Source organism: Podarcis erhardii, assembly GCF_964252035.2.
Source record: "Podarcis erhardii genome assembly, chromosome: W".
NCBI classification, from domain to species: Eukaryota; Metazoa; Chordata; class Lepidosauria; order Squamata; family Lacertidae; genus Podarcis; species Podarcis erhardii.
The window spans coordinates 22,641,496-23,218,211 of NC_138506.1; the positions used below are offsets into that span (position 1 = coordinate 22,641,496).

General features: G+C 44.5%; 3 protein-coding genes across 3 annotated transcripts; 2 read left to right on the forward strand and 1 right to left on the reverse strand.

Moving 5' to 3' along the window:
* Positions 1-38,658: 38,658 nt before the first annotated feature.
* LOC309333174 (coiled-coil domain-containing protein 180-like) lies at positions 38,659-161,177 on the forward strand (the record flags this gene model as incomplete). The annotated part of the gene is made up of 7 exons (XM_081846574.1): positions 38,659-38,707; positions 40,677-40,804; positions 154,884-155,077; positions 155,272-155,360; positions 156,116-156,167; positions 160,405-160,462; positions 161,076-161,177. Exons 2-7 carry the CDS (start codon positions 40,757-40,759, stop codon positions 161,175-161,177), a joined length of 543 nt encoding a protein of 180 aa, XP_081702700.1. The 5' UTR covers positions 38,659-38,707; positions 40,677-40,756.
* On the forward strand, positions 92,383-479,714 carry LOC309333228 (putative CENPB DNA-binding domain-containing protein 1). Its single transcript, XM_081846654.1, has 3 exons — positions 92,383-93,100; positions 93,176-93,761; positions 479,482-479,714. Exons 1-2 carry the CDS (start codon positions 92,618-92,620, stop codon positions 93,467-93,469), a joined length of 777 nt encoding a protein of 258 aa, XP_081702780.1. The 5' UTR covers positions 92,383-92,617; the 3' UTR covers positions 93,470-93,761; positions 479,482-479,714.
* LOC309333175 (inositol polyphosphate 5-phosphatase OCRL-like) lies at positions 240,135-311,995 on the reverse strand (the record flags this gene model as incomplete). Its single annotated transcript, XM_081846575.1, is given in 19 exon segments — positions 240,135-240,274; positions 240,358-240,469; positions 241,284-241,411; positions 242,113-242,197; positions 242,723-242,921; positions 252,562-252,751; positions 253,617-253,782; positions 254,341-254,451; positions 263,403-263,538; positions 276,743-276,852; positions 278,693-278,742; positions 298,797-298,882; positions 299,079-299,180; positions 306,173-306,299; positions 306,302-306,339; positions 306,422-306,549; positions 310,046-310,112; positions 310,464-310,570; positions 311,810-311,995. Coding segments are annotated over 19 exon segments (2,268 nt in total).
* Positions 479,715-576,716: the final 97,002 nt, after the last annotated feature.

The following is a 576,716-nucleotide window of genomic DNA, read 5'->3' on the forward strand; positions in this document are numbered from 1 at the left end:
TTGGGATGGGAGTTGAATTCAGAGCCCGTGCAGGCTTTGTTCAAAGCTGGGCTGAACTCTGAAGTGAAAGATGAGCTTGCCAGGGGCCCCCGTCCCAAAGATATGGATGCGCTAGCCAAAGCTGCCTTATCGGTGGGTTTGAGGCAGGAAGCCCAGCTGTTGGAGAGAAAGCAGAGCAGGGGCCGGCGTTTCCATGGTGACCACATTTTTGAGATGCCGGCAGCGGCCACTGAAGGTCAACAGCAGCCAGAGCCCATGGAAATTGACTCAGCCCGCGTGCAGGAACGTTCAAAAGCCCAACGGCCGAGCAGTAAAGAGGGAAAGGACTGGCAGGCGGCCAAGAAATGTTTTTTGTGCCAGAAACCAGGACACTTTGCCCAAGTGTGTCCGGAGCGTCATAACTGGCAGGGAATGGTGGGGGCTACTCCACTGGCAGAAGAGGAGGTACCCCAGGTTCAGGGAAACGGGAGGGCCTGGTTGGTGGTGAACCGGGGCAACAGCCAGGCGGTTTCAGCAGTGAAAGGCCCCGGCCAGGACACCCCAAATCGAGTATAGTGTTGAGGGTGGTGCTGGAACTCCCGAACAGCCACGCAATGGAGGTGCATGCATTAGTGGACTCGGGAGTGAGTGCCTCTTTCTTCAGCAGGGAGTTTGCTGCGCAGCACCAACTGAACCTGCGGCCTTTGGATTTTCCACTGCAAGTGACCACTATTGATGGGAGAGAATTATTGGGAGGGGAAGTGACCCATCAGACCCCTCCCATGAGGATGCAGATTTCCATGCACTCCGAGACCATCGCTTTTCACGTAGCCACGTTGGCGGGCCCGCCCATCATTCTGGGCATGAGCTGGTTGGCCTTGCATGATCCGGTGGTTTCCTGGCATCAGCGGTCCCTGACGTTTGGGTCAGCGCACTGCATGGAGAACTGCCTGGGCATAGAGAGACCTCGAGGGTCGGAGGCCAAGGTGGCGGCAGCGTGCAAAGCAGGCAAGGCCGGAATCCCTCTGCAATACTTACAGGAAGTATTCAGCAAGAGGGAGGCTGATACGTTACCTCCGCACCGGCCATACGATTGCCAAATCAATCTGATCCCGGGGGCCAAACTGCCGGTGGGGAAGCTGTATTCCATGTCTGAGCAAGAGATGCAGGACTTGAAGGACTTTATCGACAAAAACTTAAAAAGGGGATTCATCAGGGAATCCAAGGCGGCAGGTGGGAGCCCGGTGTTCTCTGTGGACAAGAAATCGACGAGCGAGAAGAGACTTGTAGTTGACTTTCGCATTTTGAACTCCTTGACGGAACCCGTGGCCTTCCCCATGCCGAGAATCGACGACGTTTTGTCAAGAGTGCGGAAAGAAAAAAATTTCACTAAGCTGGACCTACAGGGGGTGTACAACCTCATCAGAGGGCGAGAGGGCGACGAGTGGAAGACTACCATGTTCACCCCGCTGGGGGCGTTTGAATATCTCGTTATGCCTTTCGGCTTGCAGTGTGGGAGCCCGTGTTTCCAGGCCTTCATGCACCATGTGCTAGGGCCATTGCTGTATCATAATTGTGTTTGTTTCTTGGACGACGTGTTGGTGTTCTCTGACAACGAAGAGCAGCACGTAAAGGATGTGCGTCAAGTCCTGAGCAAGCTAAAGGAGCATCATCTGTGGGTGAAGCTGGAGAAGTGCCAGTTCCACGCAAAGGAGGTCGAGTTCCTAGGCTACCGGTTGTCAGATAAGGGCCTGGCCATGGATCCAGAGAAAGTGAAGGCTGTGCTTGAATGGGAGAGCCCTAAGACCAGGAAGGATGTTCAGCGATTCCTGGGCTTCAGCAACTTCTACAGGAAATTCATCAAAAACTTTGCGAAGTTGACAGCGCCCATAACGGACTGTCTTAGTGCTAAGAAGAAGTTTCTGTGGACGGAAGCGGCGCAAGAGGGTTTTGAGAAACTTAAGAGGGTTTTTGCGTCAGAGGAGCAACTACTGCACGTCAACCCCGATCGACCGCTGCGGGTGGAGACGGATGCCTCTGATTGGGCCATCGGGGCAGTTCTGCTGCAGCAAGGTGAAAAGGGGGAGTGGCGGCCGTGTGCCTTTTTCTCCCGTAAGCTGAAGAAGTCGGAGCTAAACTACACTATCTACGACAAAGAATTGCTTGCTATTGTGGCTGCGTTCAAACAATGGAGACACTTCCTGATTGGTGCGAGGCACCAGATTCAGGTGTGCACGGATCACAAGAACCTGGAGTACTGGCGTACGGCACGGGTGTTGTGCCAGAGGCAGATACGCTGGGTGGAGTTTTTTGCCAACTTCAACTTTAAGATTCAATATGTGCCAGGGGAGCAGAATGCTAGGGCAGATGCGCTATCTCGAAAACCTGAGTATCTGGCGGAGGAAGGACCTCCGGTTGCCAGGTTAATGTTCCCCGAGAACAAGTGGACTTGTGGGGGGGCGTTGGTGAAGGACGATGAACTGATGCAACTGATTAGAGATGATGCTTTTGCAAGGCGAAAGATGGACGAGTTGAGGGAAAAGGGGGGAGCTGAGGGAGGTTTTGAGGTGAAAGGGGGGTACTGTACTATCAGGGGGCTTTGTATATTCCAGGCAAGACCCTAAGGGCCAGAGTCCTCAAGCAACTTCACGACAGCTCCACGGCAGGACATTTTGGGCAACACAAAACCATGCTGTTGGTTACCAGGGAATTTTGGTGGCCAAAGGTGAGGGAAGATGTAAGGGAATATGAGGATCAGAGCCCTAACTGAATTGGAGAAGGAAAGCTTGACAGATTTTCTCATACAGGAATCTGCTGACTTTTGGGACTTGGACTTGGGCCAAGAAGAGTTCAGAATTGTGAGGGCCTTCAGACTTGGAAGAGGAGGGGAAAAATAGAAGAATAGATTAAGAGACTGCTTGATCACCCTTCGAATTAAAGAAGAGAGAGATACAATCTTGGGTTGGCATTACCAGAAGAACTTAGAAGTACAACAGTCAAGAGTGGACATTTTTAAAGACGTCCCGAAATATCTTTTGGATTTTAGGCCTAACTACGGAGATATTGTTGCTCTGCTGAGAAGGAACAAAATCATCTTTAGGTGGGAGTTTCCCCAAGGTCTAACCTTCAGTTTCAAAGGAAGGAAAATAAAAATAAGATCAGTAGAAGATAAAGTAAAGTTTTTGTATAAATATGAAGAAGATCTGCAGAAGGGACTTGGAAAAGAGCCAAGAGCATCGGATAGAAGATCACCAGGATGAAGTTGATGGACTATACGGACTATACGGAACTGGCAGAAATGACTGGCAGAATCCGAGACCAGGGAGAAGAGTCAGTGGAAGAAGACTGGAAAAAGTTTAAAGATTATTTACGGAAATACTGTAAATTTAATGAATGTTAGAAAAATGTTGGAATGAAGTTATATGGCTTTAATAGAAATGTTATAAGGAATTAAGTATAAATAGATTAATAGAGTATTAAAGGGAAAATAAGGTTAGAATGTGCTAAGATAATTATAGGATAGAAAACAGAGGAAGATGGAAAGGAATTGCTGAAACAATTAACAGAAGTGGAATACAAAAAGGGAGGTGTGAGGAGGTTGTGGAAATAAGTGAATGAAAGATAAGATATTGAAATTATTTGATGTGTTTTAAACTATTTTTGTTTTGTTTTGTTAGTTTAATGTGTTAGTGTTATGTAGTGTTTGTGTATTGTATTGTATTGTTCTTTTTTTAGTGTTTAAATTGTTGGAAAAGTAATAAACATTATTTTTTTAAAAAAAGATGTAAGGGAATATGTAAGAGGGTGTGACACCTGCCAGAGGGCCAAATGGGAGAGGGCAGCTCCAGCACAGCAGGTTTGTTGGAACCCTTGCCCACACCAGGGAGGCCATGGGAGGTGGTAGCGGTAGATTTCATCACTGACCTGCCAAGTCTAAGGGTAAGACAGCAGTTATGGTGGTGGTGGATCTCCTAACCAAGATGTGTCATTTTGTGGCATGCTCACATGCAGTGACGGCGGAGGAAACAGCCAAGCTGTTCGTAGAACACATGTTTAGGTTACATGGAGTACCTGCAAGGGTGGTTTCGGATAGGGGAACCCAGTTCATCTCACGGCTTTGGCGCAAGCTCATGAGTTTGCTGCAAGTAGAGGTGAGTTTCACGACAGCGAGACACCCCGAAACCAATGGGCAGGCGGAGAGAGCAAATGCTGTTTTGCAACAGTATTTGCGGTTTTATGTTAGTCAGAGACAGAATAACTGGGTGGACAAACTAGCTCTAGCAGAGTTTGCTTACAATAACGCAGAGAACGTATCCACAGGGATGACTCCGTTCTTCGCCAATCACGGGTGTCACCCCAGGGCCTTTCCAGGGAGGGAGGAGGAGTCGTGGAGTGTGCCTGCCACAGAACAGTTTGCGGAGGAAATGGAGGCGATTCACCAACAGCTCCAGTTGAACTTGGAAAGGGCCAAGGAAGTCTACAAGAGGGAGGCAGACAAGCATTTGAGGCCAAGGGAGGTCATCCGGGTTGGGTATAAGGTGTGGTTGTCCACGCAAGGGTTGCCCTGGAAAGGGGGATGCAAGAAACTCAAACCCAGGAGAGTGGGGCCTTTCGAGGTGATCCAGCAGGTCAATCCAGTGGCATTTAAATTAAGGTTGCCTGAGAGCATGAGAATACATCCCGTATTCCACAGGTCACTGCTGTCGCCTCACAGGGAAGGGGGCATGCGGCAGGGTAGAGGGGAAGGGGAGATCCCACCGCCCGAAGTTGAGGAAAGGGAGCAGTGCAACGAGGTAACAGAAATACTGGATTTTCGCTGGAACGGGGAACAGCTAGAGTATCTAGTGGCTTGGGAAGGGGGCCCCAGTTCAGAAAACACCTGGGTCCCGGAAGGTTGCATCACTGATGAGTATCTGGTGGAGGAGCTCCATGATTTATTTCCCGACAAACCCAAACCCTGGGGTAGGTTTTTTCAACAGGTGTTCGGGCCGACAGATGATGAAGAGGACTTTGAAGGATTCCCACCATCAGACGATGAGGAGGGGGATCTGGAAGATGACTAGCGAAGTGGCCGGGGAACTGCGGGTTTGTGGGAGGGTTGGAGGGAGGTTTTTGAAGATACAGATGAGGAGGAGGACGGTTTTCTAGGTTTCACCCCCGCCACTCCGGATGAGGGAGTATTAGGAACGGTTGACTCTCCTGAGGAGGAGGGGGCCTTTGGGGAGGGGGTGTATGTCAAGGAATTGTAGGCAGAGAAGGAGGAGAGGGGGAGAAAATGGGCACTTACAGAGATCCTGTGCCTTTAATCAGCAGTTGCTCTTCCTCGGATGAGGAAGGAGACAAAGGGCTGTTGGGAGACAATGAAACTGGGAGGGGGGAGCCATTTCCGGGAACCAGCCACTCTCGGAGCAGAGGAAGAAGGGGGGCTGGGCTTAGGAGGTGGATCTGCTGGGGAAAGAAGCGGAAAGAGCCATTCGAGGCAACTGACTCATCATGATGGGGTGTTTCTTTGAACTCTTGTAAATACTTTGAAGCTACCAATAAATCACTGTACAGATGGCTGGATTCTCGGAGTTTCTTATGTCAGCTAGCACTCTCAGCACATCTCTAACACTGAGTATAAATTCCACCTTTTTCTTTTCTTTTTATCATTTAAACCATTAACATTCCAGGTAACAATCCTTAATTCCATTATTTACTACACAGTGATTCAACTTCTTAAAATAAATAAATAAATAAATAAATAAATAAATAAATAAATTCAGAAAAGTCACTCTGGGAATTCCCATCTGTGCACAACTGATTTTTTTATTTAGTGCTTCCACCAATGTTTTATATTTTTCACTTTTTCTTAAAAGCCTTGATGGAACAATTTTATGAATGATTATGTCTGTTTCCTGAATTTTAAGTTTTGTCTTACTGCTAATTTGTAGTATTTTATCTCTAAAATCCATATTCACAAAAGTTACCAGACAGTCCCCAGGCAATCATTTGCTCTTGCAATTCTTGATCTGATTCTAAAGGCTCTCTCAATTTTGTTTCTCATTTCCTGCTCTTCTATTCCAATCCGTTTGGCTAATTCTGATGATATTTTTTGCTCTTCTGGAATAGATCTAAATCTCAATTTTTTTTCTCTTCTGTGCATTTCAGTCATAGAGATTGCATCTAGGACTGCCTCATGGGTTTCTTTCATATCTGCTAGCTCTTTCTTATTTTTTTTTCTGTTTCCCCTTTTTTCTCCTCTGTTCTCCTTCTGTACTTTTCTTAGCCCTTCCTCCAAACTTATCATTTCCCCTTTTAATTCTTGTACAGTCTTTGTTAATTCCAAATTTTTAACCACCAGATCATTGACTTTAACCATAATTTCTAACACCATTTTTGCATTTTCCTCTATTTTTTGCCCCATCTTATCCAACTTTTGATCTGTTGATCTTATACTGTTGTTCATCTCTTTCTTCATCTCTGAAATGTCTTTTCTCAGTCCCAGGAGAAGATCTCTCATTTCTGAATTCATTTCTATGTTTTGATTTGAGTTTCTCCTGTTAGGATTTGCAGTTAACACCGCTGGGGCTGGATTCATAATTTTCTTATTCACGTTTGACATAACCAATTGTTTTATAATCCGTTATTACCTGTAACTACTTCTTTTCCTGACAAATTGTATTTTATAATACTTCTATATTACACCTCTAATGCACAATGTCTCATTGATGATAATAATAACATAATAATAATAATAATTGTCAGGGGTTCAGGGAGAGAGACGCAGAGTGAGGGGGAAGGATTCCAGACTGACGAGGAAGAGGATGACAATGACCCAAGATTGTCCATGAGTCCGTCCAGTGAATCGGAGGACTCCCAAAAGGGAGCCCCTCTGGTCAAGCCAAGGGGAGCTAGAGGGGGAAGCAGTCAGGAGCAGGGAAAGGAAGGGGGAACCCCCAGTGGGAGTTGGAGAGCGAGACCGGCTGCTCCGCTGGAATGGAGTGAGGGGGGAGGAGTGACCAGTGTGTCAGAAGGAGCAGAACAGGAAGCAGAGAGGGGAAGGAGATCAGGGCAAAACGTGCTGCCGGAAGGGGAGGAAAGTAGTACTGAGGGCAATGTAACTGTCGAAAGGAAGGTCAAGAGCAACGTAAGCGCGCCAAGTTCAAAATGGGAGGCGCGCGGAAATGAAGAGAGTCCTGGGGAGGAGCCTGGTCCCAAAGCCCGAAGGAGGGGGGAGGAGGCGGCAGAGGATTCAGCCTCGGGAGAGTCCCGAAGGGAGAGAACACAGGGGGGCAGAAAGACCCTGCGGAAAAGGAAAGAGAGAAAGAGGTGGACCAGTACAGGCCTCTTAAACTGGTGTCGAGGGGGGAGCGAGTCAGAGGGGACTTCAGCGGTCTAAGGGTAACAGACGTAGGGTCACGGACCTCGGATCTAAAGCTACTGATGTTCTTGAATAAAAGCTTTTGTACATAAGCTGGAGTGGACTTTGGTCTCTTGTGAGCTGGGACCACGGGTGACTCTGACAGTAAGTCCCCTCTCTTAGAACGCAAAATTTTTTTTTGCAAAGCTCACGAACTGTGGCAGCCATGAGTGCGGAGGAACAGCTGACAACACTGCGCAACGCAGTTACGGAACTCACCGCTGCAGTCATTGCATCTCAGAAGAAGAGTGATGAAGCGGAGAAGCGCTGCCAGGACCTGCAAATAAGGTGGGAGCGTGCTAGCAAGGAGGGGTTCCCAGGGTCCAGATCAGAGGGAATTGGACTTGGAAGGCGGGGGGGCAGTCTAGTCACCCACTTCGATGGGAACCTAAAGCACTACCCAAGTTTCAGAGCAGACGTCTTGTATGCACTGCATTTGCTTCGTAATGACTTTAAAGATGAAGAGGAGAAAGTGGGGTTTATTGTGTCTCATTTGCATGGGGAGGCAAGAGCTTGGTTGCGCAATTTGTGGCGCGAAGACGGCCCTGCCCGTCGCGATTCTGATGAATTTATTAAAGCGATGGATGCTTGTTTCCAGTCAACCGTGGATCTTGATCTTGCACGCAGGGAAATGCACGGGTTGCGGCAAGGGAGAGCCACTGTGCGTCAGTATCATTCGCGATTTTTCGCCTTACTGACTGTATTGGGCTGGGAGAAGCACTGTAAACCAGTGAGAGATTTGTTCTGGGAGGGTCTCAGCGGCCCCATAAAAGATGAACTTGCCAGGGGAGACAGACCTCAGACCCTGGAGGACGTCGTGCAGAGGGCTCTTGCAATAGGGGTACGCCACGAAGAACGTCCTTGGCACAATGAGGAGGGACGCCAGGCGCGTGCACCGGCAAGGACGCCTCCTTTTCTCCCCAGAGACTTCAGCCAGGCACATCCCTCGCCTCTGGCGCGGCAGGGGGAGGAACCGATGGAAATTGGTGGTGCTAAGGCTCAGGCAACAGCCAGAGTTCCAGCATCCGGTGCAGTAAAGGCGAAGCCTCCTAGAGGGACCAGGAAATGTTACATCTGTGACAGTGCACTACACATGGCGAAAGAGTGTCCCCAGAGGCCCCAGAAGCCCACTGCAGCCTTAGCAACAGTGGCAGCAGAAGTGATGCAAGAGGAGCAGTCTCAGGGAAACGACAGTGCCTGGCTGGAAGCAGAGCTGCTGGGGCTCAGCCAGGCGAATCTGTAGAGCAGTCCCCAGTGCCTTTGCAACGTACAGACCCTTTACCACCCAAGCCAACGGTGCAGCTCACTGCAACACTCCAGTTGCCGAACGGAACCACCCTGGAAGTCCCCATCACGATCGATTCTGGGAGCAACGCGGACTTTGTGGGGGTGCAGTTCGTCAAGCAGCATCGCATAGCGCTTCTGCCCGCGACAACGCCTCTAAACGTAGTCACGGTTGATGGCAGGAAATTGCTGGGAGGACAAGTTGTGCAACAGACGCCTCCCATGGAGATGCGGATTGGACATCATAGAGAAGTCATCAGCTTCAATGTCACCCGCCTGTCGGACACGCCTATAGTACTAGGCATGAGTTGGCTGGAGAGACACAGTCCTGCGATAGCGTGGTACCAACGGCAGATCACCTTTTGCTCATCGTACTGTGCTCAACATTGTATCCAGTCCAGCCAGGAGGAAGGGGCGGAGCAGCAGCTGCAACTTGGCATGGCGCAGGCAGTTCCTCGCAAGTACGAGAGTTTCCTGGAGGTTTTCTGCGAGAAGGGAGCTGACCGGCTGCCGCCCCACAGACCTTACGATTGCGCGATCGACCTGTTGCCGGGGGCGCAGCTGCCGACTGCGAAGCTGTATTCCATGTCTGAGGACGAGATGCAAGAACTCAGGGAGTTCATAGAGCATAATTTGAAGCGTGGATTCATCCGGGAGTCCAAAGCAGTGGGGGGCAGTCCTGTGTTTTTTGTAAAGAAGAAAGACACGCCCCAGAAAAGACTCATTGTGGATTTCAGGGCCATAAATTCCATGACCAAGCCCAAGGCCTTCCCCATGCCCAAGATTGATGACCTCCTAGCGACCGTGCGGAAGGGGAAGATCTTCACCAAGTTGGATCTGCGTGGAGCGTATAATCTCATCCGTATCCGGGAGGGCGATGAGTGGAAGACGGCCATGTTCACGCCTCTGGGCACGTATGAATACAGAGTTATGCCGTTTGGTCTCCAAAATGGATCTCACGTCTTCCAAGCCTTTATGCATCACGTGCTGGCGGGGCTCCTCTACAAGAAGTGTGTGTGTTTCCTCGACGACATCCTGATCTTTTCGGAATCGCAGGAGGCTCATGAGAGAGACGTGAAGGAGGTCCTGCAGAGACTGCGAGAACACAGGCTCTACGCCAAGTTGGAGAAATGCCAGTTTGATGTGACGGAGGTGGATTTCCTCGGCTACAAGCTGTCTGACAAGGGGCTGGCCATGGACAGCGTCAAGGTCCGCGCCGTGTTAGACTGGAAGAGCCCACGCAATCGGAAGGAGGTCCAGAGATTTGTCGGGTTCGCCAATTTCTACCGCAAATTCATCAGGGGTTTTGCAAAGGAGACAGCAGCAATCACGGACACCCTCAGTTCCAAAAAGAAGAAGTTCGCTTGGACGGAACAGGCAGAGCGCTCTTTTAGGAAGCTTAAAAGCCTCTTCGCTTCCGAGGAGCAGCTGCTGCACGTGAATCCGGGCAGACCCATGCGAGTAGAGACCGACGCCTCAGACAGAGCGGTGGGAGCCGTGCTCCTGCAAGAAGATTCCCAAGGAGATTGGAGACCCTGTGCCTTTTACTCCCGAAAGCTCAGCAAGGCGGAGCAAAACTACACCATATGGGACAGAGAGCTGTTGGCCATCCACGCTGCCTTCAAAGCATGGCGACACTTCCTCATAGGTGCCAAGCACACAGTGCAGGTCCGCACAGATCACAAGAACTTAGAGTATTGGCGCACGGCGAAGCTCCAGAGCCAAAGACACATGCGCTGGGCTGAATTCTTCGCGGATTTCGACTTCAGGATAGAATACATCCCGGGAGAATCCAACGTTATAGCCGACGCGCTCTCCAGGAAACCGCAATATCTCGAGGAAGCAGCGCCAGTGGCAGCCAAGCACATTTTCGCACCGCAGGCGTGGACGTGCGCTACCATCGCAGTCGACCTGGACGCGGTGCGACGTGCGTTGCAAGTAGATCGATTTGCGCAATCCAAGATGGAGGCGCTGCGCAGGGGTTCGCAGAGAGAAGATGAGTTCCAATTACGCGACGGGCTGTTAACTCACAAAGGTGCCCTCTACGTACCGGGCGAAGAGCTCCGCGCGAGGTTTCTGCAGCAGTTGCACGACGCCCCCAGTGCGGGCCACTTCGGCAAGGAGAAGACAATAGAACTGGTGGCCAGGGACTTTTGGTGGCCCCAGATGCGGGGAGAGATAGCGGATTACATCGCCAGGTGTGACACTTGTCAGAGGTCCAAGCCAGTGCACCAGAAGCCAGCGGGGTTACTGGAACCGCTGGAGACGCCACAGCAACCGTGGGAGAGGGTGGCGCTGGACTTCGTCACTGACCTGCCCAGCTCCAGAGGCAAGACGGCGGTGCTGGTGGTGGTGGACTTGTTCACCAAGATGGCGCACTTCATTCCTTGCGCGAAGGTGGCGACGGCGGAACAGACCGCCAAACTCTTCATCGATCACGTGTTCAAGGTGCATGGGCTGCCACAATCCGTCCTGTCCGACAGGGGGCGCCAATTTGTTTCTACTTTTTGGCGGAAGCTTCTAGGTATCCTGCATGTCAAGATCAACCTAACGTCGGCAAGGCATCCGCAGACCAACGGCCAAGCAGAGAGAGTCAACGCGATCATGCAGCAGTACCTGAGATGTTACGCCAATCAGCGCCCGGCGGCGTGGGTAGACTACCTGCCGATGGCGGAGTTTGCCTACAACAACACGAAGCACGCGTCGACGGGGGTGACGCCGTTCTTCGCGAACAATGGTCGTCATCCCAGAACCTTCCCGGGGTTCGTAACACCGGGAGAGGGGGTGACGCAAGAGGCCGACCAGTTCGCAGCAGAGCTGCAAGAGGTGCACGAGGAGCTGCGGAGACATTTGGAGCTAGCCAAACAAGCATATAAGGTGCAGGCAGACAAAAACAGGAGAGTGGGAGAGGACATCCAGGTGGGGGACTGGGTATGGTTAGCGGCCCAAGCGATGCCAGCCAGGTCGTTGGCTAAGAAGAAGCTGGGACACAGGCAGCTAGGGCCATACCAGGTGGAGGCTAGGATTAACCCTGTAGCTTTTCGACTGGCCCTCCCTGAAGGTTCCAGAGTGCACCCGGTCTTTCATAGGTCGGTGCTCACTCCCTACAAGACCCCGCACAGGTTTCAGGAGTCTGACACAGTACCGCACGCACGCACTCAGTCACCCGAGAGGGAGGGGGCGCCCAGGGCCGAACCACTCAACGAGGTCACTGAGATCCTGGACTCGAGATGGGGGGTAGAGGGAGTAGAATACTTTCTAGCCAGAGAGGGTACCCCGGCCAGTGCCAATATTTGGGTGCCGGACTACGCTTTAGACGAACCTCTTCTGAAAGACGAGTTCCATGCACTTTTCCCGCATAGACCCATGCCAGCCGAATATTTTGATGACTGGCTCTTTACGCCCACACTTTCAGACAGTACTTTCAGGGGCTTTTCTTCCGCCGAGGAGAGAATGCCAGAATCAAGCCCGCCCAGGGGATCGAGTTCGGGGGTAGACACAGAACCCTCTTACTGGTGGGACGAGCAACCAGAGGACGACTGGCGCAAGAAATGGCTGACGGGGCCTTGGCAGGCAGCACCAGACGAAGTAGCAATGGAAGAGGGAGCCGAGAACACCTTGGGTGAAGAACCCGCATTCGAACACACATACACCGAGCTGCTAGCAGAGGACATTGAAGCAAACGAACTGTATCCTGCATCTACCTCCGAGGAGATGCGGCTCCCACGACCTGCCTCCGAGGGCCGGGAGGGGGGAAGGGGGGCTTCAAGGGGGGGATGGATGTCAGGGGTTCAGGGAGAGAGACGCAGAGTGAGGGGGAAGGATTCCAGACTGACGAGGAAGAGGATGACAATGACCCAAGATTGTCCATGAGTCCGTCCAGTGAATCGGAGGACTCCCAAAAGGGAGCCCCTCTGGTCAAGCCAAGGGGAGCTAGAGGGGGAAGCAGTCAGGAGCAGGGAAAGGAAGGGGGAACCCCCAGTGGGAGTTGGAGAGCGAGACCGGCTGCTCCGCTGGAACGGAGTGAGGGGGGAGGAGTGACCAGTGTGTCAGAAGGAGCAGAACAGGAAGCAGAGAGGGGAAGGAGATCAGGGCAAAACGTGCTGCCGGAAGGGGAGGAAAGTAGTATTGAGGGCAATGTAACTGTCGAAAGGAAGGTCAAGAGCAACGTAAGCGCGCCAAGTTCAAAATGGGAGGCGCGCGGAAATGAAGAGAGTCCTGGGGAGGAGCCTGGTCCCAAAGCCCGAAGGAGGGGGGAGGAGGCGGCAGAGGATTCAGCCTCGGGAGAGTCCCGAAGGGAGAGAACACAGGGGGGCAGAAAGACCCTGCGGAAAAGGAAAGAGAGAAAGAGGTGGACCAGTACAAGCCTCTTAAACTGGTGTCGAGGGGGGAGCGAGTCAGAGGGGACTTCAGCGGTCTAAGGGTAACAGACGTAGGGTCACGGACCTCGGATCTAAAGCTACTGATGTTCTTGAATAAAAGCTTTTGTACATAAGCTGGAGTGGACTTTGGTCTCTTGTGAGCTGGGACCACGGGTGACTCTGACAATAATAATAACATTTAACGGGGAAAAGGAGAAAGAGAAAAATAAAAATAAAAATAAATTTTTACTCAGTTACCAGTTTTGCCCACTAGTTGTCAGAAATCCCCTTGTCCATTTCCCTACACATGTAACCAGCCTTTATATATCTCTTCTGTTACTTGCAGAGTTATTTCCTCTTGCCACCAATAGAGGGGAGCGCAGTAAACCCCCCGCCCTGTCGGGAGGGCCTTTTTTACTTAGCACAGTTCTTTAAAATCTTCTCTTGGCTTCCCCAGGCTCATCTCACCACAAAGACTCCCCCCCCCCCGCACCCCCTTCAACAGTCAAGAATAGTGTGAAGTAAATCAGCAAAACTGGTGCGACTTCTGCAGATTTTAACACAAAGGAGTCAGGCCTCCATACTACACAAAAACTGGAGCTTGAATGTCTATTGTCTCAGTCTCTCTCATTTGTCTAAGAAAGAGCTGGCTCCATAAGAATCTCAAGTCCAGAAGTCCAAAGCACCTTTAGCTCTTTCCTCTACCAATCTCTTTCCCACCCATCCCACCCATCCTGCTCACAACCTCTTTGAACTGTTGCCTTCGGGCAGAAGATACAGGACAATGACAATGAAAGATACAGGACAATGAAAACACGAACCACATGCCTTCTGAATAGTTTCTATCCAAGAGCTCTGATTGCACTAAATAATGATCTCAGGGCCAGTTGTAAGAAATAGCAAGCAGAGAGAACTTGCTACAAGACAGACCCAAAAAAGAAAATAACAGAACACCTCTAGTCATCACATACAGCTCCCAAGTTAAAACAGTACAACGCATCATCAGAGATCTACAACCTCTCCTGGACAATGACAGTTCTCTTTCTCAAGCTCTGGGAGGAAGACCTTTCATTGCCTACAGACAGCCACCCAGTCTTAAACAACTCCTAACCCACAATAATACTACAACCAGACCTAACATGGACACTGGCACCAGAGCCTGCAATAAACCCAGATGCCAACTTTGCTGCCACATACACCCGGACAACACCATTACTGGCCCCAACAACATCACACATACCATCTCGGGACTATTTAATTGCTCATCGTCTAACATTGTGTATGCCATAAAATGCCAACAGTGTCCTTCAGCTCTCTATATTGGACAAACAGGCCAGACCTTACGCCAAAGAATAAACGGACATAAATCGGACATCAGGAATCACAAGACAGAGAAACCAGTAGGAGAACACTTCAATCTCCCAGGACATTCTATACAAGATCTCAAAGTAGCTGTTTTACTACAAAGGAATTTCAGAAATAGACTGGAAAGAGAAGCTGCTGAATTACAACTTATCACCAAACTTAAAACCATGGAGAAACCTGGTCTGAACAAAGACCTTGGATTCTTATCTCATTATACATGACAAAGCCATTTTTCACCTTTTCACCCCTTGCTTTTTCCTGTAAGACCTATTGCAGTCGTTAAGAGTCGTCAACAGGCTCATCACAGCTATCTGCCAATCACCCATTCCCACCACCCTTCTGAGTAATACCCCTCCCCACCTTCTCACTATATAGAAGGGTCTGGAAACTTCTATTTCAGTGTATCTGAAGAAGTGTGCATGCACACGAAAGCTCATACCAAGAACTGACTTAGTTGGTCTTTAAGGTGCTACTGGAAGGAATTTGTTTTGTTTTGACTATGGCAGACCAACACGGCTACCTATCTGTAACTGGAAAGGACAAAAAAGACAATAATTGACTATTTTGAACAAAATTTGAATAATGAGACCAAACTGCAAACAGTCTGGGACGCTAGCAAAGCGATGATGAGAGGTCTGTTTATTCAGCAAAATTCAGCTAATAAGAAGGCAAAAGAGAAGAAAAAGAAAGAGATTTTACATAAAATAGTAGAAAAAGAAAAAGAATTAATAAAAGCATTAAACAAAGAGATAGTAAAACAGGAGATAAAATTATTACAATCGCAATACTCTATGGTAATTAGTGAGGAAATAGCATGGAATTTTTTTTTTGAAGACGCCAATAAAACAGGGAAACTCTTAGCATGGCAACTGAGAAAAAGTGAACAAAATAACTATGTGAATCGGATAAAGCTTAATGGTGGGATAACTGAGAAACCCAAAGAAATAAGGGAGGCTTTTGTAAAATATTTTACTGATCTTTATAAAAAAGAACTGAAAAAAAACTGACTACCCATGAGTGTGGATTCGCCATTTGTCAATATCCTGGTTTTGTGGGCTAACGTGGGTACCAAGCTCCTGATCATATACAATATCAGCACTTAATTCACATACAGTAGTTCCATAATGACAGGACTTTGGGACCAAAGTCCAGTGTTTCATTCAGCAGAAAGAATGCCAGGATCATTACGTCCAGACTTAAAATTGCTTAGCTTGCACTGCAGCTCATGTGCCACTTTAGGCAAAGGAAACATGCTTCTCACCTCAAGACAGGAACACTATGTGTTCCTTCAGAAACATGAAAAGAGGAAACACAGGACATAGATTTCCTCCTCTCAGCAGATCATGTAAGCCAAGGCAGGGATAGGGAATCTGTGGCTCTCCAAATGTTGGATTCCAGCTTTCATCAGTCTCAGCCAGCTTGGCCAGTGATCAAGGGTGATGAGAGCAAATCACTGATGGCGCACAGGTTCTCAATCTCTGTCCTAAGCTCTCCTTCTTGCTAGTTTGAGTAACTACATGACCCCTGGGGATCTCCACCTGAGGCCCAATTCCAAAGTGGAGTTTCAGTATCTTTCAAAACTAAGATGGCATGTGGTGTTTGTTTTATTTTAAAATACAATTCAGAAACAACTACAGTGGTACCTCGGTTTACAGATGCTTCAGGTTACAGACGCTTCAGGTTACACACTGCGCTAACCCAGAAATAGTACCTCGGGTTAAGAACTTTGCTTCAGGATGAAAACAGAAATCGCACGCCGGTGGCAGCGGGAGGCCCCATTAGTTAAAGTGGTACTTCAGGTTAAGAGCAGTTTCAGGTTAAGAATGGACCTCCAGAATGAATTAAGTTCTTAACCCGAGGTACCACTGTACAATGATGATTTCTGCCAGGCTTTTTAGAGGTTCAACGATCAAACCAGAGTATTTCCTTGGGCGGAAGAATTGGCATATGTCCACTAAGAACATTCTTGGCCCAGACTTAAAGGTCCACCATTACAGAATATTTAACAAAATGTTATTTGTCATGCTTTAAATCATGCTCATACAGCATAACTGGCAGTGCCTACAATGCTGATGGCCTAAAACCCCCACTTCCTTCTACACCTGTGTGACACAAGTCAGCCCACTTCATTTAGTGTTTTCCTCATCTTCTTGGGAGCCTACAAGATTCTCAACAGCCAACATGCTGTAGCAGTCAACTAACATAAACCCCACACAAATTTATGACAACGCGCTACAACAACCCTCACACCCTCACAACCTACAATGCTTTCAACACACGTGATATTCCTTACAATCCGTAAATGCTGATAAATTACATTGTGACCCATGGCACCACCAGCCATGGACTTAGCAAAACCCATTACTGCTACTTGAGAGTTGAGGCAGACCACAAACGTATAACTATCTTTTTTAATTTTTGAGGTAGCAGCTTTGACTGCGTATATACTCTGCAAGCAACACTGTTAACGGAGAAATCCGAGGGCTCCCTTGGACAAAAAGTGAAGACCCCAACCAGGACAATTGGAGCAAAACAGCGGCCTGTAGGCTTGGTCTTTATTAAAGACTGTCACGACAGGACTCCCACCCACTGCAAGATGAAGCAAGATGGAAGCCCTGAACAAAAGGAGATCCCAACTTTTCTTAGCTACTAATCTCCCAAGATACACCCCTAAAACTACATCAAAACTACATCATGACTACATCATTGACACATCACAAAAAGGAGGGGTTGAGGGAGGAGTTGTGGTGGTAACCTGAGTGTCTGGTCACCTGGCTGGTTCCTCCTCCCCCCCCCCCATGAGTACTTTCCAGAGGACAAAGGGGAGTTTGCAGTTTCCTGTCCCCAGTGGGGAGAGTTGATCACTGTCCTTTGCTTCAGTCCATGCTGAATCCACTCCCATATGCAGGTCCTTTGTGAGTGTGATGATCTTCTGTCTAGGACCATCAAGGTTGGCATGCCAACTGGGTAGGGTTCCTGCGGACGTGTTGGTACACTCGAGGGATTATGGCTGCCCTGTATCAAACCTCCCGCCTTTGATAGTCCTTCCTTCATGGTGTAAAATAAAAGTGGAACGGTGCAGATCCGATGTATGGTTGATTTTCTATGAATTTATAACAGAAACCCTTCAGAAATCAAGTTACACTTTCACTTGGAGGAAACACTTGGATACATTTTGATTGGATTAGGTAAAGGTAAAGGGACCCCTGACCATTAGGTCCAGTCATGACCGACTCTGTGTTGCGGCGCTCATCTCGCTTTATTGGCCGAGGGAGCCGGCGTACAGCTTCCGGGTCATGTGGCCAACATGACTAAGCTGTTTTTGGCGAACCAGAGCAGCGCACGGAAACGCCATTTACCTTCCCGCCAGAGCGGTACCTATTTATCTACTTGCACTTTGACATGCTTTTGAATTGCTAGGTTGGCAGGAGCAGGGACCGAGCAACAGGAGCTCACCCCGTCGCGGGGATTCAAACCTCCAACTTTCTGATCGGCAAGTCCTAGGCTCTGTGGTTTAACCCACAACGCTGCGTCCCTTTGATTGGATTAGTCACGGTCAATTAAATCTGGATACATTGTATTAGCAGCTGTCAAAAGTAGGTACAGTCCCTGCAGTACCTGCGTAGCTGCCACAAGGGGCACTGTTCGGTAACGCTCATTGGCTGGAGTGGCAGCCCATTCAACTAGGACCGGGGAACTGGTCAACCCAGGTAAAACATAGGGTGAAATGAGTTTCATGGCAGCAGGCTTTCAATTCAAGCGCTTCCTTATTTACGAAAGGCTTTTCAGGGAAGTCTCTGTGAGGAGAACCTGAGCTTACAGGGTTAAATAGCTCAGAGTGTGCGTCCTGCCTACTGTGGGGCGGAGAGACTCTGCGTCACATCAGAGAGTCTCAGTTCTTTGTTCTGTTCCAGTTTCACTTTTGTCCGGGACAGACACGTTTGTACGATGTTGCGTGATAATGGCTAGTTTCTGCTGTAAATAAAGTGCTTTTAGCTTTAGTAACTCTGCGTGAGAGCCTGATTTATGCACATTGACGCACAGAAGACAGAAGGCTTTATTTCTGACCGCTGTGTGACTCTGCTTTTGCTCAGAGCTTTTGGTATGTGTGCTGCGCAACAGAAGCCTGCCGCAGCAGAAGCCTGCCAGACCTTATCTCTCTGAGCAATAAATTATCTCAGAGTCTCTCTAAAAGAGACATCACCGGAGTCGGGAGTGGGTGAGTGGGTGTGGGTGCATGTGGGTGTCGTGCTTGTGCAAACTGAACACTGGATAAACAAAAGGGGGGGGCTTTCTCCTGCAACAACACCCAGAAAGAACCTGCCACAGACATGATATACAACACTGAATGCAGCAAAAGGCAAAGGCTTCAATACGCTTAAATCTAAACTAGATTCCACACACTGTTGTTGCTTACAATTTACTGCCCACTATTATTCGCCTTTTACCATGGACGAGCACCTTTAACCAACAAACATAAGTATTTGCTTTAGGGCATAGTTCCCTACACTAGAACACTACCATTAGTTGTCATGAGCTGCCTTTTCCCTTGTGAGTTTGTCACCTGCATCCCCAAAACACAGCCTATCATGGACACCAGCTTCAGGGGATCCTGCAATGCCAGTCGATTCTACTGGATCCCCAGTGCCTAACTAGGGGAGAAGTCCTGAGTGAATAGGCCATGACTGTGATGTTTATTTGCCCCTCCTTAAAGAGGAGAGGTGAGAAATTTTCAAGTTTAAATGGAAAACCTGTGGTGTACAACAACCTTGTGCCAAGATATATCTGGCACAAGGATATCCAGTATATCTGAAGGAGCATCTCCACCCCCAACGTTCTACCCGGACACTGAGGTCCAGCACCGAGGGCCTTCTGGCGGTTCCCTCACTGCGAGAAGCCAATTTACAGGGATCCAGGCAGAGGGCCTTCTCGGTAGTGGCGCCCTCCCTGTGGAACGCAACTACCAGACTTTTAGAACAACAACTACCAGACTTTTAGAACAACAACAACTACCAGACTTTTAGAAGACATCTGAAGGCAGCCCTGTTTAGGGAAGCTTTTAATGTTTGATGTATTACAGTATTTTAATATTTTTTTGGAAGCCGCCCAGAGTGGCTGGGGAAGCCCAGCCAGATGGGCGGGGTATAAATAATAAATAATAAATAATAAATTTATTATTATTATTATTATTATTATTATTATTATTATTATTATTATTATTATTATTATTAGACTGCTCTTGGAATGTCCCGGGTCTGTCAACACAGCACCCAAGTGGTTTCTGCAGCATCAGAAGATTTGGTCTACATGAATAGCATAGTATGCTTTGTGCTAATCCAGTGTGTTTGGGATTAGAATGGGAACTGCACAAATCAAGGCCATAATACCACTGAGAAACCACTGACCTTAATGGCAGTGGTTTCCAATGCTTTTTTTTTTTTTTTTTGGCCATGCCTCTCTGTTTCTTTTCTTTTGTTTTATAGCCTATGGGAGATACAGAAGGTCTGGTGCCTTTGCTATCCCAGTCAGGGAAATGAGCCACATTCCATAACTTTCTTTCAGCTGGAGATATGGAGGCAGCAGTTCCACCGTAGCAATTGCTAACCAAGGAAAGAGCCTTCAGCTGCCTGATCAACAACGGCCCAGATTTTAAAATACACCCATGTTTAAAATGATTATGGGATCACACTAGCTTAAATCTAAGCAACCCAGCCTGACTAGAGGCCTAACTATTCAGACGCCCAGTTACAGATAGGTAGCCGTGTTGGTCTGCCATGGTCAAAACAAAATAAAAAAATTCCTTCCAGTAGCACCTTAAAGACCAACTGAGTTAGTTCTAGGTATGAGCTTTCGTGTGCATGCACACTTCTTCAGATACGTGTATCTGAAGAAGTGTGCATGCACACGAAAGCTCATACCTAGAACTAACTCAGTTGGTCTTTAAGGTGCTACTGGAAGGAATTTTTTTTATTTGGTTTTTATTCAGACGCCCGTTCTTCTGAATAGTTGCAATCTACCTGAAAGGAAGTGGGGACACCTGTTTATTTTCCAACATAACTAGCTGTGCTGCTGAGCGCAGTTCAGAAGAAGTCCTTTTTGGTCACTCAGAAGCACAGACATACTATGCTTTCAAGTGCTCCTGCAACTGAATATTTTGTACTGCATTTGACCTGTATGACTTGGTTAGGAGCACTACACATAGGAAGCTCAAGATAGCTGCTATCCATATGCTTCTTAAGTTTGCCACACACAAATTGATCCAAAGAGGGAGGGACTGGACCCCATAGCACAAGGCGTAAATAAACTCTATAGATGCTGTCAGGGGACTGGCATAGGAACAGGGGAGGGGGGCAGGGGAATACAGAAAGCCTCTGACGCTGCTCCAGCGGTGGGGAAAGCCATACCTCCAGTGGAGCAGAGGGGGAATGGGGTAGCCAGGCAAGGGGAGGGCTCGAAGATGCAACTGAGAGCCCAAGCACCTCACCTAGCCCGTCTGGCCAGGAAACAGACATGCTGTTTCTGTCGCCCAGCTTGCGCAGAGGGGTAAAACATAAGGAGGGGAGGCAGAGATTTGGGGTGTCTAAGGTCTTATGTTGGGGGAGAAACCAGAAGGGGCCACTCCTGGAATCTGCAAGCGACTAAGACGGACATGAACTTTGGGGTTCTGCACTGTAAATAGTTTGCACCAATAAGACCTGTAAAAGACAGGTTGGAGTCCTGCCTGGTTACTCACGAGCAACCACCACCAGCACCTGACAGCATTCCGGGAGTCATTGCAGTTGCTCGCATGTAGCAATGCAGAGCGCGACGATGGATGAAGAAGTGGCACACAATGTAGCAGCACTGAGGCAGAGGAACGTGGAGCTGGAAGGGCGCGTAGTGGAGCTCGCAGCGAGGCTGGAGGAGCACAGAGCGCAGCACCAGCAAGTCAGAGCCATTCCGGTGGGGAGAAATGTGTCGGAGCCTGTGCTACGACCGAGCTGATAAAGCTCATCCTCCGGTCGCGTCCTCCGACGGTGATTAACAACCTGAGCCTTTGATGAGGCTCCAGGCACGTTCACTCATTAGGCAGAGTATCCAAGCAGCAGTGAAGGATGAGAAACACGAGCTACATTGCTAAAAGTTTAACTGCGTTTAACTACGCAGGCAGAAAACACATCCTCTCTCTGTGAAAGGCAGAGAACAACTGAAAAAACAAAGGAACAGGAAACAGTAACATCACATCCGTCTTCCGTGAGACTTCCAACAGCCTGGAATGTCTGGAATGCAAAAGAGTCTTGTGATCTAAGCACAGCACAGTGGCATAAACAGAAATCTAACAAAAGGTACCATCACTGGTAATCAAGTTTTGCAGGAGCCCTCAAGAATACCTTGCCTTTAAGACTGAGATCAAATATGCCCTGGACTTGCAAAGGAGGGAATTTGCAAATGACGAGGAGAGGGTGGCATTTGTGGTTGCCCACTTAGAAGGTGCGGCATGGGAATGGGTGAGACTGTTGAATGGTTTCTTTAAATGTAAAGGTTCATCATTGTTCCACCCGATGTGTATGTCTTTAAGGGGCCAGAGCAAGGGCCAGAGCAAAATAACGAGACCCAGCTTTACAGCTGTGAAACATAGCAGGTGCTGCTGAGTTGTACTGATTAAGGTGTGTCAGCATTTGGGTGTAGTATATAAGGAGCAGCACCTAGCTCTCCCATTACCCTGGGGGTTGGGTTGGTGGTTGGGTCTGGTTTGTTGTTAATGTATTTAGTGTATAAGGAGTTTTTGTTTTTTGTAATTAAAACCTTGTTTAAGTTATTTTTGAGTCCCCTTCTTTTTAATGCATGATCTCCCCAGCAAGCTCTCTGCAGCGCTACCATACTGCAAATAGCCAACATCTTTGGTTATGGGCCCAGCTGCTGAGTGGATGACTGCATATTTTGGACTCTGAGAAAGGTTTGAAAACTCCGTCTCCTGTTAGTGTAGTTTTTGTGGGTCTGGAAGATTTCCAGAATGGTTGACCGGGTTCCTGAAGCTGAGAAGGCTCTGGTCTTCCCACAGCTAACAGATGAGAACTATAGTTTATGGTCTTTTTGGGTGGAGGCGCTTTTGACCTCTAGGGAAGTATGGACCTATGTAACTGAAGACCCTCCTGACCCTGTAACTAATGCTTAGTCGAAAGGAGATGCAAAAGCCAGGGCGATAATTAATTTGGCAGTCAGCGACCAGCAAGTAGTCTATATAAGGAATAAGAAAACTGCCAAAGAAATGTGGGACAGTCTTGCAGCAGTGCATGTTAGAAAAGAGTCAGCGTCTGCATTGACGTTTTTCAAGCAGCTGTACCAGACGAAGTTGCAGCCTGGTGGTGATTTGGCAGCACACTTGAGACGTCTGGAGGCAATATGTGGCGAATTAATTCGAAGGGACATGGACATACCTGATATTCAGTATGTTTTTATCATTCTTTGTTCCCTTAATGAGGACTTTGATGGTATAGCTAGCCAGATATCTGCCATCCCACCAGCACAATTAACTGTGGAAGGGGTGACGGCAAGATTAATGGGCGAGTTGGATAGAAGGGAGGCTTGTGCCATGAGCACTCCTATTTCCAGAAGTAATGAGGAACGCCATATGCAAACTTGTGGTGATGCGACTGCATTTAAAGCTGCAAAGCGTTGTTGGTTCTGCAATAAGCAAGGACATTTTGCAAAGGACTGCAGAGCCAAAAGAAAGCAAAGTACTCCCAAGCCTGTTTCTGCTCGTCAGTCACGGTTGTCATCTCAGCAGCCAACATCGCACCGTAAAGACAGAAATGAGCCGCGAGCTTTTCATGCTCGGACAACAGATCGTAAAAGAATTGAAGATGCCAAGTGGAAGTCTGTTATTATCGACTCAGGAGCATCTCAGCACGTTTGCAATGATCGAAGCTTGTTTATTTCTTTCGAAGAGGAAATTGGTAATGTACATTTAGCCAATTCACAAGTCTTGCAGTCACTTGGCAGAGGTACTGTTAAACTTGACTCTTTAAACATAACAATAGCGAACTGCATTTACTGCCCGTCAGTGGACAATTTATTGTCAGTAAGGTGTTTTGCTCATCAAGGCATCACTGTGCGTTTCTTAAAGTCAATGTGTGAGTTTTTCGATGGGAACAAACGTCTATTGTATGCCCGGGAATTCTGATGGTTTATATAGACTGTATTTTCGCACCTACTCCCAATTGCCTATAAACTGCAGAGCAGCACAGTCAAGCCAGGGGTTGAGGAATGTAAGGCCACATTCTGGGTGTGTCCATGAGGCACACAGAATTCTGGGACACCTGAATTTTGCTGATGTAATTAAGACAAAGAATATTGTTAATGGCCTCAACTTAAAACCATGTAAATTCTTTATGCAATGTTTATCCTGTTGCAAGAATAAGATTAAGGTTGCACGCAAGGGTAGGTGCTCAGATAGGAAAGTAACTGAGCCATTTGAACGTGTACATTGTGATTTAGTTGGGCCACTCCCACCATCATTAGGAGGTTCTAAGTACTGGCTTACCCTGATAGACCAGTATAGTAGATACTGTTGGACTTATGCAATAGCTGAAAAGTCACAAGCATTTGAGAAGTACAAAGTTTTTTGCAACTGGGTAAAAACGCACTTTAACAAACCAATTAAGAACCTGTTTTCTGACCGGGGCGGAGAATTTGTTTCTGAAGATTTTGAGAAATTCCTGGAAGCGCAGGGGACTACTCATGAGTTATCTTGCCCCCGAAGTCCCTGGCAAAATGGGCTTGTTGAAGTTGTGCAGCGTGACTTATAGGCAGGGGTTAAAATGTATCTGCACGATGCTAATCTGCCCAAAGACTTTGGGGCTGAAGCGCTTAATGCGTTTTGTTATGTTAGAAATCGCAGTTATCATTCTGGTTTAGATGTCACCCCCTATGAGAAGCTGTTTAAAAAATGCCCTAATCTGAAATACCTACGCATTTGGGGTTCAGATGTAATTATGCATTATCCCGCTAAGCAAAAATTGGGTGAGCATAGTGTCCAGGGAAAATTAATGGGCTACCAGCAGGGGGCATACAGAATTTACATACCAGCAACTGGCAAATTTCATATTACCAGAAGCATGATACAAACTGTAAATTGGAATGGAGTTGCTGTTTTCCAAGATACTGATGGTATAGATAGTACTGAGGAAGAAGCAGCAGCAGCAGGAAATGGTGCTTCTGAATTAATGGAAAAAGACAAAAAGCCTGTTGAATCTGATAATTTGTTTGATGATTTAAAGTCACAGGCACCCAAGGATAGGTTAGATTCTCTTGAGTTTTCTGACCGTGAGCTTAGCCTACAGGCACCTCTTCAGTCTGACAATGATGATTTACAACCTGAAACTAGTAGTTCACTTAGTCCCATTAAGTCTGAGGAGTCTGACTCTCCTTCTGGACTAAGACGTTCAGATAGAAAGAGGCAGAAGCCACAACGATTTGCAGATGAACATTTTAATACTGTGTATGCCAATGAGGTGGTTTTTGAGCCAAAAAGCTACAGTGACGTTCAGAATTTACCTAAGCACCAAGCTGCAAATTGGTATAAAGCTATGAACTCTGAGATAGCTTCTTTAAAAGAGCATAACACTTGGTCTCTTGTACCACAAACCCCAGATATGAGACTTATTGATTCAAAATGGGTTTATAGAGTTAAAATGAATGACAAAAATGAAGTTGTAAGGTACAAAGCAAGATTAGTTGCTAAGGGTTTTCAACAAATTCCAGGCGAAGATTATGATTTGTGTTATTCACCAAGTGTAAAATATGAAACAGTTAAACTTTTGTTAAAAGATGCATCACAACGTGGACATTCTGTCTATCACCTAGATATAAAAACTGCATATTTGTTTGCAGATTTAAAAGAACAAATTTTTATGCGTGTTCCTGAAGGCATAGACGCTGCTGAAGGTTTGTATGCAAATTAAATAAATCCCTTTATGGTCTGCACCAAAGTGGAAGGAATTGGCACCAAACTTTAGCAAAAGAATTGCTGGATATTGGTTTTTCACAAGGAAAGGCAGACAATTGTGTGTTTATAAAGGAAAGGGCAAACTCTGTAACAAAAATATGTGTGTATGTAGATGACGTGTTAATTTCTACAAAAACTAAACAGGAATATGAAGAGGTAGTTTCACAGTTACAGAAGAAATTTGATGTGGTGGAATTAGGCATAGCTAAAAATTACTTATCCATGCAAATTGAGAAAGGCAAAAATGGATCTTTTCTGGTTCATCAAACTGCAAAAATTGATGATCTTGTTGAAATGCTATGTTTAGAAAATGCAAATAGGAAGGAAACGCCTATGGTGTGTGGTTTCACCTTTACAGGTGAAGATAAGCCATTTCCTAACAAAACTTTGTATCGTTCTGCCATAGGCAAGCTAAATTTCATTCAAAGAATCTCAAGACCAGATATAACTTATGCTTTTCACTTTCTGGCAAAATTTGTGGAAAAGCCCACTACACAATGTTTCTCTGCTCTTAAGAGAGTGGTAATGTACCTTAAACATACCAAACATTATAGGTTGCAGTTTACATCAAGTATTGACAAAGGTTTTGAAATTTTCTGTGATGCATCTCATGCAGTGGAACAAAATAATTGCAGGGGTGTGTCTGGTATGGTGTTTTGTTATAATGGTTGTCCGTTTGAATGGAAGTCCCAGACACAAACCATTATTTGTCTCTCCACAACAGAGAGTGAATTATGTGCATGTGTTCAGGCCACTCGTGATGTAGAATGGTATCTGCAAGTATTTGCAGACCTACAGATGCAAGTAACACTACCAGTAAAAGTTTACCTTGATTCCCAGAGTGGACTTGCTATCCTATGTTCAGAAACCAATACGCAGCGCACCAGAGTCTTAAGATTACGTTTGCAGTTTGTAAAGAAACTAATTGCGGATGAAATGATTGTATTTCAATATGTTCCAAGTGACAATCAAATTGCGGACATTTTTACTAGAGCACTTCCAAAGGTTACACATGAAAGACATGTACAAAGTATGCTTTATGTTTTTGTTCCACAATGATGAACCGCTGGGGAAATGTTGAATGGTTTCTTTAAATGTAAAGGTTCATCATTGTTCCACCCGATGTGTATGTCTTTAAGGGGCCAGAGCAAGGGCCAGAGCAAAATAACGAGACCCAGCTTTACAGCTGTGAAACATAGCAGGTGCTGCTGAGTTGTACTGATTAAGGTGTGTCAGCATTTGGGTGTAGTATATAAGGAGCAGCACCTAGCTCTCCCATTACCCTGGGGGTTGGGTCTGGTTTGTTGTTAATGTATTTAGTGTATAAGGAGTTTTTGTTTTTTGTAATTAAAACCTTGTTTAAGTTATTTTTGAGTCCCCTTCTTTTTAATGCATGATCTCCCCAGCAAGCTCTCTGCAGCGCTACCATACTGCAAATAGCCAACAGAGACACCTTATAGCAGCGGAAAACGATGCTCCCCCAGGACTTGGGAAAATTTTATGAGGCGATGGATGCAATGTTTACCAGCGAAATTCAGGGGGATGTCACTCAGCAGGAGCTACTGACACTCACGCAAGGGTCCCTGACTGTTCACAGCTATTGGTCGCGGTTTGTGATTCTGGTACACAAGCTGGGCTGGGATTTGTTGTCTGAACCCATGCAAGTGCTTTTTAAGGCGGGCTTAAGTTCGGATGTGAAAGATGAGCTTTCCAGGGGACCCCGGCCAAAAACAATGGATGAGCTGACCAAAGCAGCGTTAGCTATTGGTGTTTGACAAGAAGCACGTGCGCAGGAGAGGAGAGAGGCCAGAGGGGAACGTTTCTATGGTAACTGCATTCCTGGGACACCAGCTGGGACTCCTCATAGGTTGCCTCAGACGGAGCTGATGGAAATTGCTGGCGCCCGCGCGTGGGAAATTTCAAATGCTGAGCTTCCAAAGAAAAAAGAGGGAAGGGATTGGAAGTCAGCCAAGAAGTGTTTTCTCTGCCAACGGCCGGGGCACTTTGCCAAGGCTTGCCTGCAGCGTCAAGGCTGGCAAGAAACAGTGGGGGCAGCGGCTAAGGGGGGAGGAGAGGAGACCAAGGAGCAGGGAAATGACAATGCTTGGCTGCCGGTAAACAGGGGCAGCAGCCAGGCAGGCAAGCAGTAGAAGGGCCCCGACCGTGCCCTCCCAGGGCGGGAATTGTAGTCAAGGTGGTCTGGAGCTCCCTAATGGCCACCCAGTGGAAGTGCCAGTGTTGATCGATTCAGGGGTGAGTGCAAATTTCTTCAGCAGAGACTTTGCCTTGGAGCACCAGCTGCACCTGCTGCCACTAGACCTTTCCCTTCAAGTCACCACCATTGATGGGAGACAGTTGCTGGGGGGGGGGGAGTGACACACCAGACACCCCCCATGAGAATGAGGGTCTCCAAACACACCAAGACCATTGCTTTTAATTGACCACCTTGGCAGTGTTGGGATACTGCCAGGGAGATAAAGCCCATCATGGCCCCCACGTCACCTCCGGACGATCCATCGATCTCCCGTAGATACAGTATCAGCAATTAGCGACACGAGCTCCAGAAAATAGCTTGCCACATTCCAGAGCTGATGCACGCTCTATCAGCAGAATTCGCACAGCAAAAGATGCACGCAGGAGAGCATTATTTAGAAGTTTATTCAGCGTTGGTCAGAACAAAGGAAAAAAACATGACTGCCTGCTTGCGTGTTCAGGCACAGAGAGAAAACGAAAGCAAAGACACAACAGAAACATCCTGTGAACAGGAAATACGCAGAATAATATCATAACAATAATGGGATAAATTAAAAGAAAATATGGGATTATTTTTAATTACTTTATATTAGCGCAACATAAAAATACTATGTACTTATAATTTCCAGAAGATAAAGAACAAATATTTACAGCTGTTTGCAGAGATGCACAGAAGTTGAATGTTATCATGAAAATACTAATTCCAGAAGTTAATAAACAGTACCACTTTTCCATAAACCAGTCAATTTGAGATTTATAATAGCTTTTTGTGAAATAAATTTGTGCAGTCCTTTTTGTGGTGGTTCTAGAGTTTTCAGGTATGAGGCAATACACATAACTTCAGTTAGTAAGTTTAATACTGTTTGCAAGTCCTCTGTTTTTTATTTCATTTTCATTTCAACTTTTCAATAATGTATAAGATTTATTTTTTTCATCTGTAGTTAGATGATAATCTGTTAAATAACCAAAATACTGTTCCAAAAGTGGCTTATATAAGAACAGACCCCAAAAGTGGGCATAAGATCTTTCAACTGATCATAAGATTTTAATCTAAATTGGTCCCCTACTTCCATCAAAATATCATTATACTTCAACCACGTGGCTTTCATATTCAACCTTTTATGGGTCTTCGCTTCCAATGGTGATATCCACCTGGGTGTTTTCCTTTCTAACAAATCCTTATATCTTATCCAAACATTATACAAAGATTTTCTAATCATATGATTTTTAAATCCTTTGTGAGCTTTTATCTTATCATACCATAAATATGCATGACAACCAAATACATTATCAAAACCTTCCAAATCTAAAACATCTGTATCCTCCAACAAAAATTATTCTTTCAGCCAGCAAAAGGCTGCTACTTCAAAGTAGATCCTTAAATCTGGCAGGGAGAACACCCCCCCCCCCTTTTCACATCTGTTAATAATTTAAACTTTTAGCCTTATCTGAAGAGATAAATTCCTGGCCTAATTTTTTATTTTGCAGAATTTTCCTGTGGGTTCTTATTACATGAGTTTCTTGTAAACATATCACATCTAAATTCTGTTTTATCAGTACATGTTGAATTTTATTTCTTTTAGGCCGTGAATGTGATGGTTCAGAACATAGATGGTTAAAAGTTCTGAGAAGTGCGTCACCTACTGACGTCAGCTTTAGAAGCTAAGGAGGAGCTTGTTTCCTGTACTTTCTGTTCTCTGTGTGTTTGAGAGAGAGAGATGGCTGAAAGAAGCCCCGGTCTTTGTTGCTGAAATGTTTCAATAAAGAGCTGTAAATAGACGAACCTGTCTGTGTATGCTTGCATGGAGAAATGGAGAAAAAGACTGCTTTACAACGCTGTATGCTACTCTGCTAAGCCGTGGCTAAAGAGACAGCAGAATTTGTTGCGTAGCTAGAAGGAAGCGGCTGGACGCCGGAAGCTGTAAACGACTGATTGGGATCGTAAAGCTATCAGAGGCCACGGCTCATCAATCGAGCTCCAAAGATCGATATCTCCCACAGGTTATGGAGGTCAGTCAACGCTCGTAAAGCTGTCGGCTTTGAGCTACTGGAATGCTTTGAAGCTGGCCGGAGGTTGGAAGCTGCGTTCCGTGAGTCTAGCCTGATGCCGGAAAGCAGAGGGAGTTTTTGCCTGCTTCTGAGAGGCAAGAGAGCTGCTGAGACACAGAGCTAAAAGCTGAGAGCAGCTGGAATCGTTTCTCCACGGAAGGGAGAGCCGGAGGAGCTGGTGCTGAGTGAGTACAGCTTGGGGGCCCCTTGGGAGAACAGGAGAAGATGGCAGAGAGCCAGGTCCTTGAGGACATACCGCTTGAAAAGCTCACTTTAAAAAGTTGGGCAACCTGGAGCAGAAGAGTGAGAGGTTGGTTCTTGGTTACTGGGCTTTGGGATGTAAGCCAGAAAGAGCCACTACCCCTAACAGACGTTGCAGGCTGTGAGACTGCGTTGCCTGCAGATGGTCAGCAGAGAATGCAACAAGAGCTGAATATGCTCAGAGCATGCGTTCACGCATCGCTGAGGCCTCATTTGTTTTTTGTTTTTTTTATAAATATTTATTAAGGTTTTTAAATATAAATGCACACATAATAAACAATCTTACTTCTTTTACAACAATTTCATCACTTCTTTGGACTCCCTCACGTCTCCCGCTCCCATTTACATCGTTAAAATTTTTTTCCAAACAAATTATCAACTTGTTTACAATCTCATGTCCACTCATTCAAATATAATCTAGCACTTCTTCCAAAAAAATTTTATATTTTCTTTAGTCTCACTTATCATCAAATTTAAATCTAGTTTAGTGGTGGCCAGTTTTTTATAATCTAGCATCCTTCTTAACATTCAACCAAATTACAATGTTTTTGTAGATACATCTTAAATTTCTCCCAGTCTTCCTCCATCTTCTCTTCTCCCAGATCACGGATTCTGCCGGTCATCTCGGCCAGTTGCATATAGTCCATCAGCTGCATCTGCCACTCTTCCAGCGTGGGTAGATCTTGAGTTTTCCAGTTTTTTGCAATGAGAATCCTTGCTGCCGTTGTTGCATACATAAAAAATGTTCGATCCTTCTTTAACACCTTCTGGCCGACAATACCCAGAAGGAAGGCCTCTGGTTTCTTTGTGAAGGTATACTTAAATACCTTTTTCAGCTCATTATATATCATTTCCCAGAAGGCCTTCACCTTAGGGCATGTCCACCAGAGGTGAAAGAATGTTCCTTCATTTTCTCTGCATTTCCAACATTTATTATCAGACGAATGGTATATTTTGGCAAGTTTAACTGGGGTCATGTACCATCTATATATCATTTTCATTACATTTTCCTTCAGAGCATTACATGCGGTGAAGTTCAGCCCAGTGGTCCACAACCTTTCCCAGTCCTCAAACATAATGTTATGCCCAATTTCCTGTGCCCATTTTATCATAGCCGATTTAACCATTTCGTCTTGTGTATTCCATTTTAGCAGCAAGTTATACATTCTAGATAGTACCTTGGTCTTTGGTTCTAACAATTCTGTTTCTAACTTCGATTTCTCCACCTGGAACCCTAACTTTTTGTCATTTTTAAAAACTTCTTTAATCTGAGCATAATGTAACCAGTCTCGCACCTTATCCTTCATTTTCTCCAAACTCTGCAATTTCCAATTGTCTCCATCTTTTTCTAATATTTCCCAATATTTTGGCCATTTGGCCTCCATATTGGGTCTTTTTCGGGCCTTAGCCTCCAGAGGTGAAAGCCACCTTGGAGTTTTATTTTCCAATAAGTCTTTATATTTTGTCCAGACATTAAACACTGCTTTCCTGACAATATGGTTCTTAAAGGCCTTATTGATCTTAACTTTGTCATACCATAAGTATGCATGCCAACCAAAAGCATTGTTAAAACCTTCCAGGTCCAGTACGTCAGTGTCTTCGAGAAGTAGCCAATCTTTTAGCCAGCAGAAAGCTGCGGCTTCATAGTACAACTTTAAGTCTGGCAGGGCAAAGCCCCCTCTTTCTTTCGCATCTGTTAATATCTTAAACTTAATTCTGGGCTTTTTGCCCTGCCAGACAAATTTAGATATATCTTTCTGCCACTTCCGGAAGCACTCCGTTTTATCCACAATCTGTAATGTTTGAAACAAAAACAACATTTTTGGCAATACATTCATCTTAATAGCAGCAATTCGGCCTAACAAAGAAAGCTTCAATTTTGTCCAACTATCCAAGTCTCTCTTAATTTCAGACCAACATTTTTCATAGTTGTCCTTGAATAGACTCAGGTTTTTTGCTGTTATGTTTACCCCTAGGTACTTTACCTTTTTAACCATAGTTAATTCTGTTTCTCTCTGAAACCGTTCTGACTCTATATCTGTCAAATTTTTTCCCAGCACCTTGGTTTTCTGTTTGTTTAATTTAAATCCCGCCACCCGAGGCCTCATTTGGAGGGTGTACAGACAGCAAGGGCTGCCTGGGATGTGCTGAAGGGCTTGTGTGAAGCTTCAGCAGAAGGCCAGAGCCCTGGAGACGCTGGACTGGCAGGCCCATTTCCCGATGTATCGGCCTCTAGGAGCGCTGGTGAGCAGATCGGGGGGGCGAAGAGTTCCAAAGGCAAGTTTAAAAAACTTTCCAGTGGGAGTGCTGGAGCGGAGAGGAGCTTCAGAGGGGGCGAGGCTGGCAAGAGGCGCCGTTCCAGAAGAAGGAAGGCCAGGCCAGCTGGGAGGAGCCCCGGGCAGTGTTTTTCCACTGGAGTTCAACATCTGCGTGGCAGTTGCCCCCACCGGAGCACACAGGCACGGCAGGATGTTGCCAAGGACACTTCCCATGGGAACCAGCCGGGTTTCCATGGAAACCAGCCTGCAAAGGCAGGCAGGCGTGGGATTGAGTCCAGCGGACGTGGTAAACAACAGGAAAAGTCTTATCAAGTAACTGCGAGCATGGCTTTGTTTGAAGACAGCTGCACAAGAAACTCTGAGCTGAGCTTTGTCATTGACTCAGCTGCTAACCGCAACATGGTTCCAGAGACCCCTGCAGTCGAGATGTGGAATTGCAAGGCAGTTCCACGTGGACAGACTATTTTATTCGCAAATGGTCAAAGAACAAATATTTCTAAGTTTGCTAATGCCTATCTTTCTGTTTTGCAGGAAACGATGGAGTTTTGTGTCATTCCAGGGGTGCATCACTGTTTGTTATCTGTGCCTTATTTGTTGAAAAAAGGGTTTCAGGTTTGTTTTCAGGATGATGTCTGCACAATCTCCAGAGAAGGGAGACGCCTTGTTGAAGTGAAAAAGGGACAGAATGATCTTTTCATTCTTAAAACGTCTCTTGAGGGTGAGGGGAAGGTTAAGAAAGCACAGGCGCTGCGTGCTACAATTCCCACTCATGTTACATGTGCTTGTGCATGGCATCAGAGGACCATTCATAGTCCTGTAGAGGATTTGCAGGTTTTACCCGAGGTTACTAAAGGGTGCAAGATTAAAAATTGTAAAAGTGCCGTTAATTGTGACACATGCAAGCAGGCGAAGGTGAAAGGGTGCAGTTACCCAAAGGTGGAACGGGTAACCACTAAACCTTTTGAGCTGGTACACATAGATCTGTTCAATCCTGTCAAGGAACAGAGTCTAGGGGGGGCCAGGTATCTGCTAACAATTCAAGATGATTTTTCGCAGAACACCTGGACTCATGGTCTCAAATCCAGGGAGGATGCAGCACAGCTGATCAGGAGCTGGATTGAGGAGGTAGAACAGAGATTCTCCACCAGAGTGAGAGCGGTCACCAGTGACAGAAATGCTAAGTACACTGGTTCTGCTTTGCAGCAGTTCTTTCACAAGAAAGGGATACGTCACACAGTTACTTCTCCCCAGCAGGGGGGGGGGTAGCAGAGCTTAGAAGTGAAGCTCTGGTTAAGGCTGCACAGGTGATGCTGACAGAAGCTAGGTTACCTCCAAGGTTTTGGCTGGAGGCAACTAGGTGTGTGTGTTTCACCTGGAATCGTGTCTACAACTCACTGGTAGGTGACACACCGTACTCTTTGTTGAATGGCAGAAAACCCCAGGTTCACTTTCTGCGCAAGTTTGGATCTCCTGCGTTTGTCCCTGTGCCTAAGGCTTTGCAAGGGCCAGATGGAGCCAAAGTCCAGAAAATGATCTTCTGTGGGTATGAGCCAGAAGCTCGTGCATGGCGATTTGCTTACCCGTCAGGTGATCAGAGTAAGGTGCTGATCAGTAAACACGCTGAGTTCTTTGATCAGGATGAAAGGCCAAAGATTTCTGCACAGCGTGATGTTCTTTCAGAATGTCTCTCTGATCCAGAGGACAGTTCTGATGAGGAGGAAGGAGAGGCTGAGTCTGCTGATGACGATCAGGTCGCTGACCAGAGTCAGGAGCAGGATGGGGCGTCTCCACGAGTTGTTAGAAAAGGACAGCCCAAGAGTGAGCCTAGTTCTCCTGTGAGTGTAATGGAGAGGATTCGAAGACGCTTTAAGTCAGAGGGGGAATCCCGTGATGCAGAGGTCACACCTGCTGGTGACAGTGAGCCAGAGGAAACACCAGAGTTTGTGCCTAGGCGATCCAGTCGCACAACCAAGGGTATTCCACCTGAGAGGTACCAGGCCACAGGTGCGTGGGTAAGTTTCGCACAGTGCGATTCTGAGAGTTGTGAGGTTATTCCACAGATGCCTAACAGGTACGCCAAGGGAGGGCACAAGGCATTGGGGAAGGAATTGGTCTCACAAGGTGTTACTGAAGGTGGTTCACTGGTGTCAGATAGGGACGCAAGGGGGGGTGTGATGGTTCAGAACATAGATGGTTAAAAGTTCTGAGAAGTGCGTCACCTACTGACGTCAGCTTTAGAAGCTAAGGAGGAGCTTGTTTCCTGTACTTTCTGTTCTCTGTGTGTTTGAGAGAGAGAGATGGCTGAAAGAAGCCCCGGTCTTTGTTGCTGAAATGTTTCAATAAAGAGCTGTAAATAGACGAACCTGTCTGTGTATGCTTGCATGGAGAAATGGAGAAAAAGACTGCTTTACACCGCTGTATGCTACTCTGCTAAGCCGTGGCTAAAGAGACAGCAGAATTTGTTGCGCAGCTAGAAGGAAGCGGCTGGACGCCGGAAGCTGTAAACGACTGATTGGGATCGTAAAGCTATCAGAGGCCACGGCTCATCGATCAAGCTCCAAAGATCGATATCTCCCACAGTGAATTAATTCCGTTAACATTCCAAGATAAAATTCTTAATACCATGTTATCTCAGTCCAAATCTGGAGGTCCGACTCCTGCCCCAAGTCCTAATCCTGATCCTGAACCTGCACCTGTGGCTGATCCAACTCCTGCTCCTGTGTCAAATCCAAAATCACTAGCGTTCCTTTCTAAAAATCTTCTTTTCTTCGGTTGACCTGATTCAATGTTTCCTTTGCTGACATTTAAATGAAAGGCCTTGCGGAAATTCCCATCGAAAGAAGATATTTTTTCTTCTCTTTTTTTTTTTTAATAAATATTTATTAAAGTTTTTAAATATAAATGCACAAATAATAAACGATCTTACTTCTATCACAACAATTTCATCACTTCTTTGGACTCCCTCACGTCTCCTGCTCCCATTTACATCGTTAAAATTTTTTTCCAAACAAATTATCAACTTGTTTACAATCTCATGTCCACTCATTCAAATATAATCTAGCACTTCTTCCAAAAAATTTTATATTTTCTTTAGTCTCACTTATCATCAAATTTAAATCTAGTTTAGTGGTGGCCAATTTTTTATAATCTAGCATCCTTCTTAACATTCAACCAAATTACAATGTTTTTGTAGATACATCTTGAATTTCTCCCAGTCTTCCTCCATCTTCTCTTCTCCCAGATCACGGATTCTGCCAGTCATCTCGGCCAGTTGCATATAGTCCATCAGCTGCATCTGCCACTCTTCCAGTGTGGGTAGATCTTGAGTTTTCCAGTTTTTTGCAATGAGAATCCTTGCTGCCGTTGTTGCATACATAAAAAATGTTCGATCCTTCTTTAACACCTTCTGGCCGACAATGCCCAGAAGAAAGGCCTCTGGTTTCTTTGTGAAGGTATACTTAAATACCTTTTTCAACTCATTATATATCATTTCCCAGAAGACCTTCACCTTAGGGCATGTCCACCAGAGGTGAAAGAATGTTCCTTCATTTTCTTTACATTTCCAACATTTATTATCAGACGAATGGTATATTTTGGCAAGTTTAACTGGGGTCATGTACCATCTATATATCATTTTCATTACATTTTCCTTCAGAGCATTACATGCGGTGAAGTTCAGCCCAGTGGTCCACAACCTTTCCCAGTCCTCAAACATAATGTTATGCCCAATGTCCTGTGCCCATTTTATCATAGCCGATTTAACCATTTCGTCTTGTGTATTCCATTTTAGCAGCAAGTTATACATTCTAGATAGTACCTTGGTCTTTGGTTCTAACAATTCTGTTTCTAACTTCGATTTCTCCACCTGGAACCCTAACTTTTTGTCATTTTTAAAAACTTCTTTAATCTGAGCATAATGTAACCAGTCTCGCACCTTATCCTTCATTTTCTCCAAACTCTGCAATTTCCAATTGTCTCCATCTTTTTCTAATATTTCCCAATATTTTGGCCATTTGGCCTCCATATTGGGTCTTTTTCGGGCCTTAGCCTCCAGAGGTGAAAGCCACCTTGGGGTTTTATTTTCCAATAAGTCTTTATATTTTGTCCAGAGATATTTTTTCTTCTCAAAGCACTTGTAAGATCCAAATAGTTATTTCTTTTTGCCAAGAAATTTTTTGGGATTTCTTTAGATAAAACAATTAAATGTTGTTGTACTTCAAAATTCTTCTTGTAATGCAATCCCAACATTTTATCTCTTTGATCATTTGTTTGAAAGACTACCATACAATCACTTAAAATTTTTGAGTCCTTTTTTCCTCTAGGTCCAAATCTATAGGCCTTTACAATTGTAGATTCCACCTCTTCCTTTGTTAAGTCCCAAAAGGACACAAATTCCTGGACCAAACACTCTTTCAAATTTCCTTGTTCAATCTCTGGTAGGCCTCTCAAACGAAGATATGTCTCTCTTTCCTTAAGTTGTAAAAAAGCTATTGCTGATTGGGCCTCTTCCTGTGATCTTTCTAAGTCCAAAAGTTTAACAGTTTCAATCTCTGATACTCTTTTCTGTAAACCTACAACTTCTGATCTCTTGGAGATCTTTGCACAGAATTCCAAAGTCTTTTTAAAATTCTTGTAGACAGAGAGTATTAGCTCTGACCTCTGTTGCAAGACTCTGCAAACCCTGCTTATTATCTTTCATAAACTCCAATATTTGCTCTTGGAAAGCCTGGTCTTTAGATTCTCTTCTTGTTTGTGGCTTTTTCCCAGGCTCACCAGCCATAACTCCGCTAGTAACTCAGATTTCCAAGCTCAAAGATACTTTTATTTCAAAACAGTCAGGAGTAATGAGCTGGAAGTCAGACAACAGCTCCAGTTTACGGGACAAGGCAGTTAAAATACAGTCCCAATTTTTCCAGCCTGGCGTTCTTACTTATTTTCCTTTTTCATTCCTCAAGCAATTCAAATAAGGATATGTTGCCAGTTTTCACTTGAAGGGTTAAAATGTTTCAGCTCAGACCGCTGCAGAACTTCAAAGTAACCAAGTAGGAAATGAAAGTAACAACATTCCTTCTATTGTTAGCTCACAATGGCTGCTCGCTGCTCTGACTGGGTCACCGTTTCCAGAGAGTCAAGCAGCTTTTAAAAGTCCTTTTTAAAAGCTTTCATGGGTATTTCAGTAGTGTTAAATTCTCTCCCCCCCCCTTCACCTGCATTTGGAGGGTTAATAAATTCAGTCTTTGGAAATTTAAAAGTCTCTAAATCTTTTCTCTTGGCTTCAGAAACGTCTCTGCTTTCCCAATCTGTCAGCAGGTAGGGATCGGCTTCCGTTTTTAAATTCCATTACCCATCTCGAAATTGTTCCAAAATTTAATCCAAATGTAAAAAGTACTCACGGTACAGTCCTTAAATGATTTTAGCGTTGGAAGAATTGACCGCTAATGCCTCAAAGTCTCGCAGCTTCGTACCATCAAAGGAAGCATTCTATCCGATGCGTCGCAGCTCCAACCCCCTCGCTCTAGGAGCTCAAAACAGAGCTTACTGGGGGGGGGGGGGAGAGCCTGCTTTTGATGCCTGCCGGATCCCATGTCCTCAAAATGCTTGATTTGAGGTTTTTCCTGGGGGTCCGCTGTGCTGGAGCGGTTTTTCCCGACTTTGATGTACTGAGGTCTCCTCCGACGAAGAGACCTCCTACTGTGATGGCGCGCGCGATCAACCGGAAGGACAAGAAGCTTTTCTTATCTGCATCTGTAAGTTCACAATCAAGGCGTTAAAGAAGTACCCTTCCCCAGTTACACAAGCAAATCCCCTCCATAAACTCTGGATGCACACCTGTGTCCTGACAAAAACACGTGTATACTAATGAAATCAGCCAGACAGCTCCGTGGCTGGTGCGTGGTGATTTTTGCTACTTCCCAACTTTTTAAAAACAACACATTTTTACAATCTCTCGCCCCCCCCCCCAAAAAAAACACACACGGAAAGGTGGTAACCTTCAATGCAGGGAATCTTGCATTGAAAAGCAGGATTCAAAATGCAGAAGCATCTTGACGTTATTCTAAGTTTAAAAAGGATTCAAGTCAGAAAGACTTTGTACATGCTCGGACTCTTATTTACCGCGCAATATTCTGGTGGGGGGAATTATGGAGGAAAACAATTATAACAACTAGTCCTCTATAAAACACTGTTATCGCTGTTTCTAACATGATTACTGTATAAGTGACGAGGACACAATGACGAACTCGTAAGACAAAAACAAGCCCCTGCCGCCCATAAATTAAAAAAACTGCTTTCCACATCTCTATGGCAACAACTCGTCGCCAGAGCAGCCATGTTGAATCCCATTGAATCCTGCGAGAGAGTAACACACACTTTCTCCATTCCTTCCTCTTCCCTGCTCTTGATAGTCACCATGGCAACCAAAAGACGCTGTTCTTGGCCTAGCTGCCTTGAGGCAGCTTTTAGGACTGGCTTTCCAAGGGTTCCTCAGGTAAGGTTTGCTGTCAGGTGAGAGAGGGGCAACTGCGGGAAGGCAGGAAGAGATGTTGAAGAGGAGAGCCCCCCCCCATACGTTGCAATGAGTTGCATTCCTTTCCTTTGCCCTAAGGGGGAAAGCAGCCACACGCCCTGCAAAGCATTCTGGGAGAGCAGCACATGGTACGAATCCATCCCTCCCATCACATTTAGTTTGGATCTCAAATGTATCCCTCATGGCAGGACCTGATGCGAGCCACAAAAGCCATTTTTCTCTTCTCCCCAACTATCAGCACAGGACTTGGGGAGGGAGAGGGGACCCCACTCTTGGTTATTGGTTTTGATGATTTGCATAAATAAGTGCTGTAAATAAATTTGCACAATTAAATGCAATCATTACTTGTATAAATAAATGACAATTTTATTTAAAATTGCTCAGGGCACTGGCACCCAGATAGGTAAATAATGATAATGATAATGATAATGATAATGATAATGATAATGATAATAAATTATTTATACCCCACCCTCCCCAGCCAAGACCAGGCTCAGGGCGGCTAACAACCAATAATAAAAACAAGTTGATTAAAATACAATTTAAAAAACAGATTAAAATACAACATTAAAACATTAATGGCAGATAATGGGGAGGGAGTCCACAGTTGCAAATAAGACTGCAGCTATAATATCATAAAACCCCACTGAAATACACTGGCATTTACTGCTGATATATGAGTCAGTTCGAGGTGCGATGCAATTACAAAAAAGTCTTGTTCACAGCAGTTTCTTCCCCACTCGCCATTCCCAACATCACTCAAGGAATGACACCAAACCATTCAATTCTTTCTTTCTTTCTCTTTCACTGCATGATATTCTTGTAAAGAAGCTGGTAAAATGCGGTCTTGACTATGCTACCACTCAGTGGATTTGTAACTGGCTGACTGACCGAACCCAAAGGGTGCTCATCAATGGTTCCTCTTCATCCTGGAGAAGAGTGACTAGTGGGGTGCCACAGGGTTCTGTCTTGGGCCCGGTCTTATTCAACATCTTTATCAACGACTTGGATGATGGACTCAAGGGCATCCTGATCAAATTTGCAGATGACACCAAACTGGGAGGGGTGGCTAACACCCCAGAGGACAGGATCACACTTCAAAACGACCTTGACAGATTAGAGAACTGGGCCAAAACAAACAAGATGAATTTTAACAGGGAGAAATGTAAAGTATTGCACTTGGGCAAAAAAAATGAGAGGCACAAATGCAAGATGGGTGACACCTGGCTTGAGAGCAGTACATGTGAAAAGGATCTAGGAGTCTTGGTTGACCGCAAACTTGACATGAGCCAACAGTGTGACGCGGCAGCTAAAAAAGCCAATGCAATTCTGGGCTGCATCAATAGGAGTATAGCATCTAGATCAAGGGAAGTAATAGTGCCACTGTATTCTGCTCTGGTCAGACCTCACCTGGAGTACTGTGTCCAGTTCTGGGCACCACAGTTCAAGAAGGACACTGACAAACTGGAACGTGTCCAGAGGAGGGCAACCAAAATGGTCAAAGGCCTGGAAACGATGCCTTATGAGGAACGGCTAAGGGAGCTGGGCATGTTTAGCCTGGAGAAGAGGAGGTTAAGGGGTGATATGATAGCCATGTTCAAATATATAAAAGGATGTCACATAGAGGAGGGAGAAAGGTTGTTTTCTGCTGCTCCAGAGAAGCGGACACGGAGCAATGGATCCAAACTACAAGAAAGAAGATTCCACCTAAACATTAGGAAGAACTTCCTGACAGTAAGAGCTGTTCGACAGTGGAATTTGCTGCCAAGGAGTGTGATGGAGTCTCCTTCTTTGGAGGTCTTTAAGCAGAGGCTTGACAACCATATGTCAGGAGTGCTCTGATGGTGTTTCCTGCTTGGCAGGGGGTTGGACTCGATGGCCCTTGTGGTCTCTTCCAACTCTATGATTCTATGATTTTTCTTTTTCTCAGCTAACCCAAGAAAAAGTTCAGCTGCAAACCAATCAAGCACCTAGGAAAAGTCTGCAACATGACTCTAGTGAGGGTGTCCCATGTCATTCCCCAATGGGAAAGTCTACAGACAGATATTTGATGATGAGGTACGGCAATGACAGAAGCTAGAAGACCTGGTTTTTTTTTGGGGGGGTAGCATCACTTGAAGCAGGGATGGGGAACCTCAGGTACAGAACTCTTCCCGGGCTACACATCCTCTCCCTAGGCCACACCCCTATCCAGCTTTGGTTAGTAGATCTGCAGATTAGTAGAACTGCAGGTTCTAGTAAAACACAGACACACACATAGAGACACAGTAGATCCTGCAAGCCTTCGGTCTGCCCACCACTAGACTTAAACTCCGGCAGAGGCAGTTGCAAAGTTGGGTTAGAGCAGTCTTTGAAAACCTAGTGCTCTCCAGGTAATTTTTTAAAAAAATAATATTTATTAACATTTTAAAGACTACAAAAGAAAGAAAAAGAATTAAACAAAACAATACAATACAATACAAAAACAAAAACACCACACAACACCAACACCAAAATATTAACTTAACAAAACCAAACAAACACAATTTAAAACACATCTAATACTTTCAGTATCTTAACTTTCCTTCACTTGTTTCATCGACCTCCTCACACCTCCCTTTTTGTATTCCACTTTAATTAACTGTTTCAGCAATTCCTTTCCATCTTCCTCTGTTTTCTGGTTTTTTTAAAAAAATATTTATTAGAATTTTCCAAAGTGATACATTGAAAAAAAAAAAAGAAAGAAACAACCAAAATACATAATACAAAAAATACAAAAACAGAAAAAATAAAAACACATAAAATTTCCATTTACTTATTTTCTTTTAACTTATTTTCCGGACCTCCTCAAACCTCCCTTTCTTATATTCCAATTCAAATTATTAGTTCAGCAAATCCTCACCATTAGTTTTTGCTTATTTCAAAACCTTATTTTCCATATCTCTTAGGGCATTACAGCTGGAAACCACTTAATTTCTATCCAACATCATTCTAACATTCCTTAATTTTACAATATTTCTGCAAATAGTCTTTAAACTTCTTCCAATCTTCTTCCGCCAACTCTGTTCCCTGGTCTCGGATTCTGCCGGTCATTTCTGCCAGTCCCATGTAGTCTATCATCTTCATCTGCCATTCTTCCAGCGTGGGTAGATCCTGTGTCTTCCAATATTTTGCAATAAGTATTTTTGCTGCTGTTGTCGCATACATAAAAAAAGTTCTATCCTTCTTTAACACCAATTGGCCAACCATGCCCAGGAGAAAGGCCTCTGGTTTCTTCAAGAAGGTATATTTAAATACCTTTTTCATTTCATTATAAATCATTTCCCAGAAAGCCTTGATCCTTGGGCACGTCCACCAAAGGTGAAAGAATGTACCTTCAACCTCTTTACATTTCCAACATTTATTATCGGGCAAATGGTAAATTTTTGCAAGCTTGACTGGGGTCATGTACCACCTGTAAATCATTTTCATAATATTCTCTCTTAAGGCATTACATGCCGTAAATTTCATACCGGTGGTCCATAACTGTTCCCAGTCAGCAAACATAATATTATGTCCAACATCTTGTGCCCATTTAATCATAGCAGATTTAACTGTTTCATCTTGAGTATTCCATTTCAGCAGCAAGTTATACATCTTTGACAACACCTTGGTTTTAGGTTCTAACAGTTCTGTTTCTAATTTCGATTTTTCCACCTGGAATCCAATTTTCTTGTCCAATTTGTAAGCCTCCATTATCTGATAATAATGAAGCCAGTCTTGCACTTTGTTTTTTAGTTTCTCAAAACTCTGCAATTTCAATTTATCTCCCTCCTGTTCCAAAATTTCCCAATATTTTGGCCATTTGGACTCCATGTTGAGTCTTTTAAAAGCTTTCGCTTCCATTGGTGACAACCACCTTGGGGTTTTATTTGCCAATAAATCTTTGTATCTTATCCAAACATTCAACAATGCTTTCCTGACAATATGATTTTTAAATGCTTTATGTACCTTAACCTTGTTAAGGTTTTTTCTAACACTCATTAATTTTACAATATTTTTATGAATAGTCTTTAAACTTTTTCCCATCTTCTTCCACCAACTCTTCTCCCTGGTCCCGGATTCTGCCAGTCATATCCGCCAATTCCATATAGTCCATCAACCTGGTGATCTTCTGTCCGATGCTCTTAACTCTTTTCCAAGTCCCTTCTGCGAGTCTTCTTCATATTTATACATGAACTTTACTTTGTCTTCCACTGATCTTATTTTTATTTTTCTTCCTTTGAGGTTAAAGAGTAGATCTCGAGGAAACTCCCACCTAAAGATGATTTTATTCCTTCTCGACAGGGCAACCAAATCTCCGTAGTTAAATCTAAGATCCCAAAAGTATTTCAGGACGTCTTTCAAAATTTCCACTCTTGACTGTTGTTCTTCTGGTAGTTCCAACAGTCTCTTATTTTGTTCTTCTCTTTTTTCCCTCCTCTTCCAAGTCCAAAGGCCCTCACAGTTTTAATCTCTTCTTGACCCAAGTCCCGGTCCCAAAAATCATCAAATTCCTGTGTGGGGAAATCTATCAAACTTTCCTTCTCGAGTTCAGGTAGGGCTCTGATCCTCAAAATCTGATTTTCTTTAGATTCAATCATAGCAGGCATCAACTTATGGTCATCAAATTGCATCTGTAAGGCTGGGACTCTCTCTCTCTCCAATTGTGTTACTTTAGGTTCAACGGCAGTAACTTTCTCGCTAGCCTTCTCCGCAGTTTGCCATGTCAAAGTAGATTCCTGTATCAATTTCTGAATAGTGTCTGTATTGGTGTTCACTTTTTGTCCCAAATTATCGATTTTGGTAGTTACCACATCCACCTTTTTGTGAAGCTGTTCCAGTGAGTCACTTATCTTACATAATAAAACCACTAAGGCCTCTTCTGTCGACATTCTCAACCGATTCAAGGTCCCCAGAATCTCACAGCTTTTTTATCTTGCAGCTGGAAATTCCCCCAGCTCAACTCTTATAACAGTTTCAAGGGCTTCCTCTAGAGGGAAACAGTTTCTATTTGTATTAGTCCTTTTAAACTCAATTCAAACAATAAAGTTAGTTTCAATTTTCTGTTACTTTTACTCCTTTTTAAGCGCAGACGGAGACAGTGGAAACAATGTATTCCTTATTTAACTAACTGTCAGTGAACGTTCTAATCACGATCAATAAGCATTCCAGAACACGTCAGTCCTGTTGGCAGCCCGTTTCCAGGATCGGAGTGGTGGTATTTTAACTCTGTTTGCTCTCTCCTGCAGGTATACTCAGTCCAAAACTTTCCCCCCTCTTCTCCTGCCACCAAGGGGGGTTTAGTATTTTTTACCGATGGAAATTTAGTCCTTTACAATAGGCTTTCCGAGGCTTCAGCTTGCATCCTCATTGCTTCAATCTATTTACAAAAGGGGAAGGTGGGCTTCCTGTTTTAGACCTCCCTGTTTCGGCACCAAATTAAGACGTTTAAAAATCCAATTCTCCGTTCTACTCATGGGTAGTTGCTTTAAGATCAAATTGTCCACAGGAAAAAGTCAGCGCTCTCCGGCAACAGCTATGCGGCTTCGCTCCGTGGAAGAAGCAGTCAATTCGAAGCACCGCGTCGCTCACCCCACGTTGCTCCGGATCCCCGAAACCAGGTTTCCCCGTGAGTAGGGGAGGCGCAAAAGGTGCCAGCCAAATCCCACGTTCACAGGCTTCACCCGCCTGTGATTTTTAGTGGGTCTCCGCCTTTGCCGTGGTGGCCAGACCCGAATTTCCACGAAGTAAATTCCTCCCGATCAGAGGAATTCCGCCATTACCGGAGGCGCTAACCCGGAGGTCGCTCTCCAGGTGTTTTGGACTAAAGTTCTCATCAGTCCTAGCCAGCACAGGGTGAAGGCTGCGTAAGATTTGTGTCCTAATTATTTGTGGGATATCTTGCATAGGATCACTTGGGGAGTATCTTGTTCATTATGGTCTGTATCAACCATTTTCAGATAATACCCTCAGACCCATGTGAAAGCATCTGGAGAGACTTCAAGTCCATAAACTTGTTCTAAGTAATGGTTCTAATTTCATGCTGCTATTAGACTTTTCCCAAGAAATGACAGGCTACCTGCTATTGTTGTAGTTCATTGTATTTTAAATTACATGTAAAAGCAATAAAACATATTCTAAAAGAAGAAGAAGACTTAACACATTTAAGCTTTTAGGGTGTGAAACAGGGCTGTGTTCTCACCCAAACTCTCTGTGGCATATTCTTCTCCCTGCTGGTCTCATGAATTCAGCTTGACTGAAGACAGTGTATACTTTCATTCGAGGAGCGACAGGGTTTGTTCAACCTGACACATCTCTGTACCAAGGCAAAAATGTGGCGAGTCCTTATCTGAGAGATGTTTGCAGATGACACAGCCTTGACAGTTCTCTCCAAGGAAGCTCCACAAAGACACATCAACTCTTTTGTCCAAGCCTGCATGGAATTTGGCCATACCACCAGTCTGATGAAGACCAACATCCTGGGTGAGAACGCCCCCAGCACTCCACGCATCAGCACTGGTGACCACACACTTGAGGTGGTAGGCGATTTTGTTTACCCGGGCTCCACCATAACCAGCAACCTTTCCATTAATGCTGAGCTGGACAAGCATATTGGCAAGGCAGCTTTGGCAATGGCTTGCCTCTCCAAAGGGTATGGGAGAATGTGATGCTAACATCTACAGTGGTACCTCTGGATATGAATGGGATCCGTTCCAGAGTCCCATTCACATCCTGAAGCAAACGCAACCCGCGTCTGTGCATGTGTGGGTCGCGATTTGCCATTTCTATGCATGCGTGTGACGTCATTTTGACCGTCTGAGCATGTGCGAGTGGCGAAACCTGGAAGTAACGTGTTCCGTTACTTCCGGGTCGCCGCAGAGCGCAACCCTAAAGTGCTCAACCTGAAGCAACTTCAACCCGAGGTATGACTGTAATACCAAGATGAAGGTCGTCTACCAGGTTTGCGTGTTGAGCACGCTGCTATTGCACACTGTGTGTTGACTTGTGCACAACTTACAACTGCCAGGAGCAGCGCCTCAACGCCTCTCACATGTGCTGCATCAGGAAGATTCTGGGCATCACATGGCAAGACAGAGTTTCAAACAAAGATGTGCTCTCCCAGGCCTGCAATCCCAGCATGTTCACACTCCTGTCTCAGCAACATCTACACTGGCTTGGTCATGTCCACAGAATGGAAGATGGAAGAATCCCCAAGGACAGTGGTGTCCAAACTTTTTTCAAAGAGAGCCAGATTTGGGAGACTTCCGGTTTGGGTCGCGGACAGTGAGGAAGCGCAGAGAGCCCCGCTTGGGTTTTCTGAACATCGTGGAGGCTTGGGGGAGACGCAAAGGCTCTGCGCACCCCAAAAATCCCAAGGGGGAGACCCTTGGGGGATAGGCTGCCCAGCAGCGTGGGAGCGGATTCGCCGTCTTTTCGGGTCGTTTCCAGGAGAGAGGACGCGAGGACGACGGGACCGTGAGCGCAATTTGGGAGAGCACCGACTCCACGATGCGATGCCTCTAGCTTCAGTTGAAAAAAGCGATGAGCTTCCATAAAGATAAGAATGGATTCCCCAGTGTTTTTAGCTCCCTTTTAAAGTGAAAACTTTGGTTTGAAGCTGGGAGGATCCTGGATGTTTTTGGATTTTTTGTTTGGAGTCCACCCGGTGGAGGATTTAAAATGGCGCAGATACAAAGTCGCAGGAATGAGGAAGGAAGTCTTTGTTAGTCTGACTGAGTGAGTACAAATTGAAAACCCGCAGCAATAGAGCTGAGGAAACTTTATGGTGATACTGCAAAACCATAAGCAACAACGAGGATGCCAATTGAAAGTTTATGTTTTGTTTAGTTTTTAGTTAACCTCGCCTATGCTGTTTATGCCGTTTTCCCTGCCTTCCTCCTGGTTTCAGAAGCGGAGGTTGAGTTAATTGGTGGGCATAGACCTCTAAAAAAAAAAAGAGACTTACTTTCTGGATTTCTCAATAAAGAGGCGCATACATCTGCACGCATATTCGCCCCCTTCCTCCTGCTTTATTTCACTACGTTTGGATCTGGACTATGTTGGACCTGGATTACCGAGTTCACTAACCACCCCTTCCAGTATAGACTGTCAAGTTCATACCAACCCCCCTCTCACTGTGTTTTGGGTGTTTGGACGTTGCGGTTGTTCTGTGTGGGACTCTTTTTTATCAGAGCCGTGGTAATACGAATAATAATATGTGGGACTTTTTTTTTTTTTATCCAAGCCGTGCCGATACGAGTAGTGCGTCGCCAAGATCCAGCCACGGATTGATAACTTCTCCACCCCCGTGTACGCAGGACTGAACTGATTTAGATAATAGAAGTAGTGAGACTTAAGTGAGAGAGATCCCTTTGGCGGAGCAGCGTTCCCGGGTTCCCCTCCGGTGAAGTTTTTTCCTCCGGACTATTTTTTTTTTCCCTACCTTCTTCCCCTTCCCCCTCTCTCCTTATTAGATTTGGTGACAGTGCTGTTTATTTGATTATTGGAGCATTTAGATTTTGTTTACGAGTTGCTTCGGGGGGGTAGCTTAAGCTACTACTCGATAAGAAATTGGAGACCATAGTGACAACAACGGTATCTCCATTTCACCCTCTGACTCCTGTAGGTTTGCATGTATAATACTGGAAGTTTGTTTTGAGAGAGGGGAGGTACAGGTGAGGACCTCGGACTCAGAACCTGGTCCTCCCTCCAGGTGTGTCTGAAAATTGACTTGAAAATTGATTTGAAAACGATCTATTTGAAATTCGTTATAACCTTTATTGCTGACCTGGGGTCTTAAAGGAAAAAAGAAGGAGATTGTGAGCCCTTTAAGGGAGAGATCTGGTTATGATGGGGAGAGATGGGAAAAGAGGAGGAGGGACCCCAGGGGACAGGAAGTTATCAGGTCAAGAAGAAATTAAAGATCTAGATATTTTATGGGTAAAAATAAAGGAGGAATTTAAACAAAATGAATTATATATGGAAAGCAAACTGGGAGAAGTGCAGGAGATGATTGATAAAAAGATAGAAGGTGCAGTTGGAGAACTCTCAATCAAGATTCAAGATCTGTCTGCCAAATCTAAAATAATTGAGGAATCCAACAAAAAAATGCAGAGGGAGATGAGGGAACAGAAAAAAGAGTCAGTAAAGATGAAAGAGGAATTAAGAGAATTAAATAGAACGCAAGACAGGATCTGGGACAACTTAGCTATGGCAGAAATGCGACAAAAACAGCTCCATTTAAAATTTAGGGGAGTTGGTGAGGAAAGGAACGAGGACATAAAAGGGAAAATGACTAAGGAATTATCTAAGTGGCTGGGATTAAAGGAAGAAGAGATGGCTCTCTCTATAGAGAATGCATTCAGAATAAGGACGAGACCACAACATTTAAAATCAAATAAATTCCTGGGAGATTGTTTAGTGATTTTCAACTCATTAGAAATGAAAAATTTAATCTTAAAAACGAGCTACCAAAATAAATTAAGAATTGATGGCAAGCCCATTATTATCTACAAAGAAATACCAGTAAGACTGTTACGCAAAAGAGAAGGGTACAGACAAGTGGTAGGCGTTTTAAAAAGAAACGGTATTCAATATAGATGGGAGTTCCCTGAAGGGATCACCTTTTTCTATAAAGACAAAAAAATTAAGCTGATGGATACTCAGGAGGTGGAGAAGTTCTTAAGAAGATACGAGAGGGAGCTTGGTAAGGCAGAAAATAGGTTAAGGGCCAGGGAGGAAGACGAGGAGGGGGAGAGAGGGAGAGGGAGGGAGAGGGGGCTGGAGAAGGATGAGAAGGAAGATGAAGAAGAAAATGAAGAAGATGAAGCCGTGGTGGGAGAAGAGGCGGCAGAAGAGGAGGAGCTCCTAGGGAACAAAGGCTCTAGATTATAAGCTCGATAACCCGGCTAGAGAGTTACTAATAGTTAAAAGTTAAACAATAGCCCCCACATTGAAATTTCTGTCCTGGAATGTGAATGGGCTGAATGAGAAACTTAAAAGGAATAAAATTGAGAAGACTTTGAAAAATAAGAATTATGACGTGATTTGTTTTCAAGAGACTCATATAGCTAAAAAACATAAACACATCTTGATAAACAAAAAATTGGGGGTGGAGGTAAATAAGGGGGTGGAGGTAATTCGGAGGTAAATAAGAAAAAAGGAGTAGCGGTTTATGTTAAAGGAAAGTGGGACCCCGTATTAATTTGTAAGGATGATGAGGGAAGAATATTGGGAATTCAACTTAACCATCGGGGGGGGGGGGGGGGAATCAATGTCGTAACGGTATATGCCCCGAATACAAACAGAGCCGATTTTTTTTGAGAAATTAGAACAAATTCTGCTAGAGCTAGAAGATCACAAATTAATCCTGCTTGGAGATATGAACGGTGTACCAGTACCGAATTTGGATAGAAGTGGAGGACTTCCGGTCAGCGCCAGCGATTAATGGAGGACTTTTCCCGGAGCTCCGGGAGAAGTCTGCTCCGCAGGTTTGGGTCCTGCTGCTACGGCGAAGCGGGGACCCTTAAAAATTACAGGTGGAGAAGCCTGTAAACAAGGAGGCTCGGCGGGTACCATTACGACCCCTCCAAACTGCGAAAGAGCCTTTTTAAAGGCTCCGGAACGGTGTCGGGGGGAGCGTGGTGCTGAGAGCCGCTACCCAGCCTGTGGAGCGAAGCCGCGTCGCCATTATCGGAGAGCGCCGATTTCTTCCGGCAAATTGATCCTGAAAGCATCTACTCGTGAGTAGGATTAAAAGCTTAAATTGGACTTCAAAGAGTAAAGAACTAAAGACTTAAATTGCTTGAAAGTTTAAAAGATTGGCCACCACGGGAAAGGTACAAAAAGGAAGTCTGCCTTACCGCATTGTAGTGAGAAGAAAGCAAAGAGACTATTAAACTGAAACCTTTGAGGAGTGCATTTGAATAACAAACCCATTGCCTTAAAGCAAGATACCCCCTCACTTAGCGGGCAGGAGCGGTGAGGGAGAACTCTCATTGAACTATTTAACCTGCATGAAAGGAAAGATTTAAATTTTATCCATTGTCTTTTGTATCCTGGGAACGGACTGCCCTGTAAGAAGGGAAAAAGAACTTTGAACTGTCAAAAGTGAGAGCCTTGAAATAACTGGGAAAGATACAGTGTTGAGGACTTTTACCTGGACTGTTACATATTTGTAACTATTTAAGAAAAAAGTGCTGGAACTGGGGACTTTTTCCCCTTTAAAGATACGGGGGGGGGGGGACTTTGAGACAATATATCTGTTGTAAGAACTGTGAACTGTGAATGCAAGTTGGGAATTCCCCCCCCCCCAGAGGAGACTTTGTTACATTGTGAGAAACAACTAAGCAACTAGAAGCTGAGCCACTGGAAATTTACTAGTAAAAACAAATCTAGGAGTGTGGGACTGACCTTGGCCTGGCTGATAGTGGCATGGCAGATGGCAAAGGAAAGATAGATCAGGCTCAGGAGAAAAACCTCAGATCCGGCAAAACTTACAGCACTACACAGCCAAGAAGGGCCTCAGTGGTAGGAGCAGCTGCGGCCTCACAAAAAAAACCTAAAGCTATGTCTGCAGAAGATGCTTTGGCGAAAGCTCTTGGAAAAATAAATGAATCTCTGGAATTTTTAACGAAACAAGGGACTGATACAAGTAAACAAGTAGCTGAGATCTCAAAAAAACTTGATCTGAATACTTCCAGCCTAAAAGAATTGGGAACTCAAGTTACTGCTAATGCTCAGAATATTGGGAGACTCCTAGAGGAATCAGCTACTACTCGAAAGATTGCTGAGGAGGCAAAGGAGATTGCAACTGAAGTTCAGGGAAAAATACCACCGGTTGTAAAGAAACTGGCGGACCATGATTTATCCTTTGCTATGATAGATCTTCAAAGGAGGGATCGTAACTTAAGATTAAGATTTGTCCCAGAAAGTGAACAGGATAACCTGGTGGACTTTATAACAAAAGAATTTTATGACTTTTGGCAAGAAGGCCTGCAGGGGGAGGAGGTTAAGATTGTGAGTGCATTCAGACTTGGAATAAGACAAAAAAAGAACAAGCCAAGAGATTGCTTGATTACTTTGGGATCAAAGGAGGAAAGAGATAAAATTTTAAATTTGCACTATCAAAATACACTGCAAATTGAGGATTCTTTCGTGGAGATCTTCAAAGATATCCCAAAGCCCATTCTAGATGCAAGAGAGGACTACAAAGATCTGGTTGTACTACTGAAAAAAAGCAGAATCTTCTTTAGGTGGGAATTCCCCCAAGGCCTATCTTTCAAATACAGAGGAAAGAAAGTTAGACTAAGGACACTGAGTGACAAAGATAAATTCTTGAGAGATCACGAAGAAGACTTAGTGAAGGAAGCAGAACTTGGAGAAGAGCCAACAATACCAGGAAAAGGAATATTGGACTTGGCAAATTTATCGTTTGGACTGCAGCCACCAACAGATGAAGAGCAACAATTGGGAGCAGTAGGAGGAGTAAGTAAATAATCCCATCATGGCCCTGCGACTATTGAGCTGGAACTGTAATGGACTGAATATTCCTCGGAAGAGGAAGAACGTTTTTCATATTCTACAGAAACAACAATTGGACTTGATTTGCCTGCAAGAGACACATGTGACAAGAACACATAGAAAACTACTTATTAATAAAAAATTAGGACATGAATTTATTTCATCTGACAGAGTGAAAAAAAGAGGAGTGGTTATATATGCAAAGGATAGACTGATGCCGAAACAAATATTTAAAGATGAACAAGGAAGATATCTGGCAATTGAAATTCAAGTACAAGGCCAGAAATTTTTGATTCTAGGAATATACGCACCAAATGAAGGCAAATCCTAATTCTTTAAAAAGTTGCATGAGATTTTGCTGGATTACATGGATTCAAATATAATTTTGATGGGAGATATGAATGGAGTTGTCTCTACAAACATGGATAAAGCACAAAGACAAGTAATTTCTAAAGACGGAAGGCTACCAAAAACCTTTTTTGAGATGACTGACAATATGGACTTAGTTGATATTTGGAGATTAAAAAATCCTCTTGAAAGAGAAGGAACCTTCTTTTCTGAAGCCAAAATGACCTGGACTAGAATCGACCAAATATGGGTTACTAGAGGACTGGCATCGCAGATAAAAAAAGTGGAAATCTGCCCAAAGACTTGCTCTGACCATAATGCCGTGAAGATGGAGATGAATCAAACAACAGCTGGTACCTTCAGATGGAGGATGAATGACTCATTGTTGAGAGATAAAGAATTTTGTAAAAAGGCCCAAAAAACACTAAGAGACTATTTTGAAATTAACATGAGGACTAATGTGGAAAAAAGAGTAATCTGGGACGCAAGCAAAGCAGAACCAGCAGGGGGAGAGAGAGAGTTCCCACAGAAACTCAGTCGGAGGGATGGCTCCAAGATACTTCCAGTGAGAACAGCGGAGAGGTTTCAGGACCTCCGCTGGGGACGCCTACTCCGCGTAGGAAACTGTCACGCAGAGAATCCAGAAGGAGAGTTTCCGTTAAGGAACTCTTATGTTGGCGCAAATTCCGGAAACGCCCACTGACGGATTCTGCCAGCGATTGAGGTAGCCATGCACCCATGGCTCCGCGGACTGGGAGAGTTTAGAAACTGATTGCATGAGTTGAGAGCTCAACCATTTACGCACAAGCAGCCCCCTTAACCCATAACAGCAATCCGTCAGTCTTCGACGCTGCGTGTGCGAAAGAGAGGCATCATGAGCAACCCAACTGGAGACGGAGCAGCGGGAGGAGCTGGAGCGGGACCAACTCTGGAGGAGAGAAACAGAGCGTTGGAACACCAGCTGACACTGCTAACGGCGCGTCTCGAGGAGAGGAGAGCTCAGGATGCACAGGGGAAGCCCACCCCCATCGCAAGGAAGGTACCGGGGTTGGTACAGAAATTCGGGGGTGACCCAAGAAGCTACCAAGCCTTTAAGACAGAAATGCAGTACGCACTGAACCTGCAGTTTGATGACTTTGCCGATGAGGAATCGAGAGTGGCTTTTGTGATTGGGCACCTCCAGGGGGGAGCTAGAGAATGGGTGAGGCCCCTGATGGCATCGAATAATGATGCCCTAAAAGACTTGAGGAAATTCTTTATCGCGATGGACTTGATGTTTTCCAGCCAGATTGAACAGGGCGTGGTACGCAGACAGTTAATGGCATGCAAACAGGGGAATCAGTCCGTCCGAGAGTATTGGACACAGTTTACCATGCTCATACATAAATTGGGTTGGGACCTGGCTTCGGAACCGATTCAAATGCTGTTTGAAGAAGGGCTAGCCCCGGCGGTGAAAGATGAACTTTCCCGCGCGTCCCGTCCATGGATCAGCTGACCAAATCGGCGCTTGCGAGGCGCTTGGAGAAGCGGGAAGGGAGAGGAGAGCGTTGGAGTGATTTCTGCATTCCTGAGATGCCGGAGCAACCTTCCCCGCCAGTGGAACCAATGGAGATTGGGACTGCGCGCGCGCGCGCGGAATTTCAAACGTCAGCGAAGGGCGGAAGAAGGAGGGGAAGAGCGCCAAAAAATGCTTCCTCTGTCAACAGCCAGGACATTTTGCCAGAGTGTGCCCACAAAGGAAGGGATGGCAAGGAATGGTGGGAGCTGTTGGGAGTGAGGAGGAGGGGGTTAAGGAGCAGGTAAAAGCCAACGCCTGGCTGCCAGCGACAGGGCACAGCAGCCAGGCCAAGGATCAGTGAACGTGCCCAAGCCTGAACCCCCAAGAGCGGCTCTAGTCGTAGAGGTGCTGCTAGAGCTACCCAATGGACATCCACTCACGATAAAAGCCCTGTTAGACTCAGGCAGCTCCTGCAATTTCATGAGTAAGGAGTTTGCATCAGAGCACCAGATACAGACGCTGCCCTTGAGCAATTCCTTGCAGGTGACCATGATTGATGGGAGGGAACTTCGGGGGGGGGGGAAGTGAGCCAACAAATGGTCCCCATGACAATGAGGGTGGGAAGGCACACGGAAGTCATTGCATTTCACGTAGCCACCCTGGCGGGGCCGCCCATCATATTAGGAATGAGCTGGCTGGTGTTACATGACCCGCTAGTGGGATGGCACCAGCGGGTAGTCTCTTTTGGGTCAGCTTATTGCCTAGAACACTGCAAGGGAAGAGAAACTCAGGAGTTGGCTAGGGCAAGTCTGGCAGGGATGGTGGTGGGAGAAAAGGGAGAAATACCACCACAATACGAAGACCTGAGTGATGTTTTCAGCGAGAAGGAAGCAGATAGACTGCCCCCACATAGACCCTTTGACTGTCAAATTAACCTACTCCCGGGAGCCCAGCTACCAGTGGGCAAACTGTACGCTATGTCGGACAGGGAGATGCAGGAGTTAAGGGAGTTCATAGACAAGAACCTGAAACGAGGGTTCATCAGGGAGTCAAGAGTGGTGGGGGGCAGCCCAGTGTTTTTTGTGGACAAAAAGGACTCAAATAAACCCAGGCTGGTCGTGGACTTCCGGGCCGTCAATTCGGTGTCAGAACCAGTGGCCTTTCCCATGCCCAGGATTGACGACATTCTGACCAGAGTGAGGAAGGGAAAGATTTTTACCAAGCTGGACCTGAGGGGGGCGTATAACCTGATACGGATGAGGAAGGGGGATGAATGGAAGACCGCCATGTTCACCCCCTTGGGGGCCTTTGAGTATCTCGTTATGCCCTTCGGATTACAGGCGGGCTCAGCATGCTTCCAATCCTTCATGCATCACGTCCTGGGACCTCTGCTCTATAAGAACTGTGTGGCCTTCTTAGACGATGTGTTGGTCTACTCAGAGGACGAGGAGCAGCATGTCCGAGATGTCCGGGAGGTCCTAAGCAGGCTGCAAGCAAACCAGCTGTGGGTAAAACTGGAGAAGTGCCAGTTCCATACCAGAGAGGTGGAGTTCCTGGGGTACCGTTTGTCAGACAAGGGATTGGCCATGGATCCCAGTAAAGTCCAAGCGGTACTGGAATGGAAGACACCCAGAAACAGGAAGGACGTGCAGAGATTCCTGGGGTTTGGAAACTTCTATCGGAAGTTCATCAAAAACTTTGCCCACTTAACGGCGCCCATCACCGATTGTCTCAGTAGTAAGAAGAAATTCGCGTGGACGGAAGAGGCGCAGCGAGCATTTGAACAGCTAAAGAAAGTGTTTGCGTCGGAGGAACAGCTCTTGCACGTAGATCTACAGAAGCCGATGAGGGTAGAGACGGACGCATCTGATCGAGCGGTAGGGGCGGTGCTTCTCCAGCCGGGAAAAGATGCGTCGGACTGGAGACCGTGTGCCTTCTTCTCGCGGAAGTTGAATAAATCCGAAAGGAACTACACAGTGTACGACCGGGAACTGCTCGCCATTCATGAAGCTTTTCGGCGGTGGCGACACCTGCTGATTGGAGCGCAGCACAAGGTCCAGGTGTGCACGGACCACAAAAATCTGGAATATTGGAGAACGGCCCGAGTACTGAACCAGAGACAAGTGAGATGGGCACAGGAGTTCTCCAAATTCCATTTTGAGATTTGCTACGTACCGGGACCAGAGAACGTCAGGGCGGACGCTCTCTCTCGAAAGCCAGAGTATATGGAGGGGGAGGGAGCGCCCGAGGAAAGGCATATTATCCCAGAGGACCACTGGGTTTGTGGAGCAGCATTGGTGGGGCAAAGGGAACTGGTAGAAGGGACAGAGAACGATGAATATGCCCAAGACAAGCTCAGAGGGCTCAGGAGACCCGGGGAGAACACAGGGGGGTTTGAAGAAAGGAATGGGGCTTTGTATTACAAAGGGGCATTGTACATACCGGAAGGGGAATTGAGGGGTAGAGTACTCAAACAACTACACAACAGCCCCACCGCAGGGCACTTTGGGCAACACAAAACCATGTGGTTAGTTACCAGGCAGTTCTGGTGGGACATGAAGGTGAGGTTCCCGCGACAGCGGAAGTAGAAGAGAGGGAGAGCAGCAGTCATGTAGCAGAAATACTCGACTCTCGGTGGAAGGGTAAACAGGTGGAGTACTTAGTGGCATGGGAAGGGGAACCGGAGTCCGAAAATACCTGGGTACCGGCAGAAATGGTTGATGAGGAGGTTTTAGTAGGAACGTTTCATCTCCGGTACCCAAAGAAGCCTCAGCCCTTGGCTAGGTTCTGGGAGGAACACTTCGGCACCACTGACGAAGAAGGGGAGTTCGAGGGGTTCCCAGAATCAGGACAAGAAGAGGAAGAAGAATCAGATGGGGAAGAGTATTCGGGAAGAAGGGACAGTAGTAGGTGGAGGGCGGTTTTTGAGTCATCCGAAGATGAGGAGGATTCTTTCAGGGGATTCCCAGCCTCACCACCCAGAGAAGAGGGGGAAACGGGGGGTGAGGGGGGTCCTGGAGGGGAGGTGGATGTCAGGGAACTGCCATCAGAGAGTCAGGTGGTGGAAGGGCTCAAGGAGGGTAGGAGAGCCTCGGATGCTGAGGAAGGAACCAGCAGGGGGGGAGAGAGAGTTCCCACAGAAACTCAGTCGGAGGGATGGCTCCAAGATACTTCCAGTGAGAACAGCGGAGAGGTTTCAGGACCTCCGCTGGGGACGCCTACTCCGCGTAGGAAACTGTCACGCAGAGAATCCAGAAGGAGAGTTTCCGTTAAGGAACTCTTATGTTGGCGCAAATTCCGGAAACGCCCACTGACGGATTCTGCCAGCGATTGAGGTAGCCATGCACCCATGGCTCCGCGGACTGGGAGAGTTTAGAAACTGATTGCATGAGTTGAGAGCTCAACCATTTACGCACAAGCAGCCCCCTTAACCCATAACAGCAATCCGTCAGTCTTCGACGCTGCGTGTGCGAAAGAGAGGCATCATGAGCAACCCAACTGGAGACGGAGCAGCGGGAGGAGCTGGAGCGGGACCAACTCTGGAGGAGAGAAACAGAGCGTTGGAACACCAGCTGACACTGCTAACGGCGCGTCTCGAGGAGAGGAGAGCTCAGGATGCACAGGGGAAGCCCACCCCCATCGCAAGGAAGGTACCGGGGTTGGTACAGAAATTCGGGGGTGACCCAAGAAGCTACCAAGCCTTTAAGACAGAAATGCAGTACGCACTGAACCTGCAGTTTGATGACTTTGCCGATGAGGAATCGAGAGTGGCTTTTGTGATTGGGCACCTCCAGGGGGGAGCTAGAGAATGGGTGAGGCCCCTGATGGCATCGAATAATGATGCCCTAAAAGACTTGAGGAAAGGAATGCCGAGGGACGGCAAAGGAATGCAGAGGGACGGATCGGACGATATCTCTGCGCGTCAGGATGATTGATGAGAGGCATGTTGCTCATGCTCCGGGCAGCCTGCCAGCTTCTAATTAATGGCTTTATGGCTGGACTTTGAACTTTTAATGCCGTTTGCCGGGCACAGGCAAAGGCTCAAAGGCACAAGCTTATAGGCTTGGGGGAAACCGAAAGTACCTTTTAAAAGTGCTTTTGGAATAAAGCAGCTGCAGAAAACAGTGACGCAGCTTGATTTAAAGCAGCAGAGATGATGCAGAAGGCTAATGCCAGAGTCATGATGGCTAGCTGCAGAAGGCTGGCTGATGCTTGTGGCATTCAGATTGCTGTTCATGATACTGCTCAGCTCACAGTAGCCTATGATACTGCCATGATTCAGAATGAAGCAGACCGCCAGGGTGATAGCTGCATGGGTAAGGGGGAGTCTTCACAGACGTCATCCCAGAGTGCAGTGGAACCACCAGATGGCGCCAAAGCTTTGAAGGCAGTGAAATGCTACTCGTGTGGACGTCTAGGCCATATGAAGAGGGAATGCAAATATCCCAGGGCCAAGACAGAGCAGCGCAGCGAAAGCTCATCGCGTGGAAAAGGCCGAGGCAAAGGCAAAGGTCCGGTGTCCAGGACAACGCAGCACAAGGCAATGGTCTCACGCTTCACTCCAAAGGTTGCAAAGGTCCAGAAGATGTCTAGATCTTTCTTCGTGGTGGATTCGGCTGCAACGCACCACATGTGCAATGATAAGCGACTGTTTGTGTCTTTTACACCGCAGGAAGGTGCGATTCACCAGGCGGATGACCACACAATCCCCAGTAAAGGCTACGTAACTGTTGTTCTTCACAGTTTCGACTTATCGATAAAAGATGTGCTTTACGTACCAGATGCCAAGCATAATCTACTCAGCGTTGGACAGCTGAATGAACGGAAAATTGACGTTTCCTTTAAGAACAAAAGGTGCATCATCACAAAGAAAAATGATTATGTATTGCATGCTGAATATGTTGATCGTTTGTATGTTTTGTATTTTGATGATGATGTGCAGGATGAAACTTGTTGCATTGCAGGTTCTAACAAAAGTTTGCATGCAGAGTGTATTCACGATTTTCACCGAAAATTTGGTCATTTGCATTTTGAGGCAGTATCTAAAATGCCTGCCTTGGTTGAAGGTATGACTATTAAACCCTGCAGGTACCACATGAAGTGCAAGGCATGCGCAGCAAACAAGGTGAAAATGGCTGCGAAAGGTAAGGTGTCTAGTAGGCAAGCTACAGAACCATACCAAATTGTTCATGCTGATTTGGTTGGACCACTAGCGCCCTCTTTGGGTGGAAACAGGTACTTCATGGTTCTCATTGATGCATTTTCCAGGTATATTTATGTGTACAATCTCGAGCAGAAATCAGAGGCTTTTCCAAGGTTCAAGGAATTCTGTGCTTGGTTGGAAAATGTGCATGGTAAGAAGGTAAAGATTCTTTTCAGTGATCGCGGGGGGGGGGAATTCACTTCTCAGCAGTTTGAAGCTTTTCTGACTGAGAAAGGAATTCAACACGATTTGTCTAGTCCTCGCTCGCCATGGCAGAATGGACTTTGCGAGAGGGCAAATTAGACATTGCTTCAAGGGTTAAAAACCTTGCTACATGATGCAAATCTTCCAGAGAGTTATTGGGCCGAAGCTCTCTCGTGTTTCACTTACAGTTATAATCGCAGGTTTTCTTCAGCGATTGGTTGTACCCCGTATGAGAAGATGTTTGGCAAAAAGCCATACATCAAACACATGAGAATTTTTGGTTCTGACATGTGGGTTCACACACCACAAAGCTCCAAGTTAGACAAGCGTGGATTGCATGGTATCTTTCTAGGTTATCAGAAAGGTTCTTACAGAATAATGATGACTGACTCTAAGACAATTAAGCTCACAAGAAGTGTTGAGTACAATGCCAAGTGGGGGGAGAATGTGGGAATTTTCCAATGTTATCCTGATGACAGTGATGAGACTGAGGATAGTCAAAAGCAACCGCAACAACCCACACCCACTGATGAAGGTTCTGATTCTGAGTCTGAAACTGAATCAGGTGATTCAGAGGATTTCAAGAGTGCGAAAGCCTCTATGCGACCCTCTGAAAGCTCTGATCAAGAATTGGAGGAACCATTGTTCACAATAGGTCATTTTTCTCCTAAGAAGGAAGAGGAGAGTGTTGAAGACCTACGGCTAATTCGCAGGTCACAAAGAGCCACAAAAGGCAGACCTCCAAAGAGATTTGCTGATGAGTTTGCTAAGATATCAGTAACAGCTGTTAAAAGCTCCAAGAAGGTATTTGAACCTTCAAGTTTCCAAGAAATCCAGGATTTGGATTCAAAGGAAGCTGAGCCATGGTTAAATGCCATGAAGGCTGAGCTTGATTCCTTAGAACGGAACAAAACATGGGAGCTAGTTCCAGTAGTTCCAGGAATGAAACTGCTTGGAAGCAAATGGGTCTTCAAAGCGAAGACTGATCAAAATGGCAAGATAGTCAGACACAAAGCCAGATTGGTAGCCAGAGGTTTTGCACAAGTACCAGGTGAAGACTATCACGAGACCTACTCACCCACAGTGAGGTATGAGAGCATTAGGCTTATGCTCAAGCTAGCTGCAGAGGAGAATCTACACATTAGTCACCACAATGTGAATACAGCTTTTCTGTACAGATCTCTAGGTGAATCACTTTATATGCTTCCACCTGATGGCGTACAGGTAAAACAGGGATTTGTTTGTGCTCTGAAGAAGTCCCTTTATGGTCTCAAACAAAGTGCACGGTGTTGGCACACAAAACTCACTGAAGTATTGTTTTCTCTAGGTTTTAAGCAAGGGAAAGCTGATCCATGTGTATTTGTCAAAGAGGAGGGGCAAAAGAAACTGTATTGTTTGTTTTATGTTGATGATCTTTTATTCTTTTGGAAAGATGTCACAATGTACAATAACGCCCTAGCTCAACTGAAAGAGCACTTTGACATGAAAGATCTTGGTGAGGTAAGCAACTACCTATCTCTGGAAATAGAGAGAGATCAAGATGGTAACATTCTAGTACACCAGTCACGGAAAATTGCTGATGTGTTAAGCAAACTGAACCTGATGGATGCTAACCCTGTAGACACACCGATGACAACAGGTTATCAGGTAGATGACACTGAAGAAGCATTTTCTGACACTACACTGTACAGAAGTGTGCTAGGCAAGCTAAACTTCATTGCCAGATGTTCAAGACCAGACATTGCTGTTAGCTGTAATTTGCTAAGCAGACAAGTCAACAATCCTACTGTTAAGGATTGGAAAGCTCTGAAACGCATAGCGCGGTATTTGAAAGGCACTATGCATTACAGACTAAGATTTAACAATCAGAAGTCTGGTGGTCTTGAGATATTTACAGATGCAAGTTTTGGAAGTGACACTACAGACAGGAAAAGTACGTCTGGAGTTTGCTATATGTACAATCAGGGTCTATTTGATTGGTCATGCAGGAAGCAAACAACAGTTAGCTTAAGTACTTGTGAAGCTGAACTGAATGCACTGTCTTATTCACTTAAAGATTGTGAATGGTTGTTACAATTGTGCAAAGACATGAAAATTCCTGTCAAATGTCCAATCCAGGTTTACCAGGACAACAAAGCATGTTTGGCTTTGCTGAATTCTGAAGGTTGTAAGCAAAGCACGAAGTACTTGCAATTGAAGTTGCAACATGCTAGGGAACGTGTTCAGAAGGGACTCGTAACGGTGTCCTATATGCCAGGTAATGAAATTCCTGCTGATGTATTGTCCAAGATTGTATCAAGGGATCAACACTGTACCTATGTGCAGAAGTTGGGTTTGTACTGATATTGTACGAACACGCTGCTCAGTGATGTTCACAGAAAGGGGGAGGATGTTGGTTTCTGCTTTCTTCACTGTGCAGCGAAGTGCTTGTCACGAGACAGGTGTTTACATTCCACAGTCTGTGCTGTTGGGTTTTCCCACGGGAAAGGAGACTGGATGTGACGTACACTGGTTTCCTGTTTTTTTCACAGTTCTCTCCGTGCTTCAGAGGAGAGAGGATCTTTCTCTGCTCTCAGAGAAGCAAGATGCTTTTCTGTAATCTACCAGCTTTGAAGTGTAAATAAAATAATCTAAAGCATGTGGCACGTACTCCTCATCCTTCCGCTGTGCTCCGGACTCTGCAAAATCAACAAAGATAACGTCCGGCACATACTAAATATTATTGAATATCTAGATATGAGGATAGACATCCCGGCGGCTCTGATTTTCATTGACGCCGAAAAGGCCTTCGATAACGTTTCTTGGAATTTTCTATTACAATGTATGAAAACAGCAGGAATAGAAGGCCCCTTCATGGAGGGTATAAAGGCAATATACTCAGGCCAAAGGGCTAAGCTGATCATCAACAATAACCTCTCCAATTCCTTTACGATTACGAAGGGTACAAGACAGGGTTGCCCATTGTCTCCCCTTTTATTTATTATGGTTCTGGAAATAATTGCAAACAAAATAAGGGAGACACCAAAAATAAGAGGGATAAGAATTGGAGAAAAGGAATATAAATTAAAGGCTTACGCCGATGATCTGGTACTATCTTTAGAGGACCCAATGGATAGCGCCAGTAATGTAATAGAACTTTTAGAGGAATTCGGTAAACTGTCTGGGTTCAAATTAAATAAGAAAAAAACTAAAATCTTAACAAAGAACTTGGACGATGATGCAAAAAAACAGCTGGAGCAAAAAATAGGCATTAAGGTGGTGAATAAGGTAAAATACCTGGGAATATGGCTCTCCCCGAAAAATATAAATTTAGTAGAAGATAACTACACCAAGGTATGGAAAGAAATTAAGAAAGACCTAGATACCTGGAATAGGCTGAAATTATCCTGGACAGGAAGGATGGCAGTGATTAAGATGAGTATTCTCCCAAGATTGTTATTTCTATTTCAGAATATCCCCGTAATCAGAGGTACAACATGCTTTAAGAACTGGCAAAAAATTTGGCTAAATTTATATGGCAGGGGAAAAGGGCTAGAGTTAAGTTTAAACTCCTCACGGACTTAAGAGAAAGAGGGGGCTTTGCAGTCCCGAACATAAGGCTTTATTATGAGGCAGCTTGCCTCTGTTGGATAAAGGACTGGGCCACTTTGAAGAACACAGACTTATTAGACCTAGAGGGCTTCAACATCAGGTTTGGCTGGCATGCCTATTTATGGCAGGAGAAAGGAAAGGTTCACAGAGGCTTCTCTAACCATATTATTAGAGGCTCGTTACTCGAAGTCTGGAATAGGAATAAGAATCTGATTGAAAAAGGTACGCCCTGGTGGCTCTCACCAATTGATATTATAAAAATAAAAAAACTAAATTTGACAGGTGAAAGATGGACATATGAAGATCTCTTAGTTAAAACGGAAGGAGGGTGGAAAGTTAGACCGTATGAAGAGGTGAAGGATAAGTTAAACGGATGGATACAATTCCACCAAATTAACGCACTGTGGTATGAACACAAAAAAATTAGGGATGAGCGAAAAAAAGTCGAAATACCAGGTGGAAATTTTAGAAAGTAATACTAAACTTCTTTCCAAAATGTATAAACAACTGCTGGACTGGGAAACTAAAGATGAAGAAGTGAAAGGAGTGATGGTTAAATGGGCTAGAGATCTTGGTTATAATCTGGAATATGACAGATGGCTGAAACTTTGGAAGAAGGGTATGAAGTTCACAGCTTGTGCCACTCTCCGAGAAAATTTGGAAAAAATGATGTATCGCTGGTACATCACCCCGGCAAAACTGGGGAAGATGTACAAAACCGGAGACATCACTTGCTGGAGATGTAAAACCAAGGTAGGAAACTTCTTCCATATGTGGTGGACTTGTGACGTGGTGAAAAGATTCTGGGGACAAATTTATGAGGAGTTAAAGAAAATATTGAAATATAATTTCCCTAAAATACCGGAGGCGTTCCTCTTAGGCATGATTGGAGAGGAGATTAAAAGTGAGGACCAAACATTTTTCCAGTATGCCATGGTGGAGGCTAGGATCTTATTAGCGCAAATCTGGAAAACTCCCAACACCCCCACGGTCAGGGAATGGCAAATGAGACTGTTTCAATACATAGAGCTAGCGAGATTGACACAAAGAATTAGGCATAAAAATAATGTAAAACTAAAAAACGATTGGAATAAATATCTAAGTTATATTGAAGTTAATCTGGGAACTATTAATGTTACAGTAGACGGTATTTAACACCTGCGATGTACAGAACTAGTATAATTACAACTGCAGAAAGATTACAAGATTACCTAACCTAAACCGAGTTGGACGGAGGTCTAGTGTTTGTAAATTTGTTTGTTGTATGGCGAACTCTGATTCTGTTTTTATCTGTTCTCTTTTTTTCTTTTTTCTTTTTTGTCTCTTCTCTCTTCTTTTTTTTTCTTTCTTTTCTTTTTTTATTTTCCTTTTTTTAAATAATATTTATTAAAGTTTTTTAAACAATAAACAAAAAAAAAACATACATAATAACATAATCTTTTCAAATTTCCACATTTCATTCTCCTCTTTGGACTTCCTCACATCTCTTGTTCCTGCATTCTGAACTCACAAATTTTGCTAGCAAATTATTTACTTGTTTCCATTCATATCATATAATTATCCAATATTAAATTTCAAATTTTAGAATTTAAATCACACTTTTGAGATCTTAATTTGAAATATTGTTTATCCAAAATTTGTCTTTTCTTTCAATTACTTTCAAATTTATATTCCTTATTACTAATTTGTTGGAGCCGTGTTGTTACAAATCTTACATCTTTCTTAACATTCATACAGATTACAATATTTTTGTAGATAATCCTTAAATTTCTTCCAGTCCTCCTCCACCAGTTCCTCTCCCAGGTCTATTTTCCTGAATTTGTTTTCTTTTTAATTTTTTTTCCTTTATCTGGAATTTGTCTGTTAAAGTGTGTGTTGTTGTTTTCTTTTTTTGTTCAATGTATTTTGTAAAAGCTCAATAAAGATATTAAAAAAAAAAAAATCAAAGAGAGCCAGATTTGAAGTGAAGGGCCGTGAGGGCCAGAGGGCCAACCAAAGTTGTTGACCTTTTTTAAAGATTGAAATTGCTGAGCTTTTTTAGGGTTGACTGCCACAGGGGCTGGATTAAACTAACCAGCGGTCATGCCTGCTCAAGGGTGTGCTCTACAGGGGGCTGGTTTCATGAACCAGGCTTGTTGGCAGACCAACTCTGTGTTACAAAGATGTCTGCAAATGTGACAAGAAGGCTGGCAACATCAGCCCTGTTGTGTGGGAATTCCTTGCACATGACTGTAGTACCTGGAGACAGTCAATGTGGTCATGGGAAGAATGACCACTTGAAGGAGCGCAGAGGGAAGAAACACCATAGTGCTTCTACAGCGGCACAACTAGGCACCTTCATCTGCCCCAGCTGCAACAAATACAGTTTGCTTTGCCCCGCCTCTTTGACAAACACACATGCCTCAGCTTTGCCTTGGTGAAAACCTAGAGAAAGCAATTTCTCAGTGTGTTTTGTGTTCCAACACCTGGCACTCTGCTTGAGACCATATAAGGATTTCTGTAGCTTACAGACCATTCCCTTCTTTACCTGCACTCCATCAGGTGGAAGCATGTACAGCTCCTCTTGCAAAATCCCGTACAAAAAAGCTGTACTCACATCATAATGAGAAACCTGATGTTTCTCCTCTGCAGCAATCTGGAGCATTAGCCTAATGCTCTCATACTTGACGGTGGGTGAGTAGGTCTCGTGGTAATCCTGTCCTGTGAAAAACCTCTGGCGACCAATTTGGATTTGTGCCTTACAACCTTACCAGTCTGGTCTGTCAGATGGCTGTCAGATGGCAAGGGTGGTTGCTCACGAGTAACCAGGCAGGACTCCCACCTGTCTTTTACAGGTTTTATTTGGTGCAAAACGATTCACAGTGCAGAACCCCATGTCTGCCTCAATCGCTAGCAGAGTCCGGGAGTGGTTGTTTCCTGGACCTCCCCCAACATAAAAATCTTTTTACTTCCAGCCTTTCCCTTCCCTTTTTGCTCTTTAGACTTATGCGCAGGGTGAGCGACGGAAGGGATGTGCTTCCCTCCTGGCCGGCTTGGCCAGGAGCAGTGCTGAGGCTCCCACCAGCATCCTCTTGTCCTTTTATCTCTTCCCCACTGGAGGTGGGGCTTTTCTCATCACCGGAAGAGGAACTGCTTCGCAAGATTTTTGGAGGCCCCCTGTAACACAACTGCCCTTCTGTTTCCCACCCCTGTTCCAATGGCAGTTCCCTGACATCCACCCCCCTCCCCATTGGTGGGGTCCATAGCTGCTTCCCACTCACAGGCGTTTGCGGGAGAGGGGGGGAACCTATGAAAGAATCGTCCTCCTCCTCTGTGAATTCAAAAACTGTAACAGCGCAAGTACTGCTGCAAAATGGGGTTTGCTCTCTCAGCCTGTCCATTGGTTTCTGGGTGTCTTGCTGTCGAGAAGTTCACCTTTACCTGCAACAAGCTCATGAGTTTGTGCCAGAAACTCCAGGTGAACTGCCTTCTGCGGTCGGAGATTACCCTCGAGGGGACTCCATGCAGTCGAAAGACGTGATCCACCAACAGCTTGGCAGTTTCCTCGGCTGTCACTGCATGAGAACATGCCACAAAGTGACACATCTTTGACAGCAGATCTACCACCACCATGACTGCCGTCTTACCTCGTGACCTGGGCAGATCTGTCATGAAATCTATGGACACCACCTCCTAGGGTCTCCCCGGTGTCGGTAAGGGTTCTAGTAACCCCACCGGTGCTGCCCTTTCCTCCTTGGCTCTCTGACACCTGTCGCACCCCCGGACATATTCCCGTACATCCCCCCTTACCTTGGGCCACCAGAACTGCCTTGTGACTAACAACATGGTCTTATGTTGCCCAAAATGCTCAGCTGTGGGGTTGTCATGAAGCTGTTTGAGGACTTTGGCCTCAAAGTGCCTGTCAGGGGCTCAGGAGCAGAGGCACAGGGAAGATGGGAAATGGAGAGCGAGGGCGAGGAATCAGAGGGCAGTGTAGGAGGAGACAGTGGTCCGAGGGATTCCATAAGCCTCTCCAGCGAATCGGAAGATTCACAGAAGGGAGCGCCAGTGGCCAGGGGTAGGGGGGTCCCAAGGGGAACGCCCCAGGAGCAAAGGGGGAGCAGGGACTCCCAGAGTAGTAGTTGGAGATCAGGACCAGCTTCCCCACCAGAGCAGAGTGGGGGGGAAGGGTCCCAGGCATCGGGACCAGTACTTCCCCCACCAGGGAGAGAAGACGAGGCAGAGCTGACCACCCCTTCCTCGGAGAGTCGTACAACGGAGGGGAGGTCAGATCCAGCCAGTGTCACGGAAGAGGGAAGCAGTGATAGAAGCAGTGTAACGGTTAGGAGAAAGGTCACTGGGTTGGCGCGAGAAGCAAGTTCAAATGTACAGGAGCGCGGGACAGCAGAGAGTGAGGATTGGGAACCGGGTCCTAAAGCACGCCGGAGGCAAGGGGAGGAGCTAAGCGACTCAGCGTCGGAAGAGTCCAGGAAGGGCAATGCCCCAGAGGGCAGGAGGACCCAGAGGAGGAGAGAGCAGCGCAGAAGGTGGAGCAGGGCTAGGATCTTAAACTGGTGCGGAAGGGGAAGTGATTCAGATAGGACTTCGCCGATCTAGAGTCTAGACGTAGGGTTGCACGCTCTGGCTTTAAAATGGAAACTATACTTCAATAAAGACTTTTGTACATAATATCAGCCTGGCGTTGGTCCTCTGTGAGCTGGGACCTAGAGGCAGCCCTGACAGTGCCCCTTTGTAGAACAACAGCCCCCCTTTCTCCTCAGAGCCCCCATTTGCTCCCAGACCTCCCTTGAGCTCCCTCATTTTAGTTTGAGCAAACTCATCATGTCTGGTGAGTCCAACCAGTTCTGCCTCCCCTGCCAGTGCTCCCCCACAAGTCCATTTGTCCTCCTGGAACATTTGTCTGGCCATGGGGGGGCCCTTCCTCTTCCATGTACTCAGGCTTCCTGGAGAGCGCATCCGCCCTCACGTTCTGTTCCCCTGGTACGTATTGGATCTTAAAGTTAAAATTAGCCCAACGAATCTGCCTCTGACAGAGCACGCGCGCTGTCCGCCAATATTCCAGGTTTTTGTGGTCTGTCTGCACCTGGATCTGCTGCTGCACCCCAATCAGAAAGTGTCTCCACTGCTTAAAAGCTGCATAAATGGCCAACAATTCCTTGTCATAAATGGTGTAATTTTGCTCCGATTTGCTCAGCTTCCGAGAGAAAAAGGCACAAGGCCTCCAATCCTCCCCTGGACCTCATTGCAACAGTACTGCTCCGATGGCCCGATCTGAAGCATCTGTCTCCACCCTCAAAGGTTTGTCAGGATCCGGCAGCGTTAAAAAAGGGAACTCGCTGAAGTCCGTGTCCCATCTAGGAGGCGAGGTGACAGAGGGAGCCTAGACGCGAGGGCACGAGCAATCCTCATCAGCAAGCCTCAAAACCCCAAACGGTAAGAACAGCGGCAAAATTTCCAAATTCCTCAATCCCCTTAACTAAGGACTAAACAAATAAGGAGAGATTAAGGAGAAGAGGGTCTGCTGGATTTATATCAAGAAAGTGAACTGCCTAGTACTTTAAAGATACCCTGAAAGATCAGTGCATAAGGAGCAAAGATCAGGAGACTATATTTTAAATACACTGGAAATCCTTCTCATTGTACTTAAATAACAACACAGGAATTTCCAGCAAATATCAGCAAGAAAAAGAAAACAGATTCATGCTTTACTCTGCAGCGGTGTTAGCCCCGGGGAAGAAGCTGAATTAAAAGACTTAATCTGTCTTTTGTTCTCACTTGGAAGCGGCGTGAGCCCAGTGAAAGAAACTGAATTAAAATACCTAAGTTGTCAGCACAGCTAGAGGAGGGAAAGTGAAAGACACAGGAAAATCAAGGAAATAAGAGAAGGCGATAATTTTTTAACTTTTAACTTCGAACTTACATAAAACACTAACTTATAAGGATGGCAAATATGGCGTAGCGTTGTTCAGGAGATGGGAGGGACTAATTAAAAAATCAGGAAGAGAAGAGAAGAAAAGCAGCGAAAGGAGAGACGGAACTAGGAAAAAGGAGAAGGACTATAAAGTTAAAGACAGGGACTTCCGGTCGGCGCCAGCGTCTTAATGGCGGTCCTTGCTTTGAGCTCCGAAGCAGGACTGCTCCGTGAGTTCGGGTCTGACCCGCTACGGCGAGCGGGGGACCCCTAAAATCACAGGTGCTGAAGCCTGTGAACAAGGAGATTCGGTGGGCACCTTTGCGCCCCTCGGTATCGCAAAGGAGTCTTTTTAAAGGCTCCGGAGCGGCATCGGGTGCGAGCGCGGTGCTGAGGATCGCAACCCAGCTCGCGGAGCGAAGCCGCGTCGCCATTGACGGAGAGCGCCGATTCCTTCCTGAAATTACTGATTGGCAACAATACCCGTGAGTAAGAACTGCAAAATAAATTGAATGGGACTTTTAAATTAAGAAGATTTGGCTGAAAACGGGAAAGGCAAAAATTAAGGAAGTCAGCCTCCCGGAACTGCACGACTGACGCAGCAATGAAAAGAGCTAGCTGTATTTAAAGGGAACACTTTTTGAACTTTGCTAAACCTGACATTGAAAGGGTCTTCCCCCCACTGAGCGGGAGAAGGGGGGAAGGAAAAATTGACTTAATTTAACCCGCTAGAAGAAGAAAGTTGTGAACGGGAAACTCTCCGCTGCCGATACCTCTGATCAGGCTGCCTGAGCGGTGAGCGCCTAGAAACGAACTGTCAAAAAAGAGAGGACTGTGGATACAAAGTAAGACTTTACTTGAAATATAACAACGGGACTTTACTTGGCAGAATCTGATTTCAAATTGCAACAAAGTAGGACTTTGGGTTGGATTTTATTTCTTTGGGACATTGCATGACTACTTGCTTCCCTGTTTCTTTGTTATTCCTGCCTGGATACAATTTCCCCCTCTAGAGGACTAAAAGAGAGACTGCTGTATTGAGGCAAAGAAGTGGGATTTTCCATTTGCAACCTTCCTGTGTGAACGACCTTGAGTTATGAGCACGCCACTGGATGAAATATCAACAAGAAGCAAAACAAAACAGGCTCAAAAGCAGGCTCAGAAAAGAAGCTCCATATCAGGAGCAGCAGCTGCACAGGAAAAAGTAACAACAGCATCAATGGATTCTATGACACAGGCACTGCTCAGAATAAACCAATCTTTAGAAGCACTCACTAAGCAATCTACAGAGAACTCTAAGAAATTGACAGAATTGACAACAAGATTGGATTTGAACACAACGACAATATCATCTAATACAGACTCTATAAATCGTCTAATTCAAGAAAGTACGGAAACAAGGAAAATAGCTGAGATCGCTAAGAGCACTGCCGAGGAAACTAAGGGAAAATTTGCGCCTATTGCAAAGAAGGTACATGAACATGATGCAACTTTGGCTCTTATGGAATTGGAGAGGAAAGGCAAGAATTTGAAATTGAGATTGGTACCAGAAGAGGAAGAGGGCAACCTTGGGGAATTTCTCACAGATAAATTTCAAGAATTTTGGACTGACGAATTAGAAGGAGAAGAAGATGAATTTGTAATAACTACAGCTTTCCGGATTGGCAGGAAGCAAGGCAAGAAACCAAGGGATTGCTTAATCACTTTGAGATCCAAGGAAGAAAGAGACAAAATACTGAACCTACACTTCCAGAAGGCTCTGATTATTAAGAATTCTCAAATACAGATTTTCAAAGATATTCCTAAATATTTTTTGGAGGTGAGGACTCAATTCAAAGATTTAGTGGATTTATTGAAACAAAACAACACTCCATTCAGGTGGGAGTTCCCACAAGGGTTGTCCTTTAATTTTAAAGGGAAGAAAATCAAAATAAAAACAATTCAAGATAAAGAACATTTTTTGGAGAGAAATTTTGAAGACTTTCAGAAAGGAACTGTGAGTGAGAGAGAAATACCGGATATTGCAAACCTATCATTTGGATTGACCCCAGCACCGACCGATCAGGAACAAGAACTTGGAGCAGTCGGTGGAAAAGATACCCAGTAACAAAAATGTCTCTGCAACTTCTGAGTTGGAACTGCAATGGTCTTAACCATCCCCGAAAAAGGGCTCAAGTGTTTCATATATTAAAGAAAGAATATTTAGACATAATATGTTTGCAAGAAACCCATATTGCCAGAATACAAAGGAAACTTTTGACAAATAAGAGATTAGGACTGGAATTTATTTCCTCAGATAAAGTTAAGAAAAGAGGAGTGGTGATTTATGTCAAGGAAAAATTGGAACCAAAAATGATCTTTAAGGATGAACAAGGAAGATTTCTGGCAGTGGAAATTCAAATTCAAGGAGAAAAAATTCTGATTGTAGGAATTTATGCACCTAATGAGGGGAAGGCTGAGTTTTTCAAGAAGTTGCATGAGACATTAACGGATTTTATGGACTATAAAATTATAATGATGGGTGATATGAATGGAGTTGTCTCCACAAATATGGATAAAGCTCAAAGACAAGTAATTTCTAAGGATGGGAGACTACCAAAGACTTTCTTCGAACTGACTGACACAATGGACTTGATTGACATTTGGAGAACAAGGAACCCTCTGGAAAGAGAGGGGACCTTTTTCTCTGAAGCAAAAATGACATGGACCAGGATTGACCAAATATGGATTTCTAGCAATCTGGCACCAAGGGTTAAAAAAACAGAAATCTGCCCAAAAACTTGCTCCGACCATAATGCAGTAAAGATGGAAATGAAATTGACAACAGCTGGAACCTTCAGATGGAGAATGAATGACACCCTTTTTAGAGATGAAGCAATTTATAAAAAGGCCCAAAAGACTTTGAAAGACTACTTCGAAATAAACCTAGGAACAGATGTGGAAAAAAGAATAATATGGGATGCAAGTAAGGCCGTGATGCGTGGTTTTCTAATCCAGCAGAATTCGATAAAAAGGAAACAACAGAATGAGAAGAAAGAAAAAATTTGGAAACAAATGAAAGAAGGAGAGAAGAAACTGAGATCAAAACCTAAATCCCAGGAGATTTTAAGAGAAATAAAGTATTACCAGACCCAATATATGGAATTGATGAACCAAGAAATAGAATGGAAAATAAAACAAATGAGGCAAAAAACTTTTGAATCAGCAGACAAATGTGGGAAACTGCTGTCATGGCAATTGAAAAAGAGACAAAAGTTGAATACTGTGACATTCCTCGAGGTAGAGGGAAAATCTATAAATAAACCAAATGAAATTAGTAATTGTTTTCAAAGTTTCTTTAAGAAATTGTATGCACAAGGGCCAAAAGATGAACAAGAGATAGAAGAATTTATTAAAATATATGGACTATCAAAGATCTCGGAAAAAAATAAAAGGATTTTAAATGAGAAAATTACGAACCAGGAAATTGAGGGTGCCATCCAGAATATGCAATTGGGAAAATCACCAGGACCAGATGGGCTGACGGCGAGATACTATAAAGCAATGAAGGAATGGCTAATACAACCATTGAAAGAAGTTTGTAACCAAATTTTGGAGGGGAAAAAGGCTCCCGAATCGTGGAAAGAAGCATTTATCTCACTTATACCGAAGACAGAAACTGAGAAACATCAAGTTAAGAACTACCGCCCTATATCACTTCTAAATGTGGATTATAAAATTTTTGCAGACATTTTAGCAAAAAGATTTTAAAAAGTGTTGTTAGAGGAGATTCATAAGGACCAAACAGGCTTTCTCCCAGGGAGACATATGTCAGATAATGTAAGGAACATTATAGATATTTTGGAACTATTGGAGACTGATATAAATAGAAAAGCAGTTTTGATTTTTGTGGATGCGGAGAAAGCCTTTGACAATATTTCTTGGAGCTTTATGAAGAGGAATCTCCATGGGATGGGGGTAGGCCAAAATTTTGAAAACGGTATAGGTGCAATATACTCTGAGCAAAAAGCTAAATTAATTGTGAATGGTGTGGTTATGGACGAGATCTCAATAGAAAAAGGGACACGACAGGGTTGCCCAATATCCCCTCTATTGTTTATATCGGTCCTGGAGGTGTTGTTGAATATGATTAGAAGGGACCAGCTGGTTGAAGGAATACACCTCGGAGCTAAACAATATAAGCTAAGAGCATTTGCAGATGACCTAGTTTTGACTTTGCAGCAGCCAGAAGCCAGCACAAAAAGAGTTTTAGAACTAATTGAAATATTTGGTCAAGTGGCTGGTTTTAAATTAAATAAACAGAAGACAAAGGTGCTGGAAAAAAATCTAACGATGGGGGAAAAAGATAGTTTTCAAAGGGAAACTGGTTTGGAAATAACAAAAAAAGCGAAATATCTGGGGGTGAATTTAACATCTAAAAATGTGAATTTGTTCAAAGACAATTACGAGAAATGTTGGCTGGAAGTTAAGAAAGATTTTGACATATGGTCTAGGTTGAGACTATCCTTGTTAGGCCGAATTGCCGTTATTAAGATGAATGTATTGCCGAGATTGTTGTTTTTGTTCCAGACATTGCAAGTTCTAGATAGGATGGACTGTTTCAAGAAGTGGCAGAAAGATATATCCAAATTTGTCTGGCAGGGCAAAAAGCCCAGAATAAAATTCAAGATTTTAACTGATGCAAAAGATAGGGGGGGTTTTGCTCTGCCGGACTTAAGACTTTACTATGAAGCAGCAGCTTTCTGCTGGTTGAAGCAATGGCTACTTCTTGAAGACACAGACATTTTAGACTTGGAAGGGTATGATAATAATTTTGGCTGGCATGCATATTTATGGTATGACAAGGCAAAGGTTTATAAGGGCTTTAAAAATCATATTGTCAGGAAAGCTTTGTATAATGTTTGGAATCGATATAAGGATTTGTTGGAAAATAAAACACCCAGATGGTTGTCACCAATGGAAGCTAGAGCGGTGAAAAAACTTAATATGGACTCTAATTGGCCAAAATATTGTGAAATTATAGAATATGACGGTGAAAAAGTTAAATTACAGAGCTTTGAGAAACTAAAATCCAAAGTTCGAGATTGGTTACATTATTATCAGATAAATGAGACTTTTAAGCAGGACAGGAAACTAGGATTTCAGAAGGAGAGGTCAAAATTGGAAACAGAATTGTTAGAGACCAATACTAAGAATTTGTCTAAAATGTATAATTTGTTGCTGAAATGGAATACACAGGATGAAACGGTTAAATCAGCTATGATCAAATGGGCACAAGACTTAGGTCATGATATTATGTTTGCTGACTGGGAACAGTTATGGACCACAGGCCTTAAATTTACGGCATGTAGTGCCTTGAAAGAAAACATAATGAAAATGATCTATAGGTGGTACATGACTCCAGTCAAGCTTGCAAAGATATATCATTTGCCCAATAATAAATGCTGGAAATGTAACGAATGTGAAGGAACTTTTTATCATCTTTGGTGGACCTGCCCAAAGGTTAAAGCCTACTGGGAAATGATCTATAATGAAATTAAGAAAATCCTTAAGTGGACATTTGTAAAGAAACCGGAGGCTTTTCTCTTGGGCATGGTCGGCCAATTGGTACCAAAGAAAGATAGGACCTTTTTCATGTATGTAACTACAGCAGCAAGAATTCTCCTGGCAAAGTATTGGAAGATGCAAGAATTACCTACTCTGGAAGAATGGCAGACGAAGGTGACTGAATTTATGGGACTGGCAGAGATGACCGGCAGAATCCGTGATCAGAGGAGAGAGACAGTGGAAGAGGACTGGAAAAAATTTAAAATATATCTTAAGAACTGTTGCAAAATCTCAGACTGATAAAATGTCAAGGGGTAAGAAACAGAGAATTATAGCTGTAAATATTTAAGTCAAGAGAATCTTGAGGGAAATTAAATATAGAAATGGAATGAAGGATTGCTAAAAAAAAATTGAAACAAGGGTGCAGTGAAGGGGAGGCATGGGGAAGTCATGTGTTGTTTATGAATGTTTTTATTTGTGTGTTTTTTGTTTATGAAAATTAATAAAAATTATTTTAAAAAAAAAAAAAAAGTTAAAGACAGACAGCTCTCCACAAAGACTCCAGAAAACAGAGACAGCGGCACCAAGTGGTGAACATTAGAAAATCATCCAATTTTTACGAAATTAAAAAGAGACAGCTTTTCATGAAAACCCCAGATAAGAGACAGCGACACCAAGAAGTGAATAGTAGAAAATCACCCAACTTTATTGAACTGTAACTTTGCTTGAATAATTATTTATTGTAAGAGCTTAAAATAGATGGTTCTCTTTGGTAGAATATTAATAAGGAATTGGTGGATAAGAATAAAGGAAAATTCAGAATAAAATACAGAGGTGAAAAAAGGGGAAGTAAGAACCTTCAGATTAATAACAATTAGAAAAGTATAATAAGGACAAAAAAATCTATAGAAAGAAATTGGAAATATAACAGACAGATCTTTTCTGTTTCTTATGAAGAAATAATTGAAAGTGAATATAGTAAGAAGGATTTGGTGGACAACAGTAAAGGAAAATTTGACGTTTGTAATAATTGAATTTAGAATAAAATATAAAGGGGAAGGAAAGGATTAACATAATTAGAAGGGTATAATATATAAAACAAAAATTTGACAGGAAAATATTTGAATAAGAAATATTAGATCTTGGCTTTCTTCTAATCTTGTTTTTGTTTTTGGTTCCTCTTTTCGCTTTGTTGTTTTTTTTCCTCCCTTCTTTTTACTCAAGAGACAACAGACAGTGATAAGAATTGGTATATAAAGAATCTGGAACTATTTTACAGATTAATAGATTTAATCAATAGCTCAGGGGGAATAGTGGATGGTAGCAAGGAGGCTGACTTGTAGTTCTGCATTTTTATGTGTTAATTGATGTTTTGATGTGCTGTGTAAAAAACTTGGTGGGGAAGAGGAAATTGGTTGTGTAAATTTGTAATTTCATATGTTAATTGTCATCTGGGGCAAAATACCTCATCTATGGAAAAATAGATAACCAAACAATCAAATTTAAATTCAAAACCCTATAAGATCCAAAGGAAAAAAAGAAAACCTCATGTCATAATATATATATATATAATATTGGCCCCATTTACCATCAGCAAGGCAGAAGGAATTCTGGACTCGAACAAGAAATGGATATGAAAGATCTCATATTAAGTTTGAAGAACGATATAGGGGAAATGAAGAAAGAATTTAATGACCTTAAGTTGGAAATGAATAGCAAAGTGAAAGGATTAGATGACAAATTAGACAGGATGGGGGGGGGAATAGATGAGAACACCAAATCAATTATAGAATTAAAAGGACAAGTAAAGGAATTTGCAGAGGAAAAGAAAGAGCTAACAAAAACTGTTCAAGAACTTAAAACAAAAACACAACATTTAGAAGAATTTTCTAAGAAATCATCCAAAGATCTAAGGGAAGGTAAAAGGAATGGGATAAGGTTAAAAAGGTAAATGATGACTTCAAAGTCACTCAGGAAGCAACATGGGATGCACTATCCATCCTTCAAATGCAAACTAAAGAAAGAACTGTGAGGATACGTGGTGTCCCAGAGAATCCGGAAGAGAATGTACAAAACACTATTATAAAAGAATTAGGCAACTGGTTAGAAATAAAAGAAAATGAAATTGCAGAAAGTATATTTAGAATAAACTCTAGGAAAGCAAAGATGAATAAATGGCCAGGGGACTGTCTAATTACGTTTACATCAAATATGCTAAGGAACAGGATACTATTGCAAAAAAGAAAAAAAATGTTCAAAATTGGAGAGGAAATTATAATTTTGAAAGAGATCCCTCCCCATTTGCTGAAAAAAAGAGAGAAAAAATACAAATTCCTGACAAGAGCCCTAAAAATGAAATCAATATTTTTCAAATGGGAGATTCTGGAAGGAATCTCCTTCAACTTTAAATTAATCGTCAGGAGGCGATTCCGAAGATGAGCCTTATCAGCTCAGTGGAACGGAGATTCCGACATTTTTGGTTATGCGCCCAGACAGAACGGCAGAAGAACGGAATGCAGCTTATCTTTTCTGCGTGTCAAGAAGACTGATGAGAGGTATGTGCTCTTGTCCTGGGAAGCCTGCCAGTCCTTAATTAAAGGCAATAAGGGGTGGACTTTGGACTTCAAGCCAAAGCTCTGATCGGCTGCGGCAGAAGGCCTCATGTAGTGTGCTTTTGGAATGCAGCTGGTAAATAGTCAGAGGTTGCTTTAAAAGACACAGACATGGCTAGTCCAAGAGTAACAGAGGCTCTTGAGAACACGTTTGGATTTCCAAAGCTCCAAAAATCTAATTATCACAACTGGGTGCAGTATGCAGAGGCTCTGCTACGAAAAGAGGGTCTGTTTAATGCCCCCCCCAGCTCCAGTAACTGAAGAATGGAAAGCTAAGGATTCCAAAGCAAGGGGAACTCTGACGCTTATTGTGTCTCCTGAAGAGCTATGTCTTTTGCGTGACAAGGCCTCAGCCAGAGAGATGTGGGCCAATCTGCAAGAGTCACATTTAAGAACAGAAGCGGGTGCTTCTTTGTTCTTTTATGCCAAGTTGCATGGTATGGCACCTGCTGAAGGAGCAGACATACGTGCTCACCTCATGGAAATACAGAATCTAAGGCATGAGTTGCAACAGCGTGGAATCACCTTTCCAGAGGCTGTGCATTCCTTCATGATTCTACATTCTTTGGGTTCAAGTTGGGAAGCGATTGCCAGACAGCTTGCTGTTTTGCCTACTGCTCAGCTAATGGTGGCACATGTTACTGCTGTGGTGTTGAATGAAGCGGATCGGCATAGTGCATCACCAAGGGGGAGTCCTCACAGAGGTCATCCCAGAATGCAGTGGAACCACTAGATGGCGCCAAAGCTTTGAAGGCAGTGAAATGCTACTCGTGTGGACATCTAGGCCATGTGAAAAGGGAATGCAAACATCCCAAGGCCAAGGCAAGAGAGCAGCGCAGCGAAAGCTCAACGCGTGGAAAAGGCAAAGGCAAAGGTCCAAGGTCCAGGACAACGCAACACAAGGCCATGGTCTCACGCTTCACTCCAAAGGTCCAGAAGACGTCTAGATCTTTCTTCATTGTAGACTCGGGAGCGACCAGGCACGTTTGTTGGGACAAACACCTGTTCGTGTCCTTTACTCCGCAGGAAGGTGCGATTCACCAAGCGGATGACCACACGATCTCCAGTCATGGCTATGGAACGGTTGTTCTTCACAGCTTGGATGCATCGATACGCAATGTTTTTTTTTGTTCCAGATGCTGCACACAACCTGTCTCGCAGCTGACTGAGTGTCTCGCAGCTGACTGAACAGGACATGGACGTTTCCTTCAAGAAGAGGAAGTGCACCATCACCAAGAAAGATGACTTTGTATTGCATGCTGATTATATTGATCATTTGTTTGTATTGCATTATGATGATTCTGTTGATGTTGTGCAGGATGTAACTTCTTGTACTGCAGATACTAACAAGGTTTTGCATTCAGGATGTATTCATGATTATCACAGGGAACTTGGTCATTTAAACTTCGAGGCAGTTTCCAAAATGCCTGCCTTAGTTGAAGGTATGACTATTAAGCCCTGCAGGTACCACATGAAGTGCAATGCATGTGCAGCAAACAAGGTCAAAATGGCTGCAAAAGGTAAGGTGTCTAGTAGAAAAGCTACAGAACCATACCAGGTAGTGCATGCTGATCTCGTTGGTCCACTATCACCCTCTTTGGGTGGAGCCAGGTACTTCATGGTTCTCATTGATTCATTTTCCAGGTATATTTATGTGTTCAATCTCAAGCAGAAATCAGAAGCATTTCCTAGGTTCAAGGAATTCTGTGCTTGGTTGAAAAATGTGCATGGTAAACAGGTGAAATGTTTGTTTACAGATCGAGGGGGAGAATTCACTTCTCAGCAGTTTGAAGCTTTTCTGACTGAGAAAGGAATTCAACATGATTTGTCAAGTCCACGGTCTCCTTGGATGAATGGACTTTGTGAAAGGGTAAGCCAAACATTGCTTCAAGGCTTGAAAACCTTGCTGCATGATGCCAATCTTCCAGAGAGTTATTGGGCAGACTTCCGGAGGCGGCGCCATCGGCAATAGCGGTTTCCCTCTGATCGGGAGGGAGAAGCCCCGCAGAAATCGGGTCTCACCGCTACAGCGAAGCGGGGACCCTTCCGAAAACCGCAGGCGGGTGAAGCCTGCGACCGTGGGACTCGGCGGGCACCTTTGCGCCCCCCCGAACTTGCAAAGGAGCTCTGCAAAGGGCTCCGGAGCGGGACGGGAGTGCGGCGCGGTGCTGAGAGTTGATCGCTACTTCTGCGGAGCGAAGCTGCACAGCTGTTGTCGGAGAGCGCTGTCCTCTTTCCTGTGAAACTTCGATTTGAAACAACTACCCGTGAGTAGGAAATTGGAAAAGACTGAAAGATCAAAGGAATAGTTCCTTTGATCGACAATTTGAACTTGAATTTGGCACTGAAGTGGGAAGGCGCAAACAGGAAGTCAGCCTTTCCGGTCTTGTAAATAGATCTAAAGCAAAGACAATGGAACTATGAACTGTGAAAATTGACTAAGAAGGACTGGAATTTCAATGCCAGATAAAAGAACCCCCTTACCGAGTTGAGGGAGGGGGGTGAAGGAAAATAGCTAATTTTTGGGAAAGAAAGGGAAAGGAAAAGACCACAGCTCTATCCTTGATATCGATCTGCCCAAAAACACCAGCAAGGTCGTTTTGGGCATGCACCGTTTACAGACATTGAAACTTTCTTGTGAACTTTGTGACTCTGCAAGGAAAACTGAAAGGAAATTTTAAACTTGTCACTGTTTTATTGTAACAATTGGAAGTTGGGGAAGAGACTTTTGGAAACAAGCATTGTTAAGACAAATTGCTACAGTGCTCCCCTAGAGGAACTTTGTGTCATAACCGGGGATTTTCCACTGCAGCTAGCTACTCTCTTGCTACAAAAACAAGTCTGAACTCTGAGAGTGACCTTGGTTCTCAGACATAAAGTAATGGATCAACTTCAACCTCAAGATAAGCCACAGGAAAAAATCAACAAGGATTAAAACCAGACAGCAGCAACGGAGACCATCATTAGCAGCCCCTTCTGCCCCAGAAAAGGAAGATACTGTACAGATGCGAGCAAAAGGAATGGGGTCTGAAGAGAATGTTTCTGCAACATTAGACAAAATACTTGGGGCCCTACAAAATTTGACAGTTAAAATTGACTTAAATACTACAAGTATTAATGATTTGGGGCAGAAGGTGAATTTAAACACCACAAGTATCAATGACTTGGGGCAAAAGGTGAATTACAATACACAGGCTATTGACAGGTTGCTGCAGGAATCTAAAGAGACAAAAAAGATTGCTGAAGATGCGAAAGAGAAGGTGTTGGCGGTAGAAGAAAAGATACCACCAATTAACAAACAGCTTGAGGACCATAGGGCACAATTGTCTATGTTTGAACTTAAGGATAAACAGACCAATCTGAGGGTCAGGGCGGTACCGGAATTAGAAGAAGGTGACCTGGGTGATTTTCTCACACAGGAATTTGAAGTCTTTTGGGGCCTGGACCCGGATAAACAAGAATTTAAGATAGTGAGTGCTTTCAGGCTTGGGAAAAATAGAAGGAAAAACAGGGCGAGAGACTGTTTGATTACCTTTAGGTCAAAAGAAGAGAGAGACAAAATATTGAGTCTCCACTACAAGAAATCACTGGAAATAGAAGACGCCAGAATAGAAATTTTCAAAGACATTCCAAAATACCTACTGGACCTTAGGGCCAACTACGGAGACCTAGTGGCCCTGTTAAGAAGAAATAGCATTATATTTAGGTGGGAATTCCCTCAGGGTTTGTCTTTTACTTTCAGAGGGGAGAAAGTAAGGATAAGATCAGAAGAAGACAAAGGGAGATTCTTGAAAGACTACGAGAAAGATCTACAAAAAGAGGCTGAAGAAAAAGAGCCGAAAGCAGGACTACTAGACCTAGGAAGGCACCCCTTGGGATTGGACGAACCAGAAAAAGCGACACTGCCGACGGAACAAGAACAGTTACTGGGAGCAGTTGGAGGAAAAGATAAATAACTACAACATGTCTCTGCAGATATTAACTTGGAACATTAGGGGTCTAAATTCCCCTGACAAGAGGAAAAGAGTCTTTCACCAGCTGAAAAAAGAACAATTGGACTTGATTTGCCTGCAGGAAACTCATGTAACCAGACTGCGCAGGAAAGTATTAGTAAATAAAAGACTGGGCCAAGAATTTATTTCATCAGACAAAGTTAAAAAGAGAGGAGTTGTGATCTATGCAAAAGAAAGTTTATCACCAAAATTTATCATCAAAGATGAACATGGAAGATTTGTGGCTATTGAAATACAATTTCAAGGAGAGAGACTCTTAATAGTAGGAGTATATGCGCCAAATGAGGGGAAATCTGAATTTTTTAAGAAACTGCATGAGACGTTGTTGGACTTTATGGATTGTAATATCATTTTGATGGGAGATATGAACGGTGTAGTGTCGACAAATATGGACAAGTCTGAAAGACAGATAGTGACAAAAGATGGAAGACTACCAAAAACTTTCTTTGAAATGACAGACAATATGGACTTAATTGATACCTGGAGAACTAAGAACCCCCTAGGTAGAGAAGGAACTTTCTTTTCTGAAGCCAAAATGACCTGGACAAGAATTGACCAAATCTGGATAACCAGAGGAATGACTCCTAAGATTCGGAAAGTGGAAATTTGCCCAAAAACTTGCTCCGACCATAATCCTGTGAAGATGGAAATGAAACCAACATCAACTGGCCCCTTTAGATGGAGGATGAATGACACCTTGTTTAGAGATCCAGAAATTATTAAGAAGGCCCAAAAAATTATGAAAGATTATTTTGAAATAAATTTGAAGACCACTGTGGAAAAAAGAGTAATCTGGGACGCAAGTAAAGCTGTAATGAGAGGGTTTCTGATTCAACAAAATGTAATAAAAAGGAGAACTCAGGAGGAGAAAAAAGAAAAGATTTTGGAGAAAATAAGAGAAGGAGAAAAGAAGCTTAGAGCTAAACCAAAGTCACAGGAGATCCTGAGAGAAATTAAGTTATATCAAGTTCAATATATGAAAATGATAAATCAGGACATAGAATGGAAAATTAAACAGATGAGACAAAAGACTTTTGAATCAGCTAATAAATGTGGAAAGCTCCTAGCGTGGCAGTTGAAGAAGAGACAAAAGTTAAACACCGTGACTAACCTTGAAGTGGATGGAAAGAACATACAGAACCCACAGGAAATTAGAGACTGTTTCCAGAGATATTTCAAACAACTATATACACAAGGGCCACAGAATGAGATTAAAATCGACCAATTTTTGAAAATTAATGGATTACAAAAGATTTCCAAAGAAAGTAAATTATCATTGAACTACAAAATATCTGAACAAGAGCTAGAAGGTGCCATTCAGAATATGCAATTGGGCAAGTCTCCGGGACCGGACGGGTTAACCTCCAAATATTATAGAACATTGAAAGACTATCTAATTCAACCATTAAAGGAGGTCTGCAATGAAATTATGGAGGGGGAAAAAGCACCAGAGACGTGGAAAGAAGCTTATATCACACTTATACCGAAAATTGAATCTGAGAAGAAACAGCTTAAAAACTACCGCCCCATATCCCTGCTTAATGTGGCTTATAAAATTTTTGCTGACATTTTGGCTAAAAGATTGAAAAAAGTATTAGCAGAGGTGATACATAAAGACCAAGCTGGCTTTCTCCCTGGCAGACATCTATCGGATAACACGAGGAATATAATTAATATTTTGGAAAAGTTACAAGTGAATATTAATTCAAAAGCAGTATTGATATTTGTAGATGCAGAGAAAGCCTTTGACAACATTGCTTGGAGTTTTATGAAGAAAAATCTGCAAGGGATGGGGGTAGGAGAAAACTTTGAAAATGGTATAGGTGCGATTTATTCGGAACAAAAGGCCAAATTGATAGTCAATAATGTGGTGACAGAAGAAGTTAAAATTGAGAAAGGGACACGTCAAGGCTGCCCAATTTCCCCATTGCTTTTTATTTTGGTCCTGGAGGTCTTGCTGAACATGATTAGAAGGGACCACCAGATTCAAGGTATCCAGGTCGGAGTTAAACAATATAAACTTAAAGCTTTTGCAGATGACTTAGTATTGACATTACAGGAGCCAGTCTCTAGTACTAAAAGGGCCCTGGAGCTAATCCAAGAATTTGGTCAGGTGGCAGGCTTTAAATTGAACAAATCAAAAACTAAGGTTTTGGAGAAAAATTTAATGCCGATTGAGAAAGAGAGGTTTCAGAAGGAGACAGACTTGACATTAGTAAAGAAAGTAAAATACGTAGGGGTGAATATGACTTCTAAGAATGTTAATTTATTTAAAGATAATTATGAGAAGTGTTGGTCAGAAGTGAAAAAGGATCTTGAAATTTGGTCAAACTTGAAGCTTTCCTTACTTGGTCGAATTGCTATTATTAAGATGAATGTATTGCCGAGAATGCTGTTTTTGTTCCAATCATTGCAAATTATAGACAAGATGGACTGTTTCAAGAAGTGGCAAAGAGACATTTCTAGATTTGTCTGGCAGGGCAAAAAGCCCAGAATAAAATTTAAGATACTTACGGATGCGAAAGATAGAGGGCGGTTTGCCCTGCCGGACCTTAAGTTGTATTATGAATCAGCAGCTTTTTGCTGGTTGAAGGAATGGCTACTTCTTGAGAACACAGACATTTTGGATCTAGAAGGTTATGATAATGTATTCGGGTGGCATGCATACCTGTGGTATGGTAAGGTTAAAGTGCATAAGGCATTTAAAAACCATATTGTCAGAAAAGCATTGTTTAATGTCTGGACTAAATATAAAGACCTTTTGGAGAATAAAACCCCAAGGTGGCTTTCACCTATGGAAGCAAAGGCTCTGAAAAAACTTAATATGGAGACTAATTGGCCAAAATATTGGGAAATTTTGGAACAGGAGGGCGATAAACTGAAACTTCAGAGTTATGAGAAAATTAAAGACAAGGTGCGGGACTGGTTACACTATTTTCAAGTAAGAGAGGCCTACAATATGGATAGAAAAAATGGCTTCCAGGTGGAAAAATCAAAATTAGAAACAGAACTGCTAGAACCCAATGCTAAGATATTATCAAGAATGTATAACTTGCTGTTGAAATGGAATACTGAGGATGAAACGGTAAAATCTGCTATGATAATATGGGCACAAGATGTTGGACATAACATTATGTTTGCTGACTGGGAACAGTTGTGGACCACTGGGGTTAAATTTACGGCATGTAATGCCTTAAGGGAGAATATTATGAAAATGATATACAGGTGGTACATGACCCCAGTCAAGCTTGCAAAAATTTATCATTTGCCCGATAATAAATGTTGGAAATGTAAAGAAACTGAAGGCACATTCTTTCACCTTTGGTGGACGTGCCCAAGGATTAAGGCTTTCTGGGAGATGATATATAATGAAATGAAAAAGGTATTTAAATATACCTTTCTGAAGAAACCAGAGGCCTTTCTCCTGGGCATGGTCGGCCAATTGGTGCCAAAGAAGGATAGAACTTTCTTTATGTATGCTACAGCAGCTGCAAGAATACTCATCGCAAAGCATTGGAAGACACAGGACCTTGCACCTTGGAAGAATGACAGATGCAAGTAATGGACTATATGGAAATGGCAGAAATGACGGGCAGAATCCGAGATCAGGGAGAAGAGTTGTTGGAAGAAGACTGAAAGAAATTTAAAATCTACTTACAAAAACATTGTAAAATTTTTGAATGTTGATGACATTGAAATGAAATGAATGGGTTCTAGTAAAAAAGGTAAATTAAGAATATGAAAGAAGGGATAGATATTAGATGAAAATTAGGAACAAACAATATGTGAAGAAAGATAATTCAAGCACATGAGAATTTTTGGTTCTGACATGTGGGTTCACACACAACAAAGCTCCAAGTTAGGCAAACGTGGTTTGCATGGTATCTTTCTAGGATATCAGAAAGGTTCTTACAGAGTAATGATGACTGACTCTAACACAGTTAGGCTCACTAGAAGTGTTGAGTAAAATGCCAAGTGGGGGGAGAATGTGGGAATTTTCCAATGTTCTCTTGATGACAGTGAAGAGTCTGAGGATAAAGAGCAGCAAAACCCCACACCCACTGATGAAGGTTCTGATTCTGATTCTGAAACTGAATCAGATGGTTCAGAGGATTTCAAGAGTGCTAAGGCCTCTCTGCGACCCTCTGAAGGCTCTGATCGAGAACTGGAGGAACCATTGTTCACTATAGGCCACTTTTCTCCTAAGAAAGAAGAGGAGAGCGTTGAAGACTTACATCTAATTCGCAGGTCTGAAAGAGCCACGAAAGGTAGACCTCCAAAGAGATTTGCTGATGAATTTGCTAAAGCAGCAAAAGCTGTAACTGCTGTTAATAGCTCCAAGAAGGTATTTGAACCTTCAAGTTTCCAAGAGATCCAGGCTTTGGACTTGAAGGATGCTGAGCCATGGTTAACTGCCATGAAGGCTGAGCTTGATTCCTTAGAGAGGAACAAAACATGGGAGCTAGTTCCAACAGTTCCAGGGATGAAACTGCTTGACATCAAATGGGTCTTCAAAGCGAAGACAGATCAAAATGGCAAAATGGCAAGATAGTCAGACACAAAGCCAGATTGGTAGCCAGAGGTTTTTCACAGGTACCAGGAGAAGACTATCACGAGACCTACTCACCCACCGTGAGATATGAGATATGAGAGCTTATGCTCAGATTTGCTGCAGAAAAGAATCTACACGTTTCACATCACGATGTGAATACAGCATTTTTGTACGGAACCTTAGGTGAATCACATAATAATAATAATAATAATAATAATAATAATAATAATAATAATAATAAATTTTATTTATATCCTGCCCTCCCCAGCCGAAGCCAGGCTCAGAGCGGCTAACATCAAATGTATAACACATTAACATAAAATCAGACAATCAGTTAAAATACATCCTCAAATCAGATCAGGATCAGAATAAAATCCAATCAGATGGCAACCCGCAGATTAGGGTTGGGGACCTTAAATGCTCACCAGGCCCAACTGTTTGTGCTGAACTTATATGGGCCTGTGAGACAAATTGGGAGGCCACTTTCATACAAGTTCTTATGAAAGGGGAGAGGGAGTCAGACTGAACCCCGACCAAAGGCCTGGCAGAACAGCTCTGTCTTGCAGGCCCTGCGGAAAGATGTCAAGTCCCACAGGGCCTAGTCTCTTGTGACAGAGCGTTCCACCAGATTGGAGCCACAGCCAAAAAAAACCTGGCTCTAGTTGAGGCCAGCCTAACCTCTCTGTGGCCTGGGACCTTCAGGATGTTTTTATTTGAAGACCGTAAATTCCTTTGTGGGACATACCAGGAGAGGCGGTCCCGTAGGTACGAGGGTCCTAGGCCGTATAGGGCTTTAAAGGTTAAAACCAGCACCTTAAACCTGATCCTGTACCCCACCGGGAGCCAGTGCAGCTGGTATAGCACCGGGTGAATGTGATCTCGCAGCGAAGACTCCGTAAGGAGTCTCGCCGCGGCATTCTGCACCCACTGGAGTTTCTGGGTCAGTCTCAAGGGCAGCCCCACGTAAAGCGAGTTACAATAATCCAGTCTGGATGTGACCGTCATGTGGATCACAGTGGCTAGGTCAAGGCGAGAGAGGTAAGGAGCCAACTGCTTAGCTTGGCAGAGATGAAAAAATGCCGCCTTTGTTGTAGCTGCAATCTGCGCCTTCATGGAAAGGGAGGTGTCGAAGATTACACCCAAACTCTTAATGGACGGTGCTGGCACTAATTGCACCCCCGCAAGAGATGGGAGTTGCCCCCCCCCAATCCCATATCGTCCCTTCCCAGCCAAAGGACCTCTGTCTTCGAAGGATTTAACTTCAACCGGCTCCCACGTAACCATCCAGCCACAGCTTCCAAACATCTGATCAGTGTGTCTGGGGCTGAGTCAGGATGGCCATCCATCAACAGATAGAGTTGGGTGTCATCAGCATACTGATGGCAGCCCAGCCCAAAACTCTGGACAAGCTGGGTGAGGCGGTGCATAAAGATGTTGAAAAGCATCGGGGAGAGTATCGCACCCTGAGGCACTCCACACACCAAGGAGTGGCGCGATGACAGTTTCCCCCCCAAGCACCACCCTCTGTCCCCGACCAGAGAAAAACGAGCGCAGCCATTGAAGGACTGTGCCCTGGATTCCCATGTAGGCAAGGCGGTGGTCCAGGAGTTCGTGATCGACCATGTCGAAGGCTGCTAACAGATCTAGAAGAATCAGCAGCCCCGACCTGCCTCGATCCAGCTCCCTACGGAGATAATCTGTTAGGGCGACCAGAGCTGTCTCAGTCCCATGACCAGCGCGGAACCTGGACTGGAATGGATCCAGGGCTGATGTTTCATCCAGAAACCCACCAAGCTGTTCAGCAACCGCTCTCTCAATCACCTTACCCAGGAATGGAAGATTCGAAACTGGGCGGTAATTGGATAGATCTAAAGGATCTAATGATGTTTTCTTTAAGAGCGGGCGCACCACTGCCTCCTTCAGTTCCCCTGGGAATGTCCCGGTGCCAATGGACAAATTGATGATATCCCCTAGGGGGACCCTTCATGGATCACTGCCTTGCCATGGCGAAGGGGCTTGAATAACTCAGAGAAGCTATGAGCTATGCCGTGCAGGGCCACCCAAGATGGTCAGGTCATAGTGGAGAGTTTTGACCAAACGTGATCCACTGGAGCAGGAACCGGCAAGCCACTACAGTATCCCTGCCAAGAAAACTCCATGGACAAAGGCAACAGGCATATAAAAGTTATGACGCTGGAAGATGAGCCCCTCAGGTCGGAAGGCGTCCAACATGCTACTGAGGAAGAGCGGAGGACAAGTACAAGTAGATTCAGAGCTGATGAAGTGGCTGGGCCAAAGCCGAATGGCCTGGCAAATGAAAAAAAGACAAAAACTAAATACTATTACGAATTTGGAAGTGGAAGGAAAGAATATACAGAACCCAGTGGAGATCAGGAAGTGTTTTCAGAGATACTTCAAACAACTTTATACACAGGAGAAGCAGAAAGAAATGGACATCGATCAATTTCTGAAAATAAATGGACTAAACAAAATTTCTCAGGAAAAACAGCTAATGTTGAATTATAAAATAACGGATCAGGAGGTGGAAGGGGCCATCCAGAATATGCAATTAGGTAAATCTCCAGGACCAGATGGTTTGACTTCAAGATATTACAGATCTTTGAAAGAATGGTTAATACAACCATTGAAGGAAGTCTGTAACGAAATTTTGGAAGGGAGAAAGGCACCAGAGTCGTGGAAGGAAGCTTATATTACAGTTATACCAAAAACAGAGACTGAAAAGACACAGCTTAAGAACTACCGCCCCATATCGCTGCTTAATGTGGATTACAAAATTTTTGCAGACATTTTGGCTAAAAGATTAAAAAAGGTTCTAGTAGAAGAATTCATAAAGACCAAGCGGGCTTTCTCCCGGGCAGACACTTGTCTGACAACATGAGGAATATAATTAATATTCTAGAAAAATTACAAGTGAATATCAATACTAAGGCAGTTTTGATATTTGTGGATGCAGAGAAAGCCTTTGACAACATTTCTTGGGGTTTCATGAAGAAGAATCTACAGGGGATGGTGGTAGGTCAAGTTTTTGAAAATGGTATAGGTGCAATTTACTCAGAACAAAAGGCAAAACTAATTGTGAACAATGTGGTGACAGAAGAGTTTAAGATTGAGAAAGGGACACGACAAGGTTGCCCAATTTCTCCATTGCTTTTTATATCGGTCCTTGAGGTTTTGCTAAATATGATTAGGAAGGACCAAGAGGTTAAAGGTATATGTGATGGTTGTAAGGGGTTACTTGTGCGTAAGTTGCCTCCAAGTTCAGTCAGATTGCTTGGTTCACCATGCCTTGGCTGACAGCCCACACTCCGTGGCCGGTCAGTCGCTTGCAGAATCCGTCAGTGGGCGTTTCTTGAACCTCTTCCAGCATAAGAGCTGTTTGACGCCAAGTCTCCTCCTACTTTCCCTGTGCGGAACTCGTCTGCGCAAGTAAGGGGAAGGCAGAGGCGTGTCAGCGCTCTCTCCACTAGTCTCTGGTGAAGGGTCTTGGAGCTCTGTCTCCAAATCCTCCATCTCCTTCTCTTCTCTACTGGTGTTACGCTGAATTCCTTCCCCCCTGCTGGTCCCCTCTCCCGCATCGTTTTGGAGCCTTGCCTCCGCCTCTCTCTCCGATGTCAGTTCCCTGACAGTATACAAGTGGGAGTTAAACAGTACAAACTGAAAGCATTTGCTGATGACTTAGTATTGACTTTACAGGAGCCAGAATCTAGTACTAAAAGGGTATTGGAACTGATTCAAGAATTTGGACAGGTAGCAGGTTTTAAGTTGAACAAGACAAAAACTAAGGTTTTAGAGAAAAATTTAACTGTGAATGAGAGAGAAAAGTTTCAGGAGGAGACAGGACTAATATTGGTTAAGAAAGTGAAATATTTAGGGGTTAATATGACTGCCAAAAATGTGAATTTATTTAAGGATAATTATGAAAAATGTTGGACTGAAGTGAAAAAGGATTTAGAAATATGGACAAATTTGAAGTTATCGTTGTTAGGCCGAATTGCTGTGATAAAAATGAATGTGCTGCCAAGGATGTTGTTTTTGTTTCAAACATTGCAAATTTTGGATAAGATGGATTGTTTCAAGAAGTGGCAGAAAGATATTTCCAGATTTGTTTGGCAGGGCAAGAAGCCTTGAATAAAATTTAAGATATTAACTGATGCTAAAGAAAGAGGTGGATTTGCCCTGCCAGACCTTAAACTGTATTATGAATCAGCTGCTTTTTGCTGGCTGAGAGAATGGCTGCTTCTTGAAAACAGGTGGAAAAATCAAAATTGGAAACAGAATTGTTAGATCCAAAAACTAAGCATTTGTCAAGAATGTATAACTTGTTGCTGAAATGGAACACTCAGGATGAAATGGTGAAATCAGCTATGATTAAATGGTCACAAGATGTTGGACATAACATAATGATGGCTAACTGGGAACAGTTATGGACTACAGGTATGAAATTTACGGCATGTAATGCCTTAAGAGAGAATATAATGAAAATGATTTATAGGTTATACATGACACCAGTCAAGCTTGCAAAAATTTACCATCTGCCTGACAATAAATGTTGGAAATTTAATGAGACTGAAGGTACATTCTTTCACCTTTGGTGGACATGCCCAAGGATTAAGACATTCTGGGAGATGATTTATAACAAAATGAAAAAGGTATTTAAATATACCTTCCTGAAGAAACCAGAGGCCTTTCTCCTGGGCATGGTCGGCCAATTGGTGCCAAAGAAGGATAGAACATTTTTTATGTATGCAACAACAGCAGCAAGAATACTCATCGCAAAGTATTGGAAGACACAAGATTTACCCACCCGGGAAGAATGGCAGATGAAGTTGATGGACTACATGGAATTGGCAGAAATGACTGGCAGAATCCGAGACCAGGGAGAAGAGTCGGTGGAAGAAGACTGGAAAAAGTTTAAAGACTATTTACGGAAATATTGTAAAATTAATGAATGCTAGGAAAATGTTGGAATGAAGTTATATGGCTTTAGTAGAAATGTTATAAGGAATTAAGGATAGATAGATTAATAGAATATTAAAGAAAAAATAAGGTTAGAATGTGTTAAGATAATTATAGAATTAAAAACAGAGGAAGATGGAAAGGAATTGCTGGGAAAATTAATAGAAGTGGAATACAAAAAGGGAGGTGTGAGGAGGTTGCGGAAATAAGTGAATGAAAGATAAGACATGGAAATTATTTGATGTGTTTTTAAATTGTGTTTGGTTTTTTTTATTAGTTTAATGTTAGTGTTTTGTTAGTGTAATGTAGTGTTTTTTGTATTGTATTGTATTGTATTGTATGGTTTTTCTTTTTTGCTGTGTTTAAATTGTTGAAAAAGGCAATAAATATTATTATTTTTATAAAAAAAAACAAAGCCGAAAGGACGCTCAGTTGCGGATATGCCTGGAAGTGAAAGGAAAGTCCAATGCTGTAAAGAAAAATATTGCATAGGAACCTGGACTGTAAGAACCATGAACCTGGGTAAGTTGGATGTGGTCAAAAATGAGATGGCAAGAATAAATATTGACATCCTGGGCATCAGTGAACTAAAATGGACGGGAATGGGCGAATTCAGTTCGGATGACCATCATATCTACTACTGTGGGCAAGAATCCCGTAAAAGAAATGGAGTGGCCCTCATAGTCAACAAAAGAGTGGCGAAAGCTGTACTGGGATGCAATCTCAAAAATGATAGAATGATCTCGATACGAATCCAAGGCAGACCTTTTAACATCACAGTAATCCAAGTTTACGCACCAACCACTGGTGCTGAAGAAACTGAAATTGACCAATTCTATGAAGACTTACAACACCTTCTAGAAATGACACCAAAGAAGGATGTTCTTCTCATTATAGGGGATTGGAATGCTAAAGTAGGGAGTCAAGAGATAAAAGGAACAACTGGCAAGTTTGGTCTTGGAGTTCAAAACGAAGCAGGGCAAAGGCTAATAGAGTTCTGCCAAGAGAACAAGCTGGTCATCACAAACACTCTTTTCCAACAACACAAGAGACGACTCTACACATGGACATCACCAGATGGGCAGCATCAAAATCAGACTGATTATATTCTCTGCAGCGAAAGATGGAGAAGCTCCATACAGTCAGCAAAAACAAGACCTGGAGCTGATTGTGGCTCAGATCATCAGCTTCTTATAGCAAAATTCAAGCTTAAACTGAAGAAAGTAGGAAAAACCACTGGGCCAGTAAGATACAATCTAAATCAAATCCCTTATGAATACACAGTGGAAGTGAGGAACAGGTTTAAGGATTTAGATTTGGTGGACAGAGTGCCTGAAGAACTATGGATGGAGGCTCGTAACATTATACAGGAGGCAGCAACTAAAACCATCCCAACGAAAAGGAAATGCAAGAAAGCAAAGTGGCTGTCCAACGAGGCCTTACAAATAGCGGGGGAGAGAAGGCAAGCAAAGTGCGAGGGAGATAGTGAAAGATACAGGAAATTGAATGCAGATTTCCAAAGAATAGCAAGGAGAGACAAGAAGGCCTTCTTAAACGAGCAATGCAAAGAAATAGAGGAAAACAATAGAATGGGAAAAACCAGAGATCTGTTCAAGAAAATTGGAGATATGAAAGGAACATTTCGTACAAAGATTATCATAATAAAAGACAAAAGTGGAAAGGACCTAACAGAAGCAGAAGACATCAAGAAGAGGTGGCAAGAATACACAGAGGAACTATACCAGAAAAATATGGATGGCTCGTACACCCCAGGTAGTGTGGTTGCTGACCTTGAGCCAGACATCCTGGAGAGTGAAGTCAAATGGGCCTTAGAAAGCACTGCTAACAACAAGGCTAGTGGAAGTGATGATATTCCAGCTGAACTACAGTAGTGCCCCGCAAGACGAATGCCTCGCAAGACAAAAAACTCGCTAGACGAAAGGTTTTTTCGCCCGCGATTTGCCTCGCAAGACGAATTCCCCTATGGGCTTGCTTCGCAAAACGAAAACGTCTCGCGACTTTGTTTCCTTTGTGTAAAAACCGTTAAAACCAAGGGTGCTTAGCTTGAGCAGCTGCAGTTGCGACTTGACTTCGAGGAGCAACTGTTAGCACGTGGTTTGGTAGCCTTTTCTCAGACTTTGCTCACTTTTGAAGATTTTCCAAAACTTTTCCAGAACTTTTCCAGAACTTCTCTTTCATCCATTTGGTAAGTTAAACTTTTAAAACTTTTTTGGGGGGTTTTGGATTTTGGGTTGGGGTGTTTGGGATTCAAGGACTTGGTGTTGGGAAGGGGTTTGCGATAATCTGGGGGCTTGTGGGCCTTTTTTGGGAATTTTTATGATTTTCTGTGACCACTGGGCCAGGTTGATTTTTTTTGAAAAATTTTCTGAGTTTGAATTTCTGAGTGCTGGCCATGTTGTTATTTTTTGAAATTTTTTTTTGTCTGGGTGGGGAAGCAGTTGGGGAGGGGTTTGCAGCAGTTGGGGAGGGGCTGGGGGAGCAGTTGGGGAGGGGTTTGCAATTTCTGTGTTGTGGGTGGGTTGGTGCGTGTCTGTGGGAGCAGTTGAGGTTTTTGAAGACATTGGTGATTTTTGAAGCTTTTCCTAAATTTATTTTGCAGCCATTTGAGGTTTCTGAGGACGTCGGTGGTTGATTGTTGAAGCTTTTCCAGAACTTCTCTTTCATCCATTTGGTAAGCTAAACTTTTAAAACTTTTTTGGGGGTTTTTGGATTTTGGATTTGGGGTTGGGGTGCTTGGGATTCAAGGCCTTGGTTCTGGGTTTTAATTTCTGTGTGGTGGGTGGCTGGCTGCTTTTGTATTTTTTGGGTTTGAAGCACATCACTGATTTTTTTTTTCTGTTTCTGAGTTTACGAAGGTAGGAGCTGTGCTGCCATGGGACCCAAGAAGACTGCTGCTGCGGTGGCCGGCGAGAGGAAGAAGGAGAAGGTGACGCTGGAAATGAAGAAGGAGATCATCTGGAAGCACGACGGCGGAATGCGTGTGACGGACATCGCCAGGGAGTACGGCAGGAACCCATCGACCATCGGGACCATCCTGAAGATGAGGGAGAAGATCCTGGCGACTGATGCAGCCAAGGGAGTCACCAGGATCGTGAAGAACCGCCCAACTGTCCTGGAGGAGGTCGAGAAGTTGCTGCTCATCTGGATAGAAGAGAAGCAGCGTGCAGGGGACACAGTGTCTGAGGCCGTCATTTGTGAGAAGGCCAAGGCCTTGCACGCTGACCTCATCCGGGAACAGCCAGGAACCTCAGCCGAGCCAGAAGTCTTCAAGGCTAGCAGAGGTTGGTTTGACCGGTTCAAGACAAGATCTGGCATCCACAGTGTGGTCAGGCATGGAGAGGCTGCCAGTTCTGATGTTCCTGCGGCTGAAGACTTTGCAGCGGAGTTCCTGGAGGTTGTGACGACGGAGGGCTACGTTCTGCAGGCAGAGGCTGCGCAGGAGCAGGCCTCACTGGAAGAGGAGGAAGCAACTGAGGAACGGCTGTCCTCCGAAAGACTGAGGGACATTTGCCAGAAGTGGAAGGAGGTGCAGACTTTTGCAGATCTACACCACCATGAGAAGCACGTGGCACATGACGCTGGGAACTTTTATGATACGAGGGTCATGTCGTCTTTCAGGGAGCTGCTGAAAAGGCGGATAAAGCAGCAGACTATGGACAGGTTCTTGACCAAGAAGCAAAGAGTGGAAGAGGAGCCTTCTTCGAGTGGTCCCCCAGAGTCTTAGAAAATGTACTGTACACTTTGTTGATTTTTAAATGTTTTTCTGTCATGTTTATAAAGTTAATTTATTTTCCCTTCAATTTTTGAACTGCTCTTTACAGTATGTGTGACTTTAAAGAGCAGTTAATAAACTGTTGTTGTACCAAATTTGGCTTTGTTTGGACTTTTTTTGACCATAGGAACGCATTAATTGATTTTCAATGCATTCCTATGGGATTTCGTGCTTCGCAAGACGAAAAATTCGCTAGACGACAAAAATTGCGGAACGAATTAATTTCGTCTTGTGGGGCACCACTGTATTTAAAATTTTAAACGATGATGCTGTGAAGGTGCTACACTTAATATGCCAGCAAGTTTGGAAAAGTCAGCAGTGGCCAGAGGATTGGAGAAGATCAGTCTACATCCCAATCCCAAAGAAGGGCAGTGCCAAAGAATGCTCCAACTACCGCACAATTGCACTCATTTCACACGCTAGCAAGGTTATGCTTAAAATTCTTCAAGGCAGGCTTAAGCAGTATTCGGACCGAGAACTCCCAGAAGTGCAAGCTGGATTTCGAAGGGGCAGAGGAACCAGAGACCAAATTGCAAACATGCACTGGATTATGGAGAAAGCTAGAGAGTTCCAGAAAGACATCTACTTCTGCTTCATTGACTATGCAAAAGCCTTTGACTGTGTCGACCACAGCAAACTATGGCAAGTTCTTAGAGAAATGGGAGTGCCTGATCACCTCATCTGTCTCCTGAGAAATCTCTATGTGGGACAAGAAGCTACAGTTAGAACTGGATATGGAACAACTGATTGGTTCAAAATTGGGAAAGGAGTACGGCAAGGCTGTATATTGTCTCCCTGCTTATTTAACTTATATGCAGATTTCATCATGCGAAAGGCTGGGCTGGATGAATCCCAAACTGGAATTAAGATTGCCGGAAGAAATATCAACAACCTCAGATATGCAGATGACACAACCTTGATGGCAGAAAGTGAGGAGGAATTAAAGAACCTTTTAATGAGGGTGAAAGAGGAGAGCGCAAAATATGGTCTGAAGCTCAACATCAAAAAAACGAAGATCATGGCCACTGGTCCCATCAACTCCTGGCAAATAGAAGGGGAAGAAATGGAGGTAGTGAGAGATTTTACTTCCTTGGGCTCCATGATCACTGCAGATGGTGACAGCAGTCACGAAATTAAAAGACGCCTACTCCTTGGGAGAAAGGCGATGTCAAACTTAGACAGTATCTTAAAAAGCAGAGACATCACCTTGCCAATAAAGGTCCGTATAGTTAAAGCCATGGTTTTCCCAGTAGTGATGTATGGAAGTGAGAGCTGGACCATAAAGAAGGCTGATCGCCGAAGAATTGATGCTTTTGAATTATGTTGCTGGAGGAGACTTTTGAGAGTCCCATGGACTGCAAAAAGATCAAACCGATCCATTCTGAAGGAAATCAGCCCTGAGTGCTCACTGGAAGGACAGATCGTGAAGCTGAGGCTCCAATACTTTGGCCACCTCATGAGAAGAGAAGACTCCCTGGAAAAGACCCTGATGTTGGGAAAGATTGAGGGCACAAGGAGAAGGGGACGACAGAGGACGAGATGGTTGGACGGTGTTCTCGAAGCTACAAACATGAGTCTGACCAAAGTGCGGGAGGCAGTGGAAGACAGGAGCACCTGGTGTGCTCTGGTCCATGGGGCCACGAAGAGTCGGACATGACTAAACGACTAAACAACAACAACAAAAGGGGGACCCACACCTCGTCTGGACACACTCTAATCAGCCAAGACGGGCATGGGTCAAGAGGACAGGTGGTGGGCTTTCCAGCTCGGAGGAGTCTGCCCACATTGGCTGGGGATATCCGGTCAAAGTGGTCCAATACTGGACCCGAGGACAGTCAAGGGGCCTCCAGTTCCTTTATTGTATCCAAATTGGCAGGGAGGTCATGGCGGAGCAACAGGACCTTCTGCGCAAAAAAGCTCGCAAATGCCTCACAGCTGTGTGTCAAATTATTATTTAAATTTGGCTGTCCCTCAAGGGACGTTAAAGACCTAATTATACGAAATAATTGCACCGGGCAAGAGCTGGCGGATGCAATGGAGGCCAAGAAGTAAGACTTCTTAGCAGCCTTCACTGCCATCTTGTAGGTTTTTATAAAAACCCTATAAGATGTTCTTGAGGCTCCGTCACGGGCACCCCGGCATACTCGCTCTAGCCATCTGAGGTCCCGCTTCATTTTCTGAGGTCCCGCTCCTCGGTAAATCAGGGAGCTCGGTTTCTGCGGGGTCGCAGAGGGCGCTTAGGTGCGATCTAATCGATGGCTGCCAGGAGCTGGGTATTCCAGCCCTCAACAAGCTCAGTCAATGAGTCGCCAGGGGGAGCAAGGTCCCGCAAGGCTTGGCGGAATCTATCAGGGTCCATCAGCCTCTTTGGGCGAGCCCAAATCGGCTCGCCACCTAAGCAGGGTGGGAGTGGAAAGTCAATCCTGGCTTTCAGAGTGTAGTGATCAGACCATGGCACCTTCATCGAAGGAGACATGACCACATCTATACCTACGCCAAAGATCAAATCCAGCGTGTGGCCTGCTTGATGTGTGGGGCCCAAAACCAGCTGGGAGAGCCCTAGTGTTGCCATGGAAGACACCAGGTCCAGAGCCTGTGAGGAGGGAGTGGCATCAGCATGGATGTTGAAGTCCCCCAATACCAATAGGTTAGGGAACTCCAAGGCCCAGCCGGCCACCGCCTCCAGTAGGCCTGACAGGGTGGCTGCTAGTGCGCTAGGTGGCTGATACACCAGCCAGACAGCCAAGCTCACCTTGGAGCCCCACACTAGGCCAACACATTCAATGCCGGGGATCGATGGCGATGGTAGAGCCCTGAAAGAACAATCTTCCCAGATTAATAATGCCACCCCTCCCCCCGGCCCACAGTCCGCGACTGGTGGAGGACGGAGAAACCCGGGGGACCATCTCTCGTAGGGTAACTGTTTCCCCTTCGCACACCCAGGTCTCCGTCACACAAGCCAGGTCGACCCCCTGCGAGGTAAAGAAATCTCGCAGGGTGGCGGTTTTATTGCCTATAGACCTGGCATTGCACAGCACCAGTAACGGAGGTGAGTAATCCTTGCTCACCCTACCCTCGTCCCTCGGGATGGGGCGCAGATTGGAAGGGGTACGAGCATACCCGTATCTCGATCCCCTTCGCCTATGACATCTGCCCCCACCGCCATACCTCCCTCGCCCCTCCATGGTAGCAATCCCAAGCCTCATACTAGCCTCCATTTACAAATAGAAAAGCAAAACAAACCAAAAACAATTGTACCAAAACAAAACCAATCCCCACCCCATTCAACATCCACCCCACCCCAAACCAAAATAAAACAAAACAAAATAAAAATACATGAATAAAAAACCCCGTTCACAGTGGTACAACAAAGTAAAAAGTAAAAACACTTTTAAAACACTTTAAAATATATAAAAACATTTTTGAGATTTGCTGCAGCAGCACCAGTGTCCTTAAAGCTGTGGTGATGGTGAGTGTGGGCCCCGCCCCCTAGGCCTGGTGGAATTGGCCTGCAGGAGGGAGCGGCCTTCCCCAGCACTCACGGTGGCAGCAGCAGTGTCCCAGTGCCTCAATGAGACCTCTTAAAGCTGTGGCGGTGGTGAGTCTGGGCCCCGCCCCCTGGGCCTGGTGGAGTTGGCCTGCAGGAGGGAGCGGCCTTCCCCAGCACTCACGGTGGCAGCAGCAGCGGAGTTATATGCTTCCACCTGATGGCGTACAGGTAAAACAGGGATTTGTTTGTTCTCTGAAGAAGTCCCTATATGGTCTCAAGCAAAGTGCACGATGCTGGCACTGTAAACTCACTGAAGTGTTGTTTTCTCTAGGTTTTCATCAAGGTAAAGCTGATCCATGTGTATTTGTCAAAGAGGAAGGGCAAAAGAAGCTGTATTGCTTGTTTTATGTTGATGATATACTTTTCTTTTGGAAGGATGTCAAAATGTACCATAGCGCCCTAGCTCAACTGAAGGAGCACTTTGACATGAAAGATCTTGGTGAGGTAACCAACTACCTATCTCTGGAAATAGAGAGAGACCAAGATGGTCATATTTTAGTACACCAGTCACAGAAAATTGCTGATGTGTTAACCAAACTAAACCTGGTGGATGCTAACCCTGTAGATACACCTGACAACAGGTTATCAGGTAGATGATACTGAAGGAGGATTTTCTGACACTACACTGTACAGAAGTGTGCTAGGCAAACTAAACTTCATTGCCAGTTGTTCAAGACCGGACATTGCAGTTAGCTGTAATTTGCTAAGCAGACAAGTCAGCAACCCTACTGTTAAGGATTGGAAAGCTCTGAGACGCATAGCACACTATTTGAAAGGCACTATGCATTACAGACTGAGATTTAACAATCAAAAGTCTGGAGGTCTTGAGATATTTGCTGATGTAAGTTTTGGAAGTGACACTACAGACGGGAAAAGCACGTCTGGAGTTTGCTATATGTACAATCAGGGTCTATTTGATTGGTTGTGCATGAAGCAAACAACAGTAAGTTTAAGTACTTGTGAAGCTGAACTGAATGCACTGTCTTATTCACTTGTGGATTGTGAATGGTTGTTACAATTGTGTAAAGACATGAGAATTCCTGTCAAATGTCCAATCCAGGTTTATCAGGACAACAAAGCATGTTTGGCTTTGCTGACTTCTGAAAGTTGTAAGCTCTTAGTTTATTGCTTCTCCGTCCAGCTTACGCTCCGTCTGCCAGCTCCGGGAGAAAGCAATTAGCAGATGCACAGTGGATTCCGTGTGAGAAAGAAAGTAATCCAAGTCCAGACAGCTTCTCTATCCTAGAAGCATTTTATTAAGCAAAAACAGCATATTTACAGGCCATCAGTATTCAGCTGCATTTTCTCTGACTCCTTCCTTCCTCAGAGCAGCGACCGACTCAAAAACGAAAGCACTTTCACATCACAAACAACAGATAGCTGTGACGCAATATCCTGGCTCCGTGGAGCCCCTCCCTCAGACGTGAGGCATAGAAAGGTCAACTCTTTAACCACCACACTCTACACCCCCTCTTGCCTCGTGCCTGAGGGGAAAACCAGACTAATGGTCATCCCAAACCCAGACCCTCGCAAAACTCTCCATGTCGTTGGAAGGAGAGTGGTTTTGTGAACCCATCTGCGAGGTTCTTGGCGGAGGGACAGTACTTCAATGCAACTAATCCCTCCTGAACACTCTGACACACATTCTGAAAGCGAATGTCTAGGTGTTTGGTCCTGGCCTTGAATTGACCTGTCTCGGCCAACCGAAGGCACGGTTGGTTGTCTTCGTGGACAACTACAGGCAAACAATTCACTCCGCAGAGTTCCTGGACCAAACAAGCATAGAACTCTAACTCTCTACACACTTCAGAAAGTGCACTGAACTCAGCTTCAGTGGATGAGAGCGCTATAAGGCTCTGCTTCTTGGACCTCCACCCAACTACTGAGTTCCCAAACTTCAGCACTAGACCAGACACGGACTTGCGATCCTGAAGATTAGCACAGTCCGAGTCCACAAAACAAGTCAGTTTGACTTCACCTTGAGCTGGCAACCTAAGACAAAAGTCTTTGGTTTCCTGCAGATACCTCAGAACTCTCTTGATGCCATTCCAGGCTTGCAGACTAGGATTTGAAGCCTCTCTGCTGAGCAGATTGACAGCAAATGCTATATCTGGTCTGCTCCACTGGGACAAATACAACAAACTCCCTAGAGCTGACTGAAAAACCTCAACATTTTCGAACACAGTGTGTTCTACTTGCTGACTGTCTTTTACAAAACTAGTCTCCATAGGACTTCTCACTCCCGCACAATCACTCATCCTGAACTTCTGAAGCAGTTGCTCAATTTTGCCTCTCTGGCTGAGCAAGAAACTTCCATCTTGTGCTCTAACGATACCTACTCCTAGATAAGTTTTGACAGCACCAAGCTGCTTAAGCTTGAACCGTTTACCTAGCTCTCAAGCAAATCTTTCTGCCTGTTTACCTGTCTCTGAGAAAAACAGCAAATCATCAACGTAAGCTTGAACCAATTCCTGTGTTGCACCTGATCCTTTCAGATAAAGACAACTATCCGCAACACTTCTTCTGAAACCTAACTCTTCCAAGGCTTCATTCAGGCACATGTTCCAGTTTCTGGCAGATTGACGTAACCCATAGATGGATTTGTGCAATCTACACACAATGCCTTGCCTCATGTTCTCAAACCCTGGAGGTTCAGATAGGCAACATCCACATCAAAGTGGTTTACCTTCCAACCTCTCTGTGCAGCAAAAGCTAAAAGCATCCTCAGAGTCTCGGCCCTCGAGGTTGGCGAATAGACCTCCGTGAAGTGAATTCCCTTACTCTGAGTGAATCCACGAGCCACTAACCTAGCTTTATACTGCGGTTCTCCAGCGTCAGTGGGTTTAAGGCGGTAAGCCCACCTGCAACTCACAGCCTGTTTGCCCGGTGGCAACTCAGTGAGCGAGAACATACCTAGATCTTCCATGGATCTCATCTCTTTGTGCATTGCCTCATGCCACTTGCTTGCTTCTTCCTGAGGCAAATCCTGAATATCCTCAAAGGATTCAGGTTCACACCTGGCTACACCTACCCAGACGCCTGTAGCTTCAAAACGATCTGGAGGTCTCCTTGACCTCGCTGATCTCCTCAGTGTGAACCTTGGAGTCCCTTCTGATTCACTGGGTCCAGCTAAATCATCCCCAACTTCAGTGTCCTCCCCCTCTGACCTGCTGCGCCTCTTGGGCCTTACAGCTGGTCCAGCAGGTGAAGAAGGTTCACTCTTTGGCTCAGACTTAACAGTTGCTGGAGGAGGTGTTCTAGGTTCCCCCCTCTGAGGGATCCTGAGCTGTCCCTGCCTTGGACTCTGTCCCTGTGGTGGACTCTGTTGCTCCGGACTCCGGTCCTCAGCAACAAATTCCTCTTCCTCCTCACCGTCTGAGTCATAGAACTGCTGTGAAAGCACATCAGGATTAGCATGAAGACGTGACCAACCAGCTTGTTCACAGAACTCAGCACTATTGCTGATCACCAACCTTGACTGGTTCCCACTTGGGTATGCGAACCGCCAGGCCTTTGAGCCAGGCTCATACCCTACAAAGATCATTCTCTTGGATCTTGGCTCACCTTTCTTGCGTAGAGCCTTTGGAATAAGAACCCAGGCCTCACAACCAAACACACGAAGGTAGTGTACCTTGGACTTCTTACCATGCAGCAAGAAATAGGGTGTGTTCCCTACACTAGAGTTGTACACTCTATTCTGCGCAAACACCACATATCTCCAAGCTTCAGACCAATATTTCTGGGGTAGCCCTGCGTCCCAAAGAATTGCCGACACCGCCTGTTGAATGGTCCGATTCTTCCGTTCCGCGATTCCATTCTGCTGCGGACTGTAGGGGGTGGTCAAGCGGTGGCTAATCCCCTTCTCCCTAAAGAAATCCTGTAAAGCAGAACCAGTGAACTCTGAACCTCTGTCACTTTGAAAGCTCTGCACCTTGGTGGAGAAGGTCACTTCAACTGCAGTGATCCAATCTCTAATCAACCCAGCCGCCTCCCCTTTAGTACGCATAACAAACGTCCACGCAGACCTAGAAAAATCATCAATCAAGAGAAGAGAGAACTTCGACCCCCTCAACGAGTCAACTGACATGGGGGCACACAAATCTGTATGAATTAAGTCAAAGGGCTGAGTGGTCTTTCTCTCTGACTTCAGATAAGAGCATGTCACAACCTGTGCCAGACATGTGCACAACCATCATGAGGCGCTACATTCACACATTGCCCCTTTGCATCTTCGGTGTCATCCTCAGTAGAAATAGGCATCTCTACAAGAAACAAACCCCCCTTGGCTTGCACTGTGTACAGTTGCTTCCCGTTCTTGGAAAACACACACTGGGTACCTGCAAAAGACACACAAAAACTGTCAGCAATCAGATCAGATACACTTAACAAACAATTAGCTAAGCCTGGCACCGCATAGGCTTGAATCTCATGATTAAAAAAGGAACAGTAAAAAATCCCGAACTCTGTGAGTTTCTTTCGACTTCCATCAGCAAGCGTGACATATTTGTCAGTTTTTACTGTCCTGCAGTCTCTCAAAAGGCCTGCAGATGGCACAAGAGTGTTGGTGGCTCCACTGTCTATGATGACAGTTGAGAGTTTCTGGTTGTTGACATTCCTGAAGAATTTCCATAGCAACACTCCCTCTCTCATTGCCCCCCTCACTGGGGCCTCTGCAGATGTCCTGTGCAGTTGTCACGGCAACAGTCTCCCCCTGCCCCGGCTGGGGGACTTGCCCACGGCCTTCACAGCTACCATAGATGCAACTCTCACAGTTGCCTTGGAGACTGGACTTCTCCCGGCGTTCTCATGCAGCTCCGACTCTCTTATCAGTGGTTGCTCCAGATGGCCGACCTTGAAGCCTCTAGCTGCATTCAGTTTCCCATGGCTAGACTCCAGCGCAGGACGAAAACAACACTTGGCAGCTTTTGGAGAAAGAGGCTCTTCTCAGAAAGAGGCTTCTGCTGACGTGGCTTCTTGCAGTTCCACTGAAGATGCCCAGTCTGTCAACAATTGTAACAACGAACAACGTTCAAAGCAACAGCCTGTTCTTCACTAGCAATAGCAGCGGGGGTGCCAGATCTCCGAGCTTCTCTCCCCCTGTCAGCGACATCTATTGCAGCAAGGCGCTCTCTCTCATTGAGAACCACTGAACAAATTCTCTCCACCGTAAGATCTCTGGCAGGTAGAGAACCCAGTTGACTTGCAACTGTTTTATAAGTCCGATTAAGGCTGTTAAATATCATGAAGCAAAATACCTCTTCCTGAAGAGGGAAGTTGCGTTGCGCCATCTGCTGGCGTAAGAATTTCATCTCTGTCAGATGCACTTGCACATCCCCATCAGGTGCCAGTCTCATGTTTGTCAGCTTTTCAAAGTGCAGCAACGCAGTTGCACCAGCATCTCTTTGATGTATTCTCTGCAGCGTTTCCCAAATCTCACGCGCATATTCCAAATTCTCAATATGCATGAGTTGATCATCAGAGACACACAGAATTATGGCCGACCTGGCTTTAACATTCTGTATATTCCAAGCTGCTGTGCGTGCAGCTGGGATGGGATTTTCAATCACTGTAAAAACCCTTTGACTCTGAAGCATGGCCTTCATCTTTACAGACCATGAGGAATAATTGTCATTAGTCAGTGGAGGTGGGTAAGGTAAGCCTCCCCCCTTCTTGGCATCCATTTTGAATCCAAGCCTCAGCTCTCACTCACGAGCTGGTAAAAAACAAAAGTCTATTGGCTTGTTTACTGCTTTGCACCTGGCAGCAAAGCCTAGGCTGCTTTGGAAAGTCCCTCCAAGAGCAGTGAGATAACAAACAAACGCTGGAATTTCCACCAGTATTTTTCCAGCCTCTCACAGTCCCAGCCTCGCTCTCGCGTTGGCTTGTAATTTTCCTCTTTACTTTTCAAAGCTAACTAGCTCAGAAGTAGTTGAAAAGTACTCACGTCTCGTTGCTTAGCAACTGGACTTGGCAGGCGGCAGTAGCAGACCTTATCAGTCCCCAGGAATGTGAAGTATGTGGCTCTCTCTCGATGCTGTTTTTATCCAAAAGCAGCGTCTTCTGTGAACCAGAGAAGAATCAATCTGCGTTCACTCTTTTAGCCATTAAATCAGCATACCTTTAGGGGTTCTGTTGCACGTAGCTTATCAGCTAAAACGTCTCCACCGGTGCTCAGCCGTCCTTGTAGCTTCCATCCGCTCACTACCATATCTTCTTTTATCTCCTTGCAGAGGATGAATACGATCCATCGTCCTCTTTTGCTACCACATGTAGCAAAACCATCAGCTCATGCTACCAGATGTTGGGAACCAAGCCTATATCGGGAGAAACTGGCAACTCTCCCAGGCACCCGGCTTGGTCTCCGGTTGACCTCCCTGGCTGCATTCCCCAGCAAGATCCAGGCTAGGTCTCGATAGGCGATTCTTCCCAGCGTGGGAGGAGCACACCCACTCCCTTCTGCTCCCCCGGCAGGGAAAGGAGATAGACAGAAACATATTTACATGCTTTTATTTCTGTCTTTGCGGCATTACAGAAAACGTGTCTGTACTCTTCAAACTCCAGCAATCAAGTGACAAAGACTTCCTGTACTTCCTGTACATACGCAAGAGGAAAGTCTCAAATTGCACTCTGAGCAAATTCTGGTGCATTGCCCTGTGAACTGACTGTCCCACTGTTTCCCACAGACAGTCCCAACATTCCCATCATGTGATGTTTTCAAGTTAGCAGTTTGCAGCTGTGTTGCATCCATATCGTAACAGCTCATACTATCTCATCCTTCCGCATGCTGTTTTGGGAACTCTGCTAGGACGACATGCCTGAGGCCTTATCAAAGGATCAGGTCGTCAATTAATCGTTGGGAGGCGATTCCGAAGATGAGCCTTATCAGCTCGGTCGAACAGAGATTCCGACAAAAGCAACATATTGAATTGCCAAAAATAAAAATTGTAAATAAACTTTTTGTGATAACACATTTTAATGAATAAAGATGAACTTAAAATTTTTGTCTTGGAATGTTAATGGATTAAATGAAAAAAAAGAAGCAAAATAGCACATATTTTGACCAAACAAAAAAAAATGTTGTTACTTGTCTGCAGGAAACACATGTCACAAAAGAGCATAGAAGAGTATTAATCAGCCCCAAATTAGGGAAAGAATTCATTGCTGCAGATAATGTAAAAAAGAAAGAGTAGTGATTTATGTCAGACCTGTGTTAGAGTCAGAGTTGTTATTTTCCGACCCTAAAGGGAGAATAGTGATTGTAAAGATTAAAAGTCAAGGAGAAAACATCAAAATAGTAGGGATATATGCGCCGAATGGGGAAAAATCAGTATTTTATAAGAAACTAGAAAAAAAGCTGTTGGAATATGTAAAAGATAAATTAATACTGCTTGAAGATCTTAATGAAGTAACAGATCCACAGATAGACAGATCGGAAGGAAGTAAAGGACAAGGAAAATTGCCTTCTACTTTGTGAAGATGATAGAAATTCTAGATCTAAAGGACTCATGGAGGTACAAATCTAGATTTGAGAGAGAATACACGTACTTCTCTGAACCAAACAAAACAGCTAGTAGGATAGCTGCCATCTGGGTTTCGTTAGATTTGCTTAGAAAGATTGAAGAATCACAGATTTTACCAAAAATAATTTCAGATCACAATCCAGTTCTGTTAAAACTACAACCAGACTGGAAATCAGGAATACATAGATGGAAATTGAATGAATCATTACTGAAAGAGGAAAAAATATTAGAGAGAGCTAAAAATGCACTAAAAGAATACTTTGAATTGAATAAAAACCAAGTTGATGATGTAAGAATACTCTGGGATGCTGGTAAAGCAGTGATCAGGGGATACTTTATAAAACAAGGTGTAAGAATAAAAAAGGAAAGAGAAAAGAAAAAAATAGAATTAATGGAGGAAATAAGGAAAAAAGAAAAAGAGCAAATCAAACAACCAAATAATGATACAATTAAGAAAGAGATTAAGTTATTACAGGCAGAATATATGTCCAAAATAGAACAGGAAATAGAGTGGAATGTGAAAATGTGGAAACAAAATAATTTTGAGTTTGTCAACAAACCCGGAAGATATCTAGCGTGGCAGTTTAAAAAGAGGCAAAACCAAAGACAAATAAACAGAATAAAAATAGAAGAGAAAAATATAGATGATCCAAAAGTAATAATACAAAAAATTAAAAAATATTATGAAAATCTATATAAAAAAGACAGACGCAAAAGAAGAAGTAGACAACTACCTACACCAACAGAAAATCCCAGCGATAAATAAAGAAAAAATACAAATGCTAGACTCCTCGATAACAACATTAGAAATTAGGAAAAACACCTGGCCCAGGTGGTCTCCCAGCAGAATTCTATTTTAAAAAAATGGAGGCAATCCTAACAGCTCCAGTGGTTGAAGTAATGAACAACATTCTTAATAAAGGAAAGATTCCAGACTCATGGAAGGAAGCCTGCGTACCATTAATACCTAAACAGGGAGGAGACCCAGAGTGAATATCTAACTATAGGCCAATATTGCTATTAAATTGCGATTACAAACTTTTTGCCAGTATACTGGCAAATAGACTTAAAGAGTCCATCAGTGAAATTATACACCCAAATCAGTCCGGGTTCCGCCCCAGGAAGACAAATCTCGGCCAATACTACAAACATTATAGACATTTTAGAATATTTAGAAGCCAAAAATGATAAAAAGCTGCCTTATTATTACTCGATGCAGAAAAGGCATTTGACAATGTTTCGTGGCATTATATGAATAAACAATTGGAGGTTATGGGTCTAGGAACAAAATTCAGAAAAGGAATAGAGACAATATATGAACAACAAAAAGCAAGGTTAATAATAAATGGTAATCTAACAGACAATTGTTGGCTATTTGCAGTTTAGTTGCGCTGCAGAAAGCTTGCTGGGGAGACCACACATTACAAGGAACTCAAAAATAACTTTATCAAGGTTTTTTGTTGTACTTACCTTTATTGTAAGATTGAATTTTTTATATATATAATTTTTATTAATTTTCCAATAAAAACAAATTTATAACACAATTAAACATTCGGAATTCATCACACGTCTTTTTTCTTTTAGACTCTCTTTTAAATCAGAACCAGTGAAGGCGGTGAAGGTCCTGGGTGAGTGTCTGGAGGCGGTTGGAGGATGGATGGCGGCTAACAGATTGAGGTTGAATCCTGACAAGACAGAAGTACTGTTTTGGGGGGACAGGAGGCGAGCAGGTGTGGAGGATTCCCTGGTCCTGAATGGGGTAACTGTGCCCCTGAAGGACCAGGTGCGCAGCCTGGGAGTCATTTTGGACTCACAGCTGTCCATGGAGGCACAGGTCAAATCTGTATCCAGGGCAGCTGTTTACCAGCTCCATCTGGTACGTAGGCTGAGACCCTATCTGCCTGCAGACTGTCTCGCCAGAGTGGTGCATGCTCTGGTTATCTCCCGCTTGGACTACTGCAATGCGCTCTACGTGGGGCTACCTTTGAAGGTGACCCGGAAACTACAACTAATCCAGAATGCGGCAGCTAGACTGGTGACTGGGAGCGGCCGCCGAGACCATATAACACCGGTCTTGAAAGACCTACATTGGCTCCCAGTACGTTTCCGAGCACAATTCAAAGTGTTGGTGCTGACCTTTAAAGCCCTAAACGGCCTCGGTCCAGTATATCTGAAGGAGCGTCTCCTCCCCCATCGTTCTGCCTGGACACTGAGGTCCAGCTTCTGAGGGCCTTCTGGCGGTTCCCTCACTGCGAGAGGCCAAGTTACAGGGAACCAGGCAGAGGGCCTTCTTGGTAGTGGCGCCCGCCCTGTGGAACGCCCTCCCATCAGATGTCAAAGCGATAAACAACTACCTGACATTCAGAAGACATCTGAAGGCAGCCCTGTTCAGGGAAGTTTTTAATATGTGACATTTTAGTGTATTTTTCATCTTTGTTGGAAGCCGCTCAGAGTGGCTGGGGAAACCCAGCCAGATGGGCGGGGTACAAATAATAAATTATTATTATTATTATTATTATTATTATTATTATTATTATTATTGACTTCCATCAGCAAGTCTGATAATTACATATCTTCACATTTCTTCATTTATATTGCACTATGTATATCTTATCTTACCATGTTATTTAAACAATATTTCTACCAAACCTTCTTACAGAGCTTCTTGGAAACTTACAAACGTTATATCATTATCACAAATATTTTTAATATATTCTGTAAATTTATTCCAGTCCTCAGTGAATCTTTGGTCCCGTCGGTTGCAAATCCTCCCTGTTAATCTGTCCAGTTCTGCATAATCCATTAATTTCGTTCTCCATTCTTCAATCGTGGGCATTTCTTCTTGTTTCCATTTCTGGGCCACAAGAGTTCTAGCTGCTGTTACTGCATACAAAAATACTTTCTGATCCTTCCTTTTTATCTCACCACCTAAAATTCCTAATAGGAATGCTTCTGGTTTTTTAACAAATGTATATTTCAATATTTTCTTTATCTCATTATATATCATTTCCCAGAAGCACTTCATTTTTTTACATTCCCACCACATATGATAAAATGTCCCTTCTTTCTCCTTACATTTCCAACATTTATTACTCACTTTATACATCTTACTTAATTTGACTGGTGTTATATACCATCGATATATCATTTTCATAACATTTTCTTTAATTGTGGTGCATGCTGTAAATCTCATCCCTTCCTTCCATAATTTTATCCAATCATCAAATTGAATGTTATGTCCAAAATCTTTGGCCGATTGAATCATAACTGATTTAACCTCTTCATCCTTCAACTGCCATTCTAATAGTAATTTATACATCATAGATAAATTTTTAACTTCATTATTCAATACTTCTCGTTGAAACCTGGATTCTTTTTCAAAATAGCGTCTTTCTGCAACCTCTTTTCTAAACATTTCATTAATCTGAAAGTAATGCAGCCAGTCATTTACATGTTCTTTCACTTCTACATATGGTTTCATTTTCCACTTACTTCCTTCTTTCTCAATTAAACTCCCATATGTTATCCACCTTCTAGTCATATTGATCTTTTTTTTTAAAATGATATTTATTCAAAATTTCAAAAATACATAGGTATATAAAAAAGGATGAAAAAAAGAAAAAAAAAACAGGAAAATACAACAACAAAAGAGAAAAAAGAATAAAAAACATAAATACAAAAGAAAAATACAAATCCAAATTACATCCTTTCGTTTGCTTGTTTCTTGGACCTCCTCACACCTCCCTTTTTGTATTCTAACTTAATTCATTATTTCAGCAAATTCTCCCCATGTTTCTCAATTTTTATTTAAATAATTTATCTTAACAATCTGTCTTTTTTTTTTTTTTTTTGGGTTAGCTCAGCATATCCTTTCCAGCTTTTACTATATTCTGTTATTCAATTTACCGTTAAGTTCTTTAACCTTATCTTACCTTAAAAACCATAAAATTTCAAAATTTAAGCCATATTTATACATAACTCCTTCAAACCTTTCTACTAAAGCCAATTAGTTCCTTTCCAGTATATTCCCTGATATTTCATTAGTATTACACTAATTCCAAAAATAGAAAGAAATTCTCCTTTTTATAAACTTTCCCCCTCTAATTTTATCCAACGTCCCTTCTTCCTGGTCTCGGGTTATGTCAGTCCTTTCTAACCATTACATCCAGTCCATCAATCTGGTGTTCTAATGTCTGAGGCTCTTAGGTCTCTTCTATGCCCCCTCCGCGGATTTTCTTGTTCCTGTTTATACTTGCACCCTTCCCTGTCCCTTCTTGGTTTCTTTCATAGTTTCTTCCCTTTCTCCTTGAGGCGTGGGTCTCCGGGGAATTCCAACCAGTAGTAATCTCCATTTTCTTTCATCAAGCTAGCCCATTCCCCACAGTCCCACTCCCCTAGATTAATTTTGTAATCCAAAAAATAGTTATTCCAAAAATAGTTGTCAATTTGTTTCGCAGTCCCACCAGAGCTAAGAGCTTCCTTTTTAAAAAAAAAATCATTTTATTTCATCAAACATTAAAACAAACAAACAAAAAACATACATAATACATACGCACCGAAAAGACATACATAAAGAAAGACAAATAATAACAAGAGAAAACAAAAAGAGAAAAAAATAGAAAGAAATCTCCTAACATACGATACAAATTAGCTTACATTTACTAAATAACACACAACACCAATTGACTTCCCTTCATCTCGGTTTCAGAATATATTATATGATTTTTTATCTGCAGTTTCTTTTCCTCAGGAAACTCTTTACATCACAAGTGTTACATCGCACCTACTGTGATTTTTAGATTTTTTACCTCTGTTTCCATATATGTCATAAATTTATTCCAATCTTTGTTAAACTCTATGTCTTTTTGATTTCTTATTTTCTGTGTCATTTTTGCCAATTCTGAATAATCAAATAATTTATATTGCCACTCGTTTATAGTTGGGATTTTTGATGTCTTCCAATTCTGCGCTATTAGAGTTCTGGCAGCCACTGTCGCGTACTGAAAGAGTGTTTGATCTTCCTTTTTGATTTCCTCTCCAATTATTCCAAGCAGAAAGGCTTCGGTTTTTTTTATAAAGGTATATTTGAGGATTTTTTTTAGTTCATTGTAGATAGATTCCCAGAATTTTTTGATAGACTCACACAACCACCACATATGATAAAAATCGCCCTCCTTGATCTTGCATTTCCAGCATAATTTATCACCAGTTTTATATATTTTTTCCAATTTTACGGGCATTACATACCCCCTGTACATTATTTTATACATATTTTCCCTGAGTGTTGTGCATGCTGAGAATCTCATACCTTTATTCCATAATGCCTTCCATTTGTCAAACTCTATGTTGTGTCCGAGGTCCATTGCCCATCTCACCATCACCTCCTTTACTTCTTCATCCTTGGTGTCCCATTCAAGTAACAGGCTATACATTTTCGATAGGAGTTTTGTTTTATTTTCTAGTATTTCAATCTGGAATCTAGATTTTTTCTCACTTATCCCATTCTTTTTATCTTCAGTCCACATAGAATTAATTTGGTGAAATTGGATCCATCCTGTCAATTTGTTCTTTATTTCTTCATAAGGTCTAATCCTCCAACCGGCCTCTGTTTTTACTAGCAAGTCTTCATAGGTCCATCTTTCTCCTTCAATGTTTGTTTTTTTTATTTTTTATTCAAAATCCTTTATTAGGCATAGCACACCACACATTGACAAACAACATATACAAACTGTATAAAATACGGGTACAGCAAACACAATTTATCCTAGTCCTATTCTTAACTCCCAGAAATTAATCAATGTACATGAATAATATAATACAATTTAATATGAAATAAAAATACATCACAGCAACATCACCTACCATTAGAAACCACTAAGTCTCTCTATCATGGCCCATTCTTTCATCGTGGACATCTCTCAAAAATTCGGCCACTATCAGATGGGAGTGGGACGGGGGTTTGAAAATGGAATAGAAGCAATTTATTCAGAGCAGAAAGCTAAATTGATAGTAAACAATGTGGTGACAGAAGAATTTAAAATTGAAAAAGGAACACGACAAGGGTGCCCCCTATCCCCTCTGTTATTTATCTCTGTTCTGGAGGTGCTTTTGAACATGATTAGGGAAGACCGGTTGGTTCAAGGAATACAGGTCGGAGTGAAACAATTTAAATTGAAAGCTTTTGCAGATGATTTGGTTTTAACATTACAGGAGCCAGAATCTAGTACAAAGAGAGTGTTAGAACTAATTTATGAATTTGGTCGGGTAGCGGGGTTTAAATTGAACAAGCAAAAAACCAAGGTCCTGGAGAAAAACTTGACACCTTTGGAAATAGATGGGTTTCAGAAAGAGACAGGATTAAATGTTGTTAAAAAGGTAAAATACCTAGGGGTAAACTTGTCTGCCAAAAATTTGAATCTATTTAAAGACAACTATGAAAAATGCTGGTCAGAAATTAAGAAAGATTTAGAGATTTGGTCAAGATTGAAACTTTCCTTGATGGGCCGAATTGCAGCTATAAAGATGAATGTATTGCCGAAGATGTTATTTTTGTTTCAGACCCTACAGATCGTAGACAGAGTGGAGTGTTTTGGGAAGTGGCAGAAAGATATCTCTAGGTTTGTCTGGCAGGGCAAAAAGCCCCGAATAAAATTTAAAATATTAACAGATGCCAAAGAGAGAGGGGGGTTTGCCCTGCCAGATTTAAGGTTATATTATGAAGCTGCGGCTTTCTGCTAGATGAAAGATTGGTTACTTCTTGAGAACACTGATGTCCTAGATCTGGAAGGGTACGATAATGCTTTTGGATGGCATGCATATTTGTGGTATGACAAGGTAAAGGTTCATAAAATGTTCAAAAACCATATTGTCAGGAAAGCTATATTTATGGTCTGGACAAAATACAAAGACTTATTAGAAGGTAAGACCCCGAGGTGGTTATCACCAGCGGAGGCCAAGGCCAGAAAAAGACTCAATATGGAGGTCGGATGGCCAAAATATTGGGAAATAATAGAAAAAACTGGAGATAATTGGAGGCTGCAGAGCTTTGAAAAATTAAAGAATAGGGTGCAAGACTGGCTTCATTATGCTCAAATTCAAGAGGTTTTTAAGTTGGACAAAAAAATAGGATTCCAGGTGGAAAAATCGAAATTAGAGACAGAATTGTTAAAACCTAAGACCAAGGTACTCTCGAAAATGTATAATTTGCTGCTTAAATGGAATACCCAGGATGAGATAGTTAAATCAGCCATGATAAAATGGGCTCAGGACTTTGGGTACAACATTATGTTCGAAGACTGGGAAAGGTTATGGACCACCGGAATGAAATTTACGGCATGTAATGCCCTGAAAGAGAATATTATGAAAATGATATATAGGTGGTACATGACCCCAGTCAAACTTGCAAAAATTTACCATCGGTCTGATAATAAATGTTGGAAATGTAAGGAGGCTGAAGGGACATTCTTTCACCTTTGGTGGACTTGTCCAAAAGTGAAGGCCTTCTGGGAAATGATCTACAATGAGTTAAAAAAGGTGTTTAGGTACACCTTTCCCAAGAAACCAGAGGCCTTCCTCCTGGGCATTGTGGACCAAAGGGTGTTAAAGAAGGATAGAACATTTTTTATGTATGCAACTACAGCAGCAAGAATACTTATTGCAAAATATTGGAAGACACAAGATCTTCCCACGCTGGAAGAGTGGCAGACGCAGTTGATGGACTATATGGAACTGGCTGAAATGACTGGCAGAATCCGGGATTTGGGAGAAGAGACAATGGAAGAAGACTGGAAAAAAATTAAGGACTATTTACAAAAACATTATAAGTTGTATGAATGTTAAGAATCTGCATGACTTGGAAAATTTAGCTCCTGCAACCAGATTGAGAAAACAGAAAGTTAAGTTATAAGTAAGAAAAAGTTGAAATTTAAAGCTATTATTTGCATTATTTTAAGGTATAAATATTTGACAAAAGGTACTTTAAATTTAGAAGTAAAATATTTTGAAAGATATAAATAAGACACGAAACAAGGTAATAATTTGCTGATATGTTTTATTGTAAAGAACGCAGGGTGAGGGAGATGCGGGGAAGCTCAGTTAACAACTTAAAAATGTACTCTGAAAGTTGGATTATTTTTCTTTTTTTCTTTTCAATCTTTTTCTTTTTTCTTTCTGTAAACTGAAAATATAATAAAAATTTTATTTTAAAAAAAATAAAAAAAATTCGGCCACTATCAAAGTAATATGATCATCGCTGTCCGCCAACATGTCCTGGACCGTTGGTTGAGTACAAATCTGTTTTTTAAATTTTAGGGCCTCATATAATTGTATTCTGGCATAACTACCAAAATCACAGGAGAAGAATATATGCTCTAGAGTATCGAGTTCTTTTTTCCTGCATTTGCAGAGACGCTCAGAATCTGGGATAGCTAGATATCTTCCTTTCACTACCACCGAGGGAAACATGTTAAATCTGGCTAACATAAACAGCCTACGCGATTCATGATTCTTCAGATTTGTCATGTATCCCTTTTGGAAATCTCTACACAAAGGGAGATTTAAGTGAATGGGAGAGCAGGTGCTGTGCGAGAGCACTTTTTTCTGTAAGAGTCTTCCTAATAATTTCCCATGTATCTTTGGGATCAGAGATTTCAAAGTCAGTTAGAATGAGCCCTATAGAATCCAGTTTTCTCCTACATATCAGTGATAGATTGTAGATTGCACTATCACTTAAAAGATCGTAAAGTAGAGAATTAGGGGATAGGGCTCTATAATGGAGGAAGATCCAATATTTCAAGGTCCTCAGCCATGCTCTAACTGATAAAGGCAATATTCCCAGCTCACAACATATTGTTTCATATTTTACTGAGTTTGCAAGTCCTAATAATGACCTCAGGATATCAATTGGCGATAGCCACCAAGGGGTCTTCTGTTCCAATAGTTTTTTGTTTCTTTCCCACACTTCCAGGAGTGGTCCTCTAAGAATGTGGTTAGAAAAACCTTTATGAACCTTTCCCTTGTTGCGCCATAGATAAGCGTGCCAACCAAATCTTAAATCAAATCCTTCTAGATCTAACAGGTCTTTATTTTTAATGACAATCCAATCTTTAACCCAACAAAGACACGAGGCTTCGTAATATAACCTTAAATTTGGAACTGCAAATCCTCCCCTATCTCTTTGATCTGTGAGTAATTTAAATCTGATTCTGGGCCTTTTCCCTTGCCAGATAAATTTAGAGAGTGTTTTCTGCCAATCTTTGAATACTGTGGTTCCCCTGATTATCGGTATGTTTTGAAATAGAAATAACAGTTTCGGTAATAAACTCATTTTAATCGCCGCCATTCTGCCCGACCAAGAAAGTTTTATTCTATTCCAAGTATCTAAGTCCTTCCTTATTTCTTTCCATGTGGTTATGTAATTGTCTTCCATCAAATTTATATTCTTCATCGTTAACCAGATTCCAAGGTATTTTACTTTTTTCGTTACTTTAATACCAGTTTGAGATTCCAGATGGTTTTTTACCTCCTCTTTCACATTTTTAATCATCATTTTAGTTTTTGTTCTATTTAATTTAAAACCAGATAATTTTCCAAATTCTTCTAACAAATCTAACACCTTACTAACACTCTCTTTTGGATCCTCCAAAGACAACATAAGATCGTCAGCATATGCTTTCAAATTATTTTCTTTCACTCCAATTTTTATTCCACGTATCTCTGAGGTTTTCCTTATCTTATTTGTAATTGTCTCTAGCATCATGATAAACAAAAGCGGTGACAGAGGGCAGCCCTGCCTTGTACCCTTCGAAATTTCAAAGGGTTCTGTTAAGTTATTATTAATAATTAGTTTAGCACTTTGTTGTGAGTAAATTGCTTTTATTCCTTCAAGGAATGTGCCCTCTATCCCTGTCCTTTCCAAACATTTTATAAGAAAACGCCAGGATACATTGTCGAACGCCTTTTCGGCATCAATGAATTCAAAGCTGCGGGAATTTCATTTTTGCATTCTAGGTATTCAATGATGTTTATTATATGCCTTATGTTGTCTTTTATTTGCCTATTAGGTAAAAAACCAGCCTGATCTGTATGGATAAGGTTAACTAAACACTTTTTAAGTCGGGTCGCCATTACGTCTGCGAAGATCTTATAATCATTATTCAATAATGAAATCGGTCTGTAGTTCTTAATAATCAGTCTATCCGAATCAGGTTTCGGTATCAACGTAATGTATGCTTCTTTCCAGGACGCTGGTATTCTTTCTCCTTCTAAAATCTTGTTCGTTACTTCACATAGCACCGGTGTTATAAGTTCTTCTAGGGTTTTATAGTACTTGGCCGATAGACCATCTGGGCCTGGGGCTTTCCCCAGTTTCATCCTCTTTATCGCCTCTTTAATTTCCTCTGCTTTTATGGGTTTATTTAGTAGACTTCTTTCCTCTTCCGATATGCTATTAATTCTGTTTTCTTCTAGATATTTTTCTATTTCTATGACGTCTTCTTCTTCTCTTTTATATAGGTTTTCATAGAATTTGAGGAAGCTCTTTTTTATTTCATTAGGGTCCTCCAGGGTTTGTTCTTCTACCTTTATTTTATTAATAACATTTTGTTTTTTCCTTTTTCTCAGTTGCCACGCCAGAAACTTTCCAGTTTTGTTTGCCGATTTGAAATTTTTTTGTCTCATTAACTTAATTCCCCATTCTACCTCTTGATTTATTAATGATGAGTATTGTGCTTGTAATATCTTATACAGTTGCTTGTTCCCTTCATCACTCGGTTTTTCTATCAAGTGCTTTTCACATTCTCTGAATTGGGTAATTAGTTCTTATTTTTTATGTTCTCTCACCTTTCTTCTTTGACTATTTTGTTGTATCAAAAAACCTCTTAGCACTGCCTTACTGGCGTCCCAAACTATGTCCATATTTGTCTCCTTATTGATGTTTAAAACAAAATAGTCTTTTAAGGTGGTTTTAGCCTTTTCTATCACTTCTTCTTTTTCAAATAAGTAATCATTCATTCTCCATCTGTACGTACCCTGGGTTTTCCAATTTAAGTGTAGTATTATTGGGTTGTGATCAGATAGTGTTCTAGGTAGTATCTCACATTTCGACACTCTTATTGATAATTCTCTTGATACCCATATCTGGTCCAACCTGCTCCAACTTTGGTGCGGCTCTGAGAAGTAAGTGAATTGTTTTGTCATGTGGTTTTTATGTCTCCATATATCTATTAAGTCTAAATTTACCTCGAGGTCATTGAACGATCTCGAAAGTTTCCCTTGATTTAAATTCTTCCTCTTTGAACTTCTGTCTAGTTCTGGTTTTGGCACTCCATTTAAATCTCCAAGTAGGATCAACTTATTATTCTCTAGATTTAGTAAGACTTGCTCCAATTTTTTGAAAAACTCCATCTTATTTGTATTTCGCGCATAAACCGTCACCACGTTGAGTTTTTCTCCCTGATAGTTGATTTGCGCTCCTAAGATTCTTCCTTCCTCATCCTTACATATTAATTTAGGTTCTAATTTCTCTTTCACATAAATTACTACCCCTCTTTTTTTCTTGGAGTCTGAATTAATGAATTCTATTCCCAACTTTTTATTTATCAAAATATGTTTGTGTTTTTTGGCAACACGTGTTTCTTGGCAACAGATCTGTAATGGGATAAGGGGTTGCTTGTGCGTAAGCGCTTAAACGCTCCCAGTTTTGTAGTCAGTTTTTAAACTCTCCCTAACCGCACAGCCATAAGTGCGTGGCTGCCTTAATCACTGGCAGAATCTGTCAGTGGGCGTTTCCTGAATTTCTTCCAACATAAAAGTTCCTTGACAGAAAGTCTCCTCCTTGATTCCCTGCGTGACAGCTTTCTGCGCAGAGTGGGCGTTCCAAGGGGAGGTCCTGAGCTCTCACCACTGGCCTCGCTTGAAGCGTCTCTGAGCCTAACCTCCGACGCTGTCTCCTCCTCCCCTCCTTCTTCAGCGGAAACTCTCCCTCTCCCCCTGCTGGTTCCTTCCTCAGCATCTGAGGGTCTCCCAGCATCCGAGAGCCTCTCCACCCCCCTGAGCTCCGATGGCAGTTCCCTGACATCCACCTCCCCTCCAGGACCCCCCTCACCCCCTGTTCTCCCCCTTTCTTTTGGCGGTGAGGCTGGGAACCCCCAGAAAGAATCTCCCCCATCTTCTGATGACTCGAAAACTGCTCTCCACCTACTACTATCCCGTCTTCCTGAATAATCTTCCCAATCTGATTCCCCCTCTTCAGATTCTTCTTCCTCTTCCTGCCCAGAGTCCGGAAATCCCTCAAACTCCTCTTCCTCGTCGGTGGTGCCAAATTGCTCCTCCCAGAACCTAGCTAAGGGTTTGGGCTTCCTTGGGAACCTACGGTGAAACTCTCCCAAAAGAAACTCATCCTTGATGGTTTCCGCTGGTACCCAAGCATTTTCTGACTCCGGTTCCCCTTCCCACGCCACTAGGTACTCCACCTGTTTACCCTTCCACCTTGAATCGAGTATTTCTGCTACATGACTGCTGCGCTCCCTCTCTTCTACTTGTGGCGCCGCAGGAACCTCTCCCTCTCGTCCCTGAAATTCCCGCCCTTCCCTGTATGGTGACAGTAATGATCTATGAAATACTGGATGTAGTTTCATGTTGTCCGGCAGGTTGAGCCTAAAGGCCACCGGATTCACCTGTTGTGTGACCTCGAAGGGTCCCAGTCGTCTCGGTCTCAATTTCTTGCAACCTCCCTTGAACGGTAACCCTTGTGTTGACAACCACACCCGGTCCCCAACCCTTATGGTCTCTCCTTCCCTCCTGCTCCTATCTGCCTGCCTTTTATACACTTCCTTGGCCTTCTCCAAATTCATCTTAAGCTGCTGGTGTAGTGCTTCCATTTCTTCTACAAACTGTTCAGCCGCTGGTACACTCCATCTTTCCTCCCCTCCCCCTGGAAAGGCCCTAGGGTGACAACCATAATTGGCCATAAATGGACTCATGCCCGTGGACACATGCTCGGCGTTGTTGTAGGCAAATTCGGCCACGGCTAATTTCTCTACCCAGTCACTCTCTCTCTCATTGACATAACACCTCAAGTATTGTTGCAAAATACTGTTTGCCCTTTCCGCTTGCCCGTTGGTCTCTGGGTGTCTGGCCGTCGAGAAATTGACCTCCACGTGCAGTAGGCTCATGAGCTTCCTCCAGAACCTGGACGTGAATTGTTTTCCTCTGTCAGAGACCACCCTCAAGGGGGCGCCATGCAACCTAAAAATGTGTTTTACAAACAGCCTGGCGGTTTCCTCCGCCGTCACCGCATGTGAGCAAGCTATAAAATGACACATCTTAGTTAACAAGTCTACTACCACCATGACCGCCGTTTCCCCCCTAGATTTGGGCAAATCTGTCATAAAATCTATGGACACTGCCTCCCATGGCCTTTCTGGTGTGGGTAATGGTTCCAGCAACCCCGCAGGTGCCGCCCTCTCCCCTTTGGCTCTCTGGCAGCGGTCGCATCCCCTTATATATTCTGATCAGGTTGTACGCCCCCCTTAGGTCCAGCTTGGTAAAAATCTTTCCCTTCCTAACCCTGGTCAAAATGTCGTCAACCCTGGGCATGGGGAAGGCTACTGGTTCTGACACCGAATTGACGGCCCGAAAGTCCACTACCAACCTGGGCTTATTTGTGTTTTTTTTGTCTACAAAAAACACTGGATTGCCCCCCACCGCTCTCGACTCCCTTATGAAACCTCTCTTTAGGTTCTTGTCTATAAATTCCCTTAACTCCTGCATCTCTCTGTCCGACATGGCGTACAGTTTGCCCACTGGCAACTGAGCTCCCGGGAGTAGGTTGATTTGACAGTCAAAGGGCCTATGAGGGGGTAGTCTATCTGCTTCCTTCTCACTGAAGACGTCACGCAGGTCGGCATATTGCGGTGGTATCTCTCCCTTTTCCCCCACCGCCAGCCCTGCCAAACTGGCCATTGCCATCCCCGGGTTTCCCCTCCTGTGGCAGTGTTCCAAGCAATGAGCTGACCCGAAAGAGACCGTCCGCTGGTGCCATCCCACTAACGGATCATGTAGCGCCAGCCAGCTCATTCTCAATATGGCGGGTGGTCCCGCCAGGGAGGCTACATGAAAGGCAATGACTTCCATGTGCCTGGCCACCCTCATTGTCATGGGGACCGTCTGTTGGGTTACTTCTCCTCCCAGAAGTTCCCTCCCATCAATCGTGGTGACTTGCAAAGGACTACTTAGGGGCAGAGTCTGTATCTGATGCTCTGATGCAAATTCCTTACTCATGAAATTGCAAGAGCTGCCTGAGTCTAACAGAGCTTTTATCGTGAGTGGATGTCCGTTGGGTAGCTCTAGCACCACCCCTACGGCGATGGCTGCTCGGGGGGGTTCAGGCTTGGGCACGTTCACTGGTCCTTGGCCTGGCTGCTGTGCCCTGTCGTCGGCAGCCAGGCGTTGGCTTTTACCTGCTCCTTAACCCCCTCCTCCTCACTCCCAACAGCCCCCACCATTCCTTGCCATGCCTTTCTTTGAGGGCAGACCCTGGCAAAATGTCCTGGCTGTTGGCAGAGGAAACACTTTTTGGCGCCTTTCCCCTCCTTCTTCCGCCCTTCGTTTGAATTTGAAGTCCCACGCGCACGCGCGCGCCTCCAATTTCCATTGGCTCCACTGGCTGGGCAGATTGTTCTGGTATCTCAGGAATGCGGAAATCATTCCAACGCTCTCCTCTGCCTTCCCGCTTCTCTAGAGCCCTCGCTTCCTGGCGCGCTCCAATCGCAAGTGCAGCCTTGGTCAGCTGATCCATCGACTGCGGGCGGGGCACGCGGGAAAGTTCATCTTTTACTGCCGGGGCTAGGCCTTCTTCGAATAACATTTGTATCGGGTCCGAAGCCAGATCCCACCCCAGTTTGTGTATGAGCATGGCAAATTGCGCCCAGTACTCTCGGACTGATTGATTCCCCTGTTTGCACGCCATCAACTGCCTGCGTACAATGCCCTGTTCAATCTGGCTGGAAAACATCAAGTCCATAGCTAAAAAAAATTTCCTCAAGTCTTTCAAGGCGTCATTATCCGATGCCATCAGGGGTCTAACCCACCTCCAGGTGTCCGATCACAAAGGCTACTCTCGCCCCCTCATCGGCAAAGTCATCATACTGCAGGTTCAGGGCAAACTGCATCTCTGTCTTAAAAGCCTGGTAGTCCCTTGGGTCACCCCCGAATTTCTGCACCAGTCCTGGTACCTTCCTTGCAATGGGGGTGGGTTTCCCCTGTGCATCCTGAGCTCACCTTTCATCAAGTCGCGCTGCTAGCAGAGCCAGCTGGTGTTCCAAATCTCTGTTTCTCTCCTCCAGAGTTGGTCCTCCTCCGGCTCCCTCCGCTCCTCCGACTCCGGTTGGGTTGCTCATGATGCTCTTCCTTCGCACAAACAGCGTCAAAGACTGATGGATTGCTGTAATGGGATAAGGGGTTGCTTGTTTGTAAGTGCTTGAACGCTCCCAGTTTTGTAGTCAGTTTTTAAACTCTCCCTAACCGCACAGCCATAAGTGCGTGGCTGCCTTAATCACTGGCAGAATCCGTCAGTGGGCGTTTCCTGAATTTCTTCCAACATAAAAGTTCCTTGACAGAAAGTCTCCTCCTTGATTCCCTGCGTGACAGCTTTCTGCGCAGAGTGGGCGTTCCAAGGGGAGGTCCTGAGCTCTCACCACTGGCCTCGCTTGAAGCGTCTCTGAGCCTAACCTCCGACACTGTCTCCTCCTCCCCTCCTTCTTCAGCGGAAACTCTCCCTCTCCCCCTGCTGGTTCCTTCCTCAGCATCTGAGGGTCTCCCAGCATCCGAGAGCCTCTCCACCCCCCTGAGCTCCGATGGCAGTTCCCTGACAAGATCACATCAAAAAAAATTTCTTTATAATTTTCTCGAATTTATTTCTCTTGGGCTTTTCATTAAAACCGTTCACATTCCATGACAAAAACTTAAGGGTCATTTCCACTAACAACACTCTATCCTAATTTCTGATTTAAATGCTAGTACTTCTGTTTCCAATGGTCTCCACCTCTTCCCCCTCCTCTTCCTCCCCCGGTCCTGAATCTTCCGCCTCCTCCTCTGTCCTCTCTCCCCTCTCCTCCAGTTCCTCGACCTCTTTCCCTCTTCTCCCCCCCCTTTCCCCCCTAAGAAGCTAAGAGCTTCCTTGACTCCAGACACTTCCAGACACACTCCAAGTTCAGTCTTCCAATACTGCGGCTTTTGGTCATGCAGGACTTTGGATCTCTCCATTTGTATCATTTGAGGTGCAATCGCAACCTCTTCCATCTTCATCTGCCCTTGGGCTTGCCCTGTCAAGCCAGTTTCCTGAGTTGGTTGCTGTAAGATTTCTTTATCTTTGTTTCCTGTTAGTTCATATTCACTGGCTACAGCAGTCATAAAGTCCAACTTTTCATTCATCAAGTTCATTTTCTCATGCAACTGCTTCAGCATAGCATTTGTTTTGCCAAGGGCAGACACCAGAACTTCCTCCCAGCGCATTTCTGTTCAAGGTCAAGCAACTGGTCCCACGGTCTGATTCTCACAGCTGTAAAGTCTCCCTATAAACTGCAGCAACAAACTGACAAGCTCCCTCTAGGGGACACAATTTCTATTTACGTCCATCTTTAAGATGTATCCAACAAAGGGAAATTTGCTTTCGATTTTCAAATACTTTGTTTCTTTAAAATACAGAAATGCAGAAAGCAGCGTTGAAGTTAATTTGTTTCTCTCTCTTTTTTTAAACTATCTGTCAAAGTGTTCCGCTTTCAATCAATGGACATCTCCAACAATTTCTGTCCTGACACCCCGTCCCCAGGTTTGGGACAATGGAAACTTATATTCCTTATATTCCTTTACTCTCTCTCTGCTTAGACGGTCAAAATTCCCCCCCCTTTTCTCCTGCTGCCAAGGGGGTTTTATTGGTTGTAAATGCAGGAAATTTCAATCTTTAAATCAATTTTCCAGGCTATTTAGTTTTTTTTATATATATAAATATTTATTAACAATTTTTGAATACAATACACAAAAAAGAAACAATATAACATGTATCTTAACATAATTTCTTAACTTCTTTGGACTCCCTCATGTCTCCCGCTCCTGCGTTCCTCACAATAAAATTTTGCCAGCAAATTATCACCTTGTTTCCATTCTTATTATCTAGTTTTCCCATGTTGTTTCTCTAATTTTAGATACCCTTTGTTCAAATCCTAAGAATTTAAATGTAACCTAGTAATTATCCCAAATTTTTTTTTATCTTTTCTTAAAACTCACTTATCTTCATAACTCCATCTAACTTAGTGGTGCCAAATTATTTATGATCTAGCATCCTTCTTAACATTCATACAATTTGCAATATTTCTGTAAATAAATCTTGAATTTCTTCCAGTCTTCTTCAACCGTCTCCTCTCCCAGGTCTCGGATTCTGCCGGTCATCTCGGCCAGTTCCATATAGTCTATCAGTTGCATCTGCCATTCTTCCAGTGTGGGTAAATCTTGGGTTTTCCAGTGCTTGGCGACGAGTATCCTTGCTGCCGTTGTTGCATACATAAAAAATGTTCGGTCCTCCTTTAACACCCTCTGGCCGACAATACCCAGGAGGAAGGCCTCTGGTTTCTTAGGGAAGGTATACTTAAATACCTTTTTCAGCTCATTGTATATCATCTCCCAGAAAGCCTTCACTCTAGGGCAGGTCCACCAGAGGTGAAAGAACGTTCCTTCGCTTACTTTACATTTCCAACATTTGTTATCGGACAAATGGTATATTTTTGCAAGTTTGACTGGGGTCATGTACCATCTATATATCATTTTCATAACATTTTCTTTCAAAGCATTACATGCAGTGAAGTTCAGCCCAGTGGTCCACAACCTTTCCCAGTCCTCAAACATGATATTATACCCAATGTCCTGTGCCCACTTTATCATAGCCGATTTTACCGTTTCATCTTGTGTGTTCCATTTTAACAGCAAGTTATACATTCTTGAAAGTACCTTAGTCTTAGGCTCTAACAATTCCGTTTCCAGCTTCAATTTTTCCACCTGGAATCCTAACTTTTTGTCAAGTTTAAAAACTTCCTTAATCTGAGCGTAGTGTAACCAATCTCGCACTTTATCTTTCATTTTCTCCAAACTCTGCAATTTCCAATTGTCTCCATCTTTTTCTAGTATTTCCCAATACTTTGGCCAATTGGCCTCCATATTGAGTCTTTTTCGGGCCTTAGCTTCCAATGGTGAAAGCCACCTTGGAGTTTTATTTTCCAATAAGTCTTTATATTTTGTCCAGACGTTAAACACTGCTTTTCTGACAATATGGTTCTTGAAAACCTTGTTAATCTTAACCTTGTCATACCATAAATATGCATGCCAACCAAAAGCATTGTTAAAACCTTCCAGATCCAATACATCAGTGTCTTCAAGAAGTAGCCAGTCTTTTAGCCAGCAGAAAGCTGCTGATTCATAATACAACCTTAAGTCTGGCAGGGCGAAGCCCCCTCTTTCTTTCGCATCAGTTAATATCTTAAACTTAATTCTGGGCTTTTTGCCCTGCCAGACAAATTTGGAAATATCTCTCTGCCACTTCCGAAAGCACTCTGTTTTGTCCACAATCTGTAATGTTTGAAACAAAAACAGCATTTTTGGCAATACATTCATCTTAATAGCAGCAATTCGGCCTAACAAGGAAAGTTTCAATCTTGTCCAACTTTCTAAATCTCTCTTAATTTCTGACCAACATTTCTCATAGTTGTCCTTAAATAGACTCAAGTTTTTTGCTGTTATATTTACCCCTAGGTATTTTACTTTTTTAACCACATTTAACTCTGTCTCTCTCTGAAACCGTTCTGACTCTGTAACTGTCAAGTTTTTTTCTAGTACCTTAGTTTTCTGCTTGTTTAGTTTAAATCCCGCCACCTGACCAAACTCTTGAATCAATTGTAATACTCTTTTCGTACTAGGTTCTGGCTCCTGTAAAGTCAAAACTAGGTCATCTGCAAAAGCTTTAAGTTTGTACTGTTTCATTCCGACCTGAATTCCTTCAACCAACCGGTCCCCCCTAATCATATTCAAGAGCACCTCCAGGACTGAAATGAATAACAGTGGGGAAATAGGGCAACCTTGTCGTGTTCCTTTTTCAATTTTGAACTCTTCTGTAACCACATTGTTAACTATCAATTTAGTTTTTTGTTCTGAATAGATTGCATCTATCCCATTTTCAAAACCCCGTCCCACTCCCATCCCTTCCAAATTTTTCTTCATGAATTTCCAAGAAATATTATCAAAGGCCTTCTCCGCATCTATAAAAATTAACACAGCTTTTGTATTGATATTTGTTTGCAGAAGTTCCAAAATATCAATAATGTTCCTTGTGTTAGCAAACAAGTGTCTGCCTGGGAGGAAGCCTGCCTGATCCTTGTGAATTACTTCATTTAAAACTTTTTTAAATCTGCTTGCTAAAATGTCTGCAAATATTTTATAATCCACATTTAAAAGGGAGATGGGACAGTAGTTCTTAAGTTGTGTCTTTTCAGTTTCCAGTTTAGGTATCAATGTGATAAAAGCTTCTTTCCACGATTCCGGTGCCTTCTTCCCCTCCAGAATTTCATTGCCCACTTCCACCAGTGGTTGTATTAGATAGTCTTTCAGTGTCTTATAGTACTTGGAGGTAAGCCCATCTGGCCCTGGAGACTTGCCCAGTTGCATATTCTGAATGGCTTGTTCAATCTCTTGTCGTGTTATTTTACGATTCAGGATTGATCTGTTTTCTTGTGACAGTTTTGGTAGTCCATTCTTTATCAAAAATTGTTCTATCTCGGTCTCATCTTCCGGCCCTTGAGTATATAATTTTTTGAAATATCTCTGAAAGCACTTTCTAATCTCCCCAGGGTTCTGAATGTTCTTTCCTTCAATCTCTAAATTTGTAACTGTATTTAATTTTTGTCTCTTCTTCAACTGCCATGCTAGCAGTTTCCCACATTTATTAGCCGATTCAAATGACCTTTGTTTCATTAGTTTGACTTTCCACTCTATTTCCTGGTTTATCAATTTGGAATATTGTGCTTGATGGAGTTTAATTTCTCTCAGAATCGGCTGTGACTTCGGATTTAATCTTAACTTCTTCTCACATTCTTTAATTTTTCCCAAAATTTTATCTTTTTTCTCATTTTGTGTCCTTTTCTTTACAGCATTCTGTTGTATCAAGAACCCCCTCATCACAGCCTTACTTGCATCCCAGATGATTCTTTTTTCCACCGTAGTGTTCAAATTTATCTCAAAGTAATCCTTCAAAGCTTTTTGGGCCTTCTTAGTGATCTCCTGATCTCTAAACAGATTGTCATTCATCTTCCATCTAAAGGAGCCGGTTGGTAGTAGTCTCATATCCATCTTTACTGCATTATGGTCGGAGCAGGTTTTTGGGCAGATTTCCACCTTTCTGGTCTTGGGTGCCAGACCTCTAGATATCCATATTTGGTCAATTCTTGTCCATGTCAGTTGGGCTTCAGAAAAGAATGTTCCCTCTCTTCCCAAGGGGTTCTTTGTCCTCCAAATGTCAATCAAGTCCATACTGTCAGTCAGTTCAAAAAAAGTCTTAGGTAGTCCGCCATCTTTTGTCACGTTTTGGCTTTGTGACTTATCCATGTTGGTTGATACCACCCCATTCATATCTCCCATCATAATGATGTTATCATAGTCCAGATAATCCAGCATGCTCTCTTGCAGCTTCTTGTAAAATTCCGATTTCCCCTCATTTGGTGCATAGATTCCTAATATCAAAAGCTTCTCTCCTTGGTGTTGTATCTCTATTGCCAAAATTCTTCCTTGCTCATCTTTAAATAAAAGTTTAGGTGACAGGCTCTCCTTTGCATAAATCACCACTCCTCTTTTCTTCACTCGATCCGAAGAAATAAATTCTTGGCCTAATCTTTTGTTTATTAGCACTTTTTTATGGAGCCTAGTCACGTGTGTTTCTTGCAGACAAATAATGTCCAATTGTTCTTTTTTCAATATGTGAAATATCTTCCTCCTTTTTTCCAGGGAGTTGCATCCGTTAATATTCCAACTCAGAAGTTGCAGAGACATCCTGAATAAATCTGTTATTCCTCTGGTGGTGGTATCTTTTTCTCTGGATCTTCAGGTTCCAAGGATGGGGGTACAGCTAATGGTCCAGGCCCCAAAGGTGTTTCAATTCCTTTCTGAAGGTCCTCTCCGTGGGCAATCAAAAATTTATCTCTGTCCTCAAGTGTTTTAATTTTAACCTTCTTCCCTCTGAAAGTGAAGGATAATCCCTGAGGAAATTCCCACCTAAAGATAATTGAGTTACTCCTTAACAATCTAACCAGTTCAAGATAGGTGGATCTAAGGTCCAAAAGTTGTTTCGGGATATCTTTGTAGATCTCAGCTCTTCTATCCAAAAAATCCAGTGACTTTTCGTAGTGTAGGCCCAATATCTTATCTCTTTCCTCCTTCGATCTCAAAGTTATCAAACAGTCTCTGGGCTTGTCTTTCCTTGCAAATTTTCCAAGTCTAAAAGCCGACACAATTTTAAAGTCCTTTTCCTCCTCTAAGGACCAAAATTTAGCAAATTCTTTAGTCAGGAACTCAATTAAGTTTCCTTGTTCAAGCTCTGGTATAGACCTTAACCTTAAGTTATTTTCCCGATTCCGCAGTTCTATCATAGACAAATACATCTGTTGCTCTCCGACTTGTTTATGCAGTGGTTTTACCTCTTGTTCTAGATTTTCAACTTTTTGGCTAGTTGCCTCAGCCAATTTACGATTTTCTACAGTGGCCTCAGCTAGCTGTCCAATTGATTTTACGTTCAAGGCCACTTGTTCAGTTATTTTGTTTAGACAGGCTGTATTTTGATCAATTTTGGACGTTTGTTCATCTGCTTTCTTGTCCAAAGATTCCACTCTCTTGTCCAAAGATTCCAATTTTTCAAAAATTTTCTCTAAAATTGAAGCAGTTGCTCCTGCAGCCATATCTTCCAACTGTAATTGCTCAGTTTCTTCTTCCCCTGCCAGCGGCAGAGTAGGCACAGTTTCTTCTTCCCCTGCCGACGGCAGAGTAGGCACAAAAGATCTACGTGTCTGTAAGGCTGAGGTTAGAGTTTGTCTAGTTTTTACTTTAGGCTCCTTTTTTCTTGCGCCACTCATTCCAGTTTTATCTAATAGTCAAGGTCAAACCAAGTTGTTCCCATGGGAATACAACAGCCCAGGAGTAAGCAGTCAAATAGGAGGAAAGGAAAGAGAAAGTAAAGTCACAGCTGTAAATCCAAAATCCTCTAGAGGGAGCTCAGAATGTCTTGAGGGAAGAAGCCAATTCAATATAGAAAACAATAACATCCAATTTAATGTCCAGGTACCTTCAATAACTTGTATTTAGCAGAGTTGGTTTAGACAGCATTACAATGTCTCTAACAAGTGCCAAGTAATGTTTCAAAGTAGCAAGTCCATCAGCATCAGGTTGCAACAAGCCCCAGATACAAAGTAGCCAAGTCTGCAGGCTGACAGTTCTATTATTCAGCCAGTCCAAATACCTGGGTTTCTCAGTCAAAATTGTAATTCCCAAAGAAGAAGATTAACACAGTCCAAATAATAGATAAATCACTTAAAAGAACTAAGTCCTTCCTTTACACAGAAGCAGCTTCAGTGAATGCTCAGATCAGTTAGTTTTAGCGCCTCTTCAAAGGCTCCACGTCAAAATCTTTTGCTTTGAACTTTAAGCAGCAGCGGAAGACGGACTTCCTGTTTGCATCTCTCCGCTTTTAGCCAAATTTCTAGTAATTTAGATTCAAATTTATTATGGTCCTTCCTTACTCACGGGTTGTTACTTTTCAGGATCCGATATTTCCAGGAAAAAAGGTCAGCGCTCACCGACAGCAGCTGTGCGGCTTCACTCCACAGAAATAGCGATCGACTCACAGCGCCGCAACCCCCTCCATGATCAGAGGCTCCTTACGGGGTCCCTTCTCAGTTTCAGGAGCCGCTTCTGGCGCCCGCCGAGTTCCACGACCACAGGCTCTTGCCGCCTGTGGTTTTTCAATACGGGTCTCTGCTTTGCCGTAGCGGACGACCCGTTTCTGCGGAGATTCCTCCTCAGCGCGAGAGGAGGACCGCCATTGCCGTTCGCGCCGCCTCCGGAAGTCCAGTTCAGTTTATTTTTATTGCAATTCGATATTTTCTGCACCTCTTTCTTCTTTAAATAGTCCTCTATTTCTTTTGTATTACCTCTCCCCTTTCTTTTATACAATTCTCTATAAAAATCTACAAATCCTTTCCTAATTCCTTTCGGATTTTCAATATCTTGATCTTCCACTTTTTTTTTGTTTATTGTATTTTGCTCTTTCCTTTTTTTAATTTGCCAAGCCAGCCATTTTCCAGACTTATTTGCAAATTCAAAATTCCTCTGCTTCATTTTTTAAATATTCCATTCCACTTCCTTATTAATTATCATCACAAATTGAGTTTGAAGCACTTTTATATTTTGTTTCACTTTTTCATCCTTGGGCCTAGTAGTTATTTTTTTCTCGTTTTCCATAATTTGTTTTAGGATTTCCTTTTCCCCTTTTTCTCTCATTTTGTTTTTAATTGCATTTTGCTGGATAAAGAAACCGCTCATCACCGCTTTACTAGCATCCCACACCGTACACATTCTTGTGCCTTTATTCACATTATTTACAAAGTAGTCCGTTAGGCATTTCTGTGCCCTTTCCACTATCTTCTGGTCGTCCAGCAGGTTTTCATTTATTCTCCATCTGAAAGATTTTTCTTCATATCCTTTTAGAATACATTTAATTGTATTATGATCTGAGAAGACTTTTGGTTGTATTTCAGTCTTTAAGGTTCTCGATGTCAGTTCATTGGATATCCATATCTGATCAATTCTTGACATTGATTGATTTGCCTCTGAAATAAATGTGAATTGTTTTTCTAATGGGTGTCTTAGTCTCCAAATGTCCGTCAAGTTACAGGACTCTGCCATTTCAAAGAATGATTTTGGAAGTTTCTTTTGTTTTCCCAGATGCCCGTAGCCTATCCATTTCCATCGAAACTACACCATTCATATCACCTATTATTATGATCTTTTGATCCAAATATTCAAATAATCTTTCCTCCAAATCCTTAAAGAATTCCATTTTATTTCCATTTCGTGCATAAACTCCAATATTATCAATTTTTCACCTTGCCAATTGACTTGGACCGCTATAATTCTCCCTTCTTCATCCTTAAATATTTGTTGCGCCTCCAGTTTATTTTTTATGTACAATACCACTCCTCTCTTTTTACTTTTATCAGATGAAACAAAACTCATTTCCTAATTTTTTATTTATCAGAATTTTTCTGTGCATCTTTTTAACATGCGTCTCTTGTAGGCATATAATATCCAAATTCTTTTGTTTTAAATATTGTTCCATTTTATTTCGTTTTTTTTTATCGTTCATTCCATTCACATTCCGTGTCCATAATTTTAACGCCATATTGTATTCCAATTAATATTTCAATATTACAAAAGATTTTAATTTTATAATTTCTTTTCTTCTTCTTCTTCTCCTTCTTCTTCCTCCTGTTCATCTTCTCCTTTTCCTCTTTTATCCTTTTTGTCTCTCCCTTCTTCTTCCACTAATCCCAGAAATTCTGCTCTACTAGCACCTGCTCCCATCCTTTCTTCTTCTTCTTCTTCTTCTTCTTCTTCTTCTTCTTCTTCTTCTTCTTCTTCTTCTTCTTCTTCTTCTTCTTCTTCTTCTTCTTCTTCTTCTTCTTCTTCTTCTTCTTCTTCTTCTTCTCCTTGTATCTTCTAAAAAATTTGTCTACTTCATCTGGTCTTGTAAGTCTGTGCCTTTTCCCTTTGTATGTAAATGCCACTCCTTCTGGAAATTCCCATTTAAACTCAGCTTGATTTTTCTTCAAAGACTGTACCAAATGTCTATAACGATCTCGCTTTTTCAAAAGACGAAGTGGTATGTCTTTAAAAATAATTATATAATTCCCATCAATATTTAATCTTCTTTCTCTATTTTTTTGTAGTATTAAATTTCTCATCTCTATATCTTTGAAAATAATCAAACAATCTCCTGGGAATTTCTTCGCTCTAGTTGTCCTTGTCCTTATTCGAAAGGCATTTTGTATTGTTTTAGCCACATCATCCACTTGCAGGTCTAACCATTGGGCAATCTCTGCCGTCAATTTTTCTTTAATCTGCTCTCCCTGCACTTCAGGCACAGACCTCAGTCTCAGATTTGTCTGTATTTGTCTTAGTTCATTCATTGCAGCCGCATCCCACAACTCTTCCTGTGTCTTGTTAACTTCAGATACTTCCGCTCTAGTTTTTTCCTCTTCTCTTTTCAGGTCTTTCAATTCTAATTTAGTCCTTTTCAATCCTTCTTCTAGATTTTGTGTTCTCTTATAAATCTCCTTCATTTGTCCTTTTAGTTCATTGACCATTACATCTATTTTTTTGTCCACTTTCTCTAATTTATTCTCCATCTGCCCTAATTTAGACTCTATGTTCTTCTCACTGTTTTTAACGTCCATCTTTAATTCTGCAAACATCTTTACTATCTCTCCTTTCCATTCTGGTTCTTGCCTCGACGTCCTCCTCTCTCCCGGGGTTGCACCTTCACTCTTTTTTTGCACATGCGTCATTCTCCAAAATTATTTCTTACCCCCTATGCAAATCTCCAATTCAATTAGAGAGGAATTTATTTAATATAGTAGTCCACTGTTTTCCTTTCCCTTTATTTATTATTTCCAAATCCAATAGCAAATTTTAGAAGTTTTAAAATTTTGAAATTTTGAAATTGAAACCTATAATTCAAACACCCAAACTTCACCACTTCTTTATATTTTAAATCCAAGGAGGATAAAAAGATGCAGCACCTCTAAATCAAAATCCAAATCAGGCAGAACACACTCTACAACTGATATAATCCATCAACCAAAGTATCCGAAGAGAAGAGAAATAAAAACAGAAAGTAAAACAAAGTCAGGATCAATCTTCTTGCCACTGGTATGGCTAATTCCAATTAGCAGAATACAAAGTCAAAATCTTCTTGCCACATACCTGGCTATCTCCACTTTGCCGGTTGCAAAGGTTGCGCACTACACCAAAATCCAAATCGGGCAGAACACACTCTACAACTGATATAATCCATCAACCAAAGTGTCCAAAGAGAAGAGAAATAAAAACAAAAAGTAGAACAAGATCAGGATCAATCTTCTTGCCACTGGTATGGCTAATTTCAATTAGCAGAATACAAAGTCAATATCTTCTTGCCACATACCTGGCTATCTCCACTTTGCCGGTTGCAAATTAAAAAAATAATAATTCCAATAGCCACGGAGCCTCCTAAAACGTTACAACAGTGACAACGTTGAAAACAAGTCCAATCCAGAGCAGAAAACCTCAAACCATAAAGTAATAACAGCCAGAGGAAGATGATGTTAATCCTTCTTTACCCACAAGGGAAAATCCATAAGATGCCACAAAAGGAGAAAAAAAAAGTCTGTTTGTTGAATCTCAAAGAGAGGGAAAGAAAAGGGGAAGGACAAAAGCCTCCCCCATCAGAAATACAAAAATGGCGCAGTCCAGTTCTTTGTATCCCATTCCAATACTCCACAGAGAGGTAGGGAGGGGGGGTATATCTTGGAACTTTGAAGTGTCAGGCATAGCTCTAATGGCTTTAGCCCAAACGTAGCAGAGTTTTCCTGCACAGCGAAGAAGCTAGTTGAGGTGGAAATGACTAGTCAGCTAGACTCAGAATAACTATTTACAGGATTTATTAAAAGGAAAAAGAAACCAGCAGAGTTTCTGCATACAAAACAAAGTAAAATAAATCCTTTCTTTCTCTCTCTCTCAACCTTACACAGCACTCCTACTCCTAACACACCACACCCCAAACGTACTAGCATTCCTAGATAACAGAGTTGAGTGCTGGTCGTTAACCAATCGGAGTGAGTAGTTTCTAGGTCAAGCAGACCTTGGCTTTCTGCCAAGAGTAAATTGACACTGCCTTGAGTTAATTGTGTGAAGCCAGAATCTGCAAGTTTTCATGAGAATCAATTAACAGAAACTGAACACCCCCTCACAGATTCTGCTGGACAATTAACATCAAATAACACCTATGTAGGAGATTGTTTTTTCAGCAAACCTAAACCCTTGCACATTTGCTTGTTCTTTATCTTTGCCAATGGTTTAGTTAATACATCTGCTACATTTTCTTCACTTGGTACATAAGTACATGTGATTATATTGTCTTGTACACAGCAACGTACATTTTGGTATTTTACAGAGATATGTTTGGAACGTGATTTGAAACCCTCTGTTTTACTTAAGGTTATACAAGCCTGATTATCAATGTAAACTTGTACTGGTTCTCCACAATTTACATTTAAATCTGCTAACAAATGCTTGAAATAAATCACCTCGTTGCACAATTCACTCAATGCGGCGTACTCGGATTCTGTTGATGACACACTTACAACGTCTTGCTTGCGTGACCGCCAGCTGATTAAAGCTCCACCGACCATTATGACTAGTCCTGTGACAGATTTTCTATCTGGCAAATTTCCCCAGTCACTGTCACAGAAGCAACTCAACATTTCATCCTCTGAAGAATTTAATTGTAACATATAGCCAATTGTCTGTTTGAGGTATCTCAGAACTTGTTTTACCCCTTTCCAGGCATTTAGTGTGGGTTTTGAGACCAATCTACTCAATATGCCTACTGCATAGCTAATATCAGGTCTGGACCATTGTGCTAGATACAATAAACTTCCAATTGCAGAATGATATATATCAGGATGTTCAAATTCAGGACTCTCATCTATATGAAGTGTTTTTATGAAACCTGGATCCATAGGCACCACTGCCCCTTTGCAATCCTGCATCCTGTATGTAGTCAGTAGTTGTTTAACTTTGTTCTGCTGACTAATTAGGCAGCTGCCATCTTGGGCCCAGCACACTTCCAACCCTAGATATGTCCTAACCGGGCCTAAGTCCTTCATTTTGAACTTACTGGACAATTGCTTGGCAAACCTTTTAGTTTGTTCATCTGTTTTACAAGCATACAATACATCATCTACATAAATCAGACAAAACTCTTGATCACTGCCTGTACCACGTACATAAACGCAATTGTCAGCTGTACTCTACTTGAAACCAAATGACACTAAGGCCTCATGGAAACATTTGTTCCAAGATCTTGCCGCCTGTTTGAGACCATATAAAGCTTTGTTTAATTTCAACACTCTATTGGAACCTGTCTCATAACCAGGCGGTTCGGCTAGATACAGGTCTTCTGATATTGATGCATGTAAATATGCAGTCTGGATATCAAAATGGTTTAACAGGAGTTTTCTCTTTGCTCCAAGCGTTAGAATCAGCCTTACACTGTCCCCCTTAGCAGTAGGGGAAAAAGTCTCGTCATAATCTTTTCCAGGCCTCTGAGAGTATCCTTGAGCCACTAAACGAGCTTTGTATTTGTACTCTCCTGTCACCAGAGGTTTAAGTTTGTACACCCACCTGCAGCCTACAATCTTTGCCCCCTCAGGCGCTGCTACTGGTGTAAAGACCTTGTGCTCATTCAGAGAGGACATCTCTTCTTCCATTGCCTGTTTCCAGAGCTCTGCCTCCTCTTTTGGTAACTTTAACACCTCCTGAAAACTCTTGGGCTCTGCAATTACACTAAACACGTTTGCAGTATCTGGAGAAAAACGCACCGGAGGCACTCCTTTGTTTTGTCTTTTAGATCTTCTGGGAGAAAATTTTTCTTCTGACCCACTTTCCTCCTCAGAACTACGACCTCTCTTTTGTTGCGTAGCAACTGGTCTCTGGCTAATTCCACTTTCTTGAGAGCTCTTATCTGAACTTTCCTCCCCCTCAGACTCTGATTCTCTATGTTTACCTTCAGAGTCATGAAGCTCCTGGGAAGGTTCAAACCAAACCTCAGTATTGGCATGTAGTCTCTCCCAGCCACTATGTTCACAAAAACTGGCATTCCTGGAGATCACAATGCCATTTGTCCCTTCAGCAAAGCGGAAACCTTTTCCCAGCTCCTGGTAACCCACAAACACTAACTGTTTGGTCTTAGGATCTCCCTTCTTTCTCATTTGTTTTGGAATTAGTACCCAGGCTTTTGATCCAAACACATGCAAATGGTCAATTTTGGGTTTTTTCTGAAACAATTTAAAGTACGGGGTTGTACCTATTGTTTGATGAAAGAGCCTATTTTGGAGATAACACGCGGTGAGCATGCTCTCCCCCCAATAAGACATGGGCAAATCAGCATCATCAAGCATGGCAAACATCATATTTTGTAAAGATCTGTGTTTTCGCTCTGCAACGCCATTCTCCTCTGGGGAAAAAGCGTTCGTTTTTCTATGCCCAATGCCACGCTTTTGTAACCAATCTCTAAAAGCATTTGACATAAATTCGCCACCTCTGTCCGTCTGAATCCTTCTGAGTTTAATGGACAGAAATCTTTCCACAGATGCCACCCAGCCTTTAAACTTAGTGAACACGTCACCCTTATTCTTCATGGGAAAAACCCAAGAGTAACGTGTGGCGTCATCCACAATTGTTAATGAAAAACGCGATCCACCCCTGCTTACAGCAAATGGACCAATTACGTCCATGTGAACCAGCTGTAGCGGTGACTCACTAACTCTGTCACTTCTGGGGTAAGAGACCCTGTGGGTTTTAACCTTTTTACAGACATTACAATCAAGGTACTTGTTACAACTCTTTAAATTACCCCCATCAGCCAATTCAGACATTTTTAGTACACTTTTCCAGCAAGCATGCCCCATTTTTCTATGCAATAAGTGCACACAGTTGTCATGTATAGCTTTGTTATTCACTGCAGGCTGAGATTTACTGACTACTGCTGCAACTTGAGATCCTGCTTTAAGCCAAAACAAGCCTCCCTCTGACTTAGCAGTGCCTAAAATCTCACCAGCCTTCTTAATAATGCAACTGTCTCCTTCAAAATACACTTTAAACCCAGCTTTTAGCAAACAATCTACAGACATCAGATTGCTCCTTAATGAAGGCACACAAAGTACATTTTGCAGGCATTCACGAAGACAAGGAACAAAAACTGCACCCCCCGAAATCACTTCGGAAGTACTTCCGTCTGCTAGGGCTACCTGGCTGCGCTGTGCTGAGTTCTTGGAAACAAACAATTCATCTGAATTTACGATGTGCCGAGACGCTCCCGAATCAACCACCCAGACAGTTTGTTTCTCATCAGCAATCTTGACCTCGGCGGTCACCAGCTGAGCCGACTGTTTTCGTTTGAAGAATTTCTTTTTACGCTGCTGCTGCTGCTGCTGCTGATCTCGTCTCTGCTCTTGCACCGGCCACTGAGACTTGACCAACTCTGGACATTGTCGTTTTAGATGCGCCGAAGACCCACATCGGAAACAACGCCTAACAGCAAACGCTGTCTCCTCACCGGTACGCTGCTCTTGCTTCACCTCTGGCACGGCATGAGAACTCCCTCCAAACCGCCCGCCTGTAGAAGCCTCTGCAGCAAACGACCTTTCTTGCCTCTTCTGCCATTCTTCAATCAAACGCCCAGTAACGTAACTGACTGATAAATCATGCTCCTGTATGCCTTCTAGAGACAAAACTAAATTATCCCAGCTTTCCGGGAGAGAACTCAAAATAATAGCCACCTTCTCCTGCTGGTCTAACGCACAGTCTCTTTCCTGTAGAGCAGCAAACTTTAACTGTAAACTGTGTAGGTGTTCCTGCATTGTAACCCCAGGCTGCAACGTTGCCTTGTACAATGCCTTGCGAATGAACAGCTTGGAAACTGCTGTCTCACGCACATGGAGTTCTTTAAGTGCTAGCCACACACCTCTAGCTGTCTTGATTCCCCTCACATACGGCAACTGGGAATCTTCCAGCCCCAAAACAATTGTGGCCCTTGCTCTTTGGTCTTTATCGAGGTCTTCATCATCAGGCTTCGCAGGAAACTTACTCACCACTTGCCAGAGACGATCCCTCTGCAGCACTGCCTGCATCCGTTCCGACCACAGCAAGTAATTGGAGTCATTCAGACGCTCAAAAGCCATCTGAACTGGTTGAGAGGCCATCTTGAGAGCGATGTCCCTGGAACCCGGAACCAGCTACTCACGACCACCGAGAGAGAGAACAGGAACCACAGCAACCCAGCACTCACACGCTGCAGCTGTTGTCCTTGTGTCCACTGCGTCACCAGCAAACAACAGTCAGGAACCAGCCAGTGTCCATCTGCTGCACCAACAGGAACAAAAACTTCCGGAACTACTGGAACCAACACCGTTGATGCTGACACCACCACAACTCAGGCTGGCAGCACAATACCCATAACCTCTTGGAACTTTGAAGTGTCAGGCATAGCTCTAATGGCTTTAGCCCAAACGTAGCAGAGTTTTCCTGCACAGCGAAGAAGCTAGTTGAGGTGGAAATGACTAGTCAGCTAGACTCAGAATAACTATTTACAGGATTTATTAAAAGGAAAAAGAAACCAGCAGAGTTTCTGCATACAAAACAAAGTAAAATAAATCCTTTCTTTCTCTCTCTCTCAACCTTACACAGCACTCCTACTCCTAACACACCACACCCCAAACGTACTAGCATTCCTAGATAACAGAGTTGAGTGCTGGTCGTTAACCAATCGGAGTGAGTAGTTTCTAGGTCAAGCAGACCTTGGCTTTCTGCCAAGAGTAAATTGACACTGCCTTGAGTTAATTGTGTGAAGCCAGAATCTGCAAGTTTTCATGAGAATCAATTAACAGAAACTGAACAGTATAAACTTCAAAGAGCAAAAGCACACCTAATTCCTCCCAAACTCCTTTTAAACTTCCACCAAATTAAAGTAAAGAAACAGCATTTTCCCTCTTAGTATCTTCTGTCTCTCTTTGCAGGCTATAATTGACAAGTCAGAAGTTTTAAAGTCGGTCACTGCCAATTGCGCAGATCTTTTTTAAAAATGAAAGTAAAGAGCTCTCGGAGTCTTCTCCGCCCTGACGTTTCCCACCGACTCACTGATAAGACTGTTGATTTACTTTCCAAACGACTCTCCCCCTTTTCTCTATCTTTATAATCCTTATACTCCTTCTAGTCCTTTAAAAGGCAGTCAAATAAATTATCAGTTTAATCCGTTTGCATTGACTTACGGTTTTGTTCCGCTCTGAAGATTATTCTTGTGTGTAGTTTAAATTCCAGGCAAGGCTGACCTCCCTTTTTCCACCTTGCCCACCTCGAATTAGCTCTAATCCATAAATTTATATTTTAAAAAGTCCCAATTTGGTTTCTTAATGTTTGAGAGTTGATCTCTTCTGTGTGCAAGCTCAGAGCTTCGCTCTTGAGGGATAGAAATGGCTTCCCGCTTTCCACTTATCTACCCCGCTGCTCTCGTCGCCTCCAAAAAAGAGGTTACTTGGCAGCCGGAGGATAAGCCCATGGACCGTGCCGGGACCCTGCCCCTTGAATATCCTTTCAAGGGTGTTTGGGGGGTTGCAGCGCTCTTGCAACACTCCCTTTTCCCCTCAAAAGCTGGATTCTCTCAGCACTGAGAAATCCTGCTTGCTTTCACTTCCGCGATCGCCGGAAGCCTGTAAGATTGTATTTTAAACCAATAAAGATGTATTAAAAACAAAACAAAACAAAAAAACAAAGGTTTGCCAGGATCCACATGCAGGAACTGCTCCTCGGAGGCAAAGACCTTCTTTAAGCTTTCAAAGGCCTGCTGCGCCTCCTTTGTCCACAAAAACTTCTTCCCACTGAGACAATCAGTGATGGGCGCCGACAGATGCGCAAAGTTCTTGATAAACTTTCGGTAGAAGTTGCCGATGCCAAGGAACCGCTGCACATCCTTCTTTGTCTTGGGGTTTTTCCAGTCTAACACTGCCTTCACCTTCTCTGGATCCATGGCAAGCCCTCTATCTGACAGCCGGTACCCCAGGAACTCGACCTCCTGAGAATGAAACTGGCATTTCTCCAGCTTGACCCATAACTGATGCTCCTTTAGCTTCTCCAACACTTGCCGAACATCCCTCATGTGCTGTTCCTCATTCTCAGAAAAGATCAAGATGTCATCCAAAAAGCAAACGCAGTTCCGGTACAGTAGGGGACCCAGTACGTGGTGCATGAAGGCCTGGAAACACGGACCAAAGGGCATAACGAGATATTCAAATGCCCCAAGGGGGTGTGAAAATGGTCATCTTCCATTCGTCTCCCTCGCGCACCCTGATGAGGTTGTACACTCCTCGGAGATCAAGCTTGGTAAAAATTCTGTCCCGCCTGACTCTCACCACAACATTGTCAATTCTGGCATGGGGGAGGCCAGGGGTTCCATCAGACTGTTCATGATTCTGTAATTCACTACCAGATGGTGATCTTCTGTCCCCCTCTTGTCCACAAAGAACACTGGACTACCCCCTACCGCCTTGGATTCCCTTATAAAAGGGAATGAGTGCCAACCAACTCACTCCCAGAATAATGAGAGGTCCTGCCAAGGTGGCCACATGAAAGGCAATGATTTCGGCGTGTTTGAAGACCCTCATTCTCATTAGGGGTGTCAGGTGAGTGACTCCCCCCCCCCAACAATTGTCTCCCATCAATGGTGATGACTTGCAAGGGGAAATCTAGTGGTAGCAGGTGCAACTGATGCTCCAAGGCAAAGTCTCTGCAAAGTCTCTCTTCCGGAGGTGGCGCGAACAGCAATGGCGGTCCTCTTCCTTCGGTGAAGGGGAAGCTCCGTGGGAAACGGGTCGTCCGCTACGGCGAAGCGGAGACCCACTTCGGAAACCCACAGGCAGCAAAAGCCTGTGGTCTCGGGACCCGGCGGGCGCCTGAAGCAACCCCTGAAACGTTGAAGGGGCTCCGGAACGGGGAGGGGGTAGCGGCGCTGTGGGTCGTTTCGCAAGCTACGGAGTGAAGCCGCACTGCTGCTGCTGGTGAGCGCTGACCTTTTTTCCTGAAACTTTCTGATTTGGAAAAGCAACAACCCGTGAGTAAAGAAGGACTTTATTAAATTGGAGACTAAAATTTACTGAATTTGGCTGAAAGCGGAGCGACGAAAAACAGGAAGTCCGTCTTCCGCTGTCATTGAATTTCAAAGCAAAGAGCTGGAGGAGTGGAGGCAAAGAAAGAACTTTTAACCTAACTGATCTGAGCAACCACTGAACTTTTCTGTAAGTGAATAAGGACTTTAAGTACTTGATTATATGCTCCATACTTGCATCGTGATACCTTTCTTCTAATTGGAAATATAATTTGAGTAAGAAACCCAGATGCTGGAGCTGCCTGAGTAACTGAGCTGTCAGTCTGCAGATTTGGTTACTTTGAATTAAAAAGTGCAACAATCTGAGGGAGTTTGGACTTGTTACTTTGAAGCATCATTAATACCAGTATGCACTGTTTGAAACAATGTGGCGCTAATACTAACTCTGCTTAAAACCTGTTATTGAAGGTTCCTGGACTTTAAACTTGATTTTAACAATTTTACTAGAATTGATCTCTTCCCTAAAGACATTTTAAGCTCCCCCTAGAGGATTTTGGATTTACAGCAGTGACATTATTTTACTTTCCTTTTCCCGGCCTCCTGTTTGACTGTTACCATCTGGGCTGTTGTTTTCTCATGGGAACAACTCAGCTTGACCTTGACTTTTAGATAACTTTGGAATGAGTGGCGCTAGAAAAAAGGGACCAAGAACCAGACAAACAACTTTAACAACTTTAACTTCAGCTTCTCAGGCACGTAGATCATCTGTACCTACTCTGCCCTCAGAGGAAGAAGCTGCTTCTCTGACAAAAGCAGGGGAGGAAGAAACTGAGCAACTACAATTGGAAGATATGGCCTCAGGAGCAACTGCTTCTATTTTAGAGAAAATTTATGAAAAACTGGAATCTCTGGATAAGAGAGTGGAATCTCTGGATAAGAAAGCTGATGAGCAAACAGCTAAAATTGATCAAAACACAAAATGTCTAAATAGACTAACTGGACAAGTATCACAGAACGTACAAGCAATTGGAGAATTGACGGGGGCCACAGCAGAAAATCGGAAATTGGCTGAGGACACTAGCCAAAAACTTGAAAATTTAGAACAAGAGGTAAGACCACTCTGCAAACAAGTAGGTGAACACCAGACCTATCTTTCTATGATAGAACTGTGGAACCGGGAGAGTAACTTAAGGATAAGGGCGATACCAGAAGTGGAAGAAGGCAACCTAGCTGAGTTTTTGACTAAAGAATTTTCCAAGTTTTGGAACTTAGAGGAAAAGGACTTTAAAATTGTATCAGCTTTCAGGCTTGGAAGATTTGCAAAGAAAGAGAAGCCCAGAGACTGTTTGAAAACATTGAGATCAAAGGAGGAAAGGGATAAGATTTTGGGCCTACACTACGAAAAGTCACTGGACATTTTGGATAAAAGAATTGAAATTTACAAAGATATTCCTAAACAACTGTTGGACCTTAGATCTGCCTACCTTGAATTGGTTAGACTGCTGAGGAGCAACTCAATTATCTTTAGGTGGGAATTTCCCCAAGGATTATCCTTTACCTTCAGAGGGAAGAAGGTTAAAATTAGAACATTGGAAGATAGAGATAAATTTTTGACTGCATACGGAGAGGACCTTCAAAAAGGAATTGAATTACCCTCTGGGCCTGGAGCACCGGCGGTACCTGCACCCTTGGAATCTGAAGACCCAGCGAATAAGATACCACCCCCAGAAAAATAACCAGATTTATTCAGGATGTCTCTGCAACTCTTGAGTTGGAATATAAATGGCTGCAACATTCCGGAAAAAAGGAGGAAAATTTTTCATATATTAAAAAAAGAACAATTGGACATCATCTGCCTGCAAGAAACACATGTGACCAGGCTCCACAGAAAAGTGTTAATAAACAAAAGACTCGGCCAGGAATTTATATCTTCGGACAGAGTAAAGAAGAGAGGTGTGGTGATATATGCAAAAGAGAGCCTGTCACCTAAATTTTTATTTAAAGACGAACATGGAAGAATTTTGGCAATTGAGATACAACATCAAGGAGAGAAGCTTTTGATATTAGGAATCTATGCACCAAATGAGGGGAAATCGGAATTTTACAAGAAGTTGCATGAGACTATGCTGGATTAGCTGGACTATAACAACATCATCATGATGGGAGACATGAACGGGGTCGTATCAACTAACATGGATAAGTCACAAAGCGAAAATGTCACAAAAGACGGCAGACTACCAAAGACTTTCTTTGAAATGACAGACAATATGGACCTGATTGACATTTGGAGAACAAAGAACCCCTTGGGAAGAGAGGGAACATTTTTCTCTGAAGCCCAACTGACCTGGACAAGAATTGACCAAATATGGATATCTAGATGTCTGACACCTAAGGCTAGAAAGGTGGAAATCTGCCCAAAGACCTGCTCCGACCATAATGCAGTAAAGATGGACATGACACTACTACCAACCGGCTCCTTTAGATGGAAGATGAATGACAATTTGTTTAGAGACCAGGAGATCACTAAGAAGGCCCAAAAAGTTTTGAAAGACTATTTTGAGATAAATTTGAACACTACGGTGGAAAAAAGGATTATCTGGGATGCAAGTAAGGCTGTGATGAGGGGGTTCTTGATACAACAGAATGCTGTAAAGAAAAGGACACAAAATGAGCGGAAAGACAAAATTTTGCAGAAAATTAAAGAATTAGAGAAGAAGTTAAGATTAAATCCGAAGTCACAGCCGACTCTGAGAGAAATTAAACTCCATCAAGCACAATATTCTAAATTGATAAACCAGGAAATAGAGTGGAAGATTAAACTAATGAAACAAAAAACTTTTGAATCGGCGAATAAATGTGGAAAACTGCTAGCTTGGCAGTTAAAGAGGAGACAAAAATTAAATACAGTTACAAATTTAGAGATTGAGGGAAGAAACATTCAGAACCCTGTGGATATTAGAAAGTGCTTCCAGAGATATTTTAAAAAAATATATACTCAAGGGCCGCAAGACGAGGTCGAGATTAAACAATTTTTGGAAAAAAATGGACTACCAAAATTGTCACAAGAAAATAGATCAATCCTGAATTGTAAAATAACACGACAAGAGATCGAACAAGCCATTCAGAACATGCAACTGGGCAAATCTCCAGGGCCAGATGGGCTGACCTCCAAGTACTATAAGACATTAAAAGACTATTTGATACAACCACTGATGGAGGTTAGCAATGAAATTATGGAGGGGAAGAGGGCGCCGGAATCGTGGAAGGAAGCTTTTATCACATTGATACCAAAATCGGAAGCTGAAAAGACACAACTTAAGAACTATCGTCCCATCTCTCTTTTAAATGTGGATTACAAAATATTTGCAGACATTTTGGCAAGTAGACTTAAAAAAGTTTTAAATGAAGTAATTCACAAGGACCAGGCAGGCTTTCTCCCAGGTAGACATTTGTTTGCTAATACAAGGAACATTATCGATATTTTGGAACTTTTGCAAACAGACATAAATACAAAAGCAGTGTTAATTTTTATAGATGCGGAGAAGGCCTTTGACAATATTTCCTGGAAATTTATGAAGGGAAATCTAAAAGAAATGGGAGTGGGACGGGGTTTTGAGAATGGGATTGATGCAATATACTCAGAACAAAAGGCTAAATTGATAGTTAACAATGTGGTTACAGAAGAGTTTAATATCGAAAAAGGAACACGACAAGGCTGCCCTATTTCCCCTTTGTTATTTATTTCGGTTCTGGAGGTGCTCTTGAATATGATTAGAGGGGACCGGTTGGTGGAAGGAATTCAGGTCGGAGCGAAACAATATAAACTTAAAGCTTTTGCAGATGACCTAGTTTTGACCCTGCAGGAGCCAGAATCTAGTACGAAAAGAGTATTACAATTGATTCAGGACTTTGGTCGGGTGGCGGGATTTAAATTAAACAAACAGAAAACCAAGGTGTTGGAAAAAAACTTGACAGATACAGAGTCAGAACGGTTTCAGAGAGAGACAGAATTAAATGTGGTTAAAAAAGTAAAGTACCTAGGGGTAAATATAACAGCAAAAAATCTGAGTCTATTTAAGGATAACTATGAAAAATGTTGGTCATAAATTAAGAGAGACTTAGACAGTTGGACAAAATTGAAACTTTCTTTGTTAGGCCGAATTGCTGCTATTAAGATGAATGTATTGCCAAAAATGTTGTTTTTGTTTCAAACACTACAGATTGTGGACAAGACGGAGTGCTTCCGGAAGTGGCAGAGAGATATCTCTAAGTTTGTCTGGCAGGGCAAAAAGCCCAGAATTAAGTTTAAGATATTAACTGATGCGAAAGAAAGAGGGGGCTTTGCCCTGCCAGACTTAAAGTTGTACTACAAGGCCGCAGCTTTCTGCTGGCTAAAAGATTGGCTACTTCTTGAAGACACTGATGTACTAGATTTGGAAGGTTTTAACAATGCTTTTGGTTGGCATGCATACTTATGGTACGACAAAGTTAAGATCAATAAGGCCTTTAAGAACCATATTGTCAGAAAAGCAGTGTTCAATGTTTGGACAAAATATAAAGACTTATTGGAAAACAAAACTCCAAGGTGGCTATCACCTCTGGAAGCTAAGGCCCGAAAAAGACCCAATATGGAGGCCAAATGGCCAAAATATTGGGAAATATTAGAAAAAGATGGAGACAATTGGAAATTGCAGAGTTTGGAGAAAATGAAGGATAAAGTGCGAGACTGGCTACACTACGCTCAGATTAAAGAAGTCTTTAAAAATGACAAAAAGTTAGGGTTCCAGGTGGAGAAATCGAAATTGGAAACAGAATTGTTAGAACCTAAGACTAAGGTAATCTCAAGAATGTATAACTTGCTGTTAAAATGGAACACACAAGACGAAATGGTTAAATCGGCTATGATAAAGTGGGCACAGGATATTGGCTATAACATCATGTTTGTTTTTGTTTTTTTTTTAAATATTTTTATTAGTTTTACAGAATAATAAAGAACAAAGAATAAAATACAAAAGTTTCATAAATCATATTTCTTTTACAGAATCTTTTGGACTTCCCCACATCTTCCCGAATCTGCATTATTTATAATACCAACTTCAGCATTTTGTTATCTTATTTCGTCGCTTATTGTATCTTTCATTTTGTCATATTACCCATTTCAATATATTTGTAACCCAATATTCATAATACAAAGTCTTCAGCTATTTATTATCTTATTTCATTACTTATTGTATCTTTCAGTTCATTATTGTATCTTTCAATTCATTACTTATTGTATCTTTCAATTTCATGTTACCAAAGTCAAAGTTATTGTAACCATGATCTTATATATTGTGATTAAAACATAATGCAATAAAGTTTTTTCTTAATTTCACCTCTCTTTTCTTGTGCCTTAATTTTCATTTCACCTAATTACCATTGCTGGGGCTAATATTTCCTAAAAAGTGCATTTTCTTAACATTCATACAGCTTATAATATTTTTGTAAATAGTCCTTAAATTTTTTCCAGTCCTCTTCCATTTTTTCTTCTCCCAAGTCTCGGATTCTGCCAGTCATTTCCGCCAGTTCCATATAGTCCATCAACTGCGTCTGCCATTCCTCCAGTGTGGGTAAATCTTGTGTCTTCCAACACTTTGCGATGAGAATTCTTGCTGCTGTTGTAGCATACATAAAAAAAGTTCTATCCTTCTTTAACACATTCTGGTCTACAATGCCCAGAAGGAAGGCCTCCGGTTTCTTAGGCAAGGTATATCTAAATACCTTTTTTAACTCATTATAGATCATTTCCCAAAAGGCCTTCACTTTCGGACATGTCCACCAGAGATGAAAGAACGTCCCTTCCGCCTCTTTACACTTCCAGCATTTATTATCAGACAGGTGATATATCTTAGCAAGCTTGACTGGGGTCATGTACCACCGGTATATCATTTTCATAATATTTTCTTTCAGGGCACTACATGCCGTGAATTTCAATCCGGTGGTCCATAACCTTTCCCAGTCCTCAAACATAATGTTATGTCCAATATCCTGTGCCCACTTTATCATGGCGGATTTGACTGTCTCATCCTGTGTATTCCATTTAAGCAGCAAGTTATACATTCTTGATAGTAATTTGTCTTTAGGTTCTAACAATTCTGTCTCTAATTTCGATTTTTCCACCTGAAACCCAACCTTTTTATCTGTTTTGAAAACTTCCCGAATTTGAGCATAATGCAACCAATCTCGCACCTTGCTTTTTACATTTTCAAAACTCTGCAGCTTCCAATTGTCACCATCTTTTTCAATTAATTCCCAATATTTTGGCCAGTAGGCCTCCATGTTAAGTCTCTTACGTGCCTTGGCCTCTGCCGGTGAAAGCCACCTTGGTGTTTTGCTCTCCAATAAGTCTTTATATTTTGTCCAGACCATAAAAATTGCTCTTCTAACAATATGATTTTTGAACATTTTATGAACTTTAACCTTGTCGTACCACAAATACGCATGCCACCCAAAAGCGTTATCAAACCCTTCCAGATCTAGGACATCAGTGTTCTCTAACAAAAGCCAATCTTTCATCCAGCAGAAGGCTGTAGATTCATAATATAACCTCAAGTCTGGCAGGGCAAATCCCCCCCTTTCTTTCGCATCTGTTAGTATTTTAAACTTAATTCGGGGCTTTTTGCCCTGCCAAACGAACTTAGAGATATCCTTCTGCCACTTTCCAAAACATACCACTTTGTCCACAATCTGCAGGGTCTGAAACAAGAATAACATTTTCGGCAAAACATTCATCTTTATAGCTGCTATTCGGCCTAACAAGGAAAGTTTTAGTCTTGTCCAAGTTTCCAAATCCCTTTTGATTTCTGACCAGCATTTCTCATAGTTGTCCTTAAACAAATTCAAGTTTTTAGAAGTCAGGTACACCCCTAGGTATTTTACCTTTTTAACCACATTTAATCCTGTCTCTTTCAAAAACTCATCTGCTTCTGTAGACGTTAGGTTCTTTGCTAAGACCTTAGTCTTTTGCTTGTTCAACTTAAATCCCGCCACCCGACCATAATCGGAAATTAAATCCAAAACTCTTTTTGTGCTAGAAACTGGCTCCTGTAATGTTAATACCAAATCATCTGCAAACGCTTTCAGTTTGTATTGTTTCACTCCAACCTCAATGCCCCGAACTGACCGGTCCCTTCTGATCATATTCAAAAGCACCTCCAGGACCGAGATAAACAATAATGGGGATAGAGGGCACCCTTGTCGTGTCCCTTTTTCAATATTGAATTCCTCCGTCACCACATTGTTTACTATCAATTTAGCTTTTTGATCTGAATATATTGCTTCTATACCATTTTCAAACCCCCGTCCCACTCCCATCCCTTCCAAATTTTTCTTCATGAACATCCAAGAAATATTGTCAAAGGCTTTCTCCGCATCAATAAAAATTAGAACCGCTCTAGTATTAATATTTGTTTGTAAGAGTTCCAAAATGTCAATAATGTTTCTCGTATTGTCAAACAAATGCCTACCCGGGAGAAAGCCTGCTTGATCTTTGTGAATCACCTCGTTCAGTATATAACATCATGTTTGAAGACTGGGAAAGGTTGTGGACCACTGGGTTGAACTTCACTGCATGTAATGCTTTGAAGGAAAATGTAATGAAAATGATATATAGATGGTACATGACCCCAGTTAAACTTGCCAAAATATACCATTTGTCTGACAACAAATGTTGGAAATGTAAAGGAAATGAAGGAACATTCTTTCACCTCTGGTGGACCTGCCCTAGAGTGAAGGCCTTCTGGGAAATGATATATAATGAGTTGAAAAAGGTATTTAAGTATACTTTCCCCAAGAAACCAGAGGCCTTCCTCCTGGGTATTGTCGGCCAGAGGGTGATAAAGAAGGACAGAACTTTTTTCCTGTACGCAACAACGGCAGCAAGGATACTCATCGCTAAGCATTGGAAAACCCAAGATCTACCCACCCTGGAAGAATGGCAGATGCAACTGATAGACTATATGGAACTGGCCGAGATGACCGGCAGAATCCGAGACCTGGGAGAGGAGAGGGTTGAAGAAGATTGGAAGAAATTTAAGATGTATTTGCAAAAATACTGTAATTTGGTTGAATGTTAAGAAGGATGCTAGATCATAAATAATTGAGCACCACTAAATTAGATGGAATTGGGATGACAAGTGAGAAATATAAATCTTCTGGAGAACTATTAGACTATATTTAAATGAATGGGGCACAAGAATGTAAACAAGATGATAAATTGCTGGTAAAAATTTACAATGATGTAAGTGGGAGCGGGAGACGTGAGGGAGTCCAAAGAAGTTATGAAATTATGCTGCGATACATGTTATATTGGTTATTATGTTTATACTTGTATTTAAAAATCTTAATAAATATTTTTTAAAAAAAATAAATAAAAGGACCTACAATAAAACTATCCTACTTGAGCTTCAAAAAAAAAAAAAGTCTCTGCTGAAAAAGTTGGTACTTGCTCCCAAGTCGATTAAAGCTTGGACTTCCATCGGGTGGCCATTAGGGAGCGCCAGCACCACCTTGACTGCTATGCCCGCCTTGGGGGGGGGGTACGGTCGGGGCATTTCTACTGGTCGCTCGTCTGACTGCTGCCCCTGCTTGTTTGCAGCCAGGCTCTTTCGTTTCCCTGCACTTGAGGCTTCTCTCCCTCCTCCTCCTTGGCCACTGCCCCCACCATTCCTTGCCAGCCTTTGCGTTGTGGACAAGCCTTGGCAAAATGCCCAGGGCGTTGGCAGAGGAAGCACTTTTTGGCTGACTTCCAAGCCTTTCCCTCCTTTTTCTTGGGGACGTCAGTGTTTGAAATCTCCCGCTTGCAGGCTACATCGATTTCCATGGGCTCTGCTTGCGGCAGTCTGTGTGAAGCCCCCACTGGCATTTCAGGAAAGCGGTTGCCATGGAAATGCTCCCGCCTTTCCTGTGCGTGCGCCTCTTACCCCACCCCAATGGCTAACGCTGCCTTGGTTAGCTCATCCATTGATCATGGCCGAGGACCTCTGGAGAGCTCATCTTTCATGTCTAAACTTAAGCCCGCCTTAAAAAGTGCTTGCATGGGTTCGGGCGATAAATCCCAGCCCAACTTTTGCACTAGCATTGCAAAGCGCTACCAATAGTTCTGGACAGTCAGAGACCCCTGCTTAAGTGACAGTAATATTCGTGTGTAAATAAATAAATCCTGCGTCCAGCCACTCTTCCCTGTGTGGGCTCTGCTGTGAGCTGACCTGGCAGGATAGCAGAGTAGCAGCGGTCCTGAGTCCGTGTGAGAAAAGGGATAAATCAAGTCCAGAGACAGTTCGGTTCTTATCTCTAGAAGCGTTTATTTACAAGCCATAAATCAGTCTCATTCCATCGGAGCTTTCCGGCATCTTTCCCGTGCTCCAAAAGCACACAAACAGCCTGCAGCCTCGGAGCTGAGCTGTGTCTCAGGCAGAAGCGAAAGCAAGTCTGAACAGTGACACAGACTGTGACTCACTTCTCTGCGTCAAGCTCCTCCCAGATACAGGACACCACGGAGTTTTAACCCTGTCAGTTCCAAACTCCACAAGTAATTCCTGCTGAGTGACATCCCCCTGAATCTCGCTGGAAAACATTGCATCCATCGCCTGATAAAATTTTGCTAAGTCCTGAAGGGCATCGTTCCATGCTACTATCAGGGGCCTCACCCATTCCCGTGCCGAGCCTTCCAAGTGTCCAATTACAAATGCCACCCTCTCCTCATCATTTTCAAACTCCCTTTTTTTGCAAGTCCAACACGTATTTAATCTCAGTCTTAAACACCAGGTAGTCTTGGGAGTTCCCGCCAAACTTGCTCACCAGCGATGGTACTTTTCCCCCAACTGGAGTGGTTGTGACCTGCTGGTCCTGCGCTCTGCGCTCCTCAAGCCTAGCTGCAAGCTCGGCGATGTGCACCTCCAGCTCCCTGTTCCTCTGTGCCAGGGATGCTACATTCTGTGCCTCCTCTTCCTCAGCGCCTCCGCCTGCAGATCCCTTCTAAGTATGACTCATCATGTCTTTCCGTGCTGCTACCCACGAGCAACCTCAAAGGCTCCCAGATTGCTGTCAGATGGCAAGGGTGGTTGCTCATGAGTAACCAGGCAGGACTCCCACCTGTCTTTTACAGGTTTTATTTGGTGCAAAACGATTTACAGTGCAGAACGATTTACAGTGCATGTCTGCCTCAATCTCTAGCAGAATCTGGGAGTGGTTGTTTCCTGGACCTCCCCCAACATAAAAGTCTCGTAACTCCCAGCCTTTTCCTTCCCTCTTTGCACTTTAGACTTCTGCACAGGGTGAGCGACGGAAGGGATGTGCTTCCCTCCTGGCCGGCTTGGCCAGGAGCAGTGCTGAGGCTCCCACCAACATCCTCTTGTCCTTTTATCTCTTCCCCACTGGAGGTGGGGCTTTCCTCATCACCGGAAGAGGAATTGCTTCGCAAGATTTTCGGAGGCTCCCTGTAACACAACTGCCCCTCTGTTTCCCACCCCTGTTCTGATGGCAGTTCCCTGACAGTGGCCCTTTCAGATCTGCATACTAGACGCAAGCCTTCAGCACTCATGTCCTCTTTCTTAGGAGAAAAGTGGCCAATGGTGAACAGTGGTTCTTCTAGTTCAGTGTCAGACCCATCAGATGGTCTGAGTGAGGCCTTAGCTCTCTTGTAGTCTCATCGCTGTCGCTGACATCAGCAGCAGCACTGCCCAATGAAGTGGAATCCGAACTCTGATCATCATCCTCACCTTCCTCTGCTACCTTATCATCTTCTTCTGAGTGACTCTGGATAATTCCCACATCCCCCCCTTAGGATTGTACTCAACACTCTTTGTGAACCTAATGGACTTTGAGTCAGTCACCTTTTTTGTAGCCCATGAACAAACCATGTGCCCCACGCTTCCCAAGCTTGCTGCTCTGTGTTGTATGTACCCACATGTGGGAACCAAAGATTCACATCAAAACAAATTCCTTCCAGTAGCACCTTAAAGACCAACTAAGTCAGTTCTTGGTATGAGCTTTCGTGTGCATGCACACTTCTTCAGATACACTGAAACAGAAGTTTCCAGACCCTTCTATATAGTGAGAAGGTGGGGAGGGGTATTACTCAGAAGGGTGGTGGGAATGGGTGATTGGCAGATAGCTGTGATGAGCCTGTTGACGACTCTTAACGACTGCAATAGGTCTTACAGGAAAAAGCAAGGGGTGAAAAGGTGAAAAATGGCTTTGTCATGTATAATGAGATAAGAATCCAAGGTCTTTGTTCAGACCAGGTTTCTCCATTGTTTTGAGTTTGGTGATAAGTTGTAATTCAGCAGCTTCTCTTTCCAGTCTATTTCTGAAATTCCTTTGTAGTAAAACAGCTACTTTGAGATCTTGTATAGAATGTCCTGGGAGATTGAAATGTTCTCCTACTGGTTTCTCTGTCTTGTGATTCCTGATGTCTGATTTATGTCCGTTTATTCTTTGGCGTAAGGTCTGGCCTGTTTGTCCAATATAGAGAGCTGAAGGACACTGTTGGCATTTTTTTTTTTTCAGTGTCCTGTAGTTTTTTTTTTTTTATATATAATATTTTTATTAAGTTTATGAAGTACAGAAAAAAGAAATAAAGACATAGATAGAGAAATACAATAAAGAAATTACAAATTTCCATAATCCTTTTTTCCAACACATCTATTGGACTTCCCCACATCCTCCAAACCCTGCATTCTCTGTAATACAAAATATCAGCAATTTGTTAACTTATTTCCAAACTTATTGTATCTTTCATTTTATCATGTTGCCTAATTTCAAAACTATTGTAACCCAAATCTTATATGTTTTAACTTAAACATAATAAAGTTATTTCATTATTCCACCTTTAGCTTCTTGTACCTTAATTTCCATTTCATTAATTTACCAATGCTGAAGCAAGAATTTCTAAAAAGAGCATTTTTTAACATTCATACAACTTGTAATGTTTTTTCAAATAGTCTTTAAATTTTCCCCAGTCCTCCTCGATTGTTTCTTCTCCCAAGTCTCGGATTCTGCCAGTCATTTCAGCCAGTTCCATATAGTCCATCAACTGCATCTGCCATTCCTCCAGCGTGGGTAAATCTTGTGTCTTCCAATGCTTAGCAATCAGGATCCTTGCTGCTGTGGTAGCATACATAAAAAAGTTCTATCTTTCTTAGGTACTCTCTGGTCCACAATGCCCAGAAGAAAGGCCTCCGATTTCTTAGGTAAGGTATATCTAAGTACCTTTTTTAGTTCATTATGAATCATCTCCCAAAAGGCCTTCACTTTCGGGCAAGTCCACCAGAGGTGAAAGAATGTCCCTTCCGCCTCTTTACATTTCCAACATTTGTTATCAGACAGGTGATATATCTTAGCAAGTTTGACTGGGGTCATGTACCACCGGGACACTGTTGGCATTTTATGGCATACACAATGTTAGACGATGAGCAATTAAATAGTCCCGAGATGGTATGTGTGATGTTGTTGGGGCCAGTAATGGTGTTGTCCGGGTGTATGTGGCAGCAAAGTTGGCATGATTCACATGTGTTTGATGTAAGGTTTCTTACCAAACATCTTCTCATAGGAAGTACAACCAATAGATGGTGACAGTCTCCTGTTATAGGAATAAAGGAAACACGATAAAGCTTCAGCCCAATATTTCTCAGGGAGATTGGCATCATGCAACAATGTTTTTAGGCCTTGAAGCAAAGTATGGTTTGCTCGCTCGCAAAGTCCATTCTCCCATGGAGATCTGGGACTTGAGAGGCCGTGCTGGATTCCCTTCTCAGTCAGAAAAGCTTCAAACTGCTGAGAAGTGAATTCACCACCTCGATCAGAAAATAAACAGCCAATGCTTTTATTGTGAGCATTCTGCAACCAAGCACAGAACGCCTTGAACTTAGGAAACGCTTCTGACTTCTGCTGGAGCATAAACACATGAATGTACCTGGAAAAAGAATCAATTAAAACCATGAAGTACTTTGCTCCACCCAAAGAGGGTGCAAGTGGACCAACCAGGTCTGCGTGGACTAGCTGGTAGGGTTTGGAAGCCTGACTGCTAGACACCTTGCCTTTCGGAGCAACCTTCACTTTGTTTTCTGCACAAGATACACATTTCATGTGAAACTTACAGGGCTTCTGGTTCAAACCCTGAACCAACCCAGGCATCTTGGCCAGTGCCTGCCAAGACATGTGACCAAATTTTTGGTGCGCCTTGTGAATACATCCTGCATGAAGAACTTTGTTAGTTTGTGCAACACAACAAGATTCAACATTAGACACATCAACAGCATTGACATCATAAGTTATCAAGAACAAGCCATCTATAAACTTCACATGCAAAATGTCCTCTTTGCTCTTCCTGATGACACAGACGCTCTTCTTGAAGGAAATCTCAAAGCCTCGCCCAGTCAGCTGTGGGACGCTGAGGAAATTGTCTGCAGAATCTGGAACAAAAAGTACTTCGCTGATGGTTGTGTGCAGACTTGCCAGTTTCACTGTCCCGACTCCTGCAATTCTCAACGTCTTTCCATCAGCCTGTTGAATTTCTCCATCTTGAGGTGTGAAGGAAATAAACAAGTGCTGATTCTTCATAAGGTGCCTCGTCACTCCAGAATCCACGATAAATCTGCCTTTGGCCTTTGGAGAAGCAGTGCCAGCAAACAAAGCCTTGTTTTTCACTGGCCTGGGTTTCCCACCCCCCTTCCGCTTCTGGGCATCTGCAGGCTTCTTCTTTCGTTTAGCTTCAGCCTTTGGGCAACATCTCTGAATATGACTTTGGTTTCCACAGTTCCAGCACTTCACAGCTGCCAATGCCTTGGCTCCCCCTGGAGGCTGGAATGCTGTCCCACACTGCTCCCCCTGAAGCGCACAAGCTGACTCAGCTGCATTCCTCCTATCATATTTGTTTTGCAAGTTACCAAAACTTTTGTAGCAGTGAGGTCCTGCGCAGGAAGAGTTGCCAGCTGGCTTGCCACAGCATGATAGCTCTCATCCAGGGAGTCCAGGATAAGGATTGCAAACAGAGACTCAGGCATATTGAAACCTCTATGATTCAATTCCTGTCTGAGATGCTGCAAATGCAAAATGTGGGCTCTAAGGTCTTCCCCTGGCTCCAAACGCTTCCTGTGCAGCTTTCTGAAGTAAAGCAACACAGACCCAGCCTCTTGTCGGAGATGACAGGCCTGAAGCCCTTCCCACATCTCACACGAGCTGCTACTGAGAGCAAAATTATTCCCATGGCTCTTGAATCCTGTGCCACCCATTCATCTGTCAAAGGTGCTGGGAGGGTCCTCAGAAACAGTGTGCCACACACCAAGCCTTCTCATCTGGCCCTCGCAGTACCTTGCCCAGGTCTGATAGTTGTGGCCATTAAGCTTTGGGCACGGAGCCCCATCTGAGGCTTGTAAAAGATCCATTTCAGCTCTTTACTTCAGCCATAAGCCTTATTCCCTTCAAAGGCTCCTTATCTTTGGCAGTCGTAAATTACGAGGCCTGCTTGCTCTCTGCTGGCCTAATTAGTTGGCTCGGACTTCAAAGACTCTCTGCCGCGGCACAGAAAAGCCTCGCTTTTCCACATACCTCTCGCAGTCTTCAGCAGTCTTACTCTCCTGTAAGCGCCGTGAATCTGGGCCCATAACCTATTGTTGGGATACTGCCAGGGAGGCGGAGGCATCAGGCAGGCCCCCAGTCATCTCCGGACGATCACCAGTCTCCCGTGGAACAGCATCAGTCAATTAGCGACACGAGCCTCAGAGACATTCCAAGGCCCGTGCACACCCTTTCAGCAGAGTCTCCACAATGAAAGGATGCAGACAGAAGAGCATATTTACAGCTTTATTCAACGTAGTTCAGAACAAAGAAAAAACATGACTGCTTGCCTCCGTGTCCAGGAAAACAGCCGGAACAAAAGCTATATACAAAACGGAAGTTCCCAGCGAGCAGTGCTGGGAGTAAACAGGCATGTGATGCACAACAATCATGCCTGACCCTTTTAAGGTGGAACAGAACTATCCTAACACAGTGTACCACACTGCAAGCTTTCACAGTTGACCCTCGCAGTACCTTGCCCAGGTCTGATAATTGTGTCCATTAAGACGTGGACACAGGGTCCCATCTGACGTTGCCTGTAAGAGATCCATTCCTGCTTTTTACTATAGCCAGAAACTGAATTCTCTTCACAGTTGCTTTATCTAAGCAAGTCATAAATCACGCGGCCTGCTTCTCTCCAGCCTTAATTGCTTGGCTCGGACATCAAAAGCCCTCTAGCCTCGGCCAGGAAAGTTTGGCTCCACATACCTCTCTCCATGCTGGGTTGACACAGCAGTCACCAGCAGCCTTACTCTCGTGTAAGCACTGTGGATCTGGGCCCATAACCCTATTGTTGGGATGTGTCCAAGGGATCGGGGGCAATTTGCAGGCCCCCAGCTGGCTCTGGCCCACTGGCCGGTAGCCGGGCAATCTCCGGTCCTTGGCTCAGCATCAAACAGCGACCCACAGCTTCAGAAGCCTTCAGAAGCTGGAGCACGCTCTAATCAGCAGAGTAAATAACACACAACAGAAGTGGCAGATAGAGGCTGTGTAAAGAATATTTACAAGCAGTTTATTTAGCATACAGCAGGACAAAGGAAAAACATGTCTTCTCCCTTTCGTGTCCAAGAGCAAGCAGCATAAGCAAAAGCTATACACAAACGGAAGTTCCCAGCAAGCTGTGCTGGAGTGTAAACAGACATGTGACATACAAAAATTCCACATGTCTGTAAAGGTGGAACGGAATATTGTAACAAACCTGTCTCTCCCATATTGGTCTCTACAGTCATAGCAGGCACTGTAACCTTCCAAAAGTTTGACTTCACCCACAAAGGCACACTCCCCTATTGTCTCCTAAGACAGATGAATGCCAACACAAGGTTTTTGGGGACTCATGCTCACTTCATCACATAGGTGAATTGAAATCTTAGTATACATGTTTGTAAGGGAGAAAATTGTAATTTGGAAGTTGTATGGAAAAATCTTTCCCCTTATTTTTTGCCTCTCATTACCATTCAAACCCTGCCTTACAATTTTCTCCTTTATTCACTTGCCAACTTTCACTTCATTAACCTTCAACAAGATGCTTTAATTCTAGCTATTAAAAAATGACAACAAAATATTACGAAGAATTAAATCAGGGTGGGACCCATAAGTACTTAACTTTGCTTGGCAAGTGCACTCTGTTTCTGGTGAGTATAAGCATGCCCTCTTTCACTTTAAAGGACGATGTCTAATTATTTTTATTTTGGCTTTGGCTAGATAAACCTTGTGCGCAATCTGGGAGAGGCGAGAAGCAAGATAGCCCAGCACAAGCTCCCGCAGATCCCAGGAACAATTCCGGTGGTGAGGGATGTGGAAACCTGCTCAGGCAATGGGTTTTTATCACATCGTCAGCAGATGTGGGTTGAGGGAATGCCCAATGATGACATCACTGAAAATCCAGTGCAATACAAGTAAGAAACAGAATTGTGATGTTATTCTGTGCTGTCAGGCCTGTTGGCTAAATGTGGCCTCTCTACTTGACCCTTGGAACTTTTTCCAGGCCACACCCCTCACTCACCCAAGTGTTTTGACCTGACTGGAATGTGTTCTTGAACTCTAATAATGTCTCTTGCTTCAAGTTTTTCCCACTCTGTTTCTATTCCAGAGAGGCTGCAACACTGGCATTTTTAAAGGCTCAAGAAAGTGTAAATGTTATTGCTGCCCGGGAAGTCCGAGGCCTTGCTGAAGTCATAAGTAAATGTTTACCAATTTAATTCTGGCACCATAATCAGTGTTTTTAGCAAATGTGGTATCTTTCATTTATGCAGACTACCAGCTATACTACTGCAAAGTACTCTGCTTGGGGCTTCCTTTGAAGACAGCTCAGTAACTGCAGCCAGTGCAGAACACCACTGCTCAGTTTTTGCCCAATACCTTGCCAGTTGCACTGGTAGCCACTGCATTCTCACACTCAGTTCAACCTGATGGTGATAGTCTTTAAAACCCAAAATTGTTTTGCCGATAGTAACACATTGAACTTAGGCTGTTACCAAATGGGCCACCAGTGCAGTTATCTGAGCAGAAGTGTTATATGCTGACAGGACCTCCTGTCAACAAACATACTGCAGCATTCTGCACTAACTTTAGTTTCAAACCCACACAGAGTTGACTGCAGTAATCCAATCTTGAAGTCACCAATGCCTGAACTATTGTGGTCAAGCCCCCCCCCCTTTTATTGTCTGTAAGCCACTTTTATTTAAGTAACTGTAACAAAACATATAAGAATGAGTAACTATGAACTTGTGCATAAAACTGAAGACGGAACTAAAATGTGGCAGGCTTCTTTAGCAGCATGGGAATGTCAGCTAACCCAGTGGTTTTGTAAAAACAACAACAACAACACATTACTATTTTTTAATGTAGAAGGGTCTGTAATCTCTCTCTTTATGCTAGCCTGGCATGAGTTCTACAGCTGTGCATACAGTCTAATCTCTCTCCCTCCCTCCCAGTTCCTGAGAATAAAAACAGTGACATTGTGGAACGTATCTCAGAGAGCAGGAGGTGTGAGATTTTTAGACCAGCTTCTGCCCATCTGAAGCTGAAGCCGATACTGGCTCATCTTATCTGGAGCCAGAAGCAGAGCGTCGTCACACACACAGCGGAAGGATGAGCAGTATGTGCCACATTCTTAACTTTATTTACACTTCTATGCTGAGAGAATACAAACATACATCTTTCCTCTGCGAGAGCAGAGAAGCAACTCCTCTCGGAAAAAAGAACACCGAGAGAACAGGGAAAAACAGGAAACCAGTGAACGTCACATCCAGTCTCCCATTCCCGTGGGAACCCAACAGCAACTCTGACTGTGGAATGCAAAACAAAGCCTTGTGACTGTGTTTGCTGCTCAGTGAGGGAAACAGAAACCAACATCCTCCCCCTTTCTGTGAACATCACTGGGCAGCGTGTTCATACAATATCAGTGCAAACCCAACTTCTGCACATAGGTACAGTGTCGATCCCTTGATACAATCTTGGACAATACATCAGCAGGAATTTCATTACCTGGCATATAGGAAACCGTTACGAGTTCCTTCTGAATACGTTCCCTAGCATGTTGCAGTTTCAATTGCAAATGCTTCGTGCTTTGCTTACAACCTTCAGAATTCAGCAAAGCCAAACATGCTTTGTTGTCCTGGTAAACCTGGATTGGACATTTGACAGGAATTTTCATGTCTTTGCACAATTGTAACAACCATTCACAATCTTTAAGTGAATAAGAAATCTCTTTGGAGGTCTGCCTTTTGTGGCTCTTTGTGACCTGTGAATTAGCCGTAGGTCTTCAACACTCTCCTCTTCCTTCTTAGGAGAAAAGTGACCTATAGTGAACAATGGTTCCTCCAATTCTTGATCAGAGCTTTCAGAGGGTCGCATAGAGGCTTTCGCACTCTTGAAATCCTCTGAATCACCCGATTCAGTTTCAGACTCAGAATCAGGACCTTCATCAGTGGGTGTGGGTTGTTGCGGCAGCTGTGGCTGTTGCTGCTGCTTTTGCTGTTGCCTATCCTCAGTCTCATCACTGTCATCAGGATAACATTGGAAAATTCCCACATTCTCCCCCCACTTGGCATTGTACTCAACACTTCTTGTGAGCCTAATTGTCTTAGAGTCAGTCATCATTATTCTGTAAGAACCTTTCTGATAACCTAGAAAGATACCATGCAATCCACGCTTGCCTAACTTGGAGCTTTGTGGTGTGTAAACCCACATGTCAGAACCAAAAATTCTCATGTGTTTGATGTAAGGTTTCTTGCCAAACATCTTCTCATAGGGGGTACAACCAATCGCTGAAGATAACCTGTGATTATAACTGTAAACAAAACAAGAGAGAGATTCAGCCCAATAACTCTCTGGAAGATTTGCATCATGCAGCAAGGTTTTTAACCCTTGAAGCAATGTCTAATTTGCCCTCTCGCAAAGTCCATTCTGCCATGGCGAGCGAGGACTAGACAAATCGTGTTGAATTCCTTTCTCAGTCAGAAAAGCCTCAAACTGCTGAGAAGTGAATCCCCCCCCCCCCCACGATCAGAGAAAAGAGTCTTTATTTTCTTACCACGCACATTTTCCAACCAAGCACAGAATCCCTTGAACCTTGGAAAAGCCTCTGATTTCTGCTTGAGATTGTACACATAAATATACCTGGAAAATGCATCAATGAGAACCATGAAGTACCTGTTTCCACCCAAAGAGGGCGATAGTGGACCAACCAAATCAGCATGAACAACCTGGTATGGTTCTGTAGCTTGCCTACTAGACACCTTACCTTTTGCAGCCATTTTCACCTTGTTTGCTGCGCATGCCTTACACTTCATGTGGTACCTGCAGGGTTTAATAGTCATACCTTCAACCAAGGCAGGCATTTTAGATACTGCCTCAAAATGTAAATGACCAAATTTCCTGTGATAATCATGAATACATCCTGCATGCAAACCTTTGTTAGAACCTGCAATGCAACAAGTTTCATCCTGCACATCATCATCAAAATACAAAACAAACAAATGATCAACATATTCAGCAGGCAATACATAATCGTTTTTCTTTGTGATGGTGCACTTCTTGTTCTTGAAGGAAACGTCAATGTTCCGTTCATTCAGCTGCGCAACACTGAGTAGATTGTGTGTGGCATCTGGAACGTAGAGCACATCTTGTATCAACAAGTCCAAACTGTGAAGAACAACAGTTCCGTAGCCTTGACTGGGGATTGTGTGGTCATCCGCCTGGTGAATCGCACCTTCCTGCGGTGTAAAAGACACGAACAGTCGCTTATCGTTGCATAAGTGGTGCGTTGCGCCCGTATCCACCACGAAGAAAGATCTAGACGTCTTCTGGACCTTTGCAACCTTTGGAGTGAAGCGTGAGACCATTGCCCTTTGCTGCGTTGTCCTGGACACCGGACCTTTGCCTTTGCCTTTGCCTTTTTTGCGCGATGAGCTTTCGCTGCGCTGCTCTGTCTTGGCCCTGGGATATCTGCATTCCCTCTTCATATGGCCTAGACGTCCACACGAGTAGCATTTCACTGCCTTCACAGCTTTGGCGCCATCTGGTGGTTCCACTGCATTCTGGGATGACGTCTGTGAAGACTCCCCCTTACCCATGCAGCTAGCACTTCGGCGGTCTGCTTCATTCAGAATCACGGCAGTAACATGCGCTACTGTGATCTGAGCAGTTGGCTGAACAGCAATCTGAGTGGCAACGGACTCCCAACTTGAACCCAAAGAATGTAGTATCATGAAGGAATACACAGCCTCTGGAAAAGTGAGTCCTCTCTGTTGCAGCTCATGTCTCAGATTCTGCATCTCCATCAGATGTGTACGCACATCTGCACCTTCAGCAAGTGCCATATCATGCAGCTTGGCATAGTAGAACAAAGAAGCACCAGCCTCTGTTCTCAAATGAGAATCTCTCAAAGTGTCCCAAATTTCTCTGGCTGAGGTCTTATCACGCAACAGACAGAGCTCTTCTGGGGAGACTATCAATGTAAGAGTTCCCCTTGCTTTGGAATCCTTAGCTGCCCATTCATCTGTTATTGGAGCTGGGGGGGGGGGGGCGTCTGAAATAACTGTAAACAGACCTTCTTTTCGCAGAATAGCCTCTGCATAGAGAACCCAGTTCGCGTAATTCTTTTTATTGAGCTTAGGAATCCCAAAAGCATTGGCCAGTCCTGCATTAGCCATCTCTGCTGCTTTAAATCAAGCTGCGTCTGTGTTTACTGCAGCTTCATTCCAAAAGCACTTTTAAAAGTACTTTTTTTCCAAACCTCTGCCTGTGAGCCTGTGCCACGGCAAACGGCTTTAAAAGTTCAAAGTCCAGCCATTAAGCCATTAATTAGGAGTTGGCAGGCTGCCCGGAGCATGAGCACATACCTCTCATCAATCATCTTGACGCGCAGAGCAGATAACACCAATCCGTCTCTCTGTTCCTCTGCCGGCAGTCCGATTCGACTTTGTGGAGTTTGGAACAGACAGGGTTAAAACTCCGTGGTGTCCTGCATCTGGGAGGGGCCTGAAGCAGGGCCGTACGTCACAGGCTTTGTCTGTGAGAGTTGCTTTCGGTTCTGACTGAGAGACACAGCTCAACGGAGAGGCTGTGAGTCTGTGTGCTTTTGGAAGCACGGAGAGATGCCGGAATGGCGGAGGCTTCTGACGGGAAAGAGACTGATTTATGGCTTGTAAATAAACACTTCTAGAGATAAGAACCGATCTGTCTTTGGACTTAATTTATCCCTTTCTCACATGGACTCAGGACCGCTGCATTTACTCTGCTATCCTGCCAGGTCAGCGCTTCCAAGCAGAGCTGCCCAGAGGAAGCGTGACTGGACGGAGCATTTATATTCAATATACGCATAGACTTCTGGGCCCATAACCAAAAATGTGAGATTTTTAGACCAGCTTCTGCCCATCTGAAGTTGAAGCTGATACTGGCTCATCTTATCTGGAGCCAGAAGCAGAGCGTCGTCACACACACAGCGGAAGGATGAGCAGTATGTGCCACATTCTTAACTTTATTTACACTTCTATGCTGAGAGAATACAAACATACATCTTTCCTCTGCGAGAGCAGAGAAGCAACTCCTCTCGGGAAAAAAGAACACCGAGAGAACAGGGAAAAACAGGAAACCAGTGAACGTCACATCCAGTCTCCCATTCCCGTGGGAACCCAACAGCAACTCTGACTGTGGAATGCAAAACAAAGCCTTGTGACTGTGTTTGCTGCTCAGTGAGGGAAACAGAAACCAACAGGAGGTGCCGTTACGAAGAGATGGTGGTGACGCTACGGCAGGAATTGGCACGCGTTGGGAAGGTAGGCAGCCCTCTTCACTACTTTAGTACATCACTATTGATAGTACTAGGGATGGGATAATCTGTCCATTTGCAATGTGAAGCCAATGTGGTGTAGTGGCTTGAGTGCTGGTCTAGGACCTGGAAGACTAGGGTTCAATTTTATCCACTTGGCCATGGAGGTGACCTTGGGCCAGCCACTCACTCTCAGCGTAACGTAACTCACAGGGTTGTTGCAGTGAAGATAAAATGGGGAGGAGGAGAACCATGTACACCACATTGAGCTTCTTGGAGGAAAGGTGGGATGTAAATGTAATAAAGAAATAAAGCTCAGTTCTCTCCGTTTCTCATTTCTTCCTATCTTAAATTCAGTTTTCCACTTTTTGCAACAATTTGTGAGTTTTTGCTTTAAATCCTCATGAAAATATGTTACTGTTTTAGTACAGATCTCTCTAAATGTTTTGTGTTCAGTTTTGACTGTATAGTTTTATGCAAGAAATTCCCCCTTATGTGCATTTTCATTTTATTTTTCACTTATGTGACACATTTTTCTAATACATATATATTGATGCACTTTGGCAAGTGTTACCCATCAGATGGCAATTGTTACCCATCTGATCATCTTCTCTGTTCAGGAAATGGAGGGGTGTTTCTTGGAGCCTGGGAAGCTATTTCTGACCAAGCTGTCAGAATCCGATCGCACCATTGAGTCCCTTTTCCAAGTTTCTTTTTTATGATTTTTTTAAAATTTCAAATAAAAAAGAATTTTTAGTCATACATTTTCAATACAATCACAAATACATATTTTTGACTTCCATCAGTTCATCCGTGTTCTCGTCTTTATACTGCAAGTTCAAAATTTGTCATTGTCTTTTATCTTAAAATCCACCTACTCCCCCTCTTCCCTTTTTTACAATGTTTCTATACATATTTCTTCACAAAGCTTCCTGTAAACCCACAAACGTTATTTGTTCATCACATATGCTTTTCATATAATTGACAAATTTACTCCAGTCCTCAGTGAACTTGTGATCTCGTTGGTTTCGGACTGTTAATTTATCTAGTTCTGCGTAGTTTGTTAATTTCATCCTCCACTCTTCTATAGATGGTAGTTCCTCCTGTTTCCATTTTTGGGCCAGTAGTATCCTTGCTGCCGTCACTGCATATAGAAATAATTTCTGATCTTTTCTATTTATTTCATTTCCAAACATTCCTAACAAAAAAGCTTCTGGTTTTTTAGCAAATGTATATTTCAACATCTTTTTCAACTCATTATATATCTGTTCCCAGAATACTTTAACCTTATTACACTCCCGCCACATATGGTAAAATATTCCTTCTTTTTCTTTACATTTCCAACATTTATTACTTACTTTATACAATTTTGCTAGTTTTACTGGAGTGATATACCATCTATAAACCATCTTCATCACATTTTCTTTCAGTGCAGTACAGGCTGTAAATTTTATCCTTTCATTCCATAATTTATTCCACTCATCAAATTGTATATTATACCCAAAATCCCTGGCCCATTGAATCATTACTGATTTTACCTCTTCATCTTTAGTATGCCATTCTAGCAACAATTTATACATTTTTGACAGGTTTTTAATTTCATTACTCACTATTTCTTTTTGAAACTTTGACTCTTTTTCCGAAAAGCCTCTCTCTTTTAACTCTTTTTTAAACATTTCATTAATCTGATAGTAATGCAACCAATCATTAACATATTCCTTGACATTCTCATATGGTTTTAACTTCCATTTTCCCTCTTCTTTAATAATCAAATCCCCGTAAGTTATCCACCCCCCTTTCATGTTAATTTTTTTCACACTCATAACTTCTAAAGATGATAACCAATGGGGTATTTTTGCTTCTAATAGGTTTTTATACCTATCCCATACTTCTATCAGAGATCTTCGAAATATGTGGCTTGCAAAACCTTTATGAACTTTTTTCTTATCATACCATAAATAAGCGTGCCATCCAAATCTATTATCAAATCCTTCCAAGTCCAACAATTCCGTATTTTCTAATTTCACCCACTCCTTTAACCAACAGAGGCAAGATGCTTCGTAATATAATTTCAAGCCTCCTCTTTCTTTCGCATCTGTCAACAATTTAAATTTTATTCTAGGCTTCTTGCCCTGCCAGATATATCTTGAAATTATTTTTTGCCAATCTTTAAATATAGTTGCCTGTTTTAAAACCGGAATTGTCTGGAATAAAAATAACATTTTCGGCAAAACACTCATCTTTATCATTGACATTCTTCCCCAGAATGATAATTTCATCCTTCCCCACACCTCTAGATCTCTTTTAATTCCATTCCACATTGGTATATAATTATTTTGAAATAAATCAATATTTTTGGGGGTCACCCAAATTCCCAAGTATTTAACTTTTTTCACCACTTCAATCTCAGTCTGTTGTTGCATTATTTCTATCATATCTTGATCCATATTTTTAACAATCATTTTCGTTTTCTTTCTATTCAAAATAAAACCTGCCATTTTACCAATTTGTTCTATTTCCTCTAGTACTTCTTTGGTACTTTTTAACGGTTCCTCCACTGTTAAAACCAAATCATCAGCAAATGCTTTGACTTTGTATTCATTTCGACCAACTGTAACTCCCTTAATTTTTTCATTTTTCCTTACTGATCTTAGGAGAACCTCCAGTACCATGATGAAAAGTAGCGGTGACAGAGGACAACCCTGTCTTGTGCCTTTAGCTATTTTAATCTTTTCTGTTAGCACATTATTTACTATCAACTTTGCTGTTTGTTCTGTATATATCGCTTTGATACCATTGAAAATCCCTTGACCTAAGTCCATCATCTCTAAATTCTTCAACATAAATTCCCAAGATATATTATCAAAGGCCTTTTCAGGGTCCACAAATATTAGCATAGCTTGTTTATCATTCCTGGCAGTCAGATATTCCACAATGTCTATTATATTTCTTATATTATCTTTCATCTGTCTGCCAGGTAGAAAACCTGCTTGATCTTTATGAATATAGTCTTGCAATATTTTTTCCAACCTTTTCGCTAATATGCTTGCAAATATTTTATAATCGTTGTTCAATAAAGATATTGGCCTATAATTTTTAACTTGTGTCAAATCTGAGTCTTGTTTAGGAATGAATGTAATAAAAGGATCTTCTTTCAAAGTGTCAGGGATTTCTCTTTCCTTCAAAATGTTGTTCATAACTTCTCTTAAAGGCCCAAGTAAGATATGTCTCATTTCCTTATAATATCTTGCCGTAAGTCCATCTGCTCCTGGAGTTTTTCCTCTTTTCAACTCTTTAATTGCTTTATCAATCTCATCATTTTCAATTGGGGTATTCAGTTGGTCTTTTCTATCAGTCGGGATCTTCTGCACCCCTTTCATCCTTAAAAATTCTTCAATTTTTTTATTATTGCTCTTCTCCTTTTTTATATATAAGTTCCTATAAAAATCCACAAGTCCTCTTCTGATATCTTTCGGATTCTCCATTTCCTTTCCTTCTACGATGATCCTATTGATTGTGTTTTGTTCCTTCCTTTTCTTAATCTGCCAGGCCAATAATTTCCCTGATTTATTTGCAAATTCAAAGTTTTTTTGTTTCATCCTCTTTATATTCCATTCTACTTCTTTATTAATTATCATTGCAAATTGTGATTGTAGAATCTTTATATTTTGTTTTATTTTCACATTGTTTGGCCTTTTAATTAACTTTTTCTCATTTTCCATTATCTGCTTTAAAATCGCTTTCTTTCCCTTTTCTCTATATTTATTCTTGATCGAATTCTGTTGAATAAAGAAGCCCCTCATTACAGCTTTACTTGCGTCCCATAAGTATTCATTTTTGTACCTTTGTTACAATTGTTTACAAAGTAGTCTGTTAAGTTTTTTTGGGCTTTCTCCACAATCTTTTGGTCATCAAGAAGCTATTCATTCAATCTCCATCTAAAAGATTTTTCCTCGAATCCTTTCATTACAAACTTTAATGCACTATGATCCGAAAGTACCTTTGGTTGAATTTCAATCTCTAAAATTCTTGGCGTAAGTTCATTGGAGATCCACACCTGATCGATTCTTGACATTGATTCATTTGGTTCCGAGTGAAATGTGAATTGGTTTTCTAACGGATGTCTTAGTCTCCAAATATCTATTAAATTACAGTTCTCTGTTAAAGAAAAAAACGTTTTTGGTAGTTTCCCTTCTCTTGTCAATCCTTTTGCTCTCAGCCTATCCATTTCCATTGAAACCACTCCATTCATATCACCCATTATTATAATCTTTCGATCCAGGTGCTCAAATTGTTTTTCTTCCAAACTCTTAAAAATTTCAGTCTTATTTCCATTTGGTGCGTAGATCCCGACTATTATCAATTTTTCTCCTTGCCAGATGATCCGGACTGCAATGATTCTTCCTTCTTCATCCTTGAATAGTTGCTGAGCTTCAATTTTGTTTTTTATATACAGTACCACCCCTCTCTTCTTGCTCCTATCTGAAGAAATAAATTCATTTCCTAGTTTTTTATTAATTAGAATTCAGGAGTCTCAAAGCAGCTAACAATCTCCTTTCCCTTCCTCCAACACAACAAACACTCAGTGAGGTGAGTGGGGCTGAGAGACTTCAAAGAAGTGTGACTGGCCCAAGGTCACCCAGCAGCTGCATGTGGAGGAGCGGAGACTCGAACCCGGTTCCCCAGATTACGTGACTACCACTCTTAACCACTACACCACGCCAGGCCCTCCTGTCTTCCACTGCCTCCCGCACTTTGCTCAAACTCATGCTGGTAGCTTCGAGAACACTGTCCCACCATCTCGTCCTTTGCCGTCCCCTTCTCCTAGTGCCCCCCATCTTTCCCAACATCATAGCAAGGGTGTTGAGACCCCGCAGCCACCCCCTCGTTGGAAATAACTCACACAAGGACACGGATATTAGGTTTATGTCACTGGGCAAATTTTGGCCACAACTTTATTGAAATTAAAGAATGTGAGCGCTATTGGCTTAGGCATTGATTGGACCTGACTACAGTGGTGCCCCGCAAGACGAACGCCTCGCAAGACGGAAAACCCGCTAGACGAAAGGGTTTTCCGTTTTGGAGGCGCTTCGCAAAACCAATTTCCCTATGGGCTTGCTTCGCAAGACGAAAATGTCTTGCGAGTTCCTGCGGGTTTTTTCCCCTTTCCCCCCCTTTTTCTAAGCCGCTAAGCCGCTTATCAGCTGATCGGCTAAGCCGATAAGCCGCTAAGCCGCTAATAGCGCTAACCCGTTAAGCTGTCAATGGGCTTGCTTCGCAAGACGAAAAACCGCTAGACGAAGAGACTCGCGGAACGGATTAATTTCGTCTTGCGAGGCACCACTGTATATCTGACTCCTGCCCATTGTGCAGGAAGTCCCAGTAAGGGTAAGCCACCAGTAGGGGGAGCCCAAACCAACTCAAGCTCCCCCTGGTGTTCCCTCGGGGTCATGTCAAGGCCTTAGCCCCCCAGCTGGGCTTCAGACTAGATCAACACCCCCGGATTCCTTTAACGGAATACCCTTAAGCATGGAGGGGCAGGTGATGGCCACACCTCCCCTCCCTCACACAAGGTCAAACAATGCCTAACCGCAACCCTAACAAAGTTGTGACGATTGCTACGAGGTAGGCGAAAGCCAAGTGTCCAGTGCCAATTTGCCAAGTGGTAAAATTCCTACCAGGCCCCTCGGACAACCAAGGCGACCAACCGTAGTCCATAGCAAGGCCATTGCCTAACCTGCAAAATAGGGGGGGAGGGCGGGTGATTGAGGAAGCGAGCCAAAGAGGAAGTTCTCTGGGGGTTGGCTGGCCCGGCTCTGACGTGGCCGGGATCCCATAGGCAACGGGGGACAGAGTGCCCCGCCCCTGGTGGGGAGTGGGTGGCCACATGGTCCACCGCAACTCCTCCCCACTGGGAAGTGGAGCGGATTTCCCAAGACATATCCTGTATTTGCATGTTACCCCAACACATTCCTCCTATGTTAATCATGTATAACCCTCCCCTTTTCTGATGGAGTGGTGATGTTTAGCGAACTGTCTGCTGGGATAAGATAGGAACTTTTAAAAGTCCTTGTCACCCCGTTCTCGGGGTTCAATTCCTCTCTGAACCTGTTGCGCTATTTGCTCCGGTTGGGGGCGGGACTCCTTCTTTGTTCCGCAGGGACCCACGGGCTCTGAGCAGCCTCCCACCTGGATTTTTCCGTAACAACAGAAACCCGACTAACCCTCTTGAGAGAAGAAAGGTGGCTTTTGCTCCCGCTGCAATGTTGTAATCTAAATAAGCACATCTTCCTTCCTACAGGTGAATAGTAGCCACCTATCTGGGGGGAAATAAAGTGGTATGCTGAGAGACATGGTTACGGTGGAGAGCAAATCTGTGTTCAACAATCCGAACATCCCAAGAGAAACCAGATGGCAGCTTTTTTTTACTGTGTCCACAGAACTCAATGAAAGCCTGTGGGATGTAAACACAGGAGCAGTCAATGACAACATTCCTAGAGTGTACATATTAGAACATGGGGAGGGATGTCTGTCCAGCAAGCAGGTAAACTTCCTGGGGACGGACTTCCTCCGCATGTGACCAGAGGTGGGTGTGGCCTCACCTGTGCAGGTAAATGATAAAAGCACAGGGCAGGCAGCCATCTCTCTCTCTTGCCTCTTGCCTCTCTCATCTTCATCTTTCGAAGAAGCAGGATGCCCTCTTGGCTCTCAGCCAAGAGAGGAGGCTAGGACTATCTTGCTGTAAGATAGATTCTGAATGTATTTTACCTTTTTAAGCCTGTCTGCCTTCTGGGATCATATTGTGAACAGAATGTGAGTAAACTCTTTTATACTTTTATAAAGACTGTGTCGTGTCTTGTATTTTAAGAGGGATCAAAAGGGGGAAATTACCAGAGTAATTATTATAGAGGTTCTAGCGAACCTGTGCAGACGTTACCGTTGCGAACTTAAAAGGGGGAATGTTATAAACTCTGCTGATATTTTGGGAACTTGTTAGCACAAGTTGGACTAGGATATAATCTCAAAATATATCCTCTCCTGCATCCCTGAACATTCCCACAAAGCCAACCAATGGTTTTGCAGTTGCTTTCCATGGACATGGCCCTCCTGTCTTCCACTGCCTCCCGCAGTTTGGTCAAACTCATGCTGGTAGCTTCGAGAACACTGTCCCACCATCTCGTCCTCTGCCGTCCCCTTCTCCTAGTGCCCCCCATGTTTCCCAACATCAGGGTCTTTTCCAGGGAGTCTTCTCTTCTCATGAGGTGGCCAAAGTATTGGAGTCTCAGCTTCAGGATCTGTCCTTCCAGTGAGCACTCAGGGCTGATTTCCTTCAGAATGGAGCGGTTTGATCTTTTTGCAGTCCATGGGACTCTCAAGAGTCTCCTCCAGCACCAGAATTCAAAAGCATCAATTCTTTTTTTTTAAAAAAAAAAATATTTATTTATTTTTCCAGAAAAGGAAGAAACATCAAAACAATACAAAACAACAAAAACAATCTCCAATATACACCAAATAAAAAAGAAAAGAGAAAAATAAAAATAAAAATAAAAACTCCAATTTTTAAACTCATGTTTACAAAAACTTTCTTTCTTGACTTCCTCACGTCTCCCTTTTTTGTGTTCCTCTTTGTCCAATCAGATACAGCAAATCCTTACCCTCCTTCAAAACTCATTTCTAATTATTATAATCACTTCTATTATGTCTCCAATCTTTCCTCCTTATAATTAAACACCTTTAACATATTGTTTACTTTTAACATAATATAGCCTTATTCTTTCACCCTTTTTCAATTACATTTTTGCATACTTTTTTTAACACTGTATCACTAATGCCACATTATTTTCATATCTAACATCATTTTAACATTCATAAACTTTGCAGTGTTTCTGCAGATAGTTCTTAAACTTCTTCCAGTCCTCTTCCATCGCTTCTTCTCCCAGGTCTCGGATTCTGCCAGTCATTTCTGCCAGTTCCATGTAGTCTATTACTTGCATCTGCCATTCTTCCAAGGTGGGCAAATCTTGTGTCTTCCAGTATTTTGCGATGAGTATTCTTGCTGCTGTTGTTGCATACATAAAAAACGTTCTATCTTTCTTTAACACCAATTGGCCGACTATGCCCAAGAGAAAGGCCTCTGGTTTCTTAAGGAAGGTATATTTGAATACCTTTTTTAGTTCATTATATATCATCTCCCAGAAAGCCTTAATCTTCGGGCACGTCCACCAAAGATGAAAGAATGTGCCCTCAGTTTCTTTACATTTCCAACATTTATTATCAGGCAGGTGATAAATTTTAGCAAGCTTGACTGGGGTCATGTACCACCTATAAATCATTTTCATAATATTCTCTCTTAAGGCATTACATGCCGTAAACTTCATACCGGTGGTCCACAACTTTTCCCAGTCAGCAAACATAATGTTATGACCAATATCCTGTGCCCATTTAATCATAGCTGATTTAACTGTTTCATCCTGAGTATTCCATTTCAACAGCAAGTTATACATTCTTGAAAGAATCTTAGTTTTAGGTTCTAACAATTCTGTTTCTAATTTCGATTTTTCCACCTGGAAGCCCAATTTTTTGTCCATATTATAGGCCTCTCTTATTTGATAGTAATGAAGCCAGTCTCGCACTTTATCTTTTAATTTCTCAAAACTCTGCAGTTTCAATTTATCTCCTTCTTGTTCTAATATCTCCCAATATTTCGGCCATTTGGCCTCCATATTGAGTCTTTTCAGAGCCTTTGCCTCCATGGGTGACAACCACCTTGGGGTCTTGTTTTCCAGTAAATCTTTTTACCTTATCCAGACATTAACTAATTCTTTCCTGACAAGATGGTGTTTGAAAGCTTTGTGCGCTTTAACCTTGTCGTACCACAAATATGCATGCCATCCAAAAGCATTATTAAAGCCTTCCAAATCCAAGATGTTAGTGTTCTCTAGAAGCAGCCAGTCCTTCAACCAGCAGAAAGCTGCTGATTCATAGTAAAGTTTAAAGTCTGGCAGGGCAAACCCCCCTCTTTCCTTCACATCAGTTAATATTTTAAATTTTATTCTGGGCTTTTTGCCCTGCCAGACAAATCTAGAGATATCTCTCTGCCACCTCTTGAAACAATCCATCTTGTCCACAATCTGCAAAGTTTGAAACAAAAATAACATTTTTGGCAATACATTCATCTTTATAGCTGCAATTCGACCCAACAAGGAAAGCTTCAATTTAGACCATATTTCTAAATCTTTTTTTAACTTCTGACCAACATTTCTCATAATTGTCTTTAAATAAATTCAAATTTTTAGCGGTCATATTAATCCCCAGATATTTCACCTTCTTAACTAAAGTCAGACCAGTCTCATTCTGAAGCCTTTCTTTTTCAGTCTGAGTTAAGTTTTTCTCTAAAACCTTCGTTTTTGACTTGTTCAATTTAAATCCGGCCACCTGACCAAATTCTTGAATCAATTCTAATACCCTTTTCGTACTAGATTCTGGCTCCTGTAGTGTCAAAACTAGGTCATCTGCAAAGGCCTTCAATTTATATTGTTTGGCTCCGACCTGAATTCCTTTAATCAAGCGGTCCCTTCTAAACATGTTCAGCAGCACCTCCAGGACCGAAATAAATAATAATGGAGAAATAGGGCAACCCTGTCGTGTTCCTTTTTCTATCTTAAATTCTTCAGTCACCACGTTATTAACAATCAATTTAGCTTTTTGTTCTGAATAGATTGCACTTATACCATTTTCAAACCCTTGTCCCACCCCCATTCCCTTAAGATTTTTCTTCATAAAGCTCCAAGAAATATTATCAAAGGCCTTCTCCGCATCAATCAAAATTAAGGCAGCTTTTGTGTTAATATTCACTTGTAATATTTCCAAAATATCAATTATATTCCTTGTATTGTCAGACAAGTGTCTACCTGGGAGAAAGCCTGCCTGGTCCTTGTGAATCTCTTCTACTAATACTTTTTTTAGTCTGTTAGCTAAAATATCAGCAAAAATTTTGTAATCCACATTTAGATGGGATATGGGGCGGTAGTTCTTAAGTTGTGTCTTTTCAGACTCAGATTTTGGTATAAGCGTAATGAAAGCTTCTTTCCACGACTCCGGCGCCTTCTTCCCCTCCATGATTTCGTTACAAACCTCCTTTAATGGTTGGATTAAGTAGTCTTTTAAAGTTTTATAATACTTGGAGGTTAGCCCGTCCGGCCCTGGAGACTTGCCCAACTGCATGTTCTGAATGGCACCCTCAATCTCCTGTTCCGTAATTGTATAATTCAAAATTGTCTTTTTTTCTTGAGATATTTTTTGTAATCCATTGGATCTTAAAAATTGATCTATATCAGTCTCTTTCTGTGGCCCTTGTGTGTAAAGTTGTTTAAAATATCTCTGGAAACACCTTCTAATCTCCACCGGATTCTGAATGTTTTTCCCTTCTATCTCGAGGTTTGTAATAGTATTTAACTTCTGTCTTTTTTTCAACTGCCAAGCTAGCAGTTTCCCACATTTATTTGCCGATTCAAATGTCTTTTGCCTCATCTGTTTTATTTTCCATTCTACTTCTTGATTTATCAATTTCATATATTGTACTTGATATAGTTTAATTTCCCTCAAAATCTCCTTAGAATTGGGTTTCAACCTTAATTTCTTCTCCCCTTCTTTTATTTTTTCCAAAATTTTATCCTTTTTTTCATTTTGAGTCCTCTTTTTTTTAGCATTCTGTTGAATTAAAAACCCTCTCATGACCGCTTTACTTGCGTCCCAGATTACTCTTTTTTCTACCATAGTTCTCAAATTTACTTCAAAATAGTCTCTCAATGTCTTTTGGGCCTTCTTGATAATCTCTTGGTCTCGTAGTAGGGTGTCATTCATCTTCCATCTAAAGGAACCGGTTGGTGTTAGTTTCATTTCCATCTTTACAGCATTATGGTCGGAGCAAGTTCTTGGGCAGATTTCCACCTTTTTTATCTTAGGTGCCAGTGCTCTAGTTATCCATATCTGGTCAATTCTAGTCCATGTCAATTTGGCTTCAGAAAAGAATGTTCCTTCTCTTTCCAAGGGGTTTTTGGTTCTCCATATGTCAATTAAGTCCATATTGTCAGTCAGTTCGAAAAAAGTTTTTGGTAGTCTGCCCTCTTTTGTTACAGTCTGTTTCTGTGCCTTGTCCATGTTCATGGATACCACTCCATTCATATCTCCCATCATGATGATGTTATTATAGTCCATGTAGTCCAACATTGTCTCATGCAACTTCTTGTAAAACTCCGATTTCCCCTCGTTTGGTGCATAAATTCCTAAAATCAGAAATTTTTCTCCTTGAGTTTGAATTTCAATTGCCAAGATTCTTCCTTGTTCATCTTTAAAAATAAATTTTGGTGATAGGCTTTCTTTTGCATAAATGACCACTCCTCTCTTTTTAACCTTATCCGATGCGATAAACTCCTGGCCCAATCTTTTATTAATCAAAACTTTCCTATGAAGCCTAATCACATGTGTTTCCTGTAGGCAAATTAGGTCCAATTGTTCCTTTTTTAATAAATGAAAAATTTTCCTTCTTTTCTCCGGGGAATTTAGACCACAAATATTCCAACTTAATAGTTGCAGAGACATGATCCTGTTCTTCTATTTCCCTCCTACTGCTCCCAAAAGTTCTTCCTCCTTTGACGGTGGTATCGCTTTCCCTGGTTGGTCAGATCCCAAAGGTGGTAGTATTGAGCCTAATACTCCAGATCTTAAGGCTCTCAATTCTTCCTCAACCTCTTTTTGAAGGTCTCCTCCGTGGTCACTCAAAAATTTTTCCTTGTCTTCAACTGATCTTATTTTAACTTTTTTCCCCTTTATATGAAAAAGATATCCCCTGGGGGAATTCCCATCTAAAAACAACTTTATTGCTTCTCAGCAATGCCACTAGGTCTCTGTAGTTAGCTCTAAGTTCAAGCAGATGTTTGGGGATATCCTTATAAATTTCCACTCTTGAATCATGGATCTCCAAAGTTTTCTGGAAGTACGCACTCAATATCTTGTCTCTCTCTTCCTTCGATCTGAGGGAGATCAAACAGTCTCTCGACCTGATTTTCCTCCCTCCCTTACCAAGTCTGAACGCACTTACTATCTTAAAGTCCTTATCCTCTTCAAGGGCCCAAAATTCTTTAAATTCCTGTGTAAGATACTCACTTAAGTTCTCTTTTTCAAGTTCTGGGACTGACCTAATTCTCAAATTGTTCTCCTTATTCTTCAATTCTATCATAGACAGAAAATCCTAATGTTCCCCAATTTGTTTACACATCGGCTTTATTTCCTGTTGCACAGCCTCTACTTTCTCTTTGGCCTCCTCAGCTGTCTTCCGATTTGACGCAGTTTCTTCCAAAAGTTTCCCAATAGTTTGTGCGTTTGAACTGACTTGCTGAGTTAAATTATTAATACTGGCTGTATTTTGGTCAATTTTAGTTGATTATTCAGTCACTTGCTTACTTAGGCCATCCAATTTTTCATAGATTTTATTCAGCACAGAAGTAAAGTCTCCTCCTGAGGCCATTCCTTCAGGCCTAGTTTGATCTATGTCTTCCTCTTGTGCCACAGGAAGACTGGGAACAGATGATCTGCAAAACTGAGAAATTATGCTAGGCTGCTGTGTTTTGGCTTTATTTGATCTTGTTATTCTACTCATCCCACTTCTGTCTATGCGTCAAGGTCAATCCCATGGTCAGTTCTTCTCATGGAAAATCCCCAAATCCAGAGATGGAAAAATCCCCCAGTAGTTGCACAGTTTCAATACTCCACTAGAGGCACACTATGTTTATCCTTAGAGCCACAGTTTATAGAATCTTTCTTAGTTTTCAAAGTGTCCCTTAAAAGTTTATACAGTAACAAATCTCCAGTAAACCTTCCAAAATCTTTAACTTTTGCAGAGTAATCCTAATAAAGATACAATGTCCCCATAAAGTGCGAGTTACAATATAACAGTTCAAAACAGCCTGTCAGTTCTGACGACTTGGCAGCCCGATTACCGGGGATTCAACGGTTCTTTGTATAGATCCACAAATAGATAAAGAGGCAAGAGTCAAATTTATCCCTTTCCCCCTCAATTTTCTTGAGGGGGGATCTTCTTTTTGATGTTAAAATTTAGACTTTTAAAATCACAATCTCCAAGGCATTAGGCTTAAACGTCGTTGCTTTGAAGTCTTAAACAAAGCCGGGAGACGGACTTCCTGGTTGCGCCTCCCGTTTCAGTGCCAAATTTCAAGCTTTAAGTCCAATTAAACGCAGTTTCATTAAGCTTCACCTACTCACGGGTAGTTATTTTCTTAGCCGAATAGTCCCAGGAAAAAGGTCAGCGCTCACCGACAACAGCTTTGCGGCTTCACCCCGCAGAAAGAGCGATCGACTCACAGCACCGCGCCAGCCCCCGTCACGTTCCGGTACCCCTTACGAGGTCCCTTTACAATTTCGGGGTGCGCTAGTGGTGCCCGCTGAGCCCCACGGCCACAGGCTTCCGCTGCCTGCAGTTTTTCAGCAAGGGTCTCCGCTTCGCTGTAGCGGATGACCCGTTTCTGCAGAGCTTCCCCTTCACAAGAAGAAGGGGACCGCCATTGCCGTTCGCGCCGCCTCCGGAAGTGACTGGCGATCAGCCTTCTTTATGGTCCAGCTAGATACAATGTAGCAATGTATTTTTTAAAAAAATAATATTTATTACTTTTAAACCTTACAAAAAAAAGAAGAAAAGAAGAAGAAAAGAAAAAAGACAAAAAGACAAAAGAAATACAATACAATACAATACAATACATAAACAATGCACAACACAACATTAACACATTAAACTAAACATAAAAAAAATTAAAAAACATACATCATACCGTTTCAATGCCCTATCTTTCTTTCCCTCGTTTCATCTACCTCCTCTCACCTCCCTTTTTGTATTCCACTTCTATTAATTATTTCAGCAATTCCTTTCCCTCTTTCTCTATTTTCTGTCATATAATTATCTTAACTTATTTCAACCTTATCTTCCATTAATATCATAATACTTATTTATACTTAACTCCTTATAGCATTTCTACTAAAGCCATATAATTTCATTCCAACATTTTTCTAGCACTCATTAATTTTACAATATTTCTATAAATAAACTTTAAACTTTTTCCAATCTTCTTCCACCGTCTCTTCTCCCTGGTCTCGGATTCTGCCAGTTCTTTCCGTCTATTCCATATGGTCCATCAACCTGGTGATCTTCTGTCCAAGGCTCTTAACTCTTTTCCAAGTCCCTTCTGCAGATCTTCTTCATATTTATACATGCACTTTACTTTGTCTTCTGTTGATCTTGTTCTTAATTTCCTTCCTTTGATGCCGAGGAGTAGATCTCGGGGAGCCTCCAACCTAGCAATGTTTTTATTCCTTCTCGACAGGTAATTAGCACTATAGTCCAAAAGATGTTTCAGGACGTGTTTCAAAATCCCTCCAAAACTGAAAGTCCCCACAACTCCAATCTCCTCCTGGCCCAAGTCCAAATCCCAAAGATCAGTACATCCCTGCATGAGGGAATCTATCCAACTTTCCTTCTCAAATCCAAGCAGGGTTCCAATCCTCAAAATCTGACTTTCTCTAAATTCAGTCATAGAAGGCAACAACTTATATTCATCAAATTGCCTCTGTAAGACTGGGACTCTCTCCACTTGTATTACTTTAGGTTCAACAACAACTTTCTCCCTTGCCTTCTCAACAATTTGCCATGTCAAAGTAGATTCCTGAAACAATTCCTGAATAGTTTCTGTATAGATGTTCACTTTTTGTCCCAAATCAGTCACTTTTTGTCCCAAATTGTCAATTTTGATAGTCATCACATCCGTCTTCTTATGAAGCTGTTCCAATGAAGCACTTATCTTGCATAATGCAATCACTAAGGCTTCTTCTGTTGACATTCTTACCAATCCAAGGTCAATCCCTGGTTCTCACAGTTTTTTATCTCTGCAGCTGGTAATCCCCCCAGCTCCACTCCTGTAACAGTTTCAAATTCTCCCTCTAGAGGGAAACAATTTCTATTTGTATCAATCCTTTTAAACACAGTTCAAGCAACAAAATTAGTTTCAATTTTCGGTTACTTTTACTCCTTTTTAAGCGCAGATGGAAACAATGGAAACAATATATTTCTCTTATTTGCTATCTGTCCACATACGCTTTATTCACAGTCAATGAACTTTCCCAAAACGTCAGTCTTACTAGCAGCCCGTTTCCGGTGGTAATTTATCTTTCTTCGCTCTCTCTCCTGCAGGCTTACACGATCCAAAATTTCCCCCCTCTTCTCCTGCTTCCAAGGGGTGGTTTAATGATTTTAACCGATGGAGGTTTAATCCTTTACAGAAGACTTTCCAAGACTTTAGCTTGCAGCCTCTTTGCTTCAGTCTATTTACAAAAGGGGAAGGCGGACTTCCTGTTTTAAACCTCCCCGTTTCGGTGCCAAATTAAGACGTTTAAAAATCCAATTTTCCGTTCTACTCACGGGTAGTTGTTTTAAGATCAAATTGTTCACAGGAAAAAGTCAGCGCTCTCCGACAACAGCTATGCGGCTTCACTCCGTGAAAGAAGCAGTCAATTCGAAGCACCGCACCACTCACCCCACGTTGCTCCGGATCCCCGAAACCGGGTGGGGAGGCGCAAAAGGTGCCAGCCGAATCCCACGTTCACAGGCTTCTCCCGCCTGTGATTTTTGGTGGGTCCCGCCTTTGCCGTGGCGGCCAGACCTTAATTTCCACGAAGCAAATTCCTCCCGATCAGATGAATTCAGCCATTGCTGGAGGCGCCAACCCGGAAGTCCATGGGACTCTCAAGAGTCTCCTCCAGCACCAGAATTCAAAAGCATCAATTCTTCGGCGATCAGCCTTCTTTATGGTCCAGCTAGATACAATGTAGCAATGTCAGGCCAGGCCACTTCCGAAAAGAACCGTCTGTATTAAAAAAGCCTAAAAACACTTGGAAATTCATAGAAAACCACTGGTTTCACCAATTCTCTCTCTCTTTTTTAAATAGATATTTATTGAGATTTTACAAAACAAAAACATAAGTAAGACAGACATACAACAAAAACAGATATATCAAAAAATAAAAAGAAAAAAAAATAAAAACATTTAAAAGAAACAAAGAAGAAATCCAATTTTTAACTTCATAGTTCTATAACCCTCTTTCTTGACTTCCTCACATCTCCTTTTTTGTGTTCCCCTTTACACAATCAAGTTCAGCAAATTCTGACCCTCTTTCAAACCTCGTTTATAATTATATGTTTCAACCTATTATGTCTCCAGTTTTTCTTCTCTTTCCACATCATTTTTTACCTAATCTTTATAACTTAGTCCCTTATACCACTTAATATACATTTGACATAACATTACTCTGGTCTTTTCCCCCTTTCTTTTTCACACTTTTTTGCATACTCCTTTTGACTATGTCACTAATGCCATATTGTCTTTATATCCAACATCTTTTTAACATTCAAACATTTTACAATATTTGTACAAATAGTCTTTAAACTTCTTCCAGTCCTCTTCCACCGACTTTTCTCCCAGGTCTCGGATTCTGCCAGTCATTTCTGCCATCTCCATGTAGTCTATCACTTGCATCTGCCATTCTTCCAGGGTGGGCAAATCTTGTGTCTTCCAATATTTTGCAATGAGTATTCTTGCTGCAGTTGTTGCATACATAAAGAATGTTCTGTCTTTCTTTGACACCAGTTGGCCGACAATGCCCAAGAGAAAGGCCTCTGGTTTCTTAAGGAAGGTATATTTAAATACCTTTTTCAGTTCATTATAGATAATTTCCCAGAAAGCCTTAACCTTTGGGCACGTCCACCAAAGGTGAAAGAATGTTCCCTCAGTTTCTTTACATTTCCAACATTTATTATCAGGCAAATGATAAATTTTTGCAAGCTTGACCGGGGTCATGTACCACCTATAAATCATTTTCATAATATTCTCTCTTAGGGCATTACATGCCGTAAATTTCATACCGGTGGTCCACAACTGTTCCCAGTCAGCAAACATAATGTTATGACCAATGTCCTGCGCCCATTTAATCATAGCTGATTTGACCGTTTCATCCTGTGTATTCCATTTTAACAGCAAGTTATACATTCTTGACAATATCTTAGTTTTCGGTTCTAACAGTTCTGTTTCCAATTTTGATTTTTCCACCTGGAAGCCTATTTTTTTATCCAATTTATAGGCCTCTCTAATTTGATAATAATGCAACCAATCTCGCACTTTATCTTTTAATTTCTCAAAACTCTGCAATTTCAATATATCTCCTTCTTGTTCTAATATCTCCCAATATTTCTGCCACTTGGCCTCCATATTGAGTCTTTTCAGAGCCTTAGCTTCCAAAGGTGACAACCACCTTCGGGTCTTGCTTTCCAGTAAGTCTTTGTATCTTGTCCAGACATTAAACACCGCTTTCCTGACAATATGATTTTTGAATGCTCTATGGGCTTTAACCTTGTTGTACCATAGATATGCATGCCACCCAAATGCGTTATTGAAACCTTCTAAATCCAAAATGTCAGTGTTCTCAAGAAGCAGCCAATCTTTCAACCAGCAGAATGCTGCTGATTCATAGTAAAGCTTAATGTCTGGCAGGGCAAACCCACCTCTTTCCTTTGCATCAGTTAATATTTTAAATTTTATTCTGGGCTTTTTGCCCTGCCAGACAAATTTAGAGATGTCTCTCTGCCACTTCTTGAAACAATCCATCTTGTCCACAATCTGAAAGTTTGAAACAAAAATAACATTTTTGGCAATACATTCATCTTTATAGCTGCAATTCGACCCAACAAGGAAAGCTTCAATTTTAACCAAATTTCTAAATCTTTTTAAACTTCTGACCAACATTTCTCATAGTTATCTTTAAATAAATTCAAGTTTTTTGCAGTCATATTAATCCCTAGGTATTTCACTTTCTTAACCACAGTTAAACCTGTCTCATTCTGAAACCCTTCTTTTTCCATTGATGTTAAGTTTTTCTCTAAAACCTTAGTTTTTAGCTTGTTTAATTTAAATCCTGCCACATGACCAAATTCTTGAATCAATTCTAAAACCCTTTTCGTACTAGATTCTGGCTCCTGTAATGTTGGAATTCTGCCTCGGTCAGAGGAATGTGCCTATCTGTCCCAGGCACCGGCTGAATTCCTTTGACCTCCCTCCTGCGACTCCCGGCAGGAAACAGGCGAGGTCTGTGTCGGCAATTTTTCCCAGACTGTGAGAAAAACACACCACTGCTTCTCCCTCCTCCCTGCTCCCCAGGGAGGGGAATCAGACTCAGACAGAAACGTATTTACATGTCTTTATTCCTGTCTTTAGCAGCCATACAGACAAAGATGTCTGCACTCTTCACAAAAAACAGCAGAGAGACTCTAACTCCACCCATGTACATCCTGTACAGATCATATGACACACACACTGAGCTCACATCCGGTGCTCAATACGGAGAATGGACTGCCCCTTTCTTGCCATGGCAACAGTCACAAACATCCTGTCTGGCTTTCCAGCCAGCTGCAGCTGACTTAGCTGCTGCTGCTTGCTTCTGCATTGCTTCTTTATGGTAACATGTAATGTCAAAACCAGGTCATCTGCAAAGGCCTTCAATTTATATTGTTTGGCTCCGACCTGAATTCCTTTAATCAACCGATCCCTTCTAATCATGTTCAACAGCACCTCCAGGACCGAAATAAATAGTAATGGAAAGATAGGGCAGCCCTGACGTGTTCCTTTTTCTATCTTAAATTCTTCTGTCACCACATTGTTAACTATCAATTTTGCTTTTTGTTCTGAATAGATTGCATCTATACCATTTTCAAACCCCTGTCCCACTCCCATTCCCTTAAGATTTTTCTTCATAAAGTTCCAAGAAATATTATCAAAGGCCTTCTCCGCATCAATAAAAATTAATACTGCTTTTGTATTAATATTCATTTGCAGCAGCTCCAAAATATCAATTATGTTCCTTGTATTGTCAGACAAAGGTCTGCCTGGTAGAAAGCCTGCCTGATCCTTATGTATCACTTCAGTTAACACTCTTTTTAATCTATTGGCTAAAATATCTGCAAAAATTTTGTAATCCACATTTAAAAGGGAGATGGGACAGTAGTTCTTAAGTTGTGTCTTTTCAGATTCTGTTTTCGGTATAAGTGTGATGAAAGCTTCTTTCCACGACTCCGGCGCCTTCTTCCCCTCCATAATTTCATTACAGACTTCCTTTAGTGGTTGAATTAAATAGTCTTTCAAAGTCCTATAGTACTTGGAGGTTAACCCGTCTGGCCCTGGAGACTTGCCCAGTTGCATATTCTGAATGGCACCTTCAATCTCCTGTTCTGTAATTTTATAGTTCAACATTATCTTATTTTCTTGAGATATTTTTTGTAATCCATTAGTTCTTAAAAATTGGTCTATATCAGTCTCTTTCTGTGGCCCTTGAGTATAAAGTTGTTTAAAGTATCTCTGAAAGCACTTTCTAATCTCCACCGGATTCTGAATATTTTCCCCTTCAATCTCAAGATTTGTAATCGTATTTAACTTCTGTCTTTTTTTCAACTGCCACGCTAATAATTTTCCACATTTATTAGCTGACTCAAAAGTCTTTTGTCTCATTTGTTTAATTTTCCACTCTACTTCCTGATTTATCAGTTTCATATATTGTACTTGATATAACTTAATTTCTCTCAGAATCTCTTGTGACTTTGGTTTCGATCTTAGTTTCTTCTCTCCTCCTTTTATTTTCTCCAAAATTTTGTCTTTTTTCTAATTTTGAGATCTCTTTTTTATTGCATTCTGTGTTATTCTAAAGCAGCAATGCTGCAGCAAGCAAAGGCTCTAGCAGCTCAGTCAGCTGCTTGTGGCTGGAAAGCCAAACAGGAAGTTTGTGACTGTTGCCATGGAAACAAAGGGGCAGTCCATTCTTATTGAGCACAGGATGTGAGCTCAGTGTGTGTCATATGACCTGTACAGGATGTACATGGGTGGAGTTTGGAGTTTCTCTCTGTTGGTTGAAGAGAGCAGACATCTTTTACTGTATGGCTGCTAAAGACAGGAATAAAAGCATGTAGATACATTTCTGTCTGAGTCTTATTCCCCTCCCTGGGGATATGCAGGGAGGAGGAGAAGCAGTTGGTGTGTTTTTCTCACAGCCTGAGGAAAATCGCCAGAACGGACCTCGTGTGTTTTTCCTGCCGGGAGTCGCCGGAGGGAGGTCAAAGGAATTCAGCCAGTGCCTGGACAGATAGGCACATACCTCTGACCGAGGCAGAATTCCAACAGTGGTAGCAGAGGATGGTTTCGATCCATCGACCTCGGTTTCTCCGATCCATGGAAGTCTGCAGGAATAGTAGCAGAGCTGCTATTTTCATCCCTCTCCATGCAAGCCTGAAATGAGGCTGTTTCTCTGCAGCCAGAAGCTGACCAGAAGAAGCTGAAAGCCAAGCTACGGAGCCCAGGTATGAGATATTCGGGCTTAAAAGTGTGCATGCAGATTGATTCATTCTCTGCTTCAAGGGAGCAGCGTTTTAGAAAAACAGCTCCGAGAGAGAAGAGCTCTGCATTCCAAACATTCTTGTGGTTTTTCCTGTCCAAGGAAAGGAATGCTGTTGCTTAGCAACGCAGACCAGTTTCACGATAAGGGCTGTACAGTCAGGCTGTGCCTCAGAGAGGCAAAAACAAGCTATGTTTTGACTTAGGCCCTAACGAACTGTTGGAAGGGACTTTCCAAGCAGCCAGTGTTATAGCTGCCAGGTGCACAGAGTGTAAACAAGCCAGCTATTGGATTTTAGAGGCTTGTGTTTGAAAGTTAATGCAAGGACTCAAAATGGATGCCAAGAAGGGGGGAGGCCTGCCTTCTCCACCCCTCCTGACCAGTGACAATTATGCATCTTGGTCTATTAAGATGAAGGCCTTGCTGCAGAATCAGAGACTGTTTGGGGTGATTGAGAACCCCATCCCTGCAGCACCAACGCGTGCTTGGGAGTCACAGGATGTGAAGGCCAGAACTGCTATAATTCTGTGTGTGTCAGACTCGCAGCTTATCCATATACAAGATTTACAGCACGCGAAAGATGTTTGGGACACGCTGAGAAGGACACATCAGAGAGATGCTGGTTCTTCAGCGTTGCTGTATTTTGAGAAGCTGACCAACCTGAGGCTTGCGCCTGATGGAGATGTTCAAGCGCACCTGACGGAAATGAAATTTCTGCGTCAACAGATGGTGGAACGCAATTTCCGTCTGCATGAGGAAGTGTTTTGCTTCATGGTGATCAACAGTCTGAATCGGACTTACAAAACGGTTGCCAGTCAGCTGGGGTCCCTCCCAGCGCAAGATCTAACATCAGACAGGGTCTTTGCCGTGGTTCTTTGTGAACATGACAGACTTGCTGCCCTGGAAGTCAAGGACAGGGGGAGACAAGAACGGAGTTCTGACACCCCCACTGCTGTTGCTACTGGAGAAAATGCTGTAGCTTTGAACGTTGTCCGATGTTTCAATTGTGGTCAAACTGGGCATCTTCAGCGGAACTGCAAGAAGCCACGTCAGAACAAAGGAGCCAAGGGAAGCTCCACGAAGTCTGAGGCGTCAGGCAGAAGTCATGCCAAGTCACAGACGAAGCCTGCAAAGGCTTTGATGTCGAAAGGAACCAAGCCAGAAGTGGAGAACGCTTTTGTCATTGACACGGGGTGTACATTTCACATGACACCACGTAGGGATTTGTTTTCGTCGTTTAAGAAGCAAAGCTTCGTAGTACAACAAGCCAACGGTCAAGAGCTGGAAGCCACCGGAATTGGGACTGTGTATCTTAAAAGTCTGAACTTGACTATAAACAATGTTTATTTGGTTCCAGAGTTGAAGTACAATCTGCTCAGCGTTTCGCAGATTGCCAAGAAGGGACTAAAACTGTCCTATGGTGATCAACACTGCGAGATCTACAAAGATGGAGAGTTGTATCTTTCTGCCGAAGAGAAAGATGGACTGTATTTGTTGACTTTTGATCAAAGTGATTACATGAAATGTAATTCTAACATGATCTCTTTTGCAGGTGTAGCCAAGAAGAACGCCAAGCAGGTCACCTCGAGGGTTGACAAGGCATTTCAGCGGGTGTATGCTGATGTGATTGGTCCTTTAGCACCATCTAGAGGCAATGCAAAGTATTACCTAATATGTGTTGATTCTTTCACAGGTTTTGTCTGGATTTATCTTTTGGAGAGACCGAAAGAAGCCTTAGAAAGGTTTAAAGAGTTTTGTGACAAGGTTAAAAATATGCATGATGCTGACATAAATTGTCTTTGCACAGATGAGAAGCCAATTTTTCTTTTACAGGATTTCCAGAGGTTCCTGAAGAAGAAAGGGATAAGACACAAAATTGCAGCTTCCGAAGAAGCTTGGAACAGATGTGTCTGTGTTAGGGTGAGCAAAGAATTGCAAAAGGGAATGGAAGTGCAATTGCTTAGTTCACATCTGCCACATGAGTACTGGGCTGAGTCGCTAACGTCATTTTGTTATACGTGGTTGAGAAAGTTTTCAAAAGAGTTGGGAAGTTCTCCTTTTGAGAAACTGTTCCATAGAAAACCTTCTGTTGCCCATTTCAAGGTTTTTGGGTCTCATGTGAGGACAGAAGCTCCGGGTGGGGTAAAGAATGCCAGAGGCATTTTTGTGGGTTATGAAAAGGGTCTCTACAGAGTAATTTTGTCTGAATCCGGTCAGGTGATTCTCACAAAATTTCTAGAGAGTGCTCCTGAACAGGAGAGAGTGATTGTTCACACATTTCCCACAGGTGATGATGATGATTCTGATGATGGTGATGTTGATTTTATTGAATTCAGTAGTACTGATGATGACAGCGATAGCTCAGACAGCTCAGTTGTCACAGTCATTGAGAGGAAATCTCACATAATGCCTAGACCGTCAGAAGAGGAGGACGAACCACTGTTTACAATTGGTACTGGTTCTCCAGAGAGTCCAAAGGCTGAACCAGAAAGCAAAGAAGAGCACCACCTTTTACGTAGGTCTGAGAGAGCAACGAAGGGTGTATCACCCAAGAGGTATTCAAAAGAGTTTGCTAACCTAGCTATTGCATGTGTTGCTGTTGTAAACGACCAAGGTCAAATTGAAGCTGTGTCTGAGTCAGAGACAAAGGCACAACAGAGAGTTGTTAACCAAGGTAATGCAGAAGCACTCATTCCTTGGAAGTCACACAACCAGAGAGGTACATTGGTGAAACCAATGGCGGGTAGTTCCAAGGGTGGAACTGAAACAACAGGGGAATGTTATACATATAACAACTGTTTGTTTTCTTCTCTGGATGACGCTTTGCTCGCAGCACGCATTGATACTTTAGGGGGAGTATGTTATTCTAAAGCAGCAATGCTGCAGCAAGCAAAGGCTCTAGCAGCTCAGTCAGCTGCTTGTGGCTGGAAAGCCAAACAGGAAGTTTGTGACTGTTGCCATGGAAACAAAGGGGCAGTCCATTCTTATTGAGCACAGGATGTGAGCTCAGTGTGTGTCATATGACCTGTACAGGATGTACATGGGTGGAGTTTGGAGTTTCTCTCTGTTGGTTGAAGAGAGCAGACATCTTTTACTGTATGGCTGCTAAAGACAGGAATAAAAGCATGTAGATACATTTCTGTCTGAGTCTTATTCCCCTCCCTGGGGATATGCAGGGAGGAGGAGAAGCAGTTGGTGTGTTTTTCTCACAGCCTGAGGAAAATCGCCAGAACGGACCTCGTGTGTTTTTCCTGCCGGGAGTCGCCGGAGGGAGGTCAAAGGAATTCAGCCAGTGCCTGGACAGATAGGCACATACCTCTGACCGAGGCAGAATTCCAACATTCTGTTGTATCAAGAACCCTCTCATGACCGCTTTGCTTGCGTCCCAGATTACTCTTTTTTCAACCGTGGTTTTCAAATTTACTTCAAAATAGTCTCTCAAGGTCTTTTGGGCCTTCTTGACAATCTCTTGATCTCTTAATAAGGTGTCATTCATCTTCCATCTGAAGGAACCGATAGGTGTTAGTTTCATTTCCATCTTTACAGCATTATGGTCGGAGCAAGTTTTTGGGCAGATTTCCACCTTTTTTGTCTTAGGTGCCAGTCCTCTAGTTATCCATATTTTGTCAATTCTAGTCCATGTCATTTTGGCTTCAGAGAAGAACGTCCCTTCTCTACCTAGGGGATTTTTAGTTCTCCAAATGTCAATCAAGTCCATATTGTCAGTCAGTTCAAAAAAAGTTTTCGGTAATCTGCCCTCTTTTGTTACAATCTGTTTTTGTGCTTTATCCATGTTCGTAGATACCACTCCGTTCATATCTCCCATCATAATGATGTTATTGTAGTCCATATAGTCCAACATTGTCTCATGCAACTTCTTGTAAAATTCCGATTTCCCCTCATTTGTTGCGTAAATTTCTAAAATCAAAAATTTTTCTCCTTGGGTTTGAATTTCAATTGCCAAAATTCTTCCTTGCTCATCTTTAAAAAGAAATTTTGGTGATAGGCTTTCTTTTGCATAAATAACAACTCCTCTCTTCTTTACTTTATCCGATGAAATAAATTCTTGGCCTAGTCTTTTGTTAATTAAAACTTTCCTGTGGAGCCTAATCACATGTGTTTCCTGTAGACAAATTAAGTCCAATTGCTCCTTTTTTAATAAATGAAAAAATTTCCTCCTCTTCTCAGGGGAGTTCAAACCATGAATGTTCCAACTTAATAGTTGCAGGGACATGTTGAAGTAGTTCTATTTTCCTCCTACTGCTCCCAAAAGTTCTTCCTCCTTTGACGGTGGTATCGCTTTCCCAGGCTCGTCAAGTCACAAGGGTGTAAGTGCAGAACTTAATGGTCCAGATCTTAAGGCTCTTAATTCTTCCTCGGTCCCTTTCTGAAGGTCTTCTCCGTAGTCACTCAAAATTTTTTCCTTGTGTTCAGCAGATTTAATTTTAACTTTTTTCCCTTTAAAGGTAAAGGATAGCCCCTGGGGGAACTCCCATCTAAAGACGATTCTGTTACTTCTCAATAATGTCACTAAATCTCCGTAGTTAGATCTGAGTTCAAGTAAGTGTTTCGGGATGTCCTTGTAAATTTCCACTCTTGAATCTTTGATCTCTAAGGTCTTCTGAAAGTGCGCACTCAGTATCTTATCTCTTTCTTCCTTCGTTCTGAGGGAGATCAGACAGTCTCTCGACTTGATCTTCCTCCCTCCCTTTCCAAGTCTGAATGCACTTACAATCTTAAAGTCTTTATCCTCTTCCAGAGACCAAAATTCTGCAAATTCCTGTGTCAAATACTCAATTAAGTCCTCCTTTTCAAGTTCTGGCACTGATCTAATTCTGAGGTTATTTTCCTTATTTTTTAATTCTATCATAGATAGAAGTGCCTGATGTTCACCAATCTGTTTACGCATAGGTTTAATTTCTTCTTGCACAGCCTCTACTTTCTGTTTGGCCTCCTCAGCCGTTTTACGATTTAATGTAGTGTCTTCCAATAATTTCCCAATAGATTGAGCATTTAAACTGACTTGCTGAGTCAAATTATTAATACTGACTGTATTTTGGTCAATTTTAGTTGATTGTTCAGTCACTTGCTTACTTACGCCATCCAATTTTTCAAAAAATTTATTTAACACTGAGGTAAAGTCCCCTCCTGTGGCCATTCCTTCAGGCATGGTTTGATCTAAATCTTCCTCTTGTGCCACAGGGACAGCGGGAACAGATGATCTGCGTAGCTGTGAAATTATACTAGGCTGCTGTGTTTTGGCTTTAGCTGATCTTGTCTTCCCGCTCATCCCACTTCTGTCTATAAGCCAAGGTCAGTCCCACGGTCTGTTTTTCCCATGGAAAATCCCCAAGTCCAAAGATGGAGAAATCCCCCAGTAGTTGTACAGCTTCAATACTCCACTAGAGGGACACTATGTTTATCCTAAAAAGTCACAATTTGTAAAGTCTTTCCCAAATTACAAAGTGTCCCTTAAAAGTTTACAACAGTAGCAGAAAACCTTCCAAGTCCTTTAACTTTTGCAGAGTTAGTCATAGAAAAGTTACAATGTCTCCAAAAAGTGCGAGTTACAATATGACAGTTCAAGCAGCCTGACAGTTCTGATAGTTTGGCAGCCCGATCGCCGGGAGTTCAAAGTATTTTTGTAAATCCACAAATGAAGAGGTAAAAGTCAAGTTTTCCCTCTTCCACCTCAATTTAGTTGAGGTGGAATCTTCTATTTGATGTTCAGATTTAGTTCTTTTAAAGTCACAGTTTCCAAAGCATAAGTAAATTAGGCGTCGTTGCTTTAAATCTTTAAACAGAGCCGGGAGACGGACTTCCTGGTTGCGCCTCCCGCTTCAGTGCCAAATTAATCTGTATTTAATCCCCGGTTCATTATACTTCACCTACTCACGGGTAGTTGTTTTTTAGCCGAATAGTCCCAGGCAAAAGGTCAGCGCTCACCGACAGCAGCTTTGCGGCTTCACCCCACAGAAAGAGCGATCGACTCACAGCACCGCGCCAACCCCGTCACGCTCCGGAGCCCCTTACGGAGTCCCTTTGCAATTTCGGGGGGCGCTAATGGTGCCCGCCGAGTCCCACGGCCACAGGCTATCGCTGACAGTGGTTTTCCAGCAAGGGTCTCTGCTTCGCCGTAGCGGATGACCCGTTTCTGCGGAGCTTCCCCTTCACAAAGAGCAGGGGACCGCCATTGCCGTTCGCGCCGCCTCCGGAAGTCTGGTTTCACCAATTCTCTTCAATCCACCGCCAGTCTGCGTCGTTGGCCAATATAATAATAATAATAATAATAATAATAATAATAATAATAATAATTTATTATTTGTACCCCGCCCATCTGGCTGGGTTTCCCCAGCCACTCTGGGCGGCTTCCAACAAAGATGAAAAATACACTAAAATGTCACATATTAAAAACTTCCCTGAACAGGGCTGCCTTCAGATGTCTTCTGAATGTCAGGTAGTTGTTTATCGCTTTGACATCTGCTGGAAGTGCGTTCCACAGGGCGGGCGCCACTACCGAGAAGGCCCTCTGCCTGGTTCCCTGTAACTTGGCCTCTCGCAGTGAGGGAACCGCCAGAAGGCCCTCGGCGCTGGACCTCAGTGTCCGGGCAGAATGATGGGGGAGGAGACGCTCCTTCAGATATACTGGACCGAGGCTGTTTAGGGCTTTAAAGGTCAGCACCAACACTTTGAATTGTGCTCGGAAACGTACTGGGAGCCAATGTAGGTCTTTCAAGACCGGTGTTATATGGTCTCGGCGGCTGCTCCCAGTCACCAGTCTAGCTGCCGCGTTCTGGATTAGTTGTAGTTTCCGGGTCACCTTCAAAGGTAGCCCCACGTAGAGCGCATTGCAGTAGTCCAAGCGGGAGATAACCAGAGCATGCACCACTCTGGCGAGACAGTCTGCAGGCAGATAGGGTCTCAGCCTACGTACCAGATGGAGCTGGTAAACAGCTGCCCTGGATACAGATTTGACCTGTGCCTCCATGGACAACTGTGAGTCCAAAATGACTCCCAGGCTGCACACCTGGTCCTTCAGGGGCACAGTTACCCCATTCAGGACCAGTGAATCCTCCACACCTGCCCGCCTCCTGTCCCCCCAAAAAAGTACTTCTGTCTTGTCAGGATTCAACCTCAATCTGTTAGCCGCCATCCATCCTCCAACCGCCTCCAGACACTCACCCAGGACCTTCACTGCCTTCACTGGTTCTGATTTAAAAGAGAGGTAGAGCTGGGTATCATCCGCATACTGATGAACACCCAGCCCAAACCTCCTGATGATCTCTCCCAGTGGCTGCATGTAAATGTTGAAAAGCATGGGGGAGAGGACAGAACCCTGAGGCACCCCACAAGTGAGAGCCCAGCGGTCTGAACACTCATCCCCCACACCACTTTCTGAACACGGCCCAGGAGGAAGGAGCGGAACCACTGTATGACAGTGCCCCCAGCTCCCAGCCCCTCAAGACGGTCCAGAAGGATGTTATGGTTGATGGTATCAAACGCCGCTGAGAGATCCAGCAGAACTAGGAAACAGCTCTCACCTTTGTCCCTAGCCCGCCAGAGATCATCAACCAGTGCGACCAAGGCAGTTTCAGTCCCATGATGAGGCCTGAATCCCGACTGGAAGGGATCCAAATGGTCCAAGGACTTGGGAACCCCTCGGTCCCTGCCAGAATTCCCCAAGCGGGAGGTCACCTACTCATAGGAAGGTACTTTACCCGTAGGTGACAATTGCTGGGCAAAAGCTCTCCTCCGGACTTACCCAGGCAGCAGACTATGCAAACCAAAGTTCTATTGTCCTCTTCCAGTAGGTGCTTAGAATGTACTTGGGTGTTGAGACCCCGCAGCCACCCCCTCGTTGGAAATAACTCACACAAGTACACATATATTAGGTTTATGTCACTGGGCAAATTTTGGCCACAACTTTATTGAAATTAAAGAATGTGAGCGGCATTGGCTTAGGCATTGATTGGACCTGACTATATCTGACTCCTGCCCATTGTGCAGGAAGTCCCAGTAAGGGTAAGCCACCAGTAGGGGGAGCCCTGTCGATGCGAACCAACACAAGCTCCCCCTGGTGTTCCCTCGGGGTCATGTCAAGGCCTTAGCCCCCCCAGCTGGGGTTCAGACTAGATCAACACCCCCGGATTCCTTTAACGGAATACCCTTAAGCATGGAGGGGCAGGTGATGGCCACACCTCCCCTCCCCCACACAAGGTCAAACAATGCCTAACCGCAACCCTAACAAAGTTGTGACGATTGCTACGAGGTAGGCGAAAACCAAGTGTCCAGTGCCAATTTGCCAAGTGGAAAAATTCCTACCAGGCCCCTCGGACAACCAAGGCGACCAACCGTAGTCCATAGCAAGGCCATTGCCTAACCTGCAAAATAGGGAGGGAGGGCGGGTGATTGAGGAAGCGAGCCAAAGAGGAAGTTCTCTGGGGGTTGGCTGGCCCGGCTCTGACGTGGCTGGGATCCCATAGGCAACGGGGGACAGAGTCCCCCGCCCCTGGTGGGGAGTGGGTGGCCATGTGGTCCACCGCAACTCCTCCCCACTGGGAAGTGGAGCGGATTTCCCAAGACATATCCTGTATTTGCATGCTACCCCAACACATTCCTCCTATGTTAACCATGTATAACCCTCCCCTTTTCTGATGAAGTGGTGATGTTTAGCGAACTGTCTGCTGGGATAAGATAGGAACTTTTAAAAGTCCTTGTCACCCCGTTCTCGGGGTTCAATTCCTCTCTGAACCTGTTGCGCTATTTGCTCCGGTTGGGGGCGGGACTCCTTCTTTGTTCCGCAGGGACCCACGGGCTCTGAGCAGCCTCCCACCTGGATTTTTCCGTAACAACAGAAACCCGACTAACCCTCTTGAGAGAAGAAAGGTGGCTTTTGCTCCCACTGCAATGTTGTAATCTAAATAAGCACATCTTCCTACAAGTGAATAGTAGCCACCTATCTGGGGGGAAATAAAGTGGTATGCTGAGAGACATGGTTACGGTGGAGAGCAAATCTGTGTTCAACAATCCGAACATCCCAAGAGAAACCAGATGGCAGCTTTGTTTTACTGTGTCCACAGAACTCAATGAAAGCCAAGCAATGGTTTGGGTCAGGTGAAATAGAAGCATGTTGAAATCTGCAGATGGCACAAAGTTCAGCGGCAGTAAATCAGAAAGAGGGGCAGTCCTTAAACAGCTGAAGAGAAGGGGATAAACCTCAACTGAGCATCCAAGTATTAACATCCTGACAGTAAGGACCTTACCCAACCCTAGTCACATGTAAACACCATTTTAAAGTATGGCTTGATGAGCTAAAAGATGAAGAGGAGTACCCATTCAGAAGCACATCATATTGGAAACAATGCAGTTCAGTACTAACACCCCGATATGCACCAGCTTTATTCCCAGTTCGTGATCCAGCAAGAGACAAACGTACTGGAGCTGATTTACATGCATTGTACTCCTTTGCTGGATTGGGGCATAAGCTCTGAGCCCTATCTTTCTTCTTACCTTTATTCAAACGGTTCAAGGCTTCTTCAATGGAAAGTCGGTCATCTTCTGTCTCTTCTGGTTTGTTTACTACCACTAGCCAGCAAAGCTTGTACTGGCACCTTAGAATTCTCGTGTCTCTTCATTATTTTCTTATTCCAGGAAAGAAACACAAGACAAGGTCAGCTCCCCCCCCTTTCTTTTGCTAGTATTTTCCTGTCCTCTGATAATCAGGTTTGGTGCAGAAAAGGAATGGAGAGCTTTGTTGTTGTTGTTTAGTCGTGTCCGACTCTTCGTGACCCCCTGGACCAGAGCACGCCAGGCACTCCTGTCTTCCACTGCCTACTGCAGTTTGGTCAAACTCATGCTGGTAGCTTTGAGAACACTGTCCAACCATCTTGTCCTCTGTCATCCCCTTCTCCTAGTGCCCTCCATCTTTCCCAGCATCAGGGTCTTTTATAATTCCTCATAGTAATCGCATCTGATCACTATATCTCTGGATATTTGCACTCCTACATAGGCTGAGCCTGTGATCTGGCTCAGGAACTAAGTCTTTGTCATTACAAAAGACTGGCCAGGCTCCCCAGGGTACCCAATCAAGTGAGCACTAACAGGTAACCTGCCAGACAGGAGGTAAACAATGCACTCAGATGTCTGTTGTAGACCGCCCTTTCCGTGATGTAGGTACGATGTATCTGGGGGGTGGTCTTGAGCTGCACCCCTTCTGTGATGTAGGTATGATGTGTCTAGGGGTGGTCTTGGACTCCAGGGCGGGCAATTTAAAATGTCTCTATAAGGGCAGGAACATCTTTGTTCGGAGTCCTCCTCCTTCTCCTGCCTGTGGGGGGAGCCCCCTGTTGCAACAGTTCAATAAAGATCAGGCTTACTAGCTGCTTTGCTTCTCAATCTTCTCTGCTTGGCCTCTGTTATTTTCTCTGACTGATGGAGAACCTACAAAGGACTCTAGAAGGGCTCTTGTGTTCCCCATAAGGGAATAAGGGCATATTTTTGTTTATTCCAATACGCAGGACTGGGCTGCAGAAGACGGAGTTTGGCCTCATTAGGTCCCCCTACCATGAACTCCTTAGGTGGGCCACCCTGCGTCCGCCTCGGCATCACACCTCGCTATTCTGCAACTCGAGATAACACTGAACTGCTCTGCAGGGTTGTTGTAAGGATTGCAAGTCAAGGCATCCAAAGTGCCTTTGAACATTGAAAAGCCCCTAGTCAATGCTTTGAACTACTGTCGCTTTAAAAACGAAACTCTGATTAGTAAGAGTTTGGGGATTTAAAAATGGGTTTGTCCTGGGGGCGCTGAAGCTGTGTTCTGGCTTGAAAAGCCAGTGAGACCACTGGGCCATCTAGTTCTGTATGGTCTGCCACAGCCAGCAGCTGCTCTCCAGGATTTCAGAGCTCTCTTTCCCATGAATGGGTTGAAATTGCCGCTTTTTGCATCATGTGCCTCTCCCAGTGGGCCACCCCGAGCCATTTCCTGTATAGCGTCCTACATCCCATGTAGTCCTGCTTCTTCCAGCTCAATTCAGTTCATTCTGCAACTGTGCAAGTTAGGCCGCATCTGCTTTATGCATTCAAAGCACCATCATGCCCCTTGGCATTCTAACAGTTGCATCTTTGTATTCAATCCCTTCAGCACCTTGGACAGCAGTCTCTCAAGGCTCAGCCACAGGTACCTGGTGCCCCATGCCTCCTAGTCCCAGGTCCGTGCTTTAAAGGCACTGTGTCCGAGTGTTTTGTTGTCCCAGGGCTGTCTAATTGTGACTCATTTTCAGCATCCCTTTCCAGGGCAGCTTTATTTATTTCATGTCTTTAAGGAGTCCTCTGTGCGTGGCAAAGGCTTGTTGCTGGGACAATAGGAGGCTGCCTTATACTGAGTCCCACTATGGCTCTATCTAGCTCAGTCTTGTCCACAATGGATGGCAAAAACTATCCACGGTTTCAGACAGAGGACATTCTAGCTGCAGATACAACAGATTGAACCTGAGAGCTTCTGCATGTAAGCAGCTGCTTTACCACTAAGCTATGGCCCTTCTCCCATTGCTTCTGCCCTGAATGAACTGCAAGCCTGTCCTACAGTCCTTCCAAAACTCTCTTTTGTGGCTACACTCTGCAGGAGGTCATTGGTTGCAGAAGTTGAGCTGTCTGCACAAGTGACTGAATCCGTGAGAAGGGTGATCTGTAATGAAATGCTGACTTTCAGGCATCTCTTGAAGACCTTTTTTATGCCAACAGCTCTGTGCTATCATTTAAACATTTCTTGAGCACCCAGACATTTGAATTCTTTGGACTGATTTTAATGTCCACCCTCCACCCGCTTTTGTACATTGCTCTCTTTTATGACATGCCCTAGCTTCTGAGAAGCCTTTTGCTCAAACCAGTTAGACATGACATGAATTAGTCATTTTATCCACCCGGCATGTATGGAACAGACCCTGAAGAATCAAATGACAAGGCATAATTAATCCCCCAGCTGAACTGAACAGGGAGAAGCAGCTGGGGTAGAACATGCAAACAAGAAATTATTAGTTCAAGGTACAGAAGCCCCAGAACACCCCAGCCACATGGAGTTAAGAATAGCAATTCCAGATTAAATGGCTTGCATCTGAGACATTTGTTCCTTCCTTTTTTCCAAGACAGGTGATGTTCCTACAAATACATGGGAAATTTTGAAAGGACCGTGGGCATTTTTCCTCTGCAGCTGAAGATTCAAAGCTATCTGAAGAGGGGAAAATACCAGGTCTTGCTCAGCTGGAGATGTCTTATTTCCTTTGAAGATATAAGCTAATGAGAATTTTAGACTGCCGGGGGTGGGGCAAAATCTGAGGATGGGAAAAATGATATCACTGGCAGTCACATAGGAGGCTGCTGAAAATGCACATGGAGAAACAATGGGTCCTTGTACTGAGGGGACTGTCTGACCTGCAGGAGGAAGCCAGTTGTTGAAAGGGAACATGGATCTGAGAAGGAGCTTCGAGGGAGATTTCAACATCCAGCTGGAGCCATCAATGGCAGTTCGTCACTAGTTTGGAGTTGGGGACTCTTTTTCAGTCTTAAGGGCCATATTCTCCTCTGGGAAACCTTCCAGGGGCCGTGTGCCTGTGGTGGGAGGGGCCACAGGTGAAAGTGGGTGGAGTGATGAATGTAAACTTTGTTTTCCTAAGGGAGGCTGATTTCTACACACATTCAACTCTCCACTCTCTGTCCTTCATGACTCAAGGGTGCGAGGGGAGGGGTAGTACCTCTGGTGGGGGGCACGTTGTGCTCCTTCTGGGGTAGTTTGTCCACCTTTGGTCACTACAGCTCTCACCTGTGGCTCTTAGAAACTGTCAGCCTGCAGCAGCAGCCACACCCCAGGAATGGCTTCAACTGGCGGGCTAACCAGGTGAGGGGAGTTGATGGGTCTCAAACCCTCAGTGAGTTAGGGGCTTCCCCTGTACGCAAAGCTAGTGTTGGGTACTGGCTAGAGGAGGAGGAATGGCGGGAGGCTACAGCCAGGGAACACCCCCCCCCCCAGGAAGCATCAAAGTGGGAAGGCCCCAAGCCAGGAGACTGCTGGTGGGATGCAGGAGACAGGTCAGAAGGGGGAGCAGATGGCTTGAGAGCCAGTGTGGTGTAGTGGTTAAGAGCGGTAGTCTCATAATCTGGGGAACCGGGTTCGCATCTCCACTCCTCCACCTGCAGCTGCTGGGTGACCTTGGGCCAGTCACACTTCGTTGAAGTCTCTCAGCTCCACTCACCTCACAGAGTGTTTGTTGTGGGGGAGGAAGGAAAGGGAGAATGTTAGCCGCTTTGAGACTCCTTAAAGGGAGTGAAAGGCGGGATATCAAATCCAAACTCTTTTTATTCTTCTTCTTCTAAACAAGCAACAGGTTTAAGGGAGACTGAGGCAGCTGAGGAGGAGGAGGAGGAGGAGGTGGAGGCTGAGGCTGCAACAGATCCCCAGGCACCTGCCATGTCCACTGTTCCCTTCTCCCCTCCTCCTCTGTCCCCAGGAACAAGGGAGGCATTACATGGAGCAGAACAAAAGGCACAGAGAGCCCCTCCACGACTGTTGGGAAGTCAGCCGACTGGGGAGGAGCCTTAGGCTAGGGATGCCATATTTCTAAAAGTAGAAACCAAGACACCCCGAAAGCTGTGGAGCTATTTTTTAGGAAGACCCCCAAATTGTTGAGCTTCTTAAAGGAAGACCCAGAAGCTGTTGATGTCTGATAGCCCTACCTTAGGAGGAGGCTAAGATCCTCCGTTCTGGCAACTGGGGCTAGTCCTGCCTGTGGAGTTTCTCTCTCGGGTTTTGTCTCTCTGAAGAAAGAGTCCACCTTACTGCTCATCTCTGAGTTTTGATGCTGAACTGCAGCTGAATCAGCCCTGACAGCCAGGCTCCGGACAATTGAGCAGATGAGACCACTAGGGGGTCCAACAGTCAAGAAGGCGGTTTCTGCGCGTGCTGTAGAGGGAAGTGACGAGCAGTGGGGCTCATCCACCTGGGAAGGTAGCTCATTTAAGAGAAGGAAGTCCCTGATCCTAAACCTGATTGATCCATTTAGCCCAGTATTGCCCACTTCCAGCCTGAGTGGCAGAAGCTCTCCAAGGTTTTGGGCAGAGAGAGGCTCCTCCCAAAGGAGTCCAGGGCAGCAAAGACACAACAGTTAAACAACCAAAACATCCAAAAACAGTTCCTACACAGAAGCAGACTAAGAAAAATCTCTCCTTAGAAGGCTTCTTGAAAGAGGAAGAGGAAGTAGGCATTGAAAAGATAGCAGAGAAGGGACCCCCAATAAGATGGTACCTGCAGGAAACCGTCATCTGCAGAGCAGAGCCATCAATTGGGTATATAAGGGGTGATATGATTTTTCAGGTGCCTTAGCCTCAACCAATACCTCAAACTATCAATCAACCTCCTCAGTCTCCTTTATGCTTCTGATGAAATAGGCTATGCCTGCATAAGTTTTTGTTATGTTGTCCTAAAATGCCACTACTCTTTTGTCTCTTCCTTCTGAAGGATCCCGGTGAACAAGCAAAAAGCCCTTGAAACACACACACACTCACGAGGACAAGACAAGACAGGGCTGTGCACCACAAACCATCCCAAAATAAGCCTCCATTCCCCATCAATCAATATTGGGCTAAAAGCTATAGAACACAAAGCTAAATGCACCTAAAAACTGGTTTTGATATAGCCTTGGTCTTGCCTAGTTCCTCAGCCTTGTGAGTTTGGGAGCTAGTCTGCAAGGGTTAAAGATCTAATGGAGGATTCCATTGTTGAATTAACCAAGCAAGGGTCATAGTTGCCACCTATGTACCTTGTGGTTGCTCTGTGCCAGAGGGCAAATGAGGGTGGGCCTCCTCCCTCGCCTGGCTGGGAATGAGAAAGGAAAAGGTCAGAGTTGTGTGGGAGAGCTGGGCTGGAAGTTGGCAGAAGTCACACAGAGAGAGCCATGCCTGATTTCTTCTTGATTCGAAGTCTTTAACTGGAACAAGCAAGACCTTCTGGGGCGTTAATGCTGTGAGCCTCTCCATCTTCGGCTCAGGTTGTATATGTGTGTGAATAAACCATATATCATAAAGACACCACAGTCTCTGCTGAGCCTCATTCCAAGGAAACTTGCTCTAACAACCTCACTAATGCAGCTCCTTCAGTCTTCTAGTTCCCCTTTCCATGCCGTACCATACAAGGCTTTGCCAGTATTTTCAGGGTCATCTTCCACCACATCTTTCCCCAGACATAGGGTTGCCATATGTCTGGGGAAACCCGGACATGTCCTCTTTTTGGGGACCAACATGCCTATCTGGGCGATTTTTTACATTTTAAAGGAAATGTCCAGGTTGAGGGGGAGTTGTTGGGGTCTTGGGCTCAGGTGGCTCGGGATTGGGCTGCTCTGCCCGTCATGGCCCCTGCCAGCCCGAGCTGGGGAAAGGGGCACGGCAGTGGCGACCCCGCACACCTCTTTTCCCAGCTCGGGCTGGCAGTGCCTCAGGCTATCCTCTTTTTTTGCTCTTGTACCCTCGTTTTCAAACAGCTTAGTTCTTGAACGTTTTGGCTCCCGGAACTGATTCCATTCAACTTCCAAGGTACGACTGTAATCAAAATAAAAACAACAACCACCCAGTAACCCACAATTGGATGGCCCCATTGGGTTCTGGAATTATGGAGGGATGAAAAACTTATCGCATTCCACTTTCTCTACACTATGTGTGTACCCCTGACCGTGTCCTCCCTTACTCATTTTCCCCCTAAACTAGAAAGCCCCAAATGTTTTAGCGTCTCATCTGGGAGTTGCTCCAGCCCCTTGATAATTTTGGTTGCCCTCTGCTGAACATTCCTGCCCCCCCCCCCAAGCTCTGCCTTCAACTGCAAACGTGGCAGACAATACCTTCCCAAAAAAGTTCAGTTTTACTTTTAAGGACAGGAAATTCTCCTGCAGGCCATCTGTGCTAAAGAGAGGGTGCAGATATAAGTCTCCTTCTTTTGGACCACCCAATTTGCATAACAATAAGACAAGATTAAAAGTGTAGAGTTTTCCCCACCCCATGGAAAAGGAGCAAATGAAAAATCCTCTCCTGAGCTGTGGCTGCTACTTCCTGAGCATGAGAGATGAAAAGGGCCTGTATGGATTTGGCAAAGTCAGCATTCACAGTTCAAGAATCACACTTGGCTCATGACCAAGGGTGTCAAAAAATAGCAAAAGCCAAACTTTTGGCTCAGAGTTGAAATGCTGACGTTCCTCTTCTCTATGGCCTGCTGGTCAGCGGATGCCTTGACCAAGACCTGGTTGTCTAACTTTAGACCTTTCGCCTACACCTGCTGTTCTGGACTATGAAACTACAGCAGCAATTCAGCCCTTGGCTCACTGCAAATCATGTGTGCAAACACAGAACCTGGCTTGGGGCTGCTTTGCCTCTGACTTACTTTGCAACATCCTCTCCCTCCAGAGGAATCTTGCTTTGAACAAAAGTAAGCCACAGTGGAGGATCAACTTCACTTTACTTGACTAGACCCAGTGGCGTAGTGGGCTGCGGGGCACAGGGGCAGTTGCCCCAGGCACAAAATTGTTAGAGGTGCACAATTTCAGCACCTGGTGCTGCCTCAATACAGCTGCACGCTTCCATCACTGGGGCTTGTCCATGCGATCAGGTAAGTGACCTCTCCAGACAATGGGGTGGCTCTTCTTTTCTTATCTCTGTGGCTGTGATCCCCTGGGTGATGTGGATGCCATTAGGCAGTCGAATGCACATGCATACTCCGTCTGTTTCCCTCCCTCCTATCCCCTCCTCCACGTGGCCCCGGGAACTGGCAAGCCATCCTATGTCTCTGACTAGGCAGAGCTCTGGCACCCTCCTATCTTGGTGGAGTCTACCTCTTTCCAAACCTGAGCAATTTTATCTGCAAAAAAACTCATTACAGGAGTCATTACAGGAGATCTTGGACTCTGTATCAGACCCTGATGGCAAAGGTGGTTCTGTTAGACTATGAACCACCTGAAAGAGTCTCCTGGTACTGTTTTCACCAACAGATCACAGCGCCAGGTTTAGACCACAGTGCCACCCGCGTCCCTCCTGCACATCCATACCCTGGGGCAAGTCTGGGGATGGGCTCTTGGTTTCTTTGGCCAACTAACTGCTCAGTAATTGTCACCTTTGGGCACTTCCCTGGGTGTACACGTGTCCTCACGCTTGAGGGATTATGGCGGGAGATAGAGGGGGAAAGAGTCCTTTCCTTAAGGGCAAGAATGGCGTTGGAATGGAGGAAATTGATGCAGGGGGTTGATTTTCTGAAGTGAGGGGCTTTTCCTAAGCCGGCAGTCTATAAGGGAAGTGGCTTGACAGATTTCTTGCAACAAAGGATCACTTTTGGCAATAGAAACCCGTTAATGGGCTTTTGATGGACTGAGTCCATTGTTCTCTCAGCAGGCGGCCACTCAGGAGCTCAGTCAAGCTGGCGAAGCTCCGCTGCTCCGCAGAACGGAAACAGGCAGCGGCACAAGACAGATTCTGTCCACTAGAGGCCGCTATCCGCTATTGGCTAGCTGTCCAAATCCGATGCTTTTGATTGGGCTATACGCAGCAGTATGTAAATACAGAGTTCATGCCCAAGTCCCCGTTCATATTGATACGGTTTCATACCAGAAAGAGGGAAGCAGGGTCTTTTATTCATAAAAAAGATGTGGTGCTTGGTGCGACAGCGGAAGGAAAGGGCTTTCTCGAGCTCATTGTCTCGCGCCCTAGCTATGTGGAGGGGTTTCTGGGGAAGGCGAGATCCCTAGCGAATTCCCCCCTCGGAAATACCGTATAGCATATTCTTAAAAAAGGGAAAAAAGGAAAAAGGAGGGGGGAGGAGAAAAGACTGAAAGGGAAGAAAGGTTTCCTCTGTTCCCCTCCACTCTTCCAAATTAATTCCGAGCTGAGGTGCAGAGCTCTTTCCTCCCTTGTGACCTCCCCACCCTCCTCCTCCTCCTCCTCCTCCTCCCTTCCACATAACTGGCTGTGTCACCTTGCCTGCCAATCATACCTCCCTTTGAACTGAAGCGGATTTCCATCCCTGTTTGTGCCAGTTCTGGAGTCTAAAAGCCGAGGACCTAAATCAGCCAAAGGAAAAGGACACCCTTCCTACCCACGCAAAAATGCAACTTTCATTGGTCTGTTTGCTACTGGACGTGGGTTTGTTTTTTTCTTTTGTTTTAAGAAGCGAAGCAATAGCTCATTTGCTTGCGAGTGTGGGAGTCTGCAATTCTTGGTGTTCCAGGGCTTTTTGCAAGTTGGAGTTGCCTCCAGTCCACCCCGGATGTAAGAACAGTCCTTCTGGATTAGACCAATGGATGATCTAGTCCAGCACCTTGTTCCCCATAGTTGCCCAGCAGAGGCTCACAGCAAGCCCATCAGCAGGACCTGAGTGCAATGGCCCTCTCCCACTCATATTCCCAAGCAGGGCCGGACCTCTGATGAGCCAGAGTGAGGCAGCTGCCTCAGGCGGCCGATGCTGAGGTGAGGGGATTGAGCTGGGAGTGGCCTGTGGCCTGGCCTGTACCCCTACGTTAGCTGACTGCTCTCAAGTGCAGGGAAAGCTCCTGTCCTTTCCAAAGTAGTTGGAAGAAGATTCAACAGTCAATCCAATTGGCTTCGGTACAGGAAAGATTTTGGGGTGTTTTACTGCATATAAATCTCAACGTTGAATTTGTCTGATTTCCTTTCAGAGCCATTCAAGTTGGTACTTTTCAGCACCTAGGGGTGTAGTGGCATCTGGACCATGGAACTCTCTCTTTTTTATTTTTAATAATATTTATTAGAAGTTTCAAAAATTACACAGACTTCCGGAGGCGGCGCAAAACGGCAATGGCGGTCCTCTTTACCCTGTGAAGAGGGGCTCCGCGAAAAAGGGTCGTCCGCTGCGGCAAAGCGGAGACCCGTTAAGAAAAACCACAGGCAGAGCGAGCCTGTGACCGTGGGACTCGGCGGGCGCCCAAAGCCCCCCCAGAAACGTAGAAGGAACCCCGTAAGGGGCTCCGGAACGGGAAAGGGGGAGCGGCGCTGTGAGTTCATCGCTCTTTTCGTGGATGCAAAGCCGCGCTGCTGCTGCCGATGAGCGCTGACCTTTCTTCTTGAAAACATCGAATTTGACAGCTACATACCCGTGAGTAAGGGGTACTAAATTTTGGACTAATTTTATAGATTTGGACTGAAAACGGGAGGCGAGTAACAGGACGTCCGTCTTCCGATCCTGCTAACTAGATCAAAGCAAGGGCTGAAGTGCGCTGTAGCGCCCAAAAAGTATCGTAAAAATAGAACAAAGGTGCATTGACAGACTTTGTTTCTAGAAGTTAAAAGGGAAACTTTTGTGAAGCTTGTGGACTTAATTCTTGGAACTTTCTTCCTATTTCTGAGATATATGGAGTTAAAAGGGATAACCTAGTCGTCGGGCTGCCAGAGTGCAACAGAGAACTGTCAAACTGCTGATACTGTTGCTGAAGTTCAAACTGTTACATAGACTGAGATACTAACGTTTAAACATTGTTTCTGGGACCATTCTTGACACCTTGTGGCTTTTAATCAAGAAATAGAAAGCTTTGGGAACCTTCCTTTTGTATTCAGGAATTACAAAGACTTAATACGGGATTATAGGAACTTCAATGGCGGAAAAGAGTTCTTTCCTTTCTTGAAATTTTGAAATACTCCCCCTAGAGGATTGTGGAGACATAGAGGCCTGGGAACTGTACTTTATTGAGACTTCTTGTGGTTTAATTGTTTATATTTTGAACTTGCCTCTCTCATGGAATAAAAGACAATTTGACCTTGAACTGAGGCAGGTGTGGAATGAGTGGCCCAGGGAAAACAAGAGCAGCCAAAGCTAAAGAAAAAGAAAAAGAAAAGAAGCCTGTGCAACTTGTTCAAACAACTTTAACTCATCAACGCAGATCATCTGTCCCAACTGTGCTAACAGCACAGGAGGTGGAAATTGAGCAGCCTGCTACAGAAGATATGGCAACTGGAGGATCTGAATCAGTCCTGAAACAAATTCTGGAGCAACTGGCAATTTTAAATCAAAAGGTGGACAATCAATCAACAAAAATTGACCAAGCCACATCCTCTATTGGTAAATTAACTGAGCAGGTTTCCCAGCATACTCAGGCAATTGACAATTTGCAAGGAGCTACGGCTGAAAATTATAAATTAGCTGTGGAAGCCAATCAAAAAGCAGAGCAGGCAAACCGAAAAGTTGATGAGATTAAAGGGGAAGTTAGGCCTTTGAAAAGACAAGTAGGGGAACAACAAGCCTACCTGTCACTGGTTGAATTGAAAAGTAAGGAAAATAACCTCAGGTTAAGGGCCATCCCAGAATTGGAGGCAGGCAACTTAGAGGGATTTCTGACACTTCTATTTTCCAAATTCTGGGGAATTGAGGAAGATAAAGACTTTAAAATCGTGACGGCCTTTAGACTGGGAAGATCGGTAAAGAAAGATAAGGCTAGAGACTGTTTGGTTATTTTGAGATCAAGAGAGGAAAGAGATAAGATATTAGGCCTACATTTCAAAAAATCCTTGGAGATAGAAGGTAAAAAGGCTGAAATCTACAGAGATATTCCCAAACATCTATTGGATCTTAGGACCACCTACACAGACCTGACCAAATTGTTAAGACATAACGCAATTCCTTATAGGTGGGAGTTTCCACAAGGACTATCATTTACTTATAAAGAAAGGAAAGTAAGAATTAAATCACCTGAGGATCAGCAGAAGTTCCTACACGACCACGAGGAGGATCTTCAAAAAGGAGCTGTAGCTTCTTGGCCACCACCACCACCGGGACCACCACCAAAACCTACACCGTCTGGATCTGGACCAGCACCACTACCTCCGGGACCGGAGGAAATCCTAGACACCCCATTGTAAGACCCACCAACTAAACCAGGATGTCTCTGCAGCTTCTTAGCTGGAATATAAATGGCGGAAACTCTCCGGAAAAAAGAAGAAAAGTATTTCATATTTTGAAAAAAGAACAATTGGACATTATTTGCCTGCAAGAAACACATGTGACAAGGCTCCATAGAAAAGTGTTAATCAATAAAAGATTAGGCCAAGAATTTATTTCTTCGGATAAAGTTAAGAAAAGAGGAGTGGTGATTTATGCAAAGGAGAGCCTGTCACCGAAATTTCTATTTAAAGATGAACACGGCAGAATTTTGGCGATTGAAATTCAGACGCAAGGAGAAAAATTTTTGATATTAGGAATATATGCTCCAAATGAAGGAAAATCGGAATTCTTCAGGAAGCTGCATGAGATTATGCTGGACTACTTAGACTACAACAACATTATTATGTTGGGCGATATGAATGGGGTCGTATCTGTAAACATGGATAAGTCGCAAAGTGCCAACATAACGAAAGATGGCAGACTACCTAAAACTTTTTTTGAAATGACTGACAATATGGACTTAATTGACATATGGAGGGTTAAGAACCCCTTAGGAAAAGAAGGAACTTTCTTTTCTGAAGCTCATCTGACATGGACACGAATCGACCAAATATGGACAACTAGAGGACTGGTACCTAAGACTAGAAAAGTGGAAATCTGCCCAAAAACTTGCTCCGACCATAATGCTTTGAAAGTGGAATTGAGACTTAACATAACCGGATCCTTTAGATGGAAAATGAATGACACCTTATTAAGGGATCAGGAGATTGTTAAGAAGGCCCAAAAAACTTTAAAGGACTATTTTGAAATAAATCTAAACACCACTGTGGAAAAAAGAACAATCTGGGACGCAAGTAAAGCAGTTATGAGAGGGTTTCTAATACAACAAAATACGATTAAGAAAAAGTTCTGGAATGAAAAGAAGGAGAAGATATTGGAAAAAATAAGAGAAGGAGAGAAAAAATTAAGATCTAGGCCCACGTCGAAGGAAGTGCTGAGAGAGGTGAAATTTTTCCAGGCACAATACTCGAAATTGATAAATCAAGAGGTGGAATGGAAAATTAAACAAATGAAACAAAGATCCTTTGAATCAGCAAACAAGTGTGGGAAACTGCTAGCATGGCAGTTGAAAAAGAGACAAAAACTTAACACAGTTACAAATCTAGAGATTGAAGGGAGAATGGTTCAGAAACCCGAGGAAATTAGAAAGTGTTTCCAGAGATATTTTAAAGAACTTTATTCACAAGGGCCACAGAAAGACTTTGAGATGGATCAATTCCTTAAAACTAATGGATTACAAAAAATAACTCAGGAAATGAGAACTACCCTGAATAGTAATATCACCCAGCAAGAAATTGAAAGTGCCATTCAGAACCTTCAACTAGGCAAATCTCCAGGCCCTGATGGACTTACCTCCAAATATTATAAGGTTTTGAAGGACTATTTGATACAACCTCTGTTGGAGGTCTGCAATCAGATTATGGAGGGGAGGAAGGCACCGGAGACGTGGAAAGAAGCTTTCATCACATTGATACCTAAACAAGAAACTGAAAAGACCCAGCTTAAGAACTACCGCCCCATCTCACTCCTAAACGTGGATTACAAAATTTTTGCGGATATTTTAGCAAGTAGGTTTAAAAAAGTACTTAATGAAGTGATCCATAAGGACCAGGCTGGCTTTCTCCCCGGTAGGCATTTGTTTGATAATACAAGAAACATTATTGACATTTTGGAACTTCTACAAACAAATCTTAATACTAGAGTGGTTTTAATCTTTATTGATGTGGAGAAAGCCTTTGACAACATTTCTTGGATGTTTATGAAGAAAAATTTGGAAGGGATGGGAGTCGGGCGGGGGTTTGAAAATGGAATAGAAGCAATTTATTCAGAGCAAAAAGCTAAATTGATTGTTAACAATGTGGTGACAGAGGAGTTCAAAATAGAAAAAGGGACACGACAGGGGTGCCCCCTATCCCCCCTATTGTTTATTTCAGTCCTGGAGGTGCTATTGAACATGATTAGAAAGGACCGGTCTGTACAAGGAATTGAGGTCGGAGTGAAACAATATAAACTGAAAGCTTTTGCAGATGACTTGGTATTAACATTACAGGAGCCAGTCTCTAGCACTAAAAGAGTGTTAGAATTAATTTCTGATTTTGGTCGGGTGGCGGGATTTAAGCTGAACAAGCAAAAAACTAAGGTTCTAGCAAAAAATTTGACAACTACAGAAACAGATGAGTTCCTGAAAGAAACAGAATTAAATGTGGTTAAAAAAGTAAAATATCTAGGGGTGTACTTGACCTCCAAAAATTTGAATTTGTTTAAAGATAATTATGAGAAATGTTGGTCAGAAATCAAAAGAGACTTGGAAATATGGTCAAGATTGAAACTTTCCTTGTTGGGCCGGATAGCAGCTATAAAGATGAATGTATTGCCGAAAATGTTATTTCTGTTTCAGGCCCTACAGATCGTGGACAAAGTGGAATGTTTTGGAAAGTGGCAGGAGGATATTTCCAAGTTTGTTTGGCAGGGCAAAAAGCCCCGAATAAAGTTTAAAATACTAATTGATGCGAAAGAAAAAGGGGGATTTGCCCTGCCAGACTTGAGGTTATATTATGAATCTGCAGCCTTCTACTGGTTGAAAGATTGGATTTTATTGGAAAACACTGATGTCCTAGATCTGGAAGGGTTTGACAATGCTTTTGGGTGGCATGCATATTTGTGGTATGACAAGGTTAAAGTTCACAAATTGTTTAAAAACCATATTGTCAGAAGAGCAATTTTGATGGTCTGGACAAAATATAAGGACTTATTGGAGAGTAAGACTCCGAGGTGGCTCTCACCGGTGGAGGCCAAGGCACGTAAGAGACTTAACATGGAAGCCTACTGGCCTAAATATTGGGAAATAATTGAAAAAATTGGAGACAATTGGAGGCTGCTGAGCTTGGAAAAATTGAAAAACAAGGTGCGAGATTGGTTGCATTATGCTCAAATCCAGGAGGTTTTTAAAGTGGATAAAAAGGTTGGATTCCAGGTGGAAAAATCGAAACTAGAGACAGAACTGTTAGAGCCAAAAAATAAATTACTTTCGAGAATGTATAATTTGCTGCTTAAATGGAATACACAGGACGAGACAGTCAAATCCGCCATGATAAAATGGGCACAGGACTTGGGGCACAACATTATGTTTGAAGACTGGGAAAGGTTATGGAACACCGGAATGAAATTTACGGCATGCAGTGCCTTGAAGGAAAATATTATGAAAATGATATACCGGTGGTACATGACCCCAGTCAAACTTGCTAAGATATATCACCTGTCTGATAACAAATGTTGGAAATGTAAAGAGGCGGAAGGGACATTCTTTCACCTCTGGTGGACTTGCCCGAAAGTGAAGGCCTTTTGGGAGATGATTCATAATGAACTAAAAAAGGTACTTAGATATACCTTACCTAAGAAACCGGAGGCCTTTCTTCTGGGCATTGTGGACCAGAGAGTACTTAAGAAAGATAGAACTTTTTTTATGTATGCTACCACAGCAGCAAGGATCCTGATTGCTAAGCATTGGAAGACACAAGATTTACCCACGCTGGAGGAATGGCAGACGCAGTTGATGGACTATATGGAACTGGCTGAAATGACTGGCAGAATCCGAGACTTGGGAGAAGAAACAATCGAGGAGGACTGGGAAAAATTTAAAGACTATTTGAAAAAACATTACAAGTTGTATGAATGTTAAAAAATGCTCTTTTTAGAAATTCTTGCTTCAGCATTGGTAAATTAATGAAATGGAAATTAAGGTACAAGAAGTTAATGGTGGAATAATGAAATAACTTTATTATGTTTAAGTTAAAACATATAAGATTTGGGTTACAATAGTTTTGAAATTAGGCAACATGATAAAATGAAAGATACAATAAGTTTGGAAATAAGTTAACAAATTGCTGATGTTTTGTATTACAGAGAATGCAGGGTTTGGAGGATGTGGGGAAGTCCAATAGATGTGTTGGAAAAAAGGATTATGGAAATTTGTAATTTCTCTACTGTATTTTTCTATCTATGTCTTTATCCCTTTTTTCTGTACTTCATAAACTTAATAAAAATATTATATATAAAAAAAAGAAGTTTCAAAAATTACAAAAAAGGCAAAAGAGAGAACAGCAAAAAATTAACAAAACATACATAACAGTACAGAAAAAAGCAAAGAAAAAAACGCACATAAAAACCAATACACCAATAACAATAAAAAACCAACACACATCCAATATTCCATATCTCCATCCTTCATTTACTTGTTTCATCGACCTCCTCACACCTCCCTTTTTGTATTCTAGTTTAGTTATTTGTTTCAGCAAATTCTTTCCATCTTTCTCAATTTTTATTGAATAATTTGTCTTAACATTCTAACCTATTAGTTAACTCAGCAAATCCTTTCCATCTTTCACTATATTCTGTCATTCAATTTACCTTAATTTATTTTAACCTTATCTTTCTATAAAATACCTTAAAGCTTAAAACTTAATATTTATTTGTACATAATTCCTTATATCATTTCTACTAAAGCCAAATATTTTCATTCCAACATTTTCTTAATGCTCATTAATTTTACACTAATTCCCAATATAAGTAAAAAAAATTCTTCCAATCTTCCTCCAGCGTCTCTTCTTCCTGGTCTCGGGTTATGTCAGTCCTTACTGTCCATTCCATCTAGTCCATCAACCTGGTAATCTTATGTCCGAGGCTCTTAAGTCTTTTCCATGTCCCTTCTGCAGATCTTCTTCTTGTTTGTACTTGCACTTTACCTTATCTTTTGTTGATCTCTTTCTTAATTCCTTTCCTTTCTCATTGAGGAGTAGGTCTCGGGGATGTTCCAACTCAAAAATATCTCCGTCTCTCCTCAGCAGATCGGCCCATTCCCCACAGTCCCATTCCCCACAATCAGCAGTGTAGTCCGGAAAATATTTAAAGGCATGTTTCAAAGTCCCTCCAAACTTAAGGGCCCCCACAACTCCAGACCCCCCCCCCCGGCCCACTCCAGATTCAACCTTCAACAACAATGGCTCATGCTCCTGTAGGGCCTCGGGCTTCTCCATTTGTATTACTTGAGGTTCAACAGCAGCCTCCTCCATTTTCTTCTGTGTTTGCACTTGCTCTGTCAAAGCAGGTTCCTGAGTTGGCTCCTGGATGGTTTCTGTATAAGTATTCACTGTTTGTCCAAAATTTTTGATTGCAACAGTCATCAAGTCCATCTTCTCATGCATCTGCTCCAACAAAGCGCTTGTCTTGCAAAAGGCAAGCACCAAAACTTCTTCCAAACACATTTTTGTTCAAGGTCACAGTCTGATCCCACGATCCTTATCACCGCAGCTGTAGAGTCCCCAGATCGACTCCAGCAACAATTTAACAAGCTCCCTCTAGAGGAGACAATTTCTATTTGTATCCATCTTTTGAAAGCAGATCCAACAAAAGAAAGTTACTTTCATTTTTCATTTTTCAGATTTCTTGTTTCTTTTAAATGCAAAAGGCAACATTGGAGACAATTTGTTTCTCTTCTTTAACTATCTGTCAAAGGATGCTCCTTTCACAGTCAATGAACTTCACCAAAAATCTCTGTCTCTGACACCCCGTTCCCAGGTTTGAGACGGTGGAAATTTATCTTTCTTTACTCTCTCTCCTGCAGGCTTAAACAGTCAAAATTCCCCTTCTTTACTCCTGCTTCCAAGAGGGGTTTAGATGGTTAAAACAGAAGGAATTTAAAACCTTTATGTACAACTTTCCAGACTTTAGCTTGCACAATTTTTGCTTCAGGCTATTTACAAAAGCAGAAGGCGGACTTCCTGTTTAGAACCTTCCCACTCGAGTGCCAAATTTAAATGTTTCTTAGCCCAATTTTCTGTTATACTCACGGGTACTTGTTTAGAGTCCAATTGTCCACAGGAAAAAGTCAGCGCTCTCCGGCAACGGCTGTGTGGCTTCACTCCACAAAAATAGCGGTCTATTCAAAACTGTTATTCTAAAGCAGCAATGCAGCAGCAAGCAAAGGCTCTAGCAGCTCAATCAGCTGCTTGTGGCTTCAAAGCCAGACAGGATGTATGTGACTGTTGCCATGGAAACAAAGGGGCAGTCCATTCTCCTTATTGAGCACAGGATATGAGCTCAGTGTGTGTTATATGACCTGTACAGGATGTACATGGGTGGAGTTTGGAGTTTCTCTCTGTTTGTTGAAGAGAGCAGACATCTTTTACTGTATGACTGCTAAAGACAGGAATAAAAGCAATGTAGATACATTTCTGTCTGCGTCTGATTCCCCTCCCTGGGGATATGCAGGGAGGAGGAGAAGGAGGAGAAGCAGTTGGTGTGTTTTTCTCACAGCCTGAGGAAAATCGCCGGAACGGACCTCGTGTGTGCATTCCTGCCGGGAGTCACCGGAGGGAGGTCAAAAGAATTCAGCCGGTGCCTGGAGAGATAGGCACATACCTCTGACTGAGCCTGAATTCCAACAAAAACACCGTGCCGCTCACCCCATGTCGATTCGGATCCCCGAAAAAGGGGTTTCCTTGCGTGTAGGTGTCAGCGGCTCCTGGTGTCAGCCGAACCCCACGTTCCCAGGCTTCCTCCGCCTGGGATTTTTAAAGGGTCTCCGCCTTCGCCGCGGTGGCAAGAGCCGATTTTCGTGGAGCGGGTTCCTCTGGATCAGAGGAATTCCGCCATTGCCGATGGCGCTAACCCAGAAGTCCTCCTGGACCATGGAACTCTCAGCTGGTGACTTGTGGGAGTCAGTCTGCAGCTCACCACACCTCAGCCAGTGGGATGTATCACCAGAGATTACAGAACCCCAGCCGAGTCTACAGAGATGTCCTGCTCTCAGCAGAACAGCTTCTTCCAGAGCAGTGGCGGAGCAGGGTGGGGGCGGTCCGCACTGGGTGTCATCCTGCGGGGGGGGACGACACATTCACTGTAGGCTTGGGAGCTGGGAGTCATGGGTGGGCGCTCCCGGCTGGAGGAGGCAGGCGGGGAGAGGACGGGAAGGAGGCAGGTGAGCAAAGAACGGAGGGGGGCAGGAAGGGGAGAGGAAGGAAGCGGGATCGGTGGGGGCGCCTTTCATTCTGCCTGGAAGACCAGCGCCTACAGCTGGACTATCAAGTGGATTGAAAGGGTCACTTTGGGGGCAGCGCTGCAAATGCAGAAGGGATCTTGGCCGGTTTCTAAACAGGGAAAGTGAGTTTCCCTCTGACAAACACTTTCTGCCTCCCCTCTGCAAAGCTCCACATGTTTCCGCCCAACCCTCTCCTCAGCCAACCCCCCACTTAGAAGCCACTCTTGGGTTATTGACTTCTGTGTGCTCTCCGTGTGGGGTTCCTCTCTGCGTAAAGTCTTCAAGCTGTGCCTGTGTGCGCCTGACAAATCGGCCCCATTGCCTTTCCCTCGTCAAAATTTATCTTTCCCCCCACCTCCAGTCTCCGTTGTTGTGTGTCCTGGCTGAGAGGAAAAACAGAAGACGGGGGCCATCAGTCAGGGATAGTCTACTTAAGATTCCTGCATTGCCCCAGGGGGTTGGCTTGATGACCCTCAGGGGTCCCTTCCAGCTCCACTCTTCTCTGGTGCAGGCTTGTGCAGAGTTTTAGGTACAAGTTGGGTGCAAGGGGTGCAGCCCATCTTATGCACCGCCGGCTCGGGAAGAAGTCCCACTGATCATGATGAGACTCGCAGGTGAGTAGATTGCTGCTGTGCAGGCCTGCTGTTGAAATCAATGTTTTCCTTTTCAGAGCATGGTGAAATCCCCATAACTAAAATCTCCCCTTCCGTAGTTTCTGTCAGGAGTTCAGCCTACACTCGAGTAGCACCCTGGCAGAGACACGTGCCTGATTGGCATGTTCCCTCCCTCCTGGTCGATCATTTGGGAGCTTCATAAGCTTTCTTCAGCCCGAACATCACAGCGACCGATGCCAAGCGACACCGGCACACTTAGGGATCCGCAGAGTTTGTGCATCATGCGTGACAGACCTCAGCAACTCAGCATTTTGGCTAATCTACTTTATTTACATGTAAACATACACACGGAGCACTGCAACATGGCTCCCTCTCTCTCGAGCATCAGACAGCAAAGAGAAAAAGAACAAAGGACAATAGTCCCACTTCACGGAACACAGGAACACAAACATCCTGTCGCCGTCACTTCCCACTCTGTGGAGTCAAAACATAGACAACAATCCCATGACTGCAATCATGGAGCTGGAATTCTAACAGTTTCAAGCGCTACCACAGGTTCCGCAGAATATCTGTACTGCATTGTTTAGTGTGGCAGCACCTGCCCTTTGGAACTCCCCGCCTCTTGCAACAAAGCACGTGCCTTTGCTAGACGCTTTTCAGGCACCTGCTAAAAGCATTCTTGTTTAGGCAAGCATACCTAGAAGCTTAGGAAGTTGAAGTAATTTTCATCTCTTTTAATGTTTTAGCTTTTGTATGTTTTAAAGTAGGATTGTTAATTTTTCTTGATTTGACTGCTGTGGTGGTTTTTTTGTTTTTTGTTTTGGTAAACCACTTTGCAGGCTTTTAAAAATAAATTGTATTAAATAAAGAAGCAATAGTAAAGGTAAAGGGACCCCTGACCATTTGGTCCAGTCGTGACCGACTCTGGGGTTGCGGCGCTCATCTCGCTTTACTGGCCGAGGGAGCCGGTGTACAGCTTCCAGGTTATGTTGCTAGCATGACTAAGCCGCTTCTGGCGAACCAGAAGAGCAGTGCATGAAAACGCCGTTTACCTTCCCACCGGAGCGGTACCTATTTATCTACTTGCACTTTGACGTGTGTCAGGGAACTGCCATCGGAGAGACAGGTGGTGGACAGGCTCCAGGAGAATAGGAGAGAATCTGCAGCAGAAGAGGGAACCAGCAGGGGGAGTGCAGGAGTCACAGCGGAGGGGAGGCTCTGGGATGCTTCCAGTGAGAGTAGTGGAGAGGTAACGGGACCCCCTTTGGGAACTCCCACCCTTCGCCGGAAACTGTCACGCAGAGAGTCACGAAAGCGCATGTCTGTCAAACAGCTTTTATGTTGGCGTAAATTCCGTAGACGCCCACTGTCAGATTCTACCAGCGACTGACGGAGTCATGCTTTGGGGGCTCCGTTAGTGCATCGGTTTGGATGACCAGCCAAACCCCAGAGGGATCCAGCTTTTACGCACAAGCAGCTCATTATCCCATCACAGCAATCTGACAGTCTTTGAAAGCAGCTTGTGCAAGCAGAAGGCATCATGAGCGAACCAGCCGGAACCGGAGGAGCTGGAGCAGATCCAAGCCTGGAACAAAGGTACAGGGCGTTGGAGGTCCAGCTGGCGCTGCAAACGGCGAGGCTCGAGGAGAGGAGGGCTCAAGATGCAGATAAGGGGAAGACCACCCCACTTGCCAGACGGGTGCCTGGACTGGTGCAGAAATTTGGGGGGGGATCCCCGGAACTATCAAGCCTTTAGGACAGAGATGCAATATGCTCTCAATCTACTGTTTGATGACTTCCCCGACGAGAACTCTAGAGTGGCGTACGTGATTGGCCATCTAGAGGGAGGGGCGAGGGACTGGGTTCGGCCCCTGATGGCAGCCAATAATGAAATCTTAAAGGACACAATGAAGTTTTTCCGCGCCATGGACTTGATGTTTTCCAGCGAGATCGAGCAGGGAGTGGTGCGCAGGCAGTTAATGGCGTGTAAACAGGGGAGCCGATCTGTACGTGAGTACTGGACTGAGTTCACCATGCTGATTCATAGACTTGGGTGGGACCTTGCTAGTGAACCTATTCAAATGCTGTTTGAAGAAGGTCTCTCTCCGGCAGTGAAAGATGAACTTTCCCGGGCGCCTAGGGCGGAGTCTATGGATCAGCTGACTAAATCAGCGCTGTCCATTGGGGCACGCCAGGAAGCTAGAGCTATGGAAAAGCGGGAAGGAAAGGGGGAACGTTGGAAGGACTTCCGCATTCCAGAGATTCCGGAGCAGCCTTTCCCGCCAGCAGAGCCGATGGAACTTGGAACAGCGCGCGCGCGCGCAGTTTCAAACACCAGTGAAGGGCGGAAGAAGGAGGGAAAGAGCGGCAAGAGATGCTATCTCTGCCAACAGCCAGGTCACTTTGCCAGAGTCTGTCCGCAAAGGAAGGAATGGCAAGGGATGGCGGGAACTGTTGGGGGGAAGGAGGAAGAAGAAATCACGGAGCAAGTAAAAGCCAACGCCTGGTTGCCAACATCAGGGCACAGCAGCCAGGCCAGGGAGTAATGAATGTGCCCACGCCGGAACCTCCAAGACCAGCGCTTGTGATAGAGGTGTTGCTGGAACTGGCAAACGGACACCCACTGAAGATAAAAGCGCTATTGGATTCAGGTAGCTCATGTAATTTCATGAGCAAAGAGTTTGCAGCTGCACACCAGATACAGACTATCCCATTGAGTAAGCCTTTGCAGGTTACCACGATTGATGGGAGGGAGCTGTTGGGAGGAGAAGTGAGCCAACAGACTGTACCAATGATAATGAGGGTGGCACGACACACCGGACTGATAGCGTTTAACGTAGCCACCTTGGGAGGAGCTCCTATTATCTTGGGTATGAGCTGGCTGGCGCTACACGATCCGCTAGTAGGCTGGCATCAGAGAGTGGTTTCCTTTGGATCAGCACATTGCCTAGAACACTGCAAGGAGGGAGAGGCTCAGGCAGGGGCCAGGGCCACCCTAGCAGGGATGGACGTGATGGACAAGGGGAGGGTGCCACCACAATACGCTGACTTGATTGACGTGTTCAGCGAAAAAGAAGCAGATAAACTGCCCCCGCACAGACCCTTTGATTGTCAAATTACCTTACTCCCAGGAGCACAATTGCCAGTAGGCAAGCTGTATGCAATGTCAGACAGTGAGATGCAGGAGTTAAGGGAGTTCATTGACAAGAATCTCAAGCGAGGTTTCATCAGAGAGTCACGAGCGGTGGGGGGCAGCCCAGTGTTCTTTGTGGACAAAAAAAACACGGGCAAGCCCAGGCTTGTATGTGATTTCAGGGCCCTAAATGCAGTGTCAGAACCAGTGACTTTCCCTATGCCCAGAATTGATGACATTCTAACACGGGTGAGAAAAGGGAAAATTTTTACCAAGCTGGACCTTAGGGGGGCATATAACTTGATACGTGTGAGAAAGGGGGATGAGTGGAAGACCACTATGTTCACCCCCTTGGGGGCCTTTGAGTACACCGTTATGCCTTTCGGATTACAAGGGGGCTCCGCCTGTTTTCAATCATTCATGAATCACGTCCTGGGGCCACTGCTCTACAAGAACTGCGTAGCGTTCTTAGATGACGTCCTGGTGTACTCAGACAATGAGGAGCAGCATGTGCGAGATGTAAGAGAGGTACTGAGCAAGCTGCGAGAAAACCGGCTGTGGGTGAAACTGGAGAAGTGTCAGTTTCATACCAAGGAGGTGGAATTCCTGGGGTACCGGTTGTCTGACAAGGGATTGGCCATGGATCCCAGCAAGGTTCAAGCGGTACTGGAATGGAAAACACCAAAGACCAAGAAGGACGTGCAAAGGTTCCTGGGCTTCGGAAACTTCTATAGGAAGTTCATCAAAAACTTTGCCCATTTAACAGCGCCCATCACGGATTGTCTTAATAGCAAAAAGAAATTTGTTTGGACGGGAGAAGCGCAGCAAGCGTTCGAACGCTTAAAGCAGGCGTTTGCGTCGGAAGAGCAACTTTTGCACGTGGATCTACAACAACCAATGAGAGTGGAGACTGACGCGTCAGACCGAGCGGTGGGGGCCGTTCTTCTCCAGCTGGGAAAAGATACGTCTGAATGGAGACCGTGTGCATTCTTCTCGCGGAAGTTGAACAAATCAGAGAGGAACTACACAGTGTACGACCGAGAACTGCTCGCCATTCATGAAGCATTCCGGAAATGGCGGCACTTGCTGATTGGGGCGCAGCACAAGGTTCAAGTCCGAACTGACCACAAAAATCTGGAATACTGGAGAACAGCCCGAGTGCTGAACCAGAGACAAGTGAGATGGGCCCAGGAGTTCTCCAAATTCCACTTTGAGATTCGTTACGTGCCCGGCTCCGAGAACGTGAGGGCGGACGCTCTTTCCAGGAAACCTGAGTACTTAGAGGGGGAGGGAGCGCCTGAGGCAAGGCATGTAATCCCTGAAGACCGCTGGGTGTGTGGGGCGGCATTGGTGGGGCAGAGGGAACTGATAGAGGGTACGGAGAACGATGAATACGCCCAAGAGAAACTCAGAGAGCTCCGGAGGACAGAGGAGAACACAGGGGGGTTCGAAGAAAAGAACGGGGCGTTGTATTACAAAGGGGCACTGTACATACCCGACGGGGAACTGAGGGGCAGAGTACTCAAGCAGTTGCATGACAGCCCCACAGCGGGACATTTTGGACAGCACAAAACCATGTGGTTGGTTACCAGGGAGTTTTGGTGGCCCAAGGTGAGGGAGGACGTACGGGAATATGTCAGGGGTTGCGACAGGTGCCAGCGAGCAAAAGGAGAGAGGGTGGCGCCAGCGGGGCTATTACAACCCTTACCCACGCCCGAAAGGCCATGGGAGGCAGTATCCATAGATTTTATGACGGACCTGCCAAAATCCAAAGGCAAAACAGCTGTCATGGTGGTGGTAGATCAATTAACCAAGATGTGTCATTTTATAGCTTGTTCACATGCAGTCACAGCGGAGGAAACCGCCAAGTTGTTTGTAGAACATATTTTCAAGTTGCATGGCGCCCCCTTGAGGGTTTTGAGCGACAGAGGGAAACAATTTACTTCCAGGTTCTGGAGGAAACTTATGAGCTTACTGCACGTAGAACTCAATTTCTCAACTGCCCGGCACCCAGAAACCAATGGGCAAGCGGAAAGGGCAAATGGGGTTTTACAACAATACCTGAGGTGTTATGTAAAAGACAGAGAAAATGATTGGGTGGATAAGTTACCTCTAGCAGAATTTGCCTACAACAACGCGGAGAACGTGTCCACAGGGATGAGTCCCTTCCTGGCAAATTATGGGTGTCACCCCCGGGCATTCCCAGGAGAGGGAGGGGAGAGGTGGAGCGTGCCGGCGGCGGAATATTTTTTTGAAGAGATGGAGGCGATCCACCGTCAGCTTCAACTTAACTTAGAGAAAGCCAAGGAAGAATATAAGAAGCAAGCAGACAGAAATAGGAGGGAAGGTGAAACTATAAGGGTGGGGGACCGGGTGTGGTTGTCCACCCAAGGGCTACCGTTCAAGGGCGGGAGCAAGAAATTGAGGCCCAAAAGATTGGGACCCTTTGAGGTCATACAGCAGGTCAACCCAGTGGCATTCAAACTCAGGCTGCCCAGTCACATGAAATTACACCCAGTATTTCACAGGTCATTACTGTCGCCGTACCGAGAGGGACGTGAGTGGGGGGAGCGTGAGAGAGAGGCCACCCAAACGCCCGTGATAGAAGAGAGAGAGCGCGACATGAACGTGGCAGGAATCATTGATTCCAGGTGGAAGGGGAATCAGGTGGAATATCTGGTAGAATGGGAGGGGGAAGCAGAGTCGGAAAACACTTGGGTACCAGCAGAGGTAGTCAATGACGAGGTTTTAATAGAAACATTTCATCAGCGTTTCCCAAGAAAACCGCAACCCGTGGCTCGATTTAGAAGGGAACACTTTGGGACCACCGATGAGGAAGGAGAGTTTGAAGGGTTCCCAGAGTCAGGGGTGGGTGAAGAAGCCGACTCCGACGAAGAAGAGGAAGACGGGGAGAGAGACGGTACGCCGTGGCTAGAAGTGTTAGAATCCTCGGACGACGAGGAGAGTTCCTTCAGGGGCTTTCCGTCCTCACCGCCAGTGGGAGAGGAGGCGGGAGGGGGTGAAGGGGGCCCTGGGGGGGAGGTGGATGTCAGGGAACTGCCATCGGAGAGACAGGTGGTGGACAGGCTCCAGGAGAATAGGAGAGAATCTGCAGCAGAAGAGGGAACCAGCAGGGGGAGTGCAGGAGTCACAGCGGAGGGGAGGCTCTGGGATGCTTCCAGTGAGAGTAGTGGAGAGGTAACGGGACCCCCTTTGGGAACTCCCACCCTTCGCCGGAAACTGTCACGCAGAGAGTCACGAAAGCGCATGTCTGTCAAACAGCTTTTATGTTGGCGTAAATTCCGTAGACGCCCACTGTCAGATTCTACCAGCGACTGATGGAGTCATGCTTTGGGGGCTCCGTTAGTGCATCGGTTTGGATGACCAGCCAAACCCCAGAGGGATCCAGCTTTTACGCACAAGCAGCTCATTATCCCATCACAACGTGCTTTCGAACAAAGAAGCAATACATAGAACTAATAATAGAAATATATAGGAAAATATATATCCCCCCCCCCATTTTCTTTATTTTTTCTTCTCCTCCTCCTGCTGCTGCTCCTCCTCCTCCCCCTCCTCGTGTTCCTTACCTGAAGGAAAAGCCAAAGAACCACCATTAAAACTGGTGCCTGGTATGTGCAACCATATGCTGTATTTTTATTCTTTTTGGCAAGAAAATGGGCACACAAGGAGTCAGCAAACCTTTGTGCCCTTCAGAGGCACATGCGCAGTCTGCTACTGGCCTCTGGTCTCCTGCGCATGGGGTGGGGGTGGGGGTGGGGGGGAGGCCACCCCTTCCACACAGCGAAGGTGACCCTGGCATGGCTACCAGCTGCCCACAAAGGCTCACTGAACTGGGCTCCAGACTGTGGTGGGACTCCCCTAAGCCCCAGCCAACATGGCCAGCGCTCATCATGGATGATGGGACTTGAAACCCATTGGGAGGGAGGGCCATGTGAAGACAGGATTCTCAAAAATACCTCTGGCTTGCAGCTCCTGGAGTGTTTCTGGCAACGCCTGGAGTTTCTCCTCAAGCTCCCGGAGCTTCACACGCAATGCTTGAGTTTTCTTAAGTACTGTTTCAGCTGCATGCCACACCTCAGCCAAAAGAGCTGCTTTAACTGAGAAAAAGAAGGGAGCATCTGTGCATGTCATTCCGGTCAAATTGCACCAAAGTGGGACTTGTTCATCTGAGCTCCACAGGCTGTTTTTTTTTAATTGTTTGACTGGGGTTGTTTGTTGGTTTTTCTTTAATTTGGGGCAAGGCCTTTTTATGTGCCCTTTCAATCCCCAAGAGCCAGCACTGTAAATCAGTTTTAAGGGAGTCTTACAACCACAGCTGCCGCCACCCCCCACCCCCCAACATCATCAGTAGTTACACATACAGGCTTTTAAAACTTATTTAATATCTTTTTTAAAAAGTTAACCTTGTAATTCCTAAATCATTTTAAACACTTTGAAATACTTTCTAAAATTCTGCTTTTTAACATTTATGTAAATGATGTAATAAAGGAACCCAAATGGCCAGATTCAGTTTTATCCCATAATGTATCCATTTTGCTACATGCCAACGATACGGTGTTGTTAGCACAAACATTCTGAGCGTCTGCACATCATTCTGAGCGTCTGCACATGCGTGAGCAGCGAAACCTGGAAGTAACCTGTTCCGTTACTTCCGGGTCGCCGCGGGAGGCAACCTGAAAAGACGTAACCTGAACCGAGCGGAACAAGAGGAATGACTGTATTTGAGGATTTGCTTCTCTGATAGGAGTACTGGGTCTCATCAGATGACAGCCTCAGCCTTGAAGGCATCAAGATCTGCACAAGCAATTCTTAGCTCTACCAGAACTGAAGGCGGCAATGGGATTGCCCCTGCTCCGAGAAGATATACAGTGGTACCTCGGAAGTCAAACGGAATCCATTCCAGAAGTCCGTTTGACTTCCAAAACATTTGGAAACCAAGGCGCGGCTTCCGATTGGCTGCAGGAGCTCCCTGCACTCAATCCGAAGCCGCGGAAGCCCCGTCGGACATTTGGGCTCCAAAGAACATTCACAAACCGGAACACTCACTTCCGGGTTTTTGGCGTTCGGGAGCCAAAACATTCGAGTCACAAGGCTTTTGGGATCCAAGGCACGACTGTATTGGTAAGGCGCCTCCACAGGTAACATGGGGGGGGGGGAGGAGAATGATAGGAGGGGATCGGGAGAGACAGGGAAGCCCGGAGGGAACGCCCCACCTAGCCCAGCTCCGACCCCAAGCCAATATCACCAGCGGCTGGAGCAAAAGAGCAGAGGAACCGGGCACCGGGCACCGGGAACCGGCTGGGGGCTAGAAGAACGCGGCGTGGACCCTCTCCTGCCAGTGCAGGGGGGCACAGCAAAAACCATGCTTTATTTTATTTAGTTTATTTTTGTTGAATGTTGAATGGTTTCTTTAAATGTTAAGGTTCATCATTGTTCCACCCGATGTGTATGTCTTTAAGGGGCCAGAGCAAGGGCACGAGACCCAGCTTTACAGCTGTGAAACATAGCAGGTGCTGCTGAGTTGTCAAGCTCTGTCAGCAATTAAGCTCTGTCAGCAATTGGGTGTAGTATATAAGGAGCAGCATCTAGCTCTCCCATTCCCCTGGGGGATGGGTTGGTAGTTGGGTCTGGTTTGGTTGTTGATGTATTTAGTGTAAATGGAGTTTTTGTTTTTGTAATTAAAACCTTGTTTAAGTTATTTTTGAGTCCCTTTTTAATGTATGGTCTCCCCAGCAAGCTCTCTGCAGCGCTACCATACTGCAAATAGGCAACATCTTTGGTTATGGGCCCAGCTGCTGAGTGGATGACTGCATATTTTTGGACTCTGAGAAAGGTTTGAAAACTCCTTCTCCTGTTGGCGTAGTTCTGTGGGTCTGGAAGAGTTCCAGAATGGTTGACCGGGTTCCTGAGCTTGAGAAGGCTCTGGTCTTCCCACAGCTGACAGATGAGAACTATAGTTTATGGTCTTTTCGGGTGGAGGCACTTTTGACCTCTAGAGAAGTATGGACCTATGTAACTGATGACCCTCCTGACCCAAAGAGTGCTGGATTGTCTGTGTGCTGCATGTTGTCTTATGGTAGTCTGTTGTAACATACACAGAGCTACTCTCTCAACCGAAAAGGAGAGTAGAACTCTTTAAAATAAATAACTTAATCAGCCACAGGTTTGCTTGATCTATAAGTGATACGTTGTGGTCTTAATATTGATCCCTTAATTGGTCTAGGGGTTTTCAATTCAGCTATGCAGTTGTTCCTCGCAATATTGACTTGATAAAATTCTTATGACCCTGAGAGGTAGTGACTGGCCCATGGTCACTCAGTGAGCTTCATGGCCTCCTGTGGATTTGGACCCTGGGTCCAACACCCTTACCACCACCGCACAGTGACTATCGGAGGAATTGGCAAAAGCCCTCCCAGTGCAGGCCTTAAATACATGAGGGGAAACTGTCGCGCAGCGGTCAATTAATCAATGCAGGGTCTTCTTCATAAACAGAATAAAAGTCTACTGAAGAAAATAACCTTGTTCAGAAACAGCATAGTCAGAGAGCATACACCAAGTGCTCCTAGCAGCCTTCTTCGTCTTCCCAGAGGCACAGATCTTAGTTACTTATTAACTGGAGTCCTGGAGCCGCTCTGTCTGCAACACAACATACTGGTTGAGACACACACACACTCTACACACAGACTGAGGCCCACAGAGATGGCTGGTTACATTTATAGGGAACCCAAGATGAGTCCTGAGTCACAGTGACCCAGCATTTGACTGCTAACACTTAGGCTTGACAGATTTGTGTAGCCCTCGTAGGCCGCGCTGCCTAGGCCTTGCCTGATTCTGCTCTCAAGAACCTTTGTCTCCTGACAAAACCTCAGCCCTGTCGTTAAGCGCTTAGCCATATTCTTGGTTCTTGGGACAGGAACATGCAGCTAAAGTGTCCCATCCTTGCTGCTCATCACCAGTTCTGAGTCAGGCAAGTCTTTGGGCAATTTGTGGTGATGCATCAACTTTGATGTGATTGAGAGAAGTGAAGGGGAGGGAGCATGAATGCATCCCCCCCCAACTTGATGTTAGACTAAAGGCTACCTTGCCAAGGCCTAAAAACCGCCAAAGTTGTGACGAAATTGCTACCGGGAAGGCGAAACCTGCCAATGCAGGGAAAATTCCTTCCCGGTTCTGAATACAGCAACTATCTTACGACCACAGCAGTGCCCGCTTACCTGGAATGCAAAATATTAGCCTGTAAAGAAAGAATTATTAAATTGAAGTTCGCTGACCTAGGCTGAAATTAATAAGGCAAGAAATTATTAATTTGAGGGAGGGTAGGTGGGTGATCCTGGAAGGAAGAACAGCAAAAGAGGCTTGAGCCACCTGTGGGGAAGGGAGGGCGGATATTGCGGGCACATGCGCTGAATCCTGTCTGGGGTGCCTACCCCATTATCCCAAATGATGAGACAAGATACCAGAGTATGGGTTCAAATTGGCCACAACTTTATTGAACTTCAGACGTGGGAAACTTGGCACAGGCTTTGGCAGGTAACCCTCTCAGCCCACCTGGCTGAGGATATGCAGGCAGATGAGGCCCAGTGAGAGGGGACTGCAAAGCACAAACTTACACAGCATGCCCTTCCACTGACCTCGTCCCAGGAGTTTGACCTACATGCCGCCGCTCTAGGGCCAGGGACTCCCGGTATTTGTCCTTTAACGGGCCCTACAAGCACCACTGCATGGGGAGGGAGCATGAATGCATCCCCCCAACTTGATGTTAGACTAAAGGCTACCTTGACAAGGCCTAAAAATCTCCACTCGAGGCCCTAAGGGCCCTTGCCGCCAAGTCCCACAACCAAGGACCAATCAAACCCTGCAATCTATGCAGTCCCCAAGGGCTCGTCACAAGTCATGGAGCCAGAAGTCATTACCCAGTGGGGTCAGGTGCACCCCATCCCCCCGGAATAGGTCAACTCTATCTGCTGTGATGGTGGGATGCCTTCACTGGAGGGGGGCTTCCAATCCCTCTCGCATCAATTATGTTAATTTTACTCACCGCATAATTGATGCGAGAGAGATTGGAAGCCCCCCTCGAGTGAAGACGGGGTAGGAGATTGGACCAGCCGATGGTCATTGACGGGTACAAGGCATGCAGGCTTTTTAATCTGCCCTTTCAGCAAGGGCCAGGGCAATGCCTTTTTGTTCCACTAGATCGTTCTCCCCCGCATGTATAATCAAGACCCTTGGAGGGCCATGGGCCGCTGTGGCACTACGCAGCATGGTCATCAAGCTCCACCAACGCATGCCCCGCTGGGCCATCCAATAAATGAATACCTTGGGGTGGATGTTAAGGTTATGGCCACGATTTTGAGACCGTGCATAATCCACTGCACAATGGACAATGCTGTGGCCTATAACCCAGATCTTCATGGTGGGCGAACCTGTAAGACAATTGGTCAGTTTTTGAGAACCGAATCTTGACATTCAACGTAAGCCCAGAGAAGTTGATGTCGGTGTCGGCCAACCCTGATTGCAGGGGCCCAGCCAAGCACTCCCCAATGCGCATGGCACCCAAAAAGGCTAGGGAGAATGCTGCCCGAAAGAGACGCGTTTCGAAATTTGACCAGCAGATCTCTGGTAGTTTTTTCCAAATTAGATTAAGTATGTCTATGGTGATAGGCTTCCTGCCATCCTGACGTGGGGGAATGACTCGCCGCCACCCAGCCAGCAACTTCTTGACATGGAAGCTGTCACAGGGGTCTGGCCAATGACGGAATTTACAAAAGAAATAGCTACCCTGTAAAGCATTAAAGTTTTTATGGCAAGGCTCTTGCACTTTAGGAGAACCAAGAACTGAAGCACCTCCTCCTCGGATGCGCGCCGTGTTGCAGAGCCATGAAAGCGCCCAAAGGCATCCCAGGCCCTGCAATAAGAACGTCTAGTGGAGGGTGCTATTGCTGCCAATACTCCCTGGTTTACTCCTCGCTTCCACAGATAGTCTGGGAAGGCGTCCGGGGACTGGGCTGCTTCTGGTGCCAGCTCACGGAAACGCTTCATCTGGAAACGAGACAGTGCATCGGCAATGTTATTGTTAAGGCCAGGTATGAAGCGGGCAGTGAAAGAAATATTGTGCTGCAGGCACTCTAGCACAAACAGGCGCAGGACCCTTATGACCCTCTGGGACTTTGCTGACTGCCAAGATATAACTCTTACCACCGCTTGACTGTCGGACCAGAAACAGACCCTGGAATTCGAGAAGAGAGTTCCCCAGATGCGAATGGTGACTAGAATAGGAAAGAACTCCAGAAAGGTTAAATCCTGAGTAATGCCTGCTGCATGCCAAGAAGATGGCCACAGCTGGGCACACCAATGTCCCCTGAAGAACACACCAAAGCCAAAGCGGCCAGAAGCATCAGAATGAACCTGGAACTCCACCCCGGGGTTAAGGCTCTTCTGCCAAAATGAAACCCCATTATAATCCTGCAGGAATGCAAGCCAAACCCTCAGATCATCCTTTATCTGCTTTGTCACCTTGATGTGATGGTGGGGGGCTACCCCCCGGCCGTGAGCCGTGCCAGACGGGCACAAAAGGCACGGCCTGGCGCCACTACTCTGCATGCAAAATTAAGATGGGGAAACTATAAACTTTTTGAAAGGTGGGGCTGGGAAAGGGTTGGCCACCCTGCCTAAACGCCACTCTTTTTCAATTTTGTTAAATGCAACAAGGGGCATTTCCATTAGCAACTTTTGATTAGGAGGGGTTCTGGATACTGGTGTACTGGAGACAGGGATGAGGAAGCCATAACGAAACCCTGCCTCCAAGTAGTTGGCTGCAGTCCTGTTGGGATAAGCCTGTAACAAAGGTAACATCGCGGAGAAGCAGACAGGGGTTGGGGCTAGGGCGGAAAAAAACTCATTTTCAGGAGGCAGCCTTGGCTTGCTGGGCTCCAGAGGTAGAGGCTCCAGAGGCTCCCTTGGCGTCCTTGGCTCCACACCCCGATCCTGTTTTTTGAAAACTGCGAAAAGGGGGTTTAGCCCAAAAACACTTAGTCCATGAGTGAGGACCACCACAGCGCTCAGCGCACACTGAGAGCCAGTGTGGTGTAGTGGTTAAGAGCGGTAGTCTCGTAATCTGGGGAACCGGGTTCGCGTCTCCACTCCTCCACATGCAGCTGCTGGGTGACCTTGGGCCAGTCACACTTCTTTGAAGTCTCTCAGCCCCACTCACCTCACAGAGTGTTTGCTGTGGGGGAGGAAGGGAAAGGAGAATGTTAGCCACTTTGAGACTCCTTAAGGGGAGTGAAAGGTGGGATATCAAATCCAAACTCTTCTTCTCTTCTTCTTCTTCACAAGCATGGTCAAAGCGGCATCGGTCCCTGCTGCACAACCCATTATTAAACTCCCAACATGTTGATATAGCCACCCTTTGCACTTTGGAGGGGGGGTTACCTGACTTCTCCCCAAAAGCCCTTTTTTGGAAGTTTGGGGCCACTACTTCGGACCAAAGATCATTGTCCTTGATGTCCCAACGCACCTTGGGTTCTTCAGCAGCCCTCTCACGGAACAGCTCATCGTATGCCAAAGCCGCTGAGTCCCCCGCCATTTTCCTAGTTTTTAAGATGATGCCCAGATAGTTAGCCAAGTGCCACACCCTATCGGGGTAAGCAGCAGACACCAATCCCATATAAGAGGTGAAAGCAGTTAGCCAATTGTCGAAAGTTCTATCAATATCCACTGCCTTGTCCTTAGATTCAGGCTTAAACTTGGAACTACAAGAATAAGCCAGGGAGAGCAGGGCAAACATCTCCAGAAATTCCCCATTTAGAATGCAATTGTGAATATTCTTTTTAAGCCGGATGCCAGGAGGCTGATCCGTGGTCTTGAAGTTTGACGCCCGCACCCTCCCTTTCTCATCAAGCCCATCCTCCCCACATGCCTCCTTGGCCCCAAAGGTGCGCCAGGTGCGACATTCCCAAATCCAACTAGGCAGGCCAGGGGCCTTTGCATCGTTCTTCCGACTTGCCACAGGAGGAATCACACATACCTGAAAGATCTGAGGAATCTGAATCTCTTGCACTTACGCCCATGCTTCCTTGATCTGCAAGACCTCTTCTTCCTGTGACGTGTTCTGCTCGAATCAGGGCTGGAGGAGCTGTCTGATGAACTCGAAACAGGTGACCTTTTTTTTAAATAATCAGTTTTTATTAATTTTCATTATTACACATACACATATTACACATATACTCATTATACATTTATCCATCCACCTAAGCCTTAAGCTCTGCCGAGCTTCGGACTTCCCTCCGTCTCTTCAGTAAGTATCATATAGTTATAACATCGCGTATTCTAATTAATACTATTTAGTCTTATGTTGTTAGAGTTACTCCAACCCTGTCAGTGTCTTTAAAGTTTTACAGTTTTCTCTTACATATACCAAATATTTACTCCAATTTTCAGCAAACTTCTTTTCATCTTGGTCCCATATTTTTCCCGACAATCTAGCCAATTCTGCGTAATTCATCATTTTAGTCTGCCATTCCATGATTGTAGGTATAGTATCAGTTTTCCAGTTCTGGGCCAACATAGTTCTAGCTGCTGTTGTGGCGTACAGGAAAAGATTTTTATCCTTCTTTTTGATTTCCTTCCGTGTCAATCCCAATAAAAAGGCTTTTTAGAAAAGTGTACTTAAAGATTTTTTAAAGCTCATTATATATTATATATTAAACAAAACAGGTGACCTATGCCTACGCCTACCCTCGTGAAAGCGTCGACGAGGGGATTTAGACTTATCTAAGCGCTCCTCAGCCTTAGTCAGGTGACGCTGCAGGCTGCGGTTCTGACGCAGTAATTCCTGCACATCGTCCTCATTGGACTGGGAAGAATCGCTCTCCGCAGTGCGCTCCTCTGTGTATGCCTGCGTTTTCTTCTTAGAAAGGGCCCTGTAGGGCCTGGCATCAGAGGTGAAGGGGCCATCATCCCTCACTTTTTTCTTAGAGATTATTAACTTCATAGGTGGGACCTTCCGGCCGGAAGACAAAGCCCCTTTTTAAATTCTGTTGGCTGCCTTTACGGCATTGCTAGGGGTACCCCTCGATGTGGCTCATGGGGTGCCCACCACTACGGCACCAAGTGAGTGTGAGGGGGAGCCTTCCCTTTGATCAGCAGCCGCTGCTAGAGACATAATGCACCTTGAAGCAAGTCAACCACTACTAGGACCCAAAAATATCAGCAGAGTTTATAGACATTCCCCTTTAAGTTCGCAACGGTAACGCTTGCACAGGTTCGCTAGAACCTCTATAATAATTACTCTGGTAATTTCCCCTTTGTTCCCTCTTAAAATACAAGACACGACACAGTCTTCATAAAAGTATAAAAGAGTTTACTCACGTTCTGTTCACAATATGATCCCAGAAGGCAGACAGCTTTAAAAAGGTTACATACACTTAGAATCTATCTTATAGGAAGATAGTACTGTCCTCTCTTGGCTGAGAGCCAAGAGGGCATGTTGCTCCTTCAGAAGATGAAGATGAGAGAGAGAGATATGGCTGCCTGCCCTGTGCTTTTATCATTTACCTGCACAGGTGAGGCCACACCCACCTCTGGTCACATGTGGAGGAAGTCTGTCCCCAGGAAGTTTACCTACTTGCTAGACAGACATCCCTCCCCATGTTCTAACATGTACACTCTAGGAATGTTGTCATTGACTGCTCCTGTGTTTACATCCCACAGAGAAGTCAAATTTCAAGGCTAACAACTTACCTGCTTGTCGGGCTCAGTTTTGACCTCAATGACCGCCGCAAAGGCTGCATGCACAATCAGGCTGTGGAGCTTCAGTGTTAATTTGGGCTTCATGAGGCTGGAGAGAAGGAGGGAAACCTTTTTAGACTCTGTCTCCTTGGAGTCTTCCTCATATTGGGGGGGGGGAGCATCAAATACATGTCATTCTCTTGAAGTTCTAGTGAATGCATGTGTTAGCTTAAACCACTTTTTACAATCAAGCAGCGTATCAATTTTACAGGGTAAAAATGAATAAAGGTAAAATTAAAATAAACACACGAGGGCACTGTTTATGTGGCAGTCTACCTGACACTTGGTTGCAAGCCTCTAGGTCTTAGTTAATCCCACCCCTAAAAGCTGAGCCATTTCGCAGTCATCTCTAGACAATATAGCTTCTATTTTCTCTCTCACATCTCCACTCATCCTGTAAATAGTTGCTGCATGAATAAAGCTTTTTGAACGCAAGAAACCCAAGAAATTGTAAGCAATTCTTCCAATCGAATTCACTGCAATGGCAAGGTCTGGTAACACCTTTCCACATTCTGCTCCCCTCCCCCCCCCCCGCCAGCTCCTGGTCAAGCTCAAAAAACCCGGTATACCTCAGTTGGTAAAGGGCTTCCAGTGCCATAGCAAGGGCCAATTCAGGCTGCGTAAAGCACGCAATCCGTCCCATGAGATCCTGATAGAGAACAGAGGGCGGAGGGGGAAACGTCAGTTCCCTACGGACATCAGGTGGATTCCTCCAACCCCAAACTCAGTGCAGGAATTGGCAATTTCATGCCAAATGCCTGCACAACCCTTCTCTTGGCCAGACCCCGCCAGGCCTTCCTTCTGCCCAGCATCCCCCCAATCCCATCCCCGGCTCTCCTGCCCCCCTCACCCCTGGATACCTCATGCAACCTCTCACTCACCGCAATTGCCTTGACGGCCATCTTCTTGGAGTACCTCAACCTGTCCTTTTCTCTCTGGCGGGCCTCCGAGCAAGTGGCCAACACGCAGCAGAGCAACATCTCATCCTTCTCCAGTTGCTGAAATGGCAAGAGTCAGGCTGTCAGTTCATGGCAGGAGGGCTTCTCTGCATCTGAGACCCCCAAAATGGGGGTATAAACAGCACTGGTGGATGGGGGGTGGGGTGGGGGTGAGGGATTTCGTATGTACTGTGCTGTTTTCTCAAATACTAACCACAGGCAATGCCCAGACCCTGCCAGTCTCTGAATCATCTGCAACAAGAGAAGAAGGAAAGGACATGGGGGCAGGTTAGTTCATTTCTACTTATTTTCCACAGTTGAGGATTAGAGCATTAAGGCCACCCCTCCTTACGCTCCAAAATGAAAAGGAAGCAGTTGCTCACGTGGGCCCACAGCAACCCTGGACTTCTTGGGGACTTTGCGGGTCCCCTTCTTCTTGCGGGCTGCCATGTCCCTCAGTCGCCTGAACCTAGAAGAGAAGGAGAGGGGCAGACCTTGTTGTTGTTGTTGTTGTTGTTGTTGTTGTTGTTGTTGTTGTTGTTGTTGTTGTTGTTGTTGTTATACCGCCCTATACCCACAGGTCTCAGTTACAACCAGTGCTTTTTTTGGTGAATCTTTGCACTTTTGTCCATTTACTGTACTGCATTTATTTCCCCCGATTTGAACTATAAAATGGTGATTTTCTTGAGTCAAAATGAGATTACCCCAAACTTTTTTTAAAGAAAAAAAGCACTGGTTACAACATAAAAATCACAATATAAAGACACAAAATGCATAATAAAGGTGAAAAACAACCCAGTAAACCCCCCTCCCCAACACATTTCAAAACCTGAGACAGAAGCCTACAACCAAAATGGTGTGTGTGTGTGGAGTCTTTGCAGCATAGCCATAACACAAATACGGGTAGCCTAACAGTTGCAGGCAGAGCCGTGTCATTTCACACACTACTTCGGCTGCGGGACATCGTATCAACAAGGAAAGGAGCATTTGGTGTTGTTGCATCTCCTCGGGTATTTGTTGTTTTGTCGCCACAATTTGTGGCAAATTGGCAGCAGCCACTTGCTTTTTTGCCTCCCTCATAGCAAATCGTCACAACTTTCTGGGTATTGGTGGTTAGGCATTGGTATTGGTATTGTTCTGTAGATGGAAGAGGGGAGGAAGCGCCATCACCTGCCCCGCATATTGAAGGGTAGTCCGATAAAGGATTCCAGGGGGCGTGGCCCTGTCCGAAGCCTATGGAGGTGAGGGCCTAAGGCACGCCCCTAAGCGGTGACCCCTGGGGGGGGGTGCGAGTTGATGTGCATCAGCAGGACTCCCCCTACTGGTGGTTAACCCTTCCCGGACTTCAAGCGGACGGGCTGAAGCCGGATAGTCGGTTAGGACCAATGCCTAAGCCAATACCACTCATCACCTGTAACCAATAAAGTTGTGGCCATATTTAGCCCATTAACCTTAAATAATTGTGTCATGTGTCTTTATTTCCACCGGGGAGCGGGAATTCGCCACACAATAGGGCTCTTTTTGTTTTTTTATGCACCCACAGACCCCAAACGGCTCTCCACAGGAACACAGTGGTGCATCTCATGTATGGGGGGGGGGATTCCAACACTCCCCCCACCCCCACCCCCACCCCCAGCAAAGCAAAGCAAAGCAAAGATAAGGGAAGCATTTCCAGCATTTAAAAGAGCCCTCAGCATAATGCTTTTAGGACAGCAGCCCTGCCTGGAGAGGGAAGGGGGCTGCTAGGAAGGTCGTCAAAGCATCAAGGCATAGATGAGCCAAAGAATGCAATGAAAACTCTCTTAGAGCCAGAGTGACTGACAGGAAGACTGACAGAACGCCTGTCTGTTGCTGTTGATGGCTGAAGAGTTGAGAAAGGGAGAAGGGGTAGAGAGAGGGGGGGTGTATAGTGGCTAGAATTCTGGACTAGGAGGACCTGGGAGATCCGAGTGCAAATCCCCACTCAGTCATGAAGTGCACTGTTTGATGTTGGGTCCAGTCACTCTCATCCTAGCCTGCCTAACAGGTTTGTTGTGAGGGGAAAAACGGGGGGAAAGGCAAGCCATCAATGCCACCTTGAACTGCTTGGATGAAAAGTGGGCTACGAATGTAATAAAAAGCATTCCCAAATAATGATCATGGAAGGTACCCTGGGGATCATCTAGTCCAACCCCCTGCAATGCAGGAATATGCAGCTGTACCTTATGGGAATTGAACCTGCAACCTTGGTGCTATCTGCAGCTCCCTCTAACCAGCTGAGCTGCAATGAGATTTGAGGGAGAATGGGAAGGCGGGTGGGAAGAGAAGTTAAGCTGTTCAGGAAGGGGTTAAATTCCATGGGGATGCTGGCCGTGTGGGGGACCCCAAGCCCTCGCCCCAGGAGATTACAAAAAAGAAGCAGAAGAAATCCTACTTACAGATTCACGATGCTGGCCATCTCTTCAGGTGAAATCCCCTCCTGTTTAAACTCAACTGCTTTAAAATGCTCACACAACACTAACTCTGAACCTTGCCTCTAACCCTATTGCTACTCCTCTCTGTCTAAAATATACAGGAAAATATGTGCACAAAATATACAAATGAAAATGAAATGATAAAGTGAAAGCAAAGCAAAGTCCACACCTATCTCCCCTGTTGGTCCCTTGCTCGCTTGCTTGCTTCTCCGTCCCAGTTCTGTCTCAGCCAACTCCTCCCAACTATCCCACGACGGGGATGTGTAGCTTCTGTCTTTTCTACAAGCAGCATGAGATGTCACAAAGATGGGCAGGAAACTGTTTCCTTGACAACCCACCCAGCTTGACCCTGAACTAATCTCCCCCCTCTTTAGTTGCCATGTTTTCTCCCTAACCTTGGGACACCTGCTGTTTGCAGCTTTACGAATCACTTTTTATCACAAACCACTTCATACATTTTCTTGCAACATTTCTCAAGAGAGGCCACCCAAGCATTTGTTGAAATACAGTAGAGAACTCACGCCTCCCGAGTTGAGGAAGGCCTTGCTTTGCATGCAGGAGATCCCAGGTTCAGCCCAGGATCTCCACCAGACAGGGCTGGGACTGCCCCCTGTTTGAAAACCCTGCAGCGCTGCTGCCAGTCAGTGTAGGCAGTGCTAGGCTAGATTGACTCTGTCAAGTGCCACTTCCTATGAATGCTCCTCTTATGCGATTTCTCGAAACACAAGCAAGCTACCTTATCAACGAGTTGTGAGAGTTCATTCATGACTTTTAACAAACAGCAGAAACCATTTTATTATTTCTATGTGAGTACAGAAATCCTGAATATGAAAGGAAGGAAACTTCCTGCCTCTGCAATAAAGGCAGCTGCTCTGCTAGGTGAGCTGTCCCGATGCCAACTGAAACAGACCCTCCAAAGATTCAAAGCTGAAAAGGGAATTTTGAGCATCTGAGCACAACTGGGCCGTCTTCTGCGTTAACGTGAAGTGCAGGAAGTGATTGCCTTGAGCAGGGGTAGGCAACCGAAGGCCCGGGGGCCAGATGCGGCCCAATCTTCTTCTCAATCCGGCCCACAGACGGTCTGGGAATCCGTGTGTTTTCACATGAGTAGAATGTGTCCTTTCATTTAAAATGCACCTCTGGGTTCTTTGTGGGGCCTGCCTGGTGTTTTCACATGAGTAGAATGTGTCCTTTTATTTAAAATGCATCTCTGGGTTCTTTGTGGGGCATAGGAATTCGTTCATTCCCCCCCCCCAAAAAAAAATATAGTCCGGCTACCCACATGCTCTGCGGGATGGTGGACCAGCCCACGGCTGAAAAAGTTGGCTGACCCCTGGCCTTGAGCCTCCTCAGGACTGGCGCAGGGGCCGTGCATTTCAGGGTGCCAGCCAAGGCCCGTGCCCCAGTATTGATTGCTGATTCTACTGAGTCCATCAGTATATTGTTGTGAAGTGACCTGGCATTTTTAATGAAGTGCAATATAGGCTTGTCTTACATCTTTAACAACAACAACAACACCACAGTAAATTGCACAGAAGAATTCCATGTTGCCTGTGGGAGCGGCTGGGTAGACCTCTTTGCAGCTGCATGATCCATGCATTTGATCTATAAGCAACTGGTCAATCTTCATAATTGGCTCTGGCTTCGTGTAGGAGATTGAACGCATTCTTCTATTTCTCAGCCCTGTATTCCACCCCCACCCCCCTCCTCCTATACTCGGACGGTGCCGACTACTCATCTCTACAGACTGAAATGTTTATGAGTCCTGCAGATCTAGTCTCAGACGTCAAACCTCTACCCCAAAGACGGGGGAGCCTGTGACCTTCTAGAGCATACATTTCTTGGGACTGCTATATGCTGAAGTGAACAAATGTTTTGTCTGAAACCCTTGAGAGCTTCTGTGGGCTGCCCTAGAGAACACTGGGCTAGAGGGATCATGGGGATGACTTGTTCCATAACAGCAGATGGCATGCAGAAATTTAAACTGTAGCAAAGTGATGTAAACTAGTATGTCTTTCTGAAAGTGCATGCACTCCTCTTAGCCAAAGCCCGAATAACTGCAAGCGTGGAGCCACACAAACACGCCTGATCTCGACACTGTCTTGGGGGAAACTCCCGATGCTGGAAAATTCATGTGCTCAAATTCTGCACATTGAGACAGGAGCCAAAGAAAGCACACGCAGAGTAGGGGGGCTCATAAAAAAGGTTTCTTTGGGAGGGGGTGGGTTGAGGTTTGCTCCAATGTGAAAGCTAAAGAGCAGGCTTTCACAGAGAAAGGAGCAGAGTAAGGCGGAACCTACTGGGACCCGTGCTTTCCAGGCACGCTGATGGGAGGGATGAGTCCAGCATTGCATTGTTTTGGTCGTATTTCCAGTGACAACTGTTTATGACAGAGGTTTACAGAAAATTGATTTAAAACCTCTGCTTGTAAGAGGCTATGGGCATTTGAAGAAGCCCATCATAATCTTTACATGAAATGTATCTTTAGAACACCGATGGCGTCATGTCCCCATTTGTTGCCTTAGTTTCTCCATCATTTCAACAGATTGTGTGTCTTAGTAAGATTTTGTACATTTCAGAAAGCTTTCCCTTGCCTACAAATGAAGTGCATGATTTTTCAAAAACTTATTAATGCCCCGTGCTTTTACTTCTGGTGTGGTAAAAAATTGCAGAATCTGGCTATCATTTAAAACAGTGTAAGATGCTGGTTTACGTTTCCCCTCCCATTTGGTGACTAGGTAGGGATATGCACTTTTGTGTTTTGTTTTTTGAAGAGTTCCTAAGGAGTCCTGCTGCTTCCAAGTTTTATTTTGGGGGTTGTTGTTGTTGTTGTTTACAAAAAGGTAATCCAGTTGTAACCTTTTTCTAGGTACAATTCTGTGCATTCTGGTACTACCTGTTCACTCATGGTCCCTCCAAATCCCTTTGTTTCTTTTAGCAATGTGTCCTTGTGTATCTGCATAAGCTTTTCAAAGCCTGCTACCTTTGCTTACAGAATTTCTCCTGAGGGGCGCTTTGAACATGTCCCGTAATACATGTGGATAAAAGGAATCGCCTTTGTTAATTTCAAAAGCCATTTTATTTCTTCCATGATTTTCCTCTGTTGTTAATTTATTTTGTAAAAGCAAGTGGGGTTTAGTCACCAGAGAGGTGGATTCTGTGGTTTTGCTCAATAGGTCATGGTCATTTCAAGAGCCATAGGGCCTGAGATGGTTCCCGCTCTAATTTACGTGTAAGATTAGGAGTCCAAGAATGTGGAATCAGTACTGCAGAAGGTCAGTTCTGACATACTTCCCCCCTAAATAGTGGGTGGAGTCCTTTTGGAAAGGACTCAAAGGTTTCAAAGTGTCACGTTTTGCTGTACTGAAGGACTGTCCATATCTAATCTATTAGAACATTGAACCCTCCTCCCCACTCCAGGAATTTTGCTATCCAAAGTGGGTTTGAATTTGGATAATAAAAGTTTCCAGTCGAGTAGATTTATATATTTTAGTGAAGGTAAGCAACTTAAAATGACCACAGACCCAGTAAAACTCATTACAAAGAGAAGAGAAACAGCATTTAAAAGCAAATACAAATAATGAGGCATTATTCTTTTCTCAAGAAGCCAGCAAAATTTCATTTTTCCTGTTTTATTTTAAGCATGCTTTTTATTCAAGTTTTTAATAAACAACAAGGTGGTAAGCTGCTGAATATAGGCAGACCATCATTTCTCAAGGGCCATTCCAAATGTGTACAATTGATGGCTCCAAAATCAGCTGCACCCTGTGAGTCCAGAGGGCAACTGGTGCCATTGTCCCTGTTAGCATTTTGTAAGAAAGGGCACCAAGATTTCATCAAGCTGTCTGCCTTGATGAGACTTGCAGTGAGGATCCCTTTGATAAGCCATCGGCAATGCATAAAGGAGGGCAGGTGGCTTGGTGAGCAGGGAACTTCTTTCAAAGATTTGGACCAGCGATGTGCCTTTGCTTCGGGCAAAGGGTGATGGTGGATGGATCATAGCTACCTAACTCAGCACTGTCTGTACTGATTGGCAGTGGCTCTACAAGGTTCCAGGCAGGTGATGTTTTCAGTTTCACCTGGAAAGGCTGAAGACTGTTCTGGGACCTGCATCACCAGCGAGCTCTGGTCCTCCCTTAAGGAGTTAGGCGGCTCAATGGTCTGACTCTGTGGAAGGCACCATGCTATTCCCCTTTAAATTAGCCATGTATACAGAAAACATGAGAACTGGAATTTTGCTCTTGAATGGATTTTTGGATCGCCTGCATGCCAAGCACATGCTTCTCCCACTGGGCCAGCACCCTTCCTCAGTGACTGAGCTCTCATTGCACACAGCCATCCAGCAAGCAAAAAAATGTTCTTGTGAGAAGGGCAGAGTGGGGAGCAAGAGATTCAGGGGCCGGTTTTAGACCCACAGTGCTCGGGTTTATTCTGTTGCCTGCTTGACATTGTGCCTCCTTTCCTCCTACCTTTTATTCCTATGAAAGTTTCACAGTGTCGCTGCTTGGGATTCTGGATAACCTATGGTTTTTTCAAATTTTTTAAATTTATTTTAAAAAAAAGAATTAAGACAAACAAACAAACATATATCCTAATTGTAATTAAACCAATCTTGATAACATTGTTAAGTGACTTCCTCAAATCCCCCTGGTTGAATTTCATTGTATTTCATTTTAACAGTTTTCCAAAATCAATTTTCTCAAAAAAAACCCACAAAAAACACTTGATCACATAACATCTTTCATTCTTTCTAATCTAGCTTTAAACATCTTAATTCCTATCCTTACATAATTAAATCCTAATCCTATCTCATATTTGCAAGCTTTTCCAATTAGGTTATCATGACATATTTAGCTAAATAAGCTTTGAATTTTGTCCATTCTTTCTGGTACTCCTCCTCCTTCTGGTCATGGTCTCTTCTAGTCAGGTCGGCTAGCTCCGGGATTCTGGATAATCTATGTGACTAGATACTTGTAATGTATGCCAGGCAATCTGGCACAAGTGGGTAGGGCTGCCATCCGCCTGGAATTGCCAGGATTTGGCCGTTGGAAACAGAGAAAGAGGTCCTGCAATCCAAGGACAGGCTAGGAATCCTTATGCCTTGTACCCACCAAGAGTATCACATGCTCAGCTGCAGCAGAAGGGGAGAGAGTGGACTACTGCACAGGGACTGAGAGCAGCAGTGGTGGTAGGATGGGCAGGCAAATGACTGTCCTCTAACAGGATCCCTCCCAAAGCACCCTTAACCTGCTAATGCCCTGGAACCATGTGGAAAACCAAGTGTTCAACCATGTCAGGAGTCAAGAGGAAAAGGTGGAAAGGGCGAAGCACAGGGAAGGGAGCTGGCACATGGCAAGATGGCACAAGGGGAAGGGCAGTGTCAGGGAATTGGAGGCTGCAGGGGAAACCATGAGGGAGGGAGACAAATATAGAGAGCCCAAGCTGGCATTCAGCAGCGTCTCTTCCTCGTCAGAGGGGAAAACTGGCAGGGGGGAGCCTAAAGCAGGACCCAGCCATTCACAGGGCAAAACGAAAAGGAAGCATCATTTCCGGGAATGGGCTTGTTGGCAGCGTCACAGACAAAAGTCAGATGACTCATCTGGATAGCTGAGTATGGATGTATGTGTTTGATCTCTCGTAAACGGCTTCGAAGCTGAACAATAAATCTTGTGAAGAGATGGCGCGAAGCCCGGAAAGTTGTTTTACTAGCTTATCAGCACCCTCATCCCTCACAGCATGAGTCATCTCCTCGCTGATAGCTAGTGGAAAAGGGGATTAAAACAGACGCTATGGAGAAGGAAATTGCTGACCTGAGAAAACGGAATGCCGGACTTGAAATGAGGGCTTCAGACTTGCAATCTCGGCTGGAGGAATGCAGAGCTGCGCAGAGTGGTGCCACAGGTGGGCTATTGGGAAATAGGAAAGGAGCGTGGGTGGAGGAGTGTTGGGATACTGCCAGGGAGACAAAGGCCATCATGGTTCCACGCCACCTCCGGACGATCCATCGATCTCCCGTAGATACAGTATCAGTCAATTAGCGACACGAAGCCTCAGAAATAGAGCTTGCACGAGCTCTGGAATGTGGCAAGCTATCAGCAGAGTTCGCACAACGAAAGGCGCACTCAGGAGAGTATTATTTATAACTTTATTCAGCGTTGGTCAGAACAAAGAAAAAAACATGACTGCCTGCTTTGATGTCTCAGGCACAGAGAGAAAAACGAAAGCAATAGACAAAACAGAAACTTCCTGTGAGCAGGAAATACGTAGGCTGTGACTCACAACAGCCTGTCCCCTTTTTAAGGTGGAACAGAAATATCCTAACAGTTTAATGGGGACCCGGAAAGTTATTTGGATTTTAAGATGGAAATTCAATATTTTCTGGAGCTTGAGAGTGCTCAATTCCCTAACGATGCCCAGAAAGTTTCCTACCTAATTAGCCACCTGTCGGGAAGTGCCAAGAGTTGGGTGAGGCCGTTAATTGCCTCTAATCCTGAAGCTCTCAGAAGTTTGCCCAAGTTTTGGCAAGCGATGGACTTTATGTACTCAGATCAAACTTACATTGACAAGATGCAGGAGGAGCTTTTGGAGTTGAAGCAAGGCCGAGCTACAGTAAGGAGCTACTGGTCAGAATTTGCGATGTTTGTGCACAAACTGGGATGGGACTTGCAATCAGAACCTGTGCAAGCTTTGTTTAAGCATGGATTGAACGCAGAAGTTAAGGATGACCTTGCTAGAGGTCCCCAACCCAAAGATATGGATGAGTTAACAAAGGCTGCACTAGCGGTGGGGCTGAGGCAGGAAGCCAGACTGCGGGAGAGGAAGCAGGGCAAGGGCCGGAGTTTCCATGGTAACCACATTCCTGAAATGCCGGCAGCTGCTTCTGAAGGTCAGCAACTGCAGGAGCCCATGGAAATAGATGCAGCCCGCGCGCGGGAAAGTTCAAAAGCCCAACAGCCAGACGGGAAAGAGAAAAAAGACTGGCAAGCAGCCAAGAAATGTTTTTTGTGCCAGAAAGCCGGGCACTTTGCCAGAGTGTGTCCGGAACGTCGTAACTGGCAGGGAATGGTTGGGGCCACTCAACAGGCAGAGGCAGAAGCACCCCAGACTTTGGGAAACGGGGAAGCCTGGCTGGTGGTGAACTGGGGCAACAGCCAGGCTGGAGCAACAGTGAAAGCCCTCGGCTCGGACACCCCAAAGCAAGCATAGTACTGAAGGTGGTGCTGGAACTCCCGAACGGCCACGCAGTGGAGGAGTTTGCCTTGGTGGATTCAGGAGCATCCGCGTCATTTTTCAGCAAAGAGTTTGCAGCGCAGCACCAACTGAACCTGAGGCCTTTGGACTTTCCGTTGCAAGTCACCACCATTGATGGCAGAGAGCTGTTGGGGGGTGAAGTGACCCATCAAACGCCTCCCATGAGGATGCGGGTGTCCACCCACTCTGAGGTCATCGCCTTTCATGTGGCCACGTTGGCAGGTCCGCCTATCATACTGGGCATGAGCTGGTTGGCTCTGCACGATCCGGTGGTTTCCTGGCATCAACGATCTCTGACGTTCGGTTCGACACACTGCATGGAGAACTGTCTGGGTCTAGAGCAACCGTGACCAGCGGAGGCTAGGAGGGCAGCAGCATGCAAGGCAGGGACGACCGAGATTCCTCCGTGTTATGGGTATCTACAGGAGGTGTTCAGTGAGAAAGAGGCCGACATGTTGCCACCGCATCGACCATATGACTGCCAGATCAACCTGGTCCTGGGGGCCACGTTGCCAGTGGGGAAGCTCTACTCCATGTCGGAGGGAGAGATCAAGGACCTGAAGGACTTTATAGAGAAAAATCTAAAGAGAGGATTCATCAGGGAATCCAAAGCGGCAGGAGGGAGCCCTGTGTTCTTCGTGGACAAGAAGGGGACTAATGAGAAAAGATTGGTCGTAGATTACAGGGTCCTAAACAGCCTGACGGAACCTGTGGCCTTCCCGATGCCCCGGATCGACGATGTGTTAGCCAGGGTGCGGAAGGGGAAAATTTTCACCAAGTTGGACCTCCGGGGGGCCTACAACCTCATCAGAGTATGAGAGGGAGACGAATGGAAGACCACCATGTTCACACAACTGGGGGCATTTGAGTATCTCGCCATGCCTTTCAGTTTGCAGTCGGGAAGTCACTGTTTCCAAGCCTTCATGCATCACGTGCTTGGGCCGTTGCTGTACCGTAACTGCGTTTGCTTTTTGGACGATGTGCTAGTGTACTCAGACAACGAGAAACAGCATGTAGAAGACGTACATCAAGTTCTGAGTAGAACTTGAACTCCACTCAAGGAGCACCGTTTGTGGGTGAAGTTGGAGAAGTGTCTGTTCCACGCGAAAGAGGTGGATTTCCTGGGTTACAGGCTGTCAGACAAGGGGGTGGCCATGGATCCGGAGAAGGTCAAGGCGGTGGTCGAATGGAAGAGCCCAAAGAACCGGAAGGACGTCCAACGCTTCCTGGGGTTCAGCAATTTTTACAGAAAATTCATCAAGGGCTTCGCAAAACTGACGGCACCCATAACAGACTGCCTTAGTGTCAAGAAGAAGTTTGTGTGGACGGAGGAGGCGCAGAGGGGTTTCGAGGAGCTTAAGAGGGCATTTGCGTCGGAGGAACAGCTGCTGCACGTCAATCCAGAGCGGCCGCTGCGAGTGGAGACGGATGCTTCGGACCGCGCGATAGGGGCCGTGTTGCTGCAGCTGGATGAAAAGAGGGAGTGGCGGCCATGTGCCTTTTTTCTCGCGGAAATTGAAGAAGCTGGAGCAGAACTACACGATCTACGATAAAGAATTGCTTGCGATTGTCGCAGCGTTCAAGCAATGGCGGCATTTCCTGATTGCGGCGAGGCACCAAATTTTGGTGTGCATGGACCACAAGAACTTGGAGTACTGGAGCAAGGCGTGGGTGCTCTGCCAGAGGCAGATACGCTGGGCAGTTTTTTTTGCCAACTTTAACTTTAAAATTAAATATGTGCCAGGGGAACAGAATGCGAGGGCGGATGCACTGTCCCGCAAACCGGAGTACCTGGGAGAGCAAGGACCACCAGTCGCTAAATTAATGTTCCCAGAAACACAGTGGACATGTGGGGGGCGTTGGTGAAAGATGATGAACTGGTGAGGCTGCTCAGAGAGGATGACTTTGCAAGGCAAAAGATGGAGGATTTAAGGCAAAAAGGGGGTGTCGAGGGTGGTTTCGAGGTGAAAGGGGGACTCCTGTACTATAGGGGAGCTTTGTATGTCCCAGGTGAAACCCTCAGAAGCAGGATCCTTAAACAGCTCCACGACAGCTGCACGGCGGGGCATTTTGGGCAGCACAAAACCATGTTGCTAGTTACCAGAGAATTCTGGTGGCCCAAGGTGAGGGAGGATGTAAAGGAATATGTGAGAGGGTGTGACACTTGCCAAAGGGCCAAAGGGGAAATGGCGGTGCCGGCAGGTTTGCTGGAACTTTTGCCCACACTAGGAAAGCCATGGGAGGTGGTTGCGGTGGACTTCATCACAGATCTGCCCAAGTCAAAGGGTAAAACAGCAATCATGGTGGTGGTAGACCTACTAACCAAAATGTGCCATTTTGTGGCTTGCTCGCATGCCGTGACGGCGGAAGAAACAGCCAAGCTGTTTGTTGAGCATGTGTTTAGGTTACATGGGATACCTGCAAGGGTGGTCTCAGACAAGGGAACTCAGTTTACCTCACGTTTCTGGCACAAGCTCATGAATTTGTTGCAAGTAGAGGTGAGTTTCACCACGGCGAGACATCCTGAGAGCAATGGGCAGGCGGAGAGGGCAAACGCTGTTTTGCAACAGTATTTGCGATGTTATGTCAGTCAGAGACAAAACGACTGGGTGGATAAACTAGCTCTAGCAGAGTTTGCATACAACAACGTGGAGAATGTGTCCACAGGTATGACTCCATTCTTTGCCAACCACGAGCGTCACCCGAGGGCTTTCCCGGGGAGGGGAGAGGAGTCGTGGAGTGTGCCTGCGGCAGAACGTTTTGCGGAGGAAATGGAGGCGATCCACTTACAACTTCAATTGAACTTGGACAGGGCTAAGGAGGTCTACAAGAGGGAGGCTGACAAGCATTGACGACCAGGAGAAGTCATCCGGGTGGGAGACAGGGTGTGGTTGTCCACACAAGGGTTGCCCTGGAGAGGAGGTTGTAAGAAGCTCAAACCTAGGAGGGTGGGGCCGTTTGAGGTGACCCAGCAGGTCAATCCGGTAGCATTTAAACTGAGGCTGCCAGAGAGCATGAGGATACATCCGGTATTTCACAGGTCGCTGCTGTCCCCCTACAGGGAAGGGGGAATGAGACAGGGTAGTGGGGATGGGGAATTCCCACCACCCGAAATGGAGTAGAGGGAGCAGTGCAACGAGGTTACAGAAATACTGGATTCTCGGTGGAGAGGGGAACAGTTAGAGTATCTGGTGGCGTGGGAAGGGGCCCCTAGCTCAGAAAATACCTGGGTATCGGAGGGTTGTTTCGCTGACGAGGGGTTCGTGAAGGAGTTCCACAATTTCTTCCCTGACAAACCCAAGCCCAGGGGTAGGTTTGTCCAACAGGTGTTCGGGCCGACGGATGATGAAGAGGAGTTCTAGGGATTCCTACCGTCGGAAGAGGAGGAGGAAGATGAGGAAAGTGTTTATTGGGGAACCAGAGGAACTGCGGGTTTGCGGGAGGTTTTTGAGGCCACGGATGAGGAGGAGAGTTTTCCAGGTTTCACCCCCACCACTCCGGAGGAGGGAGAACTGGGTGCGGTCGGTTCTCCCGAACGGGGAGGGGCCTTTGAGGAGGGGGTGGATGTCAGGGAATTGGAGGCTGCAGGGGAAACCATGAGGGAGGGAGACAAATATAGAGAGCCCAAGCCGGCATTCAGCAGCGTCTCTTCCTCGTCAGAGGGGGAAACTGGCAGGGGGGAGCCTAAAGCAGGACCCAGCCATTCACAGGGCAAAACGAAAAGGAAGCGTCATTTCCGGGAATGGGCTTGTTGGCAGCATCACAGACGAAAGTCAGATGACTCATCTGGATAGCTGAGTATGGATGTATGTGTTTGATCTCTCGTAAATGGCTTTGAAGCAGACAAATAAATCTTGTGAAGAGATGGCGCGAAGCCCGGAATGTTGCTTTACTAGCTTATCAGCACCCTCACCCCTCACAGGCAGGCACCAGAGAACAGAGGCTGGGCCTTGCCTCTTCCCTCCCAACTTCATCTCCAATCATGCTTGGCACCTTTCGTAGTCATCCGCCCCCAGCAGGAAGCCCAGGAGGAAGCCGATGGCACGCTGACGCTCCTGTGGGCTCTGCTTCGACAGAATGTTGGGCAGAGGCTGTAGCAGGAGGCTGGCGAAGAGGGTGGCTGCAGGGAAGCGAAAACATTTGCATGAGAGGAGGTGGGAGCAGGAGGAAGGCCAGCTCCCAGCCAGGACAGGCAGGCCTTACCTAGCATGTTGCCACTGACGTTGTTGCTCTCAGAGTATTTCAGCAGCTCCCGCAGGAAAGCCACCACGAAGCGGAACACGTTCTGGTGTGACCGCGGCAACTGGCAGATCACCTGCAAGACAGGGAGGGGCAGTTTGGCGTTTCAGTGCAGAGCTTTGCTAGAGGAGGGGCATGGATCACTAGCACGGTGTACTTGTTATGTTTGCAGGTTTAGACCTGGCATAAAAAAAGAATGTTTAAAATGGTAACCGGACTAGAACTCTCCTGGGAACTTTGGGGAATAATACAACTGTAGAGTCGGAAGGGACCACGAGGGTTAACTAATCGAACCCCCTGCAATGCCTAAGGTGGGGCTTGAACTCAGGACACTTAGATGAAGAGTCTTATGCTCTACCAACTGAGATATCTTGGGGGAAGGGCCATAGCTCTGCAGTAAACCACCTGCTTTTCATGCAGAAAGTCTCAGGCTCCACCCCCAGCATCTCCCAGGAGGGTAGGGAACATCCCTTGTCTGAAATCCTGGAGAGCCACTGCTTGTCAATTTCGACAATACTGAGCTAGATGGCCCAGTATATGGCCGCTTCCTGGGTTGGAAATTCAAGCGAGGTTCACTGAAACAGGTGGGCTATTGTTACAAGTCCTGGTCAGAAAGCAAAAAGGCAACATGTGCGCACCCCACCCCCCTCCACAACCGAGAGGGATGGTTATCGAAGGAGACATCAGCAACCTCTGCAGTTAACAAGGCTTCCCAGACCAGACTAGCCCTCCTGCCAGTGTGCCGGTTTACTGGCTTTCAGGGATGTTTTAGTGGATTTCCTGTTACTCGCGGTAACATTTGGACTAGATGACTTTGGAAATCCCTTCTGATTCTATGCTTCTGTACACACCACAGACCAGCCAGGAAGAGATGGGGCTCTGGGGCCGACCTGGCGACAGAGGTGGCTGTCATGTGAGCACTCAAGGCAGCGCTGATACAGTTCATAGCAAAGGACTGGTTCTGGCACTGCCTCCAGGAAGATGAGCAGAGCTTCGGCCACCGAGTGGTCACTGCCAGCTATTGACAGCCTGGCAAGGAAAGTGTTCTGTCCTGTTACCTGCAGCCTGCCTCCTTCCCAGGCTGGTCCAAAGCAAGAAGCTTGGTCCTTATACATCTGGGCCCACCTTGCAAGTTCCCCCTTTTGGCGCAAGGTGGACCTTGAACCCGCAGCCCTGAGATTAAGAGTGTCACGCTCTACCAGCTGAGAAATCCCACTGTAATTATCCCACACCTCCCCTCTTGACGAAGCTGCCTGCAAAGCTGATCTGCCGAGGAAATGTCCTTCTGCAGGCATGGTTTCAATCCAAACAACAAATACTGGTGGTCAACTCCAAAAGTGCGGTCAAGAAACCCTGCTTGCCAAAGAACAATTGAATGCACCCTTGAAGCTCCTTTGCAGCCATGTCTTTACCTGTCTCCACACCTGATACCACGTATGATGCTAGATGTGGGGTCTGCGGGCCTGTCAAGATTCCCCACCTCTGCTCTATCTAGCCAGGCTGATGTTTTCAAATGGGGGTTAAAGCTGTTAAGTTGTTTGGATGCATGACTGAACTTGAAAGTGGGCATTTCATTTTGCAGTGTCCCAGAGCCTTAAGGATGGGGTGGCCTAGGAACCTAAGCCACCAGGTATATAAAAGTGAGGTCCACTCCAGCCAAGAGCGAAAGAAAACCACCAAGCAGCCCTGCTCCCCAACAATGCCCCCCAAAGAGGATACGGATCGTCTTGGGAATGCTGGTGTCCAGGCACTCAATTCTCTCCTGCAGCTCGTCCTGCGTCCCCGGCGTCTGGAAGAGGTCCTCCTGAAGCAGAGTATCACCCATGCGTTAGGAAGGGATGAGGTGTACATCCTGGATAGCATGAAGAACAATCCAGCCTTGGGGTGCATAATGTGAGGTCGAGGAATGCCACAATGGAGAGAAGCCCATCACCAAGAGAGCTGGCACAAGGGCTGAGAATTGTATCCCGCCTGCTTTCCACAGTAGCATTCCTACTACCCTTCTCCTGATTTGGGGCAATGGGAGAGTGAAATCATTCCCTGCTTCTTCTAGTGGCGAGTCTCAGAGAGCCGCTTTGCTAGGGAGAGACAGACAATGGTTGGGAACACTTGGGTTCTTCTGAGCTGCTCTAAGGAAGACCGTATGCTGGATGTCCCACCCACTGCCGCTCCACCAAGGTGCCACTATACTCACAGCAGGAGTTTGTAAGAGCGAGTTGGTAGCTCAGATATAAATAAATTGTGACATTTGGAACCTGCACACCCCAAAACTGGTACTGGATTCTGGCCAACACCTATCCTTTAAATGGTACAGTCCCCCTCAGCTCACCTGGTGGCAGGCATTCTTGAAGAGGTGGTCCACCAAAAGCCAGATCTCCTTGGGTATGTGCAAAGGCCACTCAGTGGAGTCATCACCATCCTGGGGTACGATATCCAGAAACTGCTTCTCCTGGAGGTCCAATGACAAGTGGGACTGGCATGAGAGCCTGACAGAATGTGTGCCTGTATGCATTCTTTCCTTGCTCCAGCTGGGTGGACAAGTCTTGCCCTCTGAGGCCACAACTAGGGCTGGGAGATAGCTGGCTTTCAACACGGTGATATATCACTAGCTAAACATTGCAATACACCAATATATCACGATGTCTAAAATAAGATGGAGCTATGTAGAGGCATTGGCTGGCTTCACGGTTTTCCCCCACATTGTTTTTTTTGCATAGTACACACACACATCATGATTCGCAATATATTGCCAGGTCAGAAATTATGCAACCAGTATCACTATATAGACTTCAAGCTGATTTGAAAATATATATAAATTAACATATCACCTGGCCCTAGCCACAACAAGCATCTCAAGTGGGGAAACAATAAACAAATTGCTCGCACCCCAAATCCAAGCTCCCCCTCCCCCTATTAATATGCAGCTAGTAATCCTCCCACTCCGGATGTGTAGTTCACCCCAAAGCTTACTGAATATGCAGCTGTGGGCATGAGGTTTGGCTAACATTTTATTTACATTGCTGGAACCTGCCCTGGGACCTTAGGGTGAAGGGCAGGAAATAAGTAAGAACAACAGCAACAGAACATGGATGGGCCTTCATAGGTTGATGGGCTGCAGCCCCAGCCAGCATGATGAGATGATGGGGTCACATGTTCACCACCCCTTGTCTAGAGCACGTTGCAGAGGCAGTGGTAGAAACTGAGCAACAGCTGGAGCCCCAGCCCACGACTTTGTCTGGGCAATGCAGCACACAGCAGCTGGTGAACAATGCCTCCGGCCTCCTTCCCATCTTCCTCTCCAGAAATGTTCAGGGTGGTTAGTTCTATCTCAAGCTACCACATTCAAGAGAAAGAAAAAGAGAGGAGGGGGGAGCAAGAGAGCTTTAGGAGCACAGCAATGGCAAGCAGCCCATCACTAAAAGGAGCTGGCAAGGATGGAGAATTTGATTCCAACTCCACTTCCTCTCATCCCCAAGGAAGCTGTTGATTAGGACCCAATTCATCCCCACCCCCCGCCTCCAATACTCCCCACCCCGTCTTGAGAGAGAGAGTGTGTGTGTGTATTGGTGTGGGGAATGACACATACTGTATCAGATTCTTAGTGCAAGAGTAGCTGATGCATGCTAAAGAACACAGGAGCCTTGCTAGGTTAGATCAGCATTTTGTTCCCACAATGGCCAACCACATGCCCTTGGGAGTCCATAGGGACACGGGGACAATAACACTCTGTCCATCATGTTCCCCAGAAACTAGTATACAAAAGCATGTGGTTTATGATAATAGTGGCAATAAATAGCCCTGACCGGTAGCCACTGATAAACCTATCCTCCATGATTCTAAATGTCTACAGCTGTCCAAATTGACAGTCACCACTGTCTCCTTGATGAATCCCTAGCCGGAATTAAGATTGCCGGAAGAAATATCAACAACCTCAGATATGCAGATGACACAACCTTGATGGCAGAAAGTGAGGAGGAATTAAAGAACCTTTTATTGAGGGTGAAAGAGGAGAGCACAAAATATGGTCTGAAACTCAATATCAAAAAAACGAAGATCATGGCCACTGGTCCCATCACCTCCTGGCAAATAGAAGGGAAAGAAATGGAGGCAGTGAGAGATTTTACTTTCTTGGGCTCCATGATCACTGCAGATGGTGACAGCAGCCACGAAATTAAAAGACGCCTGCTTCTTGGGAGAAAAGCAATGACAAACCTAGACAGCATCTTAAAAAGTAGAGACATCACCTTGCCAACAAAGGTCCGTATAGTAAAAGCTATGGTTTTCCCAGCAGTGATGTATGGAAGTGAAAGCTGGACCATAAAGAAGGCTGACCACCGAAGAATTGATGCTTTTGAATTATGGTGCTAGAGGAGACTCTTGAGTCTCTTGGACTGCAAGTAGATCAAACCTCTCCATTCTTAAGGAAATCAGCCCTGAGTGCTCACTGGAAGGACAGATCCTGAAGCTGAGGCTCCAATACTTTGGCCACCTCATGAGAAGAGAAGACTCCCTGGAAAAGACCCTGATGCTGGGAAAGATGGAGAGCACAAGAAGGGGATGACAGAGGACGAGATGGTGGGACAGTGTTCTCGAAGCTACCAGCATGAGTTTGACCAAACTGTGGGAGGCAGTGGAAGACAGGAGTACCTTGTGTGCACTGGTCCATGGGGTCATGAAGAGTCGGACACGACTAAACGACTAAACAACAACAACTGTCTCCTTGTGGCTATGATAATACACCCAAGTATATCTGATTTTGAGAGGAGTGACATTTCCCTGAGCCACCCCAAAGCAGCCACTACTGCTTCCCAAATGCCAGTGCTCAGGTGGTAAGGGTAAGCCAGAGTGGCATAGCCTGTGCAGCAGTTGCTGAGCACAGAGACAAGGAGAAAACTGGGTCTTGGGGCCAGAGGGGGCTGGCGCCTGCATCATGAGACTGGGCTTTCTGCCTCCCATGCTGCCAATCGCAAGCAGACCTAGACTCAAGCAGAGCAAAATCAGTTACAAGTAGTGATGGCAAATTCTGGTTTCGTCTCCGTTCTCCTCTTCCGAGTTCTACAAGGGCCACGTTGAGACTAGGGAAGAGAAAAAAGCAGAGAGCTAGAGCCTGTTGAATGGTTTCTTTAAATGTAAAGGTTAATCATTGTTCCACTCGATGTGTATGTCTTTAAGGGGCCAGAGAAAGGGCCAGAGCATAATAACGAGACCCAGCTTTACAGCTGTGAAACATAGCAGGTGCTGCTGAGTTGTACTGATTAAGGTGTGTCAGCAATTGGGTGTAGTATATAAGGAGCAGCACCTAGCTCTCCCATTACCCTGGGGGATGGGTTGGTGGTTGGGTCATGTTTGTTTGTTGATGTATTTAGTGTAAATGGAGTTTTTGTTTTTCTTATTAAAACCTTGTTTAAGTTATTTTTGAGTCCCTTTTTAATGCATGGTCTCCCCAGCAAGCTCTCTGCAGTGCTACCATACTGCAAATAGGCAACATCTTTGGTTATGGGCCCAGCTGCTGAGTGGATGACTGCATATTTTTGGACTCTGAGAAAGGTTTGAAAACTCCTTCTCCTGTTAGTGTAGTTCTGTGGGTCTGGAAGAGCTCCAGAATGGTTGATCGGGTTCCAGAAGCTGAGAAGGCTCTGGTCTTTGCACAGCTAACAGATGAGAACTATAGTTTATGGTCTTTTCGGGTGGAGGCGCTTTTGACCTCTAGAGAAGTATGGACCTATGTAACTGATGACCCTCCTGACCCTGTAACAAATGCTTGGTCGAAAGGAGATGCGAAAGCCAGGGTGATAATTAATTTGGCAGTCAGCGACCAGCAAGTAGTCTATATAAGGAATAAGAAAACTGCCAAAGAAATGTGGGACAGTCTTGCAGCAGTGCATGTTAGAAAAGAGTCAGTGTCTGCATTGACATTTTTCAAGCAGTTGTACCAGACTAAGTTGCAGCCTGGTGGTGATTTGGCAGCACACTTGAGACGTCTGGAGGCAATATGCGGCGAATTAATTCGAAGGGACATGGACATACCTGATATTCAGTATGTTTTTATCATTCTTTGTTCCCTTAACGAGGACTTTGATGGTATAGCTAGCCAGATATCTGCCGTTCCACCAGCACAATTAACTGTGGAAGGGGTAACGGCAAGATTAATGGGCGAGTTGGATAGAAGGGAGGCTTGTGCCATAAGCACTCCTATTTCCAGAAAGAATGAGGAACGCCATATGCAAACTTGTGGTGATACAACTGCATTTAAAGCTGCCAAGCGTTGTTGGTTCTGCAATAAGCAAGGACATTTTGCAAAGGACTGCAGATCCAAAAGAAAGCAAAGTACTCTTAAGCCTGTTTCTGTTCATCAGTCACGGTTGTCAGCCCAGCAGTCGACATCGTACTGTAAAGACAGAAACGAGCCGCGAGCTTTTCATGCTCGGACTACAGATCCTAAAAGAATTAAAGGTGCCAAGTGGACGTCTTTTATTGTGGACTCAGGAGCATCTCAGCATATTTGCAACGATCGAAGCTTGTTTATTTCTTTCGAAGAGGAAATTGGTAATGTACATTTCGCCCATTCACAAGTCTTGCAGTCACTTGGCAGGGGTACTGTTAAACTTGACTCTTTAAACATTACAATAGCAAACTGCATATACTGCCCATCAGTGGACAATTTATTATCAGTAAGGTGTTTTGCTCATCAAGGCATAAGTGTGCGTTTCTTAAATTCAATGTGTGAGTTTTTTGAGGGGAACAAACGTCTATTGTATGCCCGGGACTCTGATGGTTTATATAGACTGTATTTTCGCACCTACTCCCAATTGCCTATAAACTGCAGAGCAGCACAGTCAAGCCAGGGGTTGAGGAATGTAAGACCTCATTCCGGGTGTGTCCACGAGGCGCACAGAATTCTAGGACACCTGAATTTTGCTGATGTAATTAAGACAAAGAATATTGTTAATGGCCTCAACTTAAAACCATGTAAATTCTTTATGCAATGTCTATCTTGTTGCAAGAATAAGATTAAGGTTGCACGCAAGGGTAGGTGCTCAGATAGGAAAGTAACTGAGCCATTTGAGCATAGACGCCGCTGAAGGTTTGGTATGCAAATTAAATAAATCCCTCTATGGCCTGCACCAAAGTGGAAGGAATTGGCACCAAACTTTAGCAAAAGAATTGCTGGATATTGGTTTTTCACAAGGAAAGGCAGACAACTGTGTGTTTATAAAGGAAAGGGCAAACTCTGTAACAAAGATATGTGTGTATGTAGATGATGTGTTAATTTCTACAAAAACTAAACAGGAATATGAAGAGGTAGTTTCACAGTTACAGAAGAAATTTGATGTGGTGGAATTAGGCATAGCTAAAAATTACTTATCCATGCAAATTGAGAAAGGCGAAAATGGATCTTTTCTGGTTCATCAAACTGCAAAAATTGATGACCTTGTTGAAATGCTACGTTTCAAATCAAATCAAATTTTATTAAACGGTCACAGACCAGATTGGTTCGTACAGCTAGTCAGCGAAACATAACACCGGAAAAAACAAAGGACAATTTCAATACAGATTAGGCCATAACAACAATTTAAGATTGGACAGCATGAATAAGATTAAGTATTTGCCTTCGCCTGCATGTTGACATTGGAAAGCTCTTGTTTTCTGCGCCTGATGGCGGCTGCACAGAATTTAGCAACATTGATCGTAATTACAGGAACCTTATCTTCTACCAAGGCTCTCATACATTGAAGTTCTGATTCATTTTTAAGCTTTTGTAGAACTGGGGCAATAAAGGTCAGGCGTAGATCCTTGTAATAGCTACAGTGCAGCAATACATGCAAACTTGTTTCCACTTCCGATGAACCACATGGGCAAACACGTGACTCATATGGTTTGCCCTCATATCTGCCTAACAGCAGGGCAGAGGGCAGAACGTTTAATCTGGCCAGGGTAAAGGAATGTCTGTACTTAGGTATTTGTAAATCAGCCAGATAGTTTGCGGGTGAGAACCCTCTCCCAAAGTCTCTAATTGTGGCGTGTTTATCCATTTTGCCCATATGACATTGCAGCTCTATGTCCCTAATGCGCTGGAGCACTTGACTTTTGGCTCTCTCATATCCTGCCGCTATCAAGGTCTGCGGGGAGAATCCCAAGCTTCTTATCTTTTCAAACAGGGAAGCTTTCCAGGTAGAATGAAAGGTGTCTAAGAGTGTTAAGGGCGCCAAACCGGCCGGGAAAAAAATAAGTTTTAACCAGTAGTGTATCTTTAGAATCCACAAACGCGCGTTAACGGGTAGTTGTCCAACTTCTAAGCGGACAGCTATATTAGATACACAGGGAGGGATCCCCAATAAACACCGATAGAATTTTGCTTGAAATGCCTCCATAGGCGCAAAATTTTTAAAACTGCAAACCTGGGATCCATAAGTGAGTTGTGGGAGTATTTTTGCAGCAAAAACCTGGGAGGCCGCTGGAACGTATTTTCCCCCTTTCCCGGGAAAGAATCTTGTAAGGGCTTTGTTGGCCCTTCCTGCGTTGGCAATGGCGTTTTTCATCTGTTGGTGCCACGAGACCCTTTCCTGAAAAGTTATTCCCAGGTATTTGAAAGTTGCTACCTGGTCAATAGGTTGACCATTAATTCTCCATTTGTGTTTCCTTCTTTTTTTTGAAAACACCATAATTTTAGATTTGCTGTAATTTATTAATAGTTGTTCCGCTTGACAATAATCAGCAAGTGATCTCAAAAGCTTCCTCAAGCCAACGCAGGAAAAGGAGAGTAGGACTGCGTCGTCCGCATACAGAAGCACCGGGAGGGGCATACCTACCAGTTTGGGAGGGTGGGCATTTTCTTTCGCCATGTTTACTGCTAGAGAGTTAATATAAAAATTAAATAGCATTGGCGCGAGGACACATCCTTGTTTAACCCCATAGTGTGTTTGAATTTCTTTAGTTAGATGGCCTGACCGATCGCATCTTACCCTCACCCTGGTGTTTTCGTATAGACCACGGATAAGGCGTAATAAGCGTTTATCTATGTTTGTAGCGCCAAGCTTTTCCCAGAGTCTATCCCTTGGTATTAGATCAAAGGCCGATTTGAAATCCACAAAAGCTGCATATAAAGACCCCCCTTTTCTAGAGTATTTGTCTGCCAGGTGTTGAAGGATAAGGGCCTGGTCTATAGTTGAACGCTTTGCTCTAAAACCAGCTTGAGCTTCTGATAGAATATGCTCTCTTTCCATCCACTCCACTAATTTGTCACATAAATGAGCAGCGTATAGTTTGCTGATAATACTTAATAGACTGATTGGTCTATAGTTAGCTGGCTCAGATCTGTTTCCTTTCTTGAATATTGGAATGATGATGGCTAAACCCCAGTCCTCAGGGATAATAGCTGTTTGATTTATACTAGTGAATAAGGCGGCTAGCACAGGGGCCCACCATTCAACATTTGCCTTAAGAATTTCTGGTGGGATATTGTCAGCACCCGGGGCTTTCCCTGATTTAAGAGATTGAATAAGGCCAGTAATTTCTTCTGTGGTTACAGGGGGCCATTCCTTGCCAAATTCACTTGAAGCGGGAAGCAGAGCTGGGACCAGTTGATTTGATGAATATAATGAGAGGAAAAAGGCCTCCCATGCTCCAGCAGGTATAGAGTATTCGATTTCGATCGGGGAGTCTCTCCAGCTTTTTGCGATTGTTTTCCAGAACGTGGCAGAATCTTTCCTTCGGGAGGCCTCCACTAGGCACTGCCATTCCTCCCTTTGTGCCTGGAGCTTTTTCTTGTTAATCAAAGCTTTATAACTGCGTTTTAACTCAAACCAGTCTAATGGAAGCGAAGGTAGGTTCGCTGCTCTATAGTTCCTGTACTTATCCAGCAGGAGGCGTTTCATAGCCATGCATTCTTGGTCAAACCAGGGTTTGGATTTATTAGAGTGTAGAGATTGCCGTGGCATTTTTTTGTTAGTCAGATAAGGTTGTAGGGACGAAATCAGTTCCCGGAACATGTCTAATCTAGCCTCAGGAGTTGGGGAATTAACGAGGTTCTCCTTTCTAGCAAGAAAAGTATCTGAGTGAAGTCTTTCCGATATTTCATCACTCCGATATTTCATCTACGTTTAGAAAATGCAAATGGGAAGGAAACGCCCATGGTGTGTGGTTTCACCTTTACAGGTGAAGATAAGCCATTCCCTAACAAAACTTTGTATCGTTCTGCTATAGGCAAGCTAAATTTCATTCAAAGAATCTCAAGACCAGATATAACTTATGCTTTTCACTTTCTGGCAAAATTTGTGGAAAAGCCCACTACGCAATGTTTCTCTGCTCTTAAGAGAGTGGTAATGTACCTTAAACATACCAAACATTATAGGTTGCAGTTTACATCCAGTATTGACAAAGGTTTTGAAATTTTCTGCGATGCATCTCATGCAGTGGAACAAAATAATTGCAGGGGTGTGTCTGGTATGGTGTTTTGTTATAACGGTTGTCCATTTGAATGGAAGTCCCAGACACAAACCATTATTTGTCTCTCCACAACAGAGAGTGAATTATGTGCATGCATTCAGGCCACTCGTGATGTGGAATGGTATCTGCAAGTATTTGCAGACCTACAGATTCAAGTAACACTACCAGTAAAAGTTTACCTTGATTCCCAGAGTGGACTCGCTATCCTGTGTTCAGAGACCAATACGCAGCGCACTAGAGTCTTGAGATTACGTTTGCAGTTTGTAAAGAAACTAATTGCTGATAAAATGATTGTATTTCAATACGTTCCAGGTGACAATCAAATTGCGGACATTTTTACAAAAGCACTTCCAAAGGTTACACATGAAAGACATGTACAAAATATGCTTTATGTTTTCGTTTCACAATGATGAACCGCAGGGGAAATGTTGAATGGTTTCTTTAAATGTAAAGGTTCATCATTGTTCCACCCGATGTGTATGTCTTTAAGGGGCCAGAGCAAGGGCCAGAGCATAATAACGAGACCCAGCTTTACAGCTGTGAAACACAGCAGGTGCTGCTGAGTTGTACTGATTAAGGTGTGTCAGCATTTGGGTGTAGTATATAAGGAGCAGCACCTAGCTCTCCCATTACCCTGGGGGATGGGTTGGTGGTTGGGTCATGTTTGTTTGTTGATGTATTTAGTGTAAATGGAGTTTTTGTTTTTCTTATTAAAACCTTGTTTAAGTTATTTTTGAGTCCCTTTTTAATGCATGGTCTCCCCAGCAAGCTCTCTGCAGCGCTACCATACTGCAAAAACTCAACAGAGCCACCACGTGGACTGGATTTGAGTAAGAAAGCAGGCAGGTGTGGGTTGCCTGAGAGGAAAGTGAGGTTGGTGGGGTAGTGCCTGGTTTCCCCTAAGGGACCAGCTGCCACTGCATGGAGCACCTGCTGATCGTTGACAAGGGCAACTCCATTTACGTGCCTTCGAGGCACATGCACACTGCCGCAAAGCTGGAAGGGGCACTTGAAGGGGCAAAAATGTCCCCCCCAAGAGCACAAAAGCGGCAAAGTGGCATGGAAACAGCATCTCGACTCCCTCCCAGGAGCTTTTGCATCGACCTTTGAGGCCTGTGGAGAGTTGGAGCAAGGAGTTTTGCAGGGAGTCTGGCAAGTGCTGCTGGTTTTCAAAAGGCCTTTCAAAAGGGTTTCCGGAAGTTTAGAGGGTTTTTGCAGGCTTTTCCAATGCTGTCCCCAATATACGCAATTTCATTTAAACGCACGGTACCTCGGAACTCAACCCCCGTGTAAACGGGGCGTTGCCTGTACCTGATTTGAGCCCACTACAAGAACATCTAGAGGATATCAAACCAACTGTTACCTTTTCTAGGAAGCTGTCTTCTCCCTGAGATCAGAGGAGGAAGGCAAGAGCAAAAGACAACCAAGGGTGTTAATGGCACAGGCCCTGAGAAGAGAAAGAAACAGCCCGTTGGCTGAACAGTATCTGGGCAGATGGCAGGGAAATGCACACGGTTCAGTGGCCCTGCGAAAGGGCAGGTGGGAGGACCAGAACCTGGGATGACTCAGTCAAGGCAAACAAAGGGCATGAACAGCACACAGGAAGTGGATGCACAGCTACAGAAGCTGAAGCTGAATGCAGCGGAGGACCCCCAGCCCCCACATTTCTGAGTGGAAGAGCAGCTGTTTTTCAAGCAGGCAAGCAGAGTGGGAAGGGTAGACATCCAGCACAAGGCTTCCAAGGAGGTCCCGTAGCAGCTTGGTAGGTAGCTCCCACTGATGGTGAGGAAATAGTCCTTGCCATGGTCAAGGTGAAGGACAAAGATAGCCTCAATCTTATCTTCTCTTGAATTGAGAAGCGTCACAGAGTCCTTGCTGACATACACATCCAGGGAAATGTCCACCGTCTCATCTAAAATGGGAGGAAGTCAGGTAGATACACTCTGGCATAGCCAAGTTTGTTTGTTTGTAAATTAAAAGTTAAGATAGTGAATAATTTAACAGAAGGACACAATATGAGCATGCTGGATCAGGCCAATGGCCCATCTAGTACAGTGTCCTGTTCTCACAGGTGTATGTGGGAAACCTTAACTTCAAGAATTAGGAAAAGAAGCTACTCAATTCCCACCCCCACCCCACTTTCCTCTCTATTCCTCCAAAGCAGCAGCTGCACAGAAGATGGTTACAGGATACTGGGGGGGGGGGGGTGTAAGAGAAAGTGATCCTAACAAAAGAATATAAAAAGGGAAAACATTTATTTGTCTCCTAAAGAATTTTTGCACCCCCAATGTAACTTTCTTTTTTAGTCTACATTTCATTGAGTTTTTAAAAGTTTGGCTAGTTCTATATGTTCCTCAATATATTTTTGTTCCTCCACAACGTAAAAATACGCATTTTTTTATTAAAAAAAAAGTAATTTTTTGACGGACTGCTCTCACTGGTTCCCTGCGATGCCAAAAGGTTTTTTGGGACCCTTCAGCATTTTGGGGCTTCAATTCATTTTTGTGTGTGTGTGTGTTTGTTTAAAGCTGGTCACACACACTTTTACACTTTGGGCTCACCTGCTTTGATGTGTGGCTCTTGGAGGCTTGAGCATGGGGCAATGTAGCCCAAAATGTTAAGCCTCCCCTGCTCTACAAAACTCCCAAGGTTTGATGGAGGAGGGTTGGGAAGAGGAGGAGAAAAGGGGGGATGAAAAGGAAACAAAGGCCTTCCATAGATGACCCTTGGGGTCCCTTTCCAACTCTACAGTTCTCTGATTCCAGAGAGAGACGCGCTGGGCTCCAAGTATCCCTCGCAGGGCTCAGTGCGAAGCCATGGCTTACAATACTGGCTGTCACTGAGCTTGGGGATAAAGGAGAAATGGAGGGTGACCTGCCCGTTGTTTGTGATCTGGAACTTCTCCTTCTGCAGCTGCCGGAACTTCACATTCTCAAACGGAAACTGCAGAGCAAAGGGGGGGGGGAGAGAGAGAGTGCTTGCCTTCAGATGGCAAGGAAACGTGCTCCAGGGGGAAGTTTGTCCTTGGTCCCGGGCTCTCATTTAGAGGACTGCACATGCAACATGTCTAAACGCCACCACACAGTGGCCACGTTTGTTCTTGAGTGTCTATGTGGGGCTCTCCAGATATTGCTGCACTTGCAACTTCCCATTGCCACTGGCCATGTTGGCTGGGGATGATGGGAGTTGTAGTCCAACATCTGGAGGGCACCACGCTGGCTACCCCTGGAGTATTTGCCTGTGAGGAAGAGGAAGAGGCTGCAGCTCAGTGGAAGGGCATCTGTCTTGCATGCAAAGGTCCCAGGTTCTATCCCCAGCATCTCCAGATAGGGCTGGGAGAGATCCCCCGGAAATCCTGGGGAACCACTCGGAGACAGTATAAACAAGACTGAGCTAGATGGGCCAAGGGCCTGACATGATATAAAGCAGGCTTCTCCCCCCCCCTGTCTTTTTGCAGCAAATCCTCTTTAAGGGGCTGGAGAGGATCCTATTCGTCTTTACCTCCCTCCTGCTGAGCTCCAGTGAGGGAAGGAATTTGTTCTCCATTCTGTCCATCAACTGAACAATATCCTCAAACACTTTCCGGTACCGTCGGTCATCCACAACCTTCTCCTATGGGGGGGGGGACAGAGCACATTTGTTGGGGCTATGGACTAAAAGGGGGGCATGTGTTAAGAGAAGAAATGCCTGATGCACCCCCCCCCTGTTCCCAGCCCTGAAAGAGGCAAGTACTGGAGGGGCCACTAGGGGAGCATCAGAAGATGGCTGACAATAACATCTCTCCGACCCACACGAGGTAATTTGGAGGCTGTGATGGGAGTAAATAGCCTACCTACCCCCCCAGGATTGTGGGGTGGGACTGCCCTTGCCTGCTGTGCCCTATACCACCCCCAAATTTGTGGGGATGGGGGCACTAGGCACAATGCCCTCCTGTGGGATTTCGGCGCTCCTGGACGCCATCTCTGATCCGCGCCACTAGCTGCAAGAACTTCAAAAGAAACAATTTGGATGAAGCGAATGCACATATTTCAAGGAAGAAGGGGGAGTAAAGACTGCTAACAGAAGAGATCTCTGATAAAACAAGAAGAGTCGAAGGAGCAAGTATAAATCATGAGAAGATACGCCAAGACTTGGTATGTCAAAGGGACTGATGGGGGAGGGGGGAAAAAACTTCCTTTCTTTCTTTTATGTGATTAAACAAGAAACCCCCCCCCCCCACAAGTCAGAAATGTCGTTTTAAGGACTTAAGCTGTGGATTTAAGGCTGTGTGGAGATAAACTTTCAAACCAAAGCATGTTTTGAGAAGAGCGTGGAATGTATAAGGGCTTTGGAATGACGCAGTTAAAAGTGCCGTCGCCATATTGGGAAGTTCTGTCGGAGGACTTAAGTCTGGGAGGAGAAATAGAGAAATAGAGCTGTTTTTATATTGTGGGTGAAACGCCTCAGAGGGACTTAAGAACGACAGTTCTGTAATTAAAGATGGAAAAAGTGATGTTATCTATGAAGGCGATGATATATGGAAACCATCTCGATTTGAGGATTGGAAGAACGGAAAAATTCACACAGGATTATTATTGGTGTTTATCGGCTTAAGGAGACTATCAGAAGAGATCATAAAGAAAAAAGAGAAAATATATGAACAAGAGGTGATGTGGAAACAGCAAGATAAGATTGGATAGAATTATGAACTTTGTTTGGACTGATTTGGACATTAATGCAGTAGCAAGAAGATGATCAGAATCCCCCTTCGGATCTTGAAATATGGGTCCCCTCAACAAAATTTAAAATTCAGCTTTGTAATTTGGAATTTATGTGATGTGATGTGATTTGATTTGATTTGATTGGCCGGTTAATAAAAATTATTTTAAAAAAAGAAAGAAAGAGGCAAGTACTGTAACTCTGGGAGCTTCCCCAGGGATGGCAGCGGTTGCGTGGCAAGTCCCCTCCCCCCAAGTGAAATGAAGACACTGGACACATTTTTTAAGGTTAATGGGCGTAAAAGGCCACAACTTTATTGATTACAGGAATTGGAAGGCATTGGCCTTAGGCATTGGCTCCTATCGACTACCCGGCATGGGGACCGGGAAGGGTTATCCACCAGCCGTGGGAGTCCTGTTGAAGTACGCCAACTAGGATCCCATGGGTGTCACCGCTCGGGGGCGTGCCGGAGGCCCTCACCTCCCTAGGTTTCGGACAGGGCAACGCCCTCCGGAGTCCTCTACCAGACTACCCTTTTCCTTGGGGGAAGGTGATGGTGCTTCCTTCCCCCCTTCATTTGCATAACAATTACCCCTGCCAATGCCTAACCGCCAATCGAGCAAAGCTCGCCGCCAATACCTTCAAACCTGTAACCAACTCCTAATCCCGGCCATGATGTCCCCCAACCAAATGTCATTTCCAGCATCTGACAGATGCATGCCATCAACTTTGTAGAGGGCCTCGTTGCTGTAATTGATGGTGGGGTGGCTAATGACACACCCACCCAGAGCCGCCACTCTACGCGCCACAGCCCGCTCCAACACTTTTCTTGCTCTATTGATTGCAACCGGGCTCAAGCTATCCCTCCATGTCCTCCTCTCAAGCAACGAGGACCACAAGATAGTGATGTTTGGATAAACCGCCATCAGATCAGCAACGTCATCGAAAATGTTCCATCTCAAGTCTATAGCTTTGTGGTATGCTAGGTCATTCTCCCCCAACTGGATAACCAAGGCATCAGGTGGGCCCTCAGAAGCAGCTCTCGCCATCACGGCTGGCTTGAATTTGTTCCAGCGCATCCCTCTTCGCGTAATCCAAGCCACCTCAACATTTGAAGGTAAGTTCAAGTTTTGCCCCAAACCAGTGCTCATGGCTCGATTCTTAGCCCAATGCACAATGCTGTGGCCCACCAACCAGATGCGCACCCTCATGTATTCTGGAAGGAAAATGAACAGAAAAACCCAGGTCAGGAACCAGGCAGCTAGTCATAGATTCTTTCTACCATATGCTTTATACGCATTAGATTTCCACCGCCCCAAGTCCTTTATCCTCTCAGTTGAGAACCCAAGGTGTACCGCAGTGGTAGCGGCTCCAATCCGAAAGGAGTGAGCCGCAAATTCTGCCGCAGGCAGCCCAAATGCTGCCAATGCCATGCGCATCACGCAAGTAAACTGGTGCCTGGCCAAGAGCGATCCATCCGCGTGAATCAAGAAAGGGCCGGGTCTGTTGGGTCTTAAATAGAGGAAACGCCTAGTATCCCTAACCGGGCAAGGTCCACTCCCTTGTGCCGCTGGTAAGCGAAGGAGGGCCCCCTTACCCTGCTGGTCCGTCTTAGAGCTCCGTACTTGCACCATCAGGTCAGTACTGGACAGGGTCAGGTCACTTAGGAGGATGCCCCTTTGGCTGTGGGCCGCCCCCCCTTCACATACAACCTCCCCTATACGGAGGGCACCAAAGAACGCCATGGAATAAGCAGCTGAGAATAGGCGAGCTTCATATTTTGACCAGCATATTGTTCTTAATTTCTTATGGATCTGGGTCAGAATGTCAAAGGTTATGGGCCTCCTCTTGTCAGTGCTAGGGGGCTAGAGCCTGCACCAACCCTCTAAGGCCTTAGGCACTACAAATTCAGCGCACGGATCTGTGGCAAACAAGGCTTTACAAAAGTATGAAATCCCTGCGGACTGGATGTTAAGAGTCTTTGGTGCCCTGCCCAGCTCCTTCAGGTGGGCTAAGTAGCGGAGGACCTCCCTCGTTGAAGGAACTGAATCCTGCCTCGCATTGGGTATACTGTTGCGAAACTTTAGGAAGTTGGCCCACGCTTTCTTATAAGATCTCATTGTGAAAGGGGCAGCTGCACCCAATACTCCCTTCATCACTTCTCGCTCCCGAGGCTCCAGAGATGCTCCGGGAAAGGCAGCGGTGACTGTTGTGCATCCGGCGCTAATGAGCGAAAACGCTCCATCTGAAAACGAGACAGAGCATCCGCGATGTCATTATTAACGCCAGGCATGAATTTGGCTGAAATATATATATTCTGCTCAAGGCACAAAGGACAAAGGACCGTAACAGGTTTCCCACTCTGGTGGAATGCGCAGACTGTCTAGAAAGAACCACTACTACTGACTGATTGTCTGTATTGAAACAAACCCTATGATTGCGAAAGTCAGCCACCCATAAATGTACTGCCACTACAATAGGAAAAAATTCTAAAAATGTAAGGTCTCGAGTAATGGGCTTGCCCTGCCAGTCTGCAGGCCACCTTTGAGCGTACCACTGTCCCCTGAAATAAACACCAAATCCCAGAGAACCCACCGCGTCGGATTGCACTTGCAAGTCAGCCTTGAGAGCCATGGTATCTTGCCATAAGGATATGCCGTTATACCTATCGAGGAATTGAAGCCAGACTCCCAGATCAGACTTAACTTCTTTGGAGAGGCGTACCCTATGCTGGGGCGCCCTAAGGCCCACTGACAATCTGGCCAGGCGGCCACAAAAGGGCCGGCCTGGTGCCACCACCCTACAAGCAAAAATTTAAGTGACCTAACAGAGATTGAATTTGTCTAAGGGTAACCTTCTTTAGGGGCAGGAGCTGCTGTATCAATGCCTTAAGGGCGACCAGTTTTTCCAGGGGGAGCCTAGAAGTTTGGGCCACGGTGTCTAACTCAATGCCCAAATAGACCAGAGATGTGGCTGGGCCCTCCGTTTTTTTCAGCTGCCAGTGGTACTCCGAGGTCCCCTGCTAGAGTTGTGAATGCCTCCAAGAGGGCAGAGCATCGCTGTCTATTATCTGCGACCAGAATAAAGTCGTCCAGGTAATACGACCCGCCCAGCGACCCTGTCCTGAAGCACAGGGCCCAATCGAGAAACGTACTAAAGGACTCTAATGCTGAGCATGTGACAGAGCAGCCCATAGGCATTGCTTTGTCAATGAAATACGCCCCCTCAAATCGAAACCCCAACCAACGGAAATCTGATGGATGCACCGGCAGGAGGCGGAATGCGGACTCGATGTCACATTTTGCTAGAAGTGCTCCTCGCCCAAATCTGTGAATCATTTTAACTGCCTGGTCAAAAGAGGCGTATTTCACCGTACACAGTTCCTGAGGTATCGCATCATTGACAGAGCCTCCCCTTGGGTAAGAGAGGTTGTGGATCATGCGAAACTCCCCCGGAGCCTTTATCGGTACAATGCCCAGCGGGGATAAGTGAAGCCCCTCTGGGGGGGGGCTCGGAAAAGGGACCTGCAACCCTACCTGCCGTGATTTCCTTCTGTATCTTTTCCTTAACTATCCCAGGCCTTTCCCATACAGACCTCTGATTTTGGGGATCCCCAGTGTTGGGAGGAAATGCCACGGGGATTCTGAACCCCATGGAGAATCCTTCCCAAAGGTATTTTGCGGCTTTTCTATCGGGGTATTGATCTAGGAGGGTTTTGAGGGGCTGGAGGCGGATGGGGGAGAAGGTGAGACCAAGATACAAGTTACTGGTGGTTACTGGGTCCTTGGTGAGAGGATCCGGGGGCACCTCTAGCATTGTTGTTGAAGTACCCCCTGCCCCCCGAAAGGGCTGTTGCTTATTCTTAAAGCACGCAGAGGCGGGGTGATTTTCCAGGCACTGCTCACATTCGTGAAGATACTTACAGGAAGGATACGAACACACACCCCTGTTGTACTCCCAGCACTGGCGGCGCCGTTTTGCCTCTGTCTTACCCGACTTGGCCGATTCCTGGTTCTTCTTTTCGATGTAAGGGCCAACGTCCTCGCCCCAGTAATTAGGGTCCCTTAGGTCCCACCGGGTGGAGGGCAGGAGAGAAGCGTTTCTACGAAAATTCTCATCATAGGTTAATGCCACGGTCTCACTCGCCAGCGTGTGAGCCCGCCTCACGTGAGCCAAATAAGCAACCAGATCCATCGAACGTTTGGGGTAAGCTGCGCAAATTACTCCCATGAAGACCTGGTACCCATCCAACCAGTTCTCAAAGGTGCACTCAGCCCTAGGCGTCCTATACCTCCGCTTACCGAAAGAGCGCTTCTTTTCCCCTTTCCCAGTTAACTTGGTAGGAGGGAGAAGGGTAAACATATCTACAAAGTCGCCATTAAGGATCTTATTCCTCTTCCTCTGGGACAAATGGTTCCCTAATATAAAATCAGTAGACTGATTGGTGGAAATCTTTACATCTTCTACCAACGCCCCATCCTTCCATTCCAATGTTCCATTGAACGTCTTACAGTGCGAATTAGCTCTTCTTTCATGCGCCCAAAGTGGGATCCCATGATTATCTTCCCCAAAACCCCAGTATCCATCCATAGGACCCTCGCTATCAGAATCAGAGGAAGACGTACCTGACTCATCCTCCGACTGCTTGCTTACTTTTCTTCTTAGCTGACATGTGCTTCTTCTTGGACTTTCTTTTGCCCCCTTGTACCTCACTGTTGGCTGAGTTCTCATTGGCCACTGGCTGGGCGACTTGGGGTTCCAGCTGTTCTGTATCAGAGTTGGAACCCGAGCTACCCTCCGTAGAACTGTGCTGCGGCTGCTGCTCCTGAAAAACACTGGGGAAACCTACAGCCTGTGACATGGTATTACTGCTGGCCCCCTTTGCAGGCACCTTTCCTTTACCGGCACTCTATGCGGGTGCCTTACCTTTACCGGTGCCTGAGGTGGGTTTCTTAGCAATGGCTGATTGGGCGCGAGTGTTGGGGCTTCCAACTGCCGTGGTCTCTATCTGACCGCTGACCGACGCAGCGACTGATGTGCCCTGTTGCTCCTGACTGTTAAGGGGAGTATCGGGTATAACCTCCTGTGAAGATTCCGGTGCTGGAAGTGCCAGAGCCCTCGGCCTACACTGCCTATGAAATGTTTCAAAAGCCATGAAGAATTGAGCAAAGGCTTGAGGATCACAGGGCATAGCCGGCAATTGAGCGCCTCCATTACCCGTGGAAGATCCCAGCTGATTACTGGTGGAGGAAGCCTGCTGATTACCCCCAGAAGCCATTTCGAAATAAAAAAGACACAAAGAAACCTTCTAATTATCTGCGAACCACTAGCTCAGTATTGTCCACACTGGTGGAAATGCGTACCCACTAGAAGCCGCTCAGAATGAACGACCGCCCAATAGGTATTAAAGTTAAGAGTTGTTCAGTTATCAGAGGTGAGAATTATCTCAGGTAGGATTTAGTACCAAATAATTACTGACACACTATCCTTGCAAGAAAAAGGCAACACAGAGGGCTAGCTCAGTATTATGTACCCTGAACACTAGCAAATAAGAGCCCCTGGTTGCTTTTGTATGAGCTTGGGACAACAGTCCCCGCGGACTCTTCCCCACTGTAAGCCACTTAGACAGCAGGTCTTATAACAATCCTGACCACCTTAGATGCTTACCAACTGGGTGGCCTAAAATGCTTTGGTTTATTTATTTATTTATTTATTTGTTATTTATTTATTGTTTTTGTTTTGTTTTGTTTTGTTTTGTTTTGTTTTGGTGTTTGGTGTTTGGTGTTTGTTTATTATTCTATCTATCTATCTATCTATTTTATTTTACTTTAGCAACACAGTAGTTTTAAATTATTCAGCAGCGCCACTGCTGAATAACCAGAATATAAGCTCCAGGCACTTAAATGTAATGAGATGCAACTAACTTATGAATCAGCTCCCAAACAATTATCCCTAAATGGATGCACCCAGCACTTTAACTTGAGGCAAGCTGTGCCTTAGCAGTACTAAACATATGTTGCCCAATAACCGGAATCCTCCAACTAAACAGCCTCTCTCTGAACCGTGTAAAGCAAAACAATCAAACTACAGATCAGCCGCCAGATAATTAAACCTTCAAACAATACACCCCACACTTAGATTGCGGCACTGCTGCGGTGACAGAAAAATAACCTCGGAAAAACAGCACGCCAAACAATGCTCAAGCACTTCAAGTGAATCGCAATACCGCGACCTGTAGCCCGTGGGTAAACCTTACATACTTAAAAAGGACTTAAGTTCCCAGGCTTAAAGCTCCCCTGCTATTTACCGCCCCGCTCGCAGGAGCGATGAAGCTTACAATGCTGCCCAAGATTTAGCGCTATCTAATTAGGCAACCCCCTGCGTGGGCGACGTGCACCAGGTAATGCTTCTTCGAAACAAAAATGCCCCTGAACTGAAAACCGCTAACGAAAACACGCCCTCAAACTAGATGGTTGCAGGCGCTAAAGTAAAGGAATGAGCAAATGATACAGTAAAGACAGTGTTGTCCGTTTCTAGTACCTTACTAAAGATAGCCTGCCCACAACTCGCCACGTGGCCTAAAGCAAGATGGCCGCTGGAGCTTCACTGTAAACCACAATGCAGCACGCCCTGACTGTCGGCTATAGAACCTCACCAAAAATGGCCGCTTGCGCTTTACCACGGGGCGTAAAACAAAATGGCACTCCCGTTACCCTGGCAACTGTAAATAAACCGGCGACCGAAAGTGATACTGTTAGAATTACCCTGCTCTCGCAAGATAAAGCTGCCAAGCCCCCCCTTTTTTTTAGAATGGAGGCCTCCTGGCAGAAAACGTCGCAGGGCGGGCTGCGCTGTTTACAGTCCTCCTTGCTTGCTCGGTTCCCGCCGTGCAGATTGCCTTTGGGACCAAGGAACCAGGGCAAAATAAGGCAAGGCACAGTTAAATGGTGCCTAGTGCGGGAGGGAGAAGGAAAGAACAGCCACGGAAGACCCGCTCGGTATACTTCACCCGTATTCTGGACCGCACGCTAATCCAAGGATTTCCCTCCGGGTAGCACAGCTCACCGCAAGCGAACCCAATAAGTGACCGCTGCAATACTCCCTAGTCCGGCAAGACCGCAGAGCCTGAGCGCCGCTGCACTCCCTTTCGAACCGTTCGTGCGCCCTGACCCTCTGCTACCAGCAACCACGCTAAAGCAAAGCAGTGATTTCAGCTCTGACTGAGACCAAAGTCCTGACAGTGATTTCAGTTATTGAGCGAGGTCTTGCCGAGCACGAGGGAAAGGCGAGTCCACGACGGTACCAGGCGAAAAAACTGGTCAGCTGGAATGGAGGCAAAGAGGGCTGTCCCCGGGCGCGCTGGCCTTAAATGGGCTAGGCCATGCCTCCCCAGCCCGCCGATTGGCGGGCTGGGTCGCAGACACTCCCGGGGATTCCCTCGTTCTTGCGGGGGCCTAAACCAGCCCCCGCGTGTGTGGGGGGGGCCGCAACCCCACCTCCTCTCGAGCTCGGAAGTGGCTCTGTGACTTCCAGACCCAATGGGCTGAAGCCAAATGCTCCAAGCCAAGTGCCACAGAAGCTCCACTGCATGAATGGAGCCAACTGTTAAAGTATACAGTTCAGCCCATGTGGTCTGCCATGCCTGCAGGAGCAGCGTGTACTCAGAACAGTGGAGAATGGAAGCATAGGGATTTAACAGAGCCAAAACCTGCCCACTCCTTGCACCAGAAGTCATTTGCTAAGGAGGAGCTCTGTGGAAAGGGGCCTGGTTGTTGGTCAGGGCCAGCCCAGATTCGAGGAGGTGCCACATAGCAGGCAACTAAAAACCCTGAATAGACGATAGCCCTGGCCAGGGCAGGTGTTACCCCTGTGAGGAAGAGGGAGCTGACGGGCTTGTGGTCGCTCGTTTTCAATTCCATGTGGCTTTGGTAGCTGAGCTGATTCACGCTGCCTCCCCTCAAGAGGATTGGGTCACACCATGCTGGCACACAGCACTTCCCACTGCAAGGAGGCAGGAGAGACACCAGGACTGTTGGACTGGCTGAGGCAACACACAAGGCTCACACAGTCAAACTTTGGCTCCACACACGGTCTGTGATCTTGACCATGGTCAACAGCTGGAGATGATTGTTGGGATTCGCAGGATGATGAGTAAGTCTGCAGGCTTCAACAGGCTGATGCAATACTCTGTGAAGTGCTGGGTCAGAGTGACTCAGCGGGAATGTGATTGGCTATCACCTGTTTTAAAAAGGAAAGCCTGTGCAACAGTTGTGTGGTTGTGCTGTGGTGTGGTGGTTGTGCTGTGGTGTGGTGGTGCTGTGGTGGAGAGTATTCGTTTGCCTTAAGGAGCAGGTACTCTGTATGGACTGTTTTTGTAAATACTTGTATATAGCTCACATTAAAAAGACTGCACTGAAAAAAACCTGGGACTCTGAGCGTTTCTGCTGAAAGTGCCGTGAGGAATTCGCGACAATGATGGGGCTTGGGAGTCCAACTTCTGAAGGGGCGGACCTTGCAGGTGTGCAGGTATTTTGCCTCATGGAGAGAGTTGTTAGGAAATCAAAAGCTGCCTTCTACCAGGTCAGAATGGATTTCTGACCTACCCCAGTTTTGACTCCTACATTGCAGGGGGTTGGACTAGATGACCCTCGTGATCCCTTCCAACCCCACAATTAATTAATTAAGTCTACTCTGGCTGGCAGCAGCTCTCTGTGGCCCAATCCTTTTTCAGGTGGAGGTGCCATAGAGTTTCAACTTGAGACTCTGCATACAAAGCATATGGCACACCACCAAATTATGATCCTTCCCAAAAGCAATGGGCCCTGTTATTTTTGTTCAGACACTATTTTTTCAGTGATCCAAGCTTCAAGAAATGTAAAAATACCCTTTCTGGCACCTGAAATGCTGCCCAAAGGAGCCTGCCGTTTTCCGGCTTCGTCACTACATGTTCCGCCTGTCCTTTTGTTTTCCCCATTACCACAGCAAGAGAAATTAAACTAGCAGGCCTAGGTGGCTTCTTACAGTTGTCAATAACCACAATAATATGTAAAATCATGGATGGTGAGGCTCAATGGCCACAGAACATACTCCACCAACAGAAGCAGTATGGCTTGGAGGAGGGGAGTGTGCTGTTGCACTCAGGTCCTGTTTGTGGGCTCCCCAAGAGGCATCTCATTGGCCAATGTGAGAACAGGATGCTGGGCCAGATGGACCAATGGCCTGATTCAGCAGGGCTGCTCTCATGTTCTTATGCCCTGGCAGACTCATCTTGAGAGAGCACCAAGTCTAATTCCCAGACTTCCTTGACACAAACAGGATTCTCATTCAGCCTGCTGCACCTTTCAATGAACTGCAACACCGGTTATACACACCATGAAACAGAGGGTGCTGGTTATCAGGACAAATGTGGGGGAAAGGCTGCTTGTGGAAAAGGAGCCAAAACATTTCCAGAGACTTTGAGCAGGGATGGGTTGAGGAAGACAACATATCACAGCCTTGCATTTCACAACTCGCCTAGCAGCCTTTGGCAACCCGGAATTCCATGCAAGCAAAGTGAGCAGGTGAAGGAGAGCTGGATCTCTCTCTTCCTCCGTGGCTTGGTGTCCATTCTGGCTGCAGAGGAAAGGAAGTCCGTCCAGCCCTCAACTCTAGCCCTCCTCCAACAGCTTGCTTAGCAGAAAGCCATGTTTTTATTTATTTTATTTATTTACGGCTATTAGCCCATAAAATATGTACAAACATAAAAGCACAGAAGCATAAAAACCAATACATCTAACAACAGAAGGGGAACACCACGATGCAAGGGTGGGTCATTGAGCAGTGACAAGTAACAGCTTGGGGCCCGGAAAGATCCAAGGGACGGTTCACAGAAAAAGGAGAACTGGAGACGAGATCCGTCATGCACTCTCATCATGACTGTCCGATTAGTTTTTGTTGTTGTTGTTGTTTTTTGGTGGTTTTTGTGTGTGAGATAACCGCATTCAGGAATCTCGCCACCTGCAGAGTTACAGAAGGATCTGTATCCTGCAAGAGCAGTGCGGCATGTGACCCAACAGGCCTGCCAACCAAGCGCAGTAAAGCAGGACCCAGGAATTTAGTCCTAGCTATGCTATGTAAGGGACAGTTGAACATTATATGAGGAAGAGATTCAATTGTTTTCCCGTCACACTCACATAGCGGAGACACCAAACCCTTGGAAAATCTGTAGCTCAACAGGTTCGATGGAAAAACATTGAACCTTGCACGAATAAATGCAAGTCGGTGTGGTACAGATGAAAGAGATGACATGTATGATGGAAGGCCAAGTGGTGGGGTTATTCCGTGATACCTGGGGGAGCAGACACCCCCACCCCTGGAGAGGTTGTGTTGATTTTCAATGTCTGCTAATCTTTGCTCAATAAGGCTTTTGGCTGAGCGTAGGTTCATCTTTAAGGAGTCCGCTGGGGAAATTCCGATGCTCAGAAGTTTGGCATGGATTTTTCCTACCCACGGGTTAACAAAGTCATCCCGCCAGAGGCACTGAAAGAGGTAATGGTTGGGAAGCCTATGCCAGCTGGACAGCCAATAGCCAAAGACTCGCTTCCAGATGACCGTCTCCAATGATGCAATCCTTAACTCCAGATGTATGGCTGCATTGTTCACACACATGGGGAGTTTCAGGAGGCGACGGAGAAACTGATTCTGCAATGTCCCCAGCGATGTTAAATTGGACCCTGGGGCCCAGAGCGGGGCAGCATAACAGAGGGTGGAAACCACTTTTGCGTGGTACACCTTCAATGCAGAAGGGATGTGGGAGGCTCCGTCGGCCGCAAAAAATTGGAGTAGAGTGTAAAGTATTGTTTTCCCTTTGTTCAGTAAATACTGTATCTGTGGCTTCCAGCTTAGGTTATAGCGAAAAAAGACTCCCAGGTATTTAAATTTGAAAACCTGTTCTAATTGGACTCCATCTAACTTCCAGCTGTAAGTTTTCCGAGACCTGGTAAAGACCAGTACTTTTGATTTTCCATGATTAATTGTCAGGTGGTTGAGTTTGCAATAAGCCGCAAAAATCTTTAGAGCTCTGCATAAACCGACCCTAGAGTAGGAAAGGATCGCTGCATCGTCAGCATATAAGAGCAGAGGGCAGCGAAAATCAGCTAGGCGGGGGGCATGAATGTTGGCTTGAGACTCACTCAGAAAGAGCTTCATGTCGCTAATAAACAAGTTGAAGAGGAGTGGGGCCAAAATGCAGCCTTGGCGCACTCCTCTATTTATTGGGACCTCATTGGATAGGTCTCACTCTAGCCGACGACCCGTGGTGTAATTGGGTTATAAGCCATAACAGCCTTCTATCTATGCCCCATCTCTCTAATTTCTTCCATAGACAGTTTCTTGGGATACTGTCGAAGGCGGCCTTTAAGTCTATGAAAGCAACACATAGGCGCCCCCGACTCGGGGCAGAATATTTTCTGGCAAGATGATACATAATTACCATATGGTCAGTGGTCGAATAATTGTTCCTAAAGCCCGCTTGCTCATGGCCAATCAAGTTTGAGTCGTATGCCCAATGGGACAGCTTAGACAGCAAAAATTTTGCATAGATTTTCCCGATGATAGACAAAAGGCTGATGTTCCGATAATTCTCTGGGTCAGCAGGGGGACCCTTTTTATGGACTGGTACGATCACGGCCTCCTTCCATGACCTAGGGATAAGCCCCGTAGAATTAATTGCATCAAAGACTTTGGCCAGAATTTCAGCCCACCACCTCGGTTGCGCAACAATAGCCTCAGCAGGGACTAAATCCGGCCCAGGGGCTTTGCCCGTTTTCAGATCTAGTATCAAGTTCATTATCAGTTCTGGGTCGGTAGAGGGCCACAAAGGTAGATGGTCGGCTCGGAATTCCGTGGGTGAGTTGGATTCCTCTGCCAAAGAGAAATATTTACTCAAGAATTGTTCCCATGTGGGCGCAGGGATAATCGCCAGTGGGTACTTCCTTCCTCTTTTGTTTATCAGAGCCCAAAATTCCTATGGTCTGCGGGATCTAGAGGCCGCAATCAAGGCTCGCCAACGCTTTTGGTACCACTCGCGTTTGGCCAGCTTTAAAGTCTGTTTGTATGCTCTTTTGGCTTGTAAATAGGAGGGTGGTAGAGCCTGGGCATTAGAGTTTTTGTATTCATTATAGATAGAATGAAGAAGGGATCTTGCTTGTTTGCAAGAGGTGTTAAACCAAGGGGCCCCAGTATTGCAATGCGCCACTTTCGCCTTTTGAGGAGGTGATGTAAAAAAAGTGGTAAGGTTTGTTATAAGAAGGTTAAAAAGTTTCAAAACCGAATTGAAATCTTGTAAATCAGTAGTTATTTGAGGTAGATAGGCAATGATTTCCCTATGAAAAAATTCCTGGTATTTTTGGGCCACAGCCTCGGACCATTTGATCCCTCTTATTTTGGTCGATGATGAGGTTTCCAGAAGGACTGAGTGTTTATAGTCCTTCTGGCACCGGAACAATGACAAAGTGGTCACTATTGGAAGGTGATCACTGAAATGTTGGTTTTCAACTTGGAAGGAAAGTACATTAACGGCCAAATTTGCAGAGATCAAGAAGTAATCGATAACACTGTTAGATGCTAGTCCCAGGTGAGTAAACTCCCCCGGTATGTCGGGGGGGAAGGTGCCGTTCAAGAAGACTAGATTCAGGCGAATGGCCATTTGGTAAAGAGTCACTCCTGCTTTGTTTACTCTGTTGTCCTTTGAAGTTCTAATTCTGGCATGTTCCAAGTCAAAGTTGTCCAAGCATGGGGGAGTCCACCATTTGGACTTGGTTAGTGGGTCCCAATTTGTGGCAATACGAGCATTAAAGTCTCCCCCAATTAAGGAGTACGAGTTAGGGCATTTAGTATGACATGACAATAGGTGATTTTCAAATGATTCCCATCTCCAATCAAGATCAGGTGCAGAGCCTTCAGGGGGGAGATAGACATTAGTAATTAATAATGAGGACTTCCCTTCTGCGATCAGTCCAGATAGAGCAAAAGGCGGGGAAGCCCGTACCAGAGTGAATTTGGCGTGAAGTTGGAGTGAGATCCCAATCAAAAGACCCCCTTTGGGGCGACCACCTTTCAAGGAAGGGGAGGCCGGAAGTGTTAGAAGATCGAAGACGTCTATGGTAATCTCTTCCTCATCCCATGTTTCTTGGAATAGGATGATATTAAATGAATTTATGTACTTCCTGAATTCGGGATCTGATTTTTTTGGTTCTCCAACCAGCAATGTTCCAGCTAAGTATTGATAATGTCAGATCCTTGTGCTGTCCCGGTAATTGTCACTTTGAGTTGTTTAGTAGGTTCTTGGAGGTAGAAAGAGGACCCATAAAGAAATCAGTAATTTTAGTTTGTGCGGATAAGGTCTTCTTCTGTGTTGATCGAATCCATGATTTGGTAACATTAACAGGCAGGGAGGGCTTTGCCGGGGAGGAAGAATTAGGCAAAGTTAGTGAGGTCGGATGCTGTTCATTGAGGTGAGTAGTAGTAGGTCGTTGATGGGCTATACTAGTAGATCCGTCAGAGTTGTCAGTCTTAACCAGGGTAGCGCTAAGAGGTGTTCCAGCCATCACTTGTAGTTGCTGCGCAGATGGAGAAGAATTATCACGCAGATGTATAGAAGGACGTGAACGTGGGGATGGTGCATGCATAATCATTTCCTGGTGATCTTCAGACACGGTAGATTCTAGCTCTGGCATTGAAGCAAAGGATTCATCAACTTCCATATTTTGATTGGACATAAGGTCTGAGACGGGAGTGTTGAGTTTATCGACTTCCTCCACGGTAGAATGGTGCTGTTGGTCAACAGGTGACTGCTGATTCAGATCAGTAGGGGGTAACAAAGTAGCGGGTTGAAAGCTTGTCAAGGCATTTGATGGAGACGCCTTGTGGGACGTGGAGCGCCTGCTCTCCTCTCTCGTCGGCATAGAGGGGTCCCCTTGCGATAGGAGTCTTTGTTTGAGTAGATCCAATCTGTCGAGAATAGCCTGCTGTTCTTCTGAAGGGAGTTTTGCATAAGAGGAGATAAGATTTCTCTCTTCAGGGATATTCCAATCTCCGCTTGCAATTGGATCATTCCTCAGCGTAACTAGATGGACACTTGGGATCGCAGGTGGAACAGGGGGTAGCCGGCTAGGTGTTTTTTCATTTATAATAGGGACAGAAGGAGGTAACGAGCATTCATTGCCGGTTAAGATGTTGGCAAAAAGAGGTTTGACACTCGTGTCCTTAAAGACTCTTGTTGTTACAATCTCCCAGGCTGCCAGCCGGTCTTTTTGTCTTGCAAGAAGATGTGGGATCCTTGCAGACTGGAAGGAGAGCATAAATTTCCTTGGCCAGGGCGTGGCATTTAGGGGTACTACAGATATAAGATCTATCTGGAAAAAAGGGATATTTAGCAAATCACGTAGGTACCCTTTAGCCATCCTCAGGTTATTCCACCTAAGTCTGGGGGCGTCACGGGAAAAAATGGATAGACATATTTTATTAGGTTGAAAAATCAAGGATTGCTTGTTCCTTTGGGGCAGTGGCAGCCTGCTTCTAGAACCCTTAAGGTGAGATTTCTGGTCATGTTGTCTCTTTAAGGCACTTACAAGCTGCACAGGAGATTGATGCAAATTAGATAGCTCAGTTGAGGAAGATGGATGAGTCAGAAGGGCTTGTGAAAGTTTATTCAAAGATAAAGAAATCCCTTCCAATTCCTTGAAAATGAAGCTTAAAGTCCTGATTACTAGTTGTATTTGATCAGGTACTGATTCATGGGCAGTTTGCCCTGATGCGTCCTATTTTAGTGACGGCGAAGGTGTAATTAAGGTGTCAGGGAGGGGAGGGCTTCCCTATGGCTTCCATCCCCCCCTGGATCAACTGGCTTTTCCAGCTCCCCTTGATCATACAGAGGCCAAAAGCGGTTGTATGTTTCGACCGCAGAAACAATTACTTGCTCTGTTTGGCTGTTATTGTTAGTACGTGGTGAGGGAGATTCAAGCTTTGACTGCTTTACTCTTGAAGGTGAACAACCTTTCTCAGCAGATCTTGGTCGCTTGCCGTGACCCATTTGTCACTGTCTCACTGACTACGGAGGTTAAAAGTAGAGATAAACGGAGATAAAAAGAGAACTTATCTTTTGTGGACACAACTCCTCTGCTACTCCTCCTCCACTGCTCAACATAACCCAGTCTTCAAGGCGGCGTTTCTAATCAGCAGCAGGCTTTCTCAGCAGAAGGTTTGAGTATCCTTGTTAATACGTATATTGGCCACGACTGGCCAACAGTAGAGATAAAACGGTTAAAACTTCTGACAGAGGTAAAATAATTAAAAGTCTAATAAAAACAGCTATAAAAACGGCTATAAAAGGCTGTAAAAGGCTATAAAAGGTTTGCAATCCAGGAGGGTTCACGGAGGAGAAGTTGTTACAGCCGCCATCTTGGAAAGGCTTCCATCTCGTTCTCATGTTTAAAATATATTTTTTACTGGACTTCCGGAGGCGGCGCGAACGGTAATGGCTGCCCTCTTCTAACCGGGAGAGGGAAGCTCCGCTGAGAACGGGTCGTCCGCTACGGCGAAGCGGAGATCCACATCGGAAAACCGCAGGCGGCAGAAGCCTGCGGTTTTGGGACCCGGCGGGCGCCAGGAGCTGACCCCAAAACGTTGAAGGAACCCCGTAAGGGGCTCCGGATCGCGGAGGGGGTAGCGGCGCTGAGGGTCGTTCCGCAATCAACGGAGCGAAGCCGCGTAGCTGTTGCCGGTGAGCGCTGACCTTTCTTCCTGAAATTTTTGTTTCGGAAAGCAACAACCCGTGAGTAATAAGGACTTTTAAAAAATCTAAAGACTTAAAAGTTACTGAATTTGGCTGAAAGCGGAGTGACGAAAAAAAAGGAAGTCCGTCTTCCGCTGCTACTGAACTTCAAAGCAAAGAGCAGGAGGAGTGGAGGCAGAGAGTGAACTTTTAATCTAATGGATGTGAGCACCCATTGAACTTCTTTTGAAGTAGAATAAGGACTGTAAGCATTGTGCCTATTTTGCTTTCTGAGGAAGAAGCTGTCTCTCTGCCACGGGCAGGGAAAGGAGAAACTGAGGAATTACAATTGGAAGATATGGCCTCAGGAACAACTGCCTCTATTTTAGAGAAAATCTATGAAAAACTGGAATCTTTGGACAAAAGAGTGGAATCTTTGGATAAAAAAGCCAATGAGCAAACATTTAAAATCGACCAAAACACAGAATGTTTAAATAGACTAACTGGACAAGTGGCACAGAATGCACAAGCAATTGGAGAATTGAAGGAGGCTGCAGGTGAAAATCGGAAACTGGCTGAAGATACCAGCCAAAGACTCGGAAAGTTAGAGAAAGAGGTAAGACCACTCAGTAAACAAGTAGGTGAACACCAGACCTACATTTCTATGATTGAACTGCGGAACAGGGAGACCAACTTAAGGATAAGGTTGGTACCAGAAGTGGAAGAAGACAACTTAGCTGAGTTTCTGACCAAAATATTTTCCAAGTCCTGGAACCTAGAGGAAAAAGACTTTAAAATCGTATCAGCTTTCAGGCTTGGAAGACTTATAAAGAAAGACAAACCCAGAGACTGTTTGATAACATTGAGATCAAAGGAGGAAAGGGACAAGATCTTGGGCCTGCACTATGGAAAGTCACTGGACATCTTGGACAAAAGAATTGAAATTTACAAGGACATTCCTAAACAACTTTTGGATCTTAGATCTGAGTATTTGGAACTAGCAAGATTGTTGAGGAGCAACTCAATCATCTTCAGGTGGGATTTTCCCCAAGGATTATCTTTCACTTTTAGAGGGAAGAAGATTAAAATTAGAACACCGGAAGACAAAGATAAGTTTCTGACTGCATACGGAGAGGACCTTCACAAAGGACTTGAATTACCCTCGGGGCCTGAACCACCAGGGGTACCTGCACCCTCGGACCCTGAAGACCCGGAGAATAAAGTACCACCCCCAGAAAAATAACCAGATTTATTCAGGATGTCTCTGCAACTTTTGAGCTGGAATATAAATGGCTGTAACATTCCGGAAAAAAGGAGGAAATTTTTTCATATATTAAAAAAGGAACAATTGGACATTATTTGTTTACAAGAAACACATGTGACTAGGCTCCATAGAAAAGTGTTAATAAACAAAAGACTTGGTCAGGAATTTATATCTTCAGACACAGTAAAGAAGAGAGGCGTGGTGATATATGCAAAAGAGAGCCTGTCACCTAAATTTTTATTCAAAGATGAACATGGAAGAACTTTGGCAATCGAAATACAACACCAAGGAGAGAAGATTTTGTTATTAGGAATTTATGCACCAAATGAAGGGAAATCGGAATTTTATAAGAAGTTGCATGAGACTATGCTGGAGTATCTGGACTATGACAACATCATTATGATGGGAGATATGAATGGGGTCGTATCAACTAACATGGATAAGTCACAAAGTCAAAATGTCACGAAAGATGGCAGACTACCAAAGACCTTTTTTGAAATGACAGACAATATGGACTGGATTGACATTTGGAGAATGAAGAATCCCTTGGGAAAAGAAGGTACATTTTTCTCTGAAGCCCAGCTGACTTGGACAAGAATCGACCAAATATGGATAACTAGAGGTCTGGCACCCAAGGTCAGGAAAGTGGAAATCTGCCCAAAGACCTGCTCCGACCATAATGCACTGAAAATGGACATGACATTATTACCAACCGGTTCCTTTAGATGGAAGATGAATGACAATTTGTTTAGAGATCAGGAGATTATTAAGAAGGCCCAAAAAGCTTTGAAGGACTACTTTGAGATAAACATGAATACCATGGTGGAAAAAAGAATTATTTGGGACGCAAGCAAAGCCGTGATGAGGGGGTTCTTGATACAACAGAATGCTGTAAAGAAAAGAACACAAAATGAGAGGAAAGATAAGATCTTGGAGAAAATTAAAGAGTTAGAGAAGAAGTTCAGATCAAATCCGAAGTCACAGCCGATTCTGAGAGAAATTAAACTCCATCAGGCACAATATTCTAAACTGATAAACCAGGAAATAGAGTGGAAGATTAAACTAATGAAACAAAAAACTTTTGAATCGGCAAACAAATGTGGGAAACTGCTGGCTTGGCAGTTGAAGAAGAGACAAAAGTTAAATATAGTCACAAACCTGGAAGTTGAAGGAAGAAACATCCAGAACCCCGTGGAGATTAGAAAGTGTTTTCAGAAATATTTCAAAAAATTATACACCCAAGGGCCGCAGGATGAGGTTGAGATTAAACAATTTTTGGAAAAAAATGGACTTAAAAAATTGTCACAAGAAAATAGATCACTCCTGAACAGTAAAATAACACGACAAGAGATCGAACAAGCCATTCAGAACATGAAATTGGGCAAATCTCCAGGGCCAGATGGCCTGCCCTCTAAGTATTATAAGACACTAAGAGACTATTTGATACAACCATTGATGGAGGTCAGTAATGAAATTATGGAGGGAAAGAAGGTGCCGGAATCGTGGAAGGAAGCTTTTATCACATTGATACCAAAATCAGAAACTGAAAAGACACAACTCAAGAACTATCGTCACATCTCCCTTTTAAATGTGGATTATAAAATATTTGCTGACGTTTTGGCAAGCAGACTTAAAAGAGTTTTAAATGAAGTAATTCATAAAGATCAGGCAGGCTTTCTCCCAGGTAGACACATGTTTGCTAACACAAGGAACATTATTGACATTTTAGAACTTTTGCAAACAGACATAAATACAAAAGCAGTGTTAATTTTTATAGACGCGGAGAAGGCCTTTGATAATATCTCGTGGAAATTCATGAAGGGAAATTTAAAAGAAATGGGAGTGGGACGGGGTTTTGAGAATGGAATAGATGCAATATATTCAGAACAAAAGGCAAAACTGATAGTTAACAATGTGGTCACAGAAGAGTTTAAAATTGAAAAAGGAACACGACAAGGCTGCCCGATTTCCCCTCTGTTATTTATTTCGGTTCTGGAGGTGCTCTTGAATCTGATTAGAGGGGACCGGTTGGTGCAAGGGATTCAGGTCGGAGCGAAACAATATAAACTTAAAGCTTTTGCAGATGACCTAGTTTTCACTCTGCAGGAGCCAGAACCTAGTACGAAAAGAGTATTGCAATTGATTCAAGACTTTGGTCGGGTGGCGGGATTTAAATTAAATAAACAGAAAACTAAGGTGCTGGGAAAAAAATCTGACAGACACAGAGTCAGAATGGTTTCAGAGAGAAACAGAATTAACTATGGTAAAAAAAGTAAAGTACCTAGGGCTAAACATAACAGCAAAAAATCTGAGTCTATTTAAGGATAATTATGAAAAATGTTGGTCTGAAATTAAGAGAGACTTGGACAGTTGGACAAAATTGAAGCTTTCTTTGTTAGGCCGAATTGCTGCTATTAAGATGAATGTATTGCCAAAGATGTTGTTTTTGTTTCAAACATTGCAAATTGTGGACAAGACGGAGTGCTTCCGGAAGTGGCAGAGAGATATTTCTAAATTTGTCTGGCAGGGCAAAAAGCCCAGAATTAAGTTTAAGATATTAACTGATGCGAAAGAAAGAGGGGGCTTTGCCCTGCCAGACTTAAAGTTGTACTACGAGGCCGCAGCTTTCTGCTGGCTAAAAGATTGGCTACTTCTTGAAGACACTGATGTACTAGATTTGGAAGGTTTTAACAATGCTTTTGGTTGGCATGCATACTTATGGTACGACAAAGTTAAGATCAATAAGGCCTTTAAGAACCATATTGTCAGAAAAGCAGTGTTCAATGTCTGGACAAAATATAAAGACTTATTGGAAAACAAAACTCCAAGGTGGCTATCACCTCTGGAAGCTAAGGCCCGAAAAAGACCCAATATGGAGGCCAAATGGCCAAAATATTGGGAAATATTAGAAAAAGATGGAGACAATTGGAAATTGCAGAGTTTGGAGAAAATGAAGGATAAAGTGCGAGACTGGTTACATTACGCTCAGATTAAAGAAGTCTTTAAAAATGATAAAAAGTTAGGGTTCCAGGTGGAGAAATCGAAGCTGGAAACAGAATTGTTAGAACCAAAGACTAAGGTATTATCAAGAATGTATAACTTGCTGTTAAAATGGAACACACAAGACGAAATGGTTAAATCGGCTATGATAAAGTGGGCACAGGACATTGGGCATAACATTATGTTTGAGGACTGGGAAAGGTTGTGGACCAATGGGCTGAACTTCACTGCATGTAATGCTTTGAAGGAAAATGTAATGAAAATGATATATAGATGGTACATGACCCCAGTTAAACTTGCCAAAATATACCATTTGTCTGATAATAAATGTTGGAAATGTAAAGAAAAAGAAGGAACATTCTTTCACCTCTGGTGGACCTGCCCTAAAGTGAAGGCCTTCTGGGAAATGATATATAATGAGTTGAAAAAGGTATTTAAGTATACCTTCACTAAGAAACCAGAGGCCTTCCTCCTGGGTATTGTCGGCCAGAAGGTGTTAAAGAAGGACCGAACATTTTTTATGTATGCAACAACGGCAGCAAGGATACTCATCGCTAAGAACTGGAAAACTCAAGATCTACCCACACTGGAAGAGTGGCAGATGCAGCTGATGGACTATATGCAATTGGCGGAGATGACTGGCAGAATCTGAGACCTGGGAGAAGAAAGGATTGAAGAAGATTGGAAGAAATTTAAGATTTATCTACAAAAATATTGTAATTTGGTTGAATGTTAAGAAGGATGCTTGATCATAAAATAATTGGCCACCACTAAATTAGATTGGAATCTGATGATAAGTGAGATTAAGGAAAACATAAACCTTTTGGAGAATTGTTAGACTATATTTAAATGAGCGGAAATAAGATTGTAAACAAGATGATAAATTGCTTGAAAAAATTTTTAACGATGTAAGTGGGAGCAGGAGACGTGAGGAAGTCCAAAGAAGTTATGAGATTTTGTTATGATATAACTAATGTTGTTTATTATTTGTGCATTTCTTTTATAAAAAAAACCTTAATAAATATCTATAAAAAAATAAAATAAAATATATTTTTTACTAGCCTGCTCAGGAGGATGGAAAGGCAGGACACTAGTAGCATCTCAGCAGACTAGGAAAAACAAACAAGCCTTGCAGAAGAATGATTGAGAGGACTTACTTACAAAGGCTCAACTATCAAGCAGGCGCTTACTTGGAGTTCCAGCGATCTGTTTTAGAGTCGAATTTGTACGTTGGGATGAACTTGATCTCTTCCTCTGTGAAATCAGCAAAAGCTGTCTTTTGGGTACGCTGAATGTTTAGCTAAAGCCAAAAAGAAATCGCTTATCAGCAGAGAAGCAAAAGACCCCCTGTTGCTTGACAATGGAGTCTATTAACAGCCACTGTTGTGCTGGAAGACCAAGGTGAAGTACTAGTAGGGTAAAGGTAAAGGGACCCCTGACCATTAGGTCCAGTCGTGGCCGATTCTGGGGTTGCGGCGCTCATCTCGCTTTATTGGCCGAGGGAGCCGGCGTACAGCTTCCGGGTCATGTGGCCAGCATGACTAAGCCGCTTCTGGCGAACCAGAGCAGCGCACAGAAACACCATTTACCTTCCTGCCGGAGGCGTACCTATTTATCTACTTGCACTTTGATGTGCTTTTGAACTGCTAGGTTGGCAGGAGCAGGGACAGAGCAAGGGGAGCTCACCCCGTCGCGGGAATTCGAACCGCCAACCTTCTGATTGTCAAGCCCTAGGCTCTGTAGTTTAACCCACAGCGCCACCCGCGTCCCTACTAGTAGGTTAGCCAGGTGCAAAAAAAGGGGTATACCTGCTGAAATCCTATCTTATACACAATTATTAAAGGTACAGGATGCTTGTGCATTTTTGCCCCATGTCATCTTAAATTACTTTGCTGCATCACATGACAGGAAAATCCTCTAACTCAGGAGCAGCAGACACGTGGCCCTCACAATGCTGCAGAACTACAATTCCCATCATCCCTGATTACTGGCCATGATGGCTGGAGCCAACAGGAACTGCAGCTCAGTAACATCTGGCAGACCACAGGTTAGCCATACCTACAATATGCAATGTTATAGGTACCAATAATCCATACAAACTGTTAAAAACCACCAGAATACACCCCGACACTATGAACAACTGCAAAACCATCCTTTTGCATCCTGCGTTGGCTCCCAGTACATTTCTGAGCACAATTCAAAGTGTTGGTGCCAACGTTTAAAGCCCTAAATGGCCTCAGCCCTGAAAGAGTGTCTCCATCCCCATTGTTCAGCCCAGGCATCAGGGTCCAGCACCGAGGGCCTTCTGACGGTTTCCTCACTGTGAGAAGCGAAGTTACAGGGAACCAGGCTGAGGGCCTTCTGAGTAGTGGCACCTGCCCTGTGGGACACCCTCCCGTCAGATGTCAAGGAGATAAGTAACTATACAACCTTTAGGGAAGTTTTTAATGTTTTATGATGGTTTTGCATATGTTGGAAGTCTGAGGCTGCCCCCCCTTGCCTTCCTTGCAGCATCCTTCTAAAAGGGCTAAGGCATGACTACTCTCACAAAGTTTAAATTAACCATAAGGTGCAGCAATCAGGCCTCTGTTTCAACACAAAATACCAATGATCCTTATGCCAAGTGGGAGAAAGGTAGTAAACATTATGAACACACAAACCTTGGAGAGAAAAATTAAAAACAAAAAGCATCAGCAATTTAATTTGATTTAATGGAAGTATCTGCTGATAAGAACATGTGAGCAATGCACATTTTCCAGATAGATGCAAAACCTAGAGCAGGAAACCTTAGACCTTTAGATATTGCTGGACAGCAGCTATGCTGGGGCTGATGGGAGTCCAACAAACATCTGGAGTGTGTGCTGAGCTAGGAAAGCCCTCTAACTGGGAAATTGCAGAGCAGTTCTATTTATTCCAAGGCAACCCTCCAACTTAATTGGGACTTGTTTCTAATTAAGGTTGCACAAAACTACAACCTTAAAAAGCATTTGTAGAAGTCACAGTCATTCTATGTTATAGCTACACTTTGCTCCTAACTGTCTGAAAGTGGTTTCTCTAGCCTAGGCTGGGGTATCCCAGACAGAGGAAATAAACAGGGCAATATCTTAAACCACCACATATAACACAAATATCTCTCTCACCTGGTCGTAGGTCAGAAGTCTCTGAAGTCTGTTGGTTTCTGCTCTCTTCACTGTGCAGCGAAATGCTTGTCACAAGACAATGTTTACATTCCACAGTCAGAGTTACTGTTGGGTTTTCCCATGGGAAAGGGAGACTGGATGTGACGTACACTGGTTTCCTGTTTTTCACTGTTCTTTGCAGTTCAGTGTGTGCTTTAGAGGAGAGAGGATGCTTTTCTCTGCTCCGGCAGAGGCAAGATGTTTTTTCTGTAACATACCAGCTTTGAAGTGTAAATAAAGCAATATACAGTATGTAGCACGTACTCCTCATCCTTCCGCTGTGCACGGGACTACTGCTTATCAACAACATTTGGTTCCGGGCCCAGAAAAACGCAGTTATCTTAAGAATGGGCTCCAGAAGTCGAATCGGAGTGCCGGCAAAGGATCGGAATGCAGGGGGACAGATCGGAACGGAATCTGCTCTGCGCGTCAAGATGATTGATGAGGTATGTGCTACTGCTCCGGGCAGCCTGCCAGCTTCTAATTAATGGCTTTATGGCTGGACTTTGAACTTTTAAGGCAGTTTTGCCGGGCTGGGGAAATCGAAAGTAACTTTTAAAAGTGCTCTTGGAATAAGCAGAGTGGCACAGGCAGAGGCTGTTTTGAACTTGCTTTTGGAATGAAGCAGCACAGACACAGCTTGTATAAAGTAGCATGATTTAAAGCAGCAGACATGACACAGAAGGCTAATGCCAGAGTCATGATGGCCCTTCAGGATGCTTGTGGAATTCCTAAGCTCAATAAGAATAACTATGCGGACTGGGTTCTCTATGCAGAGGCTATTCTGCGGAAAGAGGGTCTGTTTGAAGTTATTACAGACACCCCCCCAGCTCCAGTTACAGATGCATGGGAAGCTAAAGATTCCAAAGCAAGGGGAACTCTTACATTGATAGTATCCCCAGAAGAGCTCTGTCTATTGCGTGATAAGACCTCAGCCAGACAAATTTGGGACGCTTTGAGAGAGGCTCACTTGAGGACAGAAGCTGGATCCACTATGTTTTACTTTAACAAGCTGCATAATATGGCTCTTGCTGAAGGTGGAGATGTGCGTAAACATCTGATGGAGATGCAGAATCTGAGACATGAGCTGCAACAGAGAGGACTCAACTTTCCAGAGGCTGTGTATTCCTTCATGATACTACAATCTTTGGGTTCAGGTTGGGAGTCTGTTGCGACTCAGATTGCTGTACAACCTACTGCTCAGCTGACAGTGGACTATGTTACTGCCGTGATTCTGAATGAAGCAGATCGCCGGGGTGCTGGCTGCATGGGCAAGGGGGAGACTTCACAGTCGTCATCCCATAGTGCAGTGGAACCACCAGATGGCGCCAAAGCTTTGAAGGCAGTGAAATGCTACTCGTGTGGACGTCTAGGCCATATGAAGAGGGAATGCAAATATCCCAGGGCCAAGACAGAGCAGCGCAGCGGAAGCTCATCGCGTGGAAGAGGCCAGAGCAAAGGCAAAGGTCCAGTGTCCAGGACAACGCAGCCCAAGGCAATGGTCTCACGCTTCACTCCAAAAGTTGCAGAGGTCCAGAAGACGTCTAGATCTTTCTTCGTTGTTGATTCAGCGGCGACGCACCACATGTGCAACGATAAGCGACTGTTCGTGTCTTTTACACCGCAGGAAGGTGCGATTCACCAGGCGGATGACCACACGATCCCCAGTAAAGGCTACGGAACTGTTGTTCTTCACAGTTTGGACTTATCGATACAGAATGTGCTTTATGTGCCGGATGCCAAACATAATCTGCTCAGTGTTGGACAGCTGAATGAGCGGAATATTGACGTTTCCTTTAAGAACAAAAGGTGCATCATCACAAAGAAAAATGATTATGTATTGTATGCTGAATATGTTGATCGTTTATATGTTTTGTATTATGATGATATTGTGCAGGATGACACTTGTTGCATTGCAGGTTCTAACAAAAGTTTGCATGCAGAATGTATTCATGATTTTCATAGAAAATTTGGTCATTTGCATTTTGAGGCAGTATCTAAGATGCCTGCCTTGGTTGAAGGTATGACTATTAAACCCTGCAGGTACCACATGAAGTGCAAGGCATGCGCAGCAAACAAGGTAAAAATGGCTGCGAAAGGTAAGGTGTCTAGTAGGCAAGCTACAGAACCATACCAAATTGTTCATGCTGATTTGGTTGGGCCACTAGCGCCCTCTTTGGGAGGAAACAGGTACTTCATGGTTCTCATTGATGCATTTTCCAGGTATATTTATGTGTACAATCTCAAGCAGAAATCAGAGGCTTTTCCTAGGTTCAAGGAATTCTGTGCTTGGTTGGAAAATGTGCATGGTAAGAAGGTAAAGACTCTTTTCAGTGATCGCGGGGGAGAATTCACTTCTCAGCAGTTTGAAGCTTTTCTGACTGAGAAAGGAATTCAACACGATTTGTCTAGTCCTCGCTCGCCATGGCAGAATGGACTTGCGGAACGAGCAAATCAGACATTGCTTCAAGGGTTAAAAACCTTGCTGCATGATGCAAATCTACCAGAGAGTTATTGGGCCGAAGCTCTCTCATGTTTCACTTACAGTTATAATCGCAGGTTATCTTCAGCGATTGGTTGTACCCCGTATGAGAAGATGTTTGGCAAGAAGCCATACATCAAACACATGAAAATTTTTGGTTCTGACATGTGGGTTCACTCACCACAAAACTCCAAGTTAGACAAGCGTGGATTGCATGGTATCTTTCTAGGTTATCAGAAAGGTTCTTACAGAATAATGATGACTGACTCAAAGGCAATTAAGCTCACAAGAAGTGTTGAGTACAATGCCAAGTGGGGGGAGAATGTGGGAATTTTCCAATGTTATCCTGATGACAGTGATGAGACTGAGGATAGTCAAAAGCAACCACAACAACCCACACCCACTGATGAAGGTTCTGATTCTGAGTCTGAAACTGAATCGGGTGATTCAGAGGATTTCGAGAGTGCGAAAGCCTCTATGCGACCCTCTGAAAGCTCTGATCAAGAATTGGAGGAACCATTGTTCACAATAGGCCACTTTTCTCCTAAAAAGGAAGAGGAAAGTGTTGAAGACCTACGGCTAATTCGCAGGTCACAGAGAGCCACAAAAGGCAGACCTCCAAAGAGATTTGCTGATGAGTTTGCTAAGATAGCAGTAACAGCTGTTAAAAGCTCCAAGAAGGTATTTGAACCTTCAAGTTTCCAAGAAATCCAGGATTTGGATTCAAAGGAAGCTGAGCCATGGTTAAATGCAATGAAGGCTGAGCTTGATTCCTTGGAAAGGAACAAAACATGGGACCTAGTTCCAGTAGTTCCAGGAATGAAATTGCTTGGAAGCAAATGGGTCTTCAAAGCGAAGACTGATCAAAATGGCAAGATAGTCAGACACAAAGCCAGATTGGTAGCCAGAGGTTTTGCACAGGTACCAGGTGAAGACTATCACGAGACCTACTCACCCACAGTGAGGTATGAGAGCATTAGGCTTATGCTCAAGCTAGCTGCAGAGGAGAATCTACACATTAGTCACCATGATGTAAATACAGCTTTTCTGTACGGATCTCTAGATGAATCACTTTATATGCTTCCACCTGATGGCGTACAGGTAAAACAGGGATTTGTTTGTGCTCTGAAGAAGTCCCTTTATGGTCTCAAACAAAGTGCAAGGTGTTGGCACACAAAACTCACTGAAGTATTGTTTTCTCTAGGTTTTAAGCAAGGGAAAGCTGATCCATGTGTATTTGTCAAAGAGGAGGGGCAAAAGAAACTGTATTGTTTGTTTTATGTTGATGATCTTTTATTCTTTTGGAAAGATGTCACAATGTACAATAACGCCCTAGCTCAACTGAAAGAGCACTTTGACATGAAAGATCTTGGTGAGGTAAACAACTACCTATCTCTAGAAATAGAGAGAGATCAAGATGGTAACATACTAGTACACCAGTCACGGAAAATTGCTGATGTGTTAAGCAAACTAAACCTGATGGATGCTAACCCTGTAGACACACCGATGACAACAGGTTATCAGGTAGATGACACTGAAGAAGCATTTTCTGACACTACACTGTACAGAAGTGTGCTAGGCAAGCTAAACTTCATTGCCAGATGTTCAAGACCAGACATTGCTGTTAGCTGTAATTTGCTAAGCAGACAAGTGAACAATCCTACTGTTAAGGATTGGAAAGCTCTGAAACGCATAGCGCGGTATTTGAAAGGCACTGTGCATTACAGACTGAGATTTAACAATCAGAAGTCTGGTGGTCTTGAGATATTTGCAGATGCAAGTTTTGGAAGTGACACTACAGACAGGAAAAGTACGTCTGGAGTTTGCTATATGTACAATCAGGGTCTATTTGATTGGTCATGCAAGAAGCAAACAACAGTTAGCTTAAGTACTTGTGAAGCTGAACTGAATGCACTGTCTTATTCACTTAAAGATTCTGAATGGTTGTTACAATTGTGCAAAGACATGAAAATTCCTGTCAAATGTCCAATCCAGGTTTACCAGGACAACAAAGCATGTTTGGCTTTGCTGAATTCTGAAGGTTGTAAGCAAAGCACGAAGCACTTGCAATTGAAGTTGCAACATGCTAGGGAACGTATTCAGAAGGGACTCGTAACGGTGTCCTATATGCCAGGTAATGAAATTCCTGCTGATGTATTGTCCAAGATTGTATCAAGGGATCAACACTGTACCTATGTGCAGAAGTTGGGTTTGTACTGATATTGTACGAACACGCTGCCCAGTGATGTTCACAGAAAGGGGGAGGATGTTGGTTTCTGCTCTCTTCACTGTGCAGCGAAATGCTTGTCACAAGACAATGTTTACATTCCACAGTCAGAGTTACTGTTGGGTTTTCCCATGGGAAAGGGAGACTGGATGTGACGTACACTGGTTTCCTGTTTTTCACTGTTCTTTGCAGTTCAGTGTGTGCTTTAGAGGAGAGAGGATGCTTTTCTCTGCTCCGGCAGAGGCAAGATGTTTTTTCTGTAACATACCAGCTTTGAAGTGTAAATAAAGCAATATACAGTATGTAGCACGTACTCCTCATCCTTCCGCTGTGCACGGGACTACTGCTTATCAACAACAATTTTTAGTGATCAGAGTTTTCACATCGTTGGCATCAGGAAGGCAAAGCCTGTAGCTCAGATCACCCAACCAGATGACAATGCTGGAAAAAAGCAATGAAACCACAGCTACAGGCTAGCTCACAGGGTCAGGGGGCGGGGGGCAGCCTGCTGCCACTTCCTGCAATATGCAGTAAGACTGATAACTAGGATTGGGCAGTATGTGTGAGGAGAACCTGAGCTTACAGGGTTAAACAGCTCAGAATGTGTGTCCTGCCTACTGTGGGGTGGAGAGACTCTGCGTCACATCAGAGAGTCTCAGTCCTTTGTTCTATTCTGCTTTTGTTTTTGTCTGGGACAGACACATTTGTACGATGTTCCATACTCTACTAGATAATGGATAGTTTCTGCTATAAATAAAGTGCTTTTAGTTTTAGTAACTCTGCATGAGAGCCTGATTTATGCATATCGACGCACAGAAGACAGAGGCTTATTTTCTGCCCACTGCTAGATTCTGCTTTTGCTCAGAGCTTTGGAATGCCTTTGAAGGCCTGGCGCAGCAAGGAAAGCCCGCCGGACTGTTATCTCTCTGAGCAATAAATTACTTTCAGAGGCTATGGAGCCAAAGTTTTTACGCTGTCAGAGAAAGCCTGCTTTTATGTGCTGTGTGCTGAAAAGCTTTTGGCTGCTGAAGAAGGAAGCCCAGCTCTGAGACCCTGCCTGGAGTAAAGCAGGGGGTCTCACTGGCTGCAAGCTGTGTGCTGCAAGGTGTCGCTGGAGGCCTCTCCTCGGAAGCTGGCTGGTACGCGTGAGTACTTCTGAGCCCCAAGGGAGGACTGGGGGAGGAGATGGCTGCTCTCCAGGAATCTTATGATGTCCCGTTTGAGAAGCTCAACAGCCAGAACTGGGAAATCTGGGCCAGAAGAGCACGGGGGTTGTTTTTGGCCACAGGGCTCTGGAGTCCATTCCAGAAGGAGCCGGTCCCACCCATGAAAGCTGCTGCTGGAGCTGGTGCAGCAGACGTGGAGGCTGCTCTGCTGAGAGAGAGAGAGAGAGAGAGAGCAGTGAGAGCTCTGTATGCTGAGAGCAAGTGTGGATGCTTTGCTGTTGCCCCACCTGGAGGGTCTCAAGACTGCTCAGGCCACCTGGCAGGTGCTGAAGAGTCTGTGTGAAAGCTCAGCAGGAGCCAAGGGCCGAGGGGAAGCCAAGGACCCGGTGGGGGCTGAAGGCCACATTCCTGAAGATACAGCTGGGAGTTACTGCTTTGTCTCCGAGAGGCCACGTCATGTAGAGGCCCAAAACCAGAGTGATGGGGAGCATGCAGGCCCAGACTGTGCACCCAAAGGTGGGGGTGCAGTGAGTGCAGGAATGGCTGGAGGGGAAGCTGCGAGAGCTTTTGCTACATGCTGCTGTTATTGGTATGGCTCTCCCTCCCACCTCGTGAGAGACTGCCCAGTGGAGGTGCAGGAAGGGCCCAAGGTTGTCTCCCGGAGCAACCAGATTAAGAGCTCTTTGAAACGTGGGAAGCAAAAGCCAAAGACAGCTGGCAGAGACGGCCCTGAACATAAACATTTAGGAGCTTCTATGGCAAGAATCAGGAGCTGTGAACAGGACGCTGTGCTGTTTTTTGTGATTGACTCAGGAACTTTGCATCATCTCGTGCCCTCTGGTGGTTTTCTGAGGAACTGCACCTCTGTAGTCTCTGGAAACTCTGTCTGTTTGACAGATGGGACTAAGCGTGCTCTGACGCAGACTGGTCACTGTTTTGTTCTTTCTTACAGAATTTGATACAGGCGTTTGTCGTTCCTGGACTGTCCTGTGCGTTGCTATCCATCACCGCTCTTGTTGCTGACAATTATAGAGTCTGTTTTGAGAATAACATGTGTTTTATTTCCAGGGATAGGCAACAACTAGTCAGTGTGGAATGTAAAGATAGGCTGTTTGTGCTAGAAGCTTCTCTTGCAGGTCCAGATGCCACGGAGGCAGCTCAAGCGTAATGTGCCAATGTTCCAGTCCATGATGTGTGTGCTCATCTCTGGCATAGATATATGGCTCACGTGTCATGGGGTTACGTGAAGAAGATCCCAGAATGCACTGAGGGGTGCAAAATGAAATCCTGTGCTAAGTTTCTTGAGTGCAGAGCGGGTAAGCACGCAAAGGTGAAAACGTGCCCATACCCAAGGTCTGAAAGGATGACCACTAGGCCTTTTCAGTTAATACATGCAGATCTGTGTGGCCCGGTGTCAGTAACCAGTCTGGGCGGGGCCAAATTTGCATTGGTGCTGATAGATGATTTTTCGAGGAATGGCTGACTGTTCACTCTTAAACACAAGAGTGAGGCTGCACCGCTAATCAAAAATTGGATTGCGGCAGTGGAACTGCAGTTTTCCACACGCATGCAAAACTTTCAGAGTGACCGTGGCGGAGAGTTCACCAGGTCTGCGCTGCAAAGTTTCTTCCGCCAGAAGGAAATTCAACACAGGTTGACAGCTCCACACAGTCCCCAGCAGAATGGCGTTGCAGAATGCTGGAACAGAATGCTGCAGGAGATGTCTGCAGCATTGCTTTTTGATGCTGGGCTCCCACAGCGCTTTTGGGGGGAGTCTTGGTGGACAGCCAATTTTACCTTGAACAGGTCGTTTAATTCAGTGGTAGGGGACACACCCTATTTTCTGCTGCATGGCAAGAAGCCCAAGGTGCATTTCTTCTGTGTTTTTGGCTGTGAGGCTTGGGTCCTCATACCAAAGGCCAAACACAGAAAGGGTGGCCCTAGGTCCCAAAAGATGATTTTCTGTGGGTATGAGCCAGGGACCAAGGGGTGGAGATTTGCTTATCCATCAGGGAATCAGTCCAGAATTCTGCTCAGCAACAGTGCTGAATTCTGTGAGCAGAGTGGGTGGACACACATGCACGGGAACCCTGATATTCTTTCAGAGAGTCTGCTTGACTCTGCTGATGAAGAAGAGGAAGAGGTTGAACCTTCTGTTGAGGCACAGAGTCCAGACCCAGATCATGTAGAGGGGAGAACTTCTCCTAAGGCTGTGAAGCTTGAACACAGCAGTGCTCCTTCTTCTCCCATAAGGTCAGCTGAGAAGTCCAGACGGTGCAGCAAGTCAGAGGGGGAGCTCTCTGATGCCAAGGACATTCTGGCTGGCCCTAGTGGGTCAGAGGGGGTATCTGAAGTTGGGTTGCACCGTTCAACTCGGGCAATGAAAGGGAAACCTCCTGACAGGTTTGCAGTCACTAGTGTGTGGGTTGGTATGGCACAGTGTGAACCTGAGAGTTTCAAGGATGTTCAGAAACTGCCTCAGGAAGAAGCCAGGAAATGGCATGAGGTGATGCAAAAGAAGATGAGCTCAATGGAGTCTCTAGGTGTGTTCTCCCTCACGAAGTTGCCAGCGGGCAAACAGGCCGTGAGTAGCCGCTGGGTTTACCGTCTTAAACCCACAGCAACTGGAGAACCACAGTACAAGGCTAGGCTAGTAGCCAGAGAGTTCACGCAGCGGAAGGGGCTGTATTATACTGAGGTATATGCTCCTACTTCCAGAAGTGAAACTCTGCGCATGCTCTTAGCCATTGCTGCACAAAGAGGTTTGCTGGTGCATCACTTTGATGTGGATGTAGCCTACTTGAACTCACACCTCCAGGAGGATCTGTACATGCTTCCTCCTCCAGGGTTTGAGGGCAATGAGCAAGGTACTGTATGGAGACTTCACAAGTCAATTTACGGTTTGAAACAATCAGCCAGGAATTGGAACTTGTGCCTGAATGAAGCTTTAGAGAAGCTAGGTTTCAGGAAGATTCTTGCTGACAGCTGCCTGTAACTTAAAGGGTCAAGTGAGTCACAGGAAATGGTGTTAATCTTTGTTGATGACATCATTTACACCGCAAGGGCAGACAAACAGGTACAGAAGTTTGCCAAAGAGCTAGGGAAGCGGTTTCAGCTCAAGAACCTGTGTGCAGTAAAGATCTACCTGGGCATGGAGATAGCTAGAACTGAGGATGGTAGCTTCTTGCTCAGTCAGAAAGGCAAGATAGAGCAGTTGCTTGAGAAGTTCAGAATGTCTGATTGTGCAGGGGTTAGGACACCCATGGAGACAAGCTATGTGATGGACAGTCAGCAAGCAGAACGTGCTGAGTTCGAGAACGCTGTGCTCTGGGTAGTCTGTTGTATCTCTGGGTAGTCTGTTGTCAGCTCTGGGTAGTCTGTTGTATCTGTCCCAATGGAGCAGACCGGACATTGCTTTTGCTACCAATCAGCTCAGTAGGGAAGCTTCAAAGCCCAGTGTAAGTGCCTGACATGGTACCAAGCGTTTACTGTGTTACCTGCAGGATACCAAGACTTCAGTCTCAAACTGTCAGCTGTAGGTGAGACGAAGCTCACATGCTGAGCAGACAGCGACTGGGCAAATCTGGATGACAGGAAGTCCGTATCCGGGGTGGTAATAAAGTTTGGGAAATCTCTTGTTGGGTGGAAGTCCCGGAAGCAAAGTCTTGTTGTGCTGTTCTCTACTGAGGCTGAGTTCAGCACACTGTCAGATTTGTGCCAGGAACTGGAGTTCTATAGATGCTTGGTGCAAGAGATCTGTGGGGATTGTAGCTTGCCCATCACTGTTTGGGAAGACAATCAACCCTGTCTGAAGCTAGCAGAATCTGGGCAGTTTAAGGCCAGAACCAAGCATCTACACATACTTTTCCAGAATGTATGTCAAAGTGTTCAGTCAGGTTTGATACGGCTGAAATATTGTGCCAGTCACGATAACTTGGCTGATGGTTTTACTAAACCATTGAGCTTCCAGCATCATGGGGAGTTCTGTGGTGGTTTGGAGTTGGGGTAAGTGGTGATACTTGCTTGCCCCCAGTAGTGCAGGACGAGAGGGGGTGTGAGGAGAACCTGAGCTTACAGGGTTAAACACCTCAGAGTGTGCGTCCTGCCTACTGTGGGGCGGAGAGACTCTGTGTCACATCAGAGAGTCTCAGTCCTTTGTTCTATTCTGCTTTTGTTTTTGTCTGGGACAGACACGTTTGTACGATGTTCCGTACTCTGCTAGATAATGGATAGTTTCTGCTATAAATAAAGTGCTTTTAGTTTTAGTAACTCTGCGTGAGAGCCTGATTTATGCACATCGACACACAGAAGACAGAAGGCTTATTTTCTGACCACTGCTAGACTCTGCTTTTGCTCAGAGCTTTGGAATGCCTTTGAAGGCCTGGCGCAGCGAGGAAATCCCGCCGGACTGTTATCTCTCTGAGCAATAAATTACTTTCAGAGTATGATCATATTAGGCTAGTGCTCTGTGAACTACACTGGCTCTTGAACTGGTTCCAGGCCCAATTCAGAGTATTCCATTTGGCCTTTAAAGTGTTTCAAGGTTTGGGAAAAGGGTACCAGAAGAAGGCCCACTTATTTTTGCACTGCCTCTCCACTGACTAGAATCTTTAGCAGGGGCAGCCCCTTCCCAGGGAACACCTGCTCTTTCAAGTATGACAGGGCCTTTTCAGTAATGACACCCTACCTTTTAGAATAATATTCCCAAAGAGGTTCACCTGGCCCCTGCTTTGATGTCCTTTCAGCAAAGACATTTAGAATTTCCCCTGGTTCTTTAATTCATGGGTAGGGTGCTTGTTGCCCTCCAAAAACTGCTGTAGTACACAGGAACGTAGGAAGCTACCTTATATTGAGGCAGACCATTGACCCATCAAGCTCAGGACTGACTACATGGACTGGCAGCAGCTTTCAGGCAGAGATCATTCCCAGCCCGATCGGCACACACTGGTGACTGAGCCTGGAACCTTCTCCATGCAAAATGGCTGCTCTGCTTTTGCATTACTGCCCTTAACAAATTGCAACTCCCCCCCCCCTGCCCCACCCCAATCACTGGAGAAGTTGCCCACATTTGCTATAATCTAATCTAATACATCTCTGCCACTAGGTTTATGTTGCTCTCTTTAGATCTGCTGCTATTAAGGTACTGTTTAGATGCTTTAAATTATCTTGAGGTGCATTTCTGATTATTATTTTAAATAAGCCACTTTGGGGACGAAATCCCCACAATTAATGAATTAATGAATGAAGCCCAGCACTCGCTTCCACAGATGTTTAGTATCTGTCTGCCCTGAATGAAGCAGGAGCCTACAATGCTGGGCACTTCTGGCTGCTCTAGTAGAAACCTTAGTGGTGCAGCTGCAGCAGCAGGGATTGCCGATACTGCACCCTCCTGGTGTTGCTGAAGTGGAACTCTCATGAACCCCAGTCAGCAAGGCCAATTCTTAACAATTATGGGAATTTTGGTCTATCAACATTTGGAGAGCACTATGCTGCCTACCCTTGAGCTACACACAGGCAGGAAAGTTACAGAAACGTGACTCAATTTGCTTCTCCAGATAGCGGAGACCAACAAGTTACATCAGCCAAGGCTCTCTCCCTCCAAGCCCTCGAAACGCACTCATGTTTCATGATTGTCAGCTGCGGCAGACCCTGGTCAGGGGGCAGGAAGCTCATCTGGGCACAGATATCCTTGTAATTCTGGTTTCGGTGCTTGAAGTCTTCCACGTGGGCAGCAAGGTGGGAATTGACAATGCAGAAGCTGGTATTGTTGAAGACAAACCTCACAGCCACACACCCCTTATTACCCTGCAGGGGCGGAGCAAAGATGGCTGTTAGCGAGCAAGCAGGAAAGAGGGGGAAACTGGTTGGCAGAGATTATAAAAACAGATAGACAGATAGAAAGATAGACGTAGGGAATTCCACTGTCAGGGTCTACTCCCCATCTTCCCCATGGTGCCTGTGCCCACTGTCTCCCTCATCACTTCCTTGATGCGGCTGAGCTGGTCCTTCTTGACAAAGATAATAATAATAATAATAATAATAATAATAATAATAATAATAATAATTTATTATTTGTACCCCGCCCATCTGGCTGGGTTTCCCCAGCCACTCTGGGCGGCTTCCATAAAAACCAGAAATACACTAAAATATCACAGATTAAAAACTTCCCTGAACAGGGCTGCCTTAAGATGTCTTCTGAATGTCAGGTAGTTATTTATCGCTTTGACATCTGATGGGAGGGCGTTCCACAAGGCGGGTGCCACTACCGAGAAGGCCCTCTGCCTGGTTCCCTGTAGCTTTGCTTCTCGTAATGAGGGAACCGCCAGAAGGCCCTCGGCGCTGGACCTCAGCGTCCGGGCAGAACGATGGGGGTGGAGACGCTCCTTCAGGTATACTGGGCCGAGGCCGTTTAGGGCTTTAAAGGTCAACACCAGCACTTTGAATTGTGCTCGGAAACGTACTGGGAGCCAATGTAGGTCTTTCAAGACCGGTGTTATGTGGTCTCGGCGGCTGCCCCCAGTCACCAGTCTAGCTGCCGCATTCTGGATTAGTTGTAGTTTCCGAGTCAACCTTCAAAGGTAGCCCCACGTAGAGCGCATTGCAGTAGTCCAAGCGGGAGATAACTAGAGCATGCACCACTCTGGCGAGACAGTCCGCGGGCAGGTAGGGTCTCAGCCTGCGTACCAGGTGGAGTTGGTAGACAGCTGCCCTGGATACAGAATTGACCTGCGCCTCCATGGACAGCTGTGAGTCCAAAATGACTCCCAGGCTGCGCACCTGGTCCTTCAGGGGCACAGTTACCCCATTCAGGACCAGGGAGTCCTCCACACCAGCCCGCCCCCTGTCCCCCAAAAACAGTACTTCTGTCTTGTCAGGATTCAACCTCAATCCATTAGCCGCCATTCATCCTCCAACCGCCTCCAGGCACTCACACAGGACCTTCACCGCCTTCACTGGTTCTGATTTGAAAGAGAGGTAGAGCTGGGTATCATCTGCATATTGATGGACACCCAGTCCAAACTCCCTGATGATCTCTCCCAGCGGCTTCATATAGATGTTAAAAAGCATGGGGGAGAGGACGGAACCCTGAGGCACCCCACAAGTGAGGGCCCAGGGGTCTGAACACTCATCCCCCACCACCACTTTCTGAACACGGCCCAGGAGGAAGGAGCGAAACCACTGTATAACAGTGCCCCCAGCTCCCAGCCCCTCTAGACGGTCCAGAAGGATGTTATGGTCGATTGTATCAAAGGCCGCTGAGAGATCCAGCAGAACTAGGAAACAGCTCTCACCTTTGTCCCTAGCTCGCCGGAGATCATCAACCAGCGCGACCAAGGCAGTTTCAATCCCATGATGAGGCCTGAGGGACTTCCGGAGGCGGCGCGAAGGGTAATGGCTGCCCTTTCCTAACCGGGAAGGGAGCTCCGCTCGAGAAAGGGTCGTCCGCTACGGCGAAGCGGAGACCCACAACGGAAAACCGCAGGCGGCAGAAGCCTGCGGTCCTGGGACCCGGCGGGCGCCAGTAGCGGCCCCCAAAACGTTGAAGGAACCCCGTAAGGGGCTCCGGATCGTGGAGGAGGCTGCGGCGCTGAGGGTCGTTCCGCAATCGGCGGAGTGAAGCCGCGTAGCTGTTGCCAGTGAGCGCTGACCTTTCTTCCTGAAATTTTTGCTTTGAAAACAACAACCCGTGAGTAAATAATTGACTGTATGCAATTTGGAACTTTAAAGCATCAAATTTGGCTGAAAGCGGAGTGACGAAAAACAGGAAGTCCGTCTTCCGCTCCCGTTGAACTTGAACGCAAAGAGCTGGAGGAGTGGAGGCAAAGAGAGACTTTTTAAACTATTTGATCTGAGCACCCATTGAACTTTATCTTAAGTGGAATAACAATTTCATGTGCTGGACTTTATGAATTTTAGCTGCATGGGGATATCTTTCTTCTCTTGGAGCTACATTTTAACTAAAAACCCCAGGTGCTGGAGCTGCCTGAGAAATTGAGCTGTCAGTTTGCAGTTTGCAGTTTGGATACTTTGAATCTGAACTTTGAAACAATCTGAGAGAGTCTGAACTTGCTACTTTGAGGCATTTGGATTACCAGTTTGCACCATCAGAAACACTGTTGCTGTATTAAACCCTAACTCTGCTGAAAAATTTTTTATTGAAGGTTCTTGGACTTAGAAATCTGACTTTATTTTAACTGAAATTGATCTCTTCCTTGAAATATTTTAAACTCCCCCTAGAGGATTTGGGACTTATAACAGTGACTCTTATTTTACTTTACTTTTCCCGGCCCTCTGTTGACTGTTACCATCTGGGCCGCTGCTTTCTCATGGGAACAACTCAGCTTGACCTTGACTTTTTGATAACTTTGGAATGAGTGGTGCAAGAAGGAGAGGAAGAACTAAACAAACAACTTTGACAACTTTAACCGCAGCCTCACAGGCACGTAGATCATCTGTGCCTACTTTGCCTTCTGAGGAGGAAGCTGCCTCTCTGCCACGGGCAGGGGAGGGAGAAACTGAGGAATTACAATTGGAAGATATGGCCTCAGGGGCAAGCACTGCTATTTTAGAGGAAAATTTTTGAAAAATTAGAATCTTTGGACAAGAAAGTAGAATCTTTGGACAAGAAGGCCGATGAGCAAACATATAAAATTGACCAGAACACAGAATGTTTAAATAAATTATCTGGACAAGTTGCACAGAATACTCAAGCAATTGGAGAATTGAAGGAGGCTGCAGGGGAAAATCGGAAATTGGCTGAAGATACCAGCCAAAAACTTGAAAATTTAGAACAAGAGGTAAGACCACTCTGCAAACAAGTAGGTGAACACCAGACCTATCTATCTATGATTGAACTGCAGAACCGGGAGAGCAATTTAAGGATAAGAGCAATACCAGAAGTGGAAGAAGGCAACCTAGCTGAGTTTTTGACCAAAGAATTCTCCAAATTTTGGAGCTTAGAGGAAAAGGATTTTAAAATTGTTTCAGCTTTTAGGCTCGGAAGACTTATAAAGAAAGAGAAGCCCAGAGACTGTTTGATAACATTGAGGTCAAAGGAGGAAAGGGACAAGATTCTGGGCCTACACTACGGAAAGTCACTGGACATTCTGGACAAAAGAATTGAGATCTACAAGGATATTCCTAAACAACTGTTAGATCTTAGATCTAACTATTTGGAGTTGACAAGATTACTAAGGAAGAATTCAATCATCTTTAGGTGGGAATTCCCTCAAGGACTATCTTTTACCTTTAGAGGGAAGAAGATCAAAATCAGAACATTGGAAGATAGAGATAAATTTCTGAACGCATACGGAGAGGACCTTCACAAAGGAATTGACCAACTTCCAGGGCCTGAAACACCAGAGGTACCTGCACCCTTGGACCCTGAAGATCCTTTGAATAAGGTACCACCCCTTGAAAAATAACCAGATTTATTCAGGATGTCTCTGCAACTTTTGAGCTGGAATATTAATGGCTGTAACATCCCAGAAAAAAGGAGGAAAATTTTTCATATATTAAAAAAAGAACAATTGGACATTATCTGCTTACAAGAAACACATGTGACTAGGCTCCATAGAAAGGTGTTAATAAACAAAAGACTTGGTCAAGAATTTATATCTTCGGATAGAGTAAAGAAGCGAGGAGTGGTGATATATGCAAAAGAGAGCCTGTCACCTAAATTTTTATTCAAAGATGAACATGGAAGAATATTAGCAATTGAGATACAACATCAAGGAGAAAAGATTCTGATATTAGGAATTTATGCACCAAATGACAGGAAATCGGAATTTTATAAGAAGTTGCATGAGATTATGCTGGACTATCTGGACTACAACAACATCATTATGATGGGAGATATGAATGGGGTCGTATCGACTAACATGGATAAGTCACAAAATCAAAATGTTACAAAAGACGGCAGACTACCAAAGACCTTTTTTGAAATGACCGACAATATGGACTGGATTGACATTTGGAGAACCAAGAACCCCCTGGGAAGAGAGGGAACATTCTTCTCTGAAGCCCAGCTGACTTGGACAAGAATCGACCAAATATGGATAACTAGAGGTCTGGCACCCAAGGTTAGAAAAGTGGAAATCTGCCCAAAGACCTGCTCCGACCATAACGCGCTGAAGATGGATATGACACTCTTGCCAACCGGCTCCTTTAGATGGAAGATGAACGATAGCTTGTTTAGAGACCAGGAGATTATTAAGAAGGCCCAAAAAACTCTGAAGGATTATTTCGAAATAAATATGAACACTACGGTGGAAAAAAGAACTATCTGGGACGCAAGCAAAGCTGTGATGAGGGGGTTCTTGATACAACAGAACGCCGTAAAGAAAAGGACACAAAATGAAAGGAAAGATAAGATCTTGCAGAAAATTAAAGAATTGGAGAAGAAATTAAGATCAAATCCGAAGTCACAGCCGATTCTGAGAGAAATTAAACTATACCAAGCACAATATTCCAAATTGATAAACCAAGAAATAGAATGGAAGATTAAATTAATGAAACAAAAAACTTTTGAATCGGCGAATAAATGTGGGAAACTGCTTGCTTGGCAGTTGAAGAAGAGACAGAAATTAAATACAGTTACAAACCTAGAAATTGAAGGAAGAAACATTCAGAACCCCATGGAAATTAGAAAGTGCTTCCAGAGATACTTCAAAAAATTATACACTCAAGGGCCGCAAGATGAGGTTGAGATTAAACAATTTTTGGAAAGAAATGGACTAACAAAGTTGTCACAAAAAAACAGATTAATCCTGAGCAACAAAATAACACAACAAGAGATTGAACAAGCCATTCAGAACATGCAACTGGGCAAATCTCCAGGGCCAGATGGCTTGACTTCCAAGTATTATAAGACATTAAAAGACTATCTGATCCAACCAATGATGGAGGTCTGTAATGAAATTATGGAGGGGAAGAAGGCGCCGGAATCGTGGAAGGAAGCTTTTATCACATTGATACCAAAATCTGAAACTGAAAAGACACAACTCAAAAACTATCGTCCCATTTCCCTTCTGAATGTGGATTACAAAATATTTGCAGACATTTTGGCAAGTAGACTTAAAAGAGTTCTTAATGAAGTAATTCATAAAGACCAGGCAGGCTTTCTCCCAGGTAGACATATGTTTGCTAATACTAGGAACATTATTGACATTTTGGAACTTTTGCAAACAGACATAAATACAAAAGCAGTGTTAATTTTTATAGATGCGGAGAAGGCCTTTGATAATATTTCTTGGAAATTTATGAAGGGAAATTTGAAAGAAATGGGAGTGGGACGGGGGTTTGAGAATGGGATTGATGCAATATATTCAGAACAAAAGGCCAAACTGATAGTTAACAATGTGGTTACAGAAGAGTTCAAAATTGAAAAAGGAACACGACAAGGCTGCCCGATTTCCCCTCTGTTATTTATCTCGGTTCTGGAGGTGCTCTTGAACATGATCAGAGGGGACTGGTTGGTGGAAGGGATTCAGGTCGGAGCGAAACAATACAAACTTAAAGCTTTTGCAGATGACCTAGTTTTGACCCTGCAGGAGCCAGAATCTAGTACGAAAAGAGTATTACAATTGATACAGGACTTTGGTCGGGTGGCGGGATTTAAATTTTAAAAACAGAAAACTAAGGTGCTGGGAAAAAATTTGACAGACATAGAGTCAGAACGGTTTCAGAGAGAAACAGAATTAACTATGGTTAAAAAGGTAAAGTACCTAGGGGTAAACATAACAGCAAAAAACCTGAGTCTATTCAAGGATAACTATGAAAAATGTTGGTCTGAAATTAAGAGAGACTTGGATAGTTGGACAAAATTGAAGCTTTCTTTGTTAGGCCGAATTGCTGCTATTAAGATGAATGTATTGCCAAAAATGTTGTTTTTGTTTCAAACATTACAGATTGTGGACAAAACGGAGTGCTTCCGGAAGTGGCAGAAAGATATATCTAAATTTGTCTGGCAGGGCAAAAAGCCCAGAATTAAGTTTAAGATATTAACAGATGCGAAAGAAAGAGGGGGCTTTGCCCTGCCAGACTTAAAGTTGTACTATGAAGCCGCAGCTTTTTGCTGGCTAAAAGACTGGCTACTTCTCGAAGACACTGACGTACTGGACCTGGAAGGTTTTAACAATGCTTTTGGTTGGCATGCATACTTATGGTATGACAAAGTTAAGATCAATAAGGCCTTTAAGAACCATATTGTCAGGAAAGCAGTGTTTAATGTCTGGACAAAATATAAAGACTTATTGGAAAATAAAACTCCAAGGTGGCTTTCACCTCTGGAGGCTAAGGCCCGAAAAAGACCCAATATGGAGGCCAAATGGCCAAAATATTGGGAAATATTAGAAAAAGATGGAGACAATTGGAAATTGCAGAGTTTGGAGAAAATGAAGGATAAGGTGCGAGACTGGTTACATTATGCTCAGATTAAAGAAGTTTTTAAAAATGACAAAAAGTTAGGGTTCCAGGTGGAGAAATCGAAGTTAGAAACAGAATTGTTAGAACCAAAGACCAAGGTACTATCTAGAATGTATAACTTGCTGCTAAAATGGAATACACAAGACGAAATGGTTAAATCGGCTATGATAAAATGGGCACAGGACATTGGGCATAACATTATGTTTGAGGATTGGGAAAGGTTGTGGACCACTGGGCTGAACTTCACCGCATGTAATGCTCTGAAGGAAAATGTTATGAAAATGATATATAGATGGTACATGACCCCAGTTAAACTTGCCAAAATATACCATTCGTCTGATAATAAATGTTGGAAATGTAAAGAAAATGAAGGAACATTCTTTCACCTCTGGTGGACATGCCCTAAGGTGAAGGTCTTTTGGGAAATGATATATAATGAGCTGAAAAAGGTATTTAAGTATACCTTCACAAAGAAACCAGAGGCCTTTCTTCTGGGTATTGTCGGCCAGAAGGTGTTAAAGAAGGATCGAACATTTTTTATGTATGCAACAACGGCAGCAAGGATTCTCATCGCAAAAAACTGGAAAACTCAAGATCTACCCACACTGGAAGAGTGGCAGATGCAGCTGATGGACTATATGCAACTGGCCGAGATGACCGGCAGAATCCGTGATCTGGGAGAAGAGAAGATGGAGGAAGACTGGGAGAAATTCAAGATGTATCTACAAAAATATTGTAATTTGGTTGAATGTTAAGAAGGATGCTAGATTATAAAAAACTGGCCACCACTAAACTAGATTTAAATTTGATGATAAGTGAGACTAAAGAAAATATAAAATTTTTTTGGAAGAAGTGCTAGATTATATTTGAATGAGTGGACATGAGATTGTAAACAAGTTGATAATTTGTTTGGAAAAAATTTTTAACGATGTAAATGGGAGCGGGAGACGTGAGGGAGTCCAAAGAAGTGATGAAATTGTTGTGATAGAAGTAAGATCGTTTATTATGTGTGCATTTATATTTAAAAACTTTAATAAATATTTATAAAAAAAAAAAAAAAAGATGAGGCCTGAATCCCGATTGGAAGGGATCCAAATGGTCCGCATCCTCCAGGCGTGCCTGGAGTTGTTCAGCAACCACGCGCTCAATCACCTTGCCCAAGAATGGAAGATTTGAGACTGGGCGATAGTTGGCCATACTGGCCGGGTCTAAAGATGGTTTTTTAAGAAGCGGTTTGATGACCGCCTCTTTCAGCGGATCTGGGAATGCTCCCTCACAGAGGGAAGCATTCACCACCCCGCAGAGCCCATCGCCCAGCCCTTCCCGGCTTGCTTTTATTAGCCAGGATGGGCAAGGATCCAGGAGACAGGTGGTTGGTTTCACGCGTCCAAGCAGCCTGTCCACATCCTCGGGGGTAATGGATTGAAATCGATTCCATGCAACTTGACCAGACAGAGCTCTAGCACTCTCCCGCCCCAGCCCTGCTCCCACGGTGGTGTCTAGCTCCTTCCGAATATGAGTGATTTTATCTGCAAAAAACTTTGCAAAATCGTTGCAGGAGATCTTGGGGTCTTTACAAAGCCCCGGTGGTAAAGGTGGTTCCGTTAAATTACGAACCACCTGAAAAAGTCTCCTGCTACTATTTTCTGCAGATGCAATAGAGGCGGTGAAGAAAGATGAGCAACATCATTCCGACTAGACGCACCAGCTGCACCTAGAAGATGCAAGGTACTGGGATGTCTACCAGCTTTGTTCATTGCTTGCTGTCCTGGGCCGGCTGGATGCAGATAGGAGTGGCAGGTGGCACCAACTGGGGATCCCCCAAGGGAAGAAGGCTCAGAGCCAGGGAACTGGTGGGGGGTCGTCAGAGGGAGAAGAGGGAGCAGACTGTGAGCAAGAGGAGGTGTTGGAAACTGAAGAGGGAAGAGGGCAGGAAGATTCTGTGGCAAACAGCAGTCCAGAATCAGGACCTCAGTTTAGAAAGTAGCTGTGTGGAAACAAAGACTCTGAGAGAGGGCTCTCTGAAAAGCTATTATGTCTGCTCACCCAATGCAGTAGATATCTGGGGGTTCAGGGTCACAGTTCAGCCAAGGTTCCAATCCACTGTCTGGAGACTGCCCATTCACATTCCATGTCCCCACGAAAATCCTGCAAGGAAGAGAAGGATGTGGAACTGCAGGAATAGGACTCCAATCTGAACAGACATGCTGGTTAAATATGCAAAGACAACAGGAGTGTGCAAGGGCAGGCAAGATCAGGACCAAGAACAAACAAGTAATACCAGCCACTTCTTCCTCAGCTTAGCTATTCGGGGCCCCAAAGGAGCTTTGCTAATGAAAGAAAAAAAGCTTTTTCCTTGTATTTTTTAAGATGTGTCAGCCAGCTTGATATCTAAGCACTATCCCAGTAGCCACAGGCAACCAGAAATTCTTTGAAGGCAAGTGAGTTGGTTGATCTCTCCCTTCTTCCTTCACCTGGCAACCTGGTTTCCAGGCTGGCTTTCCGGGAGCAGAAAACCACCTCTCAGATCTGCTGTGCCAAGCTTGTTTGCTAGAAGATTACCCCGTAACACTCTTGTCCTCTTTGCAAACCTCCTAAATGGCTAGCCTTCTGTGTTTCCATGCTGGGCATGAAGGAATGGGCATTCCCCACTCTGAAAACAGCACAGAAATACAGCCTGTCTAGTAAAGGGGTAAAAAGAGCAAGCTAAACAGCCTCTGTAAAACAGTAGCATCTGAAGCTGCTAACCACATACTGATAAACATATCATAAAAGCAGACATGAAAAACAAATGGCCACTGCGTACTACTAACGGTACAAGGAAATAACCAAAGCAAAAACTTTGTCTGCAGTAGTAAGCTTAGCAGGAGGTGATTTTTCAAGATGGCGCCGAGGTAAGACGCTCTTATCGGAGCTCAAAGAGATCTTTTAGCTAAATGTTGCTGGCTCTCCTTCCCCTTTTGGATTTTATTTCCTTTCACCATTTCGCTGTGCTTTTGAACATCTTATCTTATCCTCCTCGGTGCCGGGACTTAAAGAAGCTAATGAAGCTTTAACGAAGGCTCTCAGACATTCCCCTCCGGGCATTAAGGCACTCCCTCCCAGTTTCTCGTCGACTCCTTGTGATAAACTTATTCCAAGGATTCTTAAGGACTTTTAATCGGCTTTTAACCCTAAAAACTACAAATTTATAAAACCACAAATTTCTCCCACCACTTCTAACTTCGTGGACCCCCAAACATCTCAGTTGTTTTAACAAACTGGGAAGAAGAGGGGGGTACTTCAAAGGAGTGCTAAAATTGGCCCCAGTTTTAAACTCCTCGCAGCAGCCCAGCCAGGACTGAATGAAAATTGAACGAGATTGCGACCTGAGAACCTTAGCACTTTATCACTCTATTTAGAAGTCTGATCTCATCGATCTCATCGACTTAAGAAGAATCTAGCAATGAGAAGAGCCAAAAGACTCAGGTGTCTTGATACAGAAACTGACACAGAGTCCTCTGGTTTCAAACAGAGTAATCTAGATAATTACCTGCTACCTCAAAAACAGCACGTATCTCCTCCCAAAACCTTCCTCAACTCTTCGCATGAAAAGACAATTGAAGAGATATCCCTAGGAATAAATGAGGACAAGGCTACTACTCCCATAACAGAGGCACAAGCACTAATTGATAGAAAGGTGGAGCTGCTAGAGGAATGCTGCCTACTGACTGCTCAAACAGTTCAAAAAATCTTTGAACAATTACAAAACATCTCCAAGAAGCTGGACAACCCAGATGAAAGGAGGCAACTCACTCCCTTTTTGCCATCCTTAACAAGCCCTGGAGATAAACAGAACAAATACAAATTTATGTCTCTAAACCAGCCAAAAACTAGAGGAAGCCCCCCTCACTCAATCAACCTGATACTGAGGCCATGTGAGATTGTTCTCCACATCTTTCCATATAGAGGGCCCCTACCTTATTGGGAGTCACCTTTCTGGGCCAGACATCATCTAAATCTGCTCCTTAGCCTTGAGGGTGGAAGTATTGACTTAAAAGCAGTCAAGAGGCTTACTAACGATGGATATTCCAAAAAAGTACTACTAAGATTTGGTAGCCATAGAATTCCAACCAAACTCTTAAGGGAAAAGGCTCATTTAGCCCAGAAAGGAATTATCCCGCGCCGACACTTTGAAGATATATCACCCAGACCATTGATTGCATCTAAAAGACAGAACAAGATGAACAAGGCCATTCCACCAGAAGCCGACATCTGCCCTACTCCCGTGGAAGAACCCAGTAGATGGGAGAAACCGCAGCCAGCTACCCGGAAAACCACGCAAGAAAAATCCAAGCTCCCAAACCATGCGACTGTAGCATCAAATAACAACCTCGCCCTTGACACAATAGACTGGACAGTCCCAGAAGAAGAAGATCTGCTGAGTAACTTTACCAAGCTACCAGATAAAGAACAAATAAACATACTCAGTAAATTGACGAAACTACAGGCCAGATTGACCGAAATTCACCAACTGGGTCAACAAAATGCAGCAGAAACAACACACAATCAAACTTTACACTTACCAGCTTTTTCCCCAAAATGCATAGTCAAAAAGAGAGCTACTAATGGAACTTTCAAATGTATAGATGCAGAGCTTCAAATCCAGCCGCCTTTAGAATATGAAATGGCAAGGAAAAACTCCAGTAATGAAACCACAAATTCCTGGCTGAGATATCAAATATTAGCTTCAAACGAAATAGGTACCCCTACTTTAAGTACTACAAAGGACCTTAACATTGCCGAACAAAAGATGACCTCCAACAGACCTGACACACTGAGCTCAACACCAAATGAGGCCAAAGAAATGGAAGTAGAGACTAAAAACAGTCCAACTGTCCATAACAGCCCACCAGCCACAGAAATTTCTCAGGAACAAGGAACAGTTAAGGAAGAAAATCAAGAAAGGGAGGAAATTTCAATTTCCCGCACTTTAAAAAAGAATCTAAAAGATCCACCACTATGTTCCCCACCGAAAGCAGCGACAAATGGCTGTATCTGCACAAGACAAAATCCCTCGCTAGACTTAATAACAGAACTAGAATGACTAAATGCTGTCAACCAGCCACCAACTCAAAAATGGACCCTACGCTTGCTGTCCTGGAATATCGCAGGGTGGAGAAACAAAGGCGGAGACCCAGACCTAATGAACTTCTTTAAAGATTTTGAATTAATACTTCTACAAGAAACATGGTCAACTAGAGATATCAAAACCAATGGATTCACCTCCTATACGAAACCCGCATTGAAAACAAACACGAAAGGCCGGCCGAAAGCAGGGTTCTGTTGTATGATCAAAGACAACTTAGGGTTTGAAATCAAGCAACTAGAAGAATGCTTACCACTTGCACAAGCTCTACTTTTAACCCAAAACAAAGATCCCTTGCTACTTGTAAATGTCTATATCCCCCCAACTAAAAACAACAGCAGCAGTGAAAACTGGTCACAACTAACCTCTTATATAGAAAATTTGACCGATAAATACCCAAATGCCTCACTGATAATAGCAGGTGATTTTAATGCCAGAGTAGGAACCAACAATGAACAACTATGTAGCAAACTAAATTGGAATACTGATAATGATATCGCACATGCCCTGAAAATAGGACGATTCTCCAGAGACAGGGTTGTTAACAACGAAGGCTTACGCCTACTTGAATTATGTAACAACTTTAATTTGCAGATTGTGAATGGTTCAACAAAAGGCGATAGAAGCGGGGAGTTTACATACTTCTCCCCCCGAGGATGTAGTGTCATCGACTATATTCTTGTCCCTTATAATATTATAAATTCGATCATGGACTTCAAAATTGGAACGCGCACTGAAAGCGACCATCAGCCATTATCGTTGTCTATTAACTTAAAGGACGAAACCAAAATAACTAAGTATAATACCATAGAACCTTCTCAATACAAACAAATGACCCAATTAAAATGGTCCCAGGAAATGAGTGTAGCAGTGGGGCAAAAACTTACAGCCAACCTGAGAAAACAAGTATTATCCAACTTAAAGATCACTAATTTCTACAGTGATATTCCGAAAATTTATAATGAAATCTTCCAAATGTTTGTAGAGCTTAGTACTCCACCTAAAGTTTGGGTACTTAAACATACCGCTAGCCCTTGGTTTGATGATGAATGTTTCCAGCTAAAAAGAAAACTGCGCCAAACATTTAAAAATAATCGCACCAAACTAGAGCCCTCTTATCTTGATGAAAAAAGAAAATATCATTACATTCTGGCTGAAAAGAAACAGAAATACGCAACCCAAAAATGGCTACAATTATTTGACTCAATTCAGAGTAAAAACAACAAAGCGTTCTGGAACCTAGTGTATGGAGGATTGAAAGCCGAAAATCAACTAACTCTACCACCAATTGCAGAATCCAAATGGTCCCAATACTTTACATCTGTATTTAACAATCTACACAGTGAACTTAAAGGAAACGAAACCACTAAAAATAAAATTATTAAACTCCAGGAGTGGCCAAGGGTAGAGGAAGAGGAAATTAGAGAGATAGTTAAAAATTTCAAATCGGGGAAATCTCCTGGGCCAGACGGTCTACCAATAGAATTATTTAAGACCTATATAGATTGGTGGGCAGAACCCTTAGCCCAACTGTTTACGCTTATAGATAAATATGGGATCATACCTGAGACATGGCTAAGATCAATAATTATTCCAATCTTTAAAAATGGCGACCCAAAAGAACCAAGGAATTATAGACCGATAAGCCTTCTATCAGTGATAGGGAAAATCTACGCTAAGCACCTCTTATCTAAACTCCTTACCTGGATGAAAAATCTAAATTTACCAGGGAAAGAACAAATAGGTTTCTCCAAAGGTTGCTCCACACTAGACCACTGTCTTATACTTATGCATCTGGTTGAAAAATACAGATCCCAAAGGCAATCTAAGATATATGCTGCTTTTGTAGATTTTCGTGGTGCATTCGACTCAATTGACCGCCCAAAGTTGTGGAGGAAACTCGCAGAATTAAAAATTGATCAGCGCCTATTGATTCTAATGCAAAATCTACACTCTTCCAATACCTGTCAAGTCAAACTTAACATCAAAGGTCACCTTTCATCAGACATCCCAATCTCGAAAGGGGTAAAACAAGGGTGTATTCTTGCCCCCTTTCTATTTAATTTATTTTTATCAGACTTGCCAGATTACCTTCAAAAAATAGAATCACATGCCCCTAAACTTAATCAGAAACCAGTTCCTCTCTTACTATATGCAGACGATGCTGTCCTACTATCCTTAACGAGCTTGGGTCTGAAACGTCTTATATCTTCACTGATTCTCTATTGCGAATGTAACAAACTCTCTATAAACTATGAGAAGACAAAAATTTTGGTCTTCTCGAATGGTTGGAAATTAGAGAAATGGAAAATAAGAGGGCAAGAAATCCAACAAGTGAAAATCTATAGGTATCTGGGAATCTTATTCCAGAGCAATTTAGGGTGGGCAACCCATCGCACAAATGCCATAAAACAGGCAAAGTGCATCTCATCAGCAGTTGCCCGTTTTCATTATCAGAAAGGTAATCAATTTATTCCTGCGGCAAATCAGATATTTCAAACAAAAGTGCAATCCCAGATATTTTATGGAATCCCGCTATGGGTCCAAGCATATAACAATGATTTAAAAAAGATTCACTCTAGCTTTCTGAGACGTATTCTTGGACTCCCAGCTACGATCAAATATGAAACAATGTGTGCAGAAATAGGCATACACACAATGGAATATTGGGCATGGTCCACCTCAATAAAGTATTGGTTACGCTGCCACTTTCGCTGCCCTCCATCAAGTCTGCTCGCTGATTTGCTCAAAGACTCCTATAAATCAAGATGGTATCAGCACCTCGAAAAAAAGATTGAATCTTTAGGCATCGAGCTGGAGCCCCTGTACAATTCTAATGAGCAATATATTTCCCATAATATCCTAACTAGACTAAAGGATGTCGAGAGACAAAATATTATGGCAGCTGTAAACAAAATTTGCTCCCCCATATTCTATGAATTAAATATCTTAGATAGCAGAGCCAATTACGTCACTAAACTAATAATCCCAGCCCAACGTAGGGCTTTTATGCTGGCCCGTTTGAATGTTTTTCCCTCAGCATTTGTCAGGGGAAGATATCAAAACATTCCTAGAAACAAGAGACTCTGCAGATGCTCTATGAATGTCCCGGACACTGTAGAGCATATTCTCCTTCATTGCCCATTGTACAGTACGCTCCGTCAACGCGTGCTGTCCCCTCTTTTGGGTGGTCTGGAACCGCAGCAAGGTGAATGTGTGGGATTCTACCTATCCGACGTTGACCAAAGGGTAACGGCGGGGGTAGCCGAGTTTTTGGTAGCAGTCCTCCAAGGAGCAGGTTAACAAGGAAAACCATTGACTCTATATGTATATATATATATGCATTTAGCAAACTGCTGCCTTTTTATATATATTTCAAGGCTTTTATATGTTATTTTCTCTTTTAAGGTTTTATTTCCATAATGCCTAATAAAGGTTTGATAAAGTAAGTAAGTAAGTAAGCTTAGCATTATAAGGATGACCCACACCAAGTTTTTTGGGGGGTGGGTCACACCTCCCTGTCCTCCAGCACAGCTTCTAGGAGGAGTTCCAAAGGTTTTGCTTCAGTTTTGGATTAACTGCATCTTGTCACAATGTCTGAAGCTGCACAAACCGCTTCATTTGAACCATGGCTCATTGAAACAAGCCAACTTCCAATCATGGGTTTACAAAGCTGGTAAAATTAACCACCATAGGATCTGGACACACCAAACTGTGGTTAATTTAAAATACAAGTGGAAGCTTCCAAATAGGCTTAGGGTGGGGGAGAGGTGTGCAAACCTGGAGGAGAGGCTGCCGTCCTGCTCATAATATGAAGCCACGGTTCAGTATGTGGCACCAAGGAAAATTGCCCACCACAGCTAATACTTTCCATTACCCACCCATGTGGCCTGAGTGAACAGGACAGACTTTGCCTGGCACCCAACAATAAAGCTGTCATGTAGATGTCGCTTTCTCCAGCCCCAACTCTGATACAGGTTCCACTGGTGTTTGCACTTTTGCATGATCTGACCTGAAATTCTGGGTGTTGACATATTCCTTCTCTCTCTTGGTGAGGACGTGCTTGATGAGTCCCTCTCTCTGTCCGGACTGCGTATGTGTGGAAGGCACAAAGAGCTTGCGCATAGTGTGGGTCATTGGGGTTGCTTCTTGCTCATGCTCTCCTTGTCACGGATACGCCTCAGGGAGATGAGAACAGAACTCAAGTAGTCCTTAAAAGCAAGGAGGCGGGAGGGCACAGTACACCTCTAAGGCAACTTACAGCCTGCTTGGTGGCAGCGGTGGGGGTGGAGGCTCCCGGCGGGCACTCATTTGCTGATTCTGCAGGTTTCTTTCCTTCTCCATGAAGTTATCCTCAAATCCCAGAATTCCGGAGAGAAGAAAAGACTTCTGAGGTTAGAGAGGCTTCAGAACCGTTTGGGGAAGTTTCGGGAAAGGCACTTAGAAAATACTTAACTGCAGGAAAATGTTCCTGCCTCCCCACAGCACCACATTTGTCGGACAATTGCCTCTCAGCTTATGCATGTTTAGGAAGGATTGTGGAGGCAAGAGGTCCTCCCCTCAAGGCCTTTTCCTCTAAAGGAGGTAGACTGGTCTTCTCCAATCCTCTGGCCACTGCTGAGTTTTCAAAACTTGCTGGAATATTGTGTGTAGCACCTTAACAGCATCATCTTTAACAAAATTTAATAGTTCAGCTGGAATATCATCAATTCCACTGGCCTTGTTATTAGCAGTGCTTTCTAAGGCCCATTTGTCTTTGCTCTCCAGGATGTCAGGCTCAAGGTCAGCAACCACACTACCTGGGGTGTACGAGACATCCATATCTTTCTGGTATAATTCCTCTGTGTATTCTTGCCACCTCTTCTTGACGTCTTCTGCTTCTGTTAGGTTCTTTCCACCTTTCTCCTTTATTATGGTAACCTTTAGTTCCTCATTCTTTCAGCTTTAACCCTTTTCCCGCCTCTATTAATAATTCTCTGTACGTCGGCCAATTTCCTCTCTTATTAAGAGGTTTTAATGCTAATTCTTCAACCGGTGAAAGCCACCATGGAGTTTTGGGGTCTAAAAAATCTTTATGTTTATTCCACACTTTTATAAGTGTTTTTCTTCTTATATGATTATGAAAACCTTTGTGTGTTTTTTATCTTTCCCGTACCATAAATATGAATGCCAACCAAATCTATTATCATGTCCTTCAAAATCTATTATTTCATCTCTCTCTAATTTAATCCAGTCCCGAATCCACGTGATGCAAGCTGCTTCATAATGCAATTTTAGGTCTGGAAGGGAGAAGCCTCCTCTATCTTTAGTATCTATAAGTATTTTGTATTTTATTCTAGGCTTTTTCCCATTCCAGGTAAACTTAGAAATATCTTTCTGCCAGTTGCCCTGCCCTCGCATGAAGTCTTGGGTTTGCAATTTTGGGAGAGGGAAGACTGTCTGCGGCGCTAGGGAGTGGGAAGGCTGGCAAGGCCCCCTAGATCTAGAGGCCCTAGGCTTCAGCCTACTTAGCCTATACATAAATCCGGCCCTGCCTATGTCACAGTGATCACAGGCCCATTGATCACGTGCAAGGCATTCTGCATGTTGGGAAGGAGCCTCCTGTTCTGGGCCAGGTGGAAGAGTGACACCAGCAGAAGACTGGGTGGTGGGGTCGAAGCTGATCCCGGGGAGCACGTGAGGAGTCAAGGCTTCCCGCATGAAGGCCTCGCTTCCCCTAGAAGTCCCTGCCTCCTGGTCTGTGTTCGCTTTCTTCTTCAGGTACAGCGCCAGCATGTTCTGGATGGTGCACCTGCTTTAGGGGGAGAGCTTGTAGAACTGGCCCACACTAGAAGACTAGCCATGAGACGGGTGAGACTCCTGCAAGGCGTCCCCAAAGTCAGGGGAACATAAGCGCATTTGAAGAGCTTTGCTGGGTGAGGCCAAGGCCCATTCAGTCCGACATCCTGTTGGCATAGTGGTTCCTTCCAGATGCCCGTTTTTGTCGATTCATGATTGTTTCTATTCATGATAGTAGGAGGGCAGTTATATGCAAGACTGTATTCAGTAATGTTTGTGCCTGCAAAGCTTTTGGGATAGACATACTCCGACACTTCCAACCAGTGCCCCCTAACTTCCAGCTGAAACAAGGTACCTTTTTCATACCACAAATGTTCTTCACTGGTGAACCATGGCGTCTCAAATTCCAGGGGAGCCCTGTACGATGCCAAAATTCAGTGCCCCCACGCCTCTCAACGTCCATTCAACATCATAGTTGTGGTGTCCCCTGTGGGGCCCGCAAGGCTTCACGCCAGTGTGACCAAACCAGTTGCACTCCCCTAAATCCACGTAAATGTTAGGAGGGGGATTTGTCCCACTTAAGTTGCACTTTATAGCTCAAGAGGGCCCCTCTGGCTGATAATAATATAGTAGCACAGGGGACGCATCACAGAACAACTTGCAAAGCAAAATGACATGTAGCTGGTCCACCACAATTGCAATATTATTGCATCAATGACCTGCAAAAAAGTCTGCAACAAGTCACTGACTGAAGTAATAGTGCCGTAGTGGGCTGTAGTCCAGGCACAGGCAAACTTGGCACCCGGCTGTTTTGGGACTACAATTCCCATCATCCTTGACCACTGGTCCTGTTAGCTAGGGATGATGGGAGTTGTAGGCCAAAAACATCTGGAGGGCCGAGTTTGCCTATGCCTGCTGTAGTCTATCATGCTGAAATCCTTCAGGAATTGTGTGTCCAGCTCCATCCAGGCACGCTGTAGAGCTGCATGGATGAGAGATGGGCATATTCGGCCAGTCAGGGGTGAAGAGCTTGCAAGATCCCCTGTACTGAGCAGAAAAGCAAACTCTTTGGCCTCCGAGATCTCTCCCAACTCTCAGCAGCCCTCACTGTGAGCCATACTAGAGGAATTTTGTCCTCCTTTTGCTGAGCTACAACACAGGAGCTCACACCTAGGTGGCCATGATGTGGTAACCCTGGTGAAGCATTGCAGAGCAACTGAGAAAGCAGAATGATGTTTGCGTGGACAGTCCATTAGAAAGCTGCACTATTATTGCATCGATAGCACATTGCAGAATACGGCCCCCCTCCACGCAAAAACATCCCTCTGGAGGGACAGTAGCTTTCATTTCGGAGGTTGTGGTTTTACATCTTCCTATTTATTTATTTATTCAAAATTATTTATTTATTTCATAAAATTTATACACTACCAGATGGTAAGAAACATCAAAGCCGTTTACAGAAAGATAAAACCATAAAATCAGGAAAAACCTACAGTACATTAAACACTGAAGAAGTGAATACCAGAATAAATCAGAACTCACTCCCAAGGTAAGGGGAAGAGACATGGCTAAGATGGCAGGACAGCTTACTCTATGATGTTAACCCCTTCATGCACTAATTAGACTGAAGCATGTTGGTTATATGAGACTGGTTATCCCACACAACATGCTCTCACGCAACCCATGCCCTCCAACTGAAACCCCATTTCCTGGACAATATCAACATTGTGTTTTGTGCCTGTGAACTGCACAGTGAATATTTTTATTAGAAAAGAAAACAGCCCGGTGTTTCAGCTTCTCAAAGTTGTTTTATTCAGTGTGATGCTAACAGCTTGTCACACCCAAATCCTCCAAAGGAATCTGCCAAAGTGCTTTTCCAGGCAAAAGGGAGCAGAGGGAGAGAAAGAAAGAACCTCAAATTCACTAGACCAGGGATGGGGAATTCTGTGGCCCTCTAGATGTTGTTGGATTCCATCACCCCTGACCGTCGGCTATGCTGGCTGAGGCAGAAGGCCATTGGATCTGGCAATATCTGGGAGCCCACAAGATTCCCTGCCCCCGCCCTACACAAACAACCAGGCACTCAGCTGTGAGGCATGCCTCTTACCGGAGGGAGGGTCACGTCAGAGGCAGCTGTGGCATGAGGGTGCTGGATCATGCCTTTGTGGGTACATCTGAGGATTAATGAGGACCCCCTAGGAAGCGTGCTTGGAGATCTTCCTTACCAGGTGGCTCTCTGGCAAAAACACAACAGTACTAATGGCCATATGGAACCACACCTCAAAGCTGGATCAGACTTCCCAGATCCTGTAGCCTACATCAGGAGGAAGACTGGGGCAGATGGGCCTAGAGTGGGAGTCAGAGCTGCTCTTAGGGCTGCATGTCTGAAGCATGGGCAGAAATCTTTGGGTGTGAGGTTGCATGGGGCTGTCTATTTGTGTTTCGGTGATGCCAAGCCACCAGCCAGCCACAGGCAGGCAACCAACTGGCTTCAGGGGCAAGCTCCTTTGCAAAGCCAGTCTGACTTCACCAAATGCAATGGCAGAGTGACCATTCGGCCCGTGTTCTGCTTCGCTGTGAAATGGCATGTGTTCCTCAACCCAGAGAACCTCTCGTTCAACGTCAAGCTGGTCTAAGGAAGAAAAGCATAAGAGTTAGTCTTGAATCCCCCCACACATGTGCTGGGAGATGCCTGCACACCGCACACGTAAAGCACATCTCCTCCCACCCACACCCAAAAAGTCCTGGGAACAATGGTTTGTTAAGGGTGCTGGGAATCATAGCACTGTGAAAGGAAAACTAAGGTTCTTAGGATTCTTTGGAGGGGGTGGAATGTTGAATACACAGCGGCCACATGGACAGACGGACGGACACACACACACCAGCATAGGTTCAACTTTTAGCACACCTGAACTTTAACAAAAAGTCTTCAGCCTGGGTGACTGAATTTATGGGACTGGCAGAGATGACCGGCAGAATCCGTGATCAGAGGAGAGAGACAGTGGAAGAGGACTGGAAAAAATTTAAAACATATCTTAAGAACTGTTGCAAAATCTCAGACTGATAAAATGTCAAGGGGTAAGAAACAGAGAATTATAGCTGTAAATATTTAAGTCAAGGAAACCTTGAGGGAAATTAAATATAGAAATGGAATGAAGGATTGCTAAAAAATTTGAAACAAGGGTGCAGTGAAGGGGAGGCATGGGGAAGTCATGTGTTGTTTGTGAATGTTTTTATTTGTGTGTTTTTTGTTTATGAAAATTAATAAAAATTATTTTTTTAAAAAAAAAGCCTTCAGCCTGGTGTCATGCAACCCTTTGGCAGGGGCAACTTATCATTTTATTGATTTTCCATAACAACAATTAAAAAGGCGGACAATCTTGCAAAGGAGTGTTGCCATTTAAACTGCCGGTGTGACGTAGGAACCCGTACAAAGAGAAGGAACCAACTACCCAGAGTCTGCTTCCGATTGCCCTTGTTCTCCAGCTCCCTCTATCCTAATCAGCCGCAAACAAGAGTTCAGATTTGAAAGAGTTCAGATTTGAAAGAGTTCAGATTTGTTATCACCTCATTCATTTCAATTAGCCAGCTGCTCTGGCAGATGACATCAGTTCCTTCCCGCTCCCAATATTCCTGCTCCTAACCTGGTTAGCCATAGCCCGGAAGCTGAATCTCAGGGGAACGCCTTTGGGCTGGGAAGGGCTCATCTTTTCTGGGCCTCTTCTCCCCCTCAGGAAGGGGTGCTTGGCTCCTGGCCTGTGAAATGCGCGCAAAATGTCAAGATGCCTTCTTTCCAGGGAGCCAAGGAAGAAGGATGGAATTTGTTATACCTCCAAACCTTCCCACGTTAGACATGCAGGAGTTGCGTCACCTCCAACTTCCTCAGGGATGAAGCAGCTACGAAAAACGAAGCATCCCACGTGGGCACGGTTTCTGAGAGAGCAACAGCAGAAGACCCAGACTCTGGCAAGATGAGCATTTGCCCAGGGGATTCTGGCCGGTCCATGAGGGCAGACAGGGGATGGCTGCGGTGGCCGCCAGCCCCTTCCCACTCCATCTCAGATACAGAACACATTTGCTCTGCCACTCCTTGGCTCTGGCGCCACCTACTGTTGGCCTCCTTGCCTTCCACCCTCCCAGTCCCAATGAGCACCATCCACCCCTGGTCCAGAGACGCAGAGCAGTAGTTAGGTGATCTTGCGCCCCGGCAGAACCGTCCAGATTGCGCCCCCTAGCCACGGACAAGTTAGCTCTTCTTTCTGCCTCTCCTTCAAAGGAAGGAAAATAAAAATAAGATCAGTAGAAGACAAAGTAAATTTTTTGCAGAAGATCTGCAGAAGGGACTTGGAAAAGAGCTAAGAGCATTGGACAGAAGATCACCAGGTTGATGGACTATATGGAACTGGCGGAAATGACTGGCAGAATCCAATACCAGGGAGAAGAGTCGGTGGAAGAAGACTGGAAAAAGTTTAAAGATTTATAGAAATATTGTAAAATTAATGAATGTTAGAAAAATGTTAGAATGAAGTTATATGGCTTTAGTAGAAATGTTATAAGGAATTAAGTATAAATAGATTATTAGAGTATTAGGAAAAATAAGGTTAGAATATGTTAAGATAATTATAGGACAGAAAACAGAGGAAGATGGAAAGGAATTGCTGAAACAATTAACAGAAGTGGAATACAAAAAGGGAGGTGTGAGGAGGTCGTTGAAACAAGTTAATGAAAGATATGACATTGAAATTGTATGATGTGTGTTAAACTGCTTTTGTTTTGCTTTGTTTAATTTATTGTGTTAGTGCTGTGTAATGTTTTTATATTGTATTGTATTGTCTTTTTTTTCTTTCTTCTTTTTTCTTTCCTTTTTGTAGTGTTTAAAAGTAATAAACATTATTTTTTTAAAAAACACACAAAATATTTATACGAGAAGGTAGACACCCTAGCATTTGATTCAGAATAATAAATATAACAAACTGATATGGAAAAAGGAGAAATGGGTAGAAGTTGAAATGGGCAGATTTCCCCATCCCTCCTCAGTCCTGACTTGCTTCTTGAAGTGCTTGTTCCCTCACTAGTAACAATAGGGACACTTCCAAGGAGGTCTTTGCTTTCCTTGTCCAGGTCTGCTTGATAGGCCAGAAATTCCCCTCTCTCTTTCCTCCGAATCTCCAGGCGGCGACAGATCTCTCCCTGACAAGAAAAGGGAAAACTCAGCTTTGATTGAGACACAAAGAGGGGAGATGAATATTATACTGGCTTTTGGGGTCCAGTGGCCTTGCTATAATAGGAAAATAATTTACTGCAGGAAATAAAAATACAGAGGTTTTCAACCCTTTGGGGTCCATGGCTCCCTGGACCAACTCCCTTCTTTCTGCGGCACTCCTGTGGGGCTCAGGAGACCAGTTAGGTCCCCCGTTGCTTGCCGAGCTTGCCTCCCCTCCCCCTTTCTCGAACAGCCTCCCTTGCGGAGTGCTCTCTCAGCCTCCTCTCCTCTCCCCTCTCCTTAGGAGTCCTCCTCTTGGTCTCTGAGCTGCCTCTGCTGCCCCCCAGGGGCCTGGGACTTGCCTGTCCATTCCCAACAGCAAGGGCCCCTCGCCAGTTGGCTTGCTTCCTCTGAGGCCGCCTCAGCTCCTGGCAGCCCACACCCCCTGGCCAGCCCCAGAGGCACCATTCTCTGGGGGAGAACAGCTGGGCAAGCCTTGGGGAGGCAGAGATGGCATCCGAGGAGGGAGGGAAGGAAAGAGGGACAGAGGCCAGTGTCTCCCGCGGCACCCCAGCTGCAGAACTGGGATGGGAAAGGTTTCTAGTCCAACTAACTGGTCTGGAGAAGAGGAAAGGCAGCCATGCTTGCTCCTTTGTCTTCTCCGAGGAGACTTCCAGCCTGACTTCTCATCTTGAGGCCCCAGGGAGAAGTGGGAAGAGGAGGAGGAGGAGGAAGCATCCCCAGAAGAAGTGTGCTCCCCACCAGTAGGTGCTTCCACCCCCCCCCACACTCCTAAATCTGCTTCTAACAGATATTGGGGGGGGGCATCCTGCACCATCTGGTCAATTCCCGGTGTTAGGAGAATTAGAAGGTCTAAGATATAAACCCCCTTCGTGGATCACTGCCTTGCCGTGGCGAAGGGGCTTGAATAACTCAGAGAAGCTATGAACTATGCCGAGCAGGGCACCCAAGATGGACAGGTCATAGTGGAAAGTTTTGCCCAAACGTGATCCACCTGGAGCAGGAACCGGCAAGCCACTCCAGTATCCCTGCCAAGAAAACTCCATGGACAAAGACAAAAGGCATATAAAAGTTATGACGCTGGAAGATGAGCCCCTCAGGTCGGAAGGCGTCCAACATGCTATTGAGGAAGAGCAGAGGACAAGTACAAGTAGATTCAGAGCTGATGAAGTGGCTGGGCCAAAGCCGAAAGGTCGCTCAGTTGCGGATATGCCTGGAAGCGAAAGGAAAGTCCAATGCTGTAAAGAAAAATATTGCATAGGAACCTGGAATGTAAGAACCATGAACCTGGGTAAGTTGGATGTGGTCAAAAAGGAGATGGCAAGAATAAATATTGACATCCTGGGCATCAGTGAACTAAAATGGACGGGAATGGGCAAATTCAGTTCGGATGACCATCATATCTACTACTGTGGGCAAGAATCCCGTAAAAGAAATGGAGTGGCCTTCATAGTCAACAAAAGAGTGGCGAGAGCTGTACTGGGATGCAATCTCAAAAATCACAGTAATCCAAATTTATGCACCAACTACTGGTGCTGAAGAAACTGAAATTGACCAGTTCTATGAAGACTTACACCTTATACAAATGACACCAAAGAAGGATGTTCTTCTCATTATAGGGGATTGGAATGCTAAAGTAGGGAATCAAGAGATAAAAGGAACAACTGGCAAGTTTGGCCTTGGAGATCAAAACGAAGCAGGGCAAAGGCTAATAGAGTTCTGTCAAGAGAACAAGCTGGTCATCACAAACACGCTTTCCCAACAACACAAGAAACGACTCTACACATGGACATCACCAGATGGGCAGCATCGAAATCAGATTGATTATATTCAGTCTACATCCCAATCCCAAAGAAGGGCAGTGCCAAAGAATGCTCCAACTACCGCACAATTGCACTAATTTCACACGCTAGCAAGGTTATGCTTAAAATTCTACAAGGCAGGCTCAAGCAGTATGTGGACCGAGAACTCCCAGAAGTGCAAGCTGGATTCAGAAGAGGCAGAGGAACCAGAGACCAAATTGCAAACATGCACTGGATTATGGAGAAAGCTAGAGAGTTTCAGAAAGACATCTACTTCTGCTTCATTGACTATGCAAAAGCCTTTGACTGTGTCGGCCACAGCAAACTATGGCAAGTTCTTAAAGAAATGGGAGTGCCTGATCACCTCATCTGTCTCCTGAGAAATCTCTATGTGGGACAAGAAGCTACAGTTAGAACTGGGTATGGAACAACTGATTGGTTCAAAATTGGGAAAGGAGTACGACAAGGCTGTATATTGTTTCCCGGAATTAAGATTGCCAGAAGAAATATCAACAACCTCAGATATGCAGATGACACAACCTTGATGGCAGGAAGTGAGGAGGAATTAAAGAACCTTTTAATGAGGGTGAAAGAGGAGAGCGCAAAATATGGTCTGAAACTCAACATCAAAAAAACGAAGATCATGGCCACTGGGCCCATCACCTTCTGGCAAATAGAAGGGGAAGAAATGGAGGCAGTGAGAGATTTGACTTACTTGGGTTCCATGATCACTGCAGATGGTGACAGCAGCCACGAAATTAAGAGACGCCTGCTTCTTGGGAGAAAAGCAATGACAAACATAGACAGCATCTTAAAAAGTAGAGACATCACCTTGCCAACAAAGGTCCGTATAGTAAAAGCTATGGTTTTCCCAGTAGTGATGTATGTAAGTGAAAGCTGGACCATAAAGAAGGCTGATCGCCGAAGAATTGATGCTTTTGAATTATGGTGCTGGAGGAGACTCTTGAGAGTCCCATGGACTGCAAGAAGATCAAACGTATCCATTCTGAAGGAAATCAGCCCTGAGTGCTCACTGGAAGGACAGATACTGAATCTGAGGCTCCTATACTTTGGCCACCTCATGAGAAGAGAAGACTCCCTGGAAAAGATGTTGGGGGCTCCTACTCCTTTTAACATTTTTAACTTTTTAACTTTTAACTTTTTAACCTTTTAACCTTCTTCTTATCAAAGTTTGGCAACCTGGGGGTTTATATCAGAGAACGTGTGATGTTGGTGCTGTAAATTAGATCTAACGAAGTCGAACAGCTTAACAGCGGCCGCCCAGCCTATTTCAAGGACTTGTAACTCTAAACAATTTAATTTATCTTTTGAACTTTTTTCGAACTGACTCTGACTCAGGTTTTGACTCACCGTTTTAAATGAACTAAGGGAGGTGAAGCTGTGTTGGAGGAGTGTTCCGTTTGTGCTTGCCTCTGCCCTCCTGGCTTGTGGGTCCAACTGTGCTGTGTGCCTGCTCTGTCCTCCCAGCTGTGGGTCCGGCTGCCCTGCATGCCAGCGGTGCTCCTGGACTGAGACAGACTGGTTGAGTACTTGGCATGGAGCCTGGGTCAAGATATATTACTCTGCAGAGGACTCAATTGAAAGGCACCTAGGGAAGCCAGAGAGGGGGGTTCCACCCTCAAGACACCAGAGACTCTTAAGCCACAGGGCTAGCAGCTGGTTGTAGCAGAGGAGAGGTATCATGCTGTGGCCCTGAGAACACCAGCAGCGGGGAAACAAGAGGACTCCTGATGCCAAGAGGAACACCTTCTCTGCCACTACAAGTGCTAGAGCAACAGCAGGAGGAGGGCCCCCTGAGACCATCGGGCATGGCATTGTCATCGAACAGGCATTTACTGAGCCTGCCCCGCCTTCCTTTGCCCATCCCCTGATGTCGCCTGGTTGTTCAGGTTGGCAGATTCAGAGATCATTCGAGCAGACTTGAGCTGGCACGTGATGCTACAAGAACTTCATCTGCTACACGAACTTTTTTTCTTTCCTTTTTCCCCTCCCACCTTCCTTTGCCATTTGTTTTAGTTTTTATAGTTCATTTTTTCGTGATAATATTTAAGCTCCTTGCTTACTGTTAGGTGTTTGATTGTTGTTCTTTTGCTATTTAAGTGTTCTTTCTTTCCTTAATGTATGTTATATGGTAGTTTTGTTTAGTGGTGGAATGTTTTGGGGTTTATTTTTTAATTTTTAATTCAATTAATTGGTTTGTTTGATATTATAATAGTAGGCTGACATAGAATATAATAGTTCCATACAATCAGAGAGGTAGCTGATGTTTAGTTGGTCTGTTCTACTCGACTAATTAGAGTTATCGAGTTGCTGATACTATAAGCAGAACAACTAGGCTGGGAAAGAATAACATCAATTGCCATCAATGGAGGCTAGTATTAGGCTTGGGATTGCTACCGTGGAGGGGCGAGGGAGGTATGGCGGTGGGGGCAGATGTTATAGGCGAAGGGGATTGAGATACGGATACGCTCATACCCCTTCCAATCTGTGCCCCATCCCGAGGGATGAGGGTAGGGTGAGCAAGGATTACTCACCTCCGTCACTGGTGTTGTGCAATGCCAGGTCTATAGGCAACAAAACCGCCACCCTGCGAGATTTCTTTACCTCGCAGGGGGTTGACCTGGCTTGTGTGATGGAGACCTGGGTGCACAAAGGGGAAACAGTTACCTTACGAGAGATGGCGCCCCCGGGTTTCTCTGTCCTCCACCAGTCGCGGACTGTGGGCCGGGGGGGAGGGGTGGCATTACTAATCCGGGAAGGTCGTTCTTTCAGGGCTCTACCATCGCCGATCCCCGGCATTGAATGTGTTGGCCTAGTGTGGGGCTCCAAGGAGAGCTTGGCTGTCTGGCTGGTTTACCGGCCACCTAGGACACCAGCAGCCACCCTGTCAGGCCTACTGGAGGTGGTGGCCGGCTGGGCCTTGGAATTCCCTAATCTATTGGTATTGGGGGACTTCAACATCCATGCTGATGCCACTCCCATGCTGATGCCACAGGCTCTGGACCTGGTGTCTTCCATGGCGACACTAGGGCTCTCCCAGTTTGTTTCGGGCCCCACACATCAAGCAGGCCACACACTGGATTTGATCTTTGGCGTAGGTATAGATGTGATCATGTCTCCTTCGATGAAGGTGCCATGGTCTGATCACTACGCTCTGAAAGCCAGGATTGACTTTCCACCCCCACCCTGCTTCGGTGGCGAGCCGATTTGGGCTCGCCCGCAGAGGCTGATGGACCCTGATAGATTCCGCCAAGCCTTGCAGGACCTTGCTCCCCCTGGCTCCGATCTGGTGGAACGCTCTGTCACAAGAGACTAGGGCCCTGCGGGACTTGACATCTTTCCACAGGGCCTGCAAGACAGAGCTGTTCCACCAGGCCTTTGGTCAGGGCACAGCCTGACTCCCTCCTTTGGCAATCTTCTCAGTATCTCTAGCCCAATGGTTGCCATCAATTTGACTTGAATTAATTTTATAATGAATGATTTTAGAACGTTGTACTATTTTATTATTGTTAGCCGCCCTGAGCCCGGCTCCGGCTGGGGAGGGTGGGATATAAACACCCCGATATGCACCAGCTTTATTCCCAGTTCGCGATCCAGCAACAGACAAACATACAAGAGCTGATTTACATGTATTTTTCTTCTTTGCTGGATTGGGGCATAAGCACTGAGCCCTATCTTTGTTCTTACCTTTATTCAAACGGTTCAAGGCTTCTTCAATGGAAAGTCAGTCATCTTTTGTCTCTTCTGGTTTGTTTACTACCAGTAGCCAGCAAAGCTTGTTCTGGCACCTTAGAATTCTCGTGTCTCTTCATAACAGTTTGGGGAATAAAAAATTGGTTTGTCCTGGGGGCGCTGAAGCTGTGTTCTGGCTTGAAAAGCCAGTGAGACCACTGGGCCATCCAGTTCTGTATGGTCTGCCACAGCCAGCAGCTGCTCTCCAGGATTTCAGAGCTCTGTTTCCTATGAATGGGTTGAAACTGCCGCTTTTTGCATCATGTGCCTCTCCCAGTGGGCCACCCAGAGCCATTTCCTGTATAGCGTCCTACATCCCATGTAGTCCTGCTTCTTCCAGCTCAATTCAGTTCATTCTGCAACTGTGCAAGTTAGGCCGCATCTGCTTTATGCATTCAAAGCACCATCATGCCCCTTGACATTCTAACAGTTGCATCTTTGTATTCAATCCCTTCAGCACCTTGGACAGCAGTCTCTCAAGGCTCAGCCACAGTTACCTTGTGCCCCATGCTTCCTAGGCCCAGGTCCGTGCTTTAAAGGCACTGTGTCTGAGTGTTTTGTTGTCCCCGGGCTTTCTAATTGTGACTCATTTTCAGCATCCCTTTCCAGGGCAGCTTTATTTATTTCATGTCTTTAAGGAGTCCTCTGTGCGTGGCAAAGGCTTGTTGCTGGGACAATAGGAGGCTGCCTTATACTGAGTCCCACTATGGCTCTATCTAGCTCAGTCTTGTCCACAATGGATGGCAAAAACTATCCACGGTTTCAGACAGAGGACATTCTAGCTGGAGATACAACAGATTGAACCTGAGAGCTTCTGCATGTAAGCAGCTGCTTTACCACTAAGCTATGGCCCTTCTCCCATTGCTTCTGCCCTGAATGAACTGCAAGCCTGTCCTACAGTCCTCCCAAAACTCTCTTTGGTGGCTACACTCTGCAGGAGGTCATTGGTTGCAGAAGTTGAGCTGTCTGCAAAAGTGACTGAATCCGTGAGAAGGCTGATCTGTAATGAAATGCTGACTTTCAGGCATCTCTTGAAGACCTTTTTTATGCCAACAGGTCTGTGCTATCATTTAAACATTTCTTGAGCACCCAGACATTTGAATTCTTTGGACTGATTTTAATGTCCACCCTCCACCCGCTTTTGTACATTGCTCTCTTTTATGACATGCCCTAGCTTCTGAGAAGCCTTTTGCTCAAACCAGTTAGACATGACATGAATTAGTCGTTTTATCCAACCGGCATGTATGGAACAGACCCTGACGAATCAAATGACAAGGCATAATTAATCCCCCAGCTGAACTGAACAGGGAGCAGCAGCTGGGGTAGAACATGCAAACAAGAAATTATTAGTTCAAGGTACAGAAGCCCCAGAACACCCCAGCCACATGGAGTTAAGAATAGCAATTCCAGATTAAAGGGCTTGCATCTGAGACATTTGTTCCTTCCTTTTTTCCAAGACAGGTGATGTTCCTACGAATACATGGGAAATTTTGAAAGGACCGTGGGCATTTTCCCTCCGCAGCTGAAGATCCAGAGCTATCTGAAGAGGGGAAAATACCAGGTCTTGCTCAGCTGGAGATGTCTTATTTCCTTTGAAGATATAAGCTGATGAGAATTTTAGGCTGCCGGGGGTGGGGCAAAATCTGAGGATGGGGAAAATGATATCACTGGCAGTCACATGGGAGGCTGCTGAAAATGCACATGGAGAAACAATGGGTCCTTGTACTGAGGGGACTGTTTGACCTGCAGGAGGAAGCCAGTTGTTGAAAGGGAACATGGATCTGAGAAGGAGCTTCGAGGGAGATTTCAACATCCAGCTGGAGCCATCAATGGCAGTTCGTCACTAGTTTGGAGTTGGGGATTCTTTTTCAGTCTTAAGGGCCATATTCTCCTCTGGGAAACCTTCCAGGGGCCGTGTGCCTGTGGTGGGAGGGGCCACAGGTGAAAGTGGGTGGAGTGATGAATGTAAACTTTGTTTTCCTAAGGGAAGCTGGTTTCTACACACATTCAACTCTCCACTCTCTGTCCTTCATGACTCAAGGGTGCGAGGGGAGGGGTAGTACCTCTGGTGGGGGGCACGTTGTGCTCCTTCTGGGGTAGTTTGTCCATCTTTGGTCACTACAGCTCTCACCTGCGGCTCTTAGAAACTGTCAGCCTGAAGCAGCAGCCACACCCCAGGAATGGCTTCAACTGGCGGGCTAACCAGGTGAGGGGAGTTGATGGGTCTCAAACCCTCAGTGAGTTAGGGGCTTCCCCTGCATGCAAAGCTAGTGTTGGGTACTGGCTAGAGGAGGAGGAATGGCGGGAGGCTACAGCCAGGGAACCCCCCAGGGAAGCATCAAAGTGGGAAGGCCCCAAGCCAGGAGACTGCTGGTGGGATGCAGGAGACAGGTCAGAAGAAGAAGAAGAAGGGGGAGCAGATGGCTTGGAGGCTAAACAAGCAACAGGTTTGAGGACTTCCGGAGGCGGCACCATCGGCAAATGGCGGATTCCCTCTAGTTTCGGGGGGAATTGCTCCGCGGAATCTGGGTCTAACCACGACGGCGAAGCGGGGACCCTTCGGAAACCACAGGCGGGAGAAGCCTGTGGCCGTGGGACTCGGCGGGCACCTTTTCGCCCCCCCAATTTGCGAGGGGACTCTGTAAAGGGTCCCGGAGCGAGACGGGGCTGCAGCGCGGTGCTGAGAGTGAACTGCTTCTTCCGTGGAGTGAAGCCGCACAGCCACTTGCCTGACCTCTTTCCTGTGACAATTTGGCTATTAAACAACAACCCGTGAGTAGGTCAAGCTTAATGACCGGGGGATTTGAAGAACTAAAAGCTATAAATTTGGCACTGAAGCGGGAGGGCGCAAACAGGAAGTCCGCCTTCCGTTTTTTGTATGCAGATCAAAGCAAAGAACGTCCAAGCTAAGACCTGTAAAATTGTTTGAAAAGACTTTAATTCCAGCGTCAAAACTAAAGAATTCCCTCCCGGAATTGCAGGAGAAGGGAGGGAAAAAGAGAAAGTAATTTTGCCTGCAAAAATAAAGAAAAGGAGTGAGAAGAGAACAAATCACCACTCAATCTCTGGGATCGGGCTGTCAAAATAGTAGAACTGCCGTACCGAGATCGCGCTGTTTAAGGACTTTTAATATTTGACAGCAAACTCTGCAAGGAAGATACTTTTTTTTAAAGGGACTTGAAACTGTTTTCTTCTTTGAAGGGGGACCTGGGAGAGTCGGGAAAAGATACTTTATTGCACATGTACTTTGCTACTGTGTCCCCCTAGTGGAACTTGGGAATTGTAACAACTGACTGAGAAATACTTTATCTTTAACTGGCCTCGGAAACTTCTACTGCAAAACAAGCCAAGGCCATGGGATTGACCTTGATTCGAAGACAAAGTGTTATGGATTTGTCTGAGCTTAAGAAAACAAGATCAGGCAAGATCATAGCGCAGCAGCGTAGGCCATCAGCATCTGGTCCCCCTGTTCAACAGGGGGAGGACTCTGCACATGCCGGTTTAAAAGGCATGGCATCTGATGAGGGTTCGAATTCAGCACTAAGTAAAATATTTGAATCACTGGAAAAACTTAGCAAACAAGTTGCTGATGTAACGATCAAAATTGACCAAAACACTACAAGTATTAATAATTTGGGACAGAAGGTGAATTCAAATACAGAATCTATCGAGAAACTCCTGCAGGAATCTACGTTGAATCGAAAAACAGCTGAGGAAGCAAAGGAAAGAGTACTGGCAGTAGAGGAAAAGTTTCCACCGATAAATAAACAGCTTCAGGATCATACCTCTATGCTGTCTATGATTGAATTGAAGGAGAAACAGACAAATCTGAGGATCAGGGCGGTACCTGAAGTTGAAAAAGGTAGTTTAAGTGATTTTCTTACACAGGAATTTGCAGGCTTTTGGAACCTAGATTTGGAAAAGCAAGAATTTAAGATAGTAAGTGCTTTTCGACTTGGAAGAGGAGGGAGAAAGATTAAGACAAGAGACTGTTTGATTACTCTTCGAACAAAAGAAGAGAGAGATAAAATATTGAGCCTGCATTTTCAGAAGACTTTGGAAATACAATAATCAAGAATAGAGATCTTTAAGGACATCCCGAAACATCTACTGGAGCTTAGAGCTAACTACGGAGATCTGGTGGCCTTGCTGAGAAGAAGTGGAATCATTTTCAGGTGGGAGTTCCCTCAAGGCCTCTCTTTTGCCTTTAAAGGGAAAAAAATTAAAATAAGATCAGTAGAAGATAAAGAAAAATTCCTGAGAGAACACGGAGAAAACCTGCAAAAAGAAGCTGAAGAAGAAGAGGAGCCAATAGCATCGAAGCCAGGAACTTTACCAATATTACCATCCTTGTGGTTGGACAAACCAAAGAAAGTGACACCACCGACAGAACAAGAACAGCTACTGGGTGCAGTTGGAGGAATGTAAAACAACTACACCATGTCTCTGCAACTGCTAAGCTGGAACATTCGCGGTCTTAATTCCCCGGAAAAAAGGAAAAAAATATTTCATCTATTAAAAAAGGAACAATTGGACTTGATTTGTTTACAGGAAACACATGTGATAAGGCTACACAGGAAAGTATTGATTAATAAAAGATTAGGCCAAGAATTTATTTCGTCGGACAAGGTTAAAAAGAGAGGAGTTGTAATTTATGCAAAAGAGAGTTTATCACCGAAATTTATATTTAAGGATGATCAAGGAAGATTTGTGGCAATTGAAATTCAAGTTCAAGGAGAGAAATTTTTTGATAGTAGGAGTCTATGCTCCGAATGAGGGGAAATCTGAATTTTTTAAGAAGCTGCATGAGACATTGGTGGACTTTCTGGACTATAACATTATAATGTTGGGAGATATGAATGGTGTGGTGTCTACAAATATGGACAAGTCACAAAGACAGGTAGTGACAAAAGATGGTAGACTACCAAAAACTTTTTTTGATATGACTGACAATATGGACTTAATTGATACATGGAGAACCAAAAATCCCTTGGGTAGAGAGGGGACTTTCTTCTCTGAAGCCAAAATGACATGGACAAGAATTGACCAAATTTGGATATCTAGAGAACTGGCTCCCAAAGTACGGAAAGTGGAAATCTGCCCTAAAACATGCTCTGACATAATGCTGTGAGATTGGAGACGAATTTGGAAGTGGAAGGAAAGAATATACATAACCCACTGGAGATTAGAAACTGCTTCCAGAGATATTTTAAACAACTATATACACAAGGGCCACAGAAAGAGGTTGATATAGACCAATTTCTAAGAACAAATGGATTACAAAAAATATCTCAAGAAAATAAGACAATGTTGAACTATAAAATAACAGAACAGGAGGTGGAAGGTGCCATTCAGAATATGCAGCTGGGCAAGTCTCCAGGACCTGACGGTTTAACCTCCAAATACTATAGATCCCTGAAAGATTGGCTAATTCGACCATTGAAGGAGGTATGCAATGAAATTCTGGAAGGGAAAAGGCGCCAGAGTCGTGGAAGGAAGCTTACATCACACTTATACCGAAAACTGAGTCTGAAAAAACACAACTTAAGAACTACCGCCCCATATCCCTGCTTAATGTGTTTAATGGGGTTTGGGGTTGCTTGTGCGTAAGGGACAAACTGCTCCAAGCTGAGTAGTTTGGTTAAAACCTTCCACTGGCTGGACAGTCAGTACTCCGTGACTGTCTCAATCACTGGCAGCATCCGTCAGTGGGCGTTTCCTGAATTTCCTCCAACATAAGAGTTCTTTGACACCAACTCGCCGCCTAGCTTCCCTGCGCGGAAGCTTTCTGCGCAGAGTGGGCGTCCCAAGGGGAGGTCCTGTGCTCTCCTCGCTGGTCTCGCTGGAACCGTCCCTGAGCCTTCCCTCCGAAGTTCCCTCCGCCTCCCTTTCCTCTCTGGTGTCACATCTATTTCCTTCCCCATCAGAAGCTCTCCCTCTCTCCTTGCTGGTTCCCTCTCCAGCGTCATCGGGGAGCCTTACCACCCCCCTTGGCTCCGATGGCAGTTCCCTGACATCCACCTCCCCTCCAGAACCCCCCTCACCCCCGGTCCGTCCCCTTTCCTTTGCCGGTGATGCGGGGAATCCCCAGGAGGAGCCTTCCCCATCCTCTGATGATTCAAATATTGCTCTCCACCTGCTACTATCTCTTCCCACTGGGTAATCTTCCCAATCCGATTCCTCTCCCTCAGATACCTCTCCTCCCTCCTCCTCGGAGGCCGGAAACCCCATAAAATCCTCTTTGTCATCTGTGGTGCCAAATCGCTCCTCCCAGAACCTCTCTAGCGGTTTGGGCTTCCTTGGGAACCTGCGGTGAAACTCTTCCTGGAGAAACTCATCCTTGATGGTTTCCGCCGGAACCCATGTGTTTTCTGACTCGGGCTCCCCCTCCCAAGCCACCAGATACTCCACCTGTCTCCCCTTCCATCTGGAATCGAGTATCTCCGCTGCGTGACTGCTAAACTCCCTCTCTTCCACCGAATTCCGAGCCGACCATCTACCTTTGTGGCCCTCTACCGACCCAGAACTGATAATGGACTTGATACTAGATCTGAAAACGGGCAAAGCCCCTGGGCCGGATCTAGTCCCTGCTGAGGCTATTGTTGCGCAACCGAGGTGGTGGGCTGAAATTCTGGCCAAAGTCTTTGATGCAATTAATTCTACGGGGCTTATCCCTAGGTCATGGAAGGAGGCCGTGATCGTACCAGTCCATAAAAAGGGTCCCCCTGCTGACCCAGAGAACTATCGGAACATCAGCCTTTTGTCTATCATCGGGAAAATCTATGCAAAATTTTTGCTGTCTAAGCTGTCCCATTGGGCATACGACTCAAATTTGATTGGCCATGAACAAGCAGGCTTTAGGAACAATTATTCGACCACTGACCATATGGTAATTATGTATCATCTTGCCAGAAAATATTCTGCCCCGAGTAGGGAGCGCCTATGTGTCGCTTTCATAGACTTAAAGGCCGCCTTCAACAGTATCCCAAGAAACTGTCTATGGAAGAAATTAGAGAGATGGGGCATAGATAGAAGGCTGTTATGGCTTATAACCCAATTACACCACGGGTCGTCGGCTAGAGTGAGACTCACACCGGCGGGAAACCTATCCAATGAGGTCCCAATAAATAGAGGAGTGTGCCAAGGCTGCATTTTGGCCCCACTCCTCTTTAACTTGTTTATTAGCGACATGAAGCTCTTTCTGAGTGAGTCTCAAGCCAACATTCATGCCCCCCGCCTAGCTGATTTTCGCTGCCCTCTGCTCCTATATGCTGACGATGCAGCGATCCTTTCCTACTCTAGAGTCGGTTTATGCAGAGCTCTAAAGATTTTTGCGGCTTATTGCAAACTCAACCATCTGACAATTAATCATGGAAAATCTAAAGTACTGGTCTTTACCAGGTCTCGGAAAACTTACAGCTGGAAGTTAGATGGAGTCCAATTAGAACAGGTTTTCAAATTTAAATACCTGGGAGTCTTTTTTCACTACAACCTAAGCTGGAAGCCACAGATACAGTATTTACTGAACAAAGGGAAAACAATACTTTACACTCTACTCCAATTTTTTGCGGTCGACGGAGCCTCCCACATCCCTTCTGCATTGAAGGTGTACCACGCAAAAGTGGTTTCCACCCTCTGTTATGCTGCCCCGCTCTGGGCCCCAGGGTCCAATTTAACATCGCTGGGGACATTGCAGAATCAGTTTCTCCGTCGCCTCCTGAAACTCCCCATGTGTGTGAGCAATGCAGCCATACATCTGGAGCTAAGGATTGCATCATTGGAGACGGTCATCTGGAAGCGAGTCTTTGGCTATTGGCTGTCCAGCTGGCATAGGCTTCCCGACCATTACCTCTTTCAGTGCCTCTGGCGGGATGACTTTGTTAATCCGTGGGTAGGGAAAATCCATGCCAAACTTCTGAGCATCGGAATTTCCCCAGCGGACTCCTTAAAGATGAACCTACGCTCAGCCAAAAGCCTTATCGAGCAAAGATTAGCAGACATTGAAAATCAACACAACCTCTCCAGGGGTGGGGGTGTCTGCTCCCCCAGGTATCATGGAATAACCCCACCACTTGGCCTTCCATCATACATGTCATCTCTTTCATCTGTACCACACCGACTTGCATTTATTCGTGCAAGGTTCAATGTTTTTCCATCGAACCTGCTGAGCCACAGATTTTCCAAGGGTTTGGTGTCTCTGCTATGCGAGTGTGACGGGAAAACAGTTGAATCTCTTCCACATATAATGTTCAACTGTCCCTTACATAGCATAGCCAGGACTAAATTCCTGGGTCCTGCTTTACTGCGCTTGGTTGGCAGGCCTGTTGAGTCACATGCTGCACTGCTTTTGCAGGATACAGATCCTTCTGTAACTCTGCAGGTGGCGAGATTCCTGAATGCGGTTATCTCTCACACAAAAACCACCAAAAAACAACATCAACAACAAAAACTAATCGGACAGTTATGATGAGAGTGCAGGACGGATCTCGTCTCCAGTTCTCCTTTTTCTGTGAACCGTCCCTTGGATCTTTCCGGGCCCCAAGCTGTTATTTGTCACTGCTCAATGACCCACCCTTGCATCGTGGTGTTCCCCTTCTGTTGTTAGATGTATTGGTTTTTATGTTTCTGTGCTTTTATGTTTGTACATATTTTATGGGCTAATAGCCGTAAATAAATTATTATTATTATTATTATTATTATTATTATTATTATTATTATTATCCCTCTCTTCCACCTGTGGGTGTGCGGAAACCTCTCCCTCTCGCCCCGGAAATTCCCGCCCCTCCCTGTATGGTGAGAGTAAGGACCTATGGAACACCGGGTGTAGTTTCATGTTGGTCGGCAACCTGAGCCTAAAGGCCACCGGGTTCACCTGCTGTGTTACCTCGAAGGGTCCCAGTCGCCGTGGCCTTAATTTCTTGCAACCTCCCTTGAACGGTAACCCTTGTGTTGACAACCACACCCTGTCCCCAACTCTTATGGTCTCCCCTTCCCTGCGACGCTTATCTGCCTGCCTTTTGTACACTTCCTTGGCCCTCTCCAAGTTCATCTTAAGTTGTCGGTGTAAGGCTTCCATTTCTTCCACAAACTGTTCCGCCGCTGGTACACTCCACCTCTCCTCCCCTTCCCCTGGGAAGGCCCTGGGGTGACACCCATAATTGGCCATGAACGGGCTCATTCCCGTGGACACATGTTCAGCATTATTATAAGCAAATTCGGCCAAAGCTAGTTTCTCCACCCAGTCGTTCTCCCTCTCGCTGACATAGCAGCGTAAGTATTGTTGGAGTATACTGTTCGCTCTTTCTGCTTGCCCGTTGGTCTCCGGGTGCCTGGCCGTCGAGAAACTCACCTCGACGTGCAGCAAGCTCATGAGCTTCCTCCAGAACCTGGAAGTAAATTGTTTTCCTCTGTCTGATAAAACCCTCAAGGGGGCGCCATGCAACCTGAAAATGTGATCCACAAACAGCTTGATGGTTTCCTCCGCCGTCACCGCATGCGAGCAAGCGATGAAATGGCACATCTTAGTTAACAAGTCGACAACCACCATGACGGCCGTTTTACCCCTGGACTTGCGCAAATCGGTCATAAAATCTATGGACACTACCTCCCATGGTCTTTCTGGTGTGGGTAAGGGTTCCAATAACCCCGTGGGTGCCGCCCTCTCCCCTTTGGCTCGCTGGCAGCGGTCGCATCCCCTTACATATTCCCGTACATCTTCCCTCACCTTTGGCCACCAGAACTGCCTGGTGACTAGCAACATGGTTTTGTGTTGACCAAAATGCCCCGCCGTGGGGCTGTCATGTAGTTGTTTGAGTACTCTACTCCTCAAGTCCCCCTCTGGTATGTACAATGCTCCCCTGTAATACAGTGCCCCATCCTTCTCCTCAACCCCCCCCCCCGGGTTTCCTCCTGCTTCCCGGAGCTCCCGGATCTTGATTTGGGCGTACTCGTCGTTCCCCGTCCACTCTGCTAGTTCTCGTCTCCCTACCAGCACTCCCCCACACACCCATCGGTCCTCGGGTATCACATGTCGCTCTTCCGGCGCTCCCTCTCCTTCCAGGTACTCCGGCTTCCGGGAGAGGGTGTCTGCCCTGACGTTTTCCTCCCCCGGTACGTACCGAATCTCAAAAAAGAACTTGGAAAACTCCTGCGCCCATCGTACTTATCTCTGGTTGAGGACCCGTGCAGTCCTCCAGTATTCCAGGTTCTTATGGTCCGTGCACACCTGGATTTTGTGCTGCGCCCCTATTAGCAAATGTCTCCAGCGTCGGAATGCTTCATAAATCGCCAGCAGCTCCCGGTCATACACCGTGTAGTTCTGTTCTGATTTGCTCAGCTTCCTTGAAAAAAAAGCGCACTGTCTCCAGTCGGACTGGTCCCCCCCCCCCCGGTTGGAGCAGTACGGCCCCCACCGCTCTGTCTGACGCGTCGGTTTCCAGCCTCATAGGCTTCTTTAGCCTTTCAAAAGATTGCTGCGCCTCTTCTGTCCAGACGAACTTCTTCTTGCTACTGAGACAATCTGTGATGGGTGCGGTTAAGTGGGTGAAGTTTTTAATGAACTTCCGATAGAAGTTCCCAAACCCCAGGAACCTCTGCACGTCCTTCCGAGTCTTGGGTGTCTTCCATTCCAGTACCGCTTGTACCTTGCCTGGATCCATAGCTAGGCCCTTGTCTGACAACCGGTATCCCAGGAACTCGACCTCTTGGGTGTGGAATTGGCACTTCTCCAGTTTGACCCACAGCTGGTGCTCCTGTAACCTCTTTAGCACTTCCCGTACATCTCTGACGTGTTGCTCCTCATTCTCCGAATAAATTAACACGTCGTCTAAAAAGGCTACGCAATTCTTGTACAGCAGGGGTCCCAAAACGTGATGCATGAAAGATTGAAAACAGGCCGAACCTGCTTGTAAGCCAAAAGGCATAACGAGGTACTCGAAGGCCCCCAGAGGGGTGAACATGGTGGTTTTCCATTCATCCCCCTCCCTCATCCTGATCAAATTGTACGCTCCCCTTAAGTCCAGCTTGGTGAAAATTTTCCCCTTCCTCACCCTGGTTAGAATATCGTCAATCCTGGGCATGGGGAAGGTGACTGGTTCCAACACCGAATTGACGGCCCGAAAGTCCACTACAAGTCTGGGCTGATTAGTGTCCTTTTTGTCCACAAAGAACACCGGACTGCCTCCCACCGCCCTCGATTCCCTTATGAACCCTCTTTTCAGGTTCTTGTCAATAAATTCCCGTAACTCCTGCATCTCCCTGTCCGACATGGCGTACAGTTTACCCACTGGCAGCTGAGCTCCTGGGAGTAGGTTGATTTGACAGTCAAAGGGCCTATGGGGGGGTAGTCTATCAGCTTCCTTCTCACTGAAGACATCTTGCAGGTCAGCGTATTGTGGTGGTACCTGCCCCTTCTCCCCCACCGCCGTCCCTGCCACCCTGGCTACGGCCATCCTCGGGGTTTCCCCCCCCCCCCCGTGGCAGTGTCCCAAGCAGTGAGCTGACCCGAAAGAGACCGTCCGCTGGTGCCATGCCACTACCGGATCATGTAGTGCCAGCCAGCTCATTCCCAGTATGATTGGTGGTCCCGCAAGTGTTGCTACGTGAAAGGCAATAATCTCAGTGTGCCTGGCAATCCTCATTCTCATGGGGGGCGTCTGGTGTGTCACTTCCCCCCCCCCCCAGGAGTTCTCTGCCATCGATGGTCGTTACTTGCAAGGGACAGTCTAGAGGCAGGATGTGGAGCTGGTGCTCTAATGCAATGTCCTTGCTAAAAAAATTGCAAGAACTCCCTGAGTCCAGCAGTGCCTTTACCTTGATTGGGAGTTCTAGCACCACCTCTATGGCGATGGCCGCTTGGTGGGGCTCTGGCTTGGGCACGTTTACTGGTTGCTTGCCTGGCTGCTGTGCCCTGTCATCGGCAGCCAAGTGTTGGCTTTTCCCTGCTCCTTAAGCCCCTCCTCCTCACTCCCAGCCGCCCCCACCATTCCTTGCCATGCCTTTCGTTGAGGGCAGACCCTGGCAAAATGTCCTGGCTGTTGGCAGAGGAAACACTTCCTGGTTGTTTTCCCCTCCTTTTTGCGCACCTCGCCGGAGTTTGAAACCCCGCACGCGCGCGCACCTCCGATCTCCATTGGCTCCGCTGGCTGGGAAGGTTGCTCCGGCATTTCAGGAATGTGGTTGTCATGCCAACGCTCTGCTCTCCCTTCCCGCCTCTCTAGAGCGCACGCCTCTTGTCGTATTCCAACTGACAGCGCCATCTTAGTCAGCTGATCCATCGATTGCGGGTGGGGTGAGCGGGCAAGTTCATCCTTAACCCAAGGGGCTAAGCCTTCCTCAAACATCATCTGAATTGGTTCTGAACCCAGTTCCCATCCAAGTTTGTGGATTAGCATCGAAAACCGCAACCAGTACTCTCTAACTGATTGGCTCCCTTGTTTGCAAGCCATCAGTTCCTTGCGCGTCACGGTCTGCTCCGCTTCACTCAAAAACATGTGATCCATGGCGCTAAAAAACTTCCTCAGGTCTTTTAAGGCAGCATTCTCCGATGCCATTAAGGGTCTGACCCAATCCCTGGCGCCGTCTTGGAGATGCCCTATCACAAAGGCCACCCTTCCCCCATCGTCTACAAAGTCATCATACTGCAGGTCCAGCGCGTACTGCACCTCCGTCTTAAAATTATTATAATTATTATAATTATTATAATTATAATTATAATAATTATTATAGGATTGCCCCCAAACTTTTGCACCAGTCCCGGTACCTTCCTTGCAATGGGGGTGGGTTTCCCCTGGGCATCCTGAGTCCTCCTTTCATCTAGCCGCACCGCAAGTATAGCCAGCTGCTGCTCCAAATCTCTGTTTCTCTCCTCCAGAGTTGGTCCTCCCCTGGCTCCCTCTGTGGCGCCTGCTCCTCCGGTCTGACTCATGATGCCTCCTCTGCACAAGCAACGTCAGAGACTGATGGATTGCTTTAATGGGGTTTGGGGTTGCTTGTGCGTAAGGGACAAACTGCTCCAAGCTGAGTAGTTTGGTTAAAACCTTCCCCTGGCTGGACAGTCAGTACTCCGTGACTGTCTCAATCACTGGCAGCATCCGTCAGTGGGCATTTCCTGAATTTCCTCCAACATAAGAGTTCTTTGACACCAACTCGCCGCCTAGCTTCCCTGCGCGGAAGCTTTCTGCGCAGAGTGGGCGTCCCAAGGGGAGGTCCTGTGCTCTCCCCGCTGGTCTCGCTGGAACCGTCCCTGAGCCTTCCCTCCGAAGTTCCCTCCGCCTCCCTTTCCTCTCTGGTGTCACGTCTATTTCCTTCCCCATCAGAAGCTCTCCCTCTCTCCTTGCTGGTTCCCTCTCCAGCGTCATCGGGGAGCCTTACCACCCCCCTTGGCTCCGATGGCAGTTCCCTGACAATGTGGATTACAAAATTTTTGCAGACATATTGGCCAAAAGACTGAAAAAAGTTTTAGTTGACGAGATCCATAAAGATCAAGCCGGCTTTCTCCCGGGCAGACATTTGTCAGATAATACGAGGAATATAATTAACATTTTGGAGAAGCTACAAGTGAATATTAATACTAAAGCAGTTTTAATATTTGTAGATGCGGAGAAATCATTTGATAATATTTCCTGGAGTTTTATGAAGAAAAATCTTCAAGGGATGGGGGTGGGTAAAGGATTTGAAAATGGTATAGGTGCGATCTACTCAGAACAAAAGGCCAAACTGATAGTCAACAATGTGGTGACAGAAGAATTTAAGATAGAAAAAGGGACACGACAAGGCTGCCCAATTTCCCCACTGCTCTTTATTTCGGTCCTGGAGGTTTTGCTAAACATGATTAGAAGGGACCATTTGATTAAAGGGGTACAGGTCGGAGCTAAACAGTACAAATTGAAAGCTTTTGCAGATGATCTAGTATTAACATTACAGGAGCCAGAATCTAGTACTAAAACAGTATTGGAAATGATTCAGGATTTTAGTCAAGTGGCAGGATTTAAACTGAATAAATCAAAAACCAAGGTTTTAGAGAAAAATCTAACACCGTTAGAAAAGGAGAGTTACAGATAGGTAGCCGTGTTGGTCTGCCATAGTCAAAACAAAATAAAAAAATTCCTTCCAGTAGCACCTTAAAGACCAACTAAGTTAGTTCTTGGTATGAGCTTTCGTGTGCATGCACACTTCTTCAGATACACTGAAACAGAAGTCACCAGACCCTTCTATATAGTGAGAAGGTGGGGAGGGGTATTACTCAGGAGGGTGGTGGGAATGGGTGATTGGCAGATAGCTGTGATGAGCCTGTTGACGACTCTGCAATAGGTCTTACAGGAAAAAGCAAGGGGTGAGAAGGTGAAAAATGGCTTTGTCATGTATAATGAGATAAGAATCCAATGTCTTTGTTCAGACCAGGTCTCTCCATGGTTTTAAGTTTGGTAATAAGTTGCAATTCAGCAGCTTCTCTTTCCAGTCTATTTCTGAAATTCCTTTGTAATAGAACAGCTACTTTGAGATCTTGTATAGAATGTCCTGGGAGATTGAAGTGTTCTCCTACTGGTTTCTCTGTCTTGTGATTCCTGATGTCAGATTTATGTCCGTTTATTCTTTGGCGTAAGATTTGGCCTGTTTGTCCAATATAGAGAGCTGAAGGACACTGTTGGCATTTGATGGCATACACAATGTTAGACGATGAGCAATTAAATAGTCCCGAGATGGTATGTGTGATGTTGTTGGGGCCAGTAATGGTGTTGTTCGGGTGTATGTGGCAGCAAAGTTGGCATCTGGGTTTATTGCAGGCTCTGGTGCCAGTGTCCGTGTTAAGTCTGGTGTAGTATTATTGTGGGTTAGGAGTTGTTTAAGATTGGGAGGCTGTCTGTAGGCAATGAAAGGTCTTTCTCCCAGAGCTTGAGAAAGAGAACTGTCATTGTCCAGGAGAGGTTGTAGATCTCTGATGATGCGTTGTACTGTTTTAACTTGGGAGCTGTACGTGATGACTAGAGGTGTTCTGTTATTTTCTTTTTTGGGTCTGTCTTGCAGCAAGTTCTCTCTGGGTATCAGTCTGGCTCTGTTGATCTGTTGTCTAACTTCATCTGCTGGGTATTTTAGTTCTAAAAAGGTTTGCTGTAGATCTCTTAGGTGAGAGTCTCTGTCTGTAGAATTGGAACAGATGCGGTTGTAATGTAGTGCCTGGCTATATACAATGGACTGTTTGGTATGTTTGTGATGGTAGCTAGAGGCATGTAGATATGTTTGTCGGTCAGTTGGTTTATGGTATAAGGTGGTGTCTATGCGCCCATCCTGTATTTTTATAGTAGTGTCCAAAAAATGTATTTCTTGCATAGATTGATTCATTGTTAGGTTGATTGTGGGGTGAAAATCATTGAATTTCTGGTGGAAGGTGTCCAGGGTCTGTTGACCATGTGTCCAGATGATAAAAATATCGTCAATGTATCGCAGGTACAAGAGAGGTTTGAGTGGGTAGGAGTTTAGGAAACGTTGTTCTAAATCTGCCATGAAGATGTTGGCATACTGTGGGGCCATGCGGGTGCCCATTGCTGTGCCGCTGATCTGAAGGAACAGGTCATCACCGAATTTGAAGTTGTTGTGGGTAAGGACAAATTGGCAGAGTTTGGTAGCAAAGTCCGCTGTGGTTTTATCTGAAATGGTGTTCCTTATAGCTCCTGAGTAATACCCCTCCCCACCTTCTCACTATATAGAAGGGTCTGGTGACTTTTGTTTCAGTGTATCTGAAGAAGTGTGCATGCACACGAAAGCTCATACCAAGAACTAACTTAGTTGGTCTTTAAGGTGCTACTGGAAGGAATTTTTTTATTTTGTTTAGAAAAGGAGAGGTTTCAGATGGAGACAGGTTTAACATTGGTTTAAAAAGTGAAATACCTGGGGGTAAACATGACTGCTAAGAACTTAAATCTATTTAAAGATAACTATGAGAAATGTTGGTTAGAGGTGAAAAAGGACCTTGAAATATGGTCAAATTTGAAGCTTTCCTTGCTTGGCCGAATTGCTGCTATAAAAATGAATGTATTGCCAAGAATGCTGTTTTTGTTTCAATCACTGCAAATTTTGGACAAAATGGACTGTTTCAAGAAGTGGCAGAGAGACATTTCTAGATTTGTCTGGCAGGGCAAGAAGCCCAGAATAAAATTTAAGATACTAACCGATGCAAAGGATAGAGGTGGATTTGCCCTGCCAGACCTTAAACTTTATTATGAATCAGCAGCATTTTGCTGGCTGAAAGAATGGCTGCTTCTTGAGAACACAGACATTTTGGATTTAGAAAGGTTTGATAATGTTTTTGGGTGGCATGCATATTTGTGGTATGACAAGGTTAAAGCACATAAGGCATTTAAAAATCATATTGTCAGAAGAGCACTGTATAATGTCTGGACAAGGTATAAAGACTTACTTGAAAATAAAACCCCAAGGTGGCTATCACCTATGGAAGCGAAGGCCTTGAAAAAGCTCAATATGGAGACCAATTGGCCAAAATACTGGGAGATTCTGGAACAGGAGGGCGACAAACTGAAACTGCAGAGTTTTGAGAAGCTTAAAGATAAACTGCGAGACTGGCTTCACTATTTTCAAATAAGGGAGGCGTACAATCTGGATAAAAAAAATGGCTTCCAGGTGGAAAAATCAAAATTGGAAACAGAATTGTTAGATCCCAAAACTAAGAATCTATCAAGATGTATAACTTGCTGTTGAAATGGAATACTCAGGATGAAACGGTTAAATCTGCTATGATAAAATTGGCACAAGATGTTGGACACAACATTATGTTTGCTGACTGGGAACAGTTATGGACCACAGGTATGAAATTTACGGCATGTAATGCCTTAAGAGAAAATATTATGAAAATGATATACAGGTGGTACATGACACCAGTCAAGCTTGCAAAAATATACCATCTGCCCAATAACAAGTGTTGGAAATGTAAAGAGACTGAAGGTACATTCTTTCACCTTTGGTGGACGTGCCCAAGGATTAAGGCTTTCTGGGAGATGATTTACAATGAAATGAAAAAGGTATTTAAGTATACCTTCTTGAAGAAACCAGAGGCCTTTCTCCTGGCCATGGTCGGCCAATTGGTGCCAAAGAAGGATAGAACTTTCTTTATGTATGCTACAGCAGCAGCAAGAATACTTATCGTGAAGTATTGGAAGACACAAGATCTGTTAGTGTTTTCAGAACTCACAGGGTTAAAGAGTTCTGTGTGACGTCCCTCAATTCCTGTCGCGTGACTCAGAAAGAGGGAGGAGTTGTTCCTCACTGTTCCGTCTCTGCTTCCGAGGGAGACGGTAGCCATGGCTGCTAGCAGCCCAGGAGAATCTGAGAAATGCTGATTTGTTATTTTTACTGCTGTAATAAAGACTGATAAATAAACACACTAGAGATTGGGTGTGTTTGCATCTTTTACACCGGGACGCAATAGCTCCGCTGTGTTTTACTCTGCATGTCGTGGCTGAGCGAAGAATCGGTGCAGCTTGAGGGAAACGTGCCGGACCCGGAGACCGCTGTGAGCTGCGCCTAATTGGGGTCGCAAACCAATTAGCCACGCCTTTTTTCACAGGTTATGGACGCTGATTACTGCTATAAAGCTGTTGCGAAGTGTGCCGGTGTGTTTTTTGAAGTCAGCTGGGAAGACGCTGAGTCCTGCCTGACGCTGAAAGGCAGAGCAGCTGGCTGGAAGAAGCTGAACAGGAGCTGAGAGCTGAGAGCTGAGAGCGGCTGAAAACCGGGTGCTGGAAGAGCTGACTGGTTACGTGAGTACAGCTGGGGCCCCGGAGAGAAAAATGACGCAGTCCCAAAAGCATGGCTTTGAGCTTAAGCTGCCATGTGCGAAGTTGACGTGCCAAAGCTGGTGGGAGTGGAGCTTTCACGTAGAACTTTTCCTGGTCGGAGAAAACCTTTGGGAAGCAGTCCACCCACAGAAGGCGGCTGGGGCAGCTATAAAGGCTGCAGAGCTGAGTGAAGCTGAAAAGCGTGTGCTGGCTTTTCTGGCAGAGAATGTGAGTGCTGATCTGAAGCATGTTGTCCTGGATGCTGAGAGGCCTGAGGCTGCTTGGCTGGCACTCCGTGAGGCTTGTGAAGCAGGAGTGGAACGCAAGAGCCAAGACGTGGCCGCATCCGAAGGGGAGAGGCAAGATGGCGCTGGGCACATTCTTGAGAGCTGACACACAGCTGAGGAAAGCTGTGAGCCCCCAGAGGGGGACGAAGAGACTATTGCTGGCAGCGGTATGAATGCTGCACTGTACCTGTGTGAGGAGCCAGGACAGAGGCCAAGCGTTGGGAGCCCTTTACCCACCAGAGGGGGTGCAGGAAAACGTCCTGGGAGCCCTGAGAGCAGTGGGGGGGGCAGTGAGCGGTGGAAGCTCAGAAACGGCTTGTTTTCCAAAGGCAGCCAAGAGTTGTTTTCGTCGTCAGCTCGGTTCTTTGAAGCTGCGGAGAGCTAGACGCTTCAAGGCTAGCCACCTGCACAATGTGCAGATAAGCCCTGCAAAGTTGCGTGGGAACGCAGAGGCCAGTCCGGTCTCCAAGGCAACGGAGGAAGTTGCTTCAACGGAAGCTGCCAAGGTCCTGAGCAAATCTCCCAACAAGGGGGAGTTGGCTGCCGTGGCGACCAGAGAGAACAGCTGCAGAAGCCCAGAGGGAGGGGGCAGCGAGACGTTTGTTGCTATGGCGATGTTGAAGGACAGCTCTGAGAGAGACAATGACCTATGCTTTGTAATCGACTCAGGAGCGAACCGCAACCTGATTCCAGAGACCCCTGCTGTCGAGTTGTGGAATTGCAAGGCAATTCCAGCTGGAAAAACTGTTCAGTTTGCAAATGGGGAAAAGAAAAATGTAACTAACATTGCAAATGTCTTTCTTTCTGTTTTGCAGGAGCAGGTGGAGGTTTGCACTGTACCTGGGATGCATCACTGTATTTTATCTGTCCCTTATTTGTTGCAGAAGGGGTTTAAGGTTTGCTTTGAACATGATGCTTGTACAATCTCCAAGGGAGGGAAGCAGCTGGTCAGAGTTGAAAAGGGGCAGAATGATCTCTTTATTCTTAAAACGCCTCTGGAGGCTGAGAGGGCACAGGCTATGCGTGCTACAGTTCCCACTCATGTTTCATGTGCATGTGCTTGGCACAAGAAGACAGCCCATAGTTCTCTTGAAGAACTTCAGGTGCTACCTGAGTGCACTAAAGGCTGGAAAATTCTGGAATGTGGAAGAGCCATAAATTGTAAGGCTTGCAGAAAGGCAAAGGTAAAAGGGTGCAGTTACCCCAGGGTGGACAGGGTAACCACAAAACCTTTTGAGCTTGTTCACATAGATCTGTTGGGCCCCATGGAAGAGCCTAGTCTGGGAGGAGCCAGGTTTCTGCTAACGATGCAGGATGATTTTAGCCAGAATTCCTGGACCCATGCTCTGAAATCCAAGGGAGATGCAGCACAACTGATTAAAAGTTGGGTTGAGGAGGTGGAACTAAGGTTCTCCACCAAGGTACAGGGAGTTCGAAGTGACCGTTGTGCAGAGTTTACTGGGTCTGCTCTGCAGAAGTTCTTTCACCAGAAAGGGATACGTCACAAGAGTGAGCCTGCGTCTCCTGTTAGCGTAATGCAGAGAATTCGAAGACGCTTTAAGTCAGAGGGGGAATCCCGTGATGCAGAGGACACACCTGCTGACAACAGTGAGTCAGAGGAAATACCTGAGTTTGTGCCCAGGCGGTCCAGTCACACAACGAAGGGCATTCCACCTGAGAGGTATCAGGCCACAGGGGTGTGGGTTGGTTTCGCACAGTGCGAACCTGAGACTTGTGAGGATGTTCCACAGGTGCCTGAAAGGAACGCCAAGAGAAGGCGCAAGGCATTGGGGAAGCGATTGATCTCACAGAGGTCTGTAAAGGTAAACACCCAGGTCACCTCAGGAATGGAGGGAAGAGGGGGTGTTAGTGTTTTCAGAACTCACAGGGTTAAAGAGTTCTGTGTGACGTCCCTCAATTCCTGTCGCGTGACTCAGAAAGAGGGAGGAGTTGTTCCTCACTGTTCCGTCTCTGCTTCCGAGGGAGACGGTAGCCATGGCTGCTAGCAGCCCAGGAGAATCTGAGAAATGCTGATTTGTTATTTTTACTGCTGTAATAAAGACTGATAAATAAACACACTAGAGATTGGGTGTGTTTGCATCTTTTACACCGGGACGCAATAGCTCCGCTGTGTTTTACTCTGCATGTCGTGGCTGAGCGAAGAATCGGTGCAGCTTGAGGGAAACGTGCCGGACCCGGAGATTGCTGTGAGCTGCGCCTAATTGGGGTCGCAAACCAATTAGCCACGCCTTTTTTCACAAGATCTACCCACCTTGGAAGAATGGCAGATGAAAGTAATGGACTATATGGAGCTGGCGGAAATGACTGGCAGAATCCGAGACCAGGGAGAAGAGTTGGTGGAAGAAGATTGGAAGAAATTTAAAGACTATTTGCAGAAACATTGTAAAATTAATGAATGTTAAAATGATGTTGGATTGAAATGAAACGGTTTTAGCAACAAGGTTAAAAAGAGTATGTAAAAAATGGACTGATAATCAGATGAAAACATGAGGCTATAATATGTTAAGATATAGAATGAAGATAAAAACAAAGAGGGAAAGGATTTGCTGAATCAATCATGTGAACTGGAATACGAAAAAGGGAGGTGTGAGGAGGTCAGGAAACATGTAAACAAAATATAAGATATGAAAAGATTGAAATTTTTTTCCTTTTTTTCTTCTTTTTTTTCCTCTAATTGTTTTTTATTCTTTACCTTTCAAGTACTTTATTTTTTCCCTTTGTATTTTTGTATTTGTAACTTTTTCTTTGTTGTTCTGTAACTACATTCTTTTTTTGTTGGTAAAACCTCAATAAATATCTTTAAAAAAATAAACAAGCAACAGGTTTAAGGGAGACTGAGGCAGCTGAGGAGGAGGAGGAGGAGGAGGTGGAGGCTGAGGCTGCAACAGATCCCCAGGCACCTGCCATGTCCACTGTTCCCTTCTCCCCTCCTCCTCTGTCCCCAGGAACAAGGGAGGCATTACATGGAGCAGAACAAAAGGCACAGAGAGCCCCTCCACGACTGTTGGGAAGTCAGCCGACTGGGGAGGAGCCTTAGGCTAGGGATGCCATATTTCTAAAAGTAGAAACCAAGACACCCCGAAAGCTGTGGAGCTATTTTTTAGGAAGACCCCCAAATTGTTGAGCTTCTTAAAGGAAGACCCAGAAGCTGTTGATGTCTGATAGCCCTACCTTAGGAGGAGGCTAAGATCCTCCGTTCTGGCAACTGGGGCTAGTCCTGCCTGTGGAGTTTCTCTCTCGGGTTTTGTCTCTGTGAAGAAAGAGTCCACCTTACTGCTCATCTCTGAGTTTTGATGCTGAACTGCAGTTGAATCAGCCCTGACAGCCAGGCTCTGGACAATTGAGCAGATGAGACCACAAGGGGGTCCAACAGTCAAGAAGGTGGTTTCTGCCCGTGCTGTAGAGGGAAGTGACGAGCAGTGGGGCTCATCCACCTGGGAAGGTAGCTCATTTAAGAGAAGGAAGTCCCTGATCCTAAACCTGATTGATCCATTTAGCCCAGTATTGCCCACTTCCAGCCTGAGTGGCAGAAGCTCTCCAAGGTCTTGGGCAGAGAAAGGCTCCTACCTATATTGAGCTTCTAACTGCAGGTGCTAGGGACTGCACCTGGGACCTTCTGCATGCAATGCAGGTGCTGACACACTGAGGCTATGGCGCTTCCACAAAACCTTCAGTTATGGGCAGGAGGCACTACTCAGCATCATTATATCCCACCCTTCCTCCCAAAGGAGTCCAGGGCAGCAAACCCCACAACAGTTAAACAACCAAAACATCCAAAAACAGTTCCTACACAGAAGCAGACTAAGAAAAATCTCTACTTAGAAGGCTTCTTGAAAGAGGAAGAGGAAGTAGGCATTGAAAAAATAGCAGAGAAGGGACCCCCGATAAGATGGTACCTGCAGGAAGCTGTCATCTGGGTATCATCAATTGGGTATATAAGGAGGGCATATATGGGCTTCCGGTCGATCGCGGAAGCGGGCGCAAGCGGGATTCATCTCTCCGGAGAGAATCCGGCTTTCCAGAGGGAAAGGGGGGATTGCTAGGGTGCTGCAACCCCCCAAAATACTCCTGGAGGGAGATCCAGGGGTCCGGATCCCGGCAGAGTGGTTTTTGCGGTCTCTCCGTCGTCAGGTAACCTTTTTTGAGGTGAAGAGAACGGCGAGATTGAGACGCTGGCACCGCGGGACGCCATTTTCTGCCCTCGGAAAGCGCAGCCCCAGGCTTGCATGTCTCAGTGATTGATTCTCAAATACTAAGAAACCCGAATTTAATTGGAAATACCTATCAGGATACGAAGATTTGGAGTGATTCGGAAGCAGCGAGGTTCAGAAAGGAGGTCAGCCTCGTCTGGAGTCTAATTTATATGCAAAGACTACCCACAGAGCGGAAGGAACAGTGAGTTACCTCAAACGGGATTTTTTTTTAAAAAAAAAAAAATTATAACTGACATTTACTTAATTAAAGAACATGGATTGGAGTTGGGAAGGGGTAAAAATCCTGAGTAAGAACGTTTTATTTGTCTTTTTGGTGGACCTCTGAGATCGCAGGAAGAGGAAACTTCTAAGTAACTTTTTACTTTTGATTTTAAAAGAACTGTGCAGTCAAATTGTTTGGAAGCCTTCCTTTGTTGTTTTGGGCTCTTTTTTTAGTTTTTGTTTTGTGCCAAAGCAGTGGTATGAAGAAGCGAGAAATTAAAATAGACTGAACTGTTATTTCTGTTAAGTTGGCTAATTTATATTGGAAAATAAGGAGCAGAGGGAAGATATTTACCCACCCACCCCTTGCTTCTGTCTTTTGAGGACACTGAAAGAACAGAGAGTATCACCATTCCCTTTCTTTTTTTGTCTTTCCTCTTTTGTTGCTCTCCTTATTGATATGCCAAATTTCTTTTTGGGACATTAGACTATTTTTATAAAATAAAAATTTTCTGTTCCCTCTCCTCTCTATCCATCTCTGCTGATCCTTCATTTCTTATAATTGTTTTGCTTTGGTTTGGTTTGAGCTTAGCTGCTCTTTGAGATCTGTAACTCTCTCTTTGCCTCTGTTAACCCTTCCCTCACCCCCTCATAATTTAAATTGAATATCTCTTCTTTGAGATACTGTATATTTTTAAATTTAACCTTTAAGATATCCCTCTGTCATCTGCTTTATTCTCTGAGTTGGCTTTATAATTCTGAGTTCCTAGTTGTCTACCTTATCACTCCTTTAATTTTCTATTATTTATGGTATTATTTTATTCTCCTTCCTCCACTTGATGGATTATAATTGTATCGGTTGGATTAGCCAAGCAAGTGGCAAGAAAATTTAACTTTTAAAATATTGGATGCTATAACTGGGATTGAGAATTATTAAGAAAATGTCCCATTCGCAGAAAAAGGGAGGTGAAGGGGCGACACCTGGAGAAAGAAGAGGATCTAAACAACAACAACAACAACAACAACAATAATAATAATAATTTATTATATGTACCCCAGCCACTCTAGGCGGCTTCCACAGAAACCAAAAATACACTAAAATTGTTGGGATACTGCCAGGGAGACAAAGGCCATCATGACTCCATGTCGCCTCCGGACGATCCATCGATCTCCCGTAGATACAGTATCAGTCAATTAGCGACACGAGCCTCAGAAATAACATGCCACATTCCAAGGCTGGTGCACGCTCTTTCAGCAGAGTTCGCACAACGAAAGATGCACTCAGGAGAGCATTATTTACAGCTTTATTCAGCGTTGATCAGAACAAAGAAAAAACATGACTGCCTGCTTCGATGTTCAGGCACAGAGAGAGAAAACAACAGCTATATAACAAAAGAGAAACATCCTGTGAACAGGAAATACGCAGGCTGTGACACAACAACCTGTTCCCCTTTTAAGGTGGAACGGAAATATCCTAACAAAAATATCACACATTAAAAACTTCCCTGAACAGGGCTGCCTTAAGATGTCTTCTGAATGTCAGGTAGTTGTTTGCTTTGACATCTGATGGGAGGGCGTTCCACAGGGCGGGCGCCACTACCGAGAAGGCCCTCTGCCTGGTTCCCTGTAGCTTTGCTTCTCGCAATGAGGGAACCGCCAGAAGGCCCTCGGCGCTGGACCTCAGTGTCCGGGCAGAATGATGGGGCTGGAGACGCTCCTTCAGGTATACTGGGCTTTAAAGTCAACACCAGCACTTTGAATTGTGCTCGGAAACGTACTGGGAGCCAATGTAGGTCTTTCAAGACTAGTGTTATGTGGTCTCGGCGGCCACCCCCAGTCACCAGTCTAGCTGCCGCATTCTGGATTAGTTGTAATTTCCGGGTCACCTTCAAAGTTAGCCCCACGTAGAGCGCATTGCAGTAGTCCAAGCGGGAGATAACTAGAGCATGCACCACTCTGGCGAGACAGTCCGCAGGCAGGTAGGGTCTCAGCCTGCGTACCAGGTGGAGTTGGTAGACAGCTGCCCTGGATACAGAATTGACCTGTGCCTCCATGGACAGCTGTGAGTCCAAAATGACTCCCAGGCTGTGCACCTGGTCCTTCAGGGGCACAGTTACCCCATTCAGGACCAGGGAGTCCTCCACACCAGCCTGCCCCCTGTCCCCCCAAAACAGTACTTCTGTCTTGTCAGAATTCAACTTCAATCCATTAGCCGCCATCCATCCTCCAACCGCCTTCAGGACCTTCACCGCCTTCACTGGTTCTGATTTGAAAGAGAGGTAGAGCTGGGTATCATCTGCATATTGATGGACACCCAGTCCAAACCCCCTGATGATCTCTCCCAGTGGCTTCATATAGATGTTAAAAAGCATGGGGGAGAGGACAGAACCCTGAGGTACCCCACAAGTGAGAGCCCAGGGGTCTGAACACTCATCCCCCACTACCACATTCTGAACACGGCCCAGGAGGAAGGAGCGAAACCACTGTATAACAGTGCCCCCAGCTCCCAGCCCCAATAGACGGTCCAGAAGGATGTTATGGTCGATTGTATCAAACGCCGCTGAGAGATCCAGCAGAACTAGGAAACAGCTCTCACCTTTGTCCCTAGCTCGCCAGAGATCATCAACCAGCGTGACCAAGGCAGTTTCAGTCCCATGGTGAGGCATCCTCCAGGCATGCCTGGAGTTGTTCAGCAACCACTCGCTCAATCACCTTGCCCAAGAATGGAAGATTTGAGACTGGATGATAGTTGGCCATACTGGCTGGGTCTAAAGATGTTTTTTTAAGAAGCGGTTTAATGACAGCCTCTTTCAGCGGATCTGGGAATGTTCCCTCACAGAGGGAAGCATTCACCACCCCGCAGAGCCCATCGCCCAGCCCTTCCCGGCTTGCCTTTATTAGCCAGGATGGGCAAGGATCAAGGAGACAGGTGGTTGTTTTCACACGTCCAAGCTGCCTGCCCACATCCTCAGGGGTAGCGGATTGAAATTGATTCCATTCAACTTGACCAGACAGGGCTCTAGCACTCTCCCGCCACAGCCCTGCTCCCACGGTGGTGTCTAGCTCCTTCTGAATATGAGTGATTTTATATGCAAAAAACTTTGCAAAATCGTTGCAGGAGATCATGCGGTCTTTACAAGGCGGTCCACCTGAAAGAGTCTCCTGCTACTATTTTCTGCAGATGCAATAGAGGCAGTGAAGAATGTCTTCTTCGCCGTCGCTATCGCCACTTGGTCGGCTCGACGTTGAGCTCTAACCTGTGTCCGGTCAGATTCGGAATGAGTTTTCTGCCACCAACGCTCTAGCTGTCTCAACAATTGTTTCATCGCCCTCAGCTCCGAAGAAAACCACGGGGCTGTCCCGGCTCCATGCAATCGGAGAGGGCGCTTTGGAGCCAGGCAGTCGATAGCCCTGGTTAACTCCGCATTCCAGCGGGCCACCAGGGAATCAGCTGAAAGGCCATCAACATGGGATAAAGCATCCCCTACCACTCTCTGGAAGCCAATTGGATCCATTAAGTGGCGGGGGCGGACCATCCGAATTGGTCCCACCTCCCTGCAGAGGGGAAGGGTCGCGGAGAAGTCCAGTTGCACCAGGAAGTGATCTGACCATGGCACTTCTTTTGTTTCACTTCTACTTAGTGTCAGATCACCCACGTCACTAGAGGTGAACACCAGGTCTAAGGCATGTCCATGACTATGAGTTGGGCCAAACTTATTCAGGGACAGCCCCATGGAGGCCATGCTTTCCACGAAGTCCTGAGCGGCCTCTTGTAAGGTCGTGTCAGCATGGATGTTAAAATCCCCTTGGACAACCAAACTAGGTGTCTCCAGGAGAACATCCGCCACGACCTGAAGCAGCTTGGACAGGGAGTCCTTGGTGCAGCTGAGAGGTTGGTACACCAAAAGGAATCCTGTACTGCCCCTATTGCCCAACTTCCAGAACATGCACTCAGAAAACTGGGTCTTCCCAGTAGGACGCCTGATGCAAGCTAGTGACTTCCTAAAAATCACTGCAACCCCCCTCCCCACCCACATGACCTGGGTTCCTGTGCGTAAGAGAAACCTGGTGGGCAAGCAGCGGCAAGGACAGGCTCATCTGCTTCCTCCAACCAGGTCTCTGGCACACATACCAGGTCAAATCCTCCATCCACAATCAGGTCGTGGATGGCAGTGGCTTTATTCATCATTGACCTGGCATTACACAGCAACACCTTCAGGTCATGTAGGTTTCCCCTGTTGATTCCAGTATTCATCCAGTCAAGGCCAGACCCGGAGGCAGGGATAGTCTTCAAACAATGACTAAACCTGCCTCCTCGGTAATGACATGGTCTGGTCTTAGCGTAACTCCTCCTCTTGCCCATGATCACCGAGATCGGATGTCCCAGTGCTCCCCCCCCCCCCCGTGGAACTTGTCCCAGCCATCGTGTTGACTGGGGCCCCACTCCCAGGCAGCCCTGATCCCGCCCCTTAAAAACAAAACACAAACTATACAGAACCAATAAAACAAGAGACGGAATCGAAAGGAGATATAGTAAAGATGTTTGCAGAGATAAAGAGAGACATTAAGCAAAGTGCGAAAAACTTAGAGACAAGGTTGGAACAGATGAACAAAAATATTGATATGACAGTTAATGAATTGAATGGACAAATGAAGGAGATGACAAAGAGAACACAGAGTCTAGAAGAGGGAATGAAAAGAACAAAATTAGAGATGAGGGAGGTTAAGAGGGAGGAGGAGAAGATGAGAGCCGAAGTTTCAGAAATTAATAAGACGCAAGAAGGTATATGGGATGCGATTGCTATGAATGATTTGAGGCAAAGAGGGGGGGATTTAAGGTTGAGATCGGTACCTGAGGTACAAGGGGAGAACATAAGGGAGAAATTGACATCAGAAATTGCACAATGGTTAGGTATGGAAGTGGAAGATGTGATGAAAACAATTCAAAGTGTATTTCGGATTAAGACAAGATCTGTTAAAGCAAAGAAATTTCCAGGCGATTGTCTAATCATTTTTAAAGACAGAGAAATGAAGAATTTGATATTACAGAAAAATAGAGAAAAAAGATTGATAATTGATGGAAATTCTATAATCATCTTTAAAGACATTCCACTTCGCTTGTTGAAAAAACGAGATCCTTACAAGCCATTGACACAAACTTTGAGGAAAAACCAAATTGAATTTAAATGGGAATTCCCAGAAGGGATTTCCTTTTTTCATAAAGGGAAAAAGTTTAAACTTACAAACCCAGATGAAACACAGAAGTTTATGAGAAGATACAAGGAATTGGGAAGAGAAGAAGAAGAAGCTGGAGCTGGAGCGGGAGCAGGATTTGGGGGCCCGGCGGGAGCGGATGGAGGGGAGAGGGATCGGAAGGAGGAATTAGGAGACAGAGAGGAAGAAGAACAGGAAGAAGAAGAAGAAGAGGGACAGGGAAAAGAAGAAGAAGAAGAACAGGTTTAAGACTTTAACTTATTTGATTTACAAAAAAAGAACACAAGATGGCGCTGAAACTATGGACTTGGAATATTAATGGGATCAACGATAAAAAAAGCAATAAAATTGAATATTATCTGAAGAGGAATAATTTGGACATTATTTGTTTACAAGAGACTCATGTGGCGAGAAGACATAGAAAGGTATTAATTAATAAGAAATTAGGAAATGAATTTATTTCATCAGACAGAAGCAAGAAGAAAGGGGTGGTGTTGTATATAAAAAACAAATTGGAAGCTCAGCAGATTTTCAAAGATGAAGAAGGTAGGGTTATGGCAGTTCAAGTCAAATGGCAAGGTGAAAAATTTATAATAGTTGGGATCTACGCACCTAATGGAAATAAAACTGATTTCTACAAAGAATTGGAGGAAAAGTTACTTGAATTTATGGACCAGAAAATTATAATAATGGGTGATATGAATGGAGTGGTGTCAATGGAAAGGGATAGACTAAGAGCAAGTGGGAAAGTTAAAGAAGGGAAACTACCTAAGACTTTTTTTTCAATGATTGAGAATTGTAATTTGGTAGATATCTGGAGATTAAAACACACATTAGAAAAACAATTCACTTATCACTCAGAAGCAAATCAGTCAATGTCAAGAATCGATCAGGTTTGGATTTCTAGTGAATTAACACCAAGAATTTCTAAAACTGAAATACAGCCAAAGGTAATGTCGGATCATAATGCAATAAAGTGTGTTATAAAAGGAATAGAAGAAAAATCCTTTCAATGGAGAATGAATGAGAGTCTTTTGGATGATCAGAAAATAATAGAAAAGGTACGTAAGAACTTAACAGACTATTTTGTGAACAACTGTAATAAGGGTACGGAAATTAGTACCATATGGGATGCCAGCAAAGCGGTGATGCAGGGTTTTTTTATTCAGCAAAATACGATTAAAAACAAATTTAGAGGAAAAGGGAGGAAATAAATTTTAAAACAAATAATGGAAAATGAGAAGAATTTAATTGAAAAACCAAATAATTCGAAAATAAAGCAAAATATTAAAATATTACAAACTCAATTTGCAATGATAATAAATAAAGAAGTAGAATGGAATATTAAAAGAATGAGACAGAAAAATTTTGAATTTGCAAACAAGTCTGGAAAATGGCTGGCATGGCAAATTAAGAAAAGAAAGGAACAGAATACAATTAACAAAATTATAGTGGATGGGAAAGAAACAGATAATCCGAAAGAAATTAGAAAAGGGTTCGTAGATTTTTATAGACATTTATATAAAAGAACTGAGGAAAAGTGATATTAAAAAAATAGAATAATTCCTGAGGAAAAAGGAGGTGCAAAAAATCCTGACTGATAAAAAAGACAGACTGAATGACCCAATTGAAACAGAGGAGATCAAAGAAGCTATAAAAGAATTGAAAAGTGGAAAGACACCAGGACCGGATGGATTCACTGCAAGATACTATAAAGAAATGAAACACATCCTTTCTGTGCCAATGAAACAAGTTATGAATAATATATTAAAGAAGGGAGAATTACCTGAAACATGGAAAGAAGCATATATTACATTTATTCCGAAGCAAGACTCTGATTTAATGCAAGTAAAGAATTATCGGCCAGTTTCGTTGTTGAATAATGATTATAAATTATTTGCAAGCATATTAGCGAGCAGGATGCAAAAAATACTGAAAGAAATTATACATAAAGATCAGGCAGGTTTTCTTCCTGGCAGACAGATGAAAGATAACATAAGGAACATAGTTAATATTATTCAATATCTGACAGCCAGGAATGAAAAACAAGCAATGTTAATTTTTGTGGATGCGGAAAAAGCCTTTGATAATATATCTTGGGAATTTATGCTTAAAAATTTGGAATTGATGGACATGGGTCAATCCTTCCTAAATGGTTTAAGAGCTATATATACTGAGCAGAAAGCAAAATTGATTGTAAATAATATAACAACAGACAATATTGTAATTGCTAAAGGCACAAGACAAGGATGCCCCCTTTCTCCACTATTATTCATACAGGTACTGGAAGTACTTCTAAAATCAATAAGGAAAAATGAGTTGATAAAGGGTGTTACAGTCGGTCGGAATGAATATAAGGTAAAAGCCTTTGCTGATGACTTGGTATTAACAATTGAAGAACCATCAATAAGTATTAAGGAAGTACAGTGGTGCCCCACAAGACGAACGCCTCGCAAGACGGAAAACCCGCTAGACGAAAGGGTTTTCCGTTTTGGAGGTGCTTCGCAAAACGAGCGAGTTCCTGCGGGGTTTTTTTCCCTCCCCCCCCCTTTTCCTAAGGCCTAAGCCGCTTATCAGCTGATCCGCTGATAAGCCGCTTATCAGCTGATCCGCTAAAAGCCGCTTATCAGCTGATCCGCTAAAAGCTGCTAAACCACTAATAGCGCTAATCCGCTAAGCTGTCAATGGGCTTGCTTCACAAGACAAAAAAACTGCTATACGAAGAGCCTCACGGAACGGATTAATTTCGTCTTGTGAGGCACCACTGTAATAGAGAAGGTAGAACAGTTCGGTCAAGTGGCAGGTTTTAAATTGAACAAAAGGAAGACTAAGATATTGGTTAAAAATATGGAACAGGAACTGGTTAAAACATTGCAACAACAGATAGGTATAGAAGTGGTTTAAAAAAATAAATATTTAGGATTTTGGTTAACTCCCCAAAATATTGATCTGTTTCAAAATAATTATACACCAATGTGGAATAGTGTGAAAAGAGACTTAGAGGTATGGGGAAGGTTGAAATTACCATTCTGGGGAAGGATATCAGCAATAAAGATGAACGTGCTACCAAAGTTGTTATTTCTGTTTCAGACAATTCCAATAATCAAAGGGGCAGCAATATTTAAAGAGTGGCAGAAGATAATTTCAAGATATATCTGGCAGGGTAAGAAGCCGAGAATACAATATAAGTTATTAACAGATGCTAAGGAAAGAGGAGGCTTCGCCCTGCCAGACTTGAAATTATATTATGAAGCATCGTGCCTCTGTTGGTTGAAGGAGTGGATGAAATTGGAAAATACAGAACTGTTGGATTTAGAAGGTCATGATAATAGATTTGGGTGGCACGCATATTTATGGTATGATAAGAAAAATGTCCATAAAGGATTTGGAAATCACATACTTCGAAGATCTCTTATTGAAATCTGGGATAGGTATAAAAACCTATTGGAATAAAAAACACCACATTGGTTGTCTCCATTAGAAATGATGTGTGTAAAAAAGGTCAATATGAGTGGGAAGTGGATAACATATGGGGAATTGGCAATTAAAGAAGGAGGAAAATGGAAATTGAAACCATATGAAGAAGTGAAAGAGTATGTTAATGATTGGTTACATTATTATCAAGTTAATGAAGTGTTTAAACAAGATATCAAAGAAAATGGTTTCTGTGAAAAAGAATCGAGGTTTCAACAAGAAATATTGAATAATGACTTTAAAATTGTGTCTAAAATGTAAAAGTTACTGCTTGAATGGCACTTGAAAGATGAGGAGGTAAAATCAGTTATGATTCATTGGGCAAAAGACTTAGGATATAATATTCAGTTAAGTGATTGGGTCAAACTATGGAAAGAAGGTTTGAGATTTACTGCATGTAATGCATTAAAAGAAAATGTGATGAAGATGATGTATAGATGGTACATCACACCAGTTAAGTTAGCAAAAATGTATAAAGTTAGTAATAAATGTTGGAAATGCAAAGAAAAAGAAGGAACATTTCATCATATGTAGTGGGAATGTAAAAAGGTGAAATGTTTCTGGGAGATGATATATAATGAGCTGAAAAAAATGTTGAAATACACTTTTATTAAAAAACCAGAAGCAATTTTTTTAGGCATTGTTGGAAATGATATAAACAGGAAAGATTGTAAGTTGTTTTTATATGCAGTAACAGCAGCAAGAATATTATTGGCCCAAAAATGGAAGCAAGAAGAACTACCAACATTAGAAGAATGGAGGATGAAATTGATGGACTGTGCAGAATTAGACAAGCTAATTCTTGGATCCGAGACCGGCGGGACCAGAGGTTTACCGAAGACTGGACTAAATTTACTGAGTATCTGAAAAGTATTTGTGATGATCAGATTACGTTTGTAGGACTACAAGAAGTTCTGTGAGGAGTAACTTAAGAAATATTGTAAAAATGGAAAGGGAGAAACGATTTGTTAGAAAATGTAAAGGCAATATTAAGTTAGGAATTGCAGGAGAAATAATCAAGACGGAAGGCTATCAGAGATGCTGAAGGAAGTCCAAATAAGGATATATGTATAATAATTTGTGTGGTATGTCTTTAAAATTTTTGTATGCTGAAAATTAATTTAAAAAATTATTATTATTATTATTATTATTATTATTATTATTATTATTATTATATATAGGGTGATATGATTTTTCAGGTGCCTTGGCCTCAACCAATACCTCGAACTATCTTTTTTTATATATATAATATTTTTATTGAGTTTATGAAATACAGAAAAAAGAATAGAAGACAGATATAAGAAATAGAATAAAAAAGTTGCAGATTTCCATGTTCTTTTTTTCAACAAATCTAATGGACTTCCCCGCATCCTCCAAACCCTGCGTTCTCTGTGATACAAAACATCAGCAATTTGTTAACTTATTTCAAAACTTATTGTATCTTTCATTTTATCATGTTACCTAGTTTCAAAAATGTTGTAACCCAAATCTTATACGTTTTAGCTTAAACACAATAAAGTTATTTCATTATTCCACCTCTGACTTCTTGTACCTTAATTTTCATTTCATTAATTTACAATTGCTGAAGCTAGAATTTCCTAAAAAGTGCATTTTTTAACATTCATACAACTTATAATGTTTTTTCAAATAGTCCTTAAATTTTTTCCAGTCCTCCTCAATTGTTTCTTCTCCCAAGTCTCGGATTCTGCCAGTCATTTCGGCCAGTTCCATATAGTCCATCAACTGCGTCTGCCATTCCTCCAGCGTGGGTAAATCTTGTGTCTTCCAATGCTTTGCAATCAGGATCCTTGCTGCTGTGGTAGCATACATAAAAAAAGTTCTATCTTTCTTAAACACTCTCTGGTCCACAATGCCGAGAAGAAAGGCCTCCGGTTTCTTAGGTAAGGTAAATCTAAGTACCTTTTTTAGTTCATTATGAATCATCTCCCAAAAGGCCTTCACTTTCGGGCAAGTCCACCAGAGGTGAAGGAATGTCCCTTCCGCCTCTTTACATTTCCAACATTTATTGTCAGACAGGTGATATATCTAAGCAAGCTTGACTGGGGTCATGTACCACCGGTATACCATTTTCATAATATTTTCCTTCAAGGCACTACATGCCGTAAATTTCATTCCGGTGTTCCATAACCTTTCCCAGTCTTCAAACATAATGTTGTGCCCCAAATCCTGCGCCCACTTTATCATGGCGTATTTGACTGTCTCATCCTGTGTATTCCATTTAAGCAGCAAGTTATACATTCTCGAAAGTAATTTATTTTTTGGCTCTAACAGTTCCGTCTCTAGTTTCGATTTTTCCACCTGGAATCCAACCTTTTTGTCCACTTTAAAAACCTCCTGGATTTGAGCATAGTGCAACCAATCTCGCACCTTGTTTTTTAGTTTTTCCAAGCTCAGCAACCTCCAATTGTCTCCAATTTTTTCAATTATTTCCCAATATTTAGGCCAGTAGGCCTCCATGTTAAGTCTCTTACGTGCCTTAGCCTCCACCGGTGAGAGCCACCTCGGAGTCTTACTCTCCAATAAGTCTTTATATTTTGTCCAGACCATCAAAATTGCTCTTCTGACGACTTCCGGTCGGCGCCAGCGTTTAATGGCGGTCCTTGCCTCGAGCTCCGAGGCAGGACTGCTCCGCGAGTTCGGGTCTTACCCGCTACGGCAAGCGGGGGACCCCTAAAATCACAGGCGCTGAAGCCTGTGAACAAGGAGATTCAGTGGGCACCTTTGCGCTCCCCGGTATCGTGAAAGAGCCTTTTTAAAGGCTCCGGAGCGGCATCGGGGCGAGCGCGGTGCTGAGGATCGCTACCCAGCTTGCGGAGTGAAGCCGCGTCGCCATTGACGGAGAGCGCCGATTCCTTTCTGAAACTACTGATTGGCAACAACAATACCCATGAGTAAGAACGGAAAATTAAGGAAACTGGACTTTAAAAATTTAGAAGATTTGGCTGAAAACGGGAAAGGCAAAATTAAGGAAGTCAGCCTCCCGGAACTGCATGAGTAACGGAGCAATGAAAAGACTGAGCTGTATTTAAAAGGAAAGCTACTTTAAACTTTACCAGACCAGACATCGAAAGGATCTCCCCCCTGTAGAGCAGGGGAAGGGGGGGGGAAACAGAATTAATCTAACCTGTAAAAGAAAGAAAGAGTTATGAACGGGGAAACTTCCGCTGCCGACACTTCTGGCCAGACTGCCGGAGCAGCGATCGCCTAGAAAAGGAACTGTCAAATGAGCTGTCAAAAGATAGCGGTTACAAAATAAGACCTACTTGAAACATAATAGCGGGACTTTGGTGGATTAAAGTTTTAATACCATAAAGTGCTACAAAGTAGGGACTTTGGTCGGACTTTTGGTTGGACTTGTGCTTTTGGAACTTTCCGTTTCTTTGTATAGCTGTTACCTCTGTTTGGATACAATTTCTCCCTCTAGAGGGCTTCAGTTGCATTACGGTGTATCCAGCGGGATTTTCCACTTGTAACTTTCCTGTGTGAACGACCTTGAGTTATGAGCAACCCGCTGGAAGAAATTTCAACAAGAAGTAAAACAAAGCAGGCTCAAAAACAAGTTCAAAAAAGAGGTTCTATATCAGGAGCAGCAGCTGCACAAGAGAAAACAACAGCAGCATCAATGGATTCTATGACACAGGCTCTACTCAGAATAAATCAATCTTTAGAAGTACTTACTAAGCAGTCTGCAGAGCTTACTAAACAGTCTACAGAGAACTCTAAGAAACTGACGGAGCTGACAACAAGACTAGACCTGAACACAACGACAATATCATCTAATACAGACTCTATCAATCGTTTAATCCAAGAGAGCACGGAAACAAGGAAAATAGCTGAGAGTGCCAGGACCACTGCTGAAGAAACCAAGGGAAAATTTGCGCCTATTGCAAAGAAAGTACATGAACATGATGCAGCTTTAGCCCTTTTGGAATTGGAGAGGAAAAGTAAGAACCTGAAATTGAGATTGGTACCAGAAGAGGAAGAGGACAAGCTTGGGGAATTCCTTACAGATAAATTTCAAGATTTTTGGAATGATGAGCTAGATGGAGAGGAAGATGAATTTGTAATAACTACAGCCTTTCGGATTGGCAGGAAGCAAGGCAAGAAACCAAGAGATTCCCTAATCACCTTGAGATCAAAGGAACAAAGAGATAAAATATTGAATTTACATTTCCAGAAGGCCTTGGTCATTAAAAACTCCCAGATACAGATCTTCAAGGATATTCCTAAACACTTTTTGGAGGTCAGAATTCAATTTAAAGATTTAGTTGATTTGCTCAAACAGAACAATATTCCATTCAGGTGGGAATTCCCACAAGGGTTGTCCTTCAACTTTAAAGGGAAGAAAATTAAAATAAAAACAAATCAGGATAAAGAACTTTTTCTGGAAAGAAACTTAGAGGATCTTCAGAAAGGAACTGTTAGTGAGAGGGAAATACCGGACATTTCAAACTTATCATTTGGATTGAACCAAGCACCGACCGAGGAGGAGCAACAACTTGGTGCAGTCGGTGGAAGAGGTACCCAGCAATAAAAATGTCTCTGCAACTTCTGAGTTGGAATTGTAATGGTCTAAACCATCCCCGAAAAAGGGGCCAAGTGTTTCATATATTAAAGAAAGAACACTTAGATGTAATTTGCTTACAAGAAACCCACATTGCCAGGACACATAGAAAACTTCTAACAAATAAGAGATTAGGACTAGAATTTATCTCATCAGATAGAGTCAAGAAAAGAGGAGTAGTGATTTATGTTAAGGAAAAATTCGAGCCAAAAATGATCTTTAAGGACGAGCAAGGAAGATACCTGGCAGTGGAAATTCAAATCCAAGGAGAAAAGATTTTGATTGTTGGAGTTTACGCACCAAATGAGGGGAAGGCTGAATTCTTCAAGAAGTTGCATGAGACTTTAATGGACTTTTTGGACCTTAAAATTATAATGATGGGCGATATGAATGGAGTTGTCTCCACAAACATGGACAAGGCCCAAAGACAAGTAATATCCAACGATGGAAGACTACCAAAGACTTTTTTTGAACTGACTGACACTATGGACTTGATTGACATTTGGAGAACTAGGAACCCTCTGGAAAGGGAGGGGACTTTTTTCTCTGAAGCAAAAATGACATGGACTAGAATCGACCAAATATGGATTTCTAGTAATCTGGCATCAAGGGTTAAAAAAACAGAAATTTGCCCAAAAACCTGCTCCGACCATAATGCTGTGAAGATGGAAATGAGACTGACAACAGCTGGAACCTTTAGATGGAGAATGAATGACACTCTTTTTGGAGATGAAGAAATTTGTAAAAAGGCCCAAAAGACACTTAAAGACTACTTCGAGATAAACCTGAGATCAGATGTCGAAAAAAGAATAATTTGGGACGCAAGCAAAGCCGTGATGCGTGGCTTCCTAATACAACAGAATTCAATAAAGAGGAAAAAACAGAATGAGAGGAAAGAGAAAATTTGGAACCTAATAAAAGAAGGGGAGAAGAAACTGAGATCTAAGCCTAAGTCTCATGAGATTTTAAGAGAAATAAAGTTTTATCAAACACAATATATGGAACTGATGAATCAGGAAATAGAATGGAAAATAAAACAAATGAGGCAAAAGACCTTCGAGTCAGCAGATAAATGTGGGAAGCTACTGTCATGGCAATTGAAAAAGAGACAAAAGCTGAATACGGTGACATCACTCGAAGTAGATGGGAAGTTTATTAATAAACCAAATGAGATAAGTAATTGTTTTCAAAGTTTTTTCAAGAAACTGTATAAACAAGGGCCAAAGAATGAACAAGAGATAGAAGAATTTATTGAAAAATATGGCCTGCCAAAAATTTCGGAAAAAAACAGAAGGAGTTTGAATGAGAAAATTACAGATCAAGAAATAGAGAGTGCCATTCAGGATATGCAACTAGGGAAATCACCAGGACCAGATGGACTAACTGCGAGATACTATAAAGCATTGAAGGAATGGTTAGTACAACCATTGAAAGAAGTTTGCAACCAAATCTTGGAGGGGGAAAAGGCTCCCGAATCGTGGAAGGAAGCATTCATCTCACTTATACCGAAGACAGAAACTGAGAAACATCAAGTCAAGAACTACCGCCCTATATCACTTCTGAATGTGGATTATAAAATTTTTGCAGACATTTTAGCAAAAAGATTTAAAAAAGTTTTGTTAGAGGAGATTCACAGGGACCAAACAGGCTTTCTACCAGGTAGACAATTGTCAGACAATGTGAGGAACATTATAGACATTTTGGAACTTCTGGAAACTGACATAAATAGAAAAGCTGTGTTGATTTTTGTGGATGCAGAGAAAGCCTTTGACAATATCTGCTGGAGTTTTATGAAGAGGAATCTCCAAGGGATGGGGGTAGGCCAAAATTTTGAAAACGGTATAGGTGCAATATATTCTGAGCAAAAGGCTAAACTAATTGTAAATGGTATGGTCATGGACGAGATCCCAATAGAGAAAGGGACACGACAGGGATGTCCAATATCCCCCCTATTGTTTATATCGGTACTGGAGGTTTTCCTGAATATGATTAGAAGGGACCAGCTGGTTAAAGGAATACAGGTCGGAACTAAACATTATAAGTTAAGAGCATTTGCAGATGATCTAGTTTTGACATTGCAACAGCCAGAAGCCAGTACAAAAAGAGTTTTGGAATTAATTGAAATATTTGGTCAAGTAGCAGGTTTCAAATTAAATAAACATAAGACAAAGGTGTTGGAAAAAAATCTAACGATGGGGGAAAAAGATAGTTTCCAAAGAGAAACCGGTTTGGAAATTGCAAAAAGAGTAAAATATCTGGGGGTGAATTTAACATCTAAGAATGTGAACTTATTCAAAGATAATTATGAGAAATGTTGGTTGGAAGTGAAGAAAGATTTCGATATATGGTCTAGGCTGAGACTTTCCTTGTTAGGTCGAATTGCTGTAATCAAGATGAATGTACTGCCGAGATTGTTATTTTTGTTCCAGACATTGCAAATTTTAGACAAGATGGACTGTTTCAAGAAGTGGCAGAAAGATATATCTAAATTTGTCTGGCAGGGCAAAAAACCCAGAATAAAATTTAAGATTTTGACTGATGCAAAGGATAGAGGGGGCTTTGCCCTGCCGGACTTAAGACTTTACTATGAAGCAGCAGCTTTTTGCTGGCTGAAACAATGGCTACTTCTTGAGAATACAGATATTCTGGATCTGGAAGGTTACGATAACAACTTTGGTTGGCATGCATATTTATAGTATGACAAGGTAAAGGTTCATAGAAACTTTAAAAACCATATTGTCAGGAAAGCACTGTATAATGTATGGAACCGATATAAAGATTTGTTAGAGAGTAAAACCCCCAGGTGGTTGTCACCAATGGAAGCCAAGGCGGTAAAAAGACTGAACATGGATTCAGACTGGCCAAAATATTGTGAAATTATAGAATATGATGGAGAAAAGTTGAAACTACAGAGCTTTGAGAAATTGAAACCTAAAGTCCGAGACTGGTTACATTATTACCAGATTAATGAGACCTTTAAGCAGGACAGGAAACTAGGATTCCAGAAGGAGAGGTCAAAGTTAGAAACAGAAATGTTAGAACCCAATACTAAGAATTTGTCTAGAATGTATAATTTGCTGCTAAAATGGAACACACAGGATGAAACGGTTAAATCAGCCATGATTAAGTGGGCACAAGATATTGGTCATGATATTATGTTTGCTGACTGGGAGCAGTTATGGACCACAGGTATTAAATTTACGGCATGTAGTGCCCTAAAAGAGAATATAATGAAAATGATCTATAGGTGGTACATGACCCCAGTCAAGCTTGCAAAGATATATCATTTGCCCAATAACAACTGTTGGAAGTGTAATGAATGCGAAGGAACTTTTTATCATCTTTGGTGGACCTGCCCGAAGATTAAGGCCTACTGGGAAATGATCTATAATGAAATTAAGAAAATCCTTAAGTGGACATTTGTAAAGAAACCGGAGGCTTTTCTCTTGGGCATGGTAGGCCAAATGGTTCCAAAGAAAGATAGAACATTTTTTATGTATGCAACAACAGCAGCAAGAATTCTTTTGGCAAAGTATTGGAAGACTAAAGAATTACCTACTCTGGAAGAATGGCAGACCAAGGTGACTGAATTTATGGGACTGGCAGAGATGACCGGCAGAATTCGTGACCAGAGGAGAGAGACAGTGGAAGAAGACTGGAAAAAATTCAAAATCTATCTTAAAAATTGTTGTAAAATTTCGGAATGTTAAGATGTCAAGGGATTGGATATAAAGAATTACAGCTGTAAAAACTTAAGCTTAAGAAAATTTTAAAGAGAATTAAATATAAAAATGGATGAAGGATTGCTAAAAAATTTTAAAACAAGAATGCAGTGAAGGGGAGGTATGGGGAAGTCGTGTTATGTTTGTTTGTTTTTTGTTTATGTTGTAAAATTAATAAAAAATATTTTTTTAAAAAAAACAAAATTGCTCTTCTGACAATGTGGTTTTTAAACAATTTGTGAACTTTAACCTTGTCATACCACAAATATGCATGCCACCCAAAAGCATTATCAAACCCTTCCAGATCTAGGACATCAGTGTTCTCCAGTAAGATCCAATCTTTCAGCCAGCAGAAGGCTGCAGATTCATAATATAACCTCAAGTCTGGCAGGGCAAATCCCCCTCTTTCTTTCGCGTCAGTTAGTATTTTAAACTTTATTCGGGGCTTTTTGCCCTGCCAAACAAACTTGGAAATATCCTTCTGCCACTTTCCAAAACATTCCACCTTGTCCACGATCTGTAGGGCCTGAAACAGAAATAGCATTTTCGGCAATACATTCATCTTTATAGCTGCTATTCGGCCCAACAAGGAAAGTTTCAATCTTGACCATATTTCCAAATCTCTTTTGATTTCTGACCAACATTTCTCATAATTATCTCTAAACAAATTCAAATTTTTGGAGGTCAGATACACCCCTAGGTATTTTACTTTTTTAACCACATTTAGTTCTGTTTCTTTCAGGAACTCATCTGTTTCTGTAGTTGTCAAATTTTTTGCTAGAACCTTAGTTTTTTGCTTGTTCAGCTTAAATCCCGCCACCCGACCAAAGTCAGAAATCAATTCTAACACTCTTTTAGTACTAGAGACTGGCTCCTGTAATGTTAATACTAAGTCATCTGCAAATGCTTTCAGTTTATATTGTTTCACTCCGACCTCAATTCCTTGTACAGACCGGTCCTTTCTAATCATGTTCAGTAGCACCTCCAGAACTGAAATAAACAATAGGGGGGATAGGGGGCACCCCTGTCGTGTCCCTTTTTCAATTTTAAACCCCTCTGTCACCACATTGTTTACTATTAATTTAGCTTTTTGTTCTGAATAAATTGCTTCTATTCCATTTTCAAACCCCCGCCCCACTCCCATCCCTTCCAGGTTTTTCTTCATGAACATCCAAGAGATGTTGTCAAAGGCTTTCTCCGCATCAATAAAAATTAAAACCGCTCTAGTATTAAGATTTGTTTGTAGAAGTTCCAAAATGTCAATAATGTTTCTTGTATTATCAAACACATGCCTACCAGGGAGAAAGCCGGCCTGGTCTTTATGGATCACTTCATTAAGTACTTTTTTAAACCTACTTGCCAGAATATCCGCAAAAATTTTATAATCCACATTTAGGAGTGAGATGGGGCGGTAGTTCTTAAGCTGGGTCTTTTCAGTTTCTTGTTTAGGTATCAATGTGATGAAAGCTTCTTTCCACGTTTCTGGTGCCTTCCTCCCCTCCATAATCTGATTGCAGACCTCCAACAGAGGTTGTATCAAATAGTCCTTCAAAACCTTATAATATTTGGAGGTAAGTCCATCAGGGCCTGGAGTTTTGCCTAATTGAAGATTCTGAATGGCACTTTCAATTTCTTGCTGTGTGATATTACTATTCAGGGATGTTCTCATTTCCTGAGGTATTTTTTGTAATCCATTAGTTTTAAGGAATTGATCCACCTCGGAATCTTTCTGTGGCCCTTGTGAATAAAGTTCTTTGAAATATCTCTGGAAACACTTTCTAATTTCCTTGGGTTTCTAAAACCATTCTCCCTTCAATCTCTAGATTTGTAACTGTATTAAGTTTTTGTCTCTTTTTCAACTGCCATGCTAGCAGTTTCCCACACTTATTTGCTGATTCAAAGGATCTTTGTTTCATTTGTTTAATTTTCCATTCCACCTCTTGATTTATCAATTTCGAATATTGTGCTTGGAAAAATTTCACTTCTCTCAGCACTTGTCACATGTGTTTCTTGCAAACAAATAATGTCCAATTGTTCTTTTTTCAAAATATGAAATACTTTTCTTCTTTTTTCCGGAGAATTTCCGCCATTTATATTCCAGCTGAGAAGCTGCAGAGACATCCTGGTTTAATTAGTGGGTCTTACAGTGGGGTGTCTAAGTTTCCCTCCGATCCCGGAGGTGGTAATTCTGGTCCAGATCCAGACGGTGTAGGTTTTGGTGGTGGTCCCGGTGGTGGTGGCCAAGAAGCTGCAGCTCCTTTTTGGAGGTCCTCCTCGTGGTCGTATAGGAACTTCTGCTGATCCTCAGGTGTTTTGATTCTTTCTTTCCTTCCTTTATAGGTAAATGATAGTCCTTGCGGAAACTCCCACCTATAAGGAATTGCGTTGTGTCTCAACAATTTGGTCAGGTCTGTGTAGGTGGTCCTAAGATCCAATAGATGTTTGGGTATATCTCTGTAAATTTCAGCCTTTTTACCTTCTATCTCCAAAGATTTTTTAAAATGTAGGCCTAATATCTTGTCTCTTTCCTCTCTTGATCTCAAAATAACCAAACAGTCTCTGGCCTTATCTTTCTTTACCGATCTTCCCAGTCTAAAAGCCGTCACGATTTTGAAATCTTTGTCTTCCTCAATTCCCCAGAATTTGGAAAATAAAAGTGTCAAAAATCCCTCTAGATTACCTACCTCCAATTCTGGGAAGATGGCCCTTAACCTGAGATTATTTTCCTTACTTTTCAGTTCAACCAATGACAGGTAGGCTTGTTGTTCCCCTACCTGTCTTTTCAGAGGCCTTACTTCCCCCTTAATCTCATCAACCTTTTTATTCGCCTGCTCTGCTTTTTGATTGGCTTCCACAGCTAGTTTATAATTTTCAGCCGTAGCTCCTTGCAAATTCTCAATTGTCTGAGTATGCTGGGAAACCTGATCAGATAGTTTACTAATAGAGGATGTAGCTTGGTCAATTTTTGATGATTGATTGTCCACCTTTTGGTTTAAAATTGCCAGTTGTTCCAAAATTTGTTTCAGAACTGTTTCAGATCCTCCAGTTGCCATGTCTTCTGCAGCAGGCTGCTCAACTTCCACCTCCTGTGCAGTCAGCACAGTTGGGACAGATGATCTACGTTGATGAGTTAAAGTTGTTTGAACAAGTTGCGCAGATTTCTTTTCTTTTTCTTTTTCTTTAGCTTTAGCTGCTCTTGTTTTCCCTGAGCCGCTCATTCCACACCTGCCTCTGTTCAAGGTCAAATTGTCTTTTATTCCATAAGGGAGACAAATCCAAAATGTAAACAATTAAACCACAGAAAATCTCAATAAAGTACAGTTCCCAGGCCTCTATATCTCCACGATCCTCTAGGGGGAGTATTTCAGAGTTTCAAGGAAGGAGAGAACTCTTTTCCGCCATTGAAGTTCCTATATTCCCCATATTAAATCTTTGTAATTCCGGAGTACAAAAGGAAGGTTCCCAAGACTTTCTATTTCTTGAATAAGGGCCACAAGGTGTCAAGAAAGGTCCCAGCAACAATGTTTAAGCGTTAGTGTCTCAGTCTATGTAACCGTTTAAACTCCAACAACAGTATCAGCAGTTTGACAGTTCTCTATTGCGCGCTGACAGCCCGACGACTAGGTTGTCCCTTTTAACTCCGCATAGCTCGAAAATAGGAAGAAAGTTCCAAGAATAAAATCCACAAGCTTAGCAAAGATTTCCCTTTTATCTTCTAAATACAAAGTCTATCAATGCACCTTTGTTCTGCTTTTACAATCCCTTTTAAACGCTACAGCACTCTTCAGAGCCCTTGCTTTGATCTAGTTAGCAAGATCGGGAGACGGACTTCCTGTTACTCGCCTCCCGTTTTCAGCCAAAATCCACAAATTTAGTCCAATATTTAATACCCCTTACTCACGGGTATATAACTGCCAATTCCGGTGTTTTCAAGAAGAAAGGTCAGCGCTCATCGGCAGCAGCAGCGCAGCTTTGCTTCCACGAAAAGAGCGATGAACTCACAGCGCCGCTCCCCCTTTCACGTTCCGGAGCCCCTTACAAGGTTCCTTCTTCGTTTCTGGGGGGGCTTTTGGCGCCCGCCGAGTCCCACGGCCCCAGGCTCGCTCTGCCTGTGGTTTTTCTTGGTGGGTCTCCGCTTTGCCGCAGCGGACGACCCTTTTTCGCGGAGCCCCTCTTCACAAAGTAAAGAGGACCGCCATTGCCGTTTTGCGCCGCCTCCGGAAGTCCAATACCTCGAACTATCAATTAACCTCCTCAGTCTCCTTTATGCTTCTGATGAAATAGGCTATGCCTGCACAAGTTTTTGTTATGTTGTCCTAAAATGCCACTACTCTTTTGTCTCTTCCTTCTGAAGGATCCCGGTGAACAAGCAAAAAGCCCTTGAAACACACACACACTCACGAGGACAAGACAAGACAGGGCTGTGCACCACAAACCATCCCAAAATAAGCCTCCATTCCCCATCAATCAACATTGGGCTAAAAGCTATAGAACACAAAGCTAAATGACCTAAAAACTGGTTTTGATATAGCCTTGGTGTTGCCTAGTCCCTCAGCCTTGTGAGTTTGGGAGCTAGTCTGCAAGGGTGAAAATCTAATGGAGGATTCCATTGTTGAATTAACCAAGCAAGGGTCATAGTTGCCACCTATGTACCTTGTGGTTGCTCTGTGCCAGAGGGCAAATGAGGGTGGGCCTCCTCCCTCGCCTGGCTGGGAATGAGAAAGGAAAAGGTCAGAGTTGTGTGAGAGACCTGGGCTGGAAGTTGGCAGAAGTCACAGAGAGAGAGCCATGCCTGATTTCTTCTTGATTCAAAGGCTTTAACTGGAAGAAGCAAGACCTTCTGGGGCATTAATGCTGTGAGCCTCTCCATCTTCGGCTCAGGTTGTATATGTGTGTGAATAAACCATATATCATAAAGACACCACAGTCTCTGCTGAGCCTCATTCCAAGGAAACTTGCTCTAACAACCTCACTAATGCAGCTCCTTCAGTCCTTTAGTTCCCCTTTCCATGCCGTACCATACAAGGCTTTGCCAGTATTTTCAGGGTCATCTTCCACCACATCTTTCCCCAGACATAGGGTTGCCATATGTCTGGGGAAACCCGGACATGTCCTCTTTTTGGGGACCAACATGCCTATCTGGGCGATTTTTTAAATTTTAAAGGAAATGTCCAGGTTGAGGGGGAGTTGTTGGGGTCTCGGGCTCAGGTGGCTCGGGATTGGGCTGCTCTGCCCGTCATGGCCCCTGCCAGCCTGAGCTGGGGAAAGGGGCATGGCAGTGGCGACCCCGCACACCTCTGGAGGGATGAAAAACTTATCGCATTCCACTTTCTCTACACTATGTGTTTACCCCTGACCGTGTCCTCCCTTACTCATTTCCCTCCTAAACTAGAAAGCCCCAAATGTTTTAGCTTCTCATCTGGGAGTTGCTCCAGCCCCTTGATAATTTTGGTTGCCCTCTGCTGAACATTCCTGCCCCCCCCCCCAAGCTCTGCCTTCAACTGCAAACGTGGCAGACAATACCTTCCCAAAAAAGTTCAGTTTTACTTTTAAGGACAGGAAATTCTCCTGCAGGCCATCTGTGCTAAAGAGAGGGTGCAGATATAAGTCTCCTTGTTTTGGACCACCTAATTTGCATAAAAATAAGACAAGATTAAAAGTGTTGAGTTTTCCCCATCCCATGGAAAAGGAGCAAATGAAAAATCCTCTCCTGAGCTCTGGCTGCTACTTCCTGAGCATGAGAGATGAAAAGGGCCTGTATGGATTTGGCAAAGTCAGCATTCACAGTTCAAGAATCACACTTGGCTCATGACCAAGGGTGTCAAAAAATAGCAAAAGCCAAACTTTTGGCTCAGAGTTGAAATGCTGACGTTCCTCTTCTCTATGGCCTGCTGGTCAGCGGATGCCTTGACCAAGACCTGGTTGTCTAACTTTAGACCTTTCGCCTACACCTGCTGTTCTGGACTATGAAACTACAGCAGCAATTCAGCCCTTGGCTCACTGCAAATCATGTGTGCAAACACAGAACCTGGCTTGGGGCTGCTTTGCCTCTGACTTACTTTGCAACATCCTCTCCCTCCAGAGGAATCTTGCTTTGAACAAAAGTAACCCACAGTGGAGGATCAACTTCACTTTATAAGCCCTGCCCCCCCCCCCACTCCACCCCACATATGGGGGAAATAATACTGTTATAACTGACCTCTCCTGAGGATCCCTTGCTGTTACTCTGTGAGGTCCAAAACTTTTCGTGACTCCACCAAGCCCCAAACATTGTGGTCATTAAAAAAATATATGCCTGCACCCGCTTTTACACTTCACTGGCACTTACTTTGAGATGTTGACCATAAATCAGTGTGGCCCTCAGCCTGAAATGGGATTAGCTATCGCTGGTCTGCCCCTTAACTCAGAAGTTGCTGGATCCACATTTCAAAGCCTGCCTTAAGACAGTAAAGCATATTTTTCTACAGCTGAGGTGGGGAATCTGTGTCCCTCCAGATTTTGCTGGTCTCCAGTGCCCATCACCATCATGACCAATGGTCTGAGGTTATAGGATCTGGAGTCCAGAAACACCTGGAGGGCCTGAGCTTGAAATTAGGAGTGTCAGTTTTTCACTCTGGGCCTGTGACATTCTGAACAAAGGGACAGTCTCTGCAAGAGCGCTCCAATTCTGAAATGAAAAATATGGCATGTCAAACAATAGCTTGGGATCACACATCCGCTCTGGAAGTCCTAAGGCCAGATGTGTGGGAGCTGTTTGGGCTTACTCACTGATCAGAGAAAGGAGTTCTGGGCACATCCTTATTTTAAAAAAGCATTCCCTTCTTTTCTTTTTTTAATTTATGCAAGTGGGGTCTGAAACAAAACGTTGCAACTTGGCAAGTACTTATGCCCAAGGCCAGCCTAAGACATTTTGCTGCCTGAGGGAAAGGACAAAATGCACTGAGGTCAGCTGGGTTGTTAAAAAAGTAGCGGGCAAGGCACGTGACAGCTCTCTTCTCCCACAGAAGCCGCCTAGTCAGGAGGAGGAGCTGAGGGGAATACTTTGCTGATAAATCTCATGGTAGTAATGTGCCTAGATAATTAACATTTTCTGTACAAGTATGAAATTGGTATTGTTTAAACAGTTGAACAAAAATATGTATTTCCTAATAACATCAACTCCGATTTGGACCTATTTATAGTATGTCCTGAGATTTTGCCAAGACATCTATATTTTGTATTATCCTCCAGACATGCCTGGAGTTGTTCAGTGACCACCCGCCCAGGAATGGAAAGTTTGAGACTGGACAATAATTGGACATAATGGCCAGGTCCAAATATGTCTTTTTAATAAGCAGTTTAGCATTCACTTCTTAAAGGGGGTCCGAGAAGACTCCCTCACAGAGGGAAGCATTCACTAGCCCACTGAGCCTATTTCTCAGCCATGCCTGGTTCCCTTTTATAGCTAGGATGGGCGAGGATCAATGAGACAGGTGGTAGGTTTCACTCGTTCAAGTCTGTCCACATCCTCAGAGGCAACAAGTTGTAATGGATCCCATCCAACTTGACTAGACCCAGTGGCGTAGTGGGCTGCGGGGGCACAGGGGCAGTCGCCCCAGGCACAAAATTGTTAGTGCTGCCTCAATACAGCTGCACGCTTCCATCACTGGGGTCCGATGACAACGGCTTGTCCATGTGATCAGGTATGTGACCTCTCCAGACAATGGGGTGGCTCTTCTTTTCTTATCTCTGTGGCTGTGATCCCCTGGGTGATGTGGATGCCATTAGGCAGTCGAATGCGCATGCATACTCCGTCTGTTTCCCTCCCTCCTACCCCCTCCTCCACGTGGCCCCGGGAACTGGCAAGCCATCCTATGTCTCTGACTAGGCAGAGCTCTGGCACCCTCCTACCTTGGTGGAGTCTACCTCTTTCCAAACCTGAGCAATTTTATCTGCAAAAAAACTCATGACAGGAGTCATGACAGGAGATCTTGGACTCTATCTCAGACCCTGATGGAAAAGGTGGTTCTGTTAGACCAGTGTTTCCCAACCTTGTGCCTCCAGCTGTTTTTGAACTACAACTCCCATCATCCCTGACTAGCAAGACCAGTGGCAAGGGATGATGGGAATTGTAGTCCAAAAACAGCTGGAGGCACAAGGTTGGGAAACACTGTGTTAGACTATGAACCACCTGAAAGAGTCTCCTGGTACTGTTTTCACCAACAGATCCAGCAACAATGGTCCTCCTCACCGTCTCTATCGCCACTTGGTAGGCTCGACGTTGAGCTCTAACCCGTGTTTGGTCTCATTTGAAGTGGGTTTTTCACCACCAGCACTTTAGCTGTCTCAGTAATTGTTTCATCACCCTCAGCTCCAGGGGTAGAACCACAGGGTCATCCAAGTGCCATGCCATTGGAGAGGGTGCTTTTTAAGGTTTGTGGAGCAGTGTAGCACCCTGCTTGTGGTTAACGCTTAGCTGGAATGAAATATTCAACGCAGCAATAGAGAAATTAAAATAGTAATTTATTTGTCAGACAAATAAATAAGAGGCTCAGTGGTACGTGGTTACCAAGCTCTGGCCTGGCCTCCTGCCATTCTGGCCAGCACTTATATTCCCTTAATCCAGCCCCCTTTGCTCCTCCTGTGGCTGCCTCTGTCCAATCAGCCTGGTTGAAATTCCTATTGGCTGTTTGCTAGAGCCAATCACAAAAGATACACCCACAAAAGATACACCCATTTCCTTGCCCTTATAAGGGAGACAAAGAGCTATATATATGACATATAAGTAATAATATATCTTACATGGAATCTTAATTACCAGCTCACCTCTTGCCCTTCTTGCCCTATTGCCTTCTAAAACAGATGTTTAATCTTACATTTTTATGTTCAACAGATGTCAAGGATCTTGAGTTTCACATCAACATTGAAAGATTTCCTTCATTTAATGTTTCTAAACAAATGCCTGACAACCATATATCAAGACTGCCCGGATGGCGTCCTCTGTCCGGCAGGGGGGCTAGGCTGGTGGCTGACTTAATTTCAGGATAAATACAACTCTTACAACCATATGAAATAAGAATCTAGCATTCCTTAAATCCTTTGCATAATTACATTTAAGCCAATATATTTAAGCTAATATATTTCATACATTTATCATAGGTAGCCTCTTAAAAGAATAAAGCTTCTCAAAGTGAAAAGGAAGGAACTCAATAAAACACAGCTTTTAAAAGAAGCCTCTTCAGTTTGCACCTCCCCCTTTCCCCCTCCTCTCCAGCCTCAAAATAAAATAGGAAGAAGCTGCTTCTTCTGCCAAGCCAGTTGCCTTTCCAACATTTAACACATTTTAACCTTTTTTAACTCTCTTAGTTTAAGAAACAGCTTTAGAAAAAGACTTCCCCCAAAAATGTTCTCTTTCCAGCTAAATGTTTCTCCCCATGGCCTTTTAACCTTAGAAAGAAGATCTGGCTCATTTTACTGGGAGGCACATTGGTATTATCTTCCCCATTCCTAATGGTGTTTTCTCAGCCTTGGGGCAGCATATGTAATTCTCCCTTTTTATGACTTTGAGAATTGTTTTTCTACTATAAATCAATGGGGCCCTTCTTGTCTTAGGAGGAAAAACATCTTGCCAAGGTTCTTTTAGGCAGCTGGTCTTTTGCCTGGCATGAAACATTTGAAAATCCTTTTTTTAAGCTCATTTTTAAATACAAGCCTTGATTGAAATATATAGAAGCTTTGATAAAAATGCAGGCTTATGATTAGATGCCTCATTCCCCCCTTTCAAGCTCAAGGACCTTCATCCCAAGTGTCCTTGATAGCTTGACCTTCATCATATTCCTGAGGTAAAGCTCTGTATAGGGCCATGATATGAGGTAGAGTTTCATTTGAAACCATCTTGCTAATTGTACTTCTAAAACATGAAATGATACATGGCATCATACATAAAACCAATACTACTACTGTCAAGAAAAACAAGCAAGACAATAGTATCCCTTTGAGTCCTGTGACATTAGGTAACCAATTGGTGAGCCATCCCATATCCCATCCTTCCCATGTTTGTACTGGGACATGTACTATATTCTCCATCTTTGTGGCCAACACACGGATTGCCTCACCATTATCAGAAATGTTAAAGCAACAGGCATTCCCTGTCAAGTTCAAGACTCCACATAGGCCTCCCTGCCTGGCAAGTACATAATCCATTCCCATTTTCAGCTGCAAAATGGCGGCTCTACTTTCATCCAACTGTTGTGCAATAAGTCTCAAACTCTGGGCCGTTGCATTGGTTACAAGTTCCACTACTGCTTGCAATCGAATTATTCTGTTTAGATTATAAATAGGATCCCGTGCCCCTTGTATGAGCTCACCAGGATTCCAGGAGGCAGGATCATAATAGGCTATAATGCGCTCTGGCGGCCAATCATCAGTACCGCTCCAACTTTGGGTACTTCCTCCTGCTATATGAGAAATATCAGCATTCCTTCGTGTTCGCCTGGCCGAACTAGTGGGCATAATCCACATTGGTGGTAATACCCAACCCAAGAAACAAGTCCCACTCCATTTGGAAGGGAGTTTCTTGTATGCCCATTCTCCACATATCCACCACAACCATCGGGTCTGAGGTTTTTGGTACGGGGAATACAGAAGGCGAAATACCAAAAGGGGTAGAGAGTTCACAGTGCAGTATGTTAGATTGCCTTCTTCTGTCACAGTTATGTTCCACACCACTTTCCATGCATGAATAAAAGGAGGTGCACAGGGCAAGGCATTCCGAGTTCGATAGGTAGTACCGTGTGCCCAGGTATGACTATTCTTCTTATAATCCCAAGTATAGTGACAATGAGAAGAGCCTATCATGGGAGAATCAGCTGCATCTGATGATTTATGTACACAGAATTCCCCTTGTACAGGTATAACTCGTAATGGTTTAGTTGAGTTCCATCCGGGGAAATTCTGTATTTCAGTTTGGTGTGGCATTTCGCTTACCATACCAATAGCATCTAATGGTATCGGTAATAACGGCATACCTCCCTCTGAATCATCTGGCCCAAGAGAGCAAACAAGGCAATTGGTCCTATTTGCAACATTAGCTACCATTTCAGCTAAACCTACCCACATATTGTGGTCATGGCTGAATCCATATTTAGCCAATTTGGTCAGATTCAAGGACCCTTCCCCTTCCCAAGGGATCAGGATTAATAAAATCATGTTGATGTCTAGTATATGCATTCCTTCCACAAAAGATTACCTTATTGTGATAGCAAATAATTATTAGCCCCAATATAATTCCCCCAGTGACAGAAATGGGGAACCACCAAGACCAAAACATATATCCCGAGGATCCCCAATGAGTAATATCTCTGATAATTGTTCCACAAGGGGGGGGGCAGTCAATCAATTGTATTAGAGAATCTTTCCGTTCACAGTCGCTGGTTCAGACGCTCCTCAAGCTTCAGGCGTGCGCAGGTCAGCCAGCTTCCAGGTTGTGGCTGCAGCAGGCCGGTCGTCAAATGTTGCCCGTGACCTAGCCCGTTCCCGGTAGGGCTAGATACAGGGGTTTTTGGAGAGAGTTAGTTTTAAAGGATTAGAGGGGTCACCTTTGCACGTCCAACTGCCTTCAGACTTCTTCAAACGAGAGTGATGAATCCAGGGGGTCACCTCAGCTACCTTCACCGCTGTTGGAGTAGAGAGCAAGACGGTGTAAGGTCCACGCCACTTAGGTGCAAGTGGATCGCGTTTCCACTCTTTCACCCATACGCTATCGCCAGCCTGGAACTGATGAATCGGCTCGGCAATGCTGCACGGCGTGCGCTCGAGGGCCCACCTGTTAAGAGAAACAAAAACACGGGAGAGAGATTGCACTTGTTCCTGTGTCACATGGTCTCCTATTTGTTTAAGGTCAGCTGGAATATCCTGAACAAAGGAGGGCGGTCTCCCATACAGGAGCTCAAAAGGTGACAACTTAAGTCTTTTTGTGGGTGCACACCGAACACGAAACAGTGTTATGGGTAACACATCTACCCATCCCAATCCCGTTTCCTGGGTTAATTTTGCCAATTGGGTTTTCAGAGTCCGATTCATTCTTTCAGTTTTCCCTGAACTCTGAGGCCTATATGCTGTATGCAGTCTCCATTTTACTTGTAGGACTCGACATACATCTTGTACTACTTGATCAATGAACGCTGGCCCATTATCACTTCCAATGCATCTAGGTAATCCAAACCTTGGGATCAATTCAGTGAGGAGTCTTTTAGTTACCTCTCGTGCCTTTTCAGTTCGGGTGGGAAAAGCTTCAACCCATCCGGTAAGAGTATCTACAAACACAAGGAGATACTTGAATCCCTTAGAAGGGACCAGCTCTGTGAAGTCCACAATTAGGCTTTCCATGGGGACGTATCCCACATGCTGAATTCCAGGAGGTTGTACCGGTCCCTGCCTGGGATTGTTTTTAGCACAAAGAACACATTTCTGTGAAATGCAAGTTGCTAATTGTGATAGATTAATAATATACAACTTCCGACTGAGACTCTCTCTAGTTGCAGTACCGCCAAGGTGAGTAGATTCATGATAATTTCTTACAATTGTGCCTGCTAGATGATGAGGTACATAAATCCTATTGTCCGGCAGGATCATCCAACCGTCCCTCACAACCGCTCCTTCCTGTTCAGCCCACTTCCTCTCTTCTGGGGTATAGTGAGGTTTAACTTCTTCTGGAACTACCTCTGGTATGAGGGCTGCTATAAATCCTCCCACAGGCTTTTGGGCTGCCTCTCGGGCTGCTTTGTCAGCAGCATGATTTCCTCTGGTTATTGGATCCCTTCCTCGTCCATGACCTTTGCAGTGCATTACAGCAATCTGTTCTGGAGCCCATACTGCTTCTAACAGGATTTCTACTTCAGGTCCATATTTCAAGGCCTTCCCGTGGGCTCCGATTAGACCTCTTTCTTTCCATAGAGCTCCATGTGCATGCAGGGTTAAGAAGGCATATTTTGAATCAGTATAGATGTTTGCCTTACATCCGGCTGCCAATTGCAGAGCTCTAGTTAAACCTATAAGTTCAGCCTTTTGTGCTGAGGTGCCAGCAGGCAAAGCTTCAGCTTCCACAACTTCCTCATTGGTGACCACAGCATATCCTGCCCGTCTGGCACCTTCATGCAGGTAACTGCTACCATCAGTATAATATACAACATCTGGATTTTTTAATGGCTCATCTTTCAGATCAGGTCTACTGGAATAAACTTCATCCATTATTTGGAGACAATCATGTGATTCCTCATCATCTACCTCTGGTAGGGGCAGCAAAGTCGCTGGATTGAGCATATTCACTACTCGTAGATGAATCCTGGGATTTTCACACAATAGGCCTTGGTATCTAGCCATCCTTGGGTTCGTTAGCCAATAACTACCCTTATATTCCATGAGTGTCAGAACAGCATGAGGTACATTCACATACATCGTCTGGCCAAAGGTAAATTATCAGCTTCTTTGACAAGGCTCGCAGTGGCCGCTACTGCCCTTAGGCATGGAGGCCATCCTTTTGCTACTGAGTCCAATTGTTTAGACAAATAAGCTACTGGACGGTTCCAACTTCCTAATCTCTGGGTCAGGACTGCCGCTGCAATCCCATTCTGTTCATGTACATACAGCTGAAAGGGTTTTTCCGAATTAGGCAATCCAAGGGCTGGTGCCTCCATAAGTCGCTGTTTGATAACTAAAAAGGCTTGTTTCTGCTCAGGTCCCCATACGAATGGGTCCTTTTCTGCACCTCGAGTGCTTTCATGTAAGGGCTTGGCCAGACTGCTGAAATCAGGTATCCATAGTCTACAAAACCCTGCTGTTCCCAGGAATCCCCTAAGTTGTTTTCTTGTGGTAGGTTCCTTGATAAGGCAAATAGCTTCTTTCCTCTCTGGTCTCAATGCTCGTTGTTGGTGTGAGATGTCAAAGCCCAAATATTTGACCTTTTCTAAACATAACTGTGCCTTTTTCTGGGAAACTCGGTAGCCAGCTTCCCAGAGCAAGTGGAGCAGTTCCTCTGTCCCTTCTTTACAGGTATCAAAATCCTTTGCAGCTAGTATAAGATCATCCACATATTGCAGAACCACCTTTTCTCCCGGTATTGAGGGGTAACTTGTTAGATCCCTCGCCAAGGCAGTGCCAAATAAAGTTGGGGAATTTTTGAATCCTTGGGGCAATCTTGTCCAGGTTAGCTGGCCTTTTGTTCCTGTCAAAGGGTCTTCCCACTGGAAGGCAAATATAGGTTGGCTCTGTGGTGCCAGCCGGCAACAGAAGAATGCATCTTTCAAGTCCAATACAGTAAAAAATGTTGCTTCTGGTGGGATCAAACTCAGCAAGGTATATGGGTTTGGTACATTTGGGTGCAAGGTCTCGATAGCCTGGTTTACGAGCCTCAAGTCCTGCACTGGCCTATATTCATCTGTCCCAGGTTTTCGAACAGGCAAAAGGGGTGTGTTCCATTCTGATTGGCAAGGTTTAAGCAGACCATATTTTAATAGGCGGTCCAAATGTTTCTGGATGCCCTCCGCTGCTCGCCGGGGTAAGGGATATTGCTTTACAGATACAGGGGTAGCCATAGGTTTTAGGGTTACTACAATTGGAGCTATATTCTTAGCCATTCCTGGTGGGCTATTTTCAGCCCATACTCCTGGTGGCACCTGTAGAGTTCGGAGGAGCTTGTTTAATTCTGTATCCAATGTGGGTTGGACTTGCAAGGCTGACATTAGGCGCCATGATTGTTCCTTAGGTACTGAGAGGGTAATTATTCCTGCTGCTTTTGATGGCAGTTTCATTTCTGGACCTCGAGGAGTGAAAGTGATTTGGGCCTGCAATTTGGACAGCATATCTCTACCTAAGAGAGGTATTGGACACTCAGGTATATACAAAAACTGATGGGTTAAACGATGTCCCCCAATCTGGCATTCCAAAGGTTGGAGGAAAGACCTCTTGGCTGACTGTCCAGTGGCACTTTTAATGACTACACTTTTAGATGCCTTTTTCTGCAATAGTTCTGGGAGTACCGAGTATTCAGCCCCAGTATCAATCATAAAATCTATTAAATGGCTCCCTAATTGAATCGTGACCGTGGGCTCCTGGAAGCCTAACTTTATGGAGTCCGGTCGTTCCTAGTCTTGGGTAAAATCCTCTTCTGCCAGTCCAATGAAATTGTCTCTACTCCGTCCCTGTCCTGGTCTCTGATATCTTCCATCTCGGATCATTCCCCGTCCCCGTCCCTGGTTTCTTGGGCCGGAGCCTGGGCCTGGGCCTGGGCCTGGGCGCACTTCTTCCAACCTCAGGGGTTCAGGACACTCCCGCTTCCAATGACCCTCCTTCTTGCAATTTGCACATTGATTCCTTCCCAGTGGTGGATTCCTTCCTCGCCCTCGCCCTCCATTTAAGGGGCGGTGGTCTTGCTTCACTGCTGTGGCTAGCATTACCATCTTTTCCTTCTGCCACTTCTTCTCTTGTTTCTCAGCCTCATCCCTATTCCGATAAACTCGGCGTGCAATGGCCATAATTTGGCTCATCAGCATCCCTTCCCATCCTTCTGATTTCTGAATTTTCTTACGAATGTCAGAAGCGCACTGGGCCACAAATGTAGCAGTAATCATTCTGCTGTTTTCAGGGGCTTCAGGGTCAAAAGGAGTCCATATACGATAGGCTTCTTGCAGCCTCTCTAAAAAGTCTCCCGGACTCTCATTTGGTTTTTGTTCTACTTCTGAAACTTTAGACATATTAGTGGGCTTCTGGCATGCCCTGCGGATACCTTGCACAAGTGTCTGGCGGTAGGTGGTAAGTCTGGCCAGGTGAATTGCATTGTTTGGATCCCAATTAGGATCTTCCAAGGGAAAGTTATCTTGGAGATGACGGTCAATATTATAAATATTTCCCGCTCTGGCCTGCTCACGCAAATATATCTGTGCCTTTTCAATTATGTCTCTCCTTTCCTCAGTGGTGAACAGAGTATTTAGGAGCTGGCGACAATCTGTCCAAGTAGGGCTATGAGTATTTACTATTGAAGTCACCAAGTCCATCATAGCCTGAGGTTTTTCTGCAAAAGATGGGGTGTGTGTTTTCCAATTCATCAGATCTGTAGTTGTGAATGGAATATATTGCAGGGTCGAAGTTCGAGGTGGCCGTGGTCCGGGTTGCCCATTAACCAGCGCAGGCTCCTCAAGTGCATCAAATACTCTTCTAAGAGGGGCTACTACGTGATCTTTCTCTTCACTTTGCTCTAGGGGCCTCAAATCATAGGGGATGGTATCTGTCGCAAGGCGTTCTTTTAGCAGCTTTATACGCCTGGCTGTATTGCTTGCTGACCGAGCAAGGTCTCCCTGTAACTTCTGTAACATTTCTCTGGGACTTGGATGTACAGGGGTTTGGGGTGGGCAATCAGTTGTTCCACTAAAGGAGACTGTAGATGGAGGTCTATTAGGAGTCACAGGTGGAATAACCACTTCTGCTTGGGCTTTATTATAGAACTCCAATGCCTCCTGAAGATATTTATCATAATCTATCAAGGAATCAAGCTCTGTGACTCCACTCCCATTATTCATTCCAGTTTCTTGCCTTGGGGTTACAACTGGTGGAGTGTTTGGATTAAGCTCCCTTCGATGTGGAGCATAGGGTGGAGGTGGAAGCACCTCTTCCTCTGGCCCCTCAAAAATGGGTTTGAGTTTATTTGGCAAGATTCCTTTCCTAGCTTCGGCTTTTACAGCCAATAATTTGCATCGTTTGACTTTGCATTCCCTTATCCATGGAGGATTTTTATTTAATGTGCTCAGCCAGGAATCTATATATGGAAATTGTTCTGGGCACCCTCCAGTTTCTTTGGCGATATCAGTCCAAAGTTTGCTTACTAAATTTATATCAAAGGTTCCCTGGGATGGCCATCCAGTAATTTGTTTTGGCCATTCTAGTTCACATAACGTTCTCAAGCGCTCTGGCGTCATTTTGACTCCATATGCCCCTGAGAAGGCTTTCTTAAAATTATTTAACATACACTCAAGAGGTGTATTTTCCCCCTTTGAACCCCCAACTCCCATTGTATGGCCCTGTGAAGTATCCACTCAGTCACTCACAGACGCGCTTCGTGGGTTTCCTTGCCTAGTGAAGTCGCCTTACTAGGAACCGAAGTACTGCCCACTCCACACTCGGGTCAGCTACAGATTGCTCTGTACTTTCTCACACATACAATGCGCTGGATACTTCACCACACTCTACCTCCCAATTTTTCCCTTTCCCTACACCAGATCACCATCTGATGTACCCAACCACCTAGCGTACTCAGTTTCCCCTTACTGAGACGCAGAAGTTTGATCAAGACTTCTCTTCCTCCCAATTAATTGGAGGGCCAAAAATCCCTTTGTGCACTTACCCTTGGTTGGTTCCCTGTTTCCCCCGGTCCGTCGCCGCCAGTGAGCAGGGTATCAGACAGACGAGTCTTCTGCGTTCCCCCTGGAAAAAATTACCAGTGCGCGCTTTGGGTAAGCAGTTGTCCTCTCTCTTGTACCCTGCCCAGTAGGGCGAAGGGGCTGCGTTCCAGCAGACCACTTATCCGAGTCACAGGGCACCATAAAATTTAGCACCCTGCTTGTGGTTAACGCTTAGCTGGAATGAAATATTCAACGCAGCAATAGAGAAATTAAAATAGTAATTTATTTGTCAGACAAATAAATAAGAGGCTCAGTGGTACGTGGTTACCAAGCTCTGGCCTGGCCTCCTGCCATTCTGGCCAGCACTTATATTCCCTTAATCCAGCCCCCTTTGCTCCTCCTGTGGCTGCCTCTGTCCAATCAGCCTGGTTGAAATTCCTATTGGCTGTTTGCTAGAGCCAATCACAAAAGATACACCCACAAAAGATACACCCATTTCCTTGCCCTTATAAGGGAGACAAAGAGCTATATATATGACATATAAGTAATAATATATCTTACATGGAATCTTAATTACCAGCTCACCTCTTGCCCTTCTTGCCCTATTGCCTTCTAAAACAGATGTTTAATCTTACATTTTTATGTTCAACAGATGTCAAGGATCTTGAGTTTCACATCAACATTGAAAGATTTCCTTCATTTAATGTTTCTAAACAAATGCCTGACAACCATATATCAAGACTGCCCGGATGGCGTCCTCTGTCCGGCAGGGGGGCTAGGCTGGTGGCTGACTTAATTTCAGGATAAATACAACTCTTACAACCATATGAAATAAGAATCTAGCATTCCTTAAATCCTTTGCATAATTACATTTAAGCCAATATATTTAAGCTAATATATTTCATACATTTATCATAGGTAGCCTCTTAAAAGAATAAAGCTTCTCAAAGTGAAAAGGAAGGAACTCAATAAAACACAGCTTTTAAAAGAAGCCTCTTCAGTTTGCACCTCCCCCTTTCCCCCTCCTCTCCAGCCTCAAAATAAAATAGGAAGAAGCTGCTTCTTCTGCCAAGCCAGTTGCCTTTCCAACATTTAACACATTTTAACCTTTTTTAACTCTCTTAGTTTAAGAAACAGCTTTAGAAAAAGACTTCCCCCAAAAATGTTCTCTTTCCAGCTAAATGTTTCTCCCCATGGCCTTTTAACCTTAGAAAGAAGATCTGGCTCATTTTACTGGGAGGCACATTGGTATTATCTTCCCCATTCCTAATGGTGTTTTCTCAGCCTTGGGGCAGCATATGTAATTCTCCCTTTTTATGACTTTGAGAATTGTTTTTCTACTATAAATCAATGGGGCCCTTCTTGTCTTAGGAGGAAAAACATCTTGCCAAGGTTCTTTTAGGCAGCTGGTCTTTTGCCTGGCATGAAACATTTGAAAATCCTTTTTTTAAGCTCATTTTTAAATACAAGCCTTGATTGAAATATATAGAAGCTTTGATAAAAATGCAGGCTTATGATTAGATGCCTCAGCAGCACCCTCTTATTCCCCACCACCAAATGTGCTTTCCATGTGTTTGGCCGTCGTCTATTGGGTCTCCCCAGATGAATTTGCTATTAGAAGGAGGCATGTGAAGCCATAATCCTGGAAAGAGATTCTGGAGAGAAGCACTCGACCCAATTTGAGCCTTTGATTCTGTGAGAGGCGCCCAGTGCTTGGTCTTACTAGCTGCAGCTGAACTTTAACTATGTTTACAGCAGAGGAGCAAGTCCTGGAGGGCTGGCTTCCTATTCTGCCTCTATGGGTGAGTTGGCATTGATGAGGAAAATTCCGGGGTGTGAGGCTACTCAACAGCTCAGCTCGTCGGGCAGAGCCCACAGGTACTTGCGGTCAGAAATGAAGGAGATTCCAGCCACAAATTGGAGCAAAACAGCGGTCAGTATACCAAGATCTTTTTTTGTTGTGCAACAGGTTCCCACAGGAGTAAGAACCCCAAACATGGGGTGACATTGACTTTTAAAACTTCCCACGGTCACCCAGAATACATTGCGTACAGAGTCACGGACACATCACTACTACCTCAATAAAGGGTCGCAAAAGGGGAGGGTTACACAGGGATTAACAAGATTAACATAGGCCAGCGGTAGGCAACCTAAGGCCCGGGGGCCGGATGTGGCCCAATCGCCTTCTCAGTCCAGCCAGCGGACAGTCCAGGAATCAGTGTGTTTTAACATGAGTAGAATGTGTCCTCTTACTCAAAACGCATCCCTGGGTTATTTGTAGGGCATAGGAATCCGTTCATTATTTTTTTCAAAATATAGTCCGGCCCACCACATGCTCTTGTGGGATGTGAAACACAAGAGCAGTCAAGTACAACATTCCTAGAGTGAACATGTTTACACATGGGGAGGAATGTTTGTCCAGCCAGCAGGTAAACTTCCTGTTTCCTTCTGGGCTGGGAAAACTTCCTCTACATGTGACTAAAGGTGGGTGTGGCCTCACCTGTGCAGGTAACGACAAAAGCACAGGGCAGGGCAGCCATCTCTCTCTCTTTCACCACATGCATGGAAGAAGCAACATCTGCTTAGCCAAAGATGCCCTCTTGGCTTCCAGCCAAGAGAGGACAAAGGGACTGTCTTCATATGGAATACTTTCCAAGTGTATGTTACTTTTCTAAGCTAAGTCTGCCTTTTGGCATCCGATTGTGAACAGAATGTGAGTAAACTCTTTTTAGACTTTTGTAGAAGACTGTGTTGTGTCTTATCTTTTATGAAGGAATAAGGGGAAAATACCAGAACAGTTATTATAGAGGCTTTACACAGGTATGAAATTTACGGCATGTAATGCCTTAAGAGAGAATATAATGAAAATGATTTATAGGTGGTACATGACACCAGTCAAGCTTGCAAAAATTTACCATTTGCCCGATAATAAATGTTGGAAATGTAAAGAGACCGAAGGCACATTCTTTCACCTTTGGTGGACATGCCCAAGGATTAAGACTTTCTGGGAAATGATTTATAATGAAATGAAAAAGGTATTTAAATATACTTTTTTGAAGAAACCAGAGGCCTTTCTCCTGGGCATGGTCGGCCACTTGGTGCCAAAGAAGGATAGAACTTTCTTTATGTATGCTACAACAGCAGCAAGAATACTTATTGCAACGTATTGGAAGACACAAGATCTACCCACCCAGGAAGAATGGCAGATGAAGGTGATGGACTACATGGAACTGGCGGAAATGACTGGCAGAATCCGAGACCAGGGAGAATAGTCAGTGGAAGAAGATTGGAAGAAATTTAAAGATTATCTACAGAAATATTGTAAAATTAAGGAATGTTAAAAAGATGTTGGAATGAAGTTACATGGCTTTAGCAGAAATGTTATAAAGAATTAAGTATAATAGATTGTAATTGGATTAAAGGAAAAAATAATGTTAGAATTTGTTAAGTTAAATGATAGGACAGAAGTTTGAGGAAGATGGAAAGGATTTGCTGAAACAATTAATCGAAGTGGAATACAAAAAAAGGGAGGTGTGAGGAGGTCGCTGAAACAAGTAAAAGAAAGTTAATAACATTGAAAGTATAGGTTGTGTTTCTTTTTTCTTTTCTTTTTTTAATTGCTTTTGTTTTATTTTTGTTATGTATATGTAATATTTTTGTTTTTGTATTGTATTGTAGAGGTGCTTAAATTTATCTGAGCTCAATGTTCATTAAAATAGTCTTTAAAAGGAGTCTTTAAAAGGAGTAAGATAGTCTTTAAAATAGTCTTTAAAAGGGGTAAGAGAGAGTAAAAAGATAAAATCAACGGGCTCACATTAGTAGAGTGCAGGTCGCCATCATACCTCTATTACTATCCTGGAACGTTGCTGGGTGGCAATCGAAAACAATGGACAAAGACGTTCTAACCTACGTATCACAGTTCAAGATCATTCTGCTCCAAGAAACCTGGATGCAAAATCCTTTTGACCTACACAATTATTTTGCTTTCCATTCCTGTGCCTCAATCGGCCCAAAAGGCGGAAGACCGGCGGGAGGTCTGAGCACCTTCGTATCGACAGATCTAGGAACCTCCCCCACCCAATTGAAAATCGATAAAAAATGGATTTTGGCTGTGAAAATATTCTCTACCCACTTTAAGATCATATGCATCAATGTTTATATTCACCCACTCATGAAACAAACTGATCTTAAAAACATCTGGAACGAACTGGAAGACTGCATTCTCCTTGTCTCAAATAAGTTTCCCTCTGCCTCCCTAATTATTGGTGGGGACTTTAATGCAAGGTTAGGCCATTCAGACGAACAGCTAATCAACGAAAGTGGAATGGGTCCCCTAAATGCTAATGATGAACACTGGCCCCTATTCAGGCGTCATTCACTTGACCCAGTTACCAATTTCGCTGGTACATGTCTCTTTCTAATGGCACTTAGATTAAACCTTGTCATTTTAAACGGCCTCTCCTCGGGAGACTGTCCTGGCCAATTTACTTATTGGTCAGGCTTAAGGCATTCTGTTATTGACTACATCCTTGTCTCCCAAGAACTCTTTGATGAATATATTGAATTTACTGTAGATATAAGAACCGAAAGTGACCATCTCCCCCTAAATCTTAAAAGGACTGAATTTTGGGAACTCTCTAGATGTGGGCTCGCCCCACAGTCCCCTGATCCTAATGTTCTACAACAAATAGGCAGATCCAGAATTAAATGGTCCCCTTATGTTAATAACAATTTTAGCATTTGGACACAATCAATGGAAGGTCAACTCCTCTGGGCTGATCTGACCTCCAACGATACTGAAGAGACCTCCCCAATTGACCATTATAACACATTAATCCAAAAACTCCAACCGTTATTGTCAAGACTCGGGAGATCTAGCCACAATGAGTCCCCTACCAACAAAAAATGGTTTGACCGCGAATGCATCCAGGCAAAACTTACACTCAGGGAATGCTTTAAGGTCTTCCAGCAAAATCCTAACCCTATCACTAAATTAGAGTTACAACTTAAAAAAAAGAACTACAAAGAGTTAATAAAAACCAAAAAAAGAACCGCAGACTCTCTCATCTGGCAGGCCCTCATAAAAGCGTCAATAGAAAAAGACAATACCAACTTCTGGAAAATTATCTCCAGCCAAACCAAAGCTCCTAACGAGGGGAGACTTCCGGTCGGCGCCAGCGTTTGATGGCGGTCCTAGCCTCAAGCTCTGAGGCAGGACTGCTCCGTAAGTTCGGGTCTTACCCGCTACGGCAAGCGGGGGACCCCTAAAATCACAGGCGCTGAAGCCTGTGAGCAAGGAGATTCGGTGGGCACCTTTGCGCCCCCCCGGCATCGTGAAAGAGCCTTTTTAAAGGCTCCGGAGCGGCATCGGGGTGAGCGCGGTGCTGAGGATCGCTACCCAGCTTACGGAGTGAAGCCGCGTCGCCATTAACGGAGAGCGCCGATTCCTTTCTGAAATCAACGATTGGCAACAACAATACCCGTGAGTAAGACTGCAAAAGTAAGACGGGACTTAAAAAATTTAGAAGATTTGGCTGAAAACGGGAAGGCAAAATTAAGGAAGTCAGCCTCCCGGAACTGCATGATTAGTGGAGCAATGAAAAGACTAAGCTGTGTTTAAATGGACTTTCCTTTTAACTCTTATTAAACCAGACATCGAAAGGATCTCCCCCCTGTTGTGCAGGAGAAGGGGGGGAGGAAACAGAATTAATTTAACCTGCAAAAGAAAGGGATAAGGAATAAAAAACCTCTGCTGCTGATACTTCTGGCCAGGCTGCCGGAGCAGCGATCGCCTGAAAAAAGGAACTGTCAAGTGAGCTGTCAAAGGACAGCGGCTACAAAATAAGACTTATTTTGAAACATACTCGGGACTTTGGTGGATTACAATTTTAACAGTAAAGTGCTACAAACTAAAGACTTTTAATGGGACTTTTGCCTTTGGACTTTCTGTTTCTTTGTTCTGGGTGCCTTTGGACGGTTACAATTTCCTCCTCTAGAGGGCTTTAGTTACATTACGGAGTATCCAGTGGGATTTTCCACTTGCAACTTTCCTGTGTGAATGACCTTGAGTTATGAGCAATCCGCCAGAAGAGATTTCAACAAGAAGTAAAACAAAGCAGGCTCAAAAACAAGTACAAAAAAGAGGCTCCTTATCAGGAGCAGCAGCTGCACAAGAAAAAATAACAGCAGCATCAATGGAGTCAATGACACAGGCCCTGCTTAAAATAAATCAGTCACTAGAAGTACTTACCAAGCAATCTGCAGAACTCACTAAACAGTCTACAGAGAACTCAAAGAAATTGACGGAGTTGACAACAAGACTAGATCTGAATACAACAACAATTTCATCTAATACAGATTCTATAAACCGTTTGGTTCAAGAATCTACGGAAACAAGGAGAATAGCTGAGAGTGCTAGGTCCACTGCTGAAGAAACCAAAGGAAAGTTTGCGCCTATTGTAAAAAAAGTACATGAACATGATTCAGCATTAGCCCTACTAGAACTGGAAAGGAAAAGTAAGAATCTGAAATTAAGACTGGTTCCAGAAGAGGAAGAGGACAAGCTCGGGGAATTCCTTACAGACAAATTTCAAGACTTCTGGAATGATGAGCTAGATGGAGAGGAAGATGAATTTATGATAACCTCAGCCTTTCGGATTGGCAGGAAGCAAGGGAAGAAGCCAAGAGATTGTTTAATTACCTTAGGATCAAAGGAACAAAGAGACAAAATATTGAACCTACATTTCCAGAAGGCCTTGGTCATTAAAAATTCTCAGATTCAAATCTTCAAGGATATTCCTAAATACTTTTTGGAGGTTAGATCTCAATTTAAAGAACTAGTTGATCTACTTAAGAAGAATAATATCCCATTCAGGTGGGAATTTCCACAAGGGCTGTCCTTTAGCTACAAAGGGAAGAAAATTAAAATAAAAACAAACCAGGATAAAGAGTTCTTTTTGGAAAGAAATCAAGAGGATCTTCAGAAAGGAACTGTCAACGAGGAGGAAGTACCGGACATCTCAAATCTATCATTTGGACTGAACCGAGCACCGACCGAGGAGGAACAACAACTTGGTGCAGTCGGTGGAAGGTCTACCCAGTAACCAAAATGTCTCTGCAACTCTTCAGTTGGAACTGCAATGGTTTGAACCACCCTCGAAAAAGGGGCCAAGTATTTCATTTATTAAAGAAGGAGCATCTAGACGTAATCTGTTTACAAGAAACTCACATTGCCAGGATACATAGAAAACTTTTAACAAACAAGAGACTAGGACAAGAATTTATATCATCAGATAGAGTCAAGAAAAGAGGAGTTGTGATTTATGTCAAGGAAAAATTTGAACCAAAATTGATCTTTAAGGATGACCAAGGAAGATACCTGGCAGTGGAAATCCAAATTTATGGAGAAAAAATATTGATTGTTGGAGTTTATGCACCAAATGAGGGGAAGGCTGAATTCTTCAAGAAGTTGCATGAGACTTTAATGGACTTTTTGGACTTTAAAATTATAATGATGGGTGACATGAATGGAGTCGTCTCTACAAACATGGATAAGGCCCAAAGACAAACAATATCTAATGACGGAAGACTACCAAAGACTTTTTTTGACCTGACTGACACTATGGATCTGATCGATATTTGGAGAACTAGGAACCCTCTGGAAAGGGAGGGGACTTTCTTCTCTGAAGCAAAAATGACATGGACTAGAATTGATCAAATATGGATTTCTAGTAATCTGGCATCAAAGGTTAAAAAAACAGAAATCTGCCCAAAGACCTGCTCTGACCACAATGCTGTCAAGATGGAAATGAAACTGACAACAGCTGGAACCTTTAGATGGAGAATGAATGACACTCTCTTTGGAGATGGGGAAATTTGCAAAAAGGCCCAAGAAACACTTAAAGACTACTTTGAGATCAATTTGAGATCAGACACAGAAAAAAGAATCATTTGGGACGCAAGTAAAGCCGTGATGCGTGGCTTCCTAATACAACAGAATTCAATAAAGAGGAAAAAGCAGAATGAGAAGAAAGAGAAAATTTGGAATCTAATAAAAGAAGGGGAGAAGAAATTGAGATCTAAGCCTAAATCCCAGGAGATATTAAGAGAAATAAAATTCTATCAAACACAATATATGGAATTGACGAACCAGGAAATAGAATGGAAAATTAAACAAATGAGACAAAAGACTTTTGAATCTGCAGATAAATGTGGGAAGCTACTGTCTTGGCAACTGAAAAAGAGACAAAAATTGAATACAGTGACATCACTCGAAGTAGATGGGAAGTCTATTAATAAACCAAATGAGATAAGTAATTGTTTTCAAAGTTTCTTTAAGAAATTATATAAACAAGGGCCAAAAAATGAACAGGAGATAGAAGAATTTATTGGAAAATACGGACTATCAAAAATCTCTGAAAACAACAGAAGGAGTTTAAATGAGAAAATTACAGATCAAGAAATAGAGAGTGCCATCCAGGATATGAAGCTGGGAAAATCACCAGGACCAGATGGATTAACTGCGAGATATTATAAAGTATTGAAGGATTGGTTAATACAACCATTGAAAGAAGTCTGCAATCAAATTTTGGAGGGGAAAAAGGCTCCCGAATCGTGGAAGGAAGCATTCATCTCACTTATACCAAAGACAGAAACTGAGAAACATCAAGTCAAGAATTACCGCCCTATATCACTTTTGAACGTGGATTATAAAATTTTTGCAGACATTCTAGCAAAAAGATTCAAAAAAGTGCTGTTAGAGGAGATTCACAGGGACCAAACAGGCTTTCTACCAGGCAGGCATTTGTCAGACAATGTGAGGAATATTATAGATATTCTAGAACTTTTGGAAACTGACATAAATAGAAAAGCTGTTTTGATTTTTGTGGATGCAGAGAAAGCCTTTGACAATATTTGTTGGAGTTTTATGAAGAGGAATCTCCAAGGAATGGGGGTAGGCAAGAACTTTGAAAATGGTATAAGTGCAATTTATTCTGAGCAAAAGGCCAAACTTATTGTAAATGGTATGGTTATGGATGAAATTCCAATAGAGAAAGGGACACGACAGGGATGCCCAATTTCCCCTCTATTGTTTATATCGGTACTGGAGGTTTTCCTTAACATGATTAGAAGAGACCAGCTGGTTAAAGGTATACAGGTCGGAACTAAACATTATAAGCTAAGAGCATTTGCAGATGACCTAGTTTTGACACTACAACAGCCAGAAACTAGTACAAAAAGAGTTTTGGAACTTATTGAAATATTTGGTCAGGTAGCAGGTTTTAAATTGAATAAACACAAGACAAAGGTGTTGGAAAAAAATCTCACGGTGGGGGAAAAAGATAGTTTTCAAAGAGAAACGGGTTTGGAAATTACTAAAAAGGTAAAATATCTGGGGGTGAACTTAACATCTAAGAATGTGAATTTATTTAAAGATAATTATGAGAAATGCTGGGCTGAAGTGAAGAAAGATTTCGATATATGGTCAAGACTGAGACTTTCCTTGTTAGGCCGAATTGCTGTAATTAAGATGAATGTATTGCCGAGATTGTTGTTTTTGTTCCAGACATTGCAAATTTTAGATAAGATGGACTGTTTCAAGAAGTGGCAGAAAGATATATCTAAATTTGTCTGGCAGGGCAAAAAACCCAGAATTAATTTTAAGATTTTGACTGATGCAAAGGATAGAGGGGGCTTTGCCCTGCCGGACTTAAAACTTTATTATGAAGCAGCAGCTTTTTGCTGGCTGAAACCATGGCTACTTCTTGAGAATACAGACATTCTGGACTTGGAAGGTTATGATAATAGTTTTGGTTGGCATGCATATTTATGGTATGACAAGGTAAAGGTACATAGAAATTTTAAAAATCATATTATTAGGAAAGCATTGTATAATGTATGGAATCGATATAAAGATTTGTTTGAAAGTAAAACCCCCAGGTGGCTGTCACCAATGGAAGCTAAGGCGGTAAAAAGATTGAACATGGATACAGACTGGCCAAAATATTGTGAAATTGTAGAATATGATGGTGAAAAGCTGAAACTACAGAGTTTTGAGAAATTGAAACCTAAAGTCCGAGACTGGTTACATTATTACCAGATTAATGAAACTTTTAAGCAGGACAGAAAACTAGGATTTCAGAAGGAGAGGTCAAAGTTAGAAACAGAATTGCTAGAACCCAATACTAAGAATTTGTCTAGAATGTATAATCTGCTGCTAAAATGGAACACACAAGATGAAACGGTTAAATCAGCCATGATTAAGTGGGCACAAGATATTGGTCATGATATCATGTTTGCTGACTGGGAGCAGTTATGGACCACAGGTATTAAATTTACGGCATGTAGTGCCCTGAAAGAGAACATAATGAAAATGATCTATAGGTGGTACATGACCCCAGTCAAGCTTGCAAAGATATATCATTTGCCCAATAACAATTGCTGGAAGTGTAATGAATGTGAAGGAACTTTTTATCACCTTTGGTGGACCTGCCCAAAGATTAAGGCCTACTGGGAAATGATCTATAATGAAATTAAGAAAATCCTTAAGTGGACATTTGTAAAGAAACCGGAGGCTTTTCTCTTGGGCATGGTCGGCCAATTGGTACCAAAGAAAGATAGGACCTTTTTTATGTACGCAACAACAGCAGCAAGAATCCTTTTGGCGAAGTATTGGAAGACTAAAGAACTACCTACTCTGGAAGAATGGCAGACCAAGGTGACTGAATTTATGGGACTGGCAGAGATGACCGGCAGAATCCGTGACCAGAAGAAAGAGACAGTGGAGGAGGACTGGAAAAAATTTAAAATCTATCTTAAAAATTGTTGTAAAATTTCGGAATGTTAAGATGTCAGGGGATTGGACACTAAGAATTACAGCTATAAATCGAAATTTATAAAGCAGAAACTCTTTTTAAAGAGAATTAAATATAAAAATGGGATGAAGAATTGCTAAAAATTTTGAAATTTGGATGCAGTGAAGGGGAGGTTTGGGGAAGTCGCATTATGTTTGTTTCGTTTTTTCTTTATGTTGTAAAATCAATAAAAATTATTATAAAAAAAAAAAACAAAGCTCCTAACGAGGGCACAATAATCCCTGCAAACTCATGGGAAGAGCACTATAAAGTGCTGTTTAGGGAACACCGACCTTCTGCGCTGCTTAACATCCCCTTAGACAATGATACATCATGGCCCCCAACATCTGAAACTGAAATCACTTCATTAATTCTACAAATGAAATCTGGCAAAGCCCCAGGAAGTGATTTCATTGTCGCTGAACTTCTGAAAGCGCAAATAAACTGGTGGGCCCCGGTTCTTGCAAATCTATTTTCATATATAGATAAGACAACTGAAATCCCTAAAGATTGGGGACTGGCTATAATTGTTCCTATATTTAAAAAGGGTAACCCCTCTGACCCATCTAATTATAGACCAATTAGTCTTCTGAATGTGATCTGCAAACTTTATACAAAACATCTATGCCTAAAATTATGTGAATGGTTAGATCATAATGATTTACTAGAAATTGAACAAGCAGGGTTTACATCTGGACGTTCCACCATTGATCACTGCTTAGTGTTAGATTATTTTGTCTATAAGTATGTGAAACATTGGAAAAAGTCACTGTATGCGGCCTTTGTAGACCTAAAGGCAGCATTTGATTCTGTATCCAGGGGTAGGCTCTGGGCCAAATTGGCCAATATGGGTATTAACAGAAGGTTATTACTTCTGATGATTAAGCTTCATGAGAACAATACCCTCCAGATAAGACTTGCACAGGACGGCAGACTCTCTAGAGAAATCCCAGTCCAAAGAGGAGTTAGACAAGGATGCCTATTAGCCCCATTTTTATTTAACATCTATGTTAACTCCCTGGTCACATGCTGCCGTGAAATCGAAACCCACCCCCCCGTGTTCTCTAACGGCAGAAAAGTACCAGTTTTAATGTATGCAGATGACGCTGTTCTTCTCTCTCAAACCAAAGTGGGTCTGAAACGTGCCTTAGGAAAGTTTAGTGACCAATGTAACACTGAACTGTTAACAATTAACTTTGCCAAAACCAAAATTGTACATTTTAACCGCTCCTTCAGGAAAGATAATTGGAGCGTAAAGGGAAACGCCATTGAACAGACTAAGACCTTCCAATACTTAGGCATTACTTTCTCTTATAATGCCAAATTGTCAACACACCTGACCACAGCAGCTATATCAGCAGGAAGAAGTGCAAATGCCATCCTTAGATTATTCAGAAGGAAAGGAGCTGGCTTCCTCCCGATGGCCCTAAAAGTTTTTCAGGCAAAATCTTTAGTCCAACTCCTGTATGGCACTCAAATTAGCCCCTCTGCCAACCTTAAGACCCTTGAAACAGTACAATCAAAATTCTTAAGATCACTATTTGCTACCCCAAAGTGTACACCTAATGCAGTCTTAAGGCAAGAGGCAGGACTACCCAGAGTGGAATTAAAAGTCTGGGAGCAAGCAATATCCCTCTGGCTGAAAATCCATTACAATCCTAAGGGACTGCTACCTTGCTTCCTGGCCGCAGTTCCCTATCCTCCTTGGCTTATGCAAATAGCTAACAAGATCAAACAAATTGGCCTAAACCTTGAAAATCTTTTTCTCGGAACTCAGAACAAGGCAAAGGCAATTATCATTCAGAGACTTTACGATGTCGAATTACAACAAGAAGACGCTCTACTCCCGGAGACATATAGATGTTTAAAAGCTTGGCCTAACTTTGCAGCTGCCCCTTACTTAACTAACATCACTAACGAAGCTTATAGATGGGCTTTCTCTAGAGCCCGCTTTGAGACAATGCCCTCAGCAGTGCTGTACGGCAAATTCACGCGGGTACCAATGCATGCACGTCTCTGCCCCTGTATGCCTAATAAGGTAGAATCTGTCACTCACATCCTTCTATTTTGCGAATTTTATAGTGAAGAACGAGCTCAACTCATTTTGCCGCTTTTATCAAAATTTATACCCCTACAACATTATTTGGAATCCTCCCCCGAAATTCTACGAAAATACCTTCTGGAAGATTCCTCAAGCTCAATATCATATGAGGTGGCCAAATTTTGCACTTTAGCAATCAGGAAGCGTAAATTTCTTTTGTTGAGTGGCACACTGCGAAGTTCCCTTGTGTAATCTTTTTTCTTCTTCTTCTTCTTGATGTTGTTGTTGATTTCTTTTTGTTTGGTCTTGTGGTGTTTGGTGTCGCTGGCTTTTGTCGCAATAAAACTTGGTCTGGTTCACAGGAAGAGAGCCGTGAAGTCACATATTCAGTCACCAGATATTGCGCTGCCATGATAGATATTTGACGAATAATGATCTATGCTACAATTCAATCCTAAACTGAAGGCCCATATTATTAGATCCGCACTTCTGAAGCCCAACCCATATAGCTGTGTTAACTGATCTTTTAATCTTTTAATCTTTCTTATAAATTTTTAGACCCATTGTCTATCCTTAATTAAGTACTCTATGTATATGTTTAAATCTACGTTTGGTTCTAGCTCCTATTTATTTAATAATTATTCGCCTGGATTCATACTGTTATACTATCTATGCATATGTTTTGTTTATGCTGGTCTATGACCGTAATAAAGTACTTGACTTGGCTTGTATTGTATTGTATTGTATGGGTTTGTTCTGTTTAATTCTTTTTCTTTTTCCTTTCTGTAACTTTCAAAACTTTAATAAATATTTTTTTTAAAAAAAAAATATTATAGAGGCTTTAGCGAGCCTGAGCAAATGCATCCACTGCAAATTTTAGAAGAGGGGAATGTTACTTTGCTAAATTGTGGAACTTGTTAACACAAGTTGGATAAGGATATAATCAGACAATATATCCTCTCCTGCATCCCTGAGCATTCCCAAAGCTCTGAGGGACGGTGGACCAGCCCACAGCTGGAAAAGGTTGCTGACCCCTGACATAGGCAAACATGTCCAGACTTTTCACTCAGTACAAGCTTAACACAGGCAAACATGTCGAAGCAACTCTTAAGTAAAGTTAAAGGGACCCCTGACCATTAGGTCCAGTCGTGACCGACTCTGGGGTTGCGACACTCATCTCGCTTTATTGGCCGAGGGAGCCGGCGTACAGCTTCCAGGTCATGTGGTCAGCATGACTAAACCGCTTCTGGCGAACCAGAGCTGCGCACGGAAACGCCGTTTACCTTCCCGCTGGAGCAGTACCTATTTATCTACTTGCACTTTGACGTGCTTTCGAACTGCTAGGTTGGCAAGAGCAGGGACTGAGCAACAGGAGCTCAGCCCGTCGCGGGGATTCCAACCGCCGACTTTCTGATCGGCAAGCCCTAGGTTCTGTGGTTTAGACCACAGCACCACCCGCATCCCTCCTGCACATCCATACCCTGGGGCAAGTCTGGTGATGGGCTCTTGGTTTCTTTGGCCAGCTAACTGCTCAGTAATTGTCACCTTTGAGCACTTCCCTAGGTGTACACGTGTCCTCACGCTTGAGGGATTATGGCGGGAGATAGAGGGGGAAAGAGTCCTTTCCTTAAGGGCAAGAATGGCGTTGGAATGGAGGAAATTGATGCAGGGGGTTGATTTTTGAGGATTTTCTGAAGTGAGGGGCTTTTCCTAAGCTGGCAGTCCATAAGGGAAGTGGCTTGACAGATTTCTTGCAACAAAGGATCACTTTTGGCAATAGAAACCAGTTAACGGGCTTTTGATGGACTGAGTCCATTGTTCTCTCAGCAGGCAGCCACTCAGGAGATTCTGTCCACTAGAGGCCGCTATCCGCTATCCGCTATTGGCTAGCTGTCCAAATCCGATGCTTTTGATTGGTCTATACGCAGCAGTATGTAAATACAGAGTTCATTCCCAAGTCCCCGTTGATATTGATATGGTTTTATACCAGAAAGAGGGAAGCAGGGTCTTTTATTAATTAAATAAACTGCGACAGGGGAAGGAAAGGGCTTTCCCGAGCTCATTGTCCCGCGCCCTAGGTATGTGGAGGGGTTTCTGGGGAAGGCGAGATCCGTAGCGAATTTCCCCCTCGGAAATTCCGTATAGCATATTCTTTAAAAAGAAAAAGAAAAAAGGAGGGGGGAGGGAGAAAAGACTGAAAGGGAAGAAAGGTTTCCTCTGTTCCCCTCCACTCTTCCAAATTAATTCCGAGCTGAGGTGCAGAGCTCTTTCCTCCCTTGTGACCTCCCCACCCTCCTCCTCCTCCTCCTCCTCCTCCTCCTCCTCCTCCTCCTCCTCCTCCTCCTCCCTTCCACATAACTGGCTGTGTCACCTTGCCTGCCAATCATACCTCCCTTTGAACTGAAGCAGATTTCCATCCCTGTTTGTGCCAGTTCTGGAGTCTCAAAGCCGAGGACCTAAATCAGCCCAAGGAAAAGGACACCCTTCCTACCCACGCAAAAATGCAACTTTCATTGGTCTGTTTGCTACTGGACGTGGTCGCCAAGCTTGGCAAAAGGGGTTTGTTTTTTCTTTTCTTTTAAGAAGCGAAGCAATAGCTCATTTGCTTGCGAGTGTGGGAGTCTGCAATTCTTGGTGTTCCAGGGCTTTTTGCAAGTTGGAGTTGCCTCCAGTCCAGCCCGGATGTAAGAACAGTCCTTCTGGATTAGACCAGTGGATGATCTAGTCCAGCACCTTGTTCCCCATAGTTGCCCAGCAGAGGCTCACAGCAAGCCCATCAGCAGGACCTGAGTGCAATGGCCCTCTCCCACTCATATTCCCAAGCAGGGCCGGACCTCTGATGAGCCAGAGTGAGGCAGCTGCCTCAGGCGGCCGATGCTGAGGTGAGGGGATTGAGCTGGGAGTGGCCTGTGGCCTGGCCTGTACCCCTACGTTAGCTGACTGCTCTCAAGTGCAGGGAAAGCTCCTGTCCTTTCCAAAGTACTTGGAAGAAGATTCAACAGTCAATCCAATTGGCTTCGGTACAGGAAAGTTTTTTGGGTGTTTTACTGTTTTTGACGTTTTAATTTGCTGGGAGCGCCCAGAATGGCTGGGGCAACCCAGTCCGATGGACAGCATATAAATATCAACATTGAATTTGTCTTATTTCCTTTCAAAGCCATTAAAGTTGTTACTTTTTGTTGGCTATTTGCCATTTAGTTGCGCTTCAGAAAGCTTGCTGGGGAGACCACACATTACAAGGAACTCAAAAATAGCTTTAGCAAGGTTTTAATAACAAAAACAAAAACTCCTTTTACACTAAAAATAACAACAACCATGAACCCATCCCCCAGGGTACTGAGAGCACTAGGTGCTGCTCTTTATATACTATACCCAATTGCTGACACAGCTTAATTAACACAACTTAACAGCACCTGCTATACTCCTTCACAGCTGTAAAACTGGGTCACATTATTTGCTCTGGCCCTTAAAGACATACAGATCTTGTGGAACAATAATGAACCTTCAAATTTAAAGAGACCATTCAACCCTTTTCAGTACCTATGGGCGCAGTGGCATCTGGACCATGGAACTCTCAGTTGGTGACTTGTGGGAGTCAGTCTGCAGTTCACCACACCTCAACCAGTGGGACGTATCACCAGAGATTACAGAACCCCAGCCGAGTCTTCAGAGATGTCCAGCTCTCAGCAGAACAGCTTCTTCCAGAGCAGTGGCGGAGCAAGGTAGGGGAGGTCCACACTGGGTGTCATCCTGGGGGGGGGACATTCATTGTAGGCTTGGGAAGCTGGGAGTCGTGGGTGGGCAGCGTGCCGTTGCCCCGCGCTCCCGGCTGGTGTTGAATGGTCACTTAAAAATGTGAAGGTTCATTATTGCTTCACAAGTTGTGCATGTCTTTAAGGGCCAGGGCAAATAACGAGACCCAGTCTTACAGCTGTGAAACACAGCAGGTGCTGCTGAGTTGTATTAATCAAGCTGTGTCAGCAATTGGGTGTAGTATATAAGGAGCAGCACCTAGCTCTCCCATAACCCTGGGGGATGGGTTGATGGTTGGGTCTGGTTTGTTGTTGATGTATTTAGTGTATAAGGAGTTTTTGTTTTTGTTATTAAAACCTTGTTTAAGTTATTTTTGAGTCCCTTTTTAATGCATGGTCTTCCCAGCAAGCTCTCTACAGCTCTGTTGTTGTTTAGTCGTTTAGTCGTGTCCGACTCTTCATGACCCCATGCACCAGAGCACGCCAGGAACTCCTGTCTTCCACTGCCTCCCGCAGTTCGGTCAGACTCATGTTTGTAGCTTCGAGAACACTGTCCAACCATCTCGTTCTCTGTCGCCCCCTTCTCCTTGTGCCCTCAATCTTTCCCAACACCAGGGTCTTTTCCAGGGAGTCTTCTCTTCTCGTGAGTTGGCCAAAGTATTGGAGCCTCAGCTTCACGATCTGTCCTTCCAGTGAGCACTCAGGGCTAATTTCCTTAAGAATGGATGCATTTTATCTTCTTGCAGTCCATGGGACTCTCAAGAGTCTCCTCCAGCACCAGAATTCAAAAGCATCCATTCTTCAGCGATCAGCCTTCTTTATAGTCCAGCTCTCACTTCCATACATCACTACTGGGAAAACCATGGCTTTAACTATAGGGACCTTTGTTGGTAAGGTGATGTTTCTGCTTTTTAAGATGCTGTCTAGGTTTGCCATCGACTTTCTCCCAAGGAGCAGGCGTCTTTTAATTTCATGACTGCTGTCACCATCTGCAGTGATCATGGAGCCTAAGAAAGTAAAATCTCTCGAGACTTCCGGGTTAGCGCCATCGGTAATGGCGGACTCCCGCTGACTCGGAGGGACTAGCTCTGCAGAAATCGGGTCTGTACCGCTACGGCGAAGCGGAGACCCTCCAAAAATCACAGGCGGTGAAGCCTGTGAGCGTGGGACTCGGCGGGCACCATTTGTGCCCCCCCCCAATTTGTAAAGGAACCCGATTACGGGCTCCGGAGCAAAGCAGGGAGAGTGGCACGGTGCTGTGAGTCAACTGCTTCTTCTGCGGAGCGAAGCCGCACAGCCGTTGCCAGAGAGCGCTGACTTTTTCCTGGGACAATTCGATTACAAAAGCAACTACCTGTGAGTAGGAGAAATTGGAAAATTGGAAAAAGGAAGGGAAAAAAGGTTTAATTCGGTACCGAAGCGGGGAGGCATAAACAGGAAGTCCGCCTTCCACTTTTTGTAAATAGACTAAAGCAAAGAAGTTGCAAGCTAAAGCCTTGGAAAGGATATTGGAAAGGACTAAAATTCCAACATCAAAATAAGTGAACTCTCCCCTTGGTTGCAGGAGAGGAGGGGGGAGAGGTTTGGACTATATTTGCCTGCAAGAGAAAGGGAAGGAAATAAAAATCTACTGCTCAAACCTGGGAACGGACTGCCAATGGACAATAAGACTGCCACATTGTGAAACGCACTGTTTGTGAATAGAGTACTTTTTGACAGACAGCTCTGCAAGGGAGATACATTGTTTTTGGCTGTTTCCTCCTGATCTTGAAAGAAGGGGAAGTAACTGAAAAGTAACTGAAATTGAAACTGTTTTTTATTTTGTGAAATGGGGGCTTAAAAGGGCCACTTTCTATTTTTTTTTCTTTTTTGTTTTTGTTTTTTTTTTTAAAAGATATTTATTGAGGTTTTACCAACAAAAAAAGAAAGTAATTACAGAATAAAAAAGAAAAAGTTACAAATACAAAAATACAAAAGAAAAATAAAAAGTACCTGAAAAGTGAAAAATAAAAAACAATTAGAGAAAAAGGAAAAAAAATCAATCTTTTCATATCTTATATTTTGTTTACATGTTTCCTGACCTCCTCACACCTCCCTTTTTCGTATTCCAGTTCACATGGTTGGTTCAGCAAATCCTTTCCCTCTTTGTTTTTATCTTAATTCTATATCTTAACATATTATAGCTTCATATTTTCATCTGATTATCAATCCATTTTTTACATACTCTTTTTAACCTTATTGCTAAAACCGTTTCATTTCAATCCAACATCATTTTAACATTCATTAATTTTACAATGTTTCTGCAAATAGTCTTTAAATTTCTTCCAATCTTCTTCCACCAACTCTTCTCCCTGGTCTCGGATTCTGCCAGTCATTTCTGCCAGTTCCATATAGTCCATTACTTTCATCTGCCATTCTTCCAGGGTGGGTAGATCTTGTGTCTTCCAATACTTCGCGATGAGTATTCTTGCTGCTGTTGTGGCGTACATAAAGAAAGTTCTATCTTTCTTTGGCACCAAGTGGCCGACCATGCCCAGGAGAAAGGCTTCTGGTTTCTTCAAGAAGGTATACTTAAATACCTTTTTCAATGCATTATAGATCATCTCCCAGAAAGCCTTAATCCTTGGGCACGTCCACCAAAGGTGAAAGAATGTACCTTCGGTCTCTTTACATTTCCAACACTTGTTATCGGGCAGATGGTATATTTTTGCAAGCTTGACTGGTGTCATGTACCACCTGTATATCATTTTCATAATATTTTCTCTTAAGGCATTACATGCCGTAAATTTCATACCTGTGGTCCATAACTGTTCCCAGTCAGCAAACATAATGTTATGTCCAACATCTTGTGCCCATTTTATCATAGCAGATTTCACCGTTTCATCCTGAATATTCCATTTCAACAGCAAGTTATACATTCTTGATAGATTCTTAGTTTTGGGATCTAACAGTTCTATTTCCAATTTTGATTTTTCCACCTGGAAGCCAATTTTTTTATCCAAATTGTAAGCCTCCCTTATTTGATAATAGTGAAGCCAGTCTCGCACTTTATCTTTTAGTTTCTCAAAACTCTGCAATTTCAATTTGTCACCCTCCTGTTCCAAAATCTCCCAATATTTTGGCCATTTGGCCTCCATATTGAGCTTTTTCAAAGCCTTCGCTTCCATCGGTGACAACCACCTTGGGGTTTTACTTTCAAGTAAGTCTTGATACCTTATCCAGACGTTAAACAATGCTCTTCTAACAATATGGTTTTTAAATGCTTTATGTGCTTTAACCTTGTCATACCACAAATATGCATGCCACCCAAAAACATTATTAAAACCTTCTAGATCCAAAATGTCAGTGTTCTCAAGAAGCAGCCATTCTTTCAGCCAGCAAAATGTGGCTGATAGTTTAAGGTCTGGCAGGGCAAATCCACCTCTGTCCTTTGCATCAGTTAGTATTTTAAATTTTATTCTGGGTTTCTTGCCCTGCCAGACAAATCTAGAAATATCTCTCTGCCACTTCTTGAAACAGTCCACTTTGTCCAAAATTTGCAATGATTGAAACAAAAATAACATTCTTGGCAATACATTCATCTTTATAACAGCAATTTGACCAAACAAGGAAAGCTTCAAATTTGACCATATTTCAAGTTCCTTTTTCACTTCTGACCAACATTTCTCATAATTGTCTTTAAACAAATTTAAGTTCTTAGCAGTCATATTAACCCCCAGGTATTTTACTTTCTTTACCAATGTTAAACCCGTCTCTCTCTGAAACCTCTCTTTTTCAATCGGTGTTAAATTTTTCTCAAGAACCTTAGTTTTTAACTTCTTCAACTTGAATCCTGCCACTTGACCAAATTCCTGAATCAATTCTAATACGCTTTTAGTACTAGATTTTGGCTCCTGTAATGTCAATACCAAATCATCTGCAAAAGCTTTAAGTTTGTATTGTTTAGCTCCGACCTTTTATCAGATGGTCCCTTCTAATCATGTTTAGCAAAACCTCCAGGACCGAAATAAAAAGCAATGGGGAAATTGGGCAGCCTTGTTGTGTCCCTTTCTCCATCTTAAATTCTTCTGTCACCACGTTGTTAACTATCAATTTAGCCTTTTGTTCTGAGTAGATTGCACCTATACCATTTTCAAAACCTTGACCAACCCCCATCCCCTGAAGATTTTTCTTCATAAAACTCCAAGAAATATTGTCAAAGGCTTTCTCCGCATCAACAAATATCAAAACTGCTGTAGTATTGATGTTCACTTGCAGCTTCTCTAAAATGTTAATTATATTCCTCGTGTTGTCAGACAAGTGTCTACCCGGAAGAAAGCCAGCTTGGTCTTTGTGTATCTCCTCAATTAGTACTTTTTTCAATCTTTTAGCCAATATATCTGCAAAAATTTTATAATCCACATTAAGCAGGGATATGGGGCGGTAGTTCTTAAGTTGTGTTTTTTCAGTCTGTTTTCGGTATAAGTGTAATATAAGCTTCCTTCCACGACTCTGGAGCTTTTTTCCCCTCCAAAATTTCGTTGCAAACCTCCTTTAGTGGTTGAATTAACCAATCTTTCAAGGATCTATAGTATTTTGAGGTTAAGCCGTCCGGTCCTGGAGATTTGCCCAACTGCATATTCTGGATGGCACCTTCCACTTCCACTTCCTGTTCTGTTATTTTATAATTTAGCATCAACCTATTTTCTTGAGATATTTTTTGTAATCCATTTGTTCTTAAAAATTGGTCTATATCAGTCTCTTTCTGTGGCCCTTATGTATATAATTGTTTAAAATATCTCTGGAAACTCTTTCTAATCTCCAATGGATTCTGTATGTTCTTTCCTTCCACTTCCAAATTTGTAATAGTGTTTAATTTTTGTCTTTTTTTCATCTGCCAGGCCAACAATTTCCCACATTTATTAGCCGATTCGAATGTCTTTTGTCTCATCTGTTGAATTTTCCATTCTATTTCCTGATTTATCATTTTCATATATTGTACTTGGTATAACTTAATTTCTCTCAGAATCTCTTGCGACTTTGGTTTCGCTCTTAATTTCTTCTCTCCTTCTTTTATTTTCTCCAAAACTTTATCTTTTTTCTCATTTTGAAATCTCTTCTTTATTGCATTCTGTTGAATCAGAAACCCTCTCGTGACCGCTTTACTTGCGTCCCAGATTACTCTTTTTTCAACCGTAGTATTCATATTTATCTCAAAATAGTCTCTCAAGGTTTTTTGGGCCTTCTTGGTAGCCTCTGCATCTCTGAACAAGGTGTCATTCATTCTCCATCTAAAGGAACCAATTGGTGTTAGTTTCATTTCCATTTTCACAGCATTATGGTCGGAGCAAATTTTAGGGCAAATTTCCGCTTTCCAAATTTTAGGAGCCAATCCTCTAGTTATCCAAATTTGGTCAATTCTTATCCATGTCATTTTGGCTTCAGAGAAGAAAGTTCCCTCTCTACCCAGGGGGTTCTTAGTTCTCCAAATGTCAATTAAATCCATATTGTCAGTCATGTCAAAAACGGTTTTCAGTAGTCTACCATCTTTAGTGACTACCTGTCTTTGTGACTTATCCATGTTTGTGGACACCACCCCATTCATATCCCCCGTCATGATGATATTATAGTCCATGTAGTCCAACAATGTCTCATGCAACTTATTTAAAAATTCAGATTTCCCCTCATTTGGTGCATAAACTCCTACTATCAGAAATTTCTCTCCTTGAATTTGAATTTTGATTGCCACATACCTTCCTTGGTCATCTTTAAAAATAAATTTCGGTGATAGGCTCTCTTTGGCGTAAATCACAACTCCTCTCTTTTTAACCTTATCCGATGAAATAAACTCTTGGCCCAATCTTTTATTTATCAACACTTTTCTGTGTAGCCTAATCACATGAGTTTCCTGTAGACAAATCAAGTCCAATTGCTCCTTTTTCAATAAATGGAAAATCTTTCTTCTTTTTTCCGGGGAATTAAAACCATGAATATTCCAACTTAATAGTTGCAGAGACATGGTGTAGTTATTTTGCTTTTCCTCCAACTGCTCCAAGTAGTTGTTCTTCTGTCGGTGGTGTCTCTTTCTCTGATTTGTCCAATCCCAAAGGTGATAATCCTGGATCTAATATTCCTGATTTCAGTGCTCTTGGCTCTTCTTCTTCTTCAGCTTCTTTTTGTAGATTTTCTTCGTGGTCTCTCAAGAATTTTTCCTTGTCCTCCACTTATCTTATTTTGGTTTTTTTCCCTTTAAAGGTGAAAGAAAGGCCTTGGGGAAACTCCCACCTGAAAACAATTCTATTTCTTCTCAGCAGGGCCACCAGATCTCCGTAGTTAGCCCTAAGATCCAATAAATATTTCAGAATATCCTTGAAGATCTCTACTCTTGATTCTTGTATCTCCAAAGTCTGCTGGAAATGCAGGCTCAATATTTTATCTCTTTCTTCTTTCGTTCAGAGGGTAACCAAACAGTCTCTCACCCTGTTCTTTCTCCCTCCTCTTCCAAGTCTAAAAGCACTTACTATCTTAAAATCTTGCTTAGCATCCAAGTTCCAAAAGTCTGCAAATTCCTGCGTAAGAAAGTCACTTAAGTTGTCTTTTTCAAGTTCAGGTACCGCCCTGATCCTCAGATTAGCCTGTTTTTTCTTAAGTTCGATCATAGACAAAAGCGATCTGTGATCCTCAAGCTGTTTACATATCGGTGTTATCTTTTCCTCCACAGCCAAAGCTTTTTCCTTTGCTTCCTCAGCTGCTTTTTGATTCAAAGAGGATTCTTGCAGTAATCTTTCAATAGATTCTGTATTTGAATTCACCTTCTGCCCCAAGTTGTTGATACTAGTAGTGTTTTGGTCAATTTTAGTTGTTGCTTCAGTAACTTGATTACTTAATTTTTCCAAGGTTTCATAGATTTTGTTTAATACTGAAGTAAATCCCTCTTCAGTAGCCATTCCTTTAGACCCAACTTGTGCAGGATCTTTTCCTTGTGGTGCAGAGGGGGCAGATACAGATGCTCTGCGCTGCTGCGTTGCAACACTGGTCTGCTGCTGTCTAACCTTTCCCGATCTTGTTGTCTTTTCCTGAGGCAAGTCTGCCATAACACTTTATCTGAGGATCAAGGTCAATCCCACGGCCAGAACTTGCTTTGCAGTGGAGGCTTCCCAGGCCAGTTAGAAGTGGAAAATCCCCAAACTAGTTGTAACAATTTCAGAGTTCCTCTACGGGGACACAGTAGCAATCAATGGTATTGCAATAGAATGAGTGCTACTTTCTAATGCAACAAGTACAGACTGCTACTGTGTCCCCTAGAGGAAGTTTCTGAAATTCTTACAATAATTGGGCCAGGGGAATTTTCCACTTCAAAACAAATTGTGGCCATGGGATTGACCTTGGGCACTCAGCTAAAGTGTTATGGCAGATGGAAAAGAAAAAGTAGACTCGCTCCAAGACAAAACAACGAGGTCTGGGAAATCTTTTCAGCGAAGAGCATCAACATCTGGCCCTTCTGCCTCATCTCCGGCTGCATTTATACAATCTAAGTCAAAAGGTATGTCATCTGAAGAAGTTTTAGCACTTGCATTAGGTAAGATAAATGAATCATTGGAAAAACTAAGTAAACAAGTGGTTGAAGCATCAACTAAAATTGATCAAAACACTATAAGCATTAACAATTTGGGACAAAAGGTGAATACCAATACAGAAACTATTGAGAAATTGCTACAGGAATCTACTCTGACTCGACAGACCGCAGAAGAAGCTAAGGAAAAAGCAGCCACCGTAGAGGAGAAGATACCAGACATACAGAGGCAACTTGAGGATCACAGGTCGACACTTTCTATGATTGAACTTAAGGAGAAACAAACGAACTTGAGGATCAGAGCTGTCCCTGAATTAGAGAAGGACAGTCTGACAGACTTTCTTATGCAGGAATTTGCAGACTTCTGGAATTTGGATTTGGAGAAAGAAGAATTTAAGATAGTGAGTGCTTTTAGACTTGGAAGAGGGGGGAAGAAGAACAGGGTGAGAGACTGTTTGATTACCCTTCGAACAAAAGAGGAGAGAGACAAAATTTTGAGCCTGCACTTTCAGAAGACCTTGGAAATACATCAGTCAAGAGTGGAAATATTTAAAGATATTCTGAAACATCTTTTGGACCTTAGGTCCAACTACGGAGATTTGGTTGCCTTGCTGAGAAGGAATAGAATTGCTTTTAGGTGGGAATTTCCCCAAGGCCTATCTTTTAGCTTTAAAGGAAGAAAGATAAAAATAAGATCAGTGGACGACAAAGGAAAATTCTTGAAAGATCACGGAGAAGACTTGCAGAAAGAATCTGGAGAAGAGCCAAGAGCACTGGACAGAGAACCAACAGACAGAGGACCAGAACAAAAAGCATTGGACAGAGGATTACTAAAAAGAGGAATACTAGACATAGCAAGATTACCCTTTGGACTGGACTGCCCAGAGAAAGTGATAATAACACCACCGACAGAACAAGAGCAAGAGCTTGGTGCAGTTGGAGGAAAATCAGAGTAATTACATCATGGCTCTGCAACTATTAAGTTGGAATACCAATGGACTTAACTCCCCTCAAAAGAGGAAAAGAGTCTTTCATTTATTAAAAAAGGAACAATTGGACTTGATTTGTCTACAGGAAACACATGTGATAAGGCTACACAGGAAAGTGTTGATTAATAAAAGACTGGGCCAAGAGTTTATTTCATCGGATAAAGTAAAAAAAAGAGGAGTAGTAATCTATGCAAAGGAGAGCCTATCACCGAAATTCATATTTAAAGATGACCAAGGAAGATTTGTGGCAATTGAAATTCAACTACAAAGAGAGAAATTTTTGATAGTAGGAGTTTAGTTTTGATAGTAGGAGTTTCCCAAATGAGGGAAAATCAGATTTTTTAAAAAAGTTGCATGAGACTCTGATGGACTATTTGGACTACAATATAATCATGATGGGGAATATGAATGGAGTGGTATCTACAAATATGGACAAGGCACAGAGGCAGGTAGTTACCAAGGATGGCAGACTACCAAAAACCTTTTTTGAGATGACTGATAACTTGGATTTAGCTGATATCTGGAGAACAAAGAACCCCTTGGGTAGAGAGGGAACTTTCTTCTCTGAAGCCAAAATGACATGGACAAGAATTGACCAAATTTGGGTAACTAGAGGACTGGCTCCAAAGATAAGAAAAGTGGAAATTTGCCCTAAAACTTGCTCCGACCATAATGCTGTGAAAATGGAGATGAAACTAGCACCAATTGGCTCCTTCAGGTGGAGGATGAATGACACCTTGTTTAGGGACGAAGAAGTGACTAAGAAGGCCCAAAAAACCTTGAGAGATTATTTTGAGATAAATATGAATACTACTGTTGAAAAAAGAGTAATTTGGGATGCAAGCAAAGCGGTTATGAGAGGGTTTCTGATACAACAGAATGCAATAAAGAAGAGAACTCAAAATGAGAAAAAAGACAAAATTTTGGAGAAAATAAAGGAAGGTGAGAAGAAATTGAGAGCGAAACCAAAGTCGCAAGAGATTTTGAGAGAAATAAAGTTATATCAAGTACAATATATGAAAATGATGAATCAGGAAATAGAATGGAAAATTAAACAGATGAGACAAAAGACTTTTGAGTCGGCTAACAAATGTGGGAAATTGCTGGCTTGGCAAATGAAAAAAAGACAAAAGCTTAACACCATTACAAACTTGGAAGTGGAAGGAAAGAATATACAGAACCCGTTGGAGATTACAAAATGTTTCCAGAGGTATTTTAAACAACTATATACACAAGGACCACAGAAAGAAATTGATATAGATCGATTCTTGAAAACAAATGGACTACAAAAAATCTCTCAAGAAAACAAGCTAATGCTGAACTGTAAAATAACTGAACAGGAGGTAGAAGGTGCCATTCAGAATATGCAACTGGGTAAATCTCCAGGGCCGGACGGCTTAACTTCAAGATAAGTCATGGAGTCATGGAGCTGGAATTCTAACAGTTTCAAGCACTACTACAGGTTCCGCATAATATCTGTACTGCATTGTTCAGTGAGGCAGCACCTGCCCTTTGGAACTCCCCGACTCTTGCAACAAAGCACATTCCTTTGCTAGACTCTTTTCAGGCACCTGCCAAAAGCATTCTTGTTTAGGCAAGCATACCTAGAAGCTTAGGAAGTTGAAGTAATTTTCATCTCTTTTAATATTTTAGCTTTTGTGTGTTTTAAATTAGGATTCTTATTTTTTTTAAGTTATTATTGTTAAAATAATTCAGCATTAATACACATGTACAGTGGTGCCTCGCAAGACGAAAAGAATCCGTTCCACGAGTCTCTTCGTCTAGCGGTTTTTTCGTCTTGCGAAGCAAGCCCATTGACGGATTAGCGGATTAGCGCTATTAGCGTTATTAGCGCCTTTTAGCGGCTTATCGGCTTAGCAGATAAGCAGATAAGCGGCTTAGCGGCTTAGAAAAGGGGGGGGGAGGGAAAAACCCCGCAGGAACTCGCAATACATTTTCGTCTTGCGAAGCAAGCCCATAGGAAATTCGTTTTGCGAAGCACCTCCAAAACGGAAAACCCTTTCATCTAGCGGGTTTTTTGTCTTGAGAGGCATTCGTCTTGCGGGGCACCACTGTATTACAAATATACAAGCATACAAACATACATTTCATACAATCCTTAAAAGTGTTCAAACATACCTACACTCAATCCCACAGATAATTCCTTTTCCCATCACCATCCACCACCCCTCACCCCACCTTTGTGTTTGACTTCCAATCTACTCAATTGCCATTTCTTTCCACTTCTATTACTTTCTTTCACACACCTTTAACCTAATTTCATAATTTTTTTTTCTATTACACATTGTTATCCATCTTATTTAGTATTTCAGTGTTTGAAACGGAACTTGTTTATTCTAATAGGAGTTCTGATTTTTCGATATGGTTTTGCAAGTATCTTTTAAACACCTTCCAGTCCCTGTCTATCTTCTCTTTTGAGATCCTTCCAATTTATCCCATTGTTTTGGATAAGACTCTCCTCCTGCAAGAGGGGAGGGGTTGTGGGCGGGATCCGATCCCCGCCTCAAGCAGGGGGGCATTACCCCCCTGCCACCCACTTACCTGGCTGGCGCACCACACCCACAGGTAAGCGCCCAATCGGGTGGCTTGGAGGGGCATGGTTTGCAGTTTAACTTACTGCTGCGCCAGCCATTCTGCCTCATTTTCCGCCTTCCCGTCGCGAGTCAACATGTTCCAGGTCGTTGTCCTGCTCCTGCACGGTAGCGATCATCGGGGACCCCTTTAATCATCTGCAGTTCACTGCGAGGTTTGGAGAAGGGTGTCTGGGTTTTATCCATATCTTTTCCTTCAGGGCTTTCTGTGCCTGCTTCTTTCCTCTTTGCTATACCCAGCTTCTTTGCCCCATTCTCCTGTTTGTCTCTAGAATATTTTTTGGTGCGCAGATTCCCTTATCACTCACACGTGGCTTCAGTTACCTTCCTCCTTTATCATCCCCCCCCCATTTTGCCTTTTAAATTTAGAGGCTTGCGGGTGCTCATTGTGTTACCTTTTTAAATCCAGGCATCCAGTTCACTAAGTGCTTTAGTTTTCGCAATCTGCCTTACTGTGTCTTCTCCCCCCCCCCCTCCTGCTGCCTGACTGCTTGTTCATCTAAGTGCGATTGAGAGCTTAGCGACTTTAGGTCTGCTAGTGTGTGTGTCTTCTGAGTGTGTGTTTTCCCGCTGTGTTTAAATCGTGCACGTGTGTGCTCTCCCTGAGCTAAAATCCTTTTGAAGGAGCCTTTATTCTTAGCCTTCTTTAACAAAAATTTTAAGTTGGGGTCTTTGCAAGCCCTTCCGCTCCAGATACCTCGCTTCCAATTGCTAGCACCTGGAGCTCAACTGTTGCCCAAACCCTTTCCGGAGCACCTGTGGAACCTTGGAGACGCAAAGTGATTAAGGGAGTATTAGCGTCTGTCGCACCTTCCACCCTCAGATCTTACAAGAAAGTGTGGTGCGATTTCATGGGTTTCAGGTCAGGGATATCGGGGCTTTCGCCTAACGTGCCACCCTCCACTGATGACGTTCTGCAATACCTCTCCCACCTTGATGATTTGGGCCGGGCCATCAGCTTCTTTAGTAAAGCCATGTTTTCCTCCGACCCGTGCAGTGACTTCCTGATCGACAGAGCTATTGAAGGTTGGGGTAGGCTGCAACCCCCTAGAGCCGAGGGCCGTAAGCCAGTTTCTTACGGGTTGCTCTCTCAAATACGCATAAAGCTTAGGTCGATCTGCTGGACCAAGTTTGAGGCCCGCCTCTTTTCCGCGGCATATGCTATCTCCTTTTTTGGTGTGTTTAGGGTTGGCGAGGTAGTAGCCGAGGTTACCGCAAGTGGCTCAACGTGCGGCCTCCTCATGGAGGACATGCAGATGTCCGAAGCTAGCATGACGGTGCGGATACGTCAATCTAAAACCGATCAGGCTGGGAAGGGTTCCCTTGTTAAACTGACAGCTTCTGCGCAGCAGGGCCCATGCCCTGTCAAGGACACCAGGCAGTACCTTTACCTCAGACCGCCAGGTCCTGGCCCGCTCCTGGTTCACGAGGACGGGTCACGATTGATGAGGCACCAATTCATAAGGGTACTCCGCAAAGCTATAGACGCCTGTGGTTTATCCTCCCAGGATTACGCAGCACACTCGTTCAGGATCGGCGCCGCCACAACAGCTGCCCGCTTGGGCCTGCCGGCAGATAGGATTAAAGAAATGGGCCGCTGGAAATCCGATGCTTATAAAGGCTACATTCGTTAGCATGTGCTGAACTTTGCTACATTATCTCCACTTACCCGTCCTTTCTTTCTTTTATCCTTAGACGTCTTCAGAAAGAGTGTTTGGATCTGCGGCCACAGTATAGTTCATTGGGCCCACATACGGTCAGCTAGCTGCGGCCTCACCCCTAATCTCGGGTTGCCATCTGGAATGCGAGTTTCCTGGTTTTCAAGGTGAGGCATGCATTGGGGGGAACTCATGCCATTGCTGAGAGAAAAAGTTGCCGCGTTTGGCCCCCTTGACATCCTTATCCGTCAACTGGGGGAGAATGACCTCGTTAGCAGAAGAAGTGCGGACTTGTTGTGGAACATAAAAAGAGGCTTGGATGAGCTTGCTGCCTTGTGTCCCGGAACAACGGTGTTCTGGTCCTCCTTCCTAAAGAGAATAGTTTGGCGCGGTGCGCAAAACACTATGGCCATAGAAAAATCCAGGAAACTCTTAAATCGCGCAGTAGTCCGCTGGGTGCGCTTTATGAATGGCCGAGTCATTTCTCGTGACCGTATCCGGATTGGCGATCAGGCCTTGTTCCGGAATGAAGGGGTTCATCTTTCAGATCGGGGGAATGATATTTGGTTAGGTAGCATCATCAGCAGTATCAGGGATTGGTTACAGCTGTGAGGGTATTGGCGGCGAGCCTTTTGGGCTCGGGTGGCGGTTAGGCATTGGAATGTGTTTGTGGTGTGTGAAAGGGCTAGGTGTGGCCATCGCCTACGCCTTCAATTTTTGGGTATTCCGTTAAAGGAATCCGGCGGTTGTGGATCCTGTCCGCTGCCTGTGTGGCGGGGGGCCATGGCACGACCCTCGGTGACATCAGGGGAGAGCTTATAGTTGGATTAGCATCAACAGGCTCCACCTACTGGTGAATAAACCCCCCTTTTAGACTCACCCCTGTCCGAGTGGGTGGAGTCAAGTGACGTGATCCAATGCCTAAGCCAATACCTTTTCACTTGCTGTAATCAATAAAGTTGTGGCTTTTTCTTGCCCATTAACCTTATATTACGTGTCCGTGTGTCTTCATTCCACTAAGCGGGGATTGGGACCTCGAACCACAATATTGTAGTACTCCAATAATTTGGCAAGCCACTCTATTTTTGTCAGTACAATACCACTTTTCCAATTTTTCGCAATCAATAGCCTTGCGGCTACTGTTGCATATAAATATAAGGTCTTGTCTTCTTCCTTTAGGCTTCCTGGTACTATTCCCAATAGAAAACCTTCTGGTGTTTTCCTAAATGAATATCTGAACATTTTTTTCATTTCGTTATATATTGTTTCCCAAAATTGTTTGAGGTTTAAACAGTTCCACCATATATGTATCATAGTACCTTTTCCAGTGTTGCATCACCAGCAGACATCGCTACAATTTTTATTCATTTTTGCTATTCTTTCGGGTGTTAAATACCATCTATGTTGTATTCTGAGGTAATTTTCTTTCAATATATAACACATAGTGAATTCCATATCTTCTTTCCACAATTTTCCCCATTGTTCAAACATAATATTTTTCCCAATATCTTACGCCCATTTAATCATTGATGCTTTGACCAATTCATCCTTTGTTTCCCATTCTAAGATCAGATTATACAATTTAGATATATTTTTTTATTTTTCTTGTATTAAGTATTTATTGAATTTTGATATTTCTTTTTCAAATCCTAACTTCTTGTCTTTCGCTAATCTATACTTAATTTGAATATATTGGAACCAATCACTAATATGAGCTTTAATTTCTGTATAATCCTTTAATTCCAATTCTCCGTTTTCTTCCTTTAATACAATTTTATAGGTAGCCCAGTTTTCTTTCATATTTAATTTTTTCACTGCGACAATTTCTGCCAGCGATGCCCACCAAGGAGTTTTTGGTTCTAGGAGTCTTTTATATTTCTCCCATATTTTATATATAGACTTTCTGACTATATGCCCTAGGAAGCCTTTATGTACTTTGACTTTTTCATCTATTAGATAGGCATGCCATCCAAATCTCGTCTCTACTCCCTCTAAATCCAATACATCCGAGTCATCTAATTTGATCCATTCTTTTAGCCAGGTCAGACCCACCGCATCATGATATAACTCCATGTCAGGGAAGCCAAATCCTCCTCTCTCCTTTTTATCTATCCTTATTTTGTGTTTTATTCTTGGTTTTTCCCCTGACCACACGAATTTAGCCAAATCTCTTTTCCAATTATTAAAACATTTATATCCTCCTAGTATTGGGATACTTTGAAATAAAAACATCATCCTTGGTAATATGTTCATCTTTATTACCTATATTTTCCCTAGTAAGGAAAGATTTAATTTCCCCCATACTTGCAAATCATTTTTTATTTCATTCCATGTTTCCCCATAGTTCTCATTACTTAAATCTATAGTGTTTGTTGTTAAATTTATTCCAAGATACCTTATTTTCTTTTTAATTTCCAATCCTGTAATTTCTTGTAATTTCTTGTAATTTCACTTTATCTTTTTCTTCCATATTTTTCACTAGTATTTTGGTTTTCCCATAGTTTAATTTGAATCCTGCTAATCTGCCATATTTTTGCACATACCATATCATATGCTGTATTTTTATTCTTTTTGGCAAGAAAATGGGCACACAAGGAGTCAGCAAACCTTTGTGCCCTTCAGAGGCACATGCGCAGTCTGCTACTGGCCTCTGGTCTCCTGCGCATGGGGTGGGGGTGGGGGGGAGGCCACCCCTTCCACGCAGTGAAGGCGACCCTGGCATGGCTGCCAGCTGCCCACAAAGGCGCACTGAACTGGGCTCCAGACTGTGGTGGGACTCCCCTAAGCCCCAGCCAACATGGCCAGCACTCATCGTGGATGATGGGACTTTGAAACCCAACATCATTGGGAGGGAGGGCCATGTGAAGACAGGATTCTCAAAAATACCTCTGGCTTGCGGCTCCTGGAGTGTTGCTGGCAACGGCTGGAGTTTCTCTTCAAGATCCTGGAGCTTCACACACAATGCTTGAGTTTCCTTAAATACTGTTTCAGCTGCATGCCACACCTCAGCCAAAAGAGCTGCTATCACTCAGAAAAAGAAGGGAGCATCTGTGCATGTCATTCCGGTCAAATTGCACTGAAGTGGGACTTGTTCATCTGAGCTCCACAGGCTGGGTTTTTTTTATTGTTTGACTGAGGTTGTTTGTTGGTATTTCTTTAATTTGGGGCAAGGCCTTTTTATGTGCCCTTTCAATCCCCAAGAGCCAGCACTGTAAATCAGTTTTAAGGAAGTCTTACAACCACAGCTGCCGCCCCACCCCCACCCATCAACCCCACAACATCATCAGCAGTTACACATACAGGCTTTTAAAACTTATTTAATATCTTTTTTAAAACGTTAACCTTGTAATTCCTAAATCATTTTAAACACTTTGAAATACTTTTTAAAATTCTGCTTTTTAACATTTATGTAAATGATGCAATAAAGGAACCCAAATGTTCAGATATTTCCCTGTTTCAGTTTTATCCCATAATGTATCAATTTGGCTACATGCCAACGATACGGTGTTGTTAGCACATACGCAAGTGGGAATGAGGCGATTACTAAAGAACTTTGGGAGACTGTGTCGTAACAAAGATTTGAATACAAATTATTCCAAGACAAAAGCCGTAGTATTGGGGGCACAGCCCAGGAAGCAGAAATGGCTCCTAAATGGACAAGCCATTGCACATGCGCAAGCAGCGAAACCTGGAAGTAACCCGTTCCGTTACTTCCGGGTCGCCGTGGGACACAACCTGAAAAGACGTAAGCTGAACCGAGCGTAACAAGAGGTATGACTGTATTTGAGGATTTGCTTCTCTGATAGGAGTACTGGGTCACATCAGATGACAGCCTCGGCCTTGAAGGCATCAAGATCTGCACAAGCAATTCTTAGCTTTACCAGAACTGAAGGCGGCAATGGGATTGCCCCTGCTCCGAGAAGATAGACAGTGGTACCTCAGAAGTCAAATGGAATCCATTCCAGAAGTCCGTTTGACTTCCAAAACATTCGGAAACCAAGGCGCGGCTTCCGATTGGCTGCAGGAGCTTCCTGCACTCAATCCGAAGCCGCGGAAGCCCCGTTGGACATTTGGGCTCCAAAGAACATTCACAAACAGGAACACTCACTTCCGGGTTTGTGGCGTTCGGGAGCCGAAACATTCGAGTCGCAAGGCGTTTGGGATCCAAGGCACAACTGTATTGGTAAGGCGCCCCCACAGGTAACATGGGGGGAGGGGAGAACAATAGAAGGGGATCGGGAGAGACAGGGAAGGCACAGAGGCACTGGTTGATGAAGTTGGGAATGAGCAGACAGTGCTATTGCTGAGAAGGAGCACCACCCCAGGGTGCTAAAGAGCTCTTTCCCTAGCCTGCAGGTGCCATGCAACACAGGAAGTAAATCTGGGGACATTAATTAAATACGGGGACATTCCGGGGACCAATTTCTGCCGGGGACAGATTGCTGGATCCGGGGACTCTCCCTGGCAACCGGGGACGCCTGGTAAGCCTCCTTCTGGCCTTACCTGATCAGCAAGTGCAGCTTGTCCTGGATCACCGTGGATCCCTTCAGCTGCCATCAAGCTCCCAGGTGTGGATCTGTTGTCCTGACCTGAATACAAAAGAAGTGATTTTGCATCTCCATTCCAAGACGAAACGAAAGCCCAGAGCCTGGCTTCATGCTCCCCCTCATCTGGAATATGGTCACTTCCAGACCCCTCCCAGCCCAAGGATCTCCTTGTAGAGGACTGCTTGTATGACAGAGAGGTTTTCTATGGAGTGCTGCCTCCCTCTGCTGTTGCAAGCTGTTTCTCCAGCAGAAAAATGCTTCCTGGTAGATTGGAAGTGGCTACCCCTCTTTCCCCAACCCATTCCATATGCATCCTGACCCCAACTATCAGGATTTGCCATCTGGCCTGACTCTACAGTGCTGCTGATACACAAGATAGGCAATAGCCTGCCACTCACTAACCTAACTGCAGCCTTGCAGGAAAAGAATATAAGAGCAGCCAGATATTTTGTAGTCCAGCCTATTCACATAAGCAGACCAGTCCCCTGCAGCTTACACCCTCCTACTCAAAACCAAGTCAGCTCACTGCCATAAACTGGGCATCTTTCTCCCACTTCACTTCTGAGATATTTCAGTGCAGGCCGGATTAAAGTCGGCTCACATTCCTGGCAAGGCTGTTTTCGTCCACGGAGTTTGTTCTATGAGACACATGAGCCAAATAGCCGAGGAGACAGTGTTATAGCTATCTGTAATTCATACACTTTAAAATGAAAGGATTTCAGGGGCAGATGCTCTTTTTCTACATGGAGGGTGGGGGTTTCCAAAGGAGCACTATTCAGACCTGCATTCATGGCCTATGAGAAATGGGCTCGTAGCCATGTGACATCTGCACATCATGCTGATATGTTGAAGGGCTGATGTTGCACTCCCAGGTAGAAGAGCTCATTGGCATTATTTTAGGCTCTGTGTCAACTGACTTTGTGACATGATGGGGGGGAGTTATTATTTTTAGAGTATTTACTTGCGACCTGTTATGTGGGAATCTCAAGGTACTTTACAACTAGGTCAGAAAATATGCAAACATTGAAATGCAGCAGAATAAGTTTATTTCGGGCTTATTTCACTGTGTTGCGTGTTTTTTGGGTGTGCATACATATTCACAAAAAAAAAAAAATGCAAAAGGAAGTGAAATAAACCGGAAATAAAGAAAAGCATGTGTTTTGTATTTGAATATGTATAGGAAGAAGACAAACTTCCTTTGGGCTTATTTCACTTCGTTTTCTATTTTTGGGGAGTGCATGCATATTCACTAAAAAAAATGCAAAACGAAGTGAAATAAACCCAAAGAAAGCAAAACACTTGTTTTTTGTGTCAATATGCATAGAAAGAACACGAATAAAGACAATTATGTAAAATTATGGAATGAAATCAAAAGAGATCTTGAGATATGGTCAAATTTAAAATTTTCATTTATGGTCTGAATATCGGTGGTTAAGATGAATGTATTGCCGAAGATGTTGTTTTTGTTTCAAACCTTACCAATTATTGATAATGTTAGATGTTTTAAAGAATGGCAGAAGGCGCTGTCTAAATTTTTCTGGCAGGGGAAAAAACCCAGAATTAAATATAAATTACTTACAGATGTAAAAGAAAGAGGGGGTTACTCCCTGCCAGATTTGAAGATATATTTTGAAGCTGCTGCCTTTTGCTGGATTAAGGATTGGATTCAATTAGATAATGAAGATGTCTTGGATTTGGAGGGATTGGATAATCGATTTGGATGGCATGCATATTTATGGTATGATAAGATCATAGTGGTTTCAAGAATCATATAATTAGAAAAGTGTTATGGAGTAGATATAAGGATCTCTTAGTACGAAAAACACCCAAATGGATTTCACCAATGGAAGCACAGGTCCCAAAAAAGTTAAATATGGAAAATAAATGGTTGAGATATTCAGATTTACTGTTAGAGGATTATGAAGGTTTTAAATTAAAACCGTTTGAACAAATAAAAGATAAAGTGAATTGGCTTCAATATTATCAAATTAATGAATTATTTAAGATTGATAAGAGAAATGGTTTTGCAACAGAAAAAACCAAACTGGAAACGGAGTTGTTAGATACCAAAGTTAACAATATGTCTAAAATGCATAAATTGTTGTTGGAGTGGCATAGTAACATGTTTATAAGGTTGGGTTTTTAAATAATTAAGTTTGTTTGTGTTGTTTATTTGTTTGCTGTTATTTTTTATAGATGTATTTTTTTCTCTTTTTTCTCTTTTTTGTTTTTGTTTTGGTTTGTTGTTTGGTTTTGTAATGTTTGTTGCAGTATGTGTTATAATTGTATAAAACTTAATAAAAATTATTGGGAGGGGAGAAAGAACACGAATAAGCTTTCTTTGGGCTTATTTCAAATCGTTTCATATTTTTGGGGTGTGCATGCATATTCACTCAAAGAAAGCAAAAGACTGGTTTTTTGTGTCAATATGCATAGAAAGAAAACGAATAAGCTTATTTCGGGCTTATTTCAAACTGTTGCGTGTTTTTTGGGTGTGCCTACATATTCACACAAAAAACGCAAAAGGAAGTGAAATAAACCGAAAAAAAGAAAAGCATGAGGTTTGGGGGTGAATATGTATAGAAAGCAGGCGAATAAACTTTCTTTGGGTTTATATAACATCATTTCGTGTTTTTGGGGCGTGCATGCGTATTCACTCAAAGAAAGCAAAACATTTGTTTTTTGTGTCAATATGCATAGCAAGAAGACAAATAAGCTTATTTGGGGCTTATTTTACTGCGTTGCGTGTTTTTGGGGTGTGCATGCATATTCACTCAAAGAAAGCAAAACATTTGTTTTTTGTGTCAATATGCATAGCAAGAAGACAAATAAGTTTATTTGGGGCTTATTTTACTGCGTTGCGTGTTTTTTGGGTGTGCATACATATTCACACACAAAAAAAACACACACACAAAAGGAAGTGAAATAAACAAAAAAAAGAGAAAAGCATGTGTTTTGGGGGTGAATATCCATAGAAAGAAGACAAATAAGCTTATTTCGGGCTTATTTCATTTCGTTTCATGCATTTGGGGTGTGCATGCATAATCACAATAAAAATGGAAAACAAAGTGAAATAAGTCCAAAGAACGCAAAATACGTGTTTTTTAGGTCAATATGCATAGAAAGATGACAAATAAGCTTGGTTTGGGCTTATTACACTGTGTTGCCTGCTTTTTGGTTGTGTATGCATATTTACTCAAAGAAAGCAAAACACTTGTTTTTTGTGTCAATATACACAGAAAGACGTCGAATAAGCTGTGTTTGGGCTTATTTCACTTCGTTTCGTACTTTTTGGGTGTGCATGCGTATTCACTCAAAAAACGCAAAACAAAGTGTGACTTTCTCTAAATTCAGTCATAGAAGGCAACAACTTATATTCATCAAATGCTCTAGTTATCTCCCGCTTGGACTACTGCAATGCGCTCTACGTGGGGCTACCTTTGAAGGTGACTCGGAAACTACAACTAATCCAGAATGCGGCAGCTAGACTGGTGACTGGGGGCAGCCGCCGAGACCACATAACACCGGTCTTGAAAGACCTACATTGGCTCCCAGTACGTTTCCGAGCACAATTCAAAGTGCTGGTGTTGACCTTTAAAGCCCTAAACGGCCTCGGCCCAGTATACCTGAAGGAGCGTCTCCACCCCCATCGTTCTGCCCGGACGCTGAGGTCCAGCGCCGAGGGCCTTCTGGCGGTTCCCTCATTACGAGAAGCAAAGCTACAGGGAACCAGGCAGAGGGCCTTCTCGGTAGTGGCACCCGCCTTGTGGAACGCCCTCCCATCAGATGTCAAAGCGATAAATAACTACCTGACATTCAGAAGACATCTTAAGGCAGCCCTGTTCAGGGAAGTTTTTAATCTGTGATATTTTAGTGTATTTCTGGTTTTTATGGAAGCCGCCCAGAGTGGCTGGGGAAACCCAGCCAGATGGGCGGGGTACAAATAATAAATTATTATTATTATATTATCAAATTGCCTCTGTAAGACTGGGACTTTCTCCACTTGTATTACTTTAGGTTCAACAACAACTTTCTCCCTTGCCTTCTCAACAATTTGCCATGTCAAAGTAGATTCCTGAAACAATTCCTGAATAGTTTCTGTATAGATGTTCACTTTTTGTCCCAAATCAGTCACTTTTTGTCCCAAATTGTCAATTTTGATAGTCATCACATCCGTCTTCTTATGAAGCTGTTCCAATGAAGCACTTATCTTGCATAATGCAATCACTAAAGCTTCTTCTGTCGACATTCTTACCAATCCAAGGTCAATCCCTGGTTCTCACAGTTTTTTATCTCTGCAGCTGGTAATCCCCCAGCTCCACTCCTGTAACAGTTTCAAAGGCTCCCTCTAGAGGGAAACAATTTCTATTTGTATCAATCCTTTTAAACACAGTTCAAGCAACAAAATTAGTTTCAATTTTCGGTTACTTTTACTCCTTTTTAAACGCAGAAGGAAACAATGGAAACAATATATTTCTCTTATTTAGCTATCTGTCCACATACGTTTTCTTCACAGTCAATGAACTTTCCCAAAACGTCAATCTTACTAGCAGCCCTTTTCCAGGTTCGAAGCGGTGGTAATTTATCTTTCTTCACTCTCTCTCCTGCAGGTTTACACGATCCAAAATTTCCCCCCTCTTCTCCTGCTTCCAAGGGGGGGTTTAATGATTTTAACCGATGGAGGTTTAATCCTTTACAGAAGACTTTCCAAGACTTTAGCTTGCAGCCTCTTTGCTTCAGTCTATTTACAAAAGGGGAAGGCGGACTTCCTGTTTTAAACCTCCCCGTTTCAGTGCCAAATTAAGACGTTTAAAAATCCAATTTTCCGTTCTACTCACGGGTAGTTGTTTTAAGATCAAACTGTCCACAGGAAAAAGTCAGCACTCTCCGACAACAGCTATGCGGCTTCACTCCGTGAAAGAAGCAGTCAATTCGAAGCACCGCGCCACTCACCTCACGTCGCTCCGGATCCCCGAAACCGGGTTTCCCCGCGAGTAGGGGAGGCGCAAAAGGTGCCAGCCGAATCCCACGTTCACAGGCTTCTCCTGCCTGTGATTTTTGGTGGGTCCCGCCTTCGCCGTGGTGGCCAGACCCTAATTTCCACGAAGCAAATTCCTCCCGATCAGAGGAAGTCAGCCATTGCTGGACATAACACCGCAAATACTGTTGCAAAACAGCATTTGCCTTCTCCGCCTGCCCATTGCTCTCAGGATGTCTCGCCGTGGTGAAACTCACTTCTACTTGCAACAAACTCATGAGTTTGCGCCAGAAACGTGAAGTAAACTGAGTTCCCCTGTCCGAGACCACCCTTGCAGGTACCCCATGTAACCTAAACACATGCTCAACAAACAGCTTGGCTGTTTCTTCCGCCATCACGGCATGCGAGCAAGCCACAAAATGGCACATTTTGGTTAGTAGGTCCACCACCACCATGATTGCTGTTTTACCCCTTGACTTGGGCAGATCTGTGATGAAGTCCACCGCAACCACCTCCCATGGCTTTCCTGGTGTGGACAAAGGTTCCAGCAAACCTGCCGGCACCGCCCTTTCCCCTTTGACCCTTTGGCAAGTGTCACACCCTCTCACATATTCCTTTACATCCTCCCTCACCTTGGGCCACCAGAATTCTCTGGTAACTAGCAACATGGTTTTGTGCTGCCTAAAATGCCCCGCCGTGCAGCTGTCGTGGAGCTGGTTAAGGATCCTGCTCCTGAGGGTTTCACCTGGGACATACAAAGCTCCCCTATAGTACAGGAGTCCCCCTTTCACCTCGAAACCACCCTCGACACCCCCTTTTTGCCTTAAATCCTCCATCTTTTGCCTTGCAAAGTCATCCTCTCTGAGCAGCCTCACCAGTTCATCATCTTTCACCAACGCCCCCCCCCCCCACATGTCCACTGTGTTTCTGGGAACATTAATTTAGCGACTGGTGGTCCTTGCTCTCCCAGGTACTCCGGTTTGCGGGACAGCACATCCGCCCTCGCATTCTGTTCCCCTGGCACGTATTCAATTTTAAAGTTAAAGTTGGCAAAAAACTCTGCCTCTGGCAGAGCACCCGCGCCTTGCGCCAGTACTCCAAGTTCTTGTGGTCCGTGCACACCAAAATTTGGTGCCTCGCCCCAATCAGGAAATGCCGCCATTGCTTGAACGCTGCGACAATCGCAAGCAATTCTTTATCGTAGATCGTGTAGTTCTGCTCCGGCTTCTTCAATTTCCGCGAGAAAAAAGGCACATGGCCGCCACTCCCTCTTTTCATCCAGCTGCAGCAACACGGCCCCTATCGCGCGGTCCGAAGCATCCGTCTCCACTAGCAGCGGCCGCTCTGGATTGACATGCAGCAGCTGTTCCTCCGACGCAAATGCCCTCTTAAGCTCCTCGAAACCCCTCTGCGCCTCCTCCGTCCACACAAACTTCTTCTTGACACTAAGGCAGTCTGTTATGGGTGCCGTCAGTTTTGCGAAGCCCTTGATGAATTTTCTGTAAAAAATGCTGAACCCCAGGAAGTGTTGGATGTCCTTCCGGTTCTTTGGGCTCTTCCATTCGACCACCGCCTTGACCTTCTCCGGATCCATGGCCACCACCTTGTCTGACAGCCTGTAACCCAGGAAATCCACCTCTTTTGCGTGGAACAGACACTTCTCCAACTTCACCCACAAACGGTGCTCCTTGAGTCTACTCAGAACTTGACGTACGTCTTCTACATGCTGTTTCTCGTTGTCTGAGTACACTAGCACATCGTCCAAAAAGCAAACGCAGTTACGGTACAGCAACGGCCCAAGCACGTGATGCATGAAAGCTTGGAAACAGTGACAGGAAACTTCCCGACAGGAGGCTAATTACGTAGGAAACTTTCTGGGCATCATTAGGGAATTGAGCACTCTCAAGCTCGAGAAAATATTTAATCTCTGTCTTAAAGTCCAAATAACTTTCCAGTTCGCCAGTAAACTTCTCCACCCACACTCCTTTCCTATTCCCCAATAGCCCACCTGTGGCACCACTCTGCGCAGCTCTGCATATCTCCAGACAAGATTGGAAGTCTGAAGCCCTCATTTCAAGTCCGGCATTCCGTTTTCTCAGGTAAGCAATTTCCTTCTCCATAGCGTCTGTTTTAAGCCTCTTTTCCACTAGCTATCAGCGAGGTGATGACTCATGCTGTGTGGGGTGAGGGTGCTGATAAGCTAGTAAAGCAACACTCCGGGCTCCGCGCCATCTCTTCACAAGATTTATTGTTCAGCTTCAAAGCCGTTTACCAGAGATCAAACACATACATCCTACTCAGCTATCCAGATGAGTCATCTGACTTTCGTCTATGACACTGCCAACAAGCCCATTCTCGGAAATGACGTTTCCTTTTCGTTTTGCCCTGTGAATGGCTGGGTCCTGCTTTAGGTTCCCCTCTGCCAGTTTCCCCTTCTGACGAGGAAGAGACACTGCTGAATGCTGGCTTGGGCTCTCTATATTTGTCTTCCTCCCTTGTGGTTTACCCTGCGGCCTCCAATTCCCTGACAGGTAATAATGAAATTTCAAAATCATACTAAGGGAAGGTGGAGAATGAACGAGGAGGTATGGAGAGACGATCAAAGGGTTAAAAGGGCAAAGGAAATATTGAAAGAATTTTATGAAATAAATGAAAATCAGGATACGGATAAAAAAATGATTTGGGAAGCGAGCAAAGCCTATATGAGAGGGTTTGTAATACAACAAATGGGAAAGATAAGGAGAAATAAAGATAATAATATTATGGAAATAAATAAACAAAAAGAGAGAAAGAAAAAGACCTAGTGAAAAACCCAAAGATTGAAGATATCCTCCAACAAATAAAGAATTTACAAGCCCACCTATCAAATTTAATAAATAGGGAAGTAGAGAAAAAAAATTATATGGACGAAACAAAGATATTTTGAACAGGCAAATAAACCAGGTAGGATGCTGGCATGGTTTATCAAAGAAAGACAGGTAGAAAGAGTAGTAAATAGAATTATTGACGAAGAAAAGGATATCATTCACCCAAAACAAATTAAAGAAAGTTTTATAAAATATTACAAAAAATTATATAAAGTAGAATTAAAAGAGGAAAAGAAAATTCAAAAATATCTATCAGAAAATAGACTACCAGATATAGAAGAAGAAGAATATGCAATATTAATTTCAAATATTGAACTTGAAGAGATTAAAAAAGTGATTAAAAATATGAAGGAGGGGAAATCGCCTCGACCAAACGGAATCTCAGTAACATATTATAAAAAATTAGAGGAAATAATAACACCCAAATTGCAATTAATTATGAATGAAATTTTAGACAAAGGAGAAATACCTAACTCGTGGCAAGAAGCATTAATAACCCTTATCCCAAAGCAAGGTACAGATTTGAGACTTATAAAAAACTACAGGCCAATATCTTTATTGAATATAGACTATAAAATATTTACTGGAGTCCTTGCAAATAGAATGAAAACTCTGCTAAAAAGGATAATTAAAAAAGATCAGGCAGGATTTTTACCAGCCAGACAAATAAAGGACAACACTAGAATAATTATAGACTTAATAGAATATGCCGAAATGAATCCAAGTAAAGAAATTTCAATGCTTTTAGTAGACGCTGAAAAGGCATTTGACAGTGTCTCTTGGAAATTTATGATCAAAACATGTGAAAGCTTAAATTTAGGTAAAAGATTTATGAATGGAATTCAAGCAATCTACAAAAAACAAACAGCTAAATTAATCCTAAACAATGAAATTACAGAAGAATTCAACATCGAGAAAGGGACGCGACAGGGATGTCCTTTATCCCCACTCCTATTTATAACAATATTAGAAACTCTATTAATAGCTCCGAGAAAGGATGAAGAAATAAAGGGCATATGTCTTGGGACACAGTGTTATAAAGTAAGAGCATTTGCAGACGATGTGATCATTACAACCGAAACACCAAAAGAAAGTATAAATAAAGCATTGGAAAGAATGAATTTGGTGAAGTAGCAGGATTCAAATTGAAGAAAGATAAATAGAAATTGATAACTAAAAATATAGGCGAGAAAGGAAAAAAGGAATTAGAAGAAATAACAGGACTAAAAATAGAAAATAAAGTGAACTACTTAGGGATATGGATTACAAATAAAAATACAAATTTATTTAAGGATAATTATATTAAAAAATGGAAGGAAATTAAAGGAAGTATGGATAAATGGGGAAAATTAAAACTATCATTAGGAGGAAGAATATCTATGATTAAAATGATGATACTTCCCAAAATTTTATTTTTATTCCAAACAATTCCAATTGTAATAGGAACTAAATATTTTATAAGCTGGCAAAGAGACCTTGCAAATTTTATATGGCAGGGGGGAAAAGCAAGGATAAAATCAGAAGTAATGATGGGCCCAAAAGAAAGTGGAGGATTCGCAGTGCCAGATTTAAGGAAGTATTTTGAGGCAGCGTGTTGGTGCTGGATAAAAAAATGGATATTATTAAAAGATAATGAAGTCCTAACATTAGAGGGCTGGGACAAAATATATGGATGGCACGGCTACTTATTCTATGATAAAAAAGAACAACACAAAAAAATTACAAACCACATAGTAAGAAAGGCTCTATTGGATGTCTGGGAAAGAACAAAAGGAAAAATTATTGAGAAAACTCCCCAATGGGTTTCGCCAGTGGAAGCAACTACAACATTAAAGAGTAATGTAAAAGAGACTTGGCCAACATATAGGGAAATATTAGAGGAAGCAGATGGAAATATTAAATTAAAAACTTACAAACAATTACAAACATTTAGAATAAATTGGTTACAATATTATCAATTAAAAGCAACTTATGAAAAAGACATAAAAAGGGGGGATTTGAAAATAAAACCTCAAAATTAGAAGAGGAAATACTACAGAGCGATCAAAAAATACTTGCAAAAATGTTAAGAGAGACTTAGAAAGTTGGACAAGATTGAAACTTTCCTTGTTAGGCCGGATCGCTGCTATAAAGATGAATGTATTGCCAAAAATGCTGTTTTGGTTTCAAACTTTGCAGATTGTGGACAAAACAGAGTGCTTTCGGAAGTGGCAGAGAGATATTTCTAAATTTGTCTGGCAGGGCAAAAAGCCCAGAATTAAGTTTAAGATATTAACTGACGCGAAAGAAAGAGGGGGCTTTGCCCTGCCAGACTTAAGGTTGTACTATGAATCAGCAGCTTTCTGCTGGCTAAAAGATTGGCTGCTTCTCGAAAACACTGATGTATTAGATTTGGAAGGTTTTAATAATGCTTTTGGTTGGCATGCATATTTATGGTATGACAAGGTCAAGATTAATAAGACTTTCAAGAACCATATTCTCAGAAAAGCAGTGTTTAATGTCTGGACAAAATACAAAGACTTACTGGAAAATAAAACTCCAAGGTGGCTTTCACCATTGGAAGCTAAGGCCCGGAAAAGACTCAATATGGAGGCCAAATGGCCGAAGTATTGGGAAATACTAGAAAAAGATGGTGATAACTGGAAATTGCAGAGTCAGGAGAAAATGAAAGACAAAGTGTGAGATTGGTTACACTACGCTCAGATAAAAGAAGTTTTTAAACTTGACAAAAAGTTAGGATTCTAGGTGGAAAAATCGAAGTTAGAAACGGAACTGTTAGAGCCTAAGACTAAAGTACTTTCAAGAATGTATAACTTGCTGTTAAAATGGAACACACAAGATGAAACGGTCAAATCGGCCATGATAAAGTGGGCACAGGACATTGGATATAACATCATGTTTGAGGACTGGGAGAGGTTGTGGAATGCTGGGCTGAATTTTACTGCATGTAATGCTTTGAAAGAAAATGTTATGAAAATGATATATAGATGGTATATGACCCCAGTCAAACTTGCAAAAATATACCACTTGTCTGATAATAAATGTTGGAAATGTAAAGAAAATGAAGGAACATTCTTTCACCTCTGGTGGACCTGCCCTAGAGTGAAGGCTTTCTGGGAAATGATATATAATGAGCTGAAAAAGGTATTTAAGTATACCTTCCCTAAGAAACCAGAGGCCTTCCTTCTGGGTATTGTCGGCCAGAAGGTGTTAAAGAAGGACCAAACATTTTTTATGTATGCAACAACAGCAGCAAGGATACTTGTCGCTAAGCATTGGAAAACCCAAGATTTACCCACACTGGAAGAATGGCAGATGCAACTGATAGACTATATGGAACTGGCTGAGATGACTGGCAGAATCCGAGACCTGGGAGAAGAGACAGTGGAAGAAGATTGGAAGAAATTCAAGATTTATCTACAAAAGTATTGTAAATTGTATGAATGTTAAGAAGGATGCTAGAATATAAACAACTTGGCACCGATAAGCTAGATGAAGTGAAATATGAAGATAAGCTAAATTTAAGAAAAGACAAATTTTTGGATAATTTTCAGGTTATATTTGAACTTTTAAGATTTGAATAAAGGATATCTAAAACTAGAGATACAATATTGAAAATCAGATAATAAGAATAGAAACAAGGGGATAAATTTGCTGGATAAAAATTTATAGTCAGGAACGCAGGAGCGGGAGATGCGAGGGAGTCCAAAGAAGTTAAGAAAATTATGTTAAGAGATGTGTTATATTGTATTGTTTATTGGCATTGTAATTAAAAAAAAAACTGTTAATAAATATTATAAAAAAACAAAAAAACAAAAAATACTTGCAAAAATGTATAGACTATTAACGAAAACCACCCTAGAACAAGAGATGAAAGGGGAAAACATGTTAAAATGGGAGCACGATTTGGGATATGAGATAGATCTGGAAAGATGGAAAACTTTTTGGGAGGAAAATATAAATTTTACTGCTTGTGATTTATTAAGGGAGAATTTCAGAAAAATGCACCACAGATGGTATCTAACCCCTGACAGATTGTCAAAAATAAATAAAAGGAACAACGACAAATGTTGGAAATGTAACAGAACAAAAGGTACGTTATATCACATGTGATGGACTTGCTGTGAGGGATGTGTTTGCTGCCTAGCTAGTTAGGAGATAACATTCCAGGCATCGAGCCACTTCTGTCCGGTAGATTTATTACTGCAAAATCCAAGCCCACGCCGGAGCTCCAAACAACGTGTCCGTGTTGCTGTCAGTTGCCGCTTCTGAATTTTCGTGACGTTGCTTTCTAGACCAGCATGCCCAGCGAGACAGGGAACGCCTCTTACTTCCTCTCTTCTGAAAATAGCTAGTTCCTGGAACAGACTGGCCACTCCCTATTTCAGTCTCCGATTCAGAGGACTGGCTGGAAACGTGCTGTTTGGGCTCTCGGTAAGTGTTTCCATGCCCCCCCTCCCCGTCTCTGTCTGCCTCCCTTTCCCTGACACTTGCCCAAAGATTAAAATCTTTTGGGACATGATCCATGACGAAATAAAAAAATTGATAAGGACATCACATAAAAAAAAGGCAGAGGTGTATTTATGAGGAATCTTAGATAAAGATATCCCCAAAGAGAAAATTAACTTATTTCTATACGCGACAACAGCGGCAAGAATTTTGATTGCTAGCTATTGGAAAGAGGAAAGCATCCCAACAAAAAGAGAATGGTTGGGGAAACTTTGCGAGTACCTGGAATTAGCAAAATTGACAGATATAATAAGGAGAAAATCCAAAACTGTGGTTATGAAGCAATGGGAGTGTTTAAATGATTATTTACAAAACCAGGGCTCAACTACAAAAATCTGGTTGTGTTTAGAATAATCTTGTGCGTAATATAAAAAATACAAAGTGAGACATTAAGGAAACCCAAAGGGAAAATATGAAGAACAGAGGCTCTGAAGAACGGATTATTAAAAACGCGTGAGGTAAACGGTGGAAGTTGTTTTTTTCTTTTCTTTTTTTCTTTTTTCTGTTTTTTCTTTTTTCTTTCAAAAGAAACTATTTAAGGTAGATAAGGACAAGACGAAATTATACAATTGAATGTAAATATAGATGGGAAATGGCTATGTATTGTGAGTGCTTATCTACTTTTAAAAAAAATTCATATATGATCTGTTCTTTTACTTTTTTATTCTCTCTTTGTTCCCTTTTTCTTTATTCTGATATCTTACATTTCATTTCATTGTGCTATCTTGAATAGCATTTTATAGAGGTATAAATAACTGTAAATATGAAAAGAGACAAAATATTCTCTAATTCCTTTTCCTTGGATAGATCTATTTGGTTTTCTCTTTTGTATTTTCTTTTGTTGTGAATATGTATGTATTTTAACTTGTATTGAATAAAAATTTATTAAATAAAAAAAGAAAAGAAAGAAAAGCATGTGTTTTGTTGTTGTTGTTGTTAAGTCATTGAGTCGTGCCAGACTCTTCGTGACCCCCTGGACCAGAGCACGCCAGGCCCTCCTGTCTTCCACTCCCTCCCGCAGTTTGGTCAAACTCATGCTGCTAGCTTCGAGAACACTGTCCAATCATCTCGTCCTCCGTTGTCCCCTTCTCCTTGTGCCCTCCATCTTTCCCAACATCAGGGTCTTTTCCAGGGAGTCTTCTCTTCTCACGAGGTGGCCAAAGTACTAGAGCCTCAGCTTCATGATCTGTCCTTCCAGTGAGCACTCAGGGCTGATTTCCTTAAGCATGTGTTGTTGGAACTCCGCTTGGCGAAGCCAATATGGCCTCATCTTCCTCCGAGCTGAGCCTTTGAAATCGCCTCCGACATGTTTAATGACCTGAGCCTTTGATAAGGCCTCAAGCACATTCAATCCAGCAGGGTTCCCACCACAGGGAAGAGATGAGAGGTTTGTCTACATTGTAACAAGTTTTATTTCTAAACTACGCAGAACAGAAAAGATATCCTCTCTCTATGAAAGCAGAGCGCAACTGAACAAAGGAACAAAAGAAACGGGAAACCACTAACGTCACATCCCGTCTCCCTTTCCCATGAGACTGCAGGGTCTCTGGAATGTAAACAGCAGCTGCTCAGTGAGAAACAGAAACTAACATCCTCCCCCTTTCTGTGAACACCACTGGGCAGCGTGTCAGTACAATCTCAGTACAAAACCAATTTCTGTACGTAGGTACAGTGTTGATCCTTTGGAACAACCTTGGACAATAAATCAGCAGGAATTTCATTACCTGGCATGTAGGACACTGTTACGAGTCCTTTCTGAACACATTCCCTAGCATGTTGCAGCTTCAATTGCAAAGTGCTTTGTGCTTTGCTTACAACTTTCAGAAGTCAGCAAAGCCAAACATGCTTTGTTGTCCTGATAAACCTGGATTGGACATTTAACAGGAATTCTCATGTCTTTACACAATTGTAACAACCATTCACAACCCACAAGTGAATAAGACAGTGCACTCAGTTCAGCTTCACAAGAACTTAAGCTTACTGTTGTTTGCTTCTTGCACGACCAATCAAATAGACCCTGATTGTACATGTAGCAAACTCCAGGCGTACTTTTCCTGTCTGTAGTGTCACTTCCAAAACTCGCATCAGCAAATATCTCAAGACCTCCAGACTTCTGATTGTTAAATCTCAGTCTGTAGTGCATAGTACCTTTCAAATAGTGTGCTATGCGTTTCAGAGCTTTCCAATCCTTAACCGTAGGATTGTTGACTTGTCTGCTTAGCAAATTCATGCTAACTGCAATGTCAGGTCTTGAACATTTGGCAATGAAGTTTAGTTTGCCTAGCACACTTCTGTACAGTGTAGTGTCAGAAAATGCTTCTTCAGTGTCATCTACCTGATAACCTGTTGTCATTGGTGTGTCTACAGGGTTAGCATCCATCAGGTTTAGTTTGGTTAACACATCAGCAATTTTCTGTGACTGGTGTACTAGAATATTACCGTCTTGGTCTCTCTCTATTTCCAGAGATAGGCAGTTGGTTACCTCACCAAGATCTTTCATGTCAAAGTGTTCCTTCAGTTGAGCTAGGGTGCTATGGTACATTTTGATATCCTTCCAAAAGAAAAGAATATCATCAACATAAAACAAGCAATACAGCTTCTTTTGCCCTTCCTCTTTGACAAATACACATGGATCAGCTTTACCTTGCTGAAAACCTAGAGAAAATAACACTTCAGTGAGTTTAGAGTGCCAGAACTGTGCACTTTGCTTGAGACCATATAGGGACTTCTTTAGAGAGCAAACAAATCCCTGTTTTACCTGTACGCCATCAGGTGGAAGCATATAAAGTGATTCACCTAAGGTTCCGTACAAAAATGCTGTATTCACATCGTGATGAGAAACGTGTAGATTCTCTTCTGCAGCAAGTTTGAGCATAAGCCTAGTGCTCTCATATCTCACGGTGGGTCAGCAGGTCTTGTGACAGTCTTCTCCTGGTACCTGTGAAAAACCTCTGGCTACCAATCTGGCTTTGTGTCTGACTATCTTGCCATTCTGATCTGTCTTTGCTTTGAAAACCCATTTGCTGTCAAGCAGTTTCATCCCTGGAACTGTCGGAACTAGCTCCCATGTTTTGTTCCCCTCTAAGGAATCAAGCTCACCCTTCATGGTGGTTAACCATGGCTCAGCATCCTTTGAATTCAAAGCCTGGATCTCTTGGAAGCTTGAAGGTTCAAATACCTTCTTGGAGCTATTAACAGCAGTTACAGCTTTCGCTGCTTTAGCAAATTCATCAGCAAATCTCTTTGGAGGTCTTCCTTTCGTGGCTCTTTCAGACCTGCGAATTAGACGTAGGTCTTCAACGCTCTCCTCTTCTTTCTTAGGAGAAAAGTGGCCTATAGTGAACAATGGTTCCTCCAATTCTCGATCAGAGCCTTCAGAGGGTCGCAGAGAGGCCTTAGCACTCTTGAAATCCTCTGAATCACCTGATTCAGTTTCCGATTCAGAATCAGAACCTTCATCAGTGGGTGTGGGGTTTTGCTGCTCTTTATCCTCAGACTCTTCAGTGTCATCAGGATAACATTGGAAAATTCCCACATTCTCCCCCCACTTGGCATTGTACTCAACACTTCTAGTGAGCCTGACTGTGTTAGTGTCAGTCATCATTACTCTGCAAGAACCTTTCTGATAGCCTAGAAAGATACCATGCAAACCACATTTGCCTAACTTGGAGCTTTGTGGTGTGTGAACCCACATGTCAAAACCAAAAATTCTCATGTGCTTGATGTATGGTTTCTTGCCAACATCTTTTCATAGGGGGTACAACCAATCGGTGAAGATAATCTGTGATTACAAGTATAAACAAAACAGCTGAGCGATTCTGCCCAATAACTCTCTGGAAGATTGGCATCATGCAGCAAGGTTTTCAAGCCTTGAAGCAATGTTTGGCTTGCCCTTTCACAAAGTCCATTCATCCAAGGAGATCGTGGACTTGACATGTCATGTTGAATTCCTTTCTCAGTCAGAAAAGCTTCAAACTGCTGAGAAGTGAATTCTCCCCCTCGATCTGTAAACAAACATTTCACCTGTTTACCATGCACATTTTTCAACCAAGCACAGAATTCCTTGAACCTAGGAAACGCTTCTGATTTCTGCTTGAGATTGAACACATGAATAAGAACCATGAAGTACCTGCCTCCACCCAAAGAGGGTGTTAGTGGACCAATGAGATCAGCATGCACTACCTGGTATGGTTCTGTAGCTTGTCTACTAGACACCTTACCTTTTGCAGCCATTTTGACCTTGTTCGCTGTGCATACCTTACACTTCATGTGGTACCTGCAGGGTTTAATAGTCATACCTTCAACTAAGGCAGGCATTTTGGAAACTGCCTCGAAGTGTAAATGACCAAATTTCCTGTGATAGTCATGAATACATCCTGCATGCAAAACCTTGTTAGTATCTGCAACACAAGAAGTTTCATCCTGCACAACATCAACAGAATCATCATAATGCAATACAAACAAATGATCAATATAATCAGCATGCAATACAAAGTCATCTTTCTTGGTGATGGTGCACTTCCTCTTCTTGAAGGAAACGTCTATGTCCTGTTCAGTCAGCTGCGAGACACTCAGTAGGTTGTGTGCAGCATCTGGAACAAAAAAAACGTTGCGTATCGAAGCATCCAAGCTGTGAAGAACAACTGTTCCGTAGCCTTGACTGGAGATTGTGTGGTCATCCGCTTGGTGAATCGCACCTTCCTGAGGAGTAAAGGAAACGAACAGGTGTTTGTCCCGACAAACGTGTCTGGTCGCTCCTGAGTCGACGATGAAGAAAGATCTAGATGTCTTCTGGACCTTTGGAGTGAAGCGTGAGACCATTGCCTTGTGTTGCGGTGTCCCGGACTTCTGACCTTTGCCTTTGTCTTTTCCATGTGTTGAGCTTTCGCTGCGCTGCTCTGTTGCCTTGGCCTTGGGATGTTTACACTCCCTTTTCACGTGGCCTAGACGTCCACACGAGTAGCATTTCACTGCCTTCAAAGCTTTGGCTCCATCTAGTGGTTCAACTGCATTCTGGGATGACGTCTGTGAGGACTCCCCCTTAGTGATGCAGCTAGCACTACGCCAATCCACTTCATTTAACACCACAGCAGTAACATGCGCTACCGTTAGCCGAGCAGTAGGCAAAACAGCAAGCTGGCTGGCAATCACTTCCCAACTTGAACCCAAAGAATGTAGAATCATGAAGGAATACACAGCCTCTGGAAAGGTGATTCCACGCTGTTGCAACTCATGCCTAAGATTCTGCATTTCCATGAGGTGGGCATGTACGTCTGCTCCTTCAACAAGTGCCATATCATGCAACTTGGCATAAAAGAACAAAGAAGCGCCCGCTTCTGTTCTCAAATGTGACTCTTGGAGACTGTGCCACATCTCTCTGGCTGAGGCGTTGTCACGCAAAAGACATAACTCTTCAGGAGACACAATAAGCATCAGAGTTCCCCTTGCTTTGGAATCCTTAGCCTTCCATTCATCGGTCGTTGGAGCTGGGGGGGGCGTCTGTTATCACATTATACAGACCCTCTTTTTGTAGCAGAGCCTCTGCATACTGCACCCAGTTTTGATAATTCCCTTTTCCAAGCTTTGGAAATCCAAGAACCTCTGTTACTCTTGGACTGGCCATGTCTGTGTCTTTTAAAGCAAGCTGCGTCTCTCTACCAGCTGCATTCCAAAAACACACTTTCGCTTTCTCCTGAGCTTTGGCTAGAAGTTCAAAGTCCACCCCTTAATGCCATTAATTAGGGACTAGCAGGCTTCCTGGGGCAAGAGCACATACCTCTCATCAATCTTCTTGACACGCAGAGAAGATAAGCTGCATTCTGTTCTTCTGCCGTTCTTCTGGACCCATAACCAAAAATATCGGGATCTCCGCTCGGCCAAGCTGATAAAGCTCATTTTCTTCCCGAGCCTTTGAAATCGCCTCCCGACGTGTTTAACGACCTTGAGCCTTTGATGAGGCTCCAAGGCACGTCCTCCCAGCAGAGCATCAAAACAGCACGCGGAAGTGATGAGTGTTGGAATTCTGCCTCGGTCAGAGGTATGTGCCTATCTGTCCAGGCACCGGCTGAATTCCTTTTGACCTCCCTCCCGCGACTCCCGGCAGGAAAAACAGTTGAGGTCCGTATCGGCGATTTTTCCCAGACTGTGAGAAAAACACACCACTGCTTCTCCTCCTCCCTGCATATCCCCAGGGAGGGGAATCAGACACAGACAGAAAGGTAACTACATGCTTTTATTTCTGTCTTTAGCAGCCATACAGTTAAAGATGTCTGCACTCTTTGAACAACAGAGAGAAACTCAAACTCCACCCATGTACATCCTGTACAGATCATATGACACACACTGAGCTCACATCCTGTGCTCAGTACGGAGAATGGACTGCCCCTTTCTTGCCATGGCAACAGTCACAAACATCCTGTCTGGCTTTCCAGCCAGCAGCAGCTGGCTTAGCTGCTTCTTCTTGCTTCTGCATTGCTTCTTTATGGTAACATACTGCCCCTAAAGAATCAATGCGTGCAGCGTGCAATGCTTGATCCAGAGAAGAAAACAAACAGTTGTTATATGTATAACATTCCCCTGTTGTTTCAGTTCCACCCTTGGAACTACCCGCCACTGGTTTTACCAATGTACCTCTCTGGTTGTGTTGCTTCCAAGGAATGAGTGCTTCTGCATTACCTTGGTTAGCAACTCTCTGTTGTGCCTTTGTCTCTGACTCAGACACAGCTTCAATTTGACCTTGGTCGTTTACAACAGCAACACATGCAATAGCTAGGTTGGCAAACTCTTTTGAATACCTCTTGGGTGGTACACCCTTCGTTGCTCTCTCAGACCTACGTAAGAGGTGCTGCTCTTATCTGCTTTCTGGTTCAACCTTTGGACTCTTTGGAGAACCAGTACCAATTGTAAACAGTGGTTCATCCTCCTCTTCTGAGGGTCTAGTCATTATGTGAGATATCCTCTCAATGACTGACAACTGAGCTGTCTGAGCTTTCGCTGTCATCATCAGTACTACTGAATTCAATAAAATCATCATCATCATCATCATCATCAGAATCATCATCTCCTGTGGGAAATGTGTGAGCAATCACTCTCTCCTGTTCAGGAGCACTCTCTAGAAATTTTGTGAGAATCACCTGACCAGATTCAGACAAAATTACTCTGTAGAGACCCTTTTCATAACCCACAAAAATGCCTCTGGCATTCTTTACTCCACCCGGACCTTCTGTCCTCACATGAGACCCAAAAACCTTGAAATGGGCAACAGAAGGTTTTCTGTGGAACAGTTTCTCAAAAGGAGAACTTCCCAACTCTTTTGAAAACTTTCTCAACCACGTATAACAAAACAACATTAGCGACTCAGCCCAGTACTCATGTGGCAGATGTGAACTAAGCAATTGCGCCTCCATTCCCTTTTGCAATTCTTTGTTCACCCTAACACAGACACATCTCTTCCAAGCTTCTTCGGAAGCAGCAATTTTGTGTCTTATCCCTTTCTTCTTCAGGAACCTCTGGAAATCCTGTAAGAGAAAAAATGGCTTCTCATCTGTGCAAAGACAATCTATGTCAGCATCATGCATATTTTTAACCTTGTCACAAAACTCTTTAAACCTTTCTAAGGTGTCTTTTGGTCTCTCCAAAAGATAAATCCAGACAAAACCTGTGAAAGAATCAACACATATTAGGTAATACTTTGCATTGCCTCTAGATGGTGCTAGAGGACCAATCACATCAGCATACACCCGCTGAAATGCCCTGTCGACCCTCGAGGTGACCTGCTTGGCATTCTTCTTGGCTACACCTGCAAAAGAGATCATGTTAGAATTACAATTCATGTAATCACTTTGATCAAAAGTCAACAAATACAGTCCATCTTTCTCTTTGGCAGAAAGATACAGCTCTCCATCTTTGTAGATCTCGCAGCACTCATCATCATAGGACAGTTTTAGTTCCTTCTTGGCAATCTGCGAAACGCTGAGCAGATTGTACTTCAACTCTGGAACCAAATAAACATTGTTTATAGTCAAGTTCAGATTTTTAAGATACACAGTTCCAATTCCGATGGCTTCTAGCTCTTGACCGTTGGCCTGTTCTACAACGAAGCTTTGCTTCTTAAACGACGAAAACAAATCCCTGTGATGGGTCATGTGAACCGTGGTGCTCGTGTCAATGACAAAAGCGTTCTCCACTTCTGGCGTGGTTCCTTTTAGCGACATCATAACCTTTGCAGGCTTCGCCTGTGACTCCCAAGCACGCGTTGGTGCTGCAGGGATGGGGTTCTCAATCACCCCAAACAGTCTCTGATTCTGCAGCAGGGCCTTCATCTTAATAGACCAAGATGCATAGTTGTCATTGGTCAGGAAGGGTGGAGAAGGCAGGGCTCCCCCCTTCTTGGCATCCATTTTGAGTCCTTTGCCTTCAACTCTCAAACACAAGCCTCTAAAATCCAATAGCTGGCTTGTTTACACTCTTGGCACCTGGCAGCTCTGACACTGGCTGCATTGGAATGTCGCTTCCAACAGTTCGTGAGAGCTTAGTCAAAACACAATTGTTTTTGCCTCTCTGAGGCACAGCCTGACTGTCCAGCTCTCTCGAGTAACTGGCCGGCGTTGCTTAGCAACAGTGCATTCCTTTCCTTGGACAGCAAACCACAAGAATGTCTGGAATGCAGGCCTCTTTCACTTGGAGCTGTTTTCCCAAACGCTGCTCCTTTGAAGCAGAGAATGAATCAATCTGCATTCACACTTCTAAGCCCGAAAATCTCATACCTTGGGCTCCGTGGCTTGGCTGTCAGCTTCTTCTGGTCAGCTTCTGGCTGCAGAGAAACAGCCTCTCACTTCAGGCTTCCATGGAGCGATTAAAACAGCAGGTCTGCTACTATTTTTTGCAGACTTCCATGGATCGGAGAAACCAGCAGCTCTGCTACCAATGTTGGAATTCTGCCTCGGTCAGAGGTATGTGCCTATCTGTCCAGGCACCGGCTGAATTCCTTTTGACCTCCCTCCCGTGACTCCCGGCAGGAAAAACAGTTGAGGTCCGTATCGGCGATTTTTCCCAGACTGTGAGAAAAACACACCACTGCTTCTCCTCCTCCCTGCATATCCCCAGGGAGGGGAATCAGACACAGACAGAAAGGTAACTACATGCTTTTATTTCTGTCTTTAGCAGCCATACAGTTAAAGATGTCTGCACTCTTTGAACAACAGAGAGAAACTCAAACTCCACCCATGTACATCCTGTACAGATCATATGACACACACTGAGCTCACATCCTGTGCTCAGTACGGAGAATGGACTGCCCCTTTCTTGCCATGGCAACAGTCACAAACATCCTGTCTGGCTTTCCAGCCAGCAGCAGCTGGCTTAGCTGCTGCTTCTTGCTTCTGCAACATTGTAAAGAGTTTTATTTCTAAACTATGCAGAACAGAAAAGACATCCTCTCTCTATGAAAGCAGACAGCAACTGAATAAAGGAACAAAGGAAACAGGAAACCACTAACGTCCTGTCTCCTCTCCCGTGAGACTTCCAGTAGTATGGAATCCCTGGAATGTAAACAGAGTCCTGTGACTCGCAGCAGCTGCTCAGTGAGAAACAGAAACTAACACTTCATGCCTCTCCCCATCCTAGGTCATCTTATATGCCATGTAAAACTCACTTCCAGGTTATTTCTCAGGGGCTACCCAAGCCCTCTTTGTTTTGTTTTTAACCGTGAGAAGTCCATTTCCATCCAAGTGGGTCCTTTTATTACATTAAGAATTTGGAGTTTGAGTTTTCATCATCCCTTCTCACCCTTTTTTTCCTTTTGTGTCACATACATCCGAGGGCAGGGGCTGTATTGTTTTTTTCTTGATTTGTTGGCCACTCTGGAAGTTTTTTCAGCTGAACAGCAGGGTAAAAGCACTTTGGATAAAATGAATGATAAAATAATGCCAGCCAAGGGACTTCTTGGCAGAGGAAGTTGAACTCACCATAGGGGGATGCTTATCCCAGAATCACAGAATGAGGGTCATTTAGTCCAACCCCCTGCAATGCAGGAATCACAGCAGCTGCTTTAGCTTTCCCTCCATGTGGTTCCCCCTGCAGATCCTGGCTCCGTCCCCCTGATCATAGAGATGCTGGGAGACGTGTATGAATACATGCCCATCCTTCAGGACTGGTGGCATGCAGATGGGTATGCCAGCAGCGCTTTGCTCGGTTGCCATCTGAGCTGGCATCTCTTGGGGAAAAGCTGCAGTCCTACCAAGTACAGAGCGCAGTCTGGCTGGATGACGGAGAGGTGTTCCTGCAGAAGCCGAAGCAGAGGCGTGAGTAGAGATATGCTGCACTATTATGGACTTCCGGGTTAGCGCCATCGGTAATGGCGGAATCCCTCTGACTAGGAGGGATTTGCTTCGTGGGAACCGGGTCTGTCCGCCACGGCGAAGGCGGAGACCCTCCAAAAATCACAGGCGGGTGAAGCCTGTGAACGTGGGATTCGTTGGGCACCCTTTGCGCCCCCCCCAACTCGCGGGGGAACCCGACTACGGGCTCCGGAGCGAAGCGGGGTGAGCGGCGCGGTGCTGTGAATCGACTGCTTTTTCCACGGAGCGAAGCTGCACAGCCGTTATCGGAGAGCGCCGACTTTTTCCTGTGACAATTCAACTTCAAAAGCAACTACCCGTGAGTAGGATAAATCGGAAAAAAGGAGAAGAAAAAAGACTCAATTTGACACCGAAGCGGAGAGGCTTAAACAGGAAGTCCGCCTTCCGCTTTTGTAAATAGATCAAAGCAAAGAGGCTGCAGGCTAAAGTCTTTGAAAGCCGATTGGAAAGGACTAAATTTTCAACACCAAAAATTGTGACCCCCCCCCCTTGGAAGCAGGGGAAGAGGGGGGGAAGTATTGGACTATATGTTACCTGCAAAAGAGAGGGAAGGAAGCTAAAATCCACCGCTCAGAACCTGGGAATGGGCTGCTAATAGACAATAAGACTGCCGTACTTTGAAATGCATAATGTTTGTGAATAGACCACTCGTTGACAGCTAGCTCAGCAAGAGAGATACATTGTTTTTAGCTGTCCTCTTCTGACCTTAAAAAGGAGGAAAAGTAACTGAAAAGTAACAGAAAACTGAAACTGACTTTCTTATTTGAGTTGGGGTTTAAAAGGCGTTATTTTGGATTAAAACAAGTATAGACTGCGACTGTTTCCCCCTAGAGGAAGTTTCTGAAATTGATACAACAGTTGGATCAGGGAAATTTTCCACTTGCAAGATAAACTGTGTGACTGTGGGATTGACCTTGGTTTTTTTTTTGTTTAAGTGTTATGGCAGATGGGAAAGAAAAAGTAGATTCGTCACTCCCAGACAAAACAACAAGGTCTGGGAAGTCTTGGCAGTGAAGGGCATTAGCATCTGGCCTTTCTGCTTCATCTGCGGCTGTACTAACACAATCTAAGCCTAGAGGAATGACATCAGAAGAAGCTCTAGCGCTTGCATTGAGTAAGATAAATGACTCATTGGAACAGCTTAATAAAAAAGCAGATGCGACAAATGCAAAAGTGGATGCGACAAATGCAAAAGTGGATGCTGCAACTACTAAAATTGACTTAAATACAGAAAGTATAAATAGTTTGGGACAAAAGGTGAATACCAATACAGAAACTATTGAGAAATTGTTACAGGAATCTACTTTGATCCGACAGACCGCAGAGGAAGCAAGGGAAAAAGTTGCTGCCGTGGAAGTTAAGATAACACAATTGGAAACAGAGAGGGTCCCAGACCTACAGAGGCAACTTGAGGACCATAAGTCAACGCTTTCTATGATTGAACTTAAGGAAAAACAGACGAATTTGAGGATTAGAGCTGTACCTGAATTGGAGAAGGATAGTTTGACAGACTTCCTCATGCAGGAATTTGCAGATTTTTGGCATTTGGATTTGGACAAAGAAGAATTTAAAATTCTGAGTGCCTTTAGACTTGGAAGAGGAGGGAAGAAGAATAAAGTAAGAGACTGCTTGATTACCCTCCGATCTAAAGAAGAGAGAGATAAAATTCTGGGTTTGCACTATCAGAAGACCTTGACAATACTGCAGTCAAGAGTGGAAATATTTAAAGATATTCCGAAACATCTTTTGGACCTTAGGTCCAATTACGGAGATTTGGTTGTCCTGCTGAGAAGGATTAAAATCATCTTCAGGTGGGAATTTCCCCAAGGCCTATCCTTTAGTTTTAAAGGAAGAAAGATAAAAACAATATCAGTAGAAGATAAAGAAAAGTTTCTGAAAAATTACGGAGAAGATCTGCAGAAAGAACTTGGAAAAGAGCCAGGAGCATCGGACAGAAAATCACCAGAGAGAGGACTAGAACAAAAAGCACTGGGCAGACGATCACCAACAAGGGGAATACTGGACATAGCAAGACTACCTTTTGGACTGGACCGTCCAGAGAAAGTGATACCAACACCACCGACAGAACAAGAACAAGCATTGGGTGCTGTTGGAGGAAAATCAGAGTAACTACATCATGGCACTGCAAGTATTAAGCTGGAATGTTAATGGACTGAACTCCCCGCAAAAAAGGAAAAGAGTCTTTCATCTATTAAAAAAAGAACAATTGGACTTGGTTTGTCTACAAGAAACACATGTGATAAGGCTGCATAGGAAGGTATTGAGTAATAAAAGACTGGGTCATGAATTTATTTCATCAGACAAAGTTAAAAAAAGAGGAGTAGTAATTTATGCAAAGGAGAGCCTATCACCGAAATTTATATTTAAAGATGATCAAGGAAGATTTGTTGCAATTGAAATTCAATCACAAGGAGAGAAATTTTTGATAGTAGGCATCTATGCACCAAACGAGGGAAAATCGGAATTTTTTAAGAAGTTACATGAGACTCTGTTGGACTATATGGAATACAATATGATTTTGTTGGGGGACATGAATGGAGTGGTGTCTACAAATATGGACAAGGCACAGAGACAGGTAGTTACTAAGGATGGTAGACTACCAAAAACTTTTTTTGACATGACTGACAATATGGATTTAGTTGACATTTGGAGAACGAAGAACCTCTTGGGAAGAGAGGGAACTTTCTTCTCTGAGGCCAAAATGACATGGACAAGAATTGACCAAATTTGGGTAACTAGGGGGTTGGCTCCGAAGACTAGAAAAGTGGAAATCTGCCCTAAAACTTGCTCCGACCATAATGCTGTGAAGATGGAAATGAAACTAACACCAATTGGTTCCTTTAGATGGAGGATGAATGACACTTTGTTTAGGAACGAAGAAGTGACTAAGAAGGCCCAAAAAACCTTGAGAGACTATTTTGAGACAAATATGAACACCACTGTTGAAAAAAGAGTAATCTGGGACGCAAGTAAAGCAGTTATGAGAGGATTTTTGATACAACAGAAAGCAATTAAGAAGAGAGCTCAAAATGAAAAAAAAAGATAAGATTTTGGAGAAAATAAAGGAAGGAGAGAAGAAACTGAGACTGAAACCAAAGTCGCAGGAGATTTTGAAAGACATAAAGTTATATCAAGTACAATATATGAAAATGATGAACCAGGAAATAGAATGGAAAATTAAACAGATGAGACAAAAGACATTTGAATCGGCAAATAAATGCGGAAAACTGCTGGCTTGGCAAATGAAAAAAAGACAAAAACTTAATACCAACTTAAAAATGAATGTATTGCCAAGGATGCTGTTTTTGTTTCAAACATTGCAAATTTTGGATAAAATGGAATGTTTCAAGAAGTGGCAGAGAGATATTTCTAGATTTGTCTGGCAGGGCAAGAAGCCTCAAATAAAATTTAAGATATTAACTGATGCTAAAGAAAGAGGTGGATTTGCCCTGCCAGACCTTAAGCTTTATTATGAATCAGCCGCATTTTGTTGGCTGAGAGAATGGCTGCTTCTTGAAAACACTGACATTCTGGACTTAGAAGGTTTTAATAACGTATTTGGGTGGCATGCATATTTGTGGTAGGATAAGGTCAAAGCACATAAAGCGTTTAAAAACCATATTGTCAGGAAAGCACTGTTTAATGTCTGGATAAGATACAAGGACTTACTTGAAAACAAAACTCCAAGGTGGTTGTCACCAATGGAAGCAAAGGCTCAGAAAAAGCTCAATATGGAGGCCAAATGGCCGAAATATTGGGAAATTTTGGAACAAGAGGGAGATAGACTAAAACTGCAGAGTTTTGAAAAACTAAAATAAAAAGTGCGAGACTGGCTTCATTATTATCAAATAATGGAGGCTTACAATTTGGACCAGAAAATTGGCTTCCAGGTGGAAAAATCAAAATTGGAAACGGAACTGTTAGATCCTAAAATTAAGAACTTGTCAAGAATGTATAACTTGCTGTTGAAATGGAACACTTAGGATGAAACGGTGAAATCTGCTATGATTAAATGGGCACAAGATGTTGGACATAATATTATGATGGCTGACTGGGAACAGTTATGGACCACAGGTATGAAATTTACAGCATGCAATGCCCTAAGAGAGAATTTAATGAAAATGATTTACAGGTGGTACATGACACCACTCAAGCTTGCAAAAAATTATCATTTGCCCGATAATAAATGTTGGAAATGTAAAGAGACGGAAGGTACATTCTTTCACCTTCGGTGGACATGCCCAAAGATTAAGACTTTCTGGGAGATGATCTATAATGAAATGAAAAAGGTATTTAAATATACCTTTCTGAAGAAACCAGAGGCCTTTCTCCTGGGCATGGTCGGCCAATTGGTGTCAAAGAAGGATAGAACTTTCTTTATGTATGCTGCAACAGCAGCAAGAATACTTATTGCAAAGTACTGGAAGACACAAGATCTACCCACCCGGGAAGAATGGCAGATGAAGGTGATGGACTCCATGGAACTGGCGGAAATGACTGGCAGAATCCGAGACCAGGGAGAAGAGTCGGTGGAGGAAGATTGGAAGAAATTTAAAGACTATCTACAGAAACATTGTAAAATTAATGAATGTTAGAAGGATGTTGGAATGAAGTTATGTGGTTTTAGCAGAAATGTTATAAGGGTTTAGGAAAAAATAGACTGTTAATTGGCGAAAGGAGGGAAAGTAAAGTTACATTATATTAAGATAAATTACAGAACAAAAAGTGGAAAAGATGGAAAGGATTTGCTGAAATAGTTAATGTAATGATTCTAGGGGGTTGCTCATGTGTAAGTTGCCGCCACTCTTGGCTTGGTTGCCTGGTTGAACCCTTTCTGTCTGGACAGCCCTTCACTGCGTGGCTGTCTCAGTCGCTGGCAGAATCCGTCAGTGGGTGTTTCTTAAACTTCTTCCAGCAAAAAAGTTCTTTGACGCCAAGTCTCCTCCTACTCTCCCTGCGCGGAAGTCTTCTGCGCAGGGAGGGTGTGGGCAGCGGAGCACCCGTGCTCTCCTCACTAGTCTCCGTTGAAGAGTCCTGGAGCCTTTTCTCCGATTCCCCCATCTGCCCCCCTTCTCTCCTGGTGTTACGTTGATTTCCTTCCCCAGCAGCTGGGCGGCCTCTCTCCCTGCTGGGACCCTCTCCGGCATCGCTCTGGAGCCTTCCCTCCACCTCTGTCTCTGATGGCAGTTCCCTGACATCCACCTCCCCCCCAGGACCCCCTCCACCCCCGGCCCGACCTTCTGACCCAACTTCATCCCTTTCCTTGGCCGACGATGCGGGGAATCCCCGGAAGGAGCTGTCGCCATCCTCTGAGGATTCAAAACCCACTTCCCACCCGCTCCGATCTCTTCCCGCGGGGTGGCCCTCCCAGTCTGATTCTTCTGCCTCGGACTCCTCCCCTCCCTCCTCTTCAGAGGCGGGAAAACCCACAAATTCCTCTTCGTCGTCTGTGGTTCCAAATTCTTCCTCCCAGAATCTCGCTAGTGGTTTTGGTTTCTCCGGGAACAGGCTGTGGAATTCTTCCACCAGATACCCCTCATTGATCGCCTCAGCGGGACCCACGTGTTTTCTGACCTGGGTTCTCCCTCCCAAGCTACCAAGTACTCCACTTGGCGACCTCGCCACCTTGAATCGAGTATTTCCGTGGCTTGGTTGCGGTGTTCCCTCTCCTCTACCTGTGGGTGGGTGGTGACTCCTCCCTCCCGCCCTGGAAATTCCGGCCCCTCCCGGTACGGTGAGAGTAAGGACCTGTGGAACACCGGATGTATCTTCATGCTGTCAGGCAACTTGAGCTTGAATGCCACTGGGTTCACCTGTTGTGTTACTTCAAAAGGCCCCAGCCGTCTTGGCTGCAACTTTTTGCACCCTCCCTTTAGGGGTAACCCTTGGGTTGACAACCACACCCGGTCTCCCACCCGTATGGCCTCCCCCTCCCGACGGTGCTTGTCCGCCTGCCTTTTGTAAACCTCCTTTGCCCACTCCAAGTTCATTTTGAGTTGCTGGTGCAAGGCTTCCATTTCTTCTACAAACTGCTCTGCCGCAGGCACACTCCATGCTTCCTCCCCCCTCCCCGGGAAGGCTCTGGGGTGACACCCATAATTGGCCATGAACGGGCTCATTCCCGTGGACACATGTTCAGCGTTATTGTACGCAAATTCAGCCAACGCTAGTTTCTCTACCCAATCATTCTGTCTCTCGCTGACGTAACAGCACAGGTATTGCTGGAGTATACTGTTCGCTCTTTCTGCTTGTCCGTTGGTTTCCGGGTGCCTAGCTGTCGAGAAGCCCACCTCGACCTGTAGCAAGCACATGAGTTTCCTCCAGAACCGGGAAGTAAATTGTTTCCCGCGATCCGAGATGACCCTCAAGGGAGTCCCATGCAGCCTGAAGATGTGATCTACAAACAACCTGGTCGTCTCCTCCGCCGTCACTGCATGTGAGCAAGCTATGAAATGGCACATCTTGGTCAGTAGATCGACTACTACCATGACTGCTGTCTTCCCCCTCGACTTGGGCAAATCGGTCATGAAATCAACGGACACCAACTCCCAGGGTCTTCCCGGTGTGGGTAAAGGTTCCAGTAACCCTGCGGGGGCAGCCCTCTCCCCTTTTGCCCTCTGGCATCGGTCACACCCCCGTACATATTCCCGTACATCCTCCCTCACCTTTGGTCACCAGAACTGCCTGGTGACGAGCAGTATGGTCTTGTGCTGTCCAAAGTGTCCAGCGGTTGGATTGTCGTGGAGCTGTTTGGGTACCTTCCCCCTCAAGGTCTCCCCCGGTACATACAGTGCCCCCTTATAGTACAGTAGCCCTTCTTTTTCCTCAAACCCTCCATTGTCTTCCCTTCCATCCCGAAGTTCTCTGATTTTGGCTTGAGCGAATGCGTCGTCGCTGGTAAGCCCAGCCAGTTCTCGTTTCCCAACCAATGCTCCCCCCCACACCCATCTGTCCTCGGGAAACACGTGTCGGATCTCTGGCAGTCCCTCTCCTTCCATGTGCTTCCTGGAGAGAGCACCCGCTCTTACGTTTTCCTCTCCCGGCACGTATCGTATCTCGAAGGAAAACTTGGAGAACTCCTGAGCCCATCAAATCTGTCTCTGGTTGAGTACTCGCGTGGTCCGCCAGTGTTCCAAGTTCTTGTGGTCGGTACAGACCTGGATCTTGTGCCGCGCCCCTATCAACAGATGTCTCCATTGTCGAAAAGCCGCATAGATTGCCAGCAGTTCGCGGTCATACACGGTATAGTTTTGCTCCGACTTGCTCAGCTTCCTTGAGAAAAAGGCACACAGTCTCCAGCCCTGCTTGGCCCCCGGCTGCAAAAGGACCACCCCAACGGCTTGGTGAGACGCGTCCGTCTCCAGTATCATGGGCTTCTCCAGATCCACATGCAGGAGCTGCTCCTCTGAAGCAAACGCCTTCTTCAGTCTCTCAAAGGAGAGTTGGGCACTTTCTGTCCACGCGAACTTCTTTCTGCTACTGAGACAATCTGTGATGGGCACGGTTAAGTGAGCGAAGTTCTTTATGAACTTCCTGTAGAAGTTGCTGAACCCCAAGAACCTCTGCACATCCTTCCGGGTTTTGGGGGCCTTCCATTCCAGCACTGCCTTCACCTTGCTTGGGTCCATAGGTAGGCCCTTGTCTGACAACTTGTACCCCAGAAACTCGACCTCTCTGGTGTGAAATTGGCATTTTTCCAGCTTGACCCACAACTGGTGCTTCTGCAGTCTCTGTAGTACTTCTCTGACGTCTCTGACGTGTTGCTCCTCATTGTCCGAATAGATCAAGACGTCATCCAAAAAGGCCACGCAATTCTTGTACACCTGGGGCCCCAACACGTGGTGCATGAATGCTTGAAAACAGGCGGAGCCCGATTGTAATCCAAATGGCATGACCAAGTATTCAAAAGCCCCCAGGGGGGTGAACATGGTGGTTTTCCATTCGTCCCCCTCCCTCATCCTAATCAAATTGTACGCTCCTCTGAGGTCCAGCTTGGTAAAAATTTTCCCCTGCCTCACACGTGTTAAAATGTCGTCAATCCTGGGCATTGGGAAGGTCACGGGTTCGGACACCAGGTTCAAGGCCCGGTAATCCACTACAAGCCTGGGCTGATTAGTGTCTTTTTTGTCCACAAAGAACACCGGACTGCCCCCCACCGCCTTTGATTCCCTTATGAACCCCCTCTTCAGGTTCTTGTCAATAAACTGCTGCAATTCCTGCATCTCCCGGTCAGACATGGCATACAGCTTACCCACCGGCAACTGAGCCCCTGGGAGTAAGTTGATTTGGCAGTCAAAGGGCCTGGGGGGGGTAGCCTATCCGCCTCCTTCTCGCTGAAGACTTCCTTCAGGTCAGCATATTGTGGTGGCACCTCCCCTTTTGGTTCCACAGCCAGCCCAGCCACCCTGGCCACTGTCATCCTTAGGTTCTCCCCCCCAGACAGTGTTCCAAGCAGTAAACTGACCCAAAGGTGACTGACCGCTGATGCCATAACACTATTGGATCATGCAATGCCAGCCAGCTCATCCCCAGTATTATCGGGGGGCCCGCCAGTGTGGCTACGTGAAAGGCAATGGTCTCCGTGTGCCTGGAAACCCTCATTCTCATGGGCGGGGTCTGGTGTGTCACTCCCCCCCCCAGAAGTTCCCTGCCATCGATAGTGGTCACTTGCAAGGGATAATCCAGGGGCAGCAGGTGGAGTTGATGCTCCAGAGTGAAGTCCCTGCTGAAAAAATTGCAGGAGCTACCTGAATCTAGCAGCCCCTTAACCTTGACTGGGTGCCCATTCGGGAGTTCTAGCACCACTTCTATTGCTATAGCTGCTTTGGGAGGGTCAGGCTGGGGCACTTCTATTGGTTGCTGGCCTGGCTGCTGCCCCTGCTGGTCGGCAGCCAGGCGTTGTCGTTTCCCTGTGCCTGCACTTCCTCCCCCTTCTCCTCACAGCCAGCAGCTCCCACCATCCCTTGCCAGGCCTTCCTTTGAGGGCAGACCCTGGCAAAATGTCCTGGCCGTTGGCAGAGGAAACACTTCTTGGTGCTTTTCCAATCTTTTCCCTCCCTCTTGCCATCTCCACTGAGGTTTGAAACTTCACGCGTGCACGCGCCATCTATTTCCATTGGCTCAGCCGCCTGGGAAGGCTGTCTCGGTATTTCAGGAATGCGGTAGTCATGGCAACTTTCCCCTCTCACTTCGCATTTCTCTTGAGCCCGCGCTTCCTGGCGCACTCCAATCGCAAGCACAGCCTTGGTCAGCTGATCCATCGACTGTGGACAGCTCGTCTTTCACCGTTGGGGACAACCCCTCCTCAAACAACATTTGAATAGGTTCAGAGTCCAGATCCCACCCAAGCCGGTGGATCAACATTGCAAAGTGCGACCAATAGTCTCTAACTGACTGGTTCCCCTGCTTGCACCCCATCAGTTCCCGACGTGTCACACTTTGCTCCACATCTGTGCTGATCCCGGGGGGAAGGTTACCGTTGGCGTAGTCAAAGTCCGGTCCTGGGTCACTAGCCTGGAATCAGTCCACAAGGAGCGGGGCGAGGTCCGAAGCAGGAAGCCGGGCGGGGACAGGAGCACTGGAGAGTCAGGTCTGGGTCCGGGCAGGAACAGGTACTCAATAACGACGTTGCTCCCACAACCTGGGACCGGGCCGACTGGCCTTTATCTGTTCTGAGGCCAGGGGCGGTCCCGGCCCCTAGGAGACCCGCCTCTCTTGGCCTTAAGGCGAGCACTCCTCCTGGGAGAAACCAGTTCCCTTCGCCTCTCTGCCCTTCGCCTCTGCAGTTCCGGAGAGGCTAAAGGGTTACTGGGCCCAGGGGGAGACTCACCTGCAGGAACTGAGTCCTCAATCACCTCTGGAGCCAGAGTGGGATCACCTGGTGCCTGCTCCTGAGGATCCGGCACAGGTGCAGGCGCTTCAGAATCAAGGCCCTGCCCCAGTTCAGCCGGCCCTGGAGGCGGGGACTCCTGTGCAGGCTGGGATTCCTCTGGTTCAGCCTCTGAATCGGAATCCCAGGCCATCACACATCGCTGGAATACATCGCATTCATTGCTTGAAAAAATTTCCTAAGGTCCTTCAAGGCAGCATTTTGCGTGGCCATTAGGGGCCTGATCCATTCGCGTGCCCCATCCTCCAGATGCCCCACAATGTAGGCTACCCTCTCCCCATCATCAGCAAAGTCATTATGCTGCAGTTCCAAAGCGTACTCTATTTCCGTTCGGAACGCATTGTAGTCCTGGGGCTTCCCCCCAAACTTGTGTACCAGCCCCGGTACCTTCCTTGCGATGGGGGTGGGTCTGACCTGTGCATCCTGAGTTCGCCTTTCGTCCAGCCGCGCCGTCAGGAGGGCCACATGCTGTTCCAAATCTCGGTTCCTCTCTACCAGATTTTGCACTCCAGCTGCTTGCCCTGTCTCTCCGGTTTCCTTGGGTTGGCTCATTCTGCTGCCTCTCTTGAGCTGCGCAGAAGCAACTTCGGGGACTGACAGATTGCTGTAATGGTTCTAGGGGGTTGCTCATGCGTAAGTTGCCGCCACTCTTGGCTTGGTTGCCTGGTTGAACCCTTTCTGTCTGGACAGCCCTTCACTGCTTGGCTGTTTCAGTCGCTGGCAGAATCTGTCAGTGGGCGTTTCTTAAACTTCTTCCAGCAAAAAAGTTCTTTGACGCCAAGTCTCCTCCTACTCTCCCTGCGCGGAAGTCTTCTGCGCAGGGAGGGTGTGGGCAGCGGAGCACCCGTGCTCTCCTCACTAGTCTCCGTTGAAGAGTCCTGGAGCCTTTTCTCCGATTCCCCCATCTGCCCCCCTTCTCTCCTGGTGTTACGTTGATTTCCTTCCCCAGCAGCTGGGCTGCCTCTCTCCCTGCTGGGACCCTCTCCGGCATCGCTCTGGAGCCTTCCCTCCACCTCTGTCTCTGATGGCAGTTCCCTGACAGTTAACTGAACTAGAATACAAAAAAGGGAGGTGTGAGGAGGTCAAGGAAACAAGCAAATGAAAGACAAGTTATGGGAAGATTAGCTGTGTTTTTTCCCCCTTGTTTTTTCCCCCCTTCTTCTTCTTCTTCTTCTTCCTTATTGTGATGCGTTGTTTTGTTCTTGTTTGATATGGTGTTTTTACTCTTTCTTTTTGTAACCTTTAAAATTTTAATAAATATTATTTATAAAAAAAGAGATATGTGACACTATTGAACCTAAGATAAGCCTGCTTGATCAGGTCAATGGTCCACCTGGTCCAGCAACCGGCTCTCACAGTACCATGTGCACCTAGACGCCTGTGGGAAACCAGGGAGCAGAACATGAGCACCAGAGCCCTCTCCCTCCCCCCCCCCTGTGGTTTCCAGGAACTGGTTTTCAGGAGTATGGCTGCCCCCAACTGTGGAGGGCAGAGCACAGCCATACTGGCTAGTAGCCATTGACAGCCCTCTGCTCCTTCTCCTCCACCTCCTCCTCCTGCTCCTCTTGCTCCTCCAGGAATTGGTCCAATTCTCTTTTAAAGGCATCCATGTTGGTGGCCATCAGAGTTCCATAGCTTAACTCTCTATGCTGCAAGAAGAAGGGCTTTCCTTTTATCTGTCCTGAATCTTCCATCATTCAGCTTCACTGGATGACCACAAGTTCCAGTGTGATGAGAGGAGAAAAAAAGTTCTCTCTCCACTTTCTCCTGGCCATGCATAATTTTTATAAAAATCCTATCATGTAACCCTTCCTTGCTTTTTCTCTAAAACTAAAAAGTCCCAAATACGGCAACCTTTATTCATACAGAAATCGCTCCATCCCATAGATCATTTGGGTTGCCCTTTTCTGAACTTTTCCCAACTCTACAACATGCTTTTTGATGTGAGGCAACCAGAACTGTTTTAAATGTTGGGTCCTTGGTCACATCCCCATCTCTCTCCCCCACCCCCAGGAAACATCTCCGCACCAATCCTGGTATTCAAGAAAAAAACAGACACAAAGTGTGTGAAGGTACTAGCTGACTTCCCAGAGATGCCCGCCGTGAGTGCTTGTGCCCATGTCCAGTGGGACCCTGAGGCTGTGGAGAGCTCCACTGTCTTCTCCTATGCCGTCCCGGCTTTCATCAATGAGTTCCAGTTGTGTGGCTTCGTCGACGAGGATGGCTTCATCAGGTTTGCCATCATCCTCCATGGGCACCACTCCCCGTACCTGCCAGTTTTTTGTGCCGATGGGCAGTGGCACCACTTCTGTGTCACATGGCAGCATCAGAATGGGGCATGGGCCATCCATGCTGACAGGAAGGAGAAGGCCTCAGCCACAGGGCTTTCAGCTTCCCATGCCGTGGATGGCCATGGGACGTTCATTATCCGGCAAGATCAGGACTCCCTGGGTGGGGCCTTCAAAGAGAAAGAGTCCTTCAGTGGGAACCTCACTGGTTTGCATGTTTGGCGGAGGGTCCTCAGCAGGGAGAAGATGGAGAAAGTGCGCTCCTGCATCCCTATTCAAGAGAGCCTCATGTTTGCCTGGAGCAGCGACATCCTCGAGGTGGAAGCGAGCATCCAGCAGGCCACAGTGCAGCTCACCTGCCCAGGTAAAGCGCTCTCAGGTTGTGACTGCACCAGCTGTCTGAATCTGGTCTGTGATGAGCTGGCTGATTTGCATGTCCCTGTTTTCAGTTGCTGTGGCTGGTTATATGCCTATATTGGATGGGGGCAGGAGAGAAAGCTGCCCCAGGACGGGGGTGGGGATCCCTGTGGCCTGCAGACCATGGCCAGTGATGATGGGAGTTGTAGTCCTAACTGAAGGGCCACAGGTACTCCTTCCTTGTTTAGGAGGCATCTTGGGCTGGAAGGGCTTTGAACTCTCTTGGGTCTCCATTGCAAAATGGGCTTGTTGAGATCGGTAGGTAGATACCTGCTGGGGTCTTCTTTCTCCAAGGGTTGAAGATGTCCATGGCGATCAGGTTGTGTGACTCAGCTACCTGCAAGTACACAAATGACAGAGTGTATTTCGAATAAACTGTGTGGAGCAGGAGCAGATGGCGGGGAGGGGCGATGGCTGCGACCTGACTCCTGACGACTGAGTCAACGCCACTTACCTGGAGGCAGTGGGGGAGGGGTGGGGCAACAGGGAGATGGGGCAAATGCATCAACAGGAGAGCTGGGTGGAAGTAAGATGCTTTATAAGGACCTAGTAGCAATGAGTGCCTGGCACTGCCTGGGAGTTTTTAGGGAATAAAAAATTGCAATTTTAAAACTAAAAATAGCATAATTCGTGATTTTGGACCCATGACACCAAAATTGGGTAAACTCATGCCAAAGTCACGTTTTGGTCTGACATCTTGATTCAAAACGGCACCTAGAATCCAAGAGTCTGCCAACTCCACCCTCAGGAAACCCCCTGCCGAATTTGGTGATGATGCTTCAAGGGGTATCCCAACCTATAGAAAACAAACAATTTCCCAAAACATCGAGTAGATGTTCTTGTTCTTGTTCTTTTCCAGGGCCTGTGGAGGAATGTCATATGTTTCAGGTCATGCAGGGAAGCCTTGCTTATGCCCCCTGCCTGCAGCTGCTGCCTTTTGTCTGCCACTACAAAAAAGGTATGGCAGTTCTGACTATCCTTATCTCCAGACTCAAACTGTGGCAACTGTCATTTTAAGCAGAAGGTCCCCATTTCTTTGTGCCAGCAATCGGTGGGTCAGAGCAACAGGGAAGTGGGTGGAGGAACAGGTGTGACTCTTACTTTGTTCAGTATGGTCTCATCTGCACGGTGCATTAAAAGCACTCCCCCCCCAAAAAAAGAAGAATAATGGGAACTGTAGTCCACTGAGACCTTTTAACATCACAGTAATCCAAGTTTATGCACCAACCACTGGTGCTGAAGAAACTGAAATTGACCGATTCTATGAAGACTTACAACACCTTATAGAAATGACACCAAAGAAGGATGTTCTTCTCATTATAGGGGATTGGAATGCTAAAGTAGGGGATCAAGAGATAAAAGGAACAACTGGCAAGTTTGGCCTTGGAGATCAAAACGAAGCAGCGCAAAGGCTCATAGAGTTCTGTCAAGAGAACAAGCTGGTCATCACAAACACGCTTTTCCAACAACACAAGAGACGACTCTACACATGGACGTCACCAGATGGGCAGCATCAAAATCAGATTGATTATATTTTCTGCAGCCAAAGATGGAGAAGCTCTATACAGTCAGCAAAAACAAGACCTGGAGCTGACTGTGGCTCAGATCATCAGCTTCTTATAGCAAAATTCAAGCTTAAACTGAAGAAAGTAGGAAAAACCACTGGGCCGGTAAGATACAATCTAAATCAAATCCCTTATGAATCACAGTGGAAGTGAGGAACAGGTTTAAGGATTTAGATTTGGTGGACAGAGTGCCTGAAGAACTATGGATGGAGGCTCGTAACATTATACAGGAGGCAGCAACGAAAACCATCCCAATGAAAAGGAAATGCAAGAAAGCAAAGTGGCTGTCCAACAAGGCCTTACAAATAGCAGGGGAGAGAAGGCAAGCAAAATGTGAGGGATATAGTGAAAGATACAGGAAACTGAATGCAGATTTCCAAAGAATAGCAAGGAGAGACAAGAAGGCCTTCTTAAATGAGCAATGTAAAGAAATAGAGTGAAACAATAGAATGGGAAAAACCAGAGATCTGTTCAAGAAAATTGGAGATATGAAAGGAACATTTTGTACAAAGATTACCATAATAAAGGACAAAAGTGGTAAGGACCTAACAGAAGCAGAAGACATCAAGAAGAGGTGGCAAGAATACACAGAGGAATTGTACCAGAAAGATATGGGTGTCTCGTACACCCCCGGTAGTGTGGTTGCTGACCTTGAGCCAGACATCCTGGAGAGTGAAGTCAAATGGGCCTTAGAAAGCACTGCTAATAACAAGGCCAGTGGAAGTGATGATATTCCAGCTGAACTATTTAAAATTTTAAAAGATGATGCTGTTAAGGTGCTACACTCAATATGCCAGCAAATTTGGAAAACTCAGCAGTGGCCAGAGGATTGGAGAAGATCAGTCTACATCCCAATCCCAAAGAAGGGCAGTGCCAAAGAATGCTCCAACTACTGCACAAGTGCACTCATTTCACACGCTAGCAAGGTTATGCTTAAAATTCTACAAGGCAGGCTTAAGCAGTATGTGGACCGAGAACTCCCAGAAGTGCAAGCTGGATTTCGAAGGGGCAGAGGAACCAGAGACCAAATTGCAAACATGCACTGGATTATGGAGAAAGCTAGAGAGTTTCAGAAAGATATCTACTTCTGCTTCATTGACTATGCAAAAGCCTTTGACTGTGTCGACCACAGCAAACTATGACAAGTTTTTAAAGAAATGGGAGTGCCTGATCACCTCATCTGTCTCCTGAGAAATCTCTATGTGGGACAAGAAGCTACAGTTAGAACTGGATATGGAACAACTGATTGGTTCAAAATTGGGAAAGGAGTACGACAAGGCTGTATATTGTCTCCCTGCTTATTTAACTTATATGCAGAATTCATCATGCGAAAGGCTGGGCTGGGTGAATCCCAAGCCGGAATTAAGATTGCCGGAAGAAATATCAACAACCTCAGATATGCAGATGACACAACCTTGATGGCAGAAAGTGAGGAGGAATTAAAGAACCTTTTAATGAAGGTGAAAGAGGAGAGCGCAAAATATGGTCTGAAGCTCAACATCAAAATAACAAAGATCATGGCCACTGGGCCCATCACCTTCTGGCAAATAGAAGGGGAAGAAATGGAGGCAGTGAGAGATTTGACTTACTTGGGTTCCATGATCACTGCAGATGGTGACAGCAGCCACGAAATTTGGGATACCAAATTGGGATAGCAGCAGACACCTGCTTCTTGGAAGAAAAGCAATGACAAACCTAGCCAGCATCTTAAAAAGCAGAGACATCACCTTGCCAACAAAGGTCTGTATAGTTAAAGCGATAGTTTTCCCAGTAGTGATGTATGGAAGTGAGAGCTGGGCCATAAAGAAGGCTGATCGCCGAAGAATGGATGCTTTTGAATTCTGGTGCTGGAGGAGACTCTTGAGAGTCCCATGGACTGCAAGAAGATCAAACCTATCCATTTTTAAGGAAATCAGCCCTGAGTGCTCACTGGAAGGACAGATCGTGAAGCTGAGGCTCCAATACTTTTGGCCACCTCATGAGAAGAGAAGACTCCCTGGAAAAGACCCTGATGTTGGGAAAGATGGAGGGCACAAGGAGAAGGGGACAACAGAGAATGAGATGGTTGGACAGTGTTCTCGAAGCTAGCAGCATGAGTTTGACCAAACTGCGGGAGGCAGTGGAAGACAGGAGTGCCTGGCGTGCTCTGGTCCATGGGGTCACGAAGAGTCGGACACGACTAAACGACTAAACAACAACAACAAGTCCACTGAGAGTTCTGAGAGTTGTCAAGAGACCCCTATTCCTCTCACAAAGCTACAATTACCAGAGTGGTTCACCCCCTCTTCCCATTAATTAAAACACAAGCCACTTTTTATTAATGGAAATGTTTATTTGATAATGTTAATAGAATATTTATTTATTTAAATGCTCATATTCCGGTTCCAGGTGGAGAAATCGAAGTTGGAAACAGAGCTGTTAGAACCTAAGGCTAAGGTACTTTCAAGAATGTATAACTTGCTGTTGAAATGGAATACACAAGACGAAATGGTTAAATCGGCTATGATAAAATGGGCACAGGATATTGGGCATAACATTATGTTTGAGGACTGGGAAAGGTTGTGGACCACTGGGCTGAACTTTACTGCATGTAATGCTTTAAAGGAAAATGTAATGAAAATGATATACAGATGGTACATGACCCCAGTTAAACTTGCCAAAATATACCATTTGTCTGATAATAAATGTTGGAAATGTAAAGAAAATGAAGGAACATTCTTTCACCTCTGGTGGACCTGCCCTAAAGTGAAGGTCTTCTGGGAAATGATATATAATGAGCTGAAAAAGGTATTTAAGTATACCTTCACTAAGAAACCAGAGGCCTTCCTTCTGGGTATTGTCGGCCAGAAGGTGTTAAAGAAGGATAGAACATTCTTTATGTATGCAACAACGGCAGCAAGGATACTCATCGCTAAGAACTGGAAAACTCAAGATCTACCCACACTGGAAGAATGGCAGATGCAGCTGATGGACTATATGCAACTGGCGGAGATGACTGGCAGAATTCGAGACCTGGGAGAAGAAAGGATTGAAGAAGATTGGAAGAAATTTAAGATTTATCTACAAAAATATTGTGATTTAGAGGAATGTTAATAAGGATGCTTGGTTATAAATAATTGGCCATCACTAAATTGGATTGGAAATTGACGATAAATGAGATTAAGAGAAACAAAAATTTGTTCGAGAATTGTTACACTATATTGAATTGAGTGGTTATAAATTTGCAAATAAGATGATAATTTGCTTGAAAAAATTTATTAACGATGTAAGTGGGAGCGGGAGACGTGAGGAAGTCCAAAGAAGTTATGAAATTTTGTTAAAACAAAGCAATGCTGTTTATTATCTTTGTATTTCTTTTATAAAAAACCCTAATAAATATTTTATAAAAAAAAAATGCTCATATTCCTCAATCTCATGCCAAAGTGCCACAAGGCTGGGAGCGAGGGATCAGATTCTACTTCCTCTGGAAGAGAGTTCCAAGGTTTTGGAGCCATCCCTGGGAAGGCCCTGTCATGCCTTGTTCAGCAAGGAAACTGCACCTCTGAAGCAGGTCTTCATCACTGGGTTGGTTTCCAGGGGAGAAGGGTCCTTTTGGTATCCCCAGTTGTTGGATCAGCCTGGATTTGTGGTCAGAGTGTCAGACTGGGGCCTAGAGAGACACCGGTTCAACTCCCCCCTTGACCACAAAGTGCTCTGGGTGACTTTGGGCCAGTTGCTCTCTTTTGACCTTGTCTACCTTGCAGGGCTGTGGAAAGAATTAATCTTCTTCTTATTAAAATTTATATGCCATCCTGCACCTGAAGATCACAGGGCAGTTTACTACATGAAAATACAACATGAAAACACAAATTACATAGCATAATAGCAAAACAACAACACCCCTCCCCCACTATCACACTTAAAAGCCGTAGATGGCTTAATCAGCCAAAGCCCTAGTTGAAGAGGAATGTTTTTGCCTGGCTCCATGAAATGGGCGAGGTACTAACTTTGTAAACCACCTTCCACAACCTTCCATTTGCATGTCTGCTGTTTCCCCCTCAGATCTTGAAGAAAGCACAGTCAAAACCTGTCCCACAGCTCATAGCTCAGGTTAATGCATGAGCGAATGCGACAGTGGTGAGTCTAAAGCATTGGCTTCAGCCCTTCAACCCTGAGGGCTTCCACCTGTGGTCCAGCATCACTGTGTTGCTGGCCAGGCCTCATGGGCCCTGGAGCCTTTTCTCAGTGCCCCCAAGTGTTTCCTGGGTGAGTCTGTGGAGAAGTTGATTTCTGGGAGAATTTGGGGTGGTACAGGTTGCAGGGGGTTGGACTTGAAGATCCATGGGGTCCCTTCCAGCTTCACAGTTCTGTAATTTCTGTAAGAAGCTGTCAGACCCCAGAGCCATCTAGCTGAGCAGGATGATTTCTGGCAGGGGCCATTCGTAGCTCTACCTGGAGCTGCCGATGGGGAGTGGGATTGAATCTGGAACCTTCCTCACTCAAAGCCAGTGCAATTCCACAGAGCCACAGCTCTGGGGACACGTGACAAGTGTCTAGCCTTGTCTCAGGAGACCCACGGTGGGTAAAGCTTCTTAAAGTCTGGTTGTGGGGCACAGACATCTATTGACACATCTTCTCATCTCAGCTCTCCACATTGCCCCTCTGTACCCGCCCCCCCCCCACTCCCGGATTTATGGCTTCCCTACACACTTTCCCCTAAAGTGCCTTCAGCTTGTGCACTGCTCCCAACCCAAAGTTCCCATATAACAGATTTTGGAACAACTGCTACTAAAAATACTTCAAAGTGGCTTTGTGCAGATCAGACACATCTGGGTGGATTTTTCCAAAAGGGGAGGCACACACACCCCTTCACCCACCCTGCCCCCATTTAGTCCCCCTTTTCTAACCTGGGGGTCTTGTTTCTGGCTACAGATTCCCGAGAGTGTCTTCCAGGCAGAAGCCCGAGGCATGGACCTTTCAGTAGCCGCTGGTTACCTAGGGGTGGTGGAGATGGTCCCGACGGACGCTGAGCTGACATCTCTGGATGCAGCTGCTCTTCTGGGCATCTTGCAACTGCTGAAGGAGGTCTCAGACATGGATGCCAACGAGCCGAAGGAACTGGCAACGCTGGAGCAGCTGGGGCAGCACTACGTGGCAATTGCCGGGGCAATCCTGGAGGAGCAGAACGCTGAGGAGTGGTCCAAAATAAAGCCGGTAAAATCATGGCTTCCTAGAAGTAAGGGGCGGGCGGGGGGGGGGGGGTCTGGTGAGCCCCAATGTTTGAGGCAGGAAATCCAGAAAGCTAAAGCAGTCCTGATAGTCCACCATCCCTTTCCATCCTTGAGAGTATGTGGCCAGACCAGGACCCATGGGAGACCCTAGGGCCATGAAGCTGACAGAGGTGACCTTGGAAGGCAATGCAGGCCTCTTAGTCCCACTGACCTCACAGGGCGGTTGTTCGGGGGTTAAACACGGAGGGGATACCTTGAGCTCCTTGGAGGTTTTTTTGGCGGGGCGGGGGGAGGTGAGATAGAAACACAATAAATAAAGAAACACTAGATGGTTGTCCTCTGCTGGAAGATTTTCAGGAAGGTAGAAATATATAAGGAAATAAATATCCCTGGGTACACACCTTAATTAAATGAGTTGCATCACACCTATGCTCACAGCAGTTAGACCTCTGGCAAAAATCTAAGTTATCAATCCCACTGTCTGCTGTGGCAGAATTTTACGCAACTAAATATGTACTTTATTGCATGATTTACTACATTATTCCACAACATCCATTTCAATGCAAAGGAAACACAATTCGGTTTGGAAGGGCAGTTCATAGAATCAAAGGACTGCAGAGTTGGAAGGGATCCTCAGGGTCATCTAGTCCAAACCCCTGCAATGCAGGAATCCCAATTGGTTCCATATCATTGGCAAGCTGAACACAACAAAGGTGAAGACCAATCATATTCATTGATTTCTGTTCCAGACATGGGGCAAATAAGCAAACTCTGCTTCCGTTTCCATCAGGATTGTCTGATGTCTCATACCACCTCCCTCTGTGTGACTGGCTCCATTGTCAAACTCTCCCTACTATCAAGAAGCTTCCCTAATCTTTGACCAAAATCTACCCTCCAGTAACTTAAGCAGCAGAGAAGTCATAGAATCATACAGTTGGAAGGGACCCCAAGGGCCATTTCGTTCCAACCCCCTGCAATGTATTAAGCAGCCTTTGCTCTCTTCAATGGGGCAGCCCCTCAGAGATGCTATTATGTGCTGCCCCCCCCCCCAGTCTGCAGGAGGAGGGCCAGGGAAACCCTTGGGCAACGTCGGAGGAGGAGGAGGAGGAGGAGGAGGAGGGTTTGGGCAGCTGCTCCTGTGCTCCTCAGATCCTTGATGGACCCATGACAGTTGTGGAAAACATGGACAAGATGGTTTCCAGCCTCCATCAGCTCCTGAGTACAGAGAGGCCAAAGTCACCATCTGGTGTAAGAATGTTGGTGAGTAGCAGCAAGGCTCTGGGGTGCGAGGGGGAGGAAGAGCCTGGGGAATTGTTAAAGCAAATTTGATGCCAGAAATTCAGTAGGGAAGGAATTGAAAGTAAAACTGCAAATATCCTAATGCTGTTACACAAATTTGTGGTGCATCTCCCACAGTACTGTGTAGAGTACTCACCTCAAAAAGGATACTGCAGGGCTGGAAAAGGTTCAGAAAATGCAGTCAAAATGATCTGGGGGATGGAGGGACTCCCCTATGAGTGAAGGCTTGCAAAATTTGGGGCTTTTTAGCTTTGAGAATGTGGGAATGTTGTGGATAGAAGGAGAGGACAGATTGATTAAATATTGTCCTCCCTCCCTGACACTAATGAGTCAGTAGCACATTCCCCAGTATATAGCAGGAAGCTAGTTGGTAGATTCGTTTGAATCTCTTTACTTCAGCAAACCAGGGTTTGATCCGGGTAAATTCCCCTTTTATCCCTCTTATCATTACTTTTAAAGAAGACACAACAGTCTTCTTTAAAAGTAATGATAAGTGTTGAATGGTTTCTTTAAATGTAAAGGTTCATCATTGTTCCACCTGATGTGTATGTCTTTAAGGGGCCAGAGCAAGGGCCAGAGCAAAATAACGAGACCCAGCTTTACAGCTGTGAAACATAGCAGGTGCTGCTGAGTTGTATTGATTAAGCTGTGTCAGCAATTGGGTGTAGTATATAAGGAGCAGCACCTAGTTCTCCCATAACTCTGGGGGATGGGTTGGTGGTTGGGTCTGGTTTGTTGTTGATGTATTTAGTGTATAAGGAGTTTTTGTTTTTGTAATTAAAACCTTGTTTGAGTTATTTTTCGAGTCCCTTTTTAATGCATGGTCTCCCCAGCAAGCTCTCTGCAGCGCTACCATACTGCAAAAAGCCAACATCTTTGGTTATGGGCCCAGCTGCTGAGTGGATGACTGCATATTTTTGGACTCTGAGAAAGGTTTGAAAACTCCTTCTCCTGTTGGCGTAGTTCTGTGGGTCTGGAAGAGTTCCAGAATGGTTCACCGGGTTCCTGAAGCTGAGAAGGCTCTGGTCTTCCCACAGCTGACAGATGAGAACTATAGTTTATGGTCTTTTCGGGTGGAGGCGCTTTTGACCTCTAGAGAAGTGTGGACCTATGTAACTGATGACCCTCCTGACCCTGTAACTAATGCTTGGTCAAAAGGAGATGCGAAAGCCAGGGCAATAATTAATTTGGCAGTCAGCAACCAGCAAGTAGTCTATATAAGGAATAAGAAAACTGCCAAAGAAATGTGGGACAGTCTTGCAGCAGTGCATGTTAGAAAAGAGTCAGTGTCTGCATTGACGTTTTTCAAGCAGTTGTACCAGACAAAGTTGCAGCCTGGTGGTGATTTGGCAGCACACTTGAGACGTCTGGAGGCAATACGCGGTGAATTGATTCGAAGGGACATGGACATACCTGATATTCAGTATGTTTTTATCATCCTTTGTTCCCTTAATGAGGACTTTGATGGTGTAGCTAGCCAGATATCTGCCATTCCACCAGCACAATTAACTGTGGAAGGGGTAACAGCAAGATTAATGGGCGAGTTGGATAGGAGGGAGGCTTGTGCGATAATCACTCTTATTTCCAGAAAGAATGAGGAACACCATATGCAAACTTGTGGTGACACAACTGTATTTAAAGCTGGCAAGCATTGTTGGTTCTGCAATAAGCAAGGACATTTTGCAAAGGACTGCAGATCAAAAAGAAAGCAAAGTACTCCCAAGTCTGTTTCTCTTCATCAGTCACGATTGTCAGCCCAGAAGCCGACATCGTATCGTAAAGACAGAAACGAGCTGCAAGCTTTTCACGCTCGGACAACAGATCGTAAAAGAATTAAAGGCGCCAAGTGGAATTTTTTTATTGTGGACTCTGGAGCTTCTCAGCATATTTGCAACGATTGAAGTCTGTTTATTTCTTTCAAAGAGGAAATTGGTAATGTACATTTCGCCAATTCACAGGTCTTGCAGTCACTTGGCAGGGGTACTGTTAAACTTGACTCTTTAAACATTACAATAGCAAACTGCATTTACTGCCCGTCAGTGGACAATTTATTGTCAGTAAGGTGCTTTGCTCGTCAAGGCATAACTGAGTTTCTTAAAGTCAATGTGTGAGTTTTTTGATGGAAACAAACGTCTATTATATGCCCGGGACTCTGATGGTTTATATAGACTGTATTTTCGCACCTACTCACAATCGCCTATAAATTGCAGAGCAGCACAGTCAAGCCATGGGTTGATCAATGTCAGGCCACATTCCGGGTGTGTCCATGAGGCACACCGACTTCTAGGGCATCTGAATTTTGCTAATGTAATTAAGACAAAGAATATTGTTAATGGCCTCAACTTAAAACCATGTAAATTCTTTATGCAATGTCTATCCTGTTGCAAGAATAAGATTAAGGTTGCACGCAAGGGTAGGTGCTCAGATAGGAAAGTAACTGAGCCATTTGAGCATGTACATTGTGATTTAGTTGGGCCACTCCCACCATCATTAGGAGGTTCTAAATACTGGCTTACCCTGATAGACCAGTATAGTAGATATTGTTGGACTTATGCAATAGCTGAGAAGTCCCAAGTATTTGAGAAGTACAAAGCTTTTTGTAGCTGGGTAAAAATGCACTTTAACAAACCTATTAAGAACCTGTTTTCTGACCGGGGCAGGGATTTTGAGAATTTCCTGGAAGCGCAGGGGACTACTCATGAGTTATCTTGCCTACGAAGTCCCTGGCAAAATGGGCTTGTTGAAGTTGTGCAGCGTGACCTGCAGGCAGGGGTTAAAACTTATCTGCACAATGCTAATCTTCCCAAAGATTTTTGGGCTGAAGCGCTTAATGCGTTTTGCCATGTTAGAAATCAGTTATCATTCTGGTTTAGATGTCACCCCCTATGAGAAGTTGTTTAAAAAACACCCTAATCTGAAATACCTACGCATTTGGGGTTCAGATGCAATTATGCATTATCCCGCTAAGCAGAAATTGGGTGAGCGTAGTGTTCAGGGAAAATTAATGGGCTACCAGCAGGGGGCATACAGAATTTACATACCAGCAACTGGCAAATTTCATATTACCAGAAGCATGATACAAACTGTAAATTGGAATGGCGTTGCTGTATGGATGATACTGAGGAAGAAGAGGAAGAAGCAGCAGCAGCAGGAGGAAATGGTGCTTCTGAATTAATGGAAAAAGACAAAAAGCCTGTTGAATCTGATAATTTGCTTGATGATTTAAAGTCACAGGCACCCGAGGGGAGGTTAGATTCTCTTGAGTTTTCTGACCGTGAGCTTAGCCTACAGACATCTCTTCAGCCTGACAATGATGATTTACAACCTGAAACTAGTAGTTCACTTAGTCCCATTAAGTCTGAGGAGTCTGACTCTCCTTCCGGACTGAGACGTTCAGATAGAAAGAGGCAGAAGCCACAATGATTTGCAGATGAACATTTTAATACTGTGTATGCCAATAAGGCGGTTTTTGAACCAAAAAACTACGATGTTCAGAATTTACCTAAGCACCAAGCTGTAAATTGGTATAAAGCTATGAACTCCGAGATAGCTTCTTTAAAAGAGCATAACACTTGGTCTCTTGTACCACAAACCCCAGATATGAGACTTGTTGATTCAAAATGGGTTTATAGAGTTAAAATGAATGACAAAAATGAAGTTGTAAGGTACAAGGCTAGATTAGTTGCTAGGTGTTTTCAAGAAATTCCAGGTGAAGATTATGATTTGTGTTATTCACCAAGTGTAAAATATGATACAGTTAAGCTTTTGTTAAAAGATGCATCACAACGTGGACATTCTGTTTATCACCTAGATATAAAAACTGCATATTTGTTTGCAGATTTAAAGGAACAGATTTTTATGCGGTTTCCTGAAGGCATAGACGCCGCTGAAGGTTTGGTATGCAAATTAAATAAATCCCTCTATGGCCTGCACCAAAGTGGAAGGAATTGGCACCAAACTTTAGCAAAAGAATTGCTGGATATTGGTTTTTCACAAGGAAAGGCAGACAATTGTGTGTTTATAAAGGAAAGGGCAAACTCTGTAACAAAAATATGTGTATGTAGATGACGTGTTAATTTCTACAAAAACTAAACAGGAATATGAACAGGTAGTTTCACAGTTACAGAAGAAATTTGATGTGGTGGAATTAGGCATAGCTAAAAATTACTTATCCATGCAAATTGAGAAAGGCAAAAATTGATCTTTTCTGGTTCATCAAACTGCAAAAATTGATGATCTTGTTGAAATGCTATGTTTAGAAAATGCAAATGGGAAGGAAACGCCTATGGTGTGTGGTTTCACCTTTACAGGTGAAGATAAGCCATTTCCTAACAAAATTTTGTATCGTTCTGCTATAGGCAAGCTAAATTTCATTCAAAGAATCTCAAGACCAGATATAACTTATGCTTTTCACTTTCTGGCAAAATTTGTGGAAAAGCCCACTACGCAATGTTTCTCTGCTCTTAAGAGAGTGGTAATGTACCTTAAACATACCAAACATTATAGGTTGCAGTTTACATCCAGTATTGACAAAGGTTTTGAAATTTTCTGTGATGCATCTCATGCAGTGGAACAAAATAATTGCAGGGGTGTGTCTGGTATGGTGTTTTGTTATAATGGTTGTCCGTTTGAATGGAAGTCCCAGACACAAACCATTATTTGTCTCTCCACAACAGAGAGTGAATTATGTGCATGTGTTCAGGCCACTCGTGATGTAGAATGGTATCTCCAAGTATTTGCAGACCTACAGATGCAAGTAACACTACCAGTAAAAGTTTACCTTGATTCCCAGAGCGGACTCGCTATCCTGTGTTCAGAGACCAATACGCAGCGCACTAGAGTCTTAAGATTACGTTTACAGTTTGTAAAGAAACTAATTGCTGACGAAATAATTGTATTTCAATGTGTTCCAGGTGACAATCAAATTGCAGACATTTTTACTAAAGCACTTCCAAAGGTTACACATGAAAGACATGTACAAAATATGCTTTATGTTTTTGTTCCACAATGATGAACCGCAGGGGAAATGTGCTGGTCCCGGGGGGAAGGTTACCGTTGGCGTAGTCAAAGTCCGGTCCTGGGTCAATAGCCTGGAAACAGTTCCGAAGGAGCGGGACGAGGTCCGAAGCAGGAAGCCGGGCGGGGACAGGAACACTGGAGGAACAGGACTGGATGCTGGCCGAAACCGCTCTTCATCGACGTTGCTCCCGCAACCTGGGACCGGGCTGACTGGCCTTTATCTTCTCTGAGGCCAGGGGCGGTCCTGGCCCCCAGGAGACCCGCCTCTCCTGGCCTTAAGGCGAGCACTCCTCCTGGGAAAAACCAGTTCCCTTCGCCTCTCTGCCCTGAGCCTCTGCAGTTCAGGAGAGGCTGAAGGGTTACTGGGCCCAGGGGGAGACTCACCTGCAGGCACTGAGTCCTCAACCACCTCTGGAGCCAGAGTGGAATCACCTGGTGCCTGCTCCTGAGTATCCAGCACAGGTGCAGGCGCTTCAGAATCAAGGCCCTGCCCCAGTTCAGCCGGCCCTGGAGGCGGGGACTCCTGTGCAGGCTGGGATTCCTCTGGTTCAGCCTCTGAATCGGAATCCCAGGCCATCACAGGAAATGTTGAATGGTTTCTTTAAATGTAAAGGTTCATCATTGTTTCACCCGATGTGTATGTCTTTAAGGGGCCAGAGCAAGGGCACGAGACCCAGCTTTACAGCTGTGAAACATAGCAGGTGCTGCTGAGTTGTATTGATTAAGCTGTGTCAGCATTTGGGTGTAGTATATAAGGAGCAGCACCTAGCTCTCCCATAACCCTGGGGGTTGGGTTGGTGGTTGGGTCTGGTTTGTTGTTGATGTATTTAGTGTATAAGGAGTTTTTGTTTTTGTAATTAAAACCTTGTTTGAGTTATTTTTGAGTCCCTTTTTAATGCATGGTCTCCCCAGCAAGCTCTCTGCAGCGCTACCATACTGCAAAAAGCCAACAATAAGAAGTTTACTTACATGCTGTTCACAGTAGGTTCCCTGAAGGCAGGCTTTTAGCTTGGAGTTACAGAAAAGAATGTGGGGTTTTGAGCCCATGTGCTGCTGGCTGAGAGCCAGCAAACAGCAGAATACATCAAGAGAACAGTATCAAGAGAAAATGGTCAAGGACTGCTGCGGAGGACAATGGCGGTGTGCTAAGTGTCGCCCGCAACACGGAGCCAGCAGAAAGGCTTGGAGGGCAGTGCTAGAGCACAGCGCACCCCCCAAAAAACCCCCACAGGAGAGTGGGGACCTGAGGGCTCCAGCGGAGCGGAAAATCTCACCCCCCCCCGATTGTCTCCCGGCCGCTGCTGTGTGTGCAGGAGGGAAGGGGAAGAGGCTCGAGTTCGCTCTTGGCACCAACACAGCCTGCTGCGAAAGCTACGATCCGTCACCAGAAGCAGCAGATCTTCCAATTAGAGGTAAAAGTCAAATAAAACATTTTGAACTTTGAATTAGAGCTTAAAAATTTAATTTGGCGAAATGGAAGCAAAACAGGAAGTCAGCTTCCGATTTCTGTGGACGAGCTCTGCACAGGGAACTTTTTTGTGAATGGGACTCAGACACAGCCGACAGCAAAGGAGAGTTGTAACATTTAACTCTGACTTGGTGGATGGTTACATTCTAACGGATTTATAGATTAACTTGAGGCAAGGAAGAAGGGCTACCCCTATGCTATTCAAATAATCAGTTATCAGAAATCAATATATTCATATATGCTCACACATAATCAAGGCTTACAGTATTTTATAATGCATTTTGAATCAAAGGGAAGCTGTGCCTTAGCTAACTGCATACTGCTTGAAACAGCAAAATTAGGAGCCGACCTTTCCCCTACAAACATCAGTGTACCCTGGACAAGGGGAAGACGTGAATCAGAGATTCTGGTACAAAATTCCCTCGGATACAGGCTAAATTAATCCACAGAACAGGAAGAGCAAAACCACAAAATCTCCAAACTCCCTGTCCTGTCATAACTAGGGGAGAGGTTAGACAGAGCGTCACTGCAAGCATCGGAAAGCAGAACTAGAACTCGGTGCTTGACCAGTGCTTGACCAGGAGCTGGAAGCATGGCAAGAAGCTTGCTAATTGGCTAATTTTCGCTGACAATATCGTGACTGTCTCATGGTTGTCTCATGATCTATGATTTGCTGTGATCTACTCAGGTATAAAGACCTCTGGATTTCTGTCAATCGGGGTCCCAGTTCCTTTTGGAAGAGATTCCAAACTGGGTCCTTATTGCCTGGCAATAAACTTCACCTTCTTATTCTCCATTGCTGAGTCTGCCTGATCCTTATTTAGCACCCAGTGAGTACCTGCTCACATTTGCTTGCTTCAAACTGTATTCAGTTACCTATTGGGATACAAAGTTAAAAAGCTACTGACAGCTGGAGGAATCTGAACAGTCTTTTAAAAATTGGTGGCGCTGAAGAGGAAAAGGGGAAAGAAAGAAAGCCTGCAGGGGACTCTCAGTACATCTGGGGGGTAACCCCAGAAAGTGGAAAGAGCCTGGAACAGCTTCCAAAGCATCTTTGATACTACGAAAGACTGAAAGAGCCCACCAAGAAAGATGTGTTAACTGAAACCCCTGCACGTCTGTGAACTGAATAACAAGACAAATGCCATGGAGACTTCCGGTCGGCGCCAGCGTTTTAATGGCGGTCCTTGCTTCGAGCTCCGAAGCAGGACTGCTCCGTGAGTTCGGGTCTGACCCGCTACGGCGAGCGGGGGACCCCTAAAATCACAGGCGCTGAAGCCTGTGAACAAGGAGATTCGGTGGGCACCTTTGCGCCCCCCGGTACCGCAAAAGAGTCTTTTTAAAGGCTCCGGAGCGGCATCGGGTGTGAGCGCAGTGCTGAGGATCGCAACCCAGCTCGCGGAGCGAAGCCGCGTCGCCATTGACGGAGAGCGCCGATTCCTTCCTGAAACTACCGATTGGCAACAATACCCGTGAGTAAGAGCTGCAAAATAAATTGAACGGGACTTTAAAATTAAGAAGATTTGGCTGAAAACGGGAAAGGCAAAAATTAAGGAAGTCAGCCTCCCGGAACTGCACGATTGACTCAGCAATGAGAAGAGCAAGCTGTATTTAAAGGGAACGCTTTTTAAACTTTGCTAAACCTGACATTGAAACGGTCTTCCCCCCACTGAGCGGGAGAAGGGGGGAAGAAAAATTGATTTAATTTAACCCGCTAGAAGAAGAAAGTTGTGAACGGGAAACTCTCCGCTGCCGATACCTCTGACCAGGCTGCCTGAGCGGTGAGCGCCTGGAAACGAACTGTCAAAAAAAAGAGGACTGTGGATACAAAGTAAGACTTTATTTGAAATACAATAACGGGACTTTACTTGGCAAAATCTGCAATATTTTAAATTGCAACAAAGTAGGGCTTTGGGTTGGACTTTTATTTCTTTGGGACTTTGCATGGCTATCTGCTTCCCTGCTTCTTTGTTACTCCTGCCTGGATACAATCTCCCCCTCTAGAGGACTAAAAGAGAGACTGCTGTATTGAGGTAAAGAAGTGGGATTTTCCACTTGCAACTTTCCTGTGTGAACGACCTTGAGTTATGAGCACTCCACTGGATGAAATATCAACAAGAAGCAAAACAAAACAGGCTCAAAAGCAGGCTCAGAAAAGAAGCTCCATATCAGGAGCAGCAGCTGCACAGGAAAAAGTAACAACAGCATCAATGGATTCTATGACACAGGCACTGCTCAGAATAAATCAATCTCTAGAAGCACTTACTAAGCAATCTACAGAGAACTCTAAGAAATTGACAGAATTGACAACAAGATTGGATTTGAACACAACGACAATATCATCTAATACAGACTCTATAAATCGTTTAATTCAAGAAAGTACGGAAACAAGGAAAATAGCCGAGATCGCTAAGAGCACTGCCGAGGAAACTAAGGGAAAATTTGCGCCCATTGCAAAGAAGGTACACGAACATGATGCAACTTTGGCCCTTATGGAATTGGAGAGGAAAGGCAAGAATTTGAAATTGAGATTGGTACCAGAAGAGGAAGAGGGCAACCTTGGGGAATTTCTCACAGATAAGTTTCAAGAATTTTGGACTGACGAACTAGAAGGAGAAGATGAATTTGTAATAACTACAGCTTTCCGGATTGGCAGGAAGCAAGGCAAGAAACCGAGGGATTGCTTAATCACTTTGAGATCCAAGGAAGAAAGAGACAAACTATTGAACCTACACTTCCAGAAGGCTTTGATTATTAAGAATTCTCAAATACAGATTTTTAAAGATATTCCTAAATATTTTTTGGAGGTGAGGACCCAATTTAAAGATTTAGTGGATTTATTGAAACAAAACAACACTCCATTCAGGTGGGAGTTCCCACAAGGGTTGTCCTTTAACTTTAAAGGGAAGAAAATCAAAATAAAAACAATTCAAGATAAAGAACATTTTTTGGAGAGAAATTTTGAGGACTTTCAGAAAGGAACTGTGAGTGAGAGGGAAATACTGGATATTGCAAACTTATCATTTGGATTGACTCCAGCACCGACCGATCAGGAACAAGAACTTGGAGCAGTCGGTGGAAAAGATACCCAGTAACAAAAATGTCTCTGCAACTTCTGAGTTGGAACTGCAATGGTCTTAACCATCCCCGAAAAAGGGCCCAAGTGTTTCATATACTAAAGAAAGAATATTTAGACATAATATGCTTGCAAGAAACTCATATTGCCAGAATACACAGGAAACTTTTGACAAATAAGAGATTAGGACTGGAATTTATTTCCTCAGATAAAGTTAAGAAAAGAGGAGTGGTGATCTATGTCAAGGAAAAATTGGAACCAAAAATGATCTTTAAGGATGAACAAGGAAGATTTCTGGCAGTGGAAATTCAAACTCAAGGAGAAAAAATTCTGATTGTAGGAATTTATGCACCTAATGAGGGGAAGGCTGAGTTCCTCAAGAAGTTGCATGAGACATTAATGGACTTTATGGACTATAAAATTATAATGATGGGTGATATGAATGGAGTTGTCTCCACAAATATGGATAAAGCTCAAAGACAAGTAATTTCTAAGGATGGGAGACTACCAAAGACTTTCTTCGAACTGACTGACACAATGGACTTGATTGACATTTGGAGAACAAGGAACCCTCTGGAAAGAGAGGGGACCTTTTTCTCTGAAGCAAAAATGACATGAACCAGGATTGACCAAATATGGATTTCTAGCAATCTGGCACCAAGGGTTAAAAAAACAGAAATCTGCCCAAAAACTTGCTCTGACCATAATGCAGTAAAGATGGAAATGAAATTGACAACAGCCGGAACCTTCAGATGGAGAATGAATGATACCCTTTTTAGAGATGAAGCAATTTATAAAAAGGCCCAAAAGACATTGAAAGACTACTTCGAAATAAACCTAAGAACAGATGTGGAAAGAAGAATAATATGGGATGCAAGCAAGGCCGTGATGCGTGGTTTTCTAATCCAGCAGAATTCGATAAAGAGGAAACAACAGAATGAGAAGAAAGAAAAAATTTGGAAACAAATGAAAGAAGGAGAGAAGAAACTGAGATCAAAACCTAAATCTCAGGAGATTTTAAGAGAAATAAAGTATTACCAGACCCAATACATGGAATTGATGAACCAAGAAATAGAATGGAAAATAAAACAAATGAGGCAAAAAACTTTTGAATCAGCAGATAAATGTGGGAAACTGCTGTCATGGCAACTGAAAAAGAGACAAAAGTTGAATACTGTGACATTTCTCGAGGTAGATGGAAAATCTATAAATAAACCAAATGAAATTAGTAATTGTTTTCAAAGTTTTTTCAAGAAATTGTATGCACAAGGGCCAAAAAATGAACAAGAGATAGAAGAATTTATTAAAAAACATGGACTGTCAAAGATTTCAGAAAAAAATAAAAGGATTTTAAATGAGAAAATTACGAACCAGGAAATAGAGGGTGCCATCCAGAATATGCAATTGGGAAAATCACCAGGACCAGACGGGCTGACGGCGAGATACTACAAAGCAATGAAGGAATGGCTAATACAACCATTGAAAGAAGTTTGCAACCAAATTTTGGAGGGGAAAAAGGCTCCCGAATCGTGGAAAGAAGCATTTATCTCACTTATACCGAAGACAGAAACTGAGAAACATCAAGTTAAGAACTACCGCCCTATATCACTCTTAAACGTGGATTACAAAATTTTTGCAGACATTTTAGCAAAAAGATTTTAAAAAGTGTTGTTAGAGGAGATTCACAAGGACCAAACAGGCTTTCTCCCAGGGAGACATATGTCAGATAATGTAAGGAACATTATAGATATTTTGGAACTATTGGAGACTGATATAAATAGAAAAGCAGTTTTGATTTTTGTGGACGCGGAGAAAGCCTTTGACAATATTTCTTGGAGCTTTATGAAGAGGAATCTCCATGGGATGGGGGTAGGCCAAAATTTTGAAAACGGTATAGGTGCAATATACTCTGAGCAAAAAGCTAAATTAATTGTGAATGGTGTGGTTATGGACGAGATCCCAATAGAAAAAGGGACACGACAGGGATGCCCAATATCCCCTCTATTGTTTATATCGGTCCTGGAGGTGTTGTTGAATATGATTAGAAGGGACCAGCTGGTTGAAGGAATACACCTCGGAGCTAAACATTATAAGTTAAGAGCATTTGCAGATGACCTAGTTTTGACTTTGCAACAGCCAGAAGCCAGTACAAAAAGAGTTTTAGAACTAATTGAAATATTTGGTCAAGTGGCAGGTTTTAAATTAAATAAACAGAAGACAAAGGTGCTGGAAAAAAATCTAACGACGGGGGAAAAAGATAGTTTTCAAAGGGAAACTGGTTTGGAAATAACAAAAAAAGTGAAATACCTGGGGGTGAATTTAACATCTAAGAACGTGAATTTATTTAAAGATAATTATGAGAAATGTTGGTTGGAAGTTAAGAAAGATCTTGACATATGGTCTAGGTTGAGACTATCCTTGTTAGGCCGAATTGCTGTTATCAAGATGAATGTATTGCCGAGATTGTTGTTTTTGTTTCAGACACTGCAAGTTCTAGATAGGATGGACTGTTTCAAGAAGTGGCAGAAAGATATATCCAAATTTGTCTGGCAGGGCAAAAAGCCCAGAATAAAATTTAAGATTTTAACTGATGCAAAAGATAGGGGGGGTTTTGCTCTGCCGGACTTAAGACTTTACTACGAAGCAGCAGCTTTCTGCTGGTTGAAGCAATGGCTACTTCTTGAAGACACAGACATTTTAGACTTGGAAGGGTATGACAATAATTTTGGCTGGCATGCATATCTATGGTATGACAAGGCAAAGGTTTATAAAGGCTTTAAAAATCATATTGTCAGGAAAGCTTTGTATAATGTTTGGAATCGATATAAGGATTTGTTGGAAAGTAAAACACCCAGATGGTTGTCACCAATGGAAGCTAGAGCGGTGAAAAAACTTAACATGGATTCTAATTGGCCAAAATATTGTGAAATTATAGAATATGACGGTGAAAAAGTTAAATTACAGAGCTTTGAGAAACTAAAATCCAAAGTTCGAGACTGGTTACATTATTATCAGATAAATGAGACTTTTAAGCAGGACAGGAAACTAGGATTTCAGAAGGAGAGGTCAAAATTGGAAACAGAACTGTTAGAGACCAATACTAAGAATTTGTCTAAAATGTATAACTTGTTGCTGAAATGGAACACACAGGATGAAACGGTTAAATCAGCTATGATCAAATGGGCACAAGACTTAGGTCATGATATTATGTTTGCTGACTGGGAACAGTTATGGACCACAGGCCTTAAATTTACGGCATGTAGTGCCTTGAAAGAAAACATAATGAAAATGATCTATAGGTGGTACATGACCCCAGTCAAGCTTGCAAAGATATATCATTTGCCTAATAACAAATGCTGGAAAAGTAACGAATGTGAAGGAACTTTCTACCACCTTTGGTGGACCTGCCCAAAGGTTAAGGCCTACTGGGAAATGATCTATAATGAAATTAAGAAAATCCTTAAGTGGACATTTGCAAAGAAACCGGAGGCTTTTCTCTTGGGTATGGTCGGCCAATTGGTACCAAAGAAAGATAGGACTTTTTTCATGTATGCAACTACAGCAGCAAGAATTCTCTTGGCAAAGTATTGGAAGATGCAAGAATTACCTACTCTGGAAGAATGGCAGACGAAGGTGACTGAATTTATGGGACTGGCAGAGATGACCAGCAGAATCCGTGATCAGAGGAGAGAGACAGTGGAAGAGGACTGGAAAAAATTTAAAATATATCTTAAGAACTGCTGTAAAATTTCAGACTGATAAAATGTCAAGGGGTAAGAAACAGAGAATTATAGCTGTAAATGTTTAAGTTAAGAGAACCTGAGGGAAGTTAAATATAGAAATGGAATGAAGGATTGCTAAAAAATTGGAAACAAGGGTGCAGTGAAGGGGAGGTATGGGGAAGTCATGTGTTGTTTGTGAATGTTTTTACTTGTGTGTTTTTTGTTTATGAAAATTAATAAAAATTATTTTTTTAAAAAAAAAACAAGACAAATGCCATGGGATTACAAATAAGAAATAAAATGGAAATAAAACTTCTGGAACTATTGCAAGCCACCACTGTTTGAGATACTGCTGCTGCTCTGGGGAGTGCTGGGTCGACCGCTCCCTCTTCTGCTAACTCCATCTGGCCTAGGGGGCGGAGCCTGCACTCATCGCCACAGCTTAAGAGGCCTGAGAGAGGCCTCTGGGACACTGCTGTTGCTGCTGCTCTGGTGATTGCTGGGGCCTAGGGGGCGGGGCCTGTACTCACCACCAGTTTAGAGGCCTGAGCAGCTCCCTGCAGCAAGTGACAAAATGGTTTTAAATGTTTTAAGTGCTTTTAATTTGCTGCACGTTAAATGGTGGTTGTTGTTTTTATAATTTATAATTTTATTTCTGCTTGGGGTTGGATAAGTATTTAGTCAGGGTGGGGAGTAGTTTAATTTTAGCACTATTGTTTCTTGCTTTGCTCCTATTTTTATTATTCTGTTAAGTTATTGTATAGTTTGTATTTTGCCTTTTAAGGGGATGGGTCAGGGCTGCCTGGGAGTGGGCCTCAGCCAATAGAATGGCTGGGGCAGGTTTCACAGGGGGGGAATGTATTGGGACACCCGATCTCAGTGATCACGGGCAGGAGGAGGAGTTACGCTAAGACCAGACCATGTCATTACCGAGGAGGCAGGTTTAGTCGTTACTTGAGGACTATCCCTGCCTCCAGGTCTGGTCCTGACCGGAAGGATACTGGAATCAGCAAGGGAAGTTCCGGTTTGACTCGCGGACAGCGAGGAAGCGCAGAAAACCCCATCAGGGTTTTCCAGGGCAACACGGGGGCTTGGGGGAGTCGCAAAGGCACTGTGCACCCCAAAAATCTCAAGGGGAAGACCCTTGAGGGACAGGCTACCCAGCAGCGGCGGAGCGGTTTCGCTATCTTTTCGAGGGGTTTTCGGAAGAACTCGAGGACGACGAGACTGCGAGCGCAAACGGGAAAGCAACGACCCTGTGTTGCGATGCCTCTAGCTTCCCCTGAGAAGCGCGACAAATCTCCATAGACATAAGAATGAAATCCTTGGTGGCAGTGGAATATTTTCTTAAAAGTCTGGAAAGCATACCAAGTGAATTTCGGATGTTTAAAGATTGAAAGCAGGGAATTCATCCCGGTTGAGGGGAAAAGATGGCACAGAAAACAGTCGCAAGAACAAGAAAGGAAGTGACTTTTCGCCTATCTGAGTGAGTACAAAACTGAAAGTCCACGGCAACTTTTGCTGCGGCAGATAGACTCAGTATATACAAAGTAACTAATAAGGGACTGATTAGAAACTTTGAATATCTTTAGTGCTGGGAATACAAAAAAGTTAAAAAGTAACCACGTGCATTTGTTTGAGAAGAGTTGAAGTTAAGAAGATTGCGAAAGGGTCGGGGAAGGCTTTAAGGAGAAGTAAAACGAATGAATGAAAGAAAGCTTGTTTTCTCCTGCTTTGGTGACTAAAAAGAGATAAAGGAAGGGGATAGACAAAGATGTGAAATGTGGCGTAGCTAATTGGATTGGACCCCAATTAGGCGCAGCTAATTGAATGGAAGCCCGGCACACTTCCTCCCAGCGCCTCTCTGCTCCCGGTCCTCCATCCTCCGTCAGCCACTGTTGCAGAGCTTTCCGCAGCGTGGAAGCTGCCGATGTCCGGGTGTTTAGAAGATCAAACACACTTAGACATCAGTGTGTATATAACTCAGTCTTTATTCATGCAGTTAAACAATAAAGAGATTTCCTGGGCTCAGAGCGCTCATCCTGCTTCTTTCTCCGTCAGAAGCCGGAACAAACAGACACAGAGGAAAACCACTCCCCTCTCCTTCAAACCTGGCCACGCCTCAGGAATGTGAGACGTCACTCAGAACTCCTTAACCCTGTAAGTTAAAGAATGTTAAAGAATGTTAAAGGACATTAAAGAGATAAAGGAAAGAGGTATATAAAGAATGTTAAAGTTAAAGGTCAGTTTCAATTCCCTGCCTACTTCCCGTCATATCAATTGAACAAGCGACCATCTTACTCCTCTCTCATATTAGCTGCACTAGAAACTTCTGCCAACTTTCTTAAACAACGTTAAAGTACCTGGGGAACATCACAGAACTTTGAACTACACTTCCCTCCTTTTTTGGGGGGGGGGGTTCTCTAAACCTCTTTACAATCGCTGAAGCAATAGAGAACAGATTGCCTTCGAAGGAGGAGGACATTTGAAATGGACTGAGCTGGAAAGTGAGGGAAGAACCTAGATTTTGACCCCCAACGGCTAAGACTGGAAATTGTATTCACTCTTCTCCCTTCTTTTTATCCCATATTGAAGTTCCCTCTCCCACCACAATTTAAACTCCCTTCCCTATCTTTGACTATGTAAGGCTGAATGGACTGTGGATATATTTGATTTTGGCCACTGAGGTCATTTGGTTATTTTGACATCTAATTTGAATTTTTTTGGACCTGGTGGGACAAATAATCTTGGAAGACCCTATACCTGAGTTGGATTAAGCCGACAAGTGGCGGAAGATTCCAGAATTGATTAGGACTAACTGAAAATTATTTTTTGTATGCAAAAAACTCTTTTTTCCTTTTCTTTGTCTTTTCTGGAAAAAATCACACAAATAGGATTATATCTCGATTAGGCTTAAGTTACCTGGGTTTTATTAGGGAAATATTTGGATTAAACATCTAGGAGAAATTCTTTGAAGATAAATTTGATTAGAGGACCTTGTTGGGGGCTTTTTGTTGGAAAGACCTTTAAACTAAATGTCTTCATATTGAAAGCTTCTAACTTTTTGAGTTCGGGGAAAAGTATAAATACTATATAAGGTGATAGACATTTTTACATTAGTAGGTACGTATCGGACTCAAAGAGTAAATTATTGAAATAATCTGTATTTGAATGGTGACTATCATTTAGATTGGATTGTGCCTCTTCTATGTATTATGTGTAATAGAGGTATCACTTGGATTGAAAACTAAGGGGGCAGGATATCAGGAGTCATAAGATTTAGATAGAGTAAGAGAGAGATTGTGCGCCCTCTAAGGGAGAGATTAGGTAATAAAACACAAAATGTTGGGGGAAAATGGAAAAAAAGCAGGAGGGACTCCTGGTGAAAGGAAAGCATCTCGACAAGAAGAAATTAAAGACTTAGATATCTTGTGGGTAAAGATTAAGGAGGAATTTAAACAGAGTGAGATACATATGGAAAATAAATTAGGAGAGGTGCAGAAGAGGATAGACAAAAAAATAGAAGGAGCCGTAGGAAAACTTTCTAGTAAGATTCAAGATTTGACAGGTCAAAATCAATTGAAGAAACAAATAAGAAAATTCAAAAGGAGATGAAAGAACAAAAGAAAGAGACAGAAAAAATAAAGGAGGAAATAAGAGAATGGAATAATAGGCAAGATCAACTGTCGGACAATCTAGCTATGGTAGAAATGCGACAAAAACAGCTTAATTTAAAATTCAGAGGAGTGGGAGAAGAAGCAAATGAGAATGTGAAAGAAAAAATGATTAGAGAGCTAGCTAAATGGCTAGAACTGAAAGAGGAAGAGGTAGCCTACACGGTAGAAAAGGCATTTAGAATAAGAAGGAAAACTCAACAAGCTAAATTGAAAAAAATTGTTGGAAACTGTTTAGTGGTTTTCAATTCAATTGAGATGAAAAATATGAATTTAAGAACGAGCTACCAAAAAAAATTAATAATTGAAGGCAGGCCAATTGTTATTTTTAAAGAAATTCCAATTAAGCTCCTGCGCGAAAGGGACGGATATAGACAAATAGTAAGTGTATTGAAAAGGAATGCTATATCTTATTGTCAGGGAACTGCCATCGGAAAGGCAGGCGGTGGAGGGGCTCTCGGAAGCTAGGAGAGACTCAGCAGCGGAGGAAGGCACCAGCAGGGGGGGAGAGGGAGCTCCCAAAGAAAGAGAGTCGGAGGGATGGCTCAGGGAGACTTCTAGCGAAAACAGTGGTGAGGTCTCAGGACCTCCTGTAGGCACACCCACTCCTCGCCGGAAACTGTCGCGCCAAGAATCCCGAAGACGCGTTTCCGTCAAGGAACTTTTATGTTGGAGTAGATTCCGCAGACGCCCACTGTCGGATTCTGCCAGCGATTAAGGGAGTCATGCTTAAGGGGCTCCGCTGTAGACAGAGTCTTGAGAAACATGCCCAAGATCTGAGGGACTGAACTTTTACGCACAAGTAGCTCATCATCCCATGACACTTATAGATGGGAATTTCCAGAAGGGATTACTTTCTATTACAAGGATAAGAGATTTAGATTGATGGACACTCAAGAAGTGGAAAAATTTCTGAGAAGATATGAGAAGGAACTTGGAAAAGTGGAAGAAAGATTTGAAGAAAGAGAGAGAAGTACAGAGGAGAGAAAGAGGAGAGAGAAGAAAAAAGAAAAAGAGAAGAAAGGGAAAGAAGAGGAGGAAGAGGAAGAAGAAGAGGAAGAAGGCGCAATGGGAGGAGAAGAAGAGGAAGAGGAAGAAACTACAAGGAATAGAACAACTAGAATATAAGCCTGAGAACTTGTGTAGAGTGAATAAAAAAACACAATAATGACTTTAAAATTTTTATCTTGGAATGTGAACGGTCTAAATGACAAATCCAAAAGGAATAAAATTTCGAAGGTTTTGATGAAAAAGAATTTTGATGTGATATGTTGTCAGGAAACACATGTAGCTAAAAAACATAAACATATTTTGATAAATAAAAGGTTGGGGGTTGAATTTATTAATTCAGATGCAAACAAAAAAAGAGGGGTAGTGATATATGCTAAAGAAAAATGGGACCCTAAATTAACATGCAAAGATGAGGAAGGAAGAATTTTGGGAATACAAATTAACCATCAGGGAGAAAAATTCAATGTGGTAACTGTCTACGCTCCAAACACGAATAAAGCAGAATTTTTCAAAAAACTGGAACAAATATTATTAGATTTAGAGAATCACAAACTGATTTTACTTGGAGACTTAAACGGAGTACCTACACCAGAATTAGATAGAAGTGCAAAAAGGAAAAAATTGAGCCAAGGGAAATTACCAAGATCGTTTAATAATCTCGAAGAAAACTTAGACTTGATAGATATCTGGAGACATAAAAACCCGCTGATAAAACAATTTACATACTTTTCAGAGCCGCACCAGAGCTGGGGCAGAATAGATCAGATATGGGTTTCAAGAGAACTATCAACAAGAGTTGAAAAATGTGAAATACAACCCAGAACCCTTTCTGATCATAATTCAATAATTCTGGAAATTAAGTGTGGAATTCAGGGTGTGTATAGATGGAGAATGAATGAATATTTATTTGAAAGTGATAATACGATTGAGAAGGCCAAAAGGCTTTTTAATTCAACAAAAGGCTTTTTAATTCAACAAGAGGCTTTTTAATTCAACAAAATAGCCATAGGAAAAAAATAAGAGAACAAAAGAAAGAAGGAATCCTTGCCCACTTAAGAGAATGTGAGAAAAAATTAATAACAAATCCTAGCGACAAACAGAATAAACAAACATCCAAATTGCTACAACTACAATACTCAATGTTAATAAACCAAGAAGTGGAATGGATAATTAAGTCAATGAAACAAAATTTTTTTGAATCGGCAAATATAACGGGGAAATTATTGGCGTGGCAACTATGAAAAAGGAAAAAACAAAATGTGATAAACAAGATAAAAATAGAAGAACGACTTGTGGAGGACTCAAATGAAATAAAAACTTCCTCAAGTTTTATGAAAAACTATACAAAAGAAAAGAAGACATAATAGAAATAGGAAAATATCTAGAAGACAACAGAATAACATCCATAACGGAGGAAGAGAAAACCCAATTGAGCAAGTCCATAAAAATAGATGAAGTCCAAGAGGCAATAAAGAGAATGAAACCAGGGAAAGCACCAGGCCCAGATGGATTATCGGCCAACTATTATAAAGTTCTGGAGGAACACCTAGCCCCGGTGCTATATGATGTAATGAATAACATCCTACAAGGGGGAAAGATACCGGATTCCTGGAAAGAAGCACACATCACGTTGATACCAAAACCGGACTCAGATAAATTGAATATAAAAAATTATAGACCGATATCGCTTCTTAATAATGATTACAAAATATTTGCTGATATAATGGCGAACAGACTCAAGAAATATCTAAAAAATTCAATACACATAGATCAAGCTGGATTTCTTCCTAATAGACAATTAAAAGACAATGTAAGGCACATAATAAATATCATTGAATATCTGGAAAAAAAGAATGAAATCCCTGCGGCATTAATTTTTATCAATGCAGAAAAAGCGTTCGATAATGTATCCTGGCAGTTCCTATTAAAATGTATGGAGACAGCAGGGATAGAAGGTACTTTCATGGAGGGAATTAAAGCAATCTATTCAAGTCAAAGAGCCAAACTGATTATTAATAATAATTTAACAGGTTCATTCACGATCTCAAAGGGCACAAGACAGGGTTGCCCCCTGTCACTGCTTTTGTTTATAATGGTATTAGAAGTAATTGCAAACAAGATAAGAAAAACACCAGAGATACGAGGAATCAAAATTGGGGTAAAAGAATTTAAATTGAAAGCATACGCTGATGTTTTGGTAATAACGTTAGAGGACCCCAAAAAAAGTGTTGATAAAGTTTTGGTATTACTAGAGGAATTTGGGAAAGTATCTGGTTTTAGGTTGAACAAAACCAAAACTAAAATGATGGTTCAGAATATGGGAGAAGACTTAAGGAGGCAGTTAGAAATTTAATCTGGAATAAAAGAGGTAAAAAAGGTAAAATATCTGGGAATTTGGTTAACTATGGAAAATATAAATTTAATGGCCGATAATTACATAAACACCTGGAAGGAAATTCAAAAGGAATTGGATACTTGGAACAGGATAAAGCTTTCCTGGTCAGGTAGAATGGCAGCAATTAAGATGTGCATACTTCCAAAACTATTGTTTTTATTTCAAAATGTTCCGGTGATCAGAGGAAGTTCAATATTTAAAAATTGGCAAAAAAAATTCTCTCAAAATTTATTTGGCAAATTAAAAGTTTGAGAATTAGATTTAAATTATAACAGATCGAAAAGATAGAGGACGATTTGCAGTCCCAAATTTGAGATTGTATTATGAAGCCTCGTGCCTTTGCTGGATTAAAGGGTGGATTGTCTTAAAAAACACAGATTTGCTGGACTTAGATTAGGCTTTGACATAAGATTCGGCTGGCATGCATATCTTTCGCAGAATAAGGAAAAGGTGCACAAAGGCTTCTCAAATCATATTATCAGAGGATCATTGTTAGAGGTGTGGGAAAATAATAGAAAATTGTTGGGGGAAAAACACTCCTTGGTGGCTATTGCCTATTGATATTTTAACTATTAAAAACATAAATATAGAAGGTGAGAGATGGACATATGAAGATCTCCTGGAAAGAACAGAAAAAGGTTGGAAAATCAGAGCATATGGCCAGAATCTAGTACAAAAAGGGTTTTAGAACTGATTCAAGAATTTGGTCATGTGGCAGGATTCAAATTAAACAAGCTAAAAACTAAGGTTTTAGAGAAAAATTTAACATCAAAGGAAAAAGAAGGGTTTCAGAATGAGACAGGTTTAACTGTGGCTAAGAAAGTGAAATACCTAGGGATTAACATGACTGCAAAAAACTTGAATTTATTTAAAGATAACTATGAGAAATGTTGGTCAGAAGTTAAAAAAGATTTAGAAATTTGGTCTAATTTGAAGCTTTCCTTGTTGGGTCGAATTGCAGCTATAAAGATGAATGTATTGCCAAAAATGTTATTTCTGTTTCAAACTTTGCAGATTGTGGACAAGATGGATTGTTTCAAGAGGTGGCAGAGAGATATTTCTAAATTTGTCTGGCAGGGCAAAAAACCCAGAATAAAATTTAAAATACTAACTGATGTAAAGGAAAGAGGAGGGTTTGCCCTGCCAGACATTAAGCTTTACTATGAATCAGCAGCATTCTGCTGGTTGAAAGATTGGCTACTTCTTGAGAACACGGACATTTTGGATCTGGAAGGTTTTAATAATGCTTTTGGGTGGCATGCATATCTATGGTACGACAAGGTTAAAGCTCATAGAGCATTCAAAAATCATATTGTCAGGAAAGCGGTGTTTAATGTCTGGACAAGATACAAAGACTTACTGGAAAGCAAGACCCCAAGGTGGTTGTCACCCATGGAGGCAAAGGCTCTGAAAAGACTCAATATGGAGGCCAAGTGGCCGAAATATTGGGAGATACTAGAACAAGAAGGAGATACATTGAAATTGCAGAGTTTTGAGAAACTAAAAGATAAAGTGCAAGATTGGCTTCATTATTATCAAATAAGAGAGGCCTATAATTTGGATAAAAAATTGGGCTTCCAGGTGGAGAAATCGAAACTGGAAACAGAACTGTTAGAACCTAAAACTAAGATTCTTTCAAGAATGTATAACTTGCTGTTGAAATGGAATACTCAGGATGAAACAGTTAAATCAGCTATGATTAAATGGGCACAGGACATTTTGTTTGCTGACTGGGAAAAGTTGTGGACCACCGGTATGAAATTTACGGCATGTAATGCCTTAAGAGAGAATATTATGAAAATGATTTATAGGTGGTACATGACCCCAGTCAAGCTTGCTAAAATTTACCATCTGCCTGATAACAAATGTTGGAAATGTAAAGAAACTGAGGGTACATTCTTTCACCTTTGGTGGACGTGCCCGAAGATTAAGGCTTTCTGGGAGATGATATATAATGAACTGAAAAAGGTATTAAAATATACCTTCCTTAAGAAACCAGAGGCCTTTCTCTTGGGCATAGTCGGCCAATTGGTGCTAAAGAAAGATAGAACGTTTTTTATGTATGCGACAACAGCAGCAAGAATACTCATCGCAAAGTACTGGAAGACACAAGATTTGCCCACCTTGGAAGAATGGCAGATGCAAGTAATGGACTATATGGAATTGGCAGAAATGACTGGCAGAATCAGAGACCTGGGAGAAGAAGTGGTGGAAGAGGACTGAAAGAAGTTTAAGACTTATCTGCAGAAATACTGCAAGGTTTATGAATGCTAAAATGATGTTGGATATAAAAATAATATGGCATTGGTGATACAGTGTTAAAAAGTATGCAAAAACGTAATAGAAAAAGAGTGAAAGATTAAAGTTATATTATGTCAAAAGTAAACAATATGTTAAAGGTGTTCAAACATAAGGAGGAAAGATTGGAGACATAATAGAAGTGATTTTAATAATTAGAAATGAGTTTTGAAAGAGGGTAAGGATTTGCTGTATCTGATTGGACAAAGAGGAACACAAAAAAGGGAGGCGTGAGGAAGTCAAGAAAGAAAGCTTTGTAAACATGAATTTAAAAATTGGAGTTTTTACTTTTAATTTGTTTTTTGTATTCTGATGTATGTGTGTGATTGGCTTTGTGGTTTTGAATTTCGTTTGTTCTTTTCAAAACAAAATAAAAAAATTCCTTCCAGTAGCACCTTAAAGACCAACTAAGTTAGTTCTTGGTATGAGCTTTCGTGTGCATGCACACTTCTTCAGATACACTGAAACAAAAGTCACCAGACCCTTCTATATAGTGAGAAGGTGGGGAGGGGTATTACTCAGAAGGGTGGTGGGAATGGGTGATTGGCAGATAGCTGTGATGAGCCTGTTGACGACTCTTAACGACTGCAATAGGTCTTACAGGAAAAAGCAAGGGGTGAGAAGGTGAAAAATGGCTTTGTCATGTATAATGAGATAAGAATCCAATGTCTTTGTTCAGACCAACTACCACCGAAAAAGTGTTACACAAAAAGGGACTCCACATGGACCCCTCCTGATGGACGCAATACCACACTGGACTTGTACATTGACTGCTTCCGCCACAGAATCCAAACAGATGTGACCAGAAAACACCATCGCTTACAACAAAATCTAAACCATGCTGAAAGGAGAGCCATAGATAATCTCAGAAACAACCCAGACATTATAATTAAAGAAGCGGACAAAGGTGGAGCTGTCGTCAACATGAACAAAACTGACTACATTCAGGAGGTTCACAGACAACTTTCCAATACCGCCTTTTACATAAAATTGGACTCAGACCCCACACAAGAATACAAAAAAGAACTGAACAAGATTGTTAAGGAGCTACCCCCACACATCCAAGAACAGATCCTCACAAACACACCAACAGAACCTCGACCAGGAACTTTCTATCTTCTACCTAAAATACACAAACCAGGAAATCCAGGACGCCCCATCATTTCAGGTATTGGCACTATTACAGTGGGTGTCTCCGGTTATATGGACTCTGTTCTGAAACCATATGCCATCAGTGCTCCCAGCTATGTACGTGACACCACAGATTTTCTGAGGAAAATACAATCTTTAAATAATCTTCCTAACAATACTATACTAGCTACTATGGATGTGGAATCTCTGTATACCAACATCCCACACAACGATGGTTTACAAGCTATAAGGAACACCATTTCAGATAAAACCACAGCGGACTTTGTAGGAATGAAAATCACGACAGACGAGCAGTGGGTGTCATGAGGCGTCTGCCGGGGAAGTCCCGGGAACTCTCTTTTATTGAATATTACAAACATTGCCACAGGTGTGCTTGTGGCTGATTGGTTGATACAAACACAAAGAAACTCATTGCCTATTGGTTAATGCAAATGCAAGGCGGGAATTACATGTGAGGGGTGGGAATTACATGTGAACATTAATCACCGGTAGATTGATTAAACTCTACCAATTTGTCCTTACCCACAACAACTTCAAATTCGGTGATGACCTGTTCCTTCAGATCAGCGGCACAGCAATGGGCACCCGCATGGCCCCACAGTATGCCAACATCTTCATGGCAGATTTAGAACAACGTTTCCTAAACTCCTACCCACTCAAACCTCTCTTGTACCTGCGATACATTGACGATATTTTTATCATCTGGACACATGGTCAACAGACCCTGGACACCTTCCACCAGAAATTCAATGATTTTCACCCCACAATCAACCTAACAATGAATCAATCTATGCAAGAAATACATTTTTTGGACACCACTATAAAAATACAGGATGGGCGCATAGACACCACCTTATACCGTAAACCAACTGACCGACAAACATATCTACATGCCTCTAGCTACCATCCCAAACATACCAAACAGTCCATTGTATATAGCCAGGCACTACGTTACAGCCGCATCTGTTCCAATTCTACAGACAGAGACTCTCACCTAAGAGATCTACACCAAACCTTTTTAGAACTAAAATACCCAGCAGATGAAGTTAGACAACAGATCAACAGAGCCAGACTGATACCCAGAGAGAACTTGCTGCAAGACAGACCCAAAAAAGAAAATAACAGAACACCTCTAGTCATCAAATACAGCTCCCAAGTTAAAACAGTACAACGCATCATCAGAGATCTACAACCTCTCCTGGACAATGACAGTTCTCTTTCTCAAGCTCTGGGAGAAATACCTTTCATTGCCTACAGACAGCCACCCAATCTTAAACAACTCCTAACCCACAATAATACTACAACCAGACTTAACACGGACACTGGCACCAGAGCCTGCAATAAACCCAGATGCCAACTTTGCTGCCACATACACCCGGACAACACCATTACTGGCCCCAACAACATCACACATACCATCTCGGGACTATTTAATTGCTCATCGTCTAACATTGTGTATGCCATCAAATGCCAACAGTGTCCTTCAGCTCTCTATATTGGACAAACAGGCCAAACCTTATGCCAAAGTATAAACGGGCATAAATCTGACATCAGGAATCACAAGACAGAGAAACCAGTAGGAGAACACTTCAATCTCCCAGGGCATTCTATACAAGATTTCAAAGTAGCTGTTCTATTACAAAGGAATTTCAGTTACAGATAGGTAGCCGTGTTGGTCTGCCATAGTCAAAACAAAACAAATTCCTTCCAGTAGCACCTTAAAGACCAACTAAGTCAGTTCTTGGTATGAGCTTTCGTGTGCATGCACACTTCTTCAGATACACTGAAACAGAAGTTTCCAGACCCTTCTATATAGTGAGAAGGTGGGGAGGGGTATTACTCAGAAGGGTGGTGGGAATGGGTGATTGGCAGATAGCTGTGATGAGCCTGTTGACGACTCTTAACGACTGCAATAGGTCTTACAGGAAAAAGCAAGGGGTGAAAAGGTGAAAAATGGCTTTGTCATGTATAATGAGATAAGAATCCAAGGTCTTTGTTCAGACCAGGTTTCTCCAAGGAATTTCAGAAATAGACTGGAAAGAGAAGCTGCTGAATTGCAACTTATTACCAAACTTAAAACCATGGAGAGACCTGGTCTGAACAAAGACATTGGATTCTTATCTCATTATACATGACAAAGCCATTTTTCACCTTCTCACCCCTTGCTTTTTCCTGTAAGACCTATTGCAGTCGTTAAGAGTCGTCAACAGGCTCATCACAGCTATCTGCCAATCACCCATTCCCACCACCCTCCTGAGTAATACCCCTCCCCACCTTCTCACTATATAGAAGGGTCTGGTGACTTTTGTTTCAGTGTATCTGAAGAAGTGTGCATGCACACGAAAGCTCATACCAAGAACTAACTTAGTTGGTCTTTAAGGTGCTACTGGAAGGAATTTTTTTATTTTGTTTTGACTATGGCAGACCAACACGGCTACCTATCTGTAACTTTTGTTCTTTTGTAAAATTAAATAAATATATTATAAAAAAAAGGAAAATCAGAGCATATGAAGAGTTAAAAAACAAACTAACAGGTTGGTTGCAGTTTCATCAAATCAATGCTCTATGGAAAGAAGATAAAAAGACCGGGATGAATGAGAAAAAATCTAGATTTCAGGTAGAAATATTAGAAAGTAAAACTAAACTCCTATCCAAAATGTATAACCAGTTATTAGAATGGGACACTAAAGATGAGGAGATTAAGGAAGTTATGGTAAAATGGGCGATAGACTTTGGATATAATTTGGACTATGATAGCTGGACGAGGCTGTGGAATAAAGGTATGAAATTCACAGCCTGTACTACCCTTAGAGAAAATATGGAAAAGATGATGTACCGTTGGTACATCACCCCTGTGAAATTAGAAAAAATGTATAAGACCGGAGATAAAAGATGTTGGAAATGCAAAACCAAGGAAGGAAGTTTCTACCATATGTGGTGGAAGTGTGAAGAAGTTAAAAATTTTTGGGAACTTATATACAATGAATTGAAAAAATATATTTAAATACACCTTTGTTAAAAAACCCGAAGCCTTCTGTCAGGGAACTGACATCAGAGCGAAAAGCGGAGGCAGGGCTCCAGAGCGATGCCGGAGAGGGAACCAGTCGGGGGGAAGGAATTCAGCGTGACACCAATAGAGAGGAGAGGGAGATGGAGGAATCGGTGTCAGGGCTCCAAGACCCTTCAACCGAGACCAGCGGAGAGAGCGCTGGCACACCCTTGCCGTCCCCTTACTTGCGCAGACGCGTTCCGCGCAGGGAACATAGGCGGAGACTTGGGGTCAAACAGCTTTTATGCTGGAAGAGATTCAAGAAACGCCCACTGACGGATTCTGCAAGTGACTAACAGGTCACGGAGGGCGAGCTCTAACCCTAAACATGGTTGAGCAAACGATCTAACTGAAGTGGAGGCAATTTACGCACGAGTAATCCACCCATAACCATTACAGCAATCCGTCAGTCACTTGCTGTTACTCGTGAGTAAGCAGTGGAAACATGAGCCAGACTGGAGGCGCCGGGGCAGCGGAGCCAGCTGCGGGGGCGCAGGACCTGGTGAAGAGGAACCAGGAGCTGGAACGGCATGTAGCACTGCTGATGGCACGGCTGGACGAGAGGCGCACCCAGGACGCGCAGGTGAGACCCACCCCAGTGGCAAAGAAGGTGCCCGGACTGGTACACAAATTTGGGGGAAAGCCCCAAGAATATAATGGATTCCGGACAGAAATAGAGTACGCACTGCAGCTGCAGCATGATGACTTTGCTGACGAGGCAGCGCAGGTGGCGTATATCGTGGGGCACCTTGAGGGCAGCGTGAGGGAATGGGTTAGACCCCTAATGGCCGCGCATAACCCCGCCATGAAGGACGTCCGGAAGTTTCTTCAGGCAATGGACGCTATGTATTCAAGCCAATTGGGGGAGAGTGTGACCCAACGGGAGCTGATGAGATGCAAGCAGGGGGACCTTTCCGTTAGAGACTACTGGTCCCGCTTTGCGATGCTAATACACAGGCTCGAATGGGATATGGACAGCCCGCCCATACAGATGCTGTTTGAGGAGGGGTTGTCCCCAGCCGTTAAAGATGAGCTCTCCCACGCGCCCCGCCCGGAGACTATGGATCAGCTGACGAAAGCTGCGCTGGCGATAGGCGCTCGCCAGGAAACGCGCGCTTTGGAAAGGCGGGAAGGGAGAGGGGAGCATTGCCCTGACTACCGCATTCCTGAGATGCCAAGGCAGCCTTCCGATGACGTGGTGCCAATGGAAATTGATGGGGCGCGCGCACGCGAGGTTCCGAGCGCCCACCAAGGAGTCAAAAGGGAGGGAAAGGCTGGGAGAAACTCCAAGAAATGTTTCCTCTGCCAACGGCCAGGACACTTTGCCAGGGTCTGTCCACAAAGAAAGGCTTGGCAAGGAATGGTGGGAGCCGCTGGAAACGAGGAGGAGGGGGCAGAGGAAAAGGTGCAGGGAAACGCCAGCGCTTGACTGCCCACAGGGGGGCGCAGCAGCCAAGCGAACAACTAACTGAAGTGCCCCAACCGGACCCACCCAAGGTTTCTATAGCGATAGAGGTGACGCTAGAACTCCGAAATGGACACCCAGTCAAGGTGAAGGCAATGTTGGACTCAGGCAGCTCCTGTAATTTTTTTAGTAAGGAGTTTGCACTGGAGCACCAGATCCACTTGCTGCCACTGGATTTCCCACTTCAAGTGACCACGATTGATGGCAGGGAGTTGCTGGGGGGGGGGGAGGTGACACTTCAAACCCCGCCAATGAGAATGAGTGTGTCCAGGCACACAGAGACCATTGCCTTTCACGAGGCCACACTGGCGGGACCCCCGATAATACTGGGGATGAGCTGGCTAGTGCTACATGATCCAGTGGTGGCGTGGCACCAACGCACAGTCACCTGCGGGTCAGCGCACTGTTTGGAACACTGTCTAGGGGGGGAGAAGCCCAGGGTGAGATTGGCCAGAGTGGCAGCAACCACGCTGAAGCAGAAAGCGGAGGTGCCGCCACAGTACGCGGACTTACAAGAGGTCTTCAGCGAGAGGGAAGCGGACAGGCTGCCGCCACATAGGCCCTTCGACTGCCAAATCAACCTACTCCCTGGGGCGCAGCTGCCGGTGGGTAAGCTGTATGCCATGTCCGACAGAGAGATGCAGGAGTTGCGAGACTTTATAGACAAGAACTTGAAAAGGGGGTTTATAAGAGAATCTAAGGCAGTGGGGGGCAGCCCTGTGTTTTTTGTGGATAAGAAAAACACGGATCAGCCGAGGCTCGTTCTAGACTTTCGAAAATTAAACCTTGTATCGGAACCCGTGACCTTCCCAATGCCCAGAATTGATGATATTCTAACCAGGGTAAGGAAGGGTAAGATTTTTACCAAGCTGGACCTTAGGGGAGCCTACAATTTGATTAGAATGAGAGAGGGGGATGAATGGAAAACCACCATGTTCACCCCCCTAGGGGCCTTTGAGTACTTAGTCATGCCATTTGGATTACAGTCGGGCTCCGCCTGTTTTCAAAGCTTCATGCACCATGTGCTGGGCCCCCTGCTGTACAAGAACTGCATAGCATTTCTGGACGACGCCATGATCTATTCGGACAATGAAAAACAGCATGTCCAGGACGTCAGGGAAGTGCTGAAAAGGCTACAAGAGCACCAACTGTGGGCCAAGCTGGAAAAGTGCCAGTTTCACGCGAAGGAAGTGGAATTTCTGGGATACAGGTTGTCAGACAGAGGCCTAGCCATGGACCCCAGCAAGGTGCAGGCGGTGCTGGAATGGAAGGCCCCCAAAACCCGGAAGGATGTGCAGAGGTTCCTTGGGTTCAGCAACTTCTACCGGAAGTTCATCAAGAACTTCGCCCACTTAACCGCACCCATCACGGATTGTCTCAGTAGCAAAAAGAAGTTCGTCTGGACGGAAGGTGCCCAACGAGCCTTTGAGAGGCTGAAGCAGGCGTTCGCCTCGGAGGAACAGCTCCTGCACGTGGATCTGCCATGCGCCTTCTTCTCAAGGAAGCTGAATGAATCGGAACAGAACTACACGGTGTACGATCGCGAACTGTTAGCTATTTATGCCGCATTTCGTCAGTGGAGACATCTCCTGATAGGGGCTCAGCACAAGATCCAGGTTTGCACTGACCATAAGAACTTGGAATACTGGAGGACAGCGCGAGTACTCAACCAGCGACAGATTCGGTGGGCACAGGAGTTCTCCAAGTTCTTCTTTGAGATCAAGTACGTGCCAGGACAAGAGAACGTGAGAGCAGACGCGCTTTCCCGGAAACCGGAGTACACGGAAGGAGAAGGACCACCGGAGGCTCGACATGTGTTCCCTGAGGAACGATGGGTTTGTGGGGGGGGGGGGGGCGTTGGTTGGGAAATGAGAACTAACCGAGTTGATTCGCCAGGACGAATTTGCCCAAACCAGAATCAGGGAACTAAGGGAAAATGGGAGAGACCGGGGAGACTTCGAGGTAAGGGAAGGGTTACTGTATTACAAGGGAGCAATGTATGTGCCCGGGGGGGGGGGGCCCTACGGGAAAGGGTGCTCAGACAGCTTCACGACAACCCTACAGCGGGGCACTTTGGGCAACACAAGACTATGTTACTGGTCACTAGGGAGTTTTGGTGGCCGAAGGTGAGGGAAGATGTACGAGAGTGTGTACGGGGGTGTGACCGCTGCCAAAGAGCCAAGGGAGAGCGGGCAGCCCCGGCAGGGTTACTAGAACCCTTGCCCACGCCGGGAAGACCCTGGGAGGTGGTGTCGATAGATTTCATGACAGATTTGCCCAAATCCAGAGGTAAGACAGCAGTCACGGTAGTAGTAGATCTGCTAACCAAGATGTGCCATCTTATAGCATGCACTCATGCGGTGACAGCCGAGGAAACCACACAACTGTTTGTTACTCACACCTTCAGGTTGCATGAGGCTTCTTCAAGGGTTATCTCTGATCGAGGGAAACAATTTACCTCGAGGTTCTGGAGGAGGCTTATGAACTTATTGCAGGTGGAGGTGGGATTCTCGACGGCAAGGCACCCGGAAACTAACGGGCAAGCAGAGAGGGCGAACAGCATATTGCAGCAATATCTCCGCTGTTACGTCAACGAGAGGCAGAACGACTGGGTAGATAAGCTAGCACTGGCCGAGTTTGCGTATAACAATGCGGAGCATGTGTCCACGGGGATGAGCCCGTTCTTGGCTAATTATGGGTGTCACCCCAGGGCCTTTCCCGGGAGGGGGGAGGAGGGGTGGAGCGTGCCCGCCGCAGAGCAGTTCATGGAAGAAATGGAAGCACTGCACCAGCAGCTTAAGATGAATCTGGAAAGGGCCAAGGAGGAGTACAAGAGGCAAGCAGATAAATGTCGCCGGGAAGGGGAGACCATTAGGGTGGGGGACCGGGTGTGGTTATCCACTCAAGGATTGCCCTTCAAGGGTGGGTGTAAGAAACTCAGGCCGAAGCGACTGGGACCATTTGAGGTGACACACCAAGTCAACCCGGTGGCATTCAGGCTCAAGTTGCCAGACAACATGAAAATCCACACGGTATTTCATAGGTCACTGCTCTCGCCGTACAGAGGGGAGCGGAGGGTCCGGGAGGTAGGAGGAGAAGGGCTCAGACACCCACCACTGGAAGAGAGGGAACACCACCAACAGATAATGGAGATCCTGGATTCGCGATGGCGGGGGCGGCAGGTGGAATACCTAGTAGCTTGGGAGGGGGAACCCGAGTCAGAAAACACGTGGGTTCCAGAAGGGGAAATAGATGATGGGTATCTAGTGGAAGAGTTCCACAACAGGTATCCGAGGAAGCCCAAACCTCTGGAGAGATTCTGGGAGGAGCAATTTGCCACCACCGATGAGGAGGAGGAGGATTTTGTGGGTTTTCCAGCGTCCCCAGAGGAAGGAGGAGAATCGTCAGGAGAGGAGGAATCAGATTGGGAAGCCCCTCCCGTCAGATACCGGAGCGGGTGGGAAGCGGGGTTTGAGTCATCGGACGATGACGGCAGCTCCTTTCAAGGGTTCCTTGCATCGTTGGCTGAAGATGGGAACAAGGTCATGTCACCGGGTCAGACCGGGGGTGGAGGAGGTCCTGGGGGGGAGGTGGATGTCAGGGAACTGACATCAGAGTGAAAAGCGGAGGCAGGGCTCCAGAGCGATGCCGGAGAGGGAACCAGTCGGGGGGAAGGAATTCAGCGTGACACCAATAGAGAGGAGAGGGAGATGGAGGAATCGGTGTCAGGGCTCCAAGACCCTTCAACCGAGACCAGCGGAGAGAGCGTTGGCACGCCCTTGCCGTCCCCTTACTTGCGCAGACGCGTTCCGCGCAGGGAACATAGGCGGAGACTTGGGGTCAAACAGCTTTTATGCTGGAAGAGATTCAAGAAACGCCCACTGACGGATTCTGCAAGTGACTAACAGGTCACGGAGGGCGAGCTCTAACCCTAAACATGGTTGAGCAAACAATCTAACTGAAGTGGAGGCAATTTACGCACGAGTAACCCACCCATAACCATTACACTTTCCTTCTGGGAATGATCGGAGACGAGATTAAGAAAGAGGACCAGACAATGTTTCAATATGCAACTGTAGCTGCCAGGATCCTGATAGCACAAAATTAGAAAACCCCAAACATCCCAACTGTTAAAGATTGGCAAATTAAATTATTTGAATATTTAGAATTGGCAAAAATGACGCAGAATATCAGACAGCAAAAAGGTACAAAGTTTTTTGATGATTGGACTAAATTTATAACATACATGGAAGCAAATTCTAGAGATCTAAAAATCACAGTAGGTTTAACATAATCCTTGCGATGTGTAGATGCTATAAAATGAAAACTGCAGAATGGAATTATTATCTTACATAATCCAAAACCGAGATGGAGGGAAGTCAATTATTATTTGTCGTTAATTATTGTCTGTTTTTGGTCTGTGTGTTTTTCTGTTTTGGTTGTTGTTTTCTTTTTCTTTGTTTTCTTTGTTTATTCTTTGTTTGGTTATTGAAAGGCTCCGCGGAGAGGGAAAGTTTTAAAACTAACTACCAAGCTGTGAGAGTCTTAGCGCTCACGCACAAGCAGCCCCTTATCCCATTACAACGACCCACTAAAAAAAGATCACAACACCGTCAAACAGTGTTGATTTCCCATTTGTTCAAAATGCAGTTGCAACTAGTAAGTTTCATTAACTCAGCAAAACGGATGAACTTGAATTGATCCAGTGATACCAGCGCTTCAGAGCCTGATAGTCACTTACACTTCCAATGCCCCCCTGCTGCCCCCTTACCTCTCAGTGCCCCCCAGGTAATTCCACTGCCCCCCGGGGCGCTACTGCCCACTTTGGGAACCTTTGAGCTAGATAGATGGAGCAAAGGTCTGGTAATTTGCTATGTTCCTGTGAAGGGACACTGGTGCAGACCAGGGCTGACCAAGATGTTTTGCTGCCTGAGGCAAAGGGTAAGATTGTGCCCTCCTCACATTCCTCACCCAGAAGGTGAGTGGACCGGCAGGTGAAACAATGAGAACAGAGTCCGACCTCACACTTCAGAGAAGCAGGCTAGCTTAGGATGGCCAATGCCAGGCCAGGCTGTGAGGCACAGCCAGTGGCTTATGGAAGAATTGCTGGATAATAATAATAATAATAATGATAATAATAATAATAATAATAATAATAATTTATTTATACCCCACCCATCTGGCTGGGTTTCCCCAGCCACTCTGGGCAGCTTTCAATAGAATATTAAAATACAATAGTCTATTAAATATTAAAAGCTTCCCTACACAGGGCTGGAAGCTGTCACTGCAGCTGCAAGACGCTGCCACCTCACTCTGGCTAATGACAGGGACGGCCCTGGTCAAGAATTACTGTTATGCCTATCGGCTTGGTTGCTCGAGAGCGAACAGGCAAGATCCCTCACTGGTCTTTTCAAAGGCTTTATTATTGGTGCAAAACATTTACAGTGCAGAGCGCCTCAATTTCATGTCTTGCTCACTCACTAGCAGAATCTCAGAGTGGGCGGTCCTTAAACTTTCCCCAGCAGAGTAGTCTCTTGACCCCCAGCCGACGCCTCCCCTCTCTGCGCGTAAACCTACTGCGCAGGGAAGGCTTGGGTAAAGGGGGACCTCCCCCCCCCCCACTTTGATCAGGCACGGTGTCTTGGCTCTTTCTTGCATCCTCCGAGCCCTGCAGCTCTTCCCCACTAGAGGTAGGGCTTTCCTCCTCCGCTGAGGAAGTGCTGCTTCCCACAATCTTTGGAGGCTCTCTGTAATCCAGCTGCCCTTCCACCTCTCGCCTCTGAGCTGATGGCAGTTCCCTGACAATTACCATATGACTTTTTAAAAAAAGAGTAATGTGTTTTTGTGCACATACCCCAATCCTATGTTTGTGGATGACATGGAGGGTCAGAGACAGTCCAGGAGGGAAAGAGCCCAGTTCCTACTTCTCAGAATCTGATGCCTCTGGGAAACCCCCAAGCAGGGCATGAGGAAATTTCCCCCTTCTGCCGCTGCACCCCATCAATTGATGTTCAAAGTGTGCCACTCCTGACCCTGGTTTGCATATGCCTTGGGTGTGGAACTGGATCCAGCTAGCAGCCTTGTGATGGCCTGGGATTCCGATACAGAGGCTGAACCAGAGGAATCCCAGCCTGCACAGGAGTCCCCGCCTCCAGGGCCGGCTGAACTGGGGCAGGGCCTTGATTCTGAAGCGCCTGCACCTGTGCCGGATCCTCAGGAGCAGGCACCAGGTGATTCCACTCTGGCTCCAGAGGTGGTTGAGGACTCAGTGCCTGCAGGTGAGTCTCCCCCTGGGCCCAGTAACCCTTCAGCCTCTCCTGAACTGCAGAGGCTCAGGGCAGAGAGGCGAAGGGAACTGGTTTTTCCCAGGAGGAGTGCTCGCCTTAAGGCCAGGAGAGGCGGGTCTCCTGGGGGCCGGGACCGCCCCTGGCCTCAGAGAAGATAAAGGCCAGTCAGCCCGGTCCCAGGTTGCGGGAGCAACGTCGATGAAGAGCGGTTTCGGCCAGCATCCAGTCCTGTTCCTCCAGTGTTCTTGTCCCCGCCCGGCTTCCTGCTTCGGACCTCGCCCCGCTCCTTCGGAACTGTTTCCAGGCTATTGACCCAGGACCGGACTTTGACTACGCCAACGGTAACCTTCCCCCCGGGACCAGCACAGTTTGCTCCCGCCACACCCGCACTCCCCCTTCGTTGGGGTGCGTTCGGGAAAAGCCAGAAGCCATGGCCGACCAGGCAACTGCGCTGGTGGCATTGGCCCAGGAGAACCAGGCCTTGACTCACACCGTGCAGCAGCTCAGCGATGCGGTTATGGCATTTCAGCAGCGGTTGGATGCCCTACTGGCTCCTGTGGCCGACGCCCCAGCTCCAGGCAAGTACCCAGTGGCCTTGCCAGAGAAATTTGATGGGGCCCCGGCCAGCTTTCCCATGTTCCTCGCCCAGGCCAAGTTGTATATTCAGGGGCGAGCCCAGAACTTCCCTAACGACCGACCAAGGTGCACTTTTTGATCAGTTTGTTAAAGGACCAGGCGGCCAAGTGGGCGTTGCCGCTGCTCAGGCAAGACTCCCCCTTGCTGACAGACTATATGGGGTTTTGCAACCATTTGGAGGCCGCATTCGGCAACCCCCAGAAGGAGAGCCAGGCCAACCGGGCAATTAGGCGTTTGAAACAGGGCAAGTCCACTGCGGCCGCCTACACCATGGAATTTCGGCTGTTGGCGCAAGACTTGTCTTGGAATGACTCTGCACTTCGGGACCAGTATCTTGAGGGGCTTTCGGATGAGATACTGGACCAGCTGGCCATGATGGATCGTCCCACCACGCTGGACGCCCTTATTCAGCGGAGCCTGCAGATAGACGATCGGTTGGAGGACCGTCGCCAGGCCCGGGACCACCAGCACCCCCGGCTCCTGGCTCCAGTCCTTCCCAGCAGGTCCACGCCCACAGCCGAGTTGCCGGACGAGCCAACGCAGCTCGGGGCTGCGCGACCTCGCCTCTCCCCCTCGGAGAAGATGCGGCGTCGGGAGGGGAACCTGTGTCTTTACTGCGGCGGGAGTGGACATTACACCCGATCCTGTCCCGGGAAGATGCCAGTCGCAGGAAAACCACCAACCTCGGTAGCCGAAGGCCCTAGCAACCTGGGGTCCCAAACCATGCAAGAGGGGCCCTCACCAGTGGAATTGCGACATCTCATGGTTCCGGTGCGTCTCTACCCTCCAGGTGGGCCCTGGATTCTTACCCACGCTTTGGTAGATTCGGGGGCAACCCGCTCCTATATGGACGCTGCCTTTGCCGCTCATCATCAGGTGCCACTTCAGAACAAGCCAGAACCGGTACAGGTGGAGGCAATTGACGGACGGCTCCTGCGTTCGGGTGCTGTCACTCGGGAGACCCAGCCCTTGGTCCTGTGTCTCCAGCAGCACCGGGAGGTGCGAACTTTTGACATTGCCTCGATGCCCCGGTTCCCCCTGGTGCTCGGGATGGACTGGCTAGAGGCTCACAATGTTCAGATTGACTGGGTCAATCGGACTGTGCACTTCCCAGACCCATGTCCCCATGCTCAGTCCGAGATGCTAGCAGCCGCACCCACTGAGGAGGCTGCATCCACGCTCCCCGCCGAGTACCGGGACTACCAAAACGTGTTCGAGGAACGGGGGACAGACCAGCTGCCGCCGCATCGGTCTTTTGACTGCGGCATAGACCTCCAGCCCGGAGCACCCCTGCCGGTGAGTCGCTTATACTCTCTAACAGAGCCAGAGCGCGAGGCTTTGCAGGGCTTCCTGCGCAAGAACCTGGAGCGTGGTTTCATTAGGCCTTCTACCTCGCCCACCGCTGCACCAGTGCTCTTTGTTAAAAAGAAATGTGGGGAGCTCCGCCTTTGCCATGATTACCGGGCCCTGAACAAAATTACCATCCCAGACCGGTACCCCTTGCCCCTTATTTCGGAGTTGCTGGAGCGGGTGCAAGGGGCGCAGGTGTTCACCAAGCTAGACCTTCGGGGGGCCTACAATTTAATTTGGATCCGAGCCGGGGATGAGTGGAAGACAGCATTCAGGACCCGGTACAGGCAGTTCGAATACCTGGTTATGCCCTTCGGATTGTGCAACGCGCCTGCTGTGTTCCAACGGTACATCAACCACGTGTTCCAGGACTTGCTAGACAAGTACGTGGTGGTGTACTTGGATGACATTCTGGTTTTCTCCCGTGACCCGGCTCTCCACAAGGGTCATGTCCGGACCGTGCTGCAGCGCTTGCGGGAGCACCGTCTGTATGCAAAGCTCAGCAAGTGCGAGTTCCATCAGCGGTCAGTGGACTTCCTTGGTCACCAACTCTCTCCAGATGGGGTGCAGATGGATCCTGGGAAGGTGGCAGCGATTCGGGAATGGGCGGCACCTCGGAACCGCAAGGACCTACAGCGATTCCTGGGGTTCGCCAACTATTACCGGACCTTCATTGCAGATTATGCTCATCACACCACCCCGTTGACCCGGCTACTGCGCCCCAAGACGCCGTTTTCCTGGGACAAGGAGGCAGAGGAGGCATTTCAGAGGTTGAAGGCCTGTTTCCAGAGAGCGCCGATCTTGCAACATCCTGATCCCTCTCGACCCTTTGTGGTAGAGACCGACGCCTCCAGTACGGCTCTCGGCGCCGTCTTGTCTCAGCAGTACGGACCTGATACGCCACTCTTACCCTGCGCCTACTATTCCCGCCAGCTCCTTCCAGCGGAGCGTAACTATACCGTGTGGGAGCGGGAACTACTGGCCATCAAGGTGGCCTTTGAGGTCTGGCGCCACCATCTTGAGGGAGCATGACACCCGGTGGAGGTGAGAACCGACCACCAGAACCTGGAGTACCTCCAGACCACCCGCAAGCTGAACCAAAGGCAGATCCGGTGGGCGTTGTTCTTTTCCCGGTTCCAGTTCCAGATCCGCTACATCCCTAGCTCCCAAAACCAGAAGGCGGATGCCCTGTCCCGGAAACCTGAAGACAACGCAGACACGGTACAGCAAGCAGTACCCACCACGATCCTACCACCGGCTGCATTCCTGGCCATACAGGAGGCTGAGCCACTGCAGGCTCGGGTGCTGGAACAGCAGCGGGTCGACGCTTGGGCCCAGGAACGACTCCGGGAACTGGCCGAAGGGTCACGCCCTCAGTATCCAGGGCTGGTCTTGCATCAGGGCCTTCTGCTGCACCACGGTCGCCTATACATCCCGCCAGGGCCACTGCGGGCTGAGGTTCTCCGGATGACCCATGATGCCCCAGCCGCGGGACACTTTGGGCGGTATCAGACCACCCATCTGGTAAGCCGTGAGTTTTGGTGGCCCCGCCTGAAGGCTGACGTGGCTCGCTACGTCGCTGGTTGTGATGTCTGGCGGCGGGCCAAGGGCCCTACCGGGTGACCCCCCGGCCTTCTTCAGCCGTTGCCGGTTCCACCACGTCCTTGGCACACGGTTTCTCTGGACTTTGTAGTGGACTTACCCCCGTCTCGTGGCTGCACCTGCCTTCTAGTTTTCTCTGACCATTTCACTAAGATGGTGCACTGTGCCCCCTGCCCATCTGTACCCTCAGCTAAGGGAACCGCTCAGCTGTACCTTCAGCATGTCTTCCGCCTGCATGGCCTACCTGAGCGTGTGGTGTCCGACCGGGGCGTTCAGTTCACATCCCGGTTCTGGCGAGCTTTGCACCAGGCCCTCGGGATAGAGGTCTGTCTCTCATCAGCCTACCACCCACAGACCGATGGCCAGACGGAACGGGCGAACGTGGTGCTGGAGCAGTACCTCCGGTGTTACTGCAGCTACCAGCAGGATGACTGGGTCGACCACCTAGCATTGGCAGAGTTCGCTTACAACAACGCGGTGAATGCGTCCACCCAGCAGACCCCGTTCCAGGCCAGTTACGGTTTTCATCCATGGCTGTTTCCGGATGTGCTACCGGCATCCGCGGTCCCTGCGGTGACAGAGTGGCTTCAGGAGCTCCAGTCCCAGCAACAGCTATTGATGGAGCAACTGCGCCAGGCCAAGGAGGCGTACAAGGCCCAGGCCGACCGCCACCACCAGGTGGGGCCGGAACTCCACGTCGGTGACCTGGTATGGCTCTCCACTCGCCACCTCCACCCTTCTCGACCTTCGCGGAAGCTGGACGCCCGTTTCACCGGCCCATTTCCTATCGTGGACCAGGTCTCGCCTGTGGCATTCCGTCTCCGGTTGCCCGCAACCCTGAAGGTTCACCCAGTATTCCACAGGTCCCTTCTGAGTCCGGTGGCCCCACCCGATGAGTTCCACCCAAACCATCCCCGACCGCAGCCAGTTTTGGTTCAGGGGGAGCCTGAGTACGAGGTGGAATGCATTCTGGACTCCCGATACCGCAGGGGAAAGCTGCAGTATCTCATAGACTGGAGGGGGTATGGACCGGAGGACCGTTCCTGGGAGCCAGCAGCCAACGTCCACGCGCCTGCCTGCCTCCGAGATTTCCATGGGGCGTACCCCAGCAAGCCGGGTCCAGACCCTCGATGGAGGGGGGGGCTGGGAGGGGGGGATGGTGTGATGGCCTGGGATTCCGATACAGAGGCTGAACCAGAGGAATCCCAGCCTGCACAGGAGTCCCCGCCTCCAGGGCCGGCTGAACTGGGGCAGGGCCTTGATTCTGAAGCGCCTGCACCTGTGCCGGATCCTCAGGAGCAGGCACCAGGTGATTCCACTCTGGCTCCAGAGGTGGTTGAGGACTCAGTGCCTGCAGGTGAGTCTCCCCCTGGGCCCAGTAACCCTTCAGCCTCTCCTGAACTGCAGAGGCTCAGGGCAGAGAGGCGAAGGGAACTGGTTTTTCCCAGGAGGAGTGCTCGCCTTAAGGCCAGGAGAGGCGGGTCTCCTGGGGGCCGGGACCGCCCCTGGCCTCAGAGAAGATAAAGGCCAGTCAGCCCGGTCCCAGGTTGCGGGAGCAACATCGATGAAGAGCGGTTTCGGCCAGCATCCAGTCCTGTTCCTCCAGTGTTCCTGTCCCCGCCCGGCTTCCTGCTTCGGACCTCACCCCGCTCCTTCGGAACTGTTTCCAGGCTATTAACCCAGTACCAGACTTTGACTACGCCAACGGTAACCTCCCCCCCGGGACCAGCACAAGCCTAGAGCCAGGACTCTCCCTCCCTCTGTGGGTCATTTTGGTAGGAAGGAGGAGCCGCCCACCAGTCCATTGCCTAGCATCATAGTGAGAGCCAGTGTGGTATAATAGAGCGAGCGTTGGATTAGGACCTGGGAGACCAGGGTTCAAATCCCCGCTCTGCAATAAAGCTCACTTGGTATGTATGACCTTGGGGCAGTTGCTGCCTCTCAGCCTAACCAGCTGCGCAGACTGGTTGTGGGTATTAAATGGGGGAGGAGGAGACCCGTGTGCAGCACATTGAGCTCCCTGAAGGAAAAGATTATATATACTGTAAATGTAAAACAAATAAATGAACGGCTGAATGGCAGGATTGAGCCTGGCAGCTTGTAAAAGAAAGTTCAGGGTTCTTCCTCTGGAAAGGAAATATTGTGAGTGCAGTCCCAATTCTCCATTTTCAGAGCAGCCCTTTCAGTGTTTACATCTCTTGCATCCTGTGATGTTGGGGAGATGGCCAGGTGGGTGGGGCCAAATGAGGATGTCTCACAAAGCCTAATTAGGCCCACAGGCAGAGGTTCCATAACAGGAGTATACAGCCATTGTGGTTGGTAGCCGTGGGCAGCCTTATCTTCCTCTGTGAATTTGTCTAATTCATTTTTAAAGCTCTCCATGTTGGTGGTCATCCCAAGGTGGTGGTGAGCCCTTTTATTATTTATTTATTTATTGCATTTATGTCCCCACCTTTTCCTCCATGGCACTCTAACCACTTCACGCCCCGGCTCCCCTTCCTCAAAGTGGCCCATGTAGCTGTTGGAATTCTGCCTCGGTCAGAGGAATGTGCCTACTTTTCAAGGCACTGGCTGAATTCCTTTTGACCTCCCCCTGCGACTCCCGGCAGCAAACAGGCGAGGCCTGTATCGGCAATTTTTCCCAGACTGTGAGAAAAACACACCACTGCTTCTCTCCTCCTCCCTGCTCCCCAGGGAGGGGAATCAGACTCAGACAGAAATGTATTTACATGTCTTTATTTCTGTCTTTAGCAGCCATACAGAAAAAGATGTCTGCACTCTTCACAAACAACAGCAGAGAGAAAAAAAACTGACTCCACCCATGTACATCCTGTACAGGTCATATGACACACACTGAGCTCACGTCCGGTGCTCAATACGGAGAATGGACTGCCCCTTTCTTGCCATGGTAACAGTCACAAACATCCTGTCTGGCTTTCCAGTCACCAGCAGCTGGCTTAGCTGCTTCTTGCTTCCGCATTGCTTCTTTATAGTAACATACTCCCCCTAAAGAATCAATGCGTGCAGCGTGCAATGCATGATCCAGAGAAGAAAACAAACAGTTGTTATATGTATAACATTCCCCTGTTGTTTCAGTTCCACCCTTGGAACTACCCGCCATTGGTTTCACCAATGTACCTCTCTGGTTGTGTGACTTCCAAGGAATGAGTGCATCTGCCTTACCTTGGTTAGCAACTCTCTGTTGTGCCTTTGTCTCTGACTCAGACACAGCTTCAATTTGACCTTGGTCGTTTACAACAGCAACACATGCAATAGCTAGGTTGGCAAATTCTTTTGAATACCTCTTGGGTGGTACACCCTTCGTTGCTCTCTCAGACCTACGTAAGAGGTGCTGCTCTTCTCTGCTTTCTGGTTCAACCTTTGGACTCTTTGGAGAACCAGGACTAAGCTTAATCAGTGGTTCATCCTCCTCTTCTGAGGGTTTAGTCATTATGTGAGATTTCCTCTCAATGACTGTGACAACTGAGCTGTCTGAGCTATCGCTGTCATCATCTGTACTACTGAATTCAATAAAATCAACATCATCATCAGAATCATCATCATCTCCTGTGGGAAATGTGTGAACAATCACTCTCTCCTGTTCAGGAGCACTCTCTAGAAATTTTGTGAGAATCACCTGACCAGATTCAGACAAAATTACTCTGTAGAGACCCTTTTCATAACCCACAAAAATGCCTCTGGCATTCTTTACTCCACCCGGAGTTTCTGTCCTCACATGAGACCCAAAAACCTTGAAATGGGCAACAGAAGGTTTTCTATGGAACAGTTTCTCAAAAGGAGAACTTCCCAACTCTTTTGAAAACTTTCTCAACCACGTATAACAAAACATCATTAGCGACTCAGCCCAGTACTCATGTGGCAGATGTGAACTTAGCAATTGCGCCTCCATTCCCTTTTGCAATTCTTTGTTCACCCTAACACAGACACATCTCTTCCAAGCTTCTTCGGAAGCAGCAATTTTGTGTCTCATCCCTTTCTTCTTCAGGAACCTCTGGAAATCCTGTAAGAGAAAAATTGGCTTCTCATCTGTGCAAAGACAATTTATGTCAGCATCATGCATATTTTTAACCTTGTCACAAAACTCTTTAAACCTTTCTAAGGCGTCTTTTGGTCTCTCCAAAAGATAAATCCAAACAAAACCTGTGAAAGAATCAACACATATTAGGTAATATTTTGCATTGCTTCTAGATGGTGCTAGAGGACCAATCACATCAGCATACACCCGCTGAAATGCCCTGTTGACCCTCGAGGTGACCTGCTTGGCGTCCTTCTTGGCTACACCTGCAAAAGAGATCATGTTAGAATTACAATTCATGTAATCACTTTGATCAAAAGTCAACAAATACAGTCCATCTTTCTCTTTGGCAGAAAGATACAGCTCTCCATCTTTGTAGATCTCTCAGTTCTCATCATCATAGGACAGTTTTAGTCCCTTCTTGGCAATCTGCGAAACGCTGAGCAGATTGTACTTCAACTCTGGAACCAAATAAACATTGTTTATAGTCAAGTTCAGACTTTCAAGATACACAGTCCCAATCCCGGTGGCTTCTAGCTCTTGACCGTTGGCTTGTTGTACAATGAAGCTTTGCTTCTTAAACGACGAAAATAGATCCCTGCGTGCTGTCATGTGAAACGTACATCCCGTGTCAATGACAAAAGCGTTCTCCACTTCTGGCGTGGTTCCTTTCGACATCAAAGCCTTTGCAGGCTTCGCCTGTGACTTGGTATGACTTTTGCCTGACGCCTCAGACTTCGTGGAGCTTCCCTTGGCACCTTTGTTCTGACGTGGCTTCTTGCAGTTCCGCTGAAGATGCCCAGTCTGTCCACAATTGAAACATCGGACAACGTTCAAAGCTACAGCATTTTCTCCAGTAGCAACAGCAGTGGGGGTGTCAGAACTCCGTTCTTGTCTCCCCCTGTCCTTGACCTCCAGTGCAGCAAGTCTGTCCTGTTCGTTCAGCACCACGGCAAAGACCCTCTCCAAGGTCAATTCATTCGCCGGAAGAGACCCAAGCTGACTGGCAACGGTTTTGTAAGTCCGATTCAGGCTGTTTATCACCATGAAGCAAAACACTTCCTCTTGCAGACGGAAATTGCGTTCCACCATCTGTTGGCGCAGATATTTCATTTCCGTCAGGTGCGCTTGAACATCTCCATCAGGCGCAAGCCTCAGGTTGGTCAGCTTTTCAAAATACAGCAACGCTGAAGAACCTGCATCTCTCTGATGTGTCCTTCTCAGCGTGACCCAAACCTCTTTCGCGTGCTGTAAATCCTGTATATGCACAAGCTGCGAGTCTGACACACAAAGAATTATAGCCATTCTGGCCTTCACATCCTGTGACTCCCAAGCACGCATTGGTGCTGCAGGGATGGGGTTCTCAATCACCCCAAACAGTCTCTGATTCTGCAGCAGGGCCTTCATCTTAATAGACCAAGATGCATAATTGTCATTGGTCAGGAGGGGTGGAGAAGGCAGGGCTCCCCCCTTCTTGGCATCCATTTTGAGTCCTTTGCCTTAACTCTCAAACACAAGCCTCTAAAATCCAAAAGCTGGTTTGTTTACACTCTTGGCACCTGGCAGCTCTAACACTGGCTGCGTTGGAATGTTTCTTCCAAGAGTTCGTGAGAGCCTAGTCAAAACACAAGGTTGTTTTTGCCTCTCTGAGGCACAGCCTGACTGTCCAGCCCTCTCGAGTAACTTTCCACTTGACTGGCGGGCGTTGCTTAGCAACAGTGCATTCCTTTCCTTGGACAGGAAACCACAAGAATTTCTGGAATGCAGGCCTCTCCTCACTCGGAGCTGTTTTTCCAAAACGCTGCTCCCGTGAAGCAGAGAATGAATCAATCTGCTTTCACATTTTTAAGCCCGAATAACTCATACCTTGGGCTCCGTGGCTTGGCTGTCAGCTTCTTCTGGTCAGCTTCTGGCTGCAGAGAAACAGCCCCTCACTTCAGGCTTCCATGGAGCGATGAAAACAGCAGCTCTGCTACTATTTTTTGCAGACTTCCATGGATCGAAGAAACCAGCAGCTCTGCTACCAATGTTGGAATTCTGCCTCGGCCAGAGGAATGTGCCTACTTTTCAAGGCACCGGCTGAATTCCTTTTGACCTCCCCCTGCGACTCCCAGCAGCAAACAGGCGAGGTCTGTATCGGCGATTTTTCCCAGACTGTGAGAAAAACACACCACTGCTTCTCTCCTCCTCCCTGCTCCCCAGGGAGGGGAATCAGACTCAGACAGAAATGTATTTACATGTCTTTATTTCTGTCTTTAGCAGCCATACAGAAAAAGATGTCTGCACTCTTCACAAACAACAGCAGAGAGAAAAAAAACTGACTCCACCCATGTACATCCTGTACAGGTCATATGACACACACTGAGCTCACGTCCGGTGCTCAATACGGAGAATGGACTGCCCCTTTCTTGCCATGGTAACAGTCACAAACATCCTGTCTGGCTTTCCAGTCACCAGCAGCTGGCTTAGCTGCTTCTTGCTTCCGCATTGCTTCTTTATAGTAACAGTAGCTGCAGGGTGGCTGCCTTTGTGTAACAGGCCATGTCCCAGCTGGTGCTGATCGTGGTGTTGTGTTTGAATTGGCAGTGATCGAGAGGGTGGAGTTACCCCTGTTGTTTTGAGTGGATCCCCTTTGGGGCTTGATCCAGAGCTGCTTTTCTGTAGGGCTCAAGGCTTCCACTGTTTCCGTCCCACCGCAGGCTCTGCCAGACCAGTTTGTGGAGCCAGTGTGCGCCTTCTGGAACTTCAGCAGAAGGTAGGTAGCTCAGGAAAGGAAACCTCTGTCTTGGCTGCATTACGAAGGGAGCGATGGAGAGTGGAAGATCTTAGTGGGCATGGAAGCTCAGATTGCAGGTGGGAGGGCAGCAGTCTGTAGGGTGGAGGGCCATAGAAGCATAGAGCTGTAGAATTGGAAGGGACCCCACGGGTCATTAGTCCAACCCCCTGAAATCCAGGACTCACAAGTAAGGGATCCCTGACAGATGACCATCCAACCTCTGCTTTAAAATCTCCAGTGAAGTAGCATGAATGAACAGATCTTTATTTGCGTCAGCCATCGGCCATAGCAATAATACAACAATAGGATATACAAAAAATAAAAATAAGAAGTCAGCTATATAAAATACATTTCAGGGTTTTGAATCAATAGTCAAATAGTGGATCTTATTCTAATTGCCCCAGCTAAAAACCTTGCAACATTTGCTGTCACCCCAGTGAAGCAGAGTCCACCTCTTTCGGAGGGAGTCCATTCCACTGTCAAACAGCTCTTACCATCAGAAAGTTCTTCCTAATATCTAGTCTGAATGCCTTTCTTGTAATCTGAATCCTTTGGTCTGGGTCCCACCCTCCAGAGCAGCAGAAAACAAGCTTGCCACATCTTCTGTTGGAGAGCATTTCAGAGGAATATCACTCTCTCATCTCCTTTTGGTCTCCTCTTTTGCAGGCTAGACAGACCCAGCTCCCATGCGGAAGTCTGAAATATGGGTCCATAGTTCCTTCCTGTAAAACAGAGCTTTCCAAACTGTGTTGTGACACATTAGTGTGTCGGCTGCAGTGCGTAGGTGTGTCACGTGAATGTTCCCCACACTCCTCACGGGACTGGAAAGGAGTTAGTTTCATCTCCAGTTTGCTAGTAAAACTGAATTACTGTGTCTCGGAATGATGACGCATGTCTAAAAAGTGTGTCACCAACATGAACAGTTTGGGAAGCTCTGCTGTAAAATCTCTGGTTATGGGGTCCACAGTATGGCACCTCTGGACACCATCAGATGGGGAAGAAATTTGACTCGGTTCATATTTAGAGGCAAACATACCTGATTAGCAGTTTCTGAAACAATATGCAAACCAAAACTCAGCTGCTCTTCGAAATCCACACCTTTCAGAATTTTTTGCAAAGCAGTTCTCCAGACAAGTAATTAAATAAATACATATACTTGGGTTAAAAGTGTGAATAAAAATGCACATATTAGTGGAAATAATATACAAACATGCGCTGTACTAGAGAAAATAGTTTTGCAAAAATGGATGTGTCAGCCAGAATTGCATACACAAATGTGTATGTCAAGAGAAATTTGCACTAAAATGGCTGATAATTTCTCATGAGGACTTTTTCTAAATAAAACGAAATTGCAAAGTCATGTGGAAGTGTGGAGAAAGGAACTCACTGATGGAAAAATGTGAAACTGACATTGAACGGTTCACTCATCCCTGCCTTGGTGCCCGCCAACACCCCCTGCCCCTCTGAGGTTTTTTTTCTCCCCTTTAAATTGGGTTTTTATTGACTTATTTATTTGAATTTGTGTTGATGGGAAGATGTTGCCATGCTTTGCCTGCTGCTTCGGGGGTGTTCTGCGCAATATCAGCCCCCCCCCCCCCGAAATGGGTATTTAGTTGTTCCCATGGCAGTTGCTTATATTTCCAAGTGTGCCTGAAAAATGGGAGACCCTTATGCCTCCTGTGTTCCGTCAGTCAACCAATTCACTCCCTTGCCTGAGATTGATAAGACTGTTATGTGTTTATTCTTAACACCCCAACCTGCTACGAGGAGCCTTTTGTTGCTGAGGGAGGTTTCCTTCTGCAAAGTTATTTGCAAATGAGTGACCTTTCCCTGGAGGCCCCACTGAATTATGCCTCCAGCCTGTGACAGAGTAGAGTCGCTTGGAGAATTATGGCCCATGAGGAATGCAGGATGCTCAGTGCACCATAAATATGGTCTGACGTGGGATGTTGTTTCCTTGTCTGGGTCATCAAGGAGCATATGGTGGGGCTTTGCCGGAAACTCCAGGGGGAGGGGGGTTGGCCTTCACCAACCAGGATCCTTCTCAGGTCTAGAACCTTTGTGCTAATTTGGAACCCTATGCAGAAAGGTGGCAGCACTTGGGACTCAACTCAAGGTGAGTAGGGGGTGACATGATAGACTCCTGCCTGAAATACAAGGAAGCTCCCTATGTTCCTGTCTAATTCAACTCAAGCACAGCTGTGAGGACTAGCACCTTACTTTGTTTTTAAGGGAGGCACCATGGCTCCCCAAAAAAGCAACTGCTCTGCATTTAGAAGGTCCCTGGTCCAATCCCTGGCATTTCCAGGTGGGGATGGGTGAGACCCCCCCCCCCCCCGCGCCTGAAATCCTGGAGAGCTGCTGCCTGCCAGAGTTGACAGTGCAGAGCTGGGTGGACCAATAGTCTGACTCAGCATAAGGCAGCTTCTTCTCATGTTCCTTGTGTTGAGGGGGCTGCTGAGTGCTTGTCAGTGCCTTGTTCCTTCTTCCGGTCATGGTGGCTGGGACTGGGCTTACTGGAAACCCAGCTCTGCAGTTCATCGGTCCAGTTGTTCCCATACCTTTCCAGGGTTCCACAAACTGATCCCTAGTGCCGGCTTCCCTATCAAAACCATTATTTAGAATAGCAGTTTGCTCCACCCACTAAGAAGGACAACAACACAATAAAATTCAAAACAGCAGCAAATAATTGCACGTTTATTCAAAATCCAATCCAAACTATTTACTTTCATTCCTGTGTTGGAGGGGGTTGGGCTAGATGACCCTCAGGATCCCTTCCAATACTACAATTCTAATTCAACAAAATTGATGAGCCAGATCCAGTGATGTCTGATGAGCCCTTCACACCTCCAATGCCCACCTCTGCTGCCCCCTTGCCTCTTATTACCCCTCTAAATAATCTCACTGCTTAAACCCTTGGGGTGGTTGGTGGGGGTGGGAGGAGCACTCTGGTTTGGCTAAGAGGCCTCCGGTTAGCAGCAAGCCTTTCTGGGGCAACTGAAGCTCTGTGCTTCTCTCTGGTTTCAACAGCTGTTTGCTGCTGACTCCCCTCATTGGGTGCTGCTGGACTTGGAGATTTGTCCTTCAGTCCCTGTTGGGCTTCTCCCTCCCCCCCTCCTTTCATGCCATGCTAGCCCCAAAGGAGGAAGAGGAGGAGGCTGGTCCACTGCAGGCTGCTCTGTTATCACCTCCCACCTGGAATTTACCACCTGCTCTTGCAACCACACCACCAACTTTGCAGTGTTGCTGCAGGCCTATGAGGAGCAGATGAGAGAGACTGAACCCTTTGCTTAAGGGAACCAGGGGGCGGGCAGGTTGGGGGGCAGGGGAACAGGCCTTAGTGCCATCCCAAAATGTTTTTTTTTCTGCCTGCATTGAATGGCAATATGGTGCCTCTTCCTCCACCCCACATACAAAAGCCACAGGTTTGCACTAGCAGCTGGATAACTCTTTCGCCACAGAGGTGTGTCTGGCATCTTCATTATACAGATACAGCTTTACTCGAATACTGAAGACACACCTCTTTACCTTGGCTTTTGACACTTGAGGTGTATGTTTTTGGACCCATCTAATTTCTGTAATTTTTGTTAGGAGAGCTTGCAGCCCGGGTAAATTAGATTGAAATAATCACTTACTGTTTCTGGAGTTCAAAGGCTTTATTCATGCAGGAGCTATTAACAGGATGAGTAGGGATAAAAGAGAGAAGTACCAGACATCTTGTCTCAACATGTTGGAAGAGAGAGCACAAAATGGTTCAGCTTTTAGTGGTGCAGTTAATTTATAGAGGTCACAAGCAAGTGTTGGATAGATTGCTAGGCAAACAGCGTCTTCATGTGGTTTGAAGCAACACATGCATGAAATAGAAGCTCAAGAGAAGGAAAGCTAGGGTTTCAGGTGGAGAAATCGAAATTGGAAACAGAATTGTTGGAACCAAAAACTAAGGTACTTTCAAGAATGTATAACTTGCTGTTAAAATGGAATACACAAGATGAAATGGTTAAATCAGCTATGATAAGGTGGGCACAGGACATTGGGTATAATATTATGTTTGAGGACTGGGAAAGGTTGTGGACCACTGGGCTGAACTTCACTGCTTGTAATGCTTTGAAGGAAAATGTAATGAAGATGATATATAGATGGTACATGACCCCAGTTAAACTTGCCAAGATATACCATTTGTCTGATAATAAATGTTGGAAATGTAAAGAAAATGAAGGAACATTCTTTCACCTCTGGTGGACCTGCCCTAAGGTGAAGGCCTTCTGGGAAATGATATATAATGAGCTGAAAAAGGTATTTAAGTATACCTTTACCAAGAAACCAGAGGCCTTCCTTCTGGGCATTGTCGGCCAGAAGGTGTTAAAGAAGGACAGAACATTTTTTATGTATGCAACAACGGCAGCAAGGATACTCATCGCTAAGAATTGGAAAACCCAAGAACTACCCACACTGGAAGAGTGGCAGATGCAACTGATGGACTATATGGAACTAGCTGAGATGACTGGCAGAATCCGAGACCTGGGAGAGGAGAGGGTCGAAGAAGATTGGAAGAAATTCAAGATTTATTTAAAAAAATACTGTAATTTGGTTGAATGTTAAGAAAGGATGCTAGATCATAAATAATTGTGCACCACTAAAATAGAAGGAATTAAGTTGATAAGTAAATTTGAGGAAAAATTATAAACCTATTGGAGAATTTATAGATTATATTTAAATGAATTTGACACAAGAGTGTAAACAAGATGATAAATTGCTGGCAAGAATTGAAAATGATGCAAATGAGAGCGGGAGGCGTGAGGGAGTCCATAGATGTCAAGAAAAGATGTTATGATATATGTTATGCTCTTTTTATTTTTGCATTTATGTTTAAAACCCAAATAAAATATATATATATATAAAAAAAAATAGAAGCTCAAGAGAAGGAAATGTATTTGCTTTTTTCCAACAATTTTAAGTTGTTTTAAATTGATTTTAATGTTGTGCTTTAGTTGTTGCAACCTGCCCTGGGACTTTGGGGTGATGAATGGGTAATAAATGGTAGTAGTAGTAGTAGTAGTAGTAGTGTGAGATATCGATCTTCCAACTCGATCTATTAGGCGTGACCACTGATTAGTTTACGATCTCAATCAGCCGTTTACAGCGTCCAGCACACTTCCTTCGGAGCTGCGCAATAAATTCTGCTTCTCCCAGTCACGCCTTAGCAGAGTAGCATACAGCGGTGTAAAGCTGTCAGTTTCTTCAGACAAACATACAAAGACAGGTCTGTCTATTTACAGCTCTTTATTGGTAGATTTCTCAGAAAAACTGTCCATCACTGCTTGCAGCCATGGTAAACATGTCTCTCTCTCAAACACACAGAGAGAACAGAAAGTACAGGAACAAGCTCCTCCTTAGCTTCTAAAGCTGACGTCAGAAAGTGACGCACACCTCAGAACACTTAACCAGTTAAGTTCTGAACTCTCACAAGTAGTAATAATAATAATGGGACAGTCGACCACACCTCAGTCAAGTGGACTTTTTGAGGATGGGTGGCGGTGGTTTGCAGGACATCCTGTGTGGCCTACCCAACTCTATCCACCAATAAAAGGGAATGGCTGGGGAGGGGCTTGGGTGGAATAGCCAGGGGTTGCCCCTACCCCAACACCCGCCAACTGAGGCAGTTGCCTCACTTTGCCTAACAGTAAGCTGACTCTGCTTAGCAAGTTGTTCCTGTGTGTTTGAGCAGAGGAGTGCAGAGGAGGAGTCAACCCTGAAGACCTTGACCTTTGTTGGCTGTGGTGTCTCGTTCTGTGCCCTGATTGTCACCTTCGTCCTCTTCCTGGCAGTTGGGTAAGGCTTGAGCAGGGCCACGTCTCCAGAAGCAACACAGGTGTAGGATGGGGATGATTTCCTTACAGAAGAACATCATGACACTCTGTTGGATCAGGCCAATGGGGGCCCATCTAGTCCAGTATCCTGTTCTCACAGTGCCCCCCCCCCCGCCCAGATGCTAGAGGGAGACCCCACAAGCAAAATCCGAGCACAAGAACCCTCTTGTGCTATCTTGGATAGCCACACACACCAATCTAAGAACTAGGCAGCTGCCCCAGGTCTGTGCTGTGTGCATGTAGCCAGAGACTACACCTGCATGGAAGATGCCTCTGCTCTTCCCTCTTCAGTCCCTTCCTGGTTTGGGAGACATAGTGCAGGGGAGGCGCCTGGCGGTTCACTTGCCCAGCCTGCCTCTTCCTCCAGCTTGGAAGCTGCCTCTGCCTCTGATTCCTGGCTGCCACAGGCCTTCACAACCCACTGCCCCCCCGCTCCTGAGTCCGACTCCATGCCTGCTTCCCCCAGTGCACACTCGTCAGTGCCCTGCCAGTCCCTGCCAGATTCCTTTTCTTTTTTTAAATATTTATTAAAGTTTCAAAAATTACAGAAAGAAAAAGTAAAAATACCACATTGAACAAAAACAAAACAACACATCACAATATAAAAAAAGAAAAAAACAGAGAAATAAAACCCATTAAACAAAAATGCAAAGAAAAATACATCAGATCTCCTCATTACTAATCTTTCATTAGCTTATTTCCTTGACCTCCTCACACCTCCCTTTTTTGTATTCTAGGTCAATTATCCATTTCAGCAAATCCTTTCCCTCTTTTAAAATTTTTGTCCTGTAAATTGTCACCAATTGTCCTGTAAATTTCACCAATTAACAGTCAGTTATTCCCAAATCCTTTATATCATTCCTGCTAAAATCATATAATATTATTCCAACATCCTTCTAACAGATATTAATTTTACAATGTTTCTGTAAATAGTCTTTAAATTTCTTTCAATCTTCCTCCACCGACTCTTCTCCCTGGTCTCGGATTCTGCCAGTCATTTCCGCCAGTTCCATGTAGTCCATCACCTTCATCTGCCATTCTTCCCGGGTGGGTAAATCTTGTGTCTTCCAATACTTTGCAATAAGTATTCTTGCTGCTGTTGTAGCATACATAAAGAAAGTTCTGTCCTTCTTTGGCACCAATTGGCCGACCATGCCCAAGAGAAAGGCCTCTGGTTTCTTCAGAAAGGTATATTTAAATACCTTTTTCATTTCATTATAGATCATCTCCCAGAAGGTCTTAATCCTTGGGCACGTCCACCAAAGGTGAAAGAATGTACCTTCGGTCTCTTTACATTTCCAACATTTATTATCGGGCAGATGATAGATTTTTGCAAGCTTGACTGGTGTCATGTACCACCTGTATATCATTTTCATTATATTCTCTCTTAAGGCATTACATGCCGTGAATTTCATACCTGTGGTCCATAACTGTTCCCAGTCAGCCATCATAATATTATGTCCAACGTCTTGTGCCCATTTAATCATAACAGATTTCACCGTTTCATCCTGAGTATTCCATTTCAACAGCAAGTTATACATTCTTGACAAGTTCTTAATTTTAGGATCTAGCAGTTCTATTTCCAATTTTGATTTTTCCACCTGGAAGCCAATTTTTTTGTCCAAATTATATGCCTCCATTATCTGGTAATAGTGAAGCCAATCTCGCACTCTATTTTTTAATTTTTCAAAACTCTGCAATTTTAGTCTGTCTCCATCTTGTTCCAAAATTTCCCAATATTTCGGCCAATTGGCCTCCATATTGAGCTTTTTCTGAGCCTTTGCTTCCATTGGTGACAACCACCTTGGGGTTTTATTTTCAAGCAAGTCCTTATATCTTATCCAAACATTAAACAGTGCTTTTCTAACAATATGGATTTTAAACGCTTTATGTGCTTTGACCTTGTCATACCACAAATATGCATGCCACCCAAAAACATTGTTAAAACCTTCTAAATCCAACACATCAGTGTTCTCAAGAAGCATCCATTCTCTCAGCCAGCAAAATGCGGCTGATTCATAATAAAGTTTTAAGTCCGGCAGGGCAAATCCACCTCTTTCTTTAGCATCAGTTAATATCTTAAATTTTATTCGAGGCTTCTTGCCCTGCCAGACAAATCTAGAAATATCTCTCTGCCACTTCTTGAAACACTCCATTTTATCCAAAATTTGCAATGTTTGAAACAAAAACAACATCCTTGGCAATACATTCATCTTTATCACAGCAATTCGGCCTAGCAATGATAACTTCAAATTTGACCATATTTCTAAATCCTTTTTCACTTCCATCCAACATTTTTCATAATTATCCTTAAATAGGTTCACATTCTTAGCGGTCATATTAACCCCTAGGTATTTCACTTTCTTAACCAGTGTTAATCCTGTCTCCTTCTGAAACCTCTCTCTCTCAGTCACTGTTAGATTTTTCTCTAAAACCTTAGTTTTCAACTTATTCAACTTAAAACCCGCTACCTGGCCAAATTCTTGAATTAGTTCCAGTACTCTTTTAGTACTGGAATCTGGCTCCTGTAATGTCAATACCAAATCATCAGCAAATGTTTTCAGTTTGTACTGTTTGGCTCCAACTTGTATACCTTTAACTGTTTGGTCCCTTCTAATCATATTTAAGAGCACCTCCAGGACCGATATAAAAAGCAATGGAGAGATTGGGCAACCTTGTCGTGTTCCTTTCTCTATCTTAAATTCTTCCGTCACCACATTGTTCACAATTAATTTAGCCTTTTGTTCTGAATAAATTGCACCTATACCGTTTTCGAACCCTTGACCAACCCCCATCCCCTGTATGTTTTTCTTCATAAAACTCCAAGAAATATTGTCAAAGGCTTTCTCTGCGTCCACAAATATCAAAACTGCTTTAGTGTTTATGTTCACTTGTAACTTTTCTAAAATGTTAATTATGTTCCTCGTGTTGTCAGACAAATGTCTGCCCGGGAGAAAGCCCGCTTGATCTTTATGAATTTCTTCTACTAGTACCTTTTTTAATCTTTTGGCCATAATACCTGCAAAAATTTTATAATCCACATTAAGCAAAGATATGGGGCGGTAGTTCTTAAGCTGTGTCTTCTCAGACTCCGTTTTCGGTATAAGTGTAATATAAGCTTCCTTCCACGACTCTGGTGCCCTTTTCCCTTCCAATATTTCATTACACACTTCCTTTAATGGCTGTATTATCAATTCTTTCAATGATCTATAATATCTTGAAGTCAAACCGTCGGGTCCTGGAGATTTACCCAATTGCATATTCTGAATGGCCCCTTCTATCTCTTGCTCCGTTATTTTGTAATTCAACATTAGTTTATTTTCTTGAGAGATTTTTTGTAATCCATTTATTTTCAAAAAACGATCAATGTCCATTTATTTCTGGGTTTCCTGTGTATATAGTTGTTTAAAATACCTCTGAAAGCACTTTCTAATCTCCACTGGATCTTGTATATTTTTTCCTTCTACTTCCAAATTTGTGATAGTGTTGAGTTTCTGTCTTTTTTTCATTTGCCAAGCCAGCAGTTTTCCACATTTATTTGCCGATTCGAATGTCTTTTGTCTCATCTGTTTAATTTTCCATTCTATTTCCTGGTTCATCATTTTCGTATATTGTACTTGATGCAACTTTATCTCTTTCAGACTCTCCTGCGACTTTGGTTTCGCTCTCAATTTCTTCTCTCCTTCCTTTATTTTCTCCAAAATCTTATCTTTTTTCTCATTTTGAACTCTCTTTTGAATCGTATTCTGTTGTATCAAAAATCCTCTCATAACCGGTTTGCTTGTGTCCCAAATTACTCTTTTTTCCACAGTAGTATTCATATTTATCTCAAAATAGTCTCTCAGATTTTTGGGGGCCTTCTTAGTCACTTCTTCATTCCTAAACAATGTGTCATTCATCCTCCATCTGAAGGAATCAATTGGTGTTAGTTTCAATTCCACCTTTACAGCATTGTGGTCGGAGCAAGTTTTAGGGCAAATTTCCACCTTTCTAGACTTTGGAGCCAGCCCTCTAGTTACCCAAATTTGATCAATTCTTGTCCATGTCATTTTTGCCTCAGAGAAGAAGGTTCCCTCTCTTCCCAGAGGGTTTTTAATTCTCCAAATGTCAACTAAATCCATATTGTCAGTCATGTCAAAGAAAGTCTTTGGTAATCTACCATCCTTAGTGACTACCTCTCTCTGTGCCTTATCCATGTTTGTAGACACCACTCCATTCATATCCCCCATCAAAATCATATTATAATCCATATAGTCCAACAGAGTCTCATGTAACTTCTTAAAGAATTCCGATTTTCCCTCATTTGGTGCATAAATGCCTAATATCAAAAATTTATCTCCTTGTGATTGGATTTCAATTGCTACAAATCTTCATTGGTCATCTTTAAAAAGAAATTTCGGTGATAGGCTCTCCTTTGCATAAAGTACTACTCCTCTTTTTTTAACTTTGTCTGATGAAATGAATTCATGTCCCAATCTTTTATTTATCAATATTTTCCTATGTAGCCTTATCACATGTGTTTTTTGTAAACAAATTAAGTCCAATTGTTCTTTTTTTAACACATGAAAGACTCTTTGTCTTTTTTCAGGGGAGTTCATCCCATTAATATTCCAACTTAATATTTGCAGTGCCATGATCTAGTTACTTTAAGTCTCCTCCAACTGCGCCCAGTGCTTGCTCTTGTTCTGTCGGTGGTGTTTATATCCCTTTCACTGAGCAGTCCAGTCCGAAAGATAGCTTTGCTATGTCCAGTATAGGTGATCTTCTGTCCAGTACTCTTTGCTCTAGTCCTCTATCTGGTGATCGTCTGTCCGATACTCCTGGTTCTTTTCCAAGTCCCTTCCCGTGGTTGCTCAAAAATTTTTCTTTGTCCTCAACTGATCTTATTTTTATTTTCCTTCCTTTAAAACTAAAGGATAGGCCTTGGGGAAATTCCCACCTAAAGATGATTCTGTTCCTTCTCAGCAAAGCAACCAAATCTCCATAATTGGACCTAAGGTCCAAAAGGTATTTCGGAATATCTTTAAATATTTCCACTCTTGTCTGCAGTATTTCCAAAGTCTTCTGAAAGTGCCAACCCAGAATTTTATCTCTCTCTTCTTTAGAACGGAGAGTAATCAAACAGTCTCTTACTTAATTCTTCTTCCCTCCTCTTCCAAGCCTAAAGGCACTCACAATTTCCACTCCTTCTTATTCCAAATCCAACTTCCAAAACACTGCAAATTCCTGCGTAAGAAATTCTATCAAACTATCCTTCTCCAATTCAGGTACAGCTCTGATCCTCAAGTTCGTCTGTTTTTCCTTGAGCTCAATCATAGAAAGAATCAACTTATGGTCCTCAACTTGTCTCTGTATATCTGGGACTCTCTTTGTTTCTAATTCAGTTACCTTGACTTCCACAGCAGCCACTTTTCCCTTAGTTTCCTCTGCAATCTGACGAGTCGAAGCAGATTCCTGTATCAATTTCTGTATAGCTTCTATGTTGGTATTCACCTTTTGTCCCAGACTATTTATACTTTCTGTATTTATATCAATTTTAATATTTGCAGCGTCCACCTTCGCATTTGATGCATCCACTTTTACATTTGTTGCTTCTACCTTCCTGCTAAGATTTTCCAAAGCTTCATTTATCTTACCTAATGCGATCGCTAAAGCTTCTTCTGATGTCATTCCTCTTGGTTTAGGTTGTGTTGGTATAACTGCAGGTGGGGCAGAAGGACCAGATGCTGACACTCTTCGCTGCCAAGACTTCCCAGATCTTGTTTTTTCTGGGAGTGGCGAGTCTATTTTTTCTTTCCCATCTGCCATAACACTCAGAAAATCCAAGGTCAGTCCCACAGTCAAGCAGTTTTATTTTTCTAATGGAAAATTCCCATGATCCAACTCTTATAACAGTTTCCAAACCTTCCTCTAGGGGGAAACCGTTACAATCCGTACTTATATTGATCCAAAATAACTCCTTTTAAAGCATAACTTAAGCAGGAAATTTAGTTTCCATTTTTAGTTACTTTCTTTCTTTCTCCCTTTAGAGTCAGAGGGGGACAGTTAGAAACAGTTAGAAACAGTTCAACACAATGTATCTCTCTTTGACAGCTAACAGTCAGAGCGCGCTTCAGACACAGCAGCCTTATTGTTCTATTTGCAGTCCGTTCCCAGGTTCTGAGCAATGGAATTTTAGCTTCCTTCCTTCTCTCTCGCAGGTATAAATAGTCCAAAACTCCCCCCCCCCCTTCTCCTGCTTCCAGGGGGGGATTTACTATTTTTGGAGGTTGAAGTTTATCCTTTCCAGTTGACTTTCCAGGACTCTAGCTTGCAGCCTCTTTGCTTTGTTCTATTTACAAAAGCGGAAGGCGGACTTCCTGTTTATGCCTCCCCGCTACAATTCCGAATTAAGTCTTTCTTCTTTTAAAAGTTTCCAATTTGTTCTACTCACGGGTAGTGTCTTTTAGAATCCAATTGTTCACAGGAAAAAGTCAGCGCTCTCCGGCAACGGCTACGCGGCTTCACTCCGTGGAAAAAGCAGTCGATTCACAGCACCGCGCTGTTCACCCCACTTCGCTCCGGAGACCCAAAAAAGGGTTTCCCCGTGAGTAGGGGAGGCGCAAAGGGTGCCCGCCGAATCCCACGTTCACAGGCTTCACCTGCCTGTGATTTCTGAAGGGTCTCCGCCTTCGCCGTGACGGCAAGTCCCTGCCAGATTCCTGCCTCCAACTGTGGAGACAGAGCAGAGCCATCCTGGCTAGGAGCCATCCCTAGTCCGCCCCCTCCTCCTCTGTCTCATCCTCTTTCAAAGCCATCCCAGTTGGAGGCCACCCCTGCCTCCTGTGGAAGTGAGTTCCAAAGGACTGGACAAATTTATGGAGATGGAGGAGGGGGAGGGGAGGAGGAGGAGGAGGAGGGCTATAGATGGCTCCTAGCCAGGACGGCTCTGCTGCGGCTCCACAGTTGGAGACAACGATGCTTCTGAATGCCAGTTGCTGGAAACACCAGGAGGAGAGAGGACTGTTTGGCCACTGTGAGAACAGGAATCAGGGCTAGGTGGACCATCATGGACCTGATCCTGCAGGCATGCTATGTTCCTTATGAAGGGGTGCAAAGCGCTCCCTGTTCTTGCTTGAGTACTTTGTATGAGTCGTTCCTGACTGTGGCTCCACCGTAGGGATCAGGCATTGCAGGGACTCCAACTCTCATCATCCCCAGACAGCAGAGTGCATGGTCATGGGGGGGGGGGGGCGGCGGCAGGTTCTGCATCCCGTCTCCTAAGCATGTGATGGGACTTGACCAGCACGGGGGCTGGGTATCAGGAATGGCACTCCCAGAAGTGTTGGTTCTCCAGGGTGAGAGGCAGGGAGGAAAAAGGAGAGATCCCGGGTGGGAGCTGGGAGGGGGCTGCTACCCTCTGTAGGTGGTGGGGGTTGAGAACTGCCTCTAGGAGAAGTCTCCATATTATACGTATTCTGTTTGTAGCTTTCGTAGCTGTTCTTGTAGTGAGATTTTTTTTAAAAAAAATTGAACAGTAAAAAAGGGGGGTGCACTCCCAGCTTTGTTTCTTGACTCCCATCACCCCATCCCCCCTCCCTCCCTGCAGTGTCCCCAAGAGCGAGAGGACCACAGTGCACAAGAACCTGATATTTGCACTGGTAGCTGCGGAGGCCTTGCTCATGTTCAGTGAATTGGCCAAAACCAACCAGGTAGGAAGGGCAGGCAGCTGGGAGAGACCTCATGGGGGACCTACCCACCTTTGCCAGCCGGACAGAGACCTGTTCTGGTCCTGCTTCCTGCCAATGGATCCCTAGCCCCTCGCCCTCACCTCCCACAGCCTCCTGCCCTTCCTTCCATTCCTCTCCCCAGGGAGTGTGCTTTGCCGTCACGGCCTTCCTGCACCTCTTCTTCATGGCTGCCTTGGCCTGGATGCTGGTGGAAAGTCTTCTCCTGTGGAGCAAAGTGGTGGCTGTGAACATGAGCGATGACCAGCGGATGTGGTTTTACTATGTGACTGGATGGGGTCTGTGTCCCAGTGGTGATGAAGCCTGAAAGAAGTTTTATTTGAACCGAAAGCAGTTGAGAAGGCCCTCCAGACTTTGGGGGCTTTGTGGGGGTATTCTGAAACATGCTGTTGATGCCATAACAGTGCATTAGCAATTGTTTGACACACATTGCCCCACTTTATTAGTAGTTTTGCAATGCTTCCCAGAGTGACCACATTACAGTGGTACCTTGGTTTAAGAATAGTCCGGCTTAAGAATGATTCAGTTTACAAACTCCACAAAACCGAAAATAGTGTTCCGGTTTGAGAACTTTTCCTCAGTCTAAGAACGGAATCAGAACGGTGGAAGGGCACCGGCAGCGGGAGGGCTCATTAGGGAAAGCACCAGGGCCGTCTTATCCATAGGCAATAGGGGTGTGGGGCACCTGGGTGCCGGGCTCTCAGGGGCACCAGGCCAAGAGTCCAGGGCCCAAGAGTTGAGTCCGGGGAAGAGCCTGCCCGTCAGTCAGAGTGCTGCGGTGGGCTCTTCTGCTGTGGGCGGCTCTGCGCTGCGAGTTTGGAGGCAACCAAGCCAGCGAGACACTGAGGCAGCCAGCCGGCTCCGCCCTCCTGGCTACCTGGGACTGGGTAACCGGGGGGGGGGGCATGTGAGGAGAACCTGAGCTTACAGGGTTAAACAGCTCAGAGTGTACGTCCTGCCTACTGTGGGGTGGGGAGAGACTCTGCGTCACTTCCGAGAGTCTCAGCTCTTTGTCCTCTCTGCTTTCGCTTTTGAGAAGAGCAGACGTGTTTCACGATGCTGCGTGCTGTGTTAGACAATGGATAGAATCTGCTGTAAATAAAGCTGCTTTTAGTTATTAGAACCCTGTGTGAGACTCTGTTTTGTGAACACAGAAGCATGGAAGACAGCAGCTTTCTCTGACCGCTGCGAACTCTGCTATTTTGCTCAGAGCATCGGAATGCGGACTTTGGAATGCAGAGGCCTGGCAGTAAGAGCGGGCCGGACACCAGGCTTATCTGAGCAATAAATCTTCTCAGGGCACCGGGCAGATTTTTGCACCCCGGTGCCGCATATGCTTAAGACAGCCCTGGAAAGCACACCTCGGTTTAAGAAAAGACTTCCAGAAAGGATTAAGTTCGTAAACCGAGGTACCACTGTGTGATGAGATATGGGGCTACTTGTGTGTGAGCGCTTACACTCTCAGAGTCTTGTAATCAGTTTCAAAACTGTCCCTCTCCGCGCAGCCATCGGTGCATGGCTGCCTTAATCGCTGGCAGAATCCGTCAGTGGGCGTTTCCGGAATTTCTTCTGACATAAGAGTTCCTTGACAGAAACTCTACGCCTTGATTCTCTACGTGACAGCTTCCTGCGCAAAGTAGGCATCCCAAGGGGAGGTCCTGAGCTCTCCCCGCTGTTCTCGCTGGAAGCATCTCGGAGCCGTTCCTCCGACTCTGTTTCCGCTGAAACTCTCCCTCTCCCCCTGCTGGTTCCCTCCTCAGCATCCGAGGGTCTCCTAGTATCCTGGAGCCCCTCCACCACTTGGAGCTCCGATGGCAGTTCCCTGACATCCACCTCCCCTCCAGGACCCCCCCTCACCCCCCGTTCTCCCCCCTTCTCTGGGTGGTGAAGCTGGGAACCCCCGGAAAGAATCTCCCCCATCTTCGGATGACTCAAAAACTGCCCTCCACCTACTACTATCCCTTCTTCCCGAATAATCTTCCCCATCTGATTCTTCTTCCTCTTCCTGTCCTGATTCCGGGAACCCCTCAAACTCCTCTTCCTCGTCGGTGGTGCCGAATTGCTCCTCCCAGAACCTAGCTACGGGCTGGGGCCTCCTTGGGAACCTGCGTTGAAACTCTCCTACAATAACCTCATCCTGGACGGTTTCTGCGGGTACCCAAGCATTCTCGGACTCCGGTTCCCCTTCCCATGCCACTAAGTACTCCACCTGTCTACCCTTCCACCGAGAGTCGAGTATTTCTGCTACATGACTGCTGCGCTCCCTCTCTTCTACTTGTGGTGCCGCGGGAACTGCACCTTCTCTTCCCCGAATTTCCCGCCCTTCCCTGTGTGGTGACAGTAATGACCTATGAAATACTGGATGTAGTTTCATGTTGTCTGGCAGCCTGAGCCTGAAGGCCACCGGATTGACCTGTTGTGTAACTTCGAAGGGTCCCAGTCGCCTTGGCCTTAATTTCTTGCAACCTCCCTTGAATGGTAACCCTTGTGCTGACAACCACACCCGGTCCCCCACCCTTATAGTCTCTCCTTCCCTTCTGCTCTTATCTGCCTGCCTCTTGTATTCTTCCTTAGCCCTATCTAAATTCAATTTCAGCTGTTGATGTATTGCTTCCATTTCTTCCACGAAATGTTCTGCCGCCGGTACGCTCCATCTGTCCTCCCCTTCCCCTGGAAAGGCCCTAGGGTGACACCCATAATTGGCCATGAATGGACTCATGCCCGTGGACACATTTTCTGCATTATTGTAGGCGAACTCGGCCAGGGCTAATTTCTCTACCCAGTCATTCTCTCGGTCATTTACATAACACCTCAGATATTGTTGCAAAATACTGTTTGCCCTTTCCGCCTGCCCATTGGTTTCTGGGTGCCTGGCGGTCGAGAAATTGACCTCCACGTGCAGTAGGCTCATGAGCTTCCTCCAGAACCGGGACGTAAATTGTTTTCCTCTATCAGAGACCACCCTCAAGGGGGCGCCATGCAACCTAAAAATGTGTTTTACAAACAACCTGGCGGTTTCTTCCGCCGTTACCGCATGTGAGCAAGCTATAAAGTGGCACATCTTGGTTAACAAGTCCACTACTACCATGACCGCCATTTTCCCCTTGGATTTGGGCAAATCAGTCATAAAATCGATGGACACTGCCTGCCACGGCCGTTCTGGTGTGGGTAATGGTTCCAGCAACCCCGCCGGTGCCGCCCTCTCCCCTTTGGCTCTCTGGCAGCGGTCGCACCCCCTTATATATTCTCGTACATCTTCCCTCACCTTTGGCCACCAGAACTGCCTGGTGACTAACAACATGGTTTTGTGTTGCCCAAAGTGCCCCGCCGTGGGGCTGTCGTGCAGTTGTTTGAGTACTCTACTCCTCAATTGCCCCTCTGGTATATACAACGCCCCCCTGTAGTACAGCGCCCCATTTCTTTCCTCAACCCCCCCCGGGCTTTCCCCTGCTCCTCTGAGCTCTCTGAGCTTGTTTTGGGCGTATTCGTCGCCCTCGGTCCCCTCTACCAGTTCTCCTTGTCCCACCAATGCTGCCCCACACACCCAGTGGTCCTCGGGTATCACATGTCTTTCTTCCGGCGCTCCCTCCCCCTCCATATATTCTGGTTTCCAGGAGAGAGCGTCCGCCCTTACGTTTTCTTCCCCCGGTACGTAGCGAATCTCAAAATGGAACTTGGAAAACTCCTGTGCCCATCGCACTTGTCTCTGATTCAATACCCTGGCCGTTCTCCAATACTCCAGGTTCTTGTGGTCAGTGCACACCTGGACCTTGTGGTGCGCTCCTATTAGTAGATGCCGCCAGCGTCGAAATGCTTCATAAATGGCCAGCAGTTCCCTGTCGTATACCGTGTAATTCCTTTCGGACTTATTCAACTTCCGCGAGAAGAAGGCACACAGCCTCCTTTCTGAGGGATCCTTTCCTGGCTGGAGCAGCACCGCCCCTACCGCTCGGTCTGATGCATCGGTCTCCACCCTCATTGGTTTCTGCAGATCCACGTGCAAGAGCTGTTCTTCCGAAGAGAACGCCTTCTTTAGGCGGTCAAATGCTTGTTGCGCCTCTTCCGTCCTCACAAATTTCTTCTTACTGCTGAGGCAATCGGTGATGGGTGCCGTTAAATGGGCAAAGTTTTTGATGAACTTCCGATAGAAATTTCCAAACCCCAGGAATCTCTGCACATCCTTCCTGGTTCGAGGTGTCTTCCATTCCAGTACCGCCTGTACTTTGCTCGGATCCATTGATAATCCCTGGTCTGACAAACAGTACCCCAGGAATTCCACCTCTCTTGTATGGAACTGGCACTTCTCCAGTTTGACCCATAGCTGGTTTGCTTGTAACCGGCTTAGTACTTCCCGGACATCTCTGACATGCTGCTCCTCGTCCTCTGAGTAGACCAGCACGTCGTCTAAGAAGGCTACACAGTTCTTGTACAGCAAGGGTCCTAGAACGTGGTGCATGAAGGATTGAAAGCATGCTGAGCCCCCTTGTAATCCAAAGGGCATAACGAGATACTCGAAGGCCCCCAGTGGGGTGAACATGGTGGTTTTCCATTCGTCCCCTTCTCTCATTCGTATCAGGTTGTACGCCCCCCTTAGGTCCAGCTTGGTAAAAATCTTTCCCTTCCTAACCCTGGTCAAAATGTCGTCAATTCTGGGCATGGGAAAGGCTACTGGTTCCGACACTGAGTTGACGGCCCTAAAGTCCACTACAAGCCTGGGCTTATTAGTGTCTTTTTTGTCCACAAAAAACACTGGACTGCCCCCCACCGCTCTCGACTCCCTTATGAAACCTCTCTTTAGGTTTTTGTCTATGAATTCCCTTAACTCCTGCAGCTCTCTGTCTGACATGGCGTACAGTTTGCCCACTGGTAGCTGGGCTCCCGGGAGTAGGTTGATTTGACAGTCAAAGGGTCTATGAGGGGGTAGTCTATCTGCTTCCATCTCACTGAAGACGTCACTCATATCGGCGTATTGCCATGGTATTTCTCCCTTTTCCCCCACCTCCATCCCTGCCTTGGTCAGCTGATCCATGGACTCCGGACGGGGGGCGCGGGAAAGTTCATCTTTCACCGCTGGGGCTAGGCCTTCTTCAAACAACATTTGTATCGGGTCCAAAGCCAGGTCCCAACCCAGTTTGTGTATGAGCATGGTAAATTGCGCCCAATACTCTCGGACTGATTGATTTCCCTGTTTGCACGCCATCAACTGCCTGCGTACCACGCCCTGTTCAATCTGGCTGGAAAACATCAAGTCCATCGCGATAAAGAATTTCCTCAAGTCTTTCAAGGCATCATTATTTGATGCCATCAGGGGTCGAACCCAGTCTCTAGCCCCTCCCTCGAGGTGTCCAATCACAAAAGCCACTCTCGCCTCCTCATCGGCAAAGTCATCATACTGCAGGTTCAGGGCATACTGCATCTCTGTCTTAAAGGCTTGGTAGTTCCTTGGGTCACCCCCAAATTTCTGCACCAACCCCGGTACCTTCCTTGCAATGGTGGTGGGTTTCCCCTGTGCATACTGAGCTCTCCTTTCATCAAGCCGCGCCGTTAGCAGAGCCAGCTGGCGTTCCAAATCTCTGTTTCTCTCCTCCAGTTTTGGTCCTCCTCCAGCTCCTCCCGCTCCTCCGGCTCCGGTTGGGTTGCTCATGATGCCTTCCTTCGCACAAGTAGCGTCAGGGACTGACGGATTGCTGTGATGAGATATGGGGCTACTTGTGTGTGAGCGCTTACACTCTCAGAGTCTTGTAATCCGTTTCAAAACTGTCCCTCTCCGCGCAGCCATCGGTGCATGGCTGCCTTAATCGCTGGCAGAATCTGTCAGTGGGCGTTTCCGGAATTTCTTCCAACATAAGAGTTCCTTGACAGAAACTCTACGCCTTGATTCTCTACGTGACAGCTTCCTGCGCAAAGTAGGCGTCCCAAGGGGAGGTCCTGAGCTCTCCCCGCTGTTCTCACTGGAAGCATCTCGGAGCCGTTCCTCCGACTCTGTTTCCGCTGAAACTCTCCCTCTCCCCCTGCTGGTTCCCTCCTCAGCATCCGAGGGTCTCCTAGCATCCTGGAACCCCTCCACCACTTGGAGCTCCGATGGCAGTTCCCTGACACACTGTATGGCCATCCTGAGGGCATTGCAAAAGTGGGCTCAACCAGTTGCCCTCCAACTGTAATCATAGTATGAAAAGTTGCAGGATTTCAGCAGGGGGATAATGTGTTGGGATGCGTCTGGAGAGACGGGGGCAATTGGCAGGCCCCCAGCTGGCTCCAGCCACCAGCCGACAGCCGGACGAACTCCGGTTCTCGGAACAGCATCAATCAGGGACACAAGCCTCAGAGACCTTTAGAGACTTGGCACTCTTTAATCAGCAGAATGAATAACTTCTCACAACGGAAGTGGAGGACAGAGACATATGTAAGCATATTTACAGGCGTTTATTCAGCATAGTTCAGGAACAAAGGAAAAAACATGTCTGCTTCCCTTCGTGTCCAAGCAAAACAGCAGTACAACATTTTACATTTGGATTAAAAATTTGAAACAATCTGGATAAGGGAAAGGGAATTTTAAAAATGGAAGCCAGTCCCTACCTGCTGATAGAATAGGAAAACAGAGACGTTTTCCGATGCAAGAGAAAAGATTTAGAGATTTGTAAACTTCCAAAGACTGAATCTATTATCCCCCCAAAAGCAGGTGAAGGGGGGGGGAATTTAACATTACTGAAATACCTGCAAAAGCTTTCAAAAAGGACTTTTAAAAGCCACTTGACTTTCTGGAAGGGTGACTCGGTCAGAGCAGAGAGCAGCCATTGTGATGCAACAATGAAGGAATGTCAATTACTTTCGTTTCCTACTGGGATACTTTGAAGTGCTGCAGCAGGCTGAACTGAATTTTAACCCTTAAATTGAAAACTGGCAACATATTTGAATTGCTTGAGGAGTGAAAAAGGAAAATAAATAAGAAAGACAGGTTGGAAAAAAATTGGGACTGTATTTTAACTGTCTTGTTCCACAAACTGGAGCTGTTGCATGACTACTAGCTCATTACTCCTGACTCTGTGGAAATAAAAGCATCTTTGACCTTGGAAATCTGAGTCACCAACGGTGTTATGGTGGGAGAGCAGGGGGGAAAACCACACACTAGAAAAGAATCTAAAGACCAGGCTTTCCAAGAGCAAATATTGGAGTTTATGAAAGACAATAAGCAGGGTTTGCAGAGTCTTGCAACAGAGGTCAGAGCTAATACGCTCTGTCTCCAGGAATTTAAAAAAGACTTTGGAATTCTGCACAAAGATCTCCAAGAGGTCAAAACAGAAGTTGCAGGTTTGCAGAAAAGAGTATCAGAGATTGAAACTGTTAAACTTTCAGACTTAGAAAGATAACAGGAAGAATCACAAACAGCAATAGCTTTTATACAACTTAAGGAAAGAGAGACATATCTTCATCTGAGAGGTCTACCAGAGATTGAACAAGGAAATTTGAAAGCGTCCAGGAATTTGTGTCCTTTTGGGACCTAACAAAGGGAGAGGTGGAATCTACAATTGTAAAGGCCTACAGATTTGGACCTAGAGGTAAAAAGGACTCAAAAATTTTAAATGATTGCATGGTAGTCTTCCAAAAAAAGGATCAAAGAGATAAAATTTGGGGATTGCATTACAAGAAGAATTTTGAAGTACAACAGCATTCAATTGTTTTGTTTAAAGAAATCCCAAAACTTTTCTTGGCAAAAAAGAATAACTATTTGGATCTTACAAGTGCTTTGAGAAGAAAAAACATCTTCTTTCGATGGGAATTTCCACAAGGCCTTTCATTTAAATACCAGCAAAGGAAATATTGAATCAGATCAATTGAAGAAAAGAGAAGATTCCTGGAAAAGAACGCTAGCGATTTTGGATTTGACACAGGAGCAGGAGTTGGTTCAGGCACAGGTGCAGCTTTGGGATCAGGATCAGAACTTGGGGCAGGAATCGGGCCTTCAGATTTGGACTGAGACAATATGGCATTAAGAATTTTATCTTGAAATGTTAACAGGCTTAATTCACAGTCTAAAAGACAAAAAGTGCATCATGTGCTGATAAAACAGAATTTAGATGTGATATGTTTACAAGAAACTCATGTAATAAGAACCCACAGGAAAATTCTGCAAAATAAAAAATTAGGCCAGGAATTTATCTCTTCAGATAAGGTTAAAAAAAGAGGTGTTGTGATTTATGTTAAAGAGAAATTCAGTCCCAAAATGATCTTCAAGGATGATGTTGGAAGATATGTTGCAGTGGAATTGACAGTACAAGGCAAAAAACTCTTGATGCTTGGAATCTATGCACCAAATGAAGGCAAGTCGGAATTCTTTAAAAATTTACAGGCCACTCTTATGGATTACAAAATTGTCTTGATGGGGGATTTGAACGGTGTAGTCTCAACAATGATGGATAGAACCCAAAGGCAAAACTTACTAATGATGGGAGGCTACCAAAGACGTTTTTGAGATGGTGGACCAGTTTGACCTGGTGGACATTTGGAGACTGAGGAATCCAATGGAGAAAGATTTTACATTTTTTCAGTTGCAAATCTATCGGTCAGTCGTCTGGATTATATACGGCTAACTAAAGACTTAACCCCAAGAGTGACTAAATCTGATATTTGCCCAAGAACTTGTTCCGATCATAATGCTGTGGTGAAAGAGTTAAAATTGTCTCTACAGGGTTCTTTTAGATGGTGGATGAATGATGCTTTACTGAGAAATGATTTGATTGTAAATAAAGCTCAGAAGACCCTAAAGGACTATTTTGAGTTGAACCTGAATCCTGGAATAATAATAATAATAATAATAATAATAATAATAATAATAATTTATTTATACCCCGCCCATCTGGCTGGGCCTCCCCAGCCACTCTGGGCGGCTTCCATAGAAACCAAAAACACAGTAAAATCACACGTTAAAAACTTCCCTGAACAGGGCTGCCTTCAGATGTCTTCTGAATGTCAGGTAGTTGTTTATCGCTTTGACATCTGCTGGAAGGGCGTTCCACAGGGCGGGCGCCACTACCGAGAAGGCCCTCTGCCTGGTTCCCTGTAGCTTTGCTTCTCGCAATGAGGGAACCGCCAGAAGGCCCTCGGTGCTGGACCTCAGCGTCCGGGCAGAATGATGGGGGTGGAGACGCTCCTTCAGGTATACTGGACCGAGGCCGTTTAGGGCTTTAAAGGTCAGCACCAACACTTTGAATTGTGCTTGGAAACGTACTGGGAGCCAATGTAGGTCTTTCAAGACCGGTGTTATATGGTCTCGGCGGCCGCCCCCAGTCACCAGTCTAGCTGCCGCATTCTGGATTAGTTGTAGTTTCCGAGTCACCTTCAAAGGTAGCCCCACGTAGAGTGCATTGCAGTAGTCCAAGCGGGAGATAACCAGAGCATGCACCAATCTGGCGAGACAGTCCGCAGGCAGATAGGGTCTCAGCCTACATACCAGATGGAGCTGGTAAACAGCTGCCCTGGACACAGATTTGACCTGTGCCTCCATGGACAGCTGTGAGTCCAAAATGACTCCCAGGCTGCACACCTGGTCCTTCAGGGGCACAGTTACCCCATTCAGGAATCAAGGAATCCTCCACACCTGCCCGCCTCCTGTCCCCCCAAAACAGTACTTCTGTCTTGTCAGGATTCAACCTCAATCTGTTAGCCGCCATCCATCCTTCCACCGCCTCCAGACACTCACACAGGACCTTCACCGCCTTCACTGGTTCTGATTTAAAAGAGAGGTAGAGCTGGGTATCATCCGCATACTGATGAACACCCAGCCCAAACCTCCTGATGATCTCTCCCAGCGGCTGCATGTAAATGTTGAAAATCATGGGGGAGAGGACAGAACCCTGAGGCACCCCACAAGTGAGAGCCCAGGGGTCTGAACACTCACCCCCCACCACCACTTTCTGAACACGGCCCAGGAGGAAGGAGCGGAACCACTGTATGACAGTGCCCCCAGCTCCCAGCCCCTCAAGACAGTCCAGAAGGATGTTATGGTCGATGGTATCAAACGCCGCTGAGAGATCCAGCAGAACTAGGAAACAGCTCTCACCTTTGTCCCTAGCCTGCCGGAGATCATCGACCAGTGTGACCAAGGCAGTTTCAGTCCCATGATGAGGCCTGAATCCCGACTGGAAGGGATCCAAATGGTCCGCTTCTTCCAGGCATGCCTGGAGTTGTTCGGCAACCGCTCGCTCAATCACCTTGCCCAAGAATGGAAGATTTGAGACTGGGCGATAGTTGGCCATCGTGGCCGTATCTAAAGATGGTTTTTTAAGAAGCGGTTTAATAACCGCCTCTTTCAGCGGGTCTGGGAAGGCTCCCTCATGGAGGGAAGCCTTCACCACCCCACGAAGCCCATCGCCCAGTCCTTCCCGGCTAGCTTTTATAAGCCAGGATGGGCAAGGATCCAGGAGACAGGTGGTTGGTTTCACTCATCCAAGCAGCCTGTCCACATCCTCGGAGGTAACAGATTGGAATTGATCCCACTCAACTTGACTAGACAGAACTCTAGCACTCTCCCGCCCCAGCCCTGCTCCCACGGTGGAGTCTACTTCTTCCCAAATATGAGCGATTTTATCTGCAAAAAACTTTGCAAAATCATTGCAGGAGAACATGTGGCCCGTACTGGGCCCTGATGTTGCAGGTGGTTCCGCTAAATTGTGAACCACCTGAAAAAGTCTCCTGCTGCTTTTTTCTGCAGATGCAATAGAGGCGGTGAAGAAATTCTTCTTCGCCGTCGCTATCGCCACTTGGTAGGCTCGACGTTGAGTTGTAACCTGTGTCCGGTCAGATTTGGAATGAGTTATCTGTCACCGGCGCTCTAGCCGTCTCAACGATTGTTTCATTGCCCTCAGATCCGTGGAAAACCACGGGGCTGTCCGGGCTCCATGCAATCGGAGAGGGCGCTTCGGAGCCAAACAGTCAATAGCCCTGGTTAGCTCCACATTCCAGCGGGCCACCAGGGAATCAGCTGAAAGGCCATCAACACGGGATAAAGCATCCCCTACCACTCTCTGGAAACCATTTGGATCCATTAAGTGGTGGGGGCGGACCATCCGAATTGGTCCCACCTCCCTGCAGAGGGGATGGGTCGCAGAGAAGTCCAGTTGCACCAGGAAGTGATCAGACCATGGCACTTCTTTCGTTTCGCTGTTACTTAGTGTCAGATCACCAACATCCATAGAGGTAAACACCAGGTCCAAGGCATGTCCGCGGCTATGGGTTGGGCCAGACTTATTCAGGGACAGCCCCATGGAGGCCATGCTTTCCACGAAGTCCCGAGCGGCCCCTTGTAACGTCGTGTCAGCATGGATGTTAAAATCCCCCAGGACGACCAAACTAGGTGTCTCCAGGAGAACATCCGCCACGACCTGAAGCAGCTCGGGCAGGGAATCCTTGGTGCAGCAGGGAGGTCAGTACACCAAAAGGAATCCTGTACTGCCCCTATTGCCCAACTTCCAGAACATGCACTCGGAAAACTGGGTCTTCCCAATAGGACGCCTGGTGCAAACTGACTTCCTAAAAATCACTGCAACCCCCCCTCCCCGCCCACATGACCTGGGTTGCTGTGCGTAAGAGAAACCTGGTGGACAAGCAGCGGCAAGGACAGGCCCATCTGCTTCATCCAACCAAGTCTCTGTTATACATGCCAGGTCAAGTCCTCCATCCATGATCAAGTCATGGATGGCAGTGGTCTTATGAATCATTGACCTGGCATTGCACAGCAGCACCTTCAGGTCATCTGGGTATCCCTTGCTGATTCTAGTATCCATCCAGTCAGGACCAGACCCGAAGGCAGGAATAGTCCTCAGACAACGACTAAACCTGCCTCCTCTGTAATGACATGGTCTAGTCTTAGCGTAACTCCTCCTCCTACCCGTGATCACTGAGATCGGTTGTCCCAGTGCATCCCCCCCCGTGGAACATGCCCCAGCCATTTTGTGGGCTGGGGCCCACTCCTCGGCAGCCCTGACCCCTCGCCCTAAGAACAAAATAACACCTTAAACAAACAAGCAAAACCAATAAAACAATACAAACAAAAAAATGTAAAAATTACAAAAACATCAAAATTAAAAAAAAATTCCCCAAGCCCAACCATACATCCATCCCACCCCCACCCCCCACATACAAAAAATCCAAAAGAAATTTTTAAAAAACATTTTAAAAACACTCTGTGCCCCTCCGGCAGTAACAACAACTGTCCTAGTGAGGCCTGTCAGGCCCCGCCCTGGGCCAGGTGGTAAGTGGCAGGAAGGAGCAGGGCCCTCAGGCACTCACTCAGGGGAGTCCTCTGTGAGGAGAACCTGAGCTTACAGGGTTAAACAGCTCAGAATGTACGCCCTGCCTAAATTTGGGAGGGGGGAGATTGCGTCATATCCGAGAGTCTCCAGCCTTTGTTTTTTTTTTCCTCTATTTTCGCTTTTGAGGAGAGAGGACGTGTTTTTCACGATGCCGTTCGCTGTGATAGATAATGGATAGTCTGCTGTAAATAAAACTGCTTTTAGCTGCTAAGATCCTGTCTGGACTTTATTTAAGCACACTGAAGGAAAGCACTTGAGTTTGCAGCTTTCTCTTACCGCTGCTTGAACTCTGCTGTTGCTCAGAGCATCAAAATGTGGCCCTTTGAAGTGCGGAGGCCTGGCTGGTAGCTGCGCAGCCGAAGCGGGCTGAACGCCAGGACTTATCTGAGCAATAAATCATCTTCAGACAATGAAGAGGACCGCCATCGCTGTTTCGCGCCGCCTCCGGAAGTCAGCAATAAATCATCTTCAGAGGTTATGGACGATAGCCACTGCAATTAGAGGAAGCTGCTTTGAAGCCTGTTTGAAATGCTGTGTGCTGTAAAAGGCTGTGAAAGCTTAGAAGCTGCTGTTTTTGCTGTCGGAAGAAAGACCTGCTTTGAGGCTTTGCCTGGGAGAAAAGCAGAGAGACTGGCTGCAATGCTGTATGCTGCAAAGAGTCACTGGAGGCCTCTCCTTTGAAGCTGGCTGGTACGCGTGAGTAGTCCAAAGCCCCATGGGAGCACTGGGGGAGGAGATGGCTGAGCTCCAGGACTTTTATGATGTCCCATTTGAAAAGCTCACAACCCAGTCCTGGGATATCTGGGTTAGAAGAGTAAGGGGGTGGTTTTTGGCCACAGGGCTCTGGAGTATAGCCCAGAAGGAGCCGGCCCCACCCATGCCAGTTGCTGCTGAAGATGGCGCAGCAGACCTGGAGGCTGCTTTGCTGGAAGATAGAGAGCAGAGAATGCAAAGAGAGCTCTGCATGTTGAGAGCAAGCGTGGACGCTTTGCTGTTGCCCCACTTAGAGGGCGTTGAGTCGGCTCAGGCCACCTGGCAGGTGCTGAGGAGTCTGTGTGAAAGCTCAGCAGGAGCCCAGGGCCGGAAGAAAGCCGAGAGCAGGGAGGAAGCCGAGAGCCCAAAGGGGGCTGCTGGCCATGTTCCTGAAGTTACAGCTGGGAGTAGCTGCTTTGTCTCCGAGGGGCCATGTGATGTAGAGGCCCGCAACCAGAGTGCTGGGGAGCATGCAGGCCCAGGCTGTGCACCCAAAGGTGGGGGTGCTGGGAACAAAGGAATGGCTGAAGAGGGACCTGTGAGAGCTGTTGCTACGCGTCACCGCTGTTATCGCTGTGGCTCCCCCTCCCATCTGGTGAGAGAATGTCCAGTGGAGGCACAGGAACAGCCGAAGGCCGTCTCCCGTAGCAACCAGATAAAGGGCTCTTCTTCAAAGCGTGGGAAAGGCAAGCCGAAGGCAGCTGGCAGAGACACTGAACATAAACATTTGGCAGCCTCTATGGCTGCAGTCAAGAGTTGTCAACAGGATGCTGTGCTGGCTTTTGTCATCGACTCAGGAGCGTCGCATCACTTAGTGCCATCTGCAGGATTCCTGGGGAACTGCACCTCTGTAACTTCTGGAAAGACTGTCTGTTTAGCAGATGGGACTCGACACCCACTCACGCAGACTGGCTCACTGTTTTGTTCTTTCTTACAGGATTCAATCCAGGCTTTTGTTGTTCCAGGACTGTCCTGCGCATTGCTGTCTGTCAGCGCCCTTCTTGCTGAGAACTACAGAGTGTGTTTTGAAAACAATAAGTGTTCTATTTCTAAGAATGGACAGCAACTAGTCAGTGTTGAATGTAAAGACAGGTTGTTTGTGATAGATGCTTCTTTTGCAGGTACAGGTGACACGGAGGTGGCTCAAGCACAGTGTGCCAACGTTCCAGTTCATGATGCGTGTGCTCACTTATGGCACCGACGCATGGCTCACGTGTCCTGGGGGTCAGTGAAGAAGATCCCAGAGTGTACGCAAGGGTGCAAAATGAAATCATGTGCTAAGTTTCTAGATTGCAGAGCGTGCAAGTCTGCAAAGGTGAAAACGTGCACATACCCAAGGTCTGAGAGGGTGACCACTAGGGCTTTTCAGTTAATTCATGCAGATTTGTGTGGTCCGATGTTTGTGACCAGTCTGGGCGGGGCCAGGTTTGCGCTCACACTGACAGATGATTTTTCGAGGAACGGCTGGGTTTTCTCGCTAAAACACAAAAATGAAGCTGCACCGCTAATCAAAGACTGGATTGCAGCTGTGGAATTGCAGTTTTCCACACGGGTGCAAAACTTTCAGAGCGATCGCAGTGGGGAGTTCACCGGGTCTGCACTGCAAAGTTTCTTCCGCAAAAAGGGGATTCAACACCGATTGTCCTCTCCACACAGTCCCCAACAGAACGGGATTGCGGAAAGACGGAACAGGACTCTAGGGGAGATGTCCGCAGCTCTTTTGTTTGATGCCGGACTCCCACAGCGCTTTTGGGGGGAAGCTTGGCGAATGGCCAACTTTATTCTGAACAGGTCGTTCAATTCAGTGGTAGGTGACACACCGTACTTCTTGCTGCACGGAAAGAAGCCAAAAGTGCACTACTTCCGCGTTTTTGGCTGTGAGGCTTGGGTCCTCATACCAAAGGCCAAACGCAAGAAAGGTGAACCCAAGTCCCAAAAGATGATTTTCTGTGGGTATGAGCCAGGGACCAAGGGGTGGAGGTTTGCTTATCTGTCAGGGAATCAGTCCAGGATTCTGCTCAGCAACAGTGCTGAATTCTGTGAGCAGAGTGGCTGGGCAAGGATACATGGGAACCCTGACATCCTGTCAGAGATTCTGCTTGACTCTGCCGATGAAGGAGAGGAAGAGGTTGAACCTGCTACTGAGGCTCAGAGTTCAGACCCAGTGCAGGCAGAAGGGAGAACTTCTCCCAAAGCTGTGAAGATTGAGCAACACAGTGCTCCATCTTCCCCCACAGGTTCGGCTGAGAAGTCCAGAAGGCGCAGTAAGTCAGAGGGGGAGCTCTCTGATGCCAAGGACGTTCTGGCTGGCCCCAGTGGGTCAGAGGGGGTTCCTGAAGTAGTGCTGCGCCGTTCAGCTCGGACGACCAAGGGAAAACCTCCTGAAAGGTTTGCCGTCACTAGCGTGTGGGTCGGAATGGCACAGTGTGAACCCGAGAGTTTTGAAGATGTTCAGAAACTGCCTCAGGAAGAAGCCAGGAAATGGCATGAAGCGATGCAGAAGGAAATGTACTCACTGGAGTCTCTAGGTGTGTTCTCCCTCACGAAGTTGCCGGTGGGCAAACAGGCCGTGGGTAGCCGCTGGGTTTACCGTCTTAAGCCCACAGCGCCAGGAGAACCGCAGTATAAGGCCAGATTAGTGGCGAGAGGATTCACGCAGCGCAGGGGGTTGCATTATACGGAAGTTTATGCTCCCACCTGTAGGAGTGAATCTCTACGTTTGCTCTTGGCCATTGCTGCACAAAGAGGGTTGCTGGTGCATCATTTTGATGTAGACATTGCTTACTTGAACTCGGACCTCCAGGAGGGTTTGTACATGCTTCCTCCTCCAGGGTTTGAGGGCAATGAACAAGGTACTGTGTGGAAACTTCACAAGTCAATTTACGGTCTGAAGCAATCGGCCAGGAATTGGAACTTGTGCCTGAATGAAGCTTTGGAGAAGCTAGGTTTCAGGAAGAGTCTTGCTGACAGTTGCCTGTTCCTTAGAGGATCAGGAGACTCACAGGAATTGGTGTTATTTTACGTTGATGACATCATCCATATTGGAAAGGCAGACAAACAGGTACAGAAGTTTGCCAAAGAGCTTGGGAAGCGGTTTCAGCTCAAGAACCTGGGTGCAGTAAGGATCTACCTGGGCGTGCAGATAGCAAGAACTGAGGATGGTAGCTTCTTGCTCAGTCAGAAAGGCAAGATTGAACAGTTGCTTGAGAAGTTCAAAATGTCTGATTGTACAGGAGTTCGGACACCCATGGAGACGAACTTCGTGAAAGATAGCCAGCAAGCAGAAAGTGCCGAGTTTGAGAATGCTGAGCTCTTTCAGTCAGCTCTAGGTAGTCTGTTGTATCTGTCCCAATGGAGCAGACCAGACATTGCCTTTGCTACCAACCTGCTAAGTAGGGAAGCGTCAAAGCCCAGTGTGAGTGCTTGGCACGGTATCAAGCGGGTACTGCGCTACCTGCAGCATACCAAAGACTTCTGTCTTAAGCTGCCAGCTGAAGGTGAGGCGAAGCTCACATGCTATGCGGACAGTGACTGGGCGAATTCGCAGGACCGCAAGTCTGTGTCTGGGTTGGTGGTAAAGTTTGGGAAGTCACTAGTTGGGTGGAAGTCCCGGAAGCAAAGTCTCATTGCGCTGTCTTCTACTGAGGCTGAATTCAGTGCACTGTCTGATTTGTGCCGGGAACTAGAGTTCTATAGATGCTTGGTGCAAGAGATCTATGGGGATTGTAGCTTGCCCATCACGATTTGGGAAGACAATCAACCTTGTTTGAAATTGGCTGAATCTACGCAATTTAAGGCCAGAACCAAGCATCTGGACATACGTTTCCAAAATGTGTGTCAGAGTGTTCAGTCAGGTTTGATTCGGCTGAAGTATTGTGCCAGTCACATTAACTTGGCCGATGGATTTACCAAACCTTTAAGCTTCCAGCGTCATGGGGAGTTTTGTGGTGGTTTGGAGTTGGGGGTAAGTTCTGTACATACTTTCCCCACAGTAGCGCAGGGCGAGAGGGGGTGTGAGGAGAACCTGAGCTTACAGGGTTAAACAGCTCAGAATGTACGCCCTGCCTACATTTGGGAGGGGGGAGATTGCGTCATATCCGAGAGTCTCCAGCCTTTGTTTTTTTTTTCTACTTTCGCTTTTGAGGAGAGAGGACGTGTTTTTCATGATGCTGTTCACTGTGATAGATAATGGATAGTCTGCTGTAAATAAAACTGCTTTTAGCTGCTAAGATCCTGTCTGGACTTTATTTAAGCACACTGAAGGAAAGCATTTGAGTTTGCAGCTTTCTCTTACCGCTGCTTGAACTCTGCTGTTGCTCAGAGCATCGAAATGTGGCCCTTTGAAGTGCGGAGGCCTGGCTGGTAGCTGCGCAGCCGAAGCGGGCTGAACGCCAGGACTTATCTGAGCAATAAATCTTCTTCAGATCCTCCTGGGCAGCAGGCAGCAAGCAGTAGACAGTCCTTGTGAGGCTTCAGGCCCCGTCCCAGGCCAGATGGTAAGTGGCAGGAAGGAGCAGGGCCCTCAGGCACTCACTCAGGGGAGTCCTCCCGGGCAGCAGGCAGCAAGCAGCAAGCAGTCCTTGTGAGGCTTCAGGCCCCGCCCCAGGCCAGATGGCAAGTGGCAGGAAGGAGCAGGGCCCTCAGGCACTCACTCAGGGGAGTCCTCCTGGGCAGCAGGCAGCAAGCAGCAAGCAGTCCCTGTGAGGCTTCAGGCCCCGCCCCAGGCCAGATGGTAAGTGGCAGGAAGGAGCAGGGCCCTCAGGCACTCACTCAGGGGAGTCCTCCCAGGCAGCAGGCAGCAAGCAGCAAGCAGTCCTTGTGAGGCTTCAGGCCCTGCCCCAGGCCAGATGGTAAGTGGCAGGAAGGAGCAGGGCCCTCAGGCACTCACTCAGGGGAGTCCTCCCAGGCAGCAGGCAGCAAGCAGCAAGCAGTCCTTGTGAGGCTTCAGGCCCCGCCCCAGGCCAGATGGTAAGTGGCAGGAAGGAGCAGGGCCCTCAGGCACTCACTCAGGGGAGTCCTCCTGGGCAGCAGGCAGCAGGCAGCAGGCAACAAGCAGCAAGCAGCAAGCAGTCCCTGTGAGGCTTCAGGCCAGATGGTAAGTGGCAAGAGCAGGGCCCTCAGGCACTCACTCAGGGGAATTGAAGCAAGGGTTGTATGGGATGCAAGTAAAGCGACAATGCGAGGTTTTCTGATTCAACAGAATTCTATCAGGAAGAAAGCACAGAATGAGCAAAAGGGGAAAAATTCTGTCTCAATTAAAGGAGAAGGAGAAAAAACTGAGATGTAACCAAAAAAATCAACAGATTCAAAAGGAAATTAAAGCGTTACAATCTCAGTATTCACAAATAGTAAACCGAGAAACTGAATGGAAAATTAAATTGATGAAACAAAAGACTTTTGAATCGGCAAATAAATGCGGAAAATTACTGGCTTGGCAATTGAAAAAGAGACAGAAGGAGAGTACAATAATTAATATTATGGAGGATGGTAAGAATATTGAGAACCCAGCAGAGATTAGAAAATGTTTTCAAAAGTACTACAAGCGGCTTTACAAAAAAGAAAAAGAAGAAAAGGAAAAAATGGAAAAGTTTTTGGAGAAAAATGGATTGCAGAAAATTCCAGCGGACAAAAAGAACCTACTAAATGAACTGATTACAAGACAATAAGTTGAAGGGGCAATTGCCCAAATGAAAATAGGCAAAGCACCGGGACCTGATGGTTTAACATCCAAATATTATAAAATATTTAAGGAACCTACTAAATGAACTGATTACAAGACAAGAAGTTGAAGGGGCAATTGCCCAAATGAAAATAGGCAAAGCACCGGGACCTGATGGTTTAACATCCAAATATTATAAAATATTTAAGGATTGGCTGATACAATCATGGATGCATGTTTGTAACAAAATATTACAGGGGGACAAAGCACCCGAGTCCTGGAAAGAGGCATTCGTCACTCTGATACCCAAACCAGATACAGATAGATACAAATAGAGCTCATGTAAAGAATTACCGACCAATTTCTTTGTTGAATGTGGATTATAAAATATTTGCAAATATTTTGGCTACAAGACTGAAGAAGGTTTTGAATAAGCACATGCATAAAGATCAATCAGGTTTTTTACCTGAGAGGCATATGAAAGATAAAGGTGGCTATCTAAAGAACTTTTAACTGAGTTAAGATTTAAAAAGGATGTGTACAAAAAATGGAAAAGGGGGTAAACCACCAAAGAGGAATTCAAACAAATAGCCAGCACGTGTAGACACAAAGTCAGAAAAGCTAAAGCACAGAATGAACTCAGGCTTGCTAGAGAGGTTAAAAGCAACAAAAAAGGCTTTTATGGGTATGTTCATAGCAAAAGGAAGAACAAAGAAACAGTGGGGTCACTCAGAGGAGAAGATGGTGAAATGCAAACAGGGGACACAGAAAGGGCTGAACTCCTCAATGCCTTCTTTGCCTCAGTCTTCTCCGATAAAGAAAACAATGCCCGACCTGAAGAATTTGGAGCAAATGATTCAGCAGAGGAAACACAGCCCAGAATAACTAAGGAGATAGTACAAGAATACTTGGCTAGTTTAGATGTATTCAAGTCTCCAGGGCCAGATGAACTGCATCCAAGAGTATTAAAAGAACTGGCAGATGTGATCTCAGAACCACTGGCAGTCGTCTTTGAGAATTCCTGGAGAACAGGCGAAGTCCCGGCAGACTGGAGGAGGGCAAATGTTGTCCCTGTTTTCAAAAAGGGAAAAAGAGAGGGCCCAAATAATTTCCGCCCAGTCAGTCTGACATCAATGCCAGGGAAGATTCTGGAGCAGATCATTAAGCAAACAGTCTGTGAGCACCTAGAAAGGAATGCTGTGATCACCAATAGTCAGCATGGATTTCTGAAAAATAAGTCATGTCAGACTAACCTGATCTCGTTTTTTGACAGAATTACAAGCCTGGTAGATGAAGGGAACGCAGTGGATGTAGCCTACCTTGATTTCAGCAAGGCATTTGACAAGGTGCCCCATGATATTCTTGTCAAGAAGCTGGTAAAATGCGGTCTTGACTATGCTACCACTCAGTGGATTTGTAACTGGCTGACTGACCGAACCCAAAGGTTCCTCTTCATCAATGGTTCCTCTTCATCCTGGAGAAGAGTGACTAGTGGGGTGCCACAGGGTTCTGTCTTGGGCCCGGTCTTATTCAACATCTTTATCAACGACTTGGATGATGGACTCAAGGGCATCCTGATCAAATTTGCAGATGACACCAAACTGGGAGGGGTGGCTAACACCCCAGAGGACAGGATCACACTTCAAAACGACCTTGACAGATTAGAGAACTGGGCCAAAACAAACAAGATGAATTTTAACAGGGAGAAATGTAAAGTATTGCACTTGGGCAAAAAAAATGAGAGGCACAAATACAAGATGGGTGACACCTGGCTTGAGAGCAGTACATGTGAAAAGGATCTAGGAGTCTTGGTTGACCACAAACTTGACATGAGCCAACAGTGTGACACGGCAGCTAAAAAAGCCAATGCAATTCTGGGCTGCATCAATAGGAGTATAGCATCTAGATCAGTGTTTCCCAACCTTGTGCCTCCAGCTGTTTTTGAACTACAACTCCCATCATCCCTGACTAGCAAGACCAGTGGCAAGGGATGATGGGAATTGTAGTCCAAAAACAGCTGGAGGCACAAGGTTGGGAAACACTGATCTAGATCAAGGGAAGTAATAGTGCCACTGTATTCTGCTCTGGTCAGACCTCACCTGGTGAGATCCACCAGGCTGATGGTGAGATCCACCAGGCTGATGGAAAGACGTTGTGAAATGCAGGAGTTGTGAATGTGAGACTGGCAAGTCTGCACACAACCATCAAAGATGTACTTTATGTTCCAGATTCTGCAGACAATTTGCTCAGTGTCCCACAGCTGACTGGGCGTGGCTTAGAGATTTCCTTCAAGAGGAGCATCTGTGTCATCAGGAAAGGCAAAGAGGACATTTTGCATGCAAAGTTTATAGATGGTTTGTTCTGTATAACTTATGATGACAATGGTGCTGCTGTGTCTAATGTTGATTCATGTTGTGTTGCACAAACTAACAAAGTTCTTCATGCAGGATGCATTCACGAGGCACACAGAAGGTTTGCTCACATGTCTTGGCAGGCACTGGCCAAGATGCCTGAGTTGGTTCAGGGTTTGAACATCAAGCCCTGTAAGTTTCACATGAAATGTGTATCTTGTGCAGAGAACAAGGTGAAGGTTGCTCCAAAAGGCAAGGAGTCTAGCAGGCAGGCTTCCAAACCCTACCAGCTAGTCCACGCAGACCTGGTTGGTCCACTTGCGCCCTCTTTGGGCAGAGCAAGGTACTTCATGGTTCTAATTGATTCTTTTTCCAGGTACAGTCATGTGTTTATGCTCCAGCAGAAATCGCAAGCATTTCCTAGGTTCAAGGCATTCTGTGCTTGGTTGGAGAATGCACACAGTAAACATATCGGCTGTTTGTTTACTGATCGAGGTGGGGAGTTCACTTCTCAGCTGTTTGAAGCTTTCCTGACTGAGAAGGGAATCCAGCATGACCTCTCAAGGCCTAGATCGCCATGGCAGAATGGACTTGCTGAGCAAGCAAACCAGATATTGCTTCAAGTCCTAAAAACTTTGTTGCATGATGCCAATCTCCCTGAGAAGTTTTGGGGGGAGTCTTTGTCCACGTTCGTTTATTCCTATAACAGGAGACTGTCATCACCTTTTGGTTGTACTCCCTATGAGAAGATGTTTGGTAAGAAACCTTAAGTCAAGCACATGAGAATCTTTGGTTCTGGCACGTGGGTACACACCCCACAGAGCAACAAGCTTGAGAAGCGTGGGGCACATGGTTTGTTCATGGGGTACGAAAAAGTTTCATACAGAGTATGGATGACTGACTCTAAGTCCATTAAGTTCACAAAGAGTGTTGAGTACAAACCTAAGTGGGGGGAAAATGTGATAATTTTCCAGAGTTACCCAGAAGAGGATGAAGGTGAAGTGAAAAAAGCAGATAATGTTGAGGTAGAAGAGGAAGCTGAGGAAGCTGAGGATGATGATGATGATGATCAGAGTTCGGATTCCAGCTCAGTGGGCGGCGCTGCTGCTGGTGTCAGCGACAGTGATGACTCAGCAGACTACAAGAGCACAAAGGCCTCAGTCAGACCATCTGATGCGTCTGACAATGAACTGAAAGAACCACTGTTCACCATTGGTCATTTTTCTCCTAAGAAGGAGGAGATGAGTGAAGAAGACTTGCATCTAGTTCGCAGATCTGAAAGGGCCATGAAAGGCAAACCTCCAAAGAGATTTGCTGATGAGTTTGCTAAGACAGCAACTGCTGTTCTTAGTAGCTCAGAGAAGGTGTGGGAACCTTCAAGCTTCAAAGAGGTTCAGGAGTTAACCTCTAAAGATGCTGAGCCTTGGCTTAATGCCATGAAGGCTGAAGTTGATTCCTTGAACAGGAACCAAACTTGGGAGCTGGTACCGGTAGTCCCAGGAATGAGACTGGTTGGCAGCAAATGGCTCTTCAAGTCCAAGACAGACCAGAATGGCAAGGTTGTCAGACACAAAGCCAGATTGGTTGCCAGAGGTTTTTCTCAGGTACCAGGACAGGATTACCACGAGACCTACTCACCCACCGTCAAGTATGAGAGCATTCGGCTAATGCTCAAGATTGCTGCAGAGGAGAAACTGCATGTTTCCCATCATGACATTAATACAGCTTTTTTGTACGGGGTTTTGGGGGAGGAGCTGTTTATGCTTCCACCTGATGGAATGCAGATACAGAAGGGAATGGTCTGTAAACTTCGGAAATCCTTATATGGTCTCAAGCAGAGTGCCAGGTGTTGGAACACAAAACTCACTGAGACATTGCTTTCTCTTGGTTTTCACCAGGGCAAAGCTGATCCATGTGTGTTTGTCAAGGAGGAGGGGCAAAACAAACTGTATTGTTTATGTTTTGTTGATGATCTTCTGATGTTTTGGAAGAATCAGGCTTTTTACCAAAGCACCCTCGCTCAGCTGAAGGTGCACTTTGACATGAAGGATCTTGGTGAGGTATCCAACTATCTTTCTCTGCAGGTGGAGAGGGACCAAGCAGGTAATTTTCTGGTACACCAAACACAGAAAATTGCTGATGTATTAACCAGGCTGAATTTGGTTGATGCAAACCCAGCAGACACACCGATGGTGACAGGTTACCAGGTAGATAGTACTGCTGAAGCGTTTTCTGACACCACACTGTACAGATGCATTCTAGGCAAGTTGAATTTCATTGCTAGATGTTCAAGACCTGACATAGCTGTAAGCACTAACCTGCTTAGCAGACATGCCAACAATCCTACTGTTCAGGATTGGAAAGCTCTGAAGCGCATAGCCCGCTATTTGAAAGGGACTTTGCACTACAGGCTGAGGTTCACCAGTCAGGAGACTGCAGGTCTTGAAATCTTTGCAGATGCTAGTTTTGGAAGTGACACCACGGATGGTACAAGCACTTCTGGAGTATGCTACATGTACAACCACTGTCTGTTTGACTGGTTGTGCAAGAAGCAGACGACAGTAAGCCTAAGTTCCTGTGAAGCAGAACTCAATGCTCTGTCATTTTCACTCATGGATTGTGAATGGTTGATGCAACTGTTTAAGGACATCAGAGTTTCTGTGAAATGTCCTATACAAGTGTATCAAGACAATAGATCCTGTTTGGCTTTGCTGAACTCAGAGAGTTGCAAGCAAAGAACCAAGTACTTGCAGATTAAGCTACATCGTGCAAGAGAGTGTATTCAGAAAGGACTCATTCAGGTGTCCTACATGCCAGGAAATGAAATTCCTGCTGATCTGTTGTCTAAGGTTGTTAACAGAGAACAACTTAAGGTTTATGTACAGAGGTTGCAATTGGGTTGAACTACAGGTACTGCAGCTTACACGGAAAGGGGGAGGATGTTAGGATATTTCCGTTCCACCTTAAAAGGGGACAGGCTGTTGTGAGTCACAGCCTACGTATTTCCTGCTCACAGGAAGTTTCTGCTGTTGTTTCTCTCTCTGTGCCTGAGACATCGAAGCAGGCAGTCATTTTTTTTTCTTTGTTCTGACCAACGCTGAATAAAGTTGTAAATAATGCTCTCCTGAGTGCATCTTTCGCTGTGCGAACTCTGCTGAAAGAGCGTGCACCAGCCTTGGAATGTGGCATGTTATTTCAGAGGCTCTTGTCGCTAATTGACTGATACTGCGTATCTACGGGAGATTGATGGATCGTCCGGAGGCGACGTGGAGTCATGATGGCCTCTGTCCCCCTGGCAGTATCCCAACACACATATGTGTTCCTCTTAAGGCAGAACGGAACATCAATATCCTAACATCCTCCCCCTTTCTGTGTAACCTGTAGTATCTGTGGTTCAACCCAATTGCAACCTCTGTACATAAACCTTAAGTTGTTCTCTGTTAACAACCGTAGACAACAGATCTGCAGGAATTTCATTTCCGGGCATGTAGGACACCTGAATTAGTCCTTTCTGAACACACTCTCTTGCACAATATAACTTAATAATGCGCTGCATGAAGAACTACTTCCTTTTCTCTGTCCTGAATCTTCCAACATTCAATGACCATTTTCTTCATGGTTTCAGCCAACCCACAGTGGAGGAGCTACAAGTACAACTCCATCTCCTCGGACAAACAGCATCGGAATACAGTGGTACCTCGGGTTACTTACGCTTCAGGTTACAGATTTCGCCAACCCAGAAATAGTACCTCAGGTTAAGAACTTTGCTTTAGAATGGGAACAGAAATCATGCTCTGGCGGCGCTGCGACAGCAGGAGGCCCCATTAGCTAAAGTGGTGCTTCAGGTTAAGAACAGTTTCAGGTTAAGAGCGGACCTCCGGAACGAATTAAGTACTTAACCCGAGGTACCACTGTATTCCTTTTGGTAGATTTATAAATCTCTTCATAGGTTTCTTCATCCATTTCTATTGTTGTCACAGTCTCCTCAACATCACCCAAAATCTTATTTAAGTGCTGGTAACAAGCAAATAATCTGCCTCGAAGTTTTCGGCCATTTCTCATTTTTACATCAATTCGTTCATCAAGACTAAGCTTGATGAGATCCAAGGGCTCTTCTACAGTATTTGTGGTTTGTTGCTGCTCCACCTCGTCCGCCATTTTTTCAAAGCCCCTCCAATGCTCATTTGGAGGTGAGGCCAGAATTCTGTGGTTCTAGGCTGAGTGTTGGAAGTGAGAGGGAGGGAGGAGAGATTTTGGCGGCACCCCCAGAGGGCCCGCTGTGTCTTCCCAGTTAGCCTTGAAAAGGCCCTGTCTCATCTCCCCCTTGTGAGCGTGGCAAGAATAGGAGGAACAGGTGGCCGCCCACCATTGAGCTAAAGCCCCCTCCCACTGCTGTTGCTTGGCCCCTGCCCTCCCCCAGTGGCCCCCCTCCACGCCCCACAGATGAAGTCAGGCCCAAGGAAGGAAGTTTTCATTGGCAGCTTTTGCCGAGTTTTCAAGAGCAGTGTGCATAGAGCAGGCACATTTTCAGGCAGGTGGGCGACAGCTTAAGAGGGATGTGCTTATCACTGCACCTTCACACCCGTCTCTCTCATCCTCCTACCCCTTGTTGTTTGGCTGAGCTGCTTGAGGCACCTTGGATCATGGTTTCCATGTCAGCTGAGCCCTATTTTCACCTGGGAAGGCCAAACAGATTAAGCCCCAATCCCTCCAGCTGGTGTTTAGAGAGGAAAACAACAGAGTGGCTTTGAAGTGAAGGTTTGTTTAGGGAACATCAGAAAGTAAGAAGAAGATCGCTTGTCAGATATGGTTTATTTATCTTTCATAGCCTTTACCAGCCTGATGCTCATCTGCAAAGCATAAGGCTGGCAAGGTCAGACCCTGTTCATCCAGGCAGATGGATCAGGCCAATGTGCTATCTAGTCCTGTTCTATCCAGTGGCTGACTAGATGCTTGTGGGAAACCAGCAAGCAGGATCCTTGCACAAGAGCAGATCTCCCCTCCTGTGGTTTCCTGCATCTGGTATTCAGAAGCGTCACTGCCTCTGACCATGGAGGCAGAGCGCAGTAATTGTGGCTCGTCTCCTCCTCCATGGATTTGTCCAAACCTCCATCAAGGCTCTCCAAATTGGTGGCCATCATTGCCTGCTGTGGGAGGGAGTTCCATAGTTTAATGTTGCGCTGCTTGAAGAACTACTTCCTTTTCTCTGAATCTTCCAACATTCAGCCTCATTGGATCTTCCAACATTCAGCCTCATTGGATGCCCACGAGTTCTGGTGTCATCATGTGAGAGGGAGGGGGAAAACTCCGCTTTCTCCACACCACATGCAATTGTTTATGCTTCCGTCAGGTCGCCTCCGGTCCCCTTTTCTCTACACTAAAAAGCCCCGACCGCTGCAGGCTCTCCTCACAGGGGAGCCTCTCCATCAACCTCAGCCGTTTTGCAGATATCAGCCGATGGCTTGTGCGAGCTTTGCAAGCGACACCTTCCATGTTTGCGGCCTGTGTGCCCAGGAGGAAGTCCCTCCATTCAAGAGAGGTTACCCCATTCAATGCATCCCCCCCCTTATTTCCCCTCCCCCTCCCCCCTGCTGCAGATGTGAAATTCGTGGAGAATTCAAGTGTGGTGAAGGAAGCCCAGGAAAAGGCCAACACAGCCCTGATGGAGTACACCCTCTGCAACTACCCACATGCCACAGACAAGTTCCGCCAGCTTCTGATGCAGCTGGCCGACGTCCGGTCCCTGAGCATGCAAGCGGAGGAGTACCTGTACCATGGCAGCAGAGGTGCAAGGGTGGTGGCAGATAGGTCAGGCCCCGGGATTGGGGGGGTGTAAGGTGACAGGGAAGGGTGAATGTCTTGTCATCCCCTCCCCACAGGCGACCTCTCCCAGTTCTGACTTTCATACATGCCATTGAGAAGCTCCAGGTCGCCTGGTTTCCCCACCAGGCAGCTGCGGGTGCAAACCCCAACCCTTGCCTGCATTTTGGTGTGATTCCCCCTGAGTTCCAGGCTCTCGCTCTCTAAAAGCCATGGGGCTAAGTTGTGTGGGGACTGCCCTTGGAGGCTGTTTAGGGGATGCTTTGGGTGGGGGTTGGCTTTCCTAACTGGGCGGGAGAGGAGTCTTCTCCCAGGGTGTGTGAGAGAGGAGGCATCTGCCCGAGCTCCCCACCTGCTCTCCAGGCATGGTCCTCTAGCTAGATGGCTGGGAAAAGATGGAGAGAAAAAGGCCCAGTACAGCTACCCATTGGGAGGCCCCCGCACCCCGTCTGTCCCTCTGCAGGTAGTGGCCAGGTTGGCCACAAGGATGATTTCTGTGGCCCATGGGCCACCATGAGAGCGAGTTTGTTGTGCCTCAGATACACTGAAACCACTCTCCCCCCCTTGGGGCTTCATTTTGGGAGACCTTTCTCTGAGGCCTTGCAGCTATGAGTTGAGCAAGTTTGGTGCTCCTTTTATAGTTTGTGTTGGTTATCTGTTAGTTGCATTCTCATATATATTTCCCTGTGGGTTTTGATTACACTTTGCAGCATTTTCTGCTCCACATATAATGTTTGGACTACTTTTGTGTCTCTCTTCTGGTTTGAAAGAGTTGGAGAAGACAGTTTGGAAGTGCCAGGCTCTGCCTGTATGTGTTTTTTTCCTTCTGAAATAAAAAGTGCTCTTAAGTGTCTCCCTTCTCAACATTTTACTCAGAAGGTCCTTCTGAGCATTGGTTAGTGGTGAACTATCTTACCAAATAAGACATTCCAATAAAGTTTTCAATTCAGTTATAGCTCTGTGTGTGCGTGTTTTCTTTTCCTCCCCTCCTCAAAAAAGTCTGCATCTTTGGTTGGGTACCATTCAGGGAGGTAGGCAGAAAGGCACTCTGCACCTGATCAGAGACTCTGCTCAATTTATCACTACATTACAGGTTCAGGGCTGAGTCCTGCCATGAGAGCATGATATGGGTGGTCAACACCTTGGGTGCAAGAAGTTTCCAGCAGCAGGGCCACATCCCTGCCTCTGCACATTTCTCTCCCTCTCTGAAGGACATATTTTTGCAGCAGATGGTAGGCAGGCTCCCATGGCTGAAGCTGTTCGAATAGTGTCCTCACAAGTGAGCCTGGGAATAGCAGCAGTTTGGGGGAGTTTGCAATTCTTATGCATGGACAGTTGGCCGGCTATGTACGGAAAGGCAGGGGCACGCATGCACACACACACACACCACCCTCCCCATAATCCTCAGCTAAAGACTCATTAGTCTCCTGCACTAATTGGCTTCAGTGGGCAAATGCTGGCCTTCTGCAATGGCATTTGTCTGGGCACCAGAATTAAAATACGAGCCACCATTTTTCCTTTTTTTTCAAATAATCTTTATTAGTTTTTCAATTAGATACTCCACATACACATATTGTATTACATTTTACATTTATACTTGCTCTTCAGAGCCCAGGTTTGGAAACAGCAGCAATTACCAACAGTAGAAGAATGGTGACAGAAGGTAATGGAATATGCAGAAATAGCCAAACTAACGGGAAATTCGACAACAGGGCGAGGAAACATTTCAAAAAGAATGGGGGAAATTTATGTTGTGTACAGGAAAGATAAGATGAAATAGTAAAACCAGTAGAATTGGAAATAGACCTCATATAAGGAAAGATTAAGAACAGTGATGGATAATGAAAATAAGAAGAAGGGAAATGTATAAGGAAACTACCGTATTTTTCGCACCATAACACTCACTTTTTTCCTCCTAGAAAGTAAGGGGAAATGTCTCTGTGTGTTATGGAGTGAATGCCTACGGATGGCGGGGGGATCTGCTGCAGTCGTGAGCAGAGGATCCATGGTTCCCCTTCCTTCCCTCCTCCGTGGCTCGCTTTGAAACAGCAAAGCGGGAGAAGAGCCGCTGAGTGAGGAGGAGAGAGACAGAGAGCCTGCTTGCTTTAAAGGAGCAAAGTGGGAGAGGAGAGGAGAGGAGCCGCTTACACGAGTGTAAGTGGCTTCTGTCCGGTTGGCTCCTTTAAAGCAAGCAGGCTCTCTGTCCCTCTCTCCTCCCCATTCGCTAAATAACAGCAAAGATTTTTCAAGCAGCCTCTCTCTCCTCCCCACTCGCTAAATAGCAGCAAAGTTTTTTCAAGCAGGCTCTCTGTCTCTCTCGCCTCCCCACTCGCTAAATAGCAGCAACATTTTTTCAAGCAGGCTCTCTGTCTCTCTCTCCTCCCCACTCGCTAAATAGCAGCAAAGATTTTTCAAGCAGGCTCTCTGTCTCTCTCTCCTCCCCACTCGCTAAATAGCAGCAAAGTTTTTTCAAGCAGGCTCTCTGTCTCTTTCTCCTCCCCACTCGCTAAATAGCAGCAAAGTTTTTCGCAAGCAGGCTCTCTGTCTCTCTCCCCCCCTCTTCTGCATTATTAACAGCATCCTTCTCCACCCCCCCCACGCGTGTTCCTTGTCCCTTGAGTGCTTTTCCTTCCCTCCCCACTTAAAACATGGTTACAAAGCATGGATCCACACGGATCCTCAGGATTTTTGCACTGGGTCACCCCAAATTCACCATCAGATCACATAGCATGTCCATGGCTACAGCTTGCACCAAAAAAATCACGCACCCAGGGCCACAGTGGTGCAAAAACGTGGTTACAAAGCACGGATCCACATGGATCCTCAGGATTTTTGCATTGGGCTACCCCAAACTCACCGTCAGATCACATGTCTGTGGCCACAGCATGAACCACAAAAATCATACATCCACTGTTTCATTTAGAATATTTTTTTTCTTGTTTTCCTCCTCTAAAAACTATGTGCGTGTTATAGAGCGAAAAATACGGTAATATAACTAACAGTAGTGGTAAATGAATACAGACAGACAACAAGAATTGTATAAACACAAGGATTTAATCTGCAAGTATTTGGTTCTTTGCTTGCAACTCTCTGAGTTCAGCAAAGCCAAACAGGATCTGTTGTCTTGATACACTTGTATAGGACATTTCACAGAAGCTCTGATGTGCTGAAGCAGTTGCACCAACCATTCACAATCCATGAGTGAAAATGACAGGGCATTGAGTTCTGCTTCACAGGAACTTAGGTTTACTGTTGTCTGCTTCTTGCACAACCAGTCAAACAGACAATGGTTGTACATGTAGCATACTCCAGAAGTGCTTGTACCATCCATGGTATCACTTCCAAAGCAAGCATCTGCAAAGATTTCAAGACCTGCAGTCTTCTGACTGGTGAACCTCAGTCTGTAGTGCAAAGTCCCTTTCAAATATCGGGCTATGCGCTTCAGAGCTTTCCAATCCTGAAGAGTAGGATTGTTGGCATGTCTGCTAAGCAGGTTAGTGCTTACAGCTATGTCAGGTCTTGAACATCTAGCAATGAAATTCAGCTTGCCTAGAATGCATCTGTACAGTGTGGTGTCAGAAAACGCTTCAGCAGTACTATCTACCTGGTAACCTGTCACCATCGGTGTGTCTGCTGGGTTTGCATCAACCAAATTCAGCCTGGTCAATACATCAGCAATTTTCTGTGTCTGGTGTACCAGAAAATTACCTGTTTGGTCCTTCTTCACCTGCAAGGAAAGATAGTTGGATACCTCACCAAGATCCGTCATGTCAAAGTGCTCCTTCAGCTGAGCTAGGGTGCTTTTGTACAAAGCCTGATTCTTCCAAAACAAAAGAAGATCATCAGCAAAACATAAACAATACAGTTTGTTTTGCCCCTCCTCCTTGACAAACACACATGGATCAGCTTTGCCCTGGTGAAAACCAAGAGAAAGCAATGTCTCAGTGAGTTTTGTGTTCCAACACCTGGCACTCTGCTTGAGACCATATAAGGATTTCCGAAGTTTACAGACCATTCCCTTCTGTACCTGCACTCCATCAGGTGGAAGCATATACAGTTCCTCCCCCAAAACCCCGTACAAAAAAGCTGTGCTCACATCGTGATGAGAAACATGCAGTTTCTCTTCTGCAGCAATCTTGAGCATTAGCCGAATGCTCTCATACTTGACAGTGGGTGAGTAGGTCTCGTGGTAATCCTGTCCTGGTACCTGAGAAAAACCTCTGGCGACCAATCTGGCTTTGTGTCTGACAACCTTGCCATTCTGGTCTGTCTTGGCCTTTTGCTGCCAACCAGCCTCATTCCTGGGACTACCGGCACTAGGTTTGGTTCCTATCCAAGGAATCAACTTCAGCCTTCATGGCATTAAGCCATGGTTCAGCATCTTTAGAGGTTAACACCTGAACCTCTTTGAAGCTTGCAGGTTCCCACACCTTCTCTGAGCTACCAAGAACCGCAGTTGCTGTCTTAGCAAACTCATCAGCAAATCTGTTTGGAGGTTTGCCTTTTGTGGCCCTTTCATATCTGCGTACTAGACGCAAGTCTTCTGCACTCATCTCCTCTTTCTTAGGAGAAAAGTGGCCAATGGTGAACAGTGGTTCTTCCAGTTCAGTGTCAGATGTATCAGATGGTCTGACTGAGGCCTTTGCGCTCTTGTAGTCTGCTGTGTCATCACTGTCGCTGACATCAGCAGCAGCGCCGCCCACTGAGCTGGAATCTGAACTCTGATCATCATCCTCAGTTTCCGCTTCTTCCTCAGCCTCTTCATCCTCTTGTGAGTGACTCTGGAAAATTCCCACATTTTCAGGGGGCTCCGCTAGGGGCGCCACAGAAGATGGCCGACAATACCATTTCTCCAGCTCCCACGAGGTAATTTAGAGGCTGAGATGGGAGTAATCAGCGTCCCAAATTCTTCCTGGTGGAAGGGAAGATGCAGCCTCATCCGCGGTGCCCAACAAACCACCCCCAAGTTCGTAGAGAAGGAGGGTGTGGGGGCACTGGATGGAAAGCCCCCGAGGGAGTTTGGATCTCCTGGACGCTGTCTCCGCGAGCGCACCTAGTTCCATTTCTGAAGATAAAAATTTCAATTTAAGTTTTGGACATACTTCAAGCGAAGAAGGGGTAATTAATCTGCCAATTAAGCCAGCCACTGAGGTGCCAAGAGTGACAGAGAGGAAGAAAGATAACATCTAAGAATAACATCTAAGCCGGTATGTTGGAACGGAATAGAAAGGAGGGGGGATAAAACTTTTTCTTTTTCTACTACGATAATACCTAACAACCCCCCCCCCCCCGAAGAACCATTTACATTATTTACAGCAAGTGAGATGGGAAAATATAAACTGTGTGGAAATAATAATACTATATAACTAAAGCTTTTGTTTTTTGAAACGTTTGGAAGAAGATAAAAGACTCCAAATATTGATATTAGAAAGAAGCAGGATCTTGTTAGCCGCTGGAGAGACACCCAAAAACTTTGGACGGATTCTGAGAAGGGTGATGTGACGCATTCTTTAATTGGGATCCGCCATTACGGGATAAGAACGAGTTGCAGAGATAAATAGTCTTGGGGGAGGTGAGCTCTTAATTTGTTATTATATCTGTACTTTAAGTCCGATTTGGCAAATCTCCCCTAGAAAGACTAATGTTTGATGCAACCTGTCTGAGAAAATTAATGTGCAAACGCCCAGATTTTATTTCATCAGAACTGAGTGAAGATGGCATCTGCCACCAGAGAAGGACTTTGGATTGATTCGGCATAAACACCAGCATGTGAGGACATTCTGCAAACAACCGACTTACCAGCTGCAAAAAAAAGGAGAGTCTTCCAAATTTCACACAGAAGCACATTATTGTTTATTTCAACTCGCCTGTGGAAACAACTCAGAGGCCACAAAAAGAAGGAAGGATAACAACAGGAAGATTTAAAGAAGGAAATATTGGAAACTCAAGGCAGTAGAAACATAAGATGATTAGAGCCCCACTGAACTTGAAGCATGGGAAGCCCCAACAAAAAATTATAATTTGGCAGAATATTTGGACTATATGATATGTATTTGTATAATTTGGAGTACTTAATGTGGTTTGATTGGATTGGAGTGATCCTTAGCATGAATCTCACTTACATATTCTGTTGAAAAATATTGGGTATGTACCTTTTATTGTGTTTTGTATACTCTGCTTTATTTTACAATGTGTATGCAGGTAGCTCAGTTTTGTTATCATTCATCGGTTGTATGCCTTGTATCTTATTTCCAGCTGATGAAGACTATTACAAAACAGTAGTATCATTCTGGAGACACTGTCCTTTTGAGGCTTTTGAGACATCTTCCGTTGAAATTTTTGAGCTCAGGGACTTGAGAGCAGGATGTTGTTTAAGTTGGGGGGGGGGGGAGGGATGTACTAGAAAAACTCTTGGCCTGCAGTTGTGTTTCTGAAGGTTCATCAACTGAGACTTCTGAGGTGGCTTCCTGTCTCCGAATGCAAGAGAAAGAAATGGACCAAAGGAAGTGTCATTTCACACAGCACACAGTTAATTCATTTGTATTGTATTTGTTTGAGACATCACTGAACCGCTCTTTGTTGCAAGTGCCAGCTCTAGAGCAGAAAACGCCAAATGTGCTGAGAGGAGGAAGAGGAAGGTTAGACTTCTGCATGCAGTGCCACTTTTATTTTGAAAAATGCCCAAAGGCCCTTCATTATGACCAGACAAAATGTCACAAAATAGTGAGGTAAGCTTCTGAATCCACCAGAGCTCTTCTTCTTCAGGATGTGGGCAGGGGTGGGGGGACTGAGGGAAACAAAAATTTGGCTAGGTATTGAGGCCATATTGGTCAAAAGTTAGTTTTTGCTGTATGCTGCCTTAAAAGGGGGCTGGTTTGGGGGCTCACATACACACACACTGGCCTGTGTTCTACCTCCAAAGTCGGAGGCAGTTTGTCTCAGTTACTAGGAATAAAAAATGGATGGGACCCTTTCTCTCACTTTGTCTACCAATCCCCACACTTTCTCTTTTCTGCCCCCCCCCCATTTTGTCCTCCTTTCCCCCTGGATGAATTAAGCCAACGGTTGCATGAAATCAGGCCAAGGGCTGGCAATTGCCCATCTCTTTGTGAAAGGGGCAGTTCTGCCCCTTGGTTGGGAGAGAGACATCATTTGGCCTTGGTTGGGAGAGAGCCAGTGTGGTGTAGTGGTTAAGAGCGGTAGATTCGTAATCTGGGGAACCGGGTTCGCCTCTCTGCTCCTCCACATGCAGCTGCTGGGTGACCTTGGGCTAGTCACACTTCTTTGAAGTCTCTCAGCCCCACTCACCTCACAGAGTGTTTGTTGTGGGGGAGGAAGGGAAAGGAGAATGTTAGCCGCTTTGAGACTCCTTCGGGTAGTGATAAAGCGGGATATCAAATCCAAACTACTACTACTACTACTACTACTACTACTACTACTACTACTATTCTTCTGCTTCTGCTTCTGCTTCTGCTTCTGCTTCTGCTTCTGCTTCTGCTTCTGCTTCTGCTTCTGCTTCTGCTTCTGCTTCTTCTGCTTCTTCTGCTTCTTCCCCCCTATATGTCTGTTTGGGGGGCTAACAAAGCAAGGATGCTGGCCCAGTGGCTGTTTCCAGGTCATTCTTTCCTCTGTCTTCCTACAGGGTCTCTACATATTCCTGGTCTATGCCATCTACAACAGCCAGATGAGAGACAGCCACACTACGCAAGGGGGGGATTTGGCACCCTGTTTTCTCTGCAACAACTCTTCAGACTTTGAAAATGGGCTTGGAAGGATGTGATCAATGGCTTGTGAAACCAGCTAGGAAAGGGCATCTACCCTCATGGTCACGGCCTTGGGGGTCCCTGAAATCTGCTGGATCCTCCCGTGTGTGTGTGTGTGGTGGCATTCTGACTACTTGTCATTCTGCTGGCGAGATCTCCTAGGGCAGGCTTGGCCAAACTTGGCACACCAGCTGTTTTGGGACTACAATTCCCATCATCCCTGACCACTGGTCCTGTTAGCTTGGGATGATGGGAGTTGTAGTCCCAAAACATCTGGAGAGCCAAGTTTGGCCATGCCTGTCCTAGGGTCATCCAAGTTCCCACTAGATCTTGTGCAAGCAATGCTAGTTTTCCGCATATACGTGGAACCCTAGGAGTCAAACCCCCGTGTAAGACGCAGCCACACCACAGAGCAGGAGTGCGGAAACCTCCAGCCTGTGGGACAATCTCAGTCCTCCAGGCAGCCTGCAAAGCTAGCTGCAAAGTCTGTTGCATGTCAGACAACTTTGCTCCCCAACTGACTCCTCTGTGGACAGATGGCACCCAATGGAGGGTGGCAGTTGCTGCTGTTTTCCCCGCCTTTTCCTCTTCAGCTCAGGAAATAGCTACATACAACTAGCAGGTGCATTTTAAAATACCAGGATCCCTGCCCCCCACCATGGTGCCCCTCCCCCACAGGAATCAACCTGGACCCTGCAATTGTCACCTGAGGCTTTTTTTGTGTGCCCCCCCCCCCGTTGGATATCTGGAGTGTGGCAACACAAGAACTGGCCTTTTCTGTGGTGACTCCCTGCTTGAGGAATGCTCTCCCCAGCGAGGCTTACCTGCCACCTTCATTGCACCTCTTTAGGCACTAGGCGAAAACCAGGCCTTTGGCTTTTAACTATCTCTACAGCCTTTTAGAGTGGGTGGGATTGTTGTAAACAAAATCTGCCCTTTTCCCTTATGGGGTATCCAAGAGCCCGTATAGAGTCCTTACATAGGTTCCCTATTGGTAGGAGAAAATAACAGAAGCCAACCAGAGAATATTGAGAAGCAAAGCACCTAATAAGCCTGATCTTTATTGATCTGTTGCAACAGGGTCCTCACTCATCACATCGCAGGAGGGAGGAGGAACCCAGAACAATGACGCGCAAGGCCTTATATAGACTTTTGAAATTGCCACCCTGTAGATCAAGACCACCCCCAGATACATCATACATACACCACAGAAGGGGTATAACCTAAGACCATCCCCCAGATACATCATACCTACATCACAGAAAAGGCGGTCTAAAACAGAAATTTGAATGTTGTTTTTCCTATTTGCCAGGTTATCTGATTGCCTTTCCTGATTGTCTTTCCTGATAGTCTGTCACCCATTATCTGATTGCCTTTCCTGATAGTGTGTCACCCATTAAAATGCTGATTACTCAATTCCTGAGACAATGGGAAGGTTGCCTGACGCCCCCTCCCTCCTTGCAGGGAAAATATTTGGTCAGTTTGGGAATCAAAATGGTTTCAGGTCGGTCTTCCTGTGCTGGTCTATGTCTTTCAAAATTTCCACTATTGACTGTTGTTCTTCTAGGTTCTTCTGGTAGTTCCAACAGTCTCTTATTTTTTTCTTCTCTTTTTTCCCTCCTCTTCCAAGTCTGAAGGCCCTCACAATTTTAATCTCTTCTTTTTTTTTTTTTTAATAATTTTTATTAAAGTTTTCCAATTTAAAACAAATTAAATCCAATTTATAATCTTTTTCCAATAACCAGGACTTCCCCTCCCCTCCCCCTCTTGTCTTCCAGTTTAACAAATCAATTCAACAAATTCTTATCCCCAAATTACACTTATCATCAATAACCCAATTTTTCGAAAATTCCCATCCCCTAAGGTCGACCTAATTCCCTTCCACGAGTTCCCCCCCTTCAAGAATAATGCAGATAAAAATAAACAAGATAAAAAATAGTTTTGCACCCTTTGGATTCCAGATTTCCCTCCCCCCTTTCCCGGTTGCGTTCCCAATATCCCTCAACATCTGATATCTTCCTGGGGTTCCCACATCTCACTAAACCCAAACCTCTCTAGTCCTTTACCAGTCATTTTTAAATTCGAATGTCCAATCATAGAAGGAGTCTATCTCAAAAAGGGGCCCATTTCTTCTATCCAGATTTTTATATCCAGGAGCAGAAACTCCAATTTTATTTCTGTAAGCTTGCCAAATCTGAATGTCCCAAATGTTCCCACTTCCAGTTCTGTCCAGATCTTGTTATTTCATTATTCTTATTAATCACACTCCTCCTTTTTATTTTTTGCTTTTTCCCTGCTCTTCTGCCGAAATGTTCTATTTCCAAAAGTTTCTAGTTTCTCTGCAGAGGCTTGTTATTCAGGAACAAAACATTGCGTCATGTCCCTTTCATTTACATCCATTGTTTTCTGTAGTGTGTAGACCTCTGTAGACAAAATAATGTTCCATTTCTGCAGTTTCCCAGGAGATAAAAAGTTCTGTTCAACTGTTCAAATTTCCAGTCAAAAACACTTGCAATATCCCTCAGCTCCTCTAGATGGATTTCAGTAATTGAGTTCCCTTCCAGATCACATCCACCAATCCAAGTAGCTTGTTGATCCTTATTTGAAACATTTTATATCCAATTTATAACCAATGTAACCGGCAAAGTCCTCATAACAAAGTCTCTGTTTTGTTCTTCCGTTTTGACAGCTCTTTGACAGCTGTCAAAACCTCCGTTTCTCTTCTCCAGGCATTTTCACCGTTCGCTCCCGGGGTTCCGGGGGGGGGGGTTGCTTTTTAGTTCAAATTCCACTTTTCTCCTCCAGCTCAATCTTATATTTTTCCCTCGCGAAGTCACTAATTCATCAAGATAAGGTCACTCTCGATCTTAGTTGTTAAGTCCTTTGTTTTGGCTCTTCTACAATTGGGGGGGGGATGACTTCCTTTTTATACCCCCCCCCCGCTCGCTCCGGATTTTAAAAATTTATCCCTCTTTTTAATCCATATTCCAATTACTCACGGGTTGTTCTTTTGGATCCAAATTTTCAATGGAAGAAGCCAGCGCTCTCCGCCAAATGGCATGCGGCTTCGCTCGGCAGGGGAAGCGGAGGACTCAAAGCACCCCCCCCAGGCGCCCGCTCCGAAGCCTTTAAAAAGGCTCTTTCGCGGGCCGGGGGGGGCTTAAAGGTGCCAGCCGAGTCACCATGTCCATGGGGCTCCGTGCCCATGGTTTTTGCGGGTCCCCGCGTCGCCGGCGCGGTAGAACCCAGCCCCTGCCGAGCCGGCTCCCTCCGGAGCTCGGAGGGAGTCCGCCATTCGGCGATGGCGCCAACCCGGAAGTCCACAATTTTAATCTCTTCTTGACCCAAGTCCAGGTCCCAAAAATCAACAAATTCCTGCGTGATGAAATCCATCAAACTCTCCTTCTCCAGTTCAAGTAGGGCTCTTATCCTCAAAATCTGATTTTCTTTAAATTCAGTCGTAGAAGGCATCGACTTATGGTCATCAAATTGCATCTGTAAGGCTGGGACTCTCTCTCTCTCCAACTGTGTTACTTTAGGTTCAACGGCAACAACTTTCTCCCTAGCCTTCTCCGCAGTTTGCCATGTCAAAGTAGATTCCTGTATCAATTTCTGAATAGTTTCTATATTGATGTTCACTTTTTGTCCCAAATTATCAATTTTGGTAGTTACCACATCCACCTTCTTGTTAAGCTATTCCAGTGAGTTACTTATCTTACTTAATGCGACCGCTAAGGCCTCTTCTATCGACATTCTTAACCGATTCAAGGTCAGTCCCAGAGTCTCACAGCTTTTTATCTTGCAGCTGGAAATTCCCCCAGATCAGCTCTTGTAACAGTTTCAAAAGCTTCCTCTAGAGGGAAACAGTTTCTATTTGTATTAGTCCTTTTAGACACAGTTCAGACAATAAAGTTAGTTTCAATTTTCTGTTACTTTTACTCCTTTTTAAACGCAGACGGAGACATTGGAAACAATGGATTTCTCTTATTTAACTAACTGTCAGTGAAGGTTCTAGTCACGGTCAATGAGCATTCCAAAAGACGTCAGTCTTACTAGCAGCCCGTTTCCAGGTTCGGAGCGGTGGTATTTTAACTTCCTTCACTCTCTCCTGCAAGCATATACAATCCAAAACTTCCCCCCTCTTCTCCTGCTTCCAAGGGGGATTTAATATTTTTTACTGATGGAAATTTAGTCCTTTACAGTAGGCTTTCCAAGACTTTAGCTTGCAGCCTCTTTGCTTCAGTCTATTTACAAAAGGGGAAGGCGGACTTCCTGTTTTGAACCTCCCCGTTTCGGTGCCAAATTAAGACGTTTAAAAATCCAATTCTTCACTCTACTCACGGGTAGTTGCTTTAAGATCAAATTGTTCACAAGAAAAAGTCAGCGCTCTCCGGCAACAGCTATGCGGCTTCGCTCCGTGGAAAAAGCAATCAATTTGAAGCACCGCGCCGCTCACCCCATGTCGCTCCGGATCCCCGAAACCGGGTTTCCCCGCGAGTAGGGGAGGCGCAAAAGGTGCCAGCCAAATCCCACGTTCACAGGCTTCACCCGCCTGTGATTTTTAGTGGGTCTCCGCCTTCGCTGTGGCGGCCAGACCCGAATTTCCACGATGCAAATTCCTCCCAATCAGAGGAATTCCGCCATTACCGGAGGTGCCAACCCAGAAGTCCCAAACTTAGCTCTCCTCCATCATACCACAGCAGCAACAATCCCTGGTGAATCCCTTTAGGGCTTTCATAAAGACCATGTCACCTTGCCATAGATTTGGACAGGTTTGGACATGCCGTGAGAGAGATGTCCTTGCCTTGACCTTTCAATGGGATCTTTTTATTATAGGCTCTAGTCTTGTACTGTGGGGAAGTTGCTCACTTGCTCTTAAAGGACGAAAAAGCTAGTTGCAGCCTGGATACACTTGTCAAATTCAAACTGAGTCCAATTAGAATTTAGATAGCGCCATGGTTCTCAACTTTTCAAACCAATCTGTAAAATATATATATATATATATATATATATATATATATATATATATATATATATTAAAATGGGCACTTGTCCAAATTAATCAATTTAACTCTATAAGGGATCATTCCTGCTAAACCAAAGCATATACACCTTCATGCATCTGCTGTTGCATGGATCCTGAAGTTTGCTTTTTTATTTTTCGTGAAATGAATTAAAACAATTTAAAAATGGGTACAGAAGGTTGGCACAATGCAGAGAGTGCCAGGTGGAACATGATCTAATCTAAATACTGGATTACGCAATAGCCTGATCTATCAGAAGGCTCAAAATGCATGAGAATCCTCCACTGGTGTAAGCAATGACACCATACATTGAACATAAAAACAATTACAGTACACACAATAATTGGGTCCCCCCTTTGTGGAAATAACATACTGTCAGACACATTTTAGCATTCCTACATAATATCACACAACAAACTAATTAAATATCAGTTGCATATCTTGAGGCAATTGTGATCTTTTACATATCTTTTCATTCCTGGAGCACAGAGTCTTGAGGTTTAAAAGTGAGAGAATGTCCTTGCAATTCAACTTTCCCCCCTTTGTCAGCCCCCCTCCCCTGTCAGTCTATATCCTTTGGAAAGAGATTGCTGTAGCCACTTTGAAAACTCTGGTGTCTGTTGTTGTTGCAGGTAATAAATAGTCTTGTGGTCACGAGGAATTGGGCTGAGGGTTTTCCATCATTGGGTCTGCATTAACATCTGTAGAAGGGATATCCTGTAAAGGTTTTCTTTGGGGGGGGGGACGACTTAAAGACACAGAAAAGGGGCAAAAGCCCCTCCAAAAAATCTCCTTGAGTTATCTTGGGAAGTTGCAAATAATAACATCTTAGCATGTTAAGCATTTTATTCATTTGAATATTATCATCACATTTCCATATAATTATTATCATCTGCTAAGTTTGTTTGCTTTCCTTCACTTAGTTACTCCACATATACAGGAAGAAAAGGGTAGAAATACAAGAAAGGTGAATATATATCTAAAAAAATAAAATAAAAAATTAGATTACCAGTCAGATGAAAACGGACTTGACACAAAGACATCAGATTTAGAGAAGAATTATTATTAAATAATACAAAGATATTATCAAAACCACACAGATTACTACTGGACTGAAAAATGGGAAAACGTTGGGAAAAGGCTTAAAATTCACCATGTGCTATCTGATAAAAAGAACTTCATGGAAATGACTTACATATGGTACCTGATCCCATCCAAATCAGTCAGAATAAATAAATATCAGCAATAAGTTTTGGAGATGCAACAAAATGAAGGAACCTTATTCCACATATGATGGATATGTCCCCAAAGTTAAAAAAAACAAAACCACACAAACAACAACAACAACATGACCTATGAGGAACCGAAAATAAATAAATGCTAGGACACACAATTTTTTAAGAAACCCGAAGCTTATCTATTTTGTCATTCTAACAATGAGTATCCCAAATGAAAATAAAATAGTGTTTCTTGATGTGACAACATCGGCTAGAATGTTAATAGCAAAATACTGGGAAATGAGTTAATACCGAGAAAAAATGAATGGCAATTTAAAGTTGTGCAAGTACCTTGAACTAGCCACAATGACACAATTAATAAGAAATACTCAGGCAAAAAGGTAAACAAATACCGTTCCACAAACAATGTTTGGTTGTGCTTAGATTAATAAATGAAAACAGATTATTTGTAACTTAAAAATTGTCAAAGCCACTAATACAAATGCAATTACTTTTCTGAGAACCTTGGATATAGAATATTTAAATTACTGTTTGAATCCCCTCATTATTATTTGTGCTGTTGGAGAAAAGAAGGGACAAACACTTTGTTAATGGGGTTGAGACTTCTTAGAGGTTCACGTATGTGAGGAGAATCAGAACTTACAGGGTTAAACAGTTCTGAGTGACGTCTCACATTCTGAGGCGTGGCTATGTTCACATAGGGGAGTGCTTTCTCTGTGTGTCTTTCTTCTTTCGCTTTTACCGAGTAAGCGGAGGGATGGCAGCCAGCTCACCGGGCTGATTAACGATGTTTTTCTATGCAATAAAGACTTTGGAGATAAGAGAAAAAACCTGCATTGAAGTCTGATTTATTCCCACACAAAGCAACAGCTCTCCCGCTGTGCAAGCTCTGCTACGAGTGCTAAGGAAGCTGCAAGAGGTTTTTACCGGCACAGACAGCAGCAGTGGGGCAGCTAGGAAGAGTGCCGGACTCCATCTTGGAACAACGTATCCTGTTGAAAGGGGAATTTTTTTTTCCCCATGTGAAAATCTTTCAGGAAATGCTGTTCCTAAAATGCATAGGCGCACAAACAAAACCAGTTATAAAATTCATTTAAATTCCTTTTGAGGGGGGGGGGACTACTCAAGAGAGGAACTCACAGTGGCAGTGCTCTGATATTTACCTGTGAAAAGAATTTGCATGTTAAATTTGGAACTTGGCAACCTCTTGACTTTTGATGGTCCAGTACTTAACCCTTTTGTCTTAAGTAGCCCCTGGAGCAAAGGACACATAAGGGTGATTTCCCTCAATGGGTCCATGTTTTACATAAAGAAATTTGAATAAATTTCTCCCTGCAGTCTGCTCTCTCTCCAAACCTCCTTTTTTTCCTTTTCCCTCTCTCCCCCTCCTCTATTTTAAGCTGACATAGCCTTTGTGCATGTGCAGAGTTCAAGTTTCAGCAAATCTTTTATACCATAGAGAGAGCCAGTGTGGTGTAGTGGTTAAGAGCGGTAGTCTCGTAATCTGGGGAACCGGGTTCGCGTCTCCGCTCCTCCACAAGCAGCTGCTGGGTGACCTTGGGCCAGTCACACTTCTTTGAAGTCTCTCAGCTCACCTCACAGAGTGTTTGTTGTGGGGGAGGAAGGGAAAGGAGAATGTTAGCCACTTTGAGACTCCTTCGGGTAGTGATAAAGCGGGATATAAAATCCAAACTCTTCTTCTTCTTCTGCCATTAAAAGTGTTGCATCTTTTGGCTAAATTACCATTTGAATAAAGGAAGGGAAGGGTAAGGAATACATTTAAAAAATAGGATTAGATTTAAAACAAAAAAGAGAAACTCAGGAATTCAAGTTTTCACCAAAACCAGCAATAGAAGTTGGTCAAATTGAATTTCTGTTAACTCAGTTCTAAGGGATCATGTTTCCTGCAGCCCAGGCAAAGGGAGTACTGTCTTCTTTATGTACAGGAAATTGGGGTGCAGGTCTCTATTAAAAAATGTGGGCTATCATTATTCTGTGTGCTCCCCCTCTGGTCATTTGCGGAACAATCACCTGCTCCCTTATGTATGGGTAAAAATGGCCAGAGAGTCAGAATTTATAAGATATTTAACATTCTCAGTCATTTCAGCCCTACCATTTGCAGACAAAATTTTCTGCCCTTTATTTACAGGGATGGGCAAGGCTCATTCTACTTGATTATAAATTTGTATGCGCTTAAACTTTGAATACTTTGAAGTCTGATTTTTTCAAACTATAGACAAAATGGTAAAAACTGTTAATCACTCAAATGCTTGATATCACTAGCTCTGCTTCAAAAACATCACGACTTTCACCTCTCACCTTTTAAAACTTTATTCTAAACTCTAAAAAACAATCTTTCCATCTTTCTGTATGACATATACTCAGAGTCGAGAGTGGATTTCATGCTCTTTATTCAGCTCATAGTGGTGAGGAGGGAATGGATGTCCCCTCAAAGTATCTGCTTTATATACATTATTTACACAATGGGCTGCACGTGATTGGCTAATACCGGAATTCTCCGGTAGGCCAATCAGGTTGTGGATTCACTTCTATCTGGAGCTGGATTGGGTGGCTCCTGCCGACCAATCATACTGCTGCATTGTTTTAGGACCAATCATACTGCTGCATTCTGAATCCTATTGTTCTAGGACCAATCAGACTGCTGCATTTTGGATCCTATTGTTCTAGGACCAATCAGACTGCTGCAGTTTGGATCCTATTCAACTCAGTACATAACACTGTACCAAAAAGCAAAGCTGGGCTGAACTTCAACCCATCACCATACACCAGAATTTAAAAATTATCCTCCAATGCTTGCAGACTCATTGCCTTCCACATAGCCATAAAATTGGGAGAGTTGGAAGGGACCCTGCGGTCACCTAGTCCAAGGATTTGTACTACCAGAGAGACACACACATACTTATGTACACAGACACAACTGGGGAAGGAAACACAAGCTATGCTCCTATCATGCAAGCACACACGTGTATACTAAGGAAGAGGAAAATAAAAGTACCCAACTTTATACAGAACCCTTTTAGTAGATCTTAAGATGGTTTGAGTGAGAGTTTACTTCCTTAGACTAAAGAGTGAAAGTTCCTAGAGAAATGATCTTTAAAGGAAGATATAAGTGAACAGTTTTCCTAAGATAAAATAGGGAGAGAATCTTTTATAAAGAATAGGGTTAATTCAAGAGTTGATATAACCACTCACAAATAATAAAACAGCCATAGATTTGATTTAAAAGGAATACAAAAGTGAACATTTTTTCCTGAACTTGAATAGGAATACTAAGCCTATTTTAGGAAAGTGAGATGCAGGGTACCTTTAGTAAAGATTGCCCCCCCCCCCTGCAGTTTCCATCCAAGGGCTGAGGCTCGGATTCAAAATGGATGCCAAGAAGGGGGGAGGCTTACCTTACCCACCTCCCCTGACTAATGACAATTATTCATCTTGGTCTATAAAGATGAAAGCACTGCTGCAGAATCAGAGGATCTTTGGGGTGATTGAGAACCCCATCCCTGCAGCACCAACGCCAGGTTGGAATTCACAGAATGTGAAGGCCAGGACGGCTATAATTCTGTGTGTCTCAGATGATCAATTGGTGCATATTCAGCATTTGGAATATGCGCGGCAGATTTGGGAGACGCTGCGTAGAACACATCAGAGAGATGCTGGTTCTTCAGTGTTGCTGCCTTTTGAAAAGCTGACCAATCTGAGGCTTGCGCCTGATGGAGATGTTCAAGCGCACCTGACAGAAATGAAGTTTCAGCGCCAACAGATGGCGGAACGCAATTTCCATCTACAGGAGGAGGTGTTTTGCTTCATGATTATAAACAGCCTGAATCGGACTTATAAAACAGTTGCCAGTCAGCTTGGTTCCCTACCGGCCCAGGATCTTACCGCGGAGAGAGTGTGCGTGGTCGTTCTTAATGAACACGACAGACTTGCTGCACTGGAAGTAAAAGACAGGGGGAGGGAGGAACGGAGTTCTAACTCCCCCACTGCTGTTGCTACTGGAGAGGATGCTGTAGCTTTGAACGTTGTCCGATGTTACAATTGTGGACAGACTGGGCATCTTCAGCGGAACTGTAAGAAGCCACGTCAGCCAAAAGGAGCCAAGGGGAGCTCTGCAAAGTCTGAGGCATCAGACAAAAGTCGTACCAAGTCACAGGTGAAACCTGCAAAGGCTTTGATGTCGAAAGGAACCACGCCAGAAGTGGAAAACGCTTTTGTCATTGACACGGGTTGCACGGTCCACATGACCCCACACAGAAGTCTGTTTTCGTCGTTTAAGAAGCAAAGCTTCACTGTGAAGCAGGCCAACGGTCAGGAGCTGGAAGCGACCGGGTTTGGGACTGTGTATCTTGAGAGTCTGAACTTGACTATAGACAATGTGTACTTGGTTCCTGAGTTGAAATTCAATCTGCTGAGTGTTTCGCAGATTGCAAAGAAAGGACTGAAACTGTCGTATGATAGTGAAAGCTGCGAGATCTTCAAAGATGGAGAGTTGTATCTTTCTGCCAGAGAGAAAGATGGACTGTATTTGTTGACTTTTGATCAAAGTGATTACATGAAATGTAATTCATCTGATTCTAACATGATTTCTCTCGCAGGTGTGGCAAAGGACGCCAGGAAGGTGACCAGAGTCGACAAGGCATTTCAGCGGGTGCATGCTGATGTGATTGGTCCTCTAGCACCATCTAGAGGCAGTGCAAGATTTTACCTTGTGTGTGTGGATTGTTTCTCTCATTATGTCTGGGTTTTTATGTTAGAGAAACCACAAGAAGCCTTAGAAAGGTTTAAAGAGTTTTGTGACAAGGTTAAAAATGTGCATGATGCTAATATCGATTGTCTTTTCACAGATGAGAAGCCAATTTTTCTTTTACAGGATTTTCAGGACTTCCTGCAGAAGAAAGGGATAAGGCACAAGGTTGCTGTTTCAGCGGAAGCGTGGAACAGGGGTGTCTGTGTACGCATGAACAAAGAGTTGCAAAAGGGGATGCAAGCGCAATTGCTTAGTTCACATCTGCCACATGAGTTCTGGGCGGAGTCGTTAATGTCTTATTGTTACACGTGGTTGAGAAAGGTTTCAAAAGAGTTGGGAAGTTCTCCTTTTGAGAAGCTGTTCCATAGAAAACCTTCTGTTGCCCATTTCAAGGTTTTTGGGTCTCATGTGAGGACAGAGGCTCCAGGGGGAGTAAAGAATGCCAGAGGCATTTTTGTGGGATATGAAAAGGGTCTCTACAGAGTAATTTTGTCTGAATCTGGTCAGGTGATTCTCACAAAATTTCTAGAGAGTGCTCCTAAACAGGAGAGAGTAATTGTTCACACATTTCCCACAGAGGACAATTCACATGATGATGATGATTTTACTGATTACAGTGGTACTGAGAGTGACAGTGATAGCTCAGTGAGCTCGGTTGACACAGTCATTGAGAGGAAATCTCACACAATGACTAGACCTTCACAGGTGGAGGATGAACCACTGTTTACTATTTGTACTGGTTCTCCAAAGAGTCCTGAGACTGAACCAGTGAGCAGAGAGGATCAGCACCTCATACGTAGGTCTGAGAGAGTTACAAAAGGTGTACCACCCAAAAGGTATTCAAAAGAGTTTGCCAACTTAGCTGTTGCATGTGTTGCTGTTGTACACAACCGAGGACAGGTTGAAACTGTTTTTAAGTCAGAGACAAAAGCACAACAAAGAGTTGCTAGCCAAGGTAATGCAGAAGCACTCATTCCTTGGAAGCCAGACAACCAAAGAGGTACACTGGGGAAACCAGTGACGGGGAGTTCCAAGGGTGGAACTGAAACAACAGGGGAATGTTATATGTATAACAACTGTTTGTTTTCCTCTCTGGATCAAGCTTTGCTCGCAACACGCATTGATTCTTTTGGGGGAGTATGTTACGAAAAAGGAGCAATGCAGCAGCGAGCTGCAGCTGGCTGGAAAGCCAAACAGGATGTTGATGTTTGTGACTGTACCGTGGGAACAAAGGGACAGTCTATTCACTGTACTGAGCACCGGATGTTAGCTCAGAGTGTCATCTGACCTGTACTGGAAGTACAGGGGTGGAGTTTCTCTCTCTGCTGTTGGTGTTTGGAGAGTGCAGACGTGTTTCTCTGTACTGCTGCATAGACAGAAATAAAGGCATGTAAATACATTTCTGTCTGTCTCTTTCCCCTTCCTGGGGAACGCAGGGAGGAGGGAAGAGTGGTGTGTTCTTCTCACGTTTGAGGAGGATCGCCGATAGAGACCTCGCCTGCATCCTGCCGGGAGCCGCAGACAGGGAGGTCAACAAGGAACTCAAGCCGGGTGCCTGGAGAGTAGCAAATTCCTCTGACAAGGCTTGAGATTCCAACAAACCCTTCTGTCCAACCGAATCGAAGTTAAAACTGGAATCAGATAGACAATTGCTGGCCATGGAAGCATCTATCTTTAATACCATTTTTCCTAGAAGGAACGCCATATTTTCATAGTCATATAGTCTGCGGGTTTATTTCTTTTGAATGAGTTGCACCCATTTTAAGAATGTAATAGTGCTAGCTTTTACTTTTATACTGCAGTCAGGGTTTTATCCCCACTTTTTCAGGAAACAGAATAAATAACCCACAGTAGACTCAATCTGGACAACTCCAAGGATTAGTACTGTGACACACCACCGTTCGTCTGGCCTGACTTACTAGGCTGGTACAGCTGCTGGCCTTCCTGGCTACTAAGCTAACAGTGCGGTCAGCGATCTCAACCCCCCACTTAGTGGTTATTAAATCAGCCGGGGAGCCCACAGTAACCTCCTGTCTCTTACAATCTAAAATCAGAGTTCCCTACTGGACGCTTGCACAGTGCAGGGCCAGATCGGGACTCAGAAATGAAAGCAAGGAAAGGAATCAGGTGCCCTTGCGTTCTCTGGCTCACAGGTCATCTCTAACAAAGATAGCCATGGCAGAGGTGCGCCTGCGCCTGGGAGTTATAGTTTGGTTCAGAAGTAAGTTCACAACCTTTTCTGGACACCCTGCGAGAGACTAGGTTGGCAAATAGAATTAAAGGGGAAGAGACTCACAAGACCCTCCTCTGGGCAACTCCGATGGATTTGGGTCTTGTGGTGAAAATTAGGTGATGGAATAAGGGAGGGAGAAAGTTTAGATTTGAAGGGAAAAGGAAGAGTTAAAGAATTTTGGTTGCTGTGGTTTAGAGAACCCAACCCACTACCCGTGTTTCCTACTTATGCACACTTCTGCATGCGCTGTTCTTGGTGATCCCGGGATCTCTTGACTGGTTGTTTAAGGCCAGCCTGATCGAACTTTGCTTCCTCTGCTTGACCCCGCTGGACCTCCAGTTATTTCCAGACCCTGGGATCGTTGGAGGACTGGTTATGCCTCCTGGCAAACTGGCTGGTGCGCGCTGGATCACCAGTCCTTCCTCGCTCCCAGAATCCGGGTAACCAAACGTCCCTTTGAGCGTCGCCATCTGTTGTAAACAAAACCTGCCCTTTTCCCTTATGGGGTATCCAAGAGCCCGTATAGAGTCCTTACATAGGTTCCCTATTGGTAGGAGAAAATAACAGAAGCCAACCAGAGAATATTGAGAGGCAAAGCACCTAGTAAGCCTGATCTCTATTGATCTGCAACAGGGTCCTCACTCACCACATCACAAGAGGGAGGAGGAACCCAGAACAATGGCGTGCAAGGCCTTATATAGACTTTTGAAATTGCCACCCTGTAGATCAAGACCACCCTCAGGAACATCATACATACATCACAGAAGGGGTGTAACCTAAGACCACCCCCCAGATACTGTTAGGATATAGTTCTGTTCCACCTTAAGATGGAACAGGCTGTTGTGTGTCACATGCCTGTTTACTTCCAGCTTCTGCTGGGAACATCTGTTTTGTATATAGCTTTTGTTACTGCTGTTTTCGCTGAAGACGAAGGGATGCAGTCATATTTTTCTTTTATTCCTGACTACGCTGAATAAAACTGTAAATATGCTTGTACATCTCTTTCTGTCTGCATCTTCCATTGTGCATGATTCAAAACACTCTGCTGACAGGGTGTGCACGGGTCTTGGAACGTATCTGAGGCTCGTGTCGCTAATTGACTGATGCTGTTCCACGAGAGACTGGTGATTGTCCGGAGCCAGCTGGGGGCCTGCCTGAAGCCCCCGTCTCCCTGGCAGTATCCCAACAACAGGGTTTCGGGCCCAGATTCATGGCGCTTACAGGAGAGTAAGACTGCTGAAGACTGCGAGATCCTGGCAGCAACAGAGGTATGTGGAAAAGCGAATCTTTGAAGTCTGAGCCAAGTAATTAGGCCAGAGTGAGAGGCAGGTCTCTTGATTTACGACTTGCCAGAGATAAGGAGCCTTTGAAGGGAATAAGGCTCATGGCGGAAGTAAAGAGCTGAAATGGAGCTTTTAAAAGCCTCAGATGGGGTTCTGTGCCCAAAGCTTAATGGCCACAATTATCAGACCTGGGCCAGATGAGAAGGCTTGGTGTGTGGCACGTGGTTTATGAGGACCCCCCAGCGCCTCTGACGGAAGCATGGGTGGCACAGTATTCAAAAGCCATGGGAGTAATTTTGCTCTCAGTCGACCGTGAAGAGTTAATCACCCTGACTGGCAAGGCCAGCTCCCTTGAGATGTGGGAAGGGCTTCAGGCCTGTCACCTCTCTTTTACAAGCCTCAGATGGGGTTCCGTGTCCAAAGCTTAATGGCCGCAAGGTATTGCAAGGGTCAGGTGAGAAAGCTTGGTGTGTGGCACACTGTTTCTGAGGATCCCCCAGCTCCTGTAACAGATGCATGGGTTGCAGCAGATTCGAAAGGCATGGGAATAATTCTGCTCTCGGTAGCTCCAGAAGAGTTGATTACCCTGGCTGGGAAAACCAGGTCGCGTGAGATGTGGCAGGGGCTGGAGGCCTCTCATCTCCGACAGGAAGCTGGGTCTGTGTTGCTTTACTTCAGAAAGCTGCACAAGTGTAGCCTTTTTAGACTTTACCGATTGGTAGGGTGAGCGTTGCTCCCAGAACAGGGAGGAAGGAGTTAAATGACACCAAGGTTTGGTTCAGAGAAATAGTTTATTCTGCTCTCCGGATAGCAGAAAGTTCTGTGTGAATTGGTTCACAGCAAGCACAAAAGCAAGAGAAATTGCATACAGTATATATATCCTTCAGGCACCCTCTCCCCCCTTCCCCAGGAATCCAGCCACGTCAGCTTATACACGTAAGTTGACATCCATGACCATAAACAGATGTTCCTGTTCCTGTACTCTTGACCATGAAAGGATGTTCCTGTTCCTGTATTCCTTACCTTGGGGTAAGAAGCTCACCAACTCTAAGAGCACTCCTGGCGTCATTCCTGAGCGTGGGGCTGTCTTGCAAGGTCTGTGCGTCAGTGTGTCAGGATATTTACAACACACAAGATAAGATAAGCCCCAGCTCTGCCATCCTGTCTCCACTTTGGAACTGACAAGGCCATTCATTAAGCGTCACGTACTGATAAAGGAGAGAGCTTTGTTTATACAGCTGGGTTCTTGGCTCAAGTGCTCAAGTTAATGCATTTTAGCTAATGGAGAAGGAAAAATGGGGATTTTGGGGCCCATTTCAGACTGACTGCACAGTCAGATTTTAGATTTGGGAAACCCATTCCTTCACAAGAAGCATTTGGGGCCAGAGAAAGACATTAGAGCCCACGTTTTGCATTTGCAGCATCTCAGACAGGAATTGACTCAGAGAGGTTTTAATATGCCTGAGTCTCTGTTTGCAATCCTTATCCTGGATTCCCTAGACGATAGTTACCATGCTGTGGCAAGCCAGCTGGCAACTTTACCTGCGCAGGAGCTCACTGCTTCAAAGGATTTGGAGACCCTCCAAAATGAATATGATAGGAGGAACGCAGCGGAATCAGCTTGTGTGTTTCATGGGGGAGCAGTGTGGGACAGCATTCCAGCCTCCGGGGGAGCCAAGGTGTTGGCAGCTGTGAAGTGCTGGCACTGTGGAAACGAAGGCCACTTGCAGCATCTTTGTCCAAAGGCTAAAGGGAAACAAAAGAAAAAGCCTGCAGATGGCTGGAAGCAGGGAGGGGGTGAGAAACCCAGGCTTGTGCAAAACAAGACTTTGTTTGCTAGCACTGCTGCTGGAAAGGCCAAAGGCCATTTTATTGTCAATTCTGGAGCCATGAGGCACATCTGTGGAAATCGACACCTGTTTATTTCCTTTACGCCTCAGGATGGGGAATCCAACAGGCTGATGGTAAGACTTTGAGAATTGCAGGAGTCGGGACAGTGAAACTGGCAAGTCTGCACACCACCATCAGCAAAGTACTTTTTGTTCCACATTCTGCAGACAATTTGCTCAGCATCCCACAGCTGACTGAGCAAGACTTTGAGATTTTTCTTCAAGAAGGGCATCTGCGTTATTAAGAAGGGCAAAGAGGACATTTTGCATGCTAAGTTTGTAGATGGCTTGTTCTTGCTAAATTATGATGACAAAACTGTTGATGTGTCTAATGTTGAATCTTGTTGTGTTGCACAAACTAACAAAGTTCTGCATTCAGGTTGTATTCACGAACAGCACAGAAGATTTGGTCACATGTCATGGCAGGCACTGGCCAAGATGCCTGGTATGGTTCAGGGTTTAACCACAAAGCCCTGTAAGTTTCACATGAAATGTATCTCTTGTGCAGAAAACAAAGTGAAAGTTGCTCCCAAAGGCAAGGTGTCTAGCAGACAGGCTTCCAAACCCTATCAGCTAGTCCACTCAGACCTGGTTGGTCCACTTGCGCCCTCTTTGGGTGGAGCAAGGTACTTCATGGTTTTAATTGATTCTTTTTCCAGGTACATTCATGTGTTTATGCTCCAGCAGAAGTCAGAAGCGTTTCCTAGGTTCAAGGCGTTCTGTGCTTGGCTGGAGAATGCTCACAATAAACGCATTGGCTGTTTATTTTCTGATCGAGGCGGTGAATTCACTTCTCAGCAGTTTGAAGCTTTCCTGACTGAGAAGGGAATCCAGCACAACCTCTCAAGTCCCAGATCTCCATGGGAGAATGGACTTTGCAAGTGGACAGGCCAAAATTTGCTGCAAGGCCTAAAAACCTTGTTGCATGATGCCAATCTCCCTGAGAAATATTGGGCGGAGTCTTTGAATACTTTTGTTTATTCATACAACAGGAGACTGTCATCACCTATTGGTTGTACTCCCTATGAGAAGATGTTTGGTAAGAAACCTTGTGTCAAGCACATGAGAATCTTTGGTTCTGACATGTGGGTCCACACCCCACACAGCAGCAAGCTTGGGAAGCGTGGGGCACATTGTTGCTATCAAAGGGTTAAAAGGTAGCAGAAACGCTCTAATCACTGAGCAGCTGGAGGTCATTAGGCTTCCAGGAACATGAGTTTGTATAAATAGTCTCCCGTGTGTTTGTTCTTCCCCTTCTCCCCTTTTGGGCGTGTTTGCTGATATGTGTGGTTCGTCGCCGGTTTTTGTGTGTGTGTGTAAATAAACCTTTCTTTGAGTTCCAAAACCGCTTGCTCCAAGACTCCTCTTTGAAGAAAAATACTGCCTCTCCTTTTTTTTAAATAATATTTATTAAAGTTTTTTAAACAATAGACAAAAAAAACATACATAATAACATAATCTTTTCAAATTTCCACATTTCATTCTCCTCTTTGGACTTCCTCACATCTCTTGTTCCTGCATTCTGAACTCACAAATTTTGCTAGCAAATTATTTACTTCTTTCCATTCATATCATATAATTATCCAATATTAAATTTCAAATTTTAGAATTTAAATCACACTTTTGAGATCTTAATTTGAAATATTGTTTATCCAAAATTTGTCTTTTCTTTCAATTACTTTCAAATTTATATTCCTTATTACTAATTTGTTGGAGCCGTGTTGTTACAAATCTTACATCTTTCTTAACATTCATACAGATTACAATATTTTTGTAGATAATCCTTAAATTTCTTCCAGTCCTCCTCCACCAGTTCCTCTCCCAGGTCTCGGATTCTGCCAGTCATCTCAGCCAGTTCCATATAATCCATCAGTTGCATCTGCCATTCTTCCAGCGTGGGCAAATCTTGAGTTTTCCAGCATTTAGCAATGAGTATCCTTGCTGCTGTTGTAGCATACATAAAAAAAGTTCGATCCTTCTTTTGCACACTCTGGCCGACAATGCCTAAAAGAAAGGCCTCTGGTTTCTTAGGGAAGGTATACTTAAATACCTTTTTCAACTCATTGTATATAATTTCCCAGAAAGCCTTCACTCTAGGGCAAGTCCACCAGAGGTGAAAGAATGTTCCTTCAGCTTCTTTACACTTCCAACATTTATTGTCAGACAAATGGTATATCTTTGCGAGCTTGACTGGAGTCATGTACCACCTATATATCATTTTCATAATGTTTTCTTTCAAGGCATTACATGCCGTGAACTTCATACCAGTGGTCCATAACTTTTCCCAGTCAGCAAACATAATGTTGTACCCAATGTCCTGTGCCCATTTTATCATAGCTGATTTGACCGTTTCATCCTGTGTATTCCATTTTAGCAGCAAGTTATACATTCTCAAAAGTGTCTTAAAGCTGGGTTCTAACAATTCTGTTTCTAACTTTGATTTTTCCACCTGGAATCCTAATTTTTTATCTGACTTAAAGGCTTCTTTAATCTGAGCATAATGTAGCCAATCTCGCACTTTCCCCTTTAGTTTCTCCATACTCTGCAACCTCCAATTGTCTCCATCTTTTTCTATTATTTCCCAATATTCCGGCCATTTGGCCTCCATACTGAGTCTTTTCGGGGCCTTAGCCTCCATTGGAGATAACCACCTTGGGGTCTTGTTTTCCAATAAGTCCTTGTATTTTGACCAGACATTGAACACTGCTTTTCTGACAACATGATTCTTAAAAGCCTTGTGTATTTTAACCTTGTCATACCACAGATATGCATGCCAACCAAAAGCATTGTTGAATCCTTCCAAGTCTAAAACATCAGTGTTTTCAAGAAGCAGCCAATCTTTCAACCAGCAGAAAGCTGCTGATTCATAGTAGAGCTTTAAGTCTGGCAGGGCAAAGCCCCCTCTTTCTTTAGCATCAGTTAGTATCTTAAACTTAATTCTGGGCTTTTTACCCTGCCAGACAAATTTTGAGATATCTCTTTGCCACCTCCCAAAACACTCCATTTTATCCACAATCTGCAAGGTTTGAAACAAAAACAACATTTTTGGCAATACATTCATCTTAATAGCAGCAATACGTCCTGACAGGGAAAGTTTCAGTCTTGACCAAACATCTAGATCCCTTTTAATTTCAGACCAACATTTTTCATAATTATCTTTAAATAAGTTCATGTTCTTCGCTGTTATGTTTACCCCTAGGTATTTTACTTTTTTAACCACATTTAATTCTGTCTCTTTCTGAAACCTTTCTGGTTCTGAAGAGGTCATATTTTTTTCCAAAACCTTGGTTTTTTGCTTGTTAAGTTTAAATCCTGCCACCCGACCAAACTCATAAATCAATTGCAGTACCCTTTTGGTACTGGGCTCTGGCTCCTGTAAGGTCAATACTAGGTCATCTGCAAATGCTTTAAGTTTATATTGTTTCGCTCCGACCTGAATACCCTCCACCAACCGGTCTCCTCTGATCATATTTAAGAGTACTTCCAGGACCGATATAAATAACAAAGGGGAGAAAAGACAGCCTTGTCGTGTTCCCTTTTCAATATTAAACTCTTCCGTCACCACATTGTTCACTATCAGTTTTGCCTTCTGCTCCGAATAAATTGCCTCTATCCCATTCTCAAACCCCCACCCCACTCCCATTCCTTCCAAGTTTTTCTTCATAAACTTCCAAGAAATATTATCAAAGGCTTTCTCCGCATCTATAAATATCAAAACTGCTTTTGTGTTGATATTTGTCTGCAAGAGTTCCAAGATATCAATAATGTTTCTTGTGTTTGCAAACAAATGTCTGCCTGGGAGAAAGCCTGCTTGGTCCTTATGGATCACTTCATTTAAGACTTTTTTAAATCTGCTTGCTAAAATGTCTGCAAATATTTTGTAATCCACATTCAGGAGGGAGATGGGGCGGTAATTCTTGAGTTGTGTCTTTTCGGTTTCTAGTTTAGGTATCAATGTGATGAAGGCCTCTTTCCACGACTCTGGTGCCTTCTTCCCTTCCATAATTTCATTGCAAACCTCCATTAGTGGGTGCATCAAATAGTCTTTCAATGTCTTATAATACTTGGAGGTGAGACCATCTGGTCCTGGAGATTTGCCCAATTGCATGTTCTGAATGGCTTCTTCAATCTCTTGTTGTGTTATTTTGTAATTCAGGATAGTTCTATTTCACAGAGACAACCTTGGTAGACCATTCTTCTTTAAAAATTGTTCTATCTCCGATTCATCTTGCGGCCCTTGTGTATATAATTGCTTGAAGTATCTCTGGAAGCACTTTCTAATTTCCACTGGGTTCTGAATATTTCTTCCTTCAGTTTCTAAGTTTGTTACCGTGTTCAATTTTTGTCTCTTTTTCAGCTGCCATGCTAGCAGCTTTCCACATTTATTTGCTGATTCAAAGGATCTCTGTTTCATTAGCTTGATTTTCCATTCCACTTCCTGATTTATCAGTTTGGAATATTGCGCTTGATAAAGTTTAATTTCTCTTAAAATCTCCTTTGATTTCGGTTTAGATCTTAATTTCTTCTCACCTTCTTTAATTTTCTCCAAAATCTTATCTTTTTTCTCATTCTGTGCTTTTTTCCTTATAGTGTTCTGTTGTATCAGAAACCCCCTCATAACCGCCTTGCTTGCATCCCAGACAGTTCTTTTTTCCACCGTAGTGTTCAGGTTAATCTCAAAATAGTCCTTCAAAGCTTTTTGGGCCTTTTTAATAATCTCCTGATCTCTAAACAAGTTGTCATTCATCCTCTATCTGAAGGAGCCGGTTGGAGTTAGTCTCATATCCATCTTTACAGCACTATGGTCGGAGCAGGTCTTTGGGCAGATTTCCACTTTTTTATCTTAGGTGCCAGGCCTCTAGTTGTCCATATTTGGTCGATTCTTGTCCATGTCAGTTGCGCTTCAGAAAAAAAAGTTCCCTCTCTTCCTAGGGGGTTCTTTGTTCTCCAAATATCGATCAAGTCCATGTTGTCAGTAAGTTCAAAGAATGTTTTAGGTAGTCTGCCTTCTTTTGTTACGTTTTGGCTGTGTGACTTATCCATGTTAGTCGATACCACGCCGTTCATATCTCCCATCATAATGATGTTGTCGTAGTTCAGATAGTCCAGTATTGTCTCATGCAGCTTCTTGTAGAATTCCGATTTTCCGTCATTTGGCGCATAAACTCCTAATATCAAAAACTTTTCTCCTTGGTTCTGAATCTCGATTGCCAGGATTCTTCCTTGTTCATCTTTAAATAGAAATTTTGGTGACAGGCTCTCTTTTGCATAAATCACCACACCTCTTTTCTTGACTCGGTCTGAAGAAATAAATTCTTGGCCTAATCTTTTATTTATTAGCACTTTTCTATGAAGCCTAGTCACATGTGTTTCTTGTAGACAAATAATGTCCAATTGTTCTTTTTTCAAAATGTGAAATATCCTTCTCCTTTTTTCCGGGATGTTGGCGCCATTTATGTTCCAACTCAAAAGTTGCAGAGACATCCTGAATAAATCTGTTATTGCTCTGGTGGTGGTATCTTTTTGTCCTGGTCTTCAGGCCCCAAAGGTGTAGGTATAGATGCAGAGGATGGTCCAGCCCCTGAGGGTTCTCCAATCCCTTTCTGAAGGTCCTCTCCGTAGATATTCAAGAATTTGTCTCTGTCTTCAGCTGTTTTTATTTTCACCTTCTTCCCTCTAAACGTAAACGATAGTCCTTGTGGAAATTCCCACCTAAAAATAATTGAGTTGCTCCTCAGCAACCTTGTTAGTTCAAGGTAGGTGGATCTAAGGTCCAGAAGTTGTCTAGGAATATCCTTGTAAATCTCTGCTCTTTTGTCCAAAATTTCAAGTGACTTTCCGTAGTGTAGTCCTAATATCTTATCTCTTTCCTCCTTGGATCTCAAAGTAATCAAACAGTCTCTGGGCTTGTCCTTCCTTGTCAATTTCCCAAGTCTAAAGGCCGCCACAATTTTAAAGTCCTCTTCTTGCTTCAAAGGCCACCACTTAGAAAATTCCTTTGTCAGAAAGTCAGTTAAGTTTCCTTGTTCAGGTTCAAGTTCTGGCACGCACCTCAATCTTAGGTTATTTTCCCGGGCCCGAAGTTTGATCATAGACAAGTAGGCCTGCTGTTCCCCGACCTGCTTGTGGAGTGGTCTTACCTCCTGCTCCAGTGCCTCAGTTTTCTGAATAGCTTCCTCTGCCAATTTCCGGTTTTCTGCAGTGGATTCAGTTAATTTGCCAATTGCTTGTGCATTTGATGCAACTTGCTCGGTTAATTTGTTGACAGAATCTCTGGTCTGATCAATCTTAGCCGTTTGTTCATCCACTTTTTTATCTAGGCCTTCCAATTTTTCAAGTATTTTGTCTAATACTGAAGCAGATCCCCCTGATGCCATTTCTTCTACCGGCAGCTGTTCAGCTCCCTCTAGTTCCAAAACGTTGGGGGCAGATGATCTTCGTGGCTGCGAAACTAAAGTCAAGGTTGCTTGCTTTTTTCCTCTAGCCGCTCTTGTTTGTCTCGCAGTGCCACTCATTCCAATTTTATCTGCAAGTCAAGGTCAAATTGAGTATATTCCCATGGGAATCCACAAGCCCATAAAGTAAACTTTTAGGAGGAAAAGAAACCAAAAGGAAAGTCAAGTGTAGTTGTAAATCCAAAGTCCTCTAGAGGGAGCCCACCTTTAAAATCGGGGATAAATCAAATTTATAAATCTCCTTGTTTAAATCTTTAAAGTTTTCCCCAGTTTTTGCACAGTCCAAACAGCCTTTAGTTTCCCAAAAGACCTTCAGTTTAGTTGTATTTAGCAGAGTTGGTCTCAAAAGTAACAGTGTCTCAGTAAGTGCAAAATGTAACAGTTCAGTATAACAGTTCCACTAGAGCTCAGTTAATAATACCTTCAGCAACAAAATATCAAAGTCTTGCAATCTGACAGCTCTATTGTCCAGGCAGTCTAACTACCAGGGATTCTTTGTCAATTTGTAAATCCAACGGAACAGGTATCAGACAGTTTGTATTCCAAAATAAACTTTTAGCAAGTTAAATCCTAAAGCAGCTTAAATGGATGTAGGATGTGAGAATTGCTTGCCTTTTAACGCCTCTTCAAAGGCTCCAAGCTTCAAAGTCTTTGCTTTAGATCTTTAAGCAGTGGCAAGAGACGGACTTCCTGGTTTCGTCTCTCGTTTTTAGCCGAATTAACAAAAATTTAGCATCCAAATCTTTCTTTCCTTCTTACTCACGAGTTGTTGATTTCCAGCCGAATGGTTCCAGGAAAAGAGGACAGCGCTCACCTACAGCAGCTTCGCGGCTTCACTCCACAGAAAGAGCGATTGACTCACAGCACCGCACCCCCTTCTACGTTCCGAGACCTCTTACGAGGTCCCTTCTACGTTTCGGGGAGCGCTCCTGGTGCCCGCCGAGTCCCACGGCCACAGGCTTACGCTGCCTGTGGTTTTCCGATGTGGGTCTCCGCTGCGCCGTAGCAGACGACCCGTTTCTGTGGAGCTCCCTCCTCGCAGTTAGAGAAGGGCAGCCATTGCCGGACGCGCCGCCTCCGGAAGTCCCGAAAAATACTGCCTCTCCTGCCCTTCTTAAACTGCTGCGCAAAATGCTCTGCTGTAATGGGACTTGAGACGATGGAAGCGCACCAGACATTTACTTTGCATTAAACTAATTAAAGTTTAATGGGACAGGTTATGGATGTTTGTACGTCAAGAAGGAGATAAGGAGTGCAGTTCAGAGTGATTTATGCAAGGACTGGAGCGAAGTCAGAAGCGGTTGCCGACAACGAAAGCCTTCAAAGCAGCTTGAGTCCTGCAACGTGCCTAGAAAAGTTTTAAACAGGCACTGCGCAGTTTGTACTCGCTGGAAGACGTCTTATTCCTCAAGGAGCCACCTCAGCAGCTGGGAGACGGTCTACAGGTGTGTGAGTATCGTTCCTAAGCCCCAGGGAGGATGGCAGAGTCCCAGGAAAGTTTTTCTGTCCCGTTTACGCGACTCAATGGGAAAAATTGGCAAGATTGGAAGGCTAGAGTAAGGGTTTGGTTGCAAGCAAAAGAGTTGTGGAGTTGTACTGAAGCACCGCCTTTACAGGCAGCTGCAGACACGTCTGCATAAGACAAAGCAGCAGCAGCAGCTTCACAGAAACGCGACAGGAAAGCCCAAGGTCTACTAGTTTTGGCAGTGGGGCCAGAGCAAATGCCTTACGTTTCTGAGTTAAAGAACACGCATGAGGTCTGGACGGTTCTGCAGCGGTTAAATTCCAGAAACACTGCGGGGGCCAAGATCCATGCTACAAGATGTTTGTTTGATTTACGTCTCCAACCGGGAGCGTGTGTGAAAGAACATATTGCCAAAATGGTGTCTGCCTTTAATCAACTAAGACAGCTGGGCATTCCTTTCTCTATGGAGCAGCAGTCATACATATTGTTGTCTTCTCTTGATAAAAGCTATGAGACTCTAGCTCTAACTTTGGAAGCTATGCCTTCAACTGAATTAACCCTTGAATACATTTCATCTCGGCTTGCAGATGAACAGGATAAAAGGCAAAGAGAAAGAGGTTTGTCTTCAAAGGGGAGTTATGCTGTGCCTAAGAGTGGGGATGCTGAGTTTGAGAACACAGTAAATGCTTTTGCAGGTAGACACTGTTTTCGCTGTGGTTCCCCTTCCCATTTAATCAGGAATTGCACACGTGAACCTGGTCAAGACGGCACCAAGGCCGTTACCCCTAGTTACCAGACAAGGAGTTCCAGGGGACGTCGAAGAAGAGGAGGAGGTCGTGGCTACTCCCACAGCACACAGCACATGGCTTCAGCAATGGCGTTGATGCAAGGGCGTGGCCAAGGCAGCAATCTACGCTGGTTGATCGACAGTGGTGCATCTCACCACCTGGTCGGGCCATCTAGTGTCTGTTTGCAGAATTGCAGACATTTGCAAACCCTTAAAGTTGTGACAATGGCAGATTCAACTAAACGTTCCTTAGAAACTGTAGGCACAGTGTTCTTGAATTGTTTGCAAACAGAAATTGATGCCTATGTGCTAAAGGGAATGAAGGGGTGTATTTTGTCTGTGTCAGAACTTGATAGAGTTGGGTTTAAAACTGTGTTTGAAAATGGGGTTTGCACTATTTCAAAGAATAACGTATCTCTTTTGCAGGTGGAATGCAGAAATGGGTTATATTATTTTGAGACAAGTCCAGATGAAGTTGAACAGGTTCATGCTGGTTGTGTGAACACGCCTACCCATAATTCTTGTGTTCATTTATGGCACCGCCGTCTGGGACATATTAATTTTCAGTATGTTAAAAGGCAACCTGAATTATCAGAAGGGTGCAAAATGAACAAATGTACTAAGTATTTGGATTGTACTGCATGCAAAAGGGCAAAGGTTCATAGATGCAGCTATCCCAGTTCAGATAGGAAATCTGTCAAAGTATTCCAACTTGTGCATATGGACCTATGTGGCCCAATGCCTGTTGCTAGCATGGGAGGTTCGAGGTATGCACTGTGTCTCTCGGATGACAAAACGAAGGTTACATGGTTTTTTCCTCTCAAAACAAAAGCAGATACTGCAGAAACAGTTAAAAATTGGGTTCATGCAGTAGAACTTGAATTCAGTACTAAAGTACTTGCTTTTCAGACAGACAGAGGGTCAGAATTTACCGGGTCTGTGTTGCAGAATTTCTTTAAGAAAAAGGGAATTAAGCATCGTCTGTCTACACCTTATTCCCCCCAAGAAGGAGGCGTGGCCGAACGTAAAAACAGGGTTCTGCAAGAGTTGGCAAACTCTATGTTGTTTGATGCTAAACTCCCTCAAAGTTACTGGGCGGAAGCCTGGCAGGCGGCTACTCATATTCTGAACCGAGTATATAATTCTGTAATTGGCACTACCCCTTATTTTGCTTTATATGGAAAAAAGCCCAAAATTAATTACTTTCGGGTGTTTGGATGTCAAGCCTATGTACTTATCCCAAAAGCGTTAAGGAAAAAGGGAAGTCCAAGGGCTAGGAAACTCATCTTTTGTGGGTACGAACCACACGCCAAATCTTGGAGATTCGTGAACCCAAATGGGGATACTACAAGAGTGGTCCTCAGTAGGAGCGCTGAATTTTGTGAGCAATCCGGGTGGACTCACTTACATGGTAACCCTGACATTTTGAGAGATGATTTAGGCATTTATGCTGAGAGTGAAAGTCCAGAGAGTAGTGAGCCAGAAGGGGATGGTGCACATGGTTCAGATGCAGATTCTGACCAGGCACAAGGTTCTTCTCCTAAGGTAGAAAAGCCAAAATCTAGGGGTGTTCCAACATCGCCAGTCAGTAGGCCTAGCAGACAACAAAAGCGAAACAGGTCGCCTGCAACACCAAGCCCAAGGGAGGTATCTAAACGGAGGTCTTTATCCCTAGAGGCACATCCAGATATAAAGTCTGAGACAGATTCTGACAGCCAACGGTCAGAGGGGGCACAAGAAGAACAATTGCGCAGATCAAACCGAGCCACAAAGGGCAAGCCACCAGAGCGGTTTAAGGTGACAAGTGTATACGTAAATATGGCACAGTGTGAGTCAGATAGCTATATGGAAGTACAACAGCTTCCAAGCTCAGAAGCCGTAAAGTGGCAGGAAGCAATGGAAAAAGAGATGGCTTCAATGAAGTCTCTCGGTGTGTTTACAAGTACAGAGCTTCCGAAAGGGCAACAAGCTGTAGGTTGTCGATGGGTATATCGTTTAAAGCCCACAACTACTGAAGAGTTGCAATATAAAGCCCGACTAGTTGCAAAAGGGTTTTCGCAGCGCAAAGGTGTTCACTATTCTCAAATCTATGCCCCTACTTCAAGATCGGAGTCTCTAAGAATGCTTTTAGCCTCTTCAGCTAAGAAGGGAAATAAACTGTTTCATTTTGATGTCAATGTGGCTTATTTAAATGCAGACTTACAGGAGGAAGTCTATATGACACCACCACCGGGTTTTGAAGGAGACAAGCCAAACCAGGTCTGGCGCCTACACAAATCCATTTATGGGTTGAAACAGTCCGCCCGTAATTGGAATTCCTGCTTAAACGATGCTCTAGAGAGCATGGGGTTCAGAAAGAGCGCAGCAGATGCGTGTCTTTATCTAAAAGGCTCGGGATGTGAACAAGAAGCAGTCTTGATATTTGTTGATGATTTATTATACAGTGGAAAGGATGATAAACTTGCACAACAATTTGCCACAAAGCTTGGAGAAAGGTTTCAGATAAAATCACTAGGCAATGTATCTGTTTATCTAGGAGTTAAAATTCAGCAAGATGAAAATGGGAACTATTGGCTCAGCCAAGAAGCTAAGATCCAGCAGTTGCTGGAAAGGTTTAAAATGGACAACTGTGCTGGTGTTAAAACCCCAATGGAGTTAAGTTACATAAAGGATGCTCAAGCCGAGCAACAGGCAGAGTTCTCTAATCCCGGGGTTTACCAGTCAGCGATAGGCAGTCTACTCCACATTGCACAGTGGACTCGGCCCGATATAACATATGCTGTCAACATGCTGTGTAGACAAGCTGAAAAACCATCAATGCATGCTTGGCAAGGAGTAAAAAGAGTTTTAAGGTATCTCCAAACTACCAAAAAGTTTCGCTTAAAACTATCAGCAGAGGGCAGCACACAACTTGAATGTTGGGCCGACAGTAGTTGGGCAGATGCTGGACCAGATAGAAAATCAGTGTCAGGAATGGCGATAAAATTTGGAAATGCACTAATTGGTTGGAGATCAAGAAAGCAGTCACTTATAGCTTTAATTTCAACTGAATCTGAGTTCAATGCATTATCAGATGTATGTAGAGAACTGGAATTTTATAAGCAACTGGTACAAGAATTGTTTGGAGAATGTTCCCTACCTATCAGAGTGTGGGAAGACAATCAACCTTGTATTAAACTAGCTAAATCAGGTCAATTCAAGGCACACACAAAACACTTGGATATCCGTTATCAAAATGTATGCCAAAGTGTAAAACAAGGTTTAATTGAACTAAAGTATTGTCCAAGCCAAGAAAATCTCGCAGACGGTTTTACGAAAGCTTTGAGTCCGCAATCTCATAAATGTTTCTGTTCAGGTTTAAATTTGAATTAAGGTTGGTACAGTTCAGTGTTACGAGCGAGAGGGGGTGTTGCTATCAAAGGGTTAAAAGGTAGCAGAAACGCTCTAATCACTGAGCAGCTGGAGGTCATTAGGCTTCCAGGAACATGAGTTTGTATAAATAGTCTCCCGTGTGTTTGTTCTCCCCCTTCTCCCCTTTTGGGCGTGTTTGCTGATATGTGTGGTTCGTCGACGGTTTTTTTTTTTTGTGTGTGTAAATAAACCTTTCTTTGAGTTCCAAAACCGGTTGCTCCAAGACTCCTCTTTGAAGAAAAATACTGCCTCTCCTGCCCTTCTTAAACTGCTGCGCGAAATGCTCTGCTGTAATGGGACTTGAGACGATGGAAGCGCACTGGACATTTACTTTGCATTAAACTAATCAAAGTTTAATGGGACACACATGGTTTGTTCATGGTGTACGAAAAAGGTGCATACAGGGTATTCATGACCGACTCTCAGTCCGTTAGGATCACAAAGAGTGTTGAGTACAATCCTAAGTGGGGGGGGGGATGTGGGAATTTTCCTTTATAAAAACAAAAAATTTTTAAATTTTCCATTTTAACAATCCAATCAAATAACATTAAGTATTCCAAATTATACAAATACATATCATATAGTTCAAACAATCTGCCAAATTAAATTTTTTTTATAATTTTTAAAATGCACCTGCTAGTTGTATGTAGCTATTTCCTGAGCTGAAGAGGAAAAGGCGGGGAAAACAGCAGCAACTGCCACCCTCCATTGGGTGCCATCTGTCCACAGAGGAGTCAGTTGGGGAGCAAAGTTGTCTGACATGCAACAGACTTTGCAGCTAGCTTTGCAGGCTGCCTGGAGGACTGAGATTGTCCCACAGGCTGGAGGTTTCCGCACTCCTGCTCTGTGGTGTGGCTGCGTCTTACACGGGGGGTTGACTCCTAGGGTTCCACGTATATGCGGAAAACTAGCATTGCTTGCACAAGATCTAGTGGGAACTTGGATGACCCTAGGACAGGCATGGCCAAACTTGGCTCTCCAGATGTTTTGGGACTGCAACTCCCATCATCCCAAGCTAACAGGACCAGTGGTCAGGGATGATGGGAATTGTAGTCCCAAAACAGCTGGTGTGCCAAGTTTGGCCAAGCCTGCCCTAGGAGATCTCGCCAGCAGAATGGCAAGTAGTCAGAATGCCACCATACACACACACACGGGAGGATCCAGCAGATTTCAGGGACCCCCAAGGCCGTGACCATGAGGGTAGATGCCCTTTCCTAGCTGGTTTCACAAGCCATTGATCACATCCTTCCAAGCCCATTTTCAAAGTCTGAAGAGTTGTTGCAGAGAAAACAGGGTGCCAAATCCCCCCCTTGCGTAGTGTGGCTGTCTCTCATCTGGCTGTTGTAGATTGCATAGACCAGGAATATGTAGAGACCCTGTAGGAAGACAGAGGAAAGAATGACCTGGAAACAGCCGCTGGGCCAGCATCCTTGCTTTGTTAGCCCCCCAAACAGACATATAGGGGGGAAGAAGAAGAAGAAGAAGAAGAAGAAGAAGAAGAAGAAGAAGAAGAAGAAGAGTAGTAGTAGTAGTAGTAGTAGTAGTAGTAGTAGTAGTAGTAGAAAGGCTGCAGTGCTAAGAAGAAGAAGAAGAAGAAGAGTTTGGATTTGATATCCTGCTTTATCACTACCCGAAGGAGTCTCAAAGCGGCTAACATTCTCCTTTCCCTTCCTCCCCCACAACAAACACTCTGTGAGGTGAGTGGGGCTGAGAGACTTCAAAGAAGCGTGACTAGCCCAAGGTCACCCAGCAGCTGCATGTGGAGGAGCGGAGACGCGAACCCGGTTCCCCAGATTACGAATCTTTTTTAATATATATTGTCAGGGGTTCAGGGAGAGAGGCGCAGATGAGGGAGGAGACAGAGAGTGAGGGGGAAGGATTCCAGAGTGACGAGGAAGAGG

Bases quoted from the DNA above. Each gene is read 5' to 3' on its own strand.
- LOC309333228 (XM_081846654.1), top strand. From the start codon at position 92,618: ATGGGACCCAAGAAGACTGCTGCTGCGGTGGCCGGCGAGAGGAAGAAG. The intron at 93,101-93,175 runs GTTCCTGCGGCT...CTGCAGGCAGAG, and splicing joins GAGAGGCTGCCAGTTCTGAT to GCTGCGCAGGAGCAGGCCTC.